The sequence below is a fragment of the Maniola jurtina genome, chromosome 10, assembly GCF_905333055.1.
Source record: "Maniola jurtina chromosome 10, ilManJurt1.1, whole genome shotgun sequence".
Lineage (NCBI taxonomy): Eukaryota > Metazoa > Arthropoda > Insecta > Lepidoptera > Nymphalidae > Maniola > Maniola jurtina.
Window position 1 is genome coordinate 2,466,941 of NC_060038.1, and position 539,120 is coordinate 3,006,060.

Genomic DNA, 539,120 nt, shown 5'->3' on the forward strand with positions numbered 1-539,120 from the left:
TACACGTGCGTTGGTAATGAAATTAATGCCGTGAAACTAATTTCGTGCCACTAATTTCGTAATGTAAATTCCGGTTTACTAAGTTCTTTGAACGCGATCAATACAGGGTTATATTCAAGAACCTGCATAGCCCCAAAAAATAACAAGAAGCTTTTTGATGATTGCGTTGTTACTGGTTGGTAGTAGCATGTTCGACGCCTGCGTAATGTGCGACCAGTATTAAAAGGAATGAAGTCATTAAAATGTATTGAATATTCAAACACATTCTATAAAAAAATGCGAATTCGTTAAAATGAAACTTAAAATGTTCTTTATTGGTTGTTATTATGTACTGCTCGTTTAATTAGAAAATTTAAAGACTGAATTTAATTAAAAATTGACTAAATTCAATTACGCTGTCATTTACATTTAAGTGTATATTGGTTGTTAGGTTTATGTATGTCTTATGTACTATGTAGATACAAATTATAGGGACGTATATCGGTGTTTAGATAATAGATATATGTAATTTACTGTAGATACGTATAGAATGTCCGTCTTTTAATACCTCAGTTGCGTTTTGTAATAATATGAATATTTTAGAATTTTGCTGTTGTAATAATAATGTTTTTGTTATTTTGCATACTGTACCCAACTCTAGAGTACAGTATGCAACTCAGCTTAGACAATATAGGTACCATGAAAAGTATTATTTTTAGTCCTCAAAGTATTGTGTACCTACAATACAACCAAATGCGCACCAATATTAGCTAATATCAAATCGCAAGCCATACCTCGAGCTAAAATGGCTGTTTAGCCTTGCTGAGTTTCGGCATGTTTTCATACTTCACACCACAAGTATTTTGACCGACTTTTAAATTCTGAATTTATTATACGAGTACCATTTATACTGGTGATTCTATTTTTTCTCACAAAAATGTAGGTAGGTATTGAAAAACTTTGTGTAACACGTGCAGATTGAAATTTAAAGTTTCTGATGTAAAATACTCGGTTCGAGTAGGTATCTACTAAAATTTGCGCCAAGACTATAATTTTCTAATTTGCGCACTTGCATCATAAAGCTACGGCCACACTTGAGTTTACCTACGCGACTGTTGTAGTCGCGCAAGTGTGCATGGCGCCATTTAACATTGTGGGAAATCCCGCTTTGGTTTGGATGATGCTTAAATAAGCTCAATTTCATGGAACTGTGTGGTTATGCGCATCTGAGGTTTTAAAGCGTATAAATGCAGTAGAACACGTGAAATAGCTGATAATGTATCGCGAGTAGTACACGAGATAACACCTTGGCCCCTGTGATTCATTTTGTTGATAGGTAGTCGTAATTTGTTGGTCAATAAAACAAGATTTGTCATATAACATTTGTTTTTTTTATGCATTCTCCGTTTAGACGTTTAAGCTGCAAACACATTACTGTGTACGCCCGAGAATAATTCCACGAGATTATAAGATGAAATTTTGAGAGGCAGACGACGGACTTGTGCCCGCCGAGGACCCGAAGCGTAGATAATATGTCGGAGATCTTGCCTGGACTGAAACGAACTCAGTATGCGATCATTTGTTCGCCGAATGCGAACAAACTCGAGCGCTTAACGCGGGCTAAAATCCGCTGTGTGCGTTGACGCTCCTCGAAAAAATTAAGATATAATGTTAGTTCTATTTTTTTTAAAGACTCCCGTACTTTTGTGCGTACCGGTTGCACGGGGTACTTTTAGAGTGAAATCTACACTTTGCTTAGACTTAAGTTTCAGTTAAAACGAGATAGATTTATGCCAGCGGTATACCGCTGTCTCGTTTTAACAGTCAAGTCAAAGTCAAAGTAGGTACGCTCTATAGATCTCAGCCTTCCCTCGTGTGCGTTATTCGATGCTGTTGTAAGCGATCAATTTTGATGGACAAAAAAGTACCCTGAAGACTGTCCTTCATCTGTGCAGGCTATTAGATGTTCTACTATCTAGACCTAATATTCTTCGTCTCACTGTATGAAGTATCTTTTTAGACTGGTAGGTAACACGCCATAGCGCTACGACTATAGCTAACAAATAGCTACATAAATATGACTTCAATCGGTTTTCGTCGCATCACGACATTAGAACACTGGTGATTGCATCTCCAGTTAAATTGGAAGTACAGATCCCGATTATTTTGTCATCTAGTCTTCACCAGGAGCAAATTCACTGAGAATCATTTCGGGCGAATTCATACGTGCGTTTGCGCCATACATGACGTCTACAAGCATCGCGCGAATTTAAAAAACGTAAATCGCGTAGGTATATGACGCCAGACTTCGCCCGAGAAACTCCTTGGTTACGTCCAGTTTACGCGCGAACTTTAGAGCGAGTTCACGTATCTAGGAAAATGGAGCGGCATGAATGTTCGCGCGTTGCACGCTTCTTCTGGACGCAACGTACCCGCGTCGCGCGAATTTACTCCGTCTGGATAAGGTTTAAGGTCCAATTGTGTAACAGGCGGTGAAACTGACGACCAAAAAAGCAAAATCGGTTGTACAAGGTAGTATCTATTAATACCTGTAGGTTAAATATGAAATAGTCTGAAGTTAACAAAACAAATTGTGCTACCAATATTGTTTTAACTTAAGTTCAAAGTTTGACTGTGACCGTTAACGCAGCTTAAACCGCCTGTTATACAATTGGCCGTTAAAAATTATTTCATGAAATAAAACAACGTAGTAATTTGACTAAAGGCAGTCTTATTATTGTGATCCTTATAAATTTTAACATAGCATTGTACCTAAATTATAATAAGCTAAATCAGTTTAAGGTCTTTAGAAATAAATAGACCGTTTAAAAGAAAATTGCTTTTAACAGGTTATTGGAGCTAATTCTGCAGTACTTATATCTCTAACGGCCGAAATTGATAAATAATAATCAATCTTTGTCTTTATTAAGCGACGTTGTTAACTGTCAAAAAATTGTTCATTTTTTACAAAATAATAACGTTACTAAGTATTACACATAGGTCTAATTAATTAAATATCAGAAGTAAACTAAACTGACAGGCCAAACCTAATGCTATCCTTTTCCGCCGGGAACATTATGAAAAAGACATTAATATGTTTAGACTTGTGACATTAATTTTGTTTAAAGATTATGTAACAACTTACAACAGAATTTACGTTTCTCAATAATTGTAAGATATTTAAAAAATGAAAACGGTTTTCTTCTTTCTCCTAGATCATTTTGATACTTCTAACTAAAATTGATGGGTCAGACCCATTGTACAAATAGTAGGTTCCACTAAGCTCGAATGTCACTACGGCTAGGTGTTGCCGTTGTTGACGCGGTCCCAGCGCCAGATCGTGCCGTCGTCGCAGCACGTCAACAGCACTTTACCGTTACGGGACAGTGTTACCTGTTGAGTGGGTATTTTGAATGAATCAATATACTTTTATTGTACACCACAAAATTAATACAGATAAAACACATATAAAGCAAAACAAAATATAGGCAGGTAAGTACAATTTGGCGGCCTTATCGTTACCTAGCGATCTCCTCCAGACAACCAAAGTTGTGCAAAAGACACAGATATTAGAGGTAGGTGGTGCAAGTATTTCAGTTAAGTCAAGTTCAAGTTTCTAAGCAAAACTTCTTCAAAGGCTTTCTTCTTAAAGGGCGACTTGATCTTTTTTCGAACAGAAGTCCAAATTATCTGTGGTCTGGTGGGAGGCTTCTGCCGTGGCGAGTTACCACCCTACCGGCAAAGCCGTGCCGCCAAGCGATTAAGCGTTAGATATACGAAGCTATGTAGAAACCGATGGGTTAATTGCCGCTAAATAGAGCAGCTGATTTGAGACCACCATCATTATTGAGATGTTAGAGTTGATTAGCCAACTAACTTCTGACTATAAGTTTAAAAAATAAGGTCACCTGTCTCACAGCGGCTACGCATCGCGGATGCACTAGCTGCGACACCCTGGATCCTCCCGCGACGTTGCCCAGCTCCCATACCATGGTCTTGCCGCATTGATTTCCTAATGCTATGACCTGCAAAAATAGTACCTACTAAATTTAAGATACTTACCAACTTATATATTTATGTACTTTAATCACCTAGCACTTTAAGTTATATTCATGTTATGTAAAATTAGAGAAGAGATAAAGGGCTTTTTATTTTTATTTATTTTATTATGACCTGCAGCAAAGCATAAAATCAATAAGGCACCAATAACAATCCTATAAGTGTTCCAAACTTACTCTTTGGCTATAGTCCACAGCGAATCGTATGAACCAAATCTCGCACTCCTTGTAGTCGAAGCGGTGCACGATGGTGACCGCGTTGTCGCCCGGCCGCAGCTCCGCCTCCTCCAGCCGTCCCGGCTTCCAGCAGATTATTGCGTTCTCACACGACTGGAAATATATACCCACAGTTTATTAGTTTATTTATTTATTTGTTCATAATGTACACTGTCCTTACAGGACAAGAGTCCTAATGCGATAGTGTCCTCTAACTTATACGATGTAGTCACTTAGTTCCCAACAGTTTAAACTTGTAATGACACCTTGAGGCTTCATTTACACAGGCAGGCGCCGTATCTAGGATATGAAACTAAGTATGTGACATATAGGTCATCATGGCAGCAGCAGTATGGAAAAGAGTTTTAAACAATATTATAACATTTTTAAATCTTTGATGTCGATGATTCAGAATCAAACCGAGAGCTCACTCACATTCACATTCATGCTCAGGGTACAATTGTAGGTGTTAAATACATACCTTCGACAGTATCAAATCCCCCATCCACCTCACGCAATCCACATAATTCCTATGTATATCCCTCGTGGAGAAATCCGGGAAGTGTTCCTTCAGTGAGTTGAAAGGCCTCAGAGCTCTGTGCGGGTTGAAGTTATAACTTTGTTTGATAGCCTCGTTCATTGACGGTTTGTCCAGCCTCCACAGTTTGAGCGAATGGTCCATCCCACAGGACATTATCCTTTCGCCTTTCAAGTCGAAATCTGCGCTAAGTACTTCATCTCTGTGGCCTTGAATGGAATTAATGAGACTTTAGTTTACACATTAAATGATAGATACATGGTCTGGTCAACATGGTCACGGCAAAGCTGTGCCGCCCAGCGATTCATCGTTCAATAAAAACTATCATACCCCTTCCAGTTATCCCGCTTCCATCTTAGACTGCATCATCACTTACCACCAGGTGAGATTGCAGTCAAGGGCTAACTTGTATCTAAATTAAAAAAAATGTTCTATTCCACAATGATTACTCAGCCTTGGTTGTAGTAGTGAGCGTAATTCACGAATTATACATACCTTCTACTCCTCCAAATATGGCTATGCATACATCAGTCATGATATTCCAGAGACGTAAGGCATGGTCCTTACTAGCGGACAGTAGCAAGTTAGGGTCCCGCGGGTGGAACTTGACCTCGTTGATAGCGTGTCCGTGGCCTATGTAGTGTTTGATGCAGGTCTGGGTCGAGGGCTGGAACACCCGCACGATGCCGCGGGAACCGGCGACTGCTAGGAGAGGCAAGTGTGTTTCCTCTTCATATGACCATGCGCATGTGTAAAATGTTTCGTCTACCTGGGAATGTGTTTAGTTTTACAAAGGATGATGAGCAAAGTATGAAACCATGTTGCAATGCCTCTTTGTATGAACGACTCAGATGTACAGTAGGTAGGTACCTGACATCATCATATCTTAACTAGTAAAAAGCAATGATGAGATTGATGAGGTCTTTGTCTAGGTTGGAGCGTACTTGCCTTGAAAGTGCCTATTCACTCTTCCCTTGAAGGCATATGGATGCCAGAAGGGCTTTCCACATCTTAGCAGTTTATTTCAGAAAAACATTTCATAAAGGTAGATTAGATGGTGATCACATCACATAAGTGCCACGTTGATGGTGCTATATCAGGATGATACTCGCAAGTCCCAACAACAACTGTACAAAGTTTCGTTGCAATCAGATAAATGGCAAAGGAATGCATAAGAATCTAACAAACAAAGACACATTCATTTTTAAATGACTTTAAAAGATTTACTTAGGTTTCTTACATCAGGATCAGCATAGCACTGTAAGAACTTGAAGCCGCCAGCTTCAGGGCACTCATATATGGAGACGCGGTTGCTCCCCACCACAGCAAATATCTGCGGCTCCCCTTCCCCCAGGTGGTGGTTGAATTGACACCCAAATAGAGGCTGCCCGTGGTCCTCTTTTGCACTACAACTGAGAACCATTGTGGCTAAATAAGCTGCCAAAGTACTGATAGCCTAGTGGTTAAGAGTTCTGTCTCCTTTTTAGGAAGTCGGGAGTTTGATCCTGGGCACAGACCTCTAACTTTCTGGAAATTATGTGCATTTGAATCATAAAAATATCACTTGCTTTAATGGTGAAGGAAATCGTCATGAGGCAAACTTCACTTATCCAGTATGGTAGACTGTGACCAAACCCTTCTCATTCTGAGAGGTGATCTGTGTTCAGTGTTGAGCTAGTGATGGGTTGATGAAGATAAGGCTGCCAATTATGACTATTTGCTTAGGCTATAAGAAAACATTCATTCAGGGAGCAGTGGACATCACTCAACATGCCAATGATGATTTGAACAATATTATTGATATTTTATACATTGATTGAAACCTAATAAAAATACCCTCACAAGTCATCTTGCTATGACTATAGGCTAGGCTTGATATGAGCCATATTAACTATACAAGAAAACTTCTTTAGTAATTACAGTAAGTATTAAAAGTTACTTATGTAACAATAATTAATATACACATATACATACTGGTTTATAATTGTAGCTTAGCCCTCAAGTTATGTTCTACTTGTAATTAAAGTTTTATAAATATAACTGAAGCTTACTTGAATTTGTATGGGGGTTTCACTTGTTTTGTGACTTTCTTCTTTCCACGTCTCCTTTTCTTTACTCGTGTATTTGTTGGAGTTTCACTACGCGATGTATTGTCAGTGTTTGAAGTACTATCCACACTTGAAGTATCATCCTAAGACAATAATATTCATATTAGCAATCTTTAAACATGTGATTTCCAAAGTTCACTGCTTAGCAGTAATATTTTACCGATTTTTAGTAAAACTCTTTGTAAAGCTAGTTCACCGACTACTTAATATAGCTATAAGTACAAATCCATGGTTTTTAATTGATATACATGCTCAATGTGAAAACAAAGTCACATTGCTGAGTCATAATAGAATCCAGTATTAACTTCGTACTCACAGCCTCATTTTCCGAAAAGTTCATTTCATACAATTATGTAACTAATTTTAATAACACTAAAATGAATAAATCACTATGTTTAATACAATTAAAATTAAATTTATCACTTTTTCTCAGTCAAGCGACATTATCAGCTGGCAGTGGCGTCCTAAAAAACCGTAAACGTCAAAATCAAATGTCGAATTTTCGCGGGAAAATTGAGTTTGTGGTTTGTCTCTACTCTATGGTACAAAAGCTGCAAAACAGTGTTGCTAGATTTGACGCTTTGTAAAGCTCTAATCATCATCATCATCAACAACAACAAACCATCGTCGGCTCACTACTGAACACGAGTCTCCTCTCAGAATGAAAAGGGTTTCCTTCACGCTGCTGGCCAAGTGCGGATTGGCAGACAAAGCTCTAATCACACTAGCCTATTTTGTGATTGTGTACTTATCTATTGGTTAAGTCTTGGTCTTTGCAGAGGCAGCACACTCTGGCATAATTGTGTTTTTTTGTAATAAGTACCTTTTTGAACAAAACAATATTTTTAAAAACCAATAAGCATTTAGAACGTTATAAGTACCTATATTTTTTTTTTTTTTTTTTTTTTGAGGGGTTGCCTTATCATGCGATCAGTCGGTGGACTATGAGCAGATTGGTTGGAGGAAGTTGGCGTTCATTAGGAGAAAACTTCCCCAGCGGGAAAACTCCATAAGTCTCAGCTAAATGTCTAGTATATGCTTTCTCTTTAGTCGACGGATTGCCTGTGGCATTGTCAGCTGCACTGCCAGGCGATTTGGGTGGTTAGTAAGCCTTGTTTTGTAGTTGCAACTATAAGTTAGAATTTCTTCCTTTACTGTGTTAATGTTTAAGTGCTCATGAATTTCCGATATTTGTAGGAACCATGGCGCGTTGGACAGTTGTTTCAAAATATAATTTTGAGCTCTTTGTATAATTTGAATATTGGAGTTGCATGCTGATCCCCAAAGTTGTATGCCATATGACCATATTGGCTTTATTATTGCTTTGTATATCAGTAACTTGTTGTCTAGAGAGAGTCTGGAGTTCCTTGAGAGCATCCAGTACAGTCCTCTATATCTATGATAGATCTCATCCCTCTTTATTTGGACATGTTTCTTCCAGGTTAGCCTTCTATCTAAGTGCATTCCCAGGTACCTAACGTTGTCGCTTTGTGGAAGCTGATTGTTACGCAGCGAGACCGGAGGACAGTTTCCTCGACGAAGAGTAAGTGTTATATGGACTGATTTTGAAGCGCTCGTTTTTATCCTCCATTTTGACAGCCATTTGTCGATCTCATTTAGTCCACGTTGCAGACTAGCTGAAGCTTCTTCAGGAGATTTACTGCGAGCAAGAACAGCTGTATCATCCGCAAATGTAGCCACAGTGACATCGTCAATTTGAGGTAGGTCACTTGTATAGATTGTGTAAAGCACAGGACCTAGCACTGAGCCTTGTGGCACGCCAGCTGTGATTGGGTGAAACGGTGAAGTGTATTCACCTTCTTTGACTTGAAATATTCTATCAGTCAGGTAGGATTTCAATAGACCGAAGAATGTATGAGGTAGTAGCGATTTAATTTTGAATAGTAGTCCTGTATGCCACACTTTATCAAATGCTTGCTGCACATCGAGGAAAGCAGAAGAGCAGTATTCTTTGTGTTCCAGTGCATCTCTTATTGTTCTGCATACCCTATGTACTTGCTCAACAGTTCCATGATGCTGCCGGAAGCCAAATTGATGGTCTGGGATGATACATCTTGAGCAGAGTTCTTTCATAAGCCTTTGCAACACAACTTTTTCACAAATTTTTGATATCACCGGTAATAAACTGATTGGTCTGTATGAGGTTATTTCTTGAACGGGTTTACCAGGCTTTGCTATCATTATAATTTGCGAGACCTTCCACAGAGCTGGGAAATAACCAACACGAATGATGCCATTAAATAAAATGGTGAGGAACATAATACCTTTTCGCGGTAGTTCCGATAGGACTCTTTTATCAATTAGATCAAAACCAGGCGCTTTCTTGCCATCCATACGTTTTATTATGTTAATAATCTCATTTGGGTTGGTTGGCGTGATGGGCAGATCCAACTGGAAAGGCTGACCAAGGACGTCTTCTATATCTGTCTCGTCACTGTCTGGATCAGTTTCATTTGGTGTGAATATTTGGGCCAAGTGGTTTCCAAAAGCATCAGCTTTTTGTTGCTGGCTTCTGGCCCATGTGTTGCCCTCCAATCTAAGTGGTGGCTTGGGGTCTGTAGGCTTATTTAAGTTTTTACACGCACGATAAAGGGAGTAATTAGTAACACTTGTTGCTGTCAACGATTCCAGATATGATTCTGTTAGAGTATCCTTTGATTTAGCTATAGCGTCTTTAAGGTCCTTAATTGCTTTGTTAAGTACTGTTTTGTCTTCTGGGTGTCTACTAATGTGCCATACTCTTCGTAGTCTTCTTTTTTCCATTATTTGAAGTTTAATTTCGGATGGAACTGATTTATGTCTCGGTAAAGAATTGGATATTTCTGGTGTACACTTCCAGCAAGCTGACTGAACAGTAGTCATAAACTTAGTAGTAGCATTATCAATGTCTTCCTCAGATTTAAGCGCTATTTGTAGTTGAAGCTCATCATTTACTATACCACGAAACGCCTCCCAGTCAGTTCTTTTGTTATAAAGTTGTAGCCTTTTCATACTGTTTGTTACTTGGGCACTCATGGTCAGTATCACTGGGATATGATTTGAGGAACCATCTAAGGTTGAACTGATTGTGAAGAAGAGTCGAGACAATCCCTTATAAATGAAGAAGTCTAGAACATCAGGCAGTCTATTTGGGTCTGTAGGCCAGTGCGTGGGTTCTGGTGTTGCAATAGTAGTAAGGACGTTTTTATCCACACTCTTCTTTAGTTCCCTTCCTCGAGTGGTTATTAGCCTGGAGCCCCAATGGAGATGCTTGGAGTTCCAGTCACCACCAACAACAAAGCGGTTACCAAGGCTACCAAAGAACTTTGAAAATTGTTCCTCAGATATCCTGTGTTTTGGTGGACAGTAAACAGCTGAGATATTAAAAGGGCCATTTTTGTCCGAAATAGATACTGAAGTTGCTTGGATTTGTTCAGTGCTGTATTGGGGTAGTTCATAGTGCTCTATTGTTGCTTTTATGATGACCGCAGTTCCTCCATGTGCAGTTCCATCTGGGTGATTAGTGTGATAGATATTATACCCTTTTATCTTTATCAGACTGTTACTAACAAAATGAGTTTCTGATATGAGGAAAATATCAAGTTTGTGCATATGAAGTAGTATTTCTACTTCATCTTTGTTGGGAGATAATCCATTAATGTTCCAAGTACCTATTTTTAAACCTATTTTGGTGCCTTTGAAATTAACGTTGTTATGAGTTGAAGCAAGGTACTCATTTGTTGTAGGAGAAAATCAATTTTTTCAGATTGCTTGATAAACATGTGTTCTAATGTTTTATATGCATTTGATTCTGTATCTGACTCTTGTGGCTTTGAGTTGGTAGCTTCAGCATATGTTTTCTTTTCTTTTGGGTTTCGATTGGCTGGTGGTCTGCTACTGACGGAATTTAAATTAATTGGATGAGATATTTTATCACTGTCTTTGAATGTTTGGTGGTCTTGCCCTTGTTTTTTAGGGTATTGTTTTTTGGTTTTCCTGTTGAGGATTTCTTTGTACACCTCACACCCTTTGTAGTTAGCTGGATGAGGACCCAGGCATAGAGCGCACATGGCTGGTGTATTGCGATCAGTTTTTGTGCATGTTGAGGTTTTGTGAGCTCCTGCACATTTAACACAGCGGTAAGGTTTCATGCAGTAGTTTTTTGTATGTCCATACTGTTGGCATCTTTGACACTGAACTACTGTTTTTCGTTTTCTCGGATCTTCTATGATTACCGTCTGGTGGTATATGACCTTTAACTCTTTAACTTTTTTATTATTAGGGCCAGGTAGAAGATTTGCAAAGAAAGTAGTGGTAGGTTTCTTTTCAGAGCCAAACTTCGCATTTATTATTTCTCCTGTCACTGTATTACCTGTTTCCTCAATGGCTTCCTTAATAGCATGAAAAGGAGTTGTATAATGCAAGTTTCTAATAACTATTCGGTAATTTCTATTATCCTTCCTATTAAAGGTGTGTCCAATCAAACCATTTTCTCGTATTACAGATATTAACATCTTATATATATCAACATCAAAGGTCAAAATTTTTAATTGATTTCTGTTGATAACTTTGTAGTTAAACTGAGATTTCTCTGCAACAGATTCTAGGAGTTCAGTTAGTTTATTGAGGTCTTCAACACCATATAAGATAATAGGTGGAGGTTTGCTGGGCTTCTTTGCTTTCGGTTCATTTGACTGTTCTTCTGTTTGGTCAACCACTAGTCCACTAAAGCTGTTGCTTGTTTCAATTCTGTCTGGTGAAGGTGAGCTTTCCATTTTTTTTCTTTTTGGGTTTCTAATCAGGGGCACTCTTTGCCAGTCAGGAGGCTGTGCAGATGTATCTTTGCATGGTTCTGCATCATTACAGGGGATCTGTTGGGGAGCTTTGGTAGATGGCTCCTCACTACTAGAGCAGGGTAGACTGCTCATAGACATGCTCCTTGCTCTCGATATAAACAAGCTAGGATGGAATGCTTGCTGCACTAGTCTTTTTCCAGTAACATTTACAGGCACTGGAGCCTGGTTACTCACTCCAGTGGTGTCTTCGGTAGCAGATTTCACACTCTCAGGCCCGGGTACCGGAGAGCGCCGGGGGTTAGCCGGGTCGCACGACAAAACGCATTCTTTATTACTCGACATTTCATATTAAAGGGGGGGTTGGGAAAGATCACCAGCAGGACTTTCCCAAGGTCTACTGCCACAATTTTTGAGGGTATTTAGTGCCTCAGGGCTCGTGGTAGCCGTGGACAGGTTAGTTAACCGCCGCCTGTTGCTCGGCGTTGTCTGCTCGTTTTGCACCACCCAGGGGACACGTGTAGGGTGGGCCATGTTCGAGGAAAAGGTGGTAAATCCTACGGACGCGAGCGACATCGTCCCCCAAAGTACCATATAAGTACCTATATAAGGAACCAAAAGCTTAATTTTCAAAATAATCCGCTGGAACAGACAAAGTATTGTGGTAAATATGCAGCATGCGATATAATGTACCATCCATTCTCCCACTGCTAAACATCCAGGAAAAGCCAGCTTCCCACTAAGCAATACGCAACGATCCTCCAATCCCACAAAAAACACACGACGTACGTTTCGCTCCGACACCGGAGCATCCTCATACCTACATAATATTGTAGATCTCACAATGCACAATACCTAATTATTGCAAAGTCGAAGCTTTTTGCTGAATTGTTGTTAATTTGCTCGTATAGTCCATACTATTATGTATATATATAATATTATAAATGCGAAAGTGTGTCTGTCTATCTGCTACCTTTTCACGGCTCAACAGTTTAACCGATTCTGACGAAAGTTGGTACAGGGTTAGCTTATTTCCCGGGTACGGACATAGGCTACTTTTCATCCCGAAAAACCAAAGAGTTCCCACGGGATTCTTAAAAACCCATCCGCTGAACCGATTTATATGAAATTTGGTACCGAGGTAGCTTGCGTCCCTGTTATTGACCAACTTTTTATCCCGGAAAATCAAACAGTTCCCACAGGATCTTTTAAAACCTAAATCCATGCGGAGAAGTCGCGGGCATCCTCTAGTTAATACATAATATATTATCGTATTATGAGCATATTGAAGGGAGAATTTCAGGAAAGGGGGAAAAAACAAAACATAATAATTTACCGTTTATTAGGTACAATACACAAAAAAAATACATCAACAACAATAATTTGTTTTTGAAGGAACAACAATGTAAGATAAAGTAATGGTAACAAAATAATTTACGGTAAAAAATTGTGAAAACAGGTCCAAATAAATAAAGTAAGTAAACATATTTATTAATAATCTTATTCAAGTTTACAAAATATAATACGTATTAGTTAACTCTAAGTCACAGCCATAATTTTAAGAGGGCTCTCTCCGTCACTCGTTTCATACAATCGTAGTTCCAATTTTATTTCAATATTAAGCAACCAAAGTCCATAAAATTTTGCAGACATATTCTAGAAACTAATATCTATGTCTGTGGTTTTCCAGATTTCTGTTAAAATATTCGGTTTCAAAGTTACGCGGTCTTAAAAATTTTCATACAAATCTTTGAGCCCCTGTAATTTTAAAACTACATATTTTTAGAAAAATCTAAAACACCATAGACACAGATATTAGTTTCTAGAATATGTCTGCAAAATTTCATGGACTTTGGTTGCTTAATATTCAAATGAAATTGGAACTACGATTGTATGAAACGAGTGACGGAGAGAGCCCTGTTAACGGTAAAATAAAATTAAGCATAAACGAAAATTACAATTACCTACATTCTATCTCAATACTGTTATGTACACATTTAATAAAACTACACACATTACACACCTTCATTAATAAGTACTTTGGTTAGGATGCTTGGATGAATTAATCCAAGTTAGAATGGCAATATTACTTCAACTTCAAAATCTATGTATAGGTATAAAAAGTTAACCGTTTCACTGAGACGGCTTGTGAGAGTAGGGTTCGTGTTGCGGGTCAGTTCATGTAAAAATCAAGGAAATCAATGCCGCAATCCGCACTTTACCCCACAAGCCCTTTCAGTCAAGCGGTACTTTAGATACAAAACCTTTTAATTATATAGAATGTTCTTGCATTTCGCCAATGGAAAAAAGGCGAATAATTTATAATGAAAAACATGGGTGAAATAGTACTTAGCCATGTTCTTGTAAGTTATTTGCATTTAGAAAAGGGATAGGAACGGGAATTATTATGTACTTAATATTGGTTTTGTAGGTATAGTACCTACATCTACTGGTCCTATTAAAGCTGATGATAAGTACTTAGTGTACCTGCTATATTATAGTCTCTATATGCTATCTTATACTACACATTTATATCCTGTATTCTAAGTACACTGTTTTAGAAGGTACATATTTTCAAAAACCTTTGCAAATGAAGTGCACGCAAAATAAGTAGTTCAATCTGAATTCTGAACACGAGGCGTATGATTGCGTATTGTACTAAACAGATCTCGTTACAATAAATTAGTGCACATTGCAAAATAATATAAAAACGGTAAATTTAAAGGTGCATGCACATTGTCGCGATGCGATATAAGGCGGCAAATATACGTCATCAGACTGCGTTGCGAGTTGCAACACAATAGACTTCCTAGGCCTCTACAGATTGTTTGTGCTGTGCAACTCAACAACCTTACTTTGGTTCTAAAATCATCAGTCACAGTCTTCAGTCTGCTTTAAGGTAGAGTTCCGTGTGTGGGGGATTTTGGGATCGAAGCCATTAGACGCGCGCTGAGATCACGTCGCGGCTGACGCGATATTACTAAAAACTACTTATAAAAATGTATGCAGCTTCCGAGCGGACGTATGCTGTGTCAGATGCGTGCGACCAATGGCATACCATTTCATTAGGTATGTTTATTAGTGTCGCGTCCGCGAAAGCCGCGAGTCCCGACGCGACCGTCGCGCGCGTCTAGATGCACGGAAGGCCATCTTTATAGTCAAACGTTGGTTCCGAATGTAGATTCCGTTATATCTTATCTCTATAAAGTAATACGCCTATACAATTTTTAACTCACTGAGTAGGTACATGACCAGTCATTTTCCAAGGTCAATCGAGAAGAGGCTTCTAACTCGAAAGGAAGTCATGTAGGTACTTAGTTACTCAATACGTTTGTTACAAACAACTTTTACTGAGGGATCAAACCGCAAATTACAAAAAAAATGCTTGGAAGAAAGCTTGGATGATTGTTTAATTCATCCAAGTCTGGAAGACAATGGCATTAAGTATAGGTGAATATATTTTCACGAATTCTGACACGGTTCCTTATTAAAAGTTGTTAACGACTCCCTTTTAAAACAAGTCTAAAACTCGCGAGTTGTTTATGCGTTTCTCCACGTAGGTATCATACGATTTGTTTCCCTTTTATGTCAGTTAAGGAAACTAGATTGATGTATTGTAGCCTCTACATTAGCCTCTATTACTGTTAGTACGCTGAAGGTGGGAGGCAGGTGCAGGCGTGTCGAAGCGCAACTTTGAGCCACGGCATGAAGCGGGCGACGCGCGCGTACACGCCCGGGTAGCCTTGTCTGGCGCAGCCTCGGCCCCAGGATACGATTCCTGCAGGAAAAATACCAATTAATCTCATTAGAGCTTCAGGATCTACAATAAACACCCACAATGAATTCATGGTGCCTACTTCCCAGGAGATGTTCATAAGTTACATTGTTAAAATGTTTTCATAAAAAAAAAATTTAGCTAAGATGAAATACCCACACCAGACAAATCAGTAAGGATGCGTTTTACTTTTTCTTGTTGCATGTTGCTGCTATTATTTCTTTGGATGAAAGTGGCAGATTTATGAGATCTTTCACAGCAGTGAAATCAGACTGGGCTATCAGCAACGGGCCCTGTCTAAGAATCGCGTTCCAGAGCATTTGCATAGATCATGCGCAGCGTCACCTTCCTGCGCCCATAACCTGAACCAGTGCACTCTTCGTGTGATCAGAATATAGTATAATATTTTATACTTACCGACAATAGTGAAATGAGGCTGAGCCATCAGCAACGGGCCACCAGAGTCACCCGTGCAGGAATCTCGTTCTGGAGCGTTTGCGCAAATCATCCGCGGCGTCACCTTTCTGCGCCCATAACCTGCGCCGGTGCACTCTTCTTGCGACCAGATTTGTACTTGTGCCTGTAAAAGCATTATTTTCATAAATAGGTAAGTTATTTTTTGAGAGAAGGGTTACTAGGCAAATATGGCCGGGATTGCGGCGAATTTCCATTACGCCAGAGTTCGGCAGACCGACCACGTGTGAATATGGCCATTTGCGCCCGGACATGTATCATCTAACCTTATCATTTAAGTAAGTCTCTGGGTTTGTATAAAGAACCAGAACCGTTCTTGGATTGATACAAACTTTTTAGAGAATATTAGATGGTTCGAGAAAATCCCGGTACGGTTTAGCGCGAACTCGATAATAAAATAATAAGTTTAATTAAAAGTAACATAATATAAGCGCTAGAATGGTGATTCGGAAGACTTTAGAAATATTGTAGCCTCAATTCCTAGTTCAACATTAGCTTTTACATCTTACCCACCTACGCCAAAGTTATATCGCCTTACTTACCTATTTACTTACCAATTTGTTCGAACTCAACCGATCTTCATTTAAGTTCTATAAAATCCCGAACTATAAATCTGAGCCGGCATTGTGTCCTGACACGTAATGAAGTACAATCATAGGTAGACTTACTTTCATCGGAACATTAGAAGGGGGTCCCTTTTCAATGGTACTGCCCCATCCAGAGACAATAGCATCAGCACCTGCTAGTTTATCGTCATCGTCTAGAAATAAAAGCATTGATGTAACCAAGGCATTATTATACGAGTATCCTATGATCTCAAATATTAAGAAAGTCGTGGCAAACGTGGGAAAGAATTATATAGTGAGCAGCACTGGGCAGTTTAGTATAATATCTAGATATTTCTGATACCACTTAGTTCATTAAATTGATTTAGCTAGTAAATCAGCAACTCAAATACTTACTATAGACCTTTGTACCTATGGCTAGATTTATTACTCACTCTAATTAGTAAAAAAAACATGTTAAAAGTATCTAAAAAGTTGAGACAATAATGCCAATACTTAATACAAATCTGCAATTATTTTTATATGTGGCATATGTAGCATTGTATATCGAATCTTTGAAAGAGTAGTCGCCGAGTTTCTTGCTGGTTCTTCTTAAAAGGTATTCCAAACCAGTAGTAGAGACTTTTAACGATTCAAAAGTACTTGAGAAAGTTTGTTTGAATAAAAAGTATTTCTATTCTATTCAATAGCCTCCACGTATTTTGCTAACGCAGTTAGGTACCTATTAACGTAATTATATATGTAAATAAAATTATGTATCCTAAATTCAGGCTAAATCAATAACTCCGATGATTGCAATAGGATAATAGTTGTCATTTATATCACAAAATGATGAAAGACGAAAATCCAACCAAAACAAGTTTTGATTGATTTAATTAAGTTTAATCTCACTGACCTGGTAAACACGCTGGTCTGAACAGATTATCAGGCAAAGGCTCAGCTAATCTTAGCACAGCGATGTCGTTGTCATACGTATAGCGGTTGAAGTCCGGGTGTTGGAATACATGGGACACAGGGAAACCCTCTGATCTTGATTTGTTTACGTCGAATTCTCCCACCAGCACCGTTAGACGAGATGCTTCCACCCTGCGGAAAAAAAACAAAACACTTAGTAGCCTCACATCACACTTCACACTAATATTATAAAGGCGAAAGTTTGTGTGCATGAGTGTGTGTATGTTTGTTACTCCTTCACGCAAAAACTACTGGACGGATTGGGCTGAAAAGAATGGAGATAGATTATACCGTAGATTAGCACATAGGCTACTGTTTATCGTGGAAATCAAAGAGTTTCCTCGGGATTTTTAAAAAACCTACATCCACGCAAACGAAGTCGCGGGCATCAGGTAGTCATCAATAAATTAGTTTAAAAAGTTTCAAAGTTGTGGTTTGCACTCCATCTTGTAACAGCTCGCGCAATTTTCATTCAAGCGCATAAAATCCGCCATTTAGATTCTTTAAGAATTTTATGTACTTAGGCACCCAGTGACCTTGCGCCATCAAAACGAATCTAATGACGTATCATTTTTCAAAATCGGTTGAGTCGTTAAAGAGTTACGAGTAGACATAGGCACGAACATACATACATACAAGCCAAACACTTAGCCTCTCCTGTTGGGCGTCGCCGCAGTCGAGTAAAAATTTGCGTCTACCAACAAGGATTTATAAAACAGAGCCTCGAAGCTAACAATTTTGTAGCACGCTGAAATCAATGCAATCTAAAAGGTTGTAGGTATATTTTAACAAGTGCCACTCTATACCTAGTATAAGCTGTGGCCATGGTTGAAGAGGAAATGGAATACCTACCTTAGATATAATATCATAAACATACCAAATTTTATTATTTGACTGTATCTTAGTATGATCTCTAAGAGCCTAGCCCACATCTATAGGGTCATATCGGTAAATTTTTAATCCGTGTAATACGAAATGCCTAAGCTTGCCTAAGCTTAGCGAAAGGCTTTCGTCTGATCTTAAAATGATTCCAAATCTATTTATAATTTAATCTGCTATAGCGAATTTAGGTGAAAAAAGCTACATCTGACAAATATCTAATAAATAATAGTGTTATTGCTTAGTTCTATTTTCTGAATTGCAATATCTAAGAATCAGTCTAATTTTATTTTACTTTTGGAGAAAAAATATTTTTCTTTGGTTTGATTTCTAATAACCCCGAGTGCACCGAGCTAATACTTAACTTTCGCTATTCTAAATTTTCTAAAAAAAAACACGGTCACTTTACTACGCGTTAAAGATTCGTTGACTTTGTTTTTATTAAACACCGGTTCTTTGAGGCAATAACGCGTGACGCATCCGTGATTAATGGCCGAATTTTGACTAAAATAGAGATACGAATGTCAAGCAAATTACATGTTTTATCAGCAGCTGTCTGTTACACAATTAAGATAATAATTAATTACCAATGTGAAAGTAAAACGTAATGAGGAAAACTATCAATGTACTTAATATTCTGCCTTGGGAGAAACCCTAGCATCTAAGAAACAACACTAATCTTAGACTAATCTACTGATATGACAGTTTGTCGTATCTCCCGCCTAATAATACCCACCTAAGTAGACCAGATTCAATGAAGTTATGCAATAATAAATTACGTTGCTTATAAAATTTAATAGTTTTCTAATCCTTTATAACCATGAATCATGATATTAAAAACAAAATTAAGACAAGGGTAAATACAAAGCAAATCATCCATGGAGTTCTTTATAGACAAAGGTCTTTATTAAGACATTAATGTTATATACTTATTCAAGGACTGTCCAGATTAGCAAACTAATCTTTGGATAGGTCTACTTTGTATTTCAAATACTATTGGTAAATACTTGTATGTTAACTCATAAAAGTATTAATGGTGTACCTACGACTCTATTTGCATAAATCCATATTAATATTATAAATGCGAAAGTGTGTCTGTCTGTCTGTCTCTCTGCTACGTTTTCACGGCCCAACCGCTGAACCGATTTTAATGAAATTGGTACAGACTTAGGATACATCCCGGGGAAGGACATAGGCTACTTTTTATCCCGGAAAATTAAAGAGTTCCTACGGGATTTCAAAAAAACCGAAATCCACGCGGGTGAAGCCGCGGGCATCCTCTATTTATTTAATAAATGGCAAAGTTATTACTTGAAACAAGAAGAAAAATATATACGTGTTTCTTCATGCATATCATATTTTAACTCCTCTGAGTTTATACTTAAAAGTCAGTATTATTATGAAGTCAAAGCACGCTACAGCGAGCGAGACAAAATTATTGTATGCCGTGACGAAACGACGAATAGGTGCGTCGGCACATCCAACTCGACCGACCTAGACCTAATTCGGTAGGTGTGACCTTGCCACTACATACCCCAACATTAGGCGAGGTAAAACAGACAAATTCAAAATACGTAATGATATACAGGGTGTTTGGTAATTAGTATAGTATAATGACGACACATCCCCATGCTACTTTGATCTGATAAATACAATGTTGAAGTAAAATGACGAAATAAAATTATAAAATTTTAATTTTTTTTAATGTCCAAGTTTTCATGGCCTAACTCACTAAGATCGTTGGCATTAGCCTATCTAAAGATGGCCAACGATCTCAGTGAGTTAGGGCACGTTAGGGTCATGAAAACTTTGACATAATTTTTTTTTTAAATTTTGTATGGAAATTTTTATAATTTTATTTCGTCATTATACTTCAGCATTGTATTTATCAGATCAAAGTAGCACGGGTTCGTGTCGTCTTTATATACTAATCACCAAACATCCTGTATAAGTTTAGATAGGTAAGTACCAGATAGGTAAGTTTCTTTGCCCCCGAATAAGATTTTGGGTGATTTTACGTAAAAGCTTCTGAAAAAGTTTAATAAACAGCCACGTTTTTTTTAATTTTCTTGTCTTTTTGAGAATTGGGTCCATATTTATTGAGGCTGTATAATAATTAGGTAGGTAAGTCTGTTTTGTTATTTTAATTTTAAATTGATTCTGTTATCATTAGGTATCACTTATCTTAAATGTAGTGATGGCCACGGTCATGGAACGAAGTTTATCAATCAAGGACAATTTTTTCCTTGAACTACGCTTTCCATAGTTTTATTTCGATTATAAATATTTTCTTTCTCTAAAATTACCAGATGTAAAATAGTAGGAGATACTTATGAGGATTTTCAAAAATCCGTTATAGTTTTGAATTGCTTCTAGTATTTTTTTCTAGTTTCAAGATTTAGTTAGCAATTTAATTGACAATTGAATTGGTTTTGGTTTTGACACACTTTCAATCTAGAGCTTCAGGATTTACTTAGTAGATAAGTTTCAACTATTCAAAGTTTTGATTTTGTATTTTACTAAACTAAGCTATGCTCTTTATTATGTAGTCTTTAAGTTTATGTCCTCGTATTTAATTTTGCAATATTACTTTGTCTATTTGTTTACTCAATATTAATTTCCATAACATTTTAAGAGGCTTCTCTTTGTGGTTGTTACAAAACACACTTATGAGAGGTTTCAGATATTAAGACAATACATCTTCACACAAAATGAGACAACAATGTAAGACAAATGTTTTGTATGCATACGTTCCTCGAGGTCAGCACTCAGTTTCACAACTGGAAAGGGCCCTGGGTGCCAGAGGTCATGTCTCCGACAAGTAGGCCAAAGGGCTGTTTTGAAAGTCCATTTATTACGTAAAATGTTCGATATTTTTCATCGAATGAGTAATATTTCTTAAACTTGCAATTATCACAAATATAAAATTCAGAGAAAGCTTTTATTTATATTCATTGAGTAGGTAGGTACCTACCTATTTTTTTAAGTGTTCAATCAATAGTCACAATCTTGCTAAGAGTATCACTAGGACTAGATATTATTTTCCTAAGAAACTTTGTTGCCAGTTCTACCTAGCATTTTGAAGACAGACATACATCTACAGAATGCAGCTGACATGCATTAAGTATTTAGGACAATAAATACACCAGTGGGATTTGAATCTACAACTTGACTCACCGGACTAAGTCTGACCGCTAACCGTTGAGTTATTGAGGATACAACTACCTATCTCTATGTCTCAAAGTTCATAAGTTTATCTTAGCAGTAAAAAGATAACAGGAATCCCGAACTACCTAGTGTGAATTGAAACAAAGCTTTACAGTTGTGCGTACCTACATAATAACAATTGCCCTCATGAAATTCTTGACCGAATTATCTATACTTATTTACTGACTCAGCATAACCTTTCTTCTCGAATTTAAATGAGGAATTAATATTAATTATATTTATTAACGTACCATAGCAATTGTGCCGACGCATTCAATTTAAACACCCTAATTACAACCTTACATCTCTTTATGAGTACCATTACCGACAATCGACATGCTTTCTCAAAAGTAGGTTACAGCACGTTACAGCGAATTCACAAAAATAATACGGCACATAATCAAAGTAATTTGGCTTGTATAATATTTTATGCATCGACGGCAAATATAATTAAATGATGCCATTAACAGTGAAGTTATGCCTCACACCCTTTTAATCTTTATAGGCAAGATAACTAAAATATAAAATTATTTTTTACCTGTCAATAAAAATTAAATATTTGGATTCAGATATCGCATTGCTTTAATTAAGAAGGTACCTACTTTAAAATATTTTTTCGAATTAAGAGAGAAAGTCTAAAGTTAGTTAGAACTTATCCCAGAAATTGAAAAGTATCTTGTCGATTAGTGCGGTTATTCGAACCCCTCGGCTTAATCCGCTTAATCACACTAAAACACTCACCCTAGGGTGTATACTCGGAAACGTGTGTTCGTCTATCCCCTTCGGCCTAAAAAAAAAGGTAGGTTCAAAGTCGTTTAATCCATCCCGTCCAGGGTGAAAGATGAACACAAGACTCCGAGTATACACCCTAGAGTGGCTATTCTAGGGTGGATAAACTGAATTAGCTGCCTCTGCACCTGAGATGATATTATCTTATACCGATTACTGTGCAATATCAAGGTGGCAGTAATTTAGAGAAGGCAGTTTCAAGAAAAATTTTATTCTAATATTTTGAGTTTGTGAAAAACTATAAGTACCTACATCTACACGCGATTTTTGACGTGACAACGTCTTACAATTCGATAGAGCCGGCTGAACGCACGAAAAAACATGACTCATGCGGCGTTACCTCGCTCTGAGGCGTTCCATGTAAGGCTTGAAGTGCAAGCGAGAGCGCGGAACGAGCGACAAAGAAGCACAATCGGCCTTTGTTGTCACGTTCAACTATCGTCAGTAAATACCGACTTTACAGACAACCAATTTTTTTTTTGTTGCATCGAGGCTACTTACATCGAAGGAAGAAAGCTCGCGTGACGAAAATTCATTTTTAGTATGAACTTAGTTTGAAAAAAAAAAACTAAATTGACCGTATTACATTATTCTGTGACTTACCCGACTACCACAGCCAGCAGTACTAATATGCAGTTTTAATTTTTAAATCGATTTGTTTGCCTTTCTATTAAATAACTACGAGTACATACCAGCATCTATCATAATTATTAACAGGTTAATTAAAAAGCTGTGTCTTCGATGACAAGTTAGCCCTTGACTGCGATCTTACCTGCTGGTCTAAGGTCACGAATCACGATGCAGTCTAACACTAATTTCATATTGATGACTTATTTACTCTTTCTAACGCAAGCCTTTTCTATCTTATATAGGTAACTTCTATCTGTGAAAACTATACTCGTACCTAGCTATAGTTTGATCTGTAGGTACTTACTTATTTTTAAATTTCCTTTTCAACTTAAATAAAAATATAAGTAAAATAAGTAACAATTTTATCGGTCCATTTTTGAAATCGGAAATAAGTAAAGTACCTAGAAGGTGGATAAGAAAGTGTGTAAAAAATGTTTTGAAATTTATTTTCCAGTCTCTAGAGGTTATGGTAATAATGTCATATTGCACTTTTTTAAAGATATACGGTTAGTGGGGCAAATATGTGACCATATTTGGTAAACGCGTGGGGTTTTAATATTTCTGTAGAAGCGTTAAATAAATTAACTCGCGTTTAGGCCGTAGTTGCCGACATTTATTACAAAAACAAAGGAATTTATAGTTCTGGGTGTGTTTATCATTGATTTTAGGGGGTATTTACCACCACCCATTCCAACCCATAACCATTACGTTTACTAATTTGTATCAACCCATCGCCAGCCAACTACTGGGCACGGATCTCCTGTCCGAATGAGAAAGGTTTTTAGGCTATAGTCCACCGCGCTGGTCAGTGCAAATTGAAAGACTTCATATACCTTCGAGAACATTATGGAGAACTCTCAGGTATGCAGGTTTCTTAACGATGCTTTCCTTTATCGTTAAAACAGATGCAACTCCGAAAAGTTAGAGGTATGTGCCCGGGTTTGAACCCCCAAGGTCCCGAATAGGAAGCCGACGTCTTTACCACTAGGCTATCACCGTTTTTAGGGTTCCGTACCTCAAAAGGAAAAACGGAACCCTTACAGGATCACTTTGTTGTCTGTCCGTCTGTCTGTCTGTCTGTCCGTCTGTCCATCCGTCGTGTCTGTCAAAAAACTTATAGGGTACTTCCCGTTGACCTAGAATTATGAAATTTGGCAGGTAGGTAGGTCTTATAGCACAAGTAAAGGAATAAGTCTGAAAACCGCGAATTTGTGGTTATATTATTAAAAAAAAGTTAAAATGTGTTTCAATTTTCAAAGTAAGATAACTATACCAAGTGGGGTATCATACCTGATGGTATATATACATCATGGGGGCTTTACCTGTACATTTTAAAACAGATTTTTATTTATTTTTATGTATAATAGTTTTTGAGTTATCGTGCAGAATGTTGGAAAAAATACCCGAGTACGGAACCCTTAGTGCGCGAGTCTGACTCGCACTTGGCCGGTTTTTTTAATTCATTCGTTATTGTTATTTGTACAGTCAACAGCAATTACCTACTTATTCACTTTCGTCTAGGTATCGGTGTCATGTTGGCAGTTCACCCAAGTATGCCATTGTTTTTGTTTGCAAACCTCCAAATTGCTGTAACGTCAATATTTTTTTAAAGTAATCGAGCGTAATGAGATTTTCGCCTTAGATCAATAATGAATACCCATTAAATAGGTACCTACTTTAATCAAAAATATGTATGGTATGGCATAAAACGAGATTTTAATATTTTCTAAAATAAATCTGAAAGAGGCTCTCATCTGAGCTTGTATCTCTACTAATTTTACACAGCATTGTTGACTTTTCGGATGCCTAGAAGGCAAAAATGCTGTTCTTTATATTCCTACTATGCTTAGACGATTTATGAAATACGCATTGAACTTTGAACTTCTGCGTTTTTTACACGACTACCCAAGAAAAGGAGTGGAATGTTGTCTCATGTATGTACTATATGAATGTATTTATTTATGTGGGTTTCTTTACTCCACTATACCTTCTAAATGCATTTAAACAGATTTGAATGTATGGGGTATCGTCAGAATCATTACGACATCCTGAGTGACACTGGCTATAAACTTTTTTAGGTATAACTTTGAAGTAAGGTACCTAAGTATATAATATTGTGTTAATTTCAAATGTGATTTTTTTACTTTTTAGCAGGGCAGTCGTGTTTTAATTTTTTAATCTACGTATGACTTACTGTTGGTGGTTGTAAAGCAGATAACGTAGAGAATATTATAATATTGTATATCAAATCTTTGAAAAGAGCAACCGCCGAGTTTCTTGCTGGTTCTTCTCGGTAGGAAAGGCATTCCGAACGAAAATGCTTTTGACGATTCAAAAGAACTTGTAAAAGTCTAATTGAATAAAAAATTTTTGAATTTTTTGATTTTTTTTTTGAAATAAAATGCTGTTTTTTGAATGAGGATTTTCTCAAGAAGAAATCATTAAGTATATTAAAATGCGACGTTAATTTAAATTTCAACCATTAAATAACATCTTTATTGAAAACGCGCATAATGTTTAATGATGACGATTTAAGCGAATACATTGATAAATCACTTGTGTCATATTATTTAAATTATTGTACCGTGTGCCGTTAAAATGCAGCTGTGGATAAGGCTGCGTTTCCACCGGAGTCGTGTGATATAGCGAGCATTCCTGATATCTACTTCCCAACTCAGTCATCTTACAAAATGCACATGCTACCTTTTTTCCACGCAGCCTCTTAGACCTTTCCGACCAAAATTCTTTATAAAATATGTCTTAATAGTAATCCTCATTATAACGACATATTTTCTTAATTTAAATAAATCAGCCTGATTTGAGATTGACTCATTAGGATTTCTCATTATGGGCCGTTATTTTCACTTCGATTGTTGGATTTTAGTTAGTAGCTTTTTCAGTTCGCAACCCATCCTGTGAAAAAGCAGCCTTATACGCCGTTGCTTTATAAATGAGGTAATGGCAGCGTTATTTTGTCCCAGGAATAAAAAGATACTCTTTGAATTTTCAATGGTCTTTTATATTATTGGCAATTTGGTTTTGACCCGTGAAAGTATTTGGGTCAAAATCCCACGTGTTGACCCAAATTCTTATAAACGTTTGTTCATGTTGCGTGTTTATTATGTACTTGTCATAGTAGTTTCGACTTTCGATATAGGTAACTAGCATAGGTAAGTAAGTATTTGAATTATGCTATTTTGACTACAAGATGGTTGGTTTTACGAATGGCTGAGCCTATTTTGACGGGACTTTCACAGACAAGTAGAGGATTAACCAAGGAGTAACATAGGCTTTTTTAACCGACTTTAAAAATGGAGGAGTTGTATTTTTCTACCTATGCACTGATATCTCCGAGATTTCTGAACCGATTTGCAAAAATTTTTTTTAATCGATAGAAGAACTTTCGACATTGTTCCATAAACAATTTGGATTCCAGCTCCTCAATCCTGATGCTGCAGGGATCTGACCAATCCACGCGAAGCTGTGGGCATCATCAAGTAGAATATGAAAGACTTACTCGTAAACACAATGCGTAGCGGTGATGAGGTGGTCCCGGGCGACGACGGTGGCACCGCAGATGAGCTTGCCGTCCCGCTTCAGCGCCGCGAGCCAGGGGAACTCGCCCGGCGTGACCGCGCCTCCGCCCACCACGCGCGCGCCTCGCGCTACCCCGCACGCTGCAAACAAGGAAATACTGTTATTTCTCCTTCTCTGTGCGTCGTAGTCCTCATTGCTGTGGGTCGCGACCTCTTTCGCGAAAGCCGAAAGTCTATCTATTTTTCTTCTATCTATTAACCTTTTTGCGGCCCATCTGTTTTTATTCTACCGGAGATGGACGTAACAACTTACATTAAAATGTTATTTATACAGTGTAATATTTTTTATAAGTACTTAATGATTTTTTAGCTAAATGCCCCAGTCAATTCAGTGAGAAGTGCCTCTAGGTCAAGGTACCTACTTTGTAAATAGAAGTCAAAATAAGAGAGGCAGGAAATTTCTATCACCTTGGCTTTGATGGAAGAAAAGAACAAAAAGATAATAAAATATATGCATATAATATATCTACGTCCTCTTCAGGAATATTTAAACAAGTTCTTTTACTCCGTCGATTTTTACGGCAATAAAAATATAATTTCGTTTAAAAAATATACCTACTTGTGGCGAACATGGCGCGTCCTTTTTCAAATTTTATGCATTATATTTTATCTTATTTGCGAGTCACACAAGATTTGACCCCACAGTTTGACCCACTCGATAAAAAGCCATAAGCGGTAGCTGACAATGACACAGTTTTCCATAAAGTCGTTTATTAAAACGAAGATGCATCTCCCTTGACATTGTTTGGATTTTGCAACGAACAATATTCGAATCCAAGTGAAATATTGTCATTGAACCAGCAAACGGGCGATGGATGATAATCATTTTTTAGAGTTCCGCACAGGAAGGGTGCCAACGGTATCCTACTACTAAGCCTCTGCTGTCCGTTAGTCCATCCGTTCGTCCGTCTATAAGGCTGTATCTCCCTAACAGGTAGAGACTTGATGTGTATTTCTATTGCCGATATAATAAAAAATTCAAAATGGCTGCCATAAAAATTAAGAAATTAACAAGGTTATTTCTTGTATGATGGTACGGAACCTTTTTAGTGCGAGTCGTACTTGACCGATTTTTTTTCAAAATTATACGTGAGTATTTAGGACGAAAAGACGCGTCGTACAAGAATTGCAACTTGTTAAAGTTTTACGGTATCGGTGAATGTCGATTAATGTGTGTAAGAATCAGTAACTTGAAAAGATATTGAATTCAATTCGAATAAGCAATGTAGGACGAGACTTGTAGGGTGAGAACCTTGGACTGCAAAATTGATTATTATTATCGCTGTAAAGCACTTTGAGTTACAACTTACGAATAATATGTAAAATAAGTATAATTAATAGAAAAATTATTAAAGAAAACTTTACAAAGTGCTTTTGAAATATGAATATTAAACATTAGTACAACACAGTAGTAACGATTTTACTGTGTAGGTTATGGTCTTTTATGTTCAAAGACAAAAATAACGAAGTTGCTTTTTACTGCACAAAAGTAGGTTAATGACAAAGAAAATGAAGACGTTTTAATGTTAGGCATCTACTTTTTTGGAATTATTTGGTTCTGTAAGGACCTACATCTTTCTTAGTACCTACGTAGCTTGTATAGCTCTCACTTTTAAACTAATTAGTGGGTTGTGTTGATAATATTAAAAACTCTTTGTATTGGATGGTTATGATGGCAGCGCTATCGATGTAGCTCGTACAAAATTATACAATGCAATTTAAATTTTAGGGCTTATTGATTGTCCGTAATCATTAGAATATGCCTTCGATGCCCTAATTTCCTAAATAATTACCATTTAAAACTCATCATAACATATCGTAAAAAGCAAATTAAATGCCCCTCCCGTTTAGCTCTAAACCTCTTAAAAGGAGAAAGTATTTTAGAGGATCTTTTTTTACAAACGTACAAACAAAAACCAATTTTCTATTATACCTACTTTAACTCTTCTATGTAGAATAGAATTATATAACCACGACAATATCCGTAAAGACATATTCGATGGCAATATAATTATTTATCACTGAAACCAGATGACCGGAAGAAAATGTTCGTGGTACTTAAGAGTAAGTATGGCCTTTTGCTATTTATCATATACGTCAAAAATATTGCTAAAATTTGCAAATTCAAAGCGGATAAAACTTGCAATAATATCTTCGAATTTTTGAAATTTCTTTTTATTTGACAGTTTTTCGTAGATTTACGATCGTGTTGAGAAATGAAGATGCAGGCGGAGAGTAAACACAGGAAATTATTATGACTCTGACCTATTGACTAGTCGGGATATTTACTTATGAGGCTAAGTGCCAAAGTTATTGTTGTAAAGTTGTAGGTATTAGATATGTAATAAGTACCTACTTATTTAAATTAATCGGATTTTCCTCTTGGAGTTTGTATGGGTTAATAAATTCCAATCACCTAGAAATACCAAATATTTTGCCCGCATGGAAAAAAATTAAAATTTTTGGAATCATATGGAAAACATTTCCTCCAAAGTAGTTTTAGCGCTTATTCATGCAAATATAAAAACTGATAAAGATGCGCTCTACGTTACATCGATTAATATTGACGATCTAGGGTTCCGTAGTTTGTTTCTTATTAGTCTTCGATAATTTCTGGTAAGTAGAGAAAAAGTTTCTAAAAGGAAACTTTGAGTTTTCACGTTTAATTGGCAATTGGTCCTCGATCAAATTTATTGTTTTGGATAATATGAAAATTAAGAAATTGCCTCGAAAAAGGTTATTTTAATTCGGCGCTTTTGGCTCTAAATATAATGAGGTCAATGAGTCAATACCAATCTAGAAAGCCTTCATTATTATCTCAAGTCAATCCATCGCCGGCCCACTATCTATGGAGATTTATCAGATTTCCTCACGATGTTTTCTTTCACCTTAGTAAATAATTTTTAAACGCACATGTCTTTAACCTACGAGTTTCTCCGAAACGATAGAGGTACCGAACTCCGGACCCCCTGAGTAGGAGACCGACTCGACTATTTAACCACTAAGCTATCACTGTCAGAAAGCCTAGGCAATTTTAAACCGGAAGCTTATCGAATGTTAATGAATCATCCACGAATCATTTTATAGTTGGCTGTAAATTATAGTAATTACATTTAGGCCGAGAGCTCGTAGTTAATTTTAAAGAAGTGCTTTATAAAAGCTTAAAGTTTTTGAGTAAAATTATTTTGTATAAGCTACTGGCACCTAATCTAGACCTTCCAGCTGAACCGCGATTGGTTGGCAAGTTAAAGAGATTTTTAAAATTAAAAAGAAGTCAATGATAATATTATTTTAGCTGAAAATATTAATTCAAATGTATTTGTTAGTAAATCTAAAAACAAGCTATTCTGTCGGGTTACAGGTGGTAGGCGCGTTTAAAGGCTTTTCGGAAATTCGCTAGAGAAGATTTAGAAAAAAATGTAAACTTCGCAGCACCTGTTTCAATTTTAGTTGTTGTTTTAGCAAAAAATATCAGTGTCTCAAAATACTTGGTAAAAATTCGAAACGAACGAACACGATTTGTGGCAGGTCTAGTCTATCACAAATCATAATCAGGCAACGCAAAGAAAGATAAGAACTTAGTCTGACCGCCACCAATACTTGGAATCGGCGTAGACCTATGGAATTCTTCACGGGGTACTCCAAGAATATCAACCAGTCTTCAGCATCGGCACCACGGCAAGTGACGGTTACGTTCGTTACTTCCTGGTCTATATTATATTATCTACGCAACACACATAATATTATCTAAATTATTAATCAAACACCTGAAATTTTCCAGATTCAAAATCAAACTCTATTTATTTGTTTGAAATAGGTAGGCAAATAAGTTGTTTGTTCAATTTATATATAAGTAACACTATTTCATGAGCTGGCTCTTTGGCTATTTTATTTGCTCGTTCCACTATACTCGATAAAGTTTCGGAGTTTGGGACGAACAACTGTTATCCTTATCCAGTAACCCACTAAAGAAAGTAATCAAACTTAATTTATTTGCTATAATTACTTATACAGCTATAAGGAACGTTTTTATGTTATTTTTAGGGTTCCGTACCTCAAAAGGAAAAACGGAACCCTTGTAAGATCACTTTGTTGTCTGTCTGTCTGTCCGTCAGGAGGATTGTGAGGATTCAATAATGTACCTAATCAAATAGTATGTAGGTACGTACGTTCCTCAGTTTATTTACGAAACTGAGTTACGAAAAGAGATATAAGAGTGCACTATCAAGTGTTAGGAAATACATCGATAAGTGGTATGTAAGACGAACGTCAAAATGGGTCAACTCACCTACTATTATGCTGTTATGTAAACCCTTTAGTCTTGTTAATCTGTAGCGTAAACAGCCCTTTGTGGCGTAATCACATTAGGTCGCTTATCGTCAGAAATATTATACAGATTAATAGAAAGATTTTCAGTACAATAATATTTTACAAGTGCTTTCGAATCGTCAAGTGAATCTACTACCATTGACCTGAATCTTTGAATGAAGCATGCTTATTCGAATGCTTAGGCTCTTTACGCACTGCATCCGATCCTAATCCGAGAAAATCAAATCATGGATTTAGGATTAGGCTCGTAGGATAATAATTTGATTCAGATCTAAAAAACTGGGATCGATTTCATATTCAATTTTACACTCCTTCCGTTTCGACGAATGCATGACGGCTCGGATTTGAATCGGATGCAGTACACAAGCGTTTATACAAGTCATAATATTATGGTTAATGTCGATTCGGTTCAAATTCAAATTAATTTGGCAAATACAAAATTTTATAGCAGGCTGCACGTATCCGTGAGAAACAATGCTCCGAATTGGAGATATTTTCGGTTCCGGAAAATGAAATTCAAGTTCAATACAGCTATACTCGTAGTACGACGGCTTCTTTAGGTCGAGAATTGCGACAAATAAACTGCAACCTTCTGCAATGTTAGTATCGGCACAGCGAAGCTCAAACTTGCCCGAATCCAGGTTAAAACGTTGTAGGTCTGTTTGCCAGTATGAAAAACGTGTTGGGTATTCTACGCGGGTACCCAAACACGGACTACGACCACGTGTAATCGCGCCTTAATAATACGAACTCTGAAGTAATAAGCTATGGGATTTATTGCTTGCTTTACACTTATTGTTTGTGCAACGACAGCACCTCAGTAAGCTCTCTAAAAGCACTTCAAGATTTACTTCACTGCTAACACCATGATATAACCACATGAACCGAAATTGTTTTGAATCGAGAGGGATAGGAATAAAAATTAATAAATGAGTAGGTATAAGTATTAAGTACTCATGCGAGGACTTCTTCAGATCTGCTTAAATTGCACTTGAAAAATTTACGCGATGTCACTTTGTGCTCCTAAGAACCTTTAAGGTTTAAGAACCTGTAAGGTATTACGGTAAGTTGGTTTAAGTCGAGTGGAAATCTTCATATTTAAAGGGGTAGCAGCAAACATTAACATATTGTATTTAAGTAGATGTGAGTCAAGTACGCACGTATACCTAATCTTTTTAGATGGGTATACAATCATCTTATTGGTAAGATTTTTTTGAATGATTATTCGAAGGTTAAAAAAAAGTTCGCTCGATAATGGGAAGACTTTAAAAATAAAGTTGTCGTAAGAAATCCATCGAAGATAGAAAAATTTTAACGACTTACCTAATAACGGACCAACACAATGTAAACAAACACATTTTTTTTACACAACCTGCTCTACATCAATTTGCATCAACCATCAAACACTGCCATGCACATACGAGTAAGCGATCACCGAGTATCGCGAGATACTCCAACCCTTAATATAATGGGGTAGATGAGGAACTCACTGCAGGGCTTGCAGGCGCTGGCCGACGCGAGCACAGCTAGTAGGAGGCACAAGGCGCGGAACATGTCTGGCGGAGTCACAGTCCAATCTGGAGGCAAAGGGAGACGCCGGCCCAGCTATTATAGGCCGCGGGCGGCGCCTCTGATAAGGCCTCGGGGCCAGGGTGATCGGACCAGGCCAAGTTCACGGATACGCGGCGACTGAGCGAGTGACACCGCAGACGCCGCGTCACCCCACTGCGTACGAGTTATACCTTGGAACACGCCGCGCCGCACCCGCACGGAGGGTCGGTGGAAGGATTAGATAGTGACCTTCATGTCTATACCATACTTCAGTTACGGCCAAGTCAATAGGTCGACCGAAATTTCCTCGATATTGGAAAGTTTCGTTATGACTAATCGTTAATCCTCCGTGCGATAACTGGAGCATGTTCACGGATTGCGTTCTCCGTTTATTGCTGTGTTAATCCTTTTGTTGTAAGATTGATTTATTCGAGATTCGTTTATGACGAATGGGGGCAGTAAATCGGGCATCCATGAAGTTGCCGTTACTTGATTCGGCTCTATGGTTGTGTAAAAATAAAAATTGCAATGAGATGACCATTTATTTATAAAGCATGTATTTATATTATGTCGAAGTAACGGAATCGAAACACCTTGCGACGAGTTTTGCTCGATTCCTCACGACATCGACACCTCTTATTTGGCATAATTAAGTAGTTGACACATTCACCTTATTCGGTTACGGCGAAAAGGAAATTGGGTATTGGAGACCTTGATAGCGTATCGATTCGAAATAATTGTATGAATTTTTTATATGATCGACCACTACGTACATCACGGGATGAGTTGGATAAGATTGCATCACTTCTAATTAATTATTTTGTATAATTATTACGACCGTTATTCGTATCTACGTTTCGTCGCGGCTGCGGCGCAGTACCAAAATTACGTAAAATTCGGCGAGTGCTAACTGCTATTAATGCGTCGTTTGTGACCTGAATCAATTCTAGGATTCACCTCTGACCATACTCAATCGTATGTAAATTGTGCGCTCGTTCGATTTCGTAGATTAGATCAAAATAATATCTTCATCTTAAACCATAGCTGGCTCTTTACTGGGCACGGGTCTCCTCTCAGAATGAGGAGGGCTTAGGCCATAGTTTACCGGACTGGCCAAGTGCGGATTGACAGACTGCAGGCAGGTTTTAGAACATTATGAAGACTCGGACCTGTTTGGGCTCGATTACGGTACAATGACAGATACAGCTGGCTACAGAGTGACGATCGCAATCACCTTTGATTGGCTGACACTGACTATTGGGTACAATGTATTATTGCAATTAGAATACTCACAACAATTGCGATTGCAATAATGATTTGATGCAGGTTTTCAAGAATCGACCTAGGGGTCCTCGTACGATGTTTTCTTTCACCGTTAAAGCAAAGTGATATATTTTGCCTAACTCCGAAAAATTAGAGATCACTATCCCGACCCCCCGAATAGGGGACGAAGTCTTTAACCATTAGGCTTTTACCGATTCTAAAATGCATTGCTCTTGTTTAACTATAAAAAAACCAAAGCAAGGAACCCACCTCAAAATGTCTTTACCTACCTATTCAAATGAAGAAGTACCAACCTACTTCTTCATATGAATATGAGTAAGTAAATTTTGAGGTAGGTTCTTTGCATTGGTTGATGACGGAAAATTTTCACATCGATTATGCCATCATATAAGATCGATAAGACATGTGAGTAGTAGGTACCTTATGCATGTAATGCCAGCTCCTTGCTTAACCGTGGAATATTTTGTAAATTAATAAACAAATAATTTCCTCATAACTTTTAATACCCACTGTTTAAACTTTAAAGACGCAATTTGGTGAAAGTACGTACTCATATGTTTTGGCTTTTGAGATGTGTTTTTACTTCTTGGATGATAAAAATAATTAATTATGAAACATTAATTTAACGCGTGAAACAAGTTCAGATTCAAGATTAAGGTTCTTTTTGAACAAATTAAGTCGTACGAGTAACTAATGTCGAGGTTACTAGGGCAGATTTGTTTGTTTATGTTTTTAATGGAATATAAATTAAGAGAAGTAACCCTAGCGCGCTCTCCGACGCCCTCCATACAAACGTAGTTGGGTTCTCATTTGAATAATATTAACCAATCAAACTCAATTAAATTTAGTAGACACGTTCATAGAAACAAATGTCTGTCTGTGATTATCCAGATTTCTGTAAAAAATGTGTGGTTGTAAAGTTATGTTAAAAACATTACAAATTTTTCAACCGATATAACTTTGAAACTACACATTTTTACAGAAATCTGACAAACCACAAATAAAATTTTTGTTTTTAGAATACGTCTACAGAATTTAATTAAGTTTGATTGGTTGATACTTAAATGAGAATTCAAATAATTTTGTAAGTACATGGAAAGCCACGGGGAGCCCGCTAGTGTTACTTCTCTTAAGACCATATTTTTTTTGTGTGGAGCGTAGAAACGTAGGAAAAGTAGCTATTCGTGGTATATAACGAGCTAAATATTTTTTTATTACATCGCGTTGGGACTCGGGGGCACAAGGACAGGAATGGAAAATAGTGTGCCTACTATCAAGAAGCAAACAGTTGCTTCTTGGCACTTGCCAGTTGATTGAGGAGATTCGCAGGAGAACCAAGGCCACTGACACAGCCCAAACTATTAGCAAGCTGAAGTGGTAGTGGGCAGGCCATGCCTGTCGTAGAGGCGATAGCCGTTGGAGCCGGAAAGTCCTTGAGTGGAGACCGTGTTTAAGCAAGCGTAGTGTGGGACACCCTCCAGCACGATGGACCGACGATATACAGCGGCTGGCGGGAAGTGGCTGGATGAGGAAGGCTGAGGACCGGGTGTGGTGGCGCTCTATAGGGAAGGCCTATGTCCAACAGTGGACATCCACAGGCTAATGATGATGATGACTTGGTAGTTCGCATCTCGCACCAATCTTCAGTCGTGTTGCGCAACGCGTAAGTAATTTCACCCGATGCCGGATGGACGAGCGGTTTGCTTTAATTCTTTTATACTTGTACAAATCTTGCCCAACGTATTTACGTAATTCCAGGACTATAGTGAGCTCTCAGTTTTGCAATTTTTTTTCGATATTCGGTTACGCTGTCTTTTGCGCAGTTGTATTGACTGACCTACCATAAAACTTAAGTGCGGTCGACTATCGGATATGTGAAAACGTGTGAACGATTTTTAAAACAAAATATTTTGTCAAGGAGAAAGCTGTTGTTAATAAATTATATTATATTATGTGTTTCGTAATGATGATACTTTAGTAGTATGTTTTTCATTTATATACAACAATATTGAGTATCTAGGTAGGTACCTAATCACTAATATAAGCTATTTTCTATGATGATTTTTATTAATATTTGATTTCATCAGAGGATCTTTTGAAAGGATGGAAAGAATCTAAAAAAGCATAAAAAGTTATGGTAATCTTTGCTCCAATCTGCTTTCTGAAGATATATATATAGACCTAGCCTTTTCCCATGTTAATTGGGGTCGGCTCTCCTAACCATATTTCTCCAAGTTGTTCTGTTTTGGGTCGTCATTGTGTCTATTTGGGCTGTTTTCAGGTCGTTCAATACTACTGACATCCAGGTTTGTCGAGGTCTGCCCCGTCGTCTGGGTCCAGCGCTAACATGTATTACGCTTCTGGTCATGTGATCCTCGGGTCTTCTCATGACATGACCATACCACCGCAGCCGTCTCTCTAAGAGTTTGTCTTCGATTGGTGCTACTTTAAAGGTGCCCAGAATATGCCTATTCTGTATTTTATCTAGTAAGGTGACTCCACCTGCCCATCTCAGCATTTTCATTTCAGTTACATGCATCCTAGAAACCTGGGTTTTTTTTACAGGCCAGCACTCCGAGCCATAGATTAGAGCAGGGCGAACAGCGGTTTTATAAACTTTGCCTTTAATACGAATAGGCATCCGTTGGTCGCACAGCAATCCAGAAAGTTCCCTCCATTTCATCCATCCTGTGTTTATTCTGTGTGTGATGTCAGCATCAATAGTTCCATTATTTGACACCATTGAGCCTAGGTATTTAAACATATCAACCTTCTTTACTGGATTCCCTTGCAGTTGTATGGTAGCGCCTTGGTCGATACCACCAAAATTACAGTACATGTATTCGGTTTTTCCTCGACTTACTCTTAAACCGGCATCCTCAAGAGCTGCCCTCCATGTAGTAAAAATAGTAGATGTAGTAAAAATTTAATTACTTTATTTCTGGTTCGTGCCAAATCTCGTTAAGGTAAAGCTCGAAGCATTTAAAATGAAATGTGCAGAAATCACTACTTACATTCAACACTAAGTAAGGTACCTACCTAATATGGAATTTAGAACATAATTTTAATATCATTTAAATCACATAACATCGATGACAGGATTTGGTATAGGTACCTAAACAATTAGTGTTTATTCTGAAATAATCATAAGTAGATCGATAGATCTTGTAAATAGTTGTTAGGTACGTATGTCGTATACTAATCAATTTAATTTTTTAATTTTTACGAACCAATGCGGAACAAAAGTAGTTTTAATACTACTTAGATTAGTAGATTCTTTACTTTACCTAGCTCCCTTCTAACCATACCTTATCTTGGTTAACAAATTATATCACGGTGGAATCTTTTTAAGTTCAAGGTTAACATTTAATACTCTTAGGTAGGTACCAGCCCGTATAAAATACTCACTAATAAATAATCATAAACAAACTGTCCCACAAACCTAGTTACGATAAAAAAGAAATTATTGGGCCAAGGGTTCGTCAAGGGTGTATTTTATGCATTTGTTTGAACTAAGATGCGTAGACAAACAACATTGGCCTTGGTGCGATGACTTGGTGGGTGTGCGCGGTGGAAAGAGCCGCAAGCGTGGGCCAGCAATGAATCAGTGGTGATATGTGTGCCAAGGCGACGGGGCACCCGTATGCTGATAACGATGCAGCCTTCTGTATGCGATAATATTATGTACTAATAAAATAACACTCTCCTAAACTAGTTTTAACTAGTTACTTAGTACTTAGCTAGTATTTTTAACCCCCGACCCAAAAAGAGGGGTGTTATAAGTTTGACGTGTGTATCTGTGTATCTGTGTGTCTGTGTGTCTGTGTATCTGTGTATCTGTCTGTGGCATCGTAGCGCCTAAACGAATGAACCGATTTTAATTTACTTTTTTTTGTTTGAAAGGTGGCTTGATCGAGAGTGTTCTTAGCTATAATCCAAAAAAATTGGTTCAGCCGTTTAAGAGTTATCAGCTCTTTTCTAGTTTTCTTGTAGAAAAGAAGGTTAGATAACCGTTAGGTTCATAATATTATGTCAATTGACAAATGTCAAGCTGTCAAGATGGACGTTGCCTAAATACATAATTATTTAAGTACTTGAAAATGATGTTTTGGAAAACTCAGATACTTTAGATAGTAGGCGCGGAATAGTCCAAGAAAATCAGTTCAGCCGTTTGAAAGTTATCAGGTCTTTTCGGTCTTTTCTAGTTACTGTAACCTTCACCTGTCGGGGGTGTTATAAATTTTTAATTTACACTTGTATAATAATAAAATAACAACATAACAGGTGATGTAGTGGTAAAGACTCCGGTCTCCTATTCGCGGGTCGGGGATTCCATCCCGGGTAGTCAATTCTAACTTTTCGGAGTTATGTGTGTTTAAAGCAATTAAAACAAGTGTATTGAGGAAACCTGCATGCCTCAGAGTTCTCCATCATATTCTTATAGGTGTGTTAAGTCCATCAATGCGCTCTTGCCCAGCGTGGTGGACCATGCCAAACCCTTTTCATTCTGAGATGAGACCAGTGCTCAGTAGTGAGCCGGCGATGGGTTGATCATGATGATGATTACGAATAACTTTCCCTCGGATAAAATGAGTCTAGCAAAGGTCTAGCATAAAATTGCCATCGAATCGCATTGTTTTTAGAGCTCCGTTACCCGAAGGGTTCCAATGGGTCCCTATTAAGTAGGTAGGTACTACTAAGCCTCCGCTGTCTGGCCGACCGTCCGTCTGTCTGTCAGTGGGCTGTACCTCATGAACTATACCTAGATAGTTCACAGAACGGTATTGCCGTCATAACATCAGAATATAGAAAAAATCAAAATAGCCATCATGAAAATTAAAAAAAAAGTGTATTTTCTTGTACGATGGAACGGAACCCTTCGTGTCACGAGTCCAACTCGCACTTGACGGATTTTTATAGAGAGGAGAGATTCATCAGCTCAAGTAGCCCGTGGTTGCACACAGCGTTTGGTAACTTTCGACACACCTGAGGACATTATGCAAATGGCCGTGCCTATTAAATCTTTATTTATTTGTGTGTCTGTGCAAATCGAGAATGCAACTCTGACACTGTTGCCCCTGATCCGATAACGTGTTGCCTGCATTCGTTTGACCATGTGCTGTGACCTAGATTAATCAGCTTACCTTCTAACTCTAGGATTATGAAAGTGTGGAGTTGGCTCATTTTCACGTACTAATTTATGGCTGTCTTTCTTACGACCACCCACTTAAGGGTCGCTGCATTTTCTTAGCTTAGCGAGACGAGAATCAAGATCAATTGAGCTAAGGTATATTTCACACAAAGATACTCTGTGAAATAAACTTTTCATTTTGTGAAATATTCTTTGTGGAAAGTCCCAGATTTAATCAGTCTGCCTTCTGAGATGGAATCTTTTTCGGGTTGTGGCACACATGACACAGTTTATTTCGGCGCTTTTCTGCTTGAAGCGTGTTGGCTTCAATGCTCAAGTGGATATCCAACTTTTAGTTATAAGATGTGATGTTGGGTAGGTGCAATTTAAGAAATAAACGTATTTCTTTCTTCTTTCCGAAGATTACGAATTTGTGTGATGTACGAGTATTTATCAAACCTTCGAAATCAATATATTAAATATTCTCAGTTCATGTTCTAACAATCAATTTGATTAAAAAGCTTTATGTGTGACTAAATACTTAGGTACTTAGATAGGTACTTACTAATAAGTATTATAAATGCAAAGTGTCTGTCTGTCTGCTACGTTTTCACGGCTCAACCGATGTATCTACAGAGTTAACTTACATCCCGAGGACGGATATAGGCTACGTTTATCCCGGAAAATCAAAGAGTTCCTATGGGATTCTTAACTTAAGGGTCTATTCGTTTAAACGATTTATATGAAACTAGCCGATGCCCGCGACTTCGCCCGCGTGGATTTAGGTTTTTTGAAATCCCGTGGGAACTCTTTGATTTTCCGGGATAAAAAGTAGCCTATGTGCTAATCCAGGATATTATCTATCTCCATTCCAAATTTCAGCCAAATCCGTCCAGTAGTTTTTGCGTGAAGGAGTAACAAACATACACACACACACACAAACACACACACACACACACATACATACAAACTTTCGCCTTTATAATATTAGTGTGAAGTGTGATGTACAACCCTAGCTTACACCCTTGGCTTGGACAACTTTTCATCCCGGAAAAGCAAAGAGTTCCCACGGGATTTTTAAAAAACCTAAATCCACGCAGACGGAGTTGCGGGCATGAAATTCTCGAGATTGTAGAGTCACTGCATTGAATTTTTGCTTTACAAGAAACTTAGAAAATAATTTTTAAGTAGGTATCCTAAATTATCATTTTTAAATTATTCATATTTAATCGAAATTTCGGATGTAGAATAATAACTAATATTTAAATTTTCTTATTTATGATAGTAGGTAGTTAATATTTTATGGAAAATGGAGTCATAACTTTGGTTTATTTATTTATTAATAATTTCTAACTGTTTAACACAATCAATATGGACGGTTAAAAAAGCTATAAAATCCAAATTGATAAGTCTGCTTTTAACGCGATTCCAATTTCCTGAGTTAAGAGGTCAAATAAATTGTTTCAGTAAATATGTTTATCACAATAAAAATATTTGGCATTTTTATTTTTTAATGTTTCCTTATTACTTAGATATCTTGGATGTGTCAATTTAAAGGCATAACTGACTGCTACTAAAATGAAAGTTTTGCGAGTCATTAATTTTATCAGAGAGTTTAGTAATAAGTACTAGTATAAAACATTTAATTTAGTATCTTTAAATTTCCTGGTGTCGGTAGGATTTGTAATATAAACCTAAGTACCTATTTACTTATTATGTAGGTAATACCTACTTAGATCAAGACTATAACTAATGTTAATGTCGGGCTGCGGGCAAGTGCGGCAAGAAAAATCGCCAATCCGTCAAAAAATGGAGCACTGTTGGCACCATTATTTTTTGGGTTCCGTACCTCAAAAAGAAAAACGGAACCCTTATATGATCACTTTGTTGTTTGTCTGTCCGTCCATCTGTCTGTCTGTGTCTGTCCGTCTGTCGTGTCTGTCAAGAAAACCTATAGGGTAGGTACCTACTTCCCGTTGACCTAGAATCATGTTTGCTGTAGGTAGGTCTTATAGCACAAGTACAGGGAAAAATCCGAAAATTGTGAATTTGTGGTTACATCATAAAAAATAAATTAAAATGTGTTCATGAACAGATAATTAGTATTTTCAACTTTCAAAGTAAGATAACTATACTATGTGTTGCATGATGCATTAAAGAGCTTTACCTGTACATTCTAAAACAGATTTTATTTATTTTTATGCATAATAGTTTATGATTTATTGTGCAAAATGTCGAAAAAAAACCTGAGTACGGAACTCTCGGTGCGGGAGTCTGACTCGAACTTGGCGGGATTTTTTTGTAAGGTGACGACTGCCGACCAGCCTGTTTCCCACCTTTTCATATCCGATTAATAAAGCTTATTGATGAAACATAGCAAGTAACATTTTTGTATGAATGACGCGTCCCAGCGCGCGATGGAGTATTTCTGCAGGAGTTTGCTTGACAAATTACTTACTTATTTTTAATAATAAAAAGATACATGCCATTTAGTTGTGTTAATTAAATAGTTACCTATGTTTAGTTACCAATTAACTAAAAATAACTGATTAATACTGCAGCAGCTTATACGGCAAACTCCTGTTTTATTTTTATTAGCATTTCTGTCTACGAAAGTATTTACTAGTTGAAAAGTAAAAAGTGCATTGGGTAATCGAGTTGTGCGCGACATGCCGAGATGACAATCGGGGTGGGGACGCCTCGCACATCCGCACAACCTTCTCGTTAACCCGTTGCGGGATAACGCAGGTGACGTGTGGGTGTGCGGTTGTCCCTCTGCGTTATACCCCGATCGCCATCTCGACCTGTCGCGTGCTATACCTACTTAGTTGTTGAAAATATCAATACTTCAACTCAGGATGTAGTCACTCCGCGAGAGATGTAGAGAGAGAGTACTATGCGATTCAATCATAACTGAAATAGCTCAAATAGCCACGAAGTGCTGATAGGTAGGGCACAATAGATATGACTCGAAGAATTTATGGACCTTGGAACCTCAAGGTGCTTGAATGGCAACAATGCACCGTAAACAGCAGTGTAAGAAGACCTTCACTAGATGGGCGGACGAGCTCAACTCAAGCAAGCAGCTGGGGAGCTTGGGACGCAAGAAGCACAAGATCGTGTTTTGTGGAGAAATTCAATTCAACATCAGTTGAGACGGCAACGAATGGCTCAACTATCTATGGTGGATCTAAGTACTTAGTAAATTTTATTGTAACTTAAAAGAATCACAAAAACTTCGTTAAATATTGACTTGTCAATGAATAAGTACTTAAGTACAAATTGATTCATAATAATCATTTTATATTCGAATAACACACATGTAATGACTGTTCAATTTAAAAAGTCTATTCATGATTTGCAATAATAACTAGGTGACCGGAATATTAACTCTTTTATGCTTTGACAAACATACAATATTATTCTAATTTTTAGGGATCTGTAGCTTAAGTTTACCAAAAAGTTCAGCGTGTAGGTACGTACTTATCTTTTTTATGATACTTTACACGAAGTTATTGACAGGTCAGAAAATCGGTCTTTTAATCAAGATAATTCTTAATTTAAGATATCAAGCATGGTGGACGAATGATCCAGAACCCATGGACCATAAGAAAAGCTGAATATGTTTTATTTTTTAGCATATCATGAACTACCGCTTGATTGCGACTTCACACGATGATAAGACGTAAAATATGCAATTTTATGTTTTGCATAGGTAAGTCTTCACAGCATACCTATGTTTTGATTTTTAATACCTAAGTAAACTAAGCTAAGACAATCACACTTCACACTAATATTATAAAGGCGAAAGTTTGTATGTGTGTGTGTGTGTGTGTGTGTGTGTGTGTGTGTATGTTTGTTACTCTTTCACGCAATAACTACTGAATGGATTTGGCTGAAATTTGGAATAAAGATAGATAATATCCTGGATTAGCACATAGGCTACTTTTTATCCCGGAAAATCAAAGAGTTCCTACGGGATTTTAAAAAACCGAAATCCACGCGGGCGAAGCCGCGGGCATTTTCTAGTACAGAAATAATATTGTTATCAAGAAAGCATTCTTTTGTGTCTTAGTGGATATGAACCTAATGTTTTGTCTTGTACTTGAAGGTACTACATTATACGCGTATTGACTCTGGCAGAAACATCAAAAACTGTGCATTGTCCAATCAGTGTCACCACTTTGATATCATTGTATTGATTGATCATTAAAATTAATATGATAATGTGTAGCTGTACCTATTAACTTAATAACTGTTATGACAGACCCGTTCACAATTTACTGCCTAAATTACATGTCTACTAAGAAATAGAATAGGCCTGCAGAACTGAACAGCTCAATACATACTACAGTGAGGTTCCAATCAATCGCTAACGGTTACACTCATTTATCATTATACTCTTGCGTGCCACGAGATTAGAGCCCCACATGACAGGGGAAAAATGGCAATAATTACAGCATTAACTGATAATGATTCAGCTGAAATTACCTTGTAACTGTTATGGAATTTATGGTATGGCATATGGAATAAAACTGGATGTGCCGAGACTACGTCCACATTTGAGCCGATTTGCCAGGACGAGGCGCGAGTGAAAGTAGATAGTTCTTTCTCTTTCACCAAGCTGCGCACATATCCGTTGGATGCTCACTTGCCTTCTTGTCAACACGGAATCGACAAAGCCGTGAGTCCTTTAATACTGTTTTGGTGGTGTGTCAATGTTACGTGGTGTGATATTTTTAATTGGGGTTTAGTTTTAGTTGTAATTAGTCTTAATTTAATTTTTTTTTTGAAATTTGCATTTATTTGCCTTACTAAATTTCTGGTGCGCCCCCCTTTAACTCTTAGTAGCCAGTTTATTTAAAAGTGATTCTAATTAGTTTCTAGTTAGAGTTTCTAATTAGTGAACGATTTTTGGGTTTTGTTTTTTTTTGTTTTAACGAATTTCTTTAATTGATTTAAAATTGTTAAATGGTTTAAAAAAGACATACAACTTCTTACCGGCAAATACCGGCACATGACAAAGCCTGATCTAACGTTATTAACATTACCATTGTACACATGATATTATTTCTGGAACTAAACAGAATCCATACTACTATTATTATGATTGCGAAAGTGTTACCTTTTCACGGCCTATCAACTGAATCGATTTTGACGAAATTTGGTACAGTTATAAAGGCTTACGTCATGTACTACCTACCTATTTCGTGTGTGCCGTTATGTTTGAACTCATTGCATCGTGCCAGTGACCCAATAAATTACGTTCATTAATGAAAAATTCCCATAAGCGTAGGTCTTATTCATTGAGTAGGTGTAAGAGTGACCCACCTGGGCTTCGCTCTGCGGGAATGTCTAATAATTCTTTCTAGAGTCTTCCGAAATCAGAAAGAGGATATAAAAAAATGCACTTAATACTGTGGCGAAAGATTGTTGACATCTTTGTTACAAGCCACGATGATCTAAACTTCAAAGTCGCTGATCGTTCCTACCTGTAGTATTGGGTGCAATACGCAGAGGAAACTTTCAGCTTTTATAGGATGGCGAGGGTCTGGCTTCCACAGATATTGATTCCACAGATCGAAATTGATGTAATACTATTTTTTTTGTTACTTATGCAATTGAATATTGTGTTTACTTGTAAATGGCTGTAATTTACTTGCACTACATTTAGTAGGTAAATGTAAGCAGCCGTAAGTAAACCAAATAAATAAAATAAAACAATCCCATCCCACTCAAGTTGATACTTAGAGAATACGCGTACCTACTACATGTAAAATTTCAAGTTTCTAAGTCCAGCGCGAGTGGTTGAAGCTGTATGGTGATAATAACAGAAATAATGTTGAGAAATTCATGTTTTCAAAGACAATCTTCATCATTAAAAACGCGATTCACGCGAACAAAGTCGTGGAAAAAAAGTTAGTTTATAACAGGTAGATGAGATACCTAATAATAAATTCGATACACTTTCTATTGTACATGATATAATTGATAGGGGTACAGGAAAACAAGCAGCTCTCTACTAGAACGAGTTGCGGGAATCGATGCGAACTGCATACCAAACGCGTGTTGATATGTTAGGCTACTTATAAACGAGCCACAACAATGCCTGTTTTGAAGCCCAATACAAAATTATTCCCATCTGCTAAGTTTCTCACCGGCTCTTCTCGGTAGAATATGCTTTCCAGGCCGACGATAGACTCCCAGATATAGCATAAGAGAGACTAGTCCTAGATGAAATAATTTTGCATTGGGATCTGATTTTTGGAGTAAGAATAATTCAATCTTTCCAAACTTATTTCATTGGATGAAATACAGTCTAACTAATCGTTTTATTGATCGCAGATTCAAATACTAATATTTTTTAGAACTTTTATTCGTACTGCTTTATAATTCCTTTCTTAGCGAATGTCTTCGTTATAATAACTCTTTGCGTGCCAAATTTCGGTGCGTAACGTCCAGTAGTTTGAGTTGTACGTTGATAGATCAGTCAGTCAGTCACTTTTTCCTCTTATATATTGAGAGACAGAGACGGCCCGTGTATAAGAAGCTTTATACTTTTCATGACGATCACGCAGTAGGTATCAAATCAGGGCTTTTACTGCCATCTATCAGGGCCAGTTTTGTGCCAAACAGTGAAAGGTTAGATGCAGTAAGCTCATTTAAATAATATAGAAAGGTAATTCCTAATAGAATAAAAGTTACAGAAATTGGGATTCAAAAATATACCTACTTTCAGACATGGTAGCGCGTTGAAGTCTTTTGTTCGGGCTTTTATTATATCACCTATTCAAAACAGCATCGACTTTTCAAGGACTCGAATTTTTAACTACTTATTCTAACATACAAAGTTGCGTTTATCCAAATATTATTTTTCAATGCATATTACACGAGTACTATGTTACAAATTTTCACGTAGGTGCCAACAACAACTGTATAAAGTTTCAACTCGATCGGATGAACTCTTGGCAGAGTGGTCGTGGTCATCGCGAAGTGACGTCTTTTAGGGCATGTTGGCGCCTCATGAACATACAACAACTTCTCCCTGTTCCCTTTTCCCTCCATTGTACGACTTGCACTTGGTTAGTTTTTTCGGTAAATCCTGTGAATACCTAATGTTAATCGAAGAAGCAAAAAAACTTACTATCATCAAGACGCCACGTAAATCAGTAGTGTGTACGATAAAAACATGTTTAATGAAGGAAATGATGAGATAAATGATCCGTGTAACGGTACTCAGATGATGTCGGCACCGGGCAAGGTTACCGGTTTTAGCGAGTGTCCTTGATTCGTAAAGATACCATGTTGATAAAGTTCAATTCAAATAATACGATCATCACCATGATCAAACCATCGTCGGCTCATTACTGAGTACAGGTACTCGAAATGAGAAGGCCAAAGTCCGCCACGCTGGTCACAGATCAAGTTCGGATTGGTACACTTCACACTCAGAGAATACTCAGGCATGCAGGTTCAGAAAGCACGTTCAGTCATCGGTCCTGCGCCTGAATTCTCTCCGGTCGTGTCGGATTGCTGTCCTATCTAACGACTTTCCCTAGCGCAGTGGTCTTATTAGTGGGAGGTCCCAGCAGGGTTTGGAAATTTATAATTTCTAAATAACTAGTCTGGCCTGGTTGGACGCTTCGGCCGTGGCTAGCACCTATTCTACCGCCAAGTGATTTAGTCTTCCGGTGCCGATTTCTACACGATGCCGTGTAGAAACCAAAGGTGTATGCATCATCACTTACCACTAAATGAGATTGCACTCTCTAACTTGTGTCTGAATTAAAAAAAATATCAGGCTATAAGAGTATTGAAATAAAGTGCAGCTGTATTTGCACACACACTTGTGCACGACAATGTATGTGTAGATGGCTAGTCCCGTTGAGATTGGCCGCCGCGGCCGAAATTCGGTCAGGAGGACATTATCACCATAAATCTTTAAGTAGTTAATAATATGTATTTTTAAATCTGCCAAAATTGTCCATATCCATACTTAATCCATACTAATACTATAAATCCGAAGGCGTGTCTGTCTGTCTGCTAGCTTTTCACATCCCAACAGTTTAACTGATTTTGATGAAATGTACAGAGTTAGCTTGATTGCTGGGGATTGACATAGGCTACTTTTATCCCGGAAAAGCAAAGAGTTCCCACGGGATTCTTAAAGTCCCATCAATTTAACCGATCGTATGAAATTTGGTACAGAGATAACTTGCATCCCGGGAATTGACGTAGGTAATTTTTATACCGGAAAAATTGAAGAGTTCCCACGGGATTTTTAAAAAACGTCAATCCACGCGGGCGGAGTCGCGAGTATCATCTAGTCGTAAATAACTGTTTGGTATGATGGGTCAGCCGTCATTATTCATTTTGGTAAATAGCTGTTTGGTATGATGGCCAATCACACCACACACATAAGTTGGCACTTCACTAGAATACTCGTAGCTTCACAGAGAGTTATTTTAACATCTCTTTAAATTCTCTTTTGCTGTCCAGGTAACCATGCGCTGGGTGTTGCTCCTCTGCCTGGTGGGCGGGATAAGCTGCCACAGCACAGACGTCAAAGCGGAAGGTGGGCAGGAGAAGGGCATCGTGGACTGGATCAATAGCTGGCTGAGCTCCACCACCAGTACCACCGAGACACCTGCCATGGCGCCGATGGTGGAATGCCCTACTTGCCGTTAGTACCTGTTTTTAACCCCCGACCCAAAAAGATGGGTGTTATAAGTTTGACGTAGGTATATATCTGTGTACCTATCTGTCTGTGGCTCCTAAACTAATGAACCGATTTTAATTTTGCTTTTTTTGTTTGAAAGGTGGGTTGACCGAGAGTGTTCTTAGATATAATCCAAGAAAATCGGTTCAGCCGTTTGAAAGTTATCAGCTCTTCTAGTTACTGTAACCTTCACTTGTCGGGGGTGTTATTTTTTAATTTACACTTGTAATTTATACAAGCGACACACTCTGGCTTCGCACGGGTAGCTTATTACAATTTCCATAGTGATCGTAGGGATCGCTAATTTTCTTGGAAACAAAATATAGCTTAAAACCTAAATCCACGCAGACGAAGTCGCGGGAATTAGCTAGTAACTAATCACACTAATATTATAAAGGCGAAAGTTTGTATGTGTGTGTGTGTGTGTGTGTGTGTGTGTGTGTGTATGTTTGTTACTCCTTCACGCAAAAACTACTGGACGGATTGGGCTGAAATTTAGAATGGAGATAGATTATACTCTGGATTAGCACATAGGCTACTTTTTATCCCGGAAAATCAAAGAGTTCCCACGGGATTTCGAAAAACCTAAATCCACGCGGGCGAAGTCGCGGGCATCGGCTAGTATGAGATAACAGTGACTACCACGACCGAACGGTAAAGAAGAAGCAGAAGCAGTCTTACGTGTCAGTAAGTTTCAATTTCTCTTTTCTCAGAGTGTGGATTCACGCGAACGCGCAGACGCATCGTTGGCGGATACGAGACCAAGAAGAAGGAAATACCATGGATCGCGGTGTTGATGTACAACGGCAGGTTCTACTGCGGCGGCTCGCTGATCAACGACTTGTACGTGCTGACAGCCGCGCATTGCACATCTGGGTAACTATGCATAATCAAATGGACATTTTCATTATCTATGTGTTATGTTTCATTCCGTGATTAAAGGACAAACCAACAAACAAACACACTTTACAATATATGATGACTAGCCGATGCCCGCGTCTTCACCCGCGTGGATTTAGATTTTTCGAAATCCCGTGGGAACTCTTTATTTCCGGAATAAAAAGTAGCCTATGTGCTAATCCAGGATATTATATATCTCCATTCCTTTCAGCCAAATCCATCTAGTAGTTTTTGCGTGAAGGAGTAACAAACACGCACACACACACACAAACACACATACTTTCCCCTTTATAATATTAGTGTGAAGTGTGATAGTGTAATTCTAAAGTTCCAAATTCATGCCTTTCAGATTCCGCAAAGAGAAAATGTCGGTGCGTTTCTTGGAACATGATCGCTCGATGCACAACGAGACCAAGACGATCGACAGAAAAGTGTCCCAGATCATCCGACATCTACGGTACAACCCCGGGACCTATGACAACGACATTGCTATGCTGAAATTAAGTGAAAGGGTATGTTGTGTAACCACGTAACCGACCTATCCTGTTGTGCTCTAATTCTCTGGACTGGTCTAGTGGAAGGCTTCAGCAGTGGCTAGTTACCACTCTACTGGCAAAGCCGTGCCGTTAGCATTCGAGTACGATCCCATGTAGAAACCAAAGGGGTATGGGTTTAATAAAAACTGCCATACCCTTTCCAGGTTAGCTCGCTTCTATCTTAGATTGCATCATCACTTACCACCGGGTGAAATTGCAAAGGCTAACTTGCATCTAAATAAAAAAAACTAAAATTGGTTGTAATTATAAAGTTCACCGATAGAGCGAAAAGTTAAAGATCAGTTATTTAATGCTGAGGAGGTCCTTCTTTGAGTCTTCGACAAGCCTTTTGTATCGCAATTTTTAGAACTATCCAGGCCATTTCACTTCAATTAAAATATAATATTTTGTAAACGTATAGATCTGTGCACATTAGAAGAGAAATTTTGCAATATAAACCTAGGTATTTTTAAAAATTAATCTTAAAATTTCAGGTAGATCTCAGTACAGCCTTAAAGCGTGTTCGAGTCGACGAGGTAGACGAAGACAACGATATAGGCCTCCGCCCCGTGTGTCTGCCAAAGCCCGGCCTTAACTATGCCAACGAAACTGCTATTGTTGCGGGATGGGGGACAACTGAGGAGGGTGGCAGTGTTTCTAACACTTTACAAGAGGTATTTATTATGTATTTATTTTTATGGGTCAGATAAGAAAGCTCAGAGTCGCTTTTGGGAATGTTCAAAGGTGCTAGAATTACAAAACTTTCCTGTTCACAGCTTCACTTCCTTGCTTCAGTGCTTCCCTTTCCACTTTTTTTCTTTATTGTTACAACTTTTTGGTACAAATAAAAAAAACTGCACTGAAAACCGCAGCATTGGAAGAGCAACTGGACGGAAGATCTCATATCAACGATCAAGATAATGATTTGTGCGAATCCTTGCAAGAGACCTATTTCCTAGAAGTAGACCATGCTTAATCACACCTGGTGGAAACTAACAATTTCCTAGCCTAATAAGAGTAGGTACTTATCTGGAAGACGCCTATTTACTTTTGCTTTAAAGATACAACAAATGTTGTGCAAAAACCTTTACGAAACCTTGTCGTTCGGTGGAAAAAGAAAGAAGTCACATAAAACAAATTTTTTTCAGGTTGAAGTGCCCATCATGACCAACATGGAATGCCGTCAAACCTCGTACAAGAACCGCATAACGGAAAACATGTTGTGCGCGGGGGAGAAGCAAGGAGGCCACGACGCGTGCCAGGGCGATTCCGGCGGCCCGCTGCATGTCCGCGATGCCAACACTGAGAAACATCATATCGTTGGTGAGGCCATTTTTGGTAATTTAAATCCTAAAAATAAGGAAAGTGGCGAGGTGAGAGGGCGGCCACCCCTAGCCTCGAGTTTAGGGGATCTCTAAACCTTGAAAAATCCTCTTTAGTCAAGTCCCGAATCAGAGCGAGATATGTTCATTAGGTGAAAACATAAAGTTTTTATAATTTTTTTCATCGTCGACGGGGACTACCAATTAGGAGAACTAGTAGTCAAGGGTTCCCGGGTCCGCATCTCTAACTTCTCCGAGTTATGTGCGTTTTAGGCAACTATGTCACTCGCTTGGTGACGGAAAACATCGTGAGGAAACCTGCATGCTTGATGCTTGAGAGTTCTTTATAATGTTCTCAAAGGTGTATGAAGTCACACTTGGTCAGTGTGGCCTAAATCCTTCTCATTCTAAGGCTGAGATCTATAGAGTGCACTTTGACTTTACTCAGACTTAAGACACCGTTAAACGAGACAGCGTCCGCTGGCATAAATCTGTCTCGTTTTAACTGAAACTTAAGTCTAAGCAAAGTCAAAGTGCACTCTATAGATTTCAACCTCAGAGGAGATTCATACTCAGTAGTGGCCAGCAATGGGGTGAGATTATTGATTGACTTATTTTGTTTTTGTCTCAGGTGTGGTCTCATGGGGCGAAGGCTGCGCGAGGCCAGACAGGCCCGGCGTGTACAGCCGAGTCAACCGGTACTTGACCTGGATCAAGAGTAACACCAGAGACGCCTGCTATTGCGACTAACTGCTGTTTAACTAACTCACCTAAATACCATAACTTTACAGTGTAACTTTGATGCGATCAGTGAAAAATTAGACTACAAACAATGATTTCTATGTATAATGTTCCATTTCACGATGACCGCTTAGCTTTGGTTGTAGTAGTGAGTTTACTGATAAGCATTAACGCATTTGTGTGTGTATTGTAAACTGTTTGGCGGTTGAAACTGGGAGCCAACACAATGGTAAATGTAAATAAAACAAAAATAGTCAAAGGTCTTCCTGAAATAGAACATTATGTACTGTGCACTAGAGAATGGTCATTCTGAACGCAACTGTTTTCTGTTTTAAAAGTTAGCCTAAAAACTGTAACATAGACAACCCAAACATTATACAATAGTTAAGTCTGTTTCCATTTTTGTATTAAGTTTAGTGTTAGATGACCCAATAAGATACCCTGGTGCACGCAACTGTCCCTCTTTTGTTTAAAAAATAATAATTGACAAGTGATATCCTTTTCTACAATACAAAGAAAGTTGAGAAAGTAACAGACCTTAAGATAGGTCACTTTAGTTTAAATTATGTGGATAGCTAAATTATCAGCAGTGTAATATTGTTAAGAAAAAATTAATGTATTTATTCTAGCATTTATTAATTTACATAAGCATAATTATTTAAAGATTTGTAACTAATATTTGTAAGACTCACCTTGACAACTACATTTAAATAAAATGTTATTTTTTAAAGAAAACTGTTTTACTTAATTAGTTAAGTACAGTATTTAAAAATAAAAAAAAGTATCTGCAATGAGTGTTTTATTACGTAAAATTAAGATAGGTATGTAGTATTACAATTTCTAATTAGAGTCAGTAACTATGATAGAAAATTACTCCCTTGGTTATAATTACAGCTAATTTATTATAATAAGATGGAATTTATTTTTCTTTAATTTCTGTTATAATATGTACATAACCAATCAGAAGTTTTATAAAATTATGAAAAGAATAAAATCACTTGCAATACTCTTAAAATAATTGTGAAAAATGTTGATTACAATAACAAACAATTATAACTATCCTTAGTATTTTAATCACTATTTCAGGAATATATATTAATGTCAATTAGAAAATATTTAGACAAAAAATTTAGTACCTAAGTGTGATGATATGTTTTCAAAAATATCCCAAAATATTAAAAGAAATGAAGGCGCAAAAATACTAGGTTACTGCTACATAGGAAGAAAAATGATTAGTTTACTTTAAAACTAACTATCACATCAAAAATAAATTGTTAAAGGGTCTTTTAGACCTAATTTCTATGTCTGATTAATGAGCACAGATTAAAGAAATAAGATAGATTGGCCTTGTAAAACTAAGTTGCTGTATGCATGACAAGAAAATAATACTATGTCATGCAAGGACATCAACTTCAATGCAATTTTTTACATTATGGATTTCAGCTAAACCCACTTTTTTTACTTTATAGGCATATGATTGATTGCAATCACTCCAGTTAGTAAGGTGACAATGCAGCCTAAGGTAGAGTACACTGTCTAGAAGGTGCCTATTAGGTTATTTAGGAAGATTTCTATTAACTTGGTAAAAGTCACTTTGCAAATGACACTTGGGATGGAAGAGATGCTTCAGAGATATACTATTGAAAAGCCAAGATTTCAATTTTGTGGACAGTGTTCAAATAGCAGAATTTGTTTTGGTCATCTGTCTAACTCTTTAATCTGTTCTACTAAACAATATAAGGTTTAATAAAAATTCCTCAGAAGAGATGATAACTGGGATAACATCATATTAGTAGTTGCGATTGGATTCAAACTAGGATTGTTTGGGTTCCTTGAATCAGGTTCCGTTGTGGTTGACTCCTCAATCACTTCATTTCCATTTTTAATGATCCTGTGAGTTTCAATTGTACCGTCAGGTTTAGTTATGCTTGTTGTGATAATTGTCTTACAGAATGACCGTCCAGGGATTAAGTTGCCATCAAATGGTTTCTGAGGGACTAGATGTCCGTCTTTCTGTTGCAGTAAGCCGGAAATTTCGTTTGAAGAAATCTTACCGTCTAGATCAATGTCCTCCCTCTGGTGTTCATACTTATGTTCATGATAGCCAGGCTTTAAGTAGTAATCTCTTATACGATTGCTATCAAAATCATCTGGTTCTTGTTCTGTGGTTGGAAACTCTGTTATGGTACCCATGTCACTATGTCCAATAAAAGCTTTCATGTCCCCAAACATACTACCAAAGGTCTTGAACATGTCCTGTAATTAAAGAAAGCTGTGATAATATACTATCCTTATTATCACAACCCACTACTGTACACAGGTCTCCTCTCAGAATGAAGAGTTTAGGCCACCTTTGAGAACAATATGGAGAACTCTCAGGAATGCAAATTTCAACACCATGTTTTCCTTCACTGCAAGCGATATTTACTTAATTGCTTAAAGTGCACATTTACTTTAACTCTGACAATTTTGAGGTGCATGACTGGGGTTGAACTCAGGACCTCTCCAAATAGGAGGCTGTAGTTAACCACTACGCTATCACAGCAACATAATTATATATATAGTATGTAGTAGTAGTCGTAAAAGCGAGTATTAAGATTGGTTGAGCAGTTTGCATCATCACGTTAACAATAACAGTATGTACTTACTCTGTTGCCCTGACCCCTAGCCGTTTGTTCTCCTCCGCCCGGTACAAATATATATGTATTTATGTAATGTATATGTAAGTTTACCTATTTATTTTTATTTATGTAAGTAAATGCATTATATTTTCTTTGGCTTTTATATGTATCTATTTTGTACCCGGCCGTGAGAGTAATATAATAGTATGTACTTATAATAATTATATGTAATAATTATAGTATGGATAAGGACCAGTTCAGAGATAAGTCTCAGTAATGGAGAGGACAAAATTGTACCTGCATGTGATTGATAAATTCCCGCTGCATCTCCAGCGGGTCGAACACTTCTATGTGCTGTCTGGAGTACAGCTCGTCACCGTCGTCGTCATCGTCGGAGCTCCAGATCGGATTGCGAAAATCATTCTTAGGCGGCTCCGATCGTAGTCCGAAAAACGATCGGATACGGTCCATGAACGCCGTGTTGGACATCGCGAAGAACACTCGAGGATTTTGGTTTGGATTTTAATACGAGTTTTGGGTTTAAGATGGTGTTTTGTCGGTCTTAGTTTGTATGTATTGACTTTTTAGTTTTTTTTGCTATTGCGCAACAAACAATTTTTATCATAATTTTTATGCTATCAGTCATGTCAGTTGTCAATGTCAACAATTTTGACGACTTTATGACGTTCTGAAGTTAATAATATCTATGTTGGTGGTAAATATTGATATCTCAAAATAACTTATAAAGTTTAGTTTAGTTATAAACTAAAAAAGCGCAATTTATTTCAGGTTGAAGAAAATCTCTATCACTCAGTAGTTAATTGATGGGATAAGGATGGATCGATTGATTCGATTGATGACTTGAAACCATAGCTTGAAACAGTAGGTACCTAAGTAATCTGTGCCATAGAGTAAAGTAATACCATAAGTAACTAATACTGATTTGAAATCTGTGGAGGCTGTGTTTTGGTCTGTAGACTGAACTGAACGCCTAGTCGACTCGTCGACTATAATTAAGTGCCTATCGTCGACGACTTGACTTCATTTTGTCGTTTTCAGATTTTCCGTCTGTTTTTTCATCTGTATCAATGAAACTTTTGAGTTTTGTGACGTGCTTCTGTGACCTGTGAGGCTGTGACGTGCCTGTCTGTGCCAGGCCCGTGACACCTTTAGTTCTTTCTTAGCCGCAAAGCGCTAGTATCGCAACAAGCTGCAGCCATATTCTTTTTTCTAGTCGATAGCCATATACATAGACTCTGTGGCATACTACTCGTATGTTCCTTGCTCTGTGGTATATAATATATATTATACTGGGAAGCTATTGATATTGTTTATTGTTGTTGTCTCCAAAGGTTAATAAATTATGGGAATTGTGGTGATCCCAATTGATTCCTGTAAATATAGGACTCAGTGCTTTGCCGAAGGCTCAATTGTTGAACAGACACGTATGCCAGAAGCACTTCGATAGACATCAGTTCGACAGTATGGAGTGGTATGGGTACCCGACCTACCCATGGTTATCTCTACTTGTTTACTGAAAAGGAAAATACTTCACGGAATTCCTGAGCTCATTAGGTAAGTTGATTTCATGTTAAAGATGTATTAAGCACTAGTTATTCCCTAACATAGTTCTTACTTCGTGCTTTCGGTTTAAAGAATTTTATTCTCAAAAAGAACATACTGTTCACTTACATTAAGATTACTATATACATTTCAGTACTTACACAGACGCATGCATTTACACTTTAAATTTTATGTTATACTATATTATTAAAACTATATCATCCTTTCATACCACATTTCATGTGAATAAACTGTGTAAAATTCTTTTTTCAGCTGAACATGATTTCAGTGATCACAATTATTTTATCATGCTTTACAACCAACTTCAGTTCAACAGAGTTCAACATTCAGAAGATTCAACAGTATCCACTCAAAGTACAATAATAATAATTAGTGGTGAGTTAGTACAAAATTGTCTGTCCTGTGTTTAGTAACTATTTTATTTATTCTTTGCTAACATTGCCTTAATTATGGCCAAAGTGTTATATGCAATACAAAAATATTGATGTGATGGTCTCCACGGAAGCACTACTTTTACACTGTACTGATGTCCATACAGTAGATTTTATCCATACTTCCATACTAATATTATAAATGCGAAAGTGTGTCTGTCTGTCTGTCTGCTACCTTTTCATAGCCCAACAGTTTAACCTATATTGACGAAATTTGGTACAGAGTTAGCCTATATTCTGGGGATCAACATAGACTACTTTTTATCCCAGAAAATCAAAGAGTTCCCACGGGATTCTACAAAACCCATCATCCGCTTAGCCGATTTGTATGAGATTTGGTACTGAGGTAGCTTGCATCTAGTAATTGACATAGGCAACTTTTTATCCCTGAAAATCTAACACTTCCCACTGGATCTTTAAAAATCCTCCTAGTCCTCTAGTTTTAGTTTAGTTTATAGCTGTATTTTTTAATCAATCAGTTATAATATTATTAGACCAATTTTAATATGTACCAACTATCAGTCCTGCCATTAAGAATCCATGTAGTTTTTCATACATAATTTCTTGTTTATATAATTTAATTTTTCATTAATTTTCTGATTTGATTCGGTGTGAAATAAACTCTAAAGTAAAAAACCACCGCAAAAGCTGCCAGTATTCTTATTTTTTAACAAATATTATGTTAGGAATGTTTTTCATAACTACAAAATAGACTTTAATTATTAAGTAGTGTGCTATTCTGATAATAAAATTATAAAATTATAAATTGATAATACATATACATATTCAATTAAATAATATTATTCCTTTACAGCCAATTTGACAACCAAGTGTAGGTATTTTATTAAAATAATAAAAGAAATGTTTATCAAAGAAAACAAGAAGCAAGGGCTATTTTCAGAAGGATCCTCAAAGATGACTTTTGATATATATATAAAGTGTATAGATTAAGAAGCAAGAAATATAAAAACTGAATTTGATAAGTTGTTTTATTTTACACCTAAATATAAGCAAAAAAATAAATAAATATAGAGGTACCCCGTTTCAACGTTTGTCATGGGACATCACTATACTATCGATATCGACATTTTAAGGTTGGATTGTGTCCCAACACTTTTTGCGACACTAGCGCTATGCGGCTATAACGGAACTAACCGTTAACTTTTGCACTGTCCTATCTGTCTTTAGACTGGTATATAGTGATCTGTGGTCTGTGCTGTGACCACATTGTGACCGGCAATTTATTAGTATTGAATTATTGAATTATTGATAAAACTGCAATAGGATTCAACTCATGGATGGAAAAAATGCTAATTTAAAGGAAGCAAAACTCAAAAGCCTGTGATGTCGGAGATAGCATTACCTTGATTAAATCTAAAATCTATATTTGTATCAACTACCGAGCTGTACCAGGTATGTTTACAAAATAATTAGTTCATTATTATTTCTGCCCTATGTCCTACATTTACATACTTTCATATTTAGAAGAGCCACTATAAACGGGTCCATAATTCCCTTTAAGGACCTCTTTTGGAACATGATTTATTACAACATTTTTATTAAACCCAGGGCCCAGGGTATAATTAAATACATATTTACAAAATATCGACAATCGACATACGTCTCTGTCTATTAACAAATTGCTTACAAATCATTGTCGCACACTGCGATGAATTCAATTAATTTCTATTTATTTAAAAATAAAACTTATGTTGCTTTAAGGCTTAGAAAAAATAGAACTTTGCTTGATTGTATTTTGTAAGTAGCTGTAAGGTACCTGTACCTTAGAATAATATTTAATAACCACTGGGTAGTGGGTTATGGGTACCTAAGTACTTACCTAATTAAATAAAAATGTAACCTACCTACCTACCTACTTAAAATATTTAAAAAATCGAATTGGGTATTTTGTTAGTCTCGGAATATTTAGTAGTTCCCATTCTTTCGTATTTGCTACTTGTTTGTGTTGATTTGATTGTCCATATAAAAAATTCATTAGTTCAATTCGCGTTGCGCGGCGTCCTCGATAGTAGGTACCTACCTACGTACCCTCTACCTACCTACCTACGTATTATAGTTATGTTGATTGATTCGATATGCCTGTTTATTTAATAATTTACTAGGTACTTAGGTATTAAATGTGAAAGGGCTGCTACCTTGGATCACAGAAAATGCTACCTATTAGACATTTTTTAGACCTATTGCTTTCATACCTAGGTATCTACATACTTTATTTTTAGGGTTCCGTAACTCAAAACGAAAAACGGAACCCTTGCTTATCACTTTGTTGTTTGTCTGTCTGTCATGTCTGTCAAGAAAACCTATAGGGTCTACTTCCCATTGACCTAGAATCATGAAATTTGGTCTTATATAGCACAAGTAAAGGAGGACAAGGAAAGGAAAACCGTGAATTTGTGGATACATCACAAAAAAAAAAAAATTAAAATTGTTTAAATTTTCAAAGAAAGTTATACCATTATAGTTAGTACCAAGTGGTACTAACTATATCATATGAAAGGGCTTTACTTGAACATTCTAAAACAGATTTTTATGCATAATAGTTTTAGATTTATCGTGCAAAATGTCGGAAAAAATACCCGAGTACGGAACCCTCGGTGCGCGAGTCTGACTCGCACTTGGCCGGTTTTTTTTGTTTATAGATGTAATATGAAAAAAAAATCGGTCAAGTACGATTTGGACTCGCACACGAAGGGTTCCGTACCATAGTATAAGCAATACACTTTTTAATTTTTTTAAATATTCATTTAGGCCACTTCGCAATTTTTATCATTTCTTTAACTTTATATACTAATTTTTCTCAATAAATCAACACATAGAAACATCAAGTCGATTTTACAATAACTTGTAGCTAGTGGCAACCCTAACTTGCACAAGTGTTTTTTTCACTTCGTCACTCTGTAAAAACTTGAAGTTCAAATCAGACGGTTATAAAATGGCCAGTGAAAACACATCTTCGTTGCTTCAACCGCAAGGTTCGTTATTTTAATAATTTTCTTTTTACAAAAAATTAAAAAAAAAACCTTATCAAATATTATTAGGTAATGTGTCAACAAACGAACGATTATGGAAGGTACCTTATACTATATCTATGGTACGTAGTACGTACCTATGCCTAGGTAGTGAGACAATGTAAAATTATGGTGAAATAACTTTGATGGTAATTTTCATCACGCGCTCGATCTTTGGATATTATACCTACCTAAGTAATTTCAAATTACCCTCCTTTAGGCTTCGCCGCAGCAGTGCAGTGCTGTCAGGTAAAAATAAGAGGATTAACATTTAACAATAGTAATTTTATCATTCGTTTTTGGCGACAAATTTTCGTCTTCTACTTTTTGTGACTGGTGAAAGCCATAACATGATAGTGATAGTGGATAAGACGGCTTCCTGTTCAGGAGGTCCGGTTCCGTTGTTTGACCTTTAACTTTTCGGAGTAATCTACCTAAGTACCTACGTGCATTTGAAACAAATATCATGTGAACGAAAACCACAACGTAAACCTTTAACATAGGCGCCAAGAGGCTCCCTCGGGCTTTTTAGTTATAGTTTTAGTTATAGAATTAGTTGTTAAGCTAGAAATAAGTACCTACTAACATAGTTTTAAGTTATTTGTCATACTAACACAATTATGGGTCTAATGGCCTGAAATAAAAGTTTATTTATTTACATTGAGAGTTCTCCATAATGACGTTCTCGTGTCTGAAGTCTGCCAGAAGTTCCGCACTTGGCCAGCGTGGTAAGAGTAAAACAATAGTGACCCGTCTATGATGATGATGGTGATGATGGTAGGTACCTACTAGCTAGGTAACTTTTTTTTTTTTTTTAAACTGCCTATTATTTCTTGTGGTTAGGTATGTTGGATCATACAATAGGTTAACATGCAATTAATCGTCACGACCAGTCGCATTAAATGACGATGACAGGGCAAATATTGAGCCAAGTAGTTATGTTTGAAAATATTGTATAAATGATGAGTAGGATTGGATTAAAATGAATACTTTAGTTATTTTATATTATAGATTTCATAGGAAACCATAGGCAATAATAATCACAGACCAAAAAAGGGGGCAAAATATTAGCCACTGGACTTGCCACTTTATTTACTTTATTTAGATAAAGAATTACCATTTATGAATCACAAATCATAAAATAACAATACACATGCGATAATAATAATTAAGAAAAACAACTCCTAATTATTCATGTTAGTGATTGTCTGATTTTAATACTTCCTTACATTGTTGGAATCAAAGAATGCTGGGAATTTATTTATACATAAATTCTACGCTTTACGATTATTGTGTTTCATAATTATTTACCTCAAGAACCCCAAGAATAGCCTGCGACAGTATTCATAGAGAAAGGCTATATTATTTTATAATAATTAGAAAAGCTTGAAATACCAATGACATTAACTAAATACCAATACCTACGCAGCTTACGTCGAGAATCCTGCCGTGCATATTAATGCATTCTTGCAATGATAAGAATAAAGACTTTATTGTTGAATCTTACGAGAAAATATGTGACGGAAATAGATTAAAGAGACCATAGCAAACAAAAAATGTGAGAAGAATAAATAGAATTCGTGGTTACATCACAAAAAAATGTGTTCATGAAAAAATTAATTTATTATATCACATGTAGATGGCGCAGTCCGTCATTAATTTAAAGTGTTAATATCTTTTACGATGGTACAGAACCCTTCGTGTGCGAGTCCGACTCGCACTTGATCAGTTTTTTCTACTTATTTTAATATAGTATACCTATTTGCATTGAAACGGCCGACTTGTATGGATCCATACGAATCGACTTGGTACGCGCCACGAATTCGACTTGTTTTTTTGACGAATAACAAATATTTAGAACTTACAAGTTTAAGACTAAGGAACCCTACAGGCCATACATTTAAGCCTTTGTAGCGCATCCTATACTAGATGTAGGTAGGCCTACCTATATCTAGTATAGGAAGTGGGAACGCTAAATTGCTTAATTGTAGGAGAACTGGTAGTTGATGATGGTTGATTAAAACTCTGAATAGACTGTAGTTATCTAATTAATGTTACAATAGGCAATAGCTGTTATGAGTGGACTTAGACTGTATAGGACCATGGGGAAATCTGCTCTTTTGTATGTTTGCGACGCGTCCCCACCCCGATTGCCATCTCGAACTGTCGCGTTCAATATGCCTCCCTCTCTACTGATGTTCGTTCAAACCAATTCGAATTAATGGATCGATAGTCCATAAATTCATATACAATTTAAATATTATTTAACTGGAGCTCAACTATAGGTATTTCTACTCGAGGTTACTCTTGTTCAACTCGATTCTACTCGAGTTCGACTCTATTTCTACTGGAGGTCACTCTTGTTCAACTCGATTCTAATCGAGTTCAACTCTATTTCTACTCGAGGTCACTCTTGTTTAACTCAATTCTACTCGAGTTCAACTCTATTTCTACTCGAGGTCACTCTTGTTTAACTCGATTCTACTCGAGATCAATTCTATTTCTACTGGAGGTCACTCTTGTTCAACTCGATTCTACTCGAGTTCAACTCTATTTCTACTGGAGGTCACTCTCAACTCGAGTTCAACCCTTTATCTACTGTAACTAAACTGTAGTTAAGTAAACTCTTGTTCAAATTTGGTTCAATTTTATTTCTACTCTAGGTCAACCATTTGCAATTCGCTTATTCCCCTAACGTCCTGCACAGTATTGATATTTTATCGAAAACTTACTACCTAGATGCTTACATCATATTTCATGACTATTTATCCCGACCCGAGATAGGTAGGTCTCACATTTCTGACGCCAGAGAGGCGCCTTTTTATCCAGATTTGTCCCGAAGTTCTTAGCATACAAGTGTAGGTCGGTATTAAATGATATTTGGTACTCGTATGACAACAGGACGCCCCCGCGTGCTCTGTATATCTAACGCCTACTCAGGGATTTAATAACATAGCTAGGTAATTTTTTCAGCATCACAGTTTAATTATTCGACTCGATGAATTTACGGGTTGCCACTTGCGTACCTACCATTATGGAACGCAACTCAAAAACTGCTTTTAAAATAAATCAAAATAGCGAGCAGACGAGCAGGCGGGTCACCCGATGTTAAGTGGTTACCGCCGCCCATTTACATTTGCAGTACCAGAGGAATCGCCAATGCGTTGTCGGCCTTTCAGGAATTTGTTGGTCCGCCCCTTGAATAACCCATGATATCTAATGGGAACACCGCCGAAGGGAGCTGATTCCACACTTTTTTTGTGCTTTATAGATTTTATTTGCACGTCGCTGCTTTTGCGTGTTTCATCTTCGACCAGCTGGGCCATTACCCAAAAACTGCTCATTGCTGCAATCAAAATAATTCGTAAGATGCATAATTCATGATATTTTTACTGCGACAGTGCATTTTAGCCAATAGCAAGAGAGTGTCGGCCAATCAGAGGTGATTGCAATCGCCACTTTACTCTAATCGACTCCTGGGCTAGAGTGTGTATGTACCTACTACAAAGCTTTGATAATGCGGTTATTTAGTGCATCTATAGCACAAGTACATAATATATTCTGTGCTTGAAAGTCTTCACAGTTCCTTATATTGCAATAATTTATTATTTACAGGTGCACCATAGACAAGTTTTTTGAAAAGTAGCTATGTTCACACGTTGTGCTTGTTGAGCGGTCTCGTATAAGTACTTGCATTCTATTATGTTATGTATAGCTTTCTCTAGGCACGACTGAGCTATCATATTGTTATCCATATTTAGAAGGAATCATTTTATGATGTTTTTATCGGACTGAATCACGTTTCTGTCACCTTATATGCATTGTAATGTTTTTGTTTCTAATTACTTCTAGATATGCACCTATTACATGCATCTACTTACCTACCTAGTAAGTTGAAATAACAATGCCTTCATAATAACGCTGTGGCAACGCATAGACTGTGAAGTGATCACATTTCATTCCGTTAGTGCGAAAGTGGTGTAACTCATACTTTTTTCACTTATAGTTCTATGGCTATAATAATAATCTCAAACGATTTTGGGTTTTTATATCGTAGATTCGAACATGCGAAGATAGCGGAACTGGATATTGGACTGGAAAACCTGCAAAAAAGGCTCTCAATTCCTTATTTTTAAGTTGAGCCGTTTTTACCGTAACTGCCTTGAAACTAGATCTTTCGCGACGTCTCATTGATCTTATTTGTATAGTTTAGATATCGTAAGTTGCCGTCAACTAAACACATACACTAACACACAAAAATATATTGTGTGATTGTTTTGTGTAGCAACCCTAGAATAAATAATTACAGGAAAAACCAGAGGGGGTCGCTTAGCTACGCAAAGCATGGTTCTACCACTGACATTGATTTTCTTTGCTGCACTACATTAGCATAACTTGAGTCGACAGAGGCCGAAAGCACATGAGTAAATATCAAAAGTGCATGATTATCCTATAGGTAAGAAACTTTAACAGGTAGGTATGTTGGTAGGTTGTAATTCGATTTATGCAACCTGTAACCTACACCTTTGACATTTAACAGGGCTCTCTCCGTCACTTATTCCATACAATCGTAGTTCCAATTTCATTTGAATATTAAGCAACCAAAGTTCATGAAACTTTGCAGATATATTCTAGGAACTAATATCTGTGCCTGTGGTGTTTTAAATTTTTCTAAAAATATGTAGTTTAAAAATTACAGGGGCTCAAAGATTTGTATGGGAAATTTTAAGACCGCGTAACTTTGAAACCGAATATTTTAACAGAAATCTGGAAAACCACAGGCATAGATATTAGTTTCTAGAATATGTCTGCAAAATTTTATGGACTTTGGTTGCTTAATATTCAAATGAAATTGGAACGACGTTTGTATGGAGCGAGTGACGGAGAGACCCCTCTTAAGTATTCCTTTTAATTCTTGTGCACTAGAGCTAATAACCTAGCTTATTACACAGAATATAAACTGAAAAGAATTAAAAACGTTTAACTAACTAAAACACCCTACCTAATTGCCAAACCAATCCACAAAATATTGAAGAAAAAAATGACCAAAATTCCCTCTCCTGATTTATATTACTCGAATAGATAGGTATCTAATCAAAACTGTACAATCATATTAGTGTCGCTTCTCTTCTTCCTTTTCAGCCTTGTTCTTGGATGAATAGGCCTTGTTTGTTATATAAAATCAACTACTTACTAAGTAAGTTAGATATGTCCTAGTAAATAAGTTATTTGACGAGATGTAAGTAAAGCATATAATTTGCAATCAGCTTAAGTTATATCCCCGAATGCGTTCACTTCTGTTAGACTTGGCTTTGAAGGTGCTCCTGTCTAGGGTTATCAACACAAAAAAAAACATTTTTTTTCGTAATTTTTATAATCTATCTTCATTTGTATTTGGGTGATTAACCCTAAAGTTATATTAGTGCCTTATAAGTAGGATTGGGAATAGTCCCGAAAAAAACATCAGCTCAGCAAATAGATACCTAACTTACTCATATATTAATTAAATCGTTAACTAATGGATTGGTTTATGAGAAAATTTTAATTGGTCGTTTATTTATAGCGCTTCGAAAACCGGCTGTTTTATTCACATTTTACCAAAACTTTTTATAAAAAAAAATTCGTGCCTAGATTGGTATTAAGTTTTTGGTTATACTAACTTTTCCAACTATTCGTGTTTCCTAAATCATGTCAACAGTCAATAAGGTCAACAGTTACTTATTAACTGTTGCGGCTATTGTTATAATTATAACGCCGCTCCACCACGTAGCATCTGTTACTGGAAGTTACTTTCACTGGATTTCTCTTTGCTTTTGATTTCGTTTAGTTTTCTCTATTTTGCATCGTTTGTGTTCAAACTCTGATTGACTATTGGGTAAAATATATCGTTGCGGTTAACTATATTTTGTGTTTGGTTTTGGTCAGTTTGGTCCTTGTTCAAGATCAGAACTCCCTATCTTTAGGGAAACATGAATAATGATCAGCGGGGTGATTCCATAACTCAATGATCATCACCGAATGAAAGCCACCAAGCTTATTTATTTGTAATGCATTGAAGGTTATCTACGAAATCTTTTTTATATCGCTCAGTGAAGCAGCAAAGCAAACCCAGTCAATGTTAATTTATTGAGCCCTGAAATCATCTACTTGCACTCCCTTACATAATAATTTGGAGCAGTTTATTTTAATAATATGCACCAGTGTCCAAAATATTCCTACGTTGTGGTAGATTTTGACAGTAAAAAATTCAATATGGCTTTACTATTACATACACTGCTATTTACTTATTAGTTATTACGTACTTAACTAAGTAAACAGTGATAATAGTATTATCTACCGCAGCGCTTTGATTTATTTAGCTGGCACATCAATCAAAAATATAGGTGTTAAATTGTACTTAAACTTGTAATAACGTATATTGTCATAGTTGACAACCCTACAAATGCTGTCGGCCTTATGCAAGTACAGCAGTAACCAGTCTGTTTTGCTCCGTTGCCTACGTCGCAGTTTTCCAGCCGTTCAAAGTTCTCGAAGATGTTCAACTTTTAGTGCAGTGTTGTTCAAACAAGTGTTCAAAACATTTTGATCATTGTCATATCTAGACTTTGTAAGCGATTCAACTTCTTTCTTTATTTTCAAACGACAGCAGCATCCAAAAATAATTGGAAATCAATTTATTTGAGTCAATTTTACATAAATTTTTAGAATAGGTAAGAGATGGATGTAAAGAATACCAAGAAATATATCTAATCTATCCTCGTTTTTTTTGGGGCCTCATAAATATGTTAATAGTTTATAATACCTAGGTCTGTTTTAGTTTCATTTATGCAGATTTGTGAATTTTATAGTAAGAACTGATTATAAAAGTTTTGTATCCAAATTTTTTACAATCAGTTCTTACTAAAAGATATTTAGTTTCTTGCTTATTAACCTTCCAATGTCGATTGTGAAAATGTCAGCTTATCTTATCTTTTAGAGACGTTTTTACAAATAATGCCGCCACTTCACTCTTTTTTGGTCAATATAAGAAATCTTGAATGAAATCTTTTAGTTTGCTTTAAATTATCTCACTTTACTAGGAATCTCGTATAAAATGCCATTTTTCCTTCCTTAAGAGAATTCAATACCTTTGCATGATAACTGATAACGCTATTGATTTTTAAAAAATCGGTCAAGTTTGTGTCTGAAGACGTGGTATGTAAAACTTAGCCATACTAGTTTTTAAAAATTTTGCATTAAACTTGATTAAACTAAAATAAAAGTGGTCGCACGCAGAGTTCCTTACCGTTGTACAAGTATAACAGTTTTTAATTTTTTTTTTTAATTTGCGTGGCCATATAAATACACACTGGGATACCTCTCTATAAGTAGGGAGATACTATCGATTTTGGGGCGCCATATAAGAATATTAGCCATGTTAAATGACTAATATTCCCCTTTCCTCTCCAACTAAGCGTCAGGTATGTACTAAGAGTAGGTACGACAATAGTGCAACGGGCGGGTAGGTATATTATTTATTTCTATGGAAAATACAGCGCGCTGACAGACAGACAACAAACAGACGGAAAGCGGAGGTTTAGTAATAGGTTCCCGTAACCCGTTGGCACGCTTCGATTATGGAAGACCCTGAAAAGCACTGCAAATTATGTGCAAACCTTCTAGGTCTATACCCAGAAGGTTTGCACATCCGCGCCTGGGTCTTTAAAACTTGTACTGTATGATGACAATTATTCTATTTTGGTACATACGAGTAGGTACCTATTTAAGCAGTTGTGGGGTTATATATATATGACTCCGCTGGTGTTAAATGATACACCCAAAGCTATGTACACTGGTTTATTGTTACCCACATTATATAATACACAATAAGAAAATTTACACTAAAGTTGTATTTACAATGCTAACTAATTATTTACATGGAACAGAATGCGTTCTATTCATTATCGCGAGTCGTCCACGAAGGGGACGCAACGAGTGTCAAAGTAGACTGATGAAACGCACTGAACACTGGGAATCTGGGGAAAGCCTTTTTATAGTCTTTCCCCGTCCACCGTACTTGTTTACGCAAAAGCCAGTAAATACCGGTTCTTACCGGCTGCGCGCAGGTGTGTTTAGCAGGTGCGCTCGCAGCTGCAATATGCAGGTGGCATTCTTGGAATTTGCCCGCCGCGATTTACCGTCGTCACACAACAAACAGTTGCACGACGACCAAAACGCGGTCTAACCAACCTACAGTGGTCGGTCGCCACATCAGCCCCCCCGGAGACCTTTAGGGTCGATAAAAATCCGGGAACCTAACTCGGCGACCAGAGCGAGAGGTAGTTTGACCTGCAGGTGGTCGCTCTGAAGGAGGGACCGCGATAGAATCCCTCGCAGGTAGAACAGCAGCTGTTGGAGTAACGCTACCTGGTTTATCCGTTAGGATATAGGCTGGCTTCAACCTGTCTATCGAAACGGTAACTATTTTGCCTGCTACGTCGATCTTAAAAAACTTATCATTCCGTTCCACCACCCTAAATGGGCCGGCGTATGGAGGTTGCAACGATCTTCTGACAAAATCCTGTCGTAAAAAGACATGCGAAACCGTTGACAAGTCTTTAAAAACGAATACTTTGCTCGAACCATGGCGAGCAATGGGAGTAGGTTGTAACTTCTTCATATGAAGACGGAACCTGTCAAGAAAATCGGTGTAGTCAGTCTGTTTGTCAGCAGATGGCTCGAATAGATCGCCGGGTAGCCTGAGTGGCTCTCCATAAACAAGCTCGGCACTGGACGCTGAAAGATCGTCCTTCCATGCACTGCGAATTCCCAATAGAACGAGTGGAAGTTGTTCGGTCCAACTATCATTCGCGTGACACATTAATGCTGCTTTAAATTGTCGATGGAAACGTTCCACAAGACCATTGGCAGCCGGATGGTACGCAGTCGTTTTAAGGTGTTGGGAACCGATCCTTGCTGACAATTTGCTGAAGAGATGCGACTCAAATTGCTTTCCCCTATCCGTTGTTACCTTTAATGGACACCCGTAACGGGATATCCATGAGGAAATAAAGGCTTTAGCAACACTCTCCGCTGTTATATCATGAAGTGGTACTGCTTCAGGCCATCGCGTGAATCTATCGACCGCGGTGAAACAGTACCTGTACCCGTCAGAAACAGGGAGAGGACCTACTAAGTCTATGTGGACGTGAGAAAAACGGCTAGACGGAAGTTTGAAATCGCTAACTGGGGCATGTACGTGACGCGAAACTTTAGATTTTTGACAGGCGATACAGGAGCTTGCCCAGTTGCGGCAATCTTTCCTAATACCTGGCCACACGTATCGCTCAGTCACCAATTTAATAGTGGTCCTGGCGCTAGGGTGGCTTAACCTATGAAGGTTATCAAAAACTATCTTTCTAAACTCTGGTGTTATATAAGGGCGTTGCTTAGTACCAGAAACGTCACAAAATAATTTTACAGATCCGTAATGTACTTTTTCTAATTTAAGAGACGAACCGTTTCGTAATAATTCCCTTAATTCGGAATCTGTAGCTTGTGAATTAGCTAACGCGTTTAATAGTTCATCTACCGGTGCAATAGCCTCCGTCCTTGATAGCGCGTCCGCGACTACGTTGTCTTCTCCGGCGATACACCGAACATCCGTAGAAAACTGCGATATGAAATCAAGATATCGAAATTGCCGCGGAGAACACGAATCCAAGGGTTTTTTAAATGCAGAGACTATCGGTTTATGATCGGTAAGTATGTAAAAAGGTTTTGATTCGACCATATAACGAAAGTATTTAACCGACTCGTAAATCGCCAACAGCTCACGATCGTACGCGCTGTACTTACTCTGAGCTGGCGTTAACTTCCGCGAGAAAAAACCGAGCGGCTGCCAATGCCCTTGAACTTGTTGCTGGAGAACCGACCCGATAGCGGAATCAGACGCATCCGTAACGATAGCAAGAGGGGCAGATGAATCTGGATGAGCCAGAAGGGCAGCATCAGCAATACTCTCTTTGCACTTGTTAAAAGCTTCTTCTAAGGCGGGAGTCCAGTTAATTTCGGTACTACTTTTAACTGCTGGACCACTAAGCAGACCGTGAAGAGGAACCTGTAACTTAGCAGCACCAGTAATAAAACGTCTATAAAAATTTAACGCACCTAGGAAACGCCTAAGGTCCCGAATAGTCTTTGGCCGCGAAAAATTTCGTATGGCCTGGACTCTATCTCCGATAGGTTTAGTTCCGTCAGGAGAAACCAGGTAGCCTAGGAACTCTATTTCCTGAACACCGAACACGCATTTGCTAGCATTAAGCAAAATGCCATGTTCGTTGAAACGCTGAAAGATTATGCGTAGGTGCTCGACATGCTGTGCCTCATCGGCCGAAGCGATGAGCACGTCGTCGATAAATGGAAAACAGAAATCAAGATCCCTTAGGACTTCGTCCATAAAACGCTGAAACGTTTGGGCCGCGTTGCGCAAACCGAAGCTCATATATGGAAATTCGAAAAGTCCGAAAGGTGTCGTGATTGCCGTTTTTTGTACATCATCAGGCGCTACAGGAATCTGATTATAAGCACGCACTAGGTCTAGTTTACTAAAAATTTTACAACCGTGAAGATTATGAGAGAAATCGGCGATATGCCGTACCGGGTATCGATCCGGTACGGTACGAGCGTTAAGCGCCCGGTAGTCACCGCAAGGTCTCCACCCCGTGTCCTTTTTAGGCACCAAATGTAAAGGCGATGACCAAGGACTCTCAGAACGGCGCGCGACACCCGTGCGAACCATATCTTCAAACTCCTGCTTCGCTATTTTTAACCGATCAGGCGCCAACCGCCTCGGCCGAGAGCAGGCAGGCGGGCCAGATGTAGTTTTTATAAAATGTTGCGTTTGATGTTTACATTCCCGCTCTAGAGGAGATCCAGTCGGCCTCACAATGTCAGGGAACTCCATCAGCAATTGGTGGTATTTAAAATCACCAGTAACCGCGACTTTGACCTTAGGGTAAGCGCACGCGGATGCAACCAGGGCAGCTGATGTAAGCGACGTAGTCTTATCAACTAAACGAGCGCCTCGAACATCAACAAGTAAATTATAAAAACATAAAAAGTCAACGCCAATAATAGGTTTGCTGACATCGGCAATTATAAAACGCCAGTTAAAAGAGCGGCGCAGACCTAAATCTAAGGTAACGCTTAGCCAACCATAAGTAGCTATGACGGTGTTATTGGCAGCAAAGAGTTCAAAGTTCGTCTTTGGACGTTGCCGTTTACCTAAATAACTAATCGGGAAAACGCATAAGTCCGATCCCGTATCAACTAAAAACTGCACTTTAGTCTTTGCGTCGGTTACGAACAATCGACCGCACACCGAATCACACTTATGGTAGGGGACCGAATTACACTCTTGGTAGGGGACAACATTACACTTGTAGTAGGGGTCATCCTTACACACGTAGTAGGGGACAAAATTACACTCTTGGTACGGGGGAGAATCAGACTCGTGGTAGGGGATCGCGGCCGACGTAGACGGCCGCGCTACTTTAAAAAATGGCACGGTGATTTGCACTTAGCTGCCTTTGCGCCGAACTTCTCGTGATACCAACACAGAACCTGGCCGTCGGCGCGGGAGCGGCTGCGCGACTTGTGTGCGCCGCAGCCGCGTCCGCGCGGTCTCGAAGGGTGCCGCCCGGTGGTGCGGTGACCACTCACCGCCTCCAGAGCTTCGAATCTCGCCGCTAAATCATCTAATTTCCTATTCACTTGGGTTAACGCGAAAGAAGAAGACGCGGCGGCGACCTGCGTATTATGCGCGGGCGAAGCCTCATGGACCTTGTCGGCCAAGAGGGCCACCTGGTCTAACGGTAAGCTTTCCTGCATTGCAATGATACTTTGCAGCAGGTTAGGCAACCGGCTCGACCACAAGGTGCGTAGGAATTCGTCGGGATATCCGGCGCCCGCCAAACTCCGTATGTGCCGCAAAAACTGACTAGGTTTGCGGTCACCCAGCTCCTCACTCATTAACAGCTGTTTGAGCCGTTCACCGCGCGACGCGGATAATCGTTCGATGAGCTGAGTTTTTAAAACTTCGTATTTATTTTCCGAGGGAGGGCTCACAATAACATCCTCAACCTCGGCCGCGTATTTGTGTTCGAGCACTGAGATCACGTGATAAAACTTGGTATTGTCCGCGGTGATGTTAGCTAAAGAAAATTGTCCTTCAAGCTGCGCGAACCAAAGTTTTGGTTTCTCAGGCCAAAACGGTGGAGTTTTAACACCGATCCGGAAAAGTTTAGAGTCAGTCGCGTTTTCACTCGCGCACTGTGTGTCCGGCATTATTTAAAATTTTACGTAAAAATAATAAAAATTAAAAATAATTTACGTAATTATTTAAACACAAATATTAAAAATGTTGATTTAAAATTGTCGGAAAGTCACCAATATGTGGTGACTAATCACGTCGGAAGTCACCAATATGTGGGGTTATATATATATGACTCCGCTGGTGTTAAATGATACACCCAAAGCTATGTACACTGGTTTATTGTTACCCACATTATATAATACACAATAAGAAAATTTACACTAAAGTTGTATTTACAATGCTAACTAATTATTTACATGGAACAGAATGCGTTCTATTCATTATCGCGAGTCGTCCACGAAGGGGACGCAACGAGTGTCAAAGTAGACTGATGAAACGCACTGAACACTGGGAATCTGGGGAAAGCCTTTTTATAGTCTTTCCCCGTCCACCGTACTTGTTTACGCAAAAGCCAGTAAATACCGGTTCTTACCGGCTGCGCGCAGGTGTGTTTAGCAGGTGCGCTCGCAGCTGCAATATGCAGGTGGCATTCTTGGAATTTGCCCGCCGCGATTTACCGTCGTCACACAACAAACAGTTGCACGACGACCAAAACGCGGTCTAACCAACCTACAGTGGTCGGTCGCCACACAGTCATTAAAATTCTTGTAAACGATAAAAGTATGAGTTGTTCTAATTAGGCATGGCAAGCGTTCGCATGTTTTTTATAATTTATTCATTCTCAAACAAGCATCACAATAGAATATTTAACCACCTGTGCAATTATTGTTAATCACTAATCATGTTTAGTTTCTTGTTATGTACAATGTGTTTCTTCTAAATTAACTTATTTAATAGCTATAACATGGTTGTTACTAATGCAAAATAAAGTTTTGTAGTTAGACCAGTTTTAGGTTAAAACCGGATGAACATTAATAATAATAATATACTTTGTATCTAACTACCTTGTTATGCCATGAAATAAGCAGATACATCGGAGAGATCAATATGCCCTTTGACATTCACTTCAATCTCTTGTTATAATGCTCACGAGTTCATTCACTTAGTTCCATATTTTTTAATTTTGTGGATACATCTTAGCATTTAAATAATACACTTAAAACGCGTTTTTTCATCGTGTTTCTTGTACATCTTTTTAGGGTTCCGCCGAATGGTGCCAACGGCCCTATCTGCCTCCGCTGTCCGTGCCGTGAGTTGGTCAGCTGGCTGCCCTGTCTACCTCCGTTGTCCGTCTGTCTGTGAGCGGGCTGTATCGGGCTGAATTCTTTTATTGGTAGGGTTAGGGTTAGGATAATAAATTAGGTATACCTGATTGCTGTTTGTAGACAAGGAAATGATACTAATTAGTAATTATTACCTATTATTTTCCACAGAGAGCATCGTGAAAAGAATAGCACTATTTTTTTAGATCTGTATTTTAGAGATTATGTACAACTGAATTAGCACCTACTTGCTACTAAAATATAATCGTATCACTTCACGGTCCCAATACCTTTGTTTATCAGTCGTGACCTCAGTTCGCAAAGGTGACCTCAGCCCTTGTTTTACGTTCGTCGCACGGGGACAACGAATTTTATTTTATTTTATTGGAACCAAAAAACGTAAAACATGGAACTAGTCTAGCCTTAGGCGGTAGATATATAGCTATACGTCATATACGTCATATCATATTATCCCGGATATTATCCCGTTTATGGAGTCGTATCCTAATTACTTAAAATTACTAATTAGATAGATACCTCCTTACCTACTTAAAATTAAAATGAAAAACAAAACTAATCGATCGTCTTATCTTTAACTGTAAATTCCCTGTAATGTAAAGTCTACTTATTTTATCATTAGGTGCCTAGATATACTTACCATCTAAGTATTTTAACTGTATTGAATTGAAACAAAATTGCGTTCATAACTGGGTATTTATCATTGATGTAAGTTGCAGTTCCAATTATTGCTAAGGTCAACTACCTACTCTCTCGTCGTCGCTTGCGTTATCTATGCTCCGAAAGAGAAAACAACTTTGTTTGTATTTGTAAATAAAACTGGATTAAATACCTACTTTCCTACCTTCGTAGGTAGATACTTAAAATAATAGCCGGATATTGTTGTCATCATCGTTATCATCTCATCCTTACACCGCCGGACCCCTATTGGACACATCATCACAACTCATCGCCAGTCCACTTCTGGGCACAGGTCACTTCTCACAATGAGAAGCGTTTAAGTCATAGTCCACCACGCTGACTAAGTGCGGATTAGCAGACTTTGCACACTTTTGAGAGCATTATGAAGAACTCTCCGGCAAGCAGGTTTACTCACGATGTTTTCCTTCACCATTAAAGCAATTGCTTCAATTTCAAGTGTTCTCCGGAAACTTAGAGGTGCCCGGGATCGAACCACGCATACCTCGAATAGGAGGCCGAAGTTATATTTTATAGAGATAAACAAGAGATAAACCAGACACGAAGTCATATTCTCAGTTATCTACTTAAAGTACAAGACATTGTAAGTATACCATTTGACACAGTACTCAGTAGTTCTTATCTTATCGAACATTAAAAAGACGTGATTAGGAATTAGAGTAAGACAGCCTCTTTAACTTATAAAATATTAAAAAAACCGTAAAGTACCTATGTTTTGAAAAGAAAAAAATCCCAAAGTTTTTTAAAAGTTGTAACGTTTCTCTCTGTAGACTTTCGTTACATTTCACAATTTGAAATACAAAACTAAGTACTGATTCTTTAGTAGGTAATAAGTACCAGGATTACTCAGAAAGTACGAACAAATTAAAACGATGATCAAACTTATTTATATTTAAATTAACTTAAAGGTACCTAGGATGTAATTTGTATGGAGATCAAAGTCTTGCACAAGTTTATATTTAAGTTAGTTGTATTACGTCTATCCTATTGATCCTTATCAGCAAATAGATCAGCTCAATAATTATTTTATTTTGATTACAGCTATCGCTGTCGTAATATTTGGAGATTAGTAACGGCTTTGCGTTTAGTTATTTTTATTAGTGAACAGTTTTCGACGATCTGTAAGTAGACCTTTATGTAAAAAAATACATTTTTATAATGATCACGCATTCTGTCCGTGCAAAAAATGTGCTTAGTTGATCGGTCTTGTCATGTTTGTTTTGCTGCGAAAATCTTATAAATTAAGTAGGTAGGTCAGGCAGAAAAATCTTATAATCTATTCATTAAAAATAATAAAAGTACATAATATTCATTAATAGCTTATATATTTCGTGACTAACCTTGACTACTTTATGTATATTATATATTTTTGGAAGCCAATAATATTTTTATCCTAGCTTGAGTTGGGTAGTGGGCTACATAGTCAACAGTTTGATGTAATAAGAATAATGTAATTAGGAATTATAGCTGGCACTTTCTTTTTGAACTTTTTGGGGGTCAATAGTCTTCTTGACCCTTGACCTGAAAAATTGTTATAACTTACATCGCCGTTAGGGTTCGTGATTTAAGCAATCACGGTTTCCGTATATTTTTGTCCAAACATTGTTAGTTTAATAACCTTGTCAACTGTACCTTTTTTCCTTAATCCTTAATAGCTATATAAATGAGTTGTGATATATATCTGATAGCGTATGACGCTGAATGTGGTCTCACCTGGTATGTCAAGGAATCTATATATACTAGGTATAGGTGGCATTCATATTATATCTAGATTGAAGACTATACGAACCTATAAAAGTATTCAAATACTAACGGGCATGGCTTGATATTTGCAATCTTAACTCACAAAGATATAAATATGTTGGTGGAACGTGACAGATTCCAATCAGGGAGAGACCGTCTGTTCGAATGGTTAAATAGCTTATTAGCTAATCCAAATTCTGACGGAGTTTGCATCTGTTCAGATTGCTACAGGGTACCTAAGTAGGTAACATTATTGAGAAATTTGTATGATAGGATAGGTTTGTAGGATAAGATAGAATTGTATATATGTAATTGTAGGATACGGTACAATGAGGGAATACAGAAATGTAAAAGCCTGTAAATAAAACATTGAAATAAAATGATATAAATGTCACTGTTGGTAACATAACAAAAAGACCGGTGAAATCGCAGTCAAGGGCTAACTTGAATAGAATAAAAATTCAGACAAGTGCGAGGTGGACCCGCACACGAATCGTTCCGCGATAGTAATAAAAATAATACTTGTTTTTTTTAAAAGGCCATTTTATTTTTTTATTTGTTATTTGGTGTAACGACAATAGAAATACACATTCTGTTAATATTTTAACTCTATCTATCTATATGACAGACAGACGGACGGACGGACGGACAGCGGAGGCATAGGCTTAGTTTTAGGCTCCCGTTGGCAGCCTTCGGATACGGAACCCTAAAGAAGAACAAATTCCTAAAATGTTCGAGGTCGTTTCCTTTAACTTTGCATACAATAGTTTACTTTAACGCATTGTCAAATTATAATCTTTGAAGAGTTTTGTCATCTTCAAGTTTTTGTTGGTAGGTAGGTACTTTGTGAGTAAGATCCGCTTGAAATATTTTAAAACCGGTCTTACGAGTAAACAACTCAACTTGCATAACGTACGTCTACCTAAGTTTAGTTACATATATTATACTAGCCGATGCTCGCGGCTTCGCCCGCGTGGATTTAGGCTTTTCGAAATCCCGTGGGAACTCTTTGATTTTCCGGGATAAAAAGTAGCCTATCTCAATAAATAGTTTTTTTGGATAAGGATTAGTATTTGACGATAATATGATCAATAAACATAGGCTAATAATTTTAAATACTTTTATTCTATGGAAAAGTGGTTATAATGGCTAAAATATAAATGTTTGGTTTATACTATCGCGGACTTTTTTGTAGGCATTTTTGAGTTCTACAACTTTTCTATAGAAGTCAACCATACATCTCTAACCATTTAGGCAGCGTTCGCGAGAATCGTTAACGTATGGCAGTTTTTTCGACGCCTTACTCCACAATTTTCACTACCACGAAAAATCCTATCTATTTTCCGGGATAAAATATAGCCTATACGGATTCGGAAGAATCCCTCTAAGTAATGGTAAAAGAAATTTTGAAATCGGTCCAGTAGTTTTTGAGCCTATTCAATACAAACATACAAAAATACAAAAATACAAAGGTTTCCTCTTTATAATATTAGTATAGAAAACAAAGGATCACTCTTCCAAATTTTCCATTGAAAATTTTCACAGTCAAAAAACCTTAGAAAAGTTTAGGTTCCGTACCATCGTACAAGAAATATTTTAAACTTTTTTTGTTTTAATTTTCATGGTGGCCATTTTGAAATTTTTATTATTTGTCGTTATAGGGGCAATAGAAATATACATTCTGTGAAAAGTTCAGTTACTCTAGGTCTACTCTCTATTAGTCTCACCTATTACGGTTCACGAGATACAGCCCGCTGACAGACAGACGGACGGACAGCGCAGTTAGGGTCACGTTGGCACCCTTGGTTACGGAACCCTAAAAATAAAACCTATACAATAAAATTTCAATAAAGCATTGTGTGACGTAAAACGGAATACACGCAAATACCTACTTAGTATTTTATCATGTAAAAATAATATTGTGTACAATAATAACTTACAAAAACAAGTACTTGTGTATTGTAAGCACTAGAGTTTAAATGTAGGCGATTCGCAACGCTTCAGTCATAGAGAATGCAATCAGCGTGCTTAATTGAGTTCGTTCCCATTCCGAGTTTACTTAGTGCCAAGCGATATTGCAAGTGTTTTTATGGCTTCTCTGAAATAATGGGATCTATGCAATTTTACAATGACTGAGTATTGTCTGTCAGTTGGTTATTTCTTGGGCGGATCTACCAAAACCAATCATCTTTCGTCAAACCACAATTTGGAATTTTGTGTGATCAGTTATCACTTATCATACTTATAACAAAGTAGCTTACACATTTTTTTTTTCCGATACAAGTTGGACCTTGACTGAGTATCTCACTTGGTGGTAAGCGATGGTGCAATATAAGCTGATAGAAGCGGGCTATCTTGGAAGGGGTATGGCAGTTTCATTGAATCCACACCCCTGTCCGGTTTCTACGCGGCAGGCGTTGCTCGAGTGAAATTTTTGAAAATCGATAAGGTGGTAAAATTTCCAAAAACTGGTTTAAGTAGGTACTTCTTCATTTTTGTCCGAAAGCCAAGCACAACTTGAAATATAACGGAAAAAACTTTTATCCTCTATTTAACCCTCCTGGGGGTAGAATTTCTAAAAATCCTGAAAAATTATAAGTTTCTGACCCCAGCGGTTTAGGCTGTGCGTTGATTGATCAGTCATAGCTTTATATCTATATTAAGATTATTATGTTCTTTAAGTAACAAAAGCTTAGGAGGAAAATCAAAGATTATAATACAGATATATATCTCTAGGTATCTTTATCTTTACAAGATTTCTCATGTCATAGATAATAATGATTGCATAACAACTACCGGTTGTAGTTGCATAAGTTATCTTGACATTTTATTCAGATGATTAGCCGAAGCATCGATAACGCACCTATCTTATTCCTTTTTTGTATCATTCTCCTGTGTAATGTTTGTTTTTCTCTCATTTCAGAGTCGGTAACACGCCGCAAGATGTCGAGCGGAGGTGCCACCGGACCCTTGCTGTACGCCGTCTTTGCGGCCGTACTTGGAATGCTTCAGTTTGGATTCAACACGGGAGTTATTAACGCACCGAGGCAATTTATAGAAAATTTTATCAAAGAAAATTACAACGTCAACTCCGGTACCGTGTTCGGCGTTATCGTCAGCATATTCGCCATCGGGGGCATGATTGGATGCCCGCTAGCGAGTTGGATCGCAGATAAACGAGGTCGCAAATTCGCTTTACTCGCGAACGCTGCGTTTGGCGTAGTCGGAGCGGTTTTCATGGGCTTTAGCAAAGTTTCATCGTCACTTGCGATGTTGATTATCGGCAGATTTTTAATCGGAATCAACTGCGGCTTTGCTACAACCGCCTCTCCTACGTACGTGTCAGAAGTTGCACCTGTGAGGTTACGTGGTGCGTTCGGAACGGTTAACCAGTTGGCTGTAGCTTTTGGATTGGTTGGAGGACAGATTTTAGGCATCGACGTCGTACTGGGAAGTAACGACGGTTGGCCCTGGCTGCTCGGCTTGGCCGTTATACCATCGGCAGTTCAATGCCTGATGATACCGTTTGCACCAGAATCTCCACGATACCTTTTACTCGTACAGCGCGATGAGGAACAAGCGCGTAGCGTATTAACGAAAATTAGAGGAACATCTGAGATCGACGACGAAATCAAGGATATGCACGATGAGGATCGAGCAGAGAAACAGGAGGAGAAATTTACTATTTTAGATCTGATCCGCATTAAGTCTCTGCGTACACCGCTAATCATCGGCATCGTAATGCACCTTTCGCAGCAGCTCGGGGGAATTAATGCCGTTCTGTACTACTCGTCCACCATTTTCATCAACACTGGACTCAATGAACGAGATGCGCGGTTGGCTTCCATTGGTGTCGGAAGCATGTTGTTTATAATGGCTCTAGTATCGATACCGTTGATGGATCGCCTCGGCAGAAGAACGTTGCAGTTGTGCGGCCTTGGCGGCATGACGCTGTTTTCTGTACTGATGACAATAGCATTCTTCACATACGAAAATAATACAACAATGAGTGTGTTTGCTGTTATATTTACATTAATGTACGTGGGATTCTTCGGCGTTGGCCCCAGCTCTATTCCTTGGATGATCCTGTCCGAGTTGTTCGGTCAGGGCGCTCGAAGTGCCGCCGTCAGTGTGGGAGCTCTCATCAACTGGTTCGCCAACTTCATTGTTGGTCTTTCGTTCATTCCTTTGTCAACTTTACTAGGCAACTTCGTGTTCTTACCATTTACGATACTTTTGATTATATTTTTCGCATTTACTTATTTCAAATTGCCTGAAACCAAAAACAGGACAATCGAAGAAGTGACGGCTCTGTTCAAGAAATAGTTTTGTCTCGAATAGTTAGACTTAAGCTACATTCCTTAGATGTAAGAGAATCTACCTAATAACGCAATAAGCGATCACTACCAATAATTGTGATAGTTACTGTATTATCTCGTTATATTATAAACACTTGAGACAACTTTGTAGGACCTCGTATTTACTCATCGAAATCGTTCGTCTTCGATTTCGAAGAGCAATTCAAGCTAGGAAGACTGAAACCTTACGTACGTTAAATCTATTTTATTCTACCGATGTACTTATTACCTTGGAATAATAAATTAAAAGTAATATTTAAGGGGAAGTTTATCATATTAAGTATTATAAAACACGTATAGTACATAATATCTTGCCTTTAGTATTTTAACGTCGATCGTAACGTATTTTCATGATTATTGTGTGATATTATTGTTATAATTTTTCTTTTTGAGGACCAAGATTTTAATTTTAATCGCATCGTTCCACAGTAGTGTTTAAGAGATATTTTGTTTGTTGTTTTAAGATGTTATAATCTTTTTAATTTGAACAATTTGACTTTGGTGCTCAATTGTTTTGATATTTTCTTTAAAGTTTTACAGTGCCTTAGTGTTTCATAGGCTTTGTTCCCTTTATTACCAATCATGATATTACATTATGGAATTGTTCGTCTAAAATAATAACTGTTGCATCTATTAATCTGTAGTTATTTTATAAATAGTTGAAGTTTTTAAACTCTGTAGTTCACCGTCCTAGTGTATTTTTTAGTGCCAAGAACACCTTATATGATAGAAAATAAAACTGTTAAAGTTAATGGAAAATGTATTACTTATATTTAAAGTAAGCCCTGTAGAATATTGCACAATTTTTATACTAACTCGCAACAAAGGTGTTTTTAGGACTTCATCTTTAATCATGAACGTAAAAGTTTAAGATAATAAATGAACTCATGCACCACTTACGTAGGTACCAGGAAAAGTAAAGATGACTTAGGTATCCCCTAAAGACGTTTTGTACGAAAGAAAAACAGTATTCACTGTATGCTCAGATATACCTACTACCTAATATGTTTATGTACGTATTAAACGCATTTGCACATTTCCTTTTTTATGCAATCTAATAGATTAGGTGAAGACAATTTTTATTTTTTTTCGGAAGAGACCTTTTTATTGAGTACAGAAAATATTATATACCTACTTACTTAATTTAATTTTTTCTTAAAAATAAATTTTATACATTTTTGCTAAAATGTTGCACGTTAAATAGAAAATATAATATAATATGCTGTTTATTTGATAGGTTTATAATTCTATATTAATTTTTAAAGTGCAACATTTTATCATGATAATAATATCTTGATTATAATATTTTCTACGTTTACCTAATCATTTTTACGATTATTTCGCACAATTCAAGATTTATTTATATCCTTATAGGTCAATGTAAATATTTTATAATATTATGATAAAAATATAATTAATTATTATTATTGTAGATAAAAATACAGTTATATTAAAAACAAAATACGAATTTAATTCGCTTGTTGATATTAAATTATTATTATTTGGTATTATATTTTGGTGGTTTTATTCTATGTATACAGTATAAGGTATATACTAACTTGTAAATAACTACAAACTTGACATTGGCTAATCTTTGTAAAGCCAGACGAGAGAGAAAAAAAAACCCCAGCCAGACACCTTAAACTTTAAGAATTTATACTTACACGGTGAAAATGTAGTGGTTTTAGAGCCAGGGCAATATGAACAACCCTTAAGCAATACTATCAAGAGGCAATTCACTTCGCCACGGCTCCAAAACCACTAAATTTTCACCGTGTAGAGGTCTGGCCCTTGCGGGCCTTAGTCCATCGTGAGGTACCTAGGTATGGCACCGATGCGATAGTGGAAATGTGACAGTTGACATAAAAATCCGGGAATTCATCGTCGAAGCTATTTCCTAATTGTCACCACATAGCGTAGAGAACAACTGCAAGGCTTCTTCAGGATCGTCCTCTTCGATTTCACCTTCCAGCCAAAACGTCTCCATCATGCCTTTGCCCTGAAACCAAAGAAGAAATGCTGAGTCGCAATTGATCCGGTAGAAACTAGCCCCGACGAAAGCCTCCCACTAGACCCAGAGCAATTTATCACACTAATATTATAAAGGCGAAAATTTGTGTGTGTATGTGTGTGTTTGTTACTCCTTCAAAAAGTACTAGACGGATTTGGCTGTTTGGAATGGAGATAGATTATATCCTGGATTAACACATAAGCTACTTTTTAAGTTAAGACATTAAAACTAAGTGCCTACCTTAACTTTGATGAGACCTCTTCGCCTTAGTCTGAATTTCCCTTGTGGTAGTTCAGATTTTGTCTGAGCTGAAATCTGGATACGGCCAGGCTGAAAAACAAAGATGAAGTTAATACAAGTGGTGCCAAACTTCTAGTACCCTCTGAAGACGAGGCGAATGATAGGTATTAGACACAGATTTAGGAGTGCCTTCTTAAGAGTTCTGTGGTATTATACCTCGCTCGTAGTCTGCATTCTGCTTGCAGTGTTGACGGTGTCCCCAACCAGGCAGTAGCGGGGTTGACGGAAACCCAGCACGGCGGCTTGGCAGGGGCCCGAGTGGACTCCTAAAGAATAAGAATTTAATAAATGATTTGGCACATTAAATATCTGCTTATAATTAGATATGCGAATGTCGTAATTGCTGTTTTTGCCCTCTCTTCTCAAGTTCTTAATAGAATCTGCTGCTCGACTGCAAAATAGCTGCATCAACCTACTTTGTTGTCTGGAGTGAGGTGTCATAAGAGCCAAAAATATCGGCAATTCCACGGTAATTCTTTCAAGCGTAGTCAATCGTTCTTCTCTCTTTTATAATTCAGTTCTGTTCTTTTTAATACCTACCTAGGTACGTACAATTTCTAAGGTTGGTTCGGCGCTGACTTTAAATTCAATGGTGTTTCTAAGTCATACCACAGCTTGAAGAGGTTGGTTCACAGACAGACTGCGAGAAGACAGACTACAGAAAGACAGAATAGAGAAGTTACGACAAAGCAATCTTGCAGGACAACAGGGGCGAGACGAAGGAAGGATCGACCAACATAGGTAAGTATAGGTAGTCAGCACAGCATGCACAAGATACTTTAATAATTTTGCTTAGGAGTGGATCAATCGCCCGGGTAATTATACAGATGTCACGAAAGTAATGTCGGCTCGTCCGTAAACATCAAGGGCGTCATCTCAGTGTATATATTTAGGTTGCGGTCATACCGATGGTAAGCATGGGGAGAGCGCACGACACCGCGAGCGCAGCGCTGGCCGCCTCCTTTGCGTGGGCGCGCGTCTTCTCCGGAGCACCAGACACCACCATGTACACTGTGCCTACTGTCTCCACCTGTAAACATAGTATACTTTCTATAAGGTGAGCCTCGATAGCTCAACGGTTGAGAAGCGGACTGAATTCCGAAAGGTCGCGGCCGTTGCACTATTGTATTGCTCACTCCTGGCACAGTCTAGGGTCTAGCTAATATTTATGTATTGGCACGGTGCCTTCCAGCGCGTGCCTAAATCTTTTCTGATGTACATGTTCTGTCAATATAATGTAGCCAACCTTATAAACGCGATGGCTGTCGAGCAGGCGGTCGATCCTGGAATACACGTCGTTCATGTAGCTCACAGTCTGCATCACGTCAGCGCGGGTCGCCGTCTCCATCAGTGGGATGCCACAGAACATGACGGTCACGCAGTCGAATTTCTGTAAGTAACAGTTGGAACACTTTTAGAAACATAAGAACCATTTTTTTGTAGCTAGGCACAGTTCTCATATCGGTTGACGAAGATGATGATAAATGCTTCGTTTATCAATTATTCATGTCCTAGCACCAGACTTAACGACAAAAATATTGCAGAATTTTTGGGTATCATTAAAAATACCTACCTGTTGCCAACATTCTGCGGTCGTGCTTTTTCCTGCGCGCAACTGGGTAGCAATTTCTCTTGGTATCATGGAGTATAAGAGCTGGTCCCCCTTCTTCTTCCACTCGTCCAAGAGTCTACACGATTTCTCCAACGAAAGACTCCTTGTTTCTGCTTTGTCGAACAGCAGTTCCAAACGTGATAGATGCTGCCAACCTTGCAGCAGCATCTCCTTGGAAAGACCATGCCCGTTCATATCAGCTAAGTATAAGCCAGCTTGACGAAGTTCATCGAGGTCGTTAAAGCTGCAAAGAAGAAAGCACCCGTACTATTTAAGCCATTACGAAGCATCTATCATGCAAATATCTGAAATTAAGCTGTTATCCTTCTTTGGGGTTTTCCCCAAGAATCAAATTCTCAAGCTGCCCGTGACTGCTTATACAGTTCATCACGGTTACTGTTAATACTCTAATCTTACATAGGGCTACACAAAAAGGCGAGAGCGTCAATCTCCTCGAGGAAGTAGATAGGTCCTTTAAGCAGGATAGCCCTGGCGCCTTGGGAGCCTCGCCGAGAGTCACTCACGCAGCGCGCGCGCCACCGCATCAGCTCCAACTCGAACACCACTGTCTGCATGCACACCACCTGGAAATCAAATGGTAAATGCCACCTTAAAGGAGCGCAAGGTTTGTGCATGACAATTCTAACAAAAAAAGCAACATGGTGCTGAGCTCCGTGCTCGGTGGAGTCTATTGAGGGCTAGCTTCTTCTCTGACCAGGCGCAGGCTGCGTTTAAAATCCTCGTAGCTTTAGTTTTAAGTTGACGAAAATATATTATAGGTATCACCACCACGTCAGTTTTATAGTTATAATGAAAAATGAATGAATGAATGAATGAATGAATATACTTTTATTGTACACCACAAAATTAGTACAGAGAAACACATACAAAGCTCAACAAAATATAGATACAATTTGGCGGCCTTATCGCCACCTAGCGATCTCTTCCAGGCAACCAAATAAAAATAATAATTTTAGACCTACCAAACAATATGATCGTTAAAACCTAATAAAAATTTGATTGCTCTATGTTAGCGAATTAAAGAAAATGTCTAGACCCAAGGTATCTCTGGATATTACCTTATCCCAAGTAAAAGAGACTTTGGGTTTCCTCAATCGGAGAATCTCGTTGATTGATGATTTTGCGATCCGGTTGTAGGGACCACCCCATGCTTCCATCAGCTGAAAAGAGCACAAAATAAGTTTTGTTGGAAGCACCTAACATTTCAGACCAAAAAATTTACCGAATGACCGAATTGCAGTCAAACCAGCCAATCTTAACGAAGACTGAGACTAGCCAAATACACTCACTCTCTTTTCCCTCACTCTCAGACAGAAAGTTCAAAGGACAAGTCCGAAAAGCAGAGCCCTGCAAGGACTGGGCGTGTAACGTACCACCAACTTCCTAACTGCTTGTACTCAGTATTTATTGACATAAACTCTAATAACTTTTTGTATGTCCTTATACGGGACTCGAACCCGGGAGATCATAAACCGCCCACAAATAACTCAACCACAATAACAACCTGGTAGTAGGTATAAGGGTCCGTTATATGCCAGCGCGGAGGGCATTGGAGAACATTTTTTTACACATCGAAACACACACAGACCGAAAGTCGTGGAGGTGGATATACTTATTCGCTCAGAAGACCACACAAACAGGGCCGGTCGATATGTTGAGCTCGTTGCGAGAGAAGCGGCAAGTGGGAACGAGTTACCTTATCGCCAGCCATCAGAACTCTCATTTTCCTGTCAAGTAGAACGCCGAACGGGAATAGTTGTAACAGAAGTGAAGCTGGTACTGCTGGCAAGAGGCAGGGCAGTGATTTGCGAGCCATCAGGGATTGTACCTGGAGATATTCAGTGATATTAACTTTTATAGCAATGTGGGGAATGGAGAGAACTATGAACTATGGGCTTGGAGTTTCTATACATGACATCAAGTTTCAATCCTTTTCAGGGTTCCGTACGCGAGGGGTGCCAATGGGATCTCATTACTAAGATTTCGCTGTTCGTTCGTCCATCAGTCCGTCCATCTATCCGTCTGCGGAATTCAAATTGCGATTAACCAAGTAAAATTTGAATTTCGCGGGCAGACCCGTTGCTTCCACCTTACCTACAATATTAAAAAAAACTTTGATTTTAAATAAGTTTTTATAAATTCAACATATTTTAGTAGACAAGTAGTTAGCTGTGTGGTCTCTCAATATTATTATTGATCGGAACGGCTCTAAACCCTTCTTGATGACATCGATAAATTCAAACAATACAGTCGGTGCAAGGTTACACTTTTATGGTTAAGCCTTATAAGAATAACAATATTTCATCTCAGTGGAACGACGAGGAAAATGTGTTATTTCTATCCATAAAGAGATTTTGGTTAGGTACCTACTAAGGTTTACTGTAGTAAATGTATATTTGGTTCTGATACTATTTCCTACCTAAATGTTATCATATTATAGTGGTGAAAGCCTAGTGGTATTTAAGACGTCAATCTCTAAAATATCGCACATACTTTTTTAGTAAGCGAGGTATGTGCGTTTTAAGCAGCCAAGTAGAATAAGGGCATTAAGTCTATAGTCTATACCAATATTAATATAAAGAGATTAAGTTCGTAAGTTTGTGCAATGAAAGCCATTCAAAAGAGGGGAAAATAGGAAAAGCTAAGTAAATACGTTGGAACAAAAGATGAGCAATTAAGATTGATATCGAACAACCAATAAAACGCCCACACTCAAATTTCCTAGGGGTATGGTGAAGGCTACAATAAAATTATGACCTGGATTCAAAATAGATATACCTACCATTTTCCACAAACAGATTTTAATATCCATTTATTCATTAAAATCCTTTAACTATTACAGAGTGCGGTACAGACGTCGTTAGTCATAGCATTAAAACATTAAATTAGTTGTACGTTGTACTTTGTGTACAGAATATATCTTCGCTTATGATATTTAAAAGCAAAATGTCTTTATTTTAACATCACAATAAGTATACAAAAGTTTTTATTTTATGGTTCCGTACCCGACGATTGCTAACGGGACCCTATTTACTAAGCCTCCGCTGTCCATCCGTCCGTCTGTCTGTCAGTGGGCTGTATCTCGTGATCCGTAATATGTCGATAGTTGAAATTTTCACAGAATGCGTATTTTTATTGCCGCTATAACAAATAATAAAAATAGCAAAATAGCTCATAGGAAAATTAAAAAATCAAAATTGTTTTTTCTTGTATGATGGTACGGAACCCTTCGTGTGCAAGTCCGACTCGCACTTGGCCGATTTTTTTACGTCTTCCATATAGTAGAAGTTTTAGAAGGCTCTACAAAGGTAAGAGTTGGGAGCTCTAATGATATTTCCCTATTCTACTTACATAATCGCTATTGTCGAATTCCAGTCTCAAAACCGCGACATAGTAGGCACCCTCCATGCTTTCCTTGACTATGGTCACTTTTAGCTTTAACGAAAAGATGTCTTCCGCGATCTCGTACAACTGACCTATAGAAAGATCAGAAAATATCTGTACATAGATAAATATCTTTAGGTAGTAGGTACCTATCTATTGTTTATTGGCAAAAAGTTCTCTGAAAATTATTTTTGCTTCCGTCATTTGCTTTAGGTTTGCATTTTTGTTCTAAACTTTTGTTGATCCTATGTGGTGAATATTCTCGTTTGAATATTCATCATCGTTATCTCTACCACATTTGAACTTTAGCTCAATTAAATTTTATACATTGTTCACGTTTCGACTTATTTCAATGAATTTAATTCCATTAAGTTACTTTATTATAGGAGGACCTGGACAGCTTTATAGGTTCTGAACTGTATAGAAATAAGGCATGCAACAGACATTAAAATGCACACAAAATAAGCATGCTGGGCATGCTGGCGTGGAATGGAACAAAGAAAGCATCATAAAAAGAGGCTTTCCTTGCTCAAAGCCAAACTTTTGGTCAACAGAATGACGCAAGCAAACGTTCCACGCACGTTCCTATCTTGTAAGTTTATATTTTGCACACTTTATGGCCCCACAGTCTTCACGTACAAATCTTACCCATCAGATAATGAGTGAAGCCTGCCCTTCCACTGCTGTACACTAGCTCTGCGCCATGAATGTGCGCGCGAGTCAACTGCATACTTGGTGAACGCATGCGAGGGAACGTGAAACGCATTCGCTGGTGTATGCTGTCAACTGATTGCAGGAACGTGCAGAAATATCTGCCTGTTGCACGGATCATTGTGTCGTAACTGATTAAGAAATACAATCATTAAAAAAAAACCTCTAGAAGCAATAAGAGAGACGAAAGAGATGAAGAAAAATTAGTCCACAGAAAAAGAAAATCCATGTGATGAGGATTTTGCATTGATTAGTTATTTGCACTTGTAAAAGTTTACTTGAGTAAAAAAATTTATGTAAATAAGTAAGTATCTATTCTATCGCCTATTACTGTTTAGCATACAAAGTTATTTTATCGGTGTAAAATGCAAAGTACCTAACTTGCAAATTATTTTCTGGAATTCGCAATTTGCTGTTATTATTGCTTAATTATTATTATCTATATAACTTACTCTCACGCCCGGTTACAAAATAGATATATATGTATAAAAGCCAAAGAGAAATAATAATAATTATTATTATTGCTTAATTTATGAAGTTAAACTTACCCGTAATTAGAAAAGAACTTGACAAAGCATCTACCGAAAAAATGCATGACCTTTTCAGGCGTGCTGAATTTCTCTCTCAACGCGCTTAGCTTCTCGGCATTCACTGTGCTAAGCGTGGTAAGACTGTTTAACCTCGGCCGGACATTACCAGACCCTCGACGTTGATATACTTCCAAAGCAACTGTGCAACTCGTTTTTCGTAGAGCTGGCTTCAAAGAACTCCTTCTTTGAGTTGAAGTACTCGGACATTCAGGTTCTTTAGCACATTTAGCTTCGTTAGCACTGTCAGGTTTATTAGTACTTTCCACGTTATCTGTCTCTGGTATGATATCATCCGCAGACATTTTCCTGTCTTTTATACGCTCCAAATGTATCCCTAAACTTCTTCTATCTCTAGGACATGTTGCAGTCAATTCGTCTTCTTTAATTTTTTCAATGGAGACAGTACTGAGCGTCGGTGAACGTATTTCTTCTGAGGAGTTGTAGGCATCAATCTCCTTCTTCGTAACTGCTGTTAAAGCATTAGTGGCTGTAAAGGGACACTTGAAGTTCTGGCTTCTGTTATCGCCGTGGACTGAGGAGCTCCTCCATGTCGGTTTCGACTTTATAGAAGGTTTCCTTGGAACGGGACTGCTTGGTATGGAGGCAGTTGCATTTGTGGTATCCATCGCCAGCAATCGGGTCAATGCAGATGCCAATCGGAACATAAGCGTATCCGGATATTGCTAAAATAATAAGAATGTAACTCAATATAAGTATTATACCTACTCAATACCTACTTGTTACTGTCAGAGAACTTCTCGTAAAATAATAAGTTTTTTGATTAAGTAATTCAATATTTATTCATTGTAGAAAACGCTTTATTTCTTCAAGATAAAGTTAAGTACTTAATTATGTTGAATAATAACATCGGCCAAACAATAGAATGATCACAATCAGAGAAAATAAATAGCTTTAGCCAGAATATTTATTACTCTATCTCATTTGCTTATAATTTGAAATCTCTGCAGATTATTATTTATTCAGTGTAGTTTCTACGCAATATCTTGCGGTAAACTGTAATCCGACTGAAATTTCAATCGAATTGACCTGAAACTCTTGAGTAACTCCTCTCTGACCTCCCGTGAGCAGTGTGGGGAAGGTCCCTCTTCAAATCCCGGCAGGGGGAAATTAGGAAATTTCCAATTTCTAAATAATCTCTGATTAGTCTGGTGGAAGGGGGCTGGAAGGCTTCGGTCGTGGCCACCACCACTACCAGCCACCACGTGAGAGCGCAGTCAAAGGCTAACTTGTATCGAAACAATAAATACTAAGACGTTAACTTTTGAAGTTAACGTCTTAGAATAAAAACCCAGGTTAACGTTAATTGTGCGTAAATGTATCGTATAGACACAAAAGGTCGGAAAATGACGCAAATCGTCTCGTGAGAAAAATCCTAATATAATATAAAAATGTGAAAGTTTGGATGTTTGGATGTTTGCTACTCAATCACGCAAAAACGACTGAACGGATTCCGCTGAAATTTGGAATGGAGATAGATTATACCCTGGATTAACACATAGGCTACTTTTTATCCCGGAAATTTAAGAGTTCCCGCGGGATTCACCTAGTACATAATAAAAGTCCAACTATTATAAGAGTCACCTGTCTGGTCATAAATACAGTGTTTCTGGCACCCGCTTCTCGCTCTATCGTTTCCCAAATTTCTTCCCCGCATTCCATCTGAAAAATATCATCATATTAAAAATCATCGAAGAAATATAATAAATTACCAGTTTCAATATTCAATCTATCAATCTGTCGATAAGTTACTAAAAATTATAAGTATGGCAAAAAAAAATGTTTTTCGACGATTTCCACATGCAAAAAAAGACTAAATTCAAATTCACTAATTTCATGTACCTACCTAAGACGATTATTTAAATTAGAAGTGGGTAAAAAATCAAACGTAGGAAACATAGTTTACTGATGGAGTTTATTTACAGAGAGAATAGAATAATTTAGCATTTAAGTGATTTTAATTATTCTATGTCACGTAGTTTCATTAATCTACACCATGCTAAAACGATTATGTCACGTAGTTTCATTAATCTACACCACGCTAAAACGATTAGTTACCCTCTTCAGGGAATAAACAATTGTTAAACTTTTAATTTAAAAGTTTGTTGTTCTATTCAGAGGGCTGATTTTTAGGGTTCCGTACCTCAAAAGGTAAAAAGGGACCCGTATAGGATCACTTTGTTCTCTGTCTGTCTTAATTTTTTTTTAAATGATGTGACCACGAATTCGCGATTTTCAGATTTATTCCTGTATTTGTGCTATAAGACCTACCTACCTGCCAAATTTCATGATTCTAGGTCAACGGGAAGTACTTAACTAAGAAGGTTTCTTGACAGACAGATAGACAGACAACAAAGTGATCCTATAAGGGTTCCGTTTTCCTTCTGAGGTACGGAATCCTAAAAACCGAAATCCACTAGTAATAAATAATGATGCATTTTTTTTTTAAATCTTACCATTATGAAATGCTGAACACTCTCTAATAACATTCCATACATTTTGGCTTCTTAATTTAGATCACTCCCGTAAAACGAAAACAACGTCTCAATTACAGTAAAAATTCATCGAGTTAAAAATAGCATGCCTGTTAATATAATAATAACTACCTACTAATAATAAAATTATTAATATATTTTAATAATCTAATTTGTTCGATATAGAATTACTACTTAGCGAGTGAATTTACCGCCCAAATCCAGTCAGTACACATAAAAATAAATAATTTAAGTACAAAAAAAATGTTCGTGAATCGGGACGTATAATGTAATTTCTTAAAATATTAGCTCTGCTTATGACCGTTCATTTATTTGATTGTAGTTTTTTATAGGAATAAGTAACGAGGTTTTTCTTAAAGCCCTTAGAACAACTTTCCCGAAAGGCTTTCGCGCTAGTACTGATGAGTGGTACTGAGCGGACAAGGGATGTTCTGTACGTAGCTTGTTTATATTCCACTAGCGAAGCCTATTGTATTCCTTTTAGAACGTGTAATAGCAGGCGATTTGCAACATACAAGTGTGTATGATTAAGTCAACAATTTTTAGGGATCCTTATGGAAGGCGCTATTAAAAAGTCGCAAGAAAAAAATTGGATAATATTAAAGACACCAGTGTGCGTGTTAGGCAGCTGCACGATTCAGCCGCATCGGACTATATAAAACGCTAAATCGACCTTTGGAGTTAGTTTTGGACATTTATTGCCGTCAAAATTTTTGCATGAACATACTTAGTCGTAGGCTTTTAGATAACTTGAATAAATAATAATTTACCGAAAAATATGCTAATGGTGCCCACGAAATAAGTTTTTTACAAATCCTGTGGAAACTCTTTGATTTTCCGGGACAAAAAGTAGATTATGTCCATCCCCGGGATATAAGCTAGCAAAAAAAAAAGCTAGCAGACACTTTCGCATTTATAATATTAATATGGATGAAATAAGCTTTGCTTATAAGTCTTACGAACCTTGAGTCTTGCGAATCAATGTGAGTCGATAAAAGAAAAACTGGGTTCAAAATCATCTCAACCAAAGGATACTCACCACTTAACTGGTCTCTTGTAAGCTTTTTCACGTTATAGTGGAATTCATGAGGAATACGACGCAATGATACAACCATTATTACATCGTGTTACTTTGTAAGCATTATCAGTACCTACTATATTAATATCAACACAATTTCAGGAGACAGTTCAAATCAGATGACCGCATAATGATGTCATGCACATATCAATCGCCTGAACGCTGCAAGTAGCTGAATTAGTTCACTGGCATCCGAGGCAATTGATGCCCTTCGAAGGACAGGCCACTTTATATTTGGGTTAATGTCATCCACGATCAAATTTCAATTTTTTAAACACGTGTAAGATGAAATTTTGAGATGGGACAATATAGGTACTGAGTACTGACCCATTTATGAAGATGACTCTAATTCTATGATCTATTAGAGCCTCCCTTATACCTTGCTTCGACTTAAGTTTCAGTTAAATAGAGAAAGAAGATTTATGCTAGTGATATAACGCTGTCAACGCTTTAACTGTGTCAAGTTTTTTAAAATTCATTATAGGCAATCGCTTGACCACAAGCACACCTGATGGAAAGGGATGATGTGGCCTAAGATGGAACGGGTTTAGGGTATTATGAAGAGGATGCCTATTCACTTTTGTTTTAAAGAACGGATTGTAATAATTGGTAGGTAAAGGTGGCGAATGCTCGTGAGGCGAATCAAACCCGCCCTAAAATTGTTATACTTCATGATAGCCAAAATGGGTGATAACTCCGTAACGTTATACTTAATTTAAATTTTGGAGATATTTTTCCAAGGAACCTTGATTCTTTTTCTTCATCGGAGGCGCGCGAGGAATTAAAAATAGAGGCTTGACGCTTAATATTGAAATCGTGACACCTTTTAGGTGAATAATTTTAATCGTTGCCGAAAATACCAAATAGAAATGTGACTGTATTGCGAAACTTGCAATTGCGTTGTCGCAATTATTGATATTGGTTTACAGTACTAAGTCGAAAGTCTCATATTATGTAATATTAAGTTTGTTACATTATATATAAAATGTATCGACTTTGCACTAAAATGAAATGCATTGCCCATAGTTTCCGAAAACACTCGTATTAGAGCCTCAATAACTCAACTGTTGAGAAGCCGACCGAATTCCGAAGGGTCAGCGGTTCAAACCCCACCAGCTTTGCGCTTAGTTGGAGGGGAAAGGGGCTTTAGCATGGCTAATAATCTTTAAAAAAAAATATAACTTATCACGTACACAGAAAATATGAATCGTTCATCCATGGTATTTTCAAGAGAAGTAAGTAGGTATACCTATACCTAGTCGGGTTTTAGTTTTTGAACTATGTCATTTGTACTTAGATAATAATATCGGAAAAGTGTCAGCCATTGATGTCGGAGGAACCTCAGTCAATCGGAAACAATCAGAGATTGTATCAGTCTTCGGAAATAGCGGATTTATTCTCCCAAATTTCTTGTAGCTAGCTATATTTTCCGGCTCGATGCCTTTTTGCTACAGAGAAATAGCTAAAGCTTTGAACACATAACGCGAGATGGAAATATGTCCATCAGTGTAAGGGTTTGAGGTCAGGCTTTGTTACTCCTTTGTTATATTTTTAGCTCGGTCATAGATTTGGGCACTTAGAAATAATTGGTAGAACATTAAGTTGGGGTGTCACCCGAAGGCTTCCTTTAATTAAATTGGTTCAATTGTGACGATTAATAAGAAAGCTTCCACTAGCCGCCCAAATTAGTTTTAGGGATAGTAATTGTTTTCTTTTGTACCTATAAGTTTCATTTATTCGATTCGCAAGCCGTGATAGCCCAGTGGTTTCTTAACAATTTCGGCCTTCTACTCGGGGGATCGGTGGGGGTTCGATTCCGGTCACGCACCTCGAATTTTAGCCTCCTGAAAGCCTCGGAGTTAAGTGCGTTTTAAGCAATTAGGTAAATATCACTTGCTTTAACGGTGAAGGAAAATATCGTGTGGAAACCTGCATGCCTGAGAGTTCTCCAATGTGTACGGTTTCCGTGGTAGTGACATCCATGTGTTACGACCTTATTATGACCTACTAAGAAAACCTACTGATCCAGGATCCTTTAGTAGGTAGGTAAGTACATACTGCATGATAATGTGGTCATAATATTAATAAAGTTATTATAACCTGCAATAAACACATTTATGTCACAAACCCCATTTCTCTCAATATCCTACCATATACCTATTTAAATTTTATGCGAATGTGCATAGAGCACTGATTTGGTAGAGAGACCCATTATTGAGAATATTTTCATCATTTTAACAAACAGGATCTGATAATATAGCCCAGGCCCCAGAACAGTCTCCAGATATTACGTGACTGGTACTTTTTACACGAGTTATTACAGTTAGATTTAGAGCTTAGAACTTTAAATCTTGTAAAAAGTTTTACCAAATTAGTTTTTCATTCTATCGAATTCTAAAGTATCTAGTTTGTTATTTGGGACACCCTTGATAACTTGTTTGTAATAAATTACGCCGTGTAAACGCTGCTGTTTAAGGTTTCAGTACTCATTCGCCCAATATGGCAACTCCTGGTCAATGTGTAAATTTGCAAGCAGAATTAAGCAAGTAGGTAGGTACCTACTGAAATATTAGACGGTTTTAAGTTCATTCAAGCAAATTTGAATGTATGGACGCAACACCGAGTATTTTTATACTATGCTCTATTATAGAAGCTCCTCATTATGAGGCTGTCAAGGATGCAAAAGAATTTTCGACCAATCACCTCAAGGAAATGTTGATCAATAAAATCAGTGGGTTTATTGATCTGTGCGTATCCCAATAGTTCAGCGCGTGCTACATTTGACCCTTGCATTAAAAAGTTTCTTGTCTAGGAATTGGTGCGCGGGCCACTGATCGCACCGCACTAAATACACATTAGTTCGCGACCTATTTATTTGACAGGGGTGCTGAACACTGGGATAGAAACAAACGAACCAGTAAACGAATTCAGGAGCTCGCTCCTGAAAATTTAATCCGAAAATCCCATTTTCTATTATCTCGTACCTAAGCTCCTAAACTAATGAACCTATTTTAATTTAGTTTTTTTCTTTGAAAGGTGGCTTGATCGAGAGTGAGTGATTCAAGAAAATCGGTTCAGGTGTTTGAAAGTTATCAGCTCTTTTCTAGTTACTGTACCTTCACTTGTCGGGGCTGTTATAAATTTTTAATTTACACTTCTAGATTTATTTAAAGTCGTAGCATATTGTCGTTGATTAGTCAGGGACAGCTTTTTGAAAAGAGTTAGCTTACTAAGTAATTGATAAAAAAATAAGATTGAGAACTACTTTTAAACCAGGCGTAGTTTTCAGTAGTAATTATCGTCACATGGTAGTGATACGTCATAACGCTTAAGTGCGGAAATCAGCCCAGAGAGAAGAAGAAAGGAGCGATAAAACTGGGACCGATGGCTTAACTTGCATGACAAAGCATTTTGATTATTCGATTTATGACGGCATACTATAGTTAGTGTACCGTCAGCCCCAGCGAAAGAAAACCCCTAAAACATTCGCATATTTTTGATAGTTTAAGTTTGGCTTTATACTCAGACAGCATGGTCGTTAGCTATTGATGTGCTAAGAAGGCTCAGAGTTACTGAGCGAGTAATGGAGAAATACCGAGTAAGTATAGTTTACTCGAAGTCTTGGAGTCTAATAGACTCGGAATTTCTCAAATCCGAAAAAGAGGCACAAGACCATGGAGTGAGGAAATCCCAACAAGAGATGTTTAGCCGTTGCGCGTTGTCGTCTATCGGTCGACGATAATATTTGACCGCCAAAAAGTAAAGGTAACTAAAAAAGGTTATGCATCCCTGTCCGCCTAGATGTAGTGCGTGCGAGGCTTGCGTGCGCGCATATTTATTGCTATCCCGGTGGCACTACGCGCAATCGTAGCGGCGCGGGCGGGCCGCGCTACCCCTGCATATATTACTCAGGTGAGCTGTGCTTTTGTACTTACATTTTTTTTGTTGATAAGAATACCATATTATCGATAGTATTTTATATATCTGTTTGTAATACATTGTATGTGTTGTATGGTACCTGTAACTGTATACATAGTTCTTAATTGAAAATTGAGTTTTTATTTTTATTTTGGTAATGTTATAGTTAATAGCATATCATTACGCTATTTGCTGAGTTTGTTGTAGGCTCTTCTCAGACCTGGGTGCGTTTGGAACCTTCGTAGCTTTAGTTTTAAGTTAACGTAATTGATTATCACCTCTACATCATAGTTTGACAATCAGAAAGTGTAAAATAGTACCCAGTTTGAATTAATGACTTTGACTTTGACTTCGATTATAGCTTTGTTTATCGGGTTAAGTATAAATTAAGTATACAATCACGTAGTCGTAGCGCTACGAAGTGAAAGGAAAATGACTCGTAGCTTTCATTTCCTCAAGAAAATATTACTTTAATTTCCTTTCATTAAGAGTTGTTTATCTGCTTATTTTTTGTAATAATTGTTTGCCAATGTTGCTCCCTGAAAAATTAATCGTATTTTTTGTTTGTATTAAATTCATCAATATATTTTCAAAAATGATTTCTCAGGTAATTCTGGTTCTGCTAAATGTTAAAAGATACTTAACAGTTGACAGTTTCAGATACCTACTGATGTATCTGTAGCTCTGAAAATCTCTATTTCTATGGCAAACTGTACTTGCTTCTTATTTTATTACACTTATTATTTACATGAACTCATCAATCATCTCTGCGAAGTTTTTTATGTATTTTTTTATCGAATAGCAATCATTTTCAGTATGTAAGGTCCCTTTTCGAACTTGATTGTTAGGGTTCCGTACCTAAAGGGTGTCAACGGGACCCTCTGCTAAGCCCTAAACGCTAAGCATCCACTGTCCGTCCATCCGTCCGTCCGTCTATCTGTCACTGGGCTGTATCTCGTAAATATGTATTTCTATTGCCGATATAACAAAAAATGTTAAAAAATTAACAATGACTGCCATGAAAATTTAGAAAACTTAAAAAGTGTTATTTCGCGTACGATGTTTCGGAACCCTTCGTGTACGAGTCCGACTCTTACTTGACCAATTTTTTGATGCTCACTTTACTTTGTCCGAAGAAATAATAAAAACACTTTCCGAACTTTTTTTCTAGGACTACTTTACTTTTTTCGAGCTTTATTAAATTACGATGGGTCGATTGTGATGAATAGTTCTATCTTTTACAATAACTCACGATCCCATGTAGGATCTAAAATTGATAACAAGGATAATTCAGAAAAAAATCCATCATCTTATTTTATACTAAGTACCCATAATTATTATCAGAGGGAGGTCAATGGACCAATACAATTCATTTAAATTCATTTTTTGGTAGGTACAGGTTTGGTTGGTTCTGGAGTGGAAACCGCGTACCAACAAGCGCAGCATGGGACTTCCAGCCCGTTGTACCTACCTAGGTGGTGGGAAGTAGCTAGATAAGAAAGGCGCAAAAGTGCCTATGTTTGGTGACTCACTTTCATACATTCGTATATCCAGCCGTGAACGCAAATAGGATCATTGATTAAGAATTTATGCAGACCTGCACATTCCACGAAGAATAATGAAACACAATGTTCCAATTGCGTCCTCTGTCAATTTAATATAAATAACTGTGGTCTTAATCTATCTTACGTTCAAGATTATTATCATTGTAGCTACTAACAAGTTCAGAAACTTATGAGATATAATAGGCGAGATAAAAATTGGTTCTATTTAAAAGAGGCTATTTCTAAAAGGTAGCTATTTCGCGTTCAGTGAAGTTAACTGGCAGTCTGATGACTTTGAATAAATATACGAGATAGTATTCTAGTAGTCTCATAAAGGTTTATGTTAAACTTGTCTTAGTCCTCAAGGCTGGACATAGCCCATTAGTGGACAGAGGACATCAAACGAGTCGCAGGGAGCCCGCTGCTGAAAGTTCCTGCGAGGACATAAGAAATAATTGTACTTAACTACTTAAAAACTAACCTCGATAGCTCAACGGTTGAGGAGCGGACTGAATTCCGAAAGGTCGGTTTTCAAACCCCACGCGTTGCACTATTGTCGTACCCACTACTGGCACAAGCTTTACGCTTATTTGGAGGGGAAAGGGGAGTATTAGTCATGATTAGCATGGCTAATATTATTTTGGAAAAAAAAAGATATGCATCAAGGACGAAAAACACAATCCACATAACCACTGACGAAGAGTCCTATCGACATATAAAACATTCCATCTTGTTAATTGGAAAAGTTAGCTAAATTGATACAATTAGAGAACATATCGATTCAGATACGTTCAAGATCAAGTTGGAAAAGTACCTAGTACCTACTATGAGTGCCTATCACTATCCATATAAAAGTGTGTTAGTTTATTTATTGTTGGTTTGTCCTTCAATCACGTTGCAACGGAGCAACGGATTGACGTGAATTTTTCCATGGTTATAGTTAAAGACTTGGAGAGTAACTACTTTTTATCCCGGAAAATCAAAGAGTTCCCATGAGATCTTAAAAACCTAAGTCCACGCGAGTAAAGTCTTGGGTATCAGCTAATTAAAAGTATGCTGATTGCGATTTTTACCCTAAACTGAAATATGAAAAAATTGCTCTTTTAAATGACAAACCAAAAAAAGCTCAATTAAAAACTATGAAAATTGATCTGAAACAAGTGTACATAAACAATTGATTACAAATACATTCCAAGTAATAAATTCTAATAAATCAATTCAAACATGTATATAGAGATAGTTGAATTCAAAGGTCAACGACTGCCCAAATCTCAATGGAGAAGTAGGTGAGAAATTCATAGGCACAAGTGGTCATAAACAAAACGACCTATCTATTGCTAAAATTAATTACTGGAGGCGCCAATTGATTCTGTCATCTTTATTCAGACATATGTCCGTTGGAGACACTCTATAAAGGTTAGTGGGTCACATTCATAGAATGAGAAATGGACGGGTCAGTTTTAGCACTCTGAAATTGGGTGTTACGATTTCTCTGTGATGGCCTAATTTGGTGAGCTATTCAAATGTGTGAAAATTTAATTGTTCAGATTTTAGATCAGTTTTGCTTCATTGTCGTTTCATTTTTGGCAGAGCCACCATAATGTACCTTCAGTACCTATTTAGCGCTTTTGAAAATTTGCCATTATTCTTCTCGAGAGGTTCACTTCTCGTACCTAACCTCGTTTGCAATCTCTCAAAAATAAGCTCAATCCAAATTTGGTTCTTTTATATTTTACTAGTTGGCTGGGATTATATTATATGAAATGTGGATTTTCACTCACACCTTACTTCCCTCCACGCACATGCAGACTGTGGATTCAACTCCCTTTGGCGGTGTGTTAGATTTACAACATGGGGGTTATTGAAGGGGCGGACCATCAAATTCCTGAAAGGCCGGCAACGCATTGGCGGTTACTCTGGTGCTGCAAATGTTCATGGGTGGCGTTTTATTACCCGCTTGCTCGTTTGCTCGCTGTTTTTATTTTTAAAAAAAGGAAAAAGATTGCTGTATTATACCTATGTGTGGCATATTATTGTAAATTGAACAGTTGAAAAGAGCAACCGCCGAGTTTCTTACTGGTTTTTCTCGGTAGGAACGGCATAAAGAACCAGTGGTAAATTATTTTAACGATTCAAAAGTACTTGTAAAAGTCTACTTGAATAAAAATCTACTCTATTCTATTACATGTTGCAGGCAATATGTGGCAAGCAGGAGTCGCTTGTCTGGCGCTGCTGGTTCTGCGGGCAGCGGGCAAGGACCTCGCGGACGTGCGGGAGGAGGAGCTCCCTCAGGCGCAGGAACCTGATCTCATCAATTACGACGACTACAATCCTTTCGGAGAAGACGAAAATGGTGAGGAATTATTTTGAAGAAACTACTTATTTGACGACTTACCTGGCGCAGTGGTTTAGTTAAATTCAATATAATAAATGGGATATCCTGGGTTCGATTCGATTGGGGCAATATAGCACAGAAAATTTCATTTTTTCCTTTGAGAAATTAATGTACGATATTAATATTATGCCACAATCGGTTGTTCAGGACTGATTGTCTATTTATTAAATCAAAGAAGTCAACGTGGCAACGATCATCTCAACAAAAATAAAAAGCTGCAGTAAACGAAACAAAACACTTTCCTTCAGCAATTTTCATAAGTGCTTTTGTTGCTGTTGTTGTTTGATTAAAATGATTTTCTAGAGTTTTCATTCTTAGAGCAATCAAATTTTTATTCGCTTGCTTTGCAATCGAGTTCTATGACCGATGTTGTCATAAAAGCTCGCGACCGGTATAACTCGTCGATTTTATACTATACTGTTTCTTGTGAATTCTTAAATTCATATTCGACGATGTTTTTGTAGTTCGCTAAGTTACTTGCTAAAAGTTCACTAACTTTGTATTTCATACTGTCATGAATGAATTGTAACATTTTATTATTTTTGCAATTTACAGCTATAATTGCGGAACGGGATTTCAGAGGTTCTACAGTCAGTAAGTATTTTTAACAATAACTTAACAAACATAATTATCAAATAACCAACTTAAATGCAAATTTAAATAATTTTATCTCATTACTTTTACAAATTAAAAAAAATATATTATAAAAAATTATAAAAATTATTTGTTTCGCTTATATTTTTTATTTTGTTTCGATTTCTTCTCAATGTATCAATTATTTAGTAAAGAATACTTTACGATTAGCGATTAACACAAAGCCGATCTTATACGAGTATTTTGAATTCCTACGATAAAGTAAATATAAAGGTAGGTATGCACAAGTGTCTAGAGTCTAGATGTAATTCCTAGAGCTTCATTGTGTACCCGAAATAATGTTTGGCGGTCATCAAGCGAAAAGTTTCTCTAACCAAAGCCGGTTCTATTAATTTTTGGTAACTCAACCTTGTCCATCCTCCTTATATCGCCCAATTATTCATGCAAGCCGTTATTTTAAATTTCGTGAATTTTGAGATTTTGAATTTCGAGTTTACGCCATGCCCACCCCTAATTAGCCCTAATTCGCACAAGCGTTAAAAAAGCGTTGCGTTGAAACTCGGCGTTGCGCTGAAAAAAACAAAGTGCGCGTGAAAAAAGCGACGTCTGAACAGAGATACTTGGGAATGCATTTGTTCTATTTGAACGCTTTTTTAACGGACGTTAAAAAAGCTCTCGTGCGAATGAGGCCTTATATCATTGTCGTCCAAATCTCCGCGCATCTGACCTTTCTACCTCAAGCAGTACGTTGATATTATGTCAATGAGTTTCTCCTTTTATTTAGCCCAGTAAATTTATTTTTGCTAACGAATATTGATATCTTCAATACAGGACCGCCGAGCAGATGTTTGGACATGGGCCGCTCTTTCTCAGACGGGGAGACGTGGAAGAGGGACAACTGTACCCTCTGCCAGTGCTCCAGCGGTCGTGTCAACTGTTCTGTGCTGCCTTCCTGCTTATCATGTAAGATAATTTTTTTTTTCACGCACTTGATCAAAGGTTTACTCGTTGTTTACCAGTCTGCTCGTCTAAAACTTATAGTATTGCATTATGATAGCTTGCTACTATTTTTCATTTACTAAAAATAAAAGGAATGTAATGATGTCCCTTTATCTACTGACTGGTCTAGACAATGTTTCGTGTACCTAATTAAAGTTTAAGTAGAAGACTACTAGCTCCTATCTTCTGTATTAGAAAGAATACAAGATTTATTAAAACTATTATACTTACCTACCTAGAATCCGCTAATCAATTTATTCTAATGTAAGTGTATAATCTAACATTATGACACGTTTGATGGTTCTTCAAAATAGGAAAATACACTGTACAGGAAAATACAATATGCTGATTAGGGTAGGGTAGTAAAACAGTTTGCCTGTCCATTGATCTGTGTCACGTCATTTGATTTATTATATAACAAATACTTCCCCAGCACCATCAACGTCTCGACCTGTGGCGATACCTCCACCACGGCCCAGTCCGGTAGCCCCACCGCCGCCTCCCGTGAGGGGGGTGACTGGTGATCCGGGCACGGACGGCCCGCCTGGCCCGCCAGGCATGCCTGGTGTGAGCGGAGTACCCGGTGCGCCTGGTGTACCGGGGTCTATTGGAACCATGCCAGATGTAAGCTTTGCTTTGCCGATCAAAATGTTTTCGGATTTTGTCTTGTTTTTTACTCAAAGTAGTACGACGAGGCTTCAACCGTCAGCTTCGACCAGTGGGGTGATTTGCTAACTCAGATAAATGATAACCATCAAGCTCATTTTTTAATCCAATTTTCTACGACACCATAGTTTCCTGTCATCCAGTGAAGCAGCAATGTAGAATCAACCAACCTCGGTGGCTATCATTCAGTGTTAGACACTGAGTTAGTGAATCACCTAGCTGACTTGAATTGTAGAACCCTATTGAATTGTAGAGCAACCGCCGAGTTTCTTGCTGGCTCTTCTCGGTAGGACGGCATTCCGAACCAGTGGTAAATTATTTTGACGATTGAAAAGCACTTGAAAAGTTAATTTAATTAAAACCTATTCTATCGAAATTAACCTTACAAAGGTAACATTATCGTTGGGAAGATATCTTTGGTTTAATTTATTCAATAGCTTCGAAGCTTACCTATCCGATTCAATTAACGGTAGGTAGATAAGGAATGCAATATTAATAAAATTTAATTAGCTTTACCTTTATTAAACCACGATAGCACTAATCGTCTTTTTTTAAGGGATCATTTTAAGCATTTTCATTATGTAAAACTTAATTAATTTGAAGATACATAATCTGGGGTGCTCTCTGACAATTTCTGCAAATCTTTTTTTGTGGAGTTCTACATTTAAAAAAAAACTTAATGCAAGTTATCTAGGCTCAAAATTACAAAGCCTATCTACTACGGCTTGAGCTGTATGTTGGTATATTAGTAGTAGTTTCTTCTAGATGTGGGACTTAATAAAGCTCTTATTATTTGCAGGTGAATGCGTATTTGGCTCAGTTAGCGGCAGCGGCGGGTGGCGATAAGGGTCCCGTATTCGATCCTTATCACTACATGCAAGCATCTGTTGGTTCTCCAGGAATCAGAGGAATACCAGGTAAAATAGAATACCTATAATATCTTTGGAAGGTTTTTTTAATGTTTCGCATTCAGTTGTCTTCTGACATGGTGAATTAGGTGCTACACACGATGGTCGTTTAGTAGTAATAGAAAGTCCTCTTTGAGAGGTTGCATTTATTTCCAATCAAATAAAATTGTCACACCATACCCTCAATAAAAATGTATTAGAATGTGAAGGAACGAACTTAATGTAGAAAACACACTTCTTCCATATTACAAATGAGATTTTTCTCTGACGTATGCATTATATACAATTGATTTTGATAACAATGTAAACTCAGCGCCTTATTTATTTACTTCGACATTCAATTGAAAGTAGACTGAAAAAAAAAACAAAACACGGAAGAAAGTACCACTGTGCCACTGTGTGTGAACGCCACTGTGCCAAAGTAAATAAAGCTTAGCAAAGCTTATTTTGAATTGTTATCAATCAAGACAGACACTCCTACAGTTTTTAATTAAAATGTGTATCTTCATAGGACCTCAAGGCCCGCCTGGTCCACAAGGCTTCCAAGGTCCAAGAGGAGAGCCTGGTGAACCTGGGCTTCCTGGACCTTCGGGTCCTCCTGGAGAACGAGGACCGCAAGGACCTCCCGGAAAAGATGTAAGTTTTACTCAACTAACAAATATTCGAATTATAGCCCGGAATATTTCCATACACCAAGTTATTATCATACACCAAGTTATCCTTTCCTTCTTAGAATGCTTCGTTACTTAGCACCAATCCAGATCTCAGTCAAGAGCTTACTGGGAATCAAATAATAATAAAAAAAACTACTGTTTTGAAAAATTCTTGGATTGATTAGGAATTTTAAACATATTTTGATCTGTTCTTCTACAATTGGCTAAAGTTAAGTTCATTTTTAGTTTACTCTATAATTAAGTGTATGTTTTTACGCTTCAATTTATAATATATTTTATTTTAGGGTTCACCAGGTGAAGATGGCGAACCTGGTCCCCCAGGGGCAGCGGGTCAAGTTGGTCCACGAGGTAGTCCAGGGATACCAGGTCTCCAAGGGTTGAAAGGTCACCGCGGATTTGATGGCAAAAACGGCGCTAAGGGTGAACAGGGTCTGCCTGGTGAGAAGGGACCATCTGGATTGCCTGGGCAAATGGGACCTCCGGGGCCTGTGGTACGTACCTCCCCATCATATTTTTCTGAATCTTCGCCAACACATCCTTAGAAAAAAATAAAACTGCTTAAATGTTTTTTTTCAGGGCCCCGTTGGACCGCGAGGTGAAAGAGGACGCGAAGGTCCATCCGGTCCTCCTGGCATGCGAGGAGTGGATGGCACACCAGGGCCTCCAGGAGTAATGGTGAATAAATAATTTTCATATATGTTCAGTCCTAACATTTTTTTTCTGTCTATTGCTCATTATTATTAATATTCTGTTTCCTTTCAGGGTAACGTTGGAAAGCCTGGCTCTCCAGGTTTTCCTGGTTCACCAGGTCTTAAGGGTGAACAAGGTATAGTAGGCCCCAAAGGTAGCCAAGGCATGCAAGGTCCAAGGGGTGAAGCTGGACGGCCTGGTCAACCTGGAGAAGTTGGACCAACAGGCTTAGCTGGGCGAGATGGTATACCAGGTGAAAAGGGCGTGCAGGGTCAAGCTGGCGCATCAGGCCCTCAAGGTTTTCCTGGACCTAGAGGAATGCCTGGTGTAGCTGGTGACGCAGGATTACCTGGAGCAAAGGGCATGCCGGTGAGTTAAATGTCATAAAGTTCTTCTTCTCTATGAAAGTTATTGAACGTGTTTAAAAAATATCTACTTCTGTATTTTAGGGGCAACCAGGTGAACGAGGAATAAAGGGGGAAACTGGAATGCGAGGAGAAACAGGAGCTCCAGGACCACGAGGATTACCGGGTACCCTTGGACCAGAAGGCAAGCGTGGAAAAAGAGGTTTAAGAGGACCTGCCGGTAATGTAGGACCTCAAGGTGAAAGAGGCTTACAAGGATTAAGAGGCTTACCTGGTGCAGATGGTCCTTTAGGCCCTAAGGGCCAATCTGGCGAAAGGGGTAGCGTAGGCCTTCCTGGGTCTAAAGGAAGCACTGGTGATGCAGGAAGGCCTGGTCCACAGGGGTTGCCAGGACCCAGAGGAATAATTGGAAGACCAGGCATCGTAGGCAAGACAGGATCTCCTGGTGAGAGAGGCATACCCGGTGCTGATGGCAGGCCTGGTGAACAAGGATCGCAAGGATTACAGGGACCACCAGGATTGATAGGCAGCCCAGGAGAAAGAGGATTACAGGTAAAATAATAATTTACTCAACGAGTATATCTTGATTATGTAATGCTTTAAATACCATTAAATATAATCTACTGCGTCATGTCCTTTTTAAGGGTGAACCTGGTAAGGATGGTGAAATAGGCCAACCTGGGCCATCAGGTCCAAAAGGAGATGCTGGTCGAGATGGTAGCCCTGGCATCCAAGGTCCACAAGGTGCAGTAGGTCCTACTGGTGAAAGAGGTCCAACCGGTCCCTCGGGACCCACTGGTTTCCCTGTAAGTATTTCCTATACCACCTATATTTCATTGATAACTACTTAGGTGATAATCTGACTATCTGATTAATGATAAGTTATTATCAATGATAATAACTTATTATTAATAGTTTAAAAAATTAATAACTTATTAGTAATAGTTTAAAAAATCTATCAAAACACTTAAAATGTTGGAAAATATTTCCGACTTTCCTGTTTTCTATTTTTAGTATTTCTTTGTCTCTTTTATTATTCTACTAATTAATTTTTTCTGATATCATAAGATCATAAGAATTCGCATATCAAGTGGGTATCCTATATTATTATACGATTAATTTATTTTTAAGGGAATGCCTGGAAGTGCAGGTCTACCTGGTTCACCTGGAAAAGATGGAGAACCAGGAGTATCTGGACCAGCTGGTCCACCCGGTCAAGCAGGGCCAAGGGGCGAACGAGGTTTTCCTGGGGAAAGAGGCATCGCCGGACAACCAGGAACGGCAGGAGAAAAGGGCGAAACTGGCGCCCAGGGTCTTGATGGGCCACCGGTATGATTTTTTTAAATTACTTACTTTAAATTAGTTTGATTTGTAAATTGATTTTACAACTTGATTTCATAAAAGTGATATTATGTACGTACCTTAGTAAAAAGAAATCATTGCATCAAAAACATTTGAGTAAATATTAATAATAATTTAAAAAACTCTAAGTCATTTTCTATATTGAAAAAGTGCGGTGAATAGTGGCTGATTACAACAATGCTGATGAAAATTTTGCTGATGTGTTTTTTAATTATTTTGTCATAGGGTCAAGAAGGCCCACGAGGCAGCAAAGGTCACCCAGGCCCGATGGGGGCTATGGGAATGCCTGGTCCGCGTGGTTTAACTGGTTTAGCTGGAGAGAAGGGGGAAAGAGGTTCAGCTGGACCACAAGGACCCGAAGGACCAGCCGGTATTTTATTTTCTAAATTAAAGGTCTACCATAAAGTTCGTCCAGTCGGGCAGTTCTTCATAATACTAAGCATGTGCAGTCTTATTGCAATGTATAAAAAATCCTATGCAGCACTGTACTGAAACATACAGCAGTAAAATAAACGTTGTATTAATGATATTATCCTGGTTAATTATTTCAGGTCGTCAGGGTGAACAAGGACCACAAGGACCAGTCGGTCCCACTGGCCCACCGGGTGAACCAGCGGAAAGGGGTGAACCTGGAGTACCGGGTATTCCTGGTGAACCAGGAGCACCGGGGTCGACAGGGGAGCGTGGTCAACCTGGCCCACAAGGAGCCTCAGGACTACCAGGTCCACCAGGGCTAACAGGCATGCCGGGGCTGAAAGGCGATAGAGGTTATGCTGGAGCTAAGGGACAGCAAGGAACGCCGGGTAGTCCAGGTGAGTATATACTTCTGCTTTTTCTAACTATCCCAGGGATTAATTTTAACTCAAATATTCCTAGCGTGAATTACTCTGTTTACTCGTATATAGAACCTTGTAGTATCACGATGTAACCGAATCGTGATCTCCCAAAAATTTGATCAGGTAAATACTGACACATGATATATGTCATATGGTTCGTTCATGCATGTGCATGCAGCTAGAAATGCTGACTAATAAAGCTAGCAGAATATATTACGACTCTGACATGGTGACTCTGCGCGGTTCTGACGACTACTTAATCTTACCCTACAAAGCTTGTAAGTTATTACTAGAGCAAAAAGTTTTTGCTTCAAGGTATCGCGGGAGAACCAGGCCAGCGAGGATTACAAGGACAAGCAGGTGCTAAAGGTGCTCGAGGTGAACAAGGGCTTAAAGGTGACATTGGACGCATGGGGCTAGCGGGACGGCCGGGAGATTTGGGACCACCAGTCAGTAATACGTTTAATATTATCATAGGTACGAGTATTACGTATAATAAATAATAATAAATTTCATATTATGTATGTTAATAGGGCCCGCAAGGAAGTCCCGGTCAAGCTGGAACACCTGGTATTCCTGGCGCTAAAGGCGCAACGGGTGAGGCAGGAAGGCCTGGTCCTTCTGGACCGCAAGGTTTAACTGGACCTCCTGGGCCAGAGGGAGTAAAGGGCGAAAGAGGCAGTGAGGGAGACGTTGGACCTCAAGGACTCCCTGGTACACCAGGGCCAGCAGGAGAAAGAGGGCCAAGTGGTATGCCAGGGTTAGTTGGCGCCCCTGGAGCTCAGGGACTGAGAGGCGTGCAGGTAATTTTTTTTTAAGAAATGATTACATATTATTTAATTTTTTTTAATTATTTTTGATTGATTGAAGATTGAGATTTTAACAAACAATAATAAAAAAAAATCAGTTTTATTCTAATAAGACTCATAGACCTGCAAAGCTATCATCACTGTCTGATACTAGGTAGATGATATTGTCACTGTTTTAAACAGTTTAAAACTAATTGCTTCCATGCACATTGCTCTAACAACTTCTTAACGATTTTGCATTCACCATAATAATGATATTCAAACTTACATTTTTGTATTCACTTACAATAATTTATACAGGGTGAAAATGGTGCTCCGGGCAAACCGGGTGCAGATGGAGCACCTGGGCTTATTGGACCTCCTGGACCTCAAGGGCCTCCTGGTCAAATGGGTGAACCAGGGCCGGAAGGCCGCCCGGGTAAGATAGGCCAGCCCGGTATATCTGGCAGACCAGGAGATAAGGGGCCGGTTGGACAACCTGGGCAGTCTGGACCTTCAGGACCTCCAGGATTACAGGTGAACAAACATAGAAGCTAAGATTTAGATGGTTATAAAAGTATTTTGCATAAAAATTTTTTTTTACTGTAATTTTAGAAAAACAAAGTTATGCCCCGCCCCACATTTGCAAAAAATCACACTTATATTGTATGTCGATTGATAAGAGTACGATTGATGAAATCTGACTCAGACACAATATGTCATGCATTTTTGATTAATAAACATTGATAAACAGGTAGAAATTCCATGTGCAATGAAGTCGTGGGCAAAAGCTATAATCTTATAATTATCTCAGGGACCTCCTGGATCATCAGGTCCACCCGGACCCACTGGAGAAAGAGGGCCAAGAGGTGAATCTGGACCACCAGGCGTTGAAGGACGACAGGGTCCCGCAGGAAAGCAAGGCCCACCTGGAATGGATGGTATAAAGGGAGAACGAGGCGAATCTGGGGCTGATGGACCAAAGGGACATGCTGGGTTACCTGGATTGCCAGGCATGGTTGGTGCTCCGGGTAGGGTTGGTGACAGAGGATTACCAGGACCCATGGGACCGCCAGGGAAAGATGGTGATGCAGGGCCGAGAGGTAAGAATAATATTTTAATATTATATTATTTTACTTAAGTATTACGGAACAGTAATTCTAAAATACTTAATTTAATTTGATATAGGGACCTAGTACTGAGAAATCAAATTTTAGATCATAAAACTTGTAAGCGATATCCCGGGCTTGGGTCTTTATTAATCAACTTGGTATGGCAACTCATTTATAATTACTTATTATTCGTCGTAGGTCCACCTGGTCGTGACGGAAGTATTGGCCCACAAGGTCCAGCGGGTCCACCCGGTGGCCGTGGACCCTCGGGTGAACCAGGGCGCCACGGTGCCCCAGGACCGGCTGGCCCTCCGGGACCTCCCGGTCCAGCGGGAGAAGGCCTGGCTTACGATGCTGCTGCTATTGCTGCTATGCTTCAACAAGGTAACATTTAGTATTTTCAATATGACATGGTGACGATATTACATTTGCAGTAAGATGCCCAAGCATTCTTAGTATCTGACTGCTGTAATGATTCCTACTGGCAGTGCTATTGGAGTTCCATGAATTCAACGAAAGCAACAATAATTACGGTGATCAAAATCAGAAGCTTAGTCCTAAGAACTAAGCAGACTGGTCTAGATTAGGAAAAGGGGAAACGACGTAACCTATTTTTATAATACTGTTTTATTTTCTCCAGGTTCCTTTAAAGGCCCAGATCCATTAGGTGATGATCCAAACATATTGCCTCCAAGATTCTTCAAAGACGATATGACAGCGGCGGAAAAGAAGAGCATCGTGATGAAGGCTTACGAACGGCTTAAAGTGTCTCTTGACAAATTCTTGAAACCTGACGGTTCTAAGGACGCTCCGGCTAAGACATGTGGTGATATTTTATATCATCATCCTGAATATGAAAGTGGTAAGCTTACATGGCTAAATGAATCGTTAAGTAAAATATTTAAGTCATTTTTTAGTTTCACTAAAGGGAGAAAGAGCGTTTTGAAATTATTAGAAATATCCTTGACTAAAAATTGACATTAATCTACTTAAGATAGAAACTACGATACGTATTTACTTATTGTCAGGCTGTATTTTTTTTTATTATAAAAGTCAGTACTTACTAATTATTTTTACCACCTTAAACGTAGATGGAGGAAAATAAATTTAGAGTACCTACCTACTCAGTGACCATGAATCACTAATAAGACTGAATACTTTAATCTATACATATAATAAAATTGTAGAAAAGTGGTGTCTGTACAATGGAAATATATAAAAAAAAGTAGCAGGGGTTGTTATTATATCGATGCCGAACCCGAAATTGTAATTAATTTTTTTTTGTCTGTTTGTCTGTTTGTCTGTTTATCTGTTTGTCTGTTTGTCTGTGTGTTTGTGCACGCTAATATCAGAAACGGCTTATTCGATTTAGATACGGTTTTCACTAATATATTGTAGTAAGCTTCACTTAACATTTAGTGTTTATTTCATGTCAATCGGTTCATAAATAAAAAAGTTATGTCAATTTAAAGAATCACGCTGCCCGAAAAGTCACTATTCCACGCGAACAAAGTCACGGGCACAGCTAGTTCCTAATATAATTTAGGCTATCAGTGAGTCTTAGGAACGATTCGAAGATAATTTTGTACTTTCTCCATATCCAGGTCAGTACTGGATTGATCCTAATGGTGGAGATATAAAAGACGCAATACTAGTACATTGTGATATGCCAACTGGATCCAGCTGCATCTTCCCTAAGCCAATGATGTCAGAAGAGTTAACGCACACCGATAAGAACGAGGCTTGGCTTAGTGAAGTTGAGAACGGATTCACGGTAAGTTTTGTAGTTTCAATAAAAAAAAACATGCTTCCATTCCTTCTTGGTTAATATACCTACTCTTGACCTTCTTCAATGCCTTTTGGTTAATATAACTAAGTCGCCTCCTAGTTGTCATTGTAGCTAGGCACGTTCTTTGTGCGTGTTGTGGTGTACGATCCAAAGCGCATGTAACGCGATGGCTATTTAGCGAGTCATCTTACGATAAACGAATTACTGACTTTTATTCAGAACTAGCTGATGCCCGCAGCTTCGCCCGCGTGGATTGGTCAGATCCCCTGCAGCATCAGGATTGAGGAGTTGGATCCCAAATTTTTTATGAAACAATGTCGCAAAGTTCCTCTATCGATTAAAAAAGAAATGACGCAAATTGGTTTAGAAATCTCGGAGATTTCGGTGTACATAGGTAGAAAAACACAACTCCCTTTTTGAAAGTCGGTTAAAAAAGTAGCCTATGTTACTCCCTGGTCAATTCTCTACTTGTCTGTGAAAATCCCGTCAAAATCGGTTCAGCCGTTCCCAAGATTAGCCTTTTAAAACAGACAGACAGACAGACAGACAAAAATTTTAAAAACGTGTGATTCAGTTATAGTATCGTTCAAATAACCATATGACCTTAATATGCGGTAGTTATTTCGCAATTACAGACAGACACTCCAATTTTATTCATTAGTATAGATAAAATCGTTGTTGACGTCACAAAGAACTGTCTGCATGCATTCACTGCTGGACATATACCATTTCGAGGGCGTGCCACATGATCTACCCTTTTTCTTATCGTGCTCTCCGTTATTTGAACTTGTAGTAGGTACAGTTTTAAGAAGATGAAACTGAAGAATCCATTACTTGTCCTTTCAGATCTCCTACAAAGCAGATCACAGTCAGCTCACCTACCTCCAGCTTTTGTCCGTGAAGGCGACACAGAACGTAACGCTACACTGTCGCAACACGGTTGGCTACTACGACCCTGCGACCAGGAATCACAAGCATGGAATAAAGTTACTTGCTTATACTGATGCGGAGATCTTACCTAAAGCTAACAACAGGCTGAGATATAAGGCGCTTTTGGATGAGTGCCAGGTAAGAAATTTTGTGTAGATGTTTCATTAATTTCTACTATTTTGGTAATGGAAGTTGGAATACCGATCCACGAACTTTATCACAAAGTTTTTTTCTAAAATCTAAATAAGATAGAAGTCTTTCTTAGATAAGAAAAATTTGCATGTTGATTGTGCCACTAAGAACATAATTATTGGTTTATAATCACTTTATTAGGAAGTTTTGACGTGACAACGTCTTATAATTCGATAGAGCCGGCTGCACGCACGAAAAAACATGACTCATGCGGCGTTACCTCGCTCTGAGGCGTTCCATGTAAGGCTTGAAGTGCAAGCGAGAGCGCAGAACGAGAGACAAAGAAGCACAATCGGCCTTTGTTTTTAATTCAACGTGTATGTTTCAGTACAAAAAACAAGAATGGGCGAAAACGATAGTCCAGTACGAAACAGAGAAGCCTGGTCGACTTCCACTCCTGGATGTAGCTGTGAGGGACGTTGGAAGACCACAACAGATGTTCAAGGTTGAACTTGGACTCGCCTGCTTTAAGTAAAGGAAAAAAACTTTTAAATGGTTTGCTATGAACTACTAAACGGAATACTGGATTCATATGGAAACTTCTGGACAATCATTATTTCTATTACTTATGTCCTCTAAACTTAAAATCTTAAAATTTAAGTGTCCCTTAAGTACTTTGAACTAATTACTTAATATTGAGGCAACCTTAGCACTAAAAATGATATTTCAGTATTTCGCTTGTAGTACCTCCCTAACTTAAACGAGAATGATTTTTCAAAATGCATATCTTCAGTACCTACTTACTGTAATATTTGTAGTAATAAAAAGACTACCAGAGTTAGCATTTTCTTAGTTGTAGATTATTTTAAATCAATATTATATTTAGCTTAGAAATTTATTATTTCAAATACTCGTAGTTAAAATAAGAAGGTTAGTAGTAAAAAACGTGTTCATTGAATTAAATTTTAATATAATTTTTTTACTTAAATTTTACCTTGTACTTAGTAAGTACTTAATTTTGTATAAATTGTATTAAGTCGTCACAACGTAATTTTAGAATAGTTTACAAAGATCCTATAGGGCTGTGGTGCTATGTACATAATTGTGAATTTCTCCAATTTTATTATTGTTACCTAATACATAATTAATTAAGTCTTATGCCATACCTCGCCAAAAACTTAGATAATAAGATACTTTTGTAAGAATTATTATTAAAATAATAAACTTTGTACCTACCTATTTACATTCTAGAACTAATGTGAAATAATTTGAAATAGAAAATTAGAGCTTTATTTTATTCGAAACTTACTTGTTTTATTACTAGTTGACCTGCCCCGGCTTCGCACGCCATGGATTTGCCTATTCCATAGACAAATACTGTTGTAATACAATTTATAATGTACAAAACCTTACCTACTCTTAAAATGTTCTATTTGAGAACACCTGCACTGAATAGCACTGAGAAGTTTTGGTGCCTACCAATTTTTTTACCGAAATTGAACCCGTTACTAAGTTATAAAGAGAAATGAAAATAAAATATGTATAATGTTCCTATGAGATAATGAGCGAGCGAATTGAAATCCGGAATTAAGTGGAATCTTTAAAAAAAGTTGTGTGTCGTGGTCAGTGGTCAAAGCTGAAATCTCTTGTAGAGACTTCTGGACGCCACGATCTTGCGCTGCCTGAATCTAGCGGCTCTCTTCGTATCTTATGTTTGGTCGTGGTATGGAACGTCAAACTATTGTAGAAGCGTTTAATCATCGCAAGAGTTCTTCAGCGTACAGGACACGTAGGGCGGCACATCGCAGACACACTTGGTGCATTTCTCCTCCACGGTGACCTGGTCTCCTACGTTCACAGTCATGTTGCCGTAAAAGCACTGAGCGGTGACGCCGCGTGCGTTCAACCCTCGGATTACTTTTGTTTTTTCGGTCGCTGCAACAAATTTTTTTTCGATCAAAATAAAAAAATCAGTGCACCTTCTCGACTCTCGTGCCGGGGTGACTGGTGGGACGACTTGGTGGCACGATGAGAAGGACGATGACGAGTAACTGTCTGAAAATTGCCTAGATATGGATAATTCAATCCAACTGAAATAAATAAACTCCAATCCAACTAAAATTTAATGGGTAAGTTGACTTGATACTCAATTGGCAAGCTAAAATTTTACATAGAAAAACTCTACCAGAAAAGTTATTACTAGTTAGGTACTCATAATAATTAAAGACTTAAGCACTGACTAAGATACCATACCATAGAGGATATCTATTAACTATTTGTCATTTAACACCTCGATATAAGATGGCGGTCTCGAAACAACTGTTCTGTTTGGCGGCCATTCAAAATATTACTGCACGGCCTTGTAGGTTAATAACTGTGCGGTAATATTTATGTCGCCTAAGTATGGTAAAAGTCTACCTTATAGTTTCGATAGCGGAAATTTTACGAGTAAATTCATTGAAAAGATACTTACGACATACGAACGATACAGGACAGCCCATCTGATTCGCAAAGAAAACTGGAGCACATTTGCTGAATATCATGTCCTGGAAGTGAATTTCCACGGCGCAGTCGAGGTCGCGGCAACTGGTCGGATCGTCGTATCGCCCGTTCCACTGCGCAGTACAGACGCAGGTCTTCCGCGTGTTGGCTGGCTCAATGATCTGGCCTTCTTTGTATATCACGCCGTCAACCTCGCATGTCTTCAAACTGGCGATTGCGTCTTTCCCTGAAATAATGTTTAAATTAATACATTTTTGACGTGACAACGTCTTATAATTCGATAGAGCCGGCTGCACGCACGAAAAAACATGACTCATGCGGCGTTACCTCGCTCTGAGGCGTTCCATGTAAGGCTTGAAGTGCAAGCGAGAGCGCGGAACGAGCGACAAAGAAGCACAATCGGCCTTTGTTGTCACGTTCAACTATCGTCAGTAAACCGACTTTACAGACAACCAATTTTAGCGAGGGGTGGCTCCGATATCAGTGTAGCGATCAGACGAGTAGGCGGGCTAAATGATGTCAAAATTTTACCACTACCCATAGCCACAAGAGAAATTCGTCACAGTGCAACTAGATAGGGACCTTGATATTTTTTGCTCGGATCATTGTTGTTTAAGTTTTGTTAGAATTCAGGTAGTTTACTGAATTCCTCTTCTGCGCCCTCGATATTGCTATAATGTATTTTATCCCTTTTAAAATATTTTTACACTACCTACCTATTCATATTAAGCGCTGGATAAGTCCGTAGGCCTACCTAGAATAATTTCCACTGACGACTGCATTACTTACGACTTGTCGAGAAACTAATTTTTTTTTTAATACGTTTTCTGACACGAATCTTGAGTTAAGACGCCACAGCATGAATAATTCGATTGAGCGAGTGTGTCAGTAATTGTTGTTTGTATTTTGAATTAGATTCATGAGTTGCATACAAAGGCGAAGAAAAAGATACGTTTGGGAACAAACAATAGATCATTTACACTGATCAGTATGACACAAATCATTAAGCACTAAGGAAGTTGGCCATTGTTCTCAAAGGGTGGCTACGGATGGGAGGATGTCATAAGACTGGAAGAAGTGTGTGAAGTACCTCTAATACCTACTAATATAATTAGAGCTACATAACGTCATTTCCATTTTATAAGTTGAAAATTGTGCTTTCATCAGACTAAACCCGGTTTATTCAGATCTTACTCTTTATCAGATATGGTTCGGCTCCATTGTATCACCAAACAAAACATTCGCCGTATTTCGATGGCCAGTTGATTTGCCGAATATCGAACTATCGTAAAAAGCCAGTCTTGGATCATTAATTTTGCCGATCCCGATAGTGGAATCGTACCGTACCTATACCTACCTTCCATTAGCGCGATTAAAATTCCTTTCTGCGTATTAATCGGTAATTAACAAAATCGGTTAAGTTAACAACGTTAGGTATCGGTTCTCTATTACACAAACGCATGAATTATTATCGGTTTCATGAACGATAACAACTGCTTTTTTAAAACCAGTTCCAAGCCCTGGTTTTTAGTTCTTACAATTAGGTAGGTAAGTAAGTTCTCATATACCTAAAGGTAAGTTTTCCTGAGGGATAATATCCGAAATGAGGATATCCTCAGGAGAACCCAGGTCACTGACACAGCCCAAACTACGAGTATTACCAAGCTGAAATGGCAGTGGGCAGGCCACGCCGGTCGTAGAGGCGATGGCCGTCGGAGCCGGGAAGTCCTTGTGCACGCAAGCGTAGTGTGGGACGCCCTCCAGTACGATGGACCGTTGATATAAAGCGGCTGGCGGGAAGTGGCTGGATGAGGAAGGCTGAGGACCGGGAGTGGTGGCGCTCTTTAGAGAAGGTCTATGGCCAACAGTGGATGTCCACAGGCTGATGATGATAAATAGGTAGGTACTTACCACAAACAGTCCCGGTGCTGCAGCAAGCGTCCACCTCGTGTGTCAGGATGCAATCCCCAAAGCCCTCGGCGTCCACGCAGTCCACGGCTGCGCAAGTGAACTGAGGCACTCCTTTATAATCGGTACTGCAGCCGCAATTCATGGTACAAGGGTTCTTGATCACGCTCTGTGGAAACGGGGATCCCGTTTTATACGATGCTCCCCTGAAAAAATTAGATCAAAAATACTATAATGTACCTACATACATAATAATTTGATGAATCATGATCCACAATTTCAGTTGTTTGGAAATTATAACATTTGAGAACCATGTAGATACTCTCTAAGAACTATGTAAACGCGCGACAGTTTGAGATGGCAATTGGGGTGGGGATGCCCTGCACAGTGCACACCCACACAGCCTCGCGCTGAGCCGATGCGGGTGAGCGCGGGTGACGTGCGGGTATGCGGGGCGTCCCCCCGCCTCATACCTCGCTTGCCATCTCAATCTGTTGCGCAGTATTGTATTCTGTGTCTAGTCCCTATTCCCTACACTTAACCCGACTAAACATCTTGTAGGTATATTATTAATTTTAGTCTTTGGCAAAGTAAATTGTGCTGTGTGGCACAACAAAAAGCCATTAAAGCAAATTCTGAACACTTATTGCACATCACTCTGCTCGTGCACATAATCGAACTCCGGACCCCCCGAATAGGAAACCGAAGTATTAACTACTGACTATGATGGCTTCGATGTGAATAAGTATTAGCTAGTTTTGTAGTAATTTTTGGCGTTCAACGTTTCACGTTAACCGTAACGTAACTAACAGACTATTTTGCAACTAGCCCTAAGCTTTGAAAATATTAAAAAAAAAAACAAATTTGCCTAATGCGTTGTAGTGGACTAAAACGACCTTCGCATTATTGCCTTTCTAACGAAAAATCGGTTGAAGGGTTTCAACTTCAAAGTCTATAACGGATACAACCATTTTTTGTGTTTTATGGATTGATTTCATATCAGATATTAATATAATAACAATGTAAGTAGGTATCTACCTATTGTGGCCTCGAAGGCTGCGGTATTTCCAAATGATCGGTCATAAGGTCACAGGCCCGTTTTTGTATTTGACAGACAGACGGTAATTGCAAAAACGAACCCATTTCTTGGATTCATAAGGCCATGTCGGAGACAAGGCCTTTGCGATATAATATTTGCACTAATACAATATCAACAATTCCTTACTCAGAAAGACCATATTATTTTTATTTACATATTTATTTATTCTTGGGTAAGTTCTCGCATATTTTGAAGGCATGCATAAATTCATGTTGAGGTAGTACTTAGGTACCTAGGTAAGTAACATGAGCGTGACTAATTCGTGAACATGCTTCTTATTTATGTGAGTTGGTAAATTAAACTGTTTATCAAAATTATCGAAACAATTCCAAACTAAAAGGCGAGGCATTTCCATTTTTTTTAATGGAAAGTAACATCAGTAGTGGGCAGTGAGCAGCATCACGAGATAGCCGCGTTATTTTGACCAATACCCGGACCAATTAAAAAAAAAATATAATAAGGACGACCGATACTACTTTCACCTCTAACATTTTTCTCTAGGAGTCGGCGATGTGTTCATACCAAGTAACTAATGAGCATTGAATTATTATCTACTATTTAATTCACAAGGTTGAAGCTGAAAGGCAGTGAGTGAAATTAACCTATAAGTACATTTCAAATTTCTGAGTTCTGAAACAACAGGTTCTTATAAGAATCATATCCACAGAACTCCAAATTTATAATATACTAAGGCAGGTAAATAACTCTATCCTCTAATAAATCTAATAATTCTAGTCAATATAGGTAAATATAAATTTTATATCCGTGACTAGAGCTTTTTTTCAAAAGCCGGCGCTGTGCTGTATGATACCTTTTAAGTTTTTACTAAAGCAAGGTGGAGCGGAGATATGGCTGCCTTACCACAGAATACTTAATTACCTACCTATCCTTTCAGGTACATATGGATCACTCTGCAAAGACGTTTGTGATCGTACTTTCAAGCTCGCACAGCGCTGCTGCCTAAAATTTAATAAACGCGAATTTCCATAGCGAAAATCTCCTCTCCTGCTCTCTCATATTAAGAGACTAGATGATGCCCGCAGCTTCACCCGCGTGGTTAGGTCAGATCCCCTGCAGCATCAGGATTGTGCAGTTGGAATCCAAATTTTCTATGGAACAATGTCGCAGTTCCTCTATCGAGTAAAAAAAATACGCAAATCGGTTCAGAAATCTCGGAGATATCAATGCATAGGTAGAAAAACTCCTCCATTTTTAAAGTCAGTTAAAAAGTAGCCTGTATTACTCCTTGTCTGTGGTCCCGTCAAAATAGGTTCAGCCATTCCGAAGATTAGCCCGTTCAAACAGACAGTCACTTCAATTTTATTTATTAGTAAGTATAGATACGAGTTACGCGAATACCGTCAAAGGACTGGTAGGTATATTATGTATTTCTCGGACCACGTGATCAAGTGATCTCAGTTACAATCTGGATTCTGGTCTTACTTATAATAACAGGTGTTCGGATCAGGGCTTATCCGCAGGTCGGGGCAGTCGAAAGCGTCGGGGCAGAGCGTTGAGTTGTCAGCAGCGGGCACCGGCGTGCAGGCCATCTCCAGGTAGAAACCTACCATGGCACATTCCCCTGCCATGTCGGCATACGCTGAGCCCAAAACTGGAAACGAAAATGCCTCAAGTTAATTAATTTGAGGATGACTTCTACGTGACATCGGCAATGAAGAGATCCGTAAAAGAACCAGAGCAACCGATTAATTATTATTAGCTCAATGGGTTGCAAAGCTGAAGTGGACAGGGACCGAAAGACTGATAGATGTTGGGGTCCCAAGGTGTTAGATAGCGACCTCGCCCTGGAAGCGCAGCATTGGCAGATTCGTCACCAAGTGTATACTTAGAAGATTAGACGTCAAAAGAGTCGTAGGGAGCCGTAGGATTCAAGTGGTAAGACCGTGCCATGTGGAAGTCCTTACAAGAGACCTATGCCCATCTGTGTGTCTATCGGTTGAATGTGGCTCCACGCAGTCTTGCCAGTTCTACCCCTAAAGCGCGAAGTAAGAAGTTCGCGAAGAAGGTCCTGAATAAAGCAAGTTTACCAGACTTGAGTAGGACGGGTAAGTGGTGAGAGTAAGGTGAAGCTGAATGAAGGAACGACTAACGAGGTAGGTAGTCTTATGGCATCGCACCTTCTTCCAACGCTAGCAGTACGACAGAAGACTGCGTGGTAAAGGAGGGCTCAGATTTTTTAACACACTAACTATTGTGGCCATTAATATTTTTCTTTTGAACTACTGTTGAGTGGAGTTGGGAATGTAATATGTAACACGAGTAGACCACATCAGAGTGTTCCTTAGTAGGTGCTAATATTATAACGACGTTTTTAACACTATAAGGTGTAAAATATAATATCCAATCTCAGGATTTATCACAGCTTATCTAGACATCGATTGCTGCAAGTAAAGGTAAGTGATTATCTAAGGCTGTCCATACGAACTAGCCCCTGTACTTTTTTGTATCGCGCGTAAATAATTAAATTGAAAAAATGTAAGTAAACAGACTCGAGGCCACTTTTTATATTCACTACAATCAATCACTGAATTAAATAAATTTCAGTAAAAAATGCTATACAAATAAAAAATCTATCTATCACGAAAAAGATTTCCTGAACACTGAAGAGAAGGCAAGAGTCCATTTTAAATAGTCTAAGTAATACTAAAATAATAAAGAGGTATATTTCACTATAACGGCAAATCCAAAAGGAAGGGCTATGATTTTAGGAGTCTGTGTAATATAATGTAGTAATGTATTTATGTGTGTTCCACCGTAGCGCCTAAACTACTGAGGGCTATGATTTTAGGAGTCTGTGTAATATAATGTAATAATGTATTTATGTGTGTTCCACCGTAGCGCCTAAACTACTGAGCCGATTTTGATGAATGAGGGGTCAATCGATTTTTTTATTATGGTCCGGGTGACATAGGCTACATTTTATACAAAAAAATCTAGGTAGGTATATTACATCAAAAAAAAAGTGGGGGTCTCCAAAAAATTTTTTTCTCCAAAAATTGAAGTCTGATGTAGTGCGTAAGCTACCATACAAATAGTTTCTATGGCTACTTCGGAACATATTTTCACGGACTCGGATCGGATGAGTGCGTAACCGCTCTAAGTAGCCTGGAAGCCTAATAAAAATCTATGCAAAAGTTATTTACTTATTAGCTGATACCCGCGACTTCGTTCGCGTGGATGTAGGTTTTTAAAATTCCCGTGGGAACTCTTTGATTTTCCGGAATAAAAAGTAGCCTATGTGCTAATCCAGGGTATAATCTATCTCCATTCTAAATTTCAGCCCAATCCGTCCAGTAGTTTTTGCGTGAAGGAGTAACAAACATACACACACACACACACACACACACACACACACACACACACACACACACACACACATACATACAAACTTTCTCCTTTATAATATTAGTGGAAAAGTGGGTGGCATTTTTTGAATGTGAAATTGTTGTAAGTATTTGATAACTGAAAAATGGTGGCCTAAGGTAATAATTAACTACAAATGTAATAAAACTAAAGCTACTAGCCGTGTAGGTAGTAGGTACCTACCTATACCTACTAGGTATATTTATTATCACCATTTCACAATATCAGGAAAAAGCTCTACGTAAAATAAATTGATAAGTAAAGGTAACTTTATATAGGTACCTAAGTATGCCTACCTAACTTTTGGGATATATACCTACAGATTTTCCAATTAAAAAATTATAATTTCCACAATACTCACATAGCACCATAAAATAAATCACTGATTTCATATTGAAATAGTCACTTTTCAAATACTTAAGTGTAGAAAAAATATGTCGATATAATTAAGTATAGGCATTCAAAAAGTTCGTGAAATTAAATAAATAACGAAAAATTACGTCCTTATATTAAAAAATCATTTGTTGTTTTATAGCACGTGTGAACTACACCGCCTTTCAAGTGCGTTTAAAGTTAAAAACTGTCAGGTTGAATAGCATTGTTACATAATATACCTGTGGTTATTATACAAGCAAAGATACGCATTAAAATGCTACTAACCGTTATGTATGGAAAGAGTTAAGAAGCTTATGTTCTTTGAGAAAACATGAGTTTGCTTATAGAAACCTTGTAGGAGTTGCTTTATATATTGACAAAACTTATACTCGAATACTTATTTTTCCATGGAAGATGGGCCGGGTGCTGGTATGGGATGCAACCTGTTCAGACACGCTGGCCCCTTCCCATTTACATGGAGCGAACAACAGAGCTGGTGCGGTTTGTGAAGCGGCTGAAAAAGCTAAATACAGGGCTCTAGGCTCCGAATATGATTTTGTCCCATTCGGCGTCGAGACCCTTGGTCCATGGGGTCCTAGGCTATAAGGCTTTTTAGGGAAATTTCAAAAAGGTTAGTCGACATCACAGGAGACCGAAGAGCTGGCAGCTACCTCGGACAAATAATTTAGTCTAGCCATTCAAAGGGGGAACGCTGCCAGTATCTCCGGAACCTCGCCTAAAGGGACTTCTTTTGATAATTTATTTTAGTTATTATAATATTATATTTTTTAAGGTTTTTAGTTTTAGGTTCATTGTATTAATTCATCTTACAAATTAATTGTAATATCAATATCAATAAAAATTTATACATAGGTACATAAATCATAATAGATATATTAGAACTTACTTGTCTACAGAAAGTACCTAAGTACCTACCTAAGAAGTATAGGTAGAGTCTTCATAAGTACTTTACCTACCTACTGAGTACTGGCTTGGATGAATCAAACACCATCCAAGCCTATTGGTGAACCGCTAATAGCTTTCCGGTTCCAGGCTTTTATCCCGGGCAGTCTCTAATTTTTTGGAGTTATATGAGTTTTGAGCAATTAAATATCACTTGTTTTAATGGCGAAGGGAAACATCGTTAGGCAGCCATAGTAGATCTTTAGAGTATTCAACTTAGCTCAACGGATTGACAAAGTGAAGTGGCAATGTGCGTTCAGAAGCACTGGTAGATATTCGGCCCAAAGATGGTGAAATGGCGACCAAGTATCGGAAAACGAATCGTTGGTAGGTCGTATAGCATGCATTATCTAGTGTGAAATAAAAAACAGATGACAAATGTATGCAAAATATATTTCAAGTCAATTATTTCAGACTTATCTTATTAGTTTACATTGAACAATTTATGCTTCTCAATTATGTATTCAATTTACATTAAATTATTATTTACTTACGCTACATGTAGTCTACATCTGTAATGTATTGCTATTCAATTGACAAGAATAAATACTCGAATACTTAATTTTTTCATATTTTGATAAATGCAATAAGTACCTTTAGTTAAATTATTTGATACATACTATTGAGTGCTTTAGGAGCTACAGTCCACTATTTTATTGCTTAAATAAATTATCCCTGATATGACACAGACTTCCTTGTTACACTGATGGCTTTAGAAAAGGACGAGGCATTCGTATTCGGCCGAGCTCCTCTCTTCACCGTCGAATGGGTAGTAGCAGACGCCATGGCTCTGATGAATCTGGAAATACAGCAAAATAAACAATATCAGTATGTACCTAAAGTTAAAAGGGTTATTTTGGCTACAACGGAGGTCCATTTTCTCAGTTTTTGCCAGTGATCGTGAGTTTTTCAATACCGCTTGCATTTTCCCTCGCAATGTGATCGAAGTAAAAGAAAAAAATCGATGTTCTAAACCTCGCAAGGTGGACGGCACACTGTAAAAAAGTGGAGCCTACCTTTTTTTGTTAATGAGGGGTAAATCTTGGTTTGTGTGGTATTTCTACCCACCAAAATCCACTCAGGTGCATCCTCAGCGCATATCAAGAAACTCCGCGAACTTTAACGAACGTGCGCCGGTGCCTCTCGTGCGATGCCCATTAGGCTCAGCCTGGAGAAAGCGGACCTCACCTAGGTGGGATTACGCCAAGTCGAAGAAGATAGTGTTACAGAAGATATTGTATAGAAGCAGGCGTTACTTTGCGGAAGTCCATGATATACAACCCCATCCTCAGGAGATGTTGACTTTATAGGATGTTCCAGTGTCGGAGCGAACGTAAGTCGAGTGAGTTCTGGTGGATTTGTGTGGTGCTGCACTTGGGGCTTGCTTGATGGCTGGCTTTTCCTGCACGCTTGGAAATGAGAGGACGGGTGCTGCACGTCGCATGTTGCATGTTGTACCATACAGATTTGCTTTTTAGCGGATTACTTTTGATTACATACAGCTTATAGCTTTTGATATTACAGAGGATATGCTGTAGCTTACCTTGCCAGGAGTAGTGCAGCCGTCGTGCGTGACTCTACCGAAGTAGAGCTTCTCGCCGTCGGCGGTCATGCCGGCCTCCACCGCGCCCGGGGGCACGTTGCCGCCCGTCGAGAACTGCCACGAGAACATCGCTGGTACCAGCACCTGGAAGACGGTACGGTTATATAAAATAACAGTAGAACTCTGATCTGGTAGACTATGCCATACATGAGTCTTGCAATACCTGTTGATCGTTTAGGTAATAAACTCCATTAATGATCTTTATGTAAGTTCATCTGAATTTATGGGTTCGGAGGCATCGTCGAGCGTTGAGCGTTGCCTCTGTATGAAATTAAAAGCTTTTTCAATGAGCATGTACCAGGTACCTATCTGGGTTTGGTCCAGCTTTACTTTAACGAATTGTTCTATGAAGTTCTAGAGAAGATGGCACCTATTTCGGTGCGCCAGCGATAACGATGCGAGTTGAGAGGGAAAAGTAGACTCAAAAAATGTTCAAAAGATGCTCAAGACCGAGCAATATAAAATAAGAAGCGGACCACACCTTGAGACAAGGTCCAATGTAATACATTCAGTTCGATTGGTAGACAAAATTATATCTTGATCCTTAACAGTTGTATTTACCTCAAACTGGTCCTTTAGGATTTCTTCGCCACTGTACGCGATATAGCACGCGTTCTTTGTGGGAATGACTTTTGCAGGGAGGACGTCACCCTCGTGATGAGCTCTGCCTGCGTAGATCTCGTCGCCATCAACGTCCGTGCCCACGCGCAGAGCTCCCATGGGGATGCTTCTCTGGCTCAGACATGCTGGGACCCAACGGTATGTGCCTGGAAAACGTTATTGCTACATTAATCTCTATAAACCGATTATGTATATATTGTATGTCTATGTGAGATGTGAACTAGAATTTGGAACAAGTTTTTTATTCATTCATAATATGCGATGGAACGTAATGATGTGGGCTAACATGCCGTTATGCTTCGGTTTCAGGCAAGTAATTTTGAAATTACTGAAAAACCAAATTTAATTTTTCTTGTTGTAAAAGGCGAGATGCCAAAAATTCTGATTTTTGGCATCTCGCCTTTTACAACAAGAAAAATTAAATTTCCAAGAGATCGAATCCCGAGCAGAGAATTTCCACTTGTACATGTTATGTATTATATAAGTATACAAGAAAACATATTTATTCTAAGTAAACATAAAAATACTTTTTACTGGTGTTGAATCTAATGCTGAGTTATATGATATCGAATAATTGAGTCAAGGTACATCAAAATTTTTGTATAATTAAGGATTGACTTAAAACGAATGTTGTGTACAATTTATCAAATAATATTTTTTGATAATGGTGTTACTGCACCTATCAGTTTGTTATCAAATACTTCGTAATCAGGTAAAAATGGTTTTATCTGTTGATAAGTATACCTATTATTAGGAACGAAACAACAAGTAGTAAGTTTTTTTTTGAAGAATTTAATAAATATTTAGTCACAACACAAAAGCAATGGCCAAAACTCTATATGGTTTACTTAAGTCTTAAAAAATCAAAAAATAGATACAGGTAAAGTCTAGTATTCATCGTTTGAAGAAACCAAGGGTAGGGAAGAAAGGAGAAGGTCAGGAGATAAGGAACCATAGAGAGGATTGGCCCAAGACCCAACACGACTGGCGGGATTCATGAAGAGATAACACCTTAGTTTAAACCTAAACTAACCTAAACACAAAAGCAATGGATAAGCTTATAAATTTTTTTATAGTTGACCATCTAAGAAAATCAAACTTCTACTGCCAAGGTGTCATCTCTTCGTATCCGGTTTTTTTTTCGAGTTTGTCAACAATCGCGTTATCTTTATACTAAATTTTAAGATTCCGGCTTGTACCTGATTACTTCTGCTGTGAGAAATAATCAGGAAAATTTGGAATGCTCTAATTTTTTGGGGAAAGATTGCGTGATTGTTACGACTATTCAAGTATGCAAACCCGGGTTAACTTACTCCAAGGTAACTCGACCGTCTCTCCAGGTAATTCAGGTTCCTCTGGTGGGGAGTCTACTACTTGGACAGAGTCAGGGGGTGGAGGGTAAGGGGGGTGGTGATGTGGCGGATAGAAGTATGCCGGATGGACGGGATAGAACACAACTCCCGGGCCGTAGGGATATGTTTGTGGAGGATGACCGGGGGTGCCAGATCCCGGCGGTCCAGAAGGGTAGCCGTGTGGCGGCGGCATTCCACCCCAACCATAATATTTATCTGCATAACAAATGTTCCCAGTAAAAATTCTGAGTAAGAGGAATTTCAAAGCTTCGGAATAAATTATTAATGTTATCAGCGTAAAATCTATTCATCAATATTCCGAATAATTGCCGTGAGTGTTGCTTTGTGATAAGGGGTTAATCCGAAGCCAATGATTAAGTAACTAAATATTAATTTACTGGAATTGCAGGTAAGTAGGTAGGTATAGGTATTTAGGTACATATCTGGTGATATGTAAATAACAAAATATCTAATAAGTATAATATATCGACTAGAATTAGTTACTTATTGATATGAGTTTTCGTGAACAAGTTGACGCATATTATTTCCAAATATTGTATCGTATTTGGTACCTTGGTAGGTAAGGTATACTTAATTCGTAATTATAATTATCATTTCCTGTAATTAGCATGAACCATGTGATTTTCATTCCTCTATAAGCATAGCCTAGTTATTTTTTTGATTATTACAAACTAATATTTAGAATTCAAAAGTGTATCTCTCTGTTATATTATTTTCTCAGAAAATCCGCTTATCTGATTTTGATGACATCCCGATCACGGCCATAGGCGACTTTTATTACTGAAAATCAAAGAGTTCTCGCGGGATTAGCTATTTAAAATCCTAGATCCACTCGGACGAATTCGCGGCTATCGTATAGTTCTAGATAAATAGCAGCACTTGAACAAACGCAACGTTATTTGTATAGGTAATCCTATTATATAGCACAAGTGACTCGAGGTTGGAAAAACATAAAGACTAGTGCAAGCTGTAATTATTTATCCTAGATACAGTTATAACTATAGATTACTGTAACATGATTATTACGAGATATAAGAATAATATTTATAACCCATACTTAATTCCTAGGGTGAAGGAAAACATCGTGAGGAAACTTGCATGCCTGAGAGTTCTCCATAATGGTCTCAAAGGTGTGTGAAGTCTGCCAATCCGCACTTGACCAGTGCGGTGGTTTAAATTTATTGATTAATTATATTCACAAAGAAACACAAATACTGTTTATGTCTCGCCATTGCACAGCAGTTTGTTGGAAAGTTCGCACTCAGAAAATAATGTGACGTCATTTGCGCCTTTTCTTAAACAAGGTCTGTAAATAAATTGCTTCAGAATTTTTATTAGTAAGTAATAAATGCCGAATAAAAACGATGATTGTGTTATAATGATTTTGCCCCAGCTTTCAGCCATGTAATTAAATATTCCCACTTATAGGAAATATTCAAGACAATTATTATTGGCTAATTCTTTCTCTAAAGTAAATTGACAGATCCAAGTGTATAGTTCTCCCTTTCATAATTTCTCCCTGCTAGCATTATTTTGGACAGTTATTTAAGAGATTGTGTACAACAGAATTAGCAACAATAAGCTGATGCCCATGACTTCGTCCGCGTGGATTTAAGTTTTTGAAATTCCGTGGGAATTCTTCGAATTTCCGGGGCTATATGCTAATCCAGAATATTATCTATCTTCATTCCAAACAGCCAAATCCATCGAGCAGTTTTTGCGTGATGGAGTAATAAACATACACCATACACACACACACACAAACTTTTGCCTTTATAATATTAGTGTGCTAGTGTGAAGTATGATGTGATAATCACAAATCGGAGTCGCATAGATCGATAGTGGAGTGGAATGTGAACACAGCTTACGGTTTATCGGTGTTATATTGACGTGTAATTTCTATTTGCATAATAATTCATCTGCTACGTGCATTGTTTAATTTCCACAATGGCGTAGCGTCTTTTCAGATCAACGATACGGCTTGAGAAATATCACGAAGAAGTTTATGCATAAACATAATGGTTGGATCAAGGATACAGGCAATTCTTGAACGGCACACATTGCGAGGAGGTTACCCTCTGGAGCCCTAACCACCGGTAGCTTAGATCCTACCCCGCTGCTAGACTCTAGAGGGACCGATTCAACCGGTCAAATTTTTAACCCCCGACCCAAAAAGAGGGGTGTCATAAGTTTGACGTGTGTATCTGTCTGTGGCATTGTAGCTCCTAAACTAATGAACCGATTTTAATTTAGTTTTTTTTTTGTTTGAAAGGTGGCTTGATCGAGAGTGTTCTTAGCTATAATTCAAGAAAATCGGTTCAGCCGTTTGAAGGTTATCAGCTCTTTTCTAGTTACTGTAACCTTCACTTGTCGGGGGTGTTATGAATTTTTAATTTACACTTCTTAGGAATGTGTCTATCACTTTATTTTTTGTAAACATGAAAAAATGATTATAATGAGTGAGTAAGTACCTAATGTAGGTAAATAAATGAGAGAGATGCAAAATTCTATCCATACTACTTATGCGAGAATATTTCTGTCTGTCTGTTACCCTTCCACTGACGAAAGGTACAGAAACATCGAAAACATCAGCTACTTTTTATCCCCGAAAATTAAAGATTCCATGTACGGATGTAGACGCAGGCATTCTTCGCACTGCTTTCGTTTTGCACCTATATCCCCTGTGTAACTGAATTACCTAGGTTCAAGCTCAAATATTATTCCTAGGTAATTCAGTTACAGCCGGAGAAAGCAAATATACCTATTAATTACCAAGAATAAGATAAGTTTGCGATCTCAGATTACCAACTGAGATAGTCGACTATTCGAAAAGAAAGAAATTCGAGGGAATTAATTTAGATAGGCAGGTACCTATTAATCGATTAAGCAATATTTTATGAACTGTATCAGCCCGATTGCATTATCATTTGCCGATAGTATACTTAATGGTGTTTTATGTAACCAGATGCCACGTAGGTGAATGCACTTATTTAGGTAGGATGGATAGAAGTAACAAAACTTTATCTTATATACAGTAAAACTTAATGTTTGTCTGTTCGTTATTTGGTTTCCGATACGTGAAAGCCTATGCTTTGCGATTGCGAATGATGTGAGACTTTTTGAATGTTTTGAGACAGTTGATGTTGGAACTTACGAGATGTTTGCAAACATAGTAGATTGCATAATTTGCATTGTAACTCATGTCGGACATTATTTTAGTGTAGCATAAAAAATATAACCACTTAACTAGGTGTTAATTAACTTATTAGAAGAGATCTATTAGCATGCATTGCGATAGGTACTTCTATAGTTTAACATAAATTATTAGTAAAAGTACCTAAATAAATATATCTAATATTAGCATAAGATTGATCTTTGTATGATAGATGTAAAGGAAACTTATTATCTCCGTATTTTCTATGAGCAAGGCCATTGCTTTTATATTTTTATATGAAAAAAAAAAGATAACGTATTAAAAACGCGCTCTGAACAATATCTAGTACCTAAGTAGGTATTGTAATCTTATCAGTATCTATCTACATTATCTACGGCACTCACCTGCCATATTGTCGCGGCTGCGTCTCACTAACAACTGTGCAGTGTCAAAAATTACAATAGCTTATGTACTTACTGACTGACTATATTAACTGACTCATATAGATAATGAGTTGTAACTGTAAGCCATATCAACTGTGCCAATAGATATTTTTCCGATTATCAATTTCTGATATTTTTTCGAATTTAATGATGCTCTCATGCGTTCAAAAGTCTACGTTACTTACCTATACAATAATATGTAATACGTAATTATTGTAATATTTATTCAGGTAGGTACCTATTTCAATTTGTATGAAATAGGTAACGCTATTTTCCATGCTTCATATTTTCTCTTGAAGTACTTATACCTACTCATAAATATGAATATATTTTGTTAAGATTAAAAAGATTAGTAAAAGGACAATGATAAATGTAGCATTACCCAAAATAGAAAATGTTCAAATTTTTTACGACAAACTTGATTTTTCCCATTTGTACTAAGAACTTACCTAGTTTTGTGGTTTTACATCGTCTACTGTACTTTGTAGATCGATGAGGGACCACGACCTACTTTCAAAAATACGCGCGAAAATTGTCGTGTTGCCATTATGTAGTTAGGTAACTCATTTTTGGATTTTATGTAGGAATTTCATCCAAATTCATTAAATAATTATTATGATTATTTTTACTTAAATTAAAAACGTAACTTTTGCTGCAAAAATGTAACTTTAGGAAACGAAATGTAATTTCGACTTAAGACCCTGGCATTGGCTGGCAACCATCTGGCAAAGCTGATTTCTTTTGACAGTGACACTGACATTTTGACATTTGAATTGTCAATTGAATGTGATTTTGAAGACTGGAAGCTTTGGAGGTTTTGAATTTGATTTTGGATTTTGAAAATATAAAATAAAAACTTTGATTTGTGCTTTGATAAAAATTAAACAATCTATTTTGAATGTCTGTTATATATTAAACAATGAACTCTCTCATCAAATTCGCTCAGGTACAAATAAAGAAGAACAAACATAACAAATACATAACCTAAGTTTCAGTAAAATAATTTTACTTAGTTTTACACAGTATAATACAATTCCAGTGTTCATCGCTGTCGGGATGCTCACCAGTGTTCGCATCCCAATTTCACACGTCTTCTGCTTTGAGCAGAGTGGTTTCAGGAAAGTACAGAATAACCAAGAAGAGAGACCGACCACTGACATATGAGATGGCCAATCCTCCTCATTATATCGCTCATCGCAAGTCCTGGAACTCTTGGAATACTTGTAAGTTTTTGACAACCTCCCTGCCGCAGCGCTGTAGTCTTATAAGAGGAAGGTACCAGGTTCGATTCCCCGCAGGGGCAATTATGATTACTAAATTGTCTGGCCTGGTGTAGTGGGGAGGCTAGGACTGTGGCTAGTTACCACTCCATCAGCAAAGCTGTGCTATCAAGCGATGTACGACGGTGTGTAGAAACCGATAAGGGGTTGGGTTTAATAAAACTATACCAAAAATTAGATTGAACTGCAATGCACTGCTTATTCCTATAATATTGTAGTCTTCAAAGTATTTATATTTATTTTTGTTTTAGCAAGTTTAAAAGATGGACTTAGAAGGTCAGAGACTGCGGTTGAAGATGAGTTTATTAGAAGATTTTTCACTGGCACTTGGCACGGCCTGGTGTGTAGTGAGGTATGTTTTTCATTCAATTTAAAACCAAAAAAAGATTCCGACGAATTGAGAACCTCCTCCTTTTTTTGGAAGTCGGTTAAAAAGCTAGATGGCCCCTATCCCTCTCTGTCATAAAAGAGATAGATATACTAGATGTCAAAGGTGCGTAGTCGCCGGAGGTATATTTTGCAGATCATGTAGGGTATATACAACTATTTCAAATTTCATGTTGATAGCTTTAATAGTTGCCTAAATAATCGATTATGACAGACAGATGGTGAAAGAATCGCACCATAAGGGTTCCATTTTTACCATTTTGGTATGGAACCCTAAAAATATTTGGTCACAAATTTTTTAAATTTGTTACCAAACGCAAACTATTAAAGTTCATTTTTTAATGGAATAATGAAGTAATTTTAATGGAATAATGAATACTTTATATACTAATATAGGTATGTAGATGTCTTTTAAAAATTCCTTGCAACTTGGTACTATCCAACCCTACCTTAGCTTCTCCTTTCAGCAAAGGTTGCCTGGTAGAGATTGCTCCAAGCAATAAGGCCGCCTTTGTTTTTTCTGTTTTCTTCTTTCTGTGTTGTGTGCCTTTATATGTGTTTTTGTGTGCAATAAAGTGTTCTATCTATCTATCTACTTTCTGGTAGCAAGAGTCTCCTAAGTAGTCCAGAATGAATCAAATGACCATATGTGGCTATCTAGAGTGACTACATATGCTTTCAAAATTTTATTCTTTTGTTGTAGATAATAATAAAACGTCAGTTCAACCACATTCGCGTAGCGGCCATAGTGCGTCGAGCCGTGTCCCCCACTAAGATGTACTTCCTCATCGGCTACACGGAGGAGTTGTTGTCAAACTGGATACAGTGCCCCGTCACACTAGAGCTACAGACCGTGGACAGCTTCAAAGATGTTGTATTTAAGTATATTTAGGTATTTTGTTGAGATTAATGTACATAAAGTAGCTATTTAGTTAAATATTAGATACAAATAAAATAATTTTTCAAATGTATATTTAGGCCTTTTCATTGAAGCGATTCCTGAGGCAGATGCGCAGCGCGGGTCGGTTGATAATAATCCAAATCACCGTCACTCATGTCAGGAGTCTTGCACCGCATAGCTACCCAGTTGAATATATACATCCTATGGTTATATGGTTGAATATGGCATTTTGGAGGCCTATTCATAACTCTAATATTATCTATGGCTAATACTTCCCGTTCCCTCATAACTCTAATATTATCTATGGCTTATACTTCCCTTTCCCCTCAAACTAAGTTAGGAATGGGACCGATCACTCAATTTCGTGAACACAATATTCAAACATATTGAAGTATAACCTATGACTTCCTATCCAAATTCTCCAGTTTGCATATCAAGAATTGCCAATGGCAGAATTTTAACTCTCAGCCTGTGGTCAGAGAAGCTGAGTTTTGGACTATTTAGTCTTACTTTAATGATAGAGAATTGTTGAATATAAAGGCCCCTCTGAGGACGAGCCTAATGGTGCCAACGCACTCGAACTGAACTGCAGCGTCAATGCGCGCCGCGGCAGGCACGCTGCCCATATTCTCTCCAGCCGCAACGCACGGTAACGGGCGCTGAAGCGCTCTGCAGCGCCGCTCTAGTGCGATATGCTCCATACAAAATGATAGAAATAATATTCTGACGCGATGTGCCGCGTACTGCAGTCTCGTGCAGTGCTGCTGCAGTTCAGTTTCAGTGCGTACGCACCTTTAGGCTGAGATCTATAGATCGCACTTTGACTTTTCTCGCACTTAAGACTATTGAAACGAGACAGCGCTATACCGCGCTGGCATCACTGAAACTTAAGTCTAAGCAAAGTGAAGTGCGTTCTATAGATTTCAACCTTAGTATTGTTTTTGTTGTATAACTTGTGCCAATAAAGACATGAATCGAAAATGGCAGCAGTAATTATTCCTTCTCACTCGCACACTACACGCAGGTATGTTGTGTAAATGAGAGGGAATGATTAACACCGCCATTATTGATATATTTCCCCATTGGCACGAGTTGTACACAAGTAGGTTAGAAATAAAAATGAAAGTCAGCACAGTAAAATTCATATTCTCATATAATTTGATTCATTCAAATATACATAATGTGTCAACAAACAGAACAGCGAGACCTCGACGCGGGCGCGTCGCACTACACACACCGCCACTCCCGAGAGCCGCTCAGAGCCGCGACCGAACTTCTGCACATACGCTCTTTGTACTTTAACCTTAACTTCTCTTTTAATATTAAACGCGTTGCTTGATTTTGAAACTTATCAGTTATTACACTTTTGATTCAATTATTTTGGTTATAAGTCAAAATAAATCACTGTTATAGGTACCCCACGTTTATACCAAGGTCTAAAAACATGTATTCTACCATTGTAGTTGCCTTACCGATGACTTAGTTCACAATAATTGCGTTATCTACACATTATTGCCGATTTCATAGAAGAGCTGAGTTCCGATTATGACTAGCACAAAATAACACATCATTTCAGTACTGTTTAGTATCTGATCACAATAATTCTCAACCAGAAGCTAAACTGTTTTTGAAACGTCCACTATTTTTGTGCCAGTCATATCTGAACTTTAAACAGCTCTTCTGTAAAAGCGACAGTATCGATATTGTGTTTACACCAAAAATAAGTTTACAGAAGTTTTATACAAAACCTGTAAAATACTTGTGAAAATTGTTGCTAACACAAGAGACGACAAAATATGCCCAAAAAAATGACCATACAATTTTGACATTTGACAAGTTATTTACAAGTTTTGCCAAAAATTAGTATGACAACTTGTTTCTTTGTGTAAACTAGGAAAGAAATCATTTTAATTTTTATAAAGATTTTTTTACAAAAAAAGTTATTTTACTAGAAAAGTACTTAATAGACAATATTATTATGAACTGCTACCCTATTTAAATATTGAAAAGCGTAGTTATGCGCTTATTCCTAACTTCACTCACAGCTTTTTTCGTTGTTTACCAACATCATTGCATTTGTCAGTAATTTAAGTAGGGTAATAATTCGTGTAACACTCTAGTTAAAATATAAATACAAGCAACTAAAATTAAAAAAAAGTAAATTCATTAAAATTGTATTGTGATATTTAATTAATAATTGTGTCGATAATTCATAATTAAATTAATATTTGTTCATTCAAATATTATACTATTATTGCAAATAATATAATTTTTCTATTGCACTGACCATTTGAGTAATTCAAATGTAATCAAATAGGCATTCCACATTGCTTTAAAAAATAATAATTTTAAAATTATCACTGATACAGCTGTATCGTCATGCACAAGGGTTGTATAATATAAATAAAAATGGTTGCTAGGCTAGTGCAATAACGTTAATTTCATTTTAGGTACATATTTTACCAAAAAGTAACAAATAATGGTCACAAAACTAAAAATATGTATTCTCTAACACGTATAATGATTATATTTAAGACGATTATATTATACTTAAGGACTTGTGACATTATTGCACTGAATTTGAAACTTAAGTTGATCGCATATTAAGGAACTAACCCCAAGCAATGCGTCCATCAGTAATGGAATACGTCATCTGAATTTCTTTGACGCGTATAAATTCAGTATGAAGGAATCGTCGCGTGCGGCCCGAAGTAATGTGCGACCAACATTACAATTCATTAAAAAACATTTAAGAAAAATAGTAATCATAATTCGTGCAAAATCAAGCAACGCTCACAAAACTTGAGAGTAGATACAATTATTACATTTCTCATAAGAATTTTTCTAAATTTCACATAAATGCCTATGGTGTTTTCTCTCAGGTAAATTTGTATTGTCTATCACAGTGACGTAAAGCATTTGTCCTTACATACTAGTGAGTTAAACATTGCGATCTTATCATTAAAGCCTATCGCGTATTAGGGGCGAACCGCACGCACCGCACGTTCTAAACTAGAATTCATTTTTCAGGGGTCTATAAGTTTTCAAATTATGAAAGGTGACAGGAAAGTTACGTAAATCTACTAGTACTGAGGTGTCAAATCAGACAAGAGTCTCTGTCATGCCGAAATAATGACGTAGTAGAATAATGGCCAAAATCAATTCTCAATCTATCTTTAACTTGTCGATAAGTTACTTAGCAACGCTGTTATTTGTCAAAAAGACTTTTGACGAGTAACAACATTGCTAAGTAACTTATCGACAGATTACAGATAGATTGATTATTATTATTAATATCGGCCGTAAGTCGATCACATAAGACGCGCTAAATAAATGTAAATAAATTAATTAATTAGTTAATCCGCATTTATCAGGTCTAAAAAATGTGGTATGTGCGGCACGCGCGGTTCATCCGTAATGTGCGTTCAGCATAAATCACCATAAAACATGTTTTGTAAACTCGTTAAGGTGCTTCAGAAAATATTTTTTCATTATTATGATATTCTTTTTTTTAAAGTCTCAAACAGTCTTTAGTATTGAGCTAATTCGATAGGTAGGGCCTGTGGAATGTCTGTCTAGATACACCTTTATATTCGAGGCTTGTCACGCTAAGGCCGGTTACACACTGACGTTTTTTTGTGACACTGACGATGCACAGACGCCACTAATCGCTAGCGGTTTTTTAGCTCCTAAGGATCCATTACACGATGGGTTCTGCATCAATCAATTCCGTTAATCATGAGCAAGGAACGACTGATGTAGCAGATTACCAGGTATTTACGATATTTCTCAGGCAATCATCATCGCATTAGACGGTACATTATCCTTCAGTCACAGCAGCGATTGACAAAATTGTCTACAAAACCCACCATCTAATGGATCCAATTACAATTTTTTTGGATGGTAAATACGAATGCAGTCTTAGATGGAATGCGCAGTAGAGACATTTAAACTTCAAAATGGTATTATTTCGATTCAGAAGATGATAATAGATTTCAAGAAAAATATTAACTGTATAGGTACATGACTTATATCACCGGCCATATTTTTTTACTTAAGTAACGTGTGCGCATCGTTTTAATACGAATATAAAACGCTTCACGTAACCGGTCCAACGGTACGTGTACGGTACGGCTCCGGTATCTGTGTACCCGTATGCCAGTGTGCACAGAAGTCCAAACCGCTGGCAAAATGCGACGGCGCGCTCGTTGCAGCATTAATTGTCGATATTACATACTTACAAATAACATGTACAGATAACTCGAAGGCTTTCCGTGATTCTAAATGATTATGGGTCTAAGAACTGCCGAACGATTTGTTCAAAACGTTTATGCCGGCCTAATTTAACTATTTTGCTGTAAATCTGCACCGATTTAAAGATTTTTGAACAAATCTTTCAGTCTATGTTGGATTCGATGCATAATTAGAACTCCCATGTGCCGAGTAAGTAGTTAAACAATAGAAAATATGACCTAATCTGCTTAAAATTATATTTATGTATAAAAGGCATTTTTCTAATTAAATAGAAAAAATAAAATTCCGTCATATTTACACACAAATGTAAACTTATAAATATAATACAAATATTTATGTACAAATAAAAAAAATCAGTAAACCAATTCGTCACAGATACCTTTGCAGCCGGGAGTTCCGAAAATGCCACGAGATTTTTTTTTCGAAAAAGAACAGTGAAAAATCGGATGGCATCGGTTATTTAAAACAATATACAGTGAAATACCTATAACAAATGTAATGTGCGATCATTATAATTTCCTATTTCAACACTATACTGCTAGATCTATTAAGTAAAATTGACCATCAAAATTCTATTAAAATAAAGAGATCACATGTCCTACTACAAATAAGATAAACTTGTTTACAATAAAGCTCTCGTTATTCACAAGCGATCATCCCGCTTCTTTACATGTCTTAGCGCAGTCTCACACAAGGCGACGTAAGTTATTTGAAGTCTGAATTGGCCGAATTTATGGCACTTCGGTGCAACTGTGCATTTTAGCCAACTGTGAGAGAGTGTCAGCGAAGCAGAGGTGATTGTGATCGTCACAGTAGCTGTCAAATAACTGTGGTAACCTACCATACTTACTTTACCTACCACGTATGTATGTACGTATACCGCCATAGAACATGACGTTAACTTTAAGCTTTGATTTATTGGCTCTGACAGCACCACATGTCGAAAACTATATAAAACCACTTATTCTATAACGCTTTGACAGTTAGTAATTCTCACAACAATCGCGACCTGTCAGCTCGTACAAATCCGTCATGTTGACAGCAGCCATCGCTTGTCAGCATGATAGATTTGTATGTGATGACAGGCCACCTTGTAGCAACGAGAAGTTGCAAAACGTCTAAGCTTTATAGAATAAGCTTTAATGTATACGAAAGCTATAACAGTGTGACTATTGCAATCACTTTCGATTGGTTGACACTTTCCTGCTAACTAAAATGCAAAGTTGAAGGAGGTTTTAGGTACCACGAATTCAACCAATAACAACAATGCGACAGTAGCAATGTGATTATAGCAACTTCGCTGCTAGGCTTACTGGTCTTCCCGTGAGAAACTAGACTTAGGTTGACATCTATAGAGCGAACTTTGGCTTTGCTCAGACTTAAGATACTTTTAAAACGAGACAGCGCTATATCGTTGGCATAAATCTGTCTCGTTTTGACAGACACTTAAGCCTTAGCAAAGTCAAAGTACGCTCTATAGATCTCAGCCTTAAAGTCAGCACACACTGAGCAGCAAAATGCTTGAGCTGTTTTCAATAATAAATTGATAATGAACTAAATCACAACTACCTATAATAGAGTTCAAAATAGCATACCAGAGAAAATTACATTGTAGTTTATTTCTTGCAGGCTATTTCGAACTCTATTTTAGTTGTGAATAATATGAATTCATCAATCATAATTGCTTGAGCATTTTGCTGTCCAATGTGTGCTGATATTTAGATGAATACATTTGCCACTCGAAAATTTCCAATGGTAAATATTTTCGCGCAAAACATGTAGCTTCCATTGGTTTGTATCAATACTGAATTTACTACTCAACTATTATATCGTGTACTTTCGTTTTTCTGACATAAAAGTAAAGTAAGGTTGCCTTCGCTCGACTAGGCTTACAACTTTTAAATTAATTCGTATAGAAATAAAAAAGATTTGCAGACAGTCTATGGCAGAGATCTAAGAGTGACTTTGCTGACTTCACATAGGCTCAGTGGCATGATAGGTGGTTTAATTTACGTTACGGCTACCGTTAACCTTTGCCCGTCAATAAAAAGCAAAGCGGGCTGCACAAGTCAGTTTTTATACCTCCATGATAAAGTTAAAGATAAAATTTTGGTCCAAAGTTATCAAACGATTTTGCTTCAATAAAATTGACTGTCAAAATTTAACCGTAACCGTAACAGGTCAGTCAGGCAAAGACAAACAGATTTATGTTTAGAGTCTGAGCAAAAGCAAATAGACTACAGGCCCATGTTCAAAAATGGATGGGTCATATGAACCACCAGGTGACGTATACAGGACGATATAGGAGCATAAAATAATAAGATTCAGCATTATGCCGTCACTTGTAAGCTGTCCAACAGAGTGCTGGTGAGAATTCAAAAGTGCAGGTAGAGTGAGTACATTTTGGTCATATATTTTTGTACGGCATTTTTACCATCGATAGATCCATGAAAAATAATAAGAAAGCGCGCAGTGCCGTAAAAAAATGGTGCGCCACAAAGTCAGTAAATTTTTTGATTTTCTGACAATTTCCAGGGTAAATTTGGTCATTTCATTCTGTACGGCATTAGTTTCATACTGTTTCAATACAGCCTCTAATCTATTATTCCGCAACGCCGTACAAAAATCATGCGACAAGGGGAAAAAATTGAGGGTAGCAACCCCCTCTCTTTCCGTGGTCCGGGGGGTGATTTGAAAAAGTACGGCTTTGGTTCCAAAACATTATCTAGCACTCAAAAGTACTATTAAAAATAATGCCGTCAAATAATCAGTGTTCATTTGAATGTGTATCAATAATTATCTTAATTTCAAGGTATACTTGATTTTTAAAGCTGTAAAATCATTTGACTCTGTACGGCAACTTTTTTTTTAACATGATAGTGTAAAATACTATTGTTATATAGTATTGCCGTTCAAAAGAAACTGTTCTAAAAAAAATTATAGAGAAATACAAAAACTGAAATTTTTCAAATTATTGCAAAAGTTTGAATATTCATAGATTAATAAAATATAGCAATTTTTTACGCTTTTCCCTTGTTTTAAATAGTATTAAGATAAATAAATTAGGAAAAAATTATGCCGTACATTTTAATGCAGACCATATCTTTTAGGCTGATGAAAATGACGCTACCATTTTAAGAGTGTAGTACTTTATGGCCATCTGATACTGTACGGCATTAACATATTTTTGAAGAGAACAATTGATAATATGATAAAATCACTATGCCGTCTAACTGAAGTGAACGGGTGTGTATTTAATATCCACATCCCCTACAAACCTTTGGACCAACGAAAATGTACGGCATGTAAAAAAATATTATCTATGCATAACACACTTTCAAAATAAATTAATTTTATGTTGTTTCAAATCATCCCCCGGACCACGGAAAGAGAGGGGGTTGCTACCCTCAATGTTTTCCCCTTGTCGCATGATTTTTGTACGGCGTTGCGGAATAATGGATTAGAGGCTGTATTGAAACAGTATGAAACTAATGCCGTACAGAATTAAATGACCAAATTTAACCTGGAAATTGTCAGAAAATCAAAAAAATTCCTGACTTTGTGGCGCACCATTTTTTTACGGCACTGCGCGCTTTCTTATTATTTTTCATGGATCTATCGATGGTAAAAATGCCGTATAAAAATATATGACCAAAATGTACTCACTTTACCTGCACTTTTGAATTCTCACCAGCACTCAGTTGGACAGCTTACAAGTGACGGCATAATGCTGAATCTTATTATTTTATGCTCTTATATCGTCCTGTATACGTCACCTGGTGGTTCATATGACCCATCCATTTTTGAACATGGGCCTGTAGTCTAAAAGTACGCTCTATAGATCTCAGTATAATTTAAACATGAGCAACAAATTGTCAACATCGGTGAGTCTACACTATGGAACATTTTATATTATTTGTAACAAGAAGTATGTGAATAAAATGAACATGTACTTCTAGGACAATCATAAAGATAATATAAGTGTTATAACACTAAAATTGCCTAGCAAAGAATGAATATAATACACCAAAAGAAAAAATCAGATAAACAAAAAAGTAGGTTAAGATGGTGGCCTTGTGGCTTATTTAGAATAGAATGAATGTTGATAATATGTGTAATAATATAACATGTTACATAGTCTGGACTCCATAACGTTTTGTATCTTATTTAACATTAGGACTACGCACACATTCAACCAACCATCTTCTAAACTTTGCCATTCGCTCAAAGATGAATTATTACAATCACGCCGTAAGTAGGTAACTTCAAATGTATAAGGGCGTTAATCGTTTTAGTCCCGCAAGCGAATGCGTTACTGTGCTACGCTATAGCCAATATACAATTAAATTCAAATACTCATCTTATTATCATCTCACCTTCCCCTTTTTGAATTCGGTTATAATGTGGGATATCCCACTTTTGAAATTAAATGAAAGATAGTTTAGTAAGAGAAGTGTGAAATTAATTAAAAATAATCTAGTAGATATGGAAAACAATAAAAGTTCCGGTATAATAGTTTCAGTATATTATTATAATATCTACTTGTAAAGGCAAGTTATCGCTAAAAGATCACTATGAAGTTGCGAAATTCAAAGTTGACAAGTGGTTGATCGAACGTGAGCATAATATTATCTTCATTGGTAAAAAATAAATTAACTCTGTCCAACATAAGTACAAAATTATCAATATCTCCATCATAGCATCTATTTTGTCAGACTTTATTACTCCTTAACTTTGTCCGCAGATGAACGATTTTTTTCCGACGAAGTGCGATGCGACACGATTTGAAACGAAGCTGTAGGCATATATTAAGTCCTTTGAAACAGGTCCATATTTTTATTTTTATTAGTTATTTAGTATTGAATAAAAAAGTCATTAATTAATTGAATTTAGAAACTTGAAAATATCTTAAAGCGTCCAAATCGCCTCGCTTCGCACAAGTTACAAGATTTTAAATCGTTCACGTGTAAATGTAATGTTAGTGTTGGGGTGTTGTTCAAAATCGGTGGAATATGAAAGGTGTTTCCTTTAGCATACCGATGCATTCGTAGGCAGTATGCCTTTACGACTTAGGTTGAGATCTATAGCTTTAACTTAACTCTGACTTAAGACACTGTTAAAACGAGACAGCGTTATATCGCTGATATAAATCTGTATCTTTTTAACTGATACTTAGGTCTGAGCAAAGTCAAAGTACGCTCTATAGATCTCAGCCTTAGACGCAAAGGCGTTAATAATTTCTCGACCGCGTGCAAATGTGCCGGTGTGATAAAGGCGTAAACAACAGTGATGTGTGATAAGATAAATGCACTAATACTAACAACCTTTTGAACGTCTAGTGACTCGAATGAAAACGATCACATAATATTGTATTAACCGGTCTCTTCCGATTAGTACGAAGCTACAATCGAACGAATAGAGCGAAGTGAAGGCGAGTACCGAGTGCCGCACTTGAAATTCTTCCGATGTGATTCTTTTGTACGTTAAGTTTTAATAAGTTCATACCCATAGTTTGTGCAAGACGCACACATGTGGAAAAATGTCAAGAACCGACATCGCGAGTCTTAAAATCCTACAATAATGTACAAAAGTCTCTGAACAAGAATTGTCAATGATATGATTTTAAAATCTATCTGAACTTAGAAAAAAATAATTATACAGCGCCGGTAGTAGTAAAATTTGTATCGTATAAAACTCCAGGTCGACCACGAATTAACCCTAAAAGTAATAATTCAATATACCCTTTTTTCATGATTTGGCTCAAAACGTATCAAACCCCGAAGACGTTACAGAGAGACGTATCACAATCGCGCTAGTAACATTAAATTAAATACAACAGCACCTATAGTTTGATATACATAATAATAATAATATAATATAATGAATAAAAAATCATATTATATAATTCGAATGGAGAGGACAAATTAAGCGTAGTAACAACTATGCAAATGGTCCATTTAATTTGTAGTAAGTAATATAAAAGTTTTTAGTAAATATCACTAATTACTCCGCCGAGACAACTAACGCTTCACAACGAGGGCACGAGGCGAGAGGCCGGCTCCAAACGACCATGCACTCTTTGCTCGGGGGCAAAAATACGGGCAACATCATCAAAGACAAATTTCTTAAGAAATAATGAATCTAAACCTTGAACAATTTAATTTTATCAATATCTCTGCCCATATTATAAATGTGAAAGTGTGTTTGTGTAATTGGTTTGTCCTTCAATCACGTCGCAACCGAAGCAACGGATCAACGTGTTTTTTTGCATGGCTATAGACCTGGGACGTGACAAGGCTACTTTTTACCTCGGAAAATCGGAGTCTCCACGGGATTTAAAAAAAATTCAATCCACGCGCAAAAAGTCGCAGGCATCAGCTTGTAAATAATAAATTAAAATATAATAAACAATCTGAGTTAAAGAGAACCCAAAAAAGCATGCCCTAAGCAAAAAGTGCATCAACCTCCGCCTATGACTAGTTATAAAAAACATAGCTTCCGACCAAAACCATCCTACGTCACCGATAGACTAAGACCGATATTCCTGACAAGATTCCAAAGAACCATAGACACTTTCCTAATAGCTTAACCTTGCAAAATTCTAAAAGAAACGACCAGGTTCCTGATTTTCTATCATATCACTTTGACGTCTTTGACAATGCAAGGGTTAGCAAGTCTGATATTCCTTTTTCAATGCCAATTTCAGTGGTTTCAACGCAATGCATACATGTTGCGTACCCTAAAAGCCGTGTTAGTATTACATCTTGCAGTGTGTATTTACGCACCAAAGAACTGGCACACTATATTTCTATAGTATTCGACTTCTGTGATTATACACAACAAGGAAACACTACTTTTAGAGCATAATAAAGCAATTTGTGATGGACTTGACAATTATTCTGGTATTGCCAAAGACGTCAAAAAAATTGAATGAGACAGCAAATAAGCTCCCTGGGCGTTCATGTTTCCGTTTCACTCAACTATCATGTACGGACGCCATTCGACCAATCAGAGATGATCGCTAGACATGCGACGCAGTGCACGCCCACAGTTACAACACTCACACATACATTTGTACTACGCCAGTATGCTACCCGCTACACTAACGAAGGGGGCTCGCTGTCGACCAACTCTCGAAAAAAAAATTTAACAGCTAATAACAACTAATATAAAATGCATCTTACGTCGCCACAAATTTTTGGAACCGACCACTTTAACGACGACAGAGCTTTCAATGCAAGTTCTTGAGTAAACTAACTCGGAACTAAAGTTGGCATTACTCTGTTAAGTTACCTATAGAAGTTCATACAGATTAAGGCCAACTAAAGCGGCAACTGTTTTCGCTCGAAAACTTTCACTAAAGGCTCAGAATACTGAACCGCGTCTACAAAAATATACGATAGTATAATTTAATCCTTAAAACTAATCAAGTAATTTGTGAATTATTTTTTAAAGAACCGATAGTCACTTTTATAGAACCTACTTAAGTCTAAAAAAGAGATGGCCGACAGCGATAAGTACCAAGGAATCATAAAAAATCGAAGTCTAACACTAAGCTACTTTCTTACGTACATTATAAAAACTTTCGGAAATAGAAGTCTGGAAAGGGGGTATAAAGTGGGGGATATAATAAGTCTCGCTGAAAAGTTTGTTGGAACACACGATGCGTTTATTAACCTAAGAGCGTCGCCCGACTTTGTTCAGTGCGCGAACACCGTATCACTATCATACGACGGCACCAACGGAACCCAACGCCTACCCGCCGACGCTAACCACCGCAGCCAACTGACTAACGCTGCCGGCGTCAATGCTTTCCTCAAATAGATTCGATGGAAACAAAGAATCTACGCACAGGGGTACAGTACCATCAAAAACTCTTTGACATCTTATTTACTTGATTTTGGGCAATAATTAGTAATTTCCAAGCGAAATTAATCTCGCCAACCCACAATTTTTTCATACAAAGTTTATTAGGTTATAATTAAATTGAGTACAGGAAAAATTGAAAGGGATAGGGTATCAGGTAAAATTAACACTATGGTTTCATGGAAGAAAATAGTAAGTACCCGTATGAATAGATTCTTCAGTTAGAGCAATAGTTATACCATACAACATGTAACACCACTAGTAACAACATACCGATTGTTCATTAGACACACCTTGACCAGTGAGACAATATTCAAATTTATTTTCCAAAATTTCAGTTAACGACGTATCCTCTAACAACATTAATGCGAACACCGACTTAAGCTACCGAAATTCTATACTAAATTTTATCTCCATTTTGCAGTTATTTGTACTATACGTTATTAAATATCATTAAACATTTTATTATTACTATTACATTGAACATATTATTATTATTTTGCCTCTAATATTTATATAATAATATTTTACTTATTAAGAAAAATGGAAACTACGTCATCTATTGGGACGTGGTACAATGCAGAAAGGAATCAACTAAACACTTAATTTAGAGATCCATTGGCAGTGTTAATTACTACTAAAATTTAATATAAGTTATTTTTTTATTATATTTTACAACAGTGTTTCCCAATTAGTGGCAGGTACTTACGACTATTCACGGTAAGATTAAAATCATCATCATGATCAGCCCATCGCCGGCTCAGTACTGATCACGGGTATCTTCTCAGAATGAGGAGGGTTTAGGTCTTAGAAGGGTTTAAGTCTGGTGGAAGGCTTCGGCCGACCACCCTACTGCCAAAGCCGTGCCGCCAAGCGATTTAGTCTTCCGGTACGATGCTGTGTAGAAACCAAAGGAGCATGGTGATAATGAAAACTGCCATACCCCTTCCAACCTGGAAGGGGTATGGCCCGCTTCCATCTTAGACTGCATCATCACTTACCACTAGGTGAGATTGCAGTTAAATGCTAACTTGTATTTGTATAAAAAAAAAACGCTGGCCAGTGCGGATTGGCAGACGTCGCCATTGAGAATATTATGGCTAGCTCTCAAGCATGCAGGTTTCCCCGCGATCTTACACTTCACTGTTAAAGCAATTTATATATAAATTGCTTAAAAGGCAAATAATTCAGAGAAGTTAGAGGTGCGTGCCGGGATTTAATATTACATCGAATCATTTTATCGAAATTCAGAATAAATTTAAACGTTGTCATATTCTACACAAATATTATACCTACAGAGGAAATATTTTTCAATGTTTTTTTAATAATTTTTTCACCATTTTTAGAAAGCTACTTTAACATATGTATGTTATACCTATTTTATAACATATATATCGAACTCCACCCGAGCGAACCCAGGCGGATCAGCTTGTGGTAGATATTCAGAAAACTTATTTTTAGAATGCAGAATAGAATTAGTAAATAATCCTTTCGCGCTTGATGTGTTAAACCTGCAAGACCAGGCGAGATTTTCTTAAGACAATTTTATTTAATACTTAGATCTAATTGGGAACCACTGCATTATAGCAAATGATATCTTGTGATGCTTAAAAATTGAAAAGGTCCCATGTTAAAAAATTGCATCTCAGTATGAATCACGTTCATAAAAAATGCCCAGGAGAGTTCACGAAAAATAGCTCGTATATTTTCTCACTGATCACACACACGAAAAAACTTCTTTCAAACACACATTGCATGCTATGCCCAGATTAAAAATACCTAAATAATATACAGTGGAGGAATTTATATCACTAATTGGTAAATGGACGTTTGAATCGCAAGACGATTGATTTTGTGCAAGATATCCACACTTATATTTGTAAAATACACTTAATTTCAAAAACAATATCGAAACCTGGCTAGGAAATTCTCTAAAGAACTCTATATAAATAAGAATTTTTTGATTCTTGCAATGTATTAGGTACATATTTTAATTTAAAGATAATATTATAACATACCAGATAGGCAAAGCTCAAAGCACTATATTTTAAAAAGTCAAGACTTTGTATGCTTGTGTGTGTGTGTGTGTGGGACACAGACTACATAGATATTGGCGTGGGGTTTACGCATCTTATAACACCTACAAACGTGTTTCAAAAAATGGCGTAGCGTTACGAGGATTGAACAGGTAGGTAACATTTTTTGATAAAAAATAAATAAATAAAATAAAACATTACACAAGGGATTTTCCCACAAACAAATCACATAATTATAAACATATTATTTATCAAATAATAAATATTAAATTGATTTTTTTTTTCATCCAGATATTTTTGATTCCAGGCCAGGTTTCGACGTTTACACAGTAAAAAATATATCGCATCATTCCTCAACTGTATAATTATCAATAAACTAAGCGTAAAGTTTGCCGACAGACTACGATACTATTGAAAAAATATTATTATCTCTCGATTTAATAATAATAATTTACATTTGACAATAAGCGCGGATCCAAAATGTACAACTGACAAAATCGTCCAAATATAGTAAAATAAAAATAAGAAAATCATTATTTTTTCGATTTTCCTAGAAATTGCACTGAAGACGGCACATCTAAACTAATCTGATCTGATAATAAGACAACATAAACACAAACACATAAATAAATAAAACATGTAAATGAGCAATGACCATACTAAGTTTTTTAAACACTCATGTTTTCTCTTCACTGGAATTTAAAACTAATAATAAAGGTGCACACACATTACTGTTTTGAGCTATGTCACAACGCTGTCTACCTTTGATCGAATAATGGACGCCTCAAGCGCCAGTGCGTCAGAGTGTCATGAGCATAACCTTGGCTTAAGTATAGCCTAGAATTGGCAAACCGCGTATGCAAGGGGCAACTAATAATAATAATCCAACTAAATTATAAATACACTGTAAAAAGCTACCTGTACATTTCGTTACATTTTTAAACCACGTAATTTGAAGGTGGTCTGACTCTGATGACGATCTAATGACAAAAGGTCGTATGTTGATATGAAAATATTGATTCACTGGGCACAAAGCAAGATGCGCCCAAAGCAGAACTATAAAAAGTTTTTAAATAGTTTTTCTTTCTTCTTTCTTTCTAAAAGGAAGCGAAACTATGATAAGGATAGCATGCGTATGTCGTGCTCTGTTTCTCTTATTGGTGAACGTATAAACGTATTTCTATCAGTTCTAATAATTTATTATTGTCAAATCCAGGCTATACTTAATCCTAATTAGTGACTCTGTCTTCATATAAAATGTATTGACGTCGATCGCTTATCGCGTTGCCACTGACTTCAAGACAGTATTGTACGCGCGCCATAATTGAAATATATAATACATTACCTACATTCATTATGTCAATAACTAAATTGCTAGTCCAGTGGAGGGGAAACAACGTGTCAGCATACAATACAGCATATACTCCGTTACACATCGAGCTACAATATTACTAAGGCATATTACCGGCGAGACACGTTTCACTAGTTATTTGCGTTTAGAATGACGTATAACAACTACCAACTTTTAGTGCATATCAAATGATGACGTTAGTAGAATTTGAGGCTGTAAAATCTACTTTAAAGAGCGCATTTGTATAGATTCTTGCAATTTGTTAGTTATGCTAAAATTCCCAAAAACATGTAAGATGTCTTACAAATTAATCCATATTCCATAACAAACACGCACAATAATCTGAGTTATGTCAATAAATTAATTATACTATTTTTGTTTCATAAAATGTTGTGCAAACAAGGGCAGTCCAATTAATGAGTAAAAAAATTGGTTCAGTTAAGTATGCATAATTTCTTATAGGTGTCTAAGAAACGCACCCTCCCAAATAACACAAGTCACCCGTTAATAGTCAGTTAAAAGTTGGTAGGCGTCACCCTCACGTGTCGGCGTGTTTGTGTGTCGGCTGGTGTTGGTGTGTCGGGTGTGGTGTCGGATGTGGTGTCGGGTGTGTCGGCGTCGGGTGTCGCTTGTGTCGCGCGCGCTGCACGTGCTACCTGCGTCCGATGAGGCCGTTGCTATTGCTGCTTGAGCTGGGGCACATCTCCAATTCTACTAGCAGCGGGAAGTGATCTGGAATTCAAAATTATGGCTTTGAAAGGATCATGAGTCACGAAGCAGGAGTCAAAGAAGCAGATAGTTCACTACCCATAATATACCTAAATATGGGTGATATCTAGCTAGACGAAGTAAGCCCGACTGGTTTCGAACCCATCTGGCGTTTTAAACGCTACGACAAAGTCATCATCCGTGGGACAGGTCAACATAGTTTAAACCCATAATATAAATGCGAAAGTGTGTTTGTTTTTTGGTTCATCCTTCAATCATGCAGAAATCGAGCAACAGATCAACGTGATTTATTGCATGGATCTAGACCTGAAGAGTGGTAAAGGCTACTTTTTATCACGCCAAATAAAGAGTTCCCACAGGATTTTTAGAAACCTAAGTCCACGCAAATATAGTACATCCCTATTTCAAGATAGGGATGTCTGTACGCAATTTGTTGTTACATTTGTCAAGACAAAGGTATGTGGGAAGACGGCAAAACCAAAACTTTCGAAGAACAACTTTCAAGTTGTTAAAATGTCTACATCTATGACTCACCTGAAGGTATGTGCGGGTGTGGACAGCCCACGACCTTGTGCTCGCGGAACCAGTCCTGCGACAGCGGGCCCAGCAGCCCCAGCGGCGTCATCGACTGCTTGCTGTAGAAGATGTAGTCGATGATGCCCTTGAAGTCGAATCTGAAACGATACAAAAATACCAGTTGTCTCTATATCATAGACAGAGCGAATATCGGATGGAACACAAAAATTATTAAGACTGAATAGACACGTGAATTTTTATCACAATATGCCTGACTAGTTTCGGAACCGTCCAAAGTCCTTATTCATGAGGGCGCGCTGCGCGGGCAGCAGCTCGAAAGGCGCGCTGTAATGGCCCCCAAAGGCCTCAGGTTGGAGGGCAGGTGGCTTTACTTGTATCTGCCGACGGTTGCTGCTGATCTTCATCGCTGAAGTCGCGGTGTTCGGCCGGCACCCGCTCCGACAGTAGAACTAGTGTCACTCACGTGTAGTTGGTGTAAGGCATGATGTCCTCGCTGTAGGCGGAGGCGAGCTTGAAGTTGTGCGTGAACTCGTGCTCCGAGCCCGGCATGCGGCGCAGCGAGCCCGCGTAGCCCAGCGCCTTGAAGTCGCGGTGTTCGGCCGACACCCGCCCCGAAGATAAGAACTCGATTACACCTGGAAGTGGAATAGCAGTTTTCAAGGGCAGTGCAGTGCGGTGCTTCTTTGTTGGTCCTATAAAAGCCAGACGGGTGGTACGGGCCTCATAGCGTGGCCTCCTTACTCGGCTGGGGCGCAGGGCACTTAGTGCTATTGTGTGAAAATTGTGCTCAGGGTATCCATTACACCGAAAAACATATTTCATGCTACGTCTTGACTACGTCGTTAGTCTGTGGCATGCTGGTCATGATCTTGTTCCGAGTTTCCGAGAGTTTTTGATCTAGAAATACCCCGGAGTTGGGAAGTTCCGGAAACTTAGCTGAGCAGAGTAGAACTAATTTTTATTCAAATAAACTTTTAGAAGTGCTTTTGAATCGTCAGAATAATTTACCACTGGTCCGAAATGCCGTAAGAAATCTATTGGATTTATTCCTGCGCGTCATCTTAGCTCCTCGCATCTCTGTTTCATCATTTCATTTTATCTCAGGGTAAACATACTTTCAGACAGAAAAATGGTAACGGAATCAAATTCTTACCGCTATCTGGCAGTGAGTTGAAATCCCCACACAACAACAACTGCACATTGTCCTTCTGTCCCGTCATACGCAGCGTCCGAGCGGAGTCGTCCAATATCGACCGCAATTCGTTACTTAGCATCATGGTTTGGATCAGCTTCACGTCACAGAACTCTGGGTCCCAGTGTATGTGTGCCGTGCATACTAATATTGGTTGTGCTAGCGTTGACGTGTCGGTCGGTATTCCTGAAATGTCATTAAACGCTGAAACCAGGTTCATTAGTTGTATTACTATATTCTTTCATTATATTCTTAATACTAGTGTTTCTATAAAAGCTAAGAAGGAAGATGGAAGGTATTATATAATGAATTGTTGATTTACATATTCAAGCAGAAAATTTTAATAGTTTCAGACTAAGGGCTTCAAAATAAATTGTATCAATCTCTAGCTAAGATGGTTTTTGAAACTGAACAAATTATTGTATCATACAAAGTAGGTACGCAGACAATTTAACAATTAGAAAAAAAGTCCTTTGAAAATAATAAAACACAATTCAAGATGTCCTAAAACCTACTTTTGCTTCTAAAATATTTAAGCAACACAAAAAGGGACGAACCAACCTTGAATTGTATTCATTATTATTATTGCACGAGTGAAGAAATCTGATCTATTGTAAGAATTTAATCAAATGATGGAAAAGAAAAAGCAATTTTACGAATCAAAATATCTCAAGAAAATTATAATAAAATTCTCTTACCGTTCTCCCATGCTGCCTCTTTTGTTTTTAATAATGCGGCTAAACCAATGTTGTCCTTCGGCATCACTCGATTTAACATATTGTCCGACCCTTCACTGTTTGCCATTGCTAATTGATTAAATTCGATAAGGTGCTCCTTTACTAGTGAAAATCTGTGGGCAAAAAAATGAACTTTTAAGGGGAAAACCCAAAAATTCAAAGGTTAAAAACAGTAAATACAGCGTCGGTAAAAAAATTTACACGTAATATGAAAAGTCATAAATTGATGGTCACAGATATGAAAAATAGGTGTGTTTCGTGTTTCATCCAATTATCATATTTTGCATTCATACTGTAAATAAGTGGGAAGGGAAATTAATAGTAATAGGATAAGAGTTAGGAGTATTTACTTTTTTTGTATATAATTAGTAGCGCAGATAATGTAAATAAAAGGAGTTTACATTTCAAGTCTTTTGAAAAGGCAATTCGTTCGTTAGCATCATAAGTTAGCAATTTAGTCCCTATTGAGAAAATATAGGAAGTCATTCTTGAAAAAGAGAAATAGGGTCTTGTACAAGTGCACTTACTTGGCAGATCTGAAAAATATCGCGCACCCATCGACATACTTCCGTTCCGATTCAGACATTGTCTTTGCGCGGGATTTGGGCGAGAATATACCGTCATAGCCATCCTGTTTTAGTTCCGGCAGAAAAAAAGCATAGAATTGATCTGTTTCTACTTCCTGTAAACAAAAAGAAATAGGAATTAATCTATATAGGTACCTACCTATACATATAAAAATTTAGGATCTTTGTTTGTTTGCCCCTTATAATATGTTCCTGTACTATTCATCAGTGTCAGTTGTTGTTGGGACTTACGAGGAGGTTTCTCTACAATGGTACATACTCATTATACATTACATACGTGTCAAAAGTGAAGAAAACTCCGACACTTTGGTCACATTTTTATCAACCACTCGTTACGTGGTTAAAATTAACCGCTAAGCATAAATTTTTCCATTTTTTTCGAATCAAATCTCACAACAAGCCATCGAGACATTCTACAACTTCTACTATGCGTTCCTGTTACTTTCGAATGCATTGTTAGACATACATTCTCGAAATACCACTGGGCATAGATACAATCAATGAAAACTGTTCAACAGCGATCAATTTTTCATTCGCTGACCAGTCAAGCCTCTGCGTCATTTGCTCCATACAAATTGTGAATACGCGTTTACCTTTTGACATTGATGACTTCTTTAAGAGGGCTCTCTCCGTCACTCGTTTCATACAATCGTAGTTCCAATTTCATTTGAATATTATGCAACCAAAGTCCATGAAATTTTGCAGACATATTCTAGAAACTAATATCTATGTCTGTGGTTTTCCAGATTTCTGTTTAAATATTCGGTTTCAAAGATACGCGGTCTTTAAAATTTACATACAAATCTTTGAGCCCCTGTAATTTTAAAACTACATATTTTTAGAAAAATCTAAAACACCACAGACACAGATATTAGTTTCTAAAATATGTCTGCAAAATTTCATGGACTTTGGTTGCTTAATATTCAAATGAAATTGGAACTACGATTGTATGAAACGAGTGGAAACGAGTGACGGAGAGAGCCCTGTTAATGAGATACAATGTACAGATTAATGAACCGCATTGGTCGTGTTGGGAATAAATCTCGTACTCTTTTTGTTGGTCGCGTCATTACTCCACAGTGCTCCATCAAAGTTATGAATTGATTGACGTTCGGGACTAAAGTATCATTTTTTGTAATGTCTTAACATGAGTAACACAATATGGTTACTCGCTTCCTAATACTAATGTTTTGAACGTTTAGAAGATTGACATCTCTATTTTTAAGAAATATGTTCAAACTAAAAATACAAGAGGATAAGGTTACACCTAAGTTACATAAAAAATACTTCTAGTTGAAGAGCTGTAAAAACAGCTCTAAACTTGCACCTGCGCAGTATTGATCATTTGGTGGTATGGAGTATGGACTAATAGAGTAAGATACTATGGCGGGGGTTTCTGTGCTGCCACGGGATTGGTTCTTCAGTCAAATTTTCCACGCGTATGAAAGAACAATACTCTATTGTATACATCTCCCTTTTAAGGTGGTCCAGACCTCTTTCTGACTGCAGGTGTCTAATAGTATAAACTAGTGCAGGTAGGTAGCACCTACCTGAAGTCAGTTCCTACTAGAACGAATACACCTCAAGCAGAAATTAATCAATCATAAACCGTACGGTCCTGCAAAGTTCCTTATTTTCCCACTACCTTCTTGGCCAACAGTCATAGAAGTCGTCAGGAATAGCGGTCGTCCTACACTGCGCTTGGCAATACGCGGTCTACACTTCACATCACAACTGTCCACTGCCACTACATGTAAGTAAGAATTCCCACCTGTAAGCTAATGATGTCCGCTGAATAATGTCTGATTTCGTCGAGGATGCCCTTTTTCCGATAGTCCCATTCTAACGCCCAGCTTGGGCAGTAGCCGTACATCTGTCTGGTCGCGTATTTGTCGCACAACACGTTGTAGCACATCACGGTGAATATACCTGAAACGAAAAGAAAAACAAAATCAATTTTTTTTCAACTGTGGGCAGAATTTTCACATTTAATTTAATAAATCGATAAAAAGTATTTTTGTTAGATGTAGTAGAACGGCCGACAGAGGCGAAGTACGTTCATACGTATTAAAAAGTTAATTGTGTTGAGAGAATAATACGTGTTGCGCAGTCAATGAGGTGCGATTGTTGTGTTCATCACGATGAGAAGATTCGGTTCAAAAAATGGTTTGTACCTAAGTGCACAATTTTGCACATCATATTTTATCGTCTTATAAACCTCTATTTATTATGACACAATGAGTCAAAATGATCACCTTAATCGGAATAAGACGCACGAGATAAGCCTGAGATTGAAAAAAAATAATGGAAAATACTTTCGAATAGTATTACCCCATTTCTTGCTAACGTAATATTATGTAGCATAATATGAGTCAGTAGTCAACAAAATTGACTTATTAAGTTATTAAATTGTCTTTAGGACCAAGGGCGTATGATAACCCTATAGTTAAATAATAACCTGCGAGAGGCTGAATGCAATTTAATAACAGGTATGGCAAGCAATATTAATGATATACGATGAAAATTAGAACACTTTTACAATGTTGACATTGTAACTCGAACGCCAATTAGTTGCCTGGTCGCGTTACTTAGTAACACAGTAGATGCCACTCATCAGCCAGTATACGATAGTCAGAATGACACTAACGACATGTTACTATAGTTAACCAATTCCATAAGGGAAAAAACTGAAGATTCTCATACTGTGAAGTCAACGACACGAAAAAAGTTAATCAGTCACCCACCATACAAGATAGCAAAACAAATTAAAGCCTTTACTGTATACAAAGTTTTTTATTTTAATAATTTTATAAAATAGAACATCAATCAGTAGCCACTTTGAATCTCCAGTACGTAATTCGATATAGGTCTCCATCATCCTTTTCCAAAACTTTCTACAGCTGGCCTTTTTTTGCCATGTGGTGCTAATCCTGTCATCTGCCCATCTATGGTGCCATTCCCTTTAGTGTTTCTTATCCTTAAGATACTGATCTGTATAACCGTTAATAAATTGCCCTAATCGTCTATATTTGTCCTGTAAACACTTATGCCAGGATTCATTTAGATCATCCACTGCTGGACATGGCTTCCACACACCACGGTCTTGCGGCGCCAGAATTCAAATTCAAATTCAAATTCAAAATATTTTTATTCAATTAGACTTACAAGTTCTTTTGAATCGTCAAAAGCATCTACGACTTCAAAAGAGTCGCAGGGAGAATCTAGCTTCTTCCTGCGACTCTTTTGAAGTCGTCTATCCATCTAGAGGCGGGTCTGCCAACGGTGCGCTTTCCAGTGCGAGGTCGCAATTGCTAATGTCTATCAGTTTTTCGAACTACGAGCCCTGCCAATATCACTTAAGCTTCGCAACCCGTTGAACTATCTCGATTACTCTGGTTCTCCCACTTCTGATTTGATCACGTGGAGACACTCCAAGTATAGCTTTTTCCATTGCCCGCTAATTGAAATTGCCCTCATTGTGTTGTATCTATGTCATGTTGTCGTAAATTGTCTGTGCAGGACAAAAAGTTACAAAACAAACAGTTTCTACTGCAATCTTACACTAATAGTCCCAATTAAACGCCACAAATCTACGCTCCACATACGTCGCAGCCAGACCGAGGACAGCCCCGAGACACAATAGCTTTTGTTTTTCTAATCCCCACAGTCTGCAATGTCCGACATTATCGCGAACAAGTCGGACCTAATGACGACGCGTTTTTGCAACTAGCTGCAGGCGGCGAAAATGAGCCGTTTAGTTGCCATTAACAGCTGCGTTAAGCGCCCTCGAGGTAGCAGTTTAGAATATTGTTGAACGAGGTAATAGCATAAACAGCGAGCAACGTAATCGATTACGGACTACCACACTCGTTAGCGATTACGGTAGTGCACTTAGCACTGGGAACCAATTTAGTAAAAGTGGTAAAAGAAGTACATAATATAACAAAGGTACAACAGTAAACACACGATCGATATTTTCGAACAGCATCGCTGTTGATCAATACAAAAATATCGATAACCATATTTTATATACGTAGTAAGTGCATCCATATTTCCAAAACTGTTTTACTTTGGTTAAGAAACCTAAAGTCATTGCTAAAATAATTCATGCAGAAAAATAATGAGATGCCTTTTGTCCCAGCAAAATCCAACGACTTCACTGGCGTAAGTACCAGCTTAGGTGTTATAAACTTATAATATGATAAAGCTTGACGTACGTTTGGTCACGGATGTGGTTTCCTGGTAGTTAGAATTTATGATTCAGGAAAATCATGTCCTTATAAATTGCAACTTATTTAATTGCAACTGGCGACAATCTTCAACGGCAATTAATTCCCAAAGGCTTCATTTGCCTGGTCATTGATTTATCACATTCACCTTTGCCATATACAACTTTTACAATTAAATCCATTTGAGGTTGTCTTTGGGTATCTCATAATTAAATAAGAATTAAAAAAATAGTAGTATTGTCTTTCAAAAATAGTTTATAAAAGATTTGTTAGTCTGCCAGTTCTGCGCCGCCTGAATCCAGCAGCTCCCTATCTTTCCTAATGGAGGGTCTGCCAATCCGCTTTTTAGTGCACGCTCGTCATTCCAGCATCTTAAAACCTCAACGGCTGTATATTCTTCGAGCTATGTGCCCATTGCCACTTTACCTTAGCTACCGAGCTACTTATGTCGGTTTTGTTCCTTCTGAGGACTTTCTTAAATTCCAGACATCTTCTTGCCGATTTGGCGGCTTTACAGGACCTTTCAAGCCCTGAATCACGTTGCCGATCTATTTTGATCGCCACCGTTTTAGATTTCGCATCCAATACTGATTGCCGCCAGGAACAGCAGCAGATTCTTGGGCGAGATGTTTTTCGCCTCCTCCGGGTGCAGTATGTTTCTCTAGGTGAAGACAAAAACTCCAGGCATAGTTCTCTCCATCACCCGCTGAGTAACTCATATTTCTTATGAGGCCCATGCCATATAAGCTGCTAGGTAATTCTTCGTTGTGCTAAAGGCATAAAAGCGTTAAACGTTGCGAAATACAGCCGAAAAAGACAAATCGTCAAGAGCCACGAGGCACGTTTCGTCCTCACTCCTGCTCATGCTAATCGGCGCAAAGTCAACGTCACCTGCGATCAATACGGCCGCAGCACGTGCTCCGGAGACGTCCATTGTATGCCCGATGAGTTGCCACGGGACGCGCCGCATGCCAAACGTGGTGAAACAATACAAGCATCGCTGATCGCTTTGTTTTGACGAGCAACGTGCGATTTGAACGGAGACTACCAAAATAATAATGATATTATTAAAATAGTTTTTTTTTTTGGGAAAATTATAATTTTTGAGCTAGACTGCAATCTTGTAAAAATTCATAATTCAAAAATTTTGATTTTATGTAGACCAATATAAAGCTTTTACGAGTCACCCATCGCATCGGTGCTACAACAGCCGATAAGAAACATAACATTTACCTACTCTTTAGTGGCGATCCATGACGAAGCTTGTTAAATTAATTCAAGTAATAGTATTTTCAATGATCAGGACTATACATCTTATGCGACTAAATTTAAAAGTAGGTATTGAGATTTCAGGTTCCATACGCTTACACCCATTCAGGGCCGTTAATATTAAAAAAACAAACCACCCATTTGGTTTCAAGTATGCAGCACCATGCCGGAATCTAAATACCTTGGGCACTTGTACCTTGCAAAGCAATCATATCTAACAGGGTACCGTTGCGGAAAAGGTCATCACATTTTAACAGTAGAAATGATATTACATTTTTATGGCCGGCGATGATTCCACCAACAACGATCTCCCGCTGATCTGGGCAATGTCTACTCATGCGATAATCACGTTCCGCCTAAAACAAACATTGTTTGTGCGGTTCACATTGATATCCGCGTCCAAATCCCCGAAGATGGCTAGACAACGAACTGATGCCGTTACAATAGTCGGTCACGCTCGCGTAATTATTTCCAGTTTCCAATACTAATAATAGCAATATTTGCCACTAGCGCTAGCCTTAATCTGCGCGAATTTAGGGGGTTTTGAAAAAATCCCGTGGGAATCCCTTAATTTTTTGGGGCACAAATTATTATTATCCTATGTCCGTCTTCAGTATGCAAGCAATGTGCCTTTTATCAGTTTTCTGTTCTGATTTGAAATAGTTTAGTTTTGTCGATTTATGAATCTGGTTGTAATATCACATTAATCGCAATTGTTGTAATAGGTTTAATTTATGGTATTCTTACTGCAGTAGTAGTTTTAGCAAATGGCGACACAGCACAGGTGTTCGAGATCGTTATATTGTAAGCTGTCAATCGGTGTTAAAAGGAAAGATCACTTTTAACCATCTTTTATCTGACACCAACTGTAACTATTGACATCATGTGAATGACTTAAAATAATATCTACACCATCGACGCGTGCGGATTGCCTGATAGTGTAACAAGGCTCATTAAAAGCTATGGGATTCTTGATGGGATTGGCAGCATAAGGATCCTTTTATTTCACAATCCAATGTGCTTGTCAAGCTGTAGTAAGCACGGTCGGGGAATGGACCCGAGCTGTAGGCTCTCGCCTGTTACTGATCTCTCGACACCATTGATTTCACCTTCAGCCGATAAAGCCGTATCGCGCTGAATACTAACCGTCATTAAATGTGGTTTAAGCTAAAGAGGATTAGCAGAAATCCTATTAGGTCATAGACCGGCGCGCTTGCTAATATGACGCAAGGAGTCTCAATAGGTGCTAACAAGCTATATTTAGAACTGTCGGAGTACAGACCCAAGCTGTCGGCTCTCGACTCTGTTACTAACCGCTCAGCTCTATTGATTTCACCTTCAGTTGACAGAGCTGTATTTTCGTGCCATATTCTTGAATACTAACTATGAGAAACGTAACTATCTACTATGTCTTGATTCAGTTAATAGGTACTTGTAGTTAATGGTTCTGTGTCCATAAAGTTTATCATTCGATTGGGCTTATGCTACGTTTATACTATTTAATAATAATACTTATTAATGTAATACTTATTTTAAGTCTATAACTGAAATTCTGAGCATTCAAACCCTGCTTACAGTCCTTTAGTGCCTCAAACCTTCCGTCTGATTTTTTCCATACCACTAACTCAATTATCCAAACAGCAACCTTAAGTTACTCAATTTTGAGGTCCAGTTGCATAACAGGCGGCGAAAGTTAATTACGGCTAGTGTTAAGCTTTGATCGCCAATAAAAAGCAAAGTGGGTTGCACAATTTAACATTCATACCTACATGTTATAGGTTAAAGATAAAATTTTGGTCCAAAGTCCATAAAAACTTGACTGGTACAACCCATTTTTATGTCATTGACAGTCAAAGTTTAACGACAACCATAACGTCATTTTAACTTCATCTGTCATGCAGTTGCATGACCAACCAACTAGGGTTAAATCGCAGTGTATCCGTGAAAAACATTGTTGCCTGTCAAATCTGAGCAAAGTGTTAATTAGACTCTGGTTAAATACATGTAGGCAGTGGCCTAATTGAAACGTCAAACATAATGCCCACTCTTCACTCGCGTATAAACCGCAGAGCCGTGGATGTGGATATGTCTATTCCACAATCTCTAAATATCTTTCCCCTGAACTAAACTAAAATGACAGATCTAAATCTATTGCTGTCTCTTTTATAATGTTCCTGCGGAAAAAGATAACATTAGATTCAAAAGCAGCCACAGAGCTTCTAGGTAAGCGCTCTCCATCTCGGACTGCGCTTGCCAGCAGATCTGCTTGCAGCCAGCGCTAGTCTATAAATTAAATTAAAAAAAGAAGCGTTAAACACAGCGTGGATGGTTGTTTCGCGCCATTTCGCTACGCGATCCGCACGCGAGTGAAGAGCGGGCATAAAGACGCAATTTAAACGTGACCGGACTGAGTGGACCATGTTTTTGTGGCAATCAATCAAGCACCAAAGGAACAAAAAGCAATGATACTGGAAGGTCGGCAGAACAAAAATAATTTTTAAATTATTCATAACCAAATGGGAAAAACAAAATAACTTCAAATCGTTGAGTTAGAACGTAGAGCGATAATTCTTATGAAAGCGCCATTATCTAATCGTTACGAAGACATTAGCTTTGGCTAATACTTTTGAGAAACACATTTTTATAATCTTTTTACTATTGCTACAAGATCGTAAGCGTTGCTCTATACATATTATACAATTATTATAATGAACAGACTAAAGCTGCGATAGATCATATTTTACTCAGACTCAAGACGCAGTTAAAATAAGTCAGGTTTATTTAGTAAAGTGGAAAGTCTGAGCAAAGCCATTGTAATTTGTAACAGATACTTAAACTGTTAGACAGAAAGCCTAGGGTTAACTTTGCGAGACAATGTTGCTCTAGCAATATGACAACTCTCCGTTCTAAATACTAAAGTCTTACAATAAAATATATACAGACTTAGTTATTTGTAATAGCAATTTGCATAAGAAAGGATGCAGTATATCTACTGAAACGTGTAATTTGTATCGATTTTCAATACCACTGCGGCATATGGAGGAAGTTTTGTGGGAACGATACTCGTACATATGCTGAGTTTTTACATAAATGACAGCTAATGTGGTTTGTAATCAACTTGTTTTATAATCACTTAGGTAGGAACCTCGTTAATTATTTATTTGTATGGTAAGAAAGAGCCGATGGAGAGAGCTATGCTCGTAGTTTTTCTACGTGGTCGAATCATAAATACTCAGACTCGTTGAAGAATCACAATAACCGATATAGCTCAACGCAATATAATAGAATTTCGAAAGCAACATACATGAGCGCAAAAACATCAAAATAATTATTTTATTGGACATCCGACGAGATTTTTGATTTATACTTAATCATCTACGTACTCGTAACAACTAACAACCTGTGAATCGATTTGTAGCCAGGTTCTTAGCTACTTACGCCCACATAAATGCCAGATTAAAGAATTAATGGGCATTTTTAGTATGCAAAAACATCCTATACTAAAAGTATCAAAATTAATACATCATTCATTATGCCGCGTGTGATCATGAGTCATGCCAAATTGGGAGTTGCGATCCGTGAGAATGTATAAATAATAATTATTTATTATTTGTAATCTCTAAAGACAAACTGATCGCCCATTAGGTACTAACCGAGCTGAGTAAAACCGCACCCAGCATAATATTCTTCATCCAAAATTAGAACCGAATTCGTTAATTAAATGCGAATGAGACCATTAGCACACATATTTCTCAGTACTGAGTTACATACGGCTCATCTCGCTCTGTGCACTCAGATCGCACATCAACTCACGCCGCATGAAATAAAGGTGGTAACCACTGCACTGTAAGGAACCTTGCGCACCACGCGGTCACGGCGCGTCTGGCAAAATATCGTAACTCACTAGTCACTACGCATCGTACACTTGGCTGCAACGTCCTACCAGTCGGTGGTAACTCTATACGCATCCCACACATGGCCGCCTCGACCAACTAGCCACTAGAAATGAGCTATCGCGTTAAATATTTTGCATCTGCTCAAATGAGCAGATGCAAAATAAATAAAATGCAAATAAATAAGAAAATAAATAAATAAATAAGATGCAAAATAAATAACAATCGTTTCGTACCAACCACAAGATGAGCAGGTAAAAGCCGCGAAACTCGTGAGTGTCTGCGTGCCGCGTGGTTGTCCTAGTACACCGCAGACGCTGCAAGCGCCCGGGATCGCGAGCAACCGTGCCAACCACGGCCGTAAAATAAAACGCATGTGTACACTGTACAAGTTTACATACATATCTAACGGGAACCATAACCGCGGCGGACGCAGGTGAGAACCGCTCAGTGAATCTTTAGCATAAGTACGCATCGGACATGCGGAGGACATGCGCCAAGGAAATGCGGATAGCGTTGTTAGCATGCACCGTAATTATTTGACGCGACAGGCGTATCGTATCATTCTTAAGTGCTGGAAAACGCGGGAAAAAACTTGGCAGTGCGGGCGACGCGTTCGCAGCGGGAATCATAGAAATGCGGTAACTACATACACATACGTTATGTGTAATGTGTGTTGAGCTTTAAGTAGAGATAAGTTCAAAGGCTTGACTTGCTACTAGTTTGCGATTTGCGAATGATGATGTTTTCATAATGGCTTCCGTATCAATTAATCAACTGTTCTGTATTTAGTTTTGACTATCGGCCGTCTACAATGTCTGACTCAGTCATAACGGAGACTATGATAGCATCGTGCTCTTCATTTAATACAATGGCAAGAGATAAAACGGATAAAACAAACGTCATAAACCGTTGTCCATTAAGTACTACATGAAATTAAAAGCCTTTCCTCTCGTTATGATTATTTATTATTTGTTGGCTTTATCCTGTTTATATTAATTCATTCATACAAAAATCAATTAAGATAGAGTCGAATGCAATGGTATTATAAACTCTTCTCAGATCTGGGCGCGTTTGGAGCCCTCGTAGCTTTAGTTTTAAGATTCCGTAATTAATTATGACCATTATATCATCTTACAAATCTAACAACTATTCTGACCATCAAAAAGAGTAAAATGTTACCTATTTTAAATAGCTGATTTGACTTTCGAGTTTGACTATGGACCCCGAACAGGTAAGAAAATATATTAGTTGGCCATACATCGACCAAAATTGTTACTCATTATAATTATGAAACCACACAGGATAGTTTAAATACTAAAATGAAACATAAGCCAGTATTAAAATAGTCTTCACGTAGGTCGCGTTGCATCTAAAAACGCAAAATCAAATCCGCCTCGCTGCCATCATGTCTCATATGAATATAATGGAAGGAGGCGCGAGCTGTCTATTGCCGGTGCCATTACACAAGCGTCTTGTATGCTGTCTTAGATGAATAGAGCATTTATACTTTTGGCTTTCATAATTATTTTGTATTCATTTAGGGAAGGTGTCTTGCAATCGGAAGAGCTCTGAGCGAAAAGTGCAACAACTATCAACATGAATCTAATAGCATGTATTTCCTCGAGAACTAGTCTTTTGGGTTTATTTGGCAGGGCACGTTGAACGCAGCGTCCGTTGCTGCCAATATTATCATATCATGTTTTGTCTCCCGCATCGCTTACCGTGTGTCGTCCGTCCCTATAAGTACTTTGCTGCGCACACAAATTATTTGTAAGGCAAGTGGACTAGTGCGCAACAATTCCCATTATTTTACTCATGCGTCAAGAACCGTGCAAGCAATTACACTTCTGGGGAGAGGAAGTCACCATGCGATACACGATGTTAGGTGAAAAAGCATGGCAACGATATCGTCAAATGCTAAAGTTCATAAAAATAAGGTGAGAAGAATGAGAAAAGAAAGAAGGGAGAGGTAATGTAGAGTGTTTGACTTGGACGACACAGGGAGGTTGTTTTAGATCTTACGAGTTAAAAACACTTTGCCAGCTGGGGCAGTAGCTATTACGGATTTTTCCTTCCACTTAGGGGAAAAATGGCATGGAAGATAAACCGATCTGCTATCAGATAGCGTAGCTTGTGTTATCCAAGAAAAGGTAGAGTCTGGTTAATTTCTGTTGCTGCAAGTATTAGAATGGTGTATTAGAAATGTAGACACCGTAAACAACACCTAGACATATCCTAGAGTCACGGATGCGAGGAGGCCGCAGCCAATGTCTCTCATTGTGCATTGTTCCCCGAAAGGCCAACCAAGGGCATTTCCTCTCTTCCTGGGCCACTTGACCGTGAGCTTGATTGAGCGCAATCGTATCGCCTAAAGTGGCTCCCAAACGGGATATGAAAATTGCATGCTAATTATAAAGCCTCAATAGCTTAACGGTTGAGGAGCGGACTGAATTCCGAAAGGCCGGCGGTTCAAACCCTACCCGTTGCACTATTGTCGTACCTACTCCTATCACAAGCTTTACGCTTAGTTGGAGGGGAATGGGGAACATTAGTGATGATTAAGCATGGCTAATATTATTTGAAAAAAAAAAAAGAATTTTAATTTGCTGTTATAGTAGGTATACCTATATTTATTTACTTATTTTCAACCACAAAGATAACAATACTGGTTTATTCGTGGTCGTGAGCGCTTGGCGGCTTGTCTGAACTCTGAGCAATGCACATTTATTCATAATTTATTGAAATTAGCAATGTCATCAAATCTACTTATCTTCTCAGTTCAAGGCAGTCAGGTTAGCACAATATATAGATTGCGGTCAAAATTTGTTCAACCTAGTAATCAGAGACTGGGCGACAATCATCCAAGTTACAAGGTATCATTTCCAAAAGGCATGTTACGTAATGAGATATTCGTGACTCCAAAGGACGGATACATTTCGTTAAAATTTGATCGTGTAAGCTCAATATCATGCCTACAGTCGGGGTTTGGGAACGTAATGACCTTCTGGCATTCTCTGTCCTTGCAAAAGGATAAATGTATAAAAGCCGTTGTGCACAGGCTACGGCTATTTGCGTCTTAATCCGAGAGATAATTAGGGAAAATTTCAAAGGAATGTTTTTATTAAGTCACTTTCTAAAGAAGTACTATATATAATAATACAAGGGCGCAATAAGACGCTGGAAATCATTGAATATAAAAAAATACTACTTTTTTTAAAATATTTATTTTATGCCGGGGCTTAATCAAAATACTTATTTACTTACTACTTCTACTTACTTATCTTTGATGAAATAAAATAAAAATGAAACGAAGAAAGATAAAAATCTATAATCGAGGTAACTTCTACACAAAAAATATCTAAAAATGCATAATCGTAGGCACTATAAAATAAAATGAATCCAATAATAATGACCAATAATAATAATTAAATACATACATATAATAATCCAATAATAATTCATTATTTAAAACAGAAATCCACGAGTCACTGAAATTAGGTAAGTATATAAAGATAACAAAATATATCTATTTATAACACTCTTATAGTAATTACTGACTTCTAAATGAAAATCTATTTTTGATCAACTAAGCAAATTACTTAGGTCCCGTTAGCCAAGCAAAGGATTCGTTTAATTACAAAATAACGGCTATAAGCAACGCAAACGTTTAAGTTCACTTTGCTATTAGTGCAAAGCGAGATAAATCGTACAATGACCAACTCTAAATTATTTACGGTCTTTTAGCGTCAATATAGGAGGCAGACGGTAGAAAGTACGATGGCAATAAGGGAAATTAATTGTATTCAATAATAAGTTTAATCACGACTCCTACATAACCGCATCTGAATTAGTGTATACCACTTTTACTACAACTTGATTTATCTCTACAATTGAAAGTTACTTGTGGACACTGGAAATGTTTATTAAAATCAATAATTGCCGAAATAAATCCATATGCGTACCTAGATACCTATAGTGCGCGACAGGTTGACATGGCATGGTCTATTTGTCTGTCTGTTTCTTGTTTGTGTCTTTCTCATGGCTTAACCATAGAACCGATCTTGACGAAAAATACAGAGGTAGTTTACATCCAGGAGACGGACACGGACTACTTTTTATACTAGAAATACACCATATTCCCATGGAAAATAAGAAAATTTTAAAATTCAATTCTACGAAAACAAAGTCACTGGCAATTTTACTTAAGAAGTCTGATAAATAATAATTAATTAACACCTCGCTTATCTCAAAATATGCCTAGAATACTTCTTGTTGGGTTAGCTTATATCCCGGGGACGGACATAGGCTACTTTTTATCCCGGTAAATCAAAGACTTCCCACGGGATCCTTGAAGGCCCGATTGTTTAACCGATTTAAATGAAAGGCACAAAGGTAAGTTGCATCCCGGAAATTGACATAGGCAATTTTTATCACGGGAAAGCAAAAAGTTCCCACAGGATTTTTAAAAACCCTAATCCACGCGGACGAAGTCACGGGTATCATTTATTGCAGAACTAGCTGATGCCCGCGACTTCGTCCGCGTGGATTTAGGTTTTTCGAAATCCCGTGGGAACTCTTTGATTTTCCGGGATAAAAAGTAGCCTATGTGTTAATCCAGGATATTATCTATCTCCATTCTGAATTTCAGCCGAATCCGTCCAGTGGTTTTCGCGTGAAGGAGTAACATACATACACACACACACACACACACACACACACACACACACACACAAACTTTCTCCTTTATAATATTAGTGTGATGTGCGTATCATAACAAATTGTGAAACATGTATTACCTCACACACAGCTCAGGGTAACAGCCGACAGTGAAACAAAGGTGAAAGGCTGCGATCAAACGTTTTGCACGCTCGATTCTCAGCTTTGATTTATGCAAATTAGGTGTACACACGGCAGGCCCTCGCATGCTTCGTCTATGAACCATAGTCCTATTACTTTAAAGGTCAAATCGCAATAGCAAGAGACCAGATTGGTATCTATAGGCCCTGTATTGTGCCTACATGGTGTATGTGTTAGCTATAGTCCGTGACGGCAGGATGCAACGCCAATTGAAGACCAAAACAATTTATTTCATATGCTTTCGTTATTTTCAAAAGCCCAGCCCTTTTAATTTCATGGTTCATTTAGTATTCCGTATAAGAGAATTTAAAATACAGAATTATATTAGGGGATTTATTTGATCTCTAAAATTAAATACTTACAGTTAGATACAGTAATTTTATAATTCTAAGGTCTACAATTCATCCAGGATCTACAATCTATCTTCGTGCTTTTATTAATTTTAATTTGCCCTCAGTAGTCCTTGAGGATAAAAACGCATGAAAATATCGACATTATAGATTTTTTTTTAAATTCACTATAGGCAAGGGCTCGACCAGAAGCACACCTGATGGAAAGTGATGATGTGGCCTGAGATGGGACGCGTTTACCTTGAAGATGCCTATTCACTCTTGTTTAATTCATCGGTTTAGTAAAAACATTAGTTTAATTTCAATCATCTGTCTGTCTATTTTAAATTTTCAGTCTTAAATTAGCAACGCAAACCAATATAGAATATCCATAAAATGTAACATAAACAGCAACCAACTGCTCTCAATATCCTGTTCCAAATATCAAAAATAACGCAGTGGGTCTAATTTAACTTGTCTTTAGTACGGATTAGGTGAATGTTTCAAATGTAGCACAATCGCAAAATAGAATTGCTGTTTTGTAGAAGAATTAACGATGAATATGGATTTTCAAAAACAAGTCTTCATTAATTAAAATTATAATGTTAACTTCTTCAACTTACCTTTCCGAGATGAAGACTTGGGTTAGTTAGGATATAGGTAGTAAGTTGAAATTAATTTATTATAACCATGGAGGATTATGATCGGGGACCCGCCCATACATACCGCCTGGCTACCAAAGCATACTCGTACATGAAGATGTATACCGTAGAGGTTAATTTGAATAAAGATAAGAACATTTTACGATCAGCTCCACCCGCCGTAGAGCCATAAACATAAAATTGAATCTACCTGAAGATATGGCACGCATTTACTTAAACACTCAACCGTGCTTTCCGTAAAAAAAAAAAAAACTACTAATATTTGAAATCTCTGTTTTATCCCCTTGGGGGTTGAATTTGCGAAAACCATTTCTTAGCGGAAGTCTATACGTCATAATAACTATATGCATTCCAAATTTCAGCTCGATCCATGCAGTGGTTTGAGCTGTGCGTGAATAGATCAGTCAGTCTGTCAGCTTTTCCTTTATTAACCCCCGGCCCAAAAAGAGGGGTGTTATAAGTTTGACGTGTGTCTGTGGCATCGTAGTTCCTAAACTAATGAACCGATTTTATTTTGTTTTTTTTTTATTATTGAAAAGTGGCTTCATCGAGAGTATTCTTAGCTATAATTCAAGAAAAGCGGTTCAGCCGTTTGAAAGTTATCAGCTCCTTTTTAGTTACTGTAACCTTCACTTGTCGGGGGTGTTATAAATTTTTAATTTACACTTGCATATATACTGGAAATATTAAGTGCATCAAGGATTGTTCAATTTGAAATTCTCTGAGAAGATGTTGTAGGGCGGTCCGTGCTCTGTTATTTATGGGTACTTCAAGAGCCGCACCTACAAGACTTACGAGCCACCACGACGCACTTGGTGCATAATTAATGACACAACTTGTTCGCGATTATTCTATTAACGCTTTTTAATAACTTTCTGCGTGTTTATTGGCCATTAACACATAAGATGAATGCCGGTTGTTGGAATGTTAATTGTTTCATTTGCAAAAGTGTGCTCTGCGATCGAATGGTTTTTTACTCAATGTAAAAAAAAAGGTATTGAAACAGAAGTTTGTATTATGTATATTGTATAAAATCATTAAAGTAAGTAAAAAAGTTAAAAGCAGGGTTCAGTGGTTTATATCATAATATGTCAGCATATTTAAAATAGTTTTTAATTTGCATGATTATTGATGAAGATCAGCCATCACGGCGTTCACGTTGATTCTTACTGATTTCAATTTGATATTGTCGTTATTCTCTATGCCAGTTTTATTACAATATTTTATAAAGAACAAAAGAATATTTTTACTGAAGCACTAAAAATTCACAAACACGTGGTTATTGGAATTGGTATTTTGGGGTTTTGTAGTTGGCATTGGAATTGGTAACTTCTTAAGTTCTTATAATCCACTGCAGTGTTAAAAGCCCCAGTAATAAAAGCATAAAATAACACTTGGAGCCGGACTAACAGTAATTCAAATTTTTATTCGTTTTCAAGACATATTTTGGCCGAAAAATTTTTAATAAAAAAAAAAAAACAAGTTTCACACTAAAAATAACCTGACATTGACACAGAAAACAAAGAAGGAGGATAAAAAGCGCATGTACTCACAGGTCGGACGACTCCTATTCGGTCGCGTCAAGGGAATCCAAGGCCTCTGTGGTGGTAACGTGGCAGTAACTGAAACAAGTGATAATTACAATTAGCATATTGATAACCATCAAAGGAATTATAATATCACAAACCAATTGGATTTAATTAATGAAAGGTTGATAGGAAAGCATGTGCACAATATTTTCATTTGTATTTGTTTGTAATTTGTTCGTCACCTATGGTACTTATGCGTTCACGCATCGTTCATCCGATTGAGTTATGTACACTTTGGACAGTTGTTATTTCTTGTTAAAAAATGCAATTATTCCTTAAATGAGTACTTTGCCAATAAACATTTAATTAATAATAATGATTATTTAGTGGTATATAGAAAATTAAACATAAGAATAATAATAATTGCACCGCTTTCAAGACTTATTTTAGACTTTGTTGATTGTAATTTAATTTGTGATTGTGACAACTACAGAACCTCTATATAATCAGTTTTTAATTTTAGGTACCAATTCGAAGGCTCCAGAACGATCGGCCCGGTCTACAGTTTTTGATGACAAAAAAGTAATTCAGTATCTGCAGCAAAAACTGCGATTCGTAAATCGTGCATCATAGCTATATCCCATTTCGAATGTATTTGCAATTGCTTTTATCGTCGGCTTCATGTCTCGGGGATGGCAAAAAACCCGATTAATCCCATGCTAAATTATATCGGCATTTTCGTTTACGTACAAACCATTGATAAAAAGTTTTTTTTGAACGTTTTATATTCACTCAAAAAATATAAAACTTGGAAGAAAAAATAATAGTCAGGAATAGAAAGAATATTCTGTACATGTTGAATGTTGGAAGTTAAAGATCGTAAAGATTAGATTCAGATATTACAAAATTACGAGTTCACGAGGATTCAAATTAGGATTGAAGCCCCATGTCACCCATTTACAAACTTTCAATAAAATTACAACTTCATTATACTCGTATTCATCAATTTATTGTCATAACAAAGTCGTGGGTTTAATTCAATCTATTGTTGAAGGTGAAAATAAGAAAACACCTGTGAAATTAAACGAGAGATTGTCAAATGTCTCATGAGCCATGGTTTAAAGCTCTTATTATTGCTGTAACGGTATCAGAAAAAGTATTATAGTTTAAGAGAAATAATAAAAGTATAATAAAAACACCATTGTATTTGAATTGGTATACAATGGGAGAAATGGGATGCTCCACATTCTTTTGATTTTCCATTTAGGACAGAAAGAGGTGACAATTGCAAGCGATTGATCTTCGATCAAGTAGTAATTACATTACATATCACACATAAGTTCTAAAAGTATCTGTAGTATTGTTAAATTATGCCAAAAAATTCAGAGTTCGATATGAAGTTTGTGGCGATAAAGACCCCACGTCTTTGTTAGAACGAGAAGAGTTTGTTTAAAATATATATTTTAAAAATATAAATTCACTTATTTGTTGGAGTATTTCAGAGCCATTCGGGCTCACTTCTTCGTGTACTCATATTATTTGTTTTAACATGTGAAAAGATATCATAAAGATTTTCACCACGTTACAAATGAATTTTTTTAATCAAAAATTTTCATTTGAATGAAGAAATTTTGAAATAGACTTAAAAAATAGTAATTAATAGTAACGTTAAGTTACTTAACAAAAAGAGGTTTATTCGGTTTTGGCGAGTAGCGACATCGGTGCTGATGAAGGACCTAACCGCGGTCGATCAATTTGCTACAGTTGGCAGTGTTCCCACCGTAGAGTATAAACTATGATAGAAAAGGACACTTGTTAATGGGTACGAACTTTGGGGTTCTACTCCATGGAGCTTTAATTGCACATAATTTCTCAAAGTCCTATCAAATTTATCGTATATTTTTACAAGTAACGTTAGTTGAAAAATTTACTTCGTGTCGTAAGTAGAACTTATAAGTGTATAAATATTCGCGGCCTAAAGCTAGACGGAACCCATGAGACAGTCTGATTGAAAGCTTTTGTTTGTTGAGAAACATTCCGTCATATCAGATAAGCGATATGAATCAGCGCTCATCAGTTATTTCGTTCAAAGCGTTCTTGTCGTTGGGTTCGGTGGGCGTATAGCGATCATGTCATGTTTATATTGCCTATAGAAATTTGAATAATTTGCTAAAGGCACTTTCAGACATTTTCTGTATTTACCGTACCTAAAGCTGATTAGCATCCCTGTCACAAATAAACTATGTATATCTCTTATTGATTATTATCTGTGTATTTTTTGCTCATGTACAAAATAAAACCAAAAAGAAATTGAATACACTTACATACATAAAAATAAATAAACTTACGGATTTCCTATTATTACTTTTGGCTATACCAATTGAGGTACAACTTCGCAGTTATAAAGCATTTTTAAGATTTAAATATCATTCTTTGATCAAAATCGGTCGACTAGAACCAGAGTTGACGGTTAATTTCTTTAAACGGAATCCTAGATTCAAAGGGTTACTTTTTAGCCTACACGTGAATTTAGAGAGCATTAAAAACGTTTTTGGTCTGTTGTCGAAAGATAAGGGAATTTTCAGCAGAAGAAAGGAGTCAGTACAGAGCAAGTTAAAACCCATTCTGAGTATAGAGGCAGTCATAAATCCAAATCAGCATTTAAATGTGTCTATAGTACAGATTCGTACGTGCGTGAAAAAAATACATAAGTTTTATTTTTTATTACAAGATAGGCTTGAAATAAAGATGTACGAGATGCGCTTGAAGACAATCATGCTTCCTGGAAAGCAACGCTGGAGTTTAGGTAAGAGCACGCTTGTGCTTAGAAGATTATTATTAATTATGAACCCAATAAGTACTCATTGTGGTTGGGACTCTTACAAGTCTGTTAGCGGAGGCGTCGGGCGCAGCAGTCGCTGCGCGCAGGCGCGGGCGTCATCTCATTACCCTTTGTAATTAGGCCCGTAGGCTGCGCGGGCCCTGCACTAAATCACGACAGTGTTAGCATGCGAGCGACGGCGTCGCGGCATAGCTCGCAACACAATACCCGTTTATGGATGTGTTATTGAATATTAAACGCTAAAAACGCCCCGACCGGCCGCCGCCTGATGGATGTCCTTTTCGTAAACAATACAAAAATTGAGGGTCGTTCACACTTGAACAAAGGAACCGAATGGTTTTTTCCAAGGCTGAGGTACCGCAACTTAAAATATATTCAAATGATGCAGGAACGTGCTGTGAGAAAGGCAGAATAGGAAGTAGAACTACACTTTACGACAGTTAGGGAACTTGTAACGAAACGTCGAGGCTTCGAAGTCACTAACAAGCATCAAATATTATTAATTTACAAATTATTGTTATTATTAAACACAACATATACCTAACTCCATAAGAACCAGTGCTCTACTTCGCCCTCGTACTGGATACTGGCGATTTCGCCTTATAAATTCAGTTTGGCTTGTTCCATGGTTTATACTAAAACAAAATAGACCCTTAAACTGTTACCAACATCTCCATATTGGGACGAACAGTACGCTACAGCAGTCGCTTAGCCTTTGACGATGAAACTCGTGAACATCAGGTTTCCGACAAGCCTAATAAGACAAGCGCGCAAACAAGGTGTTGTGGAGTGTGGACAGCCGAAAGCCGTTGAACCGACGGAAAACTTAAAAAGGTTCATATAAAAGGAGAAACTGACTGGCTGGCACATTAACGTACAGTTTTGACTGTAGGGCTAAAAACTTAAGAATTTTCTTCTAGGTTTTCGTTATGTATAACGTGACTCCAATAAAGAAACAAGAAGTTCTACCAGCAAGATTAAACGTAAGGTTGTATTTTCTAATATACCTACTTACCATTCAATGAAATTCAAGATGAACAATTAAGGAAGAGATGACCTGCAAGGGATTTAGGGTCATTGACATAACCCAAACTATTAGCAGATTGAAGTGGCAGTAGGCAGGTCACGTCTGTCTTAGAGGCGATGGCCGTTGGAGCCGGAAAGTCCTTGAATGAAGACCGCATATAAGCAAGCGTAGTGCGCAACTCCGGCCCGGCGATATAAAAGGCTGGTGGGATGTGGCTGGATGAGGAAGGCTGAGGATCAGGTGTGGTGGCGCTCATTAAGGAAGGAAGCCTATGTTCAAGAGTGGACGTTCACAAGCAGACTATGGGATACAAGTGGGTTATGCGAGGAGCCAAATGAGCCAACCTAAAATTGAAAGCACGAGACTTCGATCACAGACCGGTGGACGCCTATTTTTCCAAATTGCATATGCTAAAAATGGCTAGAAGACATTAAAGCATCTTTCTCAAAACTTCTCACTAGCTCTTAGATCGAATAGTGAGAGTCGAATGAGCGCTAGATGCATCGAAGTTGATAAGATCCGGCATGCTCTTCACATTGTTCGCGCTCCGATACGCGAGATAAGGCTTTCTCTGCTCGTCTATGGAGCCTGGAGAGCTACCGTGAGAACCGGCCGACTGATGTCGACACTGGTTTAGACTGAAGCACGGGCGTTTGTCAATTAGGCCGACAGAAGCTGTTTTTTACTAGCCAAGCTCCATATAACAACAACTAAGCTGAATTGATTTTTATCAGCAATTTGACAGTCTGTTTAAATCTATACGGGCATAACAAAGTCAAACATAAAAAATGAAAGCCTCAAAATTTGCAAGAATAGCTTCAGACCTATAAACCCTTTAAGATAAAGTTATTGGAGATTGAAAATGAACACACGGTTAGGTAGACTTAAAATCTATGAAAATTTTATCCAGTATTGCAACACCTTTAGCAGTGCGTAGCAGAAATAAGGAAGCGGAAGGCTTTCCACACGATTAAGAAAGTAAGTTACATAAGAGGCTAAAGCCCCGCGAATTGCGGTCATGAAAAAGTAGTTATATAAAGCAGAGAATTCACGGGAAAAAACAACAGTTATAATATGTATAAGCAAATAGCAACAACAGGTGCAGAATTTAATCAAGCCATTACAACGATGATACAGCAGTATTCTTTGCAAGAACGACGTAGGCCATCTTTTCCAGCAATATTTATTAATGAGATACGGATCGATGTCGCGGTTAATCAATTCCATGCAATTTTTAGTCCATTGACTACACCAAGTCAGGCCAGACGCCGGGGAGCCGTAAAAGAACCGGTATTATCGGTTGCATCACATTCTAAAGCAAAAACTATACACGAGCCTGTTTCTGCATACCCTTTTTTAGGGTTCCGTACCTCCAGATAAAAAAGGAACCCTTTTAGGATCACTGTCTTTCTGTCCGTCCGTCTGTCTGTCTGACAAGACCCGTCAATGGAATCAAAACCTATAGGTAAATATTTTGGTCTAACTTAACCTAAATAGCAAGTAGCAATGTCTTATAGCACAAGTAATAAATTGAAAAACCGTGAATTTGTAATTGCATAAGAAAAATAATTGGGTTTTGCGATTATAAAGTAGAAAGAAGAAAGAAAAGAAAACAAAGAAAAAACTTATATTTTTGAAAGCCCACACATCACCACTTATACCTACGGGTTAGGTTATCCCGGCGCCTCTAATACGTACTAAGACCTCAAGCAGAAGTACATAATCTTGAACGATGGCTCGGGAACCATCGTGTGCGATTCCGATTCGCACTTGATTGGTTTATTTTTATTAACAACGAGACGTCTACGAACAACGAGAGGTCTTACGTTTAATTGACAGGACGGCATAACGGGAATGGCAACGAGATAATGAATAGGTAGTTGTTTTTTTATGGAGCAGAGTTAAGTGTCAAACTTGAAACACAATAATTTTATAATCCTTAAACAAAAAATACACCTGCTGGCAAAAATCTTTTGATTGATATGCCACACCTAAAAGAAATAACTAATAAGAGGAAAGAAGCTTGCAATTTATCATGGTCCTTATACTCCTCTAGTATGTACTTCTATTTATCATATTTGTATGATCATAATATACATTATGATCATACAAATTCTATAGCAAAAACAAGAGTTGAGAACTTGGAAAAATCCCAGCCGACGACGTGCCTTGAAGATCTCGAGGATAGCCTTGGTGTATTTGAGTGGGTTAAACCTCCGCTGGTCCAAAATGGTTTAACCTTAAACAGCAAGTAACTAGATCTCACTTTTTAACAAAACCTCTAATTTTTGGGACATTTGGTGGTCTATAGTCTGTCGTGTCTTGACTTTGTGTCTAAATATTAGAAATTTTATTCAAAGATCTGTATAACGTATTTAAATAAAATTTATCGACGTACCTACCTATGTTTCACATACGCGCAATGATGATGGTTTTTATTAATATCCTTTTTCACATTCGCGCAATACAAATGTGATAAGTACAACATAAACATATTAACATTTAAAACGTTTTGACACATGACGTTATAATAAAGCATCGCGTGTCATTGACCGCGCATAACTAATTTGTTGATTAAATACCGTCTAGCATAGAGATAACACGTTTACGAGCAATAAGCATGTATATACCGAATTAACACTTACAGTTCGCGAATTCGGCAAATATAAAGCGAGATATTATTTGACCTTCTATTTTTTGCAGGTTTCTTTAAACTTTCCGAAGATTCCACTACACTCAAATAACACACACATAATACCACATTTAAGAAATGTGTTACTTATATCAGCAACCTTAGCAAATATTATGCCTAAAGATTCATACCGCTTTTAAAATAACCACAATTTAAGTGGACGTTTTTGAACTGATATCCTAACAAAAAGAAATGGTCAAAGCTACTAAAAAGAAGCACTTAGGTGTAGTCATGATGTAAGAGCTTCACAAGAGTATTGTTAAGTAATTTTCCTACGCATTATTATAGTACAAGCAATATTTCAAGTTCACTGTGCGATCTTTGATCGTATCTTCACGACAAAGTTTGTCGTTTGGCTTTGCAAGCCATACTGGAGGACACTCGAGGCGCTAATAGGGCTACTGTTAGAAACCTACGCCAAGCAACAAAGGAGCCGATAGGACCGTCCATTTTCAATTCGCGCTAAAAATTAGAAGGCAAAATGCTTTGTACAGTATTTTCATGTCAATTGACGCTATTCTGATGACATCAAAGATTACCATCACAGGAAAGCGATAGATATAGCGATAGGATGGTTTTGATAGACCCAAAACTACTATCCACTTGGACGGAAAACATACAAGTCACAGAGTCGCTGGATACAAGCAGTACAAAACCGTGGATTATACCATACTATCACCTAAAATGTCGAATTGTAGTAGACGACAACGACAAGATCCGATACAAGAGACATTTCAAGTATGAGAGATGGCCTAGAGAAAACAAAACATTTGACTGAACGTCAATGATGCAGCCATGCTCAAGTGAAATGTTTAGAAGATGGCGTAGCATTGAATTTGCAAGCACTCAAGGCAAAAGCTTAAATTAAAATTTAAAATTAAAACTAAGGTACAAGACTATAATATAGGTACATAATATGCCTTTACAGCGTACAGGTTTCGCGAAAGGGTAGAATTATTAAAGAATTTCTTTCGTACGACCGAAGATCGAATTAAATCGCTCTGCGGGCGATGACCGGCGCGATCTTATCTCGCAAACACTGAGGAGCTAAAGTGTGTTATTCTCGCAAAATAGGTATGATGTAACAGCGTAATCGCACTGACAGTGACGTCATGCATTTGATAAATTGAATTTTTATTGTGGTCACGTTTAAATAGTGGCAGTAGTCTATTAGTTTCCATTCTGGCGAAAGTTTAATGGTGCGTCCACATTACAGTTACTGTCCAGCAATGTGTTGCAACATGATATCGCATTACGAAATTTTTAGACGTCTTTTTAACCCCCGACCCAAAAAGAGGGGTGTTATAAGTTTGACATGTGTAACTGTGTATCTGTGTATTTGTCTGTGGCATCGTAGCTCCTAAACTAATGAACCGATTTTAGTTTAGTTCTTTTTTGTTTGAAAGGTGGCTTGATTGATTTTCTTGGATTAAAGTTAAGAACACTCTCGGTGTTCTTAACTTTAATCCAAGAAAATCGGTTCAGCCGTTTGAAAGTTATCAGCTCTTTTCTGTTTACTGTAACCTTCACTTGTCGGGGGTGTTATAAATTTTTAATTTACACTCGTTAGGTTTCTATAGTTGGACGTTAGCCAGTAACACTTGGAAACATTGCTTCACAAAAAGTAACTGAGGTGTGGATGCACCGTAATAAGTACGTGTTTATACGAGTTAGTATGAAGTATGGACAGCTTCTTAACACCCGAAACGTCGTTTTTCGAACATTTATCTTATGTAATATTATGTAGTTGACAAAGTGCTGTAACTGCCTATGCAATAATTTTCAAGTACCTCTGGCTTGCAGTAAGTAATTTTACACACGATTACACAACGCGTTAAAATGTGCTTTCAACATCCAAAGCTGTTTAGATGCCCTACAAAATATAAAGAGGGCATACTTTAAAAACAAGAGTCAACATTTTGGTATTTTGAAACTAACGCAGGACCCAGTAATATTATACAAAATAGATAAGCCTACTGACTGACTGACGAACAACGCACAGGAATCGGTTGGTATAGAACTCTAAAAGAATAAAAAATTTCACAAGAGTTCCTTCGTAAAACGTGAGTACCTATTAAAAAGATTTTTGAAAATTTTACTCCTAATGACCCCATTCGGAGTTACATTTTCAAAAATCTTTATCCTATAATAGGGAATCATGGGACATTGGCTAGTAACATTATAAAAGCTCTCCATTTTCTAAGAAAACTTAAAAGTCCTAGACGATGAATTTCGCGTGTGATGCAATCTAGGAATCGATATGTCCTAAATTGACAAAGGTCTGGTTTTCCAGCTCAAAAACAGCAGCAACGTAAAAGGCGTAAAATTATGTTCCAACACAGCCTGTAGCAAAAATCTTTATAAAACAGAACATACTATGTTCTGTTGTATGTAACCAAAGATTTTACACGCAATAACCTAAAATTTTCACGTAATCAAAAACAAATTAAGTGCAAATCTTTTTACTATGGGGCATTGTGCGTCTAATTCGGGTTTCCCATAAAACTAAAGTACACAAAATTTGGCGGTGGCAACACAAAAACACAATTTCGAAAATGGTGAGAACACGCAAATTGAGTAATGGGGTTTACGAGAGTGCAAATTGCGACTGTAAAGCGATTGCTTCGTCGGCAGTAACTTGTCTTTTTCTCAACGGATTCATCGAAAAAGGATAGAGAGAAAGATCGATTTAAACGTAACGAGACATTTTGATTTTACTGCTGCAGTCTTGATGGCCTGTCGGTAAAATCCGGTCAAGAGCGAACGTGCTGAGGGTTCCGTGACTTTAAAGAGTTGGCATTATTGGGACTTTTTTGAATCACAGAAAGAATTAAACGACGGTCAAAATCGACTATTAGTTTGTGCATTAAATATGTTTGTACGAGTTTTAAGTCAACGTGTAAAGACTAAAGCTATAAACTCACAACCGTCTAAAACTTAACTGAATCCCGAAAGATACTGAAGCTTTTCACTTCATGCACAGATTTTATTGAATCGGGGATTATTTAGCAATGAACAACCTTAGTTTGATTTTCGAATAAGTGTTTTGTTTAAAAAATAATTTTTCATTTATTTCTACTGCATCAATTGTTATGGCAGCTTATACATGAGTTTTATGCCATGATAAAACATGTTACCTCCAAGCTCAAACTCCTCAATCTAATGCTGGAGGAGTTCTGCCCTCCTTGAAATGATGGTTAACTGATTTTATGAGGAAAAAGAAGCGACCAATCTGTCAGACAAATCTCTACCTTCATATCTTGCCGTTTAAGATCTGACTTCAAAGAGACCCTAAAAAGAATTCAATATATTCTGCGAATACTCAAAGAGGACCGGCTGGAGGCGCTTCGAGCGAAGTACGGACTAGCAATTGATGCAATTGACCTAAATGGACACCGGGATTAGACCGTCCTATAAACCGGTAACAAGCAATCCGAAGCTTTAATAGATTTCGCAAGTTCGCAGAACTTTACGGATTCGTTCGGGTTTCGAAATGTTACTAAAAGGTTAATTCGCCGCAACAGCAACCTTCATACTTTAATAATAAAAAAATACTTCACACATTTTTCAGCGAGCGATATTCCATTCTCATAGGTATATTTCGTAAAGGTGACTTCTATTTAATTAAACAACTCCTACAAAATTTGATTTACAATTTGATGACAGAAATTTGGTTCACTGTAAAATGTACCCTTACAAATTGTTACCAACGTTTTTTTCAATTAGTTCTTCTAGAAACCAATCTAGGGACAGTTAATATTTTTCTCTGTTAGTTATGTTCGTAATTTTTTTCTTCAAATATTCGGAGACGTTGTATAACATTATACGATGTAAGAATTAATTATTCTTCTTAGCAAAGTGGGCACGTAGATTTCATTATTGTATTCAAATATACATTAGGCGGCCAAGCGTGCTAGAGTCACGAACTTTTACTATAATTACAAACAAGATGACGTCATGATGTTATAGTCTCAGACACCGTGACAAAAAATTAATCATCGAATAAAAAATTAAGTGGTTAGATAATATTATGTTGCTGAGACAAACGTTTCTCTCTTATCTGATGTTAGAAACATATCATTTCTGACTTACATTAAATTGAAGAATAGTGATAATGTTAAAAATTTATGTCAATGGATTTTTTTTTAACCCCCGACCCAAAAAGAGGGGTGTTATAAGTTTGACGTGTGTATCTGTGTATCTGTGTGTCTGTGTATCTGTGTATCTGTGTATCTGTGTATCTGTCTGTGGCATCGTAGCGCCTAAACGAATGAACCGATTTTAATTTAGTTTTTTTTGTTTGAAAGGTGGCTAGAGTGTTCTTAGCTATAATCTAAAAAAATTGGTTCAGCCGTTTAAGAGTTATCAGCTCTTTTCTAGTTTTCTTGTAGAAAAGAAGGTTAGATAACCGTTAGGTTCTTAATATTATGTCAATAGACAAATGTCAAGCTGTCAAGATGGACGTTGCCTAAATACATTATTATTTATTTGAAAATGATGTTTTGGAAAACTCAAATACTTTGGATCGTCGGGGGTGTTATAAATTTTTAATTTACACTTGTCTAAATATAAATAAGTAAAATATATTTATTGAAATCAAAAATCTGCTTTACGTAACGCAATTTTTGACGTGACAACGTCTTGTAATTCGATAGAGCAGGCTGCACGCACGAAAAAACATGACTCATGCGGCGTTACCTCGCTCTGAGGCGTTCCATGTAAGGCTTTCTGAAGTGCAAGCGAGAGCGCGGAACGAGCGACAAAGAAGCACAATCGGCCTTTGTTGTCACGTTCAACTATCGTCAGTAAACCGACTTTACAGACAACCAATTTTTTAGGCTATTTTTAAAGCGAGATAGATTAATACTGGATTTTGGACTTATTACAGAGAACAATCAACAAAAAGTTCGGCAAGTATGTACTTTTATGCGTGACGGACATGGAACACGAAATTTTACAATTGGGTAAACACACTTATCTTATGTAATAACTAATTTTATGATTAGGTACTTGGCATAATATTTATAGAAACTTACAAAATTTCGTACACATATTAAATTTTTAGGGTTCCGTACCTCAAAAGGAAAAAGGAACCTTTATAGGATCACTTCGTTGTCTATCTGTCTGTCCGTCTGTCGTACCTGTCAAAAAAACCTTTAGAGTACTTTCCGTTGACCTAGAACCATAAAAATTGGAAGGTAGGTATAGGTCTTATAGCACAAGGAGAAAATCCGAAAACCGTGAATTTGTGGTTACATCACAAAAAAATTTAAATGTGTTCACTGTTCATGAACAAATAATAATTAGTATTTTCAATTTTGACAGTAAGGTAACTATACCAAGTGTGGTATCATATACGAAAGGGCTTTACTGTACATTCTAAAACAGTATTTTATTTATTTTTATGCATAACAGTTTTTGATTTATCGTGCAAAATGTCGGAAAAATACCCAAGAACTGGACCCTCAGTGCGCGAGTCTGACTCGCACTTGGCCAGTTTTAACATGTAAAGGGACTACTTATACCTATCTATTGCGGTGGACTCTCCGTCTATTAGTTTAGATTTGGATTATTTTCAATTGTGAACACTGGCCGCTCCGCTCCGCTGATCCCAGCAGGGGTCCGACTTAGAACTCAACTTTGTTGCCAACCTCTACAGAGACGTACTTGTGAGTAGATGCGTGGTTGTGTAAGAAAGAATGATAAACGATTAAGTATTAGAGAATAATTTACATCTATTTGTAACGATGATACAGCATGAGGTATGTCTGCATTTACTTTGAGGATCTATTTCCAACCAGCACGTTTCAAATGCGATCACTTTTCAATGTTGACATATTTTCTCAGTGACTTAGGCTGATCCAGATACATTCTACGAAGTAATTAGTAGCAAACTGGTGCTTATTCCTTTAAAAAAAAAAAGGAATAAACACCAGTAGCCATAGCCATCATAAAGCCAAGTGATTAGATTGCTGATTAAGTACGTTTTAAGCAATTAAATATCACATGCTTAAATGGTGATGGAATACATCGTGTGTAAGCAAGCCTACATAACTGAGTTCTCCATAATGTTCTCAAAGATGCCCAATCTGCACTGGGCCAGCGTGGCAGACTATGGCCTAAACCCATCTCAATTTGAGAGGAAACTCGTGCTCAGTAGTGAGCTAGCAAAGGATTGATGATGATAATACAAAAAAACGACGCACATAATAAAAACCTGCAATCCAAACAATTATGTAAGTTTACCAGAAATAAAAGAATAACAAAAAAGACAATAGAAAAGTTATACACATACACAGGGTTTTTGAAACGGAAAAAAGCTTGAACATCCATCTAATTAACCACACTACGTGGTTTCAAAAGTTAAATCTGAACATGATACAATCAACATGTACCTAACTACTTACTTAGATCAAAATATTAGCTTTTTTGTTGGAACATAATATTTAAAAAGATGGTGTTTAGTTTAGGTATGTATTTTTGGGGTTCTGTGTCTCACAGGGAAAAACGGTTATTTTACTGTCTTTAGTCTATTAGCCTTCTTTTAACGAAATATTAATCTAAAATTGTAATTAATACTTCCTGTTAGTACCTACTTAGCAGAAATTGTATGAAAAAACATTTACTCAAAACCAACTTCTGCTGTCCCAATTTTTTTCTTTCGATACAATGAAATGATCCTTACATGAAACTGAGTCGATCAGCACTAAAAAATTTTTTTGTCAATTTCATTGATTTTTATGGACAACTAACTCACGCTTGACCAAAAAATTGACTCTACCAAAATTGTTTTCATAAAAAAAAAGCAAATGGTTCCTAAGACGCTTTCCCTGTATCTTCTATGGTTTCAGATTTCCCCATACTGTGCAAGTTAAAAAAAAACATACTTGGATCTACAAACATATATGGATCTTAAAATTTTACAGGAAACGAAGACCTCAAGGCAGGAATTGTATGGGTAGTGTGGGCAGTTTTAAGAGAAGTAATCGGTCTCAGAGGCTATGAACTGTAATTTGTACTAATTTTGCATGCCTAATTATGTAAGGTGAAACATTTCTACTGGACAATATGTAATAACATCTCATTGTTAAAAATGTTTCTGCAAATAAAGAATCTTGAATCTCCTCTCTCCTAATATACAGAACTCCCGAGATGTTAATTACACTCGCACTTTCCCGTAATTTTTTGCACGCGAATCTCATAACATTGTCCATAGTTAGCATAATACACGCTCATGTCCTCCGCGCGACCGTTCACGGCCAAGGCCACTATACGCCGACCATTATATAAATTATTTTCAATTTGACAGATTGCTTTAGCGACATCTGAATCGCTTCATAACGATTACCGATATAAATCTAGAATTCGTCCATCATACTTTATCTATTTGACACCTACATACTATCATATTCACTCTTCACCAAAGGTTGCCTGGTGGACTCTGTACTCTACAAGGCCACTTTTGCATATTTAAGTAGTTTGGTACTTATACTCTATATCATGTGCATTAATGTTTTTATCTATCTCATGTATTGACAGTTTCTCTGGTACTGCAAAGGTTCATGGGCGGCGGTAATCACTTGACATCAGGTGATCCGCCTATTTACAACACTGTAACACTACAAAAATAAATGTACATTGTACACAGACCCATGTTGCAAAAACCTGATTCACGCACGACCACGTGGCGAGACTCTAACGACATTTAATGAGTCGGAAAATCACAGACAGACCTGTCGTGACGGTGAAAAGCTTTGCGTGACCACTTTTGCACTGCCTACAAAAAATACAAGTACCTAATTTTCATGAAATATGATTCCTGTACGATAGTGAAAAAAAATTCGCTATTACGGAATATTAAGAGGAGTTCACCTCAAGCGCTTGTTAGCGCGTTCTATATAAACGTAATTGTATTCTCAATTGAATATTAAAATTATACACATTCTCAAAACATATGTTTGTGGTTTCAAAAAATCTTACGAGTTTGTTTGGTTAAAATATTCAAATAAGAATCAAACTATTGTCCCGATTGGATTAAAATACTGTTTAATATTTCCGTCATAATTCAAAGTTTTGAACAAATCGTGTTTGTCTGTGGTCAATTATTTATTATTTTTAAGAGGTGATTTTGACATGAATGGTAATACTATTTTTGTGCTGGTATCCGTGTGCGATGGGTAGATTAGTTCACTTTGCTAATGGTACTAATTAGGTAATTACGTGAACTTGAAACTAAAGCTACGAGGGTTCCATACGCGCCCTTGTCTGAGAAGGAGCCCACACCAAATTTGCCGGGATCCTCTCTCAAAAGTAGAATTTCGATCTCTCCTAAGTAATATTGTAACTGATTACGGAAACTTTGTGCTTTATTGTAGTACCCTGCATCACTATGATCATTTCTGATGATGCGTGATGATGGATAGAAAAACCTAACCGAGACAATATAAGGATATTACTTACAGAAAGCCATAATATAATTACAGGTAGGCACTCACGTTAGTTTCTTAGAAGAAAACCTCATGGTGAAAGGAAAGGTTAATTCAGGTGACGCGAACGGAGTAAATACAGTAGAATAAATTGGACATTTTCAACTGAATTACACTACATGTAACGTAATCGTAAAGAAACCCGTTTGAATCGGACGAGAGACGTATGAGGGCCGACGCATATCCGCTGAGTGATGTGGAGCTGATTGTTTTTGATAACAACTCTTTAAATGTATATTTGTAATACGGTTGAAATTGTTGCAGGTACTGAAAACAAAACACCACGGGGACACCAGAAGTACGCACAGCGCGTCTCCACCGTTCTGCCAAAGTAAATTAAGCTTAGTTTGAATTGTTATCATGAAGGACGCTGCGCTTCGGCTCCACTCCACTCTGTACGTGAGCGTCGCATCTTAGGTCGATCGACGGTAATCATTCGACGAATCTTCACAACATGCTTTTTAACTTCTAAGTATGTAGGTATCTAGTTAAGAAGAAACACTTTAATAGAGAACTTTAAACGAGTAAAGCCTCGATCAAACACAAAGGCGTTGCGAGCAGCGACTTCCACAAGTTCTTCCTGGAAAGAGGGCTCGGATCTTGAACCTGCACAGTGGGTGATTTATCGATTTATTTGCTGAAACGAAGTTAAGCGCGCAGGAGGGTCTATGTAAGCTAACGATTGGTGCGTCATTCAACCATTCGCTTCCATGCTGCACGAAAAAACAGCCTACCATGTGTACCTACACAGTACACCGTCTCCACTATCGTTTTGAGCTTTTTTTTACTAGACACCATCTTTGTTTTAACGGTGAAGAAAAATATTGTGAAGAAACCTGCATGCCTGAGAGTTCTCCATAATGTTCTCAAAGGAGTGTGAAATCTGCCGATCCGCATTTGGCCAGCGTGGTGGACTATGGAGAATGCGGATGAGACTCGTGCTCAGTAGTGGGCGGGCAATGATGATGAGGACGATGATGAATGGAGCACCGTTTCCGCAGCGCGATTGTTTTTACTAGGGTTTTAGTTCCGTGTAACACATAGCAACTCCGCGAATTGATGTTAGTAAGTATTTCATTTTATCTTTGCGACTTTATTATCCTTAGTAAATGAACAAACAAACGCATCTTTGGGTATATCTGTACTTACTAAACAGTTCTTGCAGTAGATTTAAACAGAATGTGTTTTGTTCTGTCCGTTTAGTACAGGTTAAGAGATCTTGATTCTCGACAGTAGATTTCGAGTATCGAAACATTACAACGTCAAGATAAAACGTCCGCCGTAAAATTTTTAGGCCTGAATTCGTTGATACATCGACATTCAGCGACAAACAGCGTTCAAAGCGTAAACTGAGTAAAAAATCTGAAGTGGGTACAGAATCCGCAGAAGGTACAGAATCTGCGACTTAAGGCTGAGATCTACGATCTGAGCCTGTTTGATAAATCATATGACTGACTAATGAAAGATCTATCAACGTTGACTAGATACGTAAACCGGTACTAAGGTATTGAAGAATTTAATTTGCTCTCGGGGGAGTGGCTTGTATCAACGATGGTTTATGTCCAGATAATATCTGACCAACAGAATTAGCCGCTCTTGTATTCCCGTCACGCGCTCCCATTCCTTCAACTTAGTGCATCGTAAGCAGTTACGCCCCTCAACCACGAGGAATACGATGGAAATCGAGAAAGAAAACTATCAACGTTGACTAGAAATGTGAACCGGTACTAAGGTACTGGAGAATTCAATTTGCTCTCGGGGGAGTGGCTTGAATCAACGACGGTTTATGTCCAGATAATATCTGACCGACAGAATGAGCCGCTCTTGTATTCCCGTCACGCGCTCCCATTCCTTCAACTTAGTGCATCGTAAGCAGTTACGCCCCTCAACCACGAGGAATACGATGGAAAGCGAGAAAGAAATCTATCAACGTTGACTAGAAATGTGAACCGGTACTAAGGTACTGGAGAATTCAATTTGCTCTCGGGGGAGTGGCTTGAATCAACGACGGTTTATGTCCAGATAATATCTGACCGACAGAATGAGCCGCTCTTGTATTCCCGTCACGCGCTCCCATTCCTTCAACTTAGTGCATCGTAAGCAGTTACGCCCCTCAACCACGAGGAATACGATGGAAAGCGAGAAAGAAATCTATCAACGTTGACTAGAAATGTGAACCGGTACTAAGGTACTGGAGAATTCAATTTGCTCTCGGGGGAGTGGCTTGAATCAACGATGGTTTATGTCCAGATAATATCTGACCGACAGAATGAGCCGCTCTTGTATTCCTGTCACGCGCTCCCATTCCTTCAACTTAGTGCATCGTAAGTGCTTGCAAATGTGCAAGCACTTAACACGCATGTGTGGGTGTCACGCACACGAAGACAAAGGACCTTGGTGACAAAGTGAACGAACTCGCGATAAGTGAACACCGTTTAGATTATGGTCTATGCTATGTCAATGTTTTCAAAACTTTTTGTCTCAAACATTTTTTATAGCCAATTTTTTTTTACTGTATTTACGTAGGTACTGCGATAAAACAGAATTATACCTATAGCTAGTTAAAAGACTTTTTTTCAAATGTCAATTTTCCTGTCTGGTATTTTTTTTTCGAAATTCATCATCCGCTTCCACTCCTACAACTAAGACAATTGTCTAACGATAGGATATAATCGATAAAATCGATTATACTACAAAATACCAACAGGTGACGCGACGCCAACCAATACAAACAAACACCCGAAAACATTACCCACTTCTGATGCAGTCGGGTTAATAGATAGCACATATCAAAGATTTTATTATTATTACATACGAGTATTTCAAAGGCCATTCTCGAATTTTTCAGTATGAGAAAAACCTTATGATAAATTGTTTTCAGTGTAAACGAATGGAATACAATACCTATGGCACAGTCTCTCGGCCTACAGTGTTTGTTAAATTTAGACATACCTACGCATTGGGTAAGAGGAAGTCATAACTATTTACTACATATTCACTAGGGATTCGTGGGGTAGGCAGTAGGCAGGTAAACAGTGTAATCTTTCATCAAATGTCACAAATGGTTAGGCCGTCGGTTTATCCGCTGCGATGCCATGTCGAAAACAACTCCATGTCATTCCATAGATACGCGCGTCCATATTACCACGGATATTACCTACCATATTCATACAGAAACCACAGAGTAAAGAAATTAGATGGACGGAATTTTTCTCATTTCAACCCATCACCGGGCCACTACTGAGGACGAAACCCTTCTCAGAATAAGAAGTCACCGCGTTGCAGATTGGTACTTGCACTTTGCACTTCACATATCTTTAAAAATATTATAGATAACTCTCAGGCATGCAGGTTTCCTCGCGATGTTTTCCTTCATCATTAAAGCAAGTAATATTTAATTGCTTAAAACGCACATCCGCAAACACAGCGTGCATGAGTTGCGTTAATACGCAACAAGGAACTCCAGGTCATTCACTTTTTCCTATTCGCTAAGTAGGCATAATGAGATGACACTTTGCTTGAGAGATATATTGTTTGGCTTTTGATGCTTTTTCCATAGATTTTAACCATCAATTTTAAAAAGTATCACTTCACAGGGTTAGTTATGTACGCAACACACGCATACACACAGTGAACATAAGCATCAATGGTAGACGATCGGCTTCTATGAACTGGCCTCATTTTCCGGCCTCCATGTACCATTTATCTTTTTGTATAGTCTACGGAAAAAACATGGAATTAATAAGAGAGGATTCTGCGAAATAATGAATGTTGTAGCGGTGGTAAATGATGCTGAATATATCATCATCAGACGTAATTTTGGTAAATGTGAAGAGGAAACATGAGAAAAAGTTATAAAAATGAAGCATAATATTTTCAGCACATTTCGAAGAATCTTTTGAACAAATGATGCCAATGTTTCCAACACTTGAAACATGTGTTATATCTTCGAGTTACTAAGTAATTAATTGTTCTTACTTATATTTTTCGTACGTACGTATATCGTGTGGTTTCCCCGTGTTCCGACAAACATAACCCAAAGGCGAATCAAATAAAATAAATTTTATTTTACTCAGTTCTGGGATGGATTGCCAAAGTAGGCCTACATGAAATAAATGTTTTAGAATTTGAAATAAAACATTTTAAGTATGCCACTTCTGATTTAATGCAACGTATCTATGTGCAATAAGTATTTTTATAATATGAATTTGTTTCATAGGTCTCTCTTTCATTTAAATCTTAATGTTATTTTTAATTTATTACCCAGTAATATTAAGAAACAAGCTGATGCCCGTGACTTCGTCCCCGTGGCTATAGGTTTTTAAAAACACTGTGGAAACTTATTGGTATTCCGGGATAAAAAGCAGCCTATGTGTTAATCCAGGATATAATCTATCTCCATCTCAAATTTCATCCAAATTCGTCCAGTAGTTTTTGCGTGAAAGAGTAACAAACATATAGACTACAGGCCCATGTTTAAAAATGGGTGGGTCATATGAACCACCAGGTGACGTATACAGGACGATATAAGAGCATAAAATAATAAGTTTCAGCACTATGCCGTCACTTGTAAGCTGTCCAACAGAGTGCTGGTGAGAATTGAAAAGTGCAGGTAGAGTGAGTACATTTTGGTCATATATTTTTGTACGGCATTTTTACCATCGATAGATCCATGAAAAATAATAAGAAAGCGCGCAGTGCCGTAAAAAAATGGTGCGCCACAAAGTCAGTAAATGTTTTGATTTTCTGACAATTTCCGGGGTAAATTTGGTCATTTAATTCTGTACGGCACTAGTTTCATACTGTTTCAATACAGCCTCTAATCCATTATTCCGCAACGCCGTACAAAAATCATGCGACAAGGGGAAAAAATTGAGGGTAGCAACCCCCTCTCTTTCCGTGGTCCGGGGGGTGATTTGACAAAGTACGGCTTTGGTTCCAAAACATTATCTAGCACTCAAAAGTACTATTAAAAATAATGCCGTAAAAAAATTAGTGTTCATTTGAATGTGTATCAATAATTATCTTAATTTCATGGTATACTTAATTTTTAAAGCTGTAAAATCATTTGACTCTGTACGGCAACTTTTTTTTTAACATGATAGTGTAAAATACTATTGTTATATAGTATTGCCGTTCAAAAGAAACTGTTCTAAAAAAAATATAGATAAATACAAAAACTGAAATTTTTCAAATTATTGCAAAAGTTTAAATATTCATAGATTAATAAAATATAGCAATTTTCTACGCTTTTCCCTTGTTTTAAATAGTATTAAGATAAATAAATTAGGAAAAAATTATGCCGTACATTTTAATGCAGACCATATCTTTTAGGCTGATGAAAATGACGCTACCATTTTAAGGGTGTAGTACTTTATGGCCATCTGATACTGTACGGCATTAACATATTTTTGAAGAGAACAATTGATAATATGATAAAATCACTATGCCGTCTAACTATAGTGAACGGGTGTGTATATAATATCCACATCCCCTACAAACCTTTGGACCAACGAAAATGTACGGCATGTAAAAAAATATTATCTATGCATAAAACACTTTCAAAATAAATTAATTTTATGTTGTTTCAAATCACCCCCCCCGCCACGGAAAGAGAGGGGGTTGCTACCCTCAATTTTTTCCCCTTGTCGCATGATTTTTGTACGGCGTTGCGGAATAATGGATTAGAGGCTGTATTGAAACAGTATGAAACTAGTGCCGTACAGAATTAAATGACCAAATTTACCCCGGAAATTGTCAGAAAATCAAAACATTTACTGACTTTGTGGCGCACCATTTTTTTACGGCACTGCGCGCTTTCTTATTATTTTTCATGGATCTATCGATGGTAAAAATGCCGTACAAAAATATATGACCAAAATGTACTCACTCTACCTGCACTTTTCAATTCTCACCAGCACTCTGTTGGACAGCTTACAAGTGACGGCATAGTGCTGAAACTTATTATTTTATGCTCTTATATCGTCCTGTATACGTCACCTGGTGGTTCATATGACCCACCCATTTTTAAACATGGGCCTGTAGTCTAATACACATATACAAACTTTATAATATTATAATATGATAATATGAAGTGTCATTAAGAGTAAGTACTCAGAAATTAAAAAAAAGATTCACTAACTTCCTCTCAACCGACTTCGATGAAATTTTGCACAGAGATAGTTCACATTGGGGAGACGGATATGGAGTACTAATCATTTGAAGTCGCCATTAGGGTACAAACGCATAGGCGCGGGTGGTAAAAATATGACCGTTGGATCATTTATGCCGCCTCGATACATTATACGGCAATGTACCAATCTATGTGATTGCATGCACAGGCAGCAATTTTAGAGTACAGTTTTGTATGATATTCATAAATCAACGAAGCTGTTTTACCGCCGGTCATTTAACCCGCGTCGCGACCAAGCGATTCGACTCAATCAACGCAGGAAAAAACCTAGTACGTTATAATTCGATCAGATTTTTGAAGGTACGAATAAATAATACTGTTAATTTGCCTTCTCCACTGTAGTAAATTGTAGATACAGAGCTAGGTAAGTAATGGGCATGCGCCGCCCTGTACGACAAACAAGGCAATTGCTCGGACGCGTAGATAGCCATCACGCACGCTACGCTTAATACCATCCGACATTACCCGTATCTCAGTTTAAATACACGCGCACCAACGATACACAAAAGGTATATAAGATACACATAAAGGTGTAAAATGACCATGCTCATTTACATGTAACGATATGGGATTAGATTTTGAGCATCAATTACAACGGTGCAGTACTGAGTACTGACTGGCGGAGCATTACGTGTTTGTAACATTCACTCAGCACTCAATTCACAAAGTGTTAAAGTGGGACTCCGAATAAACCGTGAAAAAACAAAAGTGATGACCAACTCAGAAAGAAAATGCATACAGATAGAGAAGGTCGAAATAGAGTATGTCGACGAGTACATATATCTTGGACAACTTATTTCTCTCGAAAACTCCTCCATCGATAGAGAGATCGAAAGACGTGTCACAAATACGTGGAAGAAATATTGGAGTATGAAGGAGATTTTCAAGGGAAACCTTCCAACAAAAATTAAAACTAAAGCTTTAGAGACTTGTTTACTTCCATGTCTTACTTACGCATGCCAGTCTTGGCCTCTCTCCATCAAAACGATTAAAAAAATAAGAACATGTCAGAGAGGATTAGAGCGAAGCTTAGTTGGTTTAAAACTGAAGGACCGTGTGAAATGCTCTGAAATAAGGCGACAAACTAGAGCAAGAGATGCCATCAAACAAATTCTAAGACTTAAATGGAGATGGGCAGGCTATATTCAAAGGTGCCAGGATGAAAGGTGGACGAAAACCGTGACTAACTGGTATCCTTTGAATTGGAAACGAAGGCCTGGAAGGCCAATAAAAAGATGGGATGATGACATCGCAAAAATTGCGGGAAGGACATGGAGTACTTTAGCTAGAGATAGATGCACATGGAAAGAAATGGAGGAGGCTTACACCGCTACAGGCGGTCCTTACATGTAAAAATAAAGAGCAAGCATGTTTATTAATAGAAATAAATGTAAATATCATAGGATTAACTAGGTTTAGAAAAATAAATGTAAGAAAAAAATAATACTTTTTAAACATAGTTATAATAGTTTTATAGAGTTAAGAAATAATTAATGTAAGGAATCAAATAAAGCTTTTATTATTATTATATAACTTACTCTCACGCCCGGTTACAAAATAGATATATATAAAAGCCAAAGGGAATATAATATACTTACATACATAAAAATAAATAAACCTACATACACATTTACATAAATAAATATTTGTACCGGGCGGAGGATTACGCCCCGGCAGGGGAGACCAAACGGCCGGGGGTCAGGGCGACAGGCTGAGAAAGCGGCGGACTATCCTAGCCGAGTCTAGCAAGACCGCTTTTTGCATCCTGGCTGCGAGCGAACTGCCACGGAACCCCAGTCGCCTCAGATGGTGAGCGAGGCTGACTGGGATCAACCCGTTTGCAGATATGACGATTGGGATGATTTCGGTGGACTCCACATGCCACATGTCGGAAACCTCGTGAGCCAGATCAAGATACTTGCGTTTTTTCTCCGTCTCAGCTCTCACGAGGTTCTGGTCATATGGAATGGTGATGTCCACCAAAAACACCCTCGACTGTGCCCGGTCCACCAGCACGATGTCAGGCTTATTCGCTAGAATAGTCCTGTCCGTGATGATGGACCGGTCCCAATAGAGCCGGACTCCGTCGCGCTCGAGTACCGGCACCGGTGTGTACTTGTAATACGGCAACCTCTCATCCAGGAGACCGTACTTCAGAGCAAGCTCTTGGTGAAGGATTTTGGCTGCTTGGTTGTGTCTGTGCAGATACTCAGTGTTGGCAAGCGCTGAACATCCCGAAAGCACATGTCTGAGTGACTCACCGGGATGGCGACAAGCTCGACAGATGTCGTGAGTGCCATCCTTCAGAATGTACTTTCGGTAGTTCCGCGTCTTAACCACCTGATCTTGTATCGCACAGACAAAACCTTCGGTTTCCCCGAAGAGGTCACCAAAGCGCAACCATTGCACGGACGCTTTTTTATCTACGTGTGGCTCATTAAGAGCTTTAAAAAAGCGTCCGTGCAACTCCTTCTCCTTCCATACGGTCTCCCGGTCAGAGGTGCTAAGTACCACCGGTTTCTGCCACTCGGTTTTGGCTAAGGATAGTGGAGTGAGGCCTTTATCACATTCTATGACTTCTCTATGCATGGGGGACCCCCTCATCGTCTCAAAGTAGGTTCTGAGGTTGGATATCTCCCGGTTATGCATGGTCTTGGCGCTTAATACACCTCGACCACCACATTTCCGGGGGATATACAACCTCATCACAGACGATTTTGGGTGGTGCATGCGATAGAGAGTCATAGTCGCGCGGACTTTTCTATCCAGGGCGTCAAGTTCGGTCTGAGTCCAACTGAGCACGCCAAAGGTGTACATGAGGACGGGCATAACCCAGCCGTTATAAGCTCGGACCTTATTGGCGCCTGACAAATAACTTTTACAGATTTTCGTCAGACGGCCAAAAAAGGCCTCGCAAACAGACTGTTTCATGTCCGCCTCTTTTACCCCTAGGGATTGTGACATGCCCAGATACCGGTATGACTCAGCTTCAGAGAGGGATTTAATGTTGGACGGCTCGAGACTAATCTCGGCCGAATGAGTAACCTGTCCCCTCTCCACATGCATGACCGCACACTTGTCCAGCCCAAGCTCCATCTTGATAGAGTTGCTGAACTCAGTGGTGATGCTCAGCAGCTCCTTCAGGCGGGTGGCATTGGGTGCCAGCAGTTTGAGGTCATCCATGTACAGAAGGTGAGGTACTTTTGTCCCTCCTCTCCGGAACTGAAAGCCTGTGCCCGAGCCCTCCAGCAGGGTGCTAAGTGGGTTCAGAGACAGGCAAAACCATAGCGGGCTCAGACAATCACCCTGGAAGATACCCCGTCCTATCCTTATCCGGTCATCGGCAGCCGCCAACCGCTCACCATGGAGACACAGGATCGTGCTCCATTGCCCCATGCATGTCTCAAGGAAGTCTCGAACTGCACTGTCAACTTTGTACAGCTCAAGGACCCTCAAGAGCCATGAATGGGGCACCGAGTCGAATGCCTTTTTGTAGTCGATCCAGGCGGCGGAGAAATTCCGACGGTTGCGTTTGACCAGTTGGCCCGCAACGGAGTCGATGAGAAGGAGCTCCTTAGTACCACGACTACCGCCCCGACATCCGTTCTGAGCCCCAGACATGATGTTATTCTCGTCTATGTGACGGGAGATCTTGAGGCTCAGGACGGATGTCAGTGTCTTATAGATGGTAGTAAGACACGTAATGGGACGATACTTAGCCGGGTCGGTGGCATCGGTGGACTTTGGAGCTAGGTGAGTGATCCCGGTAGTGAAAAGGCTCGGGAGTGCCCTCTGCTCGAGAGCCTCTTGGAATTGTCGAGCCAAGGTCGCATGGCAAACCGAAAAACCTTTTAGCCAGTAGTGATGCAGTCCGTCGGGTCCCGGGCTTTTCCAGTTCGGAGCCCGCCTTACTGCACCAGCTACATCCTCCGCAGAGATGGCGACCGGGTTCATCGGCTCTATTCTGGCACATGCTTCCTCTACCGCCGCAATCCAAGGGCCCTCTTCATGCTCCACCTCTCTCGACCACACCCCCCGCCAGAAAGCGACTAGGTCGGCCGGGTCCGGTCGCTGAGAGGTAGAGCAGACTGCTGGGCACTCCAGTCTTTTGTAGAACCTTTTCTGATCACTCGAGAAGAGACGATTTTGCTGAAATCGCTCAACTCTTGCCGAGTATCGTCGGATGCGGTTCCCCCATGCAGCGATTTTCTGCTTCAGGTCGTCGATGCGCTCTGTTAGCTTTTGCGCAATATCGGGCTGGTCCAACCTGACCCCACACCCGTTCAGCGCAACTCTAACAGAGCGCACAATCCTTGGCCTAGTGTTGCCTGACCTGAAGCTTTGCAGTCTGCCAATGAGGACTCTGGCAAGAGTGATACGGTGTTCTATTCTCTTCTTCCAGGCTGGTTCCGCGCTGCGCCTTGTGGCAGCAGCACGCCCCGGTCCCGGAGTCTTGGCACCGATGAATCGGTGCACGGCTAGCGCCGCACCGAAGATAATAGAAGCCGTATCACCCAGGCCAGTGCTGCTCTCTAGATGTTGTGGCAGCATTTTGTTAATAGCCTCAATGACATCCCGCGTCGCTACATTGAGCGTAAGTCGGGAGAGCCGCGGACGATTCTCTAGAGGAGCGTTTCGGATTTCAGAGATCGCCTCTTCTAGAATCCTTCTCATCCGCTCTATATCCAGGGAGACTGTTTCCCCAGTGTCTTCCTCCACAGGCAAATCTTGTAAGGTGGTAGTTGCCTCCTCGCGGACAGGCTCCGCCTGGGAGACGATTTGCACTGTGGTAGGTGCTGACACTTCTGGAACAGCCTCACGTCGCAATCGTTCGAGCTCGGCAGCGTTGAAGATGTTAGAACGCTGAATATACCGAGCTCGATCTGCCAGGTTTTGTTCCGTGACAGTTAGATTCGGCTCGAGCAGCAGGAACTCGCGGTACATTGCCGCTCGGTAGCCAGTCCGTCCGGTTTCCCCTTGTAACTGAACTAACGGGGTCCTAAAAAACTTTACCCTATTTTTCCTTCGGATCTTTCTAAAGATTACATTTTAAAACAATTTCTTTAAAGTGGCACGTGTATCGTATAGCGGTAGGACCCCTTGTGATGTTGTGTCCATAATAAACCAAGAACTTTAGAGCGTCGGAAATAATGAGTTCATCAGACTTAAACGACTTTACGGAGTTCAAGTATTGAAAATGTGTGTTTGCGTATAACATCTCCCATGTATTCGGTTCGGCAAGACTATTGCCAGTGCTAACTGAGTTCGAGTATTGAAAATGTGTTTTTTGTGTATGAATACTTATTTAGTATTTGGTCTGATAAGACAAATGCTAGTTCAAGAATCAAAAGGTGTGTTCCCGCTTAGGACGGTATTAAAATATGATAGGATCATGAGACATCCTTACAAGACAACACTTCATATAGAGCCCTACTTATTAGACGTGTGTGTGTGAGTGAGTGTGCTTCTTCCTTCGTAAAGGAAGAAGTTGTGTGCGGCATCATTCACTCCAGTGGCGTAAAAGGGGTTTAGAGTGAATGATGGTACGTAGCTCCACCACGCCACGTACGGTGAGCTTCTGCCTTCCCTTGGTATCCCATCGACATACTGGGACCCTCGATAAATCAAGAGATCAATATGGCACATAAAATACCAAAGAACAGTAGCTCCCCCCCCACACACGTCATCATCCAAATAAACAGCGCAGCGTATGCAAGCATACTTTAGGAAGTGGTGCGTGCCACTTATGATCCCACGTTGCAGCCGAAGCTGAAATAGCATTTTTATAGTGGTGCCCTCCCACTACAGACCTGTAATAGGTTTCAAGGACGGGTCAGACTCACTGCGGGAATATCCACAGGCCTTAACCCAACCTTCAGTATATATGCATTTGCGTAATTTTGTATGGGTATGTTATTAATATTGGGTAACCACCACAAGGCGGTTAAGTATTCCAACAAATGTCAGAATACAAACAGAACAGCAGCATTACCTGCCCTCTGTGGTCAGTCTGTTATTAAAGCACATTAGAATCATCTCAGCAAAGGATTCACAAAGCGCCTAAGACACTAGGGCTCTCCTTAGTTAGGATTGACAAAGCATCAAAGGCACCAGGGTACTCCCTCGCATAAGTTTCTTCCAACGCGCTCTGTCATATGTCAGATAGTTAGTTAATATCACCGAAAGCCATCTCAAGCAAAGATCACCGAACATCCGGAGGACACGCGGTTCTCCCCGCCTGAGCAGCCACGTCGTCAACAGTTCAAACATAAATCGTTTTTAGATCTTAGGAAGTATCGCCCCTATATAACAAATATATCTGTGTAATTAAAGTGGTCCCTTCTATTCGAGTGTTTGCTTAGAATGTTTCTCTCCAAACACTAACTTGGTCCGAGTCTCAACTCAGTATTCTTTAATATAAACTTTATGTATCGCCCCAGTACAGAATTTAAACAAATTAATTATCTCCGCGCATTACGACGTCCGCGCAGGCACCGCCCGCCGACGCAAATGCACGCGGTCCCGCTCTGATTTCGACTCTGCTCCGAGCGTTACGACGCCCGCGCACATATCGCTCGCCAACGCAATTCGGCCGCGGTCGATCGCGTCTCTGCATCACCGACATGCGAAACGGTTTTTGCCTCTTTTCGAAAATTCAAAAATTAATTTTATGTTCATATGTGTAAGTACATGTCTACAAGTATTCACTGACCTGATTTTGATAAAATTGAAGTAAAAATATATATATATTTTTTTTTTTTTTTTTTTATATTATTTTGTAACACTTTGGTGTAAAATGTAGGGTCGTTACACCCTCCTGTCGCCCTGTAGTACGCACGCATGACATTCTCGTTCATGAGAGAAGTCCAGCGCATGCGGCGTACACCACCAGCGGCGGGCGCCGAAGATTGGGCCCTGGTGGGCCCTGTCGGAGCCAAGCCATCTGGTGGGGATGATGGATGTGTCGACCGGCTAGGTGGTAGTGCCGGTCGATTGGTGGTACTTGCGGCCCGTATGCTGCTACGCCCAGCGCCAGCTCCAGGCGCGCCCTGGCGACCCCCAGGTAGCGGCCCTATTCGCGCATTCCTTATGTTGTGTTCCATCATCATAAAAAGGAGGGGGGGGGGGGGGGGGGTGAGTGGTAGTTACATCACTCGGGGTTCACTCATGTCCCCGAGGAGGCTGTTTCTATGGCCAGCGTGCCAAATTTCGGGGAACTTAGATGACAATATCAGTTCCCCGAATCCCTTAGTCGCCTCTTACGACACCCGCGGGATGAGAAGGGGTGGCAACATTCTCCTCTGCCGGTGCCACACGGCGATTATTATTATTATTATTATTATAGATATAACTTACTCTCACGCCCGGTTACAAAATAGATATATATAAAAGCCAAAGATAATCTAATATACTTACATATATAAAAATAAATAAACCTACATACACATTTACATAAATACATATTTGTACCGGGCGGAGGATTACGCCCCGGCAGGGGAGACCAAACGGCCGGGGGTCAGGGCGACAGGTTGAGAAAGCGGCGGACTATCCTAGCCGAGTCTAGCAAGACCGCTTTTTGCATCCTGGCTGCGAGCGAACTGCCACGGAACCCCAGTCGCCTCAGATGGTGAGCGAGGCTGACTGGGATCAACCCGTTTGCAGATATGACGATTGGGATGATTTCGGTGGACTCCACATGCCACATGTCGGAAACCTCGTGAGCCAGATCAAGATACTTGCGTTTTTTCTCCGTCTCAGCTCTCACGAGGTTCTCGTCATATGGAATGGTGATGTCCACCAAAACCACCCTCGACTGTGCCCGGTCCACCACCACAATGTCAGGCTTATTCGCTAGAATAGTCCTGTCTGTGATGATGGACCGGTCCCAATAGAGCCGGATTCCGTCGCGCTCGAGTACCGGCACCGGTGTGTACCTGTAATACGGCAACCTCTCATCCAGGAGACCGTACTTCAGAGCAAGCTCTTGGTGAAGGATTTTGGCTGCTTGGTTGTGTCTGTGCAGATACTCAGTGTTGGCAAGCGCCGAACATCCCGAAAGCACATGTCTGAGTGACTCGCCGGGATGGCGACAAGCTCGACAGATGTCGTGAGTGCCATCCTTCAGAATGTACTTTCGGTAGTTCCGCGTCTTAACCACCCGATCTTGTATCGCACAGACAAACCCTTCGGTTTCCCCGAAGAGGTCACCAAAGCGCAGCCATTGCACGGACGCTTTTTTATCTACGTGTGGCTCATTAAGAGCTTTAAAAAAGCGTCCGTGCAACTCCTTCTCCTTCCATACGGTCTCCCGGTCAGAGGTGCTAAGTACCACCGGTTTCTGCCACTCGGTTTTGGCTAAGGATAGTGGAGTGAGTCCTTTATCACATTCTATGACCTCTCTATGCATGGGGGACCCCCTCATCGTCTCAAAGTAGGTTCTGAGATTGGATATCTCCCGGTTATGCATGGTCTTGACGCTTAATACGCCTCGACCTCCACACTTCCGGGGGATATACAATCTCATCACAGACGATTTTGGATGGTGCATGCGATAGAGAGTCATAGTCGTGCGGACTTTTCTGTCCAGGGCGTCAAGTTCGGTCTGAGTCCAACTGAGCACGCCAAAGGTGTACATGAGGACGGGCATAACCCAGCCGTTATAAGCTCGGACCTTATTGGCGCCCGACAAATAACTTTTACAGATTTTTGTCAGACGGCCAAAAAAGGCCTCGCAAACAGACTGTTTCATGTCCGCCTCTTTTACACCCAGAGATTGTGACATGCCCAGATACCGGTATGACTCAGCTTCGGAGAGGGTCTTAATGTTGGATGGCTCGAGACTAATCTCGGCCGAATGAGTAACCTGTCCCCTCTCCACATGTATGACCGCACACTTGTCCAGTCCAAGCTCCATCCTGATGGAATTGCTGAACTCAGTGGTGATGTTCAGCAGCTCCCTCAGGCGGGTGGCATTGGGTGCCAGCAGTTTGAGGTCATCCATGTACAGAAGGTGAGGTACTTTTGTACCTCCTCTCCGAAACTGAAAGCCTGTCCCCGAGCCCTCCAGCAGGGTGCTAAGTGGGTTCAGAGACAGGCAAAACCATAGCGGGCTCAGACAATCACCCTGGAAGATACCCCGTCCTATCCTTATCCGGTCATCGGCAGCCGCCAACCGCTCACCATGGAGACACAGGATCGTGCTCCATTACCCCATGCATGCCTCAAGGAAGTCTCGAACTGCACTGTCAACTTTGTACAGCTCAAGGACCCTTAAGAGCCATGAATGGGGCACCGAGTCGAATGCCTTTTTGTAGTCGATCCAGGCGGCGGAGAAATTCCGACGGTTGCGTTTGACCAGTTGGCCCGCAACGGAGTCGATGAGAAGGAGCTCCTTAGTACCACGACCACCGCCCCGACATCCGTTCTGAGCCCCAGACATGATGTTATTCTCGTCTATGTGACGGGAGATCTTGAGGCTCAGAACGGATGTCAGTGTCTTATAGATGGTAGTAAGACACGTAATGGGACGATACTTAGCCGGGTCGGTGGCATCGGTGGACTTTGGAGCTAGGTGAGTGATCCCGGTAGTGAAAAGGCTCGGGAGTGCCCTCTGCTCGAGAGCCTCTTGGAATTGTCGAGCCAAGGTCGCATGGCAAACCGAAAAACCTTTCAGCCAGTAGTGATGCAGTCCGTCGGGTCCCGGGCTTTTCCAGTTCGGAGCCCGCCTTACTGCACCAGCTACATCCTCCGCAGAGATGGCGACCGGGTTCATCGGTTCTATTCTGGCACATGCTTCCTCTACCGCCGCAATCCAAGGCCCCTCCTCTCTCGACCACACCCCCCGCCAGAAAGCGACTAGGTCGGCCGGGTCCGGTCGTTGAGAGGTAGAGCAGACTGCTGGGCACTCCAGTCTTTTGTAGAACCTTTTCTGATCACTCGAGAAGAGACGATTTTGCTGAAATCGCTCGACTCTTGCCGAGTATCGTCGGATGCGGTTCCCCCATGCAGCGATTTTCTGTTTCAGGTCGTCGATGCGCTCTGTTAGCTTTTGCGCAATGTCAGGCTGGTCCAACCTGACCCCACACCCGTTAAACGCAACTCTAACAGAGCGCACAATCCTTGGCCTAGTGTTGCCCGACCTGAAGCTTTGCAGTCTGCCAATGAGGACTCTGGCAAGAGTGATACGGTGTTCTATTCTCTTCTTCCAGGCCGGTTCCGCGCTGCGCCTTGTGGCAGCAGCACGCCCCAGTCCCGGAGTCTTGGCACCGATGAATCGGTGCACGGCTAGCGCCGCACCGAAGATAATAGAAGCCGTATCACCCAGGCCAGTGCTGCTCTCCAGATGTTGTGGCAGCATTTTGTTTATGGCCTCAATGACATCCCGCGTCGCTACATTTAGTGTAAGTCGGGAAAGCCGCGGACGATTCTCTAGAGGAGCGCTCCGAATTTCAGAAATCGCCTCTTCTAAAATCCCTCTCATCCGCTCTATATCAAGGGAGACTGTTCCCTCAGTGTCTTCCTCCACAGGCAAATCTTGTGAGATGGTAATTGTCTCGTCGCGGGCAGGCGCCGCCTGGGAGACGATTTGCTCTGTGGTAGGTGCTGACACTTCTGGAACAGCCTCACGTCGTAATCGTTCGAGCTCGGTAGCGTTGAAGATGTTAGAACGCTGAATATACCGAGCCCGGTCTGCCAGGTTTTGTTCCGTGACAGTTAGGTTCGGCTCGAGCAGCAGGAACTCGCGGTACATTGCCGCTCGGTAGCCAGTCCGTCCGGTTTCCCCTCCTGTTGCCCTGTAGTACGCACGCATGACATTCTCGTTCATGAGAGAAGTCCAGCGCATGCGGCGTACACCACCAGCGGCGGGCGCCGAAGATTGGGCCCTGGTGGACCCTGTCGGAGCCAAGCCATCTGGTGGGGATGATGGATGTGTCGACCGGCTAGGTGGTAGTGCCGGTCGACTGATGGTACTGGCGGCCCGCATGCTGCTACGCCCAGCGCCAGCTCCAGGCGCGCCCTGGCGACCCCCAGGCAGCGGCCCTATTCGCACATCCCTCATATTTTGATCCATCATCATAAAAAGGGGGGGGGGGGTGAGTGGTGGTTACATCACTCGGGGTCCACTCAGGTCCCCGCGGAGGCTTTTTGCGGCCAGCGCGCCGAGCTTTGGGGAACTTGGATGTTAATCAGTTCCCCAGTTCCCTTAGTCGCCTCTTACGACACCCACGGGATGAGAGGGGGTGGCAACATTCTACTCTGCCGGTGCCACACGGCCAATTATTATTATTATTATTATTATTATAACATTCACTCAATGCAGACATGTACGAAGTTGTATCGTTATTCCTTACAAAAATAACTGATGCAATGTTCGGCTTGACGTAACTCTACTTACTAGTTAACCCCTGACCCAAAAAGAAGGGTGTTATAAGTTTGACGTGTGTATCTGTGTATCTGTGTGTCTGTGTATCTGTGTATCTGTGTATCTGTGTATCTGTCTGTGGCATCGTAGCGCCTAAACGAATGAACCGATTTTAAGTTAGTTTTTTTTGTTTGAAAGGTGGCTTGATCGAGAGTGTTCTTAGCTATAATCTAAAAAAATTGGTTCAGCCGTTTAAGAGTTATCAGCTCTTTTCTAGTTTTCTTGTAGAAAAGAAGGTTAGATAAACGTTAGGTTCTTAATATTATGTCAATAGACAAATGTCAAGCTGTCAAGATGGACGTTGCCTAAATACATAATTATTTATTTGAAAATGATGTTTTGGAAAACTCAAATACTTTGGATCGTCGGGGGTGTTATAAATTTTTAATTTACACTTGTGTAACGTGACATGCGAATACTCCTGGTCAGTACGCACCCTTACATAATATATTCAGTGTTAAAGACGTCCAGAAGATGAATGTTATTGATATAAAATTGATGTGGAACATTTTTTTTTTTAAAGAATATTAGCCATTTTTAATCACTAGCTGATACCCGCGACTTCGTTCGCGTGGATGTAGGTTTTTTTAAATTCCCGTGGGAACTCTTTGATTTTCCGGGATAAAAAGTAGCCTATGTGCTAATCCAGGGTATAATCTATCTCCATTCTAAATTTCAGCCCAATCCGTCCAGTAGTTTTTGCGTGAAGGAGTAACAAACATACACACACACACACACACATACAAACTTTCTCCTTTATAATATTCGTGTGATGACTAACATTCCCCTTTCCCCTCCAACTAAGCGTTAAGCTTGTGCTAGGAGTGGGTACGACAATAGTGTAACGGGTGGGGTTTGAACCGCCGACCTTTCGGATTTCAGTCCGCTCCTATAACCGTTGAGCAATTGAGGCAACATTGATGGGCAACATGTATACGTAAAGCAGAAATAAAAGATTAAATAAGAAGAAAGAACTTTATGTACGTATGACAAAAATTCTGCGAAAAAGTGTAAAATATCACTAAAACCTGGTAACAAGTTTTCTAGAACAAATTCCATTTCAAAAGAATTAATTTTCATTTTAAGGCTGTGCATGTGTATCCTTGGTTTATTATTCCTATGAATGTCACGGACCCATGTTTGTCAGGTACATTTCATAAAACACAGGAATTTATTACAGGCCCTTAACCGTTTCGACCTTAGCTACCTATGTACTTCCTCTATAAGGCACTTTAATAGCGAATCTCAGAATCAAGGGTAATAATAATCCTAATACGTATATAATATTATAAATGTGAAAGTGTGGATGTTTGGATCTTTGTTGCTCAATCACGCAAAAACTACTGGACGGATTTAGCTGAATTTTTAAATGGAGATGGATTATACCCTGGATTAACACATAGGCTACTTTTTATCCCGAAAAATCAAAGATTTCCTGCGGGGTTTTGAAAAACGTAAATCCACGCGGAAAAAGTCGCGGGCATCAGCTAGTATTATATAAACATTGACTTGAATCCATTACTCGGTTCTCATTTGTTATTTATTCGAGTTCTTGGGAGCAGTAAACTAAGATACGACAGATTTATTTGATAACCATAAAAGGGGCAAATTGAAGAACGCTGTTTTGCTCTTATCAAATTACGACTATATATCTACGTATCTATTTGAATCATCATCAACTTTTAACAGGGCTCTCTCCGTCACTTACTCCATACAATCGTAGTTCCCATTTCATTTGAATATTAAGCAACCAAAGTCCATGAAATTTTGCAGACATAGTCTAGAAACTAATATCTGTGTCTGTGGTGTTTTAGATTTTTCTAAAAATATGTAGTTTTAAAATTACAGGGGCTCAAAGATTTGTATTTTTCTTTAAAAAAAGGCCCACCTTTGTGCTCGTTTTTCTAGACAACGAAGCAATTTAATGAAATTTGGAAAAACCACAGACCTAGAAAATTTAATGAATATTATGTAGTAAAAAAATTATCGTTATATATTTTATATTGTTATAATTATGTGGGAACTACGAAAACCAGAAATTACACCCAGAAATCTTGAAAATTTCGTGCTGTCTCGATTTGTGCAAGCGGGGTGGTGAAGTGCGGGGGACGACACGTGAAACTGACAGAAACTGACAGTCTAAACACACGGGCCACATTTAGACTGCACCCAACTCCAAACTTGTCGATAGGTCTAACTAAATACACTGGTACATTTCAACTTGCGTTAGACGTATGCGTTACCTACCGTTATGCGTAGACGTTGCCTGTAGATAAAAATATGTCTCATGTTTGCTGGCAATAGCGCATGCATCAAACCCTGCAAGTTGCAACTCTCTTGCAACCTATTCCTCACGCAATACGCACAGCTTTAATATTATAATTTTTGACAATGTATACTATATGTAATGCCATATCACAGGTCACTCTCTGATTTATTGCTAACAATTTACTTCCAAATGCAAAGAAATCTAAGTGTGTTGAATTCACACTGCCCAATACCAGGACCTTAAATGACATAAATTCATTGATAAATAATCATATGTTGAAAATAAAGGAGAACCCCGTGTTTCTCGGTATAATGTTAGATGCAAAGCTTCTATGGAACACCCACATATCAACACTAGATGGTAAACTCAGCTCTGCTGCTTACACTGTTAGAAAAATTCGACAGGTACTGACGTGGAAACTGCAAAAATTGTATATTTTGCCTATTTTCACAGTATTATGTCTTACGGACTCTTGCTATGAGATAAAGCGGTAGATATTGAGAAAAAAATGTATTACAGAAAAGGACAGGACGTGCAATTTATAATTTAAAACCGCGCGCTGCCATACAATAAAAATATAAGGAAATAAGTACCTTATCTATTATCTTATAGTAGCTTCTAAATATATTTACAACTAGCTAATGCCCGCAGCTTCGCTCGCGTCCCCGGGATGCAACTTGTTTCTGTATCACGTAAGAATATTTAAACGGATGATCCTTTTCAAATCCCGAGGGATCACCAGGATTTAGGAATGCAATTTCTTACAGCGTCAGGGTTGAGGTCAACGACAAAGTGTTTACTTGGTATAGATACCTTCAATATCAATTAATAATCGACACTTTTTAAATCCCATTAGCTTTAGTAGTCAGGTCCCCTGCAACATCAGGATTGAGGAGTTGGAATCCAAATTTTTTATTGAACAATGTCGCAAACTTTCTTTATCGATTAAAAAAACTACCCAAAATTACGCAGTTAGGTTACCTGCCAAATTTCATGGTTTTGAGTCAACGGGAAGTACCCTAGAGGTTTTCTTGACACACACGACAGACAGAGAGATAGACAGCAAAGTGATCCTATAAGAGTTCCGTTTTTCATTTTGAGGTACGAAACCCTAGAAAACGTAGGAACGGCATTCCGAACCAGTGGTAAATTTTTCTGACCATCCAAAAACACTTTGAAGTTTACCTAAAAGTTTACAGGAATAAAAATTTATCATTGTATTCCATTCCATTTCATTCTATTCCATTCTGTTCAAAGATAAATAGATATTAAAAATATTTGTCACCGAAACAATAATTTACGATACATCAACCAATATCAATTTTACTGATGACAATCTGACTATTACCAAAGTGAACGACTACTATAATATCTATTATATACGACTAACATAATATGTATTATAAATTGTGTGCCGTTTGCATTCTCACTAGGTTCTCATTAAGTTTGTTTTATTTGGTTAAACTTTCTGGCATTTATATTGTTATGACGTTTAATTGGCAAACAGTCTGTTTATTGGCTGAAACTCAAAAATTCAGCGAATCACAACAAAGAAAATATTGTAATAATGATTGATGCAGCTTTCTGTAATTGAAAACAAAATATTTGACATTAACTTGAATGTGACAGTGTTTTCCGAATAGGGTTGCCAGAGGCCCCGTATTTTACTGGTTACCCCGTATTTCAGGATACAGAAACCTGTAATTATGAAAATAAAATACGGGGCAAATAAAACTAAATATTTTTAGGGTTCCGTAACTCAAAAGCAAAAAAGAACTCTTATAGGATCACTTCGTTGTCTGTCATTCTGTCAGTCTTTCCGTCTGTCCGTCTGTCCATCTATCCTTCTATCCGTCTGTCATGTGTTCATGAACAAATATTAGTATTTTCAATTTTCAAAGTAAGATAACTACATATATCAAGTGGGTTATCATATGAAAGGGCTTTACCTGTTCATTCTAAAACAGATTTTTATTTATTTTTATGCATATTTTTTTAATGCATAACAGTTTTTGATTTCTCGAGTAAAATGTCGGAAAAAATACCCGAATACGGAACCCTCGGTGCGTGGGTCTGACTCGCACTTGGCCGGTTTTTTACAAATTCAGCAGGAGCTGGCTGGCGAAATAAAACACTGACGTTATGTCCAGTAGAAAGAATATTTGCCTTTTGCGGCAATGCGTAGCCGAAACCCACTCGATATTGATCATGGTCGTAGCCAAGGCGGCGGGGCTTGGTTTGAGGATGTAAGCCTTTTTTTATACAAGTTAGCCCGTGACTTTAATCTTTTCTAGTGGTAAGTGATGATGCAGTCTTCTTGGCCGTTAGGGCCATACTAACCATACAACTAGCCCTGACCGAAGCCTCCCACCAGACCAGAAATTTTGAAATGGCGACTGCGCCTGAGAAGCCGTCAAAAACCTAAGCCTAAAATAATACTTACACTATTTCTTGCATTTGCTTACCAATTTTTTTTGGAAATATATCAAACATTTCGCGCTCACTTCACTCGCGCTTTGAATTTCTATTACTTGGTGTAAACCCCGCAATTTCGTTTGCATGAATTTAGATTTTTAAAAATTCCGTGGGGGATTTTCCGGGCTAAAAAGCCGCCTAAAAAAAATGTCTGGGATGCAAGTTACCTCTGAATAGTAAGTACCAAAATTTTGGTAAAGAAGATGGGCCGTGAAAGGGTAACAGATAGGCAAATAGATATACTGTCGTATTCGTAATATTAGTATGGATAGGAAGCTTTAAAAATAAAATCTTGCTATGGCTACACTCTTTTCCCTTTCACTTTAATTTTTTCTGTATTGAACCAAAAACACTTACGATCACTGCGCTCGCGCTTTTTTATTGTTGTATTTTATCTCACTGTCAAATTGAAAGGCGAAATTCCACTAACCAGGTAATTAGCCCATAAAGTTGAGCGAATGTTTTTTTCCTCATGACAGGATTCAGTTCTGGCCCTAATAAAACCTCTCCCGCAATCGATTCCTGGCTACGGCCATAGTATTGATACTGTGAAGGTGGAATTACAAATTAAATGTAATTTTAAGTTGAAATGAAAATATTGTATGCATGAAATGTATAACATTTTGCTTTACAACACTAAGAGTTTTTAAAAGCTATTTAAATAAATAAATCTTTTATTTAAAACCACATTGCAAACACAGTTCACCAATCAAGACACGGCAACATACAGAGAAAAAATACAAAACTTACAAATAAACTGAAATATCTGAATAGGCTTTCCATGCATTTCAGAGAGAACCACCGCTTATTTCTTCAAATACTTCAAATTTTCAAATTTCTTCAAATCTAAACCCCGTATTTTTGATGGTGGTAGCCTGTAAATCAAAAAGAGCCAGGTGGCAACCCTACTTCGACCTAGACAGAATGAAAAATTGTTTTCATTACTCGGTATGCCTACTGCCATAGTGTGACAGAAAGTGTGACGGTAGTTGTGACCTCTGATTGGCCGACTCTCTTTCACTATTTGCTAAAATTGATGATTGCAACAACAATTTTTTCTTTTTTGTAATCGAAAACAGAACACGGACGTCAAACAGGTTGACTAATTGCAATCATTTCTGACCGGCTAACATTGTTCCGCTAGTGGCTCAAACTCACTGTCGCAGCAAGAACATGGTAAATTCAGCCAATCACAGCAATTTGAAATTTGGTTATCACAAATGTACCGATCTAGGAACCGAGAATGCACGAACCAGGGCAGATAGAGATAAGAACAATAATATCATACGTAGGAAATCGACGGGGGATCGTTGACAACGATAGCCTTAATAATAATAATCCGTCAATATGCAAATGACATCATTAATTATATTATATTACAGGAGAATCTGACTGATTGACATAATATCAACTTATACTTAGTTAAACGTTGCGTCTAGTTATTTTAAAATTTAGATACAACCTATTTCTTCTTGCAATCTCAACTGGTGATACCTAAGTGATGATGCAGTCTAAAATGGAAGAGGGCTGACCTGGAAGGGGTGTGGCAGTTTTCATTGAACCCATTCTCCTTTGATTTCAACAAGGCATCGTACCGAAACGCTAAATCGCTTGGCGGCACGGCTTTGCCGGTAGAATGGTAACTAGCCACGGCCGATGCTTCCCACCAGAAATTTAGATTTGCTGCTTTGCATGATTGGTGTCTCCTAAAACGGTTCTATTCACTACTAAGAACTTTCATAATAGTTCAAATAGTCGGCAATAAATATGCCAATGAAAACAAAAAATCACAAAGCAAAGAATAAATTATTGTAAACTACTAGCGACCGCTCGTGGTTTCATTTGGCTATGAAGTCGGTTAAAAATATAAATCATTTTTATTTAGAATTTCGAAAAATCTGGCCTTATTAGATTTCTATGCAAGTATTCACTCTGTTTTTAGGTTCAAGAAAGTAAGTAGATTCCGGAAAACCTGTATCAATTATTATGACAATGGCAATCGTTGTGATTGGCTAAATTTATGGTACCTATTCTTGTTGCAACAATGCATTGTAGCCAATGATGCATTCTACCGTATCTAATCAAGCCACAGTCATTCAGTAAGTGACTCAGGAGTTCTCTTTTTTCCCGACTGCGGCAAAGCCAAGAGAAAGGGTTATGATTTTAGCAGTCTGTGTATGTATTTATATTATTAGATCGCAACAGTAGGTATGTTTCTTATTTCTAATCGCTTTTCTAATACATATTCGAGTCATAGTAATATATTCGAAAGTAGGTAAATAATAGTGTAAGAATAGTAGACGAACATTTTACTTTTACTAACGAAACCTAATAGCCACTTACGGCGGCCTTGGATAAAACACTAGTCTAAATCAATTTCCGTGACAACTGTAAGAGCACTCATGAATAGAAAGTTGCATTTGCGACTGAATTATACGGAACGAATAGCGAAAATAGTGAAATCGGATTAGTTGGTACATACAAATATGTGCAGCGATTTAACTTTTTTGGTGCACGATGTCGCGTAAAGGCAATACAAGGAATAATGTGGATTTAAAAAACAGGCATCTTTTCTAAATTAGCACGTTCCACCTTGTTTTTTTTTTGTTGTAACTTTAATCATTCAGTAAAATTTTGGTCCAGCCTAACAAATCTTGACTTGTGCAAGCCACTTTGCTTATATTCACGGTCAAAGTTTAACTGTACCTATAGGTAATATAGCTAACTGCCTATCATACAACTGGACCCTAGACTCCATCCTCACTTTCTATTAGGAGAGATCCCAGTTAAGTGTTAACTAGTCATCAAATTGAAAAAAAAAAAACGTACAACGAAACACGCGGGTCGCAGTCATGAGCATCTGTAAAGCGAGAGAAACCTCGAGAAAGTCGGCTTTTAAAAGAATTTATTTCAGTCTTAAATAACTTCAAAACACACACAACGTTATAATGCAGAAGAAAGCTGGATTTTCATTATTATTTCAGAAGGAACAATCGGAACGTAAAGCAAGATAGCAGGCGTGAGCAATGAATGCAACAGACCATTATCTACGACGGCATCATGAAGCTAATTAAAAACATTATTGACGAAAAGAAACAAGGAAGGTTTAAAAGGCAAAGCAAGTCTTAGAATAGATGTTATTGATTAGGTCAATAACTCTAGAAGAAAGGGGTTAGATCATTTAAAGAGATGACAAGTGTAAATTAAAAATTTATAGCACCCCCGATAATACCTAATAAAATTAGTGAATGTTACAGTAACTATAGAAAAGATTTTACTGGATGATAATAGCTAAGAACACTCTCGATCAAGCCACCTTCCAAACAAAAAAACTAAATTAAAATCGGTTTATTAGTTTAGGAGCTACGATGCCACAGACAGATACACAGATACTCACGTGAAATTTATACCACCCCTCTTTTTGGGTCGGGGGTTAAAAAAGAGACAAAGAACAAAGACACCTACACCGACAAAAACACAATTTCCTAAATTAATATAAGAAAGGAATTTCAGGTATACAGTTGGATGGAAAGTGCTTCTGAAGCGGGAGGCCGTAAACTACACAAGAAGTAATCATCATCATCAACATCAACCGATAGACGTCCACTGCGTCCACACGCAACGGTCTTGCGCTGCCTGAATCCAGCGGCTCCCTGCGACTCGCCTGATGTCGTCCGTCCACCTAGTGGAGGGGTCTTCCAACCTTTCCGGTATGAGGTCGCCATTCCAGCTCCTTGGGACCCCAAGGTCTATCGGTTTTTCGAACTATGTACCCTGCCCATTGCCTCTTCAGATTCGCCACCAACTGAGCTATGTCGGTACCTCTGGAAGGAAGTAACATAATGATTATTATCGACTCAAAATGGTTATGCTTTACGTATCTGTTCATCTCCGTCTCATTTTATGTAGAATGCTTTATCCAACAACAGTTAGATACGGCTGGGTGCGTTTTATAACATCCATTCAAATTACGTAATATTATTTATAGTTGCGATTAGAGAAAACCACTAAAACCCAAGCACGGTTGTAAAATATTTAATTATATGTCCATTAATTACATTTAAGTACTTCAAAAGTTAGATGTTGTTTAGTTTTGATTTGTACTGTACAACAATAAATGAATATTATAATATCAGATATCAGAAGAGAAAGCTTTTTACGAGTATTATTACCTCAGTATCTTTCAAAGGATTTATTGGTGATTAACAAAATTTATTCCAGGACAGAGCATAATTATTTTTTTCTGATATTTAAATTTAAACTTTTGTTCTTTTTACGAAATATTACTTACCAGCTTATAAAATGGAATAAAAAAGTCCTGTATTTTTTCAAAGTTCACAATATATTGCAAATAAAACATCTGACTGACGTTAAAGGTCAACGAACATTACGTAAATAGGCCACTCGGAGTCAATGCCGCGTCGTAAGTGGGGCATTGACACGAGTTTTGCCCGCTATAGACTGCGGGGGTTTGAAAAATATTAAATCACTAAAACTACAGATAAGGCAAATGGTCATTGGCATTGGATTGTGTTTAGGTAGTATAATAATAACCCTAACTTTTTGGTGGCGTTCTGTCTACACCTTGTATGATCACTTCCACAATGGTTAGTCACGAATGAACATAGCTCATGCAGTGTTACTCAACGCACATCCTCATTAGTCTCTTATACCTAGTAGTTCTTGCACAAACAACGAAGGGTCCTGGGAAAGATCACAGCTTTCCCTCAGACGCTGAGCGTGTTACGTCACGAGTCACGCAACAACGCATTTAGTTAACCCACTTGCCAATAAATTTTCTTCATTCGATTTTACCGACCGGTTTGATTTTATGATACCACTTATAAGCTATAACAACTTCTGCAGCTTACTAAGGCTTGATGTAAACAAAGTTTATGTATTGCAGAGATTTCGTAAAAGCGTTTGAGTAAACAGAACTTTTGTTTGGATAAAGTTCTTTTAGGGTTCCGTATCTCCAGAGAAAAAGGGAACCCGTGTAAGATCAAATACCTAATGATTCTTTCTTATTATTATTGCTTATTTCTTGGTTTAACAATTTATAAAATCACTCTTTGCCTATCTGTCTGTCTCTCAGCCAGTCTGTCTGTCTAACGTGTCTGTCAAGAACCCGTCTAAGAATTCAAAAAATTCAAAATTCAAAATATTTTTATTCAATTAGACTTTTACAAGTTCTTTTGAATCGTCAAAAGCATCTACCACAAGCAATAAAAACCTATACAAACTTCCCGTTTACCTAGAATCATGAAATTTGGTAGGTAGCAACGTTTTATAGCACGGAAAACCGTGAATTTACGGTAACATCACAAAAAAAAGTATTAGTTTTTTTTTATACCTACGATGGTACGAAATCCTTCGGGTGTGAGTCCGACTCCAACTTGACCGGTTTTTTCGTTGTCGTAAGGTATCGACATCGTAACAGTCGCGCGGTTTTGGCAACAAGGAAAAATACTTGGATTATTTTTTTCGAACGAAGGATTACATACGAGAAAAACAGAAGCGTCTTAGCAAGAACACGTTTCTATTTTGGACGGATTTAGTGGAAAGGCTTATCGTATAGAGATTATCTTGCTGCGAACTCTAGAAAAACATAGCTAGTCAATGTGCCTATGAAAAGAATTCAAGAACATCGTTAGTCATAGTACGAAAATTTCATTTTTTTTTATTCCAATACAAGGTAGGCCTGTTAGGCCACCTAAGTACGTGTCGACAAAGTCTAAAATGCAAGCGGGCTAGCTTGGAAAGAGTAGTCATGGAAGAAGGAGTTTAATCGTACCCACACCCGTGATTGGTTTCTACGAGGCATCCTACGGCTTAATATCTACATAGCTACTAGATAAGATTCAACATTAAGGCATAAACCATATAACCTTTATCTTGTTTGTGTGGGTTAAAGCAAACTTCACATTTTCACTATCACATTGATAACGATAAAACAACAGTAAGTGTCGCGCCATAAAAACAAGTGCGTAGTTTACTATTACTGAATCTTACGTAACGAGCTCTTAATGCTTTATACTGAACACACTTATTATAGTACCTAGTCTAAATGGTTATGTTTTTAGTACCTACTTCTTAGTGAGAACTTATATTACATAATCAGTTTCTAGTTTACTACTTAACATTAAGAGGAAAGGTCAATAAACCTACTAGCTGAAACTTATACCTGAAAAGAGTGAAATGATTTCAAGTAGAGCTTTTTTTTTAAATAAAAATAGCGAGCAGACGAGTAGGCGGGCCACCTGATTAACCCTAGAAAGATAATCTACGTCGCAGAGGCACCTAAAAATACGCATCCAAAAAGTGAGCGCCTCTAAAGCGTATCTTTAAAGTATATCTGGTTATCTTTGATTACCGCTGCCCATGAACATGCACCACCAGAGGAACCACCGATTCGTTGTAGGTCTTTCAGGAATTTGTTAGTCCGCCCCTTGAATAACCCCATGTTGTAATCTAGTAGGAACATCGCTAATGGGAGTTGATTCCACAGTTTGCTTGTGCGTGGAAAAAACTAAAAAGGATTTGGGCACAACGGGCTTATCTTGTTAACAGTATATTAGATATTGGAAACTAAAATCCGTCGTTCCCTGGTGCAGAATTAAGTGCTGAGGTCTTATACTCGTGAGCCAAGGGCCATTTTGTGGAAAAAGTGTCAGACAAGGGCCAATAAATGATTTAGTTTTGATATTTTATATTTAATATTTATCAAACGCAGTGACCTGAAATAAATTTAAGTCTTTTGTTTTTAACCCCCGACCCAAAAAGAGGGGTGTTATAAGTTTGACGTGTGTATCTGTGTATCTGTGTATCTGTGTATCTGTGTATCTGTGTATCTGTCTGTGGCCTCGTAGCGCCTAAACGAATGAACCGATTTTAATTTAGTTTTTTTTGTTTGAAAGGTGGCTTGATCGAGAGTGTTCTTAGCTATAATCCAAAAAAATTGGTTCAGCCGTTTGGAAGTTATCAGCTCTTTTCTGGTTTTCTTATTACTTTTATCCCAGGACCACCAGAGGTTACGTATTTTCTGACACAGGAAATATGTACGATTGAGTAGTGTTAGTAAGTACTAAGAAAGCATGCCTAGCCTACGTGCTAGCTTGCTTAGACGGCCAATTTTCAGGTATCTGATAATCAAGGTACATAAAAACATTACTTACCTCACGTAAATTCGCCAAACTGATTTTTACGTATATTTTAGGCAATATCCTTAAAAATATGTCGCCAATACTCCCAGACACTTCCCGCGTCAAAATAAGTAATTACTTAACTGCACGTAAATTCTGATGCTCCATTTTTATATATGTCCACCAGACAACTATTTTAAAACCTTTTACAAGAAGACAGACCGATCCAGAGGGCCAATCATCCCCTAAATTCAATTTTAATGCCTCTGTGGGTTTGAGCGCGAGGGCATCATTATCTACGCGCATGAGACTGAGTAAGACATGTATTAGGATATATTGACTTCTCTCTCACTCTCTTATAGTTTACTTATGTCAATTAATTATTAATATTTAAAAAAAATCTGCTAAAATTAAAAAAATTGGAGAATTTACGTGAGGTAAGTAATGTTTTTATGTACCTTGATTACCTGATACCTGAAAATTGGCCGTCTAAGCAAGCTAGCAGGTCTGTAGGCATGCGTTCTTAGTACATAGTAACACTACTCAATCGTCCACATTTCGTTCGTCAGAAAATACGTGACGGCTGGTGGCCCTGGGATCTTTTACTATTGTAACAGAGGTTCATAATATTATGTCAATTGGCAAATGTCAAGTTGTCAAGATGGACGTTGCCTAGATACATAATTATTTATTTGAAAATAATGTTTTGGAAAACTCCGATACTTTGGATCGTAGGCGCGGTGTTTCTAATTTATAAAATATTATAATCACAGTTAAACGAGAAAACATTAATTCAATTATAATATCCAACAGTCAACCAAAGGCCACGAACAATCAACCCAAACCCAAACATAGTCAAACTATTTTTAGGGTTCAGTAGGTATCTGTAGAAAAAAAAAGATGTTGTAGGTAGCCTCGACTGTTGTAGTCGCGTAGGTGTGCATGGCACCATTAAATATCGTAGGAGGCGATGACCCTCCGCGCGGCTGAGGTTCCCGCATCGTAGTCGCTTTGTCGCGCAGGTTTGGATGATGCATTAGGCGCACCTTCTTTTTATTTTATCTGCTTGAACTCAGCTTATTTAATTTGACAAAATACGTTTAAAATTCATCATCATCAGGATCAACCCATCGCCGGCTCACTACTGAGCACAAGTCTCCTCTCAGAATGAGAAGCTACCACACTGACCAAGCACGTATTGGCACACCTCACGCACCTTTGAGGGAGCATTATGGCCAACTCTCAAGCATGCAGGTTTCCTGACGGTGTTTTCCTTCACCACTTCGTTGTCTGTCTGTGTGTCATCTTTCAAGAGAATCAAAACTTATAAATTGGGTACTTCCCGTTTACGTAGAATCATGAAAGGCAGGTAGCAATATCTTATAGCCCAAGCACTCTACTCCTGTGGCCCAAGTAAAGAGAAAAATCCGACAACTGAATTGTCATTACATAAAAAAAAAACTTGTACGGAACTCTTCATGTGTGAGGCAGACTCGCACTTGACCGGTTTTTGAAAGTTATGTCAAATAAAAATTTGACATGCAATAACAAACAAAATGAAATACAAGCCACTTTATTCCTTATTTTATCGGGTGAAAGTCGATTTCAGTTTAATCGTAGGTATATCTTGAAAAGCGAACTATTATATGACTACGTAAAATGAGCACATTTTTAAAGCAACGACATGTTAGAAACAGATATTTCGTTTTGGTCGTGTTAAACTATGTGAGTCATTCAGATAATTCTTGATTTAGTGATGTTCGGTCAAAAATATTTCATGGAACGTATAATTAACATAACATTGATGTTACTTTTGAAGAGATATTAGCTGCCTTATTAGATTTATATTATTACTAGCCGATGCCCGCGACTTTACCCGCGTGAATTTAGGTTTTTGAAATCCCGTGGGAACTCTTTGATTTTCCGGGATAAAAAGTAGCCTATGTGCTAATCCAGGATATTATCTATCTCCATTCTGAATTTCAGCCAAATCCGTCCAGTGGTTTTTGCGTGAAGGAGTAACAAACATACACACACACATACAAACTTTCGCCTTTATAATATTAGTGTGATAGAAATTAGGTTTTAGAATGGCACAAATAAACGGTAATTTATGAATAAAGTTTAAAAAGCGTGAAATAAAAATTAAATTAAAAATTTAAAAAACCCCCGACACATAAACCTCTAAAAAGTAAAAAAATAATAGGTAAATATGTATGGGCCCTTTAAGAATAGTATAAATAGTAAAGTTTTATCCAAGCGCTCGTTGCGTCGGGGGACCGCTAAAGACTATTCTTTCTACAACAGATGACTTTCATAGTTTATCATAGGTAGCGGTCCCCTGGCGCAACGAGCGCTTGGATAAAACTTTACTATTTATACTATTCTTAAAGGGCCCATACATATTTACCTATTATTTTTTTACTTTTTAGAGGTTTATGTGTCGGGGGTTTTTTAAATTTTTAATTTAATTTTTATTAGTGTTTTAGTTGATAGATCAGTCATTCAGTAACCTTTTCCTTTCATTTCTACCACGCGAGCTAATGATTTGTTTTTATCATCAACTCGTTTCACGTTAGTCGTAAACGCAAAAGTGATATCTAATGTCACTACGTTTACATACAATAGTGGGTGCGTAGCTTTCTAACGTTCTCTACATTCTACATCTAACGTATTATTATAGTTTCTAATATTTTACAACAATAGAAGAGAAATATCGATCGGAGGAAATTCACACTTGGAGTAAACGTGATCTAAATTATTAGTTTGGAAGTAAAGTAGTAATTATACAAGGCGTTAAATTCTGAAATTTTACATAAGTAACTGATTACTTAATTTTGTATAGTTGGCCACCATTTTATTTACGGAACTAGGAGTGAGCTTAGCTAATTAATTTTTCCACTAGATTTTATAGAACAGATGCAAAACCTAAGTATTTGAAGAATGTTGAATATAATATATGGGTTTGCATGATTATGTTCTGTGAATTTTATACAGGCAGCTTTATTAGCATATAAAAGTAGTCTATATCCGTCTTCAGGATGCAAGCAATCTCTGTACCAAGTATTATGCCCGGAAGTTCGTCCATATGGACTTAGGATTCAAAAAATCCTGTGGGAACTCTAATTTTCTGTGACTAAAAGTCTACGTCCCTGGGATGCAAGTAATTTCTGTACTTTGTCTAAATCGGTTGGACAATGAGCCGTGAAAAGTCAGCGACAGACGGACAGACGGACAGACACACTTTTGCATTTATAACACTAGTATCGATTTAACACTAACCAACAGTTATGAATAATGTTCGATTAACCACTTCGCCCGCAAGATCTATTGTCATAAAAGAAAGTTCCGAGTCAAATAAAGACAGATTGCTTCAAGTCTTAGGAGCCAACGACAGGCTGTCCATATAAATGGAAAGATATTTTTTCGGAAACAAAAAATACTACGCTAGCTCTAATGTATCTTAATGTATTTTCCTTAGGCGTGACAGTTGAGATTGATGGTTAGACAGCGAAAGTGAGGATCGTGCAGTGACTGCGAACTCAGCTTTCGACAAATGGGGGGTCAGGTCGAAAGGATTTATTCCTTTATTAGTTTTTTTAGGTTATAGGTACTTGACATTGGATGGAGGAGCCATTGATCCTCGTTCATCCCTGATCTTCGTATAGGATAGCACATCTATCTATTCTGGGAGTCACATGCACTCGAGTACGCGCACACTAGCACGCACAGACACACGCACACACACATACAGACATACACGCGCGACCTAAGACCTACCTACCTGCCAAATATGCCTATACGTTTTCTTGACAGACACGACAGACGGACAGATGGACAGGCAGACAGAAAGAAAGACAACAAAGTGATCCTATAAGGGTTCCTTTTTCCTTTTCACGTACGAAACCCTAAAAACAGACACACACACACACACAAGTAGAAAAGATTATAATATGTATATAAAAGAAGCAAATAAGCAAGATTAGATATCCGTTCTCTAACACGCGACCGAGCTCTATTGTTATTCAAACCGCTTGATGTTTTAGGACTTCCTATGTGGAAAAGATTACTTATGAATAGAAGTGAACTTTTTAAAATTCGACACGTCAGATATTTGCATATTAGTGTAGTTATACCTAAAGCGGTAACAAGGAAAATAAATGTTTAGTATCTTACCATCGCTATTCTTTTATTTATAACTAAGATATACATTATAATATGGATATGCTAGTTTCTGGTTTTCTGCCAGGTGTTCAGAATTCGTTTACTCTTAGCAAAAGTTTTTAATCACTACCTATACCTACTATAAAAGTGAGTGTGTTTGTTTTTTTGTTTGTCCTTAATCACGTCGCAACGGATCGACGTGATTTAGTAAAAGACCTGGAAAATGACATAGGTTACTTTTATCCCGGAAAATTAAAGAGTTTCCACGGGGGTTTAAGAAACCTAAATCCACTCGTACGAAGACGGCATCGGCTAGTTTACTATATAAATTAGAAATATGTCTGAAGTTTAATATGATATACCTATTTAAGCTTCATTCAACATCCCTTTAACGAGACAGAAATACACGTTAATTATTAATTTCCTGTACTAAAACCTGTACATAATGAGTAGACATTAAAAAAAAGATAAAGGTACTTGTAGGTACACAATTTTGAAATACTTACTACATAATACATAGGTAACCTATTAATTAATGTCACGACACAACTTTGCAAAAACTTCCAACAGTTTTTTAGTGTCACTTCTTTTGTACTTGGAAGGATATGATATATAATCTAAATTCATCACAGGCAAACTAATTAACGGAAGGCGTTTGGTATCATTAATAAAACTATGTAATAAAAACAAAGATTTCGTCATACCGAATTAGGAAAAAACTCAGACATATAAGTTCCACGTAGTTACTGGGAATCACTTCACTTGATTGGACAAAAGGTGGCAAAACTGAATTAGTGCCATTAGAAAAAAAAAATCAGCCAAGTGCGAGTCAGACTCGCGCACCGAGGGTTCCGTACTCGGGTTTTTTTTTCGACATTTTGCACGATAAATCAAAAACTATTATGCGTAAAAATAAATAAAAAGCCCTTTCATATGTTACCCCACGTATGTATTAGGTGTTAGATGATGTCCGCAACTTAGTAAGTACCTACGCATAGGTTTCAGTTTTTGAAAATTCCGTGGGAATTCTTTGAGTTTTGGGGATAAAAACTAGCCTATGCCCTTCCCCGGGGTGCATGTTATGTCTGTGTCAAATTTCGTCAAAAACAGTTTAACAGATGGGCCACGAAAAGCAGAAAGGCAGACAGACCCACTTTCGAATTTATAATATTATTATGGATCTATGGCTGATATGAGATTGCTATCTTTAAAGACTAGCAATTAGACTATGTAAGGCTACAATCTACATGGCTATATCCATGACGATGCAGTTGCAAAACAGTATGGCAGAGGTTATGACTGGTGTCTATTTGGCACACAGCTCGAGAGAGTCTGATTTTGCAAGACAAGACCAATGGATTATGGATGCGATGTTTACTGTTACTGAACGATTACTATTTTTGACGAACGAAAGACTAACTTGAACGCATATTCTTTGTATGTGTTTTAATTTTTCAGGTTTGTTTGAATTTTATTGGTTTCTAAAAGTCATTCCCAATTCAAGTTTTCCCAAATCAATTGCTACCGACGCAAACCAATGCAATGGAACGAAATGCAGCCGAAGCGCATAGTCATTTATTTAGATTGCGGTTGAAATTGGTAAACGGAAACAAATCAGAAGGAGACTCAAAACGAAGTAAGTGAAGTTTAGTTTGAGTCCTTTTCACGTTAAACGCCGATAGAAAAAAATTAAAATCGTAAAAATACGATATGGTCGTAATTTGTTTATTATGTTACGATACGTATAGAAAATAAGTTTTATTCAATTCTGTACATGGGTTACATAGTTACAGTCAAATACATAGCTGAGGTCACCGGTGCACCCCATGGCGCACAAATACAGAAAATATATTTTCCGGTACCCGGCGCCGCGCCGGCCACCCCGCCGGCCACCCGCTACACTTTATTTTATTTTTCAGTAAAACTGATTTTTATGTTTGTATTTCATTAAAAAATAAAGACTGCTAATTTTCGTTTAAATAATAAAGACTAATTTGAATTATATATCCTGAATTTTTATTTTGGTTACTTTTTTCGCTATCTTTCATTTTTTCAATTCCTTACAAGGTATGTTTGTCCCACTGCGCAGTATAGTTCTACAGCGCCGTGCCGGTCACGGAGTACGAATAAAGTAACAGTCAGTATGGCCGGCGGCGAGAAAAAGTAGTTTGAATATGACTATACGTTGAGGTCACCGGTGACCCCCATGGCGCTATGATAGAGGAAGGGTGAGGTCACCGGTGACCCCCATGGCGTTTAACGTGTTATCAGAAAAAGGGCTACATCTCGGTTCTATTTCACTCTGAAGGAATGGTTTGCTATTTAGTTTTATGAATAAAAAAAAGGAACAGTACTTACAACTCTGCAAATTGCATTTGGTTTAGAAAACTGGCGATACAACTTGGCCTGAAGAGTTGGTTTAGAAAATATCATTTCCATCATTTATTTCCGTAAATCGAAATCAATGATACAGCAGCAATATAGCAGACATCAAATAGCAAAGTAAATGGGTACAAAATTGGTGCTTCCGCATACCATTGCAATCAAAATCAGTAACAAACAGAATATTTACAAACAAAACCGGTACAGTTCATCAACGCACTTTGTAGTTTGAACCAACATACAGTTAAACCGATTATGACGCTCGTGTATAATGTCGTAACTACGTCTAATTACGAGAGTGATCCGTATAAATCACCGCTCTCCATAAAGGGCAGGGCGTCCCGTTTTACTGCAATTTAGTTAAGACCTGGTCAGACAAAGCGCGAAAGCGGTGAGAGGCAATGGCAGCAGCACGGCAAAACGAGGGACAGTAACGTTACTACCGAGGGCGTTTGTAGAAAAAAGCTTTAGACAACACTGCACGTGGGGGGAAATAGGAATATAGATGCCTATAGGTACTATAATTTTACTGATGAATAAATCGCACCTCATTTCGAACCAATATATAGATCTATAAATCACTCACTGCGCAGGTTCAAGGTCAGAGTTCTTTTCTCCTGACGCCAACTGTGCGATACTGCAAGGAATTGTTCGCGCCGCGCGTAAAGAAGTTTTTTGAGATAGGTAATATTTTAATATTATTAGTACTACTATAGTCCAACACAGACACGCCGGCCGTCTGAAAGTTATAATACAACTCGACGGTTCCCTAATGGGAACTTCTTAGTATAATATCACTGTAGTTCCTTGTGAGTTTGCGTTAGATAAAAGCTCTGACTTTAATCTGAGCAGTAGGTGACTTCTACCTATTAAATTAGATGGTGGTACGATCTATATTATTTATAGTTGGTCGCACACAGTGAATCAGAACAGGGTGGAGTGTTTGTTCCGCCACGTCATTGGTAGAACTGTATAGTACCCACACGAAGATATATGTACACTTTATAACTGTCGGCCAGGATTCCTTTACGACTTTTAAGAGTCGCATTTGATAACTCACTGTCGCACGTTGTGTCTGTCCAAGTCTGAACAATTCACAGGCGCGATGATAATCGCTACCCCTTTTTGTGCGGCGAATTACCTACAAGCCGCGATGGACGGCTCTCGCAAATTATTTTATAATCGCTCGGAAAAAAGTAAGGCGGTAAACACGTTATTTCACAATTTACTACACCATTTAATACACGTTTCTTGATGTTCGCTGAAAAATTATTGTAAGGTTCATTCGATGGCTCCTTTTTATGCCAAAATTATGATTTTGAGTTTTTATCAGCGTAAAGGGCTCCCGAGACGGTCAAGCGTCAAGCACGTAGATTTTTGCTTGAGCCGAGCATTTTGATCGTTTACAATGTTTGCTTGATGCTGGGGTCAAGTATTCACGTGATTGACGATGAATGATGCGATTTTATATTTTTTCTTGACGCGTCGTTCGGACAGTGTTCGAGATATGAGAAAAGTGCCGTTTGCTGGCTCAAGCTGCTTGACGGACGCATCAAGGGGCTTGATCTGTCCGTCAAGCAGATTGATCAAGCAAAACCAAACTACGTGCTTGACGTCTAACCGCCTGTTCGTCTCCGAAGCCTTTTAGATCCATTTGTTAGTCTTTATTATGCTTTTGATGGGTGTGCAATCGTCGAGCTAGAGCTGTCAACAATTAGTTTAGATATATTTATCTGAAGAAATTGTTCCCTAGTTAATTCTACGACGCATCGAAGTCGCATTATCACAGCACGTCCACAAGCCAGATGAAGCTTCTCACCAGATCAGAGCTGAACTAAATTAAATCAATTTCCTGATTGACTATGCCGGGAATCGAAGCCTTACACTTACGACCACAGTGCTCAGACACCTTTGAGAACATTATGGGGAACTTTCAGGCATACCTCACGTTGTTTTCCTTCACCGTTAAAGCATGTGATATTTGATTGCTTAAAAAGCAGATAAAACCGAAAAGTTAGAGCGAACCCTAAACCCCCGAGTAGGACTTCGACGGTACTCTAGATCTCCTGAATTTAATTCCAATTTACTATCCAAGTATAGATAATGACAATAATTCAGTCCAATGACCTTCAACTCCATAAACTGGTTGACTTCAAGCCATTAGTTAAGTTTTGAATGTCACAGCGAATAATGCCCCTCATCACATTGTACCGTGTCATGCGATGCCCCAACTGGCACGGGTGACTTGCTCGGCGAGGTGAATAACCGAACTTTATCTTTGTAGACAAACTATATTGGACATGTGACATCATTATTGTGACAGTTTTATGAACGTTCGTGCTGATTCGCTTTTGGTGACTCGGGCTACTGTTGATGTCAAGTTTTATTACTTTGTTATTTTTAATAAGACGAATATCTACATGTGCGGTCGGAAACCCGCGGCCGCATGTAGCCTGCATGCCATCCTCCTTGTGGCCCGCAACGATTTTGTAAATTCTTATAATCCAAAACTATTTTAGTTTCACAAAATTTTGAAATCTTACATCCACGAAAACCGGCTTACAGAAGATTTTTACTAATCCATTTTCATGTGATTGATAGGTAGGTATCTAGCTGTTATCTAATTTTGACAAATTGAAAAGGTTTACTCAACAAAATTACAATATTTTTTAATGAACTGGTGATGTAGCTATCAAATGTAAAAGTACCTAAATATTTGTATTTTTGTTGCAATAAATCTAAACTAAGTACCTACTATAAAATACTTCTATTACTTTGGTGTCAGTACAGGGGGCCTAAACAACCTATTATTATTTAGGTAAAATTCAGCCACATACGTTTACCCTCTCTAGACGGTTCAATAAAATATAACCAAAACTATGCAGTAAAATACCATGCCAGTAAACCATCGAAAAGCGTTCGCGTACTTTATTTACTTTATTCCGTGCCAGCTCAAATTCCATTGAAAAGTAACTTCAGTATTCTTTTTTAGGGTTCCGTACCCGAAGGGTGCCAACGGAACCCTATTACTAAGTCTCCGTTGTTCGTCCGTTCGTCCGTCCGTCTGTCAGCGGGCTGTATCTCGTGAACAATAATAGCTAGAGACCTGTCACAGCATGTGCATTCCTATTGCCGCTTATAACAACAAATACTGAATAATTTCGAAATCACCACCATGAAAATTTTAAAAAATTAAAAAGAGTTATTATTTGAACGATGGTACGGAACCCTTCCTGTTCGAGTCGGATTCGTACTCGACCAATTTTTAGGTTTTTGTCTGCGTCGGCATTCGGAGCCTGGTCGTAAATTTGGTAACTGTACACAAGTCCTTTTGGTACCCACTGCGAGTTTCCAGGCGAACCACGCCCTATTCAAATTGTATTATTTCGTTTGGAGAATTCCGAGAACAATGCTGCTCCCCATTTTATATTCATAATACAAGTAGATATCAGACTGATAACTTCATTTCAATAAAATAAGATATATGAAATTCGTATTTAAAATCAAAGAGACAACTTCGGAGAAGCTTTTAAATATTTCATGAACCTAAAGTTTTTAAGTGAATTCGAAATGTGAAAGCTTTGCCGGTAGTCGAGGGTGGTAACTAGCCAGGGCTAAAGCCCCACCAGACCAGAGATTTAAACTATAAAATTCCAAACTTCTGCCGGGAATCGAACCCGGGACCTCCCACTAAATCAAATTTCTTTAGTGCGAATATACGTAAACAGTGGAGATGTTACAAAACAAAAAGGTTACAGCCTGCCTATAAGCATGCAATATGTTATGGTATAACAAGTTGTATAATACATAGTTAAATTAGTCACATTAAATACGTTGTCACAATTTTTTTTTATTCACTATAGGCAAGCGCTTGACCACAATCACACCTGATGGAAAGTGATGATGTGGTCTATGATGGGACGCGTTTACCTAGGAGGTGCCTATTCACTCTTGTTTTAAAGATACCCGGATCTTAATTGGTAGGAAACACAGATCGCGGAAGAGTATTCCAAACCTTAGCCATGCGTAAAACTATTAAAATAATTTTAGCAAAATGCCCAAAATTAAAATACAATACTAATAAGACCACAGCGCGGAGGTCTTTGAGGAGGGTATTCGTATTTTATTACAAAAACCATGAGATAAAACCGTATTCTATTTTATTTTTAACCCCCGACCCAAAAAGAGGGGTGTTATAAGTTTGACGTGTGTATCTGTGTATCTGTGTGTCTGTGTGTCTGTGTATCTGTGTATCTGTGTATCTGTCTGTGGCATCGTAGCGCCTAAACGAATGAACCGATTTTAATTTACTTTTTTTTGTTTGAAAGGTGACTTGATCGAGAGTGTTCTTAGCTATAATCCAAAAAAATTGGTTCAGCCGTTAAGAGTTATCAGCTCTTTTCTAGTTTTCTTGTAGAAAAGAAGGTTAGATAACCGTTAGGTTCATAATATTATGTCACATACATAATTATTTATTTGAAAATGATGTTTTGGAAAACTCAGGTACTTTAGATCGTAGGCGCGGAATAGTCCAAGAAAATCAGTTCAGCTGTTTGAAAGTTATCAGGTCTTTTCGGTCTTTTCTAGTTACTGTAACCTTCACTTGTCGGGGGTGTTATAAATTTTTAATTTACACTTGTTAAAATAGGAAAACATTTATTTAACACAGTAACAAGTGTAAATTAAAAATTTATAACACCCCCGACAAGTGAAGGTTCCTGTAATAACTAGAAAAGAGCTGATAACTTTCAAACGGCTGAACCGATTTTCTTGAATTATAGCTAAGAACACTCTCGATCAAGCCACCTTTCAAACAAAAAAAACTAAATTAAAATCAGTTCATTAGTTTAGGAGCTACGATGCCACAGACAGATACACAGATACACACGTCAAACTTATAACACCCCTCTTTTTGGGTCGGGGGTTAAAAATAAATAAAAGCAAAATAATAAGAGCACCTGTGGGTGTACCGACACTATGTTAGTGAAGAGACTATAGTTACGCTGTGGCTGTGGTAAGGCTAAGCAGCTCAGTTTAGTCACATTGACGATACGGGCCAGTGATATGGACAGATTCAATTATAGATTATATAGTTATCATTTCTATATCAGCTAACGCATATTTCTGTATTAATTGCGTCAATAAATAAGATGAACATCTAAGACCACTCGTAGGTACGCTACTAGTAATATATTATTACATTAATTCGCTCTAATCTCGGAAAATCTCCGGAGTTAATATAAAATTCCTCTGGAATCCTTCGGTTTAGGACTTAGGTGATTAGAATCACTTAGATCTGGAAGTTTGATTAGTTTTCAGGAATCAATTTAATGTGTGTGTAAATTAATAACTATGGACAAGTAACACATAGAAATATTCTTAAATCTCTCAGAAAGGCGATATTAGTATTTTATAGAGGTTTTTTCTTGTATTACAAATTCAACCGATACAAATATTAATATTAGGAATTCAGTGTGTTTATTTGTCTGTCTTCTTTTTATACATTAGAGGAGAAAAATGCTGACGATACAACGTAGGTACAGCTAAGGTCGATTGGTTCGAGAGTTTTTTTTCTGCCTATGATATAGACTTCACCTAAGAAAGGAGTTCTTAAATTCCGCTCGTGCGAAGCCAGGGGATAACAGTTAGTCTGATGTAATAATCGTGATTATGGACAATTTTTTGCTTCCATCGTTGTGCTCCCATCAATATTGGTCAGTCTCTCGCGCTAGGGTATTCACTCAGTGGAGATGTCAACGCACTAATCATTGAATGAGGGGGCAAAAACCAAGAACAAAACTGCGATTGATTGAAGCAAAAAACTTTTGACATGCAAAATAGTTTCAGTTATAAAAGCATCTACACATCTGCCAACTCCAACTTTAATTGCCAGGAGACTTCTCATTTTTAGGGTACCGTACCTCAAAAGGAAAAACAGAACCCTTATAGGATCATTTTGTTGCCTGTCTGTCTGTCTGTCTGTCAAGAAACCTATAGGATACTTCCCGTAGTCCTAGAATCATGAAATTTGGTAGGTAGGTAGGTCTTATAGCACATATACAGGAATAAATCTGAAAATCGCGAATTTGTGGTTACATCATAAAAAAAAATTAAAATGTGTTTCAATTTTCAAAGTAAGATAACTATACCAAGTGGGGTATCATATGAAAGGACTTTACCTGTACATTCTAAAAAAGATTTTTATTTATTTTTATGCATAATAGTTTTTGATTTATCGTGCAAAATGTTGGAAAAAATACCCAAGTACGGAACCCTTAGTGCCCGAGTCTGACTCGCACTTGGCCGGTTTTTTTGAATGTGTTTGGCAAGGTTGTATTTCGGAGAGTGTGCCCAAGAGCTTTTCGATCTTGTTTCCCATTTACGCTTTTACCACCGCAGCGCCGGGCGAGTTTCCATCCCGGTTTCGTTGACATTGCTTCTACACGCACAAAACGCTTTGAGTCATCATTCCTTATACGCACATGGCTAGGGCTAAGTCAGCCAAACTCAGCTATTGACGTTATTGTTTTAATATAGCTAGGTTGAAGCGCGCCTGCAGCGAATATTTTTAAAAGCAAAGTCCATCGGCAACTCGGTTAGACTCCGCTGCCAACTGATTAACTTGGACTTACTATTATGAACTAGGTAGCTCTGGATGGACCGACGACCTCAATAAGGTGTTGGACAGTGGGTGCATGAGAAAGACGAAGGTTTTCTCTTTTTCAAGGTGCGTTCTCAAAAAGGAATACACCCAGCCGTGGGGCATATGCTATCAGATGGAGGTTCCAACGATTTACCAGCATATCTGTAGGTGCTTTAACAAACGTTAAAATGCTAATCATACGAAAGCTTATCATTAAAATATGATGGTAGGTATTGTGAATGTGAACGGTGTATGTTTTTATGATTTAAACGTTGGCAGCAAAAAGTTGAGACGTCTTTCTCAACAAAGCTAACGTTATAATTGGTTAAAATTACAAAGCTCTGCGCTTGAAGGATTTGAACTTAATTATATACCTACTTAGTTACATTACATTGTTAGGAAGACATGCTTAGTGAATTTGATGGTATGAACATAATTGGTCGTAAATACAATGACATCGATAAAAATACAAGAATATTATACAAAGAATAAAAACGTTGAAAGAACAACGGGAACTCAGGGCAATTAGTAAAAATTTGATTAAAAAACAGTTTGTGGAAGGGATAACCGAACAGCTGAATGATAAAATTAATTTATTTCAAACAGGACTTCATGTTATAAACTAGTGCTTATAATATTCGAAATACTGCCGGGTACCAATTACAGAACACTTAATTCCTCTACTTATCTTTTCAAAATGTTAGGTTTTTTTGAATTTTCATAGTTAATTTAGTTATAATAACTAGATTATTTCTTTACTTCAGACGTGTTACTAAAAGAATTATACTCGTAAATCTTTCTTCAATTTAACGAATGAAACTGTCCAGTTTTTGTGTATGTCTTAAGACAGGTGTTGTTCATCTGCGTAACAACTGCTAACAACCTCTTTATTTCGGCACTAACACTCCAAATTACTATAATTACTTTTATCCATAACCAGAATATCATGTCATAAATCTTAGGCGAAATTACAGGTTTCATAACTCGATTACCATGTTATTAGTTATGAGTCACATCGCAGATTTAAATAGAACAGCGTCTGTAACAACGTAGGGGATCATTTAGACCAAAGGTGTTCCGGAATTAAAATTTCAAATGCAAGACTTAATTATTGGAACAAGGATGCATTCCAATTTAAGAGCTTGGTTTAAGAGTTCCATAATGTCTGATTGTTATTAAGAGCTGCTCTTTTAAAGAAAATATTATATCACTAGTTTTTGAGTTATGTGGGGGTCGAAAGTAGCTTGAAATGGTCCGTGTAAAGAACAAGACTGCCAGCGCTTCACCGCTCTTATTAGAATTTGTCTTATTAGAACTTGGCTGGACACACTAGCCATAAGCCTTGATGAATGCCATAGGACTCTGTAGTTAGCGGGAGTAATTTTACTAATGATCCAGACCAGGGATTAAGAGACGCAATCATCTTATCATCAACATCTTCAACCTATCACCGGCCCAATACTGAGCACTAGTCTCTTAAAAGCTTAGGCTCTAATCTTTCACGTTATCTCAGGCGTGCAGGTTTCCTCAAGGTTTCCTCACGATGTTTTCCTTCAGCGCTAACGGAACCCTTTAAAACACTCAAACATCTATACTTATGCGACAGGTCAAGATGGCAATCGAAGCGGAGGCTGTGCGAATGTGCGGGGCGTCCCCACCCGATTGCCATGTCGACCTATCGGTACTATAGCTATTTCGTCAAATGAAATTTTAAATCAACAGTGTATTTTCACTCCAATTGACATTAATGTTGTATCACTTTACTGTGAAACGCAATCTAATAAAACATATTGTGTTACTAGGAAATCTACTGGCGTAATGTTATGATATAATTAGATACAAGATGGTGGTATTGCGTCGTATCGCAGAAAGCGAAGGTTTTTTCCACCACGGTGTCGTTAAAATTTTACAAAACATCACGTTTCTTTAGGCGTAGATTAAAGCGACGCTATGAATTTCAATTTCACGTTGAAAATATAGACGTAACAAAAAAAAAACAAGATTTTATTACTACAAAAGCCAAGGTCGCTAGTGATGATCGAATTTGTATGACAAGGAAGACAAAAGACTAGTCACTAGGTCAACCAGTTACTAACCAGGAATCACATAAAATACCATTACAAGCACGACGTGAATTTGGCAGATTAAGGACAAGTCCACAAACTTCACGGTGAATTACGAAGTAGACTTTGCACCGCCTAATTGTATAGTCAATTCTTCTTCTTACAAGAAATTTGCATTTCTAATTGAGCATACATTATTAATGTCTGAAATGAAACTATGAATACGAAATGACATCAGACTATAACTGTACACAAATGTGAATACTTATCACGCCAGTTTGTCAAGCGGAGAAACGAAAAAGGACCACTGACAGATTTATAGCTTGAAGTGGACTTATTATTAAACTTGGACCTAAGATCAATCGTTTCGTTAAAGCGCTCCCCGAGCAAACAAACAACTGGACCATTCCAGCGATGGGTCGACGAACCGCAACAGCTGGGCGTCAAAAAATAACATCAACCGAGAATAGCGAAGATATACGGGCAACATATGCTTTACCTACTTTCGAGGCAGCAGTTACCGGGCCAGACGTGCCGGCTGCAGTCAGCCAGGCGATGTAAGATAATTAACAACGAAATTGGCCGGAGACAGCTAGACGCCTTACTTCTATAGCCCACGATGCATTAGGCCCCGCAATAATAATACGCCGCGAGGCCGACGCAAGGCAATTAAAAAAATGGTGAAACTTGCAAGGCCCGTTTCCCACACATTAGTCAGACGTAGCGAATGTATTGACTTAAGTAGATTTAGGACTGGAGATGCAAGGGAAATTGCTGAAATGTAGGTGAAAGCCATAATGCACGAGAACATTACAGTCATTCCTAATAACGCTTGTAATAACATCGGTTATACTCGTAATGCAGACATAAATGCAATCGCGTCGTTCCTCCAAACCAATTTTATTAGAGACGGTATGTCACGGACGCCAGGCACGCTCACGCTCTGATTTGCATATCGCCAACGAAAGTGTAACGCTAAGTAAAATCGACCTGTATTTCTAATAGCTACGGAATAATGCAGCGTTTCTAAAAAAGCACTATGCAAATTAGGCGGCGTTGTTTTCTGAGAAAAAACACTGAAACGTAATTAGTTACTGGCTTTCTGTTTAAGCTATGGCCACGTAGAATACTAATGGACTAAGAGCCAGCGGGTGCGAGACCTTCGTTATTTTATAAAAGCTGAAGGTTTCTCTGCGTATTGTCTCCAACACAGGGAGGAACGATCAGCGACTATGAAGTTGGGATCATGGTGGCTTTGGGAGATGACAGGTAATAAAAGTGTCTGGTTAGGAGTTGCCACGATAGTAAGTGTCTGGCAATGTATGACGTGATTTCTAATAGTATTGCAAAGGAAATTAAAAAAATTGTCTTTACATTTTGACGTAAGATTTTTTACACATTTATTAGGTACCTGTGATGAGATGTGGGAGTTCCCAAAGCCACCATGATCCAAACTACATAGTCGCTGATAGTTCCCCCTGTCCTGGGGACAATACGCAGAAGAATTTTGAACTTTTATAAAATAACGAAGGTCTGGCACGCACTGGCTCTCGCTTTATAAACAATTCTTAGTTTTCATTTTAAAATGTGTACCTGGTTAATATATGCAAATTATTAAATTTAGCAGGTAAGCAGTTTTGCTACCATATCCGTGCGACCTATATTACGAACCGCTATTATAAAAGTCATAGTTCAAACTACTCGTAAGTCGTAACTAGGACATAATCAAGACATTTTTTATGCTGTTCAGCTGTTTAGAACCATCATCATCGCCGTCCATTGATAGAGGTCCACTGCTGAATATGGACGGGTCTTTGTAGGGGGCTTCCACAAGCCACGGTCTTGCACCGCTTGAATCCAGCGACCCCCTACGACTAGTCCGGTCTAGTCGGACAACTCGGCCTAAAAGGAAATTGCGACTTCGTTTTTACTTACTCATCATACAGCACAGACGAATATACCTGAGGCTAGATGTCATTTAGTTAGAAATGTATCAATTTGTTTATAAGAAATAATATTTTGTTCTCAATAGTATAAAAATTATATAGAAAGTCGTGTTATGTAGCAAAGGATAGCCATTTTCGTTAAATATTTCACTTTAACATAAATGCATCGTAACTCGACTAGATCACATATTATTTACCTGCTAATAACTAATTCTAAATAGCATACAATATAGGTAGGTACCTATAGAAATTACTAGTCTAGTGGTAGTCTAGTAGGTGGTCTGCCAACGCTGCACTTTCTGGTGTGAGGTCGCCATGTTAGCACTTTACGAGTTGTGACGCCAATTTTTATCGGTTTTTTGAACTATGCTGCTCTGCCCATTGGCACTTAAGTTTCGCAATCTGTTGAGCTATGTCAGTCACTCTGGTTCTCCTAATTTCTGATTTCATCACGCACAGAAACTTCATGAATAGCTCATTCCATCACTCGCTGTGTAACTGAGCTTTCTTATGAGGCCCATAGTTAGCGACCATGTTTACAACCGGTTCATCTCAATATGAGCCGCTCCAGTTAGATCGTCTCGCTCCCGATTGTCGTGCGAATGATTTGCTCGAATCTGCGTGGCGAATCTTCTGCTCTCTAACGCACATCTTGAGCAACCGTGAAAATTGCACTGTTATGCCTACCGCGTCAATCATCGTACGCAAACAAGCCAACGAGCAATGCTTAACAACTGTGCCAGTGTCGCAACTAGTAACCCAATTGTTGAGCTTCTAAAAAATACCTTTCGGTTAATGTGTGGTGTTGAGTTGTAGTGGTGCGCTTTTCTTGCGTGGCGGCTTGCTTTTCCTGCATATTTAGCAGTGGGAGGACAGGCGGTGCATATCGCATGCTGAACCCACCAGATTTGTCTGTTTTAGCGGATTAAAGCAAATTAACCTTGTTGCTTGTGGTTAATTGTTCTTCGTAAATATGACGGCAAAAGTGAAGTCTCTCAGTTTCGACAAATGCATCATTTACCCAATTCACGAGAGCGGAACGGATGTGGACGGAAGCATTGTGCTGCGTTTGACCGCGGAACCATTGTGACTTGTGAGGTGCTAGAGATGGTGTACTATAGAGAAAGTTAAGCCACGTTAAAACTGCCTTAACTTGAATGGTGGTGGCGGGCCAGTCGCGATTTTCGTTATTAGTAAATTCACACTGTGGTACCTACTTGCTTTTTTAAGTATAAATCTGTCAGTACTATCGCAATCTTTACTAATGACGCAACTCTTATACCCCAGCGTCCACTTATGCAGGACGGAAACCAATCCGTTTTTGAGGGTATATTGATAATTTTTTTCGTCATTGATTAAGAATCTGATTGGTCTGCTGCTGAATACACATACACTGATCTCAGCTTTGATAGCTACTAGGCTACCGGGCTTTATAACAAGATTAAAAATCGGATGTAATAACTAGAGTAAAAAACTAAACATTTTATTTACCTACATTAACTTAAAATATTCTACAGTTCTATTAGTTATCTATATATGTAACGTATACCGCTATAAATGTACATCAATGTGAAATGGAGGGCGCTTTTGTTACATGTACGTCTGCATCTCTATGGGTACTTAGCTCAATGGTAGGGTGTATTAGATAAGCCGCGTGAGTTGAGACGAGACAATGGAGGACGATTTCGCAATTCGCATTCAAATTTGAAGAGTGAGAGCGATCCGTCAATGCGGAAAATTGTAGAGCGGAAACAGACGCGTGCGGCATTTGACTACCTATGTTGATGTAGTATTTACAACTTACCATTTCTATAATCATTAGTTTTATGTTGACTGCATTGTCATCGGACATCAACTATACGTTAGTGTATCCAGTTTAATTGATACGAGCATGCAAATTTGTGCAAAATATAGCGTTGAAGTCGTGCTGAAGCAGCATAAATCCACACAACTTTTTCCATTATTTACAGCAGGATATCAGTGCTTGAAATGTGCGTCATAAATTATGGAATTAAAAAAACTGGCGTGCCAGTACGTACTACGTACGTACAGTACGGCCTACTAAAAACTATGACGGTAATTATTTCATAAGCAACAATTTTTCTATAAATTGTTTAACAAATGACAATAAATGATTTTAAAATATCTATTTAACAAGATATTGCTCTCAATCACAAAATTTGTTTTGGCTCTCGCTTTCATGTTCAGGAGATACCCATTTTTTTCTTAATTCAACACGAATGTAAAATAAACATTTAACAGCCAAACGACACGGCTCTGTAAACGGGTACCTAACCTTCGTAAATAGTAACTTTCGTGAACTGTGTACCTGATCGATTTAAAAATATCGATCATCGATCAATATTTGAAAGTCTAACGATTGAAATTTACAGATGAATCCTTTTTCATTCCTTTTTAGGGTTTCGTACCTCGAAAAACGGAACCCTTATAGGATCACTTTGTTGGGGTGTCATATGAACGGGCTCTCTGTACATTCTAAAACAGATATTTATTTATTTATTTTTATGCATAATAGTTTTTGATTTATCGTGCAAAATGTCGGAAAAATTACCCGAGTACGGAACCCTCAGTGCGCGAGTCTGACTCGCACTTGGCCGGTTTTTTTTTATACAATTTCATTGCACCTGCATGAAATTTGTATTCCTACTTTGACACTAAAGATAAATCGCCGGTACACAGCCATATGGGTAGGCGTTCGATAAAATCTGTTGTTCGTGAGGTAGATTTCTCGCGATCTTTCGGTAAATACTTTATTCGCACGCCCTCTCGGGTCATCAATGATACGGAATACTTAGCCGAGGATTCAAAAACAACATAAAACTTAGGTATCTTTTTGTCAAAACAACATAACACTTCAATGTAATATTCATATATAGAATAGAATAGATATTTATTCAACTAGACTTTAACAAGTGCTTTTGAATCGTCAAATAATTAATTTACTTACCACTGGTTCGGAATGCCGTTCCTACCGAGAAGAACCAGCAAGAAACTCGGCGGTTGGTCTTTTCAATATAGTTCATATGCAGTCGCATCATCATCATGATCAACCCATCGCCAGTTCATTACTGAGGACGGGTCTCCTCTCAGAAAGAGAATGGTTTGGCCATAGTCCATTACACTAGCCAAGTGCTGATTGGCAGACTTTACACACCTTTGAGAATATTATGTAAAACTATCAAGCATGCAAGTTTCCGTCACGATGTTTTCCTTCACCGTGAAGCCAGAGATACATATTTAAATAGTTAAAATGTACACATCTCTGAAAAGTTAGAGGTGCGCGGTATCGAACCCCCGACCTCTCAAATAGCAGGTGGAAGTCTTAACCACTAGGCTCCCATGGCTTTTGCAGATAATTGAATTTTATCAGCGCAAACTGAATTTGATATCATTCTGAAAGACCGAACATCTCGTGTCTGAGTCTTTAACCGTCTGACGAAACATTTAGGTACATAAAAACATGTTGACAACTTTGTTTTCTTTAAATACAGCGAACTGCATCGTTATTTGATTTATTGAATAGGTTGTTTCTCATTTCAACAAATCTGTTAAAGAATTTATGAGATCTTCCAGGATCAATCTCGGAATTTACCCCATCTCATGAGAATAGCGAGGTATATCTCGTCAGGTCTTCAGTCTGTCAGCCACCGAAGTACCTAAGTTTTGTTTTTCAGCAGATATTTCTATTTAAGAAAATATTTTGTGCTTTTCTTCATCAGGTGACCCGCCTGCTCGTTTGCTCGCTATTTTTTATAAAATAAAAATGTAAAGATATTTTTTAAATAATGTAATAATATGTATCCATTGTAATCTAGGTATGCTCTACAGTGTACACTGTACATCTTCACACGACTTTGGCATAAGTAATGTAAAGTTATACTTACACAGATTTATCTCATCCAAATCTACCACGCAATAGCTACCGCATTCTCGACAATACAATGTCTATTTATACATGAACCGCAGCATTCAATTTGAGATCTAGCACAATAAACACAATTGTATATTAAGCTAATCTCACATTAGTTTGCTAACTATTCGCACTCGCCCGCACGCATTGATTTTTTTGACTTTGGTAAAAAATTAAAAACCCTTCAAAAGCTCGCACGTCTAATGCAAAATAAATATGCCACGTATCTGGAGAATGTTGTAGGAAGTTGAATTTTAAGCTAGAAAGGGCATTCTGAACTAGTGGTAGATTCCGTTGACAATTCACAAGCATATTATGTAAAAATTTGTTTGAATAAAAAAATCTTTCAATTTTTACGGCAGCACCCACGACAAAATACGATGCGTGTGGTTTCTTTTTAATTTATTTCTATGATTTTCCAGACATGTGAATTACTTTATTCGAATTTCGACTACTGTTGAATTACAACTTTTTTTAATTGCTAGATAGGATTTAGATTGACGATAATCATGCTTGATGAAAAGCAATGGTGAGATGTGCGTTGGAGCGCGCTTAAGAGGCTTATAATTTTAGCATACGCTTGTATTATAGTAATGGCTGTCGGTCATCAAATTCATTGAGTACGGCATGCGCGCATAAATATACGTGCAGCTTTAAATGTCGACATTGGACCGAAACGACGCTTCCAACACCTACGCACGTTTGTCGATTACAGTCAGTGAATCACGACTTAGGCTCTGGAACGCCATAACCTACCATTAACCTGTTTTTAGGTTCACACACAGAGTACTATACAAATCAATGTGGACATTCCATACCACCTACGAGAAAGACATGTCCCAGTTTACGACTGCTTTTGTTAAACTTTTCAGGTTCATGTCCCCACAGATACGTGCCGTACTGAAGAGCCGTGACAGTGGTTGATATCCACCTACTATTCGGACGGTCAGGGGTCCACTGAGAAAAATCTGAGAAAAGTCATAATCTGTAACAAAGAGTAGGTAAAGTTTTTAATCAAACCGCTACACGATTTTCCTTAACTTATCACCTCAGTGATTCTATCACTTTAAGCTTTACCTTGTTCTATCTCGTTATAGTAAAATTAGTTGCCTATTATGGTACAACACAACTAGCAATGAGGAAGGAAGGCCTACTCAGTTTGGTATTCTCACTGCAAGTCCCGCTGATTCATACAACTTTGCCCATCACACAAAGTCGCGCTTGTTGCAATTTTATTATATGCCCGCACCGTTCATCAGATGATATCGACGCTCGTTAGCGCCTTTGAGGCGCCAAAGCCTCCACCATAATGTAACACCGACAGGATTACCTACGATCCGTTTGAATGCTTTGAATTCCCTGAATTAACCAACGCAGAACTACTGATTTATGCACTGTTGGCTTATGGCTGGGTAAAAGGCGAGCGGCAAGTTCATAATGGCTCAAGCTTCGTACGAGTATACGGATTCTGATCAATTCAAGCGAAATTTCTATGCACGCGTATCGCATAGCTTCATTTATGAGGAATTTCTACATGTGTTGCGGCTACCACGTATATGTAAACTTTCTGGTGACAACTTGTGGCTGGCAATAATGGCATATAAAGCTTCTGTTACTCCAAAGATACATAATGCTATATTGCGGCTTACCGTAGTAACCACCTATGCTGATTTCGAAAATGTAACAAGAATGCCTGTCGCACGCTGCTTAAGGCAAGAAAATAGTTTGTTTGTGTTTGCTCCGACGTAAAAAGCTTCCAAAGTCAAGGAATCTAAAGAAATCAATGATAGTGAAATAGATATATGATATAGAACATATAAAATATAAACCATAGGTATACTATAAAGATATCTTTAATTCAAATTATTTATCGAAAATAAAGAAAAGGAATTGACGCCCTCAATTTTTTATCTAGATCATCTCTCTGTCAAACATAATATAATTAATTTAATCTACGCACTCGCTGACGACAAAGCTTTTGTAAATAGTCTCGGTCATATTGCTTACGACAGTTAAGCAGCTTAGGTCGAATTAGGAGCTTACTTAAAGCCTTACTAAAGTTTTCCATCACAATGCGGTAGTCTGTAAACGATAGTGTGCCTTCGCAGAACTTATGCGAGAATCTAGTTCTAAAGCTTTAGAGGCTTTAGGAAGTGTAATATAGGAGATTTGCTTGTAAAGCATTAGCATACATTGTGCCAAGTCGTATAAATATTTTCGGATAGCAAGAATTGAAAACGATCAAATCCGGAAAGTAAATAAAGAGGATTGTATTAAGAAAGAGATTATGTAAAAGATGATTGATGACCTGAAGAAGGGAAGCGGGCTTATGAGCGCACTTATGAAAAGCCTATGCCCAGCTATAGGTAGATGCATGCAGGTCCACGACTTGGATTGGACTGGAACGCAAAAATCACAGGATTTATGTTAGGGCTATCAAATATGCCAGATGAAATTTTTGATACGCGATAAAAAGTAGGAGTCGGAGAAACAGTACACGAGTATAACGATAATGAGGCCCGCGATACAATAGATGAAACACGTCGCTCGCACAATGGAGAGAGTCGATGAGCCAGCACACAACATTAATAAACGTGGCTACACGCTTCTCATACTACCTGACTCAGATGCCACTACTGGCTTTAAGAGACAGCCGTTATATTAACATTTGTTTACAGTTATCAGTCATAATCTTTACCTATTAAATAATGTAACTCCATAAACGTATTGTTTATTATAAATCCATTTAATCCGTGAATAGGTGAAAGAAAGAAAAAAAAGCGTTTATTTGGATCCACATTTATACAACTAGTTACAGATAATTTCCACAAAATAAGTGTTGTGTGGTCCCAAAATGGACTCCACTCAGCATTTGCTATGTCTTCGATTCATTGGCATTATCTGGTGTGGATACCATCGGATACATTAAAAATTGACAAAATCGTTTTCCACTAACTGTTTTTTTTTATTCATTGATTGGATAATAAAATAGACACAAAAATCATCCAATTTTTGCTAATGCACTGATTGCTTCATCAGTATACCTATAATAATGACTATCAGATGAAACTGCTGAGTAGAAAAAGATCTGTCTCTAAGTGAAACTGTAGTCACTGTAGAAAATGAATGTTTTCTTAAACATTTTAAAACATTTCCACATCCGTCTCTCTCGCTAGCTATTCATTCAGCTCGAGTCAGATACGGCTAGCAGCACTGTGTCCAAGGACGGCCTATTTTTATTTTACACCGCATCGGTTCCCAGTTAAAATGGACGTGTTCAGAAAACGTAAACAAAGTGAAGACGCGAACGTTCTCAACGACTTGTTTTCTTGTTGTAAAGAAAGCTCCCGTATGGCTACGAGGCTTTAGAAGTGCACGTGAGCTTAGCTCACTAAGACGGAGAGTTATTACTTAGCTATAGTCTAAAGTTTAATGGATATTATTTCTGTAACAAAATAGATTTTTTGTAAAGCGCGCCCGGTGGATCTACTGGAGTAACCAGAAACAATTTTGATAATATTTTTTTTTTGGTTCAGTTTCCGGTGAATACCCTGACAATCCCTGAGGCCAGTCGCCTAAATGTTAAAAAAAAATTACGAGACCACACTTAAAACATAAAACGCGCCTCATCTGGTGCAAGAAGGAATGCCTCATTTTTGATACAATGCATAAATAAGCCTGGCTAATGCAGAAAGGTAAGAAATGCAGCCAGTATCCTCGCACCATTCCACGTGGACATAATTTGTATAGTAATTAGATGAGGATAGCTAATAACTTTTATTTAAATATTTTCGATAAAAAAAGTTAATCGTCTTTTCAAATTCACTTCGTATTTTGCTGTCTAGTCGAAACACAGACTGATAGCTAATCGATAATATGATAAACCGATAAAGTACTGATAATAATATTCATAATTTCCACCAAAATTTTCTTGAAATAGCGAAAGTAGTAAACAACTTCAAGGAGTTCAAGGTCGACATTTTTTACCTAAAATATGACAACATTCGTTGATAAGACATACAAGAATTATATTGTTACTAAGAGCTGCGTTATTGTCGGTGTTGTTTCTATCTTTCTCCATAAATTATTTTACTCTTTTCTATCTCCTCATTATCTAACAGCAATGATTTTTTTGACCTGTTCCACAAAGGCCAGTGGTATGGGTTTAATGAAAATAGCATACCTTTTCCAGGTTAGTCCTCGACCGGCATCGTCACAACTAGTTACCATCAGATAAGATAGAAAGTAAGAAAGAAGAAAGAAAAGATTGCAGTCATGGGGCTAACTTGTCATCGAATAAGAATATATTCTCAATCTTCTCTTCTACGCTTTTCTCTATTTTATTTTATAAAAACTAGATGGCACGCTTCGACTTCGCTTGGGTGGAATTTCTGAAAATCTTCCTTAGTGGTGGTCTACGTTTTATTGAAAAACTAAATGCAAAATCACTTTCAAGACCCAGTGGTGTCAACTGTAGATTGATTTGCCAATAAGTTTATCCTTTTATATGTATATACAGCGTGTTGTTTCTTGACAAATGGTGCTTCTTGACAAACTTTCGAGCGACCCTTCAAGTTCAGAGAAGTTTTTTTAGGAGTTTAATTCCGCGATGATCTGTTAACAGAGCTGTCACATTGAAGTTTTGAACCTACTCTTTAAGACCTCGTAATTATCTCTCACCCCTTGAGAGGTTATTATTTTTTTGGTAGGTAGTACACATCGGTCCTAACCTCAGCTTGCCGGGATGTTACGGACACTATATCTAACACCTTGTATAGCTAGAGAGCCGTATATCTACGAGCGACCGAAGAACTAAAACTCAATTCAATATCCCGATCAGTGAGACAAGAAAAACGAACATCGTAGGCCGTAGCCTGTAGGTTTACCGATTGAGCTGCAATTACACGAGTGGGGCGATAATTTAGCGTCATTATTCCAATGCTGGGTATCTGTGTCGCATACGGTTTGCACATTGAGATGCATTTGTGTTCAATTACCGATCTGTGCAATACGCCGGACTTCTACAAAAAGGTTAACTAATGCAGAACTACGTACTATATGAAATATTGTAAAAACTGTTTTTGGGCGTCATTTTTCTAACATGGCGGCGCTAACAGCAAAAATATTTTGAGGTGGCAAAGTGACAATCCTCATCCCAAAAGAGCCCGTCAAAATCTATTAAGACTCCCGGGATTTTGTCCAGAAATTTCAAAAACTTGGATTTTCCCCGGAAAAACTTTCCAGGTAGGTACCCTTTTGAAGCAGCATGTGACTGTTGTAAGTTCTGATTTTTATTGAATAGATAACTATATAACTATTATAAAATAAAAATAAAAAGGTTTGAGGCATACTCGTACTCCGGTACGAGTATGTACGGTACTCGTACGGTGAGGAGTACTCGTGAGGCCTTGGGTACGGCATTATGAGAACTTCGTTTGGACTGGAGGTAAATCGGTTGATAAGTAACAATAATTACCAATCAAAAGACTTTATTCAGAGGAATGCTTAGTAGTAAGGAGCGGGCCTAGAGCTTATCAACTATGCTTCATGAACCTATTCTCTCTTTAATTTAGAGTGCACTATAACATTAAATCGCAAACTGTTAAATGGTATAAATATTACTCTATTTCCGACTCTTTACTATCCAATTAACAGGCAAATAACAGGACTCTATCTTTCCATAGCACTAAAGTGCTAGTTTTATAGGGCAGTCCATAAAGATAAAGATAAATTTATGTGTGATACTGGAGTATAAAACAAACTCTTTATTAAAGCTATTAAATGTTTTATTCTAAAACAGTAGCTCGTGATTGATTTAAACATATCGGGGAACGTGTATGGGAAAACAAATCGCGACACGAGAGTTATATTGAAAAGTAGAAATTTACAATAAAGTATTGCCTGGAATTAATGAAAAATGTATTAACACAGAATGTTAACTGATGAAAATGAATAATAGCCCAGTAATTTGGCCGTCAAAAATGGGCTTATCTGGAAAGTTTTCAGAATGTTATGCAAATTGGTGGTTTTATAGATTTCGATGTGCTCTTTCCGAATTTTTATTTTGCCACCTCGTACCTTTGCCGCTCGCGCCGCCATCTTGGAAAAATGGCGCCCAAAAACAGTTTTTTCACGATAACTTCTTTCCCACTCATTTTACGATAAAGATGGCTATGTAACAATTAAACTAGAGACAATTTCCTACAATTTGTGTAGTCACCTTTTTTTGTAGACTCAATAGTTTCAGCGTACGAGCGCCACAAAGCCCACTCCAACACTCGTTTTGGCTAAATAACTCATTTCCACACCACCATGTGGTAGAGTGAGTGGCGTGATTTTTTTTTTTATGGTATCTCCAGGAGACAGTAGTCACCTTCAATTTAAGCCATCAGTTCGTCCAGAGAATACTAACACTCTTCAGAATTCTGCTCGAGATAAGAGTAAATATACTGCATCGCAGTTTCGATCTCATGTGAATATGAACCTTTTTTTTGGGTTTCGAACCCAAAGGATGCCAACAGGACCTTATTACTAAGTCTCCACTGTCATCCGTCCGTCCGTCCGTCCGTCCGTTTGTCTGTCAGATAGAGAGTTGAAATTTTCACAAAATGTGTATTTTTATTGCCGTTGTAACAACAAATAATAAAAATTTCAAAATGGCTGACATGAAAAAAAAAAACAAAAAGTAATGTTATTTCTTGTTTGATGGTACGGAACCCTTCGTGTGCGAGTTGGGCTTGCACTTGACCCATTTTTTTATTTTTTTTAGTTTGTAGTGTGTGGTAAAATTTTTCATGCACGAATTGCGATATTGTGTATTGACTGCGACCACATTATAAACATGCTCGAGACGCCGAAAAATCGGTCAAGTGCGAGTCCAACTCACATAGGAAGGGTTCCGTACCATAATACAAGAAATAATACTCTTTTTCATCTTTTTTTCATGACGGCCATTTTGAAATTTTTATTATTTGTTACTATAACGGCAATAAAAATACACATTCTGTGAAAATTTCAACTTTCTACCTATTACGGTTCATGAGATACAGCGCGCTGACAGACAGACGGACGGACGGACAAGCAAACGTATGACAGCGGAGGCTTAGTAATAAGGTCCCATGGGCAGCTTTTGGGTTTAAAACCCGAAAAAAAGGCTTATATGCACGTGAGATCGAAACTGCGATGCAGTCTATTTACTCTTATCTCGAGCAGAATTCTGAAGAGTGTTAGTATTCTCTGGACGAACTGATGGCTTAAATTGAAGGTGACTACTGTCTCCTGGAGATACCATAAAAAAAAAACACGCCACTCACTCTACCACATGGTGGTGTGGAAATGAGTTATTTAGCCAAAACGAGTGTTGGAGTGGGCTTTGTGGCGCTCGTACGCTGAAACTATTGAGTCTACAAAAAAAGGTGACTACACAAATTGTAGGAAATTGTCTCTAGTTTAATTGTTACATAGCCATCTTTATCGTATAATGAGTGGAAAAGAAGTTATCGTGAAAAAACTGTTTTTGGGCGCCGTTTTTCCAAGATGGCGGCGCGAGCGGCAAAGGTATGAGGTGGCAAAATAAAAATTCGGAAAGAGCACATTGAAATCTATAAAACCACCAATTTGCATAACATTCTGAAAACTTTCCATCTCATATTACCAAATTACTGGACTATAATTGGAAATAAAAAGCGATGAATGGCAGGCATTTCCACGAACTATCTGATGTGAGCAAACAGAAAGTACCTACTTATCTAAAGAGAGTAGACATAGGAAAGATTTTCGTAACAAAATATGCAGATGGATTTGGGACCTAAGAAAACCACCCTATTAATGAAAGAGATCCTGATCACATTATTATAGTTTGCAGAGCAAGGATAAAAACAGCCAAATGGCGCCTTTACCGTGACTTTTGACTGTGTTTTATTCCGTCTGTTACTAAACATTTTAATCTTCGTTATACGTTGAAGGCACAAATACTTTCTCCTCAAAATAGGGTTCCAGTTTCGATTTCCTTTTAGGAGATGTAAGAAAATGAAAGCAATTTTATTGGCTCATTTTCGATTTAGACTGTGGGATTCGGAGATATTTATGTCTATATTTAAGTTGGAATTGAATCAATATTAAATGTGCTTTAGTTTATTTTATTTACATCTATGCGTGTTTTTAGTGTAGTGGAGATACACTCCAGAGAAAAAAAAGGAACCCTTATAGGACCTCTTCGTTGTATGTCTGTCAAGACCGTGAAGGGAATCAAAACCCATCGGGTAATTCCACATTGAATTAGAATCATGAAATTTGGCAGGTAGCAATGTCTTATCACAAAAAAAAGTGTTATTTCTTGTACGAGTCCAACTCGCACTGGGTCGATTTTTATATATGTCATGAAAACGAAAGTAGGGGAGACCGGGGATAGTTGACTAATTTTTTACTAAATCATATTTTTTTTTTTGTTTTCATACATACAGACAATATAATCGCATTAATGGATAGAAGAACCATTAAACTAATAAAAAAAATTAAAACCTAGTTCATTATTCAATATAATGATCATGTTTTAATGCATTTTACAGAACACCAACTCTTAGTCAATTTACCCCGGATCCGGGGTAGATTGACTATATGCCCGGGGTAAGTAGACCTACGTATCAATAAGCGACAAATTATGAGAAGATTCAAGTAATAAAACATTTTTTTTTTTTTCAATTTGAGCTCTTTATTCAAAAGCAATTTCAATCAGGTACAGACATCTTTTATAAGTCTTTAAAAAAACTATCAACTCTTACTTTTTTATTGCTCTACATACTTAAATTTCTAAGCACTTGTTTTTTGTATTTAAATTTTTTAAACTAAACTCTTCTTCAGTCTCATTTTAAAACACATATTAATATTTGTATACTTAAAAATATAAAATAACAGTCAAGTTATCAGTCTTCATTATCAGAAATGCAATGTTCGCATTCGAAAAACATTAAATTACCTCTTACACATTTGGCATGAGCCCATAACTTACAAGTTATGTACTGAATCCATTGTTCGCCAGGAACACTATCAGCGTAGGATTCAGTGCACTCTAAACAAATCGTGCTCTCATCATCTGACTCCACAGCATCGTCATTTTCATTTACTTTATCCGTCCTTTTTCCTTTACCCTTTCCTTTTCCTTTGCCCTTACCTTTGTTCATTCCTTTTCCTTTTTCTATTCTGTTTTGTGTATCTGTTTTTTTTTTTCTTTTTATAAGTTTCTCTTTTGTTTTCATATCTATAAGATTTTGTTTTTCAGGAGTGTCTGTATATTATATAGTACTTTTACGCTTTCTAATATTTGTTCTATTATTTATAAGTGGCGCCGCTTTGGGAAAGGGTCTTATCTCTTCAAGTGTCGCCAGGTTTACATTGTATAAAGGTGGAGGCACATTTACTTCTCGAGGATGTACGTTTTCTGGGGTTTTGAGATTTTCTCTTACTTCCGCTTCATATACAGAATGTAATGTTTCGGCAAAAAGAGAAGGTGACTTACATTCAGTACTCAAAGATCTTGTATCAGCTCGTTCAGTTCTTCTTTTATAGGTCCTCTTTGTACTGTATCAAAACAATGAATATACTTATAAGAATTGAATAAAAGGTTCATCTCGGAGATATTTTAAACTCAAAATTTTACTGGGGTTGGTTGACTAACTATTCAACCAGCCCCGAAATAAATTAGTCTACCAACCCCAAACGCCATTTTAAGTTTCGATGGCATGCATAACCTAAACACTGACATCAACTTAAGAAATAATACATGAAATATGATTAATATGGACTCATGAAACACTCTGACTAATAGATAAATGGTTAACATAAAATTTGTAGGTATCAGATCAAAAAATATGCAATGTGAAAATATTACTTACATGATATGAAAACAAATCACGTGTCATTGCTCGAAAACGGCGTGTGCCTGTGACGCGACGCTCAGGACGACTGAGCGGGGGGCGGAGAGTGATGCGCGACTTCGCTGGGATGACGTAATATTCATATCGTTTGCGAGTTTTTGGCGGTTAGTCTACCTACCCCTATAGTCAACCATCCCCGGTCTCCCCTACAAAAGTGCAATTAAGTTGAAAATATAACATTTAAAGTATGCTTTTCGATTAAGTGCGACGAAAGTGAATTGCAACGCAAACCGCAATCATTGGTTACACAATTTCTGCGCTTTCTAATACGGTTCACTGAAAATGGGTCGAGAAAATCGATATAATATAACTTTACTCTAATCAGGATATCACTTCATCATCAGATCTTAACAAGTGAGAAATATCGCGCGGTAATCAGGTTCGAAGGAAATAAAACCAAAACAGATTGATTGAATAATGGCACCTCCTTCTTCAAAGAAAATCCTTCTACTTCAAAAAAAAAGGGTTCTTGTGTTGTTGAAAGTAAAGTCAACACTAGATAACAAAAATGTCTCTACCTAAATGTTTTGCCAATTAGAAGGTAATATTTTGAATTAAATTATCTAGATGGAGAAACAGAAATTACCGTAGGTATACCTAGGTAATTTAATTATAACGTCTAGTCACTATTCATATTATAAATGGGAAAATGTTTGTTTGTTAGTTTGTTCTTTAATCACGCTGCCAAGGATCGACGTGATTTTTTGCATGAATATAGTCAAAGATAAGCTACTTTTATACCGGAAATGCATAGAATTCCCACGGGATTTTTAAAACTTAAAACCACGTAGTTCGACTAGGAGATTATACCGTATTGATAAGAAGTCAGTAATCTCTATTTATTTATACAATAATTTGAAACAGCTGACTTACGGTACAAAATGTAGGAAATATAAATTTTAAAATAAACCAGGAAGTTAACCTAATTTTCCGTTGTAGCCAAAGTGGCTTGATATCTGCGTCAATGAATCATCTACCTGGCTGCATTTTTATGTGCATAAAAAAAAATTATGCGCATACCTATTCATAAAAGTAGTGCAACCAGTTTTAAATTGTAGCACGAGATATATTTTTTTTGTCACGAGATTAAAAGCCAAGGCCACACAAGAGACATGTCGCGCTGCTAAAAGTTGAACATAACGCGATTCTGTTAAAATTAATTTGTCTTTGTCGTGACCAAACTTTGTTTTATTTGCATGGCTACGAATTTCAAAACGAACGAATTTGTATGGTGAGGTTGAAACAGATGAGTCTCTTTAGTTTTAGATCTTTGATGAGTTTTACTTCTTACTTTACTAGATAAGATACTATATTTTATTTAGTAAAGTAATTTTCCCTTTTTAAAACTTTTCAAAGTTCATTTCACTCATTTACATATACATTTTTAAATAATAATACGGCGACGTGTATAATATAGGTTATTCACACCGTCGTGGCAAGTATATGCGCTGCGACAGAACAAGGAGTAGTGAGACAAAAAGTATTTAGTTTGCAGGAAGTTCACCTCGTTACCCTTCCTCATAGCAGTCATTTTATTGTAGGTACTAAGTGAAGTCAGTTTGGAGGCGAACCAGACTGAATCGAAGGGACACGTGGACCTTGAGATAACCGCCGACCGCAAGATGCGGTAAGGCGAACGAACAGATACTGTTAGCCTTCGAACTAAACAAGGTAATGTGATTCAGACGTCGGCTTCGGCTTAATTCGATTTTATGGTACAGAGAGTTAAGTAGAGTGTTTAATTCCATCAGACGAATAAAAATTGCAGTATAGACGGGCTGGGTTATATGAAAGTTTGTGGAAGGGTCCAAAAACCTCGCGTAAATTTTTTTGTATGGAGATTATCGTTTGTAGAGTTAGTGAGGATTGACTATGTATATTTATGATTAGCCTTTACTCGTGTCTTCGTCTGCGTGATGTAAATTATAGCCCATAGCACTCAGGAAAAAATGTAGCCATCTATCAATCAAAGAATTTTAATATTCAAAGAAGGAGAGTCATATCATTAGCTACGGAGTTTACTTTCCTAGGAACATACAAACTGACAAACGTTTCCCTCATTAAACTATTAGTATCTACTTATAGAAAAGATGGATGCTGCTTCTAATGTATTGTTTGTTTTGATTCGCAAAGGTCTGCTTGCTCTTATAAATTGAGAGATTTGTTGATTTATACTTGATTTATACATACAAGAACTTCAAAAGATTGTATACGGAGAAATTACTGATCGTTAAAAATATTGGTGCTAGAAATGATTTTACCGTTTTCCATAATTGCTTTAATGAGGTGTTAAAATAAAAGAAGTTAAAAATTCTTAACAGGCCAATGTAATGGGAACTTTTCTCATTATTACAAATTATCGAAAATAAATACTTTCGTGATAAATATATTCGATGTATTATAAGATAAGTTTTATTTTCAATTATAATTGGGAAAATATGAAAGACTTTAAAAAAAAAAAATTCAATGCCTTTATACAAAAAAAATTGCAGGTCATTGTGAACTGTTACAATTGCATACTTTCTATTTTTCGGTACAATTCTTTAATCGATGCTTGTTTTAATTCAGCTTCAATATTTATTTTACAACACTATTAAATTCTCAACGGGATTCTGGTTTCGATGTAGAAGTTATTGTTATTTTCACTTTTTATCTCGATTACTGCTACAATTTGTGTCGTTTCAGCTTTATTTATTAGATGGGTAGTGATTATTTCTGGTTATTGCATCGGCCTTTGTTAGCATTGTTGGTTTTTACAAAAACTAATCTTTATTTTGTAACTATGTCAAGATGCGTTACTTACTCTTTTCAAAATAGATCTAGCAAAATTAAGTTGATTCATTCAATTTTCGTATTTGATACAGTTTAGTATCATTTGATGATTTAACAGCAAAGAACAAATGAAGTAATTTCCAGTTTCTGAAAAATCACTTTTTCACACAGAACGAGCAGAAAAGCCTTTGTCAATTTAGACAGTTTTTGATCCGATTTTTTTTGAAATCTTTACTTTTCGAATTGGTGATGTTTTAAAGGTACCTTCTATATAACGTATACCTACTTATATACTGATTCATTATACAACCAATGAAAGTGTGTTTTCTGTTGTGTGTCTGTTAACTTTTTATAGTTCAAAAGGCGATCTTGACGAAATTTTGGACATTTCCAGCATTCCGTTAATTTTTTTAAGTTACTCGAGCTCAAGGATTAACATAACCGAGACTTTTTCTTTTTTACCTTCTGTAAAACTAAACATTTTTACAGAAATCTGGCAAGCCACAAACACAGATTTAGTTTCTAAGATATTCAAATGAGAATGAAACTACGTTTGTATGGAGTAAGTGACGGAGAGTCCTCGGTTAATGCTAGTTTCTAATACAATTCAAATCGGCAGTGTGACGTATGTGTTGGGTAATCAGTTTTGCAACATCGGGCGCATTGTGACGATGCGCGGGCGCCGGCCGATGCCCCAGTGAAAGTGTGAAAGTGAGACGAACGAACTCAGTCCGCGACTTCGCTGCGGCGACTTGTAGGCGTTAATCGATGCTCGATTATTGCTGATCATGTAAATTGAATTTTTATAATCAACTAGATGATGCCCGCAACTTTGTCCGCTTGGATTTAGGGTTTTTTTTTAAATCCCGTGCGAATTCTTTGATTTTCCAGGATATCCACGCCTTCACTGGAGTGGAATCATGTTTTATAAAAAATCCCGTGTGAACTTTTTGATGTTCCGCGTAGTCTATGTCCATTTTTTATAAAAATTGGTTAAACTAGAGCCATGAAAAGCTAGCAGACAAACACACATACACACTGAGATGATTTTATTTATTTCTTCTTTCTTACTTACTTTATCGTTCAAAGGAGCTATAAAATTTTAACATCTTAATAATAAAATTAATGTGCCGTTAAAAGCGGGATAGACCGATAAATTGGAATCGGTTAATGATAATTTCTTATCAAAGCTTGAACCTTTATTTTTATACCAACAAGCTTTGTTATCTTGTTTGCACGCAATTAGTGAGACATTTATCTCACTAAGTACCTAAAACAGAGGTTAAACGATAAACTGAACACTTAACAGTCAATAATTCCAATACAAACAAGTAATTAATCTGTTTGATCCACACTGAGGTTAAGCGGCGATGTCCTAGTGGTTAAGACTTCAGCCTCGTATTCAAAGGGTTCGGGATTCGATTCCGGGCATGCACCTATAACTTTTGGATTTATGTGTATTTAAAGAAAATCACTTACTTTAATGGTGTAGGAAAACATGCATACCTGAGAGTTCTCCAGAATGAACTCAAATGTATAAGTTTGCCAATGCGCACTTGGCCAGCCTGCTGTACCTACTATAGCGTCAATCCTTTTTATTCTGAGCAGAGCAGTGTCCAGCAGTCGGCTATAGTTGAGATGATGAGGATAACTGTCATATGATACTAACAAACATTAATTTTATTGCATGAGAAAATAAACCATCATAAAGAAAATATTTTGATGAGTTTTGATTAGGAAACCTTATGCATGGAGTCGGCATACAATAAAGGCAACAAAACAGGAACGCCCGCTCATTGCCTAACACTGGAATGATACGATACGTCTAATCGCTGGGCCCAATTAAAAAAACAACATTAATAACAAAGTTAAGCACGCCTTCTCGGTTACCGTGTTAAGCGTACGTTCACCCCAAACATCCCATTAAAAAAGCTTGCCTTCACATTTAATTGCGTAAGAGCAGTAAACGAGGTCGTAATTGGAACGCGTTCCAATTAATGGATCGTGACGCATTAATGGGACACGAAGTATTAATGGGAAGCTGGGCCTTCAGTAGAGTTAGTATGGGATTTATCATCTCGTCAACGTTGATAGAATTCGAGCAACATAACACTGGTACACAATGCATGACTTTAAATTAAGTAGCTTTAGGTAGGTACATTCAATCAAAGATCCCACCGTTATAGCTTGACAGCTACACGACGATCGCAATCAGCTCTGATTGGCTCATGCTTTCTCCTTATTTGCTAAAATGCATTATTTCACCAAAAAAACCATAAAGTCAGCCAATCACCACAATTGAGTTTGTAGTAATGAATGGAGCAGCTTTTTCGCAATTGACGGAATTGTGTTTCGACATTCGAATTCTATCAACGTTCGTGAAATGTAAAATCTCATACTAACCCTAAAGTTCAAAATTGGAACGGGGTATGTTGGTTCCCGGGTGAACGGCCGCCGGTGAAAGTCGGGAGGGATATGGGTCAGGTGGTCATTTACCCTCAGGTACGAGTCATGTCTCTCTAAATACTCCGTGTCAGGAGTGTTTGCGGCCCGGTGAAATTGGTACGTCATATTTTATAGCTACTTTGCTTAGATACGTGACCTATTTGATAGAAGATTTGTAAAGTATTCACGTTTAATATGAGTTGTTATTTAACACTGTAAAAACAACCTTCTGTGCAGCTATAGACAAAGTTGTAAAGGTCTTTTTTTTAAAACAAGTGTAAATTTAAAATTTATAACACCCCCGACAAGTGAAGGTTACAGTAACTAGAAAAGAGCTGATCAACTTTCAAACGGCAGAACCGATTTTCTTGGATTATAGCTAAGAACACTCTCGATCAAGCCACCTTTCAAACAAAAAAAACTAAATTAAAATCGGTTCATTACTTTAGGAGCTACGATGCCACAGACAGATACACAGATATACACGTCAAACTTATAACACTCGTCTTTTTGGGTCGGGGGTTAATAAATGGTTCGCCCCGCACAGAACCTTGCTCCTCTATGAACGCCTTCTTAATCGATATAACCCGGCGATGCATATGTACAATAATGCAGAAACTCCCTGCAACCAGGATAAACCAGCAACTTGGACACCCCGCAGACGACGTAAAGACCAAAGGGATCACTGCAAATGTCATAAATGGTGTATTTGTTTCTTGGTTTGTCCTTCAATCACGCCACAATCGAGCAACGGATTGACCTGATTTTTTAAATGGATATAGTTGAAATCTTGTACAGTGGCATAGGCTTCTTTTTACGTCGGAAAATCAAAGAGTTCCCACGGTATTCTTAAAAATCTAAATCCACTCAGACGAAGTCGCGAGCATCGCTTGACTATGGTAAAGCCGAAATTGAATTCGTCTATTAAATAACATTCCTTCAACCCGAATAATATTTCTATCGACAAATGGTAATGCTTGGCAGAAAATACAAAATGTACAGTGAATTTAATATTTCGTTTAAAACTAAATTTGTGCCAAAAATTAAGGCTGTCTTTCTAATCTAGTTTAATGGGCGAAATTGATATAACAGCACTTCAATTAATTAGCAATTCAGTCGGTCCGGTCATCAAGGAAATATATTAATGGATTATTGTTATGTATGTCAGTGTTTAACCGTGTTTAAGAGGTGCGTAACGCAATAATTGTCACATTAGAGTTGTGCTCCGCTAATATCACGTATATAAAGTGCCGTTATTTACCTAAAATACTCATAAGCCTTCTATATTAATTTGTTTGTGAAAGGACAATGGGCAAATGACAAATGGTCAGTGAAAGGTATGATCAAACCGGATACTTCAGAAATATGATTCCTTAATTTCTTTATGTGGAAAACTAGCTCATGGCTGCGACTTCGTCTGCGTGGACTATACAAAATTCAAGGCGGTAAAATAGGGATTTTACCGCCTTAGGGATTGAATTTTCAAAAATCCTTTCTCAGCGGACGTCTATGTAATAATAACTATCTGCATACCAAATTTTAGTTTGAGCTGTGCATTGATATATCAGTCAGTTAGTCACTTTTTCTTTAGATAATAATCGTTACCTACCATACACAGTTCGACTCAAAGCTAATTAGTAAAAAGTTACGAGACTTCAAAATGTGGCTTTGTAATGGAGTCATGAATAATAAGATAAGATATGTTTAAAACCACTAAAAGACAGGTTCTTAATGTTCATTCATTATTCTGACATTAACTGAAAAAATTGAGATTCGTCAATGGGTAACAAATCTTGTCTTCGTGAGCGAACATAAGCTTAGAGGTTATTTATTCTGGTCTATTTTCAGCATCAAGGTGTTAAATATTTACCAATAAATGTTTGTTTATGAAGCTAGATTTATTTCATGTTAATATAAGCAAAAACGAGAAGAGAGCCTGTTTGTCAGCGAGATGCATGATAAATATAATGTTTAAATATTAACATCAATTTGATTTTCTAACGCGCTTACATGAATTAGGCAACAGTCAAGTCCTGAATAAAGGTTAAATGCTTCTGGAACATGATTCACTTATTATTCCGACATATCCATGCTATAAGAAGGCAAACAGCTTATTTTTTTACGCTTACGCGGATTTTAGAAAAGCATTTGATTCGGCTAACTTCAGTGCACCTATTGGACTGAATTGCTAGCACCAACTGTGATTTTACACTATTAATTAACGCCACTGGTAAAGGTAGCTTTAAATCATCATCTCAACCATAAGTTTAATCTTTGGTTACACCTTTGCTTGACTCTTAGTTATGGTGAACTCTAAGGCTTGCAGGTTTCTTTACGATATTTGAAGAAGAAAGAGATTCTTAATTGCTGAAAACGCATTGCTAAAACATGTAACTTCTAAAAGTTAGATTTTTTATTGAAGCCGAATAGGAAGACGAGGTCTATGATCATTGCTTGATTTAATTTGATGCTTCTTTTTGCTGGTATGTTTCAAGGTGATGTGCTAGGTCCTCTATATTTCCCACTATATAACTATATCAAAAATTATTTGGCAATGTAAAAACAAAGTCACGGAAATTTACTAGTATGCAGAAAATATATGCGGCATCAAAATATGAAAATCCATACGCCTTACAGAGGACAATGACATCCCTTATTGGTAAACATGTAATCCTACATTTAAATACATTATGCTCGCCATTTGGAATAATATTAATATTAATAGGCAATCGTGTAGATAATAGACACTAAACAATAACAAGGCAGACAATTGGGAAGTGTGAACTGAAGATTAAAATAAACGAGTGAGTTATCTTTGGTCATATTAATTGAACGTAGTAAAATGCATGATGCATTGTTTGTCTACATTTGTCTACATTTTTTAAGGCTTAGATATGAACTTAATCACTAAGTACTATGTTCTTCAGTTCTGTTTAAAGCTTGTACCGCACGGTCTTCGATTTGGGAGTTGAAGAGTGAAAAAAGATCTTGAAATATGCGACCTAATCTGTAATCCATCATCACTAACACTGCGTTCATGGCGGTCAAGTGCAAGTTATTAAGTACTTATTAAAAAGAATCTCTGGACTCTGAATAATTTATTAAGGTCTGCCGCATAAACGTGCCTATTTTAGTATAAAATATTAAACGTGACAGGCATAACTAATCTATTAAACATAGCTAATTTATTAAATATCTCGGATAGAGGATTAGCCACAAGTGACGTGACATAGATGCTCTTCACGGCACGAATTTCCGGCCACATACTGAGATATAAAAATTAGCTTATTGTTATTGTGATGACTATAAATCTTCTATGAGTCGGTGGCAGACCTTTCAAGCTTTTTGGATGATAATTATTTTTTATATTTATACTTATTCAATTGACTTATTTAAGCCGTTTTGTGGGAAATCATTTGAGTACTTATACTTTGTTCATTAACTTTGTTTACGAAGTTAACATTCATTGAACATTGAAAGCGAAAGTACTCGTAATTCGATTTAGAATCAGATCAAATTAGATTATTTGCCGCAAGCCGTTCGGAGTTTACACAGGGTCTCAAGGACAGACTTTCACCTCTTACAAGTTCCCTGTTAGAGAAAGTTTCGTAGGCTTATATTTAAGGCCTATCAACTAGATGGAAAACTATACAAAGGAATGAAAATGTTATTCAGATACAGTTCATTTGATACTTAAAATCTAAGTAATTGGAGCATAGAAAATTCGTTAAATAATAACTTTAGACCTTATCGGTTGGAATAGTCTATCTTGTAACAAAAACAGATATCAAGAGAAGATAAGGAAATGATGTAAAAAAAATAAGTCACTCCAAATATATTGAAGAATAGTATTGTCGACTCGTCGACACCCAGCCCAAACCCTTGGATCTAGAAAGCTGAAATTTTGCACAGATTTTCCCTTCCCTTTTATAATGTAGACAATGAATTAAGCCGGATTTATCGACATTCCCACGGGATAAAGGATAAAGAGGATTTATTTCACCGAGCGAAGAAGCGGGCGGTCGTTAGTTGTTAAATAAAAATAAAACGATCCCAGGACTCCATTTTCAACAATTCTTTTCCCGCTGTTCCCAGAAGAGAAAATTTGGCAAGCTTTTGTTTTACACTTGAAAGATTTCGCAATAAGAAAGGATAAAACGGATGGATTACCGAAAGTAACTACGTATATCAAGTGCATAGCAGTGGTATACCGCAGACCACAACGAAATTTAAACAGGGCCCTCAAGGACTGACTTTCACCACCAACAAGTTCCACAAAGAGAAAGTTTAATGTTTGCTTAATTTAATCTTTTTTGTAATCCTGTCAACGAAACGTGAAGCGTCAAGGACAAAGGGTAAAGACGAGTGAGTTACGGAGAAAAACGATGTAGGTACGCACACTCTTTGCTTTGATATGCGTGGATAATTACTTACGTCAATAGAAAATTCCAGTTACTTTGTGTTTGATATGCTTAAAATTTTATAACAGTTTAAGTATATGTATTTGAATAATATGCGTGCACCTTGTATTTAGACAAGGCCTTAGATTAATATTATAAAACAAAATTCAAAATCAAATGTTTGCATATCATACGCAATGATTGCTTAATACATCCTCTAACAGCATTGAATATTATTATAAACATAGTCCTATAACAGAAAATATTAGAAAAAAACAAAAATCTAACCAATAAAATAATATTGTGTTATCATTAGATGTAGATTCAGGTTTAAACAATCGTGAGTCTTCGTTGTGCGTAACATGAGGCAAACAAACACCACGCGAGCGAAACAGCAAGCAAACGCTAGTAAACATGCAGACGGGTTCGCTAATACCCGTTGTGCCCTTGACTTATATTCGATTTCCAGTTTATTTTCGGCAAATACGAGCGTTTGGAAACGATCACAAACATTAACATAAAGATACGATAGAGGCAAGTAGATTGTATTAAAAAAAAGAAACGAGTTGAGATAACTTTGGTACGGAACAGATAGGTGATCGGAGGGCAGAGATTCATGAAATTCAAATGGATCCCAGAGTACACAAATATATCCATGTACGTCTCAGGGTTCGAGTCAAAAGAAAGAGACAATTTTGAATTTGTTTCGGTGAATTGATATATTATGACTAATAACTTATACATATAGGAATCGTCGAATAACGAGTCAATAGGCACCTTTTATAAGTAAGTAAGTATTACAAGCAAGCGCTAAGTAGTACATTTATTTGTAGAAAAATAAATAATTGTGATTTTTTACTAGCCGATATGTGATTTTTAAAAATGCCTGATTTTTCCTTTCTCTTCGAAATAAGTACCTACTAAAAAACTGACGGATGAGGCTTGAATTTGCAATGTTTCGGATAACGGAATTTTATTCATAAAAACTTTAATTGTAAGATTTGCAATTGTAATGGCAATTTTGTTAGAAAGCAGTCTTCAGCGTAATCGGGGGTTTCGAGACAGGAGTTAGAAAGCGTTGCTGTCGGCCGCGACTGTTGGGAAATTGAGATTTTCTATTACAATCGAGTCATAGCAAAAACTATTGTTTTCGATGACCTTTTTACCTCATTTAAATCCTTTTCAATTCGTCACGCTGTCGTTGATTTTTAGTTTAATTGTTAAGCCGATAATAGCTAAGTAACACAAATTAGTTTATGCAAATGAACAATACTTATTCTTAGATGTAGCATTTACAGTTAATCGACAATTTTAACGATGCGATGCTCCGAATACAACTTGGGTCAGCGTAAATGTAGGACTTCAAGAATAAAGCTGTAAGTAGATACACCAAAATAATATTTGGAAGATTAGACTTTAACAGATCGTAATTAAAACTTGTAACGTTATACTTGGAATTTCTTATCATCATCATCGCCAAGCCACCACCGCGCCGCCGCCCGGTCCATTGCTGAGCACGGGGTGAGAATCGCAGGATCTCCTCTCGAAATGAGAAGGGTTTAGACCATAATCTACCTCGCTGGCTAAGTGAGAATTGGCACAAGAAATTCTTGTATGAAGTATCAAATCTCATATGCATTCCGAATGGCGTTACTAGCCAAAACGGAGTTCCATTATGGTGCTGTACCTTTACCAAGAGTTCCTACGTAGGTAACAATAATATGATGTAACGTGCAAAAGCAATAAATAAATTGAATTTTTCCCATCTTAAGATGTAAATCAAATTCAGATGCGGTTTCATTAGCAAATGTAAATTGCGTGCGTGAACGACGCCTCAGGCTCTTGTTAGTTGTAACTAAGTTAGTTACGTAACTTTTTGAATCATGGTATTAGGATTCAAGAGTCGCCGCGAGGTGGCTGCTTCTTTGAAAATGACATTAGACCCGATTTAAATAATATCAACGATATCGATCAGACCTTATGTTGACACGGTCGGCTAAGAAATTCATTGAGTACTTTATGATTAACATAAATCCTCAAATGGTGCAACAATTTTCCATCAATCTTAGATATTTAATGCCTCTTCAATCATCACGATTAAAGAGGCATTTGAATACAAAAAAGCGCATTGAAATAGGTCCATTCCTTAAAGCGTTACGGAGGCACAGTCAAACAAAGCGGTCTTTATGACACCCCTCTGTTTGCGTTGTAGATTAATAACTGGCTATTGTTCTGCAAAATAACAACAACCGAACATTTAGCGTAGTGTTGCGACTCGAGTTGTTATTCGCTCCGCTGTGCGACTGCACAAAAAAAGTAAAAAGTGCGTCAAAAAAGTAAAAATAGTATTTTATAGCACGTGCGTGCAAATTAGGAAACCGGTTATGTGATTTTGTTGGCTACGATCGGTTCAAATTATTTCTTTAAGTGACTTTTGTAGATTCATACTATCAGTATAGGTAGCATAAGTGATCATAGTAGCTCATAACACAATCATTAGCGACATCATTACTGACTTTATTAATAACTTTCGACTCCATTACCTCTTTGTCAGTTTGGAAGAAACACAGTGGTATTTTGAATCATGAGTTCATAATAATTTTAAGTAAGACGATATTTCCGAATTAAATTACAACCCTCTTAATAATATAATCTATGAGCACGAAACTACCAAAAATTAATGTTTATCTTACCATTCGGCGAAATGTATGCCGTACCTGTAACAGAATAAAATACATTAAGCTTTTTATCATCATCATTATCTTCTCTAGCCCACTATTGATTACAAGCCTCTGCTGAATGTGAAAAGGGTTTAGTTTAAGCCATGGCACACCAATATTGACATATAAATACATATAAATATAAAGAAAATACTGAAAAATAAATATCAGGGGGCTTTATGATTAAAATCCCCTTTTTTGACACAACTTTGAGAAACTAAGCTTTTCACGATGTCATCAATGATAGGGCGAGTATTATACATCTCTGGGTAAAGCAGTGTAATAGCAAAAACATTCACCAGGCAACCGACTTGTGGCTTGACTTGCATCAGGATATCATCAACACCATATTCGAAAGATCACTATACATTTTGGAGTATGAGTTCTGGAAGGAAAAGATCTTATTTCTCTTTCAATTTAACGTGAAACTAAAATATGCACTGTGCAGAAATTTTGGCATTCCACCAAATCGAATGAAAGCACTTCGCTTTTTCCGTTTCAATACGCATCACTAATCTTAAGCCTTTCCGTTGTACATGTATCATTTTCGTCCTGCCGCTTATTATGCGATGACGAGTATAAAACATGCATGTTATAGCATCATACCATCAATTATAGCAAAGCAAACTTATTGTTCCTTGTTTGTCATAGAATTCTATGAAGTAACGCCTTCTTCAATCAATTACGTTCTATTAGAATTACCAGCTCCGGTCGATTTTCTAGCCAAAGCTTCTAATTTGTATCACGTCTAGTCAACAATTACCGATATTAGCATGTCGATGACTGCCGACTACTAAGAGTTACGATCTGACTCAGTAACAATACTCAGTCATCGTTTAATCGATCTATCTATACTTAGCAATTAAGTGATCGAATGTTTGTGTGGTATGAATTATTGCTGTGATCCGATAAATCACTGCAAGCAGTTTATTATAAATGGTTACACGAGATTAAATATCTCTATTCACTCTAACATACTTACTACCGTTTTCATATTGTGATTATAAACCTATCAATGGGTGACTACTGACTCTCCATCTATAATAATTTATGACTAGACCACGATCTGGCCTCATTATTATTATAAGTGATGATGCAGTCTAAGACGATGAACTAAACGTGGAAGTTGAGTTTCTTTCGATTATAGTCGTGAAACAAAATATTAATCTTAATCAACAATGATGAGAATCGGGATACACAAAACTATCATAAATTAGTTACGCTGCTATGTCTTTTGTATAAAGTACAGAAATCCTTTGTGGGGCAGAGTAGGTATTTGCTTTTCTATATGCTTCACAATTTTAATAATTTTCAAAACAGCTTTATTAAGTCGCGGCTAAGATTGTTAAAATTGATTAATTCCTTAATGAAAAAGTTGGGTGGAAGCAACAGGCTGAGCTTTCAGTTTCCCATAACATTGATAATACTGGTAACTTTTTATAATTTGAAAAGAATAACTGCTAATTTTCTTGCCGACTTCTTTAAGTAGAATCTGCTTACCGAACTGATAGTTTCAGATGCAGCATAACAAACACTAGTTGTCCTGTCTTCTACATGAAAAAATAAATTTTGAATTTTGAAAATGCTGGTTAATCTAAAGACTAGGACTGAAACTAAATTTCGTTTCAATAGACTTTCCAAGAATACGAAATGTGCACCTACAAGGTACACTTCCGTCCCAATTTGCGAGCCGTACACCAAGCTTTAGTATGTAAAACAACATGCATTTAAGTGTCAAGTCGGCCGGTGTGTCAGTGCGCAGCACGAGCAGCAACCTTTATCATGCATCTACTACACGCAAAAAATGCTATTCACCATTTATCTCTCCCATATTTGCATGCTATGTGACGTTTTAATGGAGGCATACAATCTCTTTTTACATTTCTCGTGTATTAAATAAGTCATCTATCTCCAACATCTTGACAATGGCCGGGATTGTATTTTCATCTGGCTTTTAAATAAAGTTTCTCCTTTCGAAGTGATTCTTCATATGGGAGTTGTTACATATTTTTTGTTCCTCTGTTCGTTTGTTGTGTCGAGATATAAATGCTATTCAATTTGACATCACTTCAACGTCCTATTTGATTTTTAACCCCCGACCCAAAAAGAGGGGTGTTATAAGTTTGACGTGTGTATCTGTGTATCTGTGTGTCTGTGTATCTGTGTATCTGTGTATCTGTGTATCTGTCTGTGGCATCGTAGCGCCTAAACGAATGAACCGATTTTAATTTGGTTTTTTTTGTTTGAAAAGTGGCTTGATCGAGAGTGTTCTTAGCTATAATCTAAAAAAATTGGTTCAGCCGTTTAAGAGTTATCAGCTCTTTTCTAGTTTTCTTGTAGAAAAGAAGGTTAGATAACCGTTAGGTTCATAATATTATGTCAATAGACAAATGTCAAGCTGTCAAGATGGACGTTGCCTAAATACATAATTATTTATTAATTGAAAATGATGTTTGGGAAAACTCAGATACTTTGGATCGTCGGGGGTGTTATAAATTTTTAATTTACACTTGTATTGTTTGTGACAAAATGGATATCTATATTTATTAGACATACATATTTTCTTTTTGTTTGACAGTGTGCTATAGAAAACCTCTATTTCTATTTAAGATTTATTTCTCGTTTCTTAATTAATAACCAATTTCTATAGATCGTTGATATTGGCATCGGCTGATATACGGCACCAAGTGCCAACATTATTAGCAGCTATCATAAAAACATTTCTACATTTCTATTTGCGAAAGATTTATCATTGGTAAGGCAGCCAGGTAACCCGGAAGACAGCTTAAATCATCTCAAAGATGTCGTCGTAAACTACAATTAATACTCTTCTCCTTATAATGGATTGAAACAGGTTTTCTATCCCCAATATATGTTGCGACATTATTGTGAATAGATTGTTGTAATGTAGCCGTGTTGAACATAAAATTCCTTCCTGTATTAAATGGCTCAGACATAAATCAGTTGTATGATTTCTTTAGAAAGTTTTCCAAGCTTTACTCCAGATATAATTTTTGATTCAGAGAAAGTTGCACAAAGGGTGCTCTTATACCCTCCAAAACGTTTTATAGGTCAAAAACTTAAAACAATCTTCCAGCTAAAAGTCAAAGGAAAGGAAAGTAATATAAATACTAGGTAACGAAAGGTAATATAAACATAAAATTTAAAAAAAAAAAACCACAGAATACAAGAAACAAAGACAGGAGAAACTACAGAAAAATACGCAGCTGATATCAAGTCAATTTATTTAAAAAAAAAAAAATAACAACAAAATACTTCGGAACACAAAAGAAAGACCCGTCATTAAAGATCATTTATATTTCTTTTGAATCAACAAAAAATCTTCCACAGGGGTGCGCAGCGAACCGTAAAACATGGGAATCCAGAAATTTCGGCGCGTCGCTTATGTTAATTGACAAGCAATTAAAGGAACTTTTTCTTTTTCTTTTTTCAACCGACAGTCGACTGGCAGAGGTTTTTAGATCGGCTCAAATAGATACCATGTGAGTTAATGGTGTGGGCGATGGATACATGGAATTGGGACATCGAATATAATATGTCTGTCCAAGTCTTTGTAACTGTTCATAATCGTAAATTGGAACGTTTTTTAGATATCCTCGTATCGATTTGTATCATGTATTGTCGTGCGAATCTCAGAATGGGATTTAGATTTAGCGAATGAATTCTCCTGCTTTATTTATTAGTGAATTCTGTGTACTAAAGCAATACTTTTTGGTTCTTATGTCATTTGAAAGTAATTTTTATACACTGCGTCAATTTTAGCCAACATTTCACATCCACTAAAAGATACAGTTTTGCGTAGAGACTTGCGTGACATTCAAATGAAATTATAAATTCAGCAGACATGATGATACAAAGGAATGCTTGAATATTCATGATGTAGTAACATTCACGCGAATAATTAATTGATATAAGTACATCATTTATGATAGGCTAAGCGGGTTATTGAAGTCTGAAGTGACGTCTAAGATAGCTACATTGTAGGCATACTCTACAAAGTATACTTCTTCACATAGTGGTGTTTATAGGAAAACCTTGAGTTTCAATTCCTTCTAGTAAATGAGATATGCTCGACAGTTTAATGCTCCTTCCTGACAGGTAAATCAAAATGTTAAATTAATTGACAAAATGCATAAGTAGAGAGAATTACCATACAGCGTTTTAGGGTTCCGTATCTCTAGAGAAAAAATGGACCCTTATAGGATTACTTCGTTGTCGGTCTGTTTGTCGTGTCTGTCGAGACCTGTCAAGGTAATTGCACTTCCCGTTGACCTAAGGTCATGAAAGGCAAGTAGCAATATCTGATGGCACAAGAAAAGGAAAATAACCTGAAAACCGTGAATTTATGGTTACATCACAAAAAGCAAAGTGTTATTCCCAGTGCGATGGTACGGAACCCTTCGTGTTCGAGTCTGACTAGCACTTGACCGGTTTTTTATTTTGTAGATCTTTTAATAAACAAATATAGAGACCAGGTACCGTTTTAGTTTTACCTGGTCCATAAATAATTTGGTTACCTAACTGAAATTCCTGGCTCGAAATCCTGCGCCAGTGATTTACCTAATAGAAGCACCCGGCCATTATTCAGAAGCGAAAGTTTCATTATTCTAAATTTCAGGTCGTCGCAGTTTGTTCGAAGGTACACTTTACGGAGATTGAATCGCTTTTTCGTCATTGAATTCTTATGTATTCATAATATAGAAGAGTAGCTTCTAGTTTAAGACTTTAGACCCAGAATACTGTTTTTGCTGCTGGGAAGGAACTGTAGAAGTGAGCCTATCTTTTTACGGCATGAAAGCTATCACTCTTCGCCTTCTTAAAGATATCACTCGCACTACAGTCCCTCGACGGCTCCAACAACATTATGAATGCATTAATAGGCTAGGCAGTTATATTTACAGAAGGTACTGGAGCAACAAATCGCAGACTTTAGACCCAGAATACTGTTTTTGCTGCTGGGAAGGAGCTGTAGATCTGAGGCTATCTTTTTAAAGCTATCACTCTTCGCCTTCTTAAAGATACCACTCGCACTACAGTCCCTCGACGGCCCCAACAACATTATGAATGCATTAATAGGCTAGGCAGTTATATTTACAGAAGGTACTGGAGCAACAAATCGCACCGCGCGACGTAGCATCCAATTAAATTAAAATAGACAAGACAAGAGATGAATTAATATTCAGAAGACATTCACGTGAATGTAAATTAATTTAATGGTACAAGTAGATACGCTATTAGCGACGGAGATAATCATTTTAATGTAGACTTTAAGAGTCTCGTACTACCAGTAAGTAGATTGTTGTCAGATTCTAAAATAAGCTTTACTAGATTGATGGTGTCTGTCTTGTTAATTTGAGCTCCGAAGATATTTCGCATTTGGCACTTGGCACAGTACTGTAACTATATCTTAACCTAAATCGTCATTTAATTAACATAACCATGAGGCTGAGGCTGACATCTAAGCATATACTTTGTAACTGCCTAACCCTAATGCTTTAATGAAAAATTCATTAAAGCATTAAGGTTAAGTTAAGACATAAAATACAGCGACTAGTACAACGGGACACTAATTACTAAGCAATTTAAAAATGCACTTCTAATTATAATTTTCAGAAAAAGAACTTTTCTACGAGTTAGGCCTGCGAATCGTAATAAATCAATACAGAAATTATTAAAAGCTATTATTATAACTGGTGGCCTGATAAGGGATATTATCAATTCCAAATAATCACATCCCTTATTTCGATAAACTGTTAACAAAGGTCAAGACAATCATAACATTTATTCCTCAAGCTGATTGACACCAGAACAAACGGGTATAATAGAGATAGGCACAGCGAAGCGTTGTACTATGTATTAAGATATCATTAATAACAATACAGTTCTCTTCGATTAAATCCAAGTCTATTATATTCGAAGTAATAACACTCAAGACAGCAGCCTAGCAACCTACAGAGCCGCGGGCATAGAAACGCGCGGCGATAACAAGACAACCGCCGGCGTCGTTTCCCGGCAGTCATTCAAGGAAATGTGAAGATTTATATTGATTGCGAGCTATCTGTGGTGGTGGTACGCTTTAAGCAGTGTTTTTAGTGCTAAATAGGTCCATGCTGCTAATCTTATCAGGAGGCAAAAGCAAAATTTTTGGAATCCCTTTTATACACTCAATCAAAAATCTACAACATTTACCGAAACATGTGAGCGAAGTAACCTATGGCAAAATTAGTGTTGCGCAATGGTTCTATGTACTTGGTTAAACTCATAATAAAGAGAAGAGCTGATTATAAACTTTGTACTCAAGGAACCAAAAACTCAATTCGCTATAATCCGCTGAAACAGACAAATCTGTATCATGCAATATGCAGCATGTAACGTGCACCGCCCCTATCCCACTACTTAAAACGTAGAAAAAGCCAGCCACCACGCAAGCAATAGATACACATCACCACCACCCAATGCAACACCACACGGATCCCCAAAACACATTTGATGCAACATTTGAAACAGATCCTCTGATAGCGAAGCATCCTCAGGAACTGTGACCTTACAATGCACAATTGCATAGTGACGATCGTGTCAAATGCACCGTGTTAAACTCTGATCTGTAATCCAGCACAGAATGGTTGAGTGAATAAGCTTAACTTGTTAACCGCCTTTGCTATTCGCTTCGCACAGCCCTGCCGCTTCGAAACCCTTGTATATCGAGCGAAGATCTGAGTTGGGTTGCGTGTGAACGACAATATAGGAGTGCATAGCATGACTAATCTGCCGTGTTAGCATTCACCGCGGAGCTTCACCGGTCGATAATATGAATCAAGGATCGCCGGCGTCTGCTACATGTGTAAATTTGAAACATGAACAGCTTAATTAACAGGTTGGCTCCATGAAATATGGATTTTCTTTCAACGGTCTCCCTTGAGGACCGTGATTGAATTCCACACGCGTGTTATCAAGCTTGATAAGAAGTGATCCATCACATTATAACAATGTCTTTAGCAATGTCTTTTATCAAAAGTTTTTCTTCCAAATAATTTGTCGATGCAATAGGTAACGGTCAAGCGTTTAGGATTCTGCATTCATTTTCATATGGCAGTTGCTTATTATAAGTCGTTCATAGTGGAATCGAGGACTCCTAAGAATTTTCAAGTCGACAAAAAGTTTTAAAAATCCGTCTCATATCTTTATTAGCAGTCATAATGATCATACTTTTTTTATAATGTCTATGTATGAGCATTTTATTTCCACGTTATAAGGCGGCGCGTCCTTTCCCTCAAAGGCGGATAATTTTATACGATGACACGCAATTAGCGCAATTAAAAACGGAATCATCGTTTTAAAGAGCAAAGAATTATTTACCTCTTTTTCAACCCCTTTTAATTGCCTGCTTACCGGATAAAACGCGATCCTATTTTGAATTCTGTAGTTAGTTAAGTGGGACTCTCGTCTGATATGAAGGGCCGGCGCAACCATTTTTAAATAAACTTTAAAACGAAACTGAAATAAATACTGAAATCCAAATATATAAAAGGAAAAGCTGGCTGACTGATCTATCAACGCACAGCTCAAACTACTGTACGGATCGGGCTGGTACTGCGCATGCTGTTAGCTATTATAACATAAACATCTACTAAGAAAATAATTAAACATAAGATAGTGGCAATTTGAGTTATTAGCTTGTTACGCACCTCTAACTTATCGAAGTTATGTACCCCTTAAGCAACTAAATATTACAAAAACAAACAAAAATCAGTTAAGCATTCAATAACATAATGTACTTGGTTACACACACGTTGTGCTTTAGTCGGATACAGCTTGATGAGTTGGATAGATTTTTAATCAAACAACCGGAGATGTACAGCGACGGAAACAACTAGCGTCAATACGGGAAGTCTTTTTATTGCCATATTTTCTTGTAAGTCTATAGAAAAGTACCACGTAGCAAGCTAGTTGAAGTATGGCAGTGTGAACTAGAGAGAGGAAACTCTCGGTTTGATCCTGAATAGATGGTCTGTCAAATATTAGGCTGTGGGTGACGTGAAATCAAAGAAACCTAGTCGTTTCATAGCCTACTTAGCGTCAAATGTAGGGTGCAGATAACATTTGACGATTGCTAGTGTAGGTGAAGCTTCGACGCTTTGTTAGAAGTTCCCTAACTGTCGTGAATTGTTGTATGGTTCAACTGCTAACAAAAAACGAAGGTGACCTCCTTTCTAAAATATAGGTCTCAGGTCTCCAAACATTACATCTAAAGGCTTCTTTGAGGTGAACTCGTTGTATATTAATATCCACTTTCCACTTACACGGTTCGTGAGCATTTCGAAAGGGACGGGAATTATTTCTCAAGACGTAGACGTAGGTATGAGTGTTTGGGTGAATAGGCATTCTGGAAAATCTGTCGCCGTCGCTGTTTATGTAAAATCTTATACATTTTTCATGCCTATTGTAAACAATTAAAGTCTCAGATAGTAAAATCAACCCGTATAATGCAATGTAAATCGGTTGGAGCGCAAACAGCAACTGAAGCTTGTCGTTCCACGCCACGTCCTCGCCCTAGCGCCATCTTTTTCGTCTCGATGGAGGGGGCTCTGACGTCACGACCACAGCATAACCACCAACATCAAGCAACACCGAACGTGAGAACGAGTTGTTGCCAACACGGCCATGCTGCATGGTGCCCGCCCCGGGCACCCCACGAGTCGGGATAAAATTACTGCAAAATAAACAACCGTTAACACCTGATTCACATTACCTACTTGTAAGGATCCTTCCTAACTTCTAAGGAATATTGCCCATTCATTGTCACTTATCACTTAACAATCATACGACAGCTCGCAACTTAACAAGATACCTCCACTATGTACTCGTAAGATCCAGGAATATTGTCCATTCGTTATCACTCATCACAACAACAGCTTTCAATTTAAAGAACAAAACAACCGCATCTAAAGGGACTTTGCCACACTTAGGGGACCAGATTTGTCGTAGTTGAAAACCAACTGCACTTAAAGAGCGTTTCGCTCACTTAAATGCAGCAAGTTGGTCAAGACCACTTGCACTTAAAGAATATTTCGCTCACTTAAGCGTACCAAGTTGGTGAAGACCACTTGAAGACCACTTGCACTTAAAGAACATTTCGCTCACTTAAGTGTACCAAGTTCACCTTCAAGTTCCAAGCATCATAGAAGACCACTTGAAGACCACTTGCACTTAAAGAGCATTTCGCTCACTTAAGCGTACCAAGTTCGCCATCAAGTTCCAAGCATTATAAAAGACCACTTGAAGACCACTTGCACTTAAAGAGCATTTCACTCACTTAAGCGTACCAAGTTCGCCATCAAGGTCAAGCATCGTAGAAGATCACTTGAAGACCACTTGCACTTAAAGAGCATTTCACTCACTTAAGCGTACCAAGTTCGCCTTCAAGTTTAAGCATCGTATTCCAATGTGATATTTTATATTCATGGTACAATATTCCCAATTATCTTTCGAATATTTTATCAAAGTTCAAGCTTCGTATCCCAGCGTGATATCTTATATCCATGGTGCAATATTCCAACTAATTAATCTTCCAAAATTTTATCACGGCTCGCTGTATCAATTATGTTGCTATACATACTTAATTTTAAATAGATTACTCAACATAATACACAGGGTAGCCTTGCCAACACGGTTTTTAATACTCCATGAATATTCTTTAAAGAAGCAATGCATTAGCACTCACGATTAACATCAGATCATACCTCTTTACTAAATCTCAAAATTCTTTACTAAATTCTGAACACATACTCAATGCCATAGCATCGTGCACCCACACAGTGCTCCGACACTATTCATCCACGTATGCAATCACCACACTATCTTTATCTACCGCGCATCCACGCAAGGGATCACCGGTGCCTAGTTCACCATAATACAAGGTATTTGATCTCATAAGAATCATATTTGATCTCATCCGTTTTATTTTAACTATCAATGCTTTATTATTATAAACGGATCATTTGATTGTAAAGCTGGTGCTATCAAAGTTAACTTTAAATAATTATTATCATACTAAAACTATCACTTTTTAAACTAATCAATATCTTAACTGCAGTTATATTAATGATTTCACTAGTTCACTGCATTATTAATTACAAGGGTTGGTCACCAAATATAATCTTATAACCCACAAACTATTTTAATTCATGAATTACTCTAGTATCAAACAATAATAATAATTGGTATTTCATATTCCATATATGCAAATATTAAATTACGCTATCTCAAATAATTATTAGGCTAATTAAAAATGATAAACAGAGAGTCATGGATTATGAGCGACACCGATGCATGCCACTGCCAAAACCAAGACTTTCTTTTTAACTCATTCATCTGTCCATTCGCGCAGGGAATTCATCTACTGCCACTGTATGCTATTTAATATTTCTATTCGCACAATATACTCTTACTGTCACTCTTTATTATTTTCGGCCCGTCCTGATTATAGCACAGAATTGCAGCTGAGAGCATAAAAATGTTGCATTTGTCTACCCTCTTATTGTAATCTTTTTAATGAGAATTTCTCAAGTTAATACTACCCACTTAGCTATCCGGACAAGAATATTTCTTTGTTCAACGCAAATGTGAAGCTTTTACCCAAATTTGTAATATTAGGTATTAACTACCAACATAAATCATAGTTATTTTTTTAAATATTATTCTAATTTGCATTATTAATGATATACTATAACTTTACAAACTAAATAAAGCTTCATTATCATATTATACACACCACAATCCGTAATTATTATTTGTTTTTGAAGCAGGTACCCAACAAATGCAACAAAACTTTTGAATTGAACAGACTACAGGCAATAGTTCTAACTCTGAAGAGAAATATTACTTTCATCGTTACTAGTCTGTCTGTGTCTATTTTATTAAAATATGATGTACAATCCTTTTACCTTCGTTCTAGTTCAATCTAATTGACTTGTACATGTATACAAAACGGTTCTCTGTTTGGATGTACAAAAAATAGCTAAAATGCTTTCAGAGGTCAATGTGTATACGAGTCTACTACTATTACATTACTTTTCTCGGGGATAAACCAAATCGGATCACTCTGTTACATTCCGTCCAAGCAAGTTATTACTCCCTAGTACCCAATAGGTACATACCTATAACGTAAAAATAAATTCGCTTAACGCAATTGAATCAAAAGGAATGTTAACACATTTTTTTTTTATTACCTTTTTGTAATTCTGCTAAAAACCCTTGTATCAACAAAAAAAAATTCAGCTTTATCTTTAAATAGAAACGTTACGTAAAATTATTCATCTTGTATGCCAAAAGTACGCCCTAATATTATAACGCTCTAGTCAAACATCATATTGTAATGCATGGTAAATTATTTTGACGATTCAAAAGCATTTGTAAAAGTTTACTTGAATTATTATATTATATTCTATTCTTTTATATTATATCATATTCTATTCTAGTCTAGTCTATTCTATTCTATTCTATTGTATATTGAATATTATATCGAAAAGGGGATGCTTATGTCGATGATCACGCAGAATATAAAAAAAATAAAACTAAAACTTCATATGTAAATAATCTTTACTGTAATAATTTAAAGTTATTATCTATCTAATTAATTATTTACTTAGGTAGCACTAAGGTAAACCTGTACAGAACTTATTTAAAACTGCAACAAAGGCTCTTTTTTAAATATTTACTGATTTAAATAACCTGTATAGCAATAATAATAGATGAAACAAAAGAAACAATATTTAAACAAAACTAAAAAAATGGCTAATCCAAAAATGTTACTACAGTGTGCATGAACTATTGAATGAATATACCTCAATAATACGATAATACGATATAAGAAGATTGTAATAACTTTGTTAACCACTTTTTATTTGTAAGTACTTTTTCCTTTAAAGTCTGATTAATTATAATAGGACATAATTTGAAAACTCACATAGTCTTTATTTATATGTGACCTTTTTATTTTATTTTTATTTAATGACCATTAATTCATAATTTTTGCTATTCATATTTCATATTTCATAAGAATTGTAATATTACCTTTGATTATTTACATATGTTTTACTTTGCAACGCCCCAACGGGGTTTCATGTTGTAATATTATGATATTTTTTTATTTATGATGTAAGACATGAATGCAAATAAAGAAAGAATAAAGAATTACCTCTATAAAGATACGAAAATTCTAAATATAAGTCACTCATACGCGCTTCAAACTTGTATTCCTATCAAGAAAATAATAACAGGATATATACACTCCCAATTATGCTTTAAAAGAAGAACAATTACGAAAACTTCCCTAAAAACTAGTATTGTAAACGTATGGATGTTATTACTTACCCACACAATTATTCAATGTAGATAATATGAAGTACTAAAATGGATACTTGATATCATGTGCGTAAGTACCTACCATTGTAAATGTAAATAGCTGTAATTCCTGATATCTAAAAGGACTGTTATGCTCTTTATTGATAAATAAATGTTTTTAAACTGAAATCCCTTTACTAACGATTTTGATATGCGCGGACAACTACCTACTTCCGGTATCTATAAACGCCTCGTGACATGTATCAAAAATATACACTTTTTAACCCATATATTATGTAACATTTACTTACAATTAATATAATAACTTATTATTATAATATTAATATTGACATTTAATTAAGAGACATGTTACCATAGAAATTAATTCACTTTTTGGTCTCATTAGGATTATTTGTACGGATTATTCCTGATGAGTATTAAAATAAATATTTGCATGCTTATTAAGTAGAATATGAAGGTCGCTGCTTAGTTATAATTTTGAACTCAACAACTGATATTCAGCAAATAAATAAATTTCATTTCTTTTCAGTATACGAGTTCGGGATTGGTTATCATGATTTATATCTGAGCTAACATTTCACTTGTGAAGTTTGACTAACCTAAGACATTCTTCGATTACTTTTACCACTACCACTATAACATTTTAACTTGTTCGTCACGTATACTACCCACATGTTTAATATTTTTATTATAAAAACTTCTATGTAAATAACTAGCTCAATCGTCACACGTTTTTAAATTATTATCTTCTAAGGACGTATATTACTGATGCTACTATAATAATTGACCCACTATAATTTAAATAATATTTTGTTCGAAAAAAAAGTTGAGACAAACGTGAATTTAACATTTAGTTCCAAAATAAAATTCGAACAAACTAAAAATTAACCATTTTAAAACATATTCCTTTGAATTTGGAACTAAAAGACAATTTCGTTTACCGATCACTATTCCCACGAGGACCACTTATAGACTGTACGCAATATTAAATCGTGCCAGACTTTTAGCTGATACCTTCAACTTAGTTTAGTAACGAATTATCTCACCTGACTATACAAAAGTTTGAGAATACGATTTAGTAATTTAAACCATATTCACTTAATCTTTAATAATTATTCAAAGTACTCACAGTTTCGGTATCTTTACGAGATACCTTATTACGTTTCCATCGCGGCCGACGGTGTCCTGGCACTTGAAGACCTCTAGCTGGAAAAGTACGTTTGCGTTTCGACCGATTTTTCCTCAAAGCGTAAGTTACTACACACTTCTGATGTAAACAATTAAAGTCTCAGATAGTAAAATCAACCCGTATAATGCAATGTAAATCGGTTGGAGCGCAAACAGCAACTGAAGCTTGTCGTTCCACGCCACGTCCTCGCCCTAGCGCCATCTTTTTCGTCTCGATGGAGGGGGCTCTGACGTCACGACCACAGCATAACCACCAACATCAAGCAACACCGAACGTGAGAACGAGTTGTTGCCAACACTATCTAAAATAAGATTTTAAGGAAAGATTGCCGGCCATAAAAATCTCTATCGTGGTACCTTTATCGTGTCTTGCGAGAGCTCATATTTTATGCCTAAGTTGCAAACCCACAATGGCATGTATCGTGCGAGTTAATGTGACCTGAGCGTTGACGTAAACCTGTCACTTAGTATGGACGGGTCAAACATCGTGATTAGACATCTTTATACAATGTTAGCAGATTAATGTAATTCGGGTGTCACGGATTTCAATAATATGAAACCTTAAACTCCAATTTGTGTTTATCTATATTCTATATATAAAAGTAAAAGCTAACTGTGTGCCTAGTGGGAGATTTTTAACCTATTCGATCGCGTAAAAGTTAACTGCGTTTTGTATGGAATTGAAACAGCGCCATCTAGTGACAAGAAGATGGCGCTGTTTCAATTCCATACAAAACGCAGTTAACTTTTACGCGATCGAATAGGTTAAAAATCTCCCACTAGGCACACTGACTCATCTATCAACGCACAGCTCAAACTTCTGGACGGACCAGCTGACATTCGGTATGCAGATAGCTATTATGACGTAGACAACCGCTAAGAAAGGATTTTTGAAAATTCAATCCCTTAGGGAGTAAGAGAGAGTTTGAAATTTGTGTGGTCCACACAGACGAAGTAACGGGGATCAGCTAATTGATGATATACTTGAATATTTTTGTATACGGGAGCAAGTGAAAAGAAGAGTGAATAGATAGCTTCTAGGCAAGCGCACTTCACCATAGCCTGCATCATTACCTATTGGCGTGATAGTAGTCAAGAGCATGCCTATTGAGTTTATACTTCTAAAAAAATCCGGGAGCAAGTAGGTATGCAAGTTATGTATGTATGTAGTATTTTAGGTATGTAGGTATGTAGGCAAGTTTGATCGTTCCATGGCAGCGCACGGGTGAAAATGTTTTATCCAAAACAAATTGAATTTAACTAGAAGTCATCAAGAATTCTGGTCTTCTATCTTGTGATATAAATACCGCAAGAAAAGGTGAAGGCCATAACAAGAATAATAAAGTTACAAGTCTAAAAATATTTTTGTCAGTATGCCAGGAAAACAGCAGAACCAACAGCGAAACCCATTAAGAATGAAAAACTGTCACCTGAATAATATAGTTCAACGTTCAATGCCTACCGTTACTTGAGTGCGGTTCCAAAAATGTAAACACAAGCCTCTATGGTCGCGTTAAAAGTTTAAGTGCTACACACTGGGACGCCATGGCGACGTTGCCGGCTATGTACCTATCCAAACAATTCGTAGTGAAATGTATGACAGTTAACTCATTTGGCTACGATTTGGCGACGTCGCCAATTTGGAAGCGTAGCCAAGACTGACCGGTCCCAACGTGGAGACTGAATAAACTGGCGACGTGGAGACGCGTATCAAAGTCGTCAGTATTTTGTACAAGTAAGTTACGCATCTCTCATTCAGTGCAGTGACAAACTAATTACCAGGACGGACGCCTGCGTGTTTGTGTTCGCTACTGTTGTGTTGTACTTAATGCTTATTTGGCAACCTCATTTGGCTACGGTAGGTAGGAATGGCTACGTAGCCAGCGACGTCGCCATGGCATCCCACTGTGTAAGGGCTCTAAAAATGTACACACGAGCCCTATGGTCGCGTTAAAAGTTTAAGTCGGAAGATCTAGGCCAAAATGACATGTCAAGACTTGCTAGGTCACAGGCTAAAGAGACGTTTTACCTACACGAAGCCAACAACTTCCGTTCTACTATACTTAGAAGCCCATGTTTTAAAATTCTTTTATGCATGACTGCGCTCTGCAGACCTCGACCGAGATATATTTTGGTATCTAAATAATACACACGGGTTGCAGCGGCCAAGACATTATAATAGATACGTAGATCATTAGGAGGGTTGGGATTTTAATGAACGACGGGCGCTTTAACGTAATAGTTGATACCATAATGCATTATTATCAATATTTTGGATTCAAACACAGAAGTCATTTTATTTAAAAGAAAAACTTTTGTTATAAGTACTTACTTTGATTTTTTCTAAAATTAAATTTTACTAGCAGATAGATGCGTGCGACTTCGTCCGCGTGGGTTCAAGACTGAAATCCTGTGAGAACTCAATAATTTCCCGGGATAAAAGTAGCCTATGTCATTCTCCGGTCTTTAACTATGTCCATGCAAAAAAATCACGCCGATCCTTTGCTCTGTGATTGAAGGACAGACCAACAAACCAATAAGCCACACAAACAAAAATACTTTTGATTTCGTGAGAATAGCTTTTTAACAAACAGCGTAAAAAATATTTTCTGATTGTTATTTTATGATAGATAACAAAGCGTCCCCTCTTAATTTTTCCTTTCTTCTGTCTATAGTCACTATTTTTCATTTACGCAGCGAGCCCTGTATCACTTCAACAGAAATATGATAGAACTCATATAGGGTCCATGGATTGCTAAACTCACTAGAGCCTTCCGCGTCACAACGCCGCAAAGTGGCGATTCCACAGCCAGTTTAATAAATTAAACGGATTCGATCAAGGCCGCAAGTACTTCGACTTGTACGTAAAAAAAAATTAAAAAGGCGACGTGTTCAGACATCTGATATTATTTTTGCTCTGATTCAGGCAAGGTCACGCGATTGTGCAAATATGCGGACCACGCTCTGATAGCCACCAAGTGTATGTTTCAAGTAAGTAATTCATGTTAACGACGACGCACCGCTCAAAATGCTGCGTCTTGCGCATCTGGGTACATATTTTTGAGTATTTTGCAAACATTTGTTGTCAACTAGAAAATGCCGCGTGGATATAGGTTTTTAAAAGTTTCGTGGTAGCTCTTTGATTTTCCGGGATAAAAAGTAGCCTATGTTCTTTACCGGGATGGAAGCTATCGGTTACCGTTAAGCGGGCGGGCCGTGGAAAGCTAACAGACAAACAGACACACTGATCCATTTATAATATGGCTAATAAGAAAATATGGATGGATTTTGTAACCACTTCATGTATCAATATGTTCAATTCAATATTTTCAGAACAGTAATCTGCTGTGTGATTTGTACTGAGGATCAGTAACTCAGAAGCTTTTGCGCTGTAGTTCTGTATCTTTGTTTATAACTTTATCATTTAAGCCACTTTCAGTTATTTACTGAATTAAAAAATAAGTACAACTTATCTCTGATCTTCATTAGCTACGTATTTTTAGTCTTAAAACGTCAATATATCCAATTCAATTTTGGTACCTCTAGGCACATTAAGTCAATTTAAGCTGTTCCAATTTTTTTGCTTTTACTCTAGTCACTCCATCTCTTAAATGCTATCAGCATTTAAACAGAATAGGTATCTTTTCATCTATGAATTTATACATTTACTTATGTTAGGCTCCATATAGTTAAGTGTATTCAATTTACTTTCTAAGCCATCTTCCAAACGAGTTCAAGATAAACAGTGGGAAAGTAAAAACGTATAACTCCTAACATATGGTAAGTACAAGCAAAAAGGGTATATTATCCAGCTGAATATTAATGAGATGAGAATCTTACGCCCTTGGTACTCAGTATACGGCGACCGGTCGAGAGCTTATAAAGAAACGAGGTTGCGTTTACATTCGGTTCATGACTTTGACTATAAACGGAGTGTCTTTATGCGAGGCAAGGTATAAATCACTCGATGCTTCGTCCCATTTCATCATTTATGCTCAACGCAGTAGTTGAGTTTATCGAAAAGGGAAAATGCTAAATAATTAAGTACCTACCGGATTGGTGACTATTGAAACTTTGGTTAAAATTTAACGCGTCATTCATATTGAAGCTGTATTTATCGAAAGTCCTTAACCCCAATAAAGTGGCCACATTGTATCTTGGGTACAAGAGGACGAATTGTAGTTAAACTAGGGGCAGGTAAATCTGCAAACCTGAGTGTTCTCTATAATGTTTCCAAAGATGTGTGTAGCCTGCCAATCCTCACTTGGGCGACGCGGCAGGCTAACCTAAAATAACCTAAAGAGTGCTACGAAAAAATGGCTTAAAATGTCAGTTATAATTGGGATGTTCTACCGCAAAAGGGATCCGTCCAACCCGCATCGGATATTCAACAGAGTTTGGACTCATTCATATACATAATTTTCTTAAAATTTTTTAAATACATATTAAAATTGTGGAACCGACAGGATTACAATATAATTATTAATTAGAAATCTCCTTAGTTTTAATTAGAAACGTAGGCAAAACACTATCATAAAAATTATGAATTGTAATAAACATAATTTGCATGTGACTAACTTCGTTGCAATATTTCAGGATTTAAATGTCTGACGCTCAAGTTTCTTCATACAAATTACAATTGTTTCATAGAAACTGTCTAACTCACACAACTCTAGAAGTTCACTCGTGCGGGAATAACACCGGTATAAAACCGGGCTCAGAAAGAAATTGCCCGCTTAACTTAAAATGTCACAGCGCTCTCGGAACTAATATTTCCGCAGGTGCTATCTAAAGCGGTGGATCTTACCAAACAATTGCCGTCATTGTTTGGTCCAACTTCGGAACACGACCGTTGGACGTGCACGAACTTCATTACACGTACTGGTTAATAAAGCCGTGGTATGTGTTGAGCTGGGATCTGAGAAATGCGACGTTATCGTGACAACGCCCACGTTTGATAACATCGACAACGGCCAACAAAATTGGACCTTTGTGATCACGTAATTCAAGTTTTTGTTATGTTTTGTACCAACGACGCGTACGAATTAAGTGGTAATAGCCTTGCTAGTAGCTAAGCGGTGGTAGCCTAGCGGTTAATACATCGGCTTTCTATGACGGAGGTTTGAACCCGGGAACGCACCTTTTCAGAGTTACATGTGTTTTAAGCAATTAGATATCATTTGTAATAGTGAAGGAAAACAACGTGAGAAATCTGCATGTCTGAAAGTCTCATATTGTCTTTAAATAAATAGCGACTCTAGTTACGACGCAATAAAGTGCAATTCAGCTCGCGTACCACGGCGGCTTAAAATTTTACAAATGCCTCTCTTTAAAGCTATGCCGTAAATTCTCATCTCTTATTTCTGTCCACTTATAGCTTATGAGATAGGACTTACACGGGAGCTGTCGAAGGGAATTATGTTTAGGTAGAGTTTGATTATATTATTTATCATAACTAATCGTAGTACTTACCAAATTCGAATGATTTAGTCGGTACATTTTGTCATATTGTTTCCATACGATGGTCTCAGAGTCTATTAGGTCCTACAATTAAATTAATTGACACAAACAAATTTTCCCATTATGTAGCTTTTAGAGCATCCGCTCTGCTAATCAACCTTAATTTGACAACGGGGCAGTACGAAATAGACGTTTGGGCGTATACCTACTGGACAAAGAGCCCGAAAGTGCCAGACCTTCGTTATTTTATAAAAGCTGAAAGGTTGCTGCGTATTGTCCCCAACACAGGGGTGAACGACCAGCGGCTATGAAGTTTGGATCATTTGGTGGCTTTTAGAGATAACAGGTAACAAAGACGTATAAAAAATCTTTTGTCAAAGTGTAAACTCAAATTTTTCTATATTTTCTTCCGAATCGTTATACCTATATCTATTATAAAAGTTTTATATTTTCTTAGAAATCACTTCATGATACTGTGTCTGGCAATGCATGACGTGATTTCTCATACTATTCCGAAAAATAAAATAAAAATATTTTACTCTATACTTTGACGAAAGATTTTAAATATTTACCATACCAAAATTACCATGATTCAAACTTCATAGTCTCTGATCGTTCTTCCCTGTATTGGGGACAGTGTGCATAGAAACTCAGCTTTTATGAAATAACGAACTAGCCTCACTGGCTCTTAGTCCAGTACGAAATAGACGTTTGGACGTACGACTACCTAATGGGATAATTTGTCCTCATTATACTACAATCAGGAGTCAAGGGCGGAGTTTTGGCGGTCATTTATCATTGTTTATGATTCACACAAACTGAATACAAGTACATTAAACTAAACGCGAAACATTGCCATATATTTAATAGCTTATGTCCACGACATCATTTCGAAGATAATGATGACAAAAACAATATTAAAATAGTAATGGATGTTTTATTAATTTTTTTTTCAAAATTCAAAGACCTTGACTGCTATGGTGGCTCACCTGGTGGTAAGTGATGATGCAGTCTAAGTTTTTTTATTATTATCCAAAAGTCTTAAAAATAAATTAAAATTTAAAATCGTTGGATCCAGTTTAAACCACGTGGGTTTATATGATAGAGTCCTATCCCGAACCATAGATTATTCAGAATTCAGATATTTCTAAATACATATTATGTACTAATACATGTACGTATAGACACGTAGGTCGTAGGTAAATAAAAACCTATACCTAGTATCATAGTATTACAAGTTCTCTTTTCATGAACAAACCTAGACGTCTCGCCATCCATCTAGACGTCTGCTCATTTTATTATTGTAACCTAGATCTGATCCATTATTGCTTCATGTTGCAGTTAGTACAGAGAGATAATAATAACAACATCACCATAATAATACCGCTGTCATGTAGCGTCGTTATATGTTATGGCAACAAAAATTAAACACGCCCATTTCTCGTACGGCCGTCCTTCCTATTCTATCTTCTATGTTTAATGATAATAGGATTTTTTTTAGACAAAACCGACTTCAATACATATAATATGTTACATGCTATATAATAAAATCGTTGAATAATGTACTGTTTTCTAAGTTATAGTAGGTTATTTTATTTATTCGTATCCGATGATGCACTCTGATGTTCATTATATGAGAGCACCTTAGAATAAGAACCCAGGAGTGCGTACCTTTAAAATTTGGGAAAGATAATATGAAGTAAGTAACATCTTTTATAATACTTTACGTTTACGTCTTGTTGTATTGTTGGTGTAGTCGGTTTCATTCTTTTTAACCCCCGACCCAAGAAGAGGTGTGTCAAGTTTGACGTGTGTATCTGTCTGTGACATCGTAGCTCCTTAACTAATGAACCGATTTTAAATTAGTTTTTTTTGTTTGAAAGGTGGCTTGATCGAGAGTTTTCGCTATAATTCAAGCTATAATCCAAGAAAATCGGTTCAGCCGTTTGAAAGTTATCAGCTCTTTCCTAGTTACTGTAATTTTCAGTTGTCGGGGGTGTTATAAATTTTTAATTTACACTTGTATATTATGTCTTTGACTCTTTACAGAAGTTGACTTGCTGCGAGTGTTTTAGTGTTTACACTGTGGAAAAAACTGACTTCTGCAAGATGTTGCGGAACTTAATAATAAAATTAGTCTCACATAAGTATTTCCGATCTGCCCATTGCCCAATATTATTACTAAGTAAAAGTAAATCAATGGAAATAACCGCCCCATATTTGGAAGTCGTTATAAACTGGGTGACGGCGTAAAGATGGCTCTTCAGCACAGTATATTCAGGCCGACATCTAAGCGGGATTACATTAACGAGCTCATAATAGGATTACGTACGTCGCAGTGTCCCAGTTCCGCGAACCGTTACCGAGCCGTACTCGCCGGCGATGTGACAATATAATGATTGTGTATTTATCGGCTCTGCAATCATGTGTTCTCATATTGGAACCCGTCAAAGGCTGTATATGGATCATCAGACTTATGTACGAAAATATATTATGTTATATTCAATCGTCGAAACTGCGCAATTCGCAAATCCTTGGTATGACCAGTCGATCCCAGTCCATCGGCCGTATTCACAATCATTACTATGAGGTCTCACAGTGAGCTCGAACGCATAGTGTAGGTTCCACCAGTCAGATCCATAGTGCCTCCGCATGCGGTGTGTGAAGGGTCAGCAGATTCTGTCTCTTCTCGTCATCACTCGACCCACCGTACCTCTATTCGCCTCCGTCGCCAGGAGACTCTACTCTACTCCCGCTACTCTCTGCGCCTTGACTCTTCGTCTCCTCCGCCACTCAACTCCGTCACTTGGGGCATTTATTATACCAGACCTGAGAATTAACTAGGCACACCGAAGAGCGGCATGGTTTCAGTTTTCGACTACAACATCAAAGTGATGTATGAAAGCATGATTATGTATTTGGTAAACACATTCGTACATGGAAAAGATTCGTGAGATGGAGTTTCTCTTATAAAAGAAGGTGAAAGCTGCATCTGCTCGAGCGTATGACGCGACGGCAGTCCCAAGTTGGGAACAATGGTTTACGAGTCATATCACGCACCATAATTGAACGAGGCGGCCCGATGCATGAACCGCGTGCCATTTCACTGGGCCGTGACTCACGAATTAGAACTCCGTCGAGATTTTAATTATACAAGCATTTCTTAGATGCTCTTAGGCGTTAGGAACGAGAATTGAGAATTTACAGCAAAATATTAAATTCTAAAATTAAGGTCAATCATAAATTGAGAAAATTGGAACAGTTTAAACAATAGAAGAGAGAAGCGTGCCCACGATGTTTGTAAATTGTATTAAGTACAACAACTTCTACACCAATGATTTCTATATAAAGTAGGTTATAATCAGATAAAGAACAATAAAATATGAGATACATCAGAAAGTTTAGTTGGTGTTCTTTGGCTAATGTAAATTTAAATTAACTGTTGTTATCTGGTTGGTCTTGTTATTAAGATTAAAATATTCGCGGCTAACATGGATGTTTATTAAAATTGACTGTTATCAATTTCGGGCGGTTCATTGGCATTTAATCTGTAAACAATGAATCACCGCAAACACGCAGAGACAATCATTTACAGACATAGGATTATTAGTAGAGCTAAGTTGGCTAATATCTTTTGTATCCGGTCAACAGAGTTAGCCACGATACGATTTCAACTTTCCAAAACAAACATTACGAAAACCATCAAATTTTACGGACATGGCAACAACATGGCAAGTACATTGTTTTATGATGCAGTGTGTATGGGTGAACTCATTGTTAACCTTTTATGTTTGAACCAACATGATAGAAAATCATTAGTGAAACGATTTTGAGAAAGTAATTTACAAGCTTTTATTGAACTTGCCGTGTGAGTATGCGGCCAAATGATATGACTTTGGATAAGTTCCCAGCAACAGCCACGCTGCTGTTGCGCTACACATGATTGGTAAAACTTGTATGAATTTGGCAATAGTGCGACACAGTGATGCAAATTGTTTAAACAGAGTCAAAAATAGGACCAAATGTGAAGAATTTGAGTCATAATAATACATTTATGATATAACTATACGTGCGTACGTAGGTTTATAATAGCTTAATTCTTAACGTACAATTTTATTATGCAGCTGAAGTGGCAGTGGGCAGGCCATGCCTGTCGTAGAGGCGATGGCCGTTGGAGCCGGAAAAGCCTTGAGTGGAGACCGCTTATAAGCAACCGTAGTGTGGGACAGCACGATGGACCGATGATATAAAGACGCTGGCGGGAAGTGGCTGGATGAGGAAGGCTGAGGACCGGGCGTGGTGGCGCTCTTTAAGGAAGGCCTATGTCCAACAGTGGACGCCACAGGGTGAATTTTATTATAGATATACAAGCAACGATTCAGATTTGAACTTGAACACGGTAGCAATAGTGGTAATTGGTATATATTAGGACCCAGTGGATTTTAATAATGCAGAGTGGGATCATTAAAGTTAGATGCTAGGCTTAGATAACTTTAGAAAGTGTCGAGGCGCAAACAATAAGTGCAAGTGGAGCGACATTGGCGCTCTCCAATTAACAAGATAACGATTGAGAAGGTGGCCCGACACAAACAGAGGCCTACGTCACGGCTAGAAGTGTAGCTGTGGAAAGCGCACAATCGTTTGATAAAAATCTATTATTCTATTGAATCCCATAATACGACGAAAGCTACCTTAGAAGCCATTCAAAGCAATATTTTGACACCATATAAAACTAGATATGAACCATAGAAAACTAAGAAGGTACAGACATTGTAATGTCACTTTACAATAATTGGACCCAGTTACGCCAAAATGTCGTACCTAAAAGCGTCAGTTAGGGAACTAGCAAAACGTCTTCTTCGACGTCGACGTCACCTGACAATTGACACAAGGCGAAAGTTTGTGTGTGTGTGTGTGTGTTTGTTTGTTACTCCTTCGCGCAAAAACTACTGGACGGATTGGGCTGAAATTTAGTATGGTGAGAGATTATATCCTGGATTAGCATCACTAGGCTACTTTTTATCGCGAAAAATCAAAGAGTTCCCACGGGATTTTTAAAACACCTACATCCACGCGAACGAAGTCGCGGGCATCAGCTAGTTTTTCTATAATTTCACGTCACCATAGCGTAATCGTCGATTCAGGATCAAACCGAGAGTTCCCTCACTCCAGTTCACTTAGGCGCAGTGGTGAAGATCAAAACATAAACCGGTAAATAAATGACAGAGCAACCAATATTAATTCTAAGTTGAACTTAGCAAAACTGAATCGTATGCTAAACTTCAGGCGTACTGCAATAAACAAATTATTAGCACTTTAATTGAATACCAAGGAAATTACTTAACAGGAGAATTGATTTATAGACTAACACAATCATTGTAATCAATATATGCGGTTAACGCGTCATTACTTCATAATAAGTATGTGTAACTGTTGTCCGTTGCGGCTCGTACGATCAGCGAAATGTTATAAACGACGTATCTACACATGGGATTATATCGTTTGTTGTGAAGCCTAGAAGGTTTATAATCGTATATATTGTTTCATTTTTTGCTCAATGTACATTCTTAATCGTTCGCGTTTCTTTATTGACGCCCGCACCGTTGTGCGTCGGTGTAATTATTTTTGTTCTAAGTCCGTCTGTCCTTAGGATCGTCCGGACGTCTGTTACGGTATTTACGTCAGAAATGAATGCAACGTAGTTAGTGTAGCTTTATAATGTTGCGGCTACATTAACGTTAACGTCAATGCCCAACAACGCCATAATTATCGCGATAATCAACGCGTTAAACTGGGTGAGCACATTTGAACAACATAACACGGCATCGTGAATGCCGTTGTACGTTGATCGTAACTACATCTACGTTTAACGGGAAACACCGTTGAACAACGCGTTAATGTGGCCAGGATATTAAACACTAGCTGATGACCGCGACTGCGTCTGGATTTATACCGGGATTAAAGTACGCTATGTTTGTTCGTCTCCGGGATGCAACCTATTTCTGTATCTCATCAAAATCGGTTAAACGTATGGGCCTTTATAAATCACGTGGAAACGCTTTAATTATTTGGAATAAAATTAGCTTATGTTCGTCTCCGGGAGGCAAACTATTCAGTAGCAAGAGTCAGGCAGACGGATATATACTCGTACACTTTCGCATTTATAATACCTATTACTTAGTATGGATTAAGGATATTTTTAGTATTTTGAAGATCTAATTTTTTTATTTAATTAATTAAAAAAGTAAACTTTCCTTAATAAATCGGATGGTGGGGGATACCTAATATTAAAGAGACAGATCCTATAACTACTAGGCCAACATAACTTAATGGAGATACTATACGAGTACATTTATTTTGAATCCTCATATTATGGAGCGTAGTAGGTCGTGATCTGGATCCAGTACAGTAGTAATTAATATCCTAAACCAACTAGTTTTAATTAGTTTTAGTAAAGTAACTTTGTATCACCCCGAGCAAATATTCCCCTAGCCTTACAATCCTCAATTAGGCGCCAGCGACGCTTAATGAAAATAAGATAAAAACTTTTAGCATTCACAGAAAAAACACAGTTGTTAATAAATCAAATTAGTAAGCGTGAAAACAAAGAACTTTTCACTTAGCTGTTTTTGGCCTTTTAGTTTCTTACTACTTTGTAATCTTCAGACGTACTTATTACCTAAAAGATTAAATCAATTACCATCCACTCAGTTTATCTGGCACCACTTTCTTGACCCGTGGCCAAGATCCACATTTCTATTCAATCTTATTTTTATGGTAAACATCGAGTCGCCGTTAACTTTGGATTTGGTTCACATTTCAGTTACTTTGTATCAGGTGAATAAACTATGAGAATATATTTAAAAAAAAATCTTCATCGAATACTATATTATGTATCCCACATTTGTTAAAAGCTCACCTCCAGACAACCTTTGATGAAACTTACATACGAGTAAGAAAGACAAACAATAATATCATAGTGCGGGGTCGTAATATTGAACCACAAGGGTCCTTAATTTTATCTCAATTTAAAAAAAAATAACTTTCTAGGGTTGCTATACACATAGTCGGGTACACATTCGGCAAACGACTCGATGCGATGTAACTTCTACATTTATTGTTCGACCATCATCCGACACAGTTGATCGGTTAAACTGTTTAGCTCTTCTTCGTCATATCTTCGTCTAAATACTAATTGGTTCGGCTATATCGCTTTAAGCCGAACCGTATATGGTAAGTGCGGACAAGCCGAGCGTCCTTTATGTCGAACATTCATCTATCCGATTCTACGCCGCGCCGCGCCGGGTTAAGCCGAGCCGCCTGTATGTATAGCATCTCGAGAAGCTTTTTCATTCACGATGTACATCCGAATATAGAACGAGGAAGCATTGCAGAAACAGTCGGCACTCGGCACTCGGCACTCGGCAGTCAGTACGATTACGAAACCGAAGCGAGCTCGTTAATTCCGCTCTTCGGCTGAAAGAACGTGGAAATGCGCTGTGAGCAGATTGATTAATTTCCGCTTACGATCTGTTGACTGATAACGCGGGTGCGGACCGAAACGATGACATTCGATATTTCCAGTATGCAATCATGTACTTTGCACGTCTACTCTACATACGGCGAAAAATTACACACATTTAAATACTAGCTGACCTGCTTCGGCTTTGCTCAAGTAGATCTGCTAAAATCCTTTCTTAATGATCTACGTTATAAGGACAATCTACAAGCGAAATCTCGAGATTTAAGACTTGGCTGTTTAAGCTGTACTTTGATAATAATGTCAGTCAGTCTGTCCTTTTATTTATGTAGATTGCAGCTGGTCAATGCAAGAGCGGCAGGCGGCTGAAAACTAAACGGGAACAGTACTTCATTACTTCTTCAAAGACAAATCAATAAACCCTAGGCAGCTCTACAAATAGCTGAACCAATAGGTACAATCGCTCGTAATTAGACCATTTCATATCATGTGCAATCCATCACCGGCCCAGCACTGTTCTCCTCTCAGAATTATTTAGGCCACGTTCTGCCACGCTGACCCAGTACGGATTAGTAGAAGTCACACACCACGACGTTAAGGGCATTATGGAGAAAGAACTCTTGGGCATGCAGGTTTCCTCACGATGTTTTCCTTCATCGTTAAAGCAAGTGACATTGAATTGCTTAAAACACACATAACTCCGAAATGTTAGAGGCGTGCCTGGGATCGAACCTCCGATCTCCTGAAAAGAAGGCCGACGTCCTAACCACTAGGCTATCACCCCTCATTGAATTTACTATAATTATGCTAATCACGGTATAAGCTATAGCCACACCATTAAGAAAACAACTAATTAAATCAATCATGTAAATTATAAAGGACGCTATCTCAACGCAAGAAGGCAACAAATATCGAAATAGGAAATACTACATTTCCAATTGGTAGATGGAATCTAGGAGATCGGCCTGGAGTAGTAATTGGAGTAATTAATAATATACTTCACTTTTAACTGAACCTTACATTAATGTACTCGCTAATGTATGCAGAATTGCTCAAGATTCTGGAATAATTGCACTTTACGGTGAACCTGATATACCTATCTAGATTTGCATAATTGTCGGCCCCTGCAAGGCGGTCTAGTGTGGATTTTATTGAGGGTAATCAATGTTTAAAATTACATTGGTTAGTAGAGTCAATTTCAAATATAATATAACAGTTAATTGAACTTACAGGTACTAGTGGTTGAACTAATCAGTTGAACTAGTGGGAACGAGCGACCTCTATCGGGTTGATTGGTGATGATGATGATGATGATACGAGTATGAATATTCCAATTACTGCCATTTGTCATGAAGTGAAATTGAGTCAAACTATTTTTATTGCAGAAAATAATTAAAACAAGTGTAATTATGATGCTAACAACTTGAAAGTAAAAAAAAAATTGGCCAAGTGTGAGTCTGACTCGCACACGAAGGGTTCCGTACCATCATACAAAAAATAACGTTTTAATTTTTTTTTTATCTTTCACGACATCCATTTTTAAGTAGTTTTATTATAGCGGTAAATTCACGAAATACAGCCCGCTGACAGAAAGACGGACGAACGGATGGACAACGGAGTCTTAGTATAGGGTCCTCTTCTTAACACCCATCGGGTACGGAACCCTAAAAAATAAGTAGAACATCTTAGCCTCCGCAAGCAAGAGATGTCATTCCTCTCGATCCTGAGCTACCTCCTGCCAATTACTAACTTGGCGTACACTCTTCACCGTTCCAGCTATATTTAGCGACCAACGGGACTACGTTGTTTTGGTCGCAAATGCTGCGCAGCTATAATAATTACAATTAGAAGTATTATTTCAAATTACTTCTAGGTATATCTCACAATTTGTTATAATAGTTTTCATTTCTTCATCAAGAAGCCATCGGCGGCTCACTACTGAGAACCGGTCTCCGTTCAGAACGAGAAGGGTTTGGCCATGGTTTATTTATATTTGATAGCGAATGTACCTGTATTCTTTTGTATATGATAAAAGAGCGTGGATTTGACCTGCAGATCGCTCCAGCAATGCATGGAATTTCAATACATTTATACATAATATTGTATATCAAGTCTTTGACAAGAGCAACCGCCGAGTTTTCTGCTGATTCCTCTCGGTAGGAAAGGCTTCCAAACCAGTGGTAGATAGATGCAACTGACGATTGAAAAGTACTTGTAAAATTTAATTGAATATTTTTTTTTTACCAGGCACATTTGGAAAGTTAAGTGTACTCGTAGCTAGATGGAAGTACGCAGACAGTCGGAGGGGCATGTCACAGGAATCGCGCTCCGGTGGGCAGTGGGCCCGGATGATGTCCCCTTTGAGACCGACCGGTATAACAATTTCGCTGCTAACTGGCGCGTAAGGTGAAATGCCGTGAATTGTATATTTACATACAACTCACATGAAACTAGTTTATGACCGCCACTTAGTCCGCGTGGAATACACAAATTTTAAACCTTTATTTTAGGGGTTGAATTTTCAAAAACCCTTTCTTAGCGAATGCCTACGTCATAATAGCTATCTGCATGCCAAACTTCAGCTCAATCCGACCAGTGCAGTGGTTAGAACGGTGCGTTGAAAGATCAGTCAGTCAGTCAGCTTTCCTTTTAGATATATACGAGTATATAGACTCAGAAACATAGAGCTGTTCTGTTTCAGAAAATATATTCTATTGTGTGGTGTAGCTTGAAATTGAGATGACAAGTTTAGGGAATATTAACATGAGATGATCCAGTATCAACATAGCTCAACGAATTAGCAAGCTGAAGTGGTAGCGCATAGGTCATGTCTGTCACAGAACCGATGACCGTTGGGGCAGACGTGTTCTAGAATGGACCAGTAAACAAAACGTGGGACGACCTGGAGCAGGCAGTGAGTGGATGAGGAAGGCGGAGGACCGTGTGTAGTGGCGTTAGCAAGGCCTTTGTCCAGCAGTGGACACATCTCGTAAAATAATTGACCCAATGAAATGATGATAAGTCTAGTAATTAAGAGTTCAGCTTGTGATTCGATAGTCTTCAAAATTAAATGCCTTTTAAGGAATTGAATACCATTTATTTTAACGGTGAAGGAAGTCTGCATTCCTGAGAGTTTTCCATAGATTAAAGATGTCTGAAGTCTATCAATCCACACTTGGCCAGCGTGTTGTAATATGGTCTATACCTTTCTCACCGTGAAAGATATTCTCAGGTCCTCAGTAGTGAATCGGTGATGGATTAAGATGATTTTAAAACCGTCGCTATAATTATATCCAACGGTAAAACCTGCATGCTATCAGTCAGTAACGCAACAACAACGGTTTTATAGGTTTAGATTAAGTCGTTTAATGCCACATACGTCGGCATCTGTTAGTCGTAGTAAAGTACGTTAGACTCGATAATGTATAAGAGGAGGCAGGTGTTTTTTTTCCACGCCGGAATTTACACTTTATAAGGTAGAGGAAGCGGCTATTATAAAATGCTTCATCTGTATAAGGAGAGTAATAGCTCCCGCAGCATTTTTATACATATTGATAATAATCATCAGGCGCGTAGGAGTTCACGTCGTTAGAATTATTGATAAATTGATTGTTAGATGTGCCTAGACAAGGTATAAGGTATCTGTAAATATAAAATGAGAGTCTAACTGGTATGCAACATGTTTACAAAATGGTAAGTGACATCACGAAACAAAATTTTACAAGAGGATCAAAAAACTGAATAATAGTTTTTAAAAAAATAGCGAGCAAACGAGCAGGTGGGTCACCTGATGTTAAGTGATTACCGTCGCCCATGAACATTTGCAGCGCCAGAGGATCCGCCGATGCACCGATAGCTGTTAAAATTGTAACGTTTTGATCAAAATCACGAACTTTGAACTCAATTTTAGCACAATTTAGGTAATTTTAAAATGAGTTCAAGTTTGTATTGAGTAATCAAATCATGAACATTTGGACTCAATTTCAGTATTTTGGCCTGAAGTATATTATCAATCTCGACTATTAATAAGGCGATAATTTTACAGAGGTTAGCCATCTGCATTTTGTTTTATCAATTTTTGTTTATGAAACAAATAATAAAAATATTGGTTTCATAAATTATGTAAAGTATTTTGAAAGGGCTTGTGATAGATGTGATCGTAAGGGCTTTTGAACCCTTAACAATGGATCACAGTTTCCTGCTAAGGGACCTCTGAGTGATTTACTCTATAAAGGAAGACCTTTAAAAGGGGTCGCAGTTTATCACACCGGACTTGACCTTTCAGTTATGTAAGGTTTATACATTTTGAATTATGTAAAGGAAGACATTGTGAGCTGGATATCTTAGGCCTTTTTGTTAGTATATGTGACCCAATAGATATCTACTAAAGTACTTACTTACCTACTTACATATATATAGGATTTAACACACCCGCAGACTCGCTAATCATAGAATATTAAAAATTTACTATTTATATTTATTTAGGAAAACAAAAATTAAGTTGGCATAAATTTTAAATCAAAATCAACCATTGCTAAAATATTCAAACAAATTACAACAATCAAGAAGATATATTTACAACTTCCTACACATAGAAATAATTACGCAAATGTATAGAATATTTCGTGAGGTGTTTAAGCCGAGCTTAGGGCAAGGGCCGTTGCGGCCAAGGATACCAGCGGAGTAGAAGGGACGTTAGTATTTACCGACAATCGACATTCCAAGACGTATAATATCTTGATTACAGGTATCTACTAGTAAATTAACTTATTGGTAAACTACGAGTAAATCTACTCGTAATGCACAATAAAACCTACTAGTTTGGAACTAAATAATTGAAGCGTAGGTATACCAAGTTGTAGTAAACATGAGAAAAGATATCTTTCTATTTACAGACAATTATAATTTTTATTCCTAATATAATATTATAAATGTTAAAGTGTCCCTCTGCCTGCTAGCTTTTCACGGTCGATCTGTTCAATCGTTTTTGACGAAATTTGGTACAATGATAGCCTGCATCCTACGGAAGGACATAAGCTAAAACAAGTGTAAATTAAAAATTTTCAACACCCCCGACAAATCATTTTCAAATAAATAATTATGTATATCTAGGCAACGTCCATCTTGACAGCTTGACATTTGTCAATTGACACTTGAATATTATGAACCTAAGGGTTATCTAACCTTCTTTTCTACAAGAAAACTAGAAAATAGCTGATAACTTTTAAACGGCTGAACCAATTTTTCTGGATTATAGCTAAGAACACTCTCGATCAAGCCACCTTTCAAACAAAAAAAACTAAATTAAAATCGGTTCATTCGTTTAGGCGCTACGATGCCACAGACAGATACACAGATACACAGATACACAGATACACAGATACACACGTCAATCTTATAACACCCCTCTTTTTGGGTCGGGGGTTAAAAAAGATTCAACGCGGACGTGAAAGTCGCTAATTTATTAGCCAGACTTGACCAAATCTGACGAAATCAAAATGCGGAACCTATATTTGAGTTGAAATAATCCTTTTAGTAAAGGGTCCTTACCCTATGATACACATGCAGTCATTATCGAAGAAAGGAAAGGAGGGTTTAACAGGGCATTCCGATGCAGGCAACGCCCGTCGCCCGACTTTGAGTTATTCAAATGATACAGTCACATATTTGTGTAACAATGTAATGTACGACGATTCAATATCTTGGAACGTGTGTGCTTTAACAAGGGCATTGCATAGGGATCGACATTCTTCATACCCGGAAAATTGCCTTTTACTTTTTGAACGGTCTTCGCTAGGTAGGTTAAATTTTGAATTATTAGCTGACCCGCTTAGCTTTACACGTATGGAATTTTGAAAATAGGCGAAGGACAGCGGAGTATCCAAAAATTTTACCCGCCCAACTAAAATAAAAAGTCTTCTTCATAAATATGATAAATCCAGACATTCGTCTCTGTATGTCGACTTTGCCAATGAACTGATCTTAACCAAAGGTACAGCCGCCCACGAACAACTAATGCAGCACTAGAGAAACTGGGAACGCGTTGTCAGCTTTGAAAGAATTCGATTCGAAAATCGAATAAAACACGAAGCTATTAAAATTACCTTAGATTTGGATATACAGGACGTAGGATGAGACTATCAAAATGTGTCAGATAGAAGTTATGGCCTATAATGGACGAAGTATATTCATGAACATGAAAAATATCATTAGGCCACAAATAAGTTTCAACAATGGCATACCGGGCGCGGGAACAAGGATATCATACGCAAAGGTCACTCGGTGTGAGGAGAGACCGGTCAGCCTTGAAGCGAGTAATTCACTTTCGTACTCAACAGTACACGGCCCTTCGTGTGGCCTCATTTCTCAACACTGTTTGCTTTGTTCTTTAATGCATATGGCGATTCTGTTTGCGATGTTGACTTTTTGCGTTGTTTGCTCGTTGGCTACCGTCCTGTGCTATTAGTACTGCGGGCTTTCAAGCTAGTAGGGCGATTTTATTTGCTTTTTTCGTCAGCTATAGTTCTACAGTGCCAGGAGTGAATTAGCATCTTTAACGTAGTTGGCGTACAAACAATAAAGTATAAGAAAATATGACAGCGACTATGGATTTCAAGGGGATACTCAAAATTCTTGTAGATAAAAATTTTTTGTGAAATTTTTTCAAAGTGAAGCTTTTTAGCTTAGTTAAAAAATGACGAACGGCAACACATTGGTTGGACAGCTGGGGTTAGAAAATTGAAATTTTAACAATAGGTTCCTTTTATGACGTAGGCGCCCACTAAGAAACGATTTCTGAAATTCCACCCCTATGGGGTTAAATAGAGGATGAAAATTAGTGTTTGGGTTTTCTGTCTAAATAGCAGAATTACGTGTTTCAGAATTTCTGTAATTCTGTAATTCCACCCCCTACCAGATTTTTTGAAATTCTACCCATACGTTGCATAAAACGGCTGAGACAGACTGAAAGACAGACGGAGAAGAGACACAGTTTTTTCCCATTGAGTACGGAACACTAAGACACACGGGTACCTATCTCCACACTATGCAATTACTAGGACAAATAAACTACAAACAGATACTGAAACAAGTTCCAACGAGAGGGCACAATTTGCTATTTCGTGTTTAAATTTAAAAGAGCCGACTGTTCGTCAACCAGAATCCCATATAATTAATATCTACTTAACATAATGAGAGGATATTATTATAATGTACCGGTCGATATCTACCAAGATGGATAATAGTTCTGGTTGGCTTTGTATGCGGTCTTAATTCTGAATGTTTAGGGTTGTCAATTTATCTGCAACTAGCTTTCTAGTTTGAGTAGTTGTATCTAATAGTTAACTGAACTTATTGGTGAACTTAATATCATCAATAAATCGTCAACCCACTGCTAATTGAGAACAGGTCTCCCGGGAATCATTTCAAGTGAATGAGAAGGATTTCGTTCACCACGATGTCACAGTATAGATTGGCGAATTCACAAACTTGTGAGAGTATTGTGAAGAACTCTCAAGCATGCAGGTTTCCTCACGCTGTTTTCCTTCACCGTTGAAGCAAGTGGTTATTATTACGTATAGGTAAGTTACGTAGGTATATTTGTTTCGTATTGCTATACACGGAAGCACTAAATCGTTGGAGGTACAGGCAATTAGAAAGGTAATCTACGGTAGCGCTAAATCTTAAAACATTTTTACATAGTAGTTACTATAAATGATCTGCGACTAAAGTCTCGCACTAAACACTAATCTATTTTAGGCACATTGGAAAAATGTAGAGAAATATTTTTATGCCAAATTAATACACAAGTTAAATTAAAATAACACAATTAAAATAAAAAGTTAAATAAATAATAATAATATAAAAGGTAAATAAATTGCATAATGTTTTAGCGCCGATTTTTCAATCATCAAATAACTTTTATCTAAGGAATACAGATGTTTTGACAGATTTCCTATGTCAAAACCTCAAATTTATTCCTCAAATAAAAGTTATTTGACGATTGAAAATTCAGCCATTAGTCAGTAATGAAAGAATCCCATATTCAATTTGATGTTTCGCTCAAGACAACATTTTGACTGATCGGTCTTGAATATTTACAATTTATAAGTTAAAAAAATTAGGACGCAAGTGTAGCAACCCTAGTGGCTGGACGTAATAACTTTAATTGTATGTAAACACAAAATGTTGGCAAGTATTACCGTTGATTGTACAAAGGCACACCGACGTTTGTTAGCGGACAGCCGAGTGCGCAAATAATAAAAACGTGAACTTGCTTCCATATGCTATATATGAAAAAAACATCAACACCTTTTTGTCATAAAAAGGGAGAGGAATAAAATAATGTTTCCATTTTTGTTAGGTACGAGTAGTAGGTGCTAAGCCCCGAGTATTAGCGTGTGCAAATCAAGCGACCAAAGTAACCGACAGCCATTTTAGAAGCTTGAAGGTGTAAAAAAGTGCGCAAACCCTGCACCAATATCTATGTAGGGTATGTCTCACACAGACAAGCGGACGAATTTGTCTTTACTTTTTAAAATACAATTCGTATGGGCTTTGCCTATCTGAAGTTTCAGAATATCTTTGGCAGATACACAAAAAAAAAACAACAAGAGAGAACGGATTCACTGAAAAATGCAGGTCGAATTTTGACGACCAAGATATTTATTAGTACTTTTATTAAAAAGGAACCTGGGTAGGTTGGTATTATAAATTGTAAAAACATTAATTTTATCAATTACATTAAATATTTATCAGCAACAAAAATCAATTTAAATACGAAAGTCATGGTAATAACATTTTATAACACTAGCTCATAAATTATTTCATTCAGCACGCTTGTCAATTTATTATTCGCAAAATGTAATTTATTACTGCTTTGCATTTAGATTTTTGATTTCCGCAATCCCAAATAACACATATAATATTACTATTACAAATAACGATGTTTGAGGTCGTTGTTTATTTTAAACTAAGTTTAGTTAATGGTATTGTTTGTACTACTCCTGACGCTTCCGAGTCGATTTGCTACAAAAATCAATAAGTAAATGTTATTTTCTGGGAGATTCAACTGTAATTAGATATGGATGGATTTCACGAAAACCCTTTCTTAGTAGGCTATCCGTTACCAAAAAAGAGATTCTAGATTACTACGTTTCCATTTCAGATTTAATCATCTCTTAGCATCCGGTATCGAACGTGTTGAGGAACGTGTGGGCTATTTGTAGCAGCGAGGTATCACTCGATCATGCTGGTTAAACAAAGTCGATCCAAGTCAGTTACTGGATAAGTGAGCGACTTTAGAGGTCCTAACGTAGTCCATTCGTTTCCTTAATAACTTACCGAGGAGCCGAAATCTTTTAGTGGAGTCGAATGCGAAAGGATTTGGTAGCCCACCATATTATTATCCCAAGATAACTCCTACCTACCATTGTGATTAATGGAAAGCGGTCACGACCCTCAACAATGAAGAATAAAATGCAGAACGAGAGACCATCCGTTGAGATGATCGTGATCAAGTGCAAATCCGTCGATTTTAAACAAGCTAGCGTGTTCTATCTCAGATTGTAACCTCAAAATAAAATCAAGTAAGATCTAAGTCAAATATAAGTAAGATATTGTTGAACTTATCAATCTATTTCAAACTTAAGAGTATCTTTTTCTGAGACAAGATCTTTTCAGTAAATCGCAATAGAGTTCAGGTCCAAATAAGTAGGTAATGCTGAATCGCCAAGAGGTTACCTACATATTCTCCCCGAACCGTAAATGGATAGCCGAGACATAAAGGGAACATATTCTTTCATTGGATGTTTTTTTTATCATGCTTGAAATGATTCTCTTTATTTGCAAATTGTCTAGACAATTTTCGCGGAAAGATGTAAAAGGCTGATATCGAACGTCTCTTCGGCAGTTTGATTATCCAAAACTGTCCATCAATTCCATACGAGCATACTTTGAATTTCAAAATATTATGTTCTTTTATATTGTTCACAGTTTTGCAGTTGACTATAATTTGACTTCGTTGATATAATAGTACAGTCTCCACCAATCTTACTGAAAACAGCTGTGTAAGTTTGGTATTCAACCTATAGACCTACATTCGGCTCTATCAAGGTATCATAAATCAAAGAGATGAATAACTTAGCAAAAGGTTGTATTGTAACTAGCGTCTAACAAAAACTTTATTTCATTTTCTTATTCCAGGGTGTAGAATTCTTTAAAACCTTAAGTCGACTCGATCATTCGCAATGTCGTGTTTTAAATTGATCGAGTAAGTTAACGATAGGTTACCAAGGCCCAGTTGCATGACAGACGATTAAAGAACTTATTTTACGGTCAGCGTTAAACTTTGACCACAGCTGAAAAGCAAAGTGGGTTGTACAAGTTAGTATTCATAGCTCCATGAATAAAGTTAAATGTAAAATTTTAGTTAAGGGGTACTAATCCTTCAGCAACCCATCAGTAAAAGAAAACTGACTGGCGGTTACAGTTACTATACGATTACAGCTAAACTTTGATCACCAACAAAAATAAATGCGGATTGCACTATATCTGCCACTAAAAACATGCAAAGTCGATTGATTACAGCTAAACTTTGAACACCAATAAAAATATGCGTATTGCACTTATCCATCCAAAAAAGATGCAACAAATTCTGACTTTTGTAAAGATTTTGCTTTGACGGTCAATTTTAACTGTAACGGTAACATAACTTTAATCACCTATGTTGCAATTGGACCTTAATAAGTATCAAGTTGGACGTCTGCCATGTAATAAAGATGCAAAAAAACAAGTCTACATTTCCAACAACAATATGATACCTCGTATTGTTACACTAGCATGCACATTGCACGGGTATCCTCAATTTATTAGGCATCTGTCCACGAAGCGAGCTGCAAGCGTGAAATATCGATGAACTATCGACGAGGCTGGAATTAATCGGCATGCATATTGAATTATGTTAGAACTTGGTTGCATGCGAGGATATTTAAACGCTATTGTAGTACTAGATGGGATAAAATTACGAAAGTCACAGGTCAATGTAGGGTCAATCTCTAAGCACGAACGCTTGTCAATATTTTCCTCTGTCTAGTAGCGTGGTCGGTGTAGCTCAGCTGATGCACTGCCTTCACTAAGGAATGCGCTTTTGCCTCAATCTCATACATTATCGACCGCGCTGTCGCGCAAATCTATGAGTTGCAATGTTTTACTGCTTATTAGGAAACTAGTTTTCGCCAACTCTGCACTATCAACCGAAGACTAAGCAAGATCTTATTCGAATAAAATGATGAAATAGAGATTTTTTTCAGAGTTCTGAAATGAAAATAAACCGTTTCAGATCGCTGAGTTTGCTTGAATAAGCTAAAGCACAAAATGAAGGATGTAGAGTGAGTGACGATATCAATTGTCAGTTAGGTAAAGCGAAAGTGTCTATTCCACCCATTCCACTCCACCAGCCTGTATGCGTCCACAGCTGCACATAGGCCTTTCTAAGAGCGCGTCACCAAACACGGTTCTCCGCCTTCTTCATCCACCCGCTCCCCGCCACTTTATTCAGGTCATAGTGTCCATGCAATCGGATAATATATAAAGACATAGACATCACGTTATAGTCAAAAGCCGCTCTTTTCTATAGTTACTCTTGGTTGTCATGCGAAGGGCGAAGGTGAACTTCTTAGTGGGGCATAAATCCTTAAATCTTGTTTAATACGTAAACTCAGAGCACGTTTTGACGGCGTGCGACAGAAATACGTGATGAAGAGCTCCGATGGAGACTAGATTGTGCGGGTAACAGATGGCTTTGTATTTGATCCAGGCGTTTCTATTTTAGAATGCATCTATTCATAGTTACGAAAAGAGGTAAGTATAGAGATATAGTACGCGAGAGGTCCAGATGGCAATCGGGGTATGAGGCGGGGGGGACGCGCCGCATGTCACTCGCGCTATCCCGCATCGGGTTAGCCCAGGGGTTGCGCTGGTGTGCGGGGCGTCCCCACACAAGCTGTCGCGTACTATACTTCAACACCAACACAATTATTTTATCATCGGATTTATGTTTCAATAATAAAATCGCATGCTGTTCTTTAATTTCTCATGTACGAAGCATGTTTTTTTTTAAATCAAGGTAAGCCAAATCGATGTTACATAAAATTCTTTAGGTATATGTATGTATTTGTATATGTATATTTTAATTCAGTGAAAATAAGAAAAATAATGGCACTCTAGACTTACATCCATTCAGAAAGTTTATGATAGGAATCGAAATCGTTTCGCCTCGCGGAAAATAAGCGGAATATACGATGCTGACTGTCAAACGCTAGTCGAAGAAACTCCGGAAGATGTTTTGTATGTATACCTATTGAAATAGACGGAGTTTTGCGTCTAAAAATTGGAGCATTTCCTGTAGGGGCGTTAGATTGGACCGCGCAACATCTCATTTTCGCAAATTCCTTTTTCCTTTGAGGAAGAGATGGATTATAGCATGCTTCGATAAAGATAGATTAGAGGAAAGAAGCCCCACGGACGAAGCACGAGATGATGGTCCGATCAGATAAGAGAAGCGGTTGACACAGTACTGCCTTCGTAGGGCCTCCAATAGAGAGAAATGGCACAATTTCGTAAAGTGATTTCTCGAGGGAGCCGCGATCCTCAAAATTGAGAATCTGACGCAAGAAGAAGATAGGTCAGGCACCACAAGCTGACAATCACAAGTTCGTTACTTTTGATTGTCACATTGCGATCATCACAATCACACCTAGTTATTTATACTCTTCCTACAACTTGGTATTCTAGTCATTGTGCTCATGCCACATTAAGGTTCACGTCAATGCCCAACAACGCCATAATCGCGATAGTAAACGCGTTAAACAGAGTGGCTAAGCGGCATTGTGAATGCCGTGGTACCTACGTTGATCGTGGCTACATCTACGTTTACTCGATGTTCACCGGAAAGGCCGGTGACATCGCGTTGTTGGCCGTAAATGTGGCCGGGACATTACAAGAGTGTCACTATACGTATTATAACATTGTCGCTGCCAAAGCTCGGTTTTAGAGCCCCTAACTATAACCTGTCTACAAGGTAGATTAGTAAGTACCGAGAAAGATATAAACGACCCAACAAAGGTAAGAGCTTCATCGTACAAGGGTCAAGGAGTCCAATCCAAGATAAGCCGGAAAAAAGAGGCATAAAACAGCACTATTCACCGTAAAAAATACACATTAAAAATCTTTGCCCTCATAATATTATCCAAGTAGATATTATAGATTTTACTGTTTCAAATTAAGCGTGAGGATAATAAGAATATGTTGTATGCTCTTAGCAACCTCATTAACATGCAATAAAACTACTATAATAAATATTGACGATACACAATAATTACTAGGCATCCAACCCAATCTATTAAATTTATTGGCCATAAAATTAAATCATAAAACGAATATCTACTAATCTACATTTAATAGAATTCATTACAATCGGATGCCTTAAAGTTAAATTGAATATTAATGTAGGAGAAAATACGGTTGCCATCTTTTAATTCTGACTTTAAGGCTTGGTCGTACACAACGCGTAAGTGTGTTTCACACGTCATTAACACCGTACGTTTTTGCAGGATAAATCATACCACATAGTACGTAGTTGCACATACACTGAGTAAAGAACCATTTACACGGTTAAAACTGTGTGAGTTTTTTGCAGTGGACATAGAAAGAAGGTTGTAAGAACTGTGCTGATCCACCAACGTAGTTTGACAGCTACAATGTGTCTATCGCAATCATCTTGGCTTTTGAATGACGTTCTTGTTGGTTGACATTCTCTCACTATTGGCTAAAATGCATAGTGTCAGCAAGAATACTACAAATTCAGCCAATCACAAAAACTACGATAGAATCACAAGCTTCGTATAAAAACTGCACAACAGTGGTAGTGCGCAGGAGCCCGTACTTTTCTACTAGGTTTGATTGATGAGCGAATAGCGCGGCAACACAGACATATCCACCGACACTTTTCATTTTGTGCCTACCGGTTCGCAATTCGCACGAATTTTGTAGTTCCATTTGTCGTGCTATTATGCTGCTGGGCAATTGGCATCACACGTCATTATAATCGCGCGTTATATTTGCCCAACCCCTTATCGAAATTAAATGAATAAATTTTGTCCTAGAATCCGATTAGATAAATCAATGAAATCCGGATAAAAGTTTTTAATTAATTCAGGCGCCTCGTAGTGGTAAAAAACGCTGCCATACAAGGGTTTTTCAAACACAGATAAGTTTTACAGATTTAGCTCTTTTTAACCCCCGACCCAAAAAGAGGGGTGTTATAAGTTTGACGTGTGTATCTGTGTGTCTGTGTGTCTGTGTATCTGTCTGTGGCATCGTAGCGCCTAAACGAATGAACCGATTTTAATTTACTTTTTTTTGTTTGAAAGGTGGCTTGATCGAGAGTGTTCTTAGCTATAATCCAAAAAAATTGGTTCAGCCGTTTAAAAGTTATCAGCTATTTTCTAGTTTTCTTGTAGAAAAGAAGGTTAGATAACCCTTAGGTTCATAATATGTTCATAATATTCAACTGTCAATTGACAAATGTCAAGCTGTCAAGATGGACGTTGCCTAGATATACATAATTATTTATTTGAAAATGATTTGTCGGGGGTGTTGAAATTTTTTAATTTACACTTGTTGTACCCAATTACAGAATTAGGAACTGCTTCTTAACGTCGTATATAGGAATGACCAAGAACATCAATATGAATAAGACCCTGTTATCGATTTTCGGCATTTCAAAAGGTTTTGTTTTTTACAAGTAAGTAGTCCCGAAATCGGTGTCTCCTGAAACTTAGCTGCCAAAAGGGACGTATTTTTTCATTTGATATAACAATTTTTATAAAGAATATTCTTAAAATACAAAGTAGTAGGTACATTAGGTCTTCAAAATAGAATTTTAGAAAATAAAAAAATGCATAGATTCTATTAATCATTGTAAAATGCGTTAATTAGTTTACGAATTAGATACGCTAGTGTGTTTCTAGAACAAGTCGTTATAATCTAAATGTCGATGTTAACTAAGCCAATTTAGATTGAGCAATGTAATAGGTATATTATGTACCAGCGATGGCCGCGACTTTGCCCGCGTGGATTTAGGTTTTTCAAAACCCCTGGGACCTCTTTGATTTTTCGGGACGAAAAGTAGCCTATGTCACTCTCCAGGTCTATAACTATACCCACGTCACGTTTATAAAAATCATGTCGATCCGTTGCTTCGTTGCGAGTTGCGACTTGATTAAAGGACAAAACAACAAACAAACACATTTTCGCATTAATAATATGAGTTTGGGATAAATAGTAAGCCTAATTATGTCACCCTCCAGATCTATACCTATGCAAAAAAACACTGTATCATCATTTGAACACTCGTTGCTATGATAGACTTTTAGGATTAACAGAATCGAATCGATTATTATTATTATTGTCGTACCTTAACAGGATTCTATTGTAAATAGTCCACATTAATCAAAGTCCGACCAAGTACTTATTAGTTGTATCGACATTAGAATGCAAACAGTTTCCGCGTTCTAGGATAGATCTACACAATATACAGAGCTGACGCTATAATTTCTGAGAATACACAAGGCCAACCATGTAGGTACCATGTCTAATATCATCAATACAATAGTATTTAGTTCTTTAATATGGATGTCTTGAAGTTGATACTTAAGCAGTATATTATAAATCCTCGTTTAGTTCCCAGTATATTAACAGGATCTTTGCGCAAAGCTCGGCGATTGACTGTTTCCACTCTATTACTTGACTAACTGACCGGCATCTTTCAAGTTCTTCCCACGGGAACTAAGGGATGACACCTACCCAGATAAACTTGGAAAGTAAAAAATTTCCTTCAAATCGTTAGTTTTTTTCCAAGAAACAAATTACAGACGTAGGTACACTCGTTAAATTGGTATTATAAATTTTAGCATAAATATAGAGGTAACAGGTTTTCAATCATAAAACTGATCGACAATTAAAATAAAAAATAGAAAAATTTAGTACACATTTAGCTTAGGTTGTAGGGTTAGTAATGAGAGAGAATTCAAATGTTCTAACTTTTCTTTGCCAAGACTTTAATACCCACTTAAATTAATTTGGTAACCCTGCACTTGCACGTTTATACAAGTGTAAATTAAAAATTTATAACACCCCCGACAAGTGAAGGTAAAACAGTAACTAGAAAAGAGCTGATAACTTTCAAACGGCTGAACCGATTTTGTTGGATTATAGCTAAGAACACTCTCGATCAAGGCACCTTTCAAACAAAAAAAAAACTAAATTAAAATCGGTTCATTATTTTAAGAGCTACGATGCCACAGACAGATACACAGATACACACGTCAAACTTATAAACACCCCTCTTTTTGGGTCGGAGGTTAATAAATGCATGCCAGTTTGCCAGAAGGTATTTGTTTGTATACTCAAATATTTTTCTGTATGCATTGTAATTATTGCTTTATCGTCAGCAAATCAATAAAATAAATGAATAGACGTTGAGCTATTGAAGGTATTAATTAAGTAGGTACTTATACAATACCCAAAGAAGAATAAAATAAAAAATTTGTGCAGATCGGAAAATCTTCGCCTAATCGTGGGACATTTATCTAGATCAGACTAATTGACTTGTGTCATCGGAATAATTTACCGAATTGGACCGGCTTAGCCTGTTTGACTACTTACTTGTTTTTTACGAGGTGGATGATCCTTTTCTAATCAATAAAAACGTACGTAATAACCTATTTCATAGAGTTTATAGGCGCCTCGCCTATCTAATCTATTAGACATGAATGCAAAGTGCAAACACGGGTCGGGCTGCTGGCCAACCTATTGTAAATATACCTAGCCTATGTGTAGATATAATGAAACACTCGGGGGTTTTTCACGTATTTCCCTGCCCATCTGATAAGCGTGGGTCGATGTACGGGTGGCGTTTTAAATTTTTAATCACTGCAAGGGCTTTGTGGGGTAGCGAATGGTGGGTTCGCTCTCACACTAAAAACTTTTAGTTTCAAGACATTTTATCCTGTCACACCCGAGATAAACCCACAAAATTGTAAATGATTAAGCTAAATAAAAGGTACGTGACGCTCAGTTGCGACAGCCCATATCAGTTGATTGCGCTGTAAATGATCTTGAATTAAGCAGGAACGGGATCTGAAGCCCACCACATTATATAATATCAAGAAACACCTATTCGTAAGATCCGTCACATGAAAAAAGTGATAGCAATCCTAACAACGAGGAAAACGACGCCGTGAGAGGAACAGAGTCATCATAGATGTTAAACATGCAAATAGAAATGCATTGCCAAGTCCCAAACTTTTTATTTCGTTTTAGCTTTTCGTATTAGTTTTATTTAGTGTTCCATCTTCCGATAAAGGAGGAAAATTTTCAGGCAATATCAAAAAATATGAACCCATATAGAATGTATAAGTTACAACAAATTTTTGGAATTAATGCTTTAATTTGAATTGCTCAGTCTTCATCGTAAGTGTAGTAGGCCAAAGCAATGTTGGCGTGATGGACTACATACATTTCTAGAGGTAGTCCGAAAGCCACGGAATGGGGAGTTGTGGAGATGTTGTGTGGTAGATCATATCAGTCAGTCATGGGGCGCAATGGGACGGCACATAAGATATTTCGATAAAAATAAATAGACAGATCAACTTTTAGTCGAGCGACTTGTCGCTTGTGTAGGTACCTCCTGTTACTGTAGGAATGGTAGCTACTTGCGTGGCTCTAAATAGGCGCCTGGGGCTAATAGCGAGGGGTTAGATAAGCTTTGAAGCCAGGGATTAGCGGCATACGGTTCTGCATTTTTGTTTTTGATATTATATGTATATAATATATGTAGGTAGGTACCTATAGTTGTTTTTGAATACTGTTCTATAATATCTTCAATTAATGGATAGTTTTGCTTGTCTTGAAATAAGCGAAAGAGTAAGGAATAGTACCTACTTATGGTTTCTTTAGACTTTTCATTCCACTGAATGGGATATGTTTATTGTTTATGTATCAACAACCGCTGCAGTCAAAATTACTCCTTTAATACTTTCTTTCCTTTGATTTCCATCGGGAATTGAAGCGCCTGCGATCGTAAATATCATAGTAACACTATGTTGTGCTTGAATGGCAGCTTAGCACTGGAAGGCGCAGCTTTAGGGACCCCCTATTTACCTACTAGGTAGACGGACGATGTCGAGAGTCTTGGAGTCTTGAAGTCGTTGGAACTTGGACTCAGGTGGCACTAGAATGACTAGATCGTTCTTTAAAATAATTATTTATTATAAGGCAAGCGCAAGCACACCTGATGGAAAGTGATGATACGGATAAGACACGTTTACCTAGAAGATGCACATTCACTCTTGTTTTAAAAATACCCGTATAGTAATTGGTAGGAATTCGTTTACTGTGATGATCCTTGCAAGAGGCCATTATCTAGCTATGGATGGCTATTAATTGAAATAAACACTGGAAAAAACCTGTGTAGACTTGTGGACATTTACAATATGCGCGATTAGATCGAGGTTAGGCTACGGTTATTAGTACGAAATTAATCTGAGCATTAGTCATAAATGTAATTTGTTTTTGCATGGCGCCGTATTTGGTAGACTATGCTAAATAAAACCGGTCAAGTGCGAGTCGAACTCGCAAACGAAGGGTTCCGTACCATCGCACAAGGTATACCTAACACTTGTTTATTATAAAACACTGCAAGTTAATGACGCGCTGCGCCATCTGAATTATTAAATTAACGTTTTCATGATAACATTTTGATTCTTTTTTGCGTCGTAAACAAAAATTCATGGTTTTCGGATTTTTTCCTTTACCTGTGCTGTAAGACCTACCTTCCTGCCTTCATGATTCTAGGTCAACGGAAAGTACCCTTTAGGTTTTCTTGATAGACACGACAGACAGATGGACAGACAGACAGAGATAGACAACAAAGTGATCCTATAAGGGTTCCTGTTATCCTTTTGAGATACGGAACCCTAAAAACGTACCTACCTACTAGTCTAGTGACACGCATTTTGTTGCCTATTGCAAAAATATTGCTTGAACTAGTTGCATTAATGTAAAGTGACTAGATTGTACAGTACAAGCTTACTGACTTGTACAACGCTTCTTATGGAAGCCTTTGTAACTTGCTCGAAGTAAACTTTCAAACTTTTACAAGCTCTTTTGAAAAGTCAGTCTGTCCGTTGGTATCTACAATAGCAAGAATATATTTTACGAGTATAGCTTCTATACTGGCTGTATAGCGAACGAAGTTACGGATCACGTAACATGGAATACATCCCGAACAAAGGACCCGGATCCTATTGAGCCAATTTGATCATTTCTAAATTGACTCAGGTTTGGTTATTTTGGACAATCCTACTGACAAACTCCAACTGCCAAGTTAATGTTACTTGGCAGTTGGAGTTTTGATATCTTGCAATATAGAAAGTATATCATGGTCAGTCCATCGCCGACCCCTGCACAGGTCTCCTCTCCGAATGATAAGGGTTACGCCATTAAGCTGACCCAGTGCGGATTTGTAGACTTCACACACGTTTGAGAACATTATGGAGAACTGTCAGTTTGAAATCGGAGGCCGACATCTTAACCACTAAGCTATTACCGAGAAAGTAGATAAGTAAAGATAAAAGTGACTCTATCGATTCTGTCATGTCATTGCTCAACCACTGAACCAATGGTTGGCATAGAGATAACTTGCATTCTAAACACAGCACAAAATATAGGAAAGGCAGAGGGTAAGAAACCACCTAATGACAACCTTCTTTCAGACGGAATGCAAAGGTGAAACCTGAAAGATAGATAGCAGCAACTTCAATAAAATCGAGCATGCCCGAAACACTAAGGTATCCATGAGGATTTTCTTCCTCCCCAAAGGAAAACCTTAAGCACGGATTTAGGCATTGAAATAATTTTTTCTCAGTAAAAGAAAAGAGAGACTAGGGGTTCATGTGTGCTGCGGCGTGAGTGAAGAGCCGGCGTAATGGTCTTCACAATCAAGTGAGATCGCAGTAAAGCGCAAACCGGTCAGCGATAAAAGAAAACATAATTAAATCTCACAATCTCGTTAGTCACCGGTACAACAGTTGTATCTTAATTGGCAGTGAAACGAAACACTTGCGTAGTGTAAGTAAAAGTAATTAAGCCACGTTGTGCGATTAAACGCCCTGTTAAGGCGTGCACTTCATTTGCATGGAGGTTTTTGAACTTGCTCACGTGAAATGTTCAGATCCAGAGGATTGTCTCTGGTCTTGTCTCGTGGGAGGCTACGGCCGTGGCCAGTTACCACCCTACTGGTCAAGCCGTGCCGCCAAGCGATTTAGCGTTCCGGTACGATGCCGTGTTAAAACCAATAAAGGGTGTGGGTGTAATAAAACCACCACACCCTTTCAAAGTAAGCCCGTTACCATCTTATCATCACTTATCATCAGATGTGATCGCAGTCAAGAGCTCACTTGTAATGGAATAAAAACCGCAAACAAAAGTTAACAAGCTCTATGGTCCCAACTCTCAAGGTGCTGCAATGGCGACCTAGCCCTGCAAAGTACCGATTGACGTTTGATGACATACATATTTTAGCAAAGCCTAAATAGTTATTTTATCAACCCCCGACCCAAAAAGAGGGGTATTATAAGTTTGACGTGTGTATCTGTGTATCTGTCTGTGACACCGTAGCGCCTAAACTAATGAACCGATTTTAATTTAGTTTTTTTTTTTGTTTGAAAGGTGGCTTGATTGAGAGTGTTCTTAGCTATAATCCAAGAAAATCGGTTCAGCCGTTTGAAAGTTATCAGCTCTTTTCTAGTTACTGTAACCTTCACTTGTCGGGGGTGTTATAAATTTTTAATTTACACTTGTACAGTTGGTGAACGGAGATGAACTCCCCAATTCCATGATCAGAGACGCTCAATAGTACCATAAATCACCTACTTTCATCCCGACCGAACCCGAAAAATTTCAACACAATCTTACAATAATTGCAAGTAGCCGAAAATCTGTTACCGATTTCGACGGAATGACAACATACAAGTTAAACTAATAAAAAGTTTTTAAAATGTACGTTCTCTAAAACGTGCCTACAATGAAAATTCCAAGTGAAAATTAAATTAATATGCCGCGCCTTTTTATGACTCGGCATTTTTGTTCAATTTGCTTTATTGTTATAGTTACGAGTACCTAATTAATTAATCACAAGTGTTCAGTGATGGCGAATATCTCTCTTAAACCTGTTCATTTTAATACCAACTTTACTTCTACTAAGAGTAGCAAATAGCTACACCATTCATAATAACGTTTTAAAACGATATTCTGACCGAACCTCATTAAAGGGCGACGGGATAGAGATAATTAGAGATTCAGATCTCGAAAGGTTGCTTTGTACGCGATAGTCACTCAGTCCGACCTTTCGGACAGGTCGTGTCAACGGTTTTAAAGGTTCAACCAAAAGTCAGCACATTTTAAGTGGAAATTGTGATATTTTTAGGATTTAGGGTAAGGGAGTTCACGCCAAGGGAGTTTACGCTCGAAGCGTTTTTGTGCCGAAAAAAGTGTTTTAGGAGTTTAGGACCAACGATAGTTAGCAATTGAGTGCCAATAGTAACACGAAAATTATCATTAACCTATCTCCGCTAGGTTAATGATAATTTTAAAAAGAATCAAAATCCACACGGACGAAATCGCGGGTATCATTCTAGTAAAAGGCATAAAAAATAAACTTCAACCAAATATACAACTTTTTAAACCCATATTTTTTACATTGTAATTAATTTCTAATTAGTAAAATTTGGCAAGGCAGGGCGAAATGCCTTTATTTTCAAAAAAATATGAGATCGCCTTCAAAGAAAAAATCTTACCTGGAAAATAAATATTATAACAAAATACAAATTACCGTGTCGAGATTCGAGAAGTTATGTTTTTTTTATCGCAACACACTAATTGGGCTTTTAGGTACGCTTAAGCGAAATGCCAATAATGTAATTGGAAATGATTTAGCTATGAAGCTTTCGGGCTCAAAGTTATAAACATAAATTTGTAATGTTCAGTCGAAGTTAGATTAGGTAATACGGCAATTAATTAAACTAATGCCGAAGATATTTTACTTCAAATTAATTTCGTTGCGATACAGCTACCAAGCAACGCTTTCAATGTATCTAAAATTTGAAATAGAAACAAGGGAAATCTGTGTTGGTGTGGAGAGATGTGATGCATTTGAGAGAGAAGTGGAAACTCTGGTCCTGAACAGTCCAAAATGAAATAAAATGGAAAACGATGAAGGCCTTTGTTCAGCAGTGGAGTGATATAGAAAATTACAAATCAATAATCCATACTAATTATATAAATGTAAGTGTCTCGGTCTGTCTGACCGATACATTTTCACAGCTAATTCGCTTAGCCGATGGTCATAGGCTACTTTTATCCCGGAAAATCCGTCACGTCACGAAAAAATCCATTTAACCGATTTCAAAGAAAGGTACGGAGACAGCTTGCAACCCAGAGAAGAACATAGACTAGGTACTATTTATCCCAGTAAATCAAAGAGTCCGCGCAGAATTTTTAAAAATCTAAATACGAAGTCGCAGGCATCCTCTAGTAACAGTATTTAAGTACTTACATTTAAAACTAATTCAAGGCTTATAAAGTGAAATTTCCTGACAGCAAAATTTAATGAGCAAAATGCGTAATAAAAGTAAAGTCAAACAATCGCTAATTCGAAGGTGTAAACTGTTAAGTCAGAGAAACGTTTACAACATACAATAACAAATTGCAAGGTTTACGATTCAAACAAACCGATCTGTAATAGAGCCGCTCGGAGTCGCAAGGGCATAGCGTGTCAACAAGACATTAGCGATGGATGCAATCTTGATCGCGCTCTGTAATTATAAACTTTCATGCGACATGATTGCGACCGTCATGCCATTTAATATCAATGCGACTTGCGAGTGCATGTGTTCATACCTTGTAGTACATGTTTTCATGTTCAGTTTTTCATTAATCATCACACTAATATTATAAAGGCAAAAGTTTGTATGTGTGTGTGTGTGTGTGTATGTTTGTTAATCCTTCACGCAAAAACTACTGGACGGATTTGGCTGAAATTCGGAATGGAGATAGATAATATCCTGGATTAGCACATAGGCTACTTTTTATCCCGGAACACCAAAGAGTTCCCACGGGATTTCGAAAAACCTAAATCCACGCGGACGAAGTCGCGGGCGTCAGCTAGTAGAAAATAATTTCGTCGCTCAACTTCTAACACCACGTAAGTAATTTTTTGGCGGTTTTAACATTCAACGCATCGTTTCGACCAGTGAGAGACAAGAAAACGTCCAAGAAATAGTAACAGTATCCATCAAACAACCCAAAACTCTGGAAATAACACGTTTTTTGCGACATGATTGCGACTGTCATGCTATGTACTTAATATCAATACGACTTGCGAGTGCATGTGGTCATACTAGATGTTTTCATGTTCAGTTTTTCATTAATCATAGAAAATAATTTATCGGTTATCTATCATCACATGGTATCTAATACCACGTAAGTTAGTTTTTGGCGGCTTTTTACATTTCGATTGATAAAAGCTGATAGCTGCAACCGAAGTTAAAGGGCAATTCGGTTACCAACGTTCTTGGTAGATAATATTTAAAAATATTTACTAAAAGAATTCATTCAACTAGTCCAGGTAGAGAAGGTCTAGAGGGCCGTCAATGGCATGTCTGCTAGTATCGAACGTACAGGGTACAGCCTGCAGACTAATTGACATTCTGACCTCTGCAGCACATTTATTTTATCATCGAATGTTAGTGCACTACGACGCACGGAAAGAAAGTAAATGGCCAATACGATTGGCACCAGACTAGTGTCACCTTTACCTCATTCATTTGGCAATACAATGCTAAACTAACCCATCTAATACTTGTGACTTCACTCAAACACTAAAACAACTCTTACAATTTACTAAATTATTTCACTACAATCAAACTTCACATCGCCCGGGCAAAAATATCATGTCAAATCTAAAGGTCACAACAATTCCAAAGGGCACTTCGAGGTGAATATAGATTCATAACAACCGTATAAAGTTGGTAGGCTATCTTTTTTATTACTTATCGACTACGTATAAATGCGTCACATAGTAAGTGAAGTAATGAAGAGCGACATGTATTTATAAGACTTGAGGGATTGCCAATACGTCAGGAAGTATATTACTTTTTGAAAGGTGTAGGCAACATTGCGCCGCCGCGTTTCGTAATAGAAGTAGCTATAAGAAGTATTGTTAGTTGGGACAAAACAGAGTAGATAGAGGCGTTTAAGATGAATAAGTCAATGTTCTTATTACAAAAATACTGATACATGTCGTAGTTACATGTGTGGTGCTGCATATGGTACAATAATTTGTAGTACCTAGATACAATAGTTGACTTATTTGAAATTATGACACTTTCATTTCAGAAGCTAAAACAAAAATGGGGTGTTGTAAATAAAAAAATTATAACACCCCCGACAAGTGAAGGTTACAGTAACTAGGAAAGAGCTGATAACTTTCAAACGGCTGAACCGATTTTCTTGAATTATAGCTAAGAACACTCTCGATCAAGCCACCTTTCAAACAAAAAAAACTAAAATCGGTTCATTCGTTTAGGGCCTTAGGCACTACGATGACAGATAACCATGTCAAACTTATAACACCCCTCTTTTTGGGTCGAGGGTTAAAAAAAATAATGCTAAAGTAAAACTCGAAGTATGACGTAACAGTTTCGTAGTTCTTTATGAGACAATGTAGCAATGATTATATTGCATTCAAAAGCTTGGCAATAAATTCACGAAGTCATGGGCTTTTTACGATCTTGCGACGATTCTGCTTAGGCAACTTAGAGAGGAGAAGGCAAAACAATTAATTATATTATTACACATGGCCTTGGTTTACTTACCTGTCGGCAAATTACGATATAAGACTGAACTGTCATTATAGTGATTAATTATATTGTGCATATTTGTGGTATTATTTTAATATGAAGTGACAAAAATATAAACCAGTCGCTATTTTTTTTTTAAGAAACCTGATTCTGAAAAAAAAACTAAATTAAAATCGGTTCATTCGTTTAGGAGCTACAATGCCACAGACAGATACACGCGTCAAACTTATAACACCCCTCTTTTTGGGTCGGGGGTTAAAAAGGTGGTCGAGATGTATAGATAAATAGTATAAAATGCATTAATTACGATCATGATATCATCAAATCATGACGGGATCATGACAGAGAAAGCGTTGCCAGCGATAATTATAAGATAACATTTATTACTCACGTATCTTCGATTAATCAGCCACTTTAGCATACCTGAAAAATAAAACAAAACCGGTTTAGTATTATGGATTGTAATTTGTTCCAATTAAACTACGATTGCCAGGCAATTGCATTGGAATGAAATAAAAGAAAAGAATCTAAGAAAACTTTTAATTTTATTTTAATTTGACATTTTGCTACAATTTTGTGACTAATTTTACCAAACTATGTATTATACAGGTTGTTATATCATAACATATTGCACGCTAATAGGCAGAATTTGCTTGTACCCTTTCTATTTTTATAACATTCCCACTGTTTACCCATATTCGCAATTAAGAAAATTGAATTGAATTGAAAAGGAACAAAAACGTGATAAACAACAAAGGTGTCACGGTGTATTAATTTCTTCACGGAGGTCGTCGAGATGCTATAGAAAGTGGACGACACGACCCCGAGACAGACACGATTTAAACGGGACAAGACTTCTACCCTGACGATCTTGAAGACATGATTAATTAATTATTATTATTTATTATTGTGAATTACTTGCAACTACGTGAGTGTGTTATTGTGTTGTGACACTGGCCATCGAGAAGTATTTCTTTACAATTCTAATTTCTGTTACACTAAAGATATATATTTGCTAATTATTTGCGTATTTTATGATTTAAAAAAAAAAACCTTACAAATGAACTGCTATTGTAAGTAGCCGATACAATGAGGACCTTCAAAATCCTCAATAGTATTGCTTCAAAAAATAAATTTAGTAATACTCAAACGAACAAAGTCAGAAACTAAAATTTAAAGGGTTTTTTTTGATTTATAAATATAAGTATAAAATAAAGTATAATTTTGATAAAAAAGAGAGTAAAGCGGTCCGTTTTAAATGAAGTGAAAATCGTTTCAGAATTTACGCATAAATTATACGCCTTTGCAAAAAGGTTGGTAATTTGTAAGCTCATAATATTATTATGATCATGTTGAAGAACTTGGCCTAAAAAGCGCATGTGTTGCTTTATTCGAAGCACGTGAATTGAGCAATCGAGTCGCGAAGCTAAATTATAATATTTGTTTCGAAACGATAATCGAGTGAAATAATGCTCATTGCATTTGTGCTGTGGCTAAATCGAGTCACGCTTCGCGAGACGCTGGATTGGTCCAGAGCGATGCGGCAGATTCAATTATCTTTGAATTCCTCTGAAGATGACAAAATCATAATGATGTACCTGCGGTATATCGAGAGAGCATTGTGGTTAGTTTTAAAATTAGTGAATAATTTTTTAATTGAATGGAATTACATAAGTATTACAACAAAATTATCATCACCATAAATCCATCGCCGGACCACTACTGAACACGAGTCTCTTCTCAGAATGAGAAGAATTTAGGCCATAGTCTGCCACGCTAGCTCAGTGTGGATTAGCACTTAGCAGGCTTCCTCATTTTGTTTTACTTCACCGTTAAAACAAGTTATACTTAGTTGCTAAAAACGCCCATGGCTCCGAAAAGTTGCGAGGTGCGTGTCCGGAATCGAATCGCCGAGCTCCCGCTTAGAAGACCGACGTCTTAACTACTAGGCTCTCCGAGTTTTTACATCGACAATATTATAGTAGGTAATCGCATTATCAAAAAGAATTTTCAAAACTATCTCTGATGTTTAAAATTTAATTTTGGAGAAAACGAGTGAAATTATTTAAAAAAAAATTTGGTAAACAGATTAATAAAGTATCATATAAATAATGACGATAAAAAGTCGAACTACGAGCAGTGTTAAGAACCAACTAGCAAAGCAATCAGTCGTTCCGAACCTAGAGCCTTAACTGACACGGATGTGTTTCAACATAAATTAAACTGGTGCTTTCACGTAAATCGAAACCAGTTTATAGGAAAAAAGCGCACAGAAATCGACAGGTGTGCCGGGACGTCACTACCGGTCGCCGGCTGATAAGCGAATGTATGCCGGGCGTTCACCTGCGCCCACTGACACAGTCTCTATCCTTGTCCCGCAAGCCAGCGAGGTGAAACGTTGAAATGGGACGCATGTATCCGAGCACGGACAAAAGCGAGTGCACGCAACAATTCCACTCAAACAATACGTTATGCGACATTTCAATTTATGCAGAAAATATCTGCATTGTGGTAATTACAGTTATCCCACGGCACGACAATAGGTTCAGTCACATAGAAACTTGCGGACGAAATGTGTCCTCACGTTTGATATTGTTTAAGCCGAATAAAAGTTTTCTACTTTAAAATGTTACGATCTACACTATTAATTATTAAATGCGAAAGTGTGTCTAACTTTCTGTTTGTTATCTCTTCACACAGCTTAAACTTAATAGCTCAACTTAATCTTCATTTCCGGAACAAAATTACCTTCCATTTTGGAGACTTTGTTCAAAACAAAAATACCAATTTGAAAATCAAAACACGAGGACGAAGTCGCGGCCAAACTAAACCATGAATTGACGTCGCCATTGCGCTTGAAATCAGAAAAATAAATCATTGAGAAGATCAAGTTACAATAAATGTATTTTTTGTCCGAACATAAAGGATCACGAATTCGAGTGGTCCATACAAATAAGCACACATAATTAATTTAATTTATGTGAGAATTCGATCTCCGAAGTGCTTAAATTAGCCGTGTTAGAGATAAGATCAGCAAAGTTACCTGCCATTTTCCCCATTCAATTGTGTGTTAATAAAGGTTATTAATTAGCAGGATGTATTTTTAGTGAAGGTCATTCTGGAAGCGTTTTGGGACAATCTGCTCTACATGACTATCGATTCACCACGGATGGTGTTAGGGACATAAAAGTTAAATAAAATGAGCTTCCAACCACAGACAGAAAGAGGTTATAATAATAAAGAGCTTAGGGCTGCCAGATTTAATCAATAGGCATTATATAGACTCAAGACTTTAGTAAGAAAAGTACCCTTGAGAGAAGAACTATATAATTATACTCAAGTCTCAAGACTTTAGTAACCAAAATGTTTCCATTGAACAAAAACTCATAATAATCTTCATAGACTTCAAAATGTGATCCCTTGGTACCCTTCCAAGTTCCCTCACCCCTAACTTGTCAAGGCTGTCTAAAATAAATGTCAACGTTAAACTATAACAATAAGATAAATTTTGTAAGCACAAGATCCGAAATAGGTCAATTCGTTGGGCTAGATTTTACTTTCACAATGGCGCGAAAGAGCCAAATTGTCCACAATCGGTGCACAGTGGAAAGCATTTACTGAGGCAGCGTTTACCGGTTGTTAGCCACCTATTTGTGCAAACAATGGACAAGCGAGCAGCGGTGGCATTTACCAAGTGAGATTGCATTGTTTGCTTCCATTTTTTGTTACTCATTTAAAATAGATCACTGGCTTTTTGCGAGATTCTTCACTGACAAGTGACAACCTCAATGAACAAAACAGTTCACCAATCGTCGCATAAACAAAAACTTCGCAAGCAACTTTCGTTTTTTTTTTTTCAAGAGCGTGAAGACCTTGCAAAATTATATGTGTCCAGTAGTTATTTAAGAAATTAGTTTTAATTGTGGATGACAGAATTTACAATCGTGTTTGGTTTATATAGTCCTCAGAGTGAAGATTGCTAAAATTGGCGATTTATTATTTTACTAGCAATACCAGTTCTTTTTTTCTATCTCCCCGATCGTTGTTCCATTGCTGAAGATCGAAGTCTCATCAGATCCTGGCATTTCTATTATTATGCATTCTAATATTTACAATGATTTTTATAGCAATTACAATAACAGATTACATTATAACAATATTGGAACCCCGTTGGGGTCAACATTTTCAGGCTCAAAGCAAGGCATTGAGATCAGCTGTTTCCATCGTGCTCTGTAAGTGTTCATTTTCGCGTTCGTGTGGAATATTGAGGAATTTTCTTCAACTAGGCAGACCACGTCGTTGGTGAGCGGCCTTTCGTCTTCTTACTCTTAGTACATGTCTAGTTATAAGACAGATTTTAGATGTTAGGAATACATTAATAACAAATATGAGCATTAATATTTCAGTCAAGTTGCAGAGGTAGTGTATTTCTACAAAACTAGCTATCGTCAATCGAACCGCGGTCGTTAGTGGCAATGCAGTTTTGTAACAACGGGCGCGAACGCCCGCGATGGTTTCGTAACTAGGGTCTTACGGATTCCCACGCGGATTTCGTATACAGGTGCTGTTCAAAGCAATGCGCAATAATTGCACGTTGTTAGCAAAAACATAGCATCAGAAACCTCATTAAGAAATATTCCTGTTGTGTCATTTGAAATTGCAGGGTGAATTTCATCGTGTGAATTCTTGGATATACATAATAAATAGCCGAGACCGAATAAACCTTTCGCCTGGAAACATCTTGACGGTTTACGCATTTTATTAATCACCTGCTTTTGTTGCGAGAGATTTATCGAGTCACGGCTTATCCCAACGCTTGAGTCAAGATGCAATAGATCGAGACGCAATAAATATGTAATTCACGAACAAAACACCTAAGAGGTCGCCTGCTGCGCCTACTGATTTACATTTACGAGTTGGAACACGTTGTACCACGCCTGTGCCCTTTGAATTTATGTTGCCTACGTCTAAATAACATCGCGGGCTTCGCATTTTCAAGGCTAACTGAGCTATAACCGGAGATTTCGATTAACTCAAGCCATTACATGTTCGGTATAAAATAGGTAATCAAATAGCAAATATTTGTCACAGTAATGCTGTTTGCGAGACGTAAAGGTAATAAAGTTTCGCAACTGAGCCGAAATGTAGAATGGTATGCAAAACTAGCCAAAATTGGAAAACCCATAAATAAATACTTACGCGAATTGCTATTTCATTTTATTCCATTTTTTTCATACTTATATGAATGTGATGTATTCAGTCTCATGCCGAGATGAGACCCGTGCTCAGAAATGGGCCGGCCATGGCTTGAGATGATGATGATGATAAAAGTGACGCAACACGATATTCTTGGGCATGTAGTGGAATATCCGTGATATAAAAGAATCTAGATCCTAGATATCTATCGTAATCAGAGAAGGTCAGAGACGAAAAGGATGTTAAGACTAAAACGAGCCAGTATAGTGATAACTATTAAGCCAAACGATGGACATGGTAACGTCATTCCAATTATGTCGTATACGACAGTTAAGGGCGAGAATGCAGCCGCGGTGCAAATTACACGTTTAATAGGCTGTAGACGAGGTGCGACCATCGACAACCTTCCATTCTCCCCGGCTAACGCCAATGCCGATGAGGCCATTAGGTATTCACAAGCGACAATTATCGTTTCATTTGCAAATTCTACAGTAGACCGTTATTACGATAATATAAACTAGGCACCAGTATATTGATATGAACGCTTTAATGACCCGGAACAATTGCAGGATATACCTAGATATTTTATGATTGGAATACATGATTCGAGTCATTTAAATGTACACTAACACATTAATAACACATCAGTTCCCGATATATATCATGAATAAAATAAATTGACTATAATATGTACGCTATAGGTACAGGAAAATGGAATTTTACGATGATAACCAATAAATGTTTACGTATCATAAATCCAATAGAGCGAAAACGTTATTTATATAAACGCAGATCACTGAAAGATCAAGAAATTTCCACATCCATAAAATCAAGAGAACTGAATTTTGGTATCTTATGTACCTACAAGCTGATGCCCGCGACTTCGTTCGCATAGATATGGGTACTTTTTAAATCCCGTTAGAAGTCTTTTATTTTCTGGGATTATAAATAACCTGAGTGTTAATCCAGATAATCTATCTACATTTTAAATTTCAGCCAAATCCGTTCAGTAGTTTTTGCGTGAAAGAGTAACACACACACACACACACACATACAAACTTTCGCCTTTATAATATTAGTGTGATTGATGAGTATTGTGGTAGGTCAATTTCATACCTGCCAAAAGTTTTAAAAGATGTTAAGAAAGACGATGCTCATTAGTAGAGTCCCTAATATTTACAAAATGTTTCAATATTAACATAGCAATCAGACCACATCATGCACATACCTGCAACAATATTACAGCTTCACAGATAAGTATCGTATTTAGGAACGATGAGTGAAATCGTAAACCTCATAACCTCAATGAAGACACCAGAGAGATTGAAACCGACAGTAACGAAGGGAATCTAACGGAAACACGAGGATATGCATTTCACGCATACATCAATTTACAAATAACTTTGTTATTACATTATGCTACGTTGTTAAACCACGAAATAAATGTAAGATCATTAGTCTAAATAAAATTCTAAAATCAGGTTTTTATGAACATATTTTCCTAAACTGATATCGCTTGGCTAACTGACAGAACATCGTTATTATAAAAGTTTCGAGTCCATTTAAGTATATTGTAATGAAGGAAAGTGATGATGCATTTTATGATGAAACGCCTTGTCAAGAAGATGCCTATTCATTGTTCCCTTCGAGTTAACCCAAATTATAAGTGGCAGGAAATGATGCGAGGCTTATTCTTGTTTTATACGACATTAATGTCTATTAGAAATAAGAAAATTAAGAACTTGTTTACGTAACGATGTAAATGATACCTAATAATATTATAAGTTCATTACTTTCATGTACAATGGAAGAATTTTGATATCGCAATTCCTGATTTGCCCTGATTCATTGGGTCCTTCTTTATTCACTTATAAAAAGGCCAAGTCGGCTTAACCATGAAAATTCCAAGACCAGGAAGATAGTATGGAGATTGATCTGAAGATTCTAAGACTGAGATCAATAAAGCGCACTTTGACTTTGCTTAGACTTTAAGCTTCAGTTAAAACGAGACAGATTTATGTTAGTGATATAGCGCTGTCTCGTTTTAACCGTATCTCAAGTCTGAGCAAAGTCAAAGGGCGCGCTATAGATCTCAGTCTAAGACTGAGATCTTTAGAGCGCACTTTGACTAAAACTAGACTAAAAACGAGACAGATTTACGTTAGTGATATAGCGCTGTCTCGTTTTAACAGTGTGCTTTAATAGAGCTCAGCCTCAATGTGGAAAAGTGTAATACAGTAGCCTCCGCCACGTTCAGCAGAGGCACGCACCAGACTATAGGCCTGACTTAAAGGATCAAAGGGCGGTAGCGCCAAATGTAGTAATAGTGCTTTCTTCTGTAATCCCGCCTGCAATATACCATTATACAGTAAGCAGAGATGTTTGTATGAGAGTAAATTGAAAATAACGTTTGTTGACAAGCGACATCGAGGGCAGGTCGCGCCAAAGTGCGCAACACTGAGCAAATGGGAATAGGCCGACCTTGGATGGGTAACAGTTAACACCCGCGACAGCGCGCAGCGGTCGCACGTCAATCATATTATTCTATTAGTTCAAAGCCGCATTCTGTACAATTCATTACATCTATGAAACAAACAGTTTGCGTTGTTTACACTTTAGGTTGGATTTATATTTAAAATGTTTACGTTTCAGTGGATAAGCTTATTTTTCCGCAGTTTGTTTGTGTTGGTGTCAATCAATATGACGTACCTACTTTCGTAATGTCATCTTGTCAAATCCATACTAATATTATGCTAGTGTGTCTGTCGGTTTGGTTGTCTTTCACCTTTTCGCGGCTCATCTTTCTAACAGATTTTGATACGGACTTAGCTATGATCCCGAGGACAGATATAGGTTACGTTGCGTCCCGGAAAATCGACGAGTTCCCACTAGAATTTTAAAAACCTGTATTTATCTATTCCAGAATAACTTTTCGTAGAATTTGACTGCAACTTGACCGCCTCCAACGCACCTGCGAATGTTCTTACATAAAATCTAACATTCTTAGTTTATCTAGTGATGAGACAGTTTACCTACTCAATAAGAAGCCTAGTAAGCATTTCAAAAATTAGAAGTAACCAAAATGCGTACCTTTTAATTCTATTAGATAATCAAGTTAGCTTACTTAAAAGCTTAATTCAAGAATTTTCACTCTAAATTGCCCTACTTACTTTAATTTGACAACGTAATTGGAGCTAAGTAACCTGAGAGGCCTTTTAGCTGCGGTTAGGAAAGCCATGTCGAGTTAAAGCTTTATCAGTGCAGGCACAATTACCTCATATCGAGTTAAATAGAGCATAGCGATAACATTCTAGTACCTTCGCTAGTACTCATCAACCAGTAATGGTACTTATACTGGGTACTAACTATTATCGCAGTATTATGATGGTTACTGTGCCTGCCGATAGTAGTCCAGCTTGCAATTTCACATTCATGACTTTTGAACTTAAAGTGTAATATTATTGCTGACTAGCAACCTCGCCCCAACTTTGTACGGGTAGCTTATTAAAACTAGGGTTTCTAAAATAGTAGAGATTTCTTATTCTTTTAAAAATAAAAAATGGCCTATGTAACTCGGGAATAATGTAGCTTTCTACTTGTGAAAGACTTTTCAAATTTGGTTCAGTAGTTCCAGAGATTACTTCCTACAAACAAACTTACAAACTTTACCTTTGTGTATTAGTATTGATTAGTGGAAGTTACGTATTTTATAGTGTGATATCACAACCCATATGATAACCATAATGCGAGTGTGTGATGTTTGTTTCGTTTTTCGTTTGTTTTGCTCTTTGATTTTTCCGGATAAAAAGTAGCCTATGTTATTTTCCACGTCTTTACACCCATGCAAAGAATCATGTCAAACCGCTCCAAATTGCTCCTTTACGGCGTGATTAAGGACATAACAACAACTCCAATTTCACCTGATGAGTAAACGTAGACAAAGCTGGTAGTAGCTCTCGTAGTAATAAATCGCGTAAGCTCATATCTTGTACCGATTTAAATATAGTTCACGATCACCTCGCTCTCTTCTTGATAGAAAAACTTGTCCGATCTCGTACAAGGCAGTCCCTTGTGGCGTGACACTGGCGATAATTTATAGTGGCCCATATACACATATTGAATGGCTTACGTGGAATTCTCTAACGACTCTCTAAGTCTCTACTCTTTATAGAGCTATTTCTATAAACTTACGTGTTTTCTCTAATGTAACTGTAACTGGTACATTTGCTTCATTTGCATCTTTTCGATAAAAAGGGCACCTTTCGTGTCATAATGATAGATGTATCTAGAGTACAGACATTTCCTGATTCGTTGGCGCGGTGTCGATTTACTCGATATACGAAGTACCTACCGAAAGCTTTATCATCATCATCATATTCAAACCATCGACGGTTTACTGCAGAACACGGGTCTCCTCTCAGAGTGAGAAAAGTTATGGCCATAGTCTTTCACGCTGGCTTAGTGTGGATTGGCAGTACAGTCTAATAAACATAAATCCTTGTCATTCTGAGAGGGGACCGGTGCTCAGTAGTGGGCCGGCGATGGGTTGATCATAGTATTGAGGGCTTCATAATAAGTGAGAGAAGGTTCATTTCGCCGCAGCGCGAGAGCCACCTGTAGGTATACTTACTTAGCATTAAAATTATGAAAAATACCACTGTGTAAGTATTTGAAAGTTAAATTAAATCTTGCAATAAATTTAATTCAAATAATATTATTTTAAATTAACCGTTGCTTGGGAAAGGTATAATAACAGGTCCTTAAGATGCCAAATAATTCAAGTGTTTTATGAAGACAATTAAATTAAGCGAAGGAGCTGAATTTTATTTATATCTTTCATAAAGGACTCTCATCTGAACCGTTCTTGTCTCGTTGAACTTTTAAGGTACCACTGGTTAATTGAAGAATGTCAATTAATCACAGTTAATTATTTTGACCTAAGTATCTATTAACAGCCTGCTCATACATTTTGGAATGAACGCCGTAAACTGTCAAATTTTGACAGATTGGCCGTCCACTTCGGAATCTAATGATGACCGGAAGTTAAAAAAAAATTGAGGTATAATCAGAGAGCTGGCAGCCAATCGCAAATTGGGCTCAGATTCATATGATCGCTGATAATGTGCGAGGTGTGGGATGGTCGTCCGATTTGGGTCAGAAAGTATTCTGTTTTGATTATCTAAATATATAATAATCAAAAATAATCAAAGACACGTCAAAAATTTTGAGAATTTTTGAGCCAGTGGCACTCGGGATGATGTGAAGATTCTAATGAGAATCCTTGCATCAAAATTTGTTCGGGCATTAAGACGTTATGGTGAACTAATAAAACTTACAGACATACCCTGATAGTAAAATACTCCTTTTCTTGGGCTAGTGTTGTAAAAAAAAGTCCTGACTCACTCCCTGACTGACTTATCTCCGCCCAGCCCAAACCCTCAGGCCTAGAAAGCTGAAATGCACGGAGGGTCCCTTTATAGCGCCGCCAAGGAATAACACCGGTAACGGGATAGGGAATAAAAAGAAATTATATTTTCACTGAGTAGCCGCAGGCGGTCGCTAGTTTCTAATAAATATGCGACTGCTCTTAAATTAATAAGATATCAAAATAAAAAATAAAAATTATATTGGCACAGTGTAGCTGCACAAGCTAGTTAAACAACTTCACGCTATCAAGTGACTGCTTTATTAAAATTTAATTCAGAAGGCGTTCGAAAGATTGTTCAGTTTTATAATGTTGCAGGCCAGTTCCCGATCGCGGTTAATTATATTTTCAATTTCACAACCCGACTGGCATGCCGCGGGCACCAAGTAAAAGCTGCCACAAACGACAGAAATTCGACCGACATAATTTAGCTAGGTTGAGCCGTGGCTTCATATACATTTATCTTAATAAAGACTTGAACGATTAATGTTGGTAAAAATATCGTTTGTTACAATTTTTCAGATTTGTGCGGTTTTGTTAGCCACACTGAACTGTTTGGAAAGCGACAAATGCACACATAAACAAAACGGCCAGGAGAAAGCGTCAAAAATCATAAAAACCATGTATGAGAATCGACGATTTACATGATTTACATATTAATAGTGCTTCCAAACAAACCTATCAACCGTGCAACTATATTTTGTGGTATGTGGGACTCTTAAAACTTTAAAGAAGTTATAAACCAAAAGAAGTGACGATTAACAATTAGCTTAATTTCGATTTACCTTGAAAGTCAACCGAATAAAGTCTGTAGTCTGCAGGGACTCTTAAAGTATGAGCGAGTTTATTCCGGGCGAACTTTAACTACGAATATTTGCGGTAGCTCTTAATAATTATATTGCTCGAAGAAGGTTCTATTCACCAATCTTAATAAAACAAATAAATATGCTAAAACAAGAGAACGGCCCGAGAACACGTAGGAAATTTTGAAGAGGTGCTTTACAGAAACTGAAAGTTTGTAGGTAAGGTGGTTTTTCTGCGTAACTTGTTTGTCGTACCTAAAAGGACCTGTCCGCAGAAACGCGGCAGATTTGTGAGTTGTGAAATATTTTAAATAACTATCATTATTCAAATTAAAATCGTCAACATCATATAGATCCACCGCTATACAAAGATAGCTCTCTTGCATGAACTTTCACATACCCTCTTCTATGTCGCTACTATCCAGCGAGTTGCAGGAAACCGCTGCGATTCGCTTGATGTCGTCCGTCCACCTAATGGGGGCTTTTCTCAAGCACGTCCTCTAAACTGACTACGAGCTCTCAGACGAAGCGGCGGCGCAGACAAGTTGGAAACGCTCCAAGCTGACTGGACGGTGAGCGGTCAGCATTATGCGCATCTGTGCAATTACTTACGGACAGGCGATAAAATTACTTTGTACAGTTTGCAAGTCCGTTTTGAATGTTTGTTTTATTTATAACGAGTACTATGAATGTTTTGTTTATTATTTCACATTTGTTATGCAAACATATCGTTATGTGTATTTTTGAGAATAGCATTTGAATTACGGCCGGCATTTTGTTTAGTTAATAGTACATTTTTAAGGTTCCGTACCCAAAGGCTAAAAACGGAGTCCTATTAAAGTTACTCTGTCCGTCTGTCTGTCTGTCTGTCTGTCTGCGTGTCACAGGTCTCTAGCTCGTGGACTAAATGAGTTATTATTTTTTCCACTATCAAGTTGTATGTATTGAAAATCCCTGTGAGTTACAAAACGCATTACATTACTAACCTAACCTAACCTAACCTAACCTAACCTAACCTAACCTAACCTTTATTACCTATATTATAAACGAGCGGAGATTGTTACAGCATTATAAACTACTAATCTACGAAAAAATAATATTAAAGAAATGTTTTTATGTTCATTATTGTTTTCTCTATTACCTAACTTGCCTAAAAAGCTTTCAGTACTCCAAATCTACTCTAAACCTTACATAAGATCTCTAGTTGTTATGCAAAATCTATAGGTATGTATATACCTACTACCTATATAGTCAATGGCTATCGCTAGCGAGGAACTTTCGACTTTTACATCTAACGGCGGGCGCGGCTCGTTTTGTTCATCTATAAAAATCTGATTACGTAATACTGAGTCCCGCGAGTTCGTACGTGTGGAATTAGGTTCTTAAAAACCTTGTGGGAGCTCATAAATTTTCTGGGATACTAAGTAGCCTATGTCACTGTCCAGGTTTTTAAGTACCTAAATCTTAGCAAAAAATCACGTGGATTTGTTAATAAACCAATAAATAAACACATTTTCATATTCAGAATATGGGTAGTGACCTCTACTTTTTAGAATGAAATTGGTGCTGATTCTTAAATTATACTGACAAGTCACAATGTGCTACGAGAAAAAGGATGGTTCTACATTGGAGACCGAGAACATAAGCGTTCGTCTCACAACAGACAACTATGTCTAAGTGTGGAAAGGAAATCCAGGGTACGGAAGAAGAAGCGTTTTTCAGCTAAATCGATAAGTCTAAAAGTATGCTGTACGGAAAACCGCATTGTGCAAAGGATGCCATTAGTGCGATTGATTTTCTATTTCTAGAAATAGAATCGAACTTATCATTAAATGATGGAAGCGGGTTTCCTAGAAAAGGGGTCACATTGACAGACAAGCAGACATCATAGGTACGTTTTATCCTGGAAAACCAAAGATCTCCCAAGGGATCATAAAAAATCTAAATCCAAGCGGACGAAGTCGCAGGCTGATAGCTGGTGATTGTACAAATAGGTTATCCAAGAACCTTCAATAACTAGGTCGAATTCACCGGTATATCTGGCAGCGGACCATAAATCAGCACCCATTAACAAGTATTTCAAATTTATCACCATTCAACCGTTCCCAATGGCCATTGCTTCTCGTTGACATCGGGTTTCCAGTAGCAGTTTCTCTCACGCGATTTGGATCACGGATATTATAGAAAGCGGCTTAGTGCTTATGCAAAATGGATTTACGCAAACTCGAGTAGGTACTTGTGCAGTAGTTGTTCGCACACTACAAGAACCACAACCGGACAGAGCCAAATGTAACAGACGCGTCGAAGAAATTCAAATAACGTTATCAAGAATAGAATAGAATAGAATAGATTTTTACTCAAATAAACTTTTACAAGTGCTTTTGAATCGTCAAATAATTTACCACTGGTTCGGAATGCCGTTCCTACCGAGAAGAACCAGCAAGAAACTCGGCAGTTGCTCTTTTCAATTGTTCAATTTACAATAATATTCTATACTATACAAGCAATTGCAGACTCGCGCATTGCTGGAGCGAGTCAAATCCATGCTTTTTTATCATTTACATAATCTTCGATCGAGACGCAATAAATATGTAATTCACGAACAAAACACCTAAGAGGTCGCCTGCTGCGCCTACTGATTTACATTTACGAGTTGGAACACGTTGTACCACGCCTGTGCCCTTTGAATTTATGTTGCCTACGTCTAAATAACATCGCGGGCTTCGCATTTTCAAGGCTAACTGAGCTATAACCGGAGATTTCGATTAACTCAAGCCATTACATGTTCGGTATAAAATAGGTAATCAAATAGCAAATATTTGTCACAGTAATGCTGTTTGCGAGACGTAAAGGTAATAAAGTTTCGCAACTGAGCCGAAATGTAGAATGGTATGCAAAACTAGCCAAAATTGGAAAACCCATAAATAAATACTTACGCGAATTGCTATTTCATTTTATTCCATTTTTTTCATACTTATATGAATGTGATGTATTCAGTCTCATGCCGAGATGAGACCCGTGCTCAGAAATGGGCCGGCCATGGCTTGAGATGATGATGATGATAAAAGTGACGCAACACGATATTCTTGGGCATGTAGTGGAATATCCGTGATATAAAAGAATCTAGATCCTAGATATCTATCGTAATCAGAGAAGGTCAGAGACGAAAAGGATGTTAAGACTAAAACGAGCCAGTATAGTGATAACTATTAAGCCAAACGATGGACATGGTAACGTCATTCCAATTATGTCGTATACGACAGTTAAGGGCGAGAATGCAGCCGCGGTGCAAATTACACGTTTAATAGGCTGTAGACGAGGTGCGACCATCGACAACCTTCCATTCTCCCCGGCTAACGCCAATGCCGATGAGGCCATTAGGTATTCACAAGCGACAATTATCGTTTCATTTGCAAATTCTACAGTAGACCGTTATTACGATAATATAAACTAGGCACCAGTATATTGATATGAACGCTTTAATGACCCGGAACAATTGCAGGATATACCTAGATATTTTATGATTGGAATACATGATTCGAGTCATTTAAATGTACACTAACACATTAATAACACATCAGTTCCCGATATATATCATGAATAAAATAAATTGACTATAATATGTACGCTATAGGTACAGGAAAATGGAATTTTACGATGATAACCAATAAATGTTTACGTATCATAAATCCAATAGAGCGAAAACGTTATTTATATAAACGCAGATCACTGAAAGATCAAGAAATTTCCACATCCATAAAATCAAGAGAACTGAATTTTGGTATCTTATGTACCTACAAGCTGATGCCCGCGACTTCGTTCGCATAGATATGGGTACTTTTTAAATCCCGTTAGAAGTCTTTTATTTTCTGGGATTATAAATAACCTGAGTGTTAATCCAGATAATCTATCTACATTTTAAATTTCAGCCAAATCCGTTCAGTAGTTTTTGCGTGAAAGAGTAACACACACACACACACACACATACAAACTTTCGCCTTTATAATATTAGTGTGATTGATGAGTATTGTGGTAGGTCAATTTCATACCTGCCAAAAGTTTTAAAAGATGTTAAGAAAGACGATGCTCATTAGTAGAGTCCCTAATATTTACAAAATGTTTCAATATTAACATAGCAATCAGACCACATCATGCACATACCTGCAACAATATTACAGCTTCACAGATAAGTATCGTATTTAGGAACGATGAGTGAAATCGTAAACCTCATAACCTCAATGAAGACACCAGAGAGATTGAAACCGACAGTAACGAAGGGAATCTAACGGAAACACGAGGATATGCATTTCACGCATACATCAATTTACAAATAACTTTGTTATTACATTATGCTACGTTGTTAAACCACGAAATAAATGTAAGATCATTAGTCTAAATAAAATTCTAAAATCAGGTTTTTATGAACATATTTTCCTAAACTGATATCGCTTGGCTAACTGACAGAACATCGTTATTATAAAAGTTTCGAGTCCATTTAAGTATATTGTAATGAAGGAAAGTGATGATGCATTTTATGATGAAACGCCTTGTCAAGAAGATGCCTATTCATTGTTCCCTTCGAGTTAACCCAAATTATAAGTGGCAGGAAATGATGCGAGGCTTATTCTTGTTTTATACGACATTAATGTCTATTAGAAATAAGAAAATTAAGAACTTGTTTACGTAACGATGTAAATGATACCTAATAATATTATAAGTTCATTACTTTCATGTACAATGGAAGAATTTTGATATCGCAATTCCTGATTTGCCCTGATTCATTGGGTCCTTCTTTATTCACTTATAAAAAGGCCAAGTCGGCTTAACCATGAAAATTCCAAGACCAGGAAGATAGTATGGAGATTGATCTGAAGATTCTAAGACTGAGATCAATAAAGCGCACTTTGACTTTGCTTAGACTTTAAGCTTCAGTTAAAACGAGACAGATTTATGTTAGTGATATAGCGCTGTCTCGTTTTAACCGTATCTCAAGTCTGAGCAAAGTCAAAGGGCGCGCTATAGATCTCAGTCTAAGACTGAGATCTTTAGAGCGCACTTTGACTAAAACTAGACTAAAAACGAGACAGATTTACGTTAGTGATATAGCGCTGTCTCGTTTTAACAGTGTGCTTTAATAGAGCTCAGCCTCAATGTGGAAAAGTGTAATACAGTAGCCTCCGCCACGTTCAGCAGAGGCACGCACCAGACTATAGGCCTGACTTAAAGGATCAAAGGGCGGTAGCGCCAAATGTAGTAATAGTGCTTTCTTCTGTAATCCCGCCTGCAATATACCATTATACAGTAAGCAGAGATGTTTGTATGAGAGTAAATTGAAAATAACGTTTGTTGACAAGCGACATCGAGGGCAGGTCGCGCCAAAGTGCGCAACACTGAGCAAATGGGAATAGGCCGACCTTGGATGGGTAACAGTTAACACCCGCGACAGCGCGCAGCGGTCGCACGTCAATCATATTATTCTATTAGTTCAAAGCCGCATTCTGTACAATTCATTACATCTATGAAACAAACAGTTTGCGTTGTTTACACTTTAGGTTGGATTTATATTTAAAATGTTTACGTTTCAGTGGATAAGCTTATTTTTCCGCAGTTTGTTTGTGTTGGTGTCAATCAATATGACGTACCTACTTTCGTAATGTCATCTTGTCAAATCCATACTAATATTATGCTAGTGTGTCTGTCGGTTTGGTTGTCTTTCACCTTTTCGCGGCTCATCTTTCTAACAGATTTTGATACGGACTTAGCTATGATCCCGAGGACAGATATAGGTTACGTTGCGTCCCGGAAAATCGACGAGTTCCCACTAGAATTTTAAAAACCTGTATTTATCTATTCCAGAATAACTTTTCGTAGAATTTGACTGCAACTTGACCGCCTCCAACGCACCTGCGAATGTTCTTACATAAAATCTAACATTCTTAGTTTATCTAGTGATGAGACAGTTTACCTACTCAATAAGAAGCCTAGTAAGCATTTCAAAAATTAGAAGTAACCAAAATGCGTACCTTTTAATTCTATTAGATAATCAAGTTAGCTTACTTAAAAGCTTAATTCAAGAATTTTCACTCTAAATTGCCCTACTTACTTTAATTTGACAACGTAATTGGAGCTAAGTAACCTGAGAGGCCTTTTAGCTGCGGTTAGGAAAGCCATGTCGAGTTAAAGCTTTATCAGTGCAGGCACAATTACCTCATATCGAGTTAAATAGAGCATAGCGATAACATTCTAGTACCTTCGCTAGTACTCATCAACCAGTAATGGTACTTATACTGGGTACTAACTATTATCGCAGTATTATGATGGTTACTGTGCCTGCCGATAGTAGTCCAGCTTGCAATTTCACATTCATGACTTTTGAACTTAAAGTGTAATATTATTGCTGACTAGCAACCTCGCCCCAACTTTGTACGGGTAGCTTATTAAAACTAGGGTTTCTAAAATAGTAGAGATTTCTTATTCTTTTAAAAATAAAAAATGGCCTATGTAACTCGGGAATAATGTAGCTTTCTACTTGTGAAAGACTTTTCAAATTTGGTTCAGTAGTTCCAGAGATTACTTCCTACAAACAAACTTACAAACTTTACCTTTGTGTATTAGTATTGATTAGTGGAAGTTACGTATTTTATAGTGTGATATCACAACCCATATGATAACCATAATGCGAGTGTGTGATGTTTGTTTCGTTTTTCGTTTGTTTTGCTCTTTGATTTTTCCGGATAAAAAGTAGCCTATGTTATTTTCCACGTCTTTACACCCATGCAAAGAATCATGTCAAACCGCTCCAAATTGCTCCTTTACGGCGTGATTAAGGACATAACAACAACTCCAATTTCACCTGATGAGTAAACGTAGACAAAGCTGGTAGTAGCTCTCGTAGTAATAAATCGCGTAAGCTCATATCTTGTACCGATTTAAATATAGTTCACGATCACCTCGCTCTCTTCTTGATAGAAAAACTTGTCCGATCTCGTACAAGGCAGTCCCTTGTGGCGTGACACTGGCGATAATTTATAGTGGCCCATATACACATATTGAATGGCTTACGTGGAATTCTCTAACGACTCTCTAAGTCTCTACTCTTTATAGAGCTATTTCTATAAACTTACGTGTTTTCTCTAATGTAACTGTAACTGGTACATTTGCTTCATTTGCATCTTTTCGATAAAAAGGGCACCTTTCGTGTCATAATGATAGATGTATCTAGAGTACAGACATTTCCTGATTCGTTGGCGCGGTGTCGATTTACTCGATATACGAAGTACCTACCGAAAGCTTTATCATCATCATCATATTCAAACCATCGACGGTTTACTGCAGAACACGGGTCTCCTCTCAGAGTGAGAAAAGTTATGGCCATAGTCTTTCACGCTGGCTTAGTGTGGATTGGCAGTACAGTCTAATAAACATAAATCCTTGTCATTCTGAGAGGGGACCGGTGCTCAGTAGTGGGCCGGCGATGGGTTGATCATAGTATTGAGGGCTTCATAATAAGTGAGAGAAGGTTCATTTCGCCGCAGCGCGAGAGCCACCTGTAGGTATACTTACTTAGCATTAAAATTATGAAAAATACCACTGTGTAAGTATTTGAAAGTTAAATTAAATCTTGCAATAAATTTAATTCAAATAATATTATTTTAAATTAACCGTTGCTTGGGAAAGGTATAATAACAGGTCCTTAAGATGCCAAATAATTCAAGTGTTTTATGAAGACAATTAAATTAAGCGAAGGAGCTGAATTTTATTTATATCTTTCATAAAGGACTCTCATCTGAACCGTTCTTGTCTCGTTGAACTTTTAAGGTACCACTGGTTAATTGAAGAATGTCAATTAATCACAGTTAATTATTTTGACCTAAGTATCTATTAACAGCCTGCTCATACATTTTGGAATGAACGCCGTAAACTGTCAAATTTTGACAGATTGGCCGTCCACTTCGGAATCTAATGATGACCGGAAGTTAAAAAAAAATTGAGGTATAATCAGAGAGCTGGCAGCCAATCGCAAATTGGGCTCAGATTCATATGATCGCTGATAATGTGCGAGGTGTGGGATGGTCGTCCGATTTGGGTCAGAAAGTATTCTGTTTTGATTATCTAAATATATAATAATCAAAAATAATCAAAGACACGTCAAAAATTTTGAGAATTTTTGAGCCAGTGGCACTCGGGATGATGTGAAGATTCTAATGAGAATCCTTGCATCAAAATTTGTTCGGGCATTAAGACGTTATGGTGAACTAATAAAACTTACAGACATACCCTGATAGTAAAATACTCCTTTTCTTGGGCTAGTGTTGTAAAAAAAAGTCCTGACTCACTCCCTGACTGACTTATCTCCGCCCAGCCCAAACCCTCAGGCCTAGAAAGCTGAAATGCACGGAGGGTCCCTTTATAGCGCCGCCAAGGAATAACACCGGTAACGGGATAGGGAATAAAAAGAAATTATATTTTCACTGAGTAGCCGCAGGCGGTCGCTAGTTTCTAATAAATATGCGACTGCTCTTAAATTAATAAGATATCAAAATAAAAAATAAAAATTATATTGGCACAGTGTAGCTGCACAAGCTAGTTAAACAACTTCACGCTATCAAGTGACTGCTTTATTAAAATTTAATTCAGAAGGCGTTCGAAAGATTGTTCAGTTTTATAATGTTGCAGGCCAGTTCCCGATCGCGGTTAATTATATTTTCAATTTCACAACCCGACTGGCATGCCGCGGGCACCAAGTAAAAGCTGCCACAAACGACAGAAATTCGACCGACATAATTTAGCTAGGTTGAGCCGTGGCTTCATATACATTTATCTTAATAAAGACTTGAACGATTAATGTTGGTAAAAATATCGTTTGTTACAATTTTTCAGATTTGTGCGGTTTTGTTAGCCACACTGAACTGTTTGGAAAGCGACAAATGCACACATAAACAAAACGGCCAGGAGAAAGCGTCAAAAATCATAAAAACCATGTATGAGAATCGACGATTTACATGATTTACATATTAATAGTGCTTCCAAACAAACCTATCAACCGTGCAACTATATTTTGTGGTATGTGGGACTCTTAAAACTTTAAAGAAGTTATAAACCAAAAGAAGTGACGATTAACAATTAGCTTAATTTCGATTTACCTTGAAAGTCAACCGAATAAAGTCTGTAGTCTGCAGGGACTCTTAAAGTATGAGCGAGTTTATTCCGGGCGAACTTTAACTACGAATATTTGCGGTAGCTCTTAATAATTATATTGCTCGAAGAAGGTTCTATTCACCAATCTTAATAAAACAAATAAATATGCTAAAACAAGAGAACGGCCCGAGAACACGTAGGAAATTTTGAAGAGGTGCTTTACAGAAACTGAAAGTTTGTAGGTAAGGTGGTTTTTCTGCGTAACTTGTTTGTCGTACCTAAAAGGACCTGTCCGCAGAAACGCGGCAGATTTGTGAGTTGTGAAATATTTTAAATAACTATCATTATTCAAATTAAAATCGTCAACATCATATAGATCCACCGCTATACAAAGATAGCTCTCTTGCATGAACTTTCACATACCCTCTTCTATGTCGCTACTATCCAGCGAGTTGCAGGAAACCGCTGCGATTCGCTTGATGTCGTCCGTCCACCTAATGGGGGCTTTTCTCAAGCACGTCCTCTAAACTGACTACGAGCTCTCAGACGAAGCGGCGGCGCAGACAAGTTGGAAACGCTCCAAGCTGACTGGACGGTGAGCGGTCAGCATTATGCGCATCTGTGCAATTACTTACGGACAGGCGATAAAATTACTTTGTACAGTTTGCAAGTCCGTTTTGAATGTTTGTTTTATTTATAACGAGTACTATGAATGTTTTGTTTATTATTTCACATTTGTTATGCAAACATATCGTTATGTGTATTTTTGAGAATAGCATTTGAATTACGGCCGGCATTTTGTTTAGTTAATAGTACATTTTTAAGGTTCCGTACCCAAAGGCTAAAAACGGAGTCCTATTAAAGTTACTCTGTCCGTCTGTCTGTCTGTCTGTCTGTCTGCGTGTCACAGGTCTCTAGCTCGTGGACTAAATGAGTTATTATTTTTTCCACTATCAAGTTGTATGTATTGAAAATCCCTGTGAGTTACAAAACGCATTACATTACTAACCTAACCTAACCTAACCTAACCTAACCTAACCTAACCTAACCTTTATTACCTATATTATAAACGAGCGGAGATTGTTACAGCATTATAAACTACTAATCTACGAAAAAATAATATTAAAGAAATGTTTTTATGTTCATTATTGTTTTCTCTATTACCTAACTTGCCTAAAAAGCTTTCAGTACTCCAAATCTACTCTAAACCTTACATAAGATCTCTAGTTGTTATGCAAAATCTATAGGTATGTATATACCTACTACCTATATAGTCAATGGCTATCGCTAGCGAGGAACTTTCGACTTTTACATCTAACGGCGGGCGCGGCTCGTTTTGTTCATCTATAAAAATCTGATTACGTAATACTGAGTCCCGCGAGTTCGTACGTGTGGAATTAGGTTCTTAAAAACCTTGTGGGAGCTCATAAATTTTCTGGGATACTAAGTAGCCTATGTCACTGTCCAGGTTTTTAAGTACCTAAATCTTAGCAAAAAATCACGTGGATTTGTTAATAAACCAATAAATAAACACATTTTCATATTCAGAATATGGGTAGTGACCTCTACTTTTTAGAATGAAATTGGTGCTGATTCTTAAATTATACTGACAAGTCACAATGTGCTACGAGAAAAAGGATGGTTCTACATTGGAGACCGAGAACATAAGCGTTCGTCTCACAACAGACAACTATGTCTAAGTGTGGAAAGGAAATCCAGGGTACGGAAGAAGAAGCGTTTTTCAGCTAAATCGATAAGTCTAAAAGTATGCTGTACGGAAAACCGCATTGTGCAAAGGATGCCATTAGTGCGATTGATTTTCTATTTCTAGAAATAGAATCGAACTTATCATTAAATGATGGAAGCGGGTTTCCTAGAAAAGGGGTCACATTGACAGACAAGCAGACATCATAGGTACGTTTTATCCTGGAAAACCAAAGATCTCCCAAGGGATCATAAAAAATCTAAATCCAAGCGGACGAAGTCGCAGGCTGATAGCTGGTGATTGTACAAATAGGTTATCCAAGAACCTTCAATAACTAGGTCGAATTCACCGGTATATCTGGCAGCGGACCATAAATCAGCACCCATTAACAAGTATTTCAAATTTATCACCATTCAACCGTTCCCAATGGCCATTGCTTCTCGTTGACATCGGGTTTCCAGTAGCAGTTTCTCTCACGCGATTTGGATCACGGATATTATAGAAAGCGGCTTAGTGCTTATGCAAAATGGATTTACGCAAACTCGAGTAGGTACTTGTGCAGTAGTTGTTCGCACACTACAAGAACCACAACCGGACAGAGCCAAATGTAACAGACGCGTCGAAGAAATTCAAATAACGTTATCAAGAATAGAATAGAATAGAATAGATTTTTACTCAAATAAACTTTTACAAGTGCTTTTGAATCGTCAAATAATTTACCACTGGTTCGGAATGCCGTTCCTACCGAGAAGAACCAGCAAGAAACTCGGCAGTTGCTCTTTTCAATTGTTCAATTTACAATAATATTCTATACTATACAAGCAATTGCAGACTCGCGCATTGCTGGAGCGAGTCAAATCCATGCTTTTTTATCATTTACATAATCTTCGATTGTGTAATATGCTTTTGCCAGGAGCATACTTTTAATGGATTTTTTAAACTTTCAAGGTCGCTTCGTGCTGCTGCAGTCATTCGCATGTTTAGTGCTAAGTAATGTAATATCTTGCGAGCTTGCCACGCACCAAAAAATACTAATGGTAATAAATGTAAGCAGTTGGTCTATTCCGGCAACGCTGCATCCACCTTTATTGTAATTTACAACCTCAATAAAATTGTTTTGATTGGCTATATTTATGGTATCAAGAATACCATAAATAATTAAAATAATTGCAACAATACATAGCCAATAGTGGGCTAATATCGGCCAATCAGAGGTGATAGTGGTCATCTGTCAAACAACTGCGATAGGTCCCCTGCACTCATATATTTATGCGCTTTTGATGCAGTCGATTCGTGCTAGTAACAATATTTATCATCATCAAAATCATTAAACGTCGCATTTTCGGTAACTTCTGCAAAATGAGCTGCGAGTGGTTCTTGCGGCTCTTACCGTTTCGCACGTCCTCTTGTAATAATATGCGATCAGTTTTATAATAAACTTAAGCAGATACCGACATAGTAAAGGGTGCACAAAGGTTAATGCTCGAACACTGAACACTTTGGTAGGTACATTTAACCTTTGACGGACAAACCTCCGGTCGATTTCGCGATAAATGTCAAGTACTACTTAGGTTTACCGGATTGCTTTAAAGGCAGGGCAGACGCAGCGCGTGACTGCAGCGACACGCAAAGACTAAGTGTCCGATGCGGCTGGTATAAATTGTAATACAAGTAACTAACTGTATGAAGGCATTCATACTGCGAAGCGCACGTGTGACGGAGAATCAGCGCTGTTGTTGTCGCACTTAGTTTGTTCTCGTAGTTTTTTCTCGACAAACCGAAGTTGAACCTCCTTGCCCTGGCACGGGTGTCTTTGAAAATGGTCTGAGGCCGCAACTGTTCGACATCGGTTTTGAGGCACCTGAATTCGTCTCTACCTTGGTGCTTGGTGTTAAATGTGATGATTGGGGTGTCATATGCGGTCGCAGTCAGTGTGACGTGCTTTAAAAGTTATGAATCTGTCTGATTAGCTTCGTGTCTCAACTTCAAACAAACTAAGGCTGCTTGAATATATACTTCTGCTCGTGCGTATTTACTTCACGATTCAGACTGAGATTCCTCTTTGCGCGACAGTAAATAAACGCATTAGGGCGCCGAGTGCCTTAGGTTTAGGAACGTATCACTAGACGATAAAAAGCTATTCATCCTATAACATCTGTAACAAATCATACCCGGGTTCAGTATATTAAGGTGTGGCTGACACGCGTTCTAACTGTCCAAGTCCTTAATTTTAAGTACTTGCGTTTACCGGATTGCATTAAGTAAATTCATCGTATGCACTTATCTAGTTTTGCGCGCCTGTACAGATGTTTGATTTGTATTTGTGTGAATAGACTTTCACTTTCTGCTCAACGGTCTTTTGAAATACGGTGCTTGACGCTTTGAAGCTAGTAAAACCGATGTATTTATCGTAAGCTTAAAAACATTTTAAAATAAAAGGGTGTTTTGTCTATTGATCAAAACTTCTGACCAAATTGATGAATTTACCAAGCAAAGTTGTAAACAGTAAGAAACCGGATACTTAGGTTCAATTCATTCAACATAACACTACAGCCCTGGGTAGGCCTTGGCTTGGTCAAGCGAATTCCGCCATCGGTGCCGGTCAGATACAGCTTTCTTCCAGTTTCGAACCCACAAACCCTCATATCCTTCTCCACACCGTCACTACACCGGCGTCTCCCTCGGCATCGGATACTTAGGTTTAGATGATCATATCGTTTGCAATTTATTTACCATCTTTGTCTTGCTCTACCAAAAATATGTCTTTACAAGCTCTTTTGATCCGTCAAATGCTTATAGCAATAAGCTAATTCCCTATTCCTTGTTCAAAGTATGTTTTTATTTATATGGTTACAGTAGCACATGAAAGACTGGTTGCAAAGCGTGCTAATAAGGCATTTATATTAATTACACTGAGAAGGCTCGTGAACAGACAGATAGACTGACGTATTTATACGTAAAAGTATCAAATAAGACCACTCGACGATTGCAGCAGGAGCGGACAGCGAGTTTTATTTATTGATAGGGAGAAAGGACATAAATTACGCCAATAATAATGTCAGAGATTCGAAGAGGGAGATTTTTTCCTCTAATATTATCTTTTGCCAGCGATTTTTTACTGGTGAAAACAACATTCTTTTATTAATGACAAATCACTTGACTACGATATCAGCAAGTAGTAGGTGATGAAGAATGGTGACCCCTACACTTATTTATTTTACGCCGCACGAAGCAACGGATCGACGCGGTTTAATCATTTGCATGGATATATTTAAAGAACAGGAGAGTGATATAGGCTACTTTTATCCTGTAAAATCAAAGAGTTCCCACGGGATTCTAAAAAACCTAAATCCCGCACGAATTTGCAGGTAGGACGTAAGAAATAAGCCCCCTGTTGCTGTGATCATTTATATCAATTTGAATGCGAAATGAAGGATGGGAACTGACTTTTGGCAGAATACACGCGCGCTAACAAGCATACATTATTCAGAAATAATTTCCATTCACTTTGCTCCGTGGCAGAGAGAAATGATTCGATATTTGTGAGCGTCACTGTTTTCACTTTTTTACGCATAAAATAGTTATTTCAGAGCTTATGAGATCAATTGCGAAAATCGTTTTTCTACAACTGAACCGCACGCTACCGCAAGCAATTTTCCCCTCACCACCTGGGTGCACTTCGACCGCCCATTATGCCAGATCCTTTTTTCCACGCACATGCAAACTGTGGAATTAACTCCCGTCTGCGGTGTTCCCATTAGATTACAACATGGGGTTATTCAAGAGGCGGACCAACAAGTTCCTGAAAGATCGGGAACGCATTGGCGGTTCCTCTGGTACTGGAAATGTTAATGGGCAGCTGTAATCATTTAACATCAGGTGACCCGCCTGCTTGTTTGCTCGCTATTTTTATATAAAGAAATTAGTTTATTCTGATATGGCTATAAATTAAATGAGCAATAAATTATAAGTATAATATAATGTCTAGGTACACTCAACAATTTATACATATACTGACATAGATATTGCCTACTATGTAATATAATAATTGTGTCGACGCTGTCAACAACTAATGAATTTATGAAAACGATAAATTAAAAACTTGGTTCTACATAATATCGTAGGTCTTAAGATAAGGTCGATCTACTCTGGAGTGAAATATCAATTTTCTTTACCAATTTAATTGATTAAGGGCCTGTTTCACAAACGCCAGATAAAGTTTATTTGGCGTTACGGTTTACGGGCTTTTAATTACATTTTATTACAGTATTTTTATCAATTATTTTGAGGACAAATATATTAATGAAGAAAAATCTGTTCAGCCGTATAATATGTATTATTATTTAGATACGATGACACCCGCGACTCCATCCGCTTGGATTTAGGTTTATAAAAATCCAATGGGAACTTATTTTGCGAAATAAATAGCAGCCTGTCTGTGTCTTTAAACCTTTCTCTGTAACAAAGTCCTATATAACATCAGATTAACGCACAGTTAACGTTAACTTGAAAAGTTGCACTAGAGTCCCAGATTAGAATAATACTCGTAGAATATAATAGTTTACAATTGCAATAGACAACGAAGCAACTAAATGTAGTGGAGATGAATGCAATGGTTCGCGGGCGTTATAAATCCGACTCGCAGATGGTTCCGGACTAGCCCGGGGCCAGCACGATAAGTGTCTTCCAATTACTAACACACCCTATATAAGACCACACCCATAGGCTACGATGATGAAAGTGTTTCGAATGAAACTAGCGAAAAGCGAGTACCCACTTTGGATTGGCAATAAAGCCCTCTATCTGAATACTAGCGACTTCGTGCGCGTGGATTTAGGTTTTCAAAAACCCTGTAGGAACTCTTTTTTGATTTTCCGGGATAAAAAGTAGTCTATGTCAATACTTATACAAAAAATCATCCGTTGCGCTCCGTAGCGTCCTGATTGAAAGACAAATCAACAAACCAATAAACCAACAAACAAACACACTTTCGCATATTATGTGTAGTGATTCTTCTATATATACATATAAAAGAAAGAAAATATATTTATCCAGTATTGGTGACAGAGATAAAACATACCTCCAAATGTAGCTTTTTTCAAACGTGACACCACTCAAAATGGGTGTACAAGTCATCGTAATGCCCTGCATCATAACATTATGCGCCGACACGCATACAAGTAAGGGATGAATGTAAGTATAAAGAAAAACTGTTTATTTACTTATTTATGTATAAACTGACTTACTTACTCGTATCAACGGACAGACAGACATTCTATAGAGAAACGTAGAAGATGACCCGGATGGAACTCACCTAATACAAGAGATCGCACGTAGTGGCCTCTCTTAATCGTGAAAACCTTTCACAAGAAGCGAAACAAGTGGGTATGAATTAAAGAAATAAGGCAAGCCTATATGTCTATATTTATAAATCGTGAAATCGATTGGCCGATATATCAAAATACAGTTCATCCGCTGGATCCAAAAACCTGAGATTTTCCAACTAAGTTCCTTCTATAACATAGACCCGCAATAAGAAAGGGTCAGCTAATAGCTTACTTGTATTTTTCAAAAAAAAAAAATCTATCTAATTTTCTTTTATCTCGCTCCCGCAAGGAGCGGATTTGAATTTTGAATTTCGATAAGAAAGCCATTCTAAACAAGTAGCAGATTAATTTGAATATTCAAAAGCGCTTCATATTAGCTTATTTGAATAAAAGTTACCACGTTCAAAATCTTCAAATAGACAAGGATATAAGTACGCATTCCCTAAACAATTTAATAAATCTAACAGTAAATACTAAATGTGATTCTAAGAAATTAATAACTAAAATTTATTTTCAAGGTCAACAAGACAACACATAATAACTTAAAATGATACCTATTCATTATCGTTAATTCCTATATATTAAATTGTTCCCAGCCAACAAGAGGTTTCACTGTGCTCCAAAGATATAAATCATTATATTTACTAGATAGGACAAAATTACAAAAATCATAGGTCAGAAAAAGAAGTCGTTTGGCTTTTTTTCTGTAATATTTACTGTCAGTTACCCAATAATAGGAAATTTTCTAAAATGTTTTGTGACGATCGCAATCATGTCTGATCAAACTGAAATGTATTATTGCAGCAATAATATAAATTTATTCAATTACAATAATTGAGATTTTAGCAATAATTGATGTAGCTTTTCCGCAATCGGCCAGCTGGTATCATGATGTGAGTGTCAGTCAAGCTTGTCACTTTTGGTGTACATGCATTGTACCTACTTAAAGACCTGTTATGATGGCAGAATTGAAGGAATCCAATAGAACGGCTTAGATTATATATTTAATGCTCGAAGATGATGATGATCGATTACTAATAATAATAAAACAGATAATTTACATGCAATAAACTCGTAGGAGTATGAGATCTTATTGTTTTAAAAATGTTTCTTATGGCCGATCTACTCTTTATGCAAATCTCTGTGAGTGTGTCACATAATATGTGCTGTTAGCCTTTTTCCAATAGCGTCTTCGTCTTGTTTTACACGAGAAACCGTTGGTGACTTCCACTCAAGCCTGCCGTATAATTAAGAGCCTTTGCACACGACGCGCGGTGAAAGGCGTCAGACGTTCCCTGTCTGTCGGTGTTTTTAACCCCCGACCCAAAAAGAGGGGTGTTATAAGTTTGACGTGTGTATCTGTGTGTCTGTGTATCTGTGTATATGTGTATCTGTCTGTGGCATCGTAGCGCCTAAACGAATGAACCGATTTTAATTTACTTTTTTTTGTTTGAAAGGTGGCTTGATCGAGAGTGTTCTTAGCTATAATCCAAAAAAATTGGTTCAGCCGTTTAAAAGTTATCAGCTATTTTCTAGTTTTCTTGTAGAAAAGAAGGTTAGATAACCCTTAGGTTCATAATATTCAAGTGTCAATTGACAAATGTCAAGCTGTCAAGATGGACGTTGCTTAGATATATGTATACATAATTATTTATTTGAAAATGATTTGTCGGGGGTGTTGAAAATTTTTAATTTACACTTGTACAAGATACATTTCGGAGAGTGTGCTAAGGAACTATCGACCTAGTTCTACCTAGTCGAATTCTCGAAGTCGAACTTTCTGGGCAGGCAGGCTGCGTCATCTTCTACTTGGTGTGATTGCAGACAAGCGCAAGCCCATTTAGTTATTTAAAAAAAAAAGACGCAACTAAAATAAACTGAGAACCATTTGTAGTTGGTTTCCTCATAAGGCCTGAACCAATGGCGTAAAAGTCTCGAGACATCATGTCTCCTTAGATGTGCTTCTTCTCAAGCAAATCACTGTTATTGCCTTTCGGACCTGAAGCTGAGCTTCCTGTCCTGAGGCTTCCTTAAGTGGCATTTCTGAAACCTTTTCTTAGTGATGTTCTGCATTATAATATAAGAGCCTACATGCAAATCTCAAGGTTCTAGACCCAGCGGCTTGAGCTGTATGTTGATATATCGGCCAGTCGATTTCACGATTTATAAATATAGACATATAGGCTTGCCTTATTTCTTTGATTCATACCCACTTGTTTCGCTTCTTGTGAAAGGTTTTCACGATTAAGAGAGGCCACTACGTGCGATCTCTTGTATTAGGTGAGTTCCATCCGGGTCATCTTCTACGTTTCTCTATAGAATATTTTTTTTTTTAAATCATCGACAAGGAAATAATGCTATTTGATTATAATAAACCTAAGTGTTATATATTCTTTATAGGCTTGATAACGAATTTAGATGATAAAAAGATTTGTTTTTATCATTTACTAAATTGTCAATAGGTCATAAGTTCATAAGTCATAACAATTAATATATCATGCCATAACACATCATACGCACAATTTTATCCCTTTTATTAACCCCCGACCCAAAAAGAGGGGTGTTATAAGTTTGACGCGTGTATCTGTGTATCTGTCTGTGGCATCGTAGCTCCCAAACTAAGGAACCGATTTTAATTTAGTTTTTTCGTTAGAAAGGTGGCTTGATTGAGTGATCTTAGCTATAATCCAAGAAAATCTATTCAGCCGTTCGAAAGTTATCAGCTCTTTTCTAGTTACTGTAACCTTCACTTGTCGGGGGTGTTACAAATTTTTAATTTACACTTGTAACAAATCATTTCTAAAATTTTTAACTCTCGTGACAACAGTAATTAATTATTAGCAACAAAACAACAGTCTTTGCTGAAACATTCTCTCTCCGAAACTATGCGAAAGTAGGTACAACTTTCTTTTTTAAATTGCAACATAATATATTACTGCATTGACAAGCACATCTTTCACTGTCATTTGATAATTTGCATCTATTTAGAGAAGAAAATATTTTACATATCGATTGCCGCGTAGATTTATCTATAAATTGATTGCTTTCACAAGTTTAGCAATTAAAAGAGAAAGGGCGAAACCCGCGGGAGGCGGAGAGACGTATTTTCAGTGCTATGCGTTCTAAATTAAGAAGGGCACCGCCATAGGTATATTTTGTAATGATATGTCAAACTGTAAAAATTGAGATTTCTTTATTGTTCTGCTATTTTGAGGGTTCCGTGCCCTAAAAGCAACCCTTATAACGTCACTTCGTTGTCTCTCTGTCAAAACCATTTTTCAAGACCCGTCAAGGGAATCCAAACCAATAAAGTACTTCCAGTTGACCGAGAATAGACCTATACTTAGTGTGGAAGACGCTAAAAGTGACCTATGCCCAACAGTTGACGTCCATCGTTTGACGACGACAACGACGGTAACAATCATAAATCTTGCTAAGAGCTGATTGTCTCTTGGTATGCGATCGTCAATAAAGAAATGGACGTGGAATCTCGCTCCCATGTTTACAATGCTCTGTCACTTTTATAAGCTCAATAAAAACGTACACAATAAATTGACAGAAGTAGTAGTTTTATGCTTTTATTACACATCTACCTATTACAACTAACCAACCTATAATGAGCAAAGCAGGTCTTCACTTTGAGTTAGTAATAAAATCTTTTAGTGCTAAATTACATCAAACATCTAGCTAGTACGGATCCTACTTGGAGAATATTTATTATGCTTTTTTTAACCAACTTCCAAAGAGCCTTATATTTATCACACTACTCCAGTAGAACCTTTATTAAAAATTTCAAAATAATTTTCATTTTATTAAGAACAGAATACAATATGTAAGCAAGAGTTAGTGTAGTTCTATGTTTAGATTATAAAGCGACCGCGACAATACTACATCAATGTTGCTCTAACTCCAATATTTGTTTTCTAGATGATCACGCAAAGCCGAGTGCAAAAAATTAAAGAAAAAAGAAATTGGATGTAAATCCAGTGGGTACGAATATAGGTAGCCAGAGAGACAGAAGCCTTTAAATGCAGTCCGCAAGCTCCAGTTTCCACAGCGAAATAACGTTTTCCTTGGAAGTGTAACGAACCCGGTGGTTACAAAGGGGCCGTAGGTTTGAGTTCCGTGCGGTCACCGTCACCGGACACCGCGGAAGAGCTCAAGTATCCAGTCCTCATAAATCAAACAACACTCCCCTTGCTATCTGCCGGCCAGACATGGCTTTTTGTTTACCGACCATTATAGGTGCATATCGCAAAATGATAATCTAGGTAGAGCACAAAATCTCGTACTTATCTTGTTTAGGCACTTGATAGGGAATGTTCACTGTTAGGTATATTTACATTTAGTTTAGATAAATAAGTTTAACTTTTGCAAGCTAGGGTAATGCTCTTGTTACAACAAACTACAAAACTCAATAATAATTAAATACATATAATATATTATTCTGTCACGCTCCGTCTTGCCTGTGCAGTTAAAACTGCAGGGACAAGACCGAGAACTGCGCAGTCCAATCTTTTGCAGCTTTTAAAACTGCGCGTCTTGCCCTCCACATGCACGCACTTAATTGCGCAAACTGGCTTGTGCAGATAAGCTCTCAGGTAACACGGAGCGTGTAGCCGGAGCTTAATCCATAGACTTTCCCTCAGCCTCTTGTACGCGATCTCCACTTTAGGACTTTCTGATTCTAACTTCGCTTCAATGACAAGCATGGTATGACCAGAACGTACTCAAAAACCAATGATTAAAAGAATACAACTTATCCAAAAATTATCCAATACCTACTTATTATGTAAATAATAATTCTCTAATACCTATTTAATGAATAAAAATTACAAATTGAATCAAATCGTTTGAATCGGTCGATTGAATTAAAAAGAAATATAAAACATTTATAACAAATTAATTTATATTGAATCGTCGCAACCAACCTTCGTCTGAAAGGGAATGTCAATGCTAAATAATTTAGTATTTTTTCTGTCGCCGTACATTTTTAATACATATTTCAAGGTAATAAATTACTTTAGCATAATAATGCATATTAAATCCATTTCGCACGCAATACCTAGAAATGGCATAGTTGACTTAGATTTGATTAATTAGACCAGTAAAGTTGTTTTGTACAAGGTCGTCAGCTGGCGCCATGCTAGTGCAGTTTCTCAGTTGTTCAGGCTTACCTACTATTGACCAGGTTTTCGTTAATAAATCAAATGCTCTAATGCTCACTTAAACAATGCAATACTCTTTCACAGACAACTGAACATTTATGAAGAACAATATAAAGGTGATAAACTGTTAATACATACTTACTTAGATAAAGGATTGGTCTCGGAGCGAAGCGGAGACCAAATCTTTAATCTGAGTATGAATAGTTTTCATGTAAGAGACTAGCATCAATGTCTGATACATACTAGTGTAGGACTCTAGCAATTGTGGTAGGAACTAGGTATATCTAATTGGATTAAGTATCGAATCACTGTAAACTCGAAATCTATCGCGCTCTATTGAACGAAACGAGCGCTCGGTGTGCTCTTGTCCCATTCCATAGTGTCTGTAATGCCCTTGTCTGTGTTCTCACCTGGTGGTAAGTGATAATGCAGTCTAAGATTGTAGCGGGCTACGTGGAAGTGGTATGGTAGTTAGTCTATCATGAATTTAAGAACCCGGCAATAACATAAAATCGTCACATCGAATTGCTTTCAAGAGTAAGCACGCAGAGAGCGTTCCGCGAATCAGTCGCGCAGATTCAGATCGAGGTCTACCAGTCGAGATGTTCGCGAATCGATAATAACTGCGCTCCGGCGAATCAGAGTATACACATAATTATAATAATAAATCTAGCAAACACGATCTCTCGAATAGCGCAAGATTTATTACGGTTTAGTCAAATACCGAGAATTACTACGCTGTTACAAGTTTACAATATGTCTGGGCCTACATTATCTTTATCACTAGATCGTGTAGCCTCTCTAGCAACAATAGCAAAAGTTTCTCCGCATGGCAGCTATGAAATGCTCAAAAGCTTCTTGAAGGAAGACGTTCAGCGTTAAAAAAAGCGTTAGCCCCAGTGATAGTAGCCAATTTGTATCAAGTACCTAAATTAATTCCATCAATTATACGTCAATGCGCAGGAGTGTAACACGCAAACGGAATCTTTCAAAAGAGCAATCACCGAATTTCTAGCTGGTTCTTCTCGTAGAAAAGGCATCCCGAACCAGTGGTAGATTCACTTGACGATTCAAAAGCATTTAGTAAAAGTTACCTATTTGAATATAAAATCTTGCCATTACTATTCCTAACAGAGAAGCTAAAGATTTTGATTTACGTATAAGACTCCTCCAACAGAAAATAACCTGAAACCTCATAATAATGGGTCTGCAATTACAGTAATTACGGTAAGTTAAAATTTAGATCGTACCTACTATAGTCGGCGTGAAATGTACCAGTCTAACGTCTAACAGATCATGCACGAAGGAGTCCAAACTTATAAATACAAACAGTCGTCAATGAAATCTACAGACCAGATCTGCTATGGACGTCCTCTTTCATGTTCACGTAAGTCTATTGACAGAGAGGAGGACCGACTATGTCAAAGGTGCTAAAATTGTAGTGACATGTTAGGTAGACTGGGCTATGCAACTGCTACACGCGACATTTGGGAGACGACAGCTACACTGCTTTGTATGAAAATGTATGGTGACCATTTGAACTTCCTGGGTTTCTTTTCCACACTTAGACGTATCCGTCCGTTGTACGTATGACCCCTGAGGTTCCGTGGGCTCCTGGTGCTATGGTACATCCATTAGGTCAATTTTTTGGTATAAAATATAGCCTATGTCACCCGGACCTTTGAAGCGAATCAATTGACACCTCATTCATCAAAATCGGCCCAGTAGTTTAGGCGCTATGGTGGAACATACAGAAACTGGATACAAACATACATAGGTTCATACATAGACTCCAGATAATCATAACCTCTCTTGTGGCTTTGCCAAATTCGGGTAAAAATAGCGAGCAAAAGGAGCAGGTTGGTCATCTGATGTCAAGTGATTGCCGCCGCCCATGCACAGAGGAACCTTCTATGCGTTAGAATTTGTTGGTTTCCCTATAGGTACTCTGCTAAGAGGGTGGCCATCAAATAGAAATTTAGATCACTTGTATGTGCATCTTATAATAATGTAACAGTTTCTCGGAAGCAGACGCAATAAATTAAATAATCGCGAGCTGTTACGTAAATCAACAAGTGGAATCGAAACCGAATGGAAAGGCCCGCGGCGATATAACCACAATGAGTACGCATTTCGACTTTCCATTAGCAGTAACTTAATAAATTGAAACTTGCATTGTTATTTCGTGACCATCGACATCGAACTTGAGTTTGTTTTTGTTGAGTGTCGATAATGGGTATTATTGTATTGGTATTTTAATGGCCTCGACAGAATAACGGTAAGTTATCTCAGGGTCAAATTATACCTATAATCATGCCCTAATGTAATTGGCCATATTATTATTATTGGGTGAGTAATAATAAAAAACGGTGTTTCAAATAAAAACGTATCGATATTTGCCGCTACCCTCTTACGCTTGGGAGCCGCTGGATACAAGACCGCGACACGTAGAAGTCATCAGAGTTGAAGAGACCTAGCGGCTTGTGAAAGTCCTGCCTCCCTGGCGCAATGGTCTTATTAGTGGGAAGTCTCGGATTCAATTCCCGGCTGGGGTTTGGAATTTTATATTTTCTAAACCGGTCTGGTCTGGTGGGAGGCTTCGGCCGTGGTTAGTTACCGTCCTACCTGCAAAGCCATGCCGCCAAGCGAATTAGCGTTCCGGTACGATGCCGCGTTAAAACCAAAGAGGTATGATTTAATAACTGCCGTGCCACTTCCAGGTTAGCCCGCTTCCATCTTAGACTGCATCATCACTTACCACCAGATGAAAATAGAGTCAAAGGCTTACTTGTATCTGAACAAAAAAAAAACCAGAGTTAAAGGTCCAACTGATGACGGCGATGACAAGGACGATATTTTCGACTGAAAATCTAATCGGCTGATTAGATTAGATACAAATCAGACCGTAAAATATTATCAATAACAGAAGACGTAAATACTAACACTGAACATCAAAATGCACGACGGTATATTCTCGCTTATCCCCAGTTTCCGGGATGTAAACAGCGACTGCACGCTAGGATACCATCTATACCTAATAATCAATTGCAGCTTCACATTACAAATGGTCCCTGGGACTATAACGTTTATGACTTCGGGGGCTCTCAAATCATCAAATATTATAGGCTCTTAACTTCTCGGGCGCAACGTCGTGGGTAAGGCGCCATCTCCACGGACGTGAGAATCGCGGCGATAGTCTCGCCCTGCCACCAATTTCGATACATCTCCTATAGGTCAATCTCCACTATCACCGACGATAAAAGGTCGGCTCCTTGCGATTCCTTCGCCCGTAGGGATGCCGCCTCGGGCTGATTTTACAGACACGCTGATCGTTGCACTGGCGGGTCAGCAAGGCGTACCTACTTAGCTGGTCGCCGCATTTCTATCAGCGACCCGTTGCCTGATCAGCGGCGCCGATGCGCCTCGACGACGCGCGCGCACCTTTAGCACCGACGTTGATCAGCACTGACCTATCAGTGTAACCACAAAACGCTACATTGCAATGATGCATATTCAACTATCAGCGCCGACAGTCAGCGTGACTGTAAAATCAGCCTTAGCGGTATCAATGATACATTGTTTCCCCGAGGCCTCATCCATACATTGTCTGAGGTAAACGGTTATGTTCTCGTGAAACAGAAATATAGGGCTAATGCCAGGCAGTCATGTTAAACGTCCGATCTGACAGCTGCCCCGGGGATTACGTAACAACCTAACGATAGTCATTAGCAATCAATCTCGTGAATTCCGGTGGGTGGTAGACGCCTGGTCTGTGAAATTGGCGAAATGGGCCCTCGCGGTCAAATTGCGAAACCTCATGCAACCGGGTATTGGGATTAAAGACTTGATCGTGATCGATTTGAATTCATTTTTAGTGCTGAGTGAAGATCCTCGTTTAACGTATAAAAAGATATGGCCTTTCAAAGTATATTTGCATGTACCTGGTTGTTAGTACTAGTATGTTAGTTCATTTTAAAAGCTAATTCCAGCACCCAAAAAATACGTTATTAACTGAACACCAAACGTTCTGGTATACCTATGGTATATTTGTATTCGCCATTTGACTTCGCGATTCATTTTATTTCATTTTATCTGACCTCCGCAACGGTTACGGATGAACTGAAATATATACACTTCTGAGAGCAAGTGTTGATGTAATAGTAAGAAACCCTATCGGGGCGCTTTGGCCATCATTTTAGAGATGCACTCGCTCGTCCAACCACAGGGACGTTAGGGAAGACCGCGAGATGAACTTGAACATAGGGTTTTATCGAAATTGCAAGCGATACGGCTGATGGCTGCGGTCGGCGGCACGCGTTCGGAACACGTAGGGGCAATTGAAAAGAGCGCGAGAATTGAAGAGAGCTCGAGATGCGCGGGAATCGCAACGCAATTGATGCTGCGCGGCTGGTGAACAATACGATGTGCGTTGAAAATTGATGCGTTTTGCATAAAACTTAAACACTTTCACCGCGCTTCTTCGCGATCTGAACTCCGCGTCAGTTATAGACAAGGTTATGGATGAACGAGTAGCTCTGGTTTAAGAATAAGAATTTTGACTACTTATCGTTTACCTAATAGTCAAAATTCTTATTAATTTTACGGCACTGTGAGAATCCTCTGAAAATCAAAATCAGCAAATCTGCTGAAAAGAAGCGATCGCTAGTCGGTACTTTACCCTAAGAATGATTTTGTAAAGCGTGAAGCCAGAAGCTTGTAAAAGCTAGGATCCCTTGTTTGAGTATCTCCTCAAACAGGCCTAAAGGAGCAAAGACCGGAAGTTTTAACACCTACATCCGCAGCGTAACCAAGGTCAAGTCGGTGAAGCTGAATGAAGGGACGATGAAGCGAGTCAACTCACAGCAACCTATCATTACCTTGAGTACCAAACATAATAGCAATAGGAAATATGCTGTGAATCTTCCGGAGCGCATGTCCTGTAGACTACAGGTTGTTAACCCATACCGATCATTAACGTTTCCGCTGGTCACGCATATGAGTGTATGGGATGTTGCGACATCAGTTGTGGTACCTTTGTTATGCGTGTCATAATGTAGCCTGTAACGCGTGTACAGCATAACTACGTTACAGTTGAATTGAGGCGTGTTTTGACTCACTGCGTTTGTGAACGAAGTTATCAAAAATGTATCAAATGTTATTTATAAGTTATTCACATGTACCTATTACGCTCCCGTTGCACGCTCGTCTTGCCTGCGCAGTTAGAACTGCAAAGGCAAGATCGAGAACTGCATAGTCAAATCTTTAGAAGCTTATGGAAATGCGCGGGATACCGTCTTGCCATCCACACGCACGCACTTAACTGCTCAAACTGGCTTGTGCAGGTAAGCTCTCAGATAAGACGGAGCGTGTAGTCGGAGCTTCACAGCTACGCAGTGGTGGTAGATATATACTGTGCAGGTACTGTGTACAATGTACATCTCAACCTAGACTCTGACCGACTCTTTCTGTGGTAATCCTTATAGCTAAATGCTCATGCATGATCTCTTTCATTATTCAATTGACAGGGTTTTTTAACCCCCGACCCAAAAAGAGGGGTGTTATAAGTTTGACGTGTGTATCTGTGTATCTGTGTGTCTGTGTATCTGTGTGTCTGTGTATCTGTGTATCTGTGTATCTGTGTATCTGTGTATCTGTCTGTGGCATCGTAGCGCCTAAACGAATGAACCGATTTTAATTTAGTTTTTTTTGTTTGAAAGGTGGCTTGATCGAGAGTGTTCTTAGCTATAATCTAAAAAAAATGGTTCAGCCGTTTAAGAGTTATCAGCTCTTTTCTAGTTTTCTTGTAGAAAAGAAGGTTAGTTAACTGTTAGGTTCATAATATTATGTCAATAGACAAATGTCAAGCTGTCAAGATGGACGTTGCCTAAATACATGATTATTGATTTGAAAATGATGTTTTGGAAAACTCAAATACTTTGGATCGTCGGGGGTGTTATAAATTTTTAATTTACACTTGTTGGGATAGTAACGCGATGGGCTTGTAGGTCTTTTCGCATACGACTTGAATCTCGATGAATTCCTACTAGTGATAATAACAAGGGCAATCGTCAGCTCGACATGTTCCCTGAGGCAAAGAGAAATTGTAGTCATCAGTTCTCTTCAACCCTTGTGATCCATACTAATATTATAAATGCGAAAGTGTGTCTGTCTGTCTGTCTTTCTGTCTGTCTGTCTGCTACGTTTTCACGGCCCAACCGCTGAACCGATTTTGATGAAATTTGGTACAGACATGGGCTACATCCCGGGGAAGGACATAGGCTACTTTTTAGCCCGGAAAATCAAAGAGTTCCTGCGGGATTTAAAAAACCAAAATCCAGGCGGGCGAAGCCGCGGGCATCCCCTAGTATTAAATAGAGATGAGCTCACCTGTACGTAATTCGCCGCAAGTACCAAAATATCGTTATTTAATTTCTAAGTAAGCAAATTAATAGGGTATCTATTACAAACGTCTCACAAAAGCGTAATGAGAAGCGAACTCAGATGCCGCCGTAACCGAAAAAAACTGTACAAAAAATATGCTTGAAGAGCTGGTCAGAAACTTGTGGAGGTACTTCTTACTTGACAAAATAAAACGCGTAATCCCTCTTAATTTATCTTAGTTAAGCAACCCACCATCTACCTGCCGGTCGGTAGTGCACATGCATTTTTATGACGAAAGAAAGTTGGTTGAATCATAGACGGACGTGACAGAGATAGCCAAATATGGAAAAGGCTACAAATGCAAAAGCACGACTTAAATATAGCAGAAAAGAAATTAAGCAAAGAAAAGATATGCACATTAATATGTAGTTGAAAAACACGTTCATTAGAATAAGGCGACCCGAAATATCAGGCAGGTCGAGTTCTTTCTAATCCCTACATCAAATCACAACTCATAACCCTTCCTTTTGGCTTTGCCGCAGTCGGGTAGTAAGGGAAAGGACTAGAGTAATAGAAGGCTATATGCCCTAACTTTAATGGCCAAATGCCCTACGCCATTAAAGTTAAGTCAAAGAAATTTTGTCCAGACTTGTCAAAGTTCCCACCAGCTCTCCTATTACAGGACCTGAGGTCGCGTCGGCAACGTTACGCTCCGTCGAATTCAAGGGATAACCTGTCGAATTTTGATAGTCGCATTACGAGATATCTGATTAATTCAATGGCGCGGGTATTGTGTTACCCTTTTTTGTGTCCCTTCATTTACCCGCGTGTGGTGTGATTGATCGTCTTGAATTAATTTAAGCGTGTACGTGTTTAACCCGTTTCTTGTTACTTCATAACTTGGTGGAATTGGAATTAAACGTTTATGGACACCGACTTATAAGCTCATTCAAATTAATGCATTAAGAAATTGAAATTTTGTAATGAATCTGGACGACCGAAGCAAAGTAGACCACAAACCAGGTAAATAGGCATGTGATTGGGTGCGTTTATGTACCTAAGTAGTTATATGGTGTAAAGAATAATTTAGGGCTGGAGAACTTACAATGGGTTTCAGTTAGGTTTTTTTACGAAAAAAAAGCGATAGGTACTATTTACTACTGAATAAACATATTTTTTTTGTTGAAAATAGGTCGATCCGAAATATTTGGCAGATTGACTTAAAATGCCTTATTTCGAATTAACCACGGGACGCTGTGCTGGTAGGTACGAGTAAGTATAGAAATTTTCCAGGATAAGCTCAATGGACACGTACTTTAGAGCTAGGGGTCATACCTTAATATACGCTGAGGATTGCCACTGAGGGTGTTTTAGTGAGTAGAAATCCCACATAACCCCATATGTCCTCCTAAGAAACCAGGTATCATAAGAAGATTTCCCACCGTCAACAAAAAGGGCATAGAAAAGTTTTCTAAATGCAGAAATAATCCAAACAAAAGCGATAGGTCAAATCAATAGCATTCCATCGTACAACACTTAACATAATGCCAACGAACTAGGTTTATTTGTAAACGATGTGACATCGAATGAATCGCATCATGATCATGATTGATAACATAATTCATAAATTAGTTACAAGTCACACACAGCCGGGGCACGTTCCATGCATTTAGATCCCGAGATACATCCCATTGTATTTTTCAAGTAAGTCATGTTGCAATATACGAGTACGATACAATAATCGGGTACACAGCCCAGTGAGATGATGTCAACGGAGCAGCAAACCTCATAGGTACATACTCATAAAACTTCCACATTTGATGAAAAGAGTTACTTTCTAAGTAATATAAATTAAAAACACTACTCATATCATAACGTAATAGCGTGATGGTGTAGGTTTGTCCTTCAATCACGCCGCAACAAAGCCTACGGATCGACCTCATTTTTTGTATGAATATTGAATATACTTAAAGACTTGGGGGATAACATAGGCTAAGTACTTTCATCCCAGAAAATTAAGTGTTCCCACGGGATTTTAAAAATTCTGAACCGACTCGGACCAAGTCACGGGCGTCACTTATTTATTACATATAGTAAGGTGCGAGCTAAACTAAAAGCTCAATATTTTCTTTCCTTTCTATATACTTTCTTCTGTATCTTGTATTGTTTCCGTGTCTTTATGTGTGCTAAATGAATAAAACCGCGGCGTATGAGAATATCTACAAGAGACCTATGCCCACCGGTGGACGTCTATCAGTTGACGACGACGTTGAAAGCAAATACAGCGCTAATGTTACTACTGAATAAAACGCGCTACTGGTGGCTCTTGCCGTCAATCAGGTTGGCCTTGGATTTGCAGGAATTGCACCTCTAGTACTATAAGTTATAACAATATCTCAATGACACAGCCCGTCACTCGTGGGAAGACCGAGATAAGATCGTACTTTCATCCGATCACGCATGATTTAAGTGCGAACCTCACAACAATGCTGAAGAACGGTCACGTATTCGAAAACAAACAAATGTTTGTTGAAGAGAAATTACACTTAGGTGGTACATAGAGAATAAGTACACATAAACGTAATAAGTAGGTACGTAGCAGTATAAACGTCTTCTAACTATCGCACTGGATTTATAAGATACTAGCTGACGCCCGCGACTTCGTCCGCGTGGATTTAGGTTTTTCGAAATCTCGTGGGAACTCTTTGGTTTTCCGGGACAAAAAGTAGCCTATGGGCTAAAAGTAGCCTAATCCAGGATATTATCTATCTTCATTCCGAATTTCAGCCAAATCCGTCCAGTAGTTTTTGCGTGAAGGAGTAACAAACACACACACACACGCACACGCACACGCACACGCACACGCACACGCACACGCACACACACACACTAACTTTCGCCTGAGTCTCAGGCGGCATAATATAATTGTGGCGTGTGGATGTCGCTAAAAGAGACTTACTAGGATGCTCAGTTTGCTCAGGCTGTGTATTTTAACATTGTACTATATTTATATTTATGAACTCAGATTTTTTTTCCTCTTTCATTTGATATCCCACTCGATAGAAAAAAAAATTTTGGAGACGTCTACTTGTTTGGATGTAACATCCGTCAGGTCGATTTATTTCGTATAAAATGTAGCCTATGTCACCTGGACCATAATAACGAATCGATTGACACTTCATTCATCAAAATCGGCTCACTAGTTCAGGCGCTACGGTGGAACACGGAGAACATACATACATACACAGAATGCTAAAATCATAACCCTTCCTTTTGGCTTTGCCGTAGTCGGGTAAAAAGACGCAACTTCAATCCGCGTATCTATTCGAAGTTAGTCGATAAGGGCAATAAAACTCGGGCAAAACGATTGATTTGTACTGTATACACTACATGCCACGCTCGGAGCGTGTGTACCCGGAGCGTGTGTACACCTCGGAGCGAGTGGAGATATCACCGAAACTTCCCCAATAAAGACGCGGAATTGCGGAGAATCACGCAGGGTCGATAAGGCTGTGTCTTTGACTCGATACAATTAAATGACTCATTGAGTTTTCGCTTGACTCTTTTACATTAAAAATCTTAGCCCTACCTTGAAAGCCTTGAAATCTGTGAATATCTTATTAACTTTACCTTAACTCTGAGTTTCACTTTATCGTGGAACTAAAGTGTCTACCTTATTTGGCAAAAAATAATTGTCTTTGCCATTAAGAATAAGAGAGCCCTGATGTGAATTTAGAAAGATGAACGAATTAAAAAGGATTTCTTATTGCGAACAAAATATATGAAAATATTGGTAGAGAAATAAGGAGAAAAGTATTCAAAGGCGGCATTATTGCTAGACCCAATCTTTGATAGACAATCTTTGGTGATGAATGCGTATAACATTCGTATAATTTCGTTTGTCCTTGTAATCCGAGAATAAAATAAACAAAGCGCTACAGTCTACACTCTATATCAGATGAGAGATCAAAAATATTTTGTTAAAGACAACTTCAATGAACACTGAAAATTGGCACGCATTATAAAGTCTCCAGTTCACAATGGCCAAACGCATTCGGCGAATGCCAGTCAACGTGAATGCTGGGCCAAAATCAGCCACAGTCGTTAAGCCGACAAAAAGTAGCAGGATGTGGCTTCGCCGATTAGATACCTAGGTACTTTGTATTTGGTTCGAACCTATGCAAACTTGGCATACTGCGTGGCGAGCTCTAGCCGACGTTGTAGGTTTTCATACATACTTACACCTCAATATTTTCAACATCACAAAACGAGGTTTTCTAGATATCTTGGCGCAATTTGAAACCAGCGTCTACATAAACAGCGGCCTTTGGCGAATGTGTGCAAGAGCCATGAAAGGGGCATTACGACTCGCTACAGATACTCATAAATCACGAGCGTATAGGTACTCCTAAACAATTTCAGACGCATGGCGTACGGATTAGACTCGGAACGGAACACGTAAATAGATATTTGCGCTGTTAAGTCGTAAATTATAGTGTGTGGAAGCGAGAGCCAGGGTGGCCTTATAGAACGATCGTCAATAGCGTTGTTCCTATTGCGACTAATATTGAAACAATGCATCTACGCTGAGTCTGTTTGACTCTATATGCACGGTGCGAATTGATTAAAAAAAAATTGTTCGCTATTAAGAAGTGGCTAGGACAAAGACCACAGCTAATGAACTTAATAATTGATAACGGTATGCAAAAGTAGTTTTGCAAGTTTTAGATTTTGGTTACGCTCAGTAATTGGAGGCTTTAATGCAAAAAGTTGATAAGTCACAAATCCTTAATTTAATAGGTTGTGTTTACAACTTACAATACTGTTCAAGAAGAGAACGAATATATCGAATTTTAGCATCGAAAACGTGATTTGGAAAAAAAAGGTGATGTTTTTTTTATGACATATCTGTTTTAGTATTAGGTGGTATTAGTAACGTTCAAGATTAAAAATATCGATAAAGACAAGTGTTTTAGCCTGCGTTACCACTTCATAAATGACAAAAATGAACTTAGACATTTTTTGCATTGGAACTTGCAATTAGTAACGATCTAAACTTCGCTAAACAATAATCTAAGCTAAGCAACGTCTGTGCTTCTTTATTTAAACAAAACATTGAGTAACAGTTCTACGTTAATAAACTTGAAGATAAAAGTCCGAATTTTACGATTCCATAGACAATTTGTCGTAGAAGAAGCGAATCAGCAACGTATTTTACTGTATTATCCGGGACCACGACATTTATGATCCCGATTTGACCGTTAGACAAAAAGATTATTCGTTCCACGTCTTAGTTTAGTGTCCTGTACCAGGAGATTCCGTTACGTTAGTTATCTAATACATAGGTTGTAAACTACTATTGGACGGTGTGTACGAACTGCGTGGGCAGAAATATTGGGCTTCGGCGACATAAAAAGTATCATAACATCGTAAAGCCTGTTATTTCATTCTTCCCATTCCGTGGTTATTTCTTTTAACGTTTTTACTCTAGGTGATTCGAAGCGAATTGTTTTTTTACTATCGTGCTCATCGCAATTCTCTAGGAGGGAAATGTTATAGAATGTTTCTAGCTATCGTACAAAAAAATCAAGAAATAACAACCCCTTGTTACAGTTTCATTTTTGTTGTTACCTAAGTGTGTTTTTTTTTTGTATTTATTTTCTTTGCTGTAGATGTAGTTGATTAAAGGTTTTGTATTTATTTATTATCTCATATAGTAATATTTAGGTACATGTGATAATTTCCTTAAATCTAGATAGTGTACCTATATCCTTCCTATATTTTCTTTCGCTTGGATTTAATGTTACTTCGTAGTGAATTCGGTTCCTACATACATAATACAGATTTTCGTACAATTCTTTCGGACTTTTTGGTTTATTTTGATTGAATAACACAACTTTTCCATTTATAACTTTTGTAGCCTAAGGGATAATATCCACTCATAACTCAGCTAGTGTATCAATACCTTTTACTCTCTGTAGAGTTCTTGGCGTGTTAAATGAGTTTAGAAAAGATATCAAATGCTTTAATTTAGGTGACTGTATATAAGTAAATAATATAATTATAATATAAGTGTTGCAATAACGTATTAATGAACTTGATCACCCCAACCCCAACATCTGGCCTTTGAAATATTCATACACTTGCTGGATTAAATAAGAATTTCCCAATGCTACCTTCGCACGGTCTATTAGCAAGAATGTATCTGCAGCATGAATATGTAATACCCGATTTCTCTGCCAAATGGTGGGACGACTATACTCTTTAGCGATATCCGGACGCCGAACCAGGGGTCACGGTCAGGCTACACATTAAACTCCACCTTGATCTGGATATTTTATGTACGAAGGCCAGACACAAACAAAATATTAACATAAAATACGCTTGCGGCCAATAAAAAGTAACGCTTGCGTTCTAAATGACGATGTTGAACGTAGACCAATAGAAACGGTTATTATAGACAAATTTACTGCAGAACCCAAAAAAAGAAATAAGATAAACTCTACCCTACTAATATTACAAAGTAAAGTGTTTGTTGGTCTGTCCGTTTATCACGTCGCAATAGACCTACAGAATCAGATCGACGTGATTTTTGTATGGATATAATATGTGTCTTATTCTGTCTTAAACCTGGAAATCAAAAAACTTTAATCCACGTGGATGAAGTCGCGAGCATTATCTAGTAAATAAAAGTAATTAATAATTTCAAATGGAAACGAACCATATTGATCATAAACACAAATAAAAAACAAATCCAATGTAAACAAATGTCCGTTCAATTTACGGACAATTCTTCATGACACCCGGCGGCGATTTGCAAATCTCGTTTACCCCGGGCTCAGTTACCAATTTCAGCAATCAAAAAAAAAGAAAAACGAAATCTAAATAGAAACATGTCCCAATAAAATTTATGTACTAAGGTTACACAAATGATCCACATAATGTAATAGAAAGGTTCATCATCGTCATTGTCAACGGATAGACGTCCACGGATGGACATCGCTCTCTTATAGGGACTTCCAACCGTCTTATGCCGCTTGAATTCCGACGGTTCCCAGCGACTCGATGGATGTCGTCTATCCACCTAGTGGGAGGTCTTCAAGCGCTGTCCTTGCCGGTGCGAGGTCACCTTTCTAGTACCTTGGGACCCCAACATCTATCGGTTTTTTGAACTACGCGCCCTGCCCATTGCCACTTCAGATTCGCAACTCACTGAACTATGACGGTCCCACTCTAGTTATCCAGAATGGAAAGGTTACGTATTTTTAAATTTAGTATTTGAAACTCTTACACAAGTAGTCCACAAAATCATCTATAAAATTTTTTGAACGGATTTTATAGTTTCTGAAAAATAAACTCTCAAATCTCAGCACTCAACCATGTTATGCGGAAGCTATGACCTGTGACAAAGGAACATAAAAAATACAGCCGAATTGAATGGATTTGGAACTGTGTCAACAGAATTCAAATACACATACCTAAGCAAAACAAGGAAACGAACGACAGTAGTAGGTATAATAGGTATAATAAATACTGTAGGAAAAAAATTGGTGCAGGAAAATGGGAATGAATGAATCATTATTATGGACTCATTTTGAATTCTTCCAAGCTATGATACTTATTAGAGAGATTAATTGGCCCAAATGCATTATTTTTAAGCTTATTATGTAGGTACACTAAAACAATGAACAAATTCCTTTATTATCAACGATATGTGTGACTTCGGTTCGTCTTATGACGAATTTGGGGTACACATAACCGGAATCGTTTTCCACACGGCCGCGGCATGCAAGTCTCTTGGTGGTAGGTATAGAGCTCTGACCATTTGACAGACTAGGACTTAAATCTTTGCCTAGGTCCTAATGGTCACTACTACCAAAAGAAATACATACCTTGATTACGAAACGCCGTACAAAGTGTTACAGATGGGACTATAGTATGTGCGATTGATACAAAGTGAAATACACGAAATTTTTATCCGCCAGACAAAAAATTTTAGTCCCTAGTGTTTGTTTTCTAACTGTAAGATAAAATAAAAGTAGGTCAACACAAAACCACAATATGATATGGAACCACGTATGACATTTGTACGATAAAATTCGATAGTAAAAAACAGTTATGGTACAACGTATGACATATTTTGTACGGTAAAATTCGGTGGTAAAAAACAAAGGCAGTAAATCAAAGTGCATTCGCAGCCCACACGACGCGAAGCAGGCTACGCGAACCGGCAGCGATCCTCGGAATTCGTAAACGCCCACACCTTGCCGACCATTCTTCAGATTGTTCATAAAAAAATGCTTAGTAGACGAATGCGAGTTAAATACCCGTTCAGAGGGTTCTGTGTTACTACTAAGCTTTGACGCTGAGAGGACGATTATTTTTAGGTTCAGGTTCTCAAAACTACGAACATTTCTCTAAGTGATATACTAAGTATATTGCAAGTATAGCAAGTTTGGCCTAAGCCTCATTCTGAGAGGTGACTCTACGAGGTACCAAATTCTAAACGGCTGTATGGAGATCCTATTATAATGTATGCATCCTAATATTATGATCCTATTAAAATGTGAGTATGTAACGAGAAGAATTTCTGAATCCTGTTAGAGAACTCTAAAATTGCGATTCAATGGATAGGTTAGGTGTAGGTAGGTACTTCACTCATTATGTATGACCTTTAAAAGTTACTTGAATCAGCAAAGATATTAACATACGAGTATTATGCCTTATTAGGAAATGAATTGGTTGGAAATAGACTATCAAAATCTAGCAGACAACGTCAGCATTGCAACTTATATTAAGTTTGTATGTAGGTATGTCTTGAAAATATGATTGTTAAAATTAACACTTAACTAAGCAGGCTATATACACAGTATAACGGGAGAAACAGTAGTCAAACGGTTTTGGTCTCGTCGTAAATGACGGATGACCATAACAACTCTTCAATATATTTAGGGCCCTAACCAGCTTTAACTACCTAGGTAGCTTTGTCCTGCACGATGCAAGGCTTCGGCGAACCTCTGTATGTAATATCATTATTCCTAATCTGTGCTATAGGGGAACATGTATGCTGAGTTGAGGAAAATTGGTTCCGAAAGATAGCAAAAGATAAAAGATGAAGATTACCCACGCCGTCGTTTCATTCGCTGGCATAAGAACGTGATGCGGCGTACAAATTAATCAAATGAAACGTGCTATTTTAATTAATGCCATTAGATAATTCTAGCAAGTTGAACGCACGCACGTGCTGATCATCTAGTCCAGCTATTTTGCCGTGTCTGTATACTGTATCGTACCTACTTATTCATTGTAAAATGTCTCCTGAGTGAGTTTTATGTTGGGCCATAGGGACTTTACAAATTTTTTGTTTGTAAAAATAAGGTTACATGACGTAACGTAAACTAACGTTATAGGTTATAGGTAGGTAGATCTCAGAGTACCTACCCGTCTTAATTTAAATCTCTGCTTCAACAAAACTACATACTTATACATACATTTAATTTTATTCTTATAGCTTATGTCATAAAATCTTTAGCGTTCCTCAACTTAGGTATGTTTCGTGCGTTTAGCTATAAAAGTTACAGTAGGTAGGTACTTACTAAAATATTGTGTAGATAGTAAAACCTCAACGTTCTAAAGCTAAGTTATCTGTCAATAAACTTCTCGTTTATTGTCTGATGGTTTTATCATACCAAACACTTACCACAAACTTAGATTACGATACGCTTTCATATATTATTAAGTGGCTCGGATGAAATTGCGGTTAGTATCGGTTCCCGAAATCTTCCAATCGAAAATAGTGCAAGCGACCTCGTAAATAAAGTCCACATTTCCGTTATCTAACTGTTATCTGTGTTACGCAACACATTCTGTATCACATTACAGAGTAAACGATCCGACCTTCGCACGCTTCGCTGGACTTTCCCGCAACACGACCTTACAATGCTCCAATCGAGCTTTATTCCATCGATGTTTCCAATCCACTAAAGGCAAAAACATTTTCAAGACGATCAATACTAACCCGTTTAGGTAATAAGCTGAACATCAAAAATATTAGGGCAATAAATTTGAATTAGCTAAGCCACATAAATAACGACGCCACGCAGAGTAAAATAAATAAGAGGTTAGGGTCGTGGTATATTGGACATCGCCGGTGAGATATAAAGGCCTTTAAAATGCACATAAATTTATAATTATTATTATTGATATGGGCGCAAAAATATGCGCAAAAAATACTCTAATCACCAGGCTCAAAATAATAATAAACTTTATTGAGCCGCTCAATATAGCTCATAAAGTTTATATTAGTATAGGTGACCTTGCACAACCCTCAGAATCCGACACGATACCTAAAGATCCTCGAAAATCTGATATAAAACTATTTTAGGACAGCGTTTTTACTGCTTGATATACATAAAATGAGATATTGTAAACAAAATGATTATATGGATGTTAACGCTTTTTTTATTTATATACCTTAATTATGACAAGTTGATAGCGCGTTCGCGGCCTATAGAAAGTAATGTAGATCGTGCCTTAACTTATCTATGGTCAACTGTCGTATTTATGAATTGTCAAAATATGTATAATACCGTCACTTGTAACAAGACGTTGAACGAATACACACACTCCGCTGAAGATGAAGAGATAGTTTTATTTGTTCCTTCCGGCGTACCTAAAAATAGAAGATCTGCCCATCGGATCTTCGGTGTTAGCTACAATAGCTAACAATGGAATTTACATTAAAAGTAAAAACATCGTATTCTTATTGCGCATAACAATGTGACACTTTCATATTTGCTAAATGAAAAAGAAAGCAAGGAGGTGTGACCCCTTCGTGACCTGGTGCTTAGCAGATTTAAATCTGACGAACTAGTGCTAATTGCACCAAGGAAAGCGACTTACGAAAGGCACGAGAATATAATATGAAGATAGATAACTTATATGCAGACTCTATTAAATTAATTTTTTAATGAGATGATAAGATTAATATTATCAAACTCTACAAATAAATAAATATTAATTAGATGATTTTTTTATTGTATTGAGGAATTATATTAATGTTACAGACACGCAATATAGAATAGAGATTTTTTTTTAAAAGAATATTAGCCATGTTAATCATGACTAATATTCCCCTTTCCCCTCCAACTAAGCGCAAAGCTGTATTAGGAGTAGGTACGACAATAGTGCAACGGGTGGGGTTTGAACCGCTGACCTTTTAGAATTCAGTCGGCTCCTCAACTTGTTGAGCTATTGAGGCTCAATTGATTGTGGAAACCAAACAAAGGGAATAGACAAGTTAATTACAAGGAAGAAATTACATTCTTCACGAGATTGGAACAGAGCAAAAATAAACAAAAGACAATTCTGAGTTGCGTGCAAATCAAGCGAAGCACCTCGGTTATGTTCTATAATGAACTGCAACAAATCGAATGCAGTTGAAATGCGATCGCTGCGTAAATTGTCAGCACCAGCGGTTTGAACATGCAATGAAGATAAATTGCGGCAGTATGAATGAGCACTTGAGCAGCTCCGATAAGATGAATCAATGGAGAGTTTAATGAATACGTAAAATATTCCGCTTGTCCGCGACAGTCCTGTAGTACTCATTCAAAAGAGAGAGCGTAAATGGAAAAGAATGCAAGCTTAAAGATAGGCGCATTCGAAATAGAGCAAAAGAGATATAAAATATTCTATGGTAAGGAAATAAAGTGAAGCGGTTTAATCAATAATGAGCAACAAATCGAATGCAATTGAAATGGACCCAGGCTGTCGCCAATAAGGGACCTGGCGATCACGAGGCAGTCTACGGGCAGTAGGCCGCGGCAGTCGGAGGGATGCACAAAGGCTCATCATGCACATAAGTGCTGTCAACAGCATCATTTGCAGTGCAACACAGATTTCACTTCAACAGTATCCTCAAGCCGCCCACCATCACGGTGGGCGTGCAGTGCAGCGGGCAGGCCGCCGCCGCCCCACAAGCCGTGCAAGCAGATCCACCACACAGGAACAGCAATCAGGCCTCTCCACTCTCGGAGCTGCTGATCTCGAAGGAGACGGTCATGCTCATGCGCAGCTTCATAGAAAATGACGAGAGCAACGTGTTCGGCGTGCAGCTGGATCGTTACGATTCAGACGACGAGTACAAGAGGCAGTTCTTCTACCGGCTCAACCCTGTCGCCTACTTGGAGAGATGTCCTCAAATATCGCGCATGCTACGGGACAGAGCCAGCATGGCTGACTCCGTCTCGAACACCAGCGCCGGCCAAACGAGGTACACCTCCAGCGCGCTGTCCAGCTCCACCACCAGCTCCGACCGCCGCGTCCGCCGCACGCGCCGCGCCCGCCCACGCGGCTCCTCTTCCGACTCGGACGCCTGGCTGCCTCCCAAACGGCGAAGAACTCGACAACTAGATACAAAACAAACCTAAGTTATAGAGATAATCAGTCTACATAAAAGAAAATTCAAGTTTTGTGATTGAACCCGTGGTTCGAGCTATATGCCAAATGTCCATCAATAAAAATTGTAAAAGTTGCATATTTTTGATTTATTACGGGTGTTGAAACCCTCTATTGTCAATAACAATTGAGTCAAGAAACCAGACATCGCAAATGGATAGATTGTAGACAGACCCACATCAACAAAAACCTTTTAAAAGCTTTTAAGAGATAAACTTATTCCCAAGTAACCATTAGAAAGATGCAACATGTCGCAGACACACAGCTTATCAATACCAAGCATGGGAAAGCATCATCGTCGCGACGGCGCAAATGCACAAAAACCCAAAACTGCAGCGATAAACAAAAATGCAGACATCCATTAGTGACAAACACCAGAACCCCCAAGGCCTACGTTACTGTAGAGCGACCCCACCAATCTACCCACGCGGTGCTGCATATAAATATGTCATCCCCCAGGAATAGCGTCATTCCGGTTCTACAAGTAACTCTACGAACGCGTCGCGTAGAAGCTCCAACTCGCTTCACCCTCGCAATCGTTAATACCGCGAATCATTTTTATATAAATTTAATTAAACTCATTATCAAGAAATAATTGTAAAATTCGGCTTATAAATCGAAACCTCATCCAAAAGACTTTCAATTCACCACCGGCTTCACTGCAAGACAACAGCGGCTGGCGGCGGCGGTCTCACACCAGCGGTCAGCGCGGCGGCAGCCTTCTACTGAGGAGTCAGCACTCCTTAACTGGTGCCAGCGGTAACGCTTCCTCGCGTCGGGCTACAAGAAGCGAAGTTCGTCGTAAGAAGCGGAGAACCAACCCTATGAAGAAAGCAGTTCTTCTTCTGGCTGCCCTGTAAGCGTCCTTCCTTATTTTCTGCTCCTTTTTCTATTGTATTATATTGTATTGTGTTACCATTTTTTAATTTCAAAATGGCTCTCAATCATTCGACAATCGAAAAATATTTGCCAAAATACGACGGCGACAGAGATACTTTAGACTTTTTTATTGAACAGGTCACTGTTTTAGCTAGGGCTGCGGATACTGATGCCAGGGCTCTATTTCCCATTATTTTAAAAAGTAAATTACGGGGAGAAGCTATAAAAGCGGTGGCTCATGTGCCAAATGGTACAATTGAGGAATTAATTCACGCATTAAACTTAAAATTCGGGGACAATAGGTCACTTGAACAAATTATTTCAGAAATAACGCGAATAAAACGTTTGTTTAACGAGTCGCAGCTACAATTCGCGGATAAAATTAAAAATCTACTCTATTCGGCAAAAAATAAAGCTAAGAATGCACAAGCCCAAACAATATTAGAAAATGTGTGTATTGATCAATTATATCAAAATTTAGATTTGTCAACAGATAGGCTAATCAGATCTGCTGAACATGCAACATTTGATGAGGCCTATAATCATCTCAGGCACGAATTAGAACTTCATCCAGAATATTTCGCAAAAAAGTTAGAAAAAGCAAAAGTAAAATCTTTCCGCAATTTTCCCAAGAAATCCAATTGGAATGAAAAACCATTCCAATTAGGCCCAAATCCTATTAGGCCCTTATGGCAAAATAATAGCAATCAGAATATTCCTATAAATAACAGGGAAAATAACCAGCAATTACCATTGCAAAATAATAATCATTGGACGAACATGCCGCGACCTACTCCCGAGCAGTGGCGAAAAATGTTTCCGCCACAGCAAAATCCTCGACAAACAGACAATGATGTTAGTATGAGGACAGTAGGAAAAAAATCTCATAGAAGTCAATCAAATAGGCCGTTTAATAGGGCAGAAATAAATAATATTATGTCAGAAAATGTAGATTCTGAAAATGAAGAATGTGCAGATTTTTTTCAAGAAAATGCAGGAAGCCAGGAATTAGGCTAAAATTAAATTCTTTCGATAAGGACTACCTGCCTTACTTAGTAATAAATGAATGGGCAGGAAAATTTCTCATAGATACAGGTAGTACAAGATCGTTAATTAAGCCTTCTTTTATAAATAAATATAAGGATTCGTCTAAAATTAAAAATGTAAATTTTACAATTACGACAGCGCATAATTCTACTAGGCATAACGGTGCAATTGATTTAAACCTGAAAACATTGGGCGAAGACGTAAACCATGAATTTTTGTTGTACGAATTTGACCCAAAATATACAGGTATCATAGGCGTAGATATTATACGAAAAATAAACGCTGTTTTAAACCTTGCAACATGCCAATTTATAACTCCAAATAAAATAATAAATATTTTTATTGATCATCCAGAGCGAGTCTTAAAAATCGACGCACTCTCGGATAATCTCGTCACTTGTAAATCAAGAAAACCTGATGGCGATTACCTAGTTCCTCAAATCGATGCTAGGAGCGTCACAGTTCATGAATGTTTAGTTTCCGTTCGTGACGGTGAATTTAGGATAGGAATGACAAACAATGGCACGAGACCAGTTTCTATAATAAATAATCTAGATAAATTTTTGAAGGAAATACCTGATAGTTTAGTACCTATTTCGGAAAAATTGGAAAGAGTGAAGGTTCACAACACTTCCTCTGAAAATAAATTGTTGATCCGCGCAGATCATATGAACTCCGAAGAAAAGGCAAAAATAACAACTAGATACAAAACAAACCTAAGTTATAGAGATAATCAGTCTACATAAAAGAAAATTCAAGTTTTGTGATTGAACCCGTGGTTCGAGCTATATGCCAAATGTCCATCAATAAAAATTGTAAAAGTTGCATATTTTTGATTTATTACGGGTGTTGAAACCCTCTATTGTCAATAACAATTGAGTCAAGAAACCAGACATCGCAAATGGATAGATTGTAGACAGACCCACATCAACAAAAACCTTTTAAAAGCTTTTAAGAGATAAACTTATTCCCAAGTAACCATTAGAAAGATGCAACATGTCGCAGACACACAGCTTATCAATACCAAGCATGGGAAAGCATCATCGTCGCGACGGCGCAAATGCACAAAAACCCAAAACTGCAGCGATAAACAAAAATGCAGACATCCATTAGTGACAAACACCAGAACCCCCAAGGCCTACGTTACTGTAGAGCGACCCCACCAATCTACCCACGCGGTGCTGCATATAAATATGTCATCCCCCAGGAATAGCGTCATTCCGGTTCTACAAGTAACTCTACGAACGCGTCGCGTAGAAGCTCCAACTCGCTTCACCCTCGCAATCGTTAATACCGCGAATCATTTTTATATAAATTTAATTAAACTCATTATCAAGAAATAATTGTAAAATTCGGCTTATAAATCGAAACCTCATCCAAAAGACTTTCAATTCACCACCGGCTTCACTGCAAGACAACAGCGGCTGGCGGCGGCGGTCTCACACCAGCGGTCAGCGCGGCGGCAGCCTTCTACTGAGGAGTCAGCACTCCTTAACTGGTGCCAGCGGTAACGCTTCCTCGCGTCGGGCTACAAGAAGCGAAGTTCGTCGTAAGAAGCGGAGAACCAACCCTATGAAGAAAGCAGTTCTTCTTCTGGCTGCCCTGTAAGTGTCCTTCCTTATTTTCTGCTCCTTTTTCTATTGTATTATATTGTATTGTGTTACCATTTTTTAATTTCAAAATGGCTCTCAATCATTCGACAATCGAAAAATATTTGCCAAAATACGACGGCGACAGAGATACTTTAGACTTTTTTATTGAACAGGTCACTGTTTTAGCTAGGGCTGCGGATACTGATGCCAGGGCTCTATTTCCCATTATTTTAAAAAGTAAATTACGGGGAGAAGCTATAAAAGCGGTGGCTCATGTGCCAAATGGTACAATTGAGGAATTAATTCACGCATTAAACTAAAAATTCGGGGACAATAGGTCACTTGAACAAATTATTTCAGAAATAACGCGAATAAAACGTTTATTTAACGAGTCGCAGCTACAATTCGCGGATAAAATTAAAAATCTACTCTATTCGGCAAAAAATAAAGCTAAGAATGCACAAGCCCAAACAATATTAGAAAATGTGTGTATTGATCAATTATGTCAAAATTTAGATTTGTCAACAGATAGGCTAATCAGATCTGCTGAACATGCAACATTTGATGAGGCCTATAATCATCTCAGGCACGAATTAGAACTTCATCCAGAATATTTCGCAAAAAAGTTAGAAAAAGCAAAAGTAAAATCTTTCCGCAATTTTCCCAAGAAATCCAATTGGAATGAAAAACCATTCCAATTAGGCCCAAATCCTATTAGGCCCTTATGGCAAAATAATAGCAATCAGAATATTCCTATAAATAACAGGGAAAATAACCAGCAATTACCATTGCAAAATAATAATCATTGGACGAACATGCCGCGACCTACTCCCGAGCAGTGGCGAAAAATGTTTCCGCCACAGCAAAATCCTCGACAAACAGACAATGATGTTAGTATGAGGACAGTAGGAAAAAAATCTCATAGAAGTCAATCAAATAGGCCGTTTAATAGGGCAGAAATAAATAATATTATGTCAGAAAATGTAGATTCTGAAAATGAAGAATGTGCAGATTTTTTTCAAGAAAATGCAGGAAGCCAGGAATTAGGCTAAAATTAAATTCTTTCGATAAGGACTACCTGCCTTACTTAGTAATAAATGAATGGGCAGGAAAATTTCTCATAGATACAGGTAGTACAAGATCGTTAATTAAGCCTTCTTTTATAAATAAATATAAGGATTCGTCTAAAATTAAAAATGTAAATTTTACAATTACGACAGCGCATAATTCTACTAGGCATAACGGTGCAATTGATTTAAACCTGAAAACATTGGGCGAAGACGTAAACCATGAATTTTTGTTGTACGAATTTGACCCAAAATATACAGGTATCATAGGCGTAGATATTATACGAAAAATAAACGCTGTTTTAAACCTTGCAACATGCCAATTTATAACTCCAAATAAAATAATAAATATTTTTATTGATCATCCAGAGCGAGTCTTAAAAATCGACGCACTCTCGGATAATCTCGTCACTTGTAAATCAAGAAAACCTGATGGCGATTACCTAGTTCCTCAAATCGATGCTAGGAGCGTCACAGTTCATGAATGTTTAGTTTCCGTTCGTGACGGTGAATTTAGGATAGGAATGACAAACAATGGCACGAGACCAGTTTCTATAATAAATAATCTAGATAAATTTTTGAAGGAAATACCTGATAGTTTAGTACCTATTTCGGAAAAATTGGAAAGAGTGAAGGTTCACAACACTTCCTCTGAAAATAAATTGTTGATCCGCGCAGATCATATGAACTCCGAAGAAAAGGCAAAAATAACTAAATTAGTTCATGAGTACAAAGATATTTTTTATACGGGTAACGAGCCCTTAACTTTTACTCATACCGTAAAACATAAGTTAAGACTTACGGACGACACACCTATTTATGTGCGAGGTTATCGAAAATCTCCACAACAGCAACAGGAAATTGATAAGCAGGTTCAAGACTTATTAAAAAATAATATAATACGCGAGTCTAATTCTCCTTGGAGTTGTCCAGTACATATTGTGCCAAAGAAACCGGACGCATCCGGAAAAACTAAATGGCGCTTAGTAATTGATTTTAGGCAATTAAACGCGAAAACTATAGAGGATAAATACCCGTTACCTAATATCGAGGAAATATTAGATAAGTTAGGTAGAGCTCAATATTTTTCCACTTTAGATTTAGCGAGCGGCTATCGTCAAATAGAAATGCATCCTGACGATGTTGAAAAAACCGCGTTTTCCACAAATCACGGTCATTGGGAGTTCTTACGAATGCCGTTTGGTTTGAAGAACGCTCCCGCAACGTTTCAAAGATTAATGGATTTAATTCTCCGTGATCTTTTGTATAATACTTGCTTAGTCTACCTTGACGACATTGTTATATATTCAACATCTTTAGAAGAGCATTTAGAGAAATTACGCAAAGTATTCGATAGACTACGCCAGCATAATTTAAAAATCCAACCAGACAAATCGGAATTTTTAAAGAAACATGTAGAATACCTAGGGCATGAATTAACCCCAAACGGTCTAACACCGAATCAGCGTAAAGTACAAGATATAATTAACTTTCCTGTACCTAAAACCAAAAAAGAAATAAAATCTTTCTTAGGGTTAACAGGCTACTATAGAAGGTTTATTAACAACTACGCTCATATAACGAAACCTTTGACAAAATGTTTAAAGAAACGCGCTAAAATCGTCATAGACGAGGAATACTTAAAAGCCATAGATAAGCTTAAAACAATAATCACTAATGAACCGATTTTAAAATACCCAGACTTCGAACAACCGTTTATCTTAACCACAGACGCTAGTGAGGTAGCGTTGGGTGCGGTTTTATCACAAAGGGAAGAAAATATCGAAAAACCGGTAGCTTATGCTTCGAGAACCTTATCAGATACCGAAAGTAAGTACTCAACCACAGAAAAAGAACTATTGGCAATCGTATGGGCTTGTAAACACTTCAGACCATACTTATATGGTAGAAAATTCACTATTTACACAGACCATAAACCTTTAACTTGGTTAATGTCTTTAAAAGATCCAAATTCACGTCTAACTAGATGGCGATTACGTTTAGCAGAGTACGATTTTGAAATAAAATATAAACAAGGTGCCATAAACTCTAACGCGGATGCTTTATCACGCGTAAAAATTAATTACTTCGATAATGAATCGATATTACCGCAAGTAGGTAGTGTTTGCAATGAACAGGTCGAAATGGAGATCGATCGCGATGATTCACAAACTCAGCATTCACAGGAAGACAATGTCCATCCTGGAATACCAATCATTCAAGATGTAATTAACAAAAAACAGCATCAAATCTTTTTCAAATTACATAACCAGTTAGATAGTGTGATAGTTAGGAATGAAGATGGCAACGAAATAATAGAAGTAAGTCTCTATACCTCAAAAAGGCCTGCAAACGTTCTTAGGAAGTTTATTAGGGAATACTTAAAGCCTAACATTCCGTATTACGCCTTTTTCTATACCGAAGAACTATATAAAGAAATGGTCAACATACTTACGAAAGACTATAATAAAGATATTCGTATTGTACGTTGCACTGAGATAGTTGAAACGATAACGGACCAAGATAGGAAGGTTGAAATAATGAAAAATTATCACGAAGGGAAAACAAACCATCGTGGTATTGCTGAAACTATGATGCACATTAGTAGAAAATACTGGTGGAAAAATATTGTCGGATATTAGGAACTATATTAGTAATTGTACCATTTGTAAAGCAGGTAAATACGAACGACATCCAATAAAACCACCGATGTGTCTACCACCGATAGCTATGCGTCCACTAACTCATATATTTTGCGACGTAGTAGACATCGAAGGAAAATTATACCTATCGATCGTAGACGGCTTTTCACGCTTTGCAGTAGTAAAAAGAATTAAAGATAAAAATAGCTCCACAGTTATGTCAAAACTTTTGGCCTTTTTCGCTAGTTACGCCATACCTTTAGAAATTACAACGGACTCAGGAAAAGAATTTTCTTTACTTAAAGAATTAGTTAACTTATATAAAATTAAAATTCATTTTACCACTCCATACAATCCCTCTTCACATGGAATTGTAGAAAGATTTCACTCTACGCTTAGAGAGCATTGCAGATTATTAACTGAACAATATAAAAATAAACTGCCTCACGATGACAAAATAAAGCTAGCTCTATTAATAGCTCTAATAATTCTATACAGTCAGATACTAAGTTAACACCACAGGAAATATTATTTGGGCATGTTGAGGTAGAACAATTATTTAATTTTCTTCACGATTCGCAGTTATTAAACAACCTTTTGGCAAAACACCGCGAACATTTGAAAACTATTTACGATTACATTTATAAAAACAGACGCGAAGCGCAAATAAAACGAACTGATAAATATAATGAAAATACAAAACTTCCAGAACCTCAGCTGGAAACACAGGAAAAATTAGAAAAATCGAAAAAACAAGAAAATGTATTTTGCACCCGTAGAAAAACTTAGATACGAGACGTCAATATTCCTAAAGTATACTTAGATAATAGGGGGAAAAGACGTGCTGCAAATAAATTAAGACCTGTTGTTACAGGACGATCATCGTCCAGGGCAGCACGAGCTATGAAATAAACAAGCTGAAAAACCCAAATGGGGTTTATTTTGAAAAAATAGGACCCATAACGGAAATCGAAGGATATGAGTATATCACTAAACGTTGTAATTTATCAGAAATTTAAGAATCTATGACTAAAATAATGTCAACTAGAGATAATCGAGATAATCATTTCCTAAATAATTTATATGTACATTTATTGGGAAAATTAAGTAATTTAATGAATCATAATAATAGAAAGAAACGTGGATTGATTAATGGTTTAGGAACTGTCATTAAGTTCATTGCCGGCAATCCCGATGCAAACGACTTAAAGCACATACAAAAAAGTATTCAATTATTGCAAAATAATGAGGTTTCTTTATATCAAAATCTTAATGAAACGATTAATAAAATAGAAATTAGATTAAGTAGTATTAGAAGAGATTTAAGGAAACTCTATGAGATAAGCTATACCAATAAGATTAATTTAGATATCTTGACTAGTTTTATATTATTTGAGGACATAGTAAATATGCTAGAGTTAGGTATTACATTAGCAAAACCTGGAATAGCTTATAGAGATATATTTGATAGTATTAATGAAGATGAGATTGACTCGATATTAGTTTATACTGCTCAAAATGTTATTCACTTTGTTGCAAAAGTAGCCATTCTGAACTTTAAAGGTAATGCTTACAATATAATCCCATTCCCAAATCCTGATGGTCAAATCCTTGAAGTCCAATATCCAATAATCCTCATAAAGGACGCTTGAAGGACGAAAGAAAAATCACTCATGTGCCATCAAATCTGGTGGAAAGACGGCAGCAAGACTCCAGACTGCATACATCAAGCTCTTTACACGAAGAACAATCACACTTGCACTATCACGAAGTTATTGGAAGATGAAGCAATAGAAACCATCGATAACGGAATATTTCTCCTGTTTTCGAAGAATACTCAGCGAGTGAAAATAATATGCAACGAGACACATTATGAAATCATCAAGGGACCGTATAAGCTTCAATTGGAACCAGGCTGCGAGCTCATCATGGCGAGTCTTCATACGAAAGTTGTACTTAAAAGCACATCACTATATAAAGAAGAGATTCAACAAAATCAAATGCGCTTAAAGGAGAAACAAACCACCTACCACACTACTGAAGAATGGGAGGCACTCAAGCTGAAACCATTGAAAGAAGATGACAGCGTCACTCACCACGTGTGGATACCCAGCATCTGGACAGTTATAACGATGACTTTTATCATATGCGGCGTATGCTATATCTACTACAGTAGCAGATGCAGAGTAAATCAAGAAAGAAACAATGGTGAAGAGAGCCCGGGCATAACAAGTTACACCCTAAGCTCTCTCTTACGGGGGGAGGAGTCAAGAAACCAGACATCGCAAATGGATAGATTGTAGACAGACCCACATCAACAAAAACCTTTTAAAAGCTTTTAAGAGATAAACTTATTCCCAAGTAACCATTAGAAAGATGCAACATGTCGCAGACACACAGCTTATCAATACCAAGCATGGGAAAGCATCATCGTCGCGACGGCGCAAATGCACAAAAACCCAAAACTGCAGCGATAAACAAAAATGCAGACATCCATTAGTGACAAACACCAGAACCCCCAAGGCCTACGTGACTGTAGAGCGACCCCACCAATCTACCCACGCGGTGCTGCATATAAATATGTCATCCCCCAGGAATAGCGTCATTCCGGTTCTACAAGTAACTCTACGAACGCGTCGCGTAGAAGCTCCAACTCGCTTCACCCTCGCAATCGTTAATACCGCGAATCATTTTTATATAAATTTAATTAAACTCATTATCAAGAAATAATTGTAAAATTCGGCTAATAAATCGAATCCTCATCCAAAAGACTTTCAATTCATACCACCGGCTTCACTGCAAGACAACAGCGGCTGGCGGCGGCGGTCTCACACCAGCGGTCAGCGCGGCGGCAGCCTTCTACTGAGGAGTCAGCACTCCTTAACTATTGTAAAAGTTGCATATTTTTGATTTATTAGAGGTTGAAACCTTTCTATTAGCAATGAAAATTGTAAAAGTTGCATATTTTTAATTTATTACAGGTGTTACATTGGAGGGTCCATTGTCAATAACAATTGTAAAAGTTGCACAAGTTGCATATTTTTGATTTATTAGAATTGATTTGGTTTATAGAGAAACCTTTCTATTAGCAATAAAAATTGTCAAAGTTGCATAGTTGTTCAAAAAAAGTCTAAGTAATAAAGCAAACAATGTAATGTTACCAACATAACGGCAGGGGACAAGTTCTAGTGAACGAAGTGTACATCTTCTCTTAACTAAAATGACAGATCTAAGTGTATCGCTATCCCTTTCACAATACACCTTGCGAAAGAGCATAGCGCTTGATTTGTACCTGTCATTTTAATTTAGAAATTGGGAAAAAAAAAGAATTAGCCTTTGCTTTGTTAAGTATCTAATAAAAATAAATAAATAAATAAATAAAAATGCATCCCTATGTTAATTGTCAGCAACCGTGGATCCAACATGCTATGGAGATATATACTGGTAGCAGGAACCTGAATGATTAAATCGATAAGAGCAATCAAAAGAAGTTCAATAGATTCGTGACAGAATCCATAAACCTGTCTACGACATCTATTCAACGAATAAATAAAAAGGAACTAAGGAATAAACATGACATATATAAAACGCGAAAAAAGCAAAAGTTGAAACACATTACTTTCGCGACGTTGAATTTGTACCAAATTGGATTTTCTCTTAATGATTCCGCAGATGAGGAAATAAGGGATGTATAAAAGTAAAAAGAGTGCCAAAAAACATCTATATATACCAAAAAATAACATTAAAAATCTGAATTTTAAAGTGGTCGTTAAACTAGGCGTGTTCTGAAATACTGGTGAAAAACGTATTCGTAGAGAATACTGTGGAAAATATTTTGATAATTTATTTAAGTTTTCTTGTGTGCGCAACAGACCTTATGAAAATACTAGAAGATGCCCGCGACTTCGCCCGCGTGGATTTCGGTTTTTTGAAATCCCGTAGGAACTCTTTGATTTTCCGGGATAAAAAATAGCCTATGTGCTAATCCAGGATAATATCTATCTCCATTCCAAATTTCAGCCAAATCCATTCAGTAGTTATTGCGTGAAAGAGTAACAAACATACATACACACACACACACATACAAACTTTCGCCTTTATAATATTAGTGTGATGGCTATAATTGTAGACAGTAAAATCTTTTTCTAGGGTACTTTAAAACGGATTTTACTCGATTCAGGCTACAATAAACTTCTAATTGTATATTCAAAGCGTTTAATAACACAGAGCCACAAGAATTTGACATAAATTGTACCCTTTAATAGGACGAATACAATGCCCGAGGCAATTCAATTAGGGCACGTATCGTAGACAATCGCGAAGAGCTGGCTCAAGCTACAAACAATGTATTTAAATAAACAAACTGTATTTAAACGCAAGTTAAAATATAAATTCAAGACGATCCTTACAACGTCCGTTGGTTTGCAATTCCATTCCATTCCATTCCATCAGCCTGTATGCGTCCACTGCTGGACATAGGCCTTTCCAAGAGCGCGCCACCAAACACGGTCCTCAGCCTTCCTCATCCACCCGCTCCCCGCCACCTTCTTCAGGTCATCGGTCCAGCGGGCAGGAGGTCGTCCCACACTGCGCTTACCGGTACGCGGTCTCCACTCCAGAACACGTCTGCCCCAACGGCCGTCGGTTCTGCGACAGACATGACCTGCCCATTGCCACTTCAGCTTGCTAATCCTTTGAGCTATGTCGGTCGCTTTTGTTCTTCTGCGAATTTCCTCGTTCCGGATTTTATCCCTGAGAGTAATACCCAACATAGCTCGCTCCATAGCGCGCTGAGCGACCTTTAGTTTGTGGACGAGGCCAACTGTCAGTGTCCACGTTTCTGCTCCATACGTCATCACAGGTAGGACGCACTGATTGAAGACCTTAGTCTTAAGGCTTTGCGGTATCGACGATTCGAAGACCTGACGTAGCTTTGAAAATGCTGCCCAGCCCAGCTGAATTCTTCTGTCAGCCTCCTTGTCGAAGTTGTTCCTGCCGAGTTGTATAATCTGGCCGAGGTAGTTATATTCTTGAACAACTTCGATGCTAACATTCCCGACGGTGACGGGTCTTGAGATAGCGTGCTCGTTAAACATTACTTTCGTTTTGTCTATGTTCATCTCAAGACCTACTCGTCTGGAAGAACAGCTAAGCTCGATCAGCATTCCCTCAAGGTCCTGCAGCGATTCAGCCGATAGAACTATGTCGTCCGCAAATCGCAAGTGTGAGATATTTTCGCCATTCACGTTTATGCCTCGACCTTCCCAGTCCAATTCCTTAAATACGTCTTCTAAGGCACAGGTGAAAAGTTTTGGGGATATTACATCTCCCTGCCTCACACCTCTTCGTATAGGGATTGGATTGGTTTGTTGGTCTTGGACTTGGACGGACATGGTGGCGGAGTCATACAAACATCTCAACACTTGGATATAATGCCAGTCGACTTGGCATCGCTGCAATGAATCCAGAACAGCCCAGGTCTCGATGGAATCGAAGGCTTTCTCGTAGTCCACAAACGCTAGACAGAGGGGTAGATTATACTCTTGAGTCTTTTGTATAATCTGCCGTAGCGTGTGGATGTGGTCTACGGTACTGTAGCCTTGTCGAAACCCCGCCTGCTCCGGAGGCTGAAATTCGTCAAGTCTTCGGGCGAGACGATTCGTAATCACCCTCGAGAACAGCTTATAAATATGGCTTAGAAGTGAGATTGGTCTGTAGTTCTTGAGCAGACTTTTATCTCCTTTTTTGAAAAAGAGCACAGTAACACTTCTACTCCATTTTTCAGGTGTTATGCCAGTTTTGATGACGGTATTAAAGAGGTCTTTAAGCTTGTTGAGAATTGGCTTTCCTCCTGCGCGCAGGAGCTCCGCTGTAATACCGTCATCACCTGGGGCTTTGTTATTCTTCAGCTGCCCGAGAGCTATACTAATCTCGCCTACGTCGATATCCGGGAGGTCATCGGTATAGTGGCGCACAAGTCTCGCACGTTTGTCGTTCGCGGTTTGGGTGGGTGCAGGTTTTGGAGCATGGGCAGAGTAGAGCTGCCCGTAGAACTGCTCGATCTCAGCTAGCACCTCTGGTTTTGAAGCAACAGTTCGGCCATCCGATGCTCTCAACTTCGTCAGATGGCTCCTCCCAAGACTCTTAGCGAATACTTTAGCCCCCTTATTGCGTTCGATCGCATCTTTTATACTGCGGGTGTTGGCAGCACGGATATCGAAACGTATTCGCTTTTTAATGAGCTTGTTTAGAGACCGCCACTCTGGCGAAGTTGAGGACATTTCCCGTCTCTGCTGCATCAAATCCAGGGTCTCGCTAGAGATCTTGGATGGAAAGGTTTTGCCTTCTTTTCGACAAAACTTACCCCCCACTTCCCGAACGACATCCACAAGATCGCCATATTTCTGATCAACTTCGTCGGTGGTTTCCAGCAATTCGAATCGGTTCCTAAGTTCTATTTGGAACTTTTCTGTTGCATCTATGGGTTGGCATGATATAGGGCGAAGAGTTGACCTCATCAGACGTCGTCTCTGGAGCTGAAGGTTTATATTAAGAGAGCCTCTTACAAGTCGGTGATCGCTTCCAGTATTAAACCTGTTAATCACGGAGACATCTCTGAATATATCCCTACGATCAGACACGATAAAGTCAATCTCATTTTTGGTCACGTTATCGGGGCTCTGCCAAGTCCACTTCCTACGAGCACTTTTCTTGAAAAATGTATTCATTAAGAACAAACCTCGCCTTTCTAGGAAGTTGACCAGCATTTGCCCCCTGTGATTCCTGTCACCAACTCCATAGGGTCCAATCCTCGATTCGTTGCGTTCTTGTACTCCCACCTTTGCGATTGTAAGTAATATATTCCTTATATTTGAATAAAATTAAAAATTCAGTACTAGTAATTATTGTATATCAGTCCTACTTTGCTGGCTGTGACAATTAGCGAAGACAGGTTTTTTTGAAAACCCCGTGAGAAATCTTTGATTAATGATTTTAAGTTTATTTTGTGGTTTAACGATATTATATATAGTAAAATACATGAAAGCTCGAACTTCATCTCTCGCAGCACTGCAGTCCCGTCGTGACAACTACTCATGGAACTGAGTCGAAATATCGGCAGTTAAACAAAACAAATTAATCGTGGTATGTACCCGTCATTTATAACTCAAAATTTAAAAAACCCCCCCGACACAAAAACCTCTATGAAAAAACTAGAAAAGAGCTGATAACAGCTGATATAATCGAATATTGAATAATTAAGCTAGATTAAAATGATCAATTGTTCAAAAATGATACAATTTAGAATTATTGATTAATAATAATAATTATTTGTAAATTGATTCTATAACATTTAAAGCTTATGGACCACAAAAAACACACGTTCTTCTCACGTATGAATGCATTAACCTCGAGCTTACAAATTAATATAACCTTAAATATTCAAATAAATTGATAGTGAACCAGTTGTTATAATAAACTCAGACCTATATAAAAAAGCAACATATCATTAAGTCTGGCATGCCGATGGGTGACCATGACATCTTATAACTACACAAATAATTATATTAGAAGGCCATTTTCGGTGATTACAATGTATTGAAAACAAAGTTTAGGCTTTGTTTAGAACTAACATTCAAAATTATTTCCTTTATTATTTATTATTGGTAAACTAGCCTCGCGACATCAATCACATGGATTTATGGTCATTTTGTGGAAACTCTTTGGTAAACCGGGCTTAAAAAGAAGCCTATATCCAGGTCTCGGTCTTTACTCCTGTGAAGAATCACGTCGATTCATAGTTAGAAAGATAAACAAAGAAACAGATACACTTTCTCATTTTTAATATTACTAGCTTAGCTTAGCCCGTGCTTTGTCCGCGTGGACTGCACCAATTTCAAACCCCTATTCCACCCCCTTAGGGGTTGAATTTTAAAAGTCCTTTCTCAGCGGATGTCTATATTATAATAGCTATCTGCATGCATGCCTTTCGACCCGATCCATCCAGTAGTTTGAGCTGTGCGTAGATAAATCAGTCAGTCAGTCACCTTTTCCTTAAATATATATAGATGAATAGAGATTTTTAATATCGATATATTAAATCCCTACTGCATATTATTTACACAAAGAGGATCTAGAGATTAGCGACTTACGTAAGTACTTTAGTTTACAAACTAGTTTAGTTATATTAGGTACGCTAAGTTACGTTACTCGCAAATTTCTAGTAATACGTACTTAACTAAAGCCTCTAGGTACTACTAAACGCAACTAAGCACAAATTAGAAATGGCTAATGGTAATGGTATTAATTATCGCAGTAATGCATGCATCAAGCGTTCGGCTCCATATGTTAGATAGGTAAGTCAATAACTAGAACTAATATAATTAATCAGCGCTGTTCCCAATTAGCAATTAGCATACCTAATTTTCATAACAAACTAGCAGCTTTCAATCAATATGTAGCCAACCAATTATTATCTGACTGGAGTTTCGCTCGATGCACAGTTTTATCACAATTTAGAATTTAGTTGAAAATTAGCCACAATAACAAAATGATCAAACGAAGTTATCACTACCCATCACCACCCGTAAATGCGTAAGTGTGTAATGTGTTTTATCCCGTAAGATCAAAGAGTTCACAATGTATAAAGTCTAATTGGTTATATTTTCTTTGGTATAGTATTAGAAATGACGTCATGCATTGCCAGGCACTTAAGGCTATCGTTGCCAACGATCCCCCGTCGATTTCCAACGTATGATATTATTGTTCTTATCTCTATCTGCCCTGGTTCGTGCATTCTCGGTTCCTAGATCGGTACATTTGTGATAACCAAATTTCAAATTGCTGTGATTGGCTGAATTTACCATGTTCTTGCTGCGACAGTGAGTTTGAGCCACTAGCGGAACAATGTTAGCCGGTCAGAAATGATTGCAATTAGTCAACCTGTTTGACGTCCGTGTTCTGTTTTCGATTACAAAAAAGAAAAAATTGTTGTTGCAATCATCAATTTTAGCAAATAGTGAAAGAGAGTCGGCCAATCAGAGCTCACAACTACCGTCACACTTTCTGTCACACTATGGCAGTAGGCATACCGAGTAATGAAAACAATTTTTCATTCTGTCTAGGTCGAAGTAGGGTTGCCACCTGGCTCTTTTTGATTTACAGGCTACCACCATCAAAAATACGGGGTGTATAGTGATGTGTGGTGTTGCACCTTGTATTGGACTGTACTTATAACACTTTTGATGGTTGTATAAATGTTTTAATAATGAAATACTTAGTAATAAACTGTACACACTATAAGCGCTGGTAATTAGGAGGCGGTCGCGCCGCGAATGTATTGTGCCGCGCGCCGGCGCCGCACCGCGAGGCTCCCCGCTCCCGCAGCCCGCCGCCGCGCACGCCTTGTGCAGTGCTATAGCACTAAACATCCTGCCCGCGCGAGTTGGAAATCGGAAGGGGGCAAATGTTGTTAAAGGCCCGCGTGATGACTCCCTTCTTTGTTTTGATCTCTGCCACGCGAGCCACTCCGTCCTGTCCTGGATGCACCTTCTCCACTCTTCCAAGCAGCCATAAAAGTGGTGGCTGCGTTCTGTCTTTCACGAGCACCAGGCTACCTAGCTGGAGACTTGTGATTGAGCCCCTCTGCCATTTCATGCGCTGTTGTAGCAGAGAGACGTATTCAGCCGAGAATCTCCGCCAGAAGTGCTGCTTGAGCGCCTCGATGCGTTGGTAGCGATCCATGGCGGCGATGTTTGTATCGCTGACCATTGGGCGAGGAACCGACAAGAGTGAGCGTCCTATGAGGAAATGAGCGGGAGTGAGGCAAGTAAGGTCGGAAGGATCGGAAGAAAGAGGTGTGAGTGGTCTGGAATTTAGGATGGCTTCAATCTGAACCAGACACGTGGTCATCTCTTCGTACGTTAAATGTGTTAAATTTAAGATGCGTTTAAGGTGAAATTTGACTGATTTGACAGCAGACTCCCATAAACCCCCGAAGTGAGGTGTGTACTGGGGTATACGGCGGAATTCAATATCCCTATTGCTAAGATCTGACTTGATGTCGTCTGAGTATTTTGAGAAAAAAGATGCGATTTCATTACTGGCTCCAATAAAGGTCGTCGAGTTATCGGACGTTACAGACATTGGCTTACCGCGACGTGATATAAATTTTAGAAATGCTGATATGAAGGCCTCCTTTGTCAAATCCGTGACGAGCTCCAGGTGCAAAGCTTTAACTGCGAAGCAGACAAATATGCAAATGTAAGACTTTTCCAGTTTCGCACCCCTGCCCTTACGGCTTGCTATCATTATTGGACCAGCGTAGTCAATTCCAGTGTGCAAAAATGGGAATTCTAAACGTGTTCTATCCGCGGGTAAGTCACTCATCATAGGCTGTATTGGTTTCGGTTTAAACCTGCAGCAACGAACACAACGATGCACGACGCGTCTAGCGAGGTTCCTCCCCCCCAGTGGCCAATATTTTTGTCTAATAAAAGACAAAAGGAGTTGAGGTCCCGCATGCATTAATGAAATGTGTTCTTTTTGAAAAAGGATTTGTGTGAGATGATGCTTGCCACATAAGAGTATTGGGTGTTTGATGTCGAAAGGATAGTGTGAGTTTTTAAGTCTTCCTCCAACTCTTATGAGCTCATCTGAATGAATGAAAGGTGCTAATGAACTCAACCTATTTTTGTATGGAAGAGGCTTTCCGGACTTTAATAAAATATATTCATCTTTGAACATTTGTTGTTGCACGAGTTTTAGTATATAAGTTTCTGAATTTTTTAATTCTGTTGTAGATAATGTTTGTGTTAATTTATTTTTAGGATATTTGCAATTGTGTATAAATCTTTGTACAAAAGCAAAAGATCTAATTAAATGTGTGTAACTTGACGTTTTATTAATTAATTCATGAATTATGTGTGTGACTGTGTCTTTACTTTGTGTCGTTGTGTGTAAAACTATTTCTGTTTTTTCCTGTCTTTGTGTGCTTGTAGAATCTGATTGTGTGTTTGGTATGATCGGAAACTGTATGTTTTTTGTTTTAAGAAAATCTGGACCAGACCACCACAGTGCGCATGAGCCAATACTGTTCGTTGCAATTCCGCGTGAGACTAAATCGGCGGGATTTTCCTTCGATGGAACGTAGCTCCACTTGTGACCAGCTGTGCTGTCTTGAATCTCACCTACTCGAGTCCGAACAAACGTTTTTAATTGATTTGATTGCGTTTTTAGCCATGCTAACACGATTGTGGAATCAGTCCAAAAAAAGGAATCGTGTACCTTAAGGGTGATTGATGACATCACTTTGGCGTGAAGTCTAGACGCCAGGAGCGCACCACAAAGCTCGAGTCTGGGGATTGTGGTAGGCTTCAAAGGCGCCACTTTATTTCTGGAAGCTAGAAGGCGAACTTGTACCGTGCCATTTGCGTCGACCGCTCTCACGAAGATACATGCACCGTAAGCACGTTCCGATGCGTCTGAAAACGTATGAAGTTCCAAACGAATAACATTATCAAAACTAACCCAACGAGGAATACGAAGTGATTTAAGAGAAATAAGAGAATCTATGAAGTTCAAAAAGGTGTTCTGGGTATCTTTTGACACTTCCTCATCCCAACCGCATTTATCTATCCAAAGGTTTTGCATTACCTTTTTTGCTTGAACAGTGCAAGGCCCTAGAATCCCAAGCGGATCAAAGATTTGACTAATAAGAGATAGAATTTTACGTTTAGTAATTTTCTTGGCTTTAGGATCTAGGTCAATTGTGAATAATAAATGATCTAAGTTACAATCCCATTGAAGACCAAGAGTTTTGCAGGGTAATGATTCATTTAGATTTAAAGTTTTATTTTTATTGATTTGTTCAAGTGCATTGTCGTTAGTTAATGATTTCAAGACTTCGGAGCTATTTGATTGCCATTTACGCAGCTTGAATTGTGCCGACAGTAAAGTTTTATCTACATTTTTGCACAGGTCAATGACAGATTCTATGGAATCACCACCACTAATAAAATCGTCAACATAAAAGTCCCTAGAAATGGCAATTTTTGCGTTAGGATCTGAACATTGTTCTGCCAACGAAACCAAGCATTTAGTGGCTAGGTACGGTGCAGATGCTGTACCGTAAGTAACCGTGTTCAACGTAAACGGTCTTATGTGTTCACTCGGATCAAATCGAAATAAAATTTGTTGAAGTGAACGTTGTGTGGGTTCGACTAAAATGGCTCGATACATTTTCTCAATGTCTCCCGAAACAACATATTTGTGCTGACGGAAGCGCAGTAAAATAGAAAGTAAGTCATCCTGGACGACAGGACCGACCATTTGAATGCTGTTAAATGTTTTGCCCTTATTTAATGCTGAGGCATTGAATACGACGCGACATTTTGTCGTAGTAGAATTTTCCCGAATAATCGGAAAATGAGGCAAATAATACCGGTTTTGAGAATCTGGTTCAGTAGGTTTTGAAATAACTGTGTCGCTCATGTGACCTAAGTCTCTATATTCAGTCATAAAATCGTAGTATCTCTTTTTTAAAACTGAATCGCGTTGAAATCTACGCTCAAGTGCTAGCAAGCGATTTTTGGCCGAGTGATAATTATCGCCGAGAACCTCGGGTGACTCTTTTAAGGGTATAGTCACAATAAATCGTCCATCAGTGTCACGTCGAGTGTTCTCTGCGAAACTTTTTTCACAGGCTTGCTCTTCTAGCGTTAAGTTATATTTAGAAGAAACCGACTCTAATTCCCAAAATCGTGTTAGCAAGGCATCATCGCGCTGAGTGAAAAAGCAAGACGATTGATGTGCTTTATTTTTATGTGATTGTGTATATGCCTTGATTGTGCCAGAAACCAGCCAACCAAGTTTTGTTTTTTGCAATTTTGGGCATTGCTTACCGAGATCGATGAAATCTGAACATATGACGTCCCAGAAGACATCTGCTCCTACCAATATGTCGATAGGCGATGGAATATGGAAAGATGGATCAGCTAATCGAATATGAGGCGGTAATTTTAAAGACCTGATATCGATGTTGCATGAAGGTAATGTGTTGGTAATCTGAGGTAATACATGACACTCAAGATTGACCTTGAAATCCCCCGAATATGACTCGAGAGGTAAGGTGCAAGACTCTGCTACGTATGATAACTGGTTGTTAATACCTGTCACAGAGGAGCTTACGCTTCGACGCAGCAAACCCAGCTTCTCACACAGGTGCTGTGTGACATAATGCCCCGTGGAGGCATTGTCTAGAAGAGCGCGAGCAGGATGTAGTTTCCCGTCGGCGCCGACCACATTCACCAATGCTGTGGAAAGCAATGTAAGAGGTTTGTTACTAGTCTGAATATTGGCAGATAAGGCAACTGTGGTGTGCTGTTCAGTATCTTTATGTAAAAGTGTGCTGTGCTTTAAAGAACAGTATTTACAGTGAGTTAAGCGGCACTGACTGTCTTTGTGACCAGGCCGTAAACAATTTTTACACACACTGAAATTCTTCATTTTTTCTAAGCGTTCATCTACGCTTAATTTTCTAAATTCAGAACAGCTAAATAAAAAATGATTTTGTGTACATAAAGGACATGCAGTGGTTTTAAGTGTAATTTTTTCTTTATTTAAACTTATATTTTTTGATTGTGTATTGTGTTTATTCTGTGTAAATTGTGTATTTTGATTTGTTTGTGAAGTTGACTGTCTTTGTGTTTCTTCAAGTTGTATAGTATCTAATAAGTCAGCTCTGCCTATTAGAAAATCTATAAATTGTTTTAATGTAGGAGAAGTAGTTATTGAGTTACGATGTTCCTCCCACTCACGAAAGGTAACACTGTCTAACTTACGACTCATTAAATGAATAACCAAGGTATCCCAGTGATCAGTGGGTTGACCTAGGGTATTTAATGCACATAAATTACGATTAATTGTATCGACTAAATTTCTTAAAGATTTTCCAGACTCTTTCGTCATTGTTGAGAAATTTAGTAACGAGTTGACATGTATATTTACAAGCAATCGTTCATTGTCGTACCTACTTGATAGCAATTGCCATGCTACTTCATAATTTTTGGAAGTGAATTCAAGATTTTTTATTACTGTTAAGGCACTGCCTTTAAGAGCTGCTCTCAAATAATGAAATTTATTAATATTCCCTAAATTATTATTAGAGTGAATTAAAGAAAGATACGTATCTCTGAATTCCAACCATTGAGTCATCTTCTCTCCGTCAAAAGAAGGAAGTGAAATTTTTGGAAGACGAACAAAGTCGTGAAAGCCACCGTCTCTGCTTTCGCTCCCTTCACTCGCCTCAGACACTGACATCCGACGCTGGAGGTGCCGTTTGCTTCTATTCATGATTGTACGTGCTTCAGCCACTAATGAAAAATATTTCGTATCGAATTCTTCACGTTCGAGAAGCAGTTGACTAGTATCGTCCGACAAAATCTCGAGCTCGGTCTGAAATTTATCGAAATCATTCTGTAGACTATCAATTTTACTCAGCCGACATTCAAGTTCGTTGTATTGAGTTTCGCTAATGTGGTCGCATTTATCTAAACTATTTACGAAATTTTGAAATATAGTTAGCTTACCTTTAATGCTACCACGAAGTTTTATTAATTCTTTGCTACGTGGGTCACTCATTTTTAACGAATAAAGTCAAGCGAAATAAAGCAAAGAACGTAATTTGAAAAGTTGAAGTTAAAATAATAAGTAGTGTGAAAGAAAAATGCAAAATAGTTCACGCGTTATAAAGTTATAACACGCGTAATGCCTAAAGTTTTAAATGCAGTCATAAGTAGGTACAAAATGCATTCAAATCGATGCGCGTAAGCCACTAGCAAGCGATAAGGAACCGGTTTTGAACTCGGCACGGTTGCTCGTCGCCCGCTTCTAAGAGTAAAAATGTTGTACTGTAGGTACCGACATGATGATTTAATTGAATTTTAGCGAAGATACCACAATGTGTGATCCAGAAAGAATGCTAGAAGACGGAAATTAGAAGGAATAAGAGGGATATGGAACAAACTCACTCAGTCATGTCCCTGCCTTTTTGGTTTCCGCGATGCAATGTTCCTTCGGGAAGTCTTCGCTGGTTTGTGTGTATGGCGATTCGCGGCGTGGCTCCTTTTCGTTGACGGGTGAAGGACCAAAATGTATAGTGATTTGTTGCACTGCACTTGAATTTGACTTTGAATTGGACTGTACACTTTTAGCTGGTTTTTAAAAATGTTTAATATAATCAAATGTTTAATAAAGAAACACTGGTATGATCATGTAGCCGGTAGCACCGCGAATGTATTGTGCCGCGCGCCGGCGCCGCACCGCGAGGCTCCCCGCTCCCGCAGCCCGCCGCCGCGCACGCCTTGTGCAGTGCTATAGCACTAAACAGGGGTTTAGATTTGAAGAAATTTGAAAATTTGAAGTATTTGAAGAAATAGGCGGTGGTTCTCTCTGAAATGCATGGAAAGCCTATTTAGATATTTCAGTTTATTTATAAGTTTTGTATTTTTTCTCTGTATGTTGCCGTATCTTGATTGGTGAACTGTGTTTGCAATGTGGTTTTAAATAAAAGATTTATTTATTTAAATAGCTTTTAAAAACTCTTAGTGTTGTAAAGCAAAATGTTATACATTTCATGCATACAATCTTCTCATTTCAACTTAAAATTACATTTAATTTGTAATTCCACCTTCACAGTATCAATACTATGGCCGTAGCCAGGAATCGATTGCGGGAGAGGTTTTATTAGGGCCGGAACTGAATCCTGTCATGAGGAAAAAAACATTCGCTCAACTTTATGGGCTAATTACCTGGTTAGTGGAATTTCGCCTTTCAATTTGACAGTGAGATAAAATACAACAATAAAAAAGCGCGAGCGCAGTGAGCGTAAGTGTTTTTGGTTCAATACAGAAAAAATTAAAGTGAAAGGGAAACGAGTGTAGCCATAGCAAGATTTTATTTTTAAAGCTTCCTATCCATACTAATATTACGAATACGACAGTAGGTATATCTATTTGCCTATCTATTTGTTACCCTTTCACGGCCCATCTTCTTTACCAAAATTTTGGTACTTACTATTCAGAGGTAACTTGCATCCCAGACATTTTGTTTAGGCGGCTTTTTAGCCCGGAAAATCCCCCACGGAATTTTTTAAAATCTAAATTCATGCAAACAAAATTGCGGGGTTTACACCAAGTAATAGAAATTCAAAGCGCGAGTGAAGTGAGCGCGAAATGTTTGATATATTTCCAAAAAAAAATTGGTAAGCAAATGCAAGAAATAGTGTAAGTATTATTTTAGGCTTAGGTTTTTGACGGCTTCCCAGGCGCAGTCGCCATTTCAAAATTTCTGGTCTGGTGGGAGGCTTCGGTCATGGCTAGTTATATGGTTAGTATGGCCCTAACGGCCAAGAAATTAGACTGCATCATCACTTACCACTAGAAAAGATTAAAGTCACGGGCTAACTTGTATAAAAAAAGGCTTACATCCTCAAACCAAGCCCCGCCGCCTTGGCTACGACCATGATCAATATCGAGTGGGTTTCGGCTACGCATTGCCGCAAAAGGAAAATATTCTTTCTACTGGACATAACGTCAGTGTTTGATTTCGCCAGCCAGCTCCTGCTGAATTTGTAAAAAACCGGCCAAGTGCGAGTCAGACCCACGCACCGAGGGTTCCGTATTCGGGTATTTTTTCCGACATTTTACTCGAGAAATCAAAAACTGTTATGCATTAAAAAAATATGCATAAAAATAAATAAAAATCTGTTTTAGAATGAACAGGTAAAGCCCTTTCATATGATAACCCACTTGATATATGTAGTTATCTTACTTTGAAAATTGAAAATACTAATATTTGTTCATGAACACATGACAGACGGATAGAAGGACAGATGGACAGACGGACAGACGCAAAGACTGACAGACTCACAGACAACGAAGTGATCCTATAAGAGTTCTTTTTTGCTTTTGAGTTACGGAACCCTAAAAATATTTAGTTTTATTTGCCCCGTATTTTATTTTCATAATTACAGGTTTCTGTATCCTGAAATACGGGGTAACCAGTAAAATACGGGGCCTCTGGCAACCCTATTCGGAAAACACTGTCACATTCAAGTTAATGTCAAATATTTTGTTTTCAATTACAGAAAGCTGCATCAATCATTATTACAATATTTTCTTTGTTGTGATTGGCTGAATTTTTGAGTTTCAGCCAATAAACAGACTGTTTGCCAATTAAACGTCATAACAATATAAATGCAAGAAAGTTTAACCAAATAAAACAAACTTAATGAGAACCTAGTGAGAATGCAAACGGCACACAATTTATAATACATATTATGTTAGTCGTATATAATAGATATTATAGTAGTCGTTCACTTTGGTAATAGTCAGATTGTCATCAGTAAAATTGATATTGGTCGATGTATCGTAAATTATTGTTTCGGTGACAAATATTTTTATTATCTATTTATCTTTGAACAGAATGTAATAGAATGAAATGGAATGGAATACAATGATAAATTTTTATTCCTGTAAACTTTTAGGTAAACTTCAAAGTGTTTTTGGATGGTCAGAAAAATTTACCACTGGTTCGGAATGCCGATCCTACGTTTTCTAGGGTTTCGTACCTCAAAATGAAAAACGGAACTCTTATAGGATCACTTTGTTGTCTATCTCTCTGTCTGTCGTGTGTGTCAAGAAAACCTCTAGGGTACTTCCCGTTGACTCAAAACCATGAAATTTGGCAGGTTTAAGTTTAGGTTAATCGATAAAGAAAGTTTGCGACATTGTTCTATAAAAAATTTGGATTCCAACTCCTCAACCCTGATGTTGCAGGGGACCTGACTACTAAAGCTAATGGGATTTAAAAAGTGTCGATTATTAATTGATATTGAAGGTATCTATACCAAGTAAACACTTTGTCGTTGACCTCAACCCTGATTCTGTAAGAAATTGCATTCCTAAATCCTGGTGATCCCTCGGGATTTGAAAAGGATCATCCGTTTAAATATTCTTACGTGATACAGAAACAAGTTGCATCCCGGGGACGGGCTATTACGGAGAGGCAACTTTTGTTCTGGGAAATGAAAGGATCGGGATTTTTAAAAACCTAAATCCACGCGAGCGAAGCTGCGGGCATTAGCTAGTTGTAAATATATTTAGAAGCTACTATAAGATAATAGATAAGGTACTTATTTCCTTATATTTTTATTGTATGGCAGCGCGCGGTTTTAAATTATAAATTGCACGTCCTGTCCTTTTCTGTAATACTTTTTTTTCTCAATATCTACCGCTTTATCTCATAGCAAGAGTCCGTAAGACATAATACAGTGAAAATAGGCAAAATATACAATTTTTGCAGTTTCCACGTCAGTACCTGTCGAATTTTTCTAACAGTGTAAGCAGCAGAGCTGAGTTTACCATCAAGTGTTGATATGTGGGTGTTCCATAGAAGCTTTGCATCTAACATTATACCGAGAAACACGGGGTTCTTCTTTATTTTCAACATATGATTATTTATCAAGGAATTTATGTCATTTAAGGTCCTGGTATTGGGCAGTGTAAATTCAACACACTTAGATTTCTTTGCATTTGGAAGTAAATTGTTAGCAATAAATCAGAGAGTGACCTGTGATATGGCATTACATATAGTATACATTGTCAAAAATTATAATATTAAAGCTGTGCGTATTGCGTGAGGAATAGGTTGCAAGAGAGTTGCAACTTGCAGGGTTTGATGCATGCGCTATTGCCAGCAAACATGAGACATATTTTTATCTACAGGGAACGTCTCTGAGTAGGTAACGCATACGTCTAACGCAAGTTGAAATGTACCAGTGTATTTAGTTAGACCTATCGACAAGTTTGGAGTTGGGTGCAGTCTAAATGTGGCCCGTGTGTTTAGACTGTCAGTTTCTGTCAGTTTCACGTGTCGTCCCCCGCCACTTCACCACCCCGCTTGCACAAATCGAGACAGCACGAAATTTTCAAGATTTCTGGGTGTAATTTCTGGTTTTCGTAGTTCCCACATAATTATAACAATATAAAATATATAACGATAATTTTTTTACTACATAATATTCATTAAATTTTCTAGGTCTGTGGTTTTTCCAAATTTCATTAAATTGCTTCGTTGTCTAGAAAAACGAGCACAAAGTTGGGCCTTTTTTTAAAGAAAAATACAAATCTTTGAGCCCCTGTAATTTTAAAACTACATATTTTTAGAAAAATCTAAAACACCACAGACACAGATATTAGTTTCTAGACTATGTCTGCAAAATTTCATGGACTTTGGTTGCTTAATATTCAAATGAAATGGGAACTACGATTGTATGGAGTAAGTGACGGAGAGAGCCCTGTTAATGTTGCATCGACCATTAGCTGTGTGCCAGACGACCTTAAATTTTTAAACTTTAAGGGCGTTTGTCAGGGAGTTGCCACGACTTTGACGCAATATTTTTTACACCTTTTTAACCCCCGACCCAAAAAGAGGGGTGTTATAAGTTTGACGTGTGTATCTGTGTATCTGTGTGTCTGTGTATCTGTGTATCTGTGTATCTGTCTGTGGCATCGTAGCGCCTAAACGAATGAACCGATTTTAATTTAGTTTTTTTTGTTTGAAAGGTGGCTTGATCGAGAGTGTTCTTAGCTATAATCCAAAAAAATTGGTTCAGCCGTTTAAGAGTTATCAGCTCTTTTCTAGTTTTCTTGTAGAAAAGAAGGTTAGATAACCGTTAGGTTCTTAATATTATGTCAATAGACAAATGTCAAGCTGTCAAGATGGACGTTGCCTATATACATAATTATTTATTTGAAAATGATGTTTTGGAAAACTCAAATACTTTGGATCGTCGGGGGTGTTATAAATTTTTAATTTACACTTGTTTACCTGTTATCTCCCAAAGCCACCATGATTTTCATAGTCGCTGATCGTTCCTCCCTGAGTGGGGACGATACGCAGAGAAACTTTCAGCTTTTATAAAATAACGCAGCTCTCTCGCTATGGGTGTATAACCGCCAAAACATCTTTTGTGCTACATGCTCTAGTCTAGATTTTGGGCCCTTTGTAAGCTAGCGCAATGAAATCTAGCCTTTTAGGAACAGAACGGGGAATCAATCGCGGCGTGAGAGTAGCGGGGCAACTTTCTCAGCGCCTTCGTATCGGGCGAGTGCAACCGGTGTTGTACGTATACAATTACCAGTACTCAGCCTGAGCTACAGGGATATAGGTAGAAACGATTAGCGAAGTCTTGAAGAAAAAAAACAACATTAAAAAAGGATTAATATTTCTTGAGTTGTTTTAATTGCTCAGCTTTAATAACAAAGGAAATTAGTCAGTCGTTGACCTGTTTTTTTCAACACATCGGATTTCTTATTTCAATCATATCGTCAATCGTCTTTATTTGCGTATTGAGCAAGAAATAACAATACTGACGCAAATTCACATTAATACAAGTGTAAATTAAAAATTTATAACACCCCCGACGATCCAAAGTATTTGAGTTTTCCAAAACATCATTTTCAAATAAATAATTATGTATTTAGGCAACGTCCATCTTGACAGCTTGACATTTGTCAATTGACATAATATTAAGAACCTAACGGTTATCTAACCTTCTTTTATACAAGAAAACTAGAAAAGAGCTGATAACTCTTAAACGACTGAACCAATTTTTTTGGATTATAGCTAAGAACACTCTCGATCAAGCCACCTTTCAAACAAAAAAAACTAAATTAAAATCGGTTCATTCGTTTAGGCGCTACGATGCCACAGACAGATACACAGATACACAGATACACAGATACACAGATACACAGATACACAGATACACAGACACACAGATACACAGATACACACGTCAAACTTATAACACCCCTCTTTTTGGGTCGGGGGTTAAAAATAAGGTTGGTGAAATATATTTTTGTTTAATTTTTAATCATGTAATTTCTTATACCTTGATAACTGATACCCTAGTAGTTAAGAGGTCCACCTCCTATTCGGGAGGTCGGAGGTTCTCAAAAGTGTGTGAAGTCTGTCAATCCGCACTTGACCAGCGTGGTGGGCTATACCAAACCTTTCTCATACTAGTCATACTGAGAGGAGACTCGTGCTCTGTAGTGAGCCGGCGATGGGTTGATTATATGATGATGAAGATGATGGACTTCTTACGGCTTTATGTTACATGTAAAAATTACTCTTATAAAATGCTGTTGATCACAAAAGTTAATCTACACAGCAAACGATTGGTTTTGCATTTCGTAGCTGCCTTAAAAAGCTTGGTCGTCTTTTTCAGACGCTAGTTGTTAGACACGTTCAGGCGATATGGGTCGCAACCAATTTGCACTCAACCTTTAAAAAAGAACAGCTTGTATGCGAGCTTTACTGCGGTTTTTTGGCTCGCCGATAAAAACCGGCTGGTCATCGCAATATCACGATTTTGCAAGCTGACGAGCTTCGAGTAAAACCGTCATTTTCTTTACCGAAAGCCTATAGCTAGCTCGTCAAATCAGACCTTTTAAGTTTTAGTCATACTTTATAACCATCACCCGACCTAACGTAACAAACTAAACAAAGCAAATTACACCTTCATTGTGTACGCCAACTGATCCATGACCAAACAATTAATTACAACGCACGGTGAAATTCCTCGTTTCAGAGACAGTCGTAATCTCTCTTTGTATTTGTATTTACATGTAAAGTCGTTGTAACACTGACCTCTTACAATATCGACTAATTTTAGACGCTTTGTTTTCCCTGCAATTTGGTATAACTTTTACCTGCGAATTTATCCGCATTTTTTTGTTCACTATAGACATGCGCATGACCACAATCACTCTTGATGGCAAGTGATGATGTGGCCTAAGGTGGGATACGTTTGTCTAGATTCTAGAAGATGTCTATTCACTCTTGTTGTACTGCTACTTGGATTATAATTGATAGTAAAAACAGTTTGCGGAAAAAAATCGCATGGAAAATTTTGCGATGCGTTTCCAATGAAGCGAACACCTGTGTTTTCAACCAATCAGATTTGAGAGCTATCATGCCGTTTCATCTAACAATAACCTAAGTGGTCTATGGAAAACGTCTCCACTCCGCTTCTGTCGTAAACGCACCCTAAGGAATGGCTTTCTCTGCACCAAATTCCTCAAGATCAGTTCAGTGGTCAGGCATTAAAATGGTAACAGATATGTTTATTTAGATAAGGTTTTAGAAACATCAAACACAAAGCGTGAAAGTGTTTATTTCAAGAACCGTCAGGTGGAAGAATCCCAAGAATTAGTATCAACCGAAACCGGTTTTAATTCCGGTAGCAAATCTATCCGATACACATTCATAGAAACTGTCAAAATGCTTTGGAGTCTCAATACACCAGCGATGCTTATTAAGAGGGCTCTCTCCGTCACTCGTTTCATACAATCGTAGTTCCAATTTCATTTGAATATTAAGCAACCAAAGTCCATGAAATTTTGCAGACATATTCTAGAAACTAATATCTATGTCTGTGGTTTTCCAGATTTCCGTTAAAATATTCGGTTTCAAAGTTACGCGGTCTTAAAAATTTTCATACAAATCTTTGAGCCCCTGTAATTTTAAAACTACATATTATTAGAAAAATCTAAAACACCACAGACACAGATATTAATTTTTAGAATATGACTGCAAAATTTCATGGACTTTGGTTGCTTAATATTCAAATGAAATTGGAACTACGATTGTATGAAACGAGTGACGGAGAGAGCCCTGTTAATCGTAATGACAAGACGGATTATGCTCATGAATCTATTTTCAGAAATATCGAATCAGAGAGCCGACTTTGCGCTGTTTAAAAAAATATATAGTTAAAATGTTAATTCAATGAATAAGGACCCCAGACAGTTTAGCTTATTCCGTTTATCCAGCCTACAGCCACCCTTGGGCGGTTACCCAGAATCATGCGCAGGGTGGATAGACGGATTAATCATAACTCAAAATTTAAAAAAACCCCGACACAAAAACCTCTATAAGAAACTAGAAAAGAGCTAATAACTTTCAAACAAATACACACGTCAAACTTATAACACCACTCTTTTTGGGTCGGCGGTTAAAAACGGAAGTCCAAGTAGGTACTGATATGAACCGCTGCATCCTCTAACTTGTTCCGTTGCTAGCCGAGTGTAAGAACTTCAAGCAAAGCAACACTATCCGCTTTCTCTCCGGTCCGAGCCGCTATCGGTCCGCGCCCATAGAAAACGCCCGGTGAAAATTATGAAATCACCAACAGTAGTACCCGCGGCAGTTATATCTGTTATATTACAATACTAGATAATGGCCGCGACTTTATCTGCGTGGATTTAGGATCTTTGAAATATAATTATCTATACTAATATCATAAATGGAAAGTATGTTTGTTTATTTGTCGTTCCTTCACGCCCTAACTAAGCAACCGATAATTGATTGTTTTTGGCATAATTGAAAGAGTAACATAGGCTTCTTTTTATCCCGGAAAACCAAAGAGTTCCCACGGGATTTTTGAAATAATAATAATACATAGACAAGCGGACCGACAGAATACACTAAAAGGTCACTTTGTTACGTTACATTGTAGGTTACGTTATCATACACAGAACCCTAAAAAATGTTTAACGGTTGACGTGTATTGATGGCATGATAATCTTTTGCCCAATTATTTAAAAAAAAAACATTGAAAATGACAAAGCAGTCTCATGATAATTATTTCTGTATCAGCACTCAACTCAAGCCAACAAAAACGTCTTAAAAGGACAAAAACTTGTTTTCATTTCAAGAAATCCTCACAATATACCCAGAGTGAAGAGATCCCACGATTTCAATCAAATTATCAAGCTTAATATTTTAATTTCAATTTGGGTGCATACAAGAAAGCTCGTAAAAGAAAATAAGAAGTCATCGGCCGTTTAATGAGATCTTTTCATATAAATATGGGTTTATGTGGGATTATTAACATTCAAATGTCTATTCTACTAACTGGTGAGGGCGTCTTTATATGTAAATGTTTTTATACTCAAGCTGACGACAACGAACACTATCCAAAGTGGTCTAAGAATATTTTAATTTAATTTATGTAGAGCCTATGTAAGTAAAATTTTATTGTATAAAATGAACATTGCATACGATCAAATAAGGTAAGTAACGTGATATCCAGACCCTATTAGACGAGCATTTATGAAGGCACATTGTCCTCTTGACAAAAGAAACAGCAGTCGTATTAAATTAAAGTCAAATTAAGTATGTGTCAATCCCAATTTGTGACCTCAAACTTGTACTGTCAAGTTGGGGGTGAAGATGTCTTTGATCCAGGGGACCTACCACCATAGTTTGACAGCAATAATGTGACGATTACAATCACTTCTGATTGAATGACACTCGCTCACTATTCCGAAAATAAATTACCTTACAATTGTCTGATGTGCATTGATGCATAAAGAAACAAAGAGGTGAAAATGCAAAGTCGTTCAGGCAGCCATGGAGAGAGTTATGTTAAGAGTTTTCCTGAGGGATAAGATACGGAATGATGAAGAGATCCGCAGAAGAACCAAGGTCACTAATATAACCCAAAACATTAGCAAGCTGAAATGGTAATGGGCAGGTCATACTCGTCGTAGAGGCGAGGGCCGTTGGAGCCGAGAAGTTTTAGTTTGGAGACCATGTATAAGCAAGCGTAGTGTGGAGAGCCCTCCAGCACGATATAGAGGCTGGCGGGAAATGGCTGGATGAGGAAGCCGAGGTCCGGTACAATGGGGGTCAATAGGGAAGACCTATGTCCAAGCAGACATCCACAGGCTGATGATAATGATACTCAAACAGGGCCCTGATCAATTCTCAACAGTAGTCAGCAAAACTGTATAATCGAGTTAACAAAGCATTTGAATAGACAACAGCTGTATTTAATAACCGTTCGTCCATTAATTCTATTAACATGCTAATATAATGAACGCGTTTGTCGACATTGATGCAGTTATGCTGTGACACCATTTGACACTTTCATATACATCGTTTTCTATGAGTCTGATGTCGCCAGATATGATCCATTGATGTATTAGCATACAAAGCGACCGCGTCTATCTCACAAGTGGGCTAAACGTCTTCGGTACATAGCGCTTTGGTGCCGTGACACAAAAGTGTAATGCGGTGTGAAACGCTAATTAATGTTACCACAAATTTTTTCTTCTTCTACACTAACGCGTTTTGGTATTAGACAGCTTAATTTATACTAGGAGAAATCGTAGGCGATGATAAAAAATAATTGAATAAGTAAAATGTAAAAAAAAAGTTTTGTGTCAAAGCTTTTATTTAATCACATCACACTAATATTATAAAGGCGAAAGTTTGTGTGTGTGTGTGTGTATGTTTGTTACTCCTTCACGCAAAAACTACTGGACGGTTTTGGTTGAAATTAAGAATGGAGATAGATTATACCCTGGATTAGCACATAAATAGGCTATTTTTTATTCCGAAAAATCAAAGAGTTCCCACGGGGTTTTTAAAAAACCTACATCCACGCGAACGAAGTCGCGGGCATCAGCTAGTGTTCTATAAAGGATTGAAACTTATGAAAACAAAATATCCAAACACAATTCTCATGCTATTGGGAGTAGGAAATATACAGAAAATGATTCCAAGTTCAACTGTCATGGTAAATGCTATCATAGAGTTAAGTTCCAATGTCCACTATACACCTCCATCATCAGAGAGCTCATCCAAACCACACGTTTCTGGAAAACATTAACGCAATCAGGCATTATATGTAGCCCATAAGTAGCCGAAAAATCAGTTACCAATTTCGACGGAGCGACAAAATACGAACAAGTCAAAGTACCTAATAAAAATCTTTTTAAAAATAAGAACGGGATATTATCAAAAACAGAAGTGAGAAACAGAAAAAACAGAATCAAAAGAAGGAAGAAATTGTAAAACTTTTGTGTCAAAGACTAAAGTTGAATTTTGCCGATTTCAATATAACCTTCAATGAAATCGATAAAATTGACATCCAACTGATAACAAACAGTTTGTAACAAAATGGCGTGTAATACAATATAATAGGAAGCACAATTGAGGCGAGTGATTTACAAAACCAGCCCCGATCGGTGTTGACCGGTCCGCGGCGCGCTCGATCCTGAATACTTCATTAGATGACTAAACACTACTCTTAATAAAGGAGTAAACGTTGCTATAACCATGCACTCTGCACATGACTGTAGACATTTTGCTCTCAATCGATACAATGTAAAGAAATATCAGCTAAGAATCGCCTCGTTGGAGAGTTGAGGAAAATAGAGACTACTATACATAATAGAGAAGCATTCCTCTAACTAATTTCAATCCTAATAAATATTATATTGTTGGTCATTGATGTTTAAAAACAAGAGCATACAGATATAATTATAAAAAGAATTTTTTAACGTTTAAACTATCGTGATTTCCATTATAAGTCTAGATTTTTACGGCTTTTCTCACGTATTTAGTCGATGTAAGCCCGACTAGTTTCATTTCGTTAATTTAATCTATGTATACTTATTAAAGAACTGTTTTATCATCCTCATAAAATCATTACGATTTGCGAGCATGGCGTAGTTATATTTGATATAGGTAATCTTGTCGATTCAGGATCAAACCGAAAGTTCCCTCACTCTAGTTCACTCTGCCCAGGGCCCATGGTTGTAATGTTCAAGGTATTATAGTTTCGATTGTTCGACAATCATGATTGAGGCGACGCAATCGCTTATTTCTTAATCTAATTAGCTACAGTTCGTGACATTGTGGGATATTTCCTCAGTTCATTGCTGCCGGATTTATGTTATAACTAGATGACGGCAGCGACTTCGTCCACATGAATTTAAGTTTTCAAAAATCCCGTGAGAAGTCTTTGGTTTTCCGGGATATAAAGTAGCCTATATCCGTCTCCGGAGTGCAACCTATCTCTGTAGCTTACGTCAAAATCAGTTGAAAAATCTCGTAAAACTTTTTGATTTTTTGGGATAAAAGCATCCTATGTCCTTTTCCGGGATGCGAGCTATCTCTCAACTAAATTTCGTCAAAATCGGTTAAACGAATGAGCCCGTGAAATTTTATAAGACAGACATACAGACACCATTGCATTTATAATATTAGTATATAGATATATGTATTGAATTAGCTTATAAAGGCCCTTATAAGTTGACCGCACGTGGACAGCTATGTAAAACGTGTCATATTGAGGGCAAAGCAGCTAATTTGTCCACTAATGCGGTCATTCAACTGAAACGACATTTATAAATTATAACATAAACATTTAAATATATGTGTCAATGTTGTCAAGGTCAATTATAAGTTAAAGGTAATTTATGCGATACATGTAGGTTGTAGGTAGAGAGTCGATTAATCAACGATAATTATATTATATCGATGAAATAGCTGACAGGCAATTAATAGTAACATACCGTTTGTAACAAAGTGGCGAGTAATTTATATTCTATACTAATATTATAAATGCCAAAGTTTATTTGTCTGTCTGTCTGTCTGTCTGCTACCTTTCACAAATTTAGTAGATTATTATCAGGAAATCAAGGTACCTAAAAGAGCAACCGCCGAGCTTGTTGCTAGTTCTTCTCAGTAGAAACGGCGTTCCGAACCAGTGGTTCAATATTTTGGTGATCAGCACTTGTAAAAGTTTATTTGAATAAAAATTTATTATATTCAAAAAAAAAAATTATCTTTTGAGGCCAGGATCTAACTCTTGTTGCTCGTTTTTGTTCCTGCTTCTGCCAGGCCTTTAAATTACACTGACTTAGGTATATTCATATGAACTATAGACACAAACATAATATGAGAGTGATGTTCCGACACTTCCTCGCAACAATCTGCGCGATCATCGTTCGAGCGTCGACCCAAACCGGCGCATTCAGATGATAAGCCATTTTATAAATGAGAATATTGTACTGACCGCCATTTGTCCTCTCCTCTAACGAAAATATGGCTTACACTGTGTGACAAATGAAGATCATATTATACTGTTGCGATAAAATAAATGTCGGCCTTTTTGGCGCACCGTTGTAAAAAAAAATAACTTATATGCGGCTGCATTTAGTTCTAAGTATCTCTACTGGCCAAGTTATACTACTAAGCATTTTGGGAGATAGTTTCTCTAGTAGAAATGTAGAAACTTCTTCTCTCTGGGCTGGTTTCCGCACTTAAAAACGTAGAAAGTAATGAACAGCAATACCCCATCTACGGAGTTATTCCACCTTAAACTACATCTTCACTCACCACTCACCATCAGAGGAATGAAGAATGGGGTGAACCCAGAAGCTCTACAGAGGTTCTAGAATTTCTACAGCAATAGACCAGAATTCAGATGAGACGGTCGTACACAAACCTGCCATTGAAAAGAAAATTATCATAAAACGCCGCTAACATTTTACATTGGGACGTAAAATTGCAAATTTGGGACCCTGAAATAATGATAGTTGTATACGACATTTGTTTAATATAAGATTTCACCTTCAGAGTGTCAAGTTACAGTTCCCACGCCTTGAATATAAGCATTATGAAAATGTATGCATTTTTGCTTTACCCAACGTAACTCTACTATTTCTTAGAAAAATGTGATCGCTCCCGTGCGAGCGAGCAAAGGTTTCGCTTCTGCAAATCGAGCAAAATCTGATACTTTATAATTCTGATTATTTATAATACAAGTTTATGTATATTTTACCGGAAAAATAAAACCAACGCTCTAGCTATCATAGTTTTTTTTGCAAAGTTAGTTTTGCGGTTCGTTAACAAAAGTGATTCAAAATCGTACTACTTTTTCTATAGTACAAAACCCTCGATGCGCGAGTCCTGCAGCTTTGTACAAATCCACAACTCATTTCCCAAGCTGTCTGTACATAAAATTACTTAATCTCCTGATACATCCAAACGATCATAAATTTTGTCGTTACATTAGACTCGTTTTACGTACGACACATTTCGTATTCAGTCTCAAGCATAGCATTTTGGCGTGCGAGTTCAAGAGCCATTGAGCAAGGCATCATACTCGTATAATATTAATGCGGTACGCAGTCGTAACATCTCGGGTGACGTGTGCTTTCGCGAGTGAAATCGTGGGTGAAACCGTCGAGCGGATACGAGTCTGCTTTCTACCCCGCCTCCCACCGTCCAGAAGAAAACTTGCTGCTAGTATCAGTCCAATAAGCCTAAGATCAACTTAGCGACATTTTATTTTAATGAATTTTGTCTCCGTCCTAGGTCTTGTTCCCTCTCTCTCTCCCTCTCTCTCTCTCTCTCTAGTCGTGATTTCATTTCTGAAGATCGTGGTCCTGGCGTTCTTGATACCTCTTGTTCCATCGGCTTCTGCCGGAGGCTAATCTTGCATTTGCGTGTTTGCACTTGGAGTCCCTCAGCTGGTCTGCCCATCTGGTTGGTGAGCGGTCTTTCGATCTTTTGCCCTCTGTGTTGCTCGTCACAATAGGTTTTTCCAAACTATCACTCTCTCGTCCTATGATGTGCCCGAAATATGAGACTTGTTACTCTCTGATAAATCCGATATCAATATCAATAACCCTCAGCACCTGGGTGCCAGATATTTTTTCCACGCGCATGCAAACTGTGGAACCAATTTCCTTCGTTGGTGTTCCCACAAGCTTTCTACCCCGCTTCCCGCGATCCAGAAGAAAACTTGCCGCTAGTATCAGCCCAATAAACCAAGATTTGTTATTTTGTCGAGAGAAATGTCGCTAGTATGCTACTTCCAGTAGTCTAATAGATACGTCTCGTAAACAACTATAACAGACACCTTTAATCTATTAATTCTCAGTCATCGGATAAAATATAATGATCTGGCTATAAATCATTCCATCAGTAAAGATCTACTTACTTATTAAAACGGTAAATCTAGCTACTGAATATGCGTGCTGTAGAATAGGGAGGATAGAAATATCACGTCGTCTGTTCATTGATTTAAACAAAAATTTTAATTGATCTTTTGATAGTCGGTTTTGAACTGGGTTTGAACGTAATCGTGACAGTTTCAACATAACAAGAAGGAACACTGTAGACTTGTAGCGTCGGTGATAATTTTAATCGGTTTAATTATTCTAATTAATCTAGCGGATCAAGAGGACTTTGTAAAAATAAACGTCTTAGTGGAGTCTGCAAAAAAAAAAAACGATCATAAAGTACACTTGACAATTTCACCTTCACCACCTGGAGTGCCTGGTGTACTTCAACTACAACTTACACTTCGACCGATATGCCAGATCTTTTATTCCACGCACATGCGAATTGTGGAACCCAATCCCTTTTCACCAGATTTCAGAAGAAAGAAAGGATCAACAAATTTTTAAAAAGACGGCCGCGCATTGGCCGTCCTACTAGATTTCAAAAAAAAGGATCAACAAGTTCCTGAAAAGATGCTTTTAGCTACTGCAAATGTTCATGACTTAACCTTAGGTGACATGGCTAAAAAACTGTAGCTTTACTACGAGCATAGTCACAAGTTAAGACTAGACTGATTTATAAATTACGATTAGATGACCTGGAGAGCGTGAATATTCGCGTGACACTTAATAGTCCCATGGACCATAAATTATAGAGGATTTTAAATTTAGTGTCAAGGATTTAGCTCAAATGCAGATTAAAAATACTGAGTCGATGAAGAAATAGATTTTGATCAGAGCATTTATATTGCTATTTGAATAATAAATACTATTTTATTGGTTGTTTTAATTTGTAACTGTTTTTGAATGGCCGTGAAAACATTATCAATTCACATCGCGCTACTGATTTAAGACTATAATATTGTGAATCTCATGAATATACTGTATATATACCACGTTTCCCCGTTACTACGTCCGCGTTTGGGTTTTTAGAGATCCCTTCGAAATCTTTTCTAAGTGGTGGTCTATGTTAAAGAGAGAGCCTACATGGAAAATTCTAGGACCAGCGTTAAGTTGTCTGTACGTTGATGTCTGTCAATTACTATATGAGCGACTCGCCCCGGCTTCGCATGGGTAGCTTATTACAATTTTGGTAGCAACCTCTATTTTTTGAAAATAAAATATAGCCTATTTTACTCAGGAATAATATAGCTTACTACCTACCGGTTTAAGAATTTTCAAAATCGGTTCAGTAGCTCCAGAGATTACTCCCAACAAACAAACTTACAAACTTTACCTCTTTGTAACATTAGGATAGATTAAATACAATTAAATATTATTGTCTTCGGGTTCTTATAGATGTAAATATCTATTGTGGCAGAGAGCTGTGCAAAATTAGAATTCACTTTGCATTGTCGTCTTTACTTCCCATTTTAATTGGAAATTGATTAGCAGGTGATCAACGAGACTAATTTTATTAGTTTTTATGGTTAGGTACCTCAATAAAGGTTTTCATGGTTAGGTAGAATAAACCTGATCGATCTTACAAGTACTAAGTTAGTACCTAGACGTCTCTATCAATTTGCACGGTGAATATTCGCACTGAATATGAGAAAGATCGTCATCGTGAGGAAAAAGATCGTTTTAAACTGCGTCTCAGACGTGCAGTATGTAAGTTTGTCGCTACAGTGTAGGCGTGCTCATATTTACATTGAAGCGTCTTCAATACCCGGTCGTCCACAAGGTCAAGCGCCACGTGCGCTGGCTACTGAGTTACTGGCTAGGGTTGCTAGGGACTGGAATTTTCTTCGATTATTTCCATTAGAATGAAAAGTTAGAATGTACTGGTTATACTCACGTATTTAGTCGATGTAGACTATTTTCGAACCCATCCGGATTTTAGAGCCGAATCCCATTTCACAGGAACTCGGCTAGGATTCATACAAGTAAGCCCTTGACTGCAATCCCACCTGGTACCTAGTAAATGATGATGCAGTCTAAGATGGAAGCGAGTAACCTAGAAAGGTATGGCAGTACCTATTAAACCCATACCCCTTTGGTTTCGAACGCTAAATCGTTTGGCAGTACGGCTTTGCCGGTAGGGCTGTAACAAGCCACGGCCGAAGCCTCCCACCAGACCAGATGCAACGATTTAGATATTAAAAAATTCCTAACCCCTGCCGGAATCGATCCCGGACCATCCCACTAATAAGACAGAATAATAATCCCACAGAAAGGTTGGCCGGAGGTCGGTTGGTTTATATGAATCTCGCGGTGGCAACCCTTACCGCGTCGTGTGCACTGCTTTGTTACTGTTTCATGGTGCTTTATAACACCCATTCTCGAGTGCAAAGCTATTTAACCGTGACGTCAGAGAAATTTAAATATTTGTAAACATACCGCTGTTCATATAGATATCACCTTGAGTTCTTTTCAGGGCCCATCGCCTAATATACATAACCGGTAAACAATAATGAATTGAGTATCAATAATGCGTATAACCAAAGAGATGACATATTACTGGAGCAGCGCATATCAAGTGTTAATAAAGTTCAACTAGACAGAACCCATTGCATTTTCAAGAAAACATAATATCTATTACATTTACTCGTTTTACGGTTTCTTAAGAGTTGTTTCATGATAGCAAAATTATCATCAGACAGAGTAACATCAATCAATCAATCAATTAATCGTAAATTTCGGTTATATGCAGTGATCTTATTCTAAACTTACAATGAGACAGCTTTTCGCCTTACGAGATTTTTCATTTAGTTGTGCTATAAGACTTACCTATCTGATTTATGATTGTAGTCAACGAGAAGTACGCTATAGTTCATTTCGCATATATTTCTTGACAAACGGACAGATAGACACACAGACAAACAAACAGACCGGCAACAAACTGTTCCTATAATGGTTCCTTTTTCCTTTTGAGGTACGGAACCCTAAAAAAGATTAATTAAAGATCTCGTCCCGAATAGAAGCGAGTGGCAGCAATCTCCATTTTATTTATTGTGGTCATTCATATTTTTTTGGTTTACAAATCGAGGACGCCATAATATTTTTCGGGGCTAGTAATAAATATTTGTTATGCTTCACAATACGTATACTCGCGACATCGTTCTGAGGTAAATTATTAACATCATTAATACATGCTTTTTCTTCGTACTTTTACGTAGTCATTAGTTAGCCTGTTATTTATAAGCAAACGAAGGCTTTATTTTTTCATAATGAATTATTGAGCTCCACAGTTGGAGTCTGCTCTTATGATTAAATTTCTAAGCATAATAGAAAGCAATAATGATAAGGTTTATTTGGAGTGTGTTTGCCTAGAAGATATTAGAAGATTCCTAGAAGATCCTGTATTTCAAATAGTGATATTATATAGGTAACTAACACTGACATAATGAGGCCCATCTCAAATGCTCTATCGTTTCAAGCGGATGTCTTTCTTTGAATCCAAAAGTTTCGTCCGGAATACCCTACTTACTATAACTATTTCTTGAACATACTATTTCTATTTTTTTCCTCTACACGATTAGTATCGAGCAAAATAAGGATTATCATTATCATCTAAACCCATCGCTGGTCCTAAACTAAGCACGGGTCTCCTAGAAGTAGGAAATGTTTAGGCTATATATTTCACCACGCAGACCAAGTGAGAATTGGCAGACTTCACGCATCCTTTAAAACATTATGGAAAACTCTCAAGAATGCAGGTTTTATGGCAATATTTTCCTTTACGGTTACAAATAAAGTTAGAGGTTAGAGTTAAAAGTTAGAGGGCGTGCCCGGGTCGTATCCTCAAAAAGGATGACTTCCTAACAACTACGGCTATAACCGCTTTAAAAAACTATTTTTTTTTTAATTTATAGTGCTTGGCTGCAATCAGACCTGCTAGCAAGTGATGATGCAGCCTAAGATGGAGCGCACTTGCCTAGAAGATGCCTATTCACTCTTGACTTCGAGGTAGGTACCCATATTAAAAGTTGAGGGGAACACTAATGCCGGAAGGGCGTTTTATACCTAAGTAGTTCGGATTAGAAACGAGGATATAACAAACCTTTATTCCTCATTCAAGTTTACGTCTTGAATCTTGCATAACACCATACGCCAACGTTCACAGCGCTAAAATAAATTTCTTTTAGTGTCATTGTGTTTTATGCGCAGCAGCCTCGCTTTAATATTGTCTCCACGTAATGTTACGAGTGGCAAGCCACAAGTGTTGAGGTAATAAAGTGCCTTAACGTTATAAAACTGCATTATCTCATAAGTGCTCGTAATGTACATTGTTGTAAACAAAACATGCGGCCATACATAAGGAAATAAAGACGGAAGATGTCACAAGGTACCGACGAGTAACTAAGGAAATGCGAAGATCCCTAGATGAACCAGAATTACTCGAGGAGGTTGGATTATTAAAGTACTGGAATGGAGACCCAACACCGGAATATTAAGTGATGAGTTCAACTACGTAGTTGGGAAGCTGAAGTGGTAATGGGCAAGGTAATAAACTCGAAGAACCGGTGGAGTTTGGAAGACCAACGTAATAGAACGGAGACCGAACAACGATACCTAAAGTGGATGTTAGACCCCACACACACGACTGTACTGTAGGCTATGAAAATCCCAATAAGATCCTTCCCTACCTACCTAATAGAAGAGACCTATGTCTAGCAGTGATCATAATAGAAAACATTATGTACTATTTATAAAATTTATTTATTTTTTATATACTTAATCGTATATACCCACTTCCCGTTACATACGTTTACCTATTTGAGTATATTTCTCGTAAAAGAACCTGTTTTGAATACATTTTGACTAGTTTATGAATAATTTATTTCATTACATTGACCCAGTGCTTAGGTAGATCATGGATTATTTTTATCATCATGGGCTCACAGACTTTATTCCGTCTTTAACTGTAAGAACTTATGTACTTAATTAATATTTACTATCAATTATTTATTTATTTTCCGCTCTTTCTCTATTTGTGTATCTCTAATGAGAAATTTATCTTCGATCATTTTTGTCCTTTTGTCTTTCCATTGTTGACGATTTTCTCGATTTAATATATTACAATTATTGAAATACAAGGAACCAAAGGTACAAAATAACGGCTGCTTCTATACTACAATTATTGAAATGAAATATCTAGGTATATAATTATTAATAATGTAAAGCTAAATTAACTGATTTAAAGACTGGTACCGTTGGTTTAACGTTTAGCATGTTCGATTGTGGATGATGAGGTTCGATTCTAGGGTTGAGCCAAAAATAGGTAAGTATTAGGTTTTTCAATTAAGAAATTATCGTTTCACACCCGTGCTTCGGAGAGCAAGTAAGCCGTCTCTCGGTCCTGCATCTGATCTCTTACCGGTTGTGTCGAATATGTGAGGACATGGCGAATCACTTGGTTCCTAGCTAACGATTATTGACATATCCAATTTGCGACGCAGAATGTGGACGATATCTAATGTAATAGAAAAGTCAGTGTACCAGTATGTAGGTATGTCATGCCACGTACTACAAATGAAAAACCCGGTTAGTACCTACTGCTTAGTAGCTTATCCTTAAAAGCAACTGGAATGTCCATAATCGCTTTATGTCATCGGGCTAGGTCGAGATAGGAAGCCATACGAACGCCAATAAAAATGCTGTGAAGGCGCTACCACACGTACGTGTTTTACTGTCTCATACCGGTTTGTCCTTTTTTTTACGAAAATAGCTATTAGCGTGAAAAATTTGTATGCCTTAAGGCGTTACTACACGTGTTTCTACCGTCGCAAACCTGTACTTTTTATCATAAACTTTAAAAAAAAACGAAGAAAAAAATGTTGTAAAAGCGCTACTTGTAAAGCGTTTTTTTCCACAAGTTTTACTGGTGAAAACCGGTTTGTATCCTATAAACTTACGAAAATCGCTACTCGTGTGTCAAGTTCTCATATAGGTGTGATATTTGCTACTTACTGGTAAGCGCTGGCTGTGAGCGTTTCATAATTTTTACCTGGTTTCGTCGGGACTCGGATCTTGGATATCTATTTATGATCTAAGGTATTTTCCTGTGAAAGGCACAACAAACATTGCTTATGTTTTTTTATTGTTAGTTTTTTTGTTGCTACCTGCATACAATTTTTTATTAATGAACTTCAAATGTGCTATAGGGGTGTAGGGAGCAATTCATGATCATCATCAAATCATGCTAGTTTCACGATGTTTTCCTTCATCGTTAAAACAAGTGATACTTAATTGCTGAAAACGCACATACTTAATTCTGAAAAGTCGAAGATGCGTGCCCAGGCTCGAATCGAACACCCTACAACTGGGAAGCCGAGTCTTAGCTCATAATCACTAGCTAGGCTATCACTGCACTAGTTACTTAGTGCAAATAAACTAGTTGTTATGCTTGGAACCAAGATTTGGAGGTTCCTGTACTTGTACTTACTATCTATTCCGTCACTTTCATCGACTGCATCCTTCAAGTCAGTCATTCACAAGCCTGCTTCACCGAAATCGTCTCTCAAAGGATATAGATACTAGATAGCTAGATACTTATATCTCTACAAACCAATGTACTTATTTTATTCTACAAAATATACAATAGGTACCTACAGCAGCTGCTGTGAAAATTCGTACCTTGGTACGATAAAGAATTAAAACACTAACAACCGTCGTGACATTGACCAAGTCGACGTCCTTGTTTGAAACAAAGTAATGTACATAAATGTTCCGCAAACACTTTCGTTTGAGTGCTTGGAACATATCACGAGTGAAAGCGTTTTGGTCGCGTTTTTGTCTATGGAATAAATAAGCCCATCGTACTTTAAAAGCAAAAATAATAGTGGACCTTACTTCAAGAGTTTTTTCTTTTCTTATTGCTTAGGTGTTAAGTTTTATTTTAGAATAAATATTTTTGTGCTCGTTTTTAAATACCTGGCACTTGAGCGATATCATTTTGTTCGTGATCTGCCATGTACACCTACTATTCAATGCAGCTACATGACTCAATCTAGATGTATCGCAACGACTTTTAACCACGCTGTCTTTGGGATGCCAGCACATGAAATCACAAAACCGACACGTGTGAAACCGCCTTTAGAAACTTTACACCTATAAAAACACTTACGATTTCCTGGAACTATTTATATTTTCTGCTTACATTCTGCCTTACACGGCCATAACTATATCAAATCAGACTAATACTTATTTAGAAAAGAACACTTTTAACTAGTGTAAATTAAAAATTTATAACACCCCCGACAAGTGAAGGTTACAGTAACTAGAAAAGAGCTGATAACTTTCAAACGGCTGAACCGATTTTCTTGGATTATAGCTAAGAACAGTCTCGATCAAGCCACCTTTCAAACAAAAAAAAACTAAATTAAAATCGGTTCATTCGTTTAGGAGCTACGTTACCACAGACAGATACACAGATACACACGTCAAACTTATAACACCCCTTTTTTGGGTCGGGGGTTAAAAATGTCTCAAATCGGAAATCAGTCTGCGTACCTACCTGTGTTTGCAAGTACAGGGTAAGCAGGTTATCACGCCGCTGCGCATGAGGTTATCATAACTATGCTAGTTATTTTATAAACACACAAACATCTAAATAACATTACGCAGTCACACAAGTTACTTTCACAACGGAAGTGAAATAGATAAGCCAATAATTAAAAACAAGACTAAAACTAATTAAAATAATTGAGAAACAAATCAATCAAATTATTATTACGAAATCCCGAACAGATAATGTGACTTAATATACATATAATTATTATGGTAATAAGAATAATTTGTCAAATACTATTAGTTACAATGTTACGAACAAACATGCAATTAAAACACATCAGTGTATTTTTTCCCAAACAACATCTAAAGCTAATCGCATACTAGATGTGAAGCGCAAAAGTCGCTTGTGATGATGGAAATCATTTTTCAATTTCAATACTGGCATAAGGCACGAGTCGCTTACATCAGACTCGCCATCGAAATACGACTGCTGCTGAATATCTAAGTCTAAATTAGCCTGTACTATCCCACAACTAGGCAAAGGCCTCTCTCCAATGTTTTCACAACTCCCAATTCCATGCCTCTTCGGGCCACCTAACTGTTTTATCTAATACACCACGCCATTGTCGTCTTAGTCTGTCACGCTGCTGAATAGTGAGAACATTTTCTTTGGTGTTTGTGATGGATCATCTCACATTATATTGCTGATGTTATTTGAATTATTATTACGGCAGCCACCGAGTTTCTTGCTGGTTTTTCTCGGTAGGAAAGACCGGTGGTAGATGCATTTGAGGATTCAGTACTTCTAAAATTTTAATCGAATAAAAATATTTCTATTCTATTCTCTATTAGGTACTAAGTAACATTCGACGCGTGCGACACATGCTTGTAATGTGCGATCACCTTTAATCACATGTTAAACTACAACTCTCTATGTAAAATAGATATACTCTCTATATCTCCAGAACAACTAGGTAAACAAAAAACGTAATTAATTTTTTGTACCAGGTTGCTATAACGAGAACTATAAGGAAAATTTATTGAATCTTCTTTTTAATGCAAAAAGATTCGACGAATCTTTTCCGATTAATAGTTGTTCAAGAGTCCATACGCGGGCGAATATATGATCATTAAGATGCTAAACGACTTACGGCCTTTGACTGTACCTACCTATTTCGAACTCTCTGACATAGCCGGACGGGTTGCGAAGTTAAGGTAAACGTGAAGTCAAAGTATGCACTATAGATTTCAACCTAGGTGTACAGACGAAATCTAACGGTCACAGGGAGCCGCTGAACTTCCGTCCTGTGGAAGTCCCAAGTGACGTATATCCAGCTGTACGTTCATCGGTTGTCAACGACGAAATAATTTGTTATTCTGTAATTTTCAGAAATTCGCTTATAACTTGCACCTATATTACCAGACGTGCCTTCTGCAAACATCAGCACAATGGCAAGCGCGTAGCTAACCTAAAGCTGTTCCACAACAATAGAAAGTCGTGTAAGGAATTACATAAACCTCCGTCTGTTAACGACACGCGTTAACTTTTTTTTTTTTAATTTTGTAATTGGTAACGATATTCAAAAGGGACAAATGATATAAAGCGAGAAAAGAGGGACCCTTTGGCTCTATTGATATGATCATAAGCTAGATAACGAATGCGACTTCCCGTGGGTTTAGTTTACTAAAACATCTCGTAGAAATTCTTTGATTTCCCGGATTAAAAGCCGCCTTTTGTCACTCTAAATCTATTTTGAAAAATTACGTTGTGTTATTGAAGGACAGCGCAACAAACAAACACACTTCCGCATTTTTACTAGTCTAGTACTGATTTTAAACTTAAAAAACTGATTTTAAACTTCAAGACGAAACGATGTACCTGGCCAGCCTTTGCTAAGCAATAACACATAAAATTAAAGTTCAGAACTTTCAGGGCGTATTGTCTATGAATATTTTTGTACTGAAATTAACATGTTATGCGTACGCTTACAACAATTGATCACGAGCTTTACTGTGGGGTACAAAACTATGGTGAGGTAATCAGCTATCCTGGAATTTGAATAGTAATGGATGATTAGCCAGCCAATCCGCACTCTAGCGGCGTAGTGAGTGAACCTCTTTTATTCTCTTAAAAAACTTGAAAGTACTTCTAATAGCCGCTCTACCGTTTAAACTTTTAGTGTCTTTGGTAACAGCGCTATCGGTTCCTTGTTATGGTTATCGCGTATCCATCTGGTGAATATGAAAGAAGTTAAAAAAACTCGCCGTACAACTTGCGTAAGGCGTTGCGTAACTAACTAAAGTTACAGCAACTGTGTATGAACCAGAGCAATTCAATTCGAGATACATACTGAAAAGTCTACGTTTAAATGTTTTTATACTGTGGCTTATTCTAAACTACCGGTATCTTTTTATAATGCTCTCTATGGTAAAGAATAAACATTAGATTTAGATCTGTCAGTTTAGATTCTGTCTATCTGATCTGATCTGATCAGCTACATTATCTGTTTGACCTGGACAATTTATATGATAACAAGATGATGCCCGCAACCACGTTCGTGTGAGGTTTAGTTTTGAAAAAATCCCGTGGGAACTCTGGTTTACCGGGATAAAAAGTAGCCCATATCACTCCCCAGGTCTCTCACATTTCATGCAAAAATTCACGCCGATCTGTTGCTCTTTCATAACGTGATTGAAGGACAAACCGAAAAACTAATAAACCAACAAACAAACACACTTGCTGGATGCTGATTGATCACTATTCATATTATAAATGCGATTATAATATGAACAGTGATCAATCAGCATCCATTTAATTGTCCAAATTCAAAAATTTACAGATTTTTAATAGTAGCTAAACTCCCGGTTTTCGAATGTCAATCATGTCGATAGTTGAATTTTACAAAAAGGTAATTAATAGAATTGAAACAACAGTGATATTATTTTTTTATTTTTTTCGTGCAAGCTGAGATAACAGTTCCATACTCTGGGCCTGAAAAAAATTGTTTTTTAATGAAATACAACGATAGCGTTGCAAGTATGAAGTAGGTACCTACCGGTCAAGCTTCGATGCAATCTTGTTTTTATACCAAGATTATATACCGTTATTTATATACCGTAATCGACACATAATGTGATTAAGTACTATGATGAAAACGACAATTCTAAATATATATTTTCTCATAGATCAACATCAACTTCGACCGCCCGTTGGGACAGATAAATTTTTCCCCGCACAGTTTACATGTGCGTATAATCAACTCCCTTCTGCGGTGTTCCCATTAGACTTCAACATAGGGTTATTCAAGGGGCGGACCAACAAGATCCTGATCATTTTTCTGGTGCTGCAAATGTTCATGGGTGGCGGTAATCCATTAACATCAGGTGATCCGCCTGCTCGTTATTTTTTTTTTTAAATGAGATTTCAAGTAAGGAATCGCGTCAATTAATTTAACGGTAAGGTGGAATTATATTATGAGTACCATTAATTAGATGATGCTCGCGACTTAGTCCGCGTCGATTTAGGTGCGTTTTTAAAAATCCCGTGGGAATTTTTTGTTTTCTGGGATAAAAAGTAGCAAAGTCGGGATTTGGCACAATAATATAATTCCACTCAGATTCCGCCATTAATCTGTAGAAGTATTAGGAATTTTCAAATCACGATAAACGAGAAACTTACAAAGCATCATATTTAGGGCCGATTTTTCAATCTTTAAATAACTTTTATCTGAGGAAAAAATTGTCAAACTCTCAAATTTATTCCTCAGATAAAAGTTACTTGACGGTTGAAAAATCGGTCCTTAATCGTCATAATAAACGTTTGTTTGTTGTTTGAAAACCATGTAGGCATGCAAATGCAGCAGGTTAAATAAAGCCTGTATGTTTGATATTTAATTCGCTTTCACGAAATAAAGATATTTTTCATTAAGAAATGATATCAAATCAAGAGGTTCATTCAGTAAGTTCAAAATAAAACAAAAAGTATATCAGGGCATGATGGTTTTTTTTTATTGTACAAAAATAGTGTGCAAGCGTGTAACTCGTGCGTCACGACGTACACAAAACAAATGAATAAACCTATTTATAATTTTATGTATAAAATGCATTCACTCAGTAAGTAAGGACTCCCGCAAATTGCAGACTTTCGATCGGTTGATAGGTAATTCGGATAGGGCTGAGAACGCGAACAATGCGCCGGCTAAAGTGTTAGATGGGTAGACTAGCTGACACTTTCCTTGTTTCTAATAAAATCTAAAAACAGCGCTCGACCAATTGACTAATTTCTATGTCTTATTAGAAAATACATTATATCTAATATAAATATAATCTACAGGGCATGCCAATATTATGAACGCTTTAACTGAATTATGCAGTGCTAAATATGACTCTTAACACTTTCGTGAGTGTGCCTTACGTGGACTACGTGTGGCTCAAAGGACTATTCACGCGCTAAGCCAGACAGCTGATACTGATAAATACTTCGCGATGATAATTGTGAAGTGTGAATTCAAGTTGATTAAAGAGTCAGCTAGGCTGCGCATTTGCATTGATGAAGCATATCAAGAGTTTAGTCGCCCGATAGTTAGATGGAGAGACTTGAATTGTATGGTACGTGTTTCACTGACGGAACAGTTACAGTTTTTTTATCGGTAAAATTAATCATCGAATCTGCGCACTCCCTTTTACCTTTTTCATACCGTCCGGTCAAAAGTATGTGGTCTGCGGAGAGCTCTAAGACATAGCCTATTTTTTGTTTACATTAATTCTTTAGTGTATCGTTGAGTTTTACAGCTGTTGACGCGCGTTGTTCCCGAGACAAGAAGTCGGCTCGACGCAGACAATTTCTCAAAAAAAAAAAAAACAAAAGTATCGTTAATGATTTAATAAAGATTGTAAAGATTTCTCCTGAAGCGAATAGGTAGGTATATTATGTAAAAGTGTGGAGGATTTACTAAACAACTGGTTTGGATTACAATGCGTTTACGTTTAATGTGAATGGAAAATCGAGTTTTCTTAGACGTAAGGATGTCGTGGGAGACACGGTATCTCTAGTTTATCTTCTTTCAATTAAAAAGCTTAGCAGTATTTATTAATTTTATTTAAAAATTATTCTAAATACACATTTTCCGGACTTCTAGCTTTTATATGGCGCGATTAAATGACGTCATCATAGGAATGATTAATTAATAAAGTATATTACTATGATAACGCAAAAAAATAATCAACCTCAATCAATTCATATGTTCGATCTTTCGTTGGCAGTTACGTGTTCGTTGAATACCAAAATTCTTTACATACTCTTATGTCTTAATACTCTGGGTTGAATAACCTAGCCTAAAAAATTCAATCTTGAAGTTATTTACTTAGTACTGATGAACTTTTACATCACACTTTGCTTAGGGATTTCTTATCGGTGTAATAAAAAGCGCTATCACCCTTTTACTTTTGGATGACAGAGAGGGGACCTGGCACGCTAATGTGTCCGGTTTGTTATTTGAAGAGCGATAATAACTTGATATATAACGCAATCAACAGGCCATTGCATTGGTTGTTAACGCATTATGATCCCGCTAATACGCAGACGAATCGACGACACAGTAGTTAACAACTTCCAATATAAATTATAGTTGGATAAATGGAATTCCATAGATTATACGCAGAAATTCCAAACGATAGTAATTTAACGTTTTCTAATAATATACCAATTTATAATATTTTTCCATCGTCGGTTTAGGAATGCGTGATACTGATTAAATAAAATTTCGTTAAAAAATGGATACAAGATCAAATGGAATGAAAATTATTATTAAAAGAAATTTGAAATGATTATAATAATTCACGGTTAAAACATACTACCCGCATAGTATTTGAAGATTATTAAAGCTGCGGCATTTAAGTGCCATTGAGCTTTTTATTTACGTTTTTATTTAAACTTTTTCTAATAATGTAGTTAATTATTAATTAATAAAATTTAATTTCACTGTAAATATAAACTAAACTCACGATTTTTGTCGGAGCATGTCAAGCTAACTGCTTTGCGCCCCGTCGCATCGTGTGAACAGTGAACACCCCCATGAATAAATACCCGGATGGGTCGGAAACTAGTCGGGCATATTCCAACATAAAACGTGAGTTTAGCCGTTTTAGATAATAAGTATCACTCACGATCGTTTTAACGCTATAAATAATTTAATTTCAATTACTGGAAGCGGTAACCTGTGCGAATATTCATTCAAAATTGGATTTTTTTCCCATTTTGATAACACACCGCAATAACTCCTCGTCTACGTCGAGCCTATCTTAGTGAAAAATAAAACAAGAACCGATTTATCATGTCGTCCCACGCGTATACGGCGCAAAGCTAACATAAGACAAAAATAAAAAAATAGTAAAGGTACACAAAACAGCACATAGTAGTGTAAAACCCAACGATTTCGTGTGTAACTTAGTTATATTCACATTTATCTACATTATATGGAACTTCATCTGGTGTTCCCACTGTTGGACCCTTAACACGAAGAGAAAAACTAATAAACATAAAGCAATACTTGTAAAGAAAAAATTAATGATTCGCCGTTCATGTTTTTAACCCTTCCACAAAGAAATATATGTTATAATATTCTTAAATAACGATTTGCCGTGGTCTAAGTAATTATTCCATGAGTATTTTATTTATGTTTGAAGTTAGCCGATACTACTTCTTTATGTACGTATGCAAATTAGAATAAACAAATTATTGCGTATTTATCAAGGCAGTGGTAAACCAAGACATGCCTTATTACCTTATTCCAATGTCAATAAAAGGTTAGAAGGTAAGAATATATTATTAGGTAGGTACCTATTTAATTTATCGTGATAATGCATATAATTATTTTGTCAGATAATGCCAATATGCAGTCATTCGAACATTTTTTGTGACCACAAGTTATTTTAATGTATTATGTGAGTGGCCGTCCCTTTAATCCAGAAAGATTAACTACTTTACAGATCTTAGAATAAGTATACCTAACAGTATTTAGTCTCAGTGATCATAAGTTGGTAACAGCACTGGAAATATTTTCAATAAATTTTAAATAATATCAATTTTTAACTTTGAAAATAAAAAAATATTGAATGCCAAATGCTAATAATCCAATAATAATATAATTCTGCTCTACGCAACGCATAACAAACAATCAATGGTAAAATTCTTATGTTCGTGAACTATAAGCTAAACTAATAAAAATTAATAACCAATCTATCCGTATTCCGTAGTCTCACGGTAAGTTACGAGCGACGCGACGTTGGTAATTTCTATATAACCTATCTAGCATCTACAGATTAAAAGATAGGATTGGTTTTATTAACTTCAGTCGTAAATTGACCAGACATAAAATCTTCTACCGGTACCAAGTGAACTTAGAGTGAGGGAACTCTCGGTTTGATTCTGAATCAACGATATTAGGCTATGGTGACGTGAAATCATAGACAAATAGGGCTACAATAGGGCTACTTTCACTGGCAGGCGTCAAATGTTAGTACATTTGACGCCTGCCAGTGACGTTGAAGACTCGACGTTTAGAGAAGTTCCCTTACTGTGGTTAACTGTGGCGGTACCTATTATGGATTACCTATATATCAAAGTTAAAGCCGTGTAGTCACTATCGACGAAGTGAATGAACTACGCGCTCGTTCAATAGATACTGATAACGAAGTTGTTAAGGATAAAACATTATCTTCGTTTTTTATGTGAATTGCACCTTTTTTAAACAGTAGTAGAGAATATGTTATACTTTACAACTTTCAAACATGAATTTATTCAATCAACGTATTTTTTTCGGGGGAGTTACGTATTTTAATGCGACATCCTTGAGTTTTTATTTTATTGCGTTTGGCTATTATGTGTTCTTGGATTTGCTCGTAAAAATAAGCTTAGGTAAGTACTTCGACTAAAGGATATGATTATTATGACTTTCTATGTTTAAAAGGGGTTAATGTTAAGATAAAACGTTTATTACTTCCTAGTATCTGCATGAGAGATAAACTGACAATTAATTAAATAATTGGCTATACAAAGAATTAGATTACTATCATTATGATAATGATGCTGATTAGTGACTCTGTTAATGGTAATACAATGATAGTGTGTTTTATCAGTATAACACAGAGTCAGTTTTCTTTTGTATACACTACAGGGGGTGAATCGTACGCTTTGTGACCAAACCCCTCTAAATAAATCTGGTTTAAAAAAACCACACACATTCTTGTTATTGATGAAATTCGACAAGTAACCAAACAACTTAAGCAATGATTAATGAATAATTAACGTATTAACCTCAATTATCAGTCTACCGTGATAGTCAAAATAATTAACTGATTACGACATTCATAAAATGTCATTCATTATCAGTGGTTGACTTTAAAAATGAATAATGAATAATTCACAATGTACATTTTATTGATTACTATACGTAAAACGCGGAAAAAGAACTGCTTATGTGGTAGCAAATATGCTAATTTAGATTGTTACGAAAATTTTGGAATAGTAACAGTAATTTAACATGTTAAAATGTAACGAATTAACAAAATATATGAAGGCAGATAACTCATGTGAATTTAAAACAATTTTTTGTATCTATTGATGTTAAACTATCTGCTATAATTCAAGGCCACTAGCTACTAGTTCAGACCACCGAGTCGGCTGAGCAAAACGGTTATGGTAAAAGTGAGCCACGCGAAGGAATAAAAAAGTCATTAATGCTATGAACCGGTGCGCACGAGGCGCCACCCGGAACGGCGTGCGGAGAAAACCACGGGAAACCGCAATAGCGAGCACGCATCCGCGCAACCGTGTCAGTAGTGTCAAACTATAATTGCACAGTACATTATTAAGGCAACTGGCAAACGCTTGCAATATGCCCCACTAATATCACATCAATGAATAAATAATCCCCGATTGAAAAGAACCCAACACCTAACATCATGTCGTCCAGTATTGAACGACACAATCCGTATTTATTTGCACAACGGCGAATCATAATTTATAAATGCTCCAGACAAAGTTCCACCAAGTTTTTCTAAGCTATTGTTAAAAATAAATTAATTATAGAATCTACAGGAAACCGATTCGGAGATCTCGATTTTATTGGGTCGCGTTGAGACACTCCGCGTTTGCCTCGCTGTGATGATTTGAGTCCAGCTCAAATGGCGAGCGTGAAGCCCCTCTGAACTGATAAATCATACGCATCCAAATATTACGACAATAATTAAAATGGTCAACGAAGACAATTAGGCAGAAACTAAGGCTAAATCACAAATGTTGCGCGAGTTCTCGCCGGCCCCGAGTGCCTTCATGCACCCCGAATCCACATTTACACTCTTTTTAACAATGTTTGCACTTGCCACTTTTTCACAGCTCACTGCACTGTTTGATTTCAGCTCAGATTTCATGTTCGCACTCCTATCATTTACAGCACTTTCACTTGTATCCTCGAAAAAAGAGCGACGTTCGGAAGTCGAAGCCGAGGGCGAGGTCGAAAATAACTTAATCTCCAAGTCACGGTGGCCGTTTATTGAAGTGACAATCTCAGAAGATATCTCCAAAGCCAGTGGCGACCTGGGCTCTGGAGAACTAGTTCTTCTCGGAGGTGGGAATAACGAATAAAGATTGGGAGCCGAAAATGTCTCGCTATTATTCGCTTTCCTTTCCGGAATTCTCGCTGAAGGATCGCTCCAACTACGTCTAAGCACTGTATCCGCACCACGCCTACCCAATGGTCCCACGACTTTCATGGAGTCTTCTAATTTCGTGGGTGCAAAATCAACACTTGAATTTTCATCCAATAAATGCGCAATGGAATTGGCATCCCATATCTGTCCGACAGGATCGCAATACCGACACTGACACGAACTGACAGCAGATTCCGAAGGGGAAGCCGCCTCCGCTAATCCAAAACGAGTAGCCTCGAATGCCTCGCCTAATGCAGCCACCCTATATGTCTCCGGCGCTGGGTCCGGGTAGTCTAAGACTTTCACGTTCAAAGAATACTGTAACGCCATATCTCGAGAGTAAGATTTCTCGTAAATGCCGTGCGATGAGGACCCCATATTAGTACAGTGTTCAACATCGCCGAGATCCAATGCACCGGATGTTAAATCGTGTGGCACTAAGTTATTAGGTTTTCTATCTTTTTTACGTCGCTTTCGTGGCTTTATAATTCTTGGCAACATCGTTTCAGAATTCGTGGAGCCGGAACTTTCATCACTAGCGACACTAACTGCGTCCGTATTGTTGTTACGTCCGCTTCGAGAAGGACGCGTTTGCTGCTGCTGTTGTTGATTTCTATGCCTCGTATTTTCAGGGTCACATCTGTCTCTCGCAATGTTCTCCGTCGGGCCAACGGCGCGGTGATTCCGTTGCTCGGGTACGGTTGTATATTTTCTTCGATCGTGCCGGTTCTGTATGATGAGTGGAGCTCCCTGAGCGTGCATGGCAAGCTTGGATACGGGGTTGTCGCGGGGTGGTGGCGTGCGCCCCGTCATGGAAATGAGGGGTGCTCCGAGCCACGCGTTGGGATGTGGTGGTACGCCGTAGGGCGGGTAGTACGGTGGCGGGAATCCCGGTGCGGTGGCGGCATAGTGAGGGCGAGGGGCATCGCGGCGCCCGAGGGCGGCGCGCTCGCCCGGACTCATTTCCGTGATGGGGTTGTTTAACCCATATTCGAGTCGGGTGTGTTCAATGTCACGGCGAAACTCCGAGTTGCGACGCGATGTCGTAATCGTGAACTAACATCGGAGGCGCGTGCGAGCGTGGCGAGCGGGCGCCGCGGCAGTCGGCTGAGAACTGAAGTGAATGAGCGCGAGCCGGCCGCGGCCGCGATAGCCGAGTGGGAGTGCCTGGCGCACCACGCGACTATCGCCGGCATAGATGCAACGGAAAGCTTACAGCGCTAATCACTCCGCCATTAAATCCTTGTTTACTTTGTAGCGCTCTAAAAATAATAGCTTTGTCGCCTGTGGGATTAATCGTTGTTTGCAGATAACTAGTGACATTCCATGTCCTTTATTCATCATTTCGATTCGTTAACATACTTTTATGTCAAGTACCTATTCTCACTACATAGTACATACACAGTAGGCATAGGTAAGTTCTTACTTTATAAATATTTAGCTAATAAGTTAGGTATTACACATTTATAACTAAATATCGTACTTAGCTAAATCTAAAGTATTAAAAATACACTATTTAAAACTAGAACAATCAAAAACTTACCTATAAAATGGCGCATCCCAGTTTAATGGATTTTACATTTTTCCAAACGAACTTACCTGTAACAAAATATTACTTACAATTACTGTTATATAAGCGGTTTTTATTACTCTAGGTATAAGTAGGACAATAAATCGAAGCTGCTCTAAGCGTTTTAAGGTTAAAAAAAAATATTATATTCTGGTACGACAAATACATTAATTAAAATTCGCCCTGCGGTTGGGAGTTATAAAATATTATGAGATTTACTTAAAATGTTATATATTAATTATCGTTGAGGCGTTATAAATTTATAATCTATGCACATTAACTATTCATAGATTGCAACGCCATGTAAGCGTTTATAATGAACAACGCAACGGCGTAGCAAATCCATGACGAATGGCCCGAGAAGATTAAAAATGTAATAGCATATATAACAACCAGAGTACAAGATTATTAGGTACTAGCCACCGAAACCAATTTCACCCTTATTTCCTGGGTGCGTGGTATACCTTTTTTTTTTTTTCAACCACCACCTGCTTCAACCACCCGCTATACTGGATAATTATTTCCACGTATTATTCCATGAAAACTGTGGATTCATCTCCATTCGGCGATGTTACTTTGAGACTTTGATATGGTTATTCTTTTCTTTATAGTCGTATTCCTTCATTGCTGAGGGTCGTGACTCCTTTCCATTAATCATATAATGGCAGGAGTCCGCTTGGGATAATAATGCGGTGGGTTCCCAGATCCTTCCGCATACAACTCACTAAGAGAACGAAATTTCGATCCTTAGATTTTCACAGTTATTATCAGATTTATAATAACCGGGGCCGACAGATTATCGTGCTCTCCGACTCCGGGGCATGGAAGAAACGAAAAGGCCAAATACGGACCTCCAAAATCGGTCACCCCATCCAGTTACCGACTTGGGTAAACGTTGCTTAACTATTCTGCTACAATATTCCATTGTCATCGTTTTAATATTACACTACACCATAACTTTCCATCAACAGTTGAGGTTTCTAACTAATTTCAGTTGAGTCAGCTAGAATCAGTCAAGTGCAAAATAACAAGAGAACAAGTGTAAATTAAAAATTTTCAACACACACAAATCATTTTCAAATAAATAATTATGTATATCTAGGCAACGTCCATCTTGACAGCTGGACATTTGTCAATTGACACTTGAATATTATGAACCTAAGGGTTATCTAACCTTCTTTTCTACAAGAAAACTAGAAAAGAGCTGATAACTCTTAAACGGCTGAACCAATTTTTTTGGATTATAGCTAAGAACACTCTCGATCAAGCCACCTTTCAAACAAAAAAAAGTAAATTAAAATCGGTTCATTCGTTTAGGCGCTACGATGCCACAGACAGATACACAGACACACAGATACACACGTCAAACTTATAACACCCCTCTTTTTGGGTCGGGGGTTAATAAAACAATAACAAACAAAAATTAGACTTTGCTCTGTAAACAATTTCTTTACTAAGTTCGCAATATGGCATGTCGCCCGCATGTGTAGACAAAGTCCACAGGTTTTGCAAATCTGCTGACATTTGCGAATCAGTTAGTGCCGATTTTGCATAAGGCATCTGTGCAAAGTCCACAAACATCGATTGCTATTATTTAGTTGCTTTGCATTATTAGGTACTACTAGCTGATGCCCGCGACTTCATCGCGATTTATGTTTTTAAAAATCCTGTGGAAACTTTGCTTTGCCATATTATGAAAAGTAGCATTTGCCAATCTCCAGGTCTTTAACTATACCCGTGCAAAAATCACGTCGATCCGTTGCTTCGTTGTGACGTGATTTAAGGACAAACAAACAAACACACTATGTATTGCATTTTATAATGTGAGTAGTGACAGTGATAATCTAACTCTTAACCGCGCGAGAAATCCATTTGTCTAAAATTAGTTTAGTAACATAAGAAAATATTTTTTCTTTTTGTTAGGCGTAAAACTTTAGTTCAAAAAATCAAAATTTGAAAAACCCCCGACACAAAAACCTCTAGGTATAAGAAAACTAGAAAAGAGCTGATAACTTTCAAACGGCTGAACCGATTGTCTTCGATTATAGCTAAGAACACTCTCGATCAAGCCACCTTTCAAACAACAAAAAAAACTAAATTCCCCATATAGGATCTATGTTCAACGGAAGACTTCTATCGATTGACGATGACGACGAAAACTTTGGTATAAAACTCAAATCATTTATTAAAAGTAGGTACTATTGTACTCCTTCAATGGTCAGAATTGTTACATTTGTAAGACGATATATTGATGATAATTAATTACGTAAGTAAACTGAAAAATAAAGCTATAAGTACTACGTTAAATAAGTTAGGTTTTCCAATGAATATGTTAAGCATATTCACGGTAATATTATATTACCGTGGCATAGTGTTGTGCTTATAACTTGTTGTAAGAGTTGTTGTTGTAAGAGTTATTAGGTTGTACTCAAATCGCTAAATTACACTGATTTGACTGCGGTGTCAAAAAAAAAAAAAAAAAAAGATCCCGACGAATTGAGAACCTCCTCCTTTTTTGGAAGTCGGTTAAAAAAGGAATTTTCTTTTTAGGATCCATTGTGAAAATTTAACACTCCTATCAGACCTATCCATCTAGTTTAGAGATTTGTTAAACAGCTCATTAACACCACAATCTACCTACCTACAACTTGACCGCTTAAGTTTCTCTTAATTCTTTAATATAAAATGATTTATATCACCTACGTGAGAACTTCTAACGTTTATGTAACCTAAAAAATAGCAACAGTGAAAGTAAGACAGGTGAGAATTAAGTAGAACTAAGTTTCATACATTAATTAAAACGTTATAATTACGAAGTACGAACGTTGAAAAGAAACTGTAAGAAAGGCCACTTTACAAAAATTTTGGCGCCTAGTTCTTGATTATTACCTATTATAATATCTACTGTTCGAAGGGAAAGTTTTAAAAGCTGTTTCAATACTTAATTGAATTAAGTCTGACTCTAATATTTTATTACTTATTACTTAAAATAGTAAATATTTTTTTGGCTAGCTAATAACGTAGTAATGTGATTATTATTACAGGACATTGGTTATTCCCGGAAAATACGACGTCAAAAGTTATCTGAATTAGTAGTACGCCAGTAGCTTTAACCAATTCGGAAATAATATGAATATTATAAGTGATAAGAAAAGGTGTTCATGACCTTTAGGCTAAAGTTCCTAATCAGCAATTTATATTTAGCTGTCCCTATAATACATATAATCTTGATACCTACAAAACATATATTACATACAAACTTTTCTAGCCCATCACGAAATCTCCAGTTTGATACTAAAGACTGGTTCTAAAGGTCGGGGGTTTAATTCGTTACTTTCAACTCTTAAATGGGTTATTGCTTAATTCGATATATATTACTAATTGGACATATTTAGTAATAATATTATTGATATCATAAGAAGAACTGAAGATGGGCGAAACTGTAAAAGTTTTCATATAGGCAATTATTTTCTAAATAACAGACATCATTTTTTGATCATTGATTTTGTCGCCTGGTACGTATAATTTAAAAAGTAAATAACGATAAGTACAACTATAAGAGCTTCAACCCTAATGCTTACTAGAAGCTCATATGAAAGACGAAGGAAGATATGTAAGGTTTATGGAAGGGACGAGTATGTAAAGAATACATGACAGGTCGGAAGGGTCAACCCAGTAAGTATCGCGCTTGTCGACCTTTGGAAACTGCTCGCGCCCACAGGGACGGGTGAAAGTGAACTTGATGACTCACCAACCTCTCTCTAGATGAACGTCACTCTGTCCATAAAGGTACATTCATTCCCAACAACTACATATCATCCAAATATGAACAAACAATTATGACCTGTATAAACGACGTGTAAAGTTCATATTTCTTTAAATGATTTTTTGTTTTAAAGCCAGGTTGATGTGCGTATTGAATCCCATTTAGCATATGCATAATTGCATACGTGTTAACGACAGACTTTCAACGCGAGTGTTTTTATCGAAAGTTGTTTGCGGATCTGACGTCGCGTAGGTGATAATTGCACCCTAAAATATTCCATCAAAACAGTACGTATGTATCAACAGTCAACACAATTTACATTTGGCTTGGGAGTCCGTATTTTCAAATCAGTATTTTTGACTCTAATGAACAATGTTATAATTCGTTATTTACAGGGGCAGTACAAGTAGGTATACTTATATGCTATGCAATTGCAGATGTTGAGAATGACGTTGCAGATTTGAGATAGATAGCTACTTTCAATCTTATCAAAAAATCAACACAAGCTCATCGAAAAAGGTAAAAGGTAAGGTAAGGAAGAAAGGAAGAGGTAAGAAAAGGTAAGCTGTCTTAGTATGTAGGTACATTTCCAATTTCCACCCACCACCGTTGGAGCAGCGTAATCATCTAGTCTCTAAAAACGGGAAAGGTCATTTCCCCAATACTAAACGGCCAAATACAAAAACGTATTTTAATGCATAAGAGTCTTTAGTATTAACAGGGCTTTCTCCGTCACTTACTCCATACAATCGTAGCCCCAATTGCATTTGAATATTAAGCAACCAAAGTCCATAAAATTTTGCAGGCATATTCTAGAAACTAATATCTGTGCCTGTGGTGTTTAAGATTTTTCTAAAAATATGTAGTTTTAAAATTACAGGGGCTCAAAGATTTGTATGTAAATTTTAAAGACCGCGTAACTTTGAAACCGAATATTTTAACGGAAATCTGGAAAACCACAGGCATAGATATTAGTTCCCGGAACGTTTCTACAAAATTCCATTGAGTATGATTGGTTAGTATTCCAACGAGGAACGATCTACGTTTGTATGGAGCGAGTGACGGAGAGACCCCTCTTAAGTGTTTCATATTTGACATTTTGTGATTAAAACAAATGATAAAAACGGTCACTTAGCGTTTGGGACGGTATTGAATAAAGATAAGTTTCAGTATTCAGCCGTAAGACCATTATATTAATGTCTCTGCATGTAGAGGCACAAGAGCCAAACAAATCCAACAAACATTTCTTGCTTAGGAAACGTGGATTTCGTTTAGTGATGTTATCATCATTCGCATAATGTGTATCCTGTCGCTAATAGGTATCAATATTTCGTACTCGTACACGATAAAAGAAAAACGCTCTTCGGTTCCAAGTTCCAACAACCTTTGCCAAGATTTGAAATTTTTTATCTGTAGGCACCCAGTACCAAATTGAAGCTTTATTAGCTTTACTTTTTATATCACACTAATATTATAAAGATGATAGTTTGTAAGTGTGTATGTATCTGTGTGTGTGTGTGTGTGTATGTTTGTTACTGTTTCACGCAAAACCTACAGGACGGAGTTAGCTGAAATTTGGAATGGCGTTAGCTTTTACCCTGATCTAACACATAGGCTTCTTTTTATCCCGGGAAATCAAAACCTGTAACCACGCGGACGAAGCGGCTATTATCTAGTCACAACCCATAGTAGTTGTATGTTGGTTTGTCCTTCAATCACGTCGCAACAGAGCAACGGATTGACGTGATTTTTTGCATGGGTATATTTAAAGACCTGGAGAGTGATATACCTACTCGTAGTCTACTTTAAATCCCGGGAAATCAAAGAGTTCCCACGGGATTTTTAAAAATCTAAATTCACGCGGACGAAGTCCCTGGCCCTGGCATCAGCTAGTGATGTATAAAATCGAAACATTAATTTAGTTTAGGGATGTTATCACCGTCATTCGCATAACAGCTATTGATATTCCGCATTCGAATATGATTAAAGGAAAGCGTACTGCGGTTACAACGACCTTTTGCCAAGCCTTAGCGTGCTCACACAAAATTTATGCTATACCCACTCTCGCTCTCGGATGGGTTGCATCGAGGTTTATTGCGAGTTATGATGGTTATTACGACCGACCGATTACCAATTCGTGTTAGGTGAAAGTTATTAAGGTAACTATCCAGACTGAGCTCGATATTGCGTAACCACTGACGCATCGTTAATCACCAGTGAAGCGTTCGAAACATTTCGGTATAACTAACTACTGTACACTCGATACCTAAGTTTCGAAATCGATTTTTTACCGTTTATATTTTTTAATGCAGATACAAGTTAGCCCTAAACTACAATCTCACCTGATGATAAAAAATTATGCTTGAAGGTTTCTAGAAAGAAGATAAATCATAATTATTAAGTATTGATGCTTCGAATGTTACAAAACGATCCAAAATGGAACTCGATCGAAAATTAATAGGCAATGGAACGCTCTACGTAGTCCGAACGGAATTAATTGACGTTAAGTATGTTAAATAACACAGTTGATAGAGCTCATAGGTTAAATTGTTTGTATCTAAAATTAAGTTTCAAGATCCACATCCACGTCATAGTTTTTTTCAAATTATTTTAACATAGGAAAAATAAATTAGTATTATCAGAACACGTCTCTTATGTAACTTTACGTAATAGAATAATTGAATAGGTGACTCAATAGAAAGGCGTTAGATATTAAGTGATTACAACAATATAAAAGTTAAGGATAAAACGGATATGACATCATCTGTAAATTACGTCACACATAAGAAAGGTCGGCTTAAGAGTCTAAAGATCCAATGAAATATCAAGTTAAAGTTATGGAATTTGTGGTTTTTTTTTACCTTAAGAGGGGTCTCTCCGTCACTCGCTCCATACAAACGTAGTTCCAATTTCATATGAATATTAAGCAATCACAGTCCATGAAATGCAGACATATTCTAGAAACTAATATCTGTGCCTGTGGTTTTCCAGATTTCCGTTAAAATATTCGGTTTCAAAGTTACGCGGTCTTAAAAATTCACATACAAATCTTTGAGCCCCTGTAATTTTAAAACTACATATTTTTAGAAAAATCTAAAACACCACAGGCACAGATATTAGTTTCTAGAATATGTCTGCAAAGTTTCATGAACTTTGGTTGCTTAATATTCAAATGAAATTGGAACTACGATTGTATGGAGTAAGTGACGGAGAGAGCCCTGTTAAAAACAAATTACAAACAATTTTATTAAATTAATTTGACTTTTGAAAAAATAAATAGCGCCAGAAGTTGACCAAAAGCCTACAAACGATATTCAGTTCGCACATTATAATACATTAATCTAAATAAAATTCCACAAAGTGTCGAGATTTTTTATAATAAATTAATTCATAAATTAATTAATATTTATTTTTTTGTTTGTTGTTTCTGTTATTTTATTTGTTTGTTATTTCTGTTATTTTATTTCTGTAAAAAAATTCTAAAATAATAATATCATAATAATGAGATGTGTAAATTAATAATGAGAGAATATTAAAAGATTGGTAAAGAAGCTTAAATAAAACAACCATCGCAGTAAAAGTTTTATTGGAACACGCTGCTTACATAACAACACACGTTATACAGTAATTACGTACTACAAATGTTACATAATTGAAAAGGACAAAGAGATTTGGTGAAAGCAATCGTAACGCTATCAAATATACTGAATCAGTATTGTTAAGCTGCATTGAATGCGACCACGTGCTAGAGTAAAGCAAAAAACTTGCTTCTTTCAATGAATTCCTTTCAAGAACGTTACGTCAAATTAGATTATATTATTATGTAGGTACAGTGTACATGTCTAGAATCAGACACCACCGCGTCAGAGACCAAGCGAAAAAGAACGTCAGTATTTTTTAATCCTCGAACCAAAAAGAGGGGTGTTATAAGTTTGACGTGTGTATATTTGTATCTGTCTGTTTCATCGTAGCTCCTAAACTAATGAACCGATTTTAATTTAGTTTTTTCTATTTGAAAGGTGGCTTGATCGAGAGTGTTCTTAGCTATAATCCAAGAAAATCGGTTCAGCCGTTTGAAAGTTATCAGCTCTTTTCTAGTTACTGTAACCTTCACTTGTCGGAGGTGTTATAAATTTTTAATTTACACATGTACACATCAGACGAGCTCACTGTTATGTTTTTGATAAAGATCTTCTTCATTTTAGATTTGAAGCAAGATAGCCGGAAAAAAGAAGGAAATCAAAGGAGGAAGTGGTGGTGGTACTTCTTAGAACATCGCTACAAAATTTCCTTGAGTTTGATTGGTTTATATTCAAATGAGAGCGTAATATTCAAGTGAGATAACTACTTTTGTATGTAGCGAGTGACGGAGAGACCCCTCTTAAGTCATTAATAAAACCAAATTCAATTGGTTCCGGTGATCGGTCTCAATTTAGTCATATCCCCGATGTTCGCTTGCAGATTTCTCTCGGAGTTTACGTAATATCATCGTTATGAAAGTCGCGCGTATTTCTGATACTTTCGCATTGTTTCGATCACACTTTCAAAAAGTATACACTGGAGAAACATTTGCATTGTGAGGTAACATAGAAGATTCTAGTTACGTTCTAAACGACACATTTTATGAATTTGGTTATTTAATGTATAAGTAAATAGAGACTACTTGTATTAAAAGGTAAAACTAAGGTAACGTTTAATAGCAGCTACTGGGCACCAATATTATAGTATCACACTTTACACTAATCACACTAATATTATAAAGGCGAAAGTTTGTGTATATGTGTGTGTGTTTGTTACTCTTTCACGTAAAAACTACTGGACGGATTTGGCTGAAATTTGGAATGGAGATAGATTATACCCTGGATTAACATATAGGCTATTTTTTTATCCCGGAAAATCAACGAGTTCGCACGGGATTTTTAAGAAACCTATATCCACGCGAAAGTACCTAATATAGCAGGCATATATTATAAGAGACTGAAAAATAAAGGGGAGGAGGAGGAGGCGAAATTCAAATCTCGGAATTCAATAAATACAATTCAGCTCTTTTATACGTTCTATAAAATATAAATATATCATTTCTAAAGCTCAATATCACTTAGTTTTTAGAAACATATTGAAAGAATCTAGTTTTTATCTCACAGTCAATATTTATATTAAAAATCAATCACGGCAAAAGCTCTCGAAACGTCAAAACAGGTCGTCATGTTAGTAAAAACCTTTTAGAAAAAATTAGGCGGATAGAAGTTGCATCATCGTTTATCAACTGTTTGTATTAAATCAACATTAGAACATCACACACATCAGTAGAGTTGTCTTGTAGTTATAATGGATTAAGAACCAGTGAGTGCCAGAACAGAACTTTCATGAAAGCTGAAAGTTTCTCTGCGTATTGTCCACAGCACAGGGAGGAACGATCATCGATCAGCGACTATGAAGTTTGGACCATGGTGGCTTTGGGAGATAACAGGTAATAAAGACCGTATAAAAATTCAAACTAAGTCTGATTTTCCATATTTTCTTCGAAATAGTATTAGACAGCACGTCATGCATCGTCAAACCCTTAGTGTCGTGGCAACCCCCTGCCAGACGCCCTTAAAGACCAAACCATGTACTTTTTTTTTATACATCTTTGTACACATGTACTGACATGAGAAAAAAACAAAATGGTAGGTATATAATATATACCATTTTGTTTTTTTATCATCTCCACTGTTTACCCATATTCGCAAAAAAGAGATTTGAATTGAATTGAAGTGAAAGTTTAAAATTTAAAGGGTGTCTGGCAAGGGGTTGCCACGATATTATGATGGACTCTCTCCCTGTAAAGCTTACCATGGGATTTCATTACCATAGTTTGAGAATTGAGTCGGAAATAGAAAAGATCACTACTCATAAGCCCAAGATTCGCGTTTAGTTGGAGAAGAATAGAAAATTAATTATGTTTGAAAAAATGATGAATTATGTTTTAACTGAACAAAAATATACCCAAGTAAGCGGAAGTGATGGAGATGATAATAAACGACCTATTTATTTTCAAAAGGAAAATAATAGCGTCCTCTACAAGATTTATTATACTTTTATCGATAAAGTGATTGAAGAGTCCATCCCGCAACAATATTTACATTTCACGAGAAAATTGCGATACGTAGCCCCATTGAAAGATGAAGGGATCAATTTGACGGTGAATAAATTATTTTTAATAGGATCATAACGTTCCAGTATGACTGGCTATTTTGTTGACAGCATCGGTGAATCTTGAAATCTCAGGATGGCGGTCTTTTCTATAATGGCATTAGGTACATATGATCACAATATTGGTCAACTTCTTATTTTCTTCTCTGTTTATCTATACTAATAAATAAAATTGGAGTGTCTGTCTGTAATTTCGAAATAACTACCTCATATTAAGCTCATATGGTTATTTGAATCTATACTAATAAATAAAATTGGAGTGTCTGTCTGTAATTTCGAAATAACTACCTCATATTAAGCTCATATGGTTATTTGAACGATACCATAACTGAATCACACGTTTTTAAAATTTTTGTCTGTCTGTCTGTCTGTCTGTCTGTCTGTCTGTTTGAAAAGGCTAATCTTTGGAACGGCTGAACCGATTTTGACGGGACTTTCACAGGCAAGTAGAGGATTGACCAGGGCGTAAAATAGGCTACTTTTTTAACCGACTTTTAAAAAGGGAGTTGTGTTTTTCTACCTATGTACACCGAAATCTCCGAGATTTCTGAACCGATTTGCGTCATTTCTTTTTTAATCGATAGAGGAACTTTGCGACATTGTTTCATAAAAAATTTGGAGTCCAACTCCTCAATCCTGATGCTGCAGGGGACCTGACCAATCCACGCGGGCGAAGCTGCGGGCATCAGCTAGTATTAAAATATATCTACCTAATCCCCGAGTGCTATAGGATTAAAATTAGATCACGCGGGCAAACTCGCGGGCAAAAGCTAATATTCGAAAACGACTTTCTTATTAACCCCCGACCCAAAAAGAGGGGTGTTATAAGATTGACGTGTCTATCTGTGGCATTGTAGCTCCTAAACTAATGAACCTATTTTAATTTAGTTTTTTTTGTTTGAAAGGTGGCTTGATCGAGAGTGTTCTTAGCTATAATCCAAGAAAATCGGTTCAGCCGTTTGAAAGTTATCAGCTCTTTTCAAGTTCTTACTGTAACCTTCACTTGTCGGGGGTGTTATAAATTTTTAATTTACACTTGTTTTAATTTATACATTTGGAATGCGACGTAATTAATCATTCATTATTCGATATATTCAACCTGCAATTTTAATTAATATAAACCCACATTGAACCTCAGTGGGTTAACGTACCCACTTTGCTTTTGTAAGAGCTGAGTAAGACAATAGTTTCAACATATGAGCTTTGAACTTACGGCCTTCACAGCCTTTTACTGTTGATGCTTATAAAAGTAAAAGCATTTAACATTTAATATAAATGAAATATTGACGGATTCATTGATTATTTCAATTCGATAAATATAACTGTAGAACATACAGACTGTTTGGAGAAAAAGTTAGACCAAAATATTTACTTACCCAATATAATGGCCAAAGTAGTCGATACTTTAAAAACCCTGTCAAGTGCGAGTCGGATTCGCACACGAAGGGTTCCGTACCATCGTACAAAAATATACCTAACTCTTTTATATAGAACATTAGATTTAGTAAATAAATTTTTTCGTGTACACTGTACACATTACTTTTTTTTAATGATGTTAACCACAAATTCACGGTTTTCGGATATTTCCCTTTACTTGTACTATAAGACCTACCTACCTGCCAAATTTCAGAATTCTAGGTCAACGGGAAGTAAGTACCCTATAGGTTTTCTTGACCGACACGACGGACAGGCAGCCAACAAACTGATCGATCCTATTAGGATTCCTTTTAAGGTATGAAATCCTAAAAAACAACTCACAGTACCTATATGGAGAGAAGAAATCTGCCTACAAATCGTAATATTTGCGTATGCTAAGAGTGCAAACAGTGCCACAACTCACAAACACGTGGCTATTTACCACGCGTCCCTGTTCTGTGACCCCAAAACAACTGGTCTATGTTTCGCTACGGAAACCTGCTAAAACGCATTTGCCTCTCAATTACTGCCATTATCACATCCTACTTTCCAAGATTATATCAAGATTTTCTTATGAGTGATTATTTAAATGTTAAAGAAAACATCAATAGAATGATTTTCCTAAACATTAATTTAAAGGTAATAAGAAAAACACTTTAATATGTGTTACTAATAACACTTTAATGTGTGTTTAATATGTGTTTACCTATAAATAATAGCTTAACATTTTGCTTAAATATTTTGTACAATTGGATTGTTATTGATGTACCTACTTTAGTTCTTTGGCGATTCACATCATACGTACTTTATCCCTTAAAGAAATTCCGAGCATATGCCAAATGCATATATAAGTACCTTAATGTAATAGAATAGAATATATTTTTATTCAAGTGAACTTTTACAAGCTTTTGAATCGTCAAAATAATTCACCACTGGTTCGGAATGCCGTTGCTACCGAGAAGAACCAGCAAGAAACTCGGCGGTCGCTCTTTTCAAGTGATCAATTTACATATGCCATACTATACAAGCAATTGCAGCCTCGCGCATTGCTGGAGCGATTCAAAATCCACGCTTTTTTATAATTTACATAATCTTCGATTGTATTATGCTTTTTCTTTTTGAGACGGAGCGTAGGCGTAATAATATAGGAATATACGACTATTATGTGCAATGTGCATCGTGATTTGTGATGTCCGCCACGGATCACCTTCTCGTTGATGATTTTACGCCATTTAGACATGTCCTCGACATTGTGTCCTCGACAAGGACAACATGGTCCGTTGAATTATATAATCATTTTAATGATTAGGATCGGTGTTATATTGTTATTAATAGCACTGGAAAAAATTACGCTTCTGATTAATGTTTGGTATTTTCTTAATCAAAGTGGGTATGGGTATACCCAATACAATTTAATAATATCTCAGCATATTTGTTCAATATTTCTTACTGCATTCTTTCTCTTCGACTACTATTTCTACTAAGTAGCAAGTTCCCGGTTACTTCATTTTGTAGGTAGGCAAAGGGTGCCAACGGGACCCTATCTATAACTAAGCCTCCGCTGTCCATCCATCTGTCTGTCCGTCTGTCAGCGCGCTGTATCTCATGAACCGTAATAGGTAAAGTTAAAATTTTCAGTTTGTATTTCTATTGCCGCTATAACAAATAATAAAAATTCCACAATGGCCGCCATACAAATTAAAACAATTAAAAAGTGTCATTTCTTGTACGATGGTAAGGAACCGAAAAAAAGTTTTTTCTCATTCATAATAATATTATACAAAACATTAAGTTGATAAAGATCATTTTAAGAGTCTGCGTCTAAGAAAATTATTTATTGCTCGAAAGTTTATTTACTTTCATCCTAAGCAGGAACTATTAGCCTGTAGTTGTTAACTATATCGCGCTTGCAATCATTTTGTTCTACAATAAGGGCCCCTAATGGCTCTTTGCTGCTATTGCAGCGTGCAGTAACTGTTATCAAATGTATGGACTGGTTTTCATTCTTATCAGTATTGGGTAACCAAGTAAGATTGCATGTTACAATTTCTTACCGTGTGTTTGTAAATTTTCTTATCTTCATACGAGAGGGAAAGAAACATATTACGTTGGACTGTAATTAGTAATTACCGTGGCTAAGCCAGGGGACTAGCTTCCTAGTTCAAAAATGTCTCTAAAGGTTCCCTGCCCCTGTCTAGTCTATGAAACTGCTCCGTCTATGAAACAAACAAAACTAAATTAATTATAATAACGTCGTATCTATTAAATTATTTACTATCGAATGATAAAGGCATCGTTTTAACGAAATTAAAGCAGACTAAAATGAATTTAATCAAATTACTAAACCTAAGTTACAGAAATTTTTGTAAGACCATTACGAAGGCTTTTCGATATATTTTTTTAATCTTAAGACAATTCAGCGCGTAAGAAAATATCTAAAAATTATATCGTACATTTTTTATGACAAACTAACTCATGGCCCCATAGCTGTGCCTATTAGTATATTTTTAGTAAGATGATATCTCAGATAAAATGCTAAGTACAATGTCACATACCCGTGTTTATGTATTATTCACAAGTAATTTTGCAATCGATTCACGTATATTTTGATAATTTTATTTTTCGTTTTCACCTTGAAAGTATGAGCATATTTATTTCAAGGTAAAATATTAAAATAATATGATAAGAGCTTCGAACAACGGGTTTAAAACTCTTCGAACTATAAGATTACATCGATTAGTATTATGATAATAATCAGTTTTATATGACAGACATTTATGAATTCGAGTTTAAACTCGATAATTTAACAATATCGAAAACATTAAGTCGGTGGATTAGATAATACCCTTAACTGACCGACAATCAAAGTATGACCGCAAAATTACACCTGTAAGTTTTACTCACGTAAGTAGCTTACGTAATTAATTAACAACAAAACTAAGGTCAATTTAAGAGTCATTACTCATTAAATTAATTTTGTCGTTAGTCATTTAAGCTAAGTACTTAAAACTTACAGGTGTAATTGCTGCCTAGTTTGAAACATTTCAATCATGATGCACCAGATTTAATTTGTAAAGAAATTGCTAAACTGCTATTGTGGTAAAAAAATCAGAGCAATAGTTCAAGTAAACAAAGAGGTAGTAATTCAACACTTGACGGAACTAGAAGAATTTACAATGTAAAATACACAATATGAAATTTTCTCAAAGAAAGAAAAGAACCGTTAATTTTGATCACCTCATTGAGTGATTCATAGCTAAAAACTAAATTATTGCATCAAACTTAACAATGAAAGAACAAAGAACAGAATATTTAAACGAATTGATTTTGTTACCAGATCTTTTTTCTATCGCGAGATAGGCTTGAGCTTGACGACAATCATGCTAAATAAAAACCTGTCAAGTGCGAGTCGGGCTTCGCTCTTCTAGGGTTCCGTATTTTGGAATATATGAACTATTTCTTTTCCGAGCTAGAACATCGAATTAAATCGTCAAAGAATCCTATTCACTCTTGCCATGAAGTTATTTATTTTTATACCTATAGTACTTATTTCACTAATCACTCATTTCAGAATTAACATGGGACACCATTTTATCTATTGAACACTACGAACCAAATGATACAGTATGGCATTTATGACTTTTTTATACATTTTCTCATGTCTACATTACAATGTACATTAATTAACTTAAATGGGACAGACTTCTTCAACTCTCTCTAGCAATTTACTAAGTCAGACCTAAAACATTCATGCGATAGCAAATTACGAAACAAGATAGGCACTCATTCTTCAATACCAACCGGTAATGTGAGACAGCCTTTCTTATAGAGAATATCTTTTAAGTCATAGGAAATCTTTCTCCAATGGATAAGTACACAAACGAGTCGAAGAGAAACGTTAGCAGTTCCCGTATAAGTATTTACATAAACACAGGCACAACACTATTAGAAGTGCACGAGTCGGCGCCGCTGTGGGGTCTAATGCGGTTTTGATTGGCGCCGCTCAAACACTTTCACTTGCGTTCAGTGTTCATGACTTCATGTTAAAGATATCTACATCTTATAATCGTGACAGACAGGATATAGCGCTAAAGAATCGTAATCCCACAGTCAACCCAAAAAGAGTTGGCTTTGTAATATACAAGGATGCTATTGACCGAGCAATTGACCGACAAACCGACAAACACTTGGGTTGGTGGGAATCAAATTTTATATTATGAACAGTCGTCTTTCGTGGCATGCTGATGCTCAAAACGCACTCGATTGGTCGATCAATTTTTGTTTATTTCAAAACAAAAAGTTACATGATAAACTGGTTTGATAGACGTCTTGTTTGAGCACTGCAAATTCCTCAATCAGTTAAATAAAATCTAAACAAAGGCCAGGATCATCATGCCATATTACATTGTGTCATAACAATGTTCAGTACATTTTCAGCTTGAGGCTGAAATCACGCAAGAATCTCAAGGAAAACAAATGCTGTAAATCGAGAAAAAGACCCATCATCGTTTTAGTTTCCATTTTCAGCTAGAATAAAACGCTGGAAAGATTTAAATTGCAGAAACAGATAAAAATGTTAGTACCAAAAATATTCACATTAGCCGTTCTAACTTTAATTAAATCTCTAAGTATAATACCTTTGCCACGGCTCCTACCTTCTTCGACAGCGGATTTGCTGGGTGTATCACAATAAATGGGATTGAGAAAATCTATCAGAATGGCATTAGTCATGTTTGCTGATGCTTTTCTCGAGGGGCTCTAAAATGCCAATTACCTGTTGGTACCAAATAATTTCATAGGTATATAATATAACTATTCCACTATCTCATTCTGAGAGGAGACCCGTGCTCAGTAGTGGGCCGGTGATGGGTTGATCATGATGATGATGAATGAGTGAAGAGATGAGATGAGCAATAAAGGTCAGAGAAAAAGTAGTGGTCTCGTCATAGAAATCAATAGAGTCTAATGGATGTTTAGTGTATCCTTGAAGTGTATTTCTCACTGAACACCGGCGACGGGGAGGCGCGTAAACAAGTTTTTTCTCTCATGAAGAAATTGTATCTTAGAGTCGTGCCACACTACCAACTTCCAATAGCGTCCATGGACCTACAGGACCGGATTTTAGAGCTGGATGGCAAGTTTAATTCACCGTTCATTTTTTTTTTTAATTTATAGACTAATGCTTGGCTGCAATCAGACCTGCTGGCAAGTGATGATGCCTAAGATCCAAAGAGTCTCTGTTTTATCTTACTGTACTGAAATTCGTGAATTACAATTACATATTAAATTTATTTTTATTATTTAATTAAGTACATTAAAATTGTAAAACGAATTTATTTTATTTTTACCTTAGTTAAAAAAGTGTCCAACGCTACTTACTTTGACTTTGTTTAGTTTCTTCAGATAATCGCCGCCTAACTCTAACTCATGAACAACAAACTCAAACCCCAGTTTCTAGAAAGCTGAAATTTTGCACACAGTTTCCCTTTATAATGTAGATAAGGAATAAGGCCGGATTTTTCGAAATTTCCGCAGGCGAGGAAATAAAAAGGATTTACATTTTTGTCGATCGAAGCCGCGGGCGGTACCTGGCAGTATAAGTATCTATTATACTATGTTTAAAAGATTCCTAGCTACCATTTATTTGAGTTTAACAAAACAACGCAAATATAATAACATGATTAGAGTACCTACTTACTAAAAAAACTCGCACATACAAGAACAGTAGCTAGATCGTGCATTTCAAACATTTCATTGACGTATAATCAATATACTTATTCGTTACACAATCTCTATTGCCCGGTTGCTATATTACATCGATTGATATCAGTATTCATTCATTTGTAACTGATTACGTGGTGTAATCTGTCTATAGTTCCTGGAAATGATTTTTATCACATCCAATAGGAATTATTTTACAGTTTCTAATTTTAGCTACATACCTAACTACTTATCTATTTGGAAACGATAAAATTATTAAGACGTTTTTGATATTTATTCGCATACTAACATTATAATGAAAATACTGTTCTAATCCATAAACTGTGGTACTCATACTTGCATATCGATATGGCTTTTTTGATTTTTCAATAATGAGGCATCAAAGCTTTAACCAATCCCATCCATTTTATTACTCGTGATTTTTCGTATGAAATATAGTTAAAGACCTAGAGCGTGACAACATACTTATTTTGTATCCCGGAAAATCAAAGAGTTCCCATGGCAATTTTAACAAGTGTAAATTAAAAATTTATAACACCCCCAACAAGTAAAGTTACAGTAACTAGAAAAGAGCTGATGACTTTCAAACAGCTGAACCGATTTTCTTGGATTATAGCTAAGAACACTCTCGATCAAGCCACCTTTCAAACAGAAAAAATAAATTAAAATCGGTTCATTAGTTTAGGAGCTACGGTGCCACTGACAGATACACAGATACACACTTCAAACTTATAACACCCCTCTTTTTGGGACGGGGGTTAAAAATCGAAATCCACGCCAACAAAGTCGCGAGTATAAATTCATAGTAATTCCAATTCTTATCCATTTATTGTTCATAACAATAGTGTTGATTTATTGCTAATTTAAGTTAAAAAAATCTGTCCCACTTCGTAAATGTATCTAAATATACATTTGAGACTTTACAAAATACACAACAACAAAATTTGCCACTGTCATACTCTACTCCTGCTCCTCTCACGTCTCGACGTAAAACCTCGAAGAAAACGAACTCCATGTGATACGGGTCCTAGTTCTAAGTAGTGGTTGTATACGGCACGAGCGAGCTTTATGACGCTATAAACAACCGCGTGTCGAGCCTCCGAGATCGCAATATTACGAGCTATCCAGGCTCGGGTACCTATTTGTAGCTATTTGCCCATAAATACTAAGATCCCTGTCCAATACCGTCATCGATCGTTACGTCCTTAGTTGAAAACTATAAAGTACCTTCCTACTCTGAAAGTAATAATGTACCGGCTTATAATTTCTAGCAATAGCAAGCAATAGAAATAAAAGTCGTCTTCACTTAAAGGACAAGCTCAAAGATTGTTTGGAAAGGAATTAAGAACATTAGGAATGCTCTTTACTTCACTACAACACAAAAGGACTACTGCAATATGAAAACAAAAGGAATATTACATAAAATCTTGGAAAATATTTAAGCGCTAACTCCCATGACTGAATAATAAACAGACAACGAATATGCTCCGGTTCAAGATTCTCACAAAAATGTTCGTCGTGATGCCAAATATTATAACGAAAGTGATTTTTATTTTAGAAATTTTCGCTTTTACAGAGATTATCTCCTTCAATCTTGAGTTTTTGAGACGAGTCACGAATTCCGTGTATTGTTATTTCAGATAAAAAGTCAGAGTAAACGTAAATAGAATAAAGTCACAAACGATTTTCTCTCTTTGTAAGTTTCGTTTTCGTGTATGGCAAAGTAATTCAGTTGATCTCAATTGGAAACTATTATTAGATCATACTTTTGGGCTATCGTCACCATGGCTACTACTGAAACAAAGGTAGGTATTAGGTATTGTAGGGACTAAGAGCCCGCAAGGGCCAGACTCTCGTTATTTTATAAAAGCTGAAAGTTTCTCTGCGTATTGTCCCCAACATAGGGAGGAACGATCTATTATACCTAAAGTTTGGATCATGGTTGATAACAGAGATCAAACTTCATAGTCACTGATCGTTTCTCCCTGTGTTGGGGACAATACGCAGAGAAACTTTCAGCTTTTATAAAATAACGAGGGTCTGGACCTCGCGGACTCTCTCTCTCTCTCTCTCTCTCTCTATATATGTCATATTATTACAATGTAGGTGTCCTAACATGGGAATTTGACATATTGAGATCCGGAAGTGCTTTCTATATGTTCACAAATAAGTTGAAGCATCATTCATCATTGTGCATTAAATACAAAAAGAAAGATAATCTGTGATCTGTTTATACAGTAGCAAAACGTTAATGATATTTTGATTGACACGCGCTGAGTCCGAGCAGATTTAGATGACTTTCAAATCGTAAAGATCAAAATTTGGATAACAGGTACAGTTTTCTCTTTGCTTTTAACTTTTACCTACTAAAGGGTTTATCAATAAATCAATGGACTCTTGCGCCAAAATTTACATTAGTGTAAGGCAGATTTAGATGGACAGAAGAGTCGAAGTAATTGAAGCTTTACATAGCATATTTACATATGTTTATCCCTATAATGCAACGTTTCGGATAAAAAGCGATGAAAAGACCCGTTTTTCTTGGTGTAAACATACTCGTACATTACAATGTGGAAATGGGGGTCAAATTACTATCCAATAGATCGATGCTTCGATTCGCTTCCAATCTGAATCGATGGTCGAAGGTCGATATTTTTTCTCGATACAAATGACGCGCGAGGAGCCAGCTCTCGCCCAACTATACTAACTGCCACTTAGCACGCCGCGACTCGATCTTGCTCGGTCTGCACTGGCCCTAAGGCCCGATAGTAAAAGATTTTATCCAACTGAATTGGCGTAATGTTCAATTTTTAAATGGGCTTCTGAAGATTTTTCATCATTTGTTGAGAACTATTAATTATTAACATATCTGTGTATGAGTTTATCTAATACATATTATAATTAATATAGTACTTTTAAAAGTGAAATCAACATTACAATTTCAACAGAGTTTTCTAAAGAAATACTCTGTAACTTTATGAAAGAAATACTCAAGTAAAAGTGACCTTTAGACTTAGGACAGGACGTCCGTCCGCCCTTCAAAAGCCCAGTAAACGTAAACGTTCAAACGGATTATCCCTTTCTAACTAAACAGAATAAGAGAATGTTCAGTTAACAAGTCGATTCACGTAACAGACAATGGCGGATTATTTCCATTCACCGAATCTAAGAGTTTTTCGAGAGGCTGTTATGGTTCCATTCATAAGGAGCGATGAAACTATAAGATCCTTACGGTCGGTTCGCATTTGCATACTTATTTTAAGACTTAGACAAGCTTTACAAAAACCGGTCAAGTGCGAGTCGGACTGGCACACTACGGGTTCCGTACCATCGTACAAAAAAACAGTTATTAGTTTATTTTCAATTTTCATGGCAGGTATTTTGAAACAGGATCTTTGATAGTTGCATTTATAAAAATTAACATATGGTGTCCATGCTATAACATAAAATAAATTCACCATCGCAATCTAAAACGAAACGAACGAAAAAAACGATTCTATGAAAGACGACTCAGTAGCACCGCAAAGTGCAAGTTCTAGCAAGGGTAAAACAAAGAGATAACATTAAAACTGTATGAACAAACAATGACACCGCTGGAAGGGATACATCGCCGACCTCCAGACTGCGTCCCGTCAGGACAAGGTCGTCCCGCCCTTGCATCTACCGTGCGCCCTTCGTAGTTAGGCTGACCCCGCACAAAGCGACTATCGTTGACGCATAGTCGCTTGAAGCGATCAACCATTGAACTAATTTAAACAACAATTCGAAAGTAAAAAATAAAAAACAAAACTATCCTGACAAAAAACGAACTCAAAAGTTTAAAAAGAAACGCATTTGAAAATGGCACAATACAGCTCCCATATTGAATTTTTTCTCAAAAAAATTATAACCAGTGCCAGTGTAACTCGGGATGATGTAAGGATTCTAACGATACCTTTATACATGCAAATCTGTTCAGGCATTTAAAAATTATGATGAATTAAACAAACTAACGTACATGAACACTGAAAACATTACAGTCCTTTTTATGGCCAGTCTTGTAAACATCCGTTCTATCTACTTTGGTGTCGTTTAGACAACAAGGCCATGCCAGCAGAAAGGTTTGCTGCTAAATAAAATCATAAGTACAAAGGCGACCGGAAGATAGACATAACTAACAATTTTTGTATTTGAACTCTTTTTTTTGTTTTTTTTTTTTTTTAATTAAAGACTAGCGCTCGGAGGCAATCAGATCTGTTAGCAGGTGATGATGCAGCCTAAGATGGAGCGTTGCCTAGAAGTTGCCTATTCGCTCTTGACTTGAAGGTACCCATATCAAAAGTGGATGGATCTCTAACGTTCCTCAGCGGTACAGCAGCTAATTGCTTAGGCAATAGTCGTCAATGTGCGTCTATCCTTAGGGTAAAGCCGATTACCGCGATATCGGCCGAAGCACGCAATGTCACCATCATGTTTGGTCATATTGCAAGGCAGAAACCTAATAAAGTATACTCGTAGCAATCGAAGCAAATGGCGCAAAAAAATAGCTCGCCGAATCGAAGCGTATTTTTTATTTACGTTTCAACATTTGCTTTTAAATCATTCTGTCACATGAATCTGTTCAATCTACTCGGTCATAAACAAAAAAAATGCTAAACGAATAACACAATATCTTCCAGAAAAATATACTTGAACATTTCTATAACACACAGGGCTCTCTCCGTCACTTACTCCATACAATCGTAGTTCCAATTTCTTTTGAATATTAAGCAACCAAAGTCCATGAAATTTTGCAGACATATCATTCGATTGTATGGAGTAAGTGACGGAGAGAGCCCTGTTAAGAGGGCTCTCTCCGTCACTCGTTTCATACAATCGTAGTTCCAATTTCATTTGAATATTAAGCAACCAAAGTCCATGAAATTTTGCAGACATATTCTAGAAACTAATACCTATGTCTGTGGTTTTCCAGATTTCTGTTAAAATATTCGGTTTCAAAGATACGCGGTCTTAAAATTTTCATACAAATCTTTGAGCCCCTGTAATTTTAAAACTACATATTTTTAGAAAAATCTAAAACACCACAGACACAGATATTAGTTTCTAGAATATGTCTGCAAAATTTCATGGACTTTGGTTGCTTAATATTCAAATGAAATTGGAACTACGATTGTATGAAACGAGTGACGGAGGGAGCCCTGTTAAGGTTTTTGATTGACTTAGTCTGCCCGCCCTGGACGATATGTCCACCAAAAAAACGTTCTAATTTACTTAAATCACAACATATTATCATTTTTAAGGTTCCATATCCCAAGGAAGCCAGCAGGACCCTAGAACTAAGCCTTTGCTGCCCGTCCGTCCATCTGTCTGTCTGTCATTAAAATTTAAAAAAGAAATAAGTGATATTTGTTGTATGATGGCACGGAATCCATCGTGTGCGAGTCCAACTCGCACTTGGCCGATTTTTTTCTAAATAACAATAAAACTTCGTTAAACGTAGAGAATCAAGACACACGGTCGTGTGTCGAAGCCAAGTTCGTATAAGAATCTTATAAGAACGGCGACAGACGGCCAGTGTGTATATTACACGAACCATCTCAAGCCACTTTTGACCCCCCCATAACTCAGAAACTATTAAACCTAAACATTTATGATTTTGCATATCTATTAAGATCCACTTGAACGTTTAGAATACCAAATTTCATGACAAAATCTTTTGTAGTTATTGAGTTATCAAGGTCTGAAAAGTGCCATTTTTAACACTCACTCACTCACTCATCAAAAACCTAACCTACTTCCAGGTGAGTTAGAAACTTGAAATTTGGTATAGTGATAGGTAATTAGGTGTAAACAAAGGAAAAAATCAGAAAATAGCAAATTATGTTTTAATATGTCATATATTATACGACAAAGTTATTCGTGGAGCTGGTAGAGAACAGCAAGTATGGGTGAGGTGCACATTTTAACTTTGTAAAACTGTGTAATTACCTACTTTCACAATGAATAGTAACGCATTTGTTTATGCTCATCTTTACAGATCTCAACCTTAAACCAAAGCCATAAGTGCTTTGGTCGCAGGTTCGAATCCAGAAATTATGAATTAATCGGTATTGAAGGCAAAGTTATTTCATATTGTACCTACCTACTTGAAAACAAACAATAATAGACCATATCACAGGTATGTGTTGTCTAATATATACTAGCTGATGCCCGTGACTTCGTCCACGTGGATTTAAATTTTTAAAAATCCCGTGGGAACTTTGATTTTCCGGGACAAAAAGTAGCCTATACCACTCTATAGGTCCAACTATACCCATGTAAAACATCACATTGATCTGTTGCTCCATTGCGACGTGATTGAAGGACAAACCAACAAAAAAATATTCGCTTTTTAACATGGGTAGTGATGGGTGATTTACTTCCAAAGGAAATAACATAATATTATAACTACATAATATTATAACATACTGACGACTTGCCTCAGTTTTGCTCGGCTTCGACAGGTAGAATAATAAGAATACAAACTATTCACAGAATTGAATTTCGGTTGTATGTTTTTGTAAGGGGTTGTCTCAGAAGATAAAAGTTATGTACCTACCTAAAGGTAGTAAGTAGTACCTACTCGTATTGAAAGTGAAACCACACCATTTAAATGAGCAGTCAGACATATTATAGGTAATAAAAAACCAGGAATTTGAATCAGAATAGTGCACATGTTGCACTCCCATGACAGTACAGAAAAAACCAGCCAAGTGAGAGTCAGACTCGCGCACCGAGAGTTCCGTACTACAGAAGTAAAACGGTTAGAATCACTTTTGTTATCAAACCGCAAAACTAACTTTGTTTATACAGGTTTATCGTTAATATCAAAAACTATACTAGCTAGTGCATTGGTTTTATTTTTCCTGTAAAACATACATAAACCTTTATTAACCATAATTATTTTTTACCATTTGGTACGGACCCTTAAAAAACATTATTTTGAAAGGAAATGGAGACGGCATAGATTTCATACATATTTTAGGGTTCCGTACTCGAAGGACCTACGGCACCCTATTACTAGGCCTTCGCTGTCCATCCGTCTGTTCGGACATCCACGTCTGTCTATCAACGTTTCTCATGAATTGCAATAGGTAATATTTCTATTGCCATTATAATAACAAATAACAAAAGCCTAGCTAACCTCTATGAAAATTAAAAAAATTAAAAGTACATAGTATTGTACCGTACGTACCATAGTACGACGGTACGGAACCCTTCGTATGCAAATCTGACTGGCACTTGACCGGTTTTTAAAGTGCCTTTGAAATTAGAAATGTACAGTTAGATAATATGTTAGTCAGTCAAAAGGTTTAGATGCCCGGGGTGCGGGGGGTAGTAGCCCATCGTAAAAGACTTGAGCAGGTAGCCGACCCGTCGCGGGCGATCTTATTACTTGACAGTTGACACAGTACGGTCCACCCACAGAATACTTTGTAAATATAGAAAAGTACTGTCATTAAGCTCTGACAGCTCTTACGTGTGATTTTGGCTTGTATTTCACTCCGTATTCTGAGTATTATCGCGTAATAAATCCAGACAAGTGATAGGGCTTACTATTTATTTTAATCGTCGTGTTACATTGGCGCCATTCTGGGCTTTTAGATAGATGTTGTTCTTTTCGTGGTTTGTTCCATCATCATGTTTCAAAGTTTTATTCTGTGACTAGCTTATGTCTGAGACCTCGCCCGTGTGTACTACACAAATTTTAAACCTCTATTTTACCTCTCAGGGGTTGAATTTTCAAAAATTATTTCTGAGCTGATGTCTGCGTTATAATATTATCTACCTGTATGCCTTTTAGCCCGACTCATTCAGTAGTATGACTTGAGCGTTGATAGATCAGTCAGTCAGTCAGTCAGTCACCTTTTTATTTATATGCTTAGATTGTGATTCAGAAATATTTGTTTGATAATTTTAATACATGAAGAAAAGTCAACTTTACAAAAAATTATGATATCCCACCAAAAACATAAATGTAAAAATGGAGCCAAGTTCGGAATTGAGGAATATATTAGTTTATAAATATGAAATATAGTTCAAGCTTAATAATGTACTTGGCAAGTTTTCATCTACATATACATCAATTATTCATGGGGAAAAAACTTGCCAAGTGCATTATTAAGCTTGAAATATGTTTCATATTAAACTTTAAATGTGATTAACTGAATATTCAAACTTGCCAAGTTATATGTATTTAATAACATAAAAAATATTTGAAAGCAATCAAAGCTCCTTGTACATTCTTGTAGGAACTATACAAAGACCTTATATATAACTTGGCACCTATCTAGATATCAATGCTTTTATCGGCGAAGCTTAAACCCATCGCTTTTTAGAGAATTTGGCTTCTTTTTCACATTTATGTTTTTGGTGGGATATCATAAATTTTTGTAAAGTTGATTTCTTTTAATTATTTAAACTAATATATTCCTCAATTCCGAACTTGGCTCCATTTTTACATTTATGTTTTTGGTGGGATTTCCTTTTCTTCACTAGCTAGTTTATTTTTTATTTGTTTTATGTAATAATAAGTATATGAGTAAGTTATACAAAATTCAAGTCTTCCAAAGCGGTTATTACGAAACAAGTTAATCGTTTATTCGTGTGACAAAAAGTCGCACGCGCATTTTCATTCCTTTTTAGGACCCATGTCGAGTTTCGTTAATTTGAATTTAAATGCGCTTATTAAAATGTGACCTCACTTACTAGTAAAAAAGTTCGAGTCGGACACGCACTCGAAGGGTTCCGTAGTCCGTAATATAGAAGAAATAACATTTTTTACTTTTTTTTTTATTTTCAATTAAATTCAAATTATCTTTATTGCGAATTTTGGTTAGTTTACAGATGCTACTTTCATGGCGGTCATTTTTTTTTTATTATTTGTTGTTATAGCGAAAATAGAAATAAACATTTTGTGAAAATTTCAGCTCTCTGCCTATTACCGTTCACTAGATACAGCCCGATGGCTTACAGACAGACAGACGAACGGATAGTGGAGGCTTAGTAATAGGGTCCCGTTGGCACTCTTTGGGTGCGGAACCCTAAGAATCTTTAACAAGCATGATTTCTTTTTCTGCGGTTGTATTCAGCGTTCGTGATGCGGTTACCAACTTTAGCCTCATTAAAACCTTTATCGATAAAGAAAAGTTTGAATTAACAATTTTTTATATATGACTTTTTTAATTTATAGACTAGCGCTTGGCTGCAATCAGACCTGGTGGCAAGGTGATGGTGGTATGATGGAGGGCACTTGCCTAGAAAATGCCTATTCACTCTTGACTTGAAAGTATGACTATTTTTATTTTAAAGCGCGCTTTAATAAGAGCGCTTGGCTGCAATCAGACCTGCTGGTAAGTAATGATTCAGCCTAAGATGGGGCGCGCTCGCTTTGAAGATGTCTATTCACTCTTGCCATTAAATTATGACTTTTTTAATTGTAAAGACTAGCGCTTGGCTGCAATCAGACCTGCTGGCAAGCGACGATGCAGCCTAAGATGGAGCGCGCTTGCCTAGAAGAAGCCTATTCACGCTTGACTTGAAGATACCTAGCGGAAAACTGAGAAGAAACTCAAAAGATCGTAACTAAATGAAACGGATTTAACAAATAACGTGAGTTTTAGGCGTGCTTACAAAATACGGGCTTAAGAATAATTGCGAATTCACTTATCAACAAAATTACATGATTTGCTTTCACAATTTGTTAGGAAACTTACTTTTACATATTTATATTTTTGGCTTCGGCAATCAAGGAAGGAAAAGAAACTTAAGTACCTAACGATAAAGACTTCGTCGAAAGTTAAGGCATTGTGAACAACGGTGGAATGAAGCCGGAACATGCATAGGGAATTTCAGCCAAGCCATTCCTAAATTAAGAGGAGAATTGGAGAATATCTCCAAACATAGCAGTATTTGGTAGCAGAACGTCAAGTCATAATCCAAGCATGAAAAGCACATTTTAGAGAAACACTTTGGATATTGAAAGCTCTAACCAAGGATAGCGGAAATATATCAATAGCCCGTTTTGGAATAAGAAAGTCGTATCACGATTCAATCATGTCATCGAATAATAATGTTATCGATTGAATCATCAAACAACAAAATCAACACATCACCACAAACAATACGAGAAACGGATAACATTTCGCAACGGCGTACACTCTTGCGCAAATCGCGCGTGACGTCACTCGGTCGGCTCGGTTCCGCCTTCACTTTCGCGTACACTTTCACCGGTCGGACTACCGATGTAGCCAGGGAGTTGGTGGCAATTCCGGTAAGTACACAAATTAATTTTACTAGCACCTTGATGAGATTGATAGAAGCGGTTCTGTTAGTTAAGACGTCGCGTCGGCTTCCTTTTAGAGCGAAAATAGCGGAGCTATGTGCGTTTCGATCAATTAAATATCACTTCCTGTAACGGTGAACTAAAACATTGGAAGGTAACCTGCATGCCTGAGTTCTAGATAAAGTTCTCAAATGTGTATGAAGTCTGCCAACCCGCATTTGACCAGCGTCGTGGACTTTGGTCAAACCCCTTCTCATTCTGAGAGGAAACTTGTACTCCTTACTTGGACAGCAATAGGTTGATGACGATAATAAGACTGATAGACCGTAAGTGTTTGGAAGCTTGTGACCAGTGCCCTGTGTAAGTTTCTATGTTCTATGTATAGGTCTGTCATATAACGGACACTTTTTTTTTAAATTATCAAAATAGGGAATGTTTAACAAGTCTGTGTTTGACACAACAACCTGTTGTCTGTGTTTTACAGCAAAACAACCACTAAGGTTTACATAATGTGTGTCTTCGTTACGTCATGTGTGTCGTCTACTTATCTATAGCGTATGATAGACATAGATAGTGGACACCTAGCCCACCTTTCACCTTTGACAGCTCGAGTTGTCTGTAATCCCTGCCCTTCTCTTCCGCGAGCGAACAAAAGTGTGCTATAATAACTACAAAATTAAATACTATAATGATTTCACGTTAATTGATAAACGAACCTTTTCAGTGTTTATATTTTGTACTAACTGATTTAAGTGGTGAAGATAAACTCGTCATTCAACTTATAGAAGTTATTTATTGCCTTCACTTATTTTAATTTCTGACACGCAAATTACTCTTAGCTCATTTGCTCATACTTAAGACACCGTTAAAACGAGACAGCGTCATACCACTCGCAAAAATCTGTCTCGTTTTAACTGAAACTCAAGTCAAAGCTAAGTCAAAGTGTGCAGATTTCAACCTTACTCTTCTGTATTCCTACTCTTTGTAATTTTGTCAACAATAAAGATGTTTAAATAAATAAATAAAGGTTAAGTTACTACCATCAGCTCCTTATCTATACTGATGCCGCCGCGGCGATGGCATTGTCATTCGAATCGATGACCAGTCAAAATCGAACCGATAGTAATTTATTCATCGCGTTTGTAGGTCGGACGTGCGATCTAATACTGATTACACGCCGTGAATTTTAACGCATTAAAAGGCAAAAAACTCTGCTGGCTCTTTCTCTTTTCGAATCAGCTTTAATCAGATTCACTGCAAATCTCGAAACTTGAAACTGCGCAGCACTCGTTTTTGAGATCGCAATGTGCTATAAAACAGTTCACTACATTTAGGAAACTTGTAACAAAACGTCGAGGCTTCACCTACACTGCCAGGCGTCAAATGTTACCTACATTTGACGCTAGGTAGGCTGTGAAACGACCAGCTATTTTTGATTTCACATCACCCCTAGCATAATATTTGACGATGTCGGTTCAGGATCAAAACTGAGTTTCCTCCTCTTCACTCTGGTTAGGTATAATCTGATACGCACTGTTGAGTGTGGGCTAGTCGCCGGCGACAGTGCGTAAAAACAACGGCGACTTGCGAGTCGCCGGGCCACGGCGACCACGGTCGTACAGTCGGCCTCAGAATTCGAGTAGCAATTCCACGAAACTATTGCATCAAACACCTGTCGCACTTATGACCTTTTTCCATAAACACGCTACACACACCTAACGCATGTGCATAACCATGCCAAGCGAATATTATGATCATTAAGGTGCTAAACGATTTACGGCCTTTGAGTGTACCTACACGCAAGTGAAGTATTTAACGGTTGCCAGCAACTCAGTCGACGTCAACCAGTGCGTAGTAAGAGAAGCAAGCATACCTGTAGAACTAGGTCCTAGCCCCTAACACGGGTCTTAGAAGCTATTTCTACAGCCTATTCTATCCTACGGCAGTTAATTTCCAGTTTCCACTGTCCACTTCGATCGTGGCTAGGTAATAAGAATAACCCTACCGGAAAAGCAGTTCCGCTAAGCAATTTAGCGATCCGGTACGATGACGCGTCGAAACCGAGTATGGGTTTAATAAAAATTGCCATATCAGTTCTAAGCATTTGCGAAAGCAATTTGCTTCCATCTTACGACTGTATCATCACTTTAACAACAGCTAAAATTGGGTCTGGTGGGAGGCTTCGGCCGTGGCTAGCTACCATCCAACCTACATAGACGTGCCACCATTCGTATGATGTTGTCTCAAAACCGATCTGAAGTATGCCTTGATAAAAATGACAATACTCCTAAAGTAACTTATTTTCATCTACAACTGCATCATCGTCTCTTATTAGGAAATAAGGAACAAAATAGACGAGGTAGACGTGTTCTAGAGTGGAGACTGCGTACCAGCAAGAGCAACCGCCGAGTTTCTTGCTGGTTCTTCTCGGTAGGAACAGCATTCCGAACCAGTGGTAAATTATTTTGACGATTCAAAAGCACTTGTAAAAGTTTACTTGAATAAAAATCGGTTCTATTCTATTCTATCGTAGGTGACAGTCGGAGCACTGTGTATGATGGCGCGCCCTTGGGAAGGACTGGCAGTAGACGCAAAAAGGCTGATTGATTCATTGAAACAAAATAATAAGTAGAGTCAAAAGTTAAGGTGAAGTGCGGATAGTTCCTAGGCCATTACTTCAATGAAATGGTTCCAAATCTCAAACAACGGAAGCACACTGGACAGTTATCGGTTAACTAGGCTCTGGTGCATTCAGAGTCGAGCAGCATTGTACGCTTGTTACTCTACGGTCACAGTTTCAATTGAAAAGCGACTTCCCATTGGAGAACAATACCCCCTTTCAATATCGCCAGCAAAAATATAACTAAATCCGACTTAACCTTGTAAAGAATAGGCGAAGAGATTACGTTCAAAACATTACACTAATATTATGGATGCAAAAGTGTGTTTGTCTGTCCTTCAAACACACCGCAACGGAACAACGCGCGGATCAACGTGATTTTTAACATGGATATAGTCAAAGACCTGGAAGGTGACATGTATTTTTATCCCGGAAAAGCCAAGATTTCAAGAACTAAATCCACACGAGCATCATCTAGTGTGCTATAGTATTTCAACCAATAGAAGTGATACGTTGTAATATTCCATTTGGTATTTTGAGACCATGACATACATAAAATCATAATGTTGCAAAATTTCTTAAACACTTAAAAATTAACTAAAGTCTTGTTGTATTACTATAACCTGAGGTCCCCTCTTGCTTAGTTGCTAAAATTAATCGCTGAGGTTGATGGGAATCAAAAAGAGCTTGTTTCCCTATGTTTTCAGCATAGCACTTGAATATAAGAAGAAAGCTTTTGCTTTGCAGCAAATCAGAGCAGTTGGCTATCTGGATACACTGTACTACCAATGCGGCTACCTCCCAAATACTAAACAGAACATTAGATAAAAGTTAAGAATCCTCCTAACTTGTTTCGTTTTTCTTACGTTCCGTTTGAGGAGACACTAAACATTTAAGATACTCTTAATAGTAACCTTTCAGTAGCTATTCGCCCGTTAGTGAGATCAGATCGCAAGTCTGAACTGACCTATACCAATAAAAAGTACAATGGATCTAACACAAGACGGCTTTATCGTCTGTCTCTTTAACTAAGCCGTTTCCACGGACGTTTTCTCCAATAGCCGCGGTAACGGGCCGGTGTCTGAAACAATCAATTATATAGACAAACGTCTTCCCACACTTTCTAACGCCATTGTAATGGAGTGAAACAATCATATCTCCCGCGGATTTACGAGTATTGTCATGTACACTTAGGTTGTTCTCGAACTAAACATAGAAATAGAACTATAGATAGTAAAATCTATATCTTTCGTTCACGTACTCGCCAAACAGCTTGCCAGTTCAGTATCAGTTCAGTATTCAAAAAGTGCTTGGAAAATTTTAACTGAATGAAAATATTTTGAATTTTGAATCAATAAGTGTACTTACTGTTATACAAAGGAGTAAGGGACAAACTGTCCTTTTCGTTACATACCTACATGAATTATAAGCAAGTCAAAATTGGAACCGACCTACACCAACAAATTATATAGACGTCGTCAAACATTATGGCCGCTCTGAAGTCTGAACCGCGCGGCAAATGAGTTCAATCGACCAAGGAGCACGAACTTATGCATGGCAAGTGCGCGCGCAGGAAGCTACATTCAGCAGATACCTGAAAACATTCTGCAAATCGAAACGCCTCTATACTTAGAGCGATAAAGATTCGCGAGGGTTTTACTAGTCACCTCCTCTACGCCTTAGCACTGTAGCCCCAGAGATACAAGTAAACAAGTGTAAATTAAAAATTTATAACACCCCCGACATGTGAAAGTTACAGTAACTATAAAAGAGCTGATAAGTTTCAAACGGCTGAACCGATTATAGCTAAGAACTCTCTCGATCAAGCCACCTTTTAAACAAAAAAAACTAAATTAAAATCGGTTCATTAGTTTAGGAGCTACGATGCCACAGACAGATACACAGATACACACGTCAAACTTATAACACCCCTCTTTTTGGGTCGGGGGTTAATAACAAACTGTATTTTCTACCTCTCAAATAAGTTCGAACCGTGTTCAAACATTTGATGCCCGCACATTGAGATAAGACAGCCATGACTTTGAAGTCGACTAGTCATCGCATTAATCAGTGAAACATCACTGCTGTCGATCGATGCTTGGGAAATGTTGAAAAATCTTCCCTCACTCTACCAATACGTCAAAGAACATAATTAAAGAATCGGATAAAAAAAGTAATATGGCTCTTTGAAAGATATGTATTTCTCTTTCTTTTAAGTAAGCCGTTAGAACAGCACTATTGTTCGTCACGTCGGGTGTAATCACGACATTATTTTAGTGGAACGACCGGAATTTGCTGACTTTCATTCACGACCTTCGATTGTGGTAATATTTGGGTCGAATTGTCATTAAGGGCAAAGAGTGTTGACGCGTAAACTGCTATGGAATAAGATTTGAACGTAAAAGGGCCCATTGTATTGACCGTGCCGTGGCCGGACGTCTAATCGATATAAACTCAACCCTGAGTTGAATAGATAATTCATCCCAAGGTTTACCTTGATCCATTCTATTAGGTTATTATGAAGCAAAATTTTGTTTACATGAATGTGGTGAATTATTATTTTATTTTTATTTTTATTCACTATAGGTAAGCGCTTGACCACAATCACACCTGATGGAAAGTGATAATGTGGTCTAAGATGGGACGCGTTTACCTAGAAGGTGCCTATTCACTCTTGTTTTAAAGATACCCGGATTGTAATTGGTAGGAAACACAGATCGCGGAAGAGTATTCCAGACCATAGCCATGCGTATGAGGAATGAAGACGCAAAAGGTTTCGTGCGAATTATGTACATTCGGGAAATTTTTAAATCCGTCCAGTAGTTTGAAGCGTTGGTAGATCAGTCAGTCAGTCAGCTTTTCCTTTTACATATAGATTTGTGTAATTTTGTGTGTCAGTCACATAAAACACACGCATCAGTTTACATAAAAACACGCGTCACAAAAGTAGATCGAAAAAGCAAAAAAGTCTTGCTCTGAGCGACACTGATCAAGATTAGGTATTGCTAAGAGACAACCGAAAACAAAAATCAACAGACATTCTTACTTTCTAACATGATCACAAAATCACAAAAAACAATGAGCACAAAATAAAAGAAGTCTACGATAAAAAATCATAGCTCTAAAAAAGTACATCAAATATTCTAGTCTACTCATATTCACCACTCACTATTTACGGTACCTAACCGTAATTTAACACTATTTGTGAAATGTTAAATAAAATTAGATGCGTACATTTTTTTCTATATATTTTAATTGTAAAGCGGCTGGCGGGAAGTTGCTGGATGAGGGAGGCTGAGGACCGGGTGTGGTGGCCCCTTTAGGGAATGCCTTTGTCCAACAGTGGACGTCCACAGGCTGATGATGATGATTATAATAATAATCATCCAACATCATCGCGCACCCTCTTCGATAGGAAGTTTGGCGGTTAACATACGAAAAGCTATCTAAAGCCAATTCTTTTGACTTCGGTCGATTAAGAAAGCCCTATCCACTCCCTAATGTATCGTCCAACCACTTGCGTATTTGGCTACTAAGCGATCTATTGCCTGCAATTCTCCCAACACTAATTTGCCAAAGAAATGAACCCTCTTTGTTTCCTTGTTGTGTCCTTTTTTCCTTATTGTTGACCTTCTCATTCTGAGAGGAGCTCCATGCTCAGTAGTGGGCCATGATGGTCACGATGACGATGACGAAATAAAGTATCTTCATGTAATAGAAAATGTTGACGTAGTTTAAGAATAAAACGCGACGTACCAGAGTGTAACATTCACGCCAATACAAATAAACCACGTTCAATTGAAACCGCGTGAGTGCAAACTGCTCAATTAGAGCGAGTGAGTGACCGAGATGTCAGATGCGGATCTTAATTGACCTCTTTATATTGAAGACAGGCTCTGCTCTTGACCGTGATCTATTGATTACCCTCACTTAACGATTAACCTTGATCACAATCACATGAGTGGTAGTTCCTGGACCTTCAATTAATCTCGAATCGAAACACATTTTTGTCCGCATTTCACCGACATGGACTCATATTATACAAGTAGGTACGCTGGAAAAGGTGTGCCATATAAAATGGCAGTTATATTTTGTACCGATCGGCACCCGCTTTAGTCTGTTACGTTAATACTACGAGTGAATGGCGTATAAAATATATGCTCGCTGTGGAATAAGACAGAACATACAAAACGCACGAGTGTAGAAGAAATAGCGCTCTACAAAAGTGACTCAAATGCGGAACTTTTAAATATTTTTTGTGCCTACTTCTTTTTACATACTCTCGTAATTTTTTAAGGTACTCGATGATAATTACTGAGTCTATGGAATAGGTAAGTCTACCCGTGCGAAGGGCGAATCAATTCTTCACTTGAAAGGGTCAAAAATCTAAAAACTGCGTATTTAGCCGTAACCAAACCCTCAAACATATCGTGTGAGTGCAAAAAAATAAAGTGCAAATAATAATATAGCCACATGAAGACGGACAGATCAGTTTCAGCTGGTGACAAAATTAGTCTAATTGATCTCTTTAACTCGTGTTAATTAAGTGCTGTAAAGTCACATTGTACCTTTTAGATAATAATCTTCTAAATGTATAAAAGGAAGCTGACTGACTGACTGACTGATGGATCTATCAACGCACAACTCAAACTACTGGACAGATCGGGCTGAAATTCGGCATACAGATAGCTATTATGACGTAGACATCTTCTAAGAAAGGATTTTTGAAAATTCAACCCCTAAGGTAGGGGTTTAAAATTTGTGTAGTCCACGCGAACGAAGTCGCGTGAATAAGTTAGTCACTTATTCAACTAAAGCACATTGCTCAGAAAATATTTTACTAAATAAAATAAAAATATATATTTTCTGGGAAATTATACCATCATACCATATAATATTGCCAGCCCACTGCTCCGCACGGATCTCCTGTCAGAATAAGAAGAGTTTTGGCCATAGTCCACTCACAATGCTGGAAAGTGCGGATCGGCAGAGTTTACAGAACTGAGAACACGGTCACTATGTTTTCGGTGATTTTTTAAAATAAAAAATAGCGAGTAAACGAGCAGGCGGATCACCTGATGTTAAGTGATTACCGCCGCCGCCCATGAATGTTTGCAGCACCAGAGGAACCGCCTAGGAGAGATTCGGTTTATACCTATTGATTGTATTGATAGTTGAAACCCACAAGAAAATTAGACGTACATGCACGGAATTGTATTATGATAGTAAGTAATTGATCAATTTTAGCAGAGGAACTAATGTAGTAAATAGAAAGATTTTTATATCTTTTTTGAATCGTCAAATGCATCTACCACTGATTCGGAATACCCTTCTCACTGAGAAAGAAGAGTCAGCAAACAGATCGATTATTTCCATTATTTTTGAGGTATAATCGATTAAAATAATTTTTATAATATTTTTTTTCCTTTCCTTCTGTTCTGCATCACGCTTACTCATGGGCAACATTTTACTACATTTATGAGCTAATGAGCGAAGTTTCTTTGCCGCGTTCATTCATATCACTTTTTAGTTTTTACCATTAAGGTCCCCATCCCAACAATGATCAGGTAGCTTCGATTAAAAAAAAAAGGATTATATTAGGGTGCAAAGGCGGCTTTATAATCAAAAGCAATATTTTAAAGGGTTGACGTTGAGCGGAAGAAACTATGCAGCATCCCTTTTTACGTGGATTTTTCATAACCTTTCATTTATTCTTCAAAGACATACTCCCAAGACTGAAGTTTTAGACGATAAGTTACTTTTTTATCATGATTATTACTTGCTTTTAGCTCGAATTATAATATTATTTACAAAAAAGTATAGACATTCAAACTTCCCGCTTACTTTCCATTTAGGAGTCAGTAGTATGTTCCACAGACTATCACCATTTATGTTAAAGTCTTACCGCCACATAGATGGCGTTAGTTGTTCGAAAGAAAGTTAATAGAATGGTTACTGCTACCATCTGTGAATCCATAGCGTAGACGTGAGATTTAATTTTATTTTCAATTTTAATAATATTTTCCTCTGAAGGTTATTGAGCTTGTGGTATCAAATGTTTAGGCCTCGTTTACAGGGGAGCTTTTTTAAAAAAGTGTCTGTTAAAAAAGTGTCCAAATAAAACAAATGTATTCCCAAGTATATCTTCACACGTCAACGCTTTTTTATGTGCCTTCTGTTAATCTATGACATTGACGTAAGATTTTTTTTAAGTTTCAAAGGCTTCCGTTAGATAGTATATGGTACAAAAACATTGGCTTCAAATCCAAGGTCTTAGCAAGCTGGAACACCATTCACCTTGGATTTTGTTGAAGAGATACCTCAGCAGCTGAAACGTGCCATTGTGGGCGTCGTATATAATATGGAGAGCATCTCTTTGCTGAGCGGTTTGCAGGGTACCATTTATGTTAATGTTCTAACCGCCACATAGATGGCGTTAGCTGTTTAAAAGAAACTCGACAGCCTACTGCTGCAATGTTAATCCATGACATCGACGTGAGATTTTTTTCTACCGTTAGCTAGTACATGGTACAAGACATTCGCTTTGAGATCCAAGGCCTTAGCATGCCATAACGCCACTAACCTTGCATATTGTCGAGGAGATACGTCAGCAGCTTAGATGTGCCATTGTTGTCGTTGTATATGGAGAGCATTTCTTTGCTGAGCGGGTTGCCCTGTAGGCCGAGGAGTTGCAGGTGAAACAGTTTGCCGAGGTCGTAGGGTAGTACCCTCAGGTAATTGTTGTGTAGGTGTAATTCTCTGTAACAGAAAAGGGTACTTTTAATTGCGGGTTTTTTTTCTGGATTCCAGTATTAAAAGTAAGTGGGCAAAGCTTTCACGTAATTTAAAAAAATAGAGCCAAAAATCTCAGTGAGCGTTAACCACTTTGAGGCACCAACCAATCACAAAAATGTTTTCAAACAAAATTCGAAACTCAATTCCAAAAATATTTTCAAAATAGATTCGAAATTCAATTCGAAGATGTTTTCAAAAACATAAGAAATTCAATTAGAACACATAGTTTCGTTTGTGATTGGTTGGTAACTCAAAATGGTTAAAACCCACTGAGATTTTTGTCTCTATAATTTGTATGTGATAACGTAACAGAGAGAGTGCTATAGAAACTTTTTTCCGCGGATACAGTATAGGCTATCATCGGCTCAGTCTAAATGGAGGCCTACAATATCAACGGATATTTATTATAATTTACTAGCTGACGCCTGCGACTTGGTCCGCGTGGATTTAGGTTTTCCAAAATCCGTACAAACTCTTTCTTTGCCCGGAATAAAAAGTAGCCCATGTGTTAATCCAGGATATAATCTATCTCCTTTTCGAATTTCAGCCAAATCTGTTCAGTAGTTTTTGTGTGAAAGAGTAACAAACATACACAAATACAAACATATATATACACACAAACTTTCGCCTTTATAATATTAGTGTGAAGTGTGATATTAATCACTGAATTCTCATCTCAAATTCTATCGAAAACCATTTATCATAAACTGGTTCGCTGAGCAATAGATTTCCTCGATTTAGGTATTCACTATTAATATTAAACGGATCTGTTTTGGATTCGCCAACTGTTTACCAAAAACGTCATAAGACGTTATCATGGCAAGCCACGGTTCAATAACCTTGCGAATAACAGATACCTACTCGTTTGTTTTGAGAGTGAATATCATACATTTTCAACTTGCTCAAGGTGGTTAATCTATTTATACATATTATCATAAAGATCATTATGTTGATAATGCAAAGAATAATGACCCCAGAAATATAATCAAAAGATTAAATGATAATATTTTTGTAGGTACCTTTTTTTCAACTTTCAAGACATTTATATATATGAAAAAAAACCGGCCAAGTGCGAGTCAGACTCGCGCACCGAGGATTCCGTACTTTCCGACATTTTGCACGATAAATCAAATACTATTGCATAAAAATAAACAAAATCTGTTTTAGAACGTACAGGTAAAGCCCTTTCATATAATACCACATCTTACTTTTAAAAATTGAAATACCAATTATTTGGTCAACGGGTCTTCTTGACATACACAACGGACAGACAGACAGACAGACAGACAGACAGACAGACAGACAGACAAACAGACAGTTAGACAGACAGATAGACAGATAGACAGACAGATAGACAGACATACAGACAGGCAACAAAGTGATCCTATAACGGTTCCGTTTTTCTCTTTGAGGTACGGAACCCTAAAAAATCTAAAAATGCTTATTTCGTTTATGCCAACATGTGTCATGATAATGCTGTCATTGAGTCATGTACTCATCACAGCATCATCATCGTGATCAACCAATCGCCGCTCTCCTATCTTGACTATGAATTCTCCCAGTGTTAATGTTTTGTCCAATTTCTTTATCTTCTTATTTTGGTACAAACAACATAACAATATTATTGTAAAAAATCATGCTATCTTCTTTCGGTTCATGGCCTTTAAATCAATTTTTGTCTGACTTAAACGAGCTAGAGCATACATAGTAACAATTTTTTTTTTTTAAAGAATATTAGCCATGTCAATCATGCTTAATACTCCCCTTTCCCCTCCAACTAAGCGCACAGCTTGTGCTAGAAGTGGGTACGACAATAGTGTAACGGGTAGAGTTTGAACCAGTGACCTTTCAGATTTCAGTCCACTCCTTAACCGTTGAGACATTAATTCTGTTGTACAGTCTAAAACCTTAATGTATTTCTATCTCTTCATAATGCTCCATACGGAAAAGGATAGCAATAGACATAGATCTGTCAATTAAGTTTAGAGATTGTGGAATTAGTCACAAATTGATGGTTAAGGAGTAGAATCAAAATCCAATAAGTTGACATTTCAAATTTCACTATAGTTTGGGGAAGAGGAATTTTAGTCATGTCTAACATGGCTCATAAATATACTTTAAAAAAACTGCAAAAACAAATCTAAATCTAAGCTCAGATAGCTATTGTCAATTGGTTCTCAAGAGTTAGCTAACTAGGCGACGGACTTGATTAAGCAAACATGCATTGTCATCAACCTATTGCCACCCCACTACTGAGTACAGTTTCTTAATTAAGGATGCAATGTGCTGAGCTTCTCTTTTCATATGACATTTCCAAGTTGATCAGCGGGTTGTATGAATGGTTGACGCATAAGATAAATTGCAAGTTTTTTACATAAGTCGTTCAGGTCTCCCATCTCAACAGGTAGTATGCGTTAATGTATCTAGCAAGTACAAGTTGACCAACTGGCTCATGCCCAAGTTAATGTAATAATCGAGTTACCTAAGTTGTATCAGATCTCCCAGCTCGGAGGGCAGTGTGCGCAGCTTATTGTTGGACATATCGAGCGTGTGTAAGTTGACCAACTGGTTGATGTCGGGCGGGATCCTCTGCAGCGAGTTGTCGTTCAGGTACAACGCTGTCAGATGCGTCAGTTGAAACAGTGGAGGCGCGAGCGCGCGCACACCTCCTGTTATCTGAAATACGAATAAGCAAAACTGCATACCTATCCGATAACAATAACAAAATATTAACTCGATTCTGGATCTGATGTCTTTCTCTTAACAAAATTTAGAGTATCTGCATCTTTTTCTTCTTATTATTGCTACAAAAAGGTCGGAAAATTTGTTTTAAAGTAAAGGCTTATGGCAAATTTTAGTGCTAATCTACAAAAAACAATATTATGCTCAAGACTGGCATCTAAAATCATGGGTTTTGATAGTTTTAAATTAAGTTATTCTGTCCTTTTCTTAGTACATAAGTAAGAAAAAGATGCAAATACTCTACAAAGTTGTCAACAGAATCAGTACCATTATTTGTATTTAAATGCGTAAATAAATAAACGCAATGTTAACAGTAAGCCTTTTGTTCTTTATATTAAGTCAGTGTTTAAATCGTCTAGACTCTAGACTATTGTATAAACACTAAGGCCTGAATAATGATATTCGACAAAGTTTATGCATTTTATTTTGTTAAATAATGTTTTGTTACTCATTCCATTTATCATGTTTTTCAAGAAATTGAGGAATCAATTTATTTATTTATACTGATTTTTCTCTTTTCTCTAAAATCTACGAAATGGATTCCTAAACCATAGCCCTAATAGAAAGATTTAGCCCTATTGACTGCTGCATTTATAATATCCTATATTTTAAACTGATAAACTTTGAATGCCAATAAAAGGAAAATGGGTTACACAAGTCAGGGTTTGATAACTTTAGACCATAAATTTTAAGTTTAACTTTAATCATGGAAGTATGAATACTTGTCCAACTCACTCTTCTTTCTTTTGATGGTCAAAGTTTAGAGGTATCCCTACTATCCGTAACCTAATTTTGACCACCTAATTTAAACCAACTGGACCTTAGAAAGTTTTTGCCATAAACTCTACAACATGCTAATAGCATTTCTTGAAGCAAATCTAAATGATTCTTTTTTTCCTTTTTAATGTATTGTTCTGCTTCTTTTGTTTTCCAAACAACGCGTGTTCAAAAGTTATGCAAATCTCACGAAAACCTCGCCACCAAATATGTTATCAAAAGCTTAATCATTTTAGAGGTACTTATTTCAGATTCAGATTCACTTTAAATAAAGTATCTTCGTTTAAAATGCACGTAAAATTAAAAGATATAAGCGCTACCTACTTATAATATTAATAAAATTCTGTCTTCTCTCCCATTGATTCTTTCTTTGATTTTTTGGGATAAAAATTAACCTATGGTCGTCCAAAGGGATGCAAGCTACCTCTACACCCGTCAAAATCGGTTAAACGGAAGCGCCGCGAAAAGCTAGCAGACAGACACACTTTCACATTTATAATATTAATACATCCATACTTAATATTATAAATGCGAAAGTGTGTCTGTCTGTCTGTCTGTCTGTCTGTCTGTCTGTCTGTCTGCTACGTTTTCACGGCCTAACCACTGAACCGATTTCAATGAAATTTGGTACAGACTTGGGATACATCCCGGGGAAGGACATAGGCTACTTTTTATCCCGGAAAATTAAAGAGTTCCTACGGGATTTAAAAAAAAAACGAAATCCACGCGGGCGAAGCCGCGGGCATCCCCTAGTAAATATATAATACTACCTGATGCCCGCGACTTGGTTCGCGTGGATACTTAGAAATCCCGTAGATACTCTTTAATTTTCTGGAAAAGTAGCCTACATGTTAATCCAGGGTATAATCTATCTCCATTTTCAGCCAAATACGTCCAGTACACACACATAAACTTTCGCCTTTATAATATTAGTGTGACGGTGCGATTAGTAAGGATATGGCATCAAAATTCAAGGAATTTCGACGTGTAATATATCGCTCAGTACCTCCAGCGTTGTCCAGCCTCCTCGCCTGCCAGATGCCCGCTCCGCGTCCGACATAATGTGATATGTGCGCCCGCTTGCGCCCTCGTGCTTGTCTTTGTTGCGAGACATTCTGTCACCTGGAATACGAACGGGGCAGAATTTATTAGCATTTTTGTGCCTTCATCTGATTCATTTTATTATGAAAACTATGAACTCTTCGGATTCTAAGGCGCCATCTCCATGGACGAGATTTGCCGCAAATGTATAAGGATTTGCTGCCATTTTGCGGCTTTGAAGGCGCCCTAAGAATCAAAGCTAAATTCTTAAATTTTACACAGCATGTTGATCTCTATCTCCATGTCGTAAAGTATTTACCGAGGAAATGGATTAGAATTTAGTTTCGATACCGAGAGAATTTAGTTTCGGTTCAGAGTCAGTGTGAATAGAACCGTATATCATGTCAAGACTCGAATGGCACATCTTTTAGTAAATACTCGCTGGTCCGCCCCGGCTTCGCTTGGCTAGAATTTCTGAAAATCCTTTCTTATTGATATCCTTTACAAACGAAATCTAACAAGACCCATCGGTTTGAGCTGAACGTTTGATATGTTAGTCAGTCAGTCAGTTTATTTATCTACCTATACCTAGAGATTGTATTCGGGGCGTGTAACGGGACTGTAATGGGTTTCAGCATACCCAATAACAAACCATAATATAGTCGTCGACATATAAATAACTAATGCGCACACCCAGAGAGTAGAGATAACAATCTATAGAGCGTACTTTGACTTTGCTGACTTTAGATAGAGTTATAAAAACAAGTGTAAATTAAAAATTTATAACACCCCCGACAAGTGAAAGTTACAGTAACTAGAAAAGAGCTGATAACTTTCAAACGGCTGAACCGATTTTCTTGGATTATAGCTAAGAACACTCTCGATCAAGCCACCTTTCAAACAAAAAAAACTAAATTAAAATAGGTTCATTAGTTTAGGAGCTACGATGCCACAGACAGATACACAGATACACATGTCAAACTTATAACACCCCTCTTTTTGGGTCGGGGGTAATATGTGAGTAAAGACAAAACACGCTCTAAAGATAGCCAAAAAAGATTCCGACGAATTGAGAACCTCGTCCTTTTTTTGAAGTCGGTTAAAAACAGCTTCATGTACCTATTTCGGTATAGCGGGGACTCAAAGTGGCGTTGCACGTAATTTTTAAATCTCCTCCTTGTTCTGACTTTAAGTAGTTATCAAGAAAGACGCTGCACCTCGATTCAATTTTCACGCCACTTTGATATGTAAATTGCGAGTATAATAATATGTAGTAATAACCTTACTGCTCTTGTTATAGAATTAGTAAATAAATTCTGAACAAGTAGGTACCTACCTATTGTATTTTCGAATAATCTATTTAAGTAATAAAATTTCTATGAAATGTATTTCTAAGGATACTAAGTATTTACTTACATTTGATTTAAAATAATGATTTTACTAAATACTCATTTCGTACCGAATTACACAATAATGCGTCGAGTCGTACTCACCCACCAAGCCGTGGGCATTCGATGGCCCAATAATTGCTTTGCAGAACAAGAGATAGGCGAGACATTTACTTAGGATTGCATACAATAGCAGTTATTAGATGAATGAGTTTCCCAGCTTTAAGCTTTAGTTAGAAAGTTATCGTATTTGGCTAGTTCAACTCAAAGTATGTAGCAGGTACTTTTACGACCGAAATTAATAGGTAACAATATTTTGTTTTTTCTAAGAGTTTTCATAGCAATTACATTGAAAAAAGTTTTTTACGAAATATATTTTTCTCATGCTAAATAGGAATAGGTATATTTCCAAAACGCAAAGCGTCGGTTAAACCTGCCGCTGTCTCCGCAACTATGTATATGACCCACTCTCAGTTTACAATACCGAGTATTATGCCAAAATTATACTTGTAATATGCAAACCAACACATACAAATTACAAAGTACAAACTTGATGCGGTCGCACTTTCACATGATCCCCTAACTTCGCAATCACTACCTCAATGCCCATATAATAATTATGCGAACGTGTGTTTGTTTGTTGGTTTGTCCTACAATCACGTAGCAACAGAGCAACGGATCGCCAATTTTTTTTTTGCATTGATATAGTTAAAAGACCTGCGGCGTAATTCGCTATCATTTAGTAATCAACACTAAATGATAGCCATCAAGTTCATTTTGAGACACTCGTTGATTCTACAGTGCTGCTTCACTGAGTGATATTAAAAAAAAAATTCGTAGGAAACCATCAATGGACTAAAAATAAATGTAAAATGAGCTTGGTATCATTCCGTGACTCATCGAATTAGCGAATCTAGCTTAGCGTTAGTGATCTACTTAGTTTATTTTTTATCAAAAAAAAAAAAAAGAGTTCCCACGGGATTTTGAAAAAATTTGTCCGCGCGAATATCATAGGTAGGCCTCAAAAGTTGAATATTTTACCTACTCGGATTACCTACTTATTCAGCGTATTCTAAATTGTAATAGTTAAGAGAGTACGTATATTTTAGTAACATGCAGATTTCCTCAGTGTTTTCCTTCACAAGGCAAGTGATATGAACTTAATTACTTAAAACCACCTTAAAAACGCACATAAAAGCGAAAAGGTAGTGGTGCGTGTCTCCGACCTCCCGAATAGGAAGGCTATTTGAAGCTGGGTAATTGCACGAAATGTTTTACAGGAGGAGCAAAAAACTGAACGAAAGTTTACTGTATTGTACCGTTTAAAGTCATGAACTTTGGACTCAATTTTAGCACGGGTTTTAGGCCGTTTTGCTTGCCGCTTGGAAATGAGTTCAAGTTTGTATTCAGTGCTCGAAATCATGAACTTCGGACTGAATTCAGTACAGTTTTAGACTGTTTTACTGCTGGAAATCGAACCCGGAACCTTCGGCTAATAATGACCACAGCGCTCATCATTACGCCAGAGGGGTCATCAAAATGAAAATTGCAAACCACAGCGTAAACGGTTTCGCAAACACGAAAATCACCAACGCTTCTTATTGTCCGTAGTTAGTTAGGTACGTAAGTAGGCCAATTTCTAATCCATTCATGTTCGAGGCCCAAAATCAGCAGTGTTGCTTCACTCCTTTGTATCGCTGCCTCGCTTGTTGCTGCCGTAGGCTTCAAACGTTGTGACAGGCCTTGACATATTGATTCGAAACGAACCATCGTATTCTATGACTCTAAGGTCCAAACCAGACACGATACTTCAACATTTGCCAACATTAAATTGGCATTGATTGCTTTCCGGAAAATAAAATTGATTCTAAACGAGCCCAAAGTTTTCTGTAACTCTAGGATCCAAACCAAGCACGATACTTTAACATTGGTAATTGGAGATCTGATTGCTTTACAGAAGATAATATTGATTCGAAACGAGCCATCTTTTTCTATGATTGTAAGGTCCAAAACAGACACGATAGTTGGTGCTTTTCGGAAACTAGAAGCTGAGATAGCTGTGAGTGTTGACGTGCTTTAACACATTGATTCGAAACGAACCATCGTTTTCTATGAGCCTTAGGTCCAAACTACACACGATAGTTTTAACAATGGCAATTGATGTTTTGATTGCTTTTCAGATGTTAAAAGTTGTAATCGAACTTGTTGCTCTGCACATTGTTTTAATCTTGCTATGTTTACGCGTCGTCGTCGATCTAGCAATACTGAGGGTCGTAACTTTCCATTACACATTGATGGTAGGGTTTTTCGAATTATTATGCGGTGGGTTCTCAGATGTTCCCGCATGCGACTAGACTCGACTATACAGAATACAGCTTGTCAACTAGCTTTAACGATCAAATATTAGTGATAATAACGCGGGCAAGGCTAAGCGTGATTTTCCAGGTTAGAGTTTCTTTCGTACTTCGAAAAGACCAAATGGCAAATATCCGGACCCCCCAAAATCAGCCACCCATCATGTCTCACTAATGCCGATAAATACACAGACATTGATGCTTACTGAGCGCATTTGACTGTTATCGAAGGCTGTTGTCGCAAGCCTAACTACGTCCCTCAAGGTAAATAACTAAGCCACAAAACTGACCATCTTTACCACTGACCACTTTATTTACAAAATATTTTTCCCACAACGACTCAAAACCGGGGTCCTCCCACCTTATACACCAAGACGCTATAGGTCGTCAAAATTGAACATAATGTTAAAGTTAAGTAGATACTTAGGTACTTAAATAAAAGTTTTTAAGGTCACTAGCGATTAAGTATCTGTTAATACTTACTAAGTGTCACGTATACTGAACACATTTCAGAAATAAAGTCGTGGCCTAGATTTTAATGTAAATTAATAGTTATTTATATGAATAAAATGTATGTTGTATTGTAACTATTTACATAGTTAATTAAAGTGAGTCTGATTAAAATCCGCGATACTAAATGCACTCGATTCGCCGTCATATCACTCGCCTTTGTTTTCCTTTTACACTGTCCTCGGCTATAATTTATTAGAGGACTATTCACATTATCTATACATATAATAAAATTGTAGAAAAGTGGTGTCTGTACAATGGAAATATATAAAAAAAAAGTAGCAGGGGTTGTTATTATATCGATGCCGAACCCGAAATTGTAATTAATTTTTTTTTTGTCTGTTTGTCTGTGTGTTTGTGCACGCTAATATTAGAAACGGCTTATTCGATTTAGATACGGTTTTCACTAATATGTTGTAGTAAGCTTCACTTAACATTTAGTGTTTATTTTATGTCAATCGGTTCATAAATAAAAAAGTTATGTCAATTTAAAGAATCACGGCGAACATTTTTAACGTATAGAGTATATGCTGCCCGAAAAGTCACTATTCCACGCGAACGAAGTCGCGGGCACAGCTAGTTCTTTGATATATAAACAAGTGTAAATTAAAATTTATAACACCCCCGACGATCCAAAGTATCTGAGTTTTCCAAAACATCATTTTCAAATAAATAATTATGTATTTAGGCAACGTCCATCTTGACAGCTTGACATTTGTCTATTGACATAATATTATGAACCTAACGGTTATCTAACCTTCTTTTCTACAAGAAAACTAGAAAAGAGCTGATAACTCTTAAACGGCTGAACCAATTTTTTTAGATTATAGCTAAGAACACTCTCGATCAAGCCACCTTTCAAACAAAAAAAACTAAATTAAAATCGGTTCATTCGTTTAGGCGCTACGATGCCACAGACAGATACACAGATACACAGATACACACGTCAAACTTATAACACCCCTCTTTTTGGGTCGGGGGTTAAAAAAGAATAGGTAGGTACCTACCTATCAATTGACTACTTACTAGTACTTACAATTACTATCTTGTTCCATTAAGTCAAGTAAATAATCGAAGTATTTCTTTAATAATTTTGTTTAGTAGTTACCTAAGTTATAACTTTATCATCGTGAACATTAATTTTAAAATTGAGCAAGTTATTATTCTGGTATGTTTCAAGAATCATTGAGTTACTAAAGTAATTATAATACTATTTGTAACATACTTAAAGCTCGTGAATAATAAATAATTAATAATAACCACTACTAATATTACAAAGGCGAAAGTGTGTTTGTTTGTCCTTCAATCACGCCACAACGAAGCAATAGATTAACGTGGTTTATAGGGTTCCGTACCTCAAAAGGAAAAACGGAACCCTTATAGGATCACTTTGTTGTCTGTCTGTCTGTCTGTCTGTCTGTCTGTCCGTTGTGTCTGTCAAGAAACCTATAGGGTACTTCCCGTTGACCTAGAATCGTGAAAGGTAGGTAGGTAGGCCTTATAGCACAAGTACAGGAATAAATCTGAAAACCGCGAATTTGTGGTTACATCATTAAAAAAATTAAAATGTGTTTCAATTTTCAAAATAAGATAACTATATCAAGTGGGGTATCATATGAAAGGGCTTTGCTTGTACATCCTAAAACAGATTTTTATTTATTTTTATGTATAACAGTTTTTGATTTATTGCGCAAAATGTTGGAAAAAATACCCGAGTACGGAACCCTCAGTGCGCATGTCCGACTCGCACTTGGCCGGTTTTTATGATTTGAAAAGAATAATGGCTGAGTTTCTTGCCAGCTCTTTTCGATCCGGAGTCAGCTTTTCGAACCAGAGGGTGGTAGAGTCCCAAACATAGCATAATATGAGCTGTTGTCCTCCATGAAATAAGTTTTTGAACTGTGCTTTGCAAATTTCTGACCTAAGGCTGCCGATTTGCCAAATAAACCATATTCTTGTGGCAATGATTTTATTAACGATCAAAAACATTGTGCCTACCTAAATACAGACTGCTTACTACGTAAATAACCTTTTACAACTGCGAATACCTATCTTAAACGATAAATACGTACCTACGCAGTTTAGATATTATACGAATGCAAATATTTATTTAAATAGATACAACCATCTTAATCTGTAATTGTAATGGTATTTGCCCACAGTTTTCACTCGCGCGTGAAATGGTCAAACACGCATTCTCTCTTCCGTAGTCTGTGCGGTCTATGCTTTACCAGCGTTTATCCTAATGTCCCGGCCACATTTACGGCCAACAACGCGATGTTCAACGGCGTTTCCCGTTAAGCGTAGATGTAGCCACGATCAACATACAACGGCATTCACAATGCCGTTTGGCGTTAGATGATTTTAACCCCAATTCAATTGGCATTAGATGTTAACCGTTCAAGTGTAGCCACTCAGTTTAAGGACCAGTTTAAGGGCCAGCTTAGACTAAAACCAAAAAATGTAAGATTTCAAGTGCCTTTACCATTATAGGAAAAACTTTCATATATAATTCAATACATGTTTAAAATAAACCAATTTTTCGTATTGACGTTTAATGTATCTCATTTACAAAGACTATTTTGTGCATTGAGTGGCTACTTATTGCAATTTGGAGTGATGCTTATTATTTTTAAGGTTCCCTACCTCAAAAGGAAAAACAGAACCCTTATAGGATCACATTGTAGTCTGTCTGTCTGTCCGTACTTCCGTCAGTCCGTCGTGTCTATCAAGAACCTAAACATTGTACAAAATACCAGACTTTTTTATTCATAAATTTACTTATATTAAAAGAAGAAGCTGACTGTGACATGACAATCTATGTATACCTCAAGCTGCTGAGTCTAATTTGGGATTTTGCACATAGATTGTCTCTATAATGCAGACATGCACTGATAAAGGATTTTAAGAAATTCCAGTGAGATCTTTAAAAAAAATTAAAACCACTTACACTGTCAAAGTTGAAGAAAAAAGTTCGTAAGTCAATGGACCTAATCATCATCTTAACCCATCACCAGGACTACTACTGAGCATTGGTGTTCCCTTAAGAATGGGAAAACTCTCCTGGTTTAGGCCATAGTCTACCATGCTGGCTAAGTTCCAATTGGTATACGTAATAGACTTCTCTATGGTCTTTTTTTATTTATTTTTTATTGTTGAACGAAGGACGTCCGATATTGTAGTCGGAGACTTCTCCATGGTTAAGTTAATAAAAGCAAAAGGAAGATTTGAGGAGGTTCTTTGTCGGGACACCAGTAAAAACTGTTTTGAACTGTTGAGAATTGGGTGAAATGGTGATATGGAACGTATACAAATCATAACTATACAGTATGTACATTTAGAGATCTCACTCGTCATTTAAGCTTTACGTGTCAAATGTCATGTCAAAATCACAGTCGACCTTTAAATAATTAAGGGCTGAAATCATACTTTTGGCATGACAGTTGATACATAGATCTAAAATGGAGAGTGAGAACCCAAATTGTAATGTATTTTTTTTTATAATCTTCATTTTAAGGACTTTTATCCTTTCAGAACATGTCACTCTGTAAGGTATCTACATTTGTTAAATAACCTACTCATAAGGTCTTCTTGTACAACCTTAACAGAGCCCTAGCCTCATCCAACAGAGGTCGGGATAGGGCGCCTTTACAGCCGCCAATCTGGCGAAGCATGGGAAATCATGCTAATACCTCTCATCTCTCTGCCTTGTTACAAACACATTCCACTAATAAATGTCATGTATTGTAAAATGTAATTGTGAACACCTATTACGTTCACAATTTATGTTATGTGTGAGCTACTTATAATCAATTGTATTTTCATATAATAATATTATTAACACCTTTTGCTACACCAATTGCAGTTACAAAACAGGGTTCCATAATTGCATTGTCTAATTTTGATTAATGTTCAAAAATGTAATGCAGTTTTGTTTTGTGTAAATTACTTGCTTACTCATACTATCAATCTCTATCTTTTCTAAGAATAAATATAATTCTAAAAATTGCTACTAAGCATTAAATCCACCTTTTGTATTCTCTTCTTTTTCTTATACTTTTATTCATGACTATTGTCCGCTGTATGTTGTGGCAAATACAAATAAAGAGTATATAATACTTATTTATTTGACTATATTTTGACTATTTTAACTTAACTATTAAATGATTTAGTTGATTGTAAAATTGGTCTTTTTACAAATTGTGAAACTACTTGATTTAAATACTTAATGAGTAGGTACAGTGAACACACAACAGGCTGTAAGACTAAAAATTAAATACACAATCTTTCCTGAGATCTATTTTGTACAATTCACAGTTATACACCTTGTGTTCAGATTGGTCTGGTTACTTGTTTTATATGCACTTAAAGGTATTGATTTAATTTGTCTTGATTTATGTTGGCAGATATTTTTTTATCAAAAATGTAAAAAAGTACATAATAACAGACCTTAACCAAGCAAAAAGTTTATTATTTGGATGTTTGCCACATTAAATTTTACTAAAATGATACAGCAAATTAACTACACGTTAGATTGTTGTTTAATCTAGTGGCACTACAGTTAAAATTGGGGCCAGTGTCACTATAAGACAACATCTGACATTGAGCTGGGATGTGAACACATTAGATGCCTACAGTCAACGCTAAACGACTCGACAAACGACTTGACGCATTTTAATTGCTATGAAACGATTTCATGTATGAATATCTTGAAATCATAATAACTACACTTTATCTACCAAAACAGTGATAGTAACTATGTTATTATTACAATAAATATAAGAGTATAATGCACTGCCTTGTACCTTTTTACCACCGCGAAGGTTCATTAGGGGTGTTAAAAAGACTTTGTCTGATATAGGATTATCTTCAACCGAGAAATATGGACAACGGGATCGTTCCATAACCTCCGACGTTCGGGAGGTAAACCTAGAGATTTAAAGGAATTAATCGTCATCATAGGCTTCCGACAACTATACGAGGCTTATTTTACGAAAAAACTGCGGATTTAATTCATTATATTGCCGAAAAAAAGATAAATGCGTCTGATCTCTGTATACAGCTGACATGAAAGAGATGGGTCGACGCACAGTTGACGGACTCCAAGCGCCAAATCACAATCGACTATTCTAATTAAGTTTAAAGCGAAATATATTATAGAAAACACAATACGCACCTTCATCTACTCCTTAAAAGCGTTAACTTCAATCCAGATTATAGTAACGGGATAAAAATCACTGTAAACACACAATAGCACAATCTTGACAAACACCACATCAAACGTCCATTTACCGACTGCAGCGACAATCTACATTGACGGCGAATTCTAGAACTTAATTTTATTGCTTGTGCAAAAGTCGCGTTCATTTTACACAAAAAACAAAATCAGTTTTAATTTTTATTTGAATTTAAAAGAAAATAGGCTAACTAGTTAGTTAATTAAAACTTATAGCAATTAATACCACTGTAATTTTTAAAACTTACTTATTATAAAATTACGGTCAAATTGTATGAACTCTACTTTAGATGTTGATGATAGTGCGTTTAAAGGCACTTGCATATTATTTCAATTATCAATATTATGTTACAATATTACCTATGTATTGTAATGAGAATATGAAACCGCGCACGAGTAACGACTGTGTTTTAATCTCCTTTTAGATTAGGTTGATAGAATGAAAGTCTGTCTGTCTGCCTCTCTGTCTCTCTGTTATCTTTTCACAAACTATCTACCTTACCAATTTTAGTGAAATTTGGTAGAGATAGCGTAACTAGTTAGGTATATTATCACGTAGACACTTTTTCCTAGAAAATAGAAGAGCTCCCACGCAATATTAAATAAAAACCCAATTAATATACATGGTTGCAGTAGCGCAAAGTAGCGGACACAGAGTACTTTTTACATACGGGTAGCGGACATCTTTTAGCTAGGTAGAGCTTGTCTATTTTGAAATGACGCACCCCACCACCGCAATTTACACAAAGTCAACAAAATTATGTAGTGGGGCGCGTCATTTCAAAATAGACAAGCTCTACAATATACATTGGACCGCAAATAAACCGGGCCACCCGCCTTCCACTTTAGAACTTTGATTCGATTTTCTCAAAAAGTATTACAAATTATCAAAGTTATACCTACAGTAAGTTAAGTTTCATATGCGAATATTATTTATTTACTTTTTGTGGTCAATGATAAAAATATGATATTATTATTTTTTCTATAATGCAAATTACCTTAGATTAAGGAGTTCATTTATTTAGGATATTTCCTCTTACACAAGGTTAAGAAATCGACGGACTATCCTAGCCGAGTCTAGCAAGACCGCAAAAAGCAGTCTTGCTAGACTTGGCTAGGATAGCCGTACCTGTCACGGAACCCAAGTCGCGAGCCACCTCAGGTGGTGAGCAAGGCTGACTGGGATCAACCCGTTCGCAGATATGACGCTCGGGATAGTTTCAATGGACTCCACATACCACATGTCGGTAACCTCGTGAGCCAGATCAAGATACTTGCATTAATTTTTCTCCGTCTTACCTCTCACGAGGTTCTCGTCATATGAAATGGCGATGTCCATTGCCCACCAAAAACACCCTCGACTGTACCCGATCCACCACCACGATGTCAGACTTATTCGCTAGAATAGTCCTGTCCGTGATGATGGACCGGTCCCAATAGAGCTGGACACAGTCGCGCGCGTCCCGTCGCGTCCGATTATTATTATAATAATTATGAAGTTCAACGAATTCGGTAGTTGAATTTTCAAACTAGGTACATAAGTAGGTACAGAATCACCACCAGGGTCCTCTACTGGACATAGGCCTTTAAAGAGAGCTTAATTGAAGACATGTCTTATGAAGGATATAATATTTACTCGCATTGTATGAATCCAGTTCTTAGTCCACTATTATGTAGTTAATTTCATAAACAAAGCAGTTAAATTAAAATGTATGAGTTTATAAAATTTACATAGACTGACCTCATGAACCAGCGATGGAACAATAGCTATTGATATACTATCTCAATATATAAATTGTTAAGAATGTTTTAGTAAATGTTCTAATTTGTACAGAAATGGACTAGTTACCTAGGTAATACATCCCATTTAAACTTACCTGTTTTATTTAGTAAATTAAAAGCACTTAACAATCAAAAGTGATTTTTTTAGAATAATATTTTTAATAACTACTTTTTTAATTAATCGTAGTTTCCTAACTACTTAGGTAATATAAAAATGGTTGAAATTAGTAAGTTTTTATTGCACAATTCTGGGATTTGTCAACATGGATGCGCAGAAGTCATTCACCCTTGGACTAACAGCTGTTTACAAGCTTTTTCAACGATGATTCAAGCGTGCCTGAGAGGAAATTTCAAGTTTTGGTTTCCACTGTGCTGTCTTAGCTGTGTGAGTATTTTTTCTATAACACGTAGAATACTATTTTGTGTAAGTGTTTCTAAAGTTTTGTTTTGGTGTTTGTTTCATCCGATAGATGTCTACAGCTGGACATAGGTCTATCTGGTCTGTCTGCAACTCGTTTGATGTCATTTGTCAACCACGTAGAGACTAGAGTATACCAACGCTGCGCTTTTCAGTGTGAGGTCGATATTCCAGCACCTGGTGACCATACCATCTATCCGCCCTTTGAACTATGTGCGCCACACATTGCCACTTCTACTTTGCAAGCCGTTGAGCTATGTTGGTTACTCTGCTTCGCAACCCGTTGAGCTATATCAGTTACTCTAGTTTTCCTACGTCAATGTCACTACCTATGTCAGTTATTTTCGCTCTTCTATAGATATTCTCATTTCTAATAATATTTTGTGCGTTGATAGATCAGTCAGTCAGTAAGCTTTTCCTTTTATAACTACATATTATATTATATAAATTAATGTGGTATAGTGAAGAACATAGCATAGTACCTTGATAGCTATATACCTACCTACTTTGTTCTTGAGACAGTAACTAACTACCTAGCCATGAGCTATGTTACGCAGAACAAATTGAAGCTCAGCTAGGGGCTTGGCTCTATTAGAGATTTCATAAAGCTCCTTTCAAATGGACCTCTAAAAACCTATGCTGTAGCTAACCTTCAGTCTTTAAATTCGGATTTCATACTTCGTCGTAGGTACATAGAACGCACGCAACCATAGTATAGGCTGACCTTTAATATTTATCTATTCTAATAAACCAACCCATAGATTTCTTGAAACGTGACACGCAGGTCGATTATGAAAAAGCTGCATCAATCACTACTAACTACAATAATTGCTGTGATTAGCAGAATTATACATTATTTTGCTTGAACAATGCAAGCAAGTGGCGAGCAGTGAGCAGTAGCGAGAAAGTGTCGGTCAGAGACATGCTAGCACGTCTCTGGTGTCGGTGGTGTCGGCTTGTGTCGGCGGGATTGCGATCAAAATATCAAATATGTTCTATGAATGCGATCGTCATAGTACCTAGCTGTCATTTTATCGACCATTGACACTTGACGGATGTCATTCATTGACATTTGACAGTTGATGGCTTTCGTTTCGTATCTATTTTTTAATTTCACAAAATATTCGTACTTGAGCCTTGAGGAAATCTCTTGAATTTACCTCTACTGATTCAGTTAGACTTGTTAGTGGTTTATTGTGATATTCCCAAGCGGGTATACAAATCAGTGAACAAGTCGCAATCATCATACAATACACCAGAGTTCAGACTTCATCACGTTCGTCACTTCGCGATTGGTTTTCTAGCTCGACGGTTGTTATTGGCCATTTAGTGACTCAAAATACTAAAGACAGATTAACTAGTGTTCGATAAAAATATCATACGATTGGACATTGTACTTTCCTCGAGGACGCCCATGTATTTGAGAAAGTGGTTTTCCCAGAAAGGTTAAATCGTCTAAGATGGTCGAAGCAAGCAAATACTGGTTCGATAAGGCCTGCAGCGCCTGTGCATGCCACACTTTAATTCACCCTTGGACATATAAATGTAGTGATGCTACAAGTACTATGCTCATGAGTTGTATAAAAGGAAGTTATCAGTTTTATGCAATGGTTTATCTTGTAAGTTATTGTTTGACTTGTTTATAACTTTGTTAACTACTTACCTACTTATTTTTTAATTTTTATGGAGAATTGCTTCTACACTCTCCACCCTATAAGTCTACTACTACTGCTACAAGTAGGTCTCCAAGAGTAAAGCTCATGTCAGGATTGAGTAGAACAGGTAGAATAGGTACAGTTGCCTCCATGGAGCATTGGTAAGTGCTGTGGTCTTATTAGTAGGAGGTCCTGGGTTCGATTCCATCTCACCATCTCATCTTCATCTCATGAAGATTTCATGGATTTGGTTTGATCTTGATCTCATGAGAAATGTAGATTTAGATTTTTTTTTAATCCTGTGGGCACATTTTATTTTTCTGGGATAAAAAACTAACCTGTACCAGATGTTGTCTAAATCGGTTGAAAGGATGGGTTGTGAAAAGTAACAGACAGAGCACACTTTCATAATATTAGTGAGGATGTAGGTATAAAATATAATAAAAAACAACTATCAGAAAGTGATAATCTTAAGTTTTAAGTAATCAAGCATTGATAATTTTTATATTTGGTAGATTAAGACATAGCAATCTCTATGCAGATTATGATAGGACAATAAGTATGATTTTCCACTAATTAATGCTAGGGAGAAATTTTGACCATTTTGATGCCCTCCCTGGCACAGTAGTAAGAGCTGTGGTATTATTAGTGGGAGGTTCCAGGTTCGATTCCAGGCGGGGGCTTGGAATTTTATAATTTCTAAATCTCTGGTGCAGTTTGGTGTGACTTGAAAATGCTACAATTTGGAACACCCTTCCAACATCAGTTTTCTCTTCCTCTTTTAATATGGGTATGGGTACCTTCTAGTCAAGAGTGAATAGGCACAACTTCTATGCAAGCATGCTCCATCTTAGACTGCATCACTAGTCTCTAAATTAAAAAAAAAGTTGGCTTTAGTGCTGTTTAACTTTATCTTGTACAATTATCATACATTTGACATTCCAAAAAGAAGACAAAGTAACACTATACTATGTAAATACTTACAACATTTAGTAGTAAAGGGAATCAAATATATGAAATTTTAATAAATGTGTTTAACTGATGTGAAGTTTTTTACTAGTTCCCTAAGCCCTAATATATAGTTTTATTTTCAGATACAAATACTAATGAGAGGCAAAAAACTGGGCAAAAAGGAGATGATAGAACAATTCAAGCTATATTTAAAGTCTGGTATATTTGGCCTAACTGTTGGAAGTTCTTTTGTGACATTAAATTGTATATTTAGGTAAGTTTCTGTAATAGAACTCTTAATTTGCTTGTGCTTGATGATTGATGCACATAGAAACCACTGACAAGCTGGATTTAAAAATCGGTAACATATTTTTATGGTTCCGTACCTCAAAGGTAAAACAGAACCCTTATAGGATCACTTTGTTGTCTGTCTGTCTTTAAAATGTGTTTCAATTTTAACTAACCATGATAACTATACTTTTACTTTTCATGATAACTATACCAAGTGGGGTATCATATGCAAGGGCTTTACCTGTACATTCTAAAACAGATTTTTATTTATTTTTATGTATAATAGTTTTTGAGTTAGCATGCAAAATTGTGGAAAAATACCTGAGTATGGAACCCTCAGTGCGCGAGTCTGAGTCACACTTGGCAGGTTTTTTTTTAACATATAGTATAGCTCAGTATAATGTGATATACCTACCTATTGTGTCAAATCAGTGTTACTATAATGATGTGAGTTAGGAAAAATCTGTATACCATTTATTACTATTGCTAGATTAATATTATTATCTTAGGTATACATACTGTAGCTGTTGTTTTGTTTACAGGAAACTATTCTTTAGTCAATTCAATTATTACACAACAGTACTACTTCCTTGTACGGTCAGCGGGCTTGCCGTTTACTTTGAACCACCTTATAGAAGAGTTATGGTTGTCAACCTTTTCGTTAATTTGGTGAGTATAGAAGCAGTAGTTTTTAACCCCCAACCCAAAAAGAGGGGTGTTATAAGTTTGACGTGTGTATCTGTCTGTGGCATCATAGCTCCTAAACTAATGAACAGATTTTTATTTAGGTTTTTTTGTTTGAAAAGTGCCTTCATTGAGAGTATTCTTAGCTATAATCCAAGAAAATTGGTTCAGCTGTTTGAAAGTTATCAGCTCTTTTCAAGTTTCTGTAACCTTCACTTGTCGGGGGTGTTATAAATTTTTAATTTACACTTGTATATGTATTTCAGTCTAGAAGTCCAAGAAGTATATTTCAGAGCTGAAATGGAATGAACACATTATGATGTTTTGCTTTTCACAGTCTTATCTGTCTGTCTGTCCATCTTTCTATCAGTGGGCTGTATCTCGTGAACCATAATAGGTAGAGAGTTGAAATTTTCACAGAATGTGTATTTATATTGCTGCTAAAACAACAAATAATAACTATTTCAATATGGCTGCCATGAAAATTAATAAAAAGTGTTATTTCTTGTACGAAGGGTTACGGAACCCTTCGTGAGTAAGTCCGCCTCGCACTTGATTTTTTTTTATAAAGAGAGCAATCTTATTTCAGGTTTTTGAATACTGGGCACGGACATTAGATCACCAAGGTTGGCTGCGGCGGTCGATCGGTCGCGAAACTCTTATATTTATGCTCGGTAGCTCTGCCCTGTTCTACCTTATGCGATTGGAAAGAGAGAACAGCCAACGGACGCCTTTGTTCTGGTAAGGGTTTTTTATTGTTAGACCTAAATCCACGCGACTTCTTGCGCGTGGATTTAGGTAGTAGACTTTCGATTTTCCGGGATAAAAAGTAGCCTAGATATGTCACTATTTTGTAAAAGTTTGTTTGAATAAAAATGTATTCTCTAGAGTCTAGGTCCTCTACTATATCCATGCAAGTAATCACGCCAATCCGTTGCTCCATTGCGGCGTGATTGAAGGACAAACCACTACCTACTACTACACATACTTATAACTTTGGATACTTACTATGATTCGTTTAAAAAACCCAAAAAACACCTTTGCTATTTTCAAGGTCCAAACACACTCACGCTGTGCTGCGCGACCCGCGAAATATAGTTTATATTTTTTATTTTTTTATAAAGAATATTAGCAATGCTAAATGACTAATATTCCCCTTTCCTCTCCAACTAAGCGTGAGGCTTGTGCTAGGAGTAGGTACGACTGTTTGGTTTATATGAGTTGGTCTGGGTTCTTATTCTAAGGAGTTTGTAGAGTAAGGCTCTGCCACCGTCGCCTAGTGCAGCGTAAATGCTTTCGGGCCTTTAAGCTTGCACTTCTGTGGACATTCCTCCCCAATGTTTTAATTGTATGTTTAGGTTCTTTACACCTCCAAGAGTATCGAAAGAAATTGGAGAGCCAGTGAAAGGTATTGAGGGCAAAAGTCCGGCGTGCCCTCATAAAGGACCTTGCATGAACTACATTTTTAGGGTAAGTTGAATGGCTATTTGTACTGCCACTATTTTACTTCTTGTTAGTCCGTATCTCAAGAGAAAAAAAACGGGCCAAATGCGAGTCAGACTCGCGCACCGAGGTTTCCGTACTCGGTATTTTTCCCGACATTTTGCACCATTAATCAAAAACTCATGCATAAAAATAAATAAAAATCTGTTTAATGTATAGGTAAAGCCCTGTCATATTATGGCCCCCCACTTGATATAGTTATCTTACTTTGAAAATTGAATATACTAAAATTATAGTTCATGAACATTTTTTTTTTTTTGTGATGTAACTACAAATTCACAGTTTTCGGATTTTTTCCTTTAGGTTTGCAGTAAGACCTGCCAAATTTCATGATTCTAGGTCAACAGGAAGTAAAATTTCTTGACAGACACAACAGACAGACAGACAGACAGACAAAAAGTGACATGCTTTTTTCCTTTTGATGCGCAGAACCCCAAAAATCAATGTTATGCTTGAACATGCGTTCCTAAAGTAATATTTTGTGCATATTATGTATTTTAATTTTGACATGAAATGACAAATAATGTTGGAATACTTTTCTCATATTATATATTTTACGGATGAACTGCAAAATATGTATTGTGATTTGAGACAGATATTATGACCTAGTTACCATAAGTGCCTAGTATGAATAAATAATTTTACAATAATACAATATTAATTGGTATGAAAGGATATTTTGGCTTCGATATTTAGGGTCGTACCCAAAGGGTGCCGATGGGGCACTATTACTAAGCCCCGCTATCTGTCTGTTAGCAGTCTGTATCTCATGAACTGTAATAGGTAGAGTTGTCAGAGTATGTATTTCTATTGCCTATAAGTATGTATAACTCAGTTACAATAACAAAATATTTCAATACGTAGAAGATTAGCAAATAGGACAAACAAAACGTCACAAGGAGTCACAGGGACTTACAATAAGGATAATAATATATAATTAATTAGTTAATGATTGTGTGACTATTATATTATTCTGTCACAAATTATTATTTAATTATTGTTGAGGATATATTTTTAAGTTCATAAGAAAAAAAAATATTGAGTATGCCTCTAGCAATAAGGATAATTCGCATATTTTAAAGTGGTAATTTTGTGGATTTTCCGTAGTTAATCATTACCCCATATAGGTAGGTACCCATGGCTCACTAAGGATTTAGATTTTACACAAAGGCCGTTTATTTTAAGGAACTTGATGATCAAGTAATTTAAAATGTTTTCCAACTCCGGTTTACAATGCATCATGTCTGGAGTTAACCCTGATTGATATTTTTTTCATTTGAAAATATGTATATATTCGTTCCTATGTCAACCGATTTTGATAATAATATCACTGGGTACATACAATTCTTAAAAAATCAAAATGGCGGGTTTATGCGCTTTAATGTGCGGGCTGAAAAAGATGCAATACAAACCACAGCTAGTTAGGGTTTTGAACACTTGAAATTAGTTATTTTTGTTATGGGAATGGCGGAGGCAGATCGTTCCAACATTTGTTGATTGTTTTTTAAAATATAATTACCTATTAAGCTTTGATAGCCTAGTGGTTAGAACGTCCGCCTCCTTATCAGATCCCGGGCACGCACCACTAACTTTTCAGTTATGCGCGTGTTAAGCAATTAAAATCACTTGCTTTAACGGTAAAGGAGAACATCGTGAGGAAACATGCATGCCTGAGAGTTCTCCATGTTCTCAAAGGTGTGTGAAGTCTGCCAATCCGCTTTGGGCCAGCGTGGCAGACTATGGCCTAAACCCTTCTCATTCTGAGAGGAGACCCGTACTCAGTAGTGGGGCGGAAATGGGTTGATCATGATGATGAATTACCTATTTATAAGAACATCTTTTGTTTCCAGGGTGCGGCTCAGCTATTCGGCGTAGGTTGCCTGATGACTATACTGCGGACCATCATACCGAGGATCCTTACGCCGACGAAAGCACTGAAGTCATTGAAGCCGTCGCATCTCAAACTTGGCTTGTTCTTCGGTGGCTACATTGGAATTTATAGGGTAGGTTTTTGTACCTACTGGTTAACAAAATTACACCTTTCCACACTTAATACATTTTTTAAGAAATCTCATATTTACACATAATATCAGAAATATGTAGTCTGAGATTTTTATCCAGTTTCCACCAATGGTTAGATAGGCTTGTTTTGCGAGGAGGTTTAGTTATATCACTACATATTATAAATTAAAGTCCTCCGCTGCACTGAGTTCATGTTTTATCAGGCTAAATTCATTTTATATTTTCATACAATTTTCAGCAGCAGAAAGAGGTATTATCTTAGAAAGTGAAAGGCTTTAAGTAATGGTAGTCACCAAAAAATATATTTAATAAAAACAGACACTAACAAGCGCTTTTTTAAAAGTAAAAAAAAGTAGAAAATTAATAATTATGCTGCCTTGTTCAGTATTTGCTTGTTTCCTCTTTACAATTTAATTTTTGTCCGCGGGGGTTTCTCATTTATATATTCATTCATATATTTTGTTTGACAATAACCAGTCGGTAAACTAGTTTCTTAGACAATAATCATGAAAGTAAATACGTAGCTAAGAAGAATAGTATATTTACGTAACGTGACATTTAACCTTAATTGTTACAAAGTAGGTACAAAGTCAAACGTTGTAGGATTAAAGAAGATTAAAGCTATACAACCATGTCTATAATCCTATTTAGAATCAAAGAGGAAAAACGTACAATCAAGGTATAAAAGGGAAATAAATACCAAACTATTCTTTTTCAGCTAATAGTATGTCTGCTGTGCCGTAAGAATGGCAGAGATAGTGCACTATATGCATTGCCCGCGGGCTTCCTCGCCGGCATAGCGTTCAGAGCGTCGCCTTCAACGCCCATCGCGTTGGCACCCGTCACTTCCACATTACAGGTATAAACCATCATTTTGAAAATGATTTCAACACACACATACACACACACACACGCACTCACGTACGCACGCACGCACGCATGCATGCACGTATACGTGCACTACACACCACACATACCTACTTAAGCTGAGCGGTTTACCTATTGGAGTCGCTGTACTACAGACTGTACAAGGCAACATTATATTTTTATTTTATAATGCCTAAAATTATGTAATGTGCCAATTATGTATATATATTAAGTTAATTATTGTGAACTAAGAAAAATCTTGATCAGAGGCAAGTTGTCTCCAATTTTTCTTTCTATCTTTCATCTTAATGACGTATGAATGTTAAAACCCGCTTAACTTATTTCCAGATCCTTTTCTCGTGGCTATACCAAAACGGGACAATACCCGATAGCTGGCCGTTAGTGGAACTCCTGTACTGCATATGCCAAGGCATATTGTTCCATGCACGAGTCATGCACGAGGATGTATGCCCGCGATACATTGTCAATCTCATGCACACCGTCACTAGTAACAAGTAAGGATAATACTTTTTCTATAGCTTTAATGCATAATTACAACATGAGTTTACAGACGTCAGAAGGTATATATACGTGAAACGTACACAACAGAGATAGTCACTAAGATGACTTATTAACATTGCTTGGTGTCGATCCTGATGTTTTTCTTCTCTCAACTAAATTTAGAGTAATCTGCATCTTTTTCTTTTTCATATTATTTAAAAAGAAAAAAGACTTGATGCACTCTACATAAGCTCACGACCGGCACCTAGTCACGAGGTTTGACAGTTCTAAATTAAATTAGGTTTGTCTGCCCTTTTCTTATTACATTTGTAAGAAAAAGATGCATACTCTAAAACTTAGTTGCGCTCAGAGTCAGTACCATCATATCCTTACCTATACCTTAATACCTTAATATCACAATTAGGAGTATTATATTATTTGTCGCGCCGTCAGGCAACTACATTACTTACTTTAACATTTTCTGATTAAAGTAGATAACTTTTACATCCCAAGTCCCTTTCGGCTGTCAAAATAAAGTTGAAGCGATACTGTTTCTGTCAGATTTTGTACATGACTAAAACTTGCTATTCTTGAATCGTTTATGTTTTTTTTCCAGAGCTGACGAAATCCAACACGCCTTTATACAGAAAATTCAGAGGTATAAAGATTTTCATCCCTAAATTCGTTTTGACATTATTTTCAAAAGAAATACGCATTAATATATTATTGTTGTAAGTGTATGATTTAGGCGCAGTCTGTGATTTTTAGTTAAAACGCATGCTTATTTTAACAGGTTTTATTTCACATTGGTGTGTTTCCACCTTCGATATACCTTTTTTAAACTAAAAAGATTTAAAGAAAAAGAATTTTACAAAAATAACTACTTTATGCATGTGTTTGTTGCTGGTCGTTTGACTGATCAAATTAAATAATTTATTTTAGGCACATTTAAATATTATTAAGACCCTCTATTATTATTTTTTAATTAGTGTAATACACGAGTAGTTTACTATTTAAATGTTTTCGTCTTCCAATTCTTCTTCTGAGAATATGGAAGTTCTATTGCTTTCTATGCGATAAATTATGTTGGCATATCGAGCACATCATCCTTGAGTGGCCGTACTAAAGTCGCGAATTTCTAGCAACAACTTAGACCCCGTTCACACGGCATTAACACCACATGTTTGTTTGCAGCGTTGAATCTTACCGACTACGTAGTGGCGCATACGCAGAATACAGAACCGTTCACAAGGTTAAAACAACGTACGTTTTTGCAGTACAAATAACATGCGAATGGTTCTATACTCAATGTATGCGCCCCCACGTATTTGGTAAGATTTATCCTAAAAAATACGTGTCGTGCAAATGCCATATGAACGTATTCACAGTGTTAAAGCACTGATTTTAAACGACGGAAAGTGAAGTTTAATAACTCCTTTTTAGATGTCTACGATGCTATAAAATATAGATAAGGCTAGTTGATAAAGTTTCACATTTCGTGTACACATACTTATCAGATATCACTATTGATACGTAAGACTTAGGCTGAAATCTATAAAGCGCACTTTGACTTTGCTCTGACTTAAGATTGAGTTAAAACGAGACAGATTTATGTGAGAGATATAGCTCTGTCTCGTTTTAACTCTGTCTTAAGTCTAAGCAAAGGCAGAACACGCTCTATAGGTCTCACCCTTAGTCTACCATTATAATGGAATAATTGCCAAAAGGATGTATGTGCTCGAAACGTTGACTGCACATTTCGGACAAGATTATTTGTAAGAAAGGAAGAAAATATTCATCAATGGTGTCACAGACAACATACTTATACAAATGTACCTTTTTTTTTCGACTCCATCCAGAACGGATGTAGAGTGTAATGCCCTGCATCATATTATGTGCAATAATGTTCATATTTCTTTTTTTTTGTCAATGTGATAGGAAAAACGTCGCTTTTGAGTTGTTATAAGTTATAACTTACACATCGCGTGCTACGTTATAATTATACTGAATGAAGGTACTCAAAGAGTTGTTAGTTAAGTTGCTTGAGAGATGAAATTAAATATAAGTAAGTAAGTATGACCTTGATGGTTTGTTATTAATGGGCTTTTTGTATAGAATAACTTTATCATTTCTATAGACAATATTATTATCCTTCTTTACAAAAGTTTGCATTTAAATAATTATGTTCTGCGTGCCTTGAACATGTTATAATGGGTGCTATTGTCAAATTGAGTCTGTCAAGAAAGGATGTATAAGGTCTAATTGAGTGAACAGTGCATTAAAATGATTTGCGCTCGAACTTTTAGTTAATCTGTACCCCTAAGACGAGTTTGCATATATCGAAATCTTTAATGGTGTTCGTGAGTTTCGATACGACTTCAGAGTTTAATGTAAAGGTAGACCTTAAGCTACGCGACCACGAGACGCGACGCTTGGACGCGACACTTGCACAGTGCTTTATATAGAAATTTTTGGAAAGTATTTGAAGTGAATAACTGTGACGTGCGACATTCACAATACTATCGCGCGGCAGTGTTATTTGTCGCGGTCGCGTAGCTCCTAGTCTACCTTTAAGCTTTTTATTGTATTGGTAACTGTGTATTTTGCAAAATTTCGCTAGGTGCGCTTTCTGTGAATCCATTCAGGAAGTCTACATATAGTTTTCGAAAACTATAAAAACTTGATCTAGGGGTGCTATTATTTATTTACATTTTTTAATCTTATTTTAGCTGATTTTTTAAAACATGATAATATAAAAGTAAACAAAATACACCTTATGGTTTGAGGCTAGTCCAATGATCGTTATATCGGTCTTCATTACACAATATGTATATTGGTGCTAATTTAATACAAATCTTTAAAATAAACGAAATTAACAGATCTTAAAGTAGTGATATTCCTTTTGCAATGTTTCTCGCGCAAATGATAGCATTACTTTTTACCTGTCAATTTATTTTAAAAGATCAGTGTACAACCGAGTTAGCACTATTGTATAAATAAAAGGACAACGTAAGTTCTGTATTATTTTCCTATTTCATTTATAGATTTATATTTTTTATCCAGAATTTTTTATATATTTAATTAAGTTTTATTATATAATATTTAGTTTGTAATCTAGTGTAATAATGACATCACGTTGTTCTGGGAACAATGGCACATCATAACTTTAAAGCACAAATTAGTTAAGAGACGTCCATCAAACGTCAGGTTTTGCATCAGTCGATTACATCGATCATAAATGATTATTATTGATTGATGAAGCAAGAATTCCAGTAGGCTTAGTACAAGATTTTATATCTTACCAGCGTTGATAGAATTCGAGTATCGAAACAATAAATAACCTTAAAGTAAAACGGATTTAAAAATCCTTGATTGAAAATTCAGTGCTATCGATTTTAACTTCCCAAGGTATCAGCTTTGAGCACTGGCTTAAGTTCGCAAACTGGAGCGTTATAACACGGCATTAAGGTCAATTTTACTTTGACGCTAAAATGTTTCGACGCTCGTATACTACCAATGTTGGTGAAGTGTAAAATCTCATACTGAGTGATATGTGCTATGCAAATATCAGACTGCTTAAACAGTAAGTTATCCGTAAGTAACTTTTATTATCGGATAACTTACCAACTAAGCAGTAGTAATTGTAGTAACTTTTAGCAAAACCCATCATCTGATGGACGGTATAGGAGATTAAGGGTGGAAGTCAACCATTAGTTGTTAAGTACAGATTGTGTAATTACAATCTTAATATGAGCAATGTGGGTACATATAAGGTGGATAGTGAATAGAAATTAATCATTGATATCTAGACTTCAATGTGCCTTGGTGCGTATGGACGCAAGCATACACGCATTGTACAAACATACAAGCCGAACATTTGAAATATTATGTAGGTACGGGTTGTTTGGTCAAAAAATCCACTGCGGTACGTACTGATGCTAGGGTTTTCTAGAAAAGAAGATAAACAAGACGGCGTGGTTTCCGGGGCTTAACACCGTGAAGTCTATATACCTTTTGCCAAATAATATCTGGACGGAATGAGAGCTTCAAAATGCGTTTTTGTTTGATAAATGTTAATGTTTTAAAGATGAACTAGCTTGATCGATGAGATTTACTAAGAATCAACTCATAGTTATAGTAGCATGTGACGTGCGTGTGGCAGAGTACGAGAAATAAACGTTATTTTTTCTTTAATATTTTACTCAAATGCTGCATCAAACAGCAATATTTTAATCGACTAGTCCTTAACAAACTATCACGCAGCACATGGACAGCAAAACATAGCTCCATCCAGCATAATAAAATTGATCAGAACAAGGCGAAACCTTGAAAGCAGATACGCACGACGCTACATTGCGGCTGCGACTGTAGTTTTCTAAGAAATCTTGTCTTTACCCTGCATGTAACGCTGGCAGTATGTGTGCATTGCGTTCATATGTACCAGTGAATCTTGAACAATTTCAATTTAAAGCTATATTACACAAAATACTCAGATACAAAATAGACTTAAAGTAATATGAATAATATTGAGGCTATAGAAACAGTTTGTTACACAGGAAAGTGCAGGTAAGGTTCATTTTCGTTGGTAACTATTCTATTGATAAAGGAAATCGCGTAAGGCGGGATAGTGACTAGAGAATTGAAGAGATTCGCCAGTGAACTGAAAGAACCCCGTGATTTTTATGCACTATAGCTTTTCTAGATACATGAGTAGTTTGACGGTGCGTCCAGATTGTTTAACATGGCATTATTAATATAGGACATGATTTGATTGTTTATTAATAAATATCGTTGACACAATATGTTAATATTTTATTATACTTAGGTAACAATGTTTAACAATGCAAGAGACAGGTCTGCCCGCGAAATTCAAATTTAATTTGGTTTTTCACAATTTGTAAATTAATACGACAAAGTAGGCTTATGGCATTCTAATTCCGGCAATGGTAGTATCATCTTCACAGGATTACATAAAAATCTTTACTTGAAAGTGTTCAGTTTAAGAAATTGGTCAAAATAATGAGTTTGACATGAGTTACTCACAAATTACTCACTACGTATTCGGTAAGGTTAATCCTGCAAAAAATTAGTGTTTCAAATGCCGTGTGAATGGGGTCTTAAGGTGCCCACGCACTCGAACTGAACTGCAGCTGAACTGCGCGTCGCGGCAGCGCGCTGCACGATATTCTCTCCAGCCGCGACGCGCGTACCGCGTAGCGCGTCACTGCCGTGCGTCGCGGCTGGAGAGAATATCGTGAAGCGCGCTGCCGCGACGCGCAGTTCAGCTACAGTTCAGTTCAAGTGCATCTTTATACTCCAAATTGACCAGACGTTTTATTTTAATGTTACTATTCGATGATGATATGATAATCTGGACGAACCTTTTGTTAATAAAAGTAATAATAATGATCAATGTATAATAGGTACTTGTTTATGCCATGTCAAAATTTTTGTTGTAAGAACAAAATATATTATTTTTATACTTATTACGAAAAATATTTATTTTAATTATTTTTATTTATTAATAAGAAAATGGTGTTGTGTTAATTTAGTTTGTCCTAAATAATTAATGTTGGTGTTAATTGGTTTTAGTTAATAATTATAATAATTGTTGCATTCCTTATAAAATTGATTTGTTTTAAAATTGGTTGTAAAGACAGATATGTATGTGTAAGGGACAAATTATTGCATTGTATGTATATTTAATTAAAGTACCAAAAACATTACATTGATATAAAGTATTGTTATATTTTTGGAATAAAACAATTTAATATTGTATCTGTTGTATTTATTATTCCGGTATTGATAGATTTGTTCCTTATTTTTAAATTTTAAATATAACATCAGAAATTATTTACATTATCATAATTTATTACTTAGATTTCCTTCAAGACTTATTTTTATGGTCGAGATTAATTTTAGTAAAAAATTAATTTCATTCTTTAACTGATAACAAGCTCAAAAATACCATAAGTATATAAGTTTTGATAAAATTAATATCGTTGCTCACAATTCATCTGTGAAAATTTGACAAAGTGGGACTACAGAGCTATTCGCTAGTTCTTTGGTACTAGCGAATCTAATCTCATTTTATTCGCACTCAATTAATTTCCTCAACCCTCGGTCCACCAGAGCTCGACCTGGCACAACTCGGTCCACCGCCTGGTATAGCTCCATGCAGCTTCATCATGGCAGATTGGCAAACGGCTTGAGCGGCTTTCAAATGGTTCTCCAGTTCAGCTTGTGGCGCATCGGGATTATTTTCGAGCCATTGTAGCTGATTCACACATTCGGCAAGGACTGCGCTTTTTTCGCTGTCCGTTAATCTACTACCAGCATTTTCGACTGCCTGTGGACAATAATATTCAAGAATCAGATTTTAGAGCTGTTTCCCGCCTGCATATCCGTCAAAAAAGCGTTGTAGTGTGGACAGACACTTGGGAGTGCATTTGTTCTATTTGAACGCTACTTTTATCCCGGAAAATCAAAAGAGTTCCCATGGGATTTTGAAAAACCTTAATCCACGCGGGCGAAGTTGCGGGCATCGGCTAGTTAATTATAAATTTTGCTGTTCATTGCGGCAGCAGGTGCTATAGGCCCCTTCCTAGAGTCTCGCATACCATCCCGTGCAAGGAGACTACCTACCTGTTTTATAGGCCCCAAATCCCATCTCTAAATGCACTATTAGGTATTCTTTGCGGCAAGTTTTCAGGTGCGCAAATTAACAATTCTAAGATACAGAAATCGATACTAACAACCTAATTTAGAATTAAATTAGAAGAAAAAAATTGGTAAGTACCACTTTACATCCATACAAATACGCCTCGAACTGATTTCTAACTTCGACCCTTTTCCTCATAGCGTCATCTTCAGCTTTGAACTTTTCAGCGTCTTGGAGCATCTTCTCTATTTCCTTCTTATCAAGGCGTCCTTTATCGTTTGATATAGTAATCTGCTCTGAGCGACCAGTGCTTGTGTCATGTGCACTTACACTAAGGATACCATTCGCGTCTATATCAAAGGTTACCTAGAATTAAAAAAGCAGTGATATCCTAGTGATTCAGGGTGAGATCTACAATCACTTGCAGAGAGAAAACGAGAGAGATATTGTATATCTCTCACATAAATCTGTCTCGTTTTAACTCAATCTTAGGTCTAAGCAAAGTCAACGTGACGTGCGCTCTATAAATCTCAACCTAAGACGTCCGCCTCCTATTCGGTGGATCGGATTCCGGGCACGCATTAAAAACATTCGGAGTTATGTTTTAAGAAATTAGATAATACTTGATTTAACGGTAAAGGAAAACTTTGTGAGAAAACCTGCATGCCTGAGAGTACTTCATGTCCTCAAAGTTGTGTAAAGTCTTGAAGCCAATCCGCACTTTACCAGCGTGGCGGATCCAAACTAAACCCATCTCATTCTGAGAGAAGATCCGTTCATCGAGTGTAAAGTTTCGAAAGTTGTAGTTCGAAAGTGTAGAGTTCCGAAAAGTAGGCCGGCAATGGGTCATATTAAAAATGCAAATTGGTCATAATAAAACGTCCACAAAACATTAGGTAATAAGCACTTACTTCGATTTGTGGGATTCCTCTAGGAGCTGGTGGAATACCTGTTAAATTGAAGGTTCCCAATAAATTGTTATCCTTTGTCATAGCTCGTTCTCCTTCGTAGACCTGTAACCATTATCTTTCGAGTATTTTTCCCTATCAAAACAGCTGTTAAATTAAAATTATTATTTCTGTTGAAGACGGCAATACATGGGCAGCTTATAACGGTCATGGCGAATCGCCTCAAGGTCCAGTTTTTAGATAGTTTTGGGTAAGGTCTGACGAAATCACAAACACAAGCTTTATGATAAATTATTATAAGTACTTTTATTTCATATTTAAATTTATTAACTTTTACATTTGTGTCAAATAAATGTTGTTCCTCTTACGTTAGTATATTTTCGAATGTCGTCGTTTTAAAACCACTCTTACAGGTAACCTCTCCACGTTCATTAGCCACTCCCCTTTTTATCTTATCGTTATCGGCCAATCCAAATTGTACAATGAATAAACTTAGTGACTAATATACAAATCATCAAGCTCGTTTAACAAATCATCTAAGTAATAAAGATGTTTTCATCTTATATATTGATTACAAATATTATCCTTTATTATGCTACAATTCATCAACTAAAAACTATAAGAATTTTATATACAGTACGTTTATCGATCAGATGTTGAACAACTTCAGCCAATCAATGACGCCTTCTAATATGATGTTATGATTTGTTATGATTTGAGTGGCGCCAACTATTTAATCAGTAACTTCTACACGTTTATAGATAATTAATATGGGCCAAGCTTACAGCTCGGCCATCCTGTTTTAAGCGAGTCTCATCGCTTTTAAAAAAAAAATTAAAACTTAAGTAACATGTAAACTTCACAACCAAAATGACAAAGACTTAGTTCAACAAAACAAAAAAAAATTAAGATAGTAATTAATTAAATTAATATTCTTGCTAACCTTAACTAGAAGGAATATACAGTTTTATTGATACATTGGTATTGATTATGATTGCAACTTAATTTTAGAGCACTCGCAGCAACCCTTTCCATCCGATATAATTAGAAAATAGCAGATAAACTCAATTCAATTCCAAACTATTTACCCTCGCAACTTTACCTGCCAGTCTACAGTAGCACTCAAATTTAGCCTTTAATCTAAAATTCATTTTTCTGTTCTCTTCCGCTAATATTAAAATAAAAAGATGCAGACACTCTAAATTTATAAATAATTTTTCAAAAATCATAAAGATATCAAAAATTGCGAGACCAGTAGCAACTAAAGGAGGCCTCAATTTAATCAAAGAAGGTATGTATATGCATAAAGTCCGAAGTATCAATTATAACTCACAAGCCAATATTTTACAGGAACACTCAATAGAGATTTGGGGATGAGCATGTAAAACTAATTACTAAAAACTACTTTAAAGGGTTTCAAGTATCTCAAAATAAATTGTTAAAAGTTCTGTTCCAACTAGACTCTCCTTCCCACTAAAGAATTATATAAGAAAACTGATGAACTATATTATGTAAGTCAATTATACAAATTCAAAATATGTCTATTTGTTAGGAAAATACTATTAAAGTCCGTACATACACGCATCACTTTAAAGCTAAATCTCATAAATATGGTACACAAAACGAACATACCTATTATGCTACAATTACATAAAGCTAGGACTAATTATGGTATGTAAACTACCTAGCTCTACTACATAATGTACTTGCCGAAACTCATACTGGAGGAAAAATCTTTTACAAAGTTTAAAGTTTAATCAAACAGTGTCAAACACCATAGATATCTTAGCTAGATGTAGGTATAGTTTGTTAACGAATATAACGTGTTTTGACTTTTTATATTATTGTATAGTCACCATACCTTTAAAGATTATGTTTTCTTCTATATTTATATTTAGAATCGGGAGCGATTCTTAATATGAATATGTGTAAGTGAACTTCTTGTCCTTTTGATAAAATAAACTCTCTAAACTTAAAGTTAATCGCCGCCAGTTCTCGATTTAAATCACAAAACATTTTCATACACTTTCAACGCAATAGTTTTACGCACATATTTTCTTCTTCCATTCTTATTGGAAAATCGCGGATTCCGAGCCTTGGCGCGTCTCTCTTCTACCGGGATACATATATGATTGTCCTTATTTCCCTCCAGATCCAAATTTTTAATGACCCTTATCCTAGGGTCCTTTCCCTCCAGATCCAAATTTTTAATGACCCTTATCCTAGGGTCCACCTCCTTCCTCCTATAGGACTTTTTGTCCATAGCCCGTAACCTCGGGGCTTTCTTTTTCCTTCCTTCCTTGGGACTTTGTGTCCCTGACCCATACCTAGTTTTGGGTCTTCCTTTCCCTCATTTGTTCATTTCCAACATCCTTGGATCCTGCAAACATAAAACACTTTGAGTAGACCGTTCATTTAATTTTGTTTCATAAGCATCCATCATAATACAATCCGACCTAAGAGAAGTAATTTTACTTGGTAACCTAGAAAACCTATTATCATTATTATAATTTAGTTTTCTCCAGTTCCGTACCCCTCGAAGGGTGCCTACGAGACCCTATTTTCTAAACCTCTGCTCTCCGTCTGTCTGTCCGTCTGCACGTGCGTCACGGCCTGAACCGTGAACGGCGTATCGTGAACCGTGATAGATAGAGAGTTGAAAGGAACGTGATTACGGATGTATGAAAATCCTATGCCTGGTTGCTTCCAATTCAAACTTTTTCTTTTAATGCAGATTACGCTTCCCATATTTCTTACAATTACCTATTGTTTTTTTTTTTTTCCTAGCAAAATCCACATTCTGAAGTACTAATGGACAATGTTAAACAAACGCCAGGGTACAGTAGTTGCGTCACTTGTGCCTCTTAACCATATAATATCTACATGCAAAAAGAATCTTTGATTTATAATTTCACATGATACTTATATATTTTATTTTAGCCATAATATGCACCATATGGCGTACTTTGTCGTTTCGAGTAACATAAGCAGAACTACCAAATTCGACCCTGGGAACGACACAGTCGCGACTCGCCGCCGAATGATACCTATTAGTTTATCATTAATTCCTTTTCATAGAGAAAAGCGATATCAACATAATAGCAGGAAAAAAAAATGAAATAAATATTCCGTTCGATACATCTCTATTCTCTACGACATCAAGATCTCTATCACAAGCTGATCGATCATAAAGATTAGAAGAAAGTAGGTACCTTATACATTATTTTATATGTTAACCGTAATGACCCGCATCTGTTCGATTTTCCTTTATTCGTTTCGTAAAAGATTCATCCTCGTACGTCCATCATCATCATCATCGTCATCTACATCGTCATCATCATAAGGTCACTGTTGAACATAAACCTTCCCTAGTAAGCACCACACGTACTGTCCTCAGCCTTCCTCATTCAACCCCTGGTTCCTATTGATACAAACCACTAAACCTCCCCCCTATCAAATGTGTACCTATCTACATCCATCCATCATACCCAAATGCCGTGCTGGTTGATGTGATGAGCGACAAAGTGTTAACCTCTTCAATACGTCATGGAACTGTAGGAATAGCCATGGAAGACCTCCAAACCGAACGTTGATATTTTGTGTAAGTGGTCCCACGAGTCAAAAAAATATTCTTGTCCATAAAGGAACAAGCCACGATATAGATTCTTCTATCGGAACTTAAATATTCCAATCACTGCATGTATTCCAACTAATCAGTTTGCTACTGTATATTTGAAGTTGATAATAAATAAAAATGTTAGCTTAATTAAATTCCTATGATAATTCGATTTTTGGTGCATCAACCAGCTTCACCTACTATGTAAAATTAAATATATATATTTTTTTTTTAAATTACCGGCTGTACATTTTAAACTAACCTAAGCAAAATATACTTTCTTACGAATAACTTAATCTTAAAAATTTTCAAGAGGATCCTTCCGCCTCAAATTAACTCAATGATAAAAATGAACAGGAAACTTTAAATGTTGTAAAATCCAGCCAATGCTTCGTACCTTGCCTTATTAATCCAATAGGTACTTCTTTGGATTTTGTCAAAACAAAATACTTTTACTTGTTGAGTGTATAATAAATAAATAATGTAATAAATCAATTAACTGTTAAAGCTAATAACTTTTACAGAAAGCGAACCTCATGATATCTCTTATGAGTTTTAAGCGTAAAATTACCACGCCGAAAACAAAACATGAGCTGACAGTATTCTTATTTGATATACGTAATCCAGTAATACTATATCTATCTACATAATTCGTAAATATGTATGTATAGTTTGTAAGTTACTATTTCACTTTATGCTGTTTCAATGCTTTAAGTTATTATTTTTATCTTTGTCTCATTTTTTTAGTTTAGCCTCATTCTATTTTTAAACTTACTATTTCGCTATAATATTTACAAGTAACCTCATCGAAGACTACACGGTCTTCTGATAACCCAACAAGCATTTATCCAACAGCTATCGCTTTCACCCGAACGGAGGTTCCCTGAAATATACTGAGATAACAATACCTAGTTGACACATGGATGTACAAGAGCGGCAACAAGCTATGACCCCCTCTAGTCATAACTATATCTTTATGATTGTAACATTTCAAACAGTGAAAGTATGTATAGACGATTTCGTCCATAGGACATGCGCTCTAAAGAATGTTAATATAATTATCAGCAACTAAAAGCTTGAAGAAACTAATAGGTACAACTTGTCTTTGAAGTATGAAAATATGCACATTTATCAAGTATACCAGTTCATTAAACATTAAAGTACGCATTTATAAAATGATAACTCACTTATTAATCAAGATAACTACCTGTTTATCAAACCTACCCTACCAAATATAAATAACTACTCACCAAATGTAATACTTTATAACTTAAGTAAAAATATGAAACAAATGTGCATCAACCACACACATACACTCTTCAAATTCATCCATTTATCAAAATGTTATATAATATAACCATTCACCAAATCCATTATATACTTAGTTCATTAGTTTAGTCAAACTTTACTCCACTTGCCACGATTGCAAATTTTCCAAAATAATCAGCCGCAAACATTGCAGCTCATCTCACTTGATAATGCATCCCTCCCTCAGAAAAACAGGCATTAGGAATGTCTTTCCAAGACGCGCGAGAGACAGCCACCGTGGCTTTTCGCGAGATTTAATCCAAATTGAACTAATGCCTAAATAAATGTTTTAATTAGAGGGCGATTGCTTTTGCAACCTCTAACCGTCCAATCAAACACCGAAAGTATTCAATAATCCGAGACGTAAATAAAAACCCGTCAGAACACCGTATTTATAAAAAAGAGACAAGAAAAAGATTCCTCCTCGCAATGAGATCGCGTGACATCCAACAAGTGAATTATCGACTTTATTACACAACTTATCCTCAACATGTTTTACATCATTTCCTACAATTGAAATCTTTCTATTTTAAATACCCTAACTACAACTTCATAATCCAACCAAAAATCACACTAGATTTATCCCTCGGTCCCACATCTTTAATGCTTTTTTTTTTCTGTTTCGGTAACTAAAACAAAAAAAAATATATATACTCATGTTATAAAACGTTGTCAAAGCTTTCCTGAACACGCTAAATAAGCAAAAACATAAAATCAGGCGAAATGCCAGACCAGCCGAAAAACCTTCAATGCTTAATCAGCCTAAAAAAAAAAAAAAAATTATGATCAATATTCATATTATCATGAGATACTACCGGCGCTCCTAAGCGAAATTTATAAGGCACCGCATTTCGATTTTATCAAACAGACTGATCAATTTCGAGAGCACAACAAACGTGGTTTCCTGAGAGTTTCGTTAACTAAATGCATATCGAAACTGAACTATCGCGAAGCGAGTCAAGCGAGCGTGAATTTTTTCTTAAATATATTTCTGGGATAATGTCATGCCACAAACGCGAGCGTAGTGCAAAGATATTTGCCTAAAATTTCTTTCGTACAACAAAGAAAATAGTATTTTGGTAGTAGGTACTTATTATCGCGCCCTGCCCTAAGGGCAGTACTGTAGGTATATTACCATTAAAAAAAACTTACTCTAATTTTAATAGAACATTTGCCAGGAATTTAACCCGCCAAGCGATGTTAATCCAATAAAAACAAAATCATATTGCATTTAAATGCGGCAGTACACAGTTAATTGCGTGAATACAGGTAAACAAAAAAAAACCCCGCTGCCCATATACTATACCTACCTACTACTCGTAGTACTCAAATTATTGTGCCAGTATTAAAAGTAAATTAGCTGTTATCTAGCGTGGTAGACTACGGCCTAAACCCTTCTCATTCTGTGAGGAGACACTTGTTGCTCAGTAGTGGGCCGGCCATGGGTTGTTCATGGTGAGCTGTTATCAGCAAAGTTATGTTTGAAACTCAAACATTACGCGTTTCAAGTGGTAAAAATAGATAAATGAAAACATTTCTCCTCACTTTTGTAAAAAAAACACTTATTTATGCACCCCGTATTTAAAACTATCTGACTACCTACCTACCATAATTTTAAATTTAGTTAAAGAATAACCAGATAAGATAAACCTACTTTTACACCCATTTTAGGATTTATATTTCTCAAAATGCTCAATTTATTAACCCTGGTCACTATTACTTTATTACAACGGATCACCTTCATTTTTATCAATTAACATTTTATATCCCCCATCACTTAGTAACCATTACAAGTAGAGACGGATTATTTCACTGGCAGGCGTAAAATGAAAAGCTATTTCATGTAACTTTTTCTACCTTATCCCAAAGCGGTTTACAAAAAATAATAATTTCACAAAACAACATTCACGATGCCCAATGAGTGCTGTGTGATAATATCGCGTCACTGTGTGCTAGAAAAAGGAAAACATCTATCTATACAATGAATGCAGCAAACGATTGAACCTAAATCCAGAAATTCACCTTCCGTAAAACAAAACCACTATGTGAAAATAAATCCCTATCGTAACTCTTAACCAAACTAATTCGGCACACGATTACAAGTGTGAAGATTGAAATACCACGTTCCGTGAGATATTCACCTGTGAAATCATTTAATGAGAAATAAAACCCCGGCAGGACATAGTAGATACATCCTGAAAACTATTTAAAAGTAACAATAACGCCCATCATTAAGTAAACCACACTTTTTATATTGTTTAACACTATGTTCACTATCTATTCCATTGTACCCACGATACAGGATAACCTAGTGCGGGTACCACCAGACACAGGAAAATTGTACAAGACTGTATTTTGTAAATAAACATTTTTCATTTTTCATTGTAAAATAAGCCTTCTAAATACCTCAATGTTATTTAAACCACAATTTGAAGGTCGATCGCATTTGTATAACCAATATACAAGATGAATTATAAACATGTGGGTAATTCTAGGTATCATAACGTTATATAATTTCCATTCCAACTCGGAGCAAAGCTTTTTAACAAAATGTAGAACAAACAAAACGAAAACCCACACAAATAAAAAAAAAATTACCATTAATAGGTATCAATAAAAATAAAATCATGGAAAGATCCTACCCGTTTATCCAGAAATCCTTTGATGCCATGACTAGGTACTTTGATATATTGAGGCCCAAATATTGGCCTTGTGCTCCAAAATGTCTGTGGTCTACTAGACCTCCACTTCTTTCTCGTTCCTCTGTATATTTCCACTTGTTTCTCTGAGTCGTGAGCGTGACAAGAAAATATTATATTTTCTTGATGTCCCTCTTCTGACCTTTTGGGTAAGGTCTGACGAAATCACAAACACAAGCTTTATGATAAATTATTATAAGTACTTTTATTTCATATTTAAATTTATTAACTTTTACATTTGTGTCAAATAAATGTTGTTCCTCTTACGTTAGTATATTTTCGAATGTCGTCGTTTTAAAACCACTCTTACAGGTAACCTCTCCACGTTCATTAGCCACTCCCCTTTTTATCTTATCGTTATCGGCCAATCCAAATTGTACAATGAATAAACTTAGTGACTAATATACAAATCATCAAGCTCGTTTAACAAATCATCTAAGTAATAAAGATGTTTTCATCTTATATATTGATTACAAATATTATCCTTTATTATGCTACAATTCATCAACTAAAAACTATAAGAATTTTATATACAGTACGTTTATCGATCAGATGTTGAACAACTTCAGCCAATCAATGACGCCTTCTAATATGATGTTATGATTTGTTATGATTTGAGTGGCGCCAACTATTTAATCAGTAACTTCTACACGTTTATAGATAATTAATATGGGCCAAGCTTACAATAGGTACCTACTTAGTTGTCTACCGGCTATCTTCAACACATTGAAAGCGACTGTTTGAGCAGTTGACAAAAACTGCTGGATCAGTTGATAATGGCTGCTCGAGCCGTCCATGTAAGTTGTTCAATGACCAACTGCCTAAGTTTTGTGTATGACCGCCCTTAGTCTATGTAGGTATCTGCTCTTATTCCTACCTACCTGTATTGTCACAGCGGGTTGATTATCGGCATAGGTGCTGAATGTTTTCCTCTGCGCAATTGGTATCCTTGTGTTTCTTTCGACCAGTCGCGTCATAATTCCTCCCGCAGTCTCTATTCCTAGAGACAATGGTGTTACGTCCACGAGAAGGACATCTTGAATCCGAGTGTCTTTGGAACCGCTAAGTATAGCTGCTTGAACTGCAGCACCATAGGCAACAGCTTCATCAGGGTTGATCGATAGATTTAATGTTTTGCCGCCGAAGAACTCCTTAGGATTAAATATTTTGATTATTACATTCTTAACTATATTATAAAAAGATGTTTCTCTGACGGACAAAATTACCGACAAAGTACAAAGAATTATCAAGCTGAAGTGGTAGTTGGCAGAGAATGTCTGTCTCAGACCGTTAGTTGCTAGAGCAGATTTACTCTCGAATGAAAAGCGCGAACCAGCAAGCGCAGCCCTCTATACCTATGTAAGACCTGAAGAAGATGGCGAGAAGTAACTGGATGATACAGGCGGAGGACAGTGTGATTCAAATAGACTGTTATCCAATGATGATGATACTTTGGTAGATAACCTTTCTGAGAAAAAAATATTTTTACGTTAGGGACCAACCTGTAGTAGTCTTTGAACCTTTGGGATCCTCGTTGAACCACCAACCATTACCACATCGTGAATTTCTCTCGTATTCAAATTGGCATCTTTAAGTGCTCTTTCAACTGGTCCAAGTGTTTGGCGAAACAAATCAGAACACAATTCCTCGAAACGTGCCCTTGTTATTTTTGAATAGAAATCTATACCTTCATGTAAAGCATCTACTTCTAAACTTGCCTCTGTATTGGACGAGAGTGTACGCTTGGCTCTTTCACATGCTGTTCGTAGTCGTCTTAAAGCCTTTGGGTTAGTTTTAATATCCTTCTTGTATTTTTTTTCAAATTCTTGACAGAAATGATCAACCATTCGGGAATCAAAATCTTCACCTCCTAGATGTGTATCACCTGCTGTAGACCTCACCTCAAAAAGAGAACCTTCAGATATTTGAAGGATAGACACATCAAATGTTCCACCGCCTAGGTCAAATATAAGAACATTCTTCTCCCCTTTTAGATTTTTATCCAGACCATAGGCAAGTGCTGCAGCAGTTGGCTCATTGATGATTCTCAGAACAGTTAAAGCTGCAATCACTCCTGCATCTTTAGTTGCCTGTCGTTGAGAATCGTTGAAATATGCCGGTACTGTTATGACAGCGTCCTTTACAGTTCCACCAAGATATGTTTCAGCGGTTTCTTTCATTTTTGTTACAACCATCGATGATATTTCTTCAGGAGTGAATCTTCGCTTTTCCCCCTTGTATTCAACGACAATTTTGGGTTTTCCATTTTCAGCTACAACTTCGAACGGCCAGTGTTTTAGATCTTGCTGAACTTTAGGGTCATCAAATCTTCTGCCGATTAGACGTTTAGCATCGAAGACTGTGTTTTTTGGATTCATTGCAATCTACAACAATCTCTTAAATTAATCTGCTGAAGTGGCAGTGAACAAGTATGCCTATTGTAGAACCGGCCTTTCGACCTTAATGACGTCTGTAGTGGGAAGAGGTTCGCTAAAATGAATGCAAAATAAAATTCTGTGGCCATGTGCTACATGGTTTTTAAAGGTTTATGTACACAGGATGATATAAGTATTAGGTATACATGATGATGATTATGATGATAATACCTGATTCTTAGCAGCATCGCCGATGAGTCGTTCAGTTTCGTTAAAAGCCACATAAGATGGTGTGGTCCTATTTCCCTGGTCGTTGGCAATAATCTCAACCTTGCCATGCTGAAATACCCCTACGCAGGAGTACGTGGTGCCGAGGTCTATGCCCACTGCTGGCACGGCCATTGCGTCTCGTTCTATAAGGTTGGTTTATTTAACTGGGACTGCAGACTATTTGCAATATTCTTACTCCCAAAGAAAATACAAATAAAAGAATATAACAATAACATGTCTTTGGTGATTAGTTTTACCTACCTTAAACCTACGTTACATAAAGAATGTGAAATCCTTAAGCTTCAATTTATCACGACATTTTTTATCCACATTCTCAAACAGGAGAAATCTTAAAACGATATATGGGATTATTAAAAACGGACTGAAATCTGAAAGGTTGGCAGTTCAAACCCCACTCGTTGCACTGTCGTACCCACTCTTAGCACAAGCTATAAGCTTAGTTAGAGGGGAAAGGGGAATATTAATCATGATTAACATGGCTTAGAAATAAATAAATATATAAAGCCAGCATGGCATCGGTAGTTCCTCTGGTGCTCCATGCAGATGCTTATGGGCGGTGCTCTTAACTGAGATGACTGTTTGATTTTTTTTATTTAGTGGAGTGCATGGTAAAGTCAAAATGTCACCAAACTCAGGCCTAGCTTAATTTCAATTGTCAATTTTGCAAATCTTCCATCACTTGCAAAAGATTGGGATTTTAATTTACGTAGGTATCTACTTAAGTAAGTTCTGTATGTTAAGGATGGTTCAAGCGTAAAAAGTTTCCCTATTCAATTTAGCTCGAATGGGTCGATTTGCATTTAAAGTGAACTTTATATTACTTGAAGCTACAGTACCTAAGCTTTACTTTATACATCTTTCTATTGATCGGTCCTCAATCGGTTGCTTCCTTTTTGAGAACCCAAATTTCACAACTATACAAGAGGCTAGACCAGACAGCACTTTAGAAGCTCAGTTTTGCATGTGGACAATTATTTTAATTAGTTATTAGAAGACTCTTTCGCTAGTTCTGTGACTACCACCGGCACCGTTTCGGAAAAATTAAAATAATTTTTTTTCATGTAGGAGTCAGGACCTACCAAGTGTTTCAAATGCTACGTCTGTGACTTTACCACTGGTTTGGAACGGCAAATTCTACTGAGAAGAGCCGGCAAGAAACTCGGCAGTTCTCAGCATTGTTAATGTAAATAATTGAAGTAACCTATTGCAAAATATTTTCCTTACCATAAGAAGGTTGAAATTGTTACTGATTGATACAGTTGATTCATGTTTGATATAGGTAAGTAGGTACTTATTTAAATCATTTGCTTTCAATTTTTATTTTCAATATTATGTTACCATGATGATTGATGTTACTTACAATTTTGACACTGATCAAGTGAAGTTGAAAATGTCTTATATTCTTTTTTAAATCATAAACAACATATAGCTAGCAAAGAGTATGTAATACTCTTTGCTAGCTATATGTACGTAGCTACTACGTAGCTAGGTTTTTCATGCTAAGAATAAGGACTACTGCTAAAATCATAGACGTACAATTTTCGCGCTAAAATAGAATAGAATAGAATGAGATTTATTTGTTGAACCAACACATAATATAAACACAATAAACAATATTACAAATAATGACGCTTAAAATTTAAAACAAGTATTACGTGTATTACGTATTATAGGTACCTACTGCAACAATCGAAACTTCAACTATGCACGCGCAATGTTCAATCAAACATCACACTAATGTAGTTTTAGTTAACTTTGCCCACTGCCACTGTGGAGTGTGGTGAGACGTATAGTGTGCCTACGATGTGGCACGTCTGAAAGGTTCCTTAGAATGACGATAGTTCAGTTAGATTTCGAGTTAAACTGGGATAGGACTGGGATCGAGTGTTCAGCTTCTATTTGTGTCAACTGAAACGGCGGCACTAAACATTTACGAGTATATCCTTTGTAAATTCGAGTCGAATGCGCTCAATCGCTTTTGCAAAGCGTTCAAACAACTCACAAGTTTAAACACACAACAACTAAGTGTAGAGTTTCTTAAATAGAACTAGATTTCATAATCTTATAGATACCTACTATGAGAAAATGTGTCTGTGTGTCTGTTAACTTTTTCACGGCCTATATTCGACGAAAGTACAGAGATAGCTTAGCATCCCGGGGCTGGAGACTGACATAGGCTAGTTTTTTTAACCCTCGACTCAAAAAGCTCTGTTATAAGTTTGACGTGTGTCTGTGGCATCGTAACTCCTAAACTAATGACCCGATTTTAATTTTGTTTGAAAGGTGGCTTGATCGAGAGTGTTCTTAGCTACAATTCAAGAAAATCGGTTCAGCTGTTTGAAAGTTATCATCAGCTCTTTTCTAGTTACTGTAACCTTCACTTGTCGGGGGTGTTAAAATTTTTTAACTTGTTATTCCAGAAAATGAAAGAGTTCCCATCGGGATTTTTAAAAACCTGAAACCTGGATGAAGTCGCGGGCACCATCTAATAGATAGGTTACGTAGTTACCTATTATAATACGCGTCAGATCGAAGTGACAATCGGGTTATCAGGCGGGGAGAAACCGATTGCCATCTCGACCTGTTGCGTGCTATAGGTACCTACAATTTTAAGTAGGTATCTCTTTGATACTTAGCAGAATTTGATGAAAGTTTAATAAAAAAGACGTAATTTTAATTTATTGTATTTTAATTGATAACGAAAATGTACTTTTCACAAAACAAATACTTAACTACCTATTACCAAGCATAAAAATTTTACATAGGTACAATTACTAAGTAAGTAAAACGTAAACAATTCAATAGGTACCTACCTACTTATACCTAAAGATTATATAAGTAATAGATAGATAATAATTACCTAAGTACAAAGTAACAGACAATTACGAATAACAATGTTAGGCATGCATTACTTAAAAGTTAAACAGAAACTTTCAAGGCTTTGAAGGAAACGACGCATAAACGACGAGAATCAACTTAGAGTCAATCGCTGAACTTTTGCATTACTTATCAGTACATGTCTAAAGTAGTGTTATTAGTTAGTAATTGAGAATAAGTTTATTACATCTTTAGCTTATTTATTGGCGTTTGTTTTGTAGTTGTAATTAGTACATAATATTTTAATTTTTACACAAGAACCTTGTTCGGCACGCCAAATTACTTTAGTAATACTCACTTACACACAGAACAACGAAAAAACTTTCTACCAGTGTGGTATTAGGGCAGCATGTCGGAACGTAAAGAAAGGGCAAAGTTAACAAAACTCAGGCAATCTTGTATAAGCAATAACCGATGGTAATAACACAGCTCTACATTTTCTTGCCAATATTTCTTGAATAACTTTTACCTAACTACAAATACAATTTTCTACTCTCTAAATATAGGATTAAATATTTATGAGTGGTACCTACCTAGTATATTTAGGTAAGTAGGTACTTAATATGATTTTAGTTTGTGGACGAGGCCAACTGTCAGTGTCCACGTTTCTTAGTCTTAAGGCTTTGCGGTATCGACGCATCGAATATGATTTAGACAGCTTTGCGGAATTCACGAGTATCCTTCCTTGTGTCTGATTCCAACAAAGGTTCCAATTATTCCAGCAGCATTCCAGTCTAGCGATATAATTCATCAGCATTTTGATTTGGTGGTGGATTAGCCGTTACTAAGGAGCAACAGTAGATAGTGATATGTATTTTCAATTCAGCGTGCCTTAATAGGTATAGTGTGTGGAATCGGCTAGACCCTTTAGATCCCTGCTATTCATTCCATGGTTACCTGACTAGAATAATGTAAAGACGGCAACAATCCCAGTCCAGCATTATGAAAATAATTCGTAGATCCAACGAATGCTATAACATAAACAATATTTTTTTGCAATAGTACAATCCAAGTGGTTGAAATATTATCGTTTTCCCTTCTTCTTCTTCTTATTAAAGTCAGGGGGGCAAAACCCTCGGGCTTGAAGCAATTCTTGCACATTATGACATGCGTAGTAAACATTGTCCATCGCTGCATCAGTGAGCATGTCTACGTTACATCTTCCTTTAGCCTTGCCCTTCTTCGCTCGGCCTCCCCCACCTTTTTTGGCCTTTTTCTTGTCCCCGCCTTCTTCTTTGTCCTTCTTTTCTTTTTTCTTGCCTTTTCCTTTACCGGCCATTGCGAAATCGTTTCGCGTTACAACAGTTACCTTGGAAGCGGTTGCTAGTTAATATTGATTATACAATTTTCTACATTCACTTATTCACTTCTACATCATACAACTTTTTAAGAAAGCGATTTAAATGCACCATATTTTCCACGCGTAGATCATTTATTTACGCATCAAAGCCTCTTTTTTAACCCACGAATATTTTAATAGCGAGTGAAATATTCCTTTGTCTAGTCTTTCTTTCAGAAGTTCATGAAAAACGCCAGCGTCTCATGAATAATGTATAAAATAAATCATTGCCCACAAACTACAAAACGATTTTGAATAAATTTATTTCTAATAAGTAGGTATAGTTCGCGACAAGTCGACATGGCAATCGGGGTGGGGCGCCTCGCACACCCTTCCTACTAACCTGGTGTGTGATAGCGCGGGTGACGTGCGGATGAGCGAAGCGTCCCCCCGCCTCATACTCCGATTGCCATCTCGACCTGTCGCGTACCATAGGTACTTACCTTCCCTACAATACTCATAGGTACTCAGATATATTTTTTGACACGTTTTTTTAGGTTGTTTCAAATCAAATCAAAATTTAAACTCTTCTATGGCGGGTGCAGCGACCACCAGCGCAGCGCCGAAAAAGACTCGAGGCGCAAATATGAAAACCTCGATGGGAGTTTTATATATTTTATTCCTTTTGGCGTGGAGACATTGGGGTGAGACCGGGGGCTCGAGCTCTTGTTGAGAAAATTTCAAAAAGAATATTTTCGTAATCTAATAAAAAAGTATGGTTTTTTGTTGTATTTATTTAATGTTGTAAAGCGGTTCTCTCAAGATATGTTCAACTTCTACACGATGCAGTTTTGAGGCGCCCACAGCCGTCGTCGCAGCCTCAGCTCTCCCCGCGTAAAGTAACTGCGAACAAAGACAATGAAATAATACAACGCCAGAAACTATTTCCCAAAGGAACGGCTCACTGTCTATTGACTATGTGGGATCAGATCGATGAAGTCTCTTTTTCTTGTTATTTTATTATATTCGGTTATAAATTAACCGTTGACTACGATCTCACTTAGTGGTAATTGATGATACGGGCTAACTTGTAGTTTTATTGAACTTCTACCCCATATCGGTTTCTACACAGCATCGTACTGAAAAGCTAAGTCGTACGGCGGCACGGCTTTGGTCGTAATTAGCCACGGATGTATCATCCCACCAGACCAGACCAGGGACCACGGAGCCGCCGCGACTTTGAGCGCATACAAATTCTAACTGTGCGTCCACACACTACTCTACTCGCGCAATTAATCGCGAGTCGCGACGCGCCGCACTAGGTCGCTTGCCTTTGCAACACGATGGACGTCGATTTGGCAGCGTGCGCGCTTTTGCATACTTACCGACAAAATAGGGAGCGATGGGCATGAACGAGGAACATGCGAGTAACGCGGCCACACTACATCTCTGCCTCCGTTCCTCGCTTCTTTCCATGCCACACGGGTGGACGGGGGTTAACGGTCGCCATCGACTGAGTCGCCGGGAGACAAGTGGACCGTGCGTAATGGCTCTACTAGTTTTACCTTTTTGCCCAGGAGGTTCTCGAAGCGAGGCTTGACAAATGTCCAGGCTCCCATGTTTCGATGTTCTTCTTGACTCCATATAAATTCTGAAATAAGCGAATAAAATACTTACTAAAATATCTCCGTTAGGGTTTCCTTTCCAGGCATTAAATTAAAAAAGCCAGACTCGGCGTTATTAGAGGCCGGACTAAATAATTTGTCTTAAAAGAGGAACGTTTTTAATATACTTAGCTTTTTTTAGAGCCGGACGATTTTAAAGCTGGGCATTTGATATAATCAAAAAACTTTTTATGCCCGAAATGTCTCAAGAAAACCCATACCTACCTACTTATAAAGTATTATCCATTAGGTATATTATGAAAAGGGGTCTCGAGAGGCGATGACGGAACATTTCTAATTCTGTACATTGTAGCTTGGCATTTAGTTTACTACTTTTGTCTTCCTAACTGTACTGGTAGAGACGTAAAGTCGACATGAGCAAGTTAATATGAAAATGTAGGTATAGTCTGTACATTAATATAGTGTCGCTACACCCGCAAACGCACTGATTATTTTGCTTTTATTTAATTTAATTTAAAACATCTTTATTGTTAGCAAAATCACAATGAGTAAGAACACAGGAATCAGGAAACACTTAAAAAACGAAGAGCTATTATAATTTTTTACAATGTTTGTTATATAAATGTTTTCTTTTTTAAGAATAAAATAGAATATTCTAGTATTCTTATGGTCATTGCGAAAAATACGAATATAAATAATGAGCAAAAGTTAGGCAGCGACACTCTGTTAGTGAACAGACTTTACGCCAGCGTGTGTGTGAGGCAGAATTTTAATTAAAGCCGAATGAAATTGGATTCGTCCCCAGTCCTCTGCGGAACCGCACGTTGCGGGCAACGAACGACGGAAATAAGAAGGTGGAAATGACAGCTCCATACATATTTTCAGATATATGAGGTTAGAGGGAGGTATACCTACTCGAAGTTTAAAATGCACTTGAGAAGGGGCGGTAGTTTCGACAGATTTAAAATTTTTATGCAAGGCGAGTCTATGCGAATAATAGATATCTGATTCATCATGATGATCAATCCGCCGGCTCATTACTGAGCTTGGTTCTCCTCTCAAAATAAGAACGTAGGTATAGGCCATTGCCCACCACGCTGGCCAAGTGCGGATTGGCTGACTTCATATATTTTGGGAACTGTGTTGGGAACCTTATGAAGAAAACTTTCAGGCACGCAGGTTTTTGTCACGATAATTTTTGTACCGTTTAATCACGGGATAGGTATACCTATTAATTTAATTGCCTAAAACCACATAATTAACTCCGAAAAGTTAAAGGTGCGTGCCCGAAATCGAACCCCCGACCCTCTAATTGGAGGCCGACGTCTCAACCTGCAAACTGTGGAATCAACCCCTTGTTGGTGTTGCCATTAGATTACAACATGGGGTTATTTAAGGGGCGGACCAACAAATTCCTGAAAGGCTGGCAACGCATTGGAGGTTGCCTGGTGCTGCAAACGTTCATGAGCGGCGGTAATCACTTAACACCAGGTGACCCGCCTGCTCGTTTGCTCGCTATTTTTATTTAAAAAATACCACTAGGCTGTCACCGCTAATATCTAAATAATTTGACTCTATACTTACTCCTAGCATTTTTATATTTCCCAACTTCCTGTTGTAAAGCGTGGAGCGGGAATGGACTGAGGGACTCGACTCTTATAATAGCGACGTCGTCTATCCTAGCTTTTAGCCTCTCCTTGTGTAGCTCGTAATAATGTTTCCCGCAGACCAGTATCACTCGGTTGACCCTCAGTGGATCTGCTATAGTGTCACCTGCAAACCATTCGATCAATTTATAAACTCCGATCCCTTCATGAAAAGTTTAAAGAGATTTATTTGTATTCTTCCGGTTGCTTCGCAGTAAATAATATTGTAATATTTATAGTAATACAATAAATTAGTGTTTGTGAGAAAAACCATTAACCTTTATAAACAACGAGGGGATCCACAAAATCGACTTGGACATTGCTATACTACGTAAAATACTTACCTACTTTTTTTTTCCTTAGACTAAGAATGATTACTTGCTACATCTATGAAAGTTCCCGACTAGTATACGCTATACCTGGTAAGTTACTAATCTATACTAATATTATAAAGAGGAAACCTTTGTATTTTTGTATTTTTGTATGTTTGTATTGAATAGGCTCAAAAACTACTGGACCGATTTCAAAATTTCTTTTACCATTACTTAGAGGGATTCTTCCGAATCCGTATAGGCTATATTTTATCCCGGAAAATAGATAGGATTTTTCGTGGTAGTGTCCACCCGTGCGAAGCCGGGGCGGGTCGCTAGTACAATATAATATGACAAACTAGAGGATGTTCGCGACTTCTTACGCGTGGATTTAGGTTTCCGAACTTTGTCAAAATCGGTTAAATGCATGGGCTGTGAAAAGGTAACTTAGAATAGACAGACTGACAGATAAACTTTTGTATTTATAGGATATTATGGATTAAAAAATACTAATTAGTAAGTACAGGACAGTACCGATAACCGGCTTAAAATGTGTCCCAGGTGCAAAGTCAGACAGCGGCGATGTAGCGTCGGCTAATCGTAGCAATATTTTCGGAGCTACAACAACCAGTGGCTTCCGGTAGTTGCGTACCATCTGAAAAAGTCAGAATGTAAACAGAAACACCATTAAACAGATGATAAAAGAGAAGAAGAAGAGAAAATTCTCTCCAATCGATGCAGTTAGCCCTTCCTTAGGAATTCCTTCCTTCCTTGAGGAATGCCATTTAAAGCTTTTGGTCTTTTTGATTTTGCAAAAGCGTAGCTACCCAACGCTTTGATATGATAGAAGCTCTTAAAAATAACGGCTGGCATAAGGAATTAATACTATGATATGCATTTTAAAAATTCAATTTTCTTTCTTTCAGCTTACTCGGACATATTATTATACCTAGTATTTATCTACCTATATGAAATTATTATTATCTTCAGTTTAGGTACCTGTCTCCTTAACAAATGGAAGTATTGCGCAGGAGTCGTTGGGTTCGCTACATGCATGCACACTGCTTCAGAGTCGGGTTTGGTCTCGGAACTGTCAGTCAGTTGCAGGAACCGTTCCATCCTGCACGAGGAATGTTCTGATGCTGCACCGTCAAACCCGTGAGGGAGTAACATTACTAGACCATTGCTGCGTACCCATTTGCCTGGAATATTACGGAAATCAGATCAACATTAGTAGGTATACCTAATTCTGTACATATCACACTAGCTGATACCCGCGACTTCATACGCGTGAGTTTGTCTTTTTAAAATCCCCAGGGAATTCTCCGATTTCCCAGGGTAAATAGTAGCTTATCCCACTCTCCGTTGCTCCGTTACGACGTATTTTATTATGCTTTATTTTTGTATTAACTTTCGCATTTTTATGTGGGTAGGTACTTAGGTAGTGATTCAAATCAACTCACTCTCCCCAGAAGCTATGAAAGTATCAACAATTATTTGAGCTCCAGTGTAAAAGTCTCCGAACTGCGCCTCCCAAATGTACAAGTTGTCCGGGGAATCGAACGCCATGCCGTATTCGTATCCTAATACTGCTTCTTCTGATAAAATTGAATTCGCCACCTGGAAAATGATGTTAAAAATTAAAAAAAAAAGATTCCGACGAATTGAGAACCACCTTTTTTTTGAAGTCGGTTAAAAATAGATGTCATATTGGATCAATGCATTCAAGAGCTGGAAACAACTTGATGGACTTTATTTTAACGCTTGAATCTGAAATTTTAAGAAACAATATTATAAGTACCACAGATATTTTTATATTGTTCTCAGTTTAGAATAATGAATACTGAATATTAAATAATTAAAATAGTTGTTAACCAAACTTCCCCCTAAAAATTATTTTAAATTACCTGTGACCATAATATTATTATGTCACAAGGAAAGCCTCAAAAAAAAAAAAATAATTGAGAAAAAACTTTTCTAATTTGTTTTTACATTTTGATAATTTAACTTACCTCTAGAAATCCTTTCTGCTCTTCATGGATATGATTGAGCGGAACATGTATGGTCTCCTTTTCTTGATCTATGAGCATCAGGTGTCGGTGAGAGAATGTCCCGCGACCAACATCCTCTCCGCTCAATCTTACGTGACGGCCTTCCATAAGAAGGGAACCTGGATGTAAATAAATATAGTGGACATCTTTTAAGTATTTCTTTTTATATTTAATACTAGTTGATGCCCGCGACTTCGTGTGCGTGGAATTAGATTTTTGATAACCGCGTGGGAACTCTTTGATTTTCCGAAAGAAACAGGAGTCTCTGTCCTAATATATCCATATACTATATCCAATATCCATGCAAAAAATCACGTGAATACATTGCTCCATTGTAGCGTGATTGAAGGACAAACCAACAAACTAATACACAAACACACTTTCGCATTTTTACAATTCATATTTTTTCACGAAGGATTTATCGCTAATATGGATTGGTAAAGTAAGTAAAAATTTATAAATTAAAAAAAAAAGAAACACTTTTTAAATGAATACGTAATTAAACAATTAGAATCATCCAATCTATTTAAAAAAAGAAAAACTTAAGCGTACCTGAAACCTAAACTGAAGCGTGGCTTCAACCACTGGATCTAGAAACTTGAGATTTTGGATATCAAGTTTCTTTGTAATGTTAGACCTCCATGAGATTCCTTGGAGGCTTAGAATGTGTAGACAATACCTGCCCTTTATACAGAAATTTTCAAAGCTATAAAATTGAATCAATTACCGATTGCCATAGCCTCTGCGGTCGCCCAGTCAATAACGTTTTCCTCATTTATTTTGTTTAAACGGTTTTTGACATGAGTCTTTGCTAGATGAGCATGAATAACCTGAAACAAATATTAAATCAATTAATGATAATTTAATCAAAATGATTTCAGCGTTAATGCTACAAGTTTTTTTTTATTTAGCCAGATACATATTTTTTTTTTTTTACTACATCCATATTGTAAATGCGAAAATATCGGCTTATCCAACCGATTTATCTATATTTGACATTTTATGGCCTTTTATCGCTCAACTACAAAAGAAATAGTCATCCTGTAGATGGCTATAGTATTTGCACCTACTTTGTTCCGGAAAATCAAAAAGTTTCAATGGAATTTCAAAAACCGAAATTCACGTGGGCGACGTTACAAGCATCAGCTAATCACCTAGTCTGATGTGTAATTAATAGCTGTTAAACTGCTGATTGAAGAATAATCTTTAATCTTAATCCCTTACTAAAGGACAAGAATAACTAGGGACATTAACATCGAAGAATATTAAGATTGCATTAAGCTCAAGAAGGAAGAGGGGAATTCAAAGTTCGGGAGTAAACTTTTCCTTTAAATGTCCCATTGAATATTAAGAGTTCACTTTAGATTAATCAAGCTAACAAAGTTTTTCCTGGACTAAGACTAATTTAGCAAATGTGACCCAGTACATAAAATTATTGCAATTTTCCATCGACTTAAGAGTCAATAAATAAATCCGATTTTCCTTTGCATAAAAGAGCAAAGACCGATCTAGTAGGTAATTGTCTGCGTTTTTAGTTAGGGAGTCAAATATTAAAGTTGAAAACTATTTTGGCATACAAACATGGGCTCTCAAGCCTCATTAATATTGAAATCAAATCAAAGTTCTTGTTAAGTACCTACCCAACAAGAAACTAGATTATACCTCAATGAATAAACTACGAAGCAATTTTACGAAGACATACTCCGACTGTTATGTGCAAGGAAATAATTCAAAGAATAATAAACTCTACAGCATTGTTATTATAGCATATTTTCCTTCAAATGGATTTATTAGTAAATGCTAAAATATTCTGCAGTAGATACCTACTTGTTATTGTTAGTTGCATTTACTCTGAACTGATTACGTTGTTCAAACATCGTACTACCTTTAGATTGCCTGATACTGAATAAAGTTTTTAAATTTTTGAACGGAGAAAAACAGGACTTTTACTTGATTGATGCTTTGCGTAAGAAATATTATTTTGTAGAGTCTGTTTTGTATAACATAGTGTTGGTACACCCGCAGGCGCTCTAATATTTTGCTGTTATTTTATTATTTTTTACTGTCTTTGTTAAATAAATGTTTTTCGATTATATTCTATTTTATCTTATGATTATTGTAATAATATACGAATATTAAAAAAAAAAATGAGTAGGTAGATGTCAAATTCTCCTGCGGGTGTACACTCCACGCACCTCACTTTGAAGGTAACACGCTTTCGACAATTTACGGTAGGTATATGCCAAGCGTCACTATTCAAAGACGACCGTACCTAAGCGAAAAGACTTTACGTCTTTATTTATCATCGGGGTCAAATTACAAGGGTCAAAATAGCGGGGTTTCATTTTATCTGTACAGAAAATAAAATAAATTGAACCGTTCGAGTTTCATTGTAGCTATTTGCCGTTGAAATTTTGTTTCATAGATAAGGAAAAGAAAGAAGAATTTTATTTCCTGGTTGTCCTTTTTCCGATATTGTTTCTGCGCGTCGAACCCAACTTTATCTATTTTCAGTTATTGGATAAATTGTTATTTTCCAACGTTTAGCGACCCTTCGGCTGTGAGATATTACTTTTAGTTACCCTCATAAGTAGATCTCGTTTCTATTTATTTCTGAATTCACCCTTCCCTGGAGGAAGACTTGGGCCATTACCAGTTACCACCCTACAAGCAGCGTAGTTTGTCAGTATTTATTTACGTACCTAATGTGTGTAGTTGTACGTTTTCCCAATCTCATCTATGTATTAAAAAGATAAAAGATATGATAGTCTATAGGAACTTAATTGTGTATGTAGGTCCTCTCTATAATAAATTAAATATCAATAAAATAAAATTGGTTGTAGGTACCCACCTATTCTAGTCAGGATTTATTAACTTTGGATCAAAGTTTGACCTTAATCATGGACGTAACTATGAATACTAACTTGAGCAGCCCATTTTGCTTTTTATTAGTGGCCTAAGCCTAACGCTTAAAGGTACCGTAACGTAAATTAAACCGCGTACCTAAGCTGTACTAAATATTATGTATTCCGAAATCTAAGATAGAATTTTTAGAAATCCACCCAAGCGATTGGCCTCTTTTTCGGAGGATCAGTGTTTCAATCCTGGGCACGCATTTTCGGAGTTAGATATATGCATTTTATATCTAAGATAGATAATAGAAATAAAATAGAAAAACATCGTGAGGAAACCGGCATGCCTGAGTGTTGGAAGTCTGCTAATCTGCACTTGATCAGCGTGGTGGACTGTGATCAAACCCTTTTCATTCTAAGAGGAGACCCATGCTCAGTTATGGTGAGCCCGTCATTGGTTTATGATGATGATGATAATAATTACTCAAGCAAAGTTGAAGCGGGCCAGGTGGTTCAAGTATAAAAGGATAAAATGATTGCCATTTTATAATATACTAGCTGATACCCGCGACTTCGTTCGCGTGGATGTAGGTTTTTTAAAATTCCCGTGGGAACTCTTTGATTTTCCGGAATAAAAAGTAGCTTATGTGCTAATCCAGGGTAAAATCTATCTCCATACTAAATTTCAGCCCAATCCGTCCAGTAGTTTTTGCGTGAAGGAGTAACAAACACACACACACACATACATACTTTCTCCTTTATAATATTAGTGTGATCACAGCCCAAACACAGAAACTTGTAATTTTGTAAATAATTAGGTTTTCCCGATAACGTAGACAAAGGGATTTTTAGAAAGTCTCTCCAAACGAAGCCTGTGCAGATCCCTAATCTTTGGAGTGTATCTTAATTTACCTACAAGCTTAATCTTGGCTTTAAGTGCTACGCAAACACAGTCCTAATATGCAAATCATCTATGTATACGCTTGAAATAGTAACAAGAATACAAAGTGGATTTATTTCCGCGTTTTACCGCTAATGTTATTCTTTGCATAAATAACAAGCCACGCCCGGGTAAATGAGGGAGATGTAACAACGTTTACGATTTTATAAAAGGTCAAACATAAAGTTCAAAAAAATACCTATTTAGAAGTTGCCATAGGCAAAATTTGCAAAATCACTTCAAAGTAAGACTTCATGTTTATTTATGTTTTATTTCATATAAAGTGGTCTTAATGATACTTATAAAGATGCAGTAGGTTGTAAAAAAATGTTCCTCCCGTCTGAATTTCAACACGGCGCGGTGGCCAGTCTGAATTATTGAGACTAGCCAACCAAGCCATATATATCTCAATGCACAATTAATGTGTGTACATGTACTTACCTATGTCACGTATTCCGAGACGATCGGGGAGGTCAGGAGCAGAACCAGAGGTTTTACGTGCCTAGCTTGTAAAGCTAAGTCACTTCCAATCAATTACTTAAAAAATATTTTATTCTTAAAGTGACTGCCACTAGTTGAGTAGATCACGTGCAACTTCTGTTGGGCTGTTCTGCATTGAATGTATTTATCATTGGTGTTGTAATATGTTCACTTAAATGAAATAGGTACATACAAAATCACTAGGTGTAGTCACAGAAGCACGGCCAATAAGTTTTAGCATTTCCTTATCAACGCCAGTGTCCCATACTTCAACCGCAGCCGGCGCAGCGGACATTCCTGACCATTGTTCCTGGTAATACGTCACCTGAAGCAATACACATAGCTTCGGTTAAAATATTTAACTAAGAAGATTACCTTTATCTAAATTATTAAGTTTAATAAATTACAAGTATGTATGTTTGTTTGTCACTTTTGACTCTAAATCGACATACATTTCGGCACAGATCCCTACCAACTTTCTTGTAACCTTACTTGTAAGGTAATGGGTCTTAAATGACGCGATAACAATAGTTAGTAAATAAATATTATCAAACAGACGTTCGAAATAAAATTGAAATGTTTTACAATTATTAAAAAAAAAGTTGAACAGGTAAAAACGTTAAAATGAAACACTAAAATTACCTGTGATCAGTGATTCGTAAAATAAATATGACATTAAAAAAAAAATTGAACAGGTAAGTTTGGATAAAAACAAAAAGTCAACTTACCTGTGGTGTGTAAGTAGTAGCTGCTTCAAATTGTTCTTGTAGGAATTTTGTATATTCTGCGTTTATACTTGCTAAGTCTTTTTCAGTGATTAATGCTTCCGAAATAAGTTTATCAGCGTAGAGATCTGGAATGGATCTAAAACAATTTTTTTTTATAAAACTAGTATTTCTGTAATATTATTAGTATAGTTCTATTGTTATCAAAGAAATTCTATCAAATTCTTTCCTTCTAGTGCCATGTAGTATAATTGGAAATCTGGACTTTGATAATCGCTGCCCTAATTAGTGAACTTTTTTTAATGTTAAACCGCGGCTACTGCAATATTCTTATGCCAGGCTGTTTATTTACGGCCAGGCTTTCGTTTGGTCTTTATCTTGCCTTGTATAATAAGTTGGAGCAGCTCATATTTTGAATTGCGATTTATATGGCTCAGATATCCGAGCTTTCTTTTTTGCACACTTTTTGCATGGTGGTGCAGTATAATGATAATTATGTATTTCCATAATATTTGTAGTATTTGCCTGTATACCCACATATCGAAAGCTTCCAGCTTCTTGCCGTTAAGTTAGGTTAAGAATAAATTTTATGAATTTTACTTACTTTCTATTATGTATAAGCTTATAAAGTAATGGATTTGTAAAGGTAGGATCATCGAGCTCATTGTGTCCCCATCGGCGATAGCAGTTGTAGTCTATGAACACGTCCTTACGGAATTTTCTTTGGTACTCAAACGCTATGTTCGTCGCTTTAACGATTAGCTGAAAGTATATTTCTCTTTAATCTAAAACAGAATTTGACTCCTATTACACTATTTTGGAAAAAAATCCGGTCTATGCTTCAAATCATAGATACGAGAGGAATATGGGAGGAATGGTCCCAAATTATTGGCAGCATTTCCGCACTTATAACCAGATTGTTTCTTTGTGCAAAAGCTGAATCAGACCCTCTGTCACCAAATGAGGCAATTAAACGCCGTGAAATGTCTCATGAGAGTTTTTTCAGCAATAAAACTTCATGCCACAACGGTCTCCACGGCAAACGGAACTAATAAGTAATAATTAACTCTCAATGAGAGGCTTACTTGTAATATGCGTTACTAATTGCTACCAGTTATCTGGAAATGCCACTATCAAGTAGACAGGTATTTTTTTTATACTCCAAAATGACTTGTAAAAGGTAAGTATGTAAAAGGATGCCTCACCTCTGGGTGATCGCCATTCACGTGTATAACAGGAACAGCTATTGATTTGGCTAAGTCTGTAACATAGCGACTGGATCGGCCCCTGTTCGCCGGTAATGTAAAGCCTACCTGTACAGAAATTAATATTAAATCCCAACAAAGGCTATAATAACATGAAATATTCGCTGGCAGAATTTATAAATTTGTAATGAAGCGCTTAATTTCAATATCAGAGAGAAATAATTTGAATTTGGTCACGAGCGTAAATGTTTGAGATTGGTAGTTGGCCCTTAATTGGTGATTGAGTATTCATTTTATTCATTTTCACCAATTTAAACCTTTTAGTACGTACTTATGCATTTTGCAATTCAATATTGCCCTTATTTTATTCTAGCACGGCACGATTTCATGAATATGTGGGTAACTTACCATCGCAAATACGATGCAAAGAGAATAGGTACCTATGTATAGGTATATATGTACATAATATACGATACGTCAATTGCTGATGTTGAGCTTCATGACCTCTTTCATAATGGTAGTTTTCTTGGGATACTGTAGTAATAGTACGATGGGCTCCCAGCATGGAAGCCTAACATGTATGTTTATTTGGTTTAAGACTTCGTGAAGTGCAAGTCAATCATTAAAAGCTCCAAAATACCACAGCACTGTGGATTCGGAAAAAAGATTCTACCGAGAAAAACCGGCAATAAAGCTAGCTTCCCAAGTTTAATTTCCAGCATTTAACTTATTGTTCCTAATGTGGTTACCCTGCGCAGAGACTTTAAACCGCAAGTAAGTACTCTAGCGCCAAAGTTACATCCTCAAACCTCAACATTATAATAAAGTTACTAACTTGGTTATTAACCACTACGTGTAAGGATCCCCCGACTTCGAAATGAGGGACTTGTGAGAGCATCAGGGTTTCTTGATTCACCCCCTGCCCTGTAAAAGCTGCATCGCCATGAATCTGTAAATAGCAAAGCATGTAAATTCATAAAAATAAAACGTAGTCGATTCAAATCTGCTTATGTGAAGTAACGGATTGACTTCCTAAGGATGCGTTGTTTTTTACGAAAATTAAAAAAAAACTATGCAACAAAACCTGAATAATTATTCTTCCCTTGAGCCACGCGAGCGAAGCCGCGGGTAATAGCTAGTAGATAAAACACTCAATAACAGTGAGAGACTTCAACTGCGTTTAGCCAGTCAGAAACTATAGCTCCGGGTTCAACACGGTTATAACCATTTATGGTAATGGTGATAGGTTTCATTTATTCAGAGGTTATTACCACACCAACCACAATAACGTAGGCATGTTCCATTTTAGACGGAAACACTACGAATAACTATTGTTATATTCGTAGCGGAAATATCATTTTTGAAGATCATTATGTGAAATCATTGTCTTAAAATTTTGACGACAATGAAAACAAAATATGTAGTAGAGTCCATTTATATAATAGAAACAAAAGGTGGCCTGATCAATTAATTCTTAAAGAAAATCTTATAATCGATTTCGTTAATGGACTTAATTTCGTTTAATTACCTGAACGTTTAATACTTTGTCGCCGAATCTCGACATTTCGTCTCTTGAATAATCACCCTCCATTAGCTTTAATTGCTTGGATCTAGTTTTCCCCATCGACACTGGATTTGCTGCCTGTAAAAATTAAAAAAATTCATAACGTGTTTCTTAAAATTCCGATACAAGTTAGCCCTTGACTACGATCTCGTCTGACGTGCTGATGCAGTCTAAGATGCAAGTGGGTTAACTTAGAAGAGGTATTGCAGTTTCATTAAACCCATACCCTGATTGTTTTCTACGAGGCATCGTACCGGAGCGCTAAATTGTTTTTTTTTTTTTAATTTTATTGGCACGGCTTTACCTGTAGGGTGGTAACTAGCCATGGCCTGAGCCTTTCACCTAACTAGACCAAAGACAATAATTAAGAGATAATAAATTCCCAAACTGTCCGGGACTCAAAACTGCAACCTCCCACTTATAAGACCATAGCGCTCACCAAAATGTGATTTTATAACGAGACAGAGGATGTGACTTCTTATTAGAAGTATATCAATACGTGAGTGAGGTAGCAAAATCAGTAGCATAGTACCTGGCATTAGTATTTGGGTGAGCAATTCAACGAGTGGCCAATCAAACAAATTATATGTCCTCTCTCGGTTGAACGCATACGAGTTTCTCGACCTAGAAACTCACTTTGTAATATTACGAGTATATTTTTGTGTAGTCTGAAGGTAAAAATGGATTTTAATGTTGTGCACATACCTCTAAATGAGATGGATTGTTTATAAGGGAGAATTTGACTGTGTTGCCGTTCATACTGATATCAGTAGATGCACCTGTAAGAAAGATATCATTATTTAAATCATATATACACACCTGTATCTTTTTTAAATCCAAGACAGGCTTAGCGACAATCATCCTTAAAAAAAGGCTATGGCTATTTCAATACAAAGTTTCGAAGGCCTTTGCCTTTGACAACTATTCCGGAATTCCCCGTCGATCCCGCATTTTGAAAGAATTTAATCCGCCTTTGTGACGGAAATGAATTGAAATTTTTCGTTTATGTTTTAAATCTACAAGAATTTCTCGTGTGAGAGGATTGGGTGATAGAAGGTGCTAGTCACTTGAATTGATGTTATATTATAGTGTTTCTACGGAGAGTTGGTTGTGAATATAGTACCTATCTACCTGTTCAGGTTTCAGACCATAAGTCCTAGTAAGTTTTATGAGTAACAGCAAAAACTTCGCAGTCAATTTTAATAAAATGGTTTTTCGTAAAAAGTGATGTGAGCTTGAGAATCGGTGCTAAGATGTAAAGTTCAAGTTACGTGATCATAACAATTGGTATGATTGGAATTTTGAGTACAGGACATTATAGTGTGTCGCGCGCTGTCGACTAGATCGTATGCCCTTATTGACATAATTGTCTTGTATATTGAATGGAAATAACTGGCAAAGGTGAAGAGACCATCACGAGAAAGACAGAATACATAGTTTTCTCCCTGGCAGCTGTGATGGTGTCGGTGATGGTGACAGTGACGCGGTGATGATATTTCTCATTCTACTCCCCAGCATTCGAGAGCAAAGCGTGTAGTAAGAAATTTCGCTTCAAAAATACTGTCAATTATAATTGCCGTATTGTATGGACTCACTTAAATGTGTGGCAATATCGCAGGCAGAATTAGCTTCAGCAGGAAACTCCGGATTGCCATTAAACTTATGGAATATCTTCACCGGCGGACACTGCAGCAGGCCGCTCAGCACATTCAACTTGCCTCTATGTGCCATTGCTATCACCACATGTTTTAACTCTTCTGAAAAAAAAGATAATTGGAATATATTAGGAGAGAATTGGTGATAAACGTTTCTCGTTATATTTTGAAAATAAAAGTATTTTCATAATATAAAAAAATGGAAGGTTGGCAATAAACGTTGAAATTTTATCTTTTATAACTAGGTAGGCATCTAGATAAATACTAAGTTAGTAATTTATTACGCAAATGCCACGAAGCTTAAACCTAAGGCAATTTTTTCAACCACTGCGCAAAATGGTGTGTATGCATTAGAATTCAAATGCATTTTCCGTTCCTTTCGAAAATATGCAGTAATTCTATAAACTTAGAACGAGTCTGCTTTAGACATTTTCCAATCCAAATTCCAAGCTTCCGCGTCGTGTGTACGAAATACGGCGGCAATAAGTTTGTAGTTGTACCTATTTATACTACGAAAAACTAAGTAAGTAGTAAGTGATTTTATAATACCTATCCAAATTACTTTCAATTTAAAGTTTAGTCTCACCTGAGTCTGAGATAGGTAGCTAGAAGTTCATGTAACTTCAAGTTTAGTATCATGGAAAAAAGATAAAATTGACTGAACACGGGATATAGAATTCATATTATAATGCATTTAGATAAGTAGGCCCAGCAATCATTACAATACAATATCCTAAACTTGTCTGATTTATAATTGTAAAACTTAGTTCTGTCTCAAACTTACCTTCGTGAAAAGGTGTTATTAAAACTTACCTGCCTGATATTAACATTAAAACTTAGGTTATTTTTAAGACTTTCCTTTACCTAAGTCCACAAAGTAAATGCTAATCATATTTTGTTAAATAACAATATTTACTTTCTAAGTACCTAAGTAAAGTGGGTAAGTTTCAAAAAATTTAGACTTAAATAATTTATCTGAACTGATTTACGGCTCTACCTGTCTTACCTGAGGTAGTTAGCCTGAATAGTGTAGAAAAGAAAGTTAGTAGAGATTCAGCGCCTTCCCCGCAGTACCTCTTTACTGTGGGGTATTTGATTGACAGGAACTTGTCCCACGCTTGGGAATGTAACAGTTCTTTCAGTATTTCTATTCTTCTCTCGCCATCTATTGTGTCTATGCCACCTTCTACGCGCTGCGCGAACCATTCTCTTTCTGCTTCTATCTGAAACAATTTCTCATTCATGTTATTCGACTCATATTAATTATAATAATTAGCTCATGCCCGCGACTTTGTCCGCGTGGACTTGGCACAAATTATAACCGTTATTTTACTTACCTCTAATTAAGGAACTCGTAGGAAATCGGCCCGCAATATTATATTCCCTTTTTCTCCCGCAGATTGCTCATAGTCTGTTTTCCGTTATGACCGTGTAATATTTATCGAGATGGATTGGAATATTCGAATGGGACCCAAACTACGTTTCTTTGGAGCACGCCACGAATGCAACACGGTTAACATTCATTAATCATGTAATTAACGTTAATAACCCGAACTTACCTCTAAGTAAGAGAACTCGTAGGAAATCGGCCCGCAATAAATTCCCTCTAATTTCTCCCGCAGATTGTTCGCAGTCTGTTTTCCATTGTGGCCGTACAATAGCCCCGAGTCGACGACGTCGCCGCCCGATAGTCCGTATCTTGATAAATCGAGCTCCTTGATGCTTCTGGAATTACGATATTACTATCCTTATTCTAAACTAGCTGATACCCGCGACTACGTTCGCGTGGATGTAGGTTTTTTAAAATTCCCGTGGGAACTCTTTGATTTTCCGGGATAAAAGGTAGCCTATGTGCTAATCCAGGGTATGATCTATCTCCATTTTAAATTTCAGCCCAATCCGTCGAGTAGTTTTTGCGTGAAGGAGTAACAAACATACACACACACACACACACACACACACACACACACACATACACACATACAAACTTTCTCCTTTATAATATTAGTGTGATGCGAAAGTATGTATGTTTGGTTTGTTTGTTATTGGTTTGTTGGTTTGTGAAATTTTAAAAAAGTACGATTTTCATAGTTGAGAGACCTGGAGATACTTCCAAGACCTGGAGAGTCACATAAGCTACTTTCCATCCCTTAAAATCAAAGAGTCAAAAATAAAATTAATTTATTAATTTATCTGATACTGATTGATCTGATGGTAGTTTAATTAAATCGATATTTGGCTCATTCGATGTCATACGATCTGTTGCTAGGATGTTAACAAGAGTGAACTTGCATAAATACGGGTATTTTGAAGGTTTTTAGCATAGGTTTTTAATTCAGTCTCCTTCCGAGATTCGGATTGGTTATTGAATACTTCCGGTGCTTAGATCGTGGAACGCATAGTACGCAAAACCTACGCGTTGAACCTGTGTTCAACGCGTAGAGGTTTTGCGTAGGTTATGGGAGGGAATTCCAATAATTCCTTTAAAATGTTTAATTAATACCTGCTTTTTCTGAGTGACGCTTATAATATTCGTTTGATATTAAATACCTTGTCTCCTTTCTATAGTCAACGTTATCAATGTTTGCTCGCAGGTGGCCGTATGTGCGATACGCGTTGACTAGCTGCTGCGCGCGGCAGTTCTCGAAGCGCTTTGACAACACTTCTTCTGGTACATCTACAATACAACATATTTATAGAATGTGTACAATTATATGGTACTTGTACAGTATATTCATTCATTCATCTAAAATAATCTAACTACTTTTTATTAGGGTTCCGTACCTCAAAAGGAAAAAGGAACCCTTATAGGATCACTGTTGTCTGTCTGCCTGTCTGTCCGTCCGTCCGTTCGTCCGTCCGTCTGTCGTGTCTGTTAAAAAAACTTATAGGGTACTTCCCGTTGACCTAAAATCATGAAATTTGGCAGGTAGGTAGGTCGTATAGCACAAGTAAAGGAATAAATCTGAAAACCGCGAATTTGTGGTTACATCACAGAAAAAATAAAATGAGTTTTGATTTTCAAAGCAAGATAACTATACCAAGTGGGGTATCATATTATGATAGGGCTTTACTTGTACATTCTAAAACAGATATTTATTTCATTTTAAGCATAATAGTTTTTGATTTATCATGCAAAATGTCGGAAAAATACCCGCGTACGGAACCCTCTCGGTGCTCGAGTCTGACTCGTACTTGGCCGGTTTTTTATTCAAAAAATGGGTATTTTTTCAGATTGATGTAGAGTAGTTGAACGTATACAAGTACGATTGATATATTAATTGAACAATTTGCTTTTAAGTGTACAAGAGCATTGAAAAAGCTTTGATAGTCCTCAGTTAAAATTACATTTTTTACTTCTACGTTGAGAACGTACGTAGGTAAGAACTAACCACAGACATTATGATCACAGTAATCCCATATTTATATTGTAAACAAAATTACGGCTAAGGTATGCCACGCAAAAAACATACTTATCATAGTAAAAAGAAGGGTCATATTCGCACAACTGTTTGTAACTGATTATGAGTGACTGAGTGATAACGTACCAAATTCGATTGACTCCCGCGGTCGATGCCCGAACACCCCTACTCCTGAGTGATACTTCAAATATTCCTTCCATTTTGTGACCTGTTTCACTCGCACTTTACTGAAACCTATCATGGTTCCTTCTCTCTCCTATCAAAATCACAGTAACATTTCAAAAGTCAAAACTCTCCTTCAAGGGCTTCTTAATTTAGAACATAATTCTGCGCGGGAGTTGACTGCTTCGCGATTCGAAACATACTGTCGTATGTTGTTTGAGTGAAAAAGATGGAATGTAGTAGATATTTTCAGTGATAATAATATTTGTATCGTATAAGATTCGGTTCAATGGCGTCATACAAATTACAGATAAATGTTATTCCTTTCGATAACATTTTACGCAAAATGCTGAAAATGAAGGTCAAGGTTTTCGATATCGGTATAATATGAGATCCGATAAGCGCAGTGTGGGAGGACCTCCAACCCGCTGGACCGATGACTTGAAGAAGGTGGCGGGGAGCGGGAAGATGGGGAAAGCAGAGGACCGTCTTTGGTAGCGCGCTCTTGGAAAGGCCTATGTCCAGCAGTGGACGCATACCGGCTGATGGAATTGAATGGAATATGAGATCTGAGCTAAGTAGTTAAAACCTGGAAATAATCATAGACTACTTTTATCCCGGAAAAACAAAGAGTTCCCACGAGCTTTTCAATATCCCTACATCCACGAGGGCGAGGGCGTCATCTCGTTCTAAATGAAGTAGGTACAGATATAATTATGTCATAATATGGGGGTCTTCATGATCCTTCAACTCACTACAGAGCACGGGTCTCCTATCAGTATAAGAAAGGTTATGGTGGCCATAGTTCACCCCACTGGCCCCTTGCGGATTGGCAGACTTTACATATCTTCGAGAACATTATTAAGAACTCTCCGGCAGACAGGTTTCCTCACGATGTTTTCTTCGCCGTTAAAGCAAGTGAAACATAACTCCGAAAAGTTAAAGGTGCGTGCCCGGAATCGAACCCCCTACCTCCCGAATAGGAGGCGGACATCCTAACTACTAGGCTACCTTGTTATTCGCGTTACTCAAATGATAGAGGTTGTCTGTTATTAAGTATCTTATCTAACGCACGCACAACAGACGGAAACGTTTACGAGAAGACGACGAAGAAGTATCTTATCTATGGGGTGGAATTTGATAGTAACTTTGGCCACTAAATCTATAATTTACATATTATTTAGACTTAATTATAGTCCTCGTCAATTTAATTGCCGTTCTTTTAAAGTTAACTGTTTTTATGCGTCAGTGGGCACGCGACGTGAGCGCATGGAACTCACCAGCCCGCGCGCTACGCTGCACCCCGCGTTCGCCATCTGCATTAGTGTGAGTGCTACAGCCGCCCGTACACAGTGCACGAGCGCCTGGAACAATATTTGCGCGAGATCGCACTCGCATCGTACCTAGGTCAGAGATGACTATTTAATTGCCGGTAACTATACTTACCTGTAAATTGTTAGATATAGTTTAGAAAGGTGACCCGTATAAAGCGACCTGTCGCGACATTTACCATAAAATTAAATAAAAATTATTTATTACTGTTGGAACATGCGAATTTTCTGTAATCAGTTTAAACTAACAAGCATAATGCATTTAGATATGCACGAATAACATGTTTTGTTCCAATAAAATAATATGTAGAACAGCAATCACTGTTTGTCTACGTTAGCCTACGTATTGTTATGCAAACAGCGTAAATCTATGGTTTTGTATTATTTTATTGATTACTAGAAAGTATTCTAAAATGGTAAATTTTTTTGTTAATATAAAAAATAAACTTGGCTATTTTGGGGATAGCACAAGTTTGCATGGGATCCAAAATGTTTTTTCGATGTCTCGCATCCCTTTTTTCAAAAGGTAGCTATATTATGGTTTAAAAATTAATAGAAAATTAATTATCATTATAATTAAACATAATATACTAATATTGTGATATCAAAGATATTATTAAATATCTCTTGCTTTAACAGAGGAAAAAACATCGTCAGGAAATCTGCATGTTTGCAGCAGTCTGAGAATTTTAAATAATGCTCTCAAAGGTGTGTGAAGCCTACCAATCCGTACTTTTTCAGCGTGGCGGACTATTGGCTACCCCTCTCGTTCTGAGAGGAGACCTCGCTCAGTAGTGCGCCGGCGATGATTTGCATTGCAAGCAATTCAGAGAAATTTTGGCTTCACATTATTCTACGGCTAAATGATGCCCGCGACTTCGTCCGTGTGGATTAAGGATTCAAAAATCCCGTGGAAACTCTGCTTTTCCGGGATGGAAAGTAGCCTATGTCCTTCCCCGGGATGTAAGCTAACTCTGTACCAGACATTAAAATCGGTTAAACTATTGAGCCGTGAAAAGCTAGCAGACTGCCAGACAGACAGACAGATAGACAGACAGAAAGACAGCCACACAGACGGACACACTTTCGCATTTATAATACCTATTAAGTAGGTACCTATATCCATAGGTACTTAATATTTAGGCACTTAATAGGTTTAGTCGGATATTTCTCCATTCATTTTCGTTCTAGGTTATTCTGGTCTGGCATATTAATGTTGTGCTGCTTCGGCGCCGGATCCGTCCTGCAGTCATCACTCCAGCTGTTCTCCACAGGTGTAGCGTCCTACTCCGTGGAGACGAACTACTTGGATTGGGACACTCCCTTTCCAGCAGTGACGATTTGCGATGCCGCTACCGAAAGTGACCAGGTCGAACAGTATTTGAAGCAGTAAGTAAAGCGGTTAGAGACAGAAAATTATTTACCACCATCCTCATCATCATGATCCACCCTCACCGGCCCACTACCGAGCAAGAGTTATAGTTTGCCATACTGGCTTAGTGCGGATTAAGCGGAGAAGATACGGAGAACTCTCAGGCATGCAAGTTTCCTTTACCATCTCATAAAGTTATAGTAAAACCGAAAAGTTACCCGTCCCCGGGATCGAACGCTGACCTCTCGAGTAGGAGCCGGGTGGCTTAAGCACTAAGCTACTCACGGAACCAGTTTTGGGATAAGCTCTGTACCAAACGTCAGAATCGGTTAAACTGTTGGGACGTGAAAAGGTAGCAGACAGACACACAGACTCACTTTCGCATTTATAATATTAAAAGTATGGATAAGTGGATGTGAAGTGTGATAAGTAGTGTGATGTGAGATAAGAAGTAGTGTGAAGAGTGATACCTATTCCTTAAACCCCATTTGTATACAGGCATAAGAAATCGGCAAGCTTGAGCCAGTTCTATAAAGATCTCGTATACTGGAACAACAATAAATACTGCAAAGTCTGCGGAGGCTGTAAGAACGACACATGTGAAGAAAACTTCGGCCACGGCATCAAGGAGATCAGATACACGTGCGCGGAGTTGTTGACCGACTGCTGGTGGGGAGGGAAGTATTTCAGATGCTGTGACATGTTAGTTAGTTTTCTATTCTGGCCAGATCCTGGTATATTTTTGCGCTTGATTTCACCAGCAAGTTTTCCCCTGTTTGGTTTGGCACCGACTTGAAAAACTACCTAAAATATAAGTTTTAATGTTTTTCAACTTAATTTTTAAATTTTATAATAGTTTAATATTTTTTTAATGATTTTCAGTGCTTTTAAAGTAGGTTCACTTTAAAAAATATTGTTAAATTACTTACAAATTACAAAATTATACTTTGGGTGTTTTTGCAAACCAGAGTAACCACCTAATATTCAATTTGACCTTTACCCTAAATATTTGTTACCATAAAAAAGCCCTAACAGACAAATCTATTTGGTACAACGTGCAGCATGCGATATGCACCCCCCCCCCCCCCCCCCCCCCTCCGCCCCCACTACTAAAGAAGCGGTCTGTTTAATTGCTTGATATACATTTAATTTGACAATTGTTTAAGATTTCATCCAGTGCTGACTGAATTTGGTGAATGTCACGTCTTCAATTCTGCACTTCTTGGCAATAAGAGTATTCTTACTGTGAATAAAGTGATTGGTCTTCCTGATTTACTTTTCTCCGCAAGCAAGACGATAGATGTAAGTTCTTCACTTAATTTAATTTGTTTTATGTAGTCAATACTGTATAGGTTTTTAAGTAATTAATTAATATGACTTGCTTCAACGGTGAAGGAAAATATCGTGAGGAAACCTGCATGCCTGAGTGTTCACGATAATGTTCTCAAAAATATAATATCAAGGCGGGCACACAGCCAACAAGGAGACAGCAGGGGTTTTAGCCGGTAAGAGTCCGGCACTACCCAGTGGGTGTCCATGAGGATTTCCCCTGCTGTATAAAAAAAAAGACTCTCGCACCGAGGGTTCCGTATTCGGGTATTTTTTCCGACATTTTGCACGATAAATCAAAAACTATTATGCATAAAAATAAATAAAAATCTGTTTTAGAATGTAAAGCCCTTTCATATGATAGCCCATTTGGTATAGTTATCTTACTTAGATAAAATTGAAACACATATTTTATAACCACAAATTCACGATTTTCGGATTTTTCCCTTTACTTGTGCTATTTAAGACCTACCAACCTGCCTTTCATCATTGTAGGTCAACGGGAAGTACCCTATAGGTTTTCTCAACAGACATGACAGATGGACAGACAGTAAGGGTTCGGTTTTTCCTTTTGGGGTACGAAACTCTAAAAATGGGATTACTTAATTACGTAACTAATATTATCTACATATTTGTACTTACTTCAGTTGACAGTACATGCTCCTGATGATACATTATCAGCAGATTACGGAAGTATCTGCTCCGGTGACACTTGCAAGCTAAATTTTATTAGAGAATTTGAAGCTATTATGAAAGTAAGTATTTTTTTAACTTATCGATATATTAAAAGACCGGGGTTGCTGCATCCATCTCAAAATTTAGACCAATTCTCTCATGAAGCCTTTACATATTGGGCCTATTTTCGACTAGGCTATTTCCCACTCTGACAAGAGTGCAATCTACATGCAGCAATCATCATCATTAACAATCGATAGATCTCTTGTAGAGACTTCCACACATTACGGTTTTGCGCCGCCTGAATCCAGCGGCTCCCTGCGACTCGCCTGATATTCTCCGTCCACCTAGTGGGTGGTCTTCCAACGCTGCGCTTTCTGGTGCGAATTCGCCATTCCAGCACCTTGGGACCCCAAGGTCTATCGGTTTTTCGAACTATATGCTCTGCCCATTGCCACTTCAGCTTCGCCATCCACTGAGCTATGTTGGTTACTCTGGTTCTCCTACGGATCTCCTCATTCCTGATTTAATCACGTAGAGAGACTCCAAGCATAGCTCTCTCCATCGCTCGCTGAGTGACTCTGAGCTTTTCTATGAGGACCATAGTTAGCGACCGTGTCTCAGATCCGCAATATACGTCCTGTAATAAATAATTTATATCTATACAGGGTCCGTGGGCTATTGGTCGATAAGTAATTACAATCACAAAAGAAGGAATTTAACTTTATTAATAATTTTATAATATGTCACATAATCACAAGGTACGTGTCGAGACTACAAGAATTATACTTGATAAATTTTCGTTCAGGTAGAGCAAACAGTAAACGACCCATCAGTAGCATCTCTGCCGATATCAATGCGAGGTTGCCTGTTCAAGGAGGAGCGGCCCTCGCTCCAGGGGTGGCCCTTCCAGCAGTATACCTACAGCGCTTGTCTGCTATTCTGCAGGCGCCTGGCACAGGTCGCAACCTGCAACTGTACACATCACTACTTAGCCGACATATGTAGGTAGAGCTACTTACTAATAACCTACAGATATCTGCCATATCTCCTTAATACGAGGTTACCTGTTTAAAAGGAGCGGTCCTCGGTCAAGGGGTGGCCCTTCCAGCAGTATACCTACAGCGCTTGTCTGCTATTCTGCAGGCGCCTGGTGCAGGTTGCAGCCTCAACTGTACACATCACTACTTAGCCAACATTTGTGGGTAGAGCTTCTTACTAAAAAACAACGGATCAGTGCCATCTCTGCTGGTGTCAATGCAAGGTTGCCTGTTCAAAGAGGAGCAGCCGTAGATCGAGGAGTGCCTCTAGCACTATATCTACAGCACTTGTCTGCTGTATTGCAGACGACTGGTACAGATCACAAAAACATTTCAGTTTTTGCTAAGCCCATACCTACACGCCATCCTACTTGAACGCCGAACGCTTAATCTCTGGGCAGACGCTTTTACTGGTAGTGTAGTAACTAGCCTCGGCCAAAGCCTCCCATAAGACCAGACCAGAGATAATTAAGAAATTATAAATTCCGCAGGGGCTGTTTAGGAATATTTATATCGAGTCCGGGACTTTCCGCTGATAGAACCACCACTGCGCTAGCGAGGTCGTCATGGAGTGTATTCCATATATTTCATATATTCCATTCCATTTATATTATTATATTCCATATATTCCATTTATATTTTTAATACCTTTTTTGTAGTTGGGACACCGGCTTGCAATGTAACGGGACTAAAATGTTTGGAAGAAAATAGAAGTAAGCAATATACTTATTATCACTTCACTAACGAAACGCGAACGCATAGGTAATAAACGAACGAACACACAAGACACAATGCCATTTCAAAATATTGCCTAATGAGTGAGTGATGGTACTGAGGCAAATAAATAATACATAATACTTATGAAAGTATGAATTCAAAATACTTAAATAATTTTAGAGAATTGGAATTTTGTATCGAATCTAGAGAATCTAATCGTTTTTTGAAACTCATTTTAAATACTTACTGTTTTCTAATTTTTTTTCAGTCGCTTAGTTATTCTTAAATTGATTGTCTAAGATAGAAAGTAATGTTAATCCACGGTGTAATCTATCTCCATGTCAAATTTCATCTAAATCCGTCCAGTAGTTTTGCGTGAAAGAGTAACAAACATCCATACATCCATAGATACTTTCGCGTTTATAATATTAGTAGGATTCCTTGAAGTTGAAAGCATTCATCATAAAAATTATAAATTGAGCTAATTTATTCAACAATCCAGATTAAGTTTCACCCTTTAGCGAACATTTTTGGAATCAAACCGATTTAAAATACAATATAAAAATTAAATTAAAAATTTAAAAAACCCCCGACACATAAACCTCTAAAAAGTAAAAAAATAATAGGTAAGTATGTATGGGCCCTTTAAGAATAGTATAAATAGTAAAGTTTTTATCCAAGCGTTCGTTGCGTCGAGGGACCGCTACCTATCATAAACTATGAAAGTCATCTGTTGTAGAAAGAATAGTCTTTAGCGGTCCCCCGACGCAACGAACGCTTGGATAAAAACTTTACTATTTATACTATTCTTAAAGGGCCCATACATACTTACCTATTATTTTTTTACTTTTTAGAGGTTTATGTGTCGGGGGTTTTTTAAATTTTTAATTTAATTTTTATTTCACGCTTTTTAAACTTTTATGCATAAATTACCGTTTATTTGTGCCATTCTAAAACCAAATTTCTATAATAATATAAATCCAATAAGGCAGCTAATATCTCTTCAAAAGTAACATCAATGTTATGTTAATAATAATTATACGTTATAATACGTTAAAAATATTTTTGACCGAACATCACTGAATCAAGAAATATCTGAATGGACTCACATAGTTTAACACGTCCAAAACGAAATATCTGTTTCTAACATGTCGTTGCTTTAAAAATGTACCCATTTTACGTAGTCGTATAATAGTTCGCTTTTTTTAAGATATACGATTAAATTGAAATCGACTTTCACCCGATGAAATAAGGAATAAAGTGGCTTGTATGTCATTTTGTTTTTTTTTTTCTTCTCTCGTCTGGCTTTACACTGATTAGCCAATGTCAAGTTTGTTATTTACAAGTTAGGAAAACTATATGTATAAGTATGGACTACGTCTGTACCGGCGCCCGCCGACATACACGCGGCGCCCCTTTAGAGCGCTTCTCAGTCAGTTCCTCGGTCAGTTCCACCACCAATAAACACCAGCAGGACACAAAAACCGGCCACCTCTAACAAAAAAACACTCCAAAAAGACACAACGCGCGCGCCAGCAAACGCCACCACAGACAAAGTCCGTCATTTTGTTTGTTATTGCATGTCAAATTTTTATTTGACATAACTTTCAAAAACCGGTCAAGTGCGAGTCTGCCTCACACATGAAGAGTTCCGTACAAGTTTTTTTTTTATGTAATGACAATTCAGTTGTCGGATTTTTCTCTTTACTTGGGCCACAGGAGTAGAGTACTTGGGCTATAAGATATTGCTACCTGCCTTTCATGATTCTAGGTAAACGGGAAGTATCCAATTTATAAGTTTTGATTCTCTTGAAAGATGCGACAGACGGACACACAGACAGACGACGAAGTGGTGAAGGAAAACACCGTCAGGAAACCTGCATGCTTGAGAGTTGGCCATAATGCTCCCTCAAAGGTGCGTGAGGTCTGCCAATACGTGCTTGGCCAGTGTGGTAGCTTCTCATTCTGAGAGGAGACTTGTGCTCAGTAGTGAGCCGGCGATGGGTTGATCCTGATGATGATGATTTTTAAACGTATTTTGTCAAAGTAAATAAGCTGAGTTCAAGCAGATAAAAGAAGGTGCGCCTAATGCATCATCCAAACCTGCGCGATAAAGCGACTACGAAGCGGGAACCTCAGCCGCGCGGAGGGTCATCACCTTCTACGATATTTAATGGTGCCATGCACACCTACGCGACTACATCAGTCGAGGCTACAACATCTTTTTTTTCTCTACAAATACCTACTGAACCCTAAAAATAGTTTGACTATGGTTTGGGTTTGGGTTGATTGTTCGTGGCCTTTGGTTGACTGTTGTATATTATAATTGAATTGATGTTTTCTCGTTTAACTGTGATTATAATATTTTATAAATTAGAAACTCGAGATTGGAGTTTTCCAAAACATTATTTTCAAATAAATAATTATGTATCTAGGCAACGTCTATCTTATTGACATTTGTCAATTGACATAATATTATGAACCTCTGTTACAATAGTGAAAGATCCCAGGGCCACCAGCCGTCACGTATTTTCTGACGAACGAAATGTGGACGATTGAGTAGTGTTAGTATGTACTAAGAACGCATGCCTACAGACCTGCTAGCTTGCTTAGACGGCCAATTTTCAGGTATCAGGTAATCAAAGTACATAAAAACATTACTTAACTCACGTAAATTCTCCAATTTTTTTAATTTTTAGCTGATTTTTTAATATTAATAATTAATTGACATAAGTAAACTATAAGAGAGTGAGAGAAAAGTCAATATATCCTAATACATGTCTCACTCAGTCTCATGCGCGTAGATAATGCCCTCGCGCTCAAACTCACAGAGGCATTAAAATTGAATTTAGGGGATGATTGGCCCTCTGGATCGGTCTGTCTTCTTGCAAAAGGTTTTGAAATAGTTGTCTGGTGGACATATATAAAAATGGAGCATCAGAATTTACGTGCAGTTAAGTAATTACTTATTTTGGGAGCTTTAAAGCGTCTGCAAAGCAATACGGCCGACGCGGGAAGTGTCTGGGAGTATTGGCGACTTATTTTTAAGGATATTGCCTAAAATATACGTAAAAATCAGCTTGGAGAATTTACGTGAGATAAGTAATGTTTTTATGTACCTTGATTATCAGATACCTGAAAATTGGCCGTCTAAGCAAGCTAGCAGGTAGGCTAGGCATGCCTTCTTAGTACTTACTAACACTACTCAATCGTAGATATTTCCTTTGTCAGAAAATACGTAACCTCTGGGGGCCCTGGGATAAAAGTAATAAGAAAACCAGAAAAGAGCTGATAACTTCCAAACGGCTGAACCAATTTTTTTGGATTATAGCTAAGAACACTCTCGATCAAGCCACCTTTCAAACAAAAAAAACTAAATTAAAATCGGTTCATTCGTTTAGGCGCTACGAGGCCACAGACAGATACACAGATACACAGATACACAGATACACAGATACACAGATACACAGATACACAGATACACACGTCAAACTTATAACACCCCTCTTTTTGGGTCGGGGGTTAAAAATGTCTTCTGTGTAATGCTTTCAGTCAATATGAAACAGTATCCTTGCGACTGCCCGACCGCATGCGATGAGACCCAGTACAAGGCTGTTGATGTATTTCAAAAGTGAGTAAAGCCAGTTCACTCTATACCTACTCGCTCTATCTACGGAAAGAAGTTAGTATATAGTGTTCTCTCTGTTACGTAATCCCATACAAATGACAGAGCCAAAAATCTCAGTGCGCGTTAACCATTTTGAGTCACCAACCAATCACAAACGAAACTATTAGGACGCGACTTGTACTCACTGACTCGACTTGACTCATGTAACTTAAGATCTATGAATATGTCGCAGTGAAATAGCATTAGCCGGGAGATAGCCAACTCCCTTAGTGATATGGCTAACGCCTGGGAGATGTTAAAACGACAACTCAATTAGACTATTTCAAGAAATAAGTCTTGTGATATCATAGAATACAGAGCATCTGATAATATTCAGATAATACTAGTCAATAGAACCTAAGCGCCAAGGCTTCTTCCTCTGGGATTTTATGATTACAATATCGAATGTGGTTCAGAGCGAAATCTGAGTACCAAAGTCTAAAGTAAGGTTAAATTAGATTTAGAACATAAATATTCATGTGCGTTTTAACATCTCCCGGGCGTTAGCCATATCACTAAGGGAGTTGGCTAACTCCCGGCTTAGGCATGCCATTTCGCTGCGACAAATATACGTGTAACTCACGAACTTCGTTTCGTCTTTCAATTTGATCGTCTCCATCTACGAAATGGACATCCGTTACAATACTAATTACTAATATTACTTATAATAATTACTATGCGAAAGTGTGTCTGTCTGCCTGTCTACCCGTTTAACCGATTTTGAAGATACCTATTTGGTAAGTTCTGACGGTTTTTAAGGTTCCCTACCCGAATGGTTTTAACGGGTCCTTAATTACTAAGCCTCCACTGTCCGTCCGTTCGTCCGTCCGTCTGTCTGTCAGCGGGATGTATTTCGTGACTGTAACAGGTAGAGTTGAAAACTTCACAGAATGTGTATTTCTATTGCATAACAACATAGATATATGTCATAACAAGAAATGATAAAATTTTAAATATGGCCGCCATGAAAATTAGAAAAATAATAATTAACAAAGTTTACGAGTATTTCTTGTATGATGGTATGGAACCCTACGATGACTGCTTTTATTTTTATGATGGAGATGATGCTTTTTATTTATAGACGTCTGCCTAAATCACCGGAATTTATTAAAAGAGGGTCCCGGGGGAGGATACGCCTTGCGAACCTCCCGACCTTGAGGGTACGAAGGATGGCTATCAAAGACACTCTTGGACTTGTTGGTTAGTACCTACTACCTACCTAATGAATGGTAGATTCACTAGACGATTCGAAGGCTCTTTGCAAAAGGTTATTTGAATAAAAACTTTTCTACTTTTAATTCTACAGGAAACACCAATTTAAAAAAATGGTCCTTGGATTTTGATTGATAACCAATTTGTACCTTTTATTTAAGTTAGTAAAGCGGTGATAGCCTTGTGGTTGAGGCTTCCTATTCAGAGGGTCGGAGGTTCGATCCCGGGCACGCACCTCTAACTTTTTTACGGACTTATGTGCTTTGCCTAACGATGAAAGTAAACAATCGTGAGGAAACCTGCACGCCTCAGTTCTCCAAATTGTTTTCAAAGGTGTGTGAACGCTGCCAATCCACACTTGGTCAGCGTGGTAGACTATACCTAGCCAAATCGCTTCCTTGGATGAATTAAAATTCATCTAAGAACGCTTCTCATTCTGAGAGGTGATCCGGCGGCGGCGGTGGGTTGACCGAGATGATGATTATTTAAGATCTACATAGTACTAGGTATATCTAATCGTTCTGATACATCAACTCTCAAATTCCTAGTAGTAGTGGATCATTACTTACTCGTAGCAGGGGAGCATTGAGTTTTCGCCCTCTCTTGATCAATTTTATTATATTATATTGGAATTTTTTCAGTGGACATCGGAGGAGTAGGCGGAGTATTCTTCGGGGCCTCCCTTCTCAGCGTTATCGAGCTGGTTTACCTCTTCTGTAACCGCCGAAATTGATTATCAGGAGATGAAACTCAATTTTATAAACTTTCGCACCGTAGAATTACTTTCATGCACCGTTGCGGAGTCGATGAATCTGAGAATCATGTAGCCGAGAGCTAGAGAGTAATTAAGGTCACGCTCTTTATGAAACCATAAGAATTTCCCAATTATTATATTTATTATAGTTTGTAACCACATGCCTATTGTTACAATAATTTATATTTCCGCTGCACTAAAATTAAACAAAATCAATATTGTGAGCTAAAATTAAATGTTGTATCAATTAATTTCCTTGTTTATTTTACCCATGGAATACCCGTAAGCCCAATTAAGGCTATTGTGAAATTCGTTTTTAGGGTTCCGTTCCTCAAAATAGAATAGAAGGAACCGAATGTTTATAGAATCACTTTTTGTCCGTCCCTCTGTTGGTAAGTCAAGGGGAATGCCTAGTCAGCACCACAAAATTCAGATCTAGATTCAGATAGTCTTTCTTTGTACACCACAACAAATAGCAAAGAATACGGATACAAAAATAACAAGAAGAAAGAAGTGACCTACTATCATTTTACAGCAATCTCTGACAAGTATGAGGCAACCTTAGGATTAGGAGAAGGGGATTTATCTAGTTTAGCGGATATTAGTTAAATAAGCTTCATGTGTATTGTAAGCTTGGCCCATATTAATTATCTATAAAACATAGTTGGCGCCACTCAAATCATAACATCATATTAGAAGGCGTCATTGATTGGCTGAAGTTGTTCAACATCTGATCGATAAACGTACTGTATATAAAATTCTTATAGTTTTTAGTTGATGAATTGTAGCATAATAAAGGATAATATTTGTAATCAATATATAAGATGAAAATATCTTTATTACTTAGATGATTTGTGAAACGAGCTTGATGATTTGTATATTAGTCACTAAGTTTATTCATTGTACAATTTGGATTGGCCGATAACGATAAGATAAAAAGGGGAGTGGCTAATAAACGTGGAGAGGTTACCTGTAAGAGTGGTTTTAAAACGACGACATTCAAAAATATACTAACGTAAGAGGAACAACATTTATTTGACACAAATGTAAAAGTTAATAAATTTAAATATGAAATAAAAGTGTAATAATTTATCATAAAGATTGTGTTTGTGATTTCGTCAGACCTTACCCAAAAGGTCAGAAGAGGGACATCAAGAAAATATAATATTTTCTTGTCACGCTCACGACTCAGAGAAACAAGTGGAAATATACAGAGGAACGAGAAAGAAGTGGAGGTCTAGTAGACCACAGACATTTTGGAGCACAAGGCCAATATTTGGGCCTCAATATATCAAAGTACCTAGTCATGGCATCAAAGGATTTCTGGATAAACGGGTAGGATCTTTCCATGATTTTATTTTTATTGATACCTATTAATGGTAATTTTTTTTTTTTATTTGTGTGGGTTTTCGTTTTGTTTGTTCTACATTTAGTTATCATTTTGTTAGAAAGCTTTGCTCCGAGTTGGAATGGAAATTATATAACGTTATGATACCTAGAATTACCCACATGTTTATAATTCATCTTGTATATTGGTTATACAAATGCGATCGACCTTCAAATTGTGGTTTAAATAACATTGAGGTATTTAGAAGGCTTATTTTACAATGAAAAATGAAAAATGTTTATTTACAAAATACAGTCTTGTACAATTTTCCTGTGTCTGTGTGGTGGTACCCGCACTAGGTTATCCTGTATCGTGGGTACAATGGAATAGATAGTGAACATAGTGTTAAACAATATAAAAAGTGTGGTTTACTTAATGATGGGCGTTATTGTTACTTTTAAATAGTTTTCAGGATGTATCTACTATGTCCTGCCGGGGTTTTATTTCTCATTAAATGATTTCACAGGTGAATATCTCACGGAACGTGGTATTTCAATCTTCACACTTGTAATCGTGTGCCGAATTAGTTTGGTTAAGAGTTACGATAGGGATTTATTTTCACATAGTGGTTTTGTTTTACGGAAGGTAGGTTCTGGATTTAGGTTCAATCGTTTGCTGCACTCATTGTATAGATAGATGTTTTCCTTTTTCTAGCACTCAGTGACGCGATATTACCACACAGCACTCGTTGGGCATCTTGAATGTTGTTTTGTGAAATTATTATTTTTTGTAAACCGCTTTGGGATAAGGTAGAAAAAGTTACATGAAATAGCTTTTCGTTTTACGCCTGCCAGTGAAATAATCCGTCTCTACTTGTAATGGTTACTAAGTGATTGGGGATATAAAATGTTAATTGATAAAAATGAAGGTGATCCGTTGTAATAAAGTAATAGTGACCAGGGTTAATAAATTGAGCATTTTGAGAAATATAAATCCTAAAATGGGTGTAAAAGTAGGTTTATCTTATCTGGTTATTCTTTAACTAAATTTAAAATTATGGTAGGTAGGTAGTCAGATAGTTTTAAAATACGGGGTGCATAAATAAGTGTTTTTTTTTTACAAAAGTGAGGAGAAATGTTTTCATTTATCTATTTTTACCACTTGAAACGCGTAATGTTTGAGTTTCAAACATAACTTTGCTGATAACAGCTCACCATGAACAACCCATGGCCGGCCCACTACTGAGCAACAAGTGTCTCCTCACAGAATGAGAAGGGTTTAGGCCGTAGTCTACCACGCTAGATAACAGCTAATTTACTTTTAATACTGGCACAATAATTTGAGTACTACGAGTAGCAGGTAGGTATAGTATATGGGCAGCGGGGTTTTTTTTTTGTTTACCTGTATTCACGCAATTAACTGTGTACTGCCGCATTTAAATGCAATATGATTTTGTTTTTATTGGATTAACATCGCTTGGCGGGTTAAATTCCTGGCAAATGTTCTATTAAAATTAGAGTAAGTTTTTTTTTAATGGTAATATACCTACAGTACTGCCCTTAGGGCAGGGCGCGATTATAAGTACCTACTACCAAAATACTATTTTCTTTGTTGTACGAAAGAAATTTTAGGCAAATATCTTTGCACTACGCTCGCGTTTGTGGCATGACATTATCCCAGAAATATATTTAAAAAAATTTTCACGCTCGCTTGACTCGCTTCGCGATAGTTCAGTTTCGATATGCATTTAGTTAACGAAACTCTCAGGAAACCACGTTTGTTGTGCTCTCGAAATTGATCAGTCTGTTTGATAAAATCGAAATGCGGTGCCTTATAAATTTCGCTTAGGAGCGCCGGTAGTATCTCATGATAATATGAATAGTGATCATAATTTTTTTTTTAGGCTGATTAAGCATTGAAGGTTTTTCGGCTGGTCTGGCATTTCGCCTGATTTTATGTTTTTGCTTATTTAGCGCGTTCAGGAAAGCTTTGACAACGTTTTATAACATGAGTATATATATATTTTTTTTGTTTTAGTTACCGAAACAGAAAAAAAAAGCATTAAAGATGTGGGACCGAGGGATAAATCTAGTGTGATTTTTGGTTGGATTATGAAGTTGTAGTTAGGGTATTTAAAATAGAAAGATTTCAATTGTAGGAAATGATGTAAAACATGTTGAGGATAAGTTGTGTAATAAAGTCGATAATTCACTTGTTGGATGTCACGCGATCTCATTGCGAGGAGGAATCTTTTTCTTGTCTCTGTTTTTATAAATACGGTGTTCTGACGGGTTTTTTATTTACGTCTCGGATTATTGAATACTTTCGGTGTTTGATTGGACGGTTAGAGGTTGCAAAAGCAATCGCCCTCTAATTAAAACATTTATTTAGGCATTAGTTCAATTTGGATTAAATCTCGCGAAAAGCCACGGTGGCTGTCTCTCGCGCGTCTTGGAAAGACATTCCTAATGCCTGTTTTTCTGAGGGAGGGATGCATTATCAAGTGAGATGAGCTGCAATGTTTGCGGCTGACTATTTTGGAAAATTTGCAATCGTGGCAAGTGGAGTAAAGTTTGACTAAGCTATTTAATGAACAAAGTATATAATGGATTTGGTGAATGGTTATATTATATAACATTTTGATAAATGGATGAATTTGAAGAGTGTATGTATGTGGTTGATGCACATTTGTTTCATATTTTTACTTAAGTTATAAAGTATTACATTTGGTGAGTAGTTATTTATATTTGGTAGGGTAGGTTTGATAAACAGGTAGTTATCTTGATTAATAAGTGAGTTATCATTTTATAAATGCGTACTTTAATGTTTGATGAACTGGTATACTTGATAAATGTGCATATTTTCATACTTCAAAGACAAGTTGTACCTATTAGTTTCTTCAAGCTTTTAGTTGCTGATAATTATATTAACATTCTTTAGAGCGCATGTCCTATGGACGAAATCGTTTATACATACTTTCACTGTTTGAAATGTTACAATCATAAAGATATAGTTATGACTAGAGGGGGTCATAGCTTGTTGCCGCTCTTGTACATCCATGTGTCAACTAGGTATTGTTATCTCAGTATATTTCAGGGAACCTCCGTTCGGGTGAAAGCGATAGCTGTTGGATAAATGCTTGTTGGGTTATCAGAAGACCGTGTAGTCTTCGATGAGGTTACTTGTAAATATTATAGCGAAATAGTAAGTTTAAAAATAGAATGAGGCTAAACTAAAAAAATGAGACAAAGATAAAAATAATAACTTAAAGCATTGAAACAGCATAAAGTGAAATAGTAACTTACAAACTATACATACATATTTACGAATTATGTAGATAGATATAGTATTACTGGATTATGTATATCAAATAAGAATACTGTCAGCTCATGTTTTGTTTTCGGCGTGGTAATTTTACGCTTAAAACTCATAAGAGATATCATGAGGTTCGCTTTCTGTAAAAGTTATTAGCTTTAACAGTTAATTGATTTATTACATTATTTATTTATTATACACTCAACAAGTAAAAGTATTTTGTTTTGACAAAATCCAAAGAAGTACCTATTGGATTAATAAGGCAAGGTACGAAGCATTGGCTGGATTTTACAACATTTAAAGTTTCCTGTTCATTTTTATCATTGAGTTAATTTGAGGCGGAAGGATCCTCTGGAAAATTTTTAAGATTAAGTTATTAGTAAGAAAGTATATTTTGATTAGGTTAGTTTAAAATGTACAGCCGGTAATTTAAAAAAAATATATATATTTAATTTTACATAATAGGTGAAGCTGGTTGATGCACCAAAAATCGAATTATCATAGGAATTTAATTAAGCTAACATTTTTATTTATTATCAACTTCAAATATACAGTAGCAAACTGATTAGTTGGAATACATGCAGTGATTGGAATATTTAAGTTCCGATAGAAGAATCTATATCGTGGCTTGTTCCTTTATGGACAAGAATATTTTTTTTTGACTCGTGGGACCACTTACACAAAATATCAACGTTCGGTTTGGAGGTCTTCCATGGCTATTCCTACAGTTCCATGAGGTATTGAAGAGGTTAACACTTTGTCGCTCATCACATCAACCAGCACGGCATTTGGGTATGATGGATGGATGTAGATAGGTACACATTTGATGGGGGGGAGGGTTTAGTGGTTTGTATCAATAGGAACCAGGGGTTGAATGAGGAAGGCTGAGGACAGTACGTGTGGTGCTTACTAGGGAAGGTTTATGTTCAACAGTGACCTTATGATGATGATGATGATGATGATGATGATGATGGACGTACGAGGACGAATCTTTTACGAAACGAATAAAGGAAAATCGAACAGATGCGGGTCATTACGGTTAACATATAAAATAATGTATAAGGTACCTACTTTCTTCTAATCTTTATGATCGATCAGCTTGTGATAGAGATCTTGATGTCGTAGAGAATAGAGATGTATCGAACGGAATATTTATTTCATTTTTTTTCCTGCTATTATGTTGATATCGCTTTTCTCTATGAAAAGGAATTAATGATAAACTAATAGGTATCATTCGGCGGCGAGTCGCGACTGTGTCGTTCCCAGGGTCGAATTTGGTAGTTCTGCTTATGTTACTCGAAACGACAAAGTACGCCATATGGTGCATATTATGGCTAAAATAAAATATATAAGTATCATGTGAAATTATAAATCAAAGATTCTTTTTGCATGTAGATATTATATGGTTAAGAGGCACAAGTGACGCAACTACTGTACCCTGGCGTTTGTTTAACATTGTCCATTAGTACTTCAGAATGTGGATTTTGCTAGGAAAAAAAAAAAAAAAACAATAGGTAATTGTAAGAAATATGGGAAGCGTAATCTGCATTAAAAGAAAAAGTTTGAATTGGAAGCAACCAGGCATAGGATTTTCATACATCCGTAATCACGTTCCTTTCAACTCTCTAACTATCACGGTTCACGATACGCCGTTCACGGTTCAGGCCGTGACGCACGTGCAGACGGACAGACGGACGGAGAGCAGAGGTTTAGAAAATAGGGTCTCGTAGGCACCCTTCGAGGGGTACGGAACTGGAGAAAACTAAATTATAATAATGATAATAGGTTTTCTAGGTTACCAAGTAAAATTACTTCTCTTAGGTCGGATTGTATTATGATGGATGCTTATGAAACAAAATTAAATGAACGGTCTACTCAAAGTGTTTTATGTTTGCAGGATCCAAGGATGTTGGAAATGAATAAATGAGGAAAAGAAAGACCCAAAACTAGGTATGGGTCAGGGACACAAAGTCCCAAGGAAGGAAAGCCCCGAGGTTACGGGCTATGGACAAAAAGTCCTATAGGAGGAAGGAGGTAGACCCTAGGATAAGGGTCATTAAAAATTTGGATCTGGAGGGAAAGAACCCTAGGATAAGGGTCATTAAAAATTTGGATCTGGAGGGAAATAAGGACAATCACATATGTATCCCGGTAGAAGAGAGACGCGCCAAGGCTCGGAATCCGCGATTTTCCAATAAGAAGGGAAGAAGAAAATATGTGCGTAAAACTATTGCGTTGAAAGTGTATGAAAATGTTTTGTGATTTAAATCGAGAACTGGCGGCGATTAACTTTAAGTTTAGAGAGTTTATTTTATCAAAAGGACAAGAAGTTCACTTACACATATTCATATTAAGAATCGCTCCCGATTCTAAATATAAATATAGAAGAAAACATAATCTTTAAAGGTATGGTGACTATACAATAATATAAAAAGTCAAAACACGTTATATTCGTTAACAAACTATACCTACATCTAGCTAAGATATCTATGGTGTTTGACACTGTTTGATTAAACTTTAAACTTTGTAAAAGATTTTTCCTCCAGTATGAGTTTCGGCAAGTACATTATGTAGTAGAGCTAGGTAGTTTACATACCATAATTAGTCCTAGCTTTATGTAATTGTAGCATAATAGGTATGTTCGTTTTGTGTACCATATTTATGAGATTTAGCTTTAAAGTGATGCGTGTATGTACGGACTTTAATAGTATTTTCCTAACAAATAGACATATTTTGAATTTGTATAATTGACTTATATAATATAGTTCATCAGTTTTCTTATATAATTCTTTAGTGGGAAGGAGAGTCTAGTTGGAACAGAACTTTTAACAATTTATTTTGAGATACTTGAAACCCTTTAAAGTAGTTTTTAGTAATTAGTTTTACATGCTCATCCCCAAATCTCTATTGAGTGTTCCTGTAAAATATTGGCTTGTGAGTTATAATTGATGCTTCGGACTTTATGCATATACCTACCTTCTTTGATTAAATTGAGGCCTCCTTTAGTTGCTACTGGTCTTGCAATTTTTGATATCTTTATGATTTTTGAAAAATTATTTATAAATTTAGAGTGTCTGCATCTTTTTATTTTAATATTAGCGGAAGAGAACAGAAAAATGAATTTTAGATTAAAGGCTAAATTTGAGTGCTACTGTAGACTGGCAGGTAAAGTTGCGAGGGTAAATAGTTTGGAATTGAATTGAGTTTATCTGCTATTTTCTAATTATAACGGATGGAAAGGGGTGCTGCGAGTGCTCTAAAATTAAGTTGCAATCATAATCAATACCAATGTATCAATAAAACTGTATATTCCTTCTAGTTAAGTTAGCAAGAATATTAATTTAATTAATTACTATCTTAATTTTTTTTTTGTTTTGTTGAACTAAGTCTTTGTCATTTTGGTTGTGAAGTTTACATGTTACTTAAGTTTTAATTTTTTTTTAAAAGCGATGAGACTCGCTTAAAACAGGATGGCCGAGCTGTAAGCTTGGCCCATATTAATTATCTATAAAACATAGTTGGCGCCACTCAAATCATAACATCATATTAGAAGGCGTCATTGATTGGCTGAAGTTGTTCAACATCTGATCGATAAACGTACTGTATATAAAATTCTTATAGTTTTTAGTTGATGAATTGTAGCATAATAAAGGATAATATTTGTAATCAATATATAAGATGAAAATATCTTTATTACTTAGATGATTTGTGAAACGAGCTTGATGATTTGTATATTAGTCACTAAGTTTATTCATTGTACAATTTGGATTGGCCGATAACGATAAGATAAAAAGGGGAGTGGCTAATAAACGTGGAGAGGTTACCTGTAAGAGTGGTTTTAAAACGACGACATTCAAAAATATACTAACGTAAGAGGAACAACATTTATTTGACACAAATGTAAAAGTTAATAAATTTAAATATGAAATAAAAGTGTAATAATTTATCATAAAGATTGTGTTTGTGATTTCGTCAGACCTTACCCAAAAGTATCATACTGGTCTATTGCAGAAAAACTGCGTCAATAATTTGCAATCTAAGTTGTTGTGATTGGCTGAATTTATGGTTATCTTGTTGCATCAATGAATTTCAGCCTACAACGAGAGAGTGTCGGATAATCAGAGGTGATGACACACTGGTTAATTTTACTGCAATATTCCATATTAAGTTTTTCCATTATGAGGTACGGAATCCTAATAGATTTGCTAAATAAGTACCCATTTAGCAATCTAAAATCTTATACAAAGTCCACATGTTAAATATATATAAAGCACACCGCACTATAAACATTTGTTTACAAAACTACAATCAAGTACAACGTCTCATTTAGTATCATTCGACTGAGTTCAAATAAAGTCAATATATAAAGTACCGACAGTGAAGCGAGTTATATTAATAGACGCACTAAGTATTAGTTATACTGCCAATATGTTTACAAGGAACATTAATGTGTGTGTGTTAATAATTACAGTAATTTTAATATGTGCTATCAAAGAGAATTGCGCGATAAATAGAGGGACATTGCCACAAACAAACACAAGGTTGTTAAAAGACAGGATTTTCTTTCCCGATGAGAAAGCACAAACAGATGAACCAGAGGGTTTGACTGACAAATTTGGAATCGGAGGCGGAGGGTGTCCATATGGAAAGCGGAGAATTGGATCTTTTTGCGCATAAGTAGGACAACTTTTTACTCATAATATGTACAACAGCTCTTAATATACATAGAGAAAGAACAAGATACACGCCACCCGTATGTGTCTACAAAATTATGGAGGAAAAATCACAGCTAAGATTGGATTTTACTGTCCAAATATTAGATGTTATACTTCCTCAAGGATCCAATCGATTACCTACCTACTTGTGAGAACAGTGCTTCGCCGCGTTGAAATAGATATGTATGTCAGCCAAAGAAATAAAATGTTTTGTTAAGATCCAATATTTTAAATTAATTACGTTGTCACCGATAGGTACAGTAATTAGTAAACCAGTGCACGTACATCTCAAAGAGACTGTAATCTTTAGGTATTATATAATGTATTAATAGGTATAGATATTAAACAGTACTATAAAATAATATTTAGACACAATGTTAACATTTGTCTACAAAACCGCAGTTAATTCACATGTTAGCGTTGTTTTACAGCTGTGGCTAAATAAACTCGAACACAATTATTTCGAAGTTCACTCGAGTGAAGTGTCAAGCCTAACTAATTTTTAAACAAAGCAAATTACTGGCAAAATGTTCGTGACAAAATGTATTTTAATTTTTTTAATAATAGTGCCTTTCCTGTGTATCGTCATAGAAAGTCGGGGAATTAATAAAAGAAGTACAGAATATGGCAAGGAAGATTTTGGATTACAACTCTCGAGATACAAAAGATCATACAACGATAAGCTTGTTTTTCCTGGTGATGGAGAGAAAGATGTTAATATTCCAACTATGATTATAACAACGAACAGACTTATTTTTGGATCCGGTAGGATGAACTGTCGCGCGGGCCAAGTCAGAAAGGGCCCTCTTTGTTTATAGTTTTTTAATGGAATTTAATAATGTCCTTGATTAGGTCAGAGGATTTTATACTCGATATTATATTAATTCGATATTATATTAAATTAATGAATAATTATATTATACCTACTTAGTTTTTTAGTTAAATAGATATACTTGCCATTAAAATTCGAAATGAAAAGTCGAAATTAGTCTTTCTGTCTCTCATGCGTTCCTTCTAAATGCACCGGCCATAATCACCGGTCATCCAAAAAGTCGAAAAAAATACCCGAGTACGCAGCCTCGGTACACGAATCTGACTCGCACTTTTCCGATATTTTTCTTGGTGAATTTCTTAAAAATAGCTACTTCTCCACTAGCGATTATGTATGTCAGCTGAAGTAGGTACTCAAACCCGCTGGCTCGGAACCAATTAGACTTTGTCTATAATAGTGTGAAAAGGATTTTTAGAAATTTCACCCGAAAAAACAGGAAGAGAAAATAATTTTCATTCTACGTAAGTAAATGTACTTATTTTAAAGTAAAACAAAGATGACACACTCTGAGATATTATCTTATTACCAGAGATCAACAGGTTAATGTAAGTTTTATCAGTATTTGCGATAACACAAGTTCAGAAATAGGTACTAAAACAATTTTTAGTAAGCACCTACCTAACTAAATAACCATTGGGTAATTACTAATTACCAAACTATTTG

At 37.4% G+C, this 539,120-nt stretch overlaps 18 protein-coding genes and 3 long non-coding RNA genes across 40 annotated transcripts; 7 read left to right on the forward strand and 14 right to left on the reverse strand.

Moving 5' to 3' along the window:
• Positions 1-2,690: 2,690 nt before the first annotated feature.
• Positions 2,691-7,380, reverse strand: LOC123869202 (polycomb protein EED-like). Its single transcript, XM_045912014.1, has 8 exons — positions 7,216-7,380; positions 6,843-6,982; positions 6,032-6,203; positions 5,287-5,560; positions 4,735-5,000; positions 4,215-4,367; positions 3,888-4,004; positions 2,691-3,372 (listed from the first exon to the last, which is right to left on the reverse strand). Exons 1-8 carry the CDS (start codon positions 7,237-7,239, stop codon positions 3,280-3,282), a joined length of 1,239 nt encoding a protein of 412 aa, XP_045767970.1. The 5' UTR covers positions 7,240-7,380; the 3' UTR covers positions 2,691-3,279.
• A 6,238-nt stretch (positions 7,381-13,618) lies between these two features.
• Positions 13,619-32,570, reverse strand: LOC123869211 (transmembrane protease serine 9-like). The gene is made up of 6 exons (XM_045912030.1): positions 32,382-32,570; positions 26,484-26,643; positions 17,403-17,593; positions 16,610-16,701; positions 15,885-16,047; positions 13,619-15,470 (listed from the first exon to the last, which is right to left on the reverse strand). Exons 1-6 carry the CDS (start codon positions 32,443-32,445, stop codon positions 15,337-15,339), a joined length of 804 nt encoding a protein of 267 aa, XP_045767986.1. The 5' UTR covers positions 32,446-32,570; the 3' UTR covers positions 13,619-15,336.
• Positions 32,571-42,540: 9,970 nt separating this feature from the next.
• Positions 42,541-51,843, forward strand: LOC123869207 (trypsin-1-like). Of its 2 annotated transcripts, none has more exons than XM_045912025.1 (7): positions 42,541-42,572; positions 47,357-47,540; positions 48,290-48,452; positions 48,826-48,988; positions 49,507-49,686; positions 50,161-50,335; positions 50,966-51,843. In XM_045912025.1, exons 2-7 carry the CDS (start codon positions 47,363-47,365, stop codon positions 51,082-51,084), a joined length of 978 nt encoding a protein of 325 aa, XP_045767981.1. In that variant the 5' UTR covers positions 42,541-42,572; positions 47,357-47,362; the 3' UTR covers positions 51,085-51,843. The 2 variants fall into 2 exon arrangements, with proteins under 2 accessions (XP_045767981.1, XP_045767980.1); XM_045912024.1 differs by lacking the exon at positions 42,541-42,572 and adding an exon at positions 43,148-43,541.
• Positions 51,844-51,859: 16 nt separating this feature from the next.
• Positions 51,860-54,343, reverse strand: LOC123869213 (HCLS1-associated protein X-1-like). Its single transcript, XM_045912032.1, has 2 exons — positions 53,994-54,343; positions 51,860-53,331 (listed from the first exon to the last, which is right to left on the reverse strand). Exons 1-2 carry the CDS (start codon positions 54,183-54,185, stop codon positions 52,819-52,821), a joined length of 705 nt encoding a protein of 234 aa, XP_045767988.1. The 5' UTR covers positions 54,186-54,343; the 3' UTR covers positions 51,860-52,818.
• Positions 54,344-56,732: 2,389 nt separating this feature from the next.
• LOC123869196 (glucose transporter type 1-like) lies at positions 56,733-80,171 on the forward strand. Of its 7 annotated transcripts, none has more exons than XM_045912006.1 (3): positions 65,201-65,333; positions 67,231-67,239; positions 77,640-80,171. In XM_045912006.1, exon 3 carries the CDS (start codon positions 77,662-77,664, stop codon positions 79,042-79,044), a length of 1,383 nt encoding a protein of 460 aa, XP_045767962.1. In that variant the 5' UTR covers positions 65,201-65,333; positions 67,231-67,239; positions 77,640-77,661; the 3' UTR covers positions 79,045-80,171. The 7 variants fall into 7 exon arrangements, with proteins under 7 accessions (XP_045767960.1, XP_045767961.1, XP_045767957.1 ...); XM_045912007.1 differs by lacking the exon at positions 67,231-67,239 and adding an exon at positions 76,950-76,960 and having other exon boundaries at positions 77,642-80,171; XM_045912004.1 differs by lacking the exons at positions 65,201-65,333; positions 67,231-67,239 and adding an exon at positions 56,733-57,124 and having other exon boundaries at positions 77,642-80,171.
• A 688-nt stretch (positions 80,172-80,859) lies between these two features.
• On the reverse strand, positions 80,860-90,613 carry LOC123869191 (soluble guanylate cyclase 89Db-like). Of its 3 annotated transcripts, none has more exons than XM_045911991.1 (15): positions 90,520-90,613; positions 90,180-90,329; positions 89,308-89,385; positions 87,664-88,388; positions 87,053-87,246; positions 86,372-86,496; positions 84,717-84,848; positions 84,079-84,180; positions 83,417-83,583; positions 82,961-83,243; positions 82,634-82,777; positions 82,294-82,417; positions 81,544-81,653; positions 81,328-81,417; positions 80,860-81,075 (listed from the first exon to the last, which is right to left on the reverse strand). In XM_045911991.1, the coding sequence occupies exons 2-15, from the start codon at positions 90,219-90,221 to the stop codon at positions 80,974-80,976; spliced, it is 2,418 nt and encodes an 805-aa protein (XP_045767947.1). In that variant the 5' UTR covers positions 90,222-90,329; positions 90,520-90,613; the 3' UTR covers positions 80,860-80,973. The 3 variants fall into 3 exon arrangements, with proteins under 3 accessions (XP_045767947.1, XP_045767948.1, XP_045767946.1); XM_045911992.1 differs by having other exon boundaries at positions 90,180-90,332; XM_045911990.1 differs by having other exon boundaries at positions 90,180-90,274; positions 90,505-90,613.
• An 8,344-nt stretch (positions 90,614-98,957) lies between these two features.
• LOC123869218 (collagen alpha-1(I) chain-like) lies at positions 98,958-112,248 on the forward strand. The gene is made up of 23 exons (XM_045912040.1): positions 98,958-99,111; positions 99,709-99,747; positions 100,579-100,710; positions 101,180-101,370; positions 102,212-102,329; positions 102,832-102,956; positions 103,279-103,485; positions 103,571-103,669; positions 103,757-104,053; positions 104,134-104,601; positions 104,694-104,855; positions 105,181-105,378; positions 105,637-105,781; positions 105,963-106,223; positions 106,563-106,696; positions 106,781-107,050; positions 107,357-107,572; positions 107,850-108,138; positions 108,346-108,531; positions 108,788-109,009; positions 109,752-109,921; positions 110,783-111,004; positions 111,387-112,248. The coding sequence occupies exons 1-23, from the start codon at positions 98,958-98,960 to the stop codon at positions 111,531-111,533; spliced, it is 4,452 nt and encodes a 1,483-aa protein (XP_045767996.1). The 3' UTR covers positions 111,534-112,248.
• On the reverse strand, positions 111,948-120,477 carry LOC123869210. The gene is made up of 5 exons (XM_045912029.1): positions 120,253-120,477; positions 117,951-118,119; positions 115,412-115,614; positions 113,472-113,726; positions 111,948-112,933 (listed from the first exon to the last, which is right to left on the reverse strand). Exons 1-5 carry the CDS (start codon positions 120,281-120,283, stop codon positions 112,752-112,754), a joined length of 840 nt encoding a protein of 279 aa, XP_045767985.1. The 5' UTR covers positions 120,284-120,477; the 3' UTR covers positions 111,948-112,751.
• A 1,126-nt stretch (positions 120,478-121,603) lies between these two features.
• Positions 121,604-128,542, reverse strand: LOC123869214. 2 transcript variants are annotated; one of them, XM_045912034.1, is made up of 5 exons: positions 128,385-128,542; positions 124,767-125,021; positions 123,394-123,599; positions 122,773-122,916; positions 121,604-122,028 (listed from the first exon to the last, which is right to left on the reverse strand). In XM_045912034.1, exons 1-5 carry the CDS (start codon positions 128,389-128,391, stop codon positions 121,942-121,944), a joined length of 699 nt encoding a protein of 232 aa, XP_045767990.1. In that variant the 5' UTR covers positions 128,392-128,542; the 3' UTR covers positions 121,604-121,941. The 2 variants fall into 2 exon arrangements, with proteins under 2 accessions (XP_045767990.1, XP_045767991.1); XM_045912035.1 differs by lacking the exon at positions 124,767-125,021.
• Positions 128,543-129,194: 652 nt separating this feature from the next.
• On the forward strand, positions 129,195-131,061 carry LOC123869215 (28S ribosomal protein S24, mitochondrial). Its single transcript, XM_045912036.1, has 4 exons — positions 129,195-129,369; positions 129,463-129,646; positions 129,955-130,055; positions 130,794-131,061. The coding sequence occupies exons 1-4, from the start codon at positions 129,343-129,345 to the stop codon at positions 130,980-130,982; spliced, it is 501 nt and encodes a 166-aa protein (XP_045767992.1). The 5' UTR covers positions 129,195-129,342; the 3' UTR covers positions 130,983-131,061.
• Positions 131,062-136,702: 5,641 nt separating this feature from the next.
• Positions 136,703-142,623, forward strand: LOC123869222. The gene is made up of 2 exons (XR_006796838.1): positions 136,703-136,739; positions 139,094-142,623. It is a non-coding gene; the product is annotated as an uncharacterized LOC123869222 (long non-coding RNA).
• Positions 142,624-146,630: 4,007 nt separating this feature from the next.
• Positions 146,631-464,907, reverse strand: LOC123869194 (CCR4-NOT transcription complex subunit 6). Of its 3 annotated transcripts, none has more exons than XM_045911998.1 (13): positions 464,786-464,907; positions 455,323-455,438; positions 453,280-453,473; positions 450,586-450,761; positions 254,971-254,994; positions 167,076-167,144; positions 152,052-152,209; positions 150,221-150,375; positions 149,655-149,806; positions 148,918-149,142; positions 148,228-148,399; positions 147,762-147,901; positions 146,631-147,230 (listed from the first exon to the last, which is right to left on the reverse strand). In XM_045911998.1, the coding sequence occupies exons 2-13, from the start codon at positions 455,428-455,430 to the stop codon at positions 147,151-147,153; spliced, it is 1,653 nt and encodes a 550-aa protein (XP_045767954.1). In that variant the 5' UTR covers positions 455,431-455,438; positions 464,786-464,907; the 3' UTR covers positions 146,631-147,150. The 3 variants fall into 3 exon arrangements, with proteins under 3 accessions (XP_045767954.1, XP_045767953.1, XP_045767955.1); XM_045911997.1 differs by having other exon boundaries at positions 148,918-149,160; XM_045911999.1 differs by lacking the exon at positions 254,971-254,994 and having other exon boundaries at positions 148,918-149,160.
• Positions 219,609-219,809, reverse strand: LOC123869219. The gene is made up of 2 exons (XR_006796836.1): positions 219,743-219,809; positions 219,609-219,705 (listed from the first exon to the last, which is right to left on the reverse strand). It is a non-coding gene; the product is annotated as an uncharacterized LOC123869219 (long non-coding RNA).
• LOC123869223 lies at positions 342,708-352,151 on the reverse strand. Its single transcript, XR_006796839.1, has 3 exons — positions 352,139-352,151; positions 349,474-349,478; positions 342,708-342,806 (listed from the first exon to the last, which is right to left on the reverse strand). It is a non-coding gene; the product is annotated as an uncharacterized LOC123869223 (long non-coding RNA).
• LOC123869187 lies at positions 374,545-380,633 on the reverse strand. 4 transcript variants are annotated; one of them, XM_045911985.1, is made up of 3 exons: positions 380,345-380,633; positions 378,485-379,769; positions 374,553-376,798 (listed from the first exon to the last, which is right to left on the reverse strand). In XM_045911985.1, exons 2-3 carry the CDS (start codon positions 379,665-379,667, stop codon positions 374,739-374,741), a joined length of 3,243 nt encoding a protein of 1,080 aa, XP_045767941.1. In that variant the 5' UTR covers positions 379,668-379,769; positions 380,345-380,633; the 3' UTR covers positions 374,553-374,738. The 4 variants fall into 4 exon arrangements, with proteins under 4 accessions (XP_045767942.1, XP_045767941.1, XP_045767940.1 ...); XM_045911984.1 differs by lacking the exon at positions 380,345-380,633 and adding an exon at positions 379,904-380,311; XM_045911986.1 differs by lacking the exon at positions 380,345-380,633 and having other exon boundaries at positions 374,545-375,553; positions 378,485-380,315.
• Positions 406,688-413,590, reverse strand: LOC123869198. The gene has a single exon (XM_045912010.1). It carries the CDS (start codon positions 413,372-413,374, stop codon positions 411,971-411,973), a length of 1,404 nt encoding a protein of 467 aa, XP_045767966.1. The 5' UTR covers positions 413,375-413,590; the 3' UTR covers positions 406,688-411,970.
• Positions 464,908-466,679: 1,772 nt separating the features above from the next.
• On the forward strand, positions 466,680-476,857 carry LOC123869203 (transmembrane protein 135-like). Of its 2 annotated transcripts, none has more exons than XM_045912015.1 (9): positions 466,680-467,012; positions 469,795-469,925; positions 470,485-470,611; positions 471,216-471,367; positions 471,985-472,096; positions 473,980-474,132; positions 474,870-475,010; positions 475,367-475,533; positions 476,136-476,857. In XM_045912015.1, exons 1-9 carry the CDS (start codon positions 466,842-466,844, stop codon positions 476,197-476,199), a joined length of 1,218 nt encoding a protein of 405 aa, XP_045767971.1. In that variant the 5' UTR covers positions 466,680-466,841; the 3' UTR covers positions 476,200-476,857. The 2 variants fall into 2 exon arrangements, with proteins under 2 accessions (XP_045767971.1, XP_045767973.1); XM_045912017.1 differs by lacking the exon at positions 466,680-467,012 and adding an exon at positions 468,110-468,664.
• A 4,478-nt stretch (positions 476,858-481,335) lies between these two features.
• LOC123869192 (heat shock protein 68-like) lies at positions 481,336-494,744 on the reverse strand. Of its 2 annotated transcripts, none has more exons than XM_045911993.1 (7): positions 494,602-494,744; positions 493,318-493,499; positions 492,214-493,095; positions 491,593-491,862; positions 483,092-483,193; positions 482,319-482,546; positions 481,336-481,868 (listed from the first exon to the last, which is right to left on the reverse strand). In XM_045911993.1, exons 2-7 carry the CDS (start codon positions 493,486-493,488, stop codon positions 481,620-481,622), a joined length of 1,902 nt encoding a protein of 633 aa, XP_045767949.1. In that variant the 5' UTR covers positions 493,489-493,499; positions 494,602-494,744; the 3' UTR covers positions 481,336-481,619. The 2 variants fall into 2 exon arrangements, with proteins under 2 accessions (XP_045767949.1, XP_045767951.1); XM_045911995.1 differs by lacking the exon at positions 494,602-494,744 and adding an exon at positions 493,591-493,603 and having other exon boundaries at positions 493,318-493,520.
• A 2,166-nt stretch (positions 494,745-496,910) lies between these two features.
• On the reverse strand, positions 496,911-498,164 carry LOC123869217. Its single transcript, XM_045912039.1, has one exon. It carries the CDS (start codon positions 497,531-497,533, stop codon positions 497,279-497,281), a length of 255 nt encoding a protein of 84 aa, XP_045767995.1. The 5' UTR covers positions 497,534-498,164; the 3' UTR covers positions 496,911-497,278.
• A 131-nt stretch (positions 498,165-498,295) lies between these two features.
• On the reverse strand, positions 498,296-516,380 carry LOC123869189 (probable 2-oxoglutarate dehydrogenase E1 component DHKTD1 homolog, mitochondrial). Of its 2 annotated transcripts, none has more exons than XM_045911989.1 (20): positions 516,136-516,380; positions 515,138-515,264; positions 514,147-514,312; positions 513,594-513,810; positions 512,528-512,686; positions 511,638-511,711; positions 510,897-511,010; positions 510,204-510,317; positions 509,369-509,476; positions 508,768-508,925; positions 508,167-508,302; positions 507,632-507,763; positions 503,894-503,996; positions 503,128-503,285; positions 502,579-502,735; positions 502,115-502,317; positions 501,650-501,770; positions 500,743-500,931; positions 499,099-499,184; positions 498,296-498,436 (listed from the first exon to the last, which is right to left on the reverse strand). In XM_045911989.1, the coding sequence occupies exons 1-20, from the start codon at positions 516,248-516,250 to the stop codon at positions 498,326-498,328; spliced, it is 2,748 nt and encodes a 915-aa protein (XP_045767945.1). In that variant the 5' UTR covers positions 516,251-516,380; the 3' UTR covers positions 498,296-498,325. The 2 variants fall into 2 exon arrangements, with proteins under 2 accessions (XP_045767945.1, XP_045767944.1); XM_045911988.1 differs by having other exon boundaries at positions 512,528-512,689.
• Positions 515,885-528,606, forward strand: LOC123869199 (sodium channel protein Nach-like). 2 transcript variants are annotated; one of them, XM_045912012.1, is made up of 10 exons: positions 515,885-515,967; positions 518,694-518,891; positions 519,373-519,576; positions 520,041-520,176; positions 520,851-520,958; positions 521,687-521,882; positions 522,578-522,631; positions 526,188-526,266; positions 527,384-527,502; positions 528,156-528,606. In XM_045912012.1, exons 2-10 carry the CDS (start codon positions 518,716-518,718, stop codon positions 528,245-528,247), a joined length of 1,164 nt encoding a protein of 387 aa, XP_045767968.1. In that variant the 5' UTR covers positions 515,885-515,967; positions 518,694-518,715; the 3' UTR covers positions 528,248-528,606. The 2 variants fall into 2 exon arrangements, with proteins under 2 accessions (XP_045767968.1, XP_045767967.1); XM_045912011.1 differs by lacking the exon at positions 515,885-515,967 and adding an exon at positions 517,901-518,028.
• Positions 528,607-539,120: the final 10,514 nt, after the last annotated feature.

Coding starts and splice junctions, on each gene's coding strand:
- LOC123869210 (XM_045912029.1), bottom strand. CDS start 120,283: ATGAAATCAGTGATTTATTTTATGGTGCTAT. Junction 118,120..120,252: donor GATTTATTTTATGGTGCTAT/GTGAGTATTGTG, acceptor TTTCGTTTCCAG/TTTTGGGCTCAGCGTATGCC. Junction 113,727..115,411: donor CAGCACCGGGACTGTTTGTG/GTAAGTACCTAC, acceptor ACATTATTTCAG/GGAAAGACGCAATCGCCAGT.
- LOC123869215 (XM_045912036.1), top strand. CDS start 129,343: ATGAACTCTCTCATCAAATTCGCTCAG. Junction 129,647..129,954: donor CTGGAACTCTTGGAATACTT/GTAAGTTTTTGA, acceptor TTTTTGTTTTAG/CAAGTTTAAAAGATGGACTT. Junction 130,056..130,793: donor ACGGCCTGGTGTGTAGTGAG/GTATGTTTTTCA, acceptor CTTTTGTTGTAG/ATAATAATAAAACGTCAGTT.
- LOC123869191 (XM_045911991.1), bottom strand. CDS start 90,221: ATGTATGGAATGTTATTAGAGAGTGTTCAGCATTTCATAATG. Junction 87,247..87,663: donor AAGTTCTTTTCTAATTACGG/GTAAGTTTAACT, acceptor TTTCTTAATCAG/TTACGACACAATGATCCGTG. Junction 82,418..82,633: donor ACAGCCATCGCGTTTATAAG/GTTGGCTACATT, acceptor CTATGTTTACAG/GTGGAGACAGTAGGCACAGT.
- LOC123869217 (XM_045912039.1), bottom strand. CDS start 497,533: ATGGCCGGTAAAGGAAAAGGCAAGAAAAAAGAAAAGAAGGACAAAGAA.
- LOC123869211 (XM_045912030.1), bottom strand. CDS start 32,445: ATGTTCCGCGCCTTGTGCCTCCTACTAGCTGTGCTCGCGTCGGCCAGC. Junction 16,702..17,402: donor CAGACCAGCGTGTTTACCAG/GTCAGTGAGATT, acceptor TTTTATTTCTAG/ACGATGACGATAAACTAGCA. Junction 16,048..16,609: donor CTTCTAATGTTCCGATGAAA/GTAAGTCTACCT, acceptor ATGCTTTTACAG/GCACAAGTACAAATCTGGTC.
- LOC123869192 (XM_045911993.1), bottom strand. CDS start 493,488: ATGGCCGTGCCAGCAGTGGGCATAGACCTCGGCACCACGTACTCCTGC. Junction 493,096..493,317: donor GCGATGCTGCTAAGAATCAG/GTATTATCATCA, acceptor AGATTGTTGTAG/ATTGCAATGAATCCAAAAAA. Junction 491,863..492,213: donor AGGTTCAAAGACTACTACAG/GTTGGTCCCTAA, acceptor TTTAATCCTAAG/GAGTTCTTCGGCGGCAAAAC.
- LOC123869202 (XM_045912014.1), bottom strand. CDS start 7,239: ATGAACTTTTCGGAAAATGAGGCT. Junction 5,001..5,286: donor CATATTTGGAGGAGTAGAAG/GTATGTATAATT, acceptor ATTCCATTCAAG/GCCACAGAGATGAAGTACTT. Junction 4,368..4,734: donor GGGATTTGATACTGTCGAAG/GTATGTATTTAA, acceptor ATATATTTCCAG/TCGTGTGAGAACGCAATAAT.
- LOC123869218 (XM_045912040.1), top strand. CDS start 98,958: ATGTGGCAAGCAGGAGTCGCTTGTCTGGCGCTGCTGGTTCTGCGGGCA. Junction 105,379..105,636: donor AGGGTCTTGATGGGCCACCG/GTATGATTTTTT, acceptor ATTTTGTCATAG/GGTCAAGAAGGCCCACGAGG. Junction 108,139..108,345: donor TGGTGATGCAGGGCCGAGAG/GTAAGAATAATA, acceptor TATTCGTCGTAG/GTCCACCTGGTCGTGACGGA.
- LOC123869194 (XM_045911997.1), bottom strand. CDS start 455,430: ATGTCTCGCAACAAAGACAAGCACGAGGGCGCAAGCGGGCGCACATAT. Junction 254,995..450,585: donor TCTCCTCGACAATATGCAAG/GTTAGTGGCGTT, acceptor ATTCTGTTACAG/GTACGGCATACATTTCGCCG. Junction 147,902..148,227: donor ATGCCTTACACCAACTACAC/GTGAGTGACACT, acceptor GTATCGTTTCAG/ATTCGACTTCAAGGGCATCA.
- LOC123869203 (XM_045912015.1), top strand. CDS start 466,842: ATGGTTGAAATTAGTAAGTTTTTATTGCACAATTCTGGGATTTGTCAA. Junction 471,368..471,984: donor CAACGGACGCCTTTGTTCTG/GTAAGGGTTTTT, acceptor TTGTATGTTTAG/GTTCTTTACACCTCCAAGAG. Junction 472,097..473,979: donor GCATGAACTACATTTTTAGG/GTAAGTTGAATG, acceptor TTTTGTTTCCAG/GGTGCGGCTCAGCTATTCGG.
- LOC123869199 (XM_045912011.1), top strand. CDS start 517,916: ATGGTAAATTTTTTTGTTAATATAAAAAATAAACTTGGCTATTTTGGG. Junction 520,177..520,850: donor CCGCAAGCAAGACGATAGAT/GTAAGTTCTTCA, acceptor TACTTACTTCAG/TTGACAGTACATGCTCCTGA. Junction 520,959..521,686: donor AATTTGAAGCTATTATGAAA/GTAAGTATTTTT, acceptor ATTTTCGTTCAG/GTAGAGCAAACAGTAAACGA.
- LOC123869213 (XM_045912032.1), bottom strand. CDS start 54,185: ATGTCCAACACGGCGTTCATGGACCGTATCCGATCGTTTTTCGGACTA. Junction 53,332..53,993: donor AATTTATCAATCACATGCAG/GTACAATTTTGT, acceptor CTTTAATTACAG/GACATGTTCAAGACCTTTGG.
- LOC123869189 (XM_045911988.1), bottom strand. CDS start 516,250: ATGATAGGTTTCAGTAAAGTGCGAGTGAAACAGGTCACAAAATGGAAG. Junction 509,477..510,203: donor ACGTAGTGGTTAATAACCAA/GTTAGTAACTTT, acceptor ATTTCTGTACAG/GTAGGCTTTACATTACCGGC. Junction 498,437..499,098: donor AGAACCTCCTGGGCAAAAAG/GTAAAACTAGTA, acceptor CTTTGTTCGCAG/TTACTTTACGCGGGGAGAGC.
- LOC123869187 (XM_045911983.1), bottom strand. CDS start 379,955: ATGAGTGACCCACGTAGCAAAGAATTAATAAAACTTCGTGGTAGCATT. Junction 376,799..378,484: donor CGTAAGCTCCTCTGTGACAG/GTATTAACAACC, acceptor ATACGTTTTCAG/ACGCATCGGAACGTGCTTAC.
- LOC123869207 (XM_045912025.1), top strand. CDS start 47,363: ATGCGCTGGGTGTTGCTCCTCTGCCTGGTGGGCGGGATAAGCTGCCAC. Junction 48,989..49,506: donor TGCTGAAATTAAGTGAAAGG/GTATGTTGTGTA, acceptor TTAAAATTTCAG/GTAGATCTCAGTACAGCCTT. Junction 49,687..50,160: donor TTTCTAACACTTTACAAGAG/GTATTTATTATG, acceptor AATTTTTTTCAG/GTTGAAGTGCCCATCATGAC.
- LOC123869214 (XM_045912034.1), bottom strand. Junction 122,917..123,393: donor TCCTAAAGGACCAGTTTGAG/GTAAATACAACT, acceptor ACCGTCTTCCAG/GTGCTGGTACCAGCGATGTT. Junction 122,029..122,772: donor GCTGCACTACTCCTGGCAAG/GTAAGCTACAGC, acceptor CTGTATTTCCAG/ATTCATCAGAGCCATGGCGT.
- LOC123869198 (XM_045912010.1), bottom strand. CDS start 413,374: ATGAGTCCGGGCGAGCGCGCCGCCCTCGGGCGCCGCGATGCCCCTCGC.
- LOC123869196 (XM_045912001.1), top strand. CDS start 58,665: ATGGCCAGTGAAAACACATCTTCGTTGCTTCAACCGCAAG. Junction 58,705..77,641: donor TTCGTTGCTTCAACCGCAAG/GTTCGTTATTTT, acceptor CTCTCATTTCAG/AGTCGGTAACACGCCGCAAG.